The following is a 564,622-nucleotide window of genomic DNA, read 5'->3' on the forward strand; positions in this document are numbered from 1 at the left end:
ATGGGTGAATGTCTGTCTTTTCTGCCTGTCCTCTACTGGTCCATTATTGGACTTGTCCTTCTCTGGCTGTCCCAGAAGGTCATGTTCCAGCGGCAGAAGGAGGAGGAGCACGACAGAGATGGGCTAAGTCAAGATGGAATAGACAGAGACCATTGCTGCTGTTACAGATGCTGCTGGGGAGAAGAGGGAGAGGGAGAGGGAAGAGCACCTGCTGCCTGGGACAATGAAATTCAGGTCATGAGCTGCAAACTGCACCCTATCTCCTAGGAACACCACCGTGGGATTTTTTTTGCCATCAAAGCTAGAGCTGGTCAAACATCTTGAAATGGGTTTTCAACAGTAATGATTTTTTCTTTAAGAATTCTTTAATTTTAAACAATTTTTTACTAAAGAATAAAAAATGTTGGTACTTTTTAATCACTTTGTAAACCATTTGATAAATCACTTAATAAAGTATCACTTTATACAGTGGGAAAAAACCCTACTTGTCCTGCAAGTCTATGAAGTGGGATTTCCCCTGCAAAAATCACGCCCACAAACATAAATGGGAAAATATACTTTTAGTGAAGCATACCGATGGAAACAGAACAATGTAATTTTCTCTATATTTTCCACAAAACAGAATGATATTTTTGACCAAATCAGAAATTCTGCCAGAAATTTATGTAGAATTATATTGTTATGGCATGGGCAGAATAAGTGAGTCACAGCCACTTCACTCCTGTGTGGGATGACTCCAACTAGTGACTCCATCAGTTCTGAGCATTTCTGTCCTTGTACCTGTGCTCTGTCATTCCTGTTAAGGGTTTGACTGCCAGAAGCTCTGAGATTAAGATCTCACTCTCTTGGGCCTTGAGTGCAGGAAATCCCTGATATACAGACCTTACAATGTGAATAGGTGAGACAACAAAAGGATGAGTGGAAGGTGTGCTTTGACCAAGGTTCAACAGCACTTCAGCAGCAGCAGCAGACACACAGCTTTTTAGAGTATTTTTTCAGCTGACTACTGCTGTTGATTCCTGAATTCATCTTCCCTACCAGGTAAGAGCACTAAAGCATTTATAGGAAAAATCCTATAAAGGATCCTAGAAGGAACCTCATTCATAAACGTTGAAATAACTTTAACTATTCACTTTATGCCAGGGGAGGGCTCTTCTGCAAATGCTCAGTGATGTCAGATTTTTCAGTCTGCTTGTGGAGGTGTGCTAAGTGGCTGATCTTTGATGAAGATGGATTCATTTCAGTGAAATTACACTAACTGATACTAGCAGAGAGTCTGTTCCTAGCCAATCATTTACTAATCGGTTACTGGTGCAATAGAAAGTGAAGGTAAGCCTTGCTGGGAAAACTTTCAGGTTACTGACATGTAAGATAATCACTATGGTCACTTTATTCCTCTGGAGTAATTTATACTGCTTTACCTATCACTACCCTGTAAGTCACCAGATTTCTCCTTACCATATTGTGACTATTTATATGCAGGTAGTTCTCACCAGCTGTTTAATGACCATCCTCATATCAAAGTTTAATTTGTACATGATACTTTCCTGTTACATTTCTTAGCAAGATTGCCCTAAGCCAACAGGCAGTGCATCCGAAAATGGTCATTTTTCTAAAAGAATGAAATTTAATAGAGCATTCATCTAATAATCAAAACATATTTCATTCTTGTTATTTTCAGATATCATTAATTCACAGGGGAAACGTAGATGTTTCTCCAGTCTGTAACTCTCTTAAGCAGATTCAAAAGACAAAAGCTCCATTGACTGCTGCTAAGGGAAAATTGCTGGAGGCACTTCTTTTGTTTTTCTAATGAACACCATATGAAAACAGGCATAGAGCAACTATTTATTTACATGCAGTGGTCTACTAGGGTCTCATACATGGGCTACGTCCTTCTCCATGACAGTGAACGTATTACAGTGGTCAGTCTATTTATAAGACTTTTCTTATTTCCTTTTATTTTTTTTTATTTTTTGCAATGCAATAATCATAGAATCATAGGATCAATAAGGTTGAAAAAGACCTCTAGGATCATCAAGTCCAACCATCAACCCAACACTACAATGTCTCCTAAACCATGCCCTGAAGTGCCACATCTACACACTTTTTGGACACCTCCAGGGACGGTGACTCGACCACCTCTCTGGGCAGCCTGTTCCAATGCCTGACCACTCTTTCAGTGAAGAAATTTTTAATAATATCCATTCTAAACCTCCCCTGGCACAGCTTGAGGCCATTTCCTCTCATTCTATTGCTTGTTACTAGGGTGAAGAGACCAACACCCACCTCGCTACAACCTCCTTTCAGGTAGTTGTAGAGAGCGATAAGGTCTCCTCTTCTCCAGACTAAACAATCCCAGATTTCTATATTACTTTGACCTGAATTTTTAATGATGGTGCTCTGTGTAAGGGTGAATGATACTGTTATGTATAATTTACTAGACTTAAACACATAAAAGAGCAATAATAGTTGATAGATTTAAATGTTACAAAGCCAGTCTTGCTCATTTCCTTATTTCAAAGTTCAGCTTTACTCTTCACTAATACCACAATTTTTATTGTTCCTGGTGCTGGAAGTTCCTACTTTGCCTGCTTAAGGATGATTTGGAGAACATGTTGGGAGAGGAATGGATATTTTTATAGACCTTCCTGGATTAACCATCTATGGCTAGATGTGCTTTTGGTGACCTGGTACAATGATTTACAGTCTTGCTTTCCAGTCTAGCATTCCCTGCTGCATCGGATTGATACCAGGCAGCATATACTTTCCTGAGTCCACTGGCATAACAGCACAAGCCATGTTGTGACATGTGTCAGACCCAGGCATCCATCATTCTGCTGCAAAAAGGAGGGAAATAGTAGCTGTATAGCAGGATACTGTTAAATGGTTTTTTGTCCCTTTACCTATCTATGCACGTGCATACAACTGAGTTGAACACAGCACTATGAAGAACAGCATTTTTTTGCAAACAGAATACAGGTACAGACACATACATATGTATTTCCACATCTACTAATTTCTTTGTACAAGTTATTGTCTTCTTTCTGCATCACATTCTTTTCCAGAAAATTTCACCTACTTGTTTTAATAAGAATAACCTTGTTTTTTAAGAGTAACTTGTAGAAGACTTTCAGCAGGTAAAATAGTTCACCGTAGTAAACCTTATTTGAGAAATAAGAATACACAGTCCAGGAGGGACAGGCTGAACAAAAGCAAAGTGTAGAAAATTACTTTTAATTTTCCGGTTTCTCTCTGGAAGTTTCAGAACAACTAACCACCATCAGCTTGACATTAACAAGCTTGCTACTACAGATATATAGCTTTCATTCAGTGAAGAATGACCTGTAGATAACTTGCATCAAAAGCCAATAAAGTGAGGCAATGATTTATTTATGTGCATCCCAGTATGAGAAAGTTACTTTCAAAGGTAAGAGAGGTGATTTGAAAAAATATTGCCTCTGCATGAAAAAAACCTGTGCTTTCTATTGAACACAATATATTAAAGTGAAATGGATATCAAATATACCTGAAAGTGATTGCACAAATGTTCAGTTCAAAGAAGGATCTGATGTGTTCGGGGGCTTTTTTCCTATGAAAAGCTTGATAATTAAAAACACAGTTCGTACAGGATAAATAGCTACAGTCATTTCCACTTAATTATAATTTGAGTTAAATATTTAGCTTCCATTAAATAAAAATATTGAGATCCACCTAATACTACGAAATAAGAAATAGTGCTTACATTGTTCGAAGAGCATTAGTAGGAAAACATTACATGAAGAGTTATTTTAAGTCTTGCTCCTCCCTACTTACACCTATTCTGTCTAAGATTGTAACTAGTGGTGTGACATCTGGCAACCATACTACCTCAGGCTGTGACCTTGTCAGTTCTTATAAAACTGTGGGAAGAGTTTAACAGTGTAAGCATCAGGTTTGGATTATTTTAACTCTCTAGAAGCGCAGAATCAAATATAGATACAAGCTACTCAGCTCTTTTGTCTCTGGACAGCTAAATCTGCTTTCCTTGGGACAGATTCTTTCAAGAGTTGCAGTTAGATTATACGCAGGCAAAGAAACTAAGTGGTTGGGGGCTTTTGGTGGGGAGCAGTTCTTGAAGCTTACAGCAAGTCTACTTTATGTTCCCAATTAATTTATATCATCCATCTTGAAGAAATGTATAGCAAAAGAAAGCTGATTCTGCAAAATTGCAAAGTATATTATTGCAAAATTTTGTAACCGGGAAACTTTTTGCAAAATTGTGCATTTTTGCTATCCATTTGAAAAGGATGCTGATTTAATTGCTGAAGTGTTATTATTAAGAAAAAAGGGCGTTGTTATCTGACCAGGTTCAAGGTCATATTTGTAGTTCTAATCATAATTATCCTCTCTTCCACCTACTTTCAAGATAGTAATAAAAAGAAGAGAAACCAACACGCTCAGCCTTCTTTCTGGCAGAGGTCACTTTCTGTTAGATGGCACTATGTTATAGAGCGAGTTGCTTTGTTCAGTCTCTGGGGAGTATGTTAAAGTATTTTTCTCACTGCATGGCAACGATCACCACAGAGCAGTTTTTCAGTTCAGAGATGATCATTTTGCATTAAGCATTGTGAGGAGTGGCATCTGGAGAAAGCACATCAGTGTTAAAAATCAGGAGGAACATTCAGGAATAGCATTAGGTATGAGTATGAAATCGGCGGTATCACAGAATGTAAAAGTAGTCTTGGATGAGTTGGCAATCTCCAGTTACCCAGAGATCATCTGCATTGTCTTCTCATCATGGCTTCTTCAAATTGCCAAAGAAAATTGTTCTTCTATTGAAGGGACGTATTGTTTGGCCATCCAGTAGTAAAGAATTTACTAAAATCCTTTGGATATCTAAAGCTTTAGCTAGATTTAAGAAATGGCAGAAATGTTTGCCATTCTTCCATATTTAAAAAGAACCCAAAGCCTATGAATTGTAGAGTTCTTCTGGTTGCCATATCACCTAACGTAATATAGGATATGTGATGCTGAGCTTGCAAAATGAAACTACATGTCATCACTCAGATAAATTCCAGTTGTGAGTTAGAAGCTATCACATCTTCTGCTACCCTTATCTTGTAAAAGCATAGTGTTTGGGAGGGTATTTAACAATCATCTACCATAGTCTGGTGTTTGGCCACCAGGTCAGGCTGAGTGCTACCAGAAAACAGAAGCTTCAGACACTCTTAGGTGTCTAATCTTCTAACCTGTCATTAAAAAATACTTGAAAAAGTATTTTGCAGTATCAGGATATTAGCTTTGAAAAGCTTTCTTAATTTCTTGTTTGCCACACTGATGAAATGCCTAAGACATAAACTGAGCTTTGGAAGAATCCCAAGAGAGGAGCCATCTGCTAGACAGGAGAAATCCTGTACCTCTGAACAGTGTCCTTCAGTATTGGGAATACAACACCATGCTTCTTTCTTCTGAAAACTGGTATAAGTTATGACCTTATTTATCTATGTTTGTCCTTTATCAAAGATACTACAAAATGTTTATTGCTTCTACTCGCATCATCACCCATTTTATTGAAAATTGCTGCTACAAGCTGATACTTTCAGTACCCTTCAGCTGTGTTTTTCTTTATATAATTGGGTGAGAATAAACACTGAAACAAACAGCAATTCTCTTCTTTATTTCTTAGGATCACATATACATGGAAGATAGGTCTTTATTCCCTTGCAATTCCCTTGCAAAGGGGGAACTTGCAATTCCCCCTATTCAGAAAGCCCACAGTTACATCCAAGATTCTTTTGATAATGACATTGCTGTTCAGAGCTAGTAAAAAGTTTTCTCCATTTTTTATATCCAAAATACTGTTTAAGCTCTGCATGCTACTTTAGCTGGCATCTTAGGACTGGGTTAAGAAGTTCTAAACATTACAAAAGATGCAAGTGACTAAGACAATATTCGTATTTTGGAAACATAAACCATTTCTATGTGATGTTGAAAAAAATCAGAAATATGTGCATCTAGAAATTGCAAATTTCCTTGGAAGACTTGTATCTTAGCACAGAATTTACCTTATCTCGAGCAACTCTAAGCCATTCATGGATCTATGGGAGCTGATTGTACAAGATCTGCAGGAGAACTCTAGCACTGTGGCACTCCGAAAAGAAACCTACAGTGGCAACGACATATCCAGCACTCCTGCAAGGAAGAGTTCTTAAATGGAAGCTAATCAAATGAGTTACCATGGACACAAATGTTTTTGATGGCCTGTGGTGGGTTAACCTTGGCTGGGTGCTAGGTGCCCACCGAGCTGCTTTCTCACTCTCTCTCCTGAACAGGACAGGAGGAGAAAATAAGATGGAAAAGCTTGTGGGCTGAGATAAAGACAGAGAGATTGCCCACCATTTACTGTCATGGGCAAAACAGAATCAACTTGGGCATGATTAATTTAATTTATTGCCTGTTAAGAATAGAGTTGGATGGTGAGAAACAAAGACAAAACTAAAAATGTCTTCCCCTACCCCCTCCCTTCTTCCCAGGCACAACTTCACTCCCTCACTCCTGAGTCCTCTGTGTCCTCCCCTGTTGCCAGAGGGGAGGTCAGTCCATAACAGCTCCTCTGCCACTTCTTCTTCCTCACACTCTTTCCCTGCTCCAGTGTGGGGTCCCTCCCATGGGAGACAGTCCTTCATGAACAGCTCCAGCATGGATCCTTCTCCATGGAGTACAGTCCTTCAGGAACAGGTTGCTCCAGTGTGGTTCCCCCCACAGGCTGCAGCTCTGCCAGGAGCCTGCTCCTGTGTGGGCTCTCCACGGGCTTCATCTTCCTTCAAGGACATGTCCACCTTCTGCAGCATGGGGTCCTCCACGGACAGCAGGGTTACAACCTGCATCACCATGGTCTTCTTGGACTACAGGGAATCTCTGCTCTAGCAGCTGGAGCACCCCCTCTTTCTTCTCTGGCCTGAATATCTGCAGGGCTGTTTCTCTTCCATTTTCTCTCCCCTCTCTCTTACAGCTGCTATGCAGTATTTTTACCCTTTTCTTAAACATGCTTTCCTAGAGGTGCCACCGTCATGGCTGCTGGGCTCAGCCGTGCCCTGCGATGGGTCCGTTGGAGTTGGCTGGAACTGGCTGTGTCTGGCACAGGGCAGCCCCATGTCTGTTCTGATAGACACTGCCCCTGCAGCCCTCCTGCTGCCAAAACCTTGCCACCCAAACCCAACACACTGCCTCATAGGTCCATTGGCTTAAACCGAGCATAAGCTGGGGCCTGGTGCACAAAGGAATCGGCGGCGTGTGCCGAAAGGCGCATGGGCGAACAGTTCAATGGTACGACTAAAACCTGAACGCCACAGCCACTGCTGGTGTCAGCTCTACAGATCTCAGACAAGTAACAAAAGCACAGCACTTGATAATTGATGCCTCATTTTGGGCATGACAGTCTTTGGATTTAAGTACTTGCGAATGGATCTTGAGACATCCCTGAGCATCTCCAACCTCAGGTGAAAACAAGGGGAAGGATGTACAGGTGCTCAACATCTGAAATTCAGACCCAGGGAAAGCAAGAATCATCACTCAAATGCGTGCCACTCATTTGAAGGTAGTCAAAAAAAAAGTTGCCTTGATGAGGTACAAAAGAGCAACAGAGAAGAGGCTCTAGCTGTAACATCTCCACCTGCCATGGTGCCTGCATGCCTGTTTTGTGTGGCAGAGACATTCCGGAGGCCCATTCAGCCTGAGCCAGAGCCTGAGCTTGTTCTACATTCTGCATATGTAAAATAACTCATATCCCTCACCTGCCTCTCAGCACTGTTGTGCAACTTAATTAGAAATAGCAGCAAATTCGTCCCATGTGTCATGCCCCTCCCAGCTATGCAAGTGCTCGAGCATCTGCTGGGAACCTTCACCAGAGAATCAGCGCCTGTGGTCCAGGTATCATTTCCATTATTAAACACTGATTTATTTCATGTCAGTATCAAAGAGGCTGCCAATAGTCAAAATTTTCCCAGTCACATTTAGCACATTAGACTAAACAGACTAATTAGACTAATTAGAGGCAGGACTTCCCTATTGTTATTCTCTATAAGTTCAAAGTAAATTTAAAAGCTTATTGGAAAAAGCAGCTTTCATATCAAGGGATCCAAATGCTGGACAGACTTGACAAGTTTTCTCTCTCCTTCTGCTTGTCCCATCTATATTCCCTGTAGAAAATAGGCTAAGGGAAAGAACATCCACATACCCTAATATACATAATATGAAAAGCTAAGTCAAAGACTGTGGCAAAATCTCTGTACTAGTAATGTACATATCCAGTACTATCCATACGAAACAGAAATATCTGAAGCTATTACATTAAATCCAAAATCTAATCTATATAATAAGCTAAAAGGTACTTATTTTCATTTACACAGAAAAAATAAAGACTAAATCAACCATGGTGAAATTTAAATATGCAATTTTACAAGCTTTGATATTCAAACTCCATTTTTTATAATCATTTTTATTTTTTTATAGTGATTTCTACCTAACAATAAGAATAATAACCTGTTTAATGTCTAGGAGTCTGCAATTTTAATAATTTAAAAAAAAACATTTTAAAAAATCACCTATTTCAAGATACATTAAAGGCAATGTAACAAAATAAAGCAACTTCTTATTTATGTCACAAAATCAAGAACTATAACTTCAGTGTACTTTGCCAACAAGTTCACAAATATCTAAATCTTTATTAGGTTTGTCCCGAATTTTAAGGAACTCTCAGTCAACTTTGGTGTTAACTAGCTTAAAGTTAGATTTGTAAAACTTTTAAAATTTGCCATTCCCTCAGTATTGATACAGTTTGATAATTATAGTTATTTCACCCACCTGATGTCCTCTGATGCTCAAATCCACAATTCTATAAACTGCAACTAGTTGGCAATTCAGACTAAAAAATATTTTCACAAAGCCTGTGTGTAGAAACTGGACAATCCTATGCAGCTGTACTGCTAAAGCATTTGTTAGGTCTTTCAAAGGGCAATCCTACCTTTACTCCAATAATGAAATTATACCAAGAAAAGTATAATCATCCAGTGAAACAGTACTTAATAATATTCCTTGAAGAAAACAAACAAAACAGTAATACTTTTTGCAACGCTTCTAATTTTAATTTTATTTTGGATAAAATTTCGCATTCTTGACTACTTTTAGCTTCTGAAAAAAAAATTGGAATTTCCTCTAACAGTTTGGTCATTTTGTTTTTAATCTCATCGGAGACAGAGCTTCCAAGTTAGCGCACATCTTGGTTGCAATTTGCACCAATGTAACCAAGTTTTCACAAAAAGGCTTACAGAATAAACAAAGAAATAAAGAATCAAGTGTTCTCCATGTAACAGTGGTTTAACAATAGTTTCACTTTATGTGTAGAGCTTTTGTTTCTGGATCTGGGAACAGCATATGGCCAATTCCTCTTACCCTCAAAGGTCAGATTCCATTATAACTGACCTCCACATCACAAATTAGCAAACAAAGCCATTTGTGAGCCTTCACTGCTTGACATTGTTATTCATGCCAATCTGCTGCAATTTGCCATTTGGGACAGTCATTGTTGTAACCCAACTACATGACAATGTATGCAAATAACTAACAGAATGAGATATGAAGAAAGAAACAAGAAGTTAGCATCGATTTTCCCCAGTTGTCCACATATGTAGGCATTAATAGCAGGAATATCTAAGAATAATTGAGCCAGCCCTCGGTGGAGGAATGAGGGTCTTGCACCCAGGAAACCTGGAGAGAAGCCTGCAGAGAAAAAGGACAAAAAGGTCTGGATGCAGTTTATCAGAGGGTTCAGAGCTGTTAAAACCCCAGGGCGGGGGGATGGGGAAGAAAAAAAGTTTACATTGAGAAGCAGGTTTATTTCAATCCATAAGTGTTCTTGGATGTCTATTCATGTTTTATTTTCTCACAAGGCATATTTAAAGGGCATTAACTATGACTAAATTAAGAGCATTGATTAATTTCAGTGTAGCATATCCTGTAGAGTATTTTTGTTGCAGGCAGTTGCTGTCAAATGTCAGGATCCTCAGAAAGGGTGTGTGTTGTCCCCTGAAGATGCCCCTTTAAGCTATGTTAAACTGGAGGAAGCAGGGAGTAGGACACCAGTCACTTTGGAGTTGACCTAAAATAGCAAAATATTTAGGCATGACAGATCCACCTAAATGCAAAATCTGTAGTAGGGGGAATTCAGACTACATTAACTGCTCTTTTTGATGATAACAAAGTGGACTGTACTGGAGGGTGTAAAGAACGATCCTGTAACAGCCAAGAGGTGGGCTGTTTGATTTTATATATTTGTTCTGTACAAAATAAGCACATTTTTTGGTGACTCAGCAGTTGTTTATAAAGTAGATTTGCATTATACAAAACTTAATGAACTTTGAACCAAATGTCTTTGTAGCATTTGTCCCCTGGAGTTTGACTTTGAATTACGCACATTTTCACGTAAAAGAAAAATTAATCTATATTATGTTGTTAATCATAAAAGAAAAAACTCCAAAATTTTATGGTACTCTGATGTACGTATGGGGGATGTTGGCATAACAAATGAGTTATGTAATCTGTAAGGCAACAAACAAAGATAACTTTCTCTGTATTCCTGGCTCTTCCTGTTCCCATGTTTTATTGTCTTTTCACTACGTGTGAATGGAAATTATTACGTGTAATACATAGTTGAGGACAGCTAACAAGTCTCCACTGAAAGGCATATAACCAGTTTCCTTATTACCACTGTTTCTATGCCCCGTTTTCTTTGGCTTGAAAAGTTTAATTTGAAAATCACCGGGAACATTTTCCTGTGTCAGTTATATAAATGCAGTTAAATATAGTCATTAGGATTTTCTATTTAGGTCCTTCCCATATGTTTAGGATTTCCAACAGAGATTTTACAAGCCATGAAATCACATGGAATGCCATCGAGTAGAGTATAAATTTCTATTAAAAAAGTAGAAAAAGGAAGCACAAATACTGAGATGTTAGGTTGGTTTTTTTGTTTTGTTTTGGTTTTTTTTGGTAATACAACCAGTAATATACGGAATTGTATAATTCTGAGTATGACTGACCATATATTATCTTATTTTCCTGTTTCTTAGGTTTAATGGCCAGGCCAGGCCAGCCCTTCCGATCCCACTGATTTCAGGGATGCATGGGGATACACCCCTCCACACAAGTATAAACCTACCTCAGTACTTTGGTAAAATATAAATCTATAAAAATGCTGTATTTTACGCCTCCATTGAAGGTCTCTACCCCAGCCAAGAGTCAGACCTTCTTTAAAAATTTGACCTGCTCCTCTGTATGCAAATAAAGTAGCAATTTAAGCATAGATGTTTTCTATCTGTTTTAGTTATGATTAGATGGCTCACAATTCCCTAAGAGGGTACTTTATTTTTGCTTTCATTGTCATAATGTTCTAGCCAAACTAAAAGTTATAGTCCGTAAAGACCATATATCTGGCAATCCAGAGTACTTTACGGTATCTTTGCAAATTTTGCAAGAATTGTTTCCGTGCCATTTGCCAGGAATAAGCACTAAAGTGCTCTTCAGCATCCCGAAATGCTGCACTGTTTATTACAGCTGTTCTGATACACTGCTGTGCTGAACTCTCTCTAATGTTAATACCTTTTCTTTCCAAAACCAGTCATATCCGGGCACTTAAGAGTGTTTACTTCAGCTGGGCCGGTATCTCTTTTTGAAGTTACGAACAATTTTCTCAAACAAGGAAGTTCTATTAATATAAGTTTACAGGCAAGAAGCCCGTGTCTGCGTTATTCTCTGACTCATCTGTTATCAAAAGAATTAGTGTCGTCTTTAGAAAACTCTATTTTACAACTGCAGCCCGAAACTTCAAAACTGTTTAGAATGTCTCAAAGTAAAAAATTTGCAATGTTAACATCTCAGATTAAACAAAGAGCAACAGGGACAGAAAAACACGAGTTTTATTTGTGTCATGGAAAGATACAAAGACAGGATTTATCATACCTGATCAACATCTGAGTTAACATCCTATCTAAACCCGGTAATCTATTTAAAGCTTTGCCCAGCGTGGGATGCTTCATCTAAGGCGCTACTCCCTCAAATACCAAGGTAATTGTGTAATGCTGTTGAGAGCTTTGGAGATGCAACTACTTCCTAAATTGTCCAAAAACTAAGCTGAGCCCCTAGGCTTCCTTAATGCACAGGACTCTGCCTGAGACCGTAACACCACAACCAGCATGTGGTGAGCAGCTCCCTGGCATCGCCTCCTGCACTTCCTCCCTGTCAAATACATGTCTTAGTCAACAGCTGTATTTGACTCTTCTCAACCAACTTAAAGCAATAGCAACAATGAAAATAATTCCTTAAAAAAGTGAAAACTAGAGACAGGCAGTTTAATGAACGGACAGACTTATGATGGGAGGGTAAGCAGGGGGTTGCTACTAAAAAGCGCCTGTGACTGTGTGCGCGCGCACCCTTGCGCCTGCATATTTTACTTAAATATCCTTCACACATGAGGACAGGATCTCATCTAGGAAAGGACATGTTAGTGCTGCTGGATGAGATAGCTTGCTGTGCTAACTATGAAAACTGTCACATCAATAACAAATAACGTGATGAAATATTTAAGTAACAGGATCTTCTTGGATTTCTAGTGGCATTCTTTCACAGAGCACTCACAACTTCACAGCTTATGAAGTCAGTGGAATTTCTTTGGTAATGAATTACTGCTCATTTTCTTAGAAAGAATTTTAAATGTAACTGTATTTTATGATAATATATAATTTTATCTTAGAAGCAGCAGAATATTTGGGGTTATCTCAGACTCACCCTATTAAGCTCTATTTTTTAAAGCTGGTAATTGTCAAACAATTTCAGCATGAATGTAAGGCCTCAGATCTGGAAAACATTCTGAAAATTAGTTGTAAATTTGCTTAATATTGCTTAAATAATCTCTGTCTTGATCTGAATAGAATATAAAACAGAAATATTTTGGGACTGAGTTTGGGTCACTTGTTAAGGGACCTTTTTTGCCTCTGTTCTGAGTCCTAGTATTTAGATACTAGTGTTTGACAGTTCTTTTTTTCCAAATGTTTCAAAATGTTTAAGAGGATACCTGAGTTCTTACGAGTAAAGAACTAGGTTCTTTTTGAAGAATAAGAAGAATAACCAATATATATACACTTTAGGCTGTTCATTTCACAGTAATTTAAAATAACCCCTTGACTTGACTACATTCTAAGCCAGTAAAAAACACCTATGACTTAACTGGACCAAGATTTCAAATTTTGTGTGCAATTTGTAATGCTGTCAGTGGGCTTGCATTTTTACTACAGCTTGTAAATCACATCAATTAATCCTGAATTTATTTAGAGAAGGAAAAGCTTGTAGAAACTGTTGTATTAAGAAAATGAATAAACATGGTTATGTATAGAAATTGCATGGGGGAGGAAGGTTTGAGACAAACAATATGCTACCCATTGATAAATATATAAAGGGTGTTAGAATCAGAGGGGTATAAATAGTCTGTTATCTGTCAGGAATGAAAACGTAAGCATGCAATGACTAAATTAATCTTTAGTCAAAAATATATAAAGGAAAAAAATAGTTCAGAATGATTACACAAGTCAAAAGTAAGAAATCATTAGAAACAGTCAAATAGGCTAAATAAAGCCTTCATAAATACTAGACAGGACATTCTTCCCTTCAATGCAGAAATGAGCTGGAAGACTTTTTAGACTTTCTTTCATTTGTAATTTCTAGATGTGGATGTTGCAAAGCTGCCTAGCAACACTGAGTGCCCAGTTTCCTTATTGTTAACCAGTATGGGATATCTAGCTCTCTTAGCTGCTTATGAAAACTCTGAGCCCTAATCCATCATTTCGTGGTTAAAAAGATATTTTACAAAAAATCTACAGCCTTTGAGGAGCTAAAGGATGGTTCTACCCTCTCTTTTGTGAGTGTTATAGGTCACGCATTGCTTTCTTCAGTACTTTGTCTTAAGACAGTTACTAAACCAGTGAAGTCATTTACTCCATTAAATTTTCCTTTAATGTTCCTCAAGGGGACATGCAGGAAACCAGTTTCCCTTCTGAATGCCTGTGGACTGTCAGTAAATTCTACTCTGCTCTTTGCCAGGTGTCCCAGGCTTTGCTACTTGCATCAGTAACGGCTGATTGTAGAAAGAAGAGGAAGAATACAACAAGCTCCAGAGTATTCATTCATAGTATTTTAAAATGCTATTTTGAAAGGTTGCAGGATGAATTCGTGGTAATTGCTGGCTTAACACATGAGATCTGAAAAATGTCTTTAAATGACAATGCCCAGCCTTTTGTTTTTGTTTGTTTTTTCCTCCCCACTGAAGACACTCAGTTGTGATAATATACCTAGTGGCCAAGTAGAAGTTGATGAAGACTCCTCTGCTTCTGAGTATCTTCTGGTGTCACTGCTAAATCATGCTTCTACCTATAGCATATCTCAGAGAGTTTCTCATTTCCCCAGGTTGTGCTTCTGCTGAACTTCAGTCCTCAGGGCAAAGAAAAGCAGTCTTGTCTGTATCACCAGTCCCTTGTACAGGGGCTCAGGTTGCCCAGAGGGGTGCCCTACATCTCTCCATTTTTAGAGCACTCCCTTTCAAAACAGAACCAACAAAATTATAAAGATTTAATGAACCCCGTTTTCATTAATTGCCATGCACAATAAACAGCGTGTCAGGTAGTGGGTGTCTATAAACACACAGCAGTGAGGCTGCAGCTGGCCTTCAGACCGCAATATGTTGCAGCTGAATCAGAGCAGGATCACGTCTTTTTACAGTGTACAACCTATCGGCCAGTAATTTGGGGCTAGATTGCAGTTTCAGCCTCATGCTAGCCGTGGGGAAGATGAGCTGTACACTAATAACAGTTCCCAGCGATGCTCCCTGTTGTGCTGGGAGTGCACAGACAGCAGCTGCTGCTGCCCTTGTGGAGGGCTGTGCACACCCTCTCCTACACCGGTCCAGCCCTGATGACATCTGTGTACAAACAGCATCATCGCTTCAACAGTGTCAAGGCTACCGCCTACCACTAATAAGGTTTCTGTTACCACTTTTTGACAGGTCCTGATGAAATAGGTGAAGTTCTGAAAAGATCAAAAGCAAGGAAACAGAAGAATATGCTATTCTTTATCCTCATTCCTATGCATACACTTATGGAGAAACGCTAACCAACAGCTTGTCATTTCACTGAGACATGTCTACGTAGTGATACAGCTTTCAGACAGTTAAATGGGTGTCTTGGAGCTTAAAGAGAACTCTGGGGAGGCACAATCTGGGACCAAACCTCTCATTTTGAAACACCACCAGCCTAATGCTGTTTAATCCATACACAGCGAGGGGATATGAAGCTACAGTCATCTTTCTACTAAAGCGTGAGCCAGTAATAGACCCCTGACTTGACAGAATGACAAGACTGAGATCTAACAAAGTGATTTGTGCTTCCTATTGGACAAACGATTATCCGTCGCACTGGTACCAGAGAATCTACACGCTGCGTTCTGAAAGGGTTGCACAGCTCAAATGGATTCTTAATGAAACTAGTTATTTTCTAATTGTAGAGCTAATTAAATTGTAAAGAGAGACCTGCTGGCACTGGAAACAGTATTCACACTCTTCAGCTACAGCCTTATTAAAAAAGCTGTTGAGCTACTATAGGCTGGCTGGACCTCTGCTGTATCTGTCTAATCCAGGTTTCTTTCAGTATCTGTGGAGAATATTTGCTTACTGCAAACAGATAATTTCAAGGAATGTTTTTATAGTAAATTTCTTTCTTAGAGATAAGTATACATCTGCCTTCTTCAGGCAGTGAACAAAGCAATAGATAGATACTGGGTTACTATTTCCCCTGCCCCTGACTTTAGCAATTGGAAGGTATGTATGGTTAGGTGGCCCTTTTGTTACATTCAAGATATATTTATTTTTTGCTACATTCAATAACATATAATTACATTCACTATATAGAATTTAAATCGCTAGGAAAAAAATTAAAAAGCCTTCAAAAATATCATGATGTTAGAAAATATAGATTTCTGTCCTGCCAGCTGAAGAATAGAAACATTGCCCAACAAAACGGCAGTAGCTCTCCTAATGGCCACCACTATATTATTCATTAAAAAGAAACCAGTGTATTTTTCTTCACTAAATATAGGGGTTTTGAATGTTTAGATACTGCCTGTAAACAGAATGACTTGTCTGTGAAAAAATGAGAATTAAAACACCTTATAATTTTTTCACTGTTACATCCAAATTATAATATAACATGCAGATTATGTATGAAATTTCCTACTAGTTAGATTAAGATGAATGCACAAACCAAGATGGTAAAGAATTCAGTACCGAGTAAAAATATTTTTAGCCCAGAATGTGTCATATCTCTCATATCTTTAGGGTGCTATTAATAAAGTTTTCCTATATGAAACCAGAAAAAGGCATTGCCAGGCATTGCAAAAATACAGATTTTTGTCATTTACACTTTGAAAAGCAATTAAAACTGACTCATTGATAATAGCAGAAAGCTTTCCATATTTTCATGCTTATGAATACCTCAGACTATTAACATTCCTTAAAAGTGCCTGCATTTGAAAATAAATCCTCAGATAATGCATGCCATCAGATAATGCACTCCTTTAGGCAGCCCTGGCAAAAACAGAGGCAAAGAAGGTGGAAATCAGGGGCAAATGTATGTATACATATATATAAATGTGTATGTATATCTCTCTAAACCCATAGTGCTGGTGAAAGATAGGTGTTGGGTTTGTTTTGCCCTTTTAAGTAGCGCTGACATCTGAGCTTCAGCATTTTAACATAAGACCTCTTCCTCACTGAGTGCGACTGAAGCTTCTGTGTTTTATATTTAGCATGTTAACTAAGTGAAATTACGATCAGAAAAAGTTGTAAAAATGAAAAGTTGGCAGCTCTGCTGGGTCTGTCGATGTCTCATTTATTCTCTCAGGCTACACATGCCAGTACATGAACAGAGTGATTTCAGCTACCTGCAAAAGAACCATGTCCCCTCTCCTCTGCCTATCATTCATTGCCTACTGCCACCAAAGACTGGAGAGACTCAATCTTGCTAACAATCAGCCCTGCGTTTAATTCTGGAGGCAGATTATGGTCCATCCAGCTCACTGCTTGGCAGCTACTCTGACTTAGCAGGGTGACATTAGCTAAAACTTATTTTTGTCAGTTCACTAAGAAAATATGACTAGGTGAAGGCATACATATGGTTACATTTCCAAACTGACTTCTGAAAAATGTTCTCAGGATATTTGGAAAAATGCCTGTTTTTAAAGACAGAACTGAAGTTTTGTACAGAAAATAGACTTTCCACATACACTGTATCTCTTAAAAGTGCTACAGGTGAATTTGAGTATGATGCTTTTGAAAAAGTGCTGTGGGATCCAAAAAAAAGAAAAAATTGAGAGTTGCCATTCAAATTACACCAGCTGACAGTATCCAATTTTTAGCAGTTCAGAGGGAGATATGAGGCTGAGTAGGAAAACACAGTAAGGAATACAACTGAATGACAATTATATAAAAGAGCTTAGATTAATTTACAGATCAAATTATCAGAAACAAATACCTTATCTTTAAGATCTGTAGTCATAAAAATGTACATATTATTTCAAGACTGTTTAATTGTCTTCACAAGCTCTGAAAGCTTGCCAGAAATTGAGAGTCTCACATTGTTCATGTTACTGTCCAAGAACATTCAGGCAATGACAGCTCTTGCAGATGTCATGATGTCAGACTTGTGGGCAATGACAAGCCATGTGACTTTCTGCTGCCTTCACAAACAGCAATTGAGAAATATGAGGTATTAGAGTCTCTGAGAATTACTGTGCCTATATAAAAGCGTGCAGTACAGCAATCGCAATATTTAGAGGACAACAAATGGTATCGCAAGATACCTGGAGTCCAATATTCAGATTCAAAGTCTAGGAAAGCCACGAGAGAAATCAAGAAATCAGACCTGGGTTAGTGACAATCTCTATTAAAAATTGATTCTAAATTTGGAATTCACACACATACACTTTGAAATTTTGTTTAAGATAGAAATAAATATATCTTTATAATTTTGAGGATTTTGACAACAGAAAATTTTCCCAAAACATTTCTTCCACTTGAACATAAGATAGAGCATCTAACTTCATTGTCAAATATTTCAGCATATGACTATTGTATTTTCACCATTTCTCCAAAAGCTAGAAAAGTTGAGAAACGTAAAATATACAATTCCAATTGCATCTCAACTCAAATCACTACTGTACGACTATCTCTATCTTTGTTTTTAGAAATTGTGCCCTACTCAGGCCAGGACGCAATTTACACTACAATACTTGCCTCAGTAATCTTCTCCCTCTTGTCCTTTCTGCCTGACGTGAATCTACAGCATCTGGAGGATGCAAGCCCTGTGCGTGAACAGCAGGCCACCTCTTACTTCAGCGAAGAGAACCATAATTTTGATGAACTTGGTGGATTCTTGAAAAGATAGAATGGAAACAGAATCTCATTTCCTCCTTCTTTGGCACCATCTTTAGTTATTTATTAATTCTAAGGGAAGGGCAACACTGGAGAAAAGTATTAAATGGGAAACACTCACCACTGGCTTCTTTTTCCTTCTGTAACTCATAGACTGAAGTAAGTGCAATGGCTAATTAATGGCCAGACTTGTGAATATGACTGTGTGGCTGAGATGCATGGGGTAATGACATGAGTTTGGAAAACCCACTTTCTGAGGCAAATAGAAGAGTATTACATAGCTTGCAGATATTATTATCACTGCTAATTAATAGTAAAAACATTCAAAATTATATTCAGCTCTATTAATGTCATCCGAAGTTTTTACAAGTCCATAAATTAAAATGGTACAAAATGATTCCTCCATCAGTACTTTAAGAAGAATTATTTCCTGTTTTGACCTAGACTTGGTAATTTAATTACAGTTACATCAGAATAAAAACAAAAATGTCATAATGTTGGCTAAAATGGGAATATCTTCCAAATCCAAGAACTGATTACTTAAATGTTTTTACCCTTTGCTATGATGTACAGCATTAGTTTTAGCAGAAAAGTGTAACTCCCATGACAATTTAACAGTTCTCAATAATATACTGTTTTCTAGAATCATAGCCCATCTTGAGATATTTAATATTATCCAAGCAATAAACTGCACAAGAAACGCCCTTCAGAATGCGCTGTCTTAATGAAGTAAGTGCACTAAACAATGTCCTAAATTATCTAAAAGCAGTAAAGAAGTGCCTTGATACAAACTAAAATGCTAGATGTTTTAATAACATCAAAGGTTTTATCTGAGTGGTTTATTAATTTTATATAACTAGAAATTGTTTATAAACGGGAAAACATACATGGTAATTATGTATCTTGAGCCAGAAATCACGTGTAATGCACTGTCCCCTCAAATAAAGCAAACTAGTTACATATGTTAGGCATTGCCTTGCCAGCACTTTCTGTGAATTGGATGCAGAGAACATTTATGGCAGTTTAATCCAGCCTTTTCATTACAGCAAAAAAACCCCATGCCAACATTCAGTTTGATGTGGCTTTATATTTCTGAGGGAAGAAGATGCCTACTACCTGTGAAAAGGTAATTTAAAATCTGTGGGCCAGATCTCTCTTTTGAAGGGTTTGGAACATGACAAACGCTAAATGCAGGAGGCGCTTTTCAGAGTTGTAAAGGCTGGATCTAAATTCACCCATCAGATGAGAGTAAGAAACGTCTTACCGGAGGAGACGGATCTAGCTGTTGATCGAAGACACTGCTGGCGAAAAGCTGCTTTCCCGTCGTCTGCCCCATCCCACCCAGAGACCATGTCCGCTGCCTTTGAAGGCCAGTGGGCACATCCCTGCCTCTGCCTCTGGTGTCTACAGGCCTGTTCTCCGTTACTTTGCCTAATCTTTTTTGGGTTTACTGGTACTACCTGCATTGACAACCTCTTGTGCCAAAAAATTCCATAAGTTCATTACCTATGGTATAAAAATGTGCTTCTATATGCTTTAAACAAACGTCATGGAAGAAAGATTTTCTCAGGTTTTTTAAAGTCCTTTTCTTTTGCAGTTTCATAGTAGACATTTATATTGATATTGACTGTTTCACCAAATACAATAATCCATATGAATTTAAATTGTCTAGCTATTATTTAGCTGCAAGTGTTTTTTCTGCATCCCTCTATAAGCCAGTTACATATCTGCATATGGAATTTAGCATAGGTGGTAGATCCAGTTAAATGGAAAAGAAAAAGGAAAACAGAGAAATTAGAAAGCCTCACTAGGGATGAAAATATAGACAATAAATTAATAATATCATAAATAAGCTTCCAAATTTGCATCTGCACTGGTAACATGTTCTTAGGTTGGGTATTACATACCTGATTTGGAAGCAGTAAAATTCAAGAATTTACATTAAAGCACCTGTTGAGATCCTGTCACAAGCTTTAAGATAACGCAATACTAAACTGCTGTTCCTGGCCACAGAAAGCACAAAGGAAAGGGTTTTTATACATGCAGCTCCACTGATGTTTACAGAAAACCTTTACAAGTCTGCAATCATCCTACTGATTTTGAATACTAATTTCAGGAATCTGGTAGTCACTTAAAGCAATAAACACACAGCTACTGCGTATGCCCGTGTTGTCTTTACAGAGCATGTGCAGTAGGTCCAGTATAGACTGCATATATAGGCAATCCATGGGTTTTTTTGTTTTTAATTTTAGATACCAGCATATTCTTTTTACCAATAGCAGCTAGTTAACGGAGAAGGATGAGAAAGCTGGGGGTGACAGCAAGCAAAGAAGGTCTTCAGGACAGGAAAGGATACTTTGAAGTGGACTCTGAAATGAATAAAGAGGCAGATTGACAGGATGGTTAATATACAGAGATGACTTTCTCAGCTGGGGAATTTCTCATCTAAACTCTCTTGGGCATTTCCACCTCCCTCCATGCCCAGTGTTCTCATTTTCTTTGCTTTCTTGACTTCCTTTTCGCAGTCTTGTTTCAGCTGGTAAGTCATAAGGTTCATTTTAACTACAGCAGTCAGTGAGGTTTGGGCACCACAGTCCCTCTTTGGCGTCCCCTTCAGAGAGGCACCTGGAATTCATGTCTTTTGCATCCCACATGCCCTGCTGTTTCTTTGTAAGATTGCTGCTCTTTGTGAAGAGCCAGACAGCAAGAAATTCATAGAGAATGTTAAGCTCAGAACTACAGTAAGATTATTATCAAAAATGGAATCAAGACCCTGTCAGATAGAGTCTTTGATATGGTGAACTTCAGAGAACTTTAGGAACACAAGACAACAGAACTCAAAAGCAGTGAGGAAAGGAAAAATAATTGTTTTGAATAGACAGCTTTGAAAAAAGAATGCAGCGATAATAAGACTTCATCCTGCATTGAATGAACCACAGAAATTATAAACAAACTAAGACTCTGAAAATTCTTTAAAAAAGAATCAGAAAAAGTTTTTTCAAGCTCATCTCCCTCTGGATTTAACTGAAGGGAAGTTTCAAAGTTACAGGGCATCCCGTATTAAAAGTGCTAAAAGATAGTGTTTGTCAAAAATTCTTCACAAAACCATGAAGATTACAAGGCCACTTTCATTTGTGCAACTGCAGTTCCACACAAAAACTTCATGAGCATATACACACAAAAATGTTCTTTACTTGTCCACCTATCATCAATTTATTGGGACAGAACCCAACTGATACAGAAGAGATTTTAAAAGGTTATTGGAATTATAAAAACCAAGCTTGTGAGGAGACACGAGTAGGCAGCCCTTTAAAGTTCATCTTACATAGAGTGCAGTAAGGAAGCAACAAGGGACAATGTAAATGAGATTCTGTGACTAATTTCCCCAGTGGTGGAACTCCTACACATTTTGACTGCGGATCAGTAAGAATATACATGGTGGAAGTGTCATCCGTGTTAAATAACACCAATGGAGATGAAAAAGTCAAACTGGTTTCAGAAGCAGCTATGGGAAGCTGCAAACTAATGGGAACAACCAGACAGGAGGGAAAGTGGAGGCACTAGTGGGAGCCCAAAACAGGAGACAGACACAGAGGGAATCAGTGCTCCCAGTCACAAGAGACTAGCCTTCTCCTATTTAGGTTATCTCACAATGCCAACAATAATTATTGAATCCATCCACCATTTTTTCCATTTTGAATACCCAGTAAAATGTCGTGTGGTGTTTTTTTAAATTTTTTCTTGATATACAACACTTTGTCCTTATCACTCCTCTATTTGTAACAAAGAAAATTTGATTACTGATCATTGTGAATACCAGTCTTGAGCCATGATAGCATAAAATGTATTGCACCAGCTGATACAGTGTGCTCCTGGATCACTGTTTTAAGTACACAACCACCCCTTCTCTGGTCTAAACCAGGAGCAGCAATATTGAGGCTGCTCTTCAAGGTTAGGAATCTTTTTTGGAATTGAAGTTAATTATGCCTTCAGTTAAGAAAATCTGAATGAAATGCCCACGCTTACAGTGCAGAGGAGTATATTACCAATGGAGAGTGCGTATGTGTCACCTGTGCATTAGCAACAACTCTATGAATCGTTTGTGCAGCAACTAATTCAGACACTGAAGACAGTGCAAGAAAACATTTGTTTTTCTGATGCAATATAGATTGACTGTATTTAAAGAGGTGAGAAGGACCTGGATCGAACACTCCTGTAGATTTGAATGATACATCTTTTCCTCCTGAAGGAAAGTTTTCCCAAAAGGGAAATGACTGCTTCAGCAATTCCATCTCCTTGCTGGACAAATGAGACACAAATCCATTCCATTATTATTGTGAGTCTCATATCAGGTCTCATAAAATTCCCACTGGTCCTGCGTGGGGAAATGTGAGCAGCCCTGTGCAGATCTGATTAGAGCTCTTCATATTTCATTACATGAGCATACCATGCACAGCTAAAAGCAATTTTTACTCAGTTATGCTTCTTTTGTAATTGCTCTTGTAAAGCCTCCTGTGGAAAAAAAAAAAACAAACCTTGCAGCAATCAAGGTAGATTTATAATGAATTTAATAAAGTCCCTTTGTTTTATTGCCCCACAGACAGAAATATTGTCTTGCAAAATGATGGACAGTTCTGAGTTGTGTACAGCCTTGATAGAGCAGATAGAATCATAGAATTGTTTAGGCTAGAAAACACCTTTAAGATCATCAACTCCAACTGTAAACCTAACACTGCCAAGTCCACCATTAAACCATGTCCCCAAGTGCCACATCTACACATTTTTCAAATATCTCCAGGGATGATGACTCAACCACCTCCCTGGGCAGCCTGTTCCAACGCTTGATAACGCTTTCAGTGAAGAAATTTTTCCTAATATCCAATTAATAGGATTATCCAATTAATAGGATTTAATGAAAAACCCATTTAATATCCAATAAAATCCTCCCCTGGTGCAACTTGAGGCCATTTCCTCTTGTCCTATTGCTTATTACTTCGGAAAAGAGCCTGACACCCACCTCACTACAACCTCCTTTCAGGTAGTTGTAGAGAGTGATGAGGTCTCCCCTGAATCTTGTTTTCTCCAGGCTAAACAACTGCAGTTCCCTCAGCCGCTCCTCATAAGAATTGCTCTCCAGACCCTTCACTGGTTTTGTTGCCCTTCTCTGGACACACTCCAGCAACACAATGTCCTTCTTGTACTGAGAGACCCCAAACTGAACACAGTATTCGAGGTGTGGCCTCACCAATGCCAAGACAACCAATTCCTCACCCCTGCTGGCCACACTATTCCTGATACAAGCCAGGATGCAGTTGGCCTTCTTGGCCACCTGGGCACACTGCTGGCTCGTGTTCAGGTGGCTGTCAACCAGCACCCCCAGGTCCTTCTCTGCTGGTCAGCTCTCCAGCCACTCCTCCCCAAGCCTGTAGCATTGCATGGGGTTGTTGTGACCAAAGTGCAGGACCTGGCACTTGGCCTTGTTAAACTTCATACAATTGGCCTCGGCCCATCAATCAGCCCGTCCAGATCCCTCTGCAGAGCCTTCCAGATGAACATTCCCGCCCAGTTTGATGTCGTCTGCAAACTTTTTATGGTGCACTCGATCCCCTCATCCAGATCATTGATGAAGACATTAAACAAGACTGGCCCCAACACTGAGCCCTGGGGAACACTGCTTGTGACAAGCTGCCAACTGGATTTAGCTCCATTCACCACAACTCTTTGGGCTCAGCCATCCAGCCAGTTTTTTAACCAGCAAGGAGTACACCTGTCCAAGCTGCGAGCAGCCAGTTTCTCTTGGAGAACGTTGTAGCAACTTGTGTCAAAGGCTTTACTAGAGTCCAGGTAGGCAATATCCACAGCCTTTCCCTCATCCACTAGGTGGATCACCTGGTCATAGAAGGAGATCAGGTTAGTTAAACAGGACCTGCCTTTCATAAACCCATGATGACTGAGCCTGATCACCTGGTTGTCCTGTATGTGCTGCGTGATGACACTCAAGATGATCTGCTCCAGGTATGCACAGAGCTCATGTTCAACCTACATGCACAACACCAAGGTGTCAGCTCCCTTCCTGGCACAGAACACCAATTGCTATTGAAACACTTACTATTCTGAATGCTGCTAGACAGGTAGCCCGTTTGGTTTTGGTAGACCAACCCGCAGGACCACCGCTGTGTTACCCAGGTATGGCAGCATTCTGAGCCGTAAGGCTGGGAATTTTAAATTGTAAGGTTGGGTTTCTGCATTGCACAGAATAATGATGGAAAGGGCTTGCGTTTCTAGAACATGGGTAATTAACATCAAGCTGGAAAATGCACGCCAGTAATTGCAGGTGGCCAGCTGAAGCTTTTCTAATTCTTTTGAAGGATAAAACAACGTGTCTGTTTGCACTGGATTTTTTAAATTCTCTTAGGTGCGCTGACTGAATTGCGAACCCATTTGTAACCAGTCCTTTGCTATCTGAAAGGTATTGCTCTACATGTTTGAAGTTTGACAACGACTTACAAGTTACTCATTCGGTTCATTAAGCTCCGCCCCCCCGCAATCGCTTGGAGAAGCCTGAGGTAAAAAAAGACACCGAGGATACCTACTTCTGCCAAGAAAACACGACTAAGCCTGACAGCGGTTCATCCGGCCACGACCCCACAAACCCCTACCGGCGGCAGGCCGTCCCGCCGGCGCGCTCTCCCTCGGGGCAGGCGGGGCGCGCCCCCGCGGCGGCGAGGACCCCTGGGCGGCGCCAGGCCCGGGGCCTCGCCGGTGCCCGCGCCGGGAGGCGGCTGCAGCCCGCAAACCTTAGGGAAAGGGTGGCAGCAGCACCCGTGCCACCACCGGCCGCCGGATCGCTGTCACCCGGGGCCGGGGTCGCGCCTAGGCGAAGCACCCCCACACCCGCGCATCGCGGGCGGGCACCGCAAAGCCGCCCCGCTCCGCCCTGCCGGCCGGCTGCCGCGGCGGGGCGGGAGGGCTGCCCGCGGGGCTGCCCGGGAGTCGGAGTTGCTTGTGCCCCCTCCCCTGGAGTGTCCCCCCGCCGCACGGCCCGCTCCGGGGCTGCGGCGGCGCTGGAGGCTCGCGGCGTGCGTGGCGCGCAGCAGCGGCCGGTGGGGAGCGGCGGGCTGGAGCGGGAAGCGGGGCGGACTACGTTTCCCAGAGCGCACCGCGGCCGCCGTCGGCTCGGCGGGGCGGGCTGGCGGCGGAACCGGCGCGGCGGTTGAATGCTGGCGGGGAGCGGGGCGCCATGGAGGTGTCGTCGCTCGTCAGGAAGCTGGGTAACGGCTCCCCGCTCCCTGCCGGACCGCCGCGGCCGGCTGTCGGGGGGCGTCGCGGCTGTCGCGTAGGGGGCTGCGGGGCTGCGTGCCGGGGGGCGGCGGGGCAGGTCCCCCCCTCCCCCCGCGGGGCTGGCCGCGGAGGTCTCACTGCCCGGCGGGACTCCGGCGGCGAGGACAGGAGGGAGAGAGCGAGCGGGAGATGGAGCGGGGGCGCTCCTTTCTTCCCCGGCACCGGCGGCCCATGCCCGGCCTCCGGTCCCGCACGGGCCGCCGCCCGGGCCCCTCCCCTGTTTTTCGCCTTCTGCTTCTCCACGCGTCTGCCCGCTGCAGGCGTGGAGGGGGCGGTGGCACGCGTGATGCCCCCCTAGGGAACGGCGAAGGCTTTCCCCCTCGGATACGGTGCCCTTCGATGCACTGGGCTTGGGCAGGTTTTGCCTGATGGGCGAGGCTGAGGCAGCTCTTGGTATCTGCAACATATTGTGGTAGAGTTTTTCAGAGTTTAGTTGTATGCTTCAAGAAAAAGGCCATCTTCGTGTTTTACGTTCGGCACCAGATTATATCAGCGTATTTTTTAATATTTTACAGTTTTACACCGTGCAAACATACTTGATTAGCTTACTGCTGGTGAGAGCAGTGTTTCTCTTCCTGGCAAGCATAATACCGACCGTATAAAAGCTACCTTTTTTCACAGATCTTTGACAGCGTTCTGGTTGTCCAAATATTAAGTCAGATGAATTTATGGGGTTTTTTTAATCCCCCTTTTTTTGGGCAGGTCACGAACTGGCAGAGATAAGAGAACGATCTCTGAAGACTATTCTGTTTAAATTAGAACATAACTTGATTTCATACGCTGATCTGGTCCATGAAAATGTGCTTTTCCTTAATCTTTTGGAGTGGTTCAATTTTCCAGTCGTACCAATGAAGGAGGAAGTACTAAATTTTGTGAACAATCTAATCAAGGTATGACACACTAATGTTTATTTATAGATAAACTATATGTCTTTAGAATGCTAAAGCTAAATAAAACTGGATATTATTTAGTTTTGTAGCTCCACGTGATGAGATGTTATTATTCACTTCTTTGTAAAACACTCTAAAGTAGTGTGTGGACAGAAATTAAGACAATTTGAGTGACTTGCAGTTGGTCATAGGGATAGCAGCAAAACCTAATTCTTTTCTGGGCTTCTGATTTAGTTCTTCTTCAGCTTCTCATTTACTGTTTAATTTCTTCTGTGGAACATGATTTGCAGCTAAGCACTTGCACTCTTCCTGAAAAGTGAAGATTTGAACAATGGTGCAACTTTTAAAAAGTTGAGAAAACACTGCAGAAAGTTTGGCGATCTCATAATATGGTCTTATGTTTTAATCACTAAACGACAGCTTTGCAGAGGGGGAAAAAAAACATCCTTGAAACTGATGGATGGCCTAAACAAAGGCGAAATCTAACTTAAGTTTTGATTACGAGTCTTTCCTTTCCTCCCCCTCCCTCAAGGTTAAGAAACCTTGAGCCTCTTCAGGCTAACTTTGTCAGTTGTTTGTCCAAATGTAGCATCCGCCTGTGGCCCAGAAAATGATTGGAATTGGTGCAGTGGAATTCTTCTCTCAGCTTCGCCCCAATGTGGATCCAAACTTACAGGCTATAATTGATGGGATTGTGGATGGGCTGTTCTTCCTTCCTTCTGGACTTCCTTCTAGTTCTTTATCAGTATGTTATCAAACTCAGTCTCAGCCTTCAGCAGATCAACCAGGTAAATTACGCATTTTGAAGTGTGATTTATTTAAAATGAGAATAAAGTAAATAGAAAGCTTCTAGGCTATGAGAAGTTGAGGCTTTCAGCCATAGTAGGCAAATGATTCCTGAGAGATCAGTGAAGTGCGTGGTAAGTAGATTCTGCCAGAGAAAGTGTGATCTTTAGCTAAATTGTGTAGTGCCATTCCTGTAATGGAATTCTCTGTACAAGAACAACACCACTGTTGTTTGTAACCTGACCTTCTCTGTCCATTTTTTTCAGTATGTAATATCTGTTTGCTATAATGTAAAAAGGGCATGATACAGGACATAAACTTCCAAAGACTGCTTCATGGCAGTGAGAGCAGCAACTTTGAACAAATACGTAATTAAGCGATTGGCACTGTGATTTACAGTGCCTCTTAGATGCAGTCAAGAAGCAAACCCATGTGGTTCTCTTCTGCCTTAAAAATTTTAGCACAAAGTATAGAGGAGAAAATTACGGACCATGGAGGTCCTTACTTTATCTCTCTGGTTCTCGTGGGAAGGACACTGCTGTTATCCTGCATGCTGTAGTAATGGACACGGCTCTGTCACTTGTACTGTGCAATCTCAGAGCTAAAAGTAATTTTCCTGCTGCTTCTGCAACCTGTCTAGTGCTTGGAGTTTTAGTTTGCTAGAACTGTGTGGTGGCTGTAAATTGATTTCCCTCCCCCCACTCCATGCCCACATAAGGATTTAGCTAGATTTTTACCTAGGATTGCAACTGTATGGGGAATAATACAATTTTTACATATACATTCTTACACTAAACCTTTTTTAAACTACCCAATTGAAGTATTGTACATAATTCCCATTTATGCTGTAAATTGTCTACAGGTGTGGATTAAATAATGCTTAGTAACAGGAGTGTTATATTTTACTTTCAATTTCACTTACTGGGAAAAATTGTAAACTAATAATTTGCGCATTATCTAGTTTGATCCTTTGAGCCACATATGGTGTTCTGGAGAGACTGCTTTTAATGTTACATACCTTTTGTATACTTTGTAATATAGTTTGTGTATTAATTGCATGTGTTTAATATACATACTCTATACAAGGGGGGACTACTTTTCAGCTGACTTGAAAAGAGAGCGGTTTTGATATAAAAAGGTTTTAAAGAGTTAATTTAAAAAGTTGATTTTATTACTGTATAGGTAGATTAGAGGAAAACGTATTTTTGGCTGCCAGTTCTCCATCAGGCAATACATTTTGTGTACCTGTTTTTAATATTGCTTATGTGCTGTGCAAGGTAGTGTAAGAAAATGGAAAAAACCTTTACAGTTGCAGAATATGATTGTAGAAAAATAGACATTGACACACTCCTTTTTTTCACTCCACTTTCCTGATCAACTGAGACTATTTTAAATTGGTTGCCTTAACAGGTTAAAACTCAAGGGCAAAAGGGAGGCAGTTCAGGAGAAGCATGAAGATAAATTGAGGCTTGCTTTCAGGTGTTTTTTTTTTTTCAGTGTGCATTTTTTTAAACTTACCATTTATTTGTTTTAGCTCTGCCTCACGAGGAATTAGTGACTGGATATTTTTGTCAAGGTAGAAGTCATCTGCCGCAGTTAGAAACCCCTCCCAAAAGGACAGTTGGTATGTGTAGTTATAAGAATATGTTAATTACAGAATTAGAGTTGTAATTTAGATTGAATTCCGTTACAAGTATTATTATTTTCCTGTTGTTATTCTGTGAAACCTAGTATCACAGAAACTACGATTACAATGTTTATAAAGATGACATTCATCTTAATAGATCCTTCTCTTTTCTAATAAATAGTTACTATAACTATTTGGAATATGTAAAGTATGTTAAAATATGCTGTAATTTAAGAAAATATTTAAATTTCGAATGATTTTCAGAAGATTTATGTTCCATAATAGAAAGTGTCTGTTTAAGTACATTTTTATTTCAACAGAACTTAACGTCTGAAGTACCTTTCTACTTTTCAGAAAACTAGATTATGTGCTTTAGAAATCTTTGTATCTAAGTGAAAACCAGTGTTATGCTTTTATTTATTGTTGGTAAAATGATGTGAAATGTTTCACTGACAAACAGAGATGATTATTATTTTGGAAAGTCTTTGCCTGTGCCAATATACTAGTAATAGTTCACATAGGAGCATCATATTTAACATGCAATACAGTGTTGAGAACTAGATTTTAAAATATGACTTTGGAGTTACTGTATGTAAATCACCCAGTGTAACAGCTGTCTCTAGAATTGCACAAGTATGATATTGGTACAGGAAAAGATATTCCAAAATATATATGGCCTGTGTTTGTACTCTGGAAAGACTACTAAAGAATATTTGTAGTAGAACAAAATTATAATTTGATGGAAAGCATGATCTGGGAGATCGAGTACTCTTCCACTAATGCCGTGTTTTCCATTTGCTAAAACTTAATTCAGTAAATGTATTTCATCTTGTTTGGAGATGACTTCAATATTTTTTTGTTATTGCTGAAAATTCTCATTAGAAGCACTTGGGTTTGTGTGAGTGAATATTTAGTAAAAGGTATTTCTATTTCAGATACTGTGTAGTTCATAAGTTTTTGACTTTGCCATGGAAATATACAGCATAATACTCCTTTAAAATATTCTCCAAAATTTCCCTTCTCTTTTTTGCAGTGAAATGCTTGAAATTTTCCACGTTTCCTTGGCTAACTCTGACTTCAACAGATAGACATGTTCTTTCATCAAATGAAAGGTACAGGAATAGAAACATTACAGTTTGCTTGTAGTAATTTTTCTTGGGTAAAAGTGGTTCTAAATTTCTGCCCTTCTGCATCATTAGACTGTTCCTGTAAATAACTTAATGAGGTAAATTATAATAAATGATCATAAAAGCTGCCTGGAAGTTGAGAGCCAATAAACAACGAGTTGTAATAGGACAAGTTTTTTGTTAATGCTGCTCTCCATTCTTAGTGTTTAATTCAACGTATATTATTTTGTTCATTACACTTCAGTCTCTCTTCTAAATTTGTCAAATGGATCAAAGATTTCATTCAGTTAATTTTAGAACAAGCTGGAATAAAATCATTATTTACTTTACCCCTACAGCTGCTTGGCAGAGAAATCCATACTTTCAGTAGTAGCTTAACTAGGTTTAGGCCAATAAGTTTAGGTACAATACCTTATCCAGACACTGAGTCATTCAGATCATCTTTCTGTAGTGAATTTCTTTTTTTGTTTTTAAATTTATTTTAGAAAAACGGTGTTTGAAGTGACCCAAGGAAAAGTTCTGTAATTGGGATTCCTTATGAGTTGTCACAGAGCTGTGATACTTTTCTAGCATAGCCAGTAATGCACTGTCATGGACTGGACTATTTAACAAGTCTACTCTAACTGTAAGCTTTCTTGTAAGAGGTTTCAAAAGATCTCTGAAGCTGGAAAACCTCTTTAATATTTAATTTCCTTTATGCCTGAGTCTAGAAAAAGAACACAGATCCTTAAAACTGGATGTGTTTGATATTTTTTTTTACAGTGGTTTCTGAAACAACAAAAATAGGGAAAAGAACAGTAAGGTAGAATCCCCAAAAAGTTCTTATTATTTACTAATATATGTGTTAGAGAATAGCTAATAAATGTTTTCCTTTACATAACTTCCCACATATGTAATTCAAGTGCTTTTAAGTTATACATGAACCTTGGTAATGAAAAAAAGCTTTCTTACTGGTAAGAGTTAGATTACTTGCTGTACACTACTAAGATAATCACGAGGTTCACAGGAAATCTCCAGTCTTTCTTAATTTCAAATTCAGAATCAATAAAGTTATTTCTCTTCTGGGAACTTAATTTTACATCTGGTTTGATAACAGCTGGAATTGAGTTTGTTCTGTATTGTATACAGAATTAGCATAGCTAAGGAATAATTCAAATTTAAAAATGGTATGACAGTAGAATTACAGCATTTTGTTCTTTAGATTCTTCAGTGTTGTGATTATAACTTTCTTGTAAAGCCTTGTTCAAGCTCATGATTACTGGTTGGGTTTGGTGGTGGTGGGTGTGCGTGTTTTTTTTTTGTTTGTTTTAATACCTATTTAAATATGTACTGCATTTTCAGCTCTTTGAGAAGTAACAACCAAAGTTTAATTTGGAGTACATGTGAGCTTCTTCAGGATGTGATTATGCAAGACTTTCCTGCTGAGATCTTCCTTCAAAGGCCAAAGATTGTACAGGCAAGAATTCACTTCAAGTTTAAGGTTTTTATTGTGCTGTAGTGTAAGTTGTGCCAAGTAAGAATTGATGTAAATGACTTGTTTCTAAATGAACTTTTGTTTAACTGTTTTGATTATGTAAACTCTAAGTGCACAGACAAGGGGACTTTAGCTAAATATTGTATTTACTAAGTTATTTGGTTGTAACAATGTATCTTGCTAATCAGTAATGAAGTGTGTTGTGAACTAGTACTTTGTTTCTTTTGGATAAGATAAAATTGTGTCATTGTCATGTGCACATCCTTGGATGGGCTCCCATAATGAAAGTAGTGACCTGATTGAAAATATAATGTGGAACCGATAGTCTTCATTCAGTAAGAAAACAGTAGTTAAGCCTATTTATTCTTTGCTGTGATTTTTAAACACTTAGAAACATCTGTGAACTCTATATAGTGCAAAACACTTGCTGGCAGTGTTGTTCATGAAGGTACATTAATGTTCAGCTACCAGCATTGATGGTTTTGTATTTGCAGAGTCTTTTGTGTCTGCTAAACCTGGCTTTTGGAGGAGATGGAAGACATCGGTTAGCTTTGCAGGCTGTGTCGTGCCTGCAACAGTTGTGCATATTCTTGAGAAGCAGACTTAACTTTCACAGAGATCCAAGTTTTTCTTCCACAGAGCACAGTAGGTGTTTTTAAATATTTGAAATACTGTTGTGCTTTTACCACAGGTAGGACTGTCTAAAATAATTAAAGAAAAAAAAAGCCAACCCACAGGTTTATAGCAAACGTAATCTTGTGAAACCGTTTTGCTAAATGATGATGTGCAGTACTATTCATGTTAGTAAATATTCTTTGAGTGCTGGCTTTATTTTAAAATACGGACTAATTTTTACACTTTCCTGTGATCCTCTGTTCATCAGCTTTTTCCAGTATCTGACTGTTTGTATGTCAGTAGGAAAGGGATTTTTAATGAAAACATAATGAAATCTGTAAAATAAAAGTGGGCATAGTTTCAGAACAGTTTCCAATCTATTAGTGCTGAACAGTTTAGTTACTTATTTCATGAGCTGTGTTTAATTTTCTTTTTTTATTCTGATGGCTGAAAATAGTCTAGTCATTGGTTTGAATTTTACAGTGATTAGGGCTATTTCACAATGTTCTTCATGCTTAAATTTTGTAGATTTAATAGTGTAGATTAGTTATAATGATCTTCCTATTTCCATTTTGTCAGCTGAATTTAATCAACTTTGTTTCTGTAAATTGGTAGTCTGGTTCTCTTCATAAGATTGCCACTATATTTCGTGTCTTAATAAATGATACTGCTTGTTTCATTGCTAATTCAGTTATAACAACAAATCTAATAGCCTTCATCAGATGCTATGTTTGTATTTTTAAAACTCAAGATCTGTGATTCAACTGTGATTTTCAGTGGTTTTGCCTTGGAAATGAGTTTCTAAACTCTGCTACTTGCCAGTGATAGGTTGTTCTAGCTTGCCAATATTTACTTGGTGTTTTCCATATCTTACCTTGGCTACTTTTACCATTACTTCACTATGTAGAACCTTTCAGAATAATGGATTCTGTTAATGGAAAATATTATTTGTGTTACATAAAGGCACAGCTTCCCAGAATTCATCTATATCTTACTGTCAAGAAGCAAGAGGTCCTCCTCGTTCTCAGAATCCATCACCTGGAAGCAGTAGCCCTCGGCCGTCTGTGATTGGACGGACAGTTCAGCGTCCTAGAGGAGACGGTCAAGATTGGGATGCAGCATCTTCCAGGTGAAATAGGAAATAAATTTTTATTTTAAGTGTAAGTTATTAATTAAGCTAATTAACAATTGTCAGTGTGTGGGTTGATGTGAGAGTTTTGTGAACATGGAAAATTCAAACCATGTTTATTAAATGGTTAGTTCTTTAACTGGTGTTCAGAATACATAAGATAAGTTTTACCAGCCACATTCTGTACCCAACCAACCTTTTTAACGAACTCTCTTAGTATCAGTTGTTACTGCTTGTGCATGTATTTGTAAGATGCAGAAAAGCATTTATTCAGCCTATTGCTGTAAAGTCAGGGGTTTTTCTTTTTCTTCAGCAGATGACCCTGGTAAGTTCTTATAAGTTAAATGGCCATCCCATAGGTAACAGTGTGCAGTATTGTCAAAAATCCTATGCTGTATAAAGATTTCCGTTGAAGCCTTTAAGCTGTGTTGTGAAATCTGACAACAAATTTCAGTAGTATATCATCTAACAATTCAACTCCAATACGAAATTATGAATTGTCTGTATACCTTCAAAATGCTGAGGTGGTTCTTCATGTGTAGTTTTATTACTCATCTTGACAGACTTAAAGCTGCTGTTCTAGAACCAGTGTCTTCTAGTATGTGGGAATTTAACAGTTCTTGTGAATCCTTACTGTGTGCTTGTTGGCAGTTCTTCTGAGTCTCCATGGAATATTGGCTTAGTGAATCAGTAACTCCTAGGTATTCAAATACACTCTGATATTACAGATGAGAATAGCTCATGTAGTTACTTGTAAATGCATCTTGAGAGTCATTATATTAAAAGGTTATTTTCACTCATCTTAAGTGTAATGTATTCATTTTTTTATTATGTAACTGTAAATGAACTCCAGGCTTTCTGTGGACCTCTGCATTATGCATTTATGCATTCTACGACCTGTTTTCCCCAGTGAACGGTTAACAGTTTAATAGTAGCTGGTGTATATTGTGCAAGAGACAGGGATGGCCTGCCTATCCATGTAGTAATAAAATTTACATAAGAGTAAGCAACAGTGAAGGCTGTGATGAGACATCCACAAAGCAGGGAGTGGTAATATATTAAAAGTATAAGGCCATATTATGACCTGTTCATGACGGTACACTTCTATCTTCTTGCATCCTGTGTGCTGCAGTAGAACTGCTCACTGCCCATGGATCCCATTTTTTACGTAGATAAAATTTAGCCCAGAGACAGTATAAAGAAAAGACTGATGTTGAACAGAGAACATGGTAGAGGGAAATGACTATAGTGTTGCTCTGATGTTGCTGATTTTGATATGGAAGAGCTGCTTTTAGTGAATCTTGTATTTTTCAACATTATTGTTATATAAATTATTTGCTTATTGCCATTCTATATGTAACTCTTCTTTTTCCTTGTTCTTAAATCTTGAGACTCTTCAATCTATCTGTTTGTCTGTTTCAAATTCTGCCTGGAAACTTAACCTTTCCTCTTCTGAATTGTTTTTATGATTGATACCTCTCCTCCCTTACCCTCTGGTAAGTGCAATCAGAACCACTACATACTGGTGAATTCTCCTATCTTCCTTATAGTCTTCCATTTACCTCTTAAAATCAGTTGGCTTTTAAATTCTTAATTTCTATTCTTTAGACATCTTTTACATTTAGTTAGACAACATAATGTAACTCAATCATGCCACAATTCAATTTCTTCAGCTTGCTTAATAATACAAAAGCAACCAAACAGAAAACAACTATAAAAATCACACGTGTTTTAAAGCAATTCAGGATTGCTAAATACTAGGCTAAGAAAAAATATAAATATTAATTCTGAGTTGCATTAATTATAATGTTGCCAATAGAATTAGATTCTTTTTGAAAGCAGTCAGAAAATAAAATTATGAACTATAGAGCTCATAATTTTAAATAATTATATTTATAATATAATGACTACATGTATGTTTTACATGTAATATATACTTGGTTGCACTTAAGGCTTTCTTGGACAAGGGAATGTTTTCTGTTTCACAGTGGACAAAGAGGTCCTATAGGCTTAAACACATGGCTTGCTTACTTAATTTTCCTTCTAAGGATTCTTGTGACTAGCCGTAGCAGGTGACACCAAGCTGAGGAGTGAAGTTGACATGCCAGAAGGACGGGATGCCATCCAGAGACTTAGACAAGCTGGATAGGTGGGCCTGTGAGAACCCCATGAGGTTCAACAAGGCCAAGAGCAAGGTCCTGCACATCATCTGGGGCAACCCCCAGTATCAGCACAGGCTGGGGGATGAAGGGATTGAGAGCAGCCCTGCAGAGAAGGATTTGGGGGTACTGGTGAATCAAAAGCTGGACATGAGATGGCAGTGTGCACTTGCAGCCCAGAAGGCCAACTGTATCCTGGGCTGCATCAAAAGAAGCGTGGCCAGCAGGTTGAGGGACGTGATTCTGCCCCTCTGCTCTGCTCTAGTGAGACCCCACCTGGAGTGCTGTGTCCAGCTCTGGAGCCCTCAGCACAGGAAGGACGTGGACCTGTTGGAGCAGGTCCAGAGGAGGCCACAAAAGTGACCTGAGGGCTGGAGCACCTCTCCTATGGGGACAGGCTGAGAGAGTTGGGGTTGTTCAGCCTGGAGAAGAGAAGGCTGCAGGGAGACCTTATTGCGGCCTTTCAGTACTTAAAGGGGGACTATAGGAAAGATGGGAGCAACCTCTTTATCAAGGCTTGTTGTGTCAGGGCAGAGTAACGGTTTTAAACTAAGAGAGGGTAGATTCAGACTAGATATAAGGAAGAAATTTTTTACAGTGAGAGTGGTGAGACACTGGCACAGGTTGCCCAGAGAGGTGGTAGATGCTCCATCCCTAGGAACATTCAAGGTCACGTTGGTCGGGTCTCTGCGCAACCTGATAGAGTTGAAGATGTCCCTGCTCACTGCAGGGAGGTTGGCCTAGATGACCTCTAAAGGTCCCTTCCAACCTAAACCATTCCATGATTCTATACAGAATGGCTTTAATATTTAGTAGGTATAGTTCAGGCTGAAATGTTATTTAGTAGGTGGCCTTGCTGCAAGCAACTAAGACTTTGTTCATGAAAAATGATGTTTCAAATAAACGGGTTTTTCTCTTGCAATATAGTATTCGTTGCACGTGTATTTATTTGAGCACACATTTCTGAGGGCTTTTGAAGATGACTGCCAAAAAAGTAGGCATCCTCCTGTAATGCTACCAGTTCTGACATTTAAAAAACATACCAAATAAAATCCCTCTTTTCCTGCAACACTGATGGATAGGAGAGAATTATTGGGATGGAAGGAAGGATATGCACTGAGGAAGGAGGACATTAAAATACTTGATGCTGTTTTTAACATATGTACATACATGGGTTTTCTCTTTGCAAGAGTTAACTATGGCTTTTTTTGTGTGTGTTTTGTTTGTTGTTTCAAGTGGAAACAGTACCCAAGCAAATGCAACCTTCAGAATATCTCTGCATTCCCCACTTGATGTAGGACGTATTGACCTACCAGTTAATGAAAATGAGGACACTTTGGAATTACAGATGAAGCAGCTTAGCCTTCCTCAGTTCTGTGTTTCCATCTTAGAAAATGCAATACCTCTTCTAAGAACAGGTGAGAAAGTTTTGACTTACATATTTCACTTACGTATCCTTCCCATCTTCAGTGCAAACCTCTGAAGAAGTTGGTACTATGAGTTGAGTACCTAAAATAAATAAGGTACAGTTGATTGCCAATATACTGTAGGTAGTTACAACAGTTCTTTTCTAGAGATTTTGTTCAGGTCATAAAGCTTCACTCTTCTGGTTGATTTCCAGAATTGCTGCAGAAGTTTGAAGTGCTTTTTACTGATGGTGGGAAGTAGCGGTAGGAAGTAGTGGGTGTGTGGTGGAAAATGGTACGGCTGAATAAAATGTCATTCAAGAAGATGAAAAAAATAACCACATGTAACAAAATGTGTCTGATCTCTTTGAGCATAGAGTTTTCCTTCTGTTCAGGAAATAATGAACAAGAATTCTGGGAGAAGGTTTGTTTTTATTCTTATGAATGCAGTAACAAATTATAATTTTGTTTTAAGAGACATAAGTAATGACAGTGTAAGTAAAACTAATGATTTTTGACTTACAAAGCTTCTAAATTGCAAAGCCTGTTTGAAGGACAGTCTTTTTGCTCTTAGGTTGTCTAAAGTAGTATTTAGTCATAAAACAATGTCATCCAAAACAGGTATTAGTAAATGTGGTAAGGTTTTCAAAGTAGGAGCTGGAAATGCGTATATATTTATGACTGGAATACTAAAGGTTGTTTTTTCTAATATGCCTGTCAACATTGCCTGAGCTGGGTAGTGGCTTTAACTTACAACAATTGTATGAAATATGTATGAAACTTCCATTTACTGTTGTTTTCATTATTTTTTTTATAACTTTTAATGACTTTCTGCTCTGTCACGAAATACTAATTTATTTGTGTATTTCATAGTAACATCAGCATTAATCTGTGTCCACAGGAAAATTATTCAGTCCTCATTTTACTGGTAACAAACAAAAGTAAAATGAACAAAAGTTTTGTCTTCCCCTTTCAGAACAGTGATAATTAAATATTAATTCTTCACAAGCACATTCATGAATTCTGTCATCTTCTCTTTTTACTTATAGTGCAAAAGAAATATTTTCAGTTTTTGCCATTTCTGGCGCATGTAACTTCAAATCTGCGGAGTTAGTGAATTTTTCCATCTTTCAAGATTCTTTCTTTGTATCTTATCATAGAACTAAAATAGTTTCATTTTCAGATGAAGTTGATCTGTCCTTATTTCTCTTGCCATCAAATTTTTTACGCTTTTTAAACTCTGCTAGATCATATTTCTTCTTTATTCCACTGTGCTTTAATGAGACATGGATTGTAAGTAAACTAATATTTTTCCTCTGATCCCATTGATCTGATATCCTGTGATCTGAAGGCACCCTGTCATACTGTGAGAGGGTGACGCACAGTAACACGCTGCCTCTTGTGTGGTTATCTTTTGTGAATTGTTTTCTTCAGTAAAATCAACAGGCACTTTTACAATGTAATGGCAAAAGTTATATGGTAGGTATTGTATAGTGTAGATTTTCTTTTTCTTCTGTTTAAATTACCGGGTAAAGGAAAAACAGTAAGCTTACTGTAAAATTTGCTTGCTTGTATTTTACACTATATTTTTTTCTGGTTTTTTTTTTTTGATCAGTTTTAAGATACCATACTTGTCTGAAGTTCAGTGTTGATACTGCATGTTTTAAAGACAATTATTTAAATCTGAACAGCATAAGATTTGTTTTATAGTAATTGATTATATCTATCTTACTGTGCATTTAGTAATAATGAACTCTCAGCACATACTAATTACCACAGGTGTTGGGAAATAAGTATTTTGCTGATATATTCATGTAAGAATATGGTGGAATGAACTTGCATGTCTTTAGATCATAACAGCTGCAGCAAAATGTTGCAGATGTTATTTTCAGTTATTGCCTTAAAAATATTTCTGAACCTATAGTTCAAACCCACTATTATTTACTGGCATTATAATGGAGAAATTTATTAAATCACTTTTCAAATGTTTTAAGCACAGAAATTTGATGAAGAATTTGCAAAATAATTGTGAAGAGAGAAAAAGTGCTTCTGGAGTTTTCAGGCATATACCCTCCAAGTTGGCAACATTTTGCCTAAATTAAATGGAAAACAGCACTTCTGTGAGATAGGAAAAAACAAGGTTTCAAAAAGGCCCTGTGCCATTCTCTGCCATATGCTCACTCAGAGCAGATTACTTAAGCTGCAAATTGCATAAGCTGTGGTCATTGTCACTACGTATATAGTCATACACAGACATATATATATTTTTCCTCAAGTATATCAACAAGGCTTCTACAGTGTATAAAATCTACAAGAGTAGAAAAAGTGACAAAGAAATTAGTTTTCAATCATAAGCTGTAGGGCTTGCTTTGTTTTTTAAACAGATTTTGAAGTGTGCAAAATTTCAGTGGTAGTTGAAAAATAAATTGGAGATTCAATGGTGCTGTGTGAAATCCATCCATGGTTTTAAATAGAAACATACCATCAACAAGTAACTAAGCCAACAGTTGCACTAAATCAAGTGTTTGGGGGAAACTGTCACTGTATGGTTCCCTAGGATGCCAGACAGTTCTGGCATCCTGTCTTGTATGAGGTTGAAAATATTTGGTCTGGCTCTAGATACTCTGCCTTGTAACTCATGAAACCTTCTAGCCTTTGACTGTTCCTCCCCTATTGTCTCATTATCTGGGACATTAGGGGGAGGTCTATATTTGTAGTAAATGTAGGCTGTTACTGTTTAAGTTTGGGCCATGGACCTGTGTGAAGCATAAAACTGTACAAAGTATAAAAGTTACTAATTTTACAGATTTTCCTTGTTATTAAGGGATACTGAGTCAGAAAGAGCAATGAAAATTAATAAATATGAGCCTGAAAACAAGGTGGGGAAGCTGTTATGGGGAAAAGTACAAGTGGATAAAGTGGGTATTCATCTTTTTGCCTTTCAAAAAAAGATCTCAATCAAAATAATGCAGCAAGAAAGCCTCTCCCACTATGCCAAAAATGCAGATTAACAGGAATAGATAATACACATGGAAGATCTATAACCTAGCTGCCAGGGTGGGGGAAATAAGTGACTTTATTCTGAACTTCAAAGAAGTCCAGTAATCAATTTACAGCTGTAATAAAGTTTATGTAGTACTATAGGATTTAAGGAAATGCAGTCTTTTTTCAAGTATATGATTGCTTTAATATCTCCTATCATGATTTTGGCTAGTTGTTGTCTTCCGTGATTCAGAGCTATTGGTGGTTGAGGGCAGTTAGCATTTTTTTCAGTAGAAGGGTATAGGAAAACTAAAATACCAGAATTTCAGATTTAGAATAATTCCTTGTTCAAAATGGTGTTGTCTGAATATTATAGTATAATATTTTGTCTGTGTTATTCTCTCATTTGTATTCCTAGGCAGTAGGAGAGTGACGATGGAAGTTCTTGAGTTGCTTGTTGAAGATATGTTCCTTATTGGTGATGCTATTTCTGAAAACGTTTGGGAAGATGATAGCCTTTTTGCATTGGAATTGGTAAGATTCTTTAGGCTTTGATCAGCTGTTTTTAACAGTCTGCTTTTATAAGCCTCTGACATTTTCTGCAGTGATTCATATACGTATCTAATCTGCTGAGCTACCCTTTTGAAAAATCTTAAATAGTTTAGTACTGGTTCTATCACTGGCATATCCTTTTTATTTTAAATTTAAGTTCTTTTCTAGATGATACTTGAAGTTTCACCTCAACAAAATAAGTAATGAATTTTGTCTTACAGTGAAAGGCTGTTAAGCAGCCATTGAGAGAAAAACATGTGGGGAAGGGTATCTGAGGGGAAAACTACTGACTACAAATGTTGGAGACCAATTTGATGTAAATGACAACTTTCACTTCCTTTACTCCTTATAAACTATCTGTTTAAAGTTAGGGAGATAATTGTTTAGATCCAGGACTAGGATTGTACAATACATGGATTAATTTCCTACACAGGACCTATTGATCCCTGCACAGATTTCAGCTATCCTTCACTCTGTGGCTTAGCTGGGAAAGAGGAGAAGGCTTTTTGGCCCAGAAGAGATACAAAGTGTTAAGGTGCTGTTGACCAAACAATTTAAATTGCTGGAAATACATACCTGAGCACAGCTGAGGGCTGTTATATACATGAAATGTCAAATTAGTGAATAACAGATGAAATAATGATGAGTGACTTGCTTGTTTGAAGACAACTAAAAGCTGAAACTTAAGCCAGCATGGCTTATACACGTAACAAATGTACCAGAGTTGCAGACTGAAACTTGCCTGAAAACTTAAGTGTAGTCTTAAATGCACATCACTTAAGTTAGAATTCATGAAAATACCACTGAATATGGAACAATGGTATTCCAATAATTATTAAAAAAATATTACTGGAAGCTTTCCTATTATTGATTTTACAATCAATTTTTATATTATTTTTAAGACCTAGCAGTGAATCAGAACTTTTTTCTTTGAATTTTGTGTACTGATCTGTCAAAACCTATTATAATTGATCAAGTCAGTACTGAAGATTCCTTCCAGAACATTTAATCTAAGCAGCTTAATACAATCATAGAATCATAGTCTTTTTTTGTGATAATCTTCTGTCTGGGTGTTGTATGACCTGAATCAGTTTATTCCATTGGATATAAATCATTCAAACTACAGTAGAAACTGTGAACACAATCAGGTGTACATCATACTGATTGTCATTAGTAGGATAACGTTTGTTTCCAGGCGACTAACAAGCAAAACTCTGCAAATAAGCTGGGTAACTGTATACATTTACATTGATTTTTAAAAAGAAAAAAAAAAAGCCTTGCTGATATAACTTTATTCCTTTGGTAGAACTTTGAGATTTATATCTGGAAAGTATTGTACTAATAAAATTCACATCCCATTGTAAGTTATGAATCTGCATCAATTTGTGATGCAGAGCTGGACTGTACAGTGCAGTCTAAAAAAGCTCATTTTGATAAAGCAATTGCGAAGCAGGAGATAAAAACTAGTTCTTCATCTGTCTTAGTGTTTGAGTAAATAAAAATAATTTACCTTTATAGTATTTAAAACTATATAAAATAATGTCTTTTATCAGAAGTAGACTGTTTTTAGAGTTGTTAGGCTTCAGTGCCTAGAGAACATGCTTCCTCTTTGTGTTTTGTGTTAGCTGCAAGGGAAGGAGGTCATGTGTCTCTTTTCTAGGAAACTGGAAAACATTTCTTGCATAACATTATTGCTTTATGTTTCGTTGTTTGTCCACTTTTAAAACTCTGCACTGGAATATTGTTGTGAAAAATACATATTTTGGAAATCCCATTCAAAAATACTTAAGTTTGTAGCTGTGTGTATTTTACCCATGTTTTTATGCTTCCTTCCTCCAAAGTAAAGTTTTTACTGTTTTCCAGTTTTGTCAGTGTGCTTAAGTGCAGTTTGATTCTGCCATGCCAAAAAGTTAGATACTGCAGATTGCCATAGATTTTTTTGATCACTAGCTTTGAGATGGTCATCCCTGTCTCAGGGAGGAATAAACTTTATGAATCCACTGTTAATTTGAGACTCCATGGTCTTGAAGCAGGGGCGCTTCCTACCTCTCCAAATGGTAACAGGGCAGAGAGAAATTTACTTTTTTGAACTCCTAGAGATGAAAATTAACTCTTTTCATCTCACTGTATAATAATGTGTGCTGACAATTACTTTAAAAGACTGATTTGATTTAGTCAATTGCTGCTTGTCATTTTCTTTAGCTGTGTTGAGTCAGATAAATAGTGCTTAATTGCTTAACAGTGATTATCAGTTTCTGTACTTAATGAGCTAAATCTCACATGTGCTATTGACTTCATAATTGTTATGAGGCATTCCAAAACTCGCAACTGAAATTAAGTCTACCTTTGTTCTAGTGTCCTTAAGTACAAACCTGGCTTTCTCAGGTGACCAAAATTCTAGAAACTAATTTTGTTTTCTCCAGTGTCCATGAGCTGGGTTTATCCAACGGTAGTGATTCTCTAGTAGGATTTTACATAACCTGAGAAATGTGCTGCTGTTTCCTTTGAGAATCAATAGGCACAAAAAAAGTTTGATGTTGTCAAGGTTTGGGTTGTGGGTTGGGTTTTTGTTAATTTATTTATTTTTAATTTTAAGATAAAGCTTCATAAGCAGGTTCAAACCTGCTCCTAATATTTCCATACTAAAACTTAAAAATAGTTAAAATTCCAGAGGTTCAAAAGTGTAGTGAGCATGGATTGGGGGGGTGGGGGGTGGGGTGGGGAGAACAACCAGTAATGGATAATTACTGATCAAAGTATTTAGAACTGCAGGGGAAGGTAGATTGAGGTCTAGAACTAATGCACAGTTCTGGTCAGATGACAAAAAAAATGCCATGTATTTTGTACTATTTCTGCATTTTTAAATCATTTGGTATAATTGTGTTAATGATGCTATGGGTGCTGTATAAACACTGTAAAGACAGTAGTGTTTCAATTCTTTCTAATGATTGTACTTCTGATATTGTTTTCAGAAAGACAAATTGCTTCTGGTCTTGGGTTTGCTTGGAGAAACTATATTATATCACAAAACCAATATAAGTGCAGAACAGCCCGAGGTGATGTTGGTGCATCACAGAATGGCATTTATTAGCATTTCACTCTTCACTGTTAGATTGCTGCAAATACTTCTCCCTGTGGAAAAGGTATGCCATCACTAATTTTAAGTCACTGTCTTTTGGTTTTGCATTTTAAGAGGGCAAAAAGTGATACCTTCCTCAGTGATTAATAGTGGGAAAATACTGGCTGATGTATGATCACAGAAGGCGACTTTGTCTGTTCTGTAGATACCGGTGCATTCTGCAGAATCTTCTGCATATTTCAAGTCTTCAAAAAATATTTTCAATACAGTTTTTTAATTAGTTTTTGACATTCAATGCTCTTTTTCCTCCTATAGTGTTTTTTCTGGTATGATGCATGGTTTGCAAAGCTATGCTGCCCTCTGCTCATTTATAGTATGCGTGCAAGTAAGGCTAAGTAAGACTAGAACAACGTAGCGTTTAAGATCATCTCTCTCAATCTGATGACTCATGGTAAATTATGTTTCATACATCATAGGGATTTTAATTATTCTTTGCTTTGAATGCTCTTTAAAAGAAGTTTTGTTGTAGCTCTTGGGTTGTGTGTGTGTGTATGTGCTTGTGTATTTCAGATGGGGTTAGCCTGATGTTTGGAAGTTTGTGGGATGAAAAGTGTTAGAAGATGTTTAAACCTGTGTGGGTTTACATTTTTTTGGATCAGTTTTTATTGCAGTGTAGGTCTTCTTTAGACATTCTTTGAGTAGCAGGTTGATTTTCAGTTACAGGCTTTTTGTCACAAATATATAGTGTTTTCCTATTAATATAAGTAGTCTCTTGTACCTGCAAATACATGTAGACATACTAATCTGATGTTTTTTTAATAATTTTTGTCTTTATATTATTACAAACATAATACAAAATTCCAGTTCTGTGTATGACGGGGTTGGAAAAAAGTTACTGTATTTGAGCTCAAAATTTTAGTTGAAGGAATAGTGAACAGTTGCAGTAAAAAAAAAACAAAACAAAACAAAACCCCACAAACAAAAACAAACAAACAAACATAACCCCCCCCCACCAAAAAACCCAAACAAACCCTAAAACAGCAACAGAAATCCCAGTTCTTAGTATGTGGAATTGTAGACAGCTTTTTTTAATTCAATCCAGAAATAATTGTGGTCTGTGTATTCTCTGCCATCTAGTGGTTAGTCAGTAAATTGACCCTGGTGAGTGTTATGTGTGGTGGTTGGTGCTGTGGCTGGATCAGACATGACTCTTGTGACTGGTTGCAGGTCTGACATTAGGCCGGACTACTAATGAACTCTCACTTTTTAATTAGTTAAAAAGAATTTGTCATATAGAACGCATTTGATACGTGTTTTTCTCTAATTTTTAAGTAGCAGCAGTAGTGATTGTACTTGTTGAATGACTGCAAATGCTGTTTTTGGTTTTACTGTATTTTCAGGTTATTATTCTGACAGTTGTTTTCTTTTTCAAAGGCGAGTAAAGTTTTACAAAAGAGTTTGCTGAGCGCTTTATTTCTTCTCTCTCTGGACGTGTCCTTCTCCATGGAATACCCAAGCATTCATGAATCTGTTGCAGCCTACCTGGAGCAGATGAGTACTGAGAACTACAGTATTTATAAACAAGCTTCAGAAGCTGTGTATTCGATCGAATGCACTTGTAGCTTTATGACTGAAGTTCATAAGAAGGTGTGAAATTTTATTATATAAAATTTCCTGTAGGCAAATTTCTTCCTTCCACTTCCCTTTCTCTGCGGTGAAAACTATAGTCGAGCATAGCCGAAGAAAATCCATAAGTATGAGTGTTCCGTACCATGCAAGATGCAGTTAATTTATGTTTGTTTTCACTAATACTACTCGTGATGTTTGTAAATACCTTATCGTAAGTAAAAACAAAGAAATAAAGACTGGGAGATTAGAAGTGAGCACAAGACCTTTTATGGGCAAAGAAGTAAGAAAGAAGCAAATACTCTAAATATACAGAGTGTGTATATGTGTGTGTGTATGTATGTTGTCTAGTACTTAAATAGTTCAGAAAATTCTAATTCCCAACTACTTGTTTATTAGAGTTAAAATTGCCAACTGCTTCTAGACTGTGTGAGATTTGTGTGTTTTCACTTTGTTATGAAGACAACTAATATACTTTGCTTTACTGGTTGAGAGATTCTAGCATGGTACACAAATGGTCCTCACCATTATCCAAATGGACAAGTAATTGTGCAAAATACTTGTTCCATTGATACTAAAATAAATGAATAAAATACAGCAATATAAATGTAGTGCTATCTTAAATCTGAGTTAATCTGTCCTTCATAAAGGCAGGTTCTGAACTTAATAGAAGCAATACTTTGCTCATAAAATACCGTTTACATGAAGTTAACTCCATCAAATTTAAATGGCTCATGTTTAATGTATTTGGTAACCAAAAGTATGAAGAGATATGTACTTAAATTAAAAAAGAAAACTTACTCTTTAATATCATAGTGAATTGTTAACAGTTTACAAGTGAAATATTTCATTATGCTTTTCTCACATAAAATGCAGTTGATTTAAAAAAAAATAATAATTTGATTAAACGCATAAAATATTCAAGGATGAGTCTATTCTTGGGCATTTTAGAAAGTATTTTGAACAGTTATATTGTTCATGCTGTGAAATGTTAGACATACTTTATTCTCACTGAGTTTAATAGAAGTTTATTTGGATTCAGCAGCTGAAGCGTTTTCAACTCCCAGAAGCAGGTTCTAAAATTTGTTTAAAATCTGTTTAATTTGTTAACCAGGTTAATTATGAACTTCTCTGTGAAGGCTGAACCAAACCTTAGTTGTTAGAAGTATTAAATGATGATAAATTCTGCAAGATTATGCAATAACATTGTATATTTTTAATATTATTAATCCTTATTCTTTCTCTTCATTTTACTTCTCAGGTGGACAACAATCTTTCTGAATTAGTAGAGTTGGCAGATCAGGCCTTGAGTAGTCTACCCTACCATCAACACTTTCCCTTGCTTCAGGAATGCATTCACATGTGCTCAAATATGTAAGTATGTTACTATTTAAAACTCGTTTTTAAGAAAATAATATTTTTTTTTTATGGATAAACTTTCTCAAGTAGAAGCTCAACTTGCTTAATCCCTGTATTTGAATGATTGTTTTCTTCTAGCCAACAAAAGGTCTCTTCTAAATAATTTGTGTCATTCTGTAGTGGATTTCTTGAAAATTGAATTTCCAGTGCTAAAAAACCTAATGTCTTATTCTTTTCTATGTATAAGCTTCTATGGTCTTGTGTATAAAGTTACTATGTGATTTACAAAGAAACAGCCTTAAAACACTTTGACCTGTCTTTCAAACTTTTTTTTTAAAATTATTTTGTCCAAGTGTATTTGTTTAACTTTTATTTTATTTTCAGAAATCCTAAAGGACTTATTTTATTGCAGATGCTATATATTGCAATATGGCATGGCATTTATTAAACAGCAAGTTTTTACTGCTTTTATTGATTTTTCCAGTTCTCTAGTTACAGAATTTAAGTTACCTTATGGTGCCTGGAGAAGTTCTGTATTGAACACTTTAATTAGAAATAGAAAATGTTAATTTTGTACTGATTCAGAATTTGACTTTAGGGATTTTTTCAAAGGAAACTATGTTTAAAAACTGTCTAATAAGCGTTTTTAAATTATGAAATGTCAGAGTTTTCAGTGTTCTAATGCATTTAGAATCAATTATTGTTTGATTACTGTTTCAAGCAACAGGAAATGCACTTCAGTTGATTAACTAAAATCAATTAACTATGTGATAATGTGATGGACTTTTACCTCTACAAGGAAAAAATTCTGAAAGCATAGAATATATTTTATAATCATATACCATGATCTAAGGAGTCTTTGGGTACTGTAAAATAAATAGCTAAATTAATTATTTTTCATTTTTAGTTGGAAGTCTGACAAGGCTAACTCAGTGCTCCAGGCTGAGAGTCAGAAGGTGCTTCTCCGTCTGTTGTCTCACCCTTTGCTGAATATAAAAACTGAAGCCTATCACTGCTGTTTGGAAGTGGTTAAGGTTAGAACTAATGCTTACGTAATGGTCTTGGTGTTGCACTAAATAATAAGTATTATATGATTTCCCCATTAAAAGCCTTTTTAATGCAAATTCTGTTTACCATGGTATATGCTGTGAAATCTGTATAGGCCTGGGTTTGCAGTTTGCTGTTATAGTTTTGGTTTTAGATCTAATCGATTAGGTTATAATTCAGGTACTGCACTTCAGAATGACAGGATTTCTAGAGGGGGAAAAACAGTGACAACTTTATTTTTTAAAAAGATTCCTAATAATGCCAGTCACTTTAGTGTTTTTGTGGTTTGGGTTTTTTTTTTAACACTGTCATGCAGAAGTATTTCAATTTAATTATTTAATTTTGCTTTTGAAAAGAATTCAGGTGTTCAGTTTTGCTTATCTGCTGAAACGAGGTTCACAGAATCACATACTCATTTCGTTAGGGACCTAGTCCAACGTGCCTGCAGTGAGCAGGGACATCAACTCTATCAGGTTGCGCAGAGACCCATCTGGCCTGACCTTGAATGTTCCTAGGGATGGAACATCTACCACCTCTCTGTGGGCAACCTGTGTCAGTGTCTCACCACTCTCACTGTAAAAAATTTCTTCCTTATATCTAGTCTGAATCTACCCTCCCTTGGTTTTAAACCGTTACCCCTTGTCCTGTCACAACAGGCCCTGCTAAAATGTTTGTTGCCGTCTTTCTTATAGTCCCCCTGTAAGCATTGAAAGGCTGCAATAAGGTCTCCCTGCAGCCTTCTCTTCTCCAGGCTGAACAATCCCAACTCTCTCAGCCTGTCCCCATAGGAGAGGTGCTCCAGCCCTCAGGTCATTTTTGTGGCCTCCTCTGGACCCACTCCAACAGGTCCATGTCCTTCTTGTGCTAGGGCTCCAGAGCTGGACGCAGCACTCCAGGTGGGGTCTCACCAGAGCAGAGCAGAGGGGCAGAATCACCTCCCTCAACCTGCTGGCCACGCTTCTTTTGATGCAGCCCAGGATACAGTTGGCCTTCTGGGCTGCAAGTGCACACTGCCATCTCATGTCTAGCTTTTGATTCACCAGTACCCCCAAATCCTTCTCTGCAGGGCTGCTCTCAATCCCTTCATCCCCCAGCCTGTGCTGATACTGGGGGTTGCCCCAGATGATGTGCAGGACCTTGCTCTTGGCCTTGTTGAATCTCATGAGGTTTACATTGGCCCACTCCTCAAGGACAGGTTCTATTCTATTCTATTGGTTTTGGGTTTGGTTTTTTTTTTTGGTCAGGTTTTTTTTGTGCCTTAGCAAAAATCATTTTGAGGTGACTGCTTTCTGCTTTTTGCAAGGATGTTTACTGAAGGAAAAATAAAAACATATTAATTAAATAGTCTCAAAATAAATATTTTTACTCTAGATTATGCTTTAAGTACTTAGACCTTACTAAAAAAAAGTGAAAGAAAAATACCCTTTTTTCTCCTGTGTATAAAAGCTTGGGTTGTGTTTAAGAACATGTACGTCTTTTTATGTAGTCATTGTTCTAAAACCTTAATTCGTTGTTGTTTGAGGGGGCTTGTTTTGTTTTTGATTTTGTTTTGTATGGATGTTTTGTTACTGCCTTAGCTTTTCATAAAGCCCAAGCGATAAAGAGTGTGAACTCCCTAAAAGTATGGCTGTACTCTATATTAAGAATGGCAATGTCATATTCATCAGGTCATTTTAGGTATTCAGTAATACTGGCTCACAAAATAAAAAGCACTTTTCTATTTTGATATAATACTTTATTATAGAAAATAAGAATTACAACAGACGTCAGCTAAACTTACTGTGCTTATAACACCATTCACTAATGTACAAAAGATGCTGGAGCTAGTCTTTCACTAAAAAACCCTCTCTCTCCACTGAATGACACTTGTATCTTTCTGTGAGATTTTTACCTGCCTGTTTTAGGTTTTGCTTATTTTAATGTAATACCAAACCACATATAAAGTTTAATTTATTTTCACTATTACTTAAAATAGAAGTACAAAATAATTTCGTATTTCTTAGTCCTGTGTAGCAGCAGGAATTTTCAGTCAGTGATCTGTAAAGTCAATGTTTCTTCCAGTGCTGTAATATTTAGCTTTCAGAACTGCAGTCTTCCGAACTTCATGGAGAAAGACTTTCACTGGCTGACAACTTCAGGCAATCTGTAAAACAAGATGTAGTAGTGGAGACTATCTTGAATTTTAAAACTAACCAACTTTATTTTCACTGAAGGACTGTTTAGGTATTCATAATACTGCGAAGCCTGTATCTTCACTTTGCCATGGAATACATTTTCTTCTTCATCCAAGAGTTTTATATGAAATCTGTACGTTTGGCCTTCAGGAAGATAAGAAGGAGGTACTGTGTTTAGTAGCTATATTTATAAGTTGATGTGCATGCAAAGTAGGTGTTGAGATTCTCCATAGTGGTGTGAGCCTTACCCGAAATTTTGACTACATACAGTTTCTTGTATGTAGAAAAGCTATGCAAACAGTGAAGTTATAGTAAATGGAGATTTTTTTTTTATCATGAATCCATAATGTTCTATACATAGGATGCTATTACATGTAATAAAGACCAATGAAAAATGAAATAAGCTATGTCTTGTAATCTTTTCCTGTAATATATTCAGCCCTAATAAAATGTGCATGTGCTGAAATAGTATGTATGATGCTTTACATTTATGGAATACACGAAGTCTCAAGTCTGTGTAAAGGTGGGATGACCTCTGAAATATGTGCAATATGTGAAATATGTGGTTGAGGAGCAAAAAGGCACTTTAAATCTGCAGTGTCTTTGCGATAAAAGTGTTCATCACTACAAACACATCTGTGTTTCAGTTTAATTACCTGAGTATTATAGAAGTGTTTTATAGTATTATAGAATAGGAGCGAATTTCCACTGGGTTCATTTTATATGCATGGATGCTGAACATATATCCACTATTTCCTAGCTTACATACAAAGCTAAGTAGGGAGTTCGTGGGGGGTGGGTGGAATTAGTTTGGTTATTTGTAACTACTTTATAGCTGATCTATAAGGTCCCTATGGTCAGAGCAGAAAGAACATTGGCTAACAAATTCTTTTTTTCAGCTTCTCTCTTGAAACGAGATTTTTTTTTTAACACAGAACTGTGCACAATTCCATTTAGAAGTGATTTTTTTTTAGATGTTAGCATTTTAAAAGAAGCAAAATATGTTTGATAATGTGCTGTGTTTGTATTTGTACTTTGATGTAATTTACCTTTTCAAAGGAAAGCATATATTTTGTTTGACTACTCCATTGGGTGCCTTATTAAAAAGACTGCCAGTTCTCTCTTTTAATGATTGGACAAGCATAACAAATAGACTTCTGCTGATGTCAAATTTAAAAAACATAATTGAAACAGAGAACACATTTACAAAATTATCTCAATTTGTTCTCTTTACCTTATAATGCATTATTATTCTTCTAACAAAATATATAATGAAGTTCTTATTCAAACTTTTTTTCTTTAACTCCTTGGATGTATATCTGCTACATAAATTCCCATAAAGTAAAGTATCAGCTTAATCTTTCAGGCATGTGACAGTGAGAAGAGTTTGAGAAGAAGGTTGGGCTTAAGATTTGCCATGTGATTTTACAAATCCAGTCCCTTAAAGAGATAGGCCAGAGTGATATTATTAAAGGCTGTTCTTGTTGTCTGGGGTGAGAGGATTTTTAGCTCTGGCAAAAAACATAGGTTTTTAGCTGCTAAAGGTAGACGATTTTACACTATGTAAGGAAGAGTGAATTCTGCCTTTCCCCCCCACCCCCCCGTTCCCATTGTAGTAATATTAGCTTGTAAATCCTTTAATATTGCATATAGTATACATTACATACGTATGCAGGAAAAATTAATACAGTATAAAAGCTGTATCATATACCTTTTTTCTTTTGTGATAAGGAGCTTCAGATAAATTCATGTACAACTTGAAATATTTGGAAACCTTGGTTTGGCTATTTTCCTTAAGAAAGTGAAATGACCATGTAACAGGCTTTAAGTCCCTCTTCTTCCTGTATTTTCAGAAGCATATCATAAAGACTGGGAATGAAATGCTCCAGAAATGTAAGGTCAGGAAAGAAAAGAAACAGAATTTGTTTTACCTGCAGGATAAAGGGACCAACAGATATATAAGTTGAAGTAATGTTTTATTTTATTTCAGAAAAGACAAACCAGAGTTCTAAGGGGAAAATAATTGGGTGCTGTTTAGGCAGAACTATTTATATGTTTTCTCTGAGAGGCTTCTCTAACAACTTAATGTTTAGCGTGACTGACAATTCAAAAGTAGCATTCCGCAGTGACAATATTGTGTCTGTAGATCCTCTTTGAGATGTTTTTGTATAACATTTCCAATTACAGCATTGACAAACTGTCCTAGGCACATCAGCTGTTGCATTAGTTTCTTTTTTTTGTTATTGAGCAGGTGAACTCTACAGCCAAGGCCATTCTGATGCATCTATTGCAGGGACGATTAGTAATGGCAGTATTGACTTGGAACAAGTTTATTGAGGCCCTCTATCCCGTCATTCCGGTTTTACAGGTACTTGGAAGTGCTTTAATCTGAATTTGATGTATCAAATAATGTAAACAGCAACACTGTCATGTTGAATGACAAACAAAATATTCATCTAAACTGCAGGTAGAAAATAGATAAACAGTAACAGACTTGTTTAGTCAGATGTCAAACGGAGAAATGTTTTGTAAGGGTTCTAATGCCAGTCAAAGTTACTACTTTGAATTTGTAGACAAATCTTAGCTTGGTATTACTAAAATGTGAAACTTTGAAATGTTAGTAGAAATCAAGAAGTATTGACTTGGACTTAAATGGTGTGCCGATAGAAGTGGATAATCCAAGTATAGATTAAAACATTGCATGCTTTTTAATATTAGTTAATAATTAGAATAATAATTAGAATTCCAAATCTTAAATTTGGAAATTGTAACTCCTCTGTGATGGTTATATTGTTTTCTGATCAAGTATGCACTCAATAAATAGCAATAGGTGTAAACTGTATTTTCTGTATGTTTTGATGTTTGGTTTTTTGATTTGTTTGTTTCCAATATTAGAAGCATCAACAGTCAGTATTATCCTTAGTCCTTAGTCTTTATATCTGTAACAATGTGCAAATTTTCTTTTAGTTATCTTTATTCTTGGCTTACTACAATGGGAACTTTGGCCTTTCTCAGTCTGATTTTCAGCCTAGTTGCTCCATCCAAATACTTTTTTGTTTCTTCTCTGGTGCTAGAAATTTCCCTTTTGTGATCTGCCTATAGTCATCCAGGTTAGATGTTTTGCTGCACCTATCTCATATCTGGCTTTTGTGATGTCTGGGTTTTTTGCATTATCACTGTCTTTTACTTTAATTTAGCTAATGCATCCAAGTATACTTTTGGGTTTTTTCTTCCTCCAAAAATATCACTGTTGATAATTATACCTATTTCTTTATATCGCTGCTATATATTAATTCGTTGCCTGCACCTCAGTATTATCATAAGTTCAAAAAAATGCTTATACAACTTAAGTCCTTGCATAAACTGCACAAAAGTTAAGGCAAAAATGGGGAGAAATTGCAGATAAGATGGGCCATGAAATAGAAGGCTGAGACAGAAAAACATGCAGAGGAAATATACTGAGAACTTGAAAGTGCTGGGAGAAAGCTTACCTCAGAGCTTTCCTGACCAGTAATGTCAGCTTTTCTGTGTTACCCATATATGTATCTTCCATTAGTATTCAAGATTAGGTAGGTGGGGGTTTAATATAAGCTGTAGGCTAAACATGTGAGAAAGAACTTACCCTGCTTTCATTTTTGTGGGTAGAATTTTCCTCTGTACTGTAGCCTGTAGTGGCTGTGTACAATAGATACTTGAGCAGATCATACCAGAGGCCTACCTGATGCATATAAAATGCCTTGTATTTTACTGTGCTGTTTAAATGTTTGCAGTATCATTACTTGATGTAACTGATTCTGGTTTGTCTTGGTTGTGTTGAAAATGCTTTGACTAAATATCTGAAAATAGATAGGATTTAATGTTTTGAAGTAATTTTCTTGTAGAGACTGAATTTGAAATGGAAATTGACCTTATAGAGCAGCATCATGTTAATAGATTGAAGGGTAGAGTTTCAGGTCAAAGTACCTCTGGGCCATGTAAAAATCTTTATTTTGATTTGTATACAGGATAATCTATTAATTTTTAAAATTGTTTTTATAAAGGAATATTAATATGCAGAAATTGAGTGTTTTCCCAAAAGTTATTTCTTTTTGGAGGGTGGGGATGGGTGGGTGTTGCTCTTCTTCACCTTTCCTTAGCTGCTAAAAGGGGCATTACCATGTCTAATTTGCTAAGTTAGAAGGCGGATTTTTCTAATTTTGGAAATTTTTGTTTGTTTGGTTGGTTTAGGGTTATGCTGATGCAAAAGATACACTAGGTAACTGTATCCTCACTTTGAGTGAAACAACCTCTGACAAAGGAGAGGGTATTCTCCCTAGAACTACTAGACTGCGGGCTGCTCTGCGTCTTCTCTTCTCAAAGAAACAGTTGTAAGTAATGCCCTGTAGCATTTCAGCACATTATCTAATGCTCATCACAAAAATATGTACTCTAAAACCCCAATTGATTATCACGCACTGGGTTGATTTGGAAGGTAGATTAATCAATACCAATTAATCAGTATTAAGTACTTCCCTCTGACTGTATTAACTTTATGTACTAATTAATTTTTACCTATACAGCTAAAATTTTCCAGTATGAGGATTTATATATTTATTTATATGTTGTTTACTCCTATAGGGTTCGTTCTACAGCACTTACACATTTAACTTTCCATCTTTTGAATGAAGAAGGGGCAAACCTGAAACGGCCGCATCTGCATGGTAGTGTGCTTTCCAGCATTTCCAACTTATTTATTATAGAAAGAGCTATTGAACTAAAAATGGATGATAAAACTGAGTCGATATTTAAGGTGAGTAAACACTGTCTAAATATTGGATCATCGATTAGCTCTTCTACCTGCCCAGTCACTGACATTATCATTTTCTGAAGGTTGCAATATTCCATACAAATTGTCTTGCTTCTTAAAAAGAAATCTGTTGATATATTCTTTCCATGTACATTTGAACAGTAGTTTTTACGCTACCATATACAACAATAAGAAAAGAATTCCTTCTTTGTTCTTTCCTTTATTTTTTCCTCCTCCTCTCTGCAGATAAGTTAACAGCAAGACTTAATTTGAGTACAGAGAGCACAGGCCTTCTCAGCTTACAACAGTTTCATTGTGCATGGATAGATTCTGATTTTTTTCACATGAACCTTTTTTCCCCACAAAATCAATTTTTACTGAAACAGGCACAAATAATTTTTAATATTAAATATTCTGAAACAGATTACAAATTTGTCTGTGTTTTCTTAGTATTGCTGCTTTTGCAAAGTGAAAAATCATAAGTATTTGACCAGTGGAAAATTTCAATTTGTTTTTTTTATTTTTCTTTTTTTATCATCCCTCCTTCATTCTCCTTCCTTCTTTATCCTCAATGCTTTCAGATTAACAACAATATATTAAACAAATGCTAAGATCCTTCCCCTCTGAAAAAAAGTACTCTGACCATTCATTGTACACTTGATTTCTATTCTTTGCCTACCTCCTTCAATAAGTTAGAGCCACAAATTTATATGGATATGTGGGGTTATTTAAATTTCTCTAGCCCTATTGCCATTAAGAAGTCAGTCCCATTCACAGACTTAGAAGCATATTCTAGCATTTCTGTGTCGCGTTGAGCTGTCAGTAGTGCTGTATACATTAAACAGTACTTTTTAGAAATTTGCTTGTGTTGTGTGCTAGCAACTATTGTCTTGTTATATCCTGCAGGTATTAACAGAGACTTGTTTTAAAAAGATTATAACCTAATCCTTTCCTTTTACATCCTTGTGGAATCTAAGCAAATACGTTCTAATAAGGAATTTAGATCTTTTTTCTAGTTCCTGTTAAGAATTTGGCTGGTTGTCTTCATAATAGTGTACTGGATGTAAATCTGATACAGTTTTACTTTTAGGCAGAAACTATTGAAAAGCTGTATGACATCCTGACTTCTGATGCTGTTGACCTAGTTCTACGGAAGTCTGCAGCCGAGCAGCTAGCTATCATTTTAGAAGGTAAAATTCTTCAGAAACTCAACCAGCTCAACTGACATAGCTTTACTGTTGCTGAATATTCTTAAACCAGGTGCTCTGAATTATGAGTTCAGTCGAAAATACTCTCATGGTGATTGAGTTTTTGTAAATACCATTTTTAGTTCCATATTAAACTGTTGAAGTCTCTTTAAATATTACAGGTGAAATCCTCATTTGACTGAAATTGAGTTGCACAGGGGGTCACTGTAATTGTGGGACATGAAGTTCTTATGGGAAGTTATGTAAGATATTTAAGAGTCTACTATAGTCATATAACAAGACTTTGAAGAGCCTTGGTACAGGTAGAGCTGTATTTGTTCTGTTGATTAGCAATTTTGGAAACTCGTTCTCAACAGCAAGAGTTTGTGATCTTGTGGAAAGAAGTTTAATATTAAATTGGTGCAGAACCAATGATTCTTACTATCTCTTGTTTTTCGTACAGATACCAAAATGCATGGCACCGTGAAAAAGTTAGGTGTGATAGAAAAGATTTTGGCTTACCTTAATGAAAGTATACATGTGGATGGCAAGGTAAAACTGTTGTTACAAGTTCTTCTGCAAGCATTGCACAGCATGACAGTAGTAGCATTTGCCTTTTTCTGCACTTCTAACACTATACTTGTGCATTAATTCTCCGCAGAACACAAAAGTTTAGTAACAATTGTAGTTGCATCATGTACTTTATTATATTTTTGATAATGCTAAGATTCTCTAAATGAAAGAAGACTGGTTTGCCTGCCTATGAGAATAATTAGCCAGAGAACTGTGTTTGGTGTGGTTCAGAAATATACCACAACTTCCCTGAAGCTTTCTCAGTAGAGACTAGAAAAGAAAATTTTTAATGACCTTAAAAAAAATTGTTATTGTATATCATAGTCTCTAAATTTGAAGTCCTAGATGTTATTGTAAATGGGAATCTATGTGTCAGATTGAGTTTCAGATGGAAGTAATTTTCTGACCAATGAAAGATCACCTCACCAGGGAGAGTCTCAAGAGATAAGATCATATTTAGAGTTTAGTGGATATTTTGTAGATGACAAAGCTTTCTGTTTTTATAATACCTCTAATTTGATGCTTGAATTTTTCTGAAATTAATAATTTGAAAACATTTTATGCAAACTTATTTAGGCTATAAGTTGTTCAGCATCACTTCACTGGATAAACTTTTTGCATATTTCCATGAGAATTTTCATTTAGTAATAACCTCTTTCCCAAAAATGTACATGAGAAAAGAACTGCTTGATACTTAGTGGAATTCCTCTTATCTGTCAAATTAATGAAAATTATGTTCTTCTTTCATAATGTTTTTTTTCCCCAGATTATCATTATCTAGGATTATTCTATCCCTGTAGCATTAAGGAATGTCTAGTCCAGTTTGTGATAACTTGGATATCAGTACTTTTATAAACCACTGAAACCTAGTTGGAGAAACTGAAATATTTGGTTCGTCAGGTTTTTTACTGTGTCGGGTTTTTTTAATGTCAGTTTTTTATTATCTTAACCTTTTTTAAAGATGCAGAGTAATTCAACTATTGTTTTGTTTCATTTTGGATAGTCACTAGATATTAGCATAATTACTTAATAATACAGAAATACAAGCATGGGAAATATATTGCCTTAAGCTGATCTTTCACAGCCAGATAAGTGTCTAGGATGAACTTCAAAATAATGTAAAAAAATGTGGTGTTTTTTTTATCCTTTATAAGCCTGAATTTAATCCGGGAAGGGCACAGGCAACAGCTCTCTAGGGGCTGTGAAACCTTTCACTTGCACACATGGCTTGTGCAATGCAGGACCTTGTACTAAACAGGATATTCAAACTTAACATTATGAAAGTTGCAGAATATTTAGAGGAGAAATCTAAAATTGCAGATGTTGAACAATGAATGTTGATCAAGTCAGCAGAAGAGCGTAAGCCAGCAGCTGTCTATGAAATTCCACTTCAAGCGCTATCATTCAGAAATTTGTTCGTCGATTCTGTGTTGATGCAAGTTTTGGATCCCAAATGCTCTGCTATGTGAAATAACTGTAAAATGTTTCCTCTGCAAAATGACTAAGCAGTCTTACTCCTGTCTCTTGAACACAACCAGTAAAGGTCCTATCCTTAGCTCCCTCAAGCTCTGACAGTTCAAACTAATTCCCAAGAAAATGAGCTATGCACCAGAATAGAAAATAAATGAAGTAGGAGCACTGCTTACCTTTTGTTTGATATAGCTTGGTCTAAACACAAAGTAGTGCTAGTTTCATTAGGTCAAAGACAGACCCATATAGGTGTGATGAAATAAGTCATTAGTACACTATCCTGAGGGCTTCTAGCCCAGATTCTGGTTCTCCTCTCAAATTAGTTTTTTTTATTATTATTTCATCCTAAAATCAATAGAAAGGAAAAACAAACAACCCGAACAAAAACCCTTGCATGTTCTTAGAAAGTGGCTACCAAGAAAAGGATTAAAGGATGGTAGTAGATGGAAAAAGCACCATTTAAATAAGGCTTTATATATAGCTGTGCAAAACATTCTTTCCGTTTAGTATAAGCAGGGCTTTTGTTTATTTGATATTAAACTAAACTGTATTTGGTGATGCAGTTTGCAAAACAAAATTTAAAGACAGAACTTCAGACAAGCAAAGTAATGGTACTGTGAAAGACATACTGTCTTCTCATTCTTAGGAGCAGTGACTTTGGTCATATTTTTGGCCATTCAGTGATACTTTAATTTTTAGCCAGCTGCTTTTCCTTCATAGATTTCCTGATCCAAATGATTGAGTCCTAGAAAATTAATGTGATACAATCAGGTATTTGCATTACAAAAAAATTAATAAGCTTATATGTTGTAAATATTTGGTTTTTTTTTGAAATCCCTCAGCTCACATATGTGCTTCTTAAAAATACATGTTTTGGAAATAAACTTTATAATTGTGTTATGATGCCAGAGACAAATAAAATGACTGTCAATTACTAATAAAATTGGAAATTAATAAATATTTCCTAATGAATATGCAGTTATCATCTGGATGAAATGTGCTTGTCAGACAGTTCTAGGTTTCTCTACTATAAATGATGGAATGTATTGCTTTGTAGCTTGACAATTTGTATTAAGCATTTCATAATAGATTATCCTAATTATTATCTGTATTTAATTCTTTTCTCCGTTCCTGCAGCTCATGGAATCCATAGTGTTACCATGTCTAGCACTCTTACGCAAACTTGTATATGCTGATCCAGCTGTTCGTCTATCCCTAGCACAGCAGTCACCTTTACTGCTTTCACTATTCAGAGGTAAAGACTCTATTTTGACTTTAATACATACGTGGAAAGAAAATATGTGAAATATGGTTTAACCAAAAGCTTTCTTAAGGAACTTGGATCGCTTCAGAGTCTCTAATATTCAAAAGATAAACCACTGTGTGCTAGTGTTACCCATGTCGTGGTATCTGTTGAAGATGTTGGCAAAATGACTGTGGAAATCAGTTGGTTTTTGTTGTGTGTGTTTTTTTTTTTTAACCAGTGTCCTTCTATGTATTATTAAACATCAATGTTTTCCTAACACATTTTTAAATATCTTTATTTTATTCAGTTTCCCTGATATTCCAAAATGATCGTGCTGTTTTAACTGAAACTACAGTATTGCTTTGTCTTCTGTTGTTTGATGAAGTAGCAAGAACAGAAACATGGTATGAAAACCCCCCCAGTTATTTAATGGCATATTCTCTAGTCAAAATGTAACGTTTTAATGAAAATTAGGCTATATATATCTCCAAACAAATTATACCCCAAACTTCTATATATTCAAAATCACTTATTTGTAGGCCTAACAAATTGTTTCAATATTTGGGTTGCATGCTGTATAGGTCTACTTGGCATATTTTTGCAGTATAAATACTTTGTACCTCAGTGTTAATTTTAAGTTTACTTTAATTTTCAAAAAACCCTGATGGGTCTGTAATCCATCTTTTCCATAAATGGAAACTGCACAAACCAGATAGCTAGCTGTAGGCGTGGGTTTTTTAACTCAGTGAGAATTCTTCTATTTACTTTGGCTTTTTAGTGTAGCAGTTGGCCTTAAAACAACAGACCGCAGCTGATGATGTTTTATTATTTGAAATTTGCATATACTTCAGAAGAAAATGTTTTTAGAATTCACACATGTGAAATATACTGAAAAGAATTATAATGCATATTTTTTCTCTAGTAGAAAAAAGGAAACAAACATGTGCTTTGGTATATTTAGTTTCATTTTTATGTGCAATACATCTGCAACAAGTATTCTGTATGTGTGTGATCTACGAACTATTTTAATATTGCATAATCATGAAGAAACATTGTTAAAACAAGTTATTCATCAATGGATTACTAAAGAGCTAGCTGGAGGAAAAAATACAGCTGCATCTGAATAATAAATAATAAGTGTACCATTAGTAGAATTTTGAAGCTTAAAATAGGGAAAAATATCACTTAATGTCTTACAGGGCTGATGGTGTAATCAGTAATGATAGTGGCCTACCTGCCTTCAGTTTACCTGTTGCTGTTGTTAGAAGGTATGTATGATGTTTGGTTTTTTTTTGTTTGGGTTGGGTGGGGTTTTTTTGTTTTGTTTGTTTTTACAGTTAACTCTGCTTCTTTCCATTTGCTGTCCTTCCTGAAGTATGGGGGTGGGAGAATGAAGGGAAACATTTTGACGTTAATCCAAAATTGTCTGCATTTTTAAACATGGAGTTTTTTCTCCAAGTCTTTGTTCTCTGAAAAAGACTTTCAAGCTTGCTTTAGTAAAGCCTTTTTTGTTTTGTTTTCGTTTTTTTTTTAATAGGTATCATCTCCCAGTTAGGACCACTGCTCATCATGTTGTTAGCCCTAATACTGTTGTGGTGCCATTGTCTTCTGAGTGTTTGGCTATGAAACCTGTGTCAGATATGCTTAAGATGGCTTGGAATCTGTCATGGTACCATGGGACTGAAAACCTATTGCAACTGATAAATTATGAAAAGGAAGCAGAAACGTAAGCCATTTTATCTTGATCTTTAAATCCCAATATATTTTTATTAAATTAGTGTTCCATCAAGTTTAAATAGGTTTTCAACTTCAAACAGCAGTTCAAGTTGTTACTGGTTTGAGAATGCTGCCTTTTAAAATGTAAAGGATCACAGTCCAAGAGGATGTAGATATGTGGTCACAGCTAATGTTTTACCTAAATTGCATTTATAAATTAATTCTAGAGCTTGATCCAACCTTTATTGATGGTCAGACTAATTTCAAACAATTTTAAATGGGGTCTGTGGCTGTTTTTCTTTGTAGTAATTGTGGCTTTTTAGGGAGCTGCCCTTTTCCCCCCTTTATAGTTACTTACTTTTTCTCTTTCCTTGGGGTTTTAAATTTCAAATAATTATTATTTTTAATGGTAACACTAAGAGTTATGGTAGATAATAAAGAAAATTCCTTTTGCATCCTTTGATTGGCTCTTGATTACGGATCATTTCTCTCTGAGACTGTTTTGTGTACAGAACTCAATGTCTTAAAAGATTCTTGATTTAATACGAATGAAATGCTCTGTCCATCTGGACAATTTTTCAGTTTTTGCTTGTGTCCTTTAAGGTGCCCTACAAGTTTTAATAGAAAATAGTGTGGTTCTGAGCAACTGGAAACGTTGTCAGTTCCTCCAGGCAAAACCAAAGCAATCTCTTAAAACAGGAAAGTGGTATATTCCAACTGGCCAACATTTACAGTAGTGTGGAGAAAAAGTTCATTATAAACAATGTGAAGAGCACCTTTCAAGTAACTTTTTGGAAGGTGCCGTTTTTCCAGAGAACCCAAACAGTTCAGGATTTTATATGTGGTGGGGTGGTTTGTTGGTTATAGGTCTTCTGGAGGTAGGGAAGAAGGAGGAGAAAGGATTAGTTAACAAAAAGGAAGTTTTTAAGGCAATTTCTGTTTTGTTTTCTCATTTGGACTGGGAAGTGGAGGAGTCTGCAGTCACTGAAATAGTTTATAAAAATACTGGCTATAAATGATTTTTCTCTTATGCCTTTTCAGATTTTTAGACTCGCTAAAACTATCCTCAGAAGATATTCTTATACTCAAAATAACCCACACGAACTATGGACTGCAGGATTGTCTTAATTCAATCATTCAGGCAGTATCCCACAGGGATGTTAGGGCTGCTCTCACTAGGCTTAGTTTTTACGTTCTGAATGACAGACTTGCATTAAAATGCAGTTCTGGATCTTGTGGAACCACTTTGAAGAGCTTTGTTTGGCAAAAAGCAATAAACAGGTAAGCATATTGACCACCGCAATCCATTAAAGATTGATGTTTAAATTGCAAATTTTTTAGTTTTGATATTTTCAAATTTATGGAATTGATTGTCTATGCACCTCTGATATATCTATATAAGTTGTTCCCTCTGTCTGGTGGAGGGACAGTGCAGCAGGGCATAAGCAATCCAGGAGGTTCCTGGAGACCATCAGTGACAACTTCCTGATTGAGGTGACAGAGTAGCCAATGAGAAGAGGTATTCTGCTAGAACTAATGCTCACAAACAGGCAAGGGCTCATTAGGGATGTGAAGGTCTAAGGCAGCTTTGGCTGTAGTGATGATGAGGTAGTAGAGCTCAGGATCCTGAGAGGAGTGATGAGGGCAAATAGTAAGGTCACAGCACTGGATTTCAGGAGAGCAGACTTTGGCTTCTTTAAAGACCTGCTTGGTAGAGTCTGGGATCAGGTCCTGAAAGGAAGAGAGGCCCAAGAAAGCTAGTTAATATCCAGTGATTGCCACCTCCAAGCTCAAGAGCGGTCCATGCCATTGCACAGGAAGTGAGGCAAAAATGCCAGGAGTCCTGCATGAATGAAGAAGGAGCTCCTGGCAAAACTCAAAGATAAAATGAAAGTCTACAGAGGGTAGATGTAGGGACAGGTAACTGGAGAGGAATACAGAGGCATTGCCTGACCATGCAGAGGCATAGTTAAGAAAGCCAAAAGCCCACCTGGAAATGAATCTGTTGAGGGATGTCAAAGGCAACAAGAAGAGCTTCTGTGTTGCTAAATGGGGCAGTGGTCCCAGTGACACAGGACATGGGAAAGGCTGGGGTCCTGAATGCCTTCTTTGCCTCAGTCTTCACTAGCAAGACCAGCCTTCAGGAATCCCATGCCCCAGAGACCAGGGGGAAAGTCTGGAGTAAGGAAGACATATTGTTGGTGGAAGAGGATCAGTTTAGGGAATAATACGTAAGTAAACTGGACATTCATAAGTCCATGGTTCCTGCTGGGATGCACCCGTGTGTGTATCCTGGCTGATGTAATTTTGTGTCTGCTTTGATCAGTCAAGGTGATTCAGAGAGGTGCCTGAGAATAGGAGGAAAGCAAATGTCGCTCCTATCTTCAAGAAGGGCAGGAAGGATGACCTAGGAAACTACAGGCTAGTCAGCCTCATCTTGATCCCTGCAAAGGTGGTGGAGCCAGCCAACCCTGGAAACTATTTCCAGGCACATCAACAAGAAGATGATGAGTAGTCAGCATGGATCCACCAAGGGGAAGTCATGCTTGACCAGCCTGCTGATACCCCTCTAAAATGAAGTTACTGGCTTGGTAGATGAGAGTAGAGCAGTAGATATCGTCTACCTTGACTTCAGGAAGGCTTTTTGACACTGTCTCCCATGAGATCCTTGTGGAAAGGCTGATGAGGTATGGGCTGGATGAGTAGACAGTAAGATGGATGGTAAACTGGCTGAATGGCTGGGCCCAGAGGTTGGTGATCAGTGACAAGAAGTCCAGTTTGAAGGCAGTAACTAGCAGTGTACCGCAGGGATCAATACTGGGTCCAGTTCGGTTCAACATCTTCATTGATTATTGGAGTGCTGGGGTGGAATGCACCCTCAGTGATTTTGTTTATTACAAAACTGGGAGGAGAGTCATGCTGCCATCCAGAGGGATCTCAACAGGCTGAAGAGGTGGGCTGACAGGAACCCAGTGAAGTTCAGCAAGGGGAAGTGCAGAGTCCTGCACCTGGGCTGGAACAACCCCAGGCACCACTGTATGGTGGAGCTCACCAAGCTGGAAAGCAGCTTTCTAGGAAAGGACCTGGGGATCCTGGTGGACACCAAGCTGAACATGAGCCAGCAATGTGCCTTTGCGGCAAAGAAGGCTAATGTTAACCTGGACTACATTAGGAGGACTGTTGCCAGCAGGCTGAGGCAGGTGATCCTTCCCCTCCACTCAGTACTGCTGAGGCCTCACTTGGAGTGCTCTGTCCAATTCTGGACTCCCCAGTGCAACAGAGACGTGTACGTTCTGGAGAGAGTCACAATGAAGCACCACAAAGATAATGAAAGACTGGAGCATCTTTCCTGTGAGGAAAAGCTGAGGGCTGGGACTTCTTAGCCTGGAGAAGAGAAGGCTCAGATTTGGGGATATTACCAGTGTTTGTAAATACCTGAGGGGAAGGTATAAAGAAGATGATAGAATCATTAAAGTTGGAAAAGACCTCTAGGATCAACAAGTCCAACCGTCAACCCAACACCACCATGCCTCCTAAGCCATGCCCTGGTTTAAAAAACATCTACATGTTTTTTGAACACCTCTAGGGATGGTGACTCCACCCATCCTGGGCACCTGGGCAGCCTGTTCCAATCCCTTGCCGCTCTTTCAGTAATGAAATCTTTCCTAATATTCAATCTAAACCTTCCCTGGTGTAACTTGAGGCCATTTTCTCTCATCCTGTCAGTAACTTGGGCGAAGACACCAACACCCACCTCGCTACAACCCCTTTCAGGTAGTTGTAGAAAGCAGCAAGATCTCCCCTCAGCCTCTTCTTCTCCAGACTAAACAACTGCAGTTCCCTCAACCTTTTCTTGTAAAACCTGCTCTCCAGACGCTTCACCAGCTTTGTTGCCCTCCTCTGGACATGTTACAGCAACTCAATTTCCTTGTAGTGAGGAGCTCAAAACTGAACACAATATTCGAAGGTGGGGCCCGGCTCTTTCCAGTGGTGCCCAGTGACAGGACAAGAGGCAATGAGCACACACTGAAACACAGGAGGTTCCCTCTGAGCATCAGGAAAAATTTTTACTGTGAAGGTGACCAAGCAGTGGCACAGGCTGCCCAGAGAGGTTATGGGGTCTCCCACCTTGGAGATATTCAAAAGTTGATTGGACATGATCCTGAGGAACTGGCTCCTGCATAACCAGCGGGGTTGGACCAGGTGACTTCCGGAGGCCCCTTCCAACCTCAATGATTATGTGATTCTGTAATGTACATACAGAAAACCAGCTAAAAATAAGAATGCTCTATTTAAAATGCATAGGTAGGCTTTGCTACTATTATTAATTGCTAGCATTTAATAACTAATTACCTTTTTGCTTTCCTGTCTGTGGCCCTGTTCAGATTTTTCTACCTTTTACTGTATGCAATTCCATGTTTATTAGAAGTAAATACATTTTAATATGCATAAAAATTTATATTATTACAATACACAAGAAATAAATAATAGTATATAAGTATAATAATTTAACCAATAGATTAAAAGTATTCAAATATATCTAATTTAATATATATGATATATATAATGAATATAATTCCATATTTGCTATATGTAAATATATGTAATACACATATTTAATCTATATTTTATTTTAATAATACAATAGTTGTATATTACTATATTTGCAGGTGACTTCAGTCCCATTAGGCTGAGATCTTAAACTCTTTTAACATGCTACGAGTATGAAGTTAAATATTTTTGTTTGCATTGCAGGTTTCTGCAAGTGCTTCCAGCTTCTGTGGAGGATGAGAAGCTTTTAGTAGATGTCCTACGGTTGTTAAACAAATTGCTTAGAGAGCAGACATCAGATTTGGAGTCAGACCATCTAAAGTGGATCCTGAAATCATTGCTTAAAAATGTAAGAATATACCTAAGAAGTTAGCTGTAGACTGTAAGAAATTATATAACTGTGAACTGCTTGGCTGGGTTGTTTTTGGTGAGTTCTTCAAGGAAAATGACTTCTCTCAACAAAAGCAAGAAATAGCAGATCTTGGGGTATTCACCTCTTGCTACTTTGTGGTCAGTGCTATGGTTTTAGTGTTTGGGGAAATTAACTTTGAACAAGAGCAAATTTCCTTCTCTCCTTTCTATTTGAGAGATCTGTTCTATCCAATACTGTTCACTTAAGATGTGTAAAGTTGGAAAGTATAAAAACAAACAGGAAACAAACATCATAAAGCAGTATAAAACAACTTTTATTGTATTTGTCAAAATAAAATAATCCAATCTTGCTGTATAAAAACAATAGTTAAATGCCAAGGATAAAAGTGATGGCTGCAGTTTTAGAAGTTTGAAAAGTATTGTTCTTCATAAAGCAAAGGCATACTGCCCACGTGCGAGATCATTCATGGTCCTATAAAGGATATCATACATGAAGTACAGTCTGCACGCACTTGCATTTTCCCATTTCAAAATACAATCTTAAAAAAAAAAGCTAGTAGACTTCATTTTGATTACTTGTAGAGTTCAGGTACTTCAATTTCTGGCAAACTGGGAATCCTATAAAATCCTATAAAATTGTGTAAGTGTGGGCCATTCCGTATATTAATATAAAATTTTTTTTTCAAATGATTTCAAGTTTTTCAAGCAACTAACACATACAAGATCCATCTTTAGCTAATATTTCTACTATGTATTTTCTGTTGTGATCTCTTATTTCAGGTTGTTGCTGTATATAACTTCGATTTTTCTCTCATGCTTCATAATACACTGTATCATGGCTTAATGCCAGGAAATTTTAAAGGCCTTAACAGTAGATTCTTTTATGGCATTTAGTAGAGTCCAGATTCAAATAATTGGCATTTGTACAAATTTTTTACTGTGCTTTTTACAAAAATACTTCTTAGTAAAACGATCATGGAATATGTGATTTATAATGTGTTGTGATTTGTAAGCTCTCAAAAGAAAAATGGCTTTACTGTGGTTATTAAAATAGGATTTAAACAATGCATTATGTGACTGTATTTTTATTCTTCTCTCGTAGAAGCCCAAATCCCTTTTGGGTCTCCTGGTGCGATCGGAATCCCAAGTGCGGGATGAAATAGATGAAGTACAGACTGCTGTCAGGCAGCAACTGGATAAAGAACTCGTTCGTCATTTTAACAAACTGTTATTTTGTTCCATGTCACTGACTGACAGGTACAGTGTAAATGGACCTGTCCATGTAATTCTGACTGGGGATCGTAATACCTACTGCTGCTGTATCTCAGAATTTGAATATTATTACATCATGACTCAATAATTTTAAACTGTAAAACCAGAATATACTTCTCTTGAAGTCAAGATCAACATTGTATAGGCCTTTTCGCAGTAAAATTAGGAAACTAACCAGGAAACTTGGAGGAGTATGTACTAGTGATCACTTTTTCAGCAAATTAGTGCCCAACGACGGGACAAGGGTCAATGGGCACAAGTTGGAACCTCAATATGAAAAAAACCTTCTTTCCTGTGAGGGTGACAGAGCAGGGGCACAGGCTGCCCAGGGAGGCTGTGGAGTCCCTTCCCTGGAGACATTCAAAACCTGCCCAGATGCATTCCTGTGCCCCCTGCTCTGGGTGTCCCTGCTCAAGCAGTGGGGTTGGACAAGATGATCTCCAGAGGTCCCTTCCAACTGCTACCATTCTGTGAAATGATAATTAAACTGATTACAGGGAGGAGATGGGCTATTTCTCTTTCACTGCTGGAAATTTGCATGGGCAGATGATAACTTGGTTGATTTTATAGTGTTTATTTATAACAAAGTAAAACATTTAAACATTTGAAATATCAACAACTCTTTATTTTCACTGAACTCCTTTTTGGCCTAATATCGTATATCAGTGCACATTAGTGATTGTTTAGGGCAGCTACTTCCAGCATGGAGTTCCAAACTTTTTGTCAATCAAGCAAACACAGAAATTAATTTCTATTAGTTTTTTCCTCTGAGTTTCTAATATAACATCTTCCCATGCTGAACTCTCTGTCCAAGTGTATTCTAAGGGATACTAAATTGCAGCTGAAGGTAATATTCATTTATTTATGTGCCGCAATGTAACTATAAAGATACTTTCAAAATGTTACCTTCTTCATTCTTCCCATGCAGTTATTAATTTTCTAAAAATTTTCACACTGGAAAAGGGAGAATTCTAGAAATCCCTGCTAGTTATATGTTACGCTCCTGTATTTTCTATCTGAATTCTAGATTGATGGTGTTTTGCAGGAAATATTTTAAAACTTATCTCTTGAACCAGAAAAAAACATAAGCATAGCTCCTAACCTTTGTGGCTCTTCTCATTGTTATCCATTGTCTTCAATCTCTTGCTCTTTATTTAATATGCTCCTTAGTAATTAGAGTTATTTCTCATTCGTCCACTTTTGGTTAAGCAACCTGTTTTAATAAGATGCAATATTATGCTTTCAGAACCTGGGTGAAGCTAGAAAAATCAAATTTAATTCCATGTTATTCTGTGCATAAGGCAATAGTAACCAGTTGAGATGCTGAGACTCATAGACTAACAGTAAGAAGAATGAGGGATTGACCTCTTGTAAAATGATTCATTTTGTTTTGGTTTTTTTGTGTGGTGTTTTTTTTTTGTTTTTTTGTTTTTTTGTTTTTTTTTTACATTTAAACCAGAGAGGGCTTGGAACTTGCTGGCTCTTTCAGAACTGAGTTGGCTCTGAAGCTGCTGCAATGCTTAAGGCTAACAGATGCACCACATTTTTATGGACTTCCTTCGCTGGAGAGAACATTACGAGGAATGGTTCATGTTACTGCTCTTCCAGGCTGGAGTACCTATTCTGCTGCAGTTGAACCTTTCACAATTTGTAAGAAATATTTAATAGGTCTTCTTGAGGTAAGTAGCTTATGGTATAACTTAGCTTTTGGTTTGAATGCTTGCAAAGAACAGTGTAACTAATGACATTATCATTTTTAGGATTATGGAATGAAATCAACTAGTAGAGCATAAACTTTATGTGCAGAAGAATTACGCAGTCTTACTTGGCCTGAATATGAAAGTAAATGTAGTTTTCTTTTTGGGGGGAGGGGAGAAAGTGAGCTTGAAGGAATTCCTATAGAGTGGGACACTGAAAGGAGAAGACCAAAAATGGAGAGGCTTAAATTGCCATGCTTTGGAGAGAAAAATACATCTAGAAGTGTAAGCCTGTAGATTATTAAGAAATACTTTGGGGCATGTTTTGTTGAAAACAGCACACTTTTTTTGTTTAATGTGTATGGTTAGATATTTGGTTAGAGAATTTGTTTTATGTTATGTTCCAGTGACCTTTATTTCTGTTCATTAGCATTTCATATAAAAATCTGATATATTTATTCCAATTTAAATCACGATAAAAGATCTAAATTACTCTTTTTACTGAACACAAAATTTTGAAAATAAAATATATTTTTAATTCCAAAATTAGCATAAAAAACTCGGTGTAATAAATGGACTTTTTCCATCAAAAACAAACTTTCGTGTTTCTATTCAATATTGTGCGTATTATTAAGCTCAACTTCATTCTTCATTTGAAAAAGCAAAAAGCACCACTGATCTTCAGAGGTTTAACTGTATAGGAAACGATCACATGACCAAATGACTCATAAATAAATAAATTCTTAAAACTCAGCTAAAAATCTGCAGTGTTTTCATTAGTTTATAATTTAGTAGTGTGTAAGACAGTTTGTACTCTACCTGTATACTGCTTACAGTAAACTACCATGAACCTGTACCCCCACTCCTAGGTCATCTCATCATTTTATGTTGAATGGGGAGGAAACGCTATGTCCTTCATGGGAAAAGGTGTTACGAAAAGCACAGTTCTTTGCTTGCTTCACTTATCTCATGAAATGATGGCTCAAGCCAAGGATACGGTGAGTGCGTTACAGTTGTAGTTATCTTGTCATTCGTGAGGGCTATGCACAGTTATATTTTAACTGCTAAAGTTAAATGATAGATTTTCTTATGTGGTGAGGGAAGATGTCTTACGTGGCAACAGATAGTAAAAGAGTAAAAAAAAAGGTAATCTCATTTAGTATACCATGTTAGATAAATGAATAGGATAGAGTATAGTATACAAGACAGATGAAGATTCAGTTCTAGCCTTAGTGAAATTATTCTGCAAATAATTCTGTGGATTTAGAAAGGCCTTCTTTCAGAATAAGGTATAATTTTTTTCTTGTAAAAATGACAAATCAGGATTTTGTGTAGGATGAATAAATTTAAGGATTTATAACATCATTGTTACTTCAGCCTTATACAGATAACAGCCTTATACAGATAACATTACACATATGTCTGTGTATATGGGGAAGAGATATGGATGTCATCTATCTGGGCTTCAGTAAGGCCTTTGACATGCTCCCCCAACATATCCATCTCTCTAAATTGGAGAGATATGGATTTGATGGATGGACTGTTTGGTGGATGAGGAATTGGTTGGGTGGCTGCATCCAGAGGGTAGTGTTCAACAGCTCAATGCCCAGATGGAATCATAGCATTGTTAAGGTTGGGTCACACGTGGTATCCCTCGGGTCCATATTGGGACCAGTATTGTTTAATATCTTCATCAATGACACAGAGAGTGGGATCGAGTAGTACCCTCAGCAAGTTTGCAGACGACACCAAGCTGAGTGGTGTGATTGATGTGCCTGAGGGATGGGATGCCATCCAGAGGGACCTGAACAAGTTCAAGGAGTGGGCCAATGTAAACCTCATGAGATTCAACAAGGCCAAGAGCAAGGTCCTGCACATCATCTGGGGCAACCCCCAGTATCAGTACAGGCTGGGGGATGAAGGGATTGAGAGCAGCCCTACAGAGAAGGATTTGGGGGTACTGGTGAATCAAAAGCTGGACATGAGATGGCAGTGTGCACTTGCAGCCCAGAAGGCCAACTGTATCCTGGGCTGCATCAAAAGAAGCGTGGCCAGCAGGTTGAGGGAGGTGATTCTGCCCCTCTGCTCTGCTCTGGTGAGACCCCACCTGGAGTGCTGCGTCCAGCTCTGGAGCCCTAGCACAAGAAGGACATGGACCTGTTGGAGTGGGTCCAGAGGAGGCCACAAAAATGACCTGAGGGCTGGAGCACCTCTCCTATGGGGACAGGCTGAGAGAGTTGGGGTTGTTCAGCCTGGAGAAGAGAAGGCTGCAGGGAGACCTTATTGCGGCCTTTCAGTACTTACAGGGGGACTATAAGAAAGATGGCAACAAACATTTTAGCAGGGCCTGTTGTGACAGGACAAAGGGTAACGGTTTAAAACCAAGGGAGGGTAGATTCAGACTAGATATAAGGAAGAAATTTTTCACCATGAGGGTGGTGAGACACTGACACAGGTTGCCCACAGAGAGGTGGTAGATGTTCCATCCCTAGGAACATTCAAGGTCAGGTTGGTCGGGGCTCTGAGCAAGTTGAAGATGTTCCTGTTCATTGCAGGTGGAGGTGGACCAGATGACCTCTAAAGGTCCCTTCCAACCCAAACCATTCTATTTTATATATATGTGTGTGTGTGTATCTGTATACGTGAAAGAATATATACATACATGAAAGAATGATTATCTAACTTATAAAAGGAGCTTTCATTACTTCTTAGCAAAATTCATACCTGTGCTGTCCATGTGCATATTCTGAGAGCTAAACTTTTGGGTGTTTAGAAAAGGCCTTCATCCTGAAGCAGGAAAAGCAAATTCAACAGTTTAGTGTAATCATTGTTGAGAATTAAAATCCACTCCTGTTAATATCTGATAGCCACAAGTGAAAACTGTTCAGTATGATCAAGTACAGATGTACCTAGAAACAGCACTATATCTGCTTCTCTGAATTCCAGATGTCTATTTCTTCAGTTCTGTACTCCTTCAAGATATGTGCTGACAAAATTTATTTAAATTGCAGGGATACAGAGTATTAACTACACTGCAGGAAGACTGCAGCTCCAAAGAATTAGATCATAAATGCATGGATGAAGGAGGGGACTTGAACTGATCTTTGGGGTTTTTTTCATTACGCCAGTCTTGTAGAATAATATGTTCAGTAGCATATGATAGGTGACTTTTTTTTTTGTGGCTACAAATCATAATCTGTATGTACAGCAGTGTTACTGTCTAGACTGTAGTAATAACATCTGTTCTCACAGAAATTTTAAATACTGGCCATTGTTTACAATCATGTGATACAGTGTCAAATCTTATGAATAAAGAAATAGAAAATTAGCCTTCTTCCTCTGAGCAAGCAGTGTTATACAGGAGGTATACACTGGATAACTGATTAAAAAAAAAAATTAATACTAACTTAAAATATACAGTCTAATGACTTGAAACTAAAACTAGTTAAGCAAATTATTTTTTTGCTCGTTAGCAGTATTATGAACCATTATGGTTCTTGGTTATTAAAAGAACCACCTTGTTAAGTCAGACGTATGATCCTTTAGCTCATACTGGTAAACAGAAGTTAACTTACAGATGTTTGTAGTACATAAGAAATAGACCATATGCTTAGAGTGTACTAGAATTGCTGCCGTGTTCTGTTTGTTTGTTATGGTATCATTTCACTGGTTGTGCTTCGCTGACCTATGCTTTGTATTTAATTTTGTATTTTAAAGCTCTTTTCCCCCAAATTCAAAGATGTAAAATACAGTACTTTTTGTAATTAATATTGTGTACATTGAGAAAATCCATGCAAAATACGCTGCTCCAAATGAAACATCAGTCATCTACTGTGTAAAAAATATACAGGACTGAGACAGTCAGAGGACACATACATAAAATTTTAGGTTTCATGATTCATTATGAAATTAATGCATTTTTTGTTCAGTGCCATGGTTAAACAGCATTTTGCAGGTATGTGGTTTTGGGGTGGGTTTGGTTTTTTTTAACTGGAGCTAAAGCAATTAATTTGAAAAGTCAACTATGATTTCATAGAATCTGCAGCTAAGTAGTATGTGGGAATCTGCATGACTTTAATCATGTGGCACGTGTATGAAGAAAAAGAATAAATTATGATCAAAGAAAAAATTGCACATTCTTATTTGGTAGTTTTCTGCACATGTATAATTATGAGAGAAAGATTATTAATAAGCAAAAATTAAAAATGTAAGGAATAAATTTTGAATAGAAATAATTATCCCAGTATTTCAAGTAAAATATTTAATATCTCTTTATCACTGCTGTCCTAATTCTATGAAGACCGCACAAATTTATTAATTGGGTGAAGTCATCAGGTTAAATACTTATTTATAGAGGCAGAATCAAAATAGTTTTCCTGGCATATCAGTGTTGTGTGCATTTAAAGTGTTTTAGTATGTAATCAGTAGCTTAGGCTGTGGGTAGACTGGCATGGTATTGAAAGATTTATAAAATAATTTCATAATTTATTTTCTGTTTTCTTATCAGGACTGGATATCTCTTTGGTCTTTGCCTTATGATAACAGTGAAGAACAAGTTCTTTGTCAGCTAGGTCTGGCATGGCTGGTTCCTTTATGGGTAGATAGAGACCCTGAGGTTAGTTAATATAATGTTAAGTTGATATCTTTTGACCCTGAGGTATTTGCAAAATGAATGAATGATAATCAAAAAAATAATTGCATGGTTCTTATTTGGTAGTTTTCTGCACATGTATAATTAAGAGAGAAAGATATAATAAGCAAACATAAAAAATGTATTTTTATTAATTTTTATTTATTAATATTTATACTGTTTCATTTATTTAATATTGAAACTACTGTTTTGCATAATTTAAAATGTACTGACTATATCCTAAATAACAGTAACAATGAAGTAGGGAGAATGTTTCCATATAAACAACTGCTGAGAAGTCCTTCCCTACATCTTCTGTCTTCTGTGCTTTCATTAGTCACTCATGGTCATGATTCATTTCATTGACATTGCTGTTACTTGGCTGCAAAGCAGAAACATTTACACGAGCTGCAAATTTAGAGCAAATGTATTTGATACAAATCTTGAACGAGTTTGCTAAATTGAACTATTTTAAGTGGTAAAATGAGAAGAATATTGCAGACTATCTTGGTATTTTTAAGTATTCAAAGATCTATTTTATTGATTCTGTTGTTTTTACATGCATGTAGTTCTGATTATGAGTATAGGGCCAGAGAAGTATAGGCAAAGAGGTTGTTACTTTTTTCAATTATTCCCTTAAGCTCCAGATTCAGTTGATACAACTTAATAATGTAAAAAATGTGTTGCTGATGACTGTAAGAAATATCACTTTGTGTTGTCCTTATATGTGCTAGGTCAGATTTACAGCACTTGGAATAGGATCAGCTCTTACATCTCTTGAAATAGGATGTATTGCTTTAGCAGAAAGTTGCCAGAACATCTCAGGAGGACTGTGGGGGACAGTGATAAACATCCTTCTGGACCAATCTGAATGTAGCATGGTACGCAGGGAGGTATGTTTCTTGTGTTCTTCTCCTGTCTTAGATTGTCGAGGTTTGGTGTTTTTTCATTAAGGAAAAAAGAATTTTTTTCTTTTTAAATTCTATAAATCTATTTTCTGATGTTCCACAGCACCTTCTGCTTTGTAAGTTAAATACTATCTAATTAAAAAAAAAGCTTAGCTTCTTATTTACAATTACTCAAGAAGCAACAATTACAGGTGGCTAGTATAAAAGCAGAAATTATCTAAACAATACAAGTGAATGCTTAAAAACTCCAAAGGCTTACCCACGCAGTCCAGATTTTAATGGCTATTTTGTTCTATTTATGAACACTTCAGCATGAACTCATCACCTGATCTATAGTAAATATCTCTTTGTTGTTTATGAGAATTGAAAGTGTGTACTCTGGTAGAACAGCATATAGAGCTATGTAATACTGTATTTAAACTGTGTACACATTTTTTTGCACCTTTCTGTCAACTTTAGTTGTAAGGTTATTTTTTTCTGATGACTAAGAAAGAACTGTGACAAATAGGGGGTTAGTTTCTTCCCAGCTCTGTTGCTTAACTGATAACATATTCCAAAGTAATATTTTGTATTTATTTGTGCAAAATGCTTTTGGGAGAGCAACCCTCACTGTTTTATTTAACTTCCAGATCTCTGCAGTAGTCTCCAAAGTCAAATTAATGACAAAAGATTGACAAGCTATGAAAAAAGCAGTTTCTATCCACCCACATATGCATGTGAAATGCTTGTAATGTAATTTAGAAAAACACACATACAATGTATTTAGAAAGGAAAATATTTGGAACATATGTGTCTCTGTGTCCCAATATGTCCCCCATGTTGTCCCAATTATTTTACAGTAATTAAAATAAATATGAGGATAGAGTGAAAGGTCATAAACGGGTATCCAGGTTTTTCTGCTAAGGGTTTATTTTTTTCAAGTACTACTTGTTATGTAATGCTCATTCAACAGGATTGACTGTACTGGAACAGTGATGAAAGTATTTTATAAAAAAATAAATTTGTTTCCTTGTGATTTCTGTTCCGTCTCTTCCTTGTCTCTTTTTCTTACCAGCCTTCTCCTCTGGCATGCCCTAATGATGTCTGTTGTAGGTGAAGTTTGAGGGGGTTTAGGTTATATCCTTCTAATATTTTTTTTCCCCAACATGAACAAGAAAATTCTTTGTCTTTCAACATATGTCTAAAGCAATGGAATAATATGTAGACTCTGCTGTTAAATCTGATGTGGTATTTTTGAACTGTGATGGCTAGATGACAATGCTGATGCTTTCCTTTCTTTCAGGCTGCTTTTATTCTACAAAATCTCCTTGTGATTCCAATTCCTACAGAAGATGTGAAAGATTGTATTTGGCAAGTGAGTGACTATTACATTTGATGACAAAGGTAGTAGTGTCAGAGAGATGTTATTTGATATAAAAACTTATGTCAGTACACCTGTAAAATACAACCTTAAAAAATTACATGTCTAAGGTGACGTTTTGGAAAGAGAAATATATGAATAGACAAATTTCTTTCAAACTTACAGCAAGCTCAAGAAAAGAACCAAAATTAGTTTGTATATACATTGCATTTCATGAATATACTGTCTTTGAGCTCCTAGGAAACTTGCATACTTGCATAGTGTCATTAATGTTTTAGGATAGAAATTGGTCATTAATGTTACCCACAGTTGGAATGCAACATTATTTGAGGTGTATGAGGAAGAAGAAATTCTGAGAATGCGATGTTTATAAAGTGTTTTGAAAGAAGTATGTAAGTGATACCTTAAAAAGTGATTCCTTACAAAGAAAGATGAAGCAGCTTGTTGCTTAAGTCAATTTAAGTGCTGCTTTAAGCATAACGTACCCCCATGCTCAAAACAGGGTGAACTAGAGCAGGTTGCTCAGAACTGTATCCAGTTGGGTTTTGAGTATCTCCAGGGATGGAGACTCCACTACCTCTCTGGGCAACTTGTTCTAATCTTTGACTACCCTCACAGGGAAAAAGTTTCTTCCTCAGTTTAAATAGAAATTCCTGTGTTTCAGTTTTGCTTGTTGCCTCTTGTCCTGTCACTGGATACCAATGAGAGTCCCTTTACTGTCTCTCATCAGATATTAATACAAACTGTTAAGATCCCCTGGAGACTTTTCCAGTTCTGATCTTGAGTCAGTTGAGTCATCTCGTGTTATCTTCAGCAAGTCTGGTTCATTTTACATAAAGATCTTCGGATCTTAGTTCCCCATTTTTGACTTTTTTGTTGCTTTGCTACCTGTTTTTTCGTCCATCTTGCTCCTTCCAGGATGTAACGTCGTACCTATATGAGAACAGTGGTATGCTCTATGTTCTTATCAAAGAAATTTGCAGATGCAGCCATATCCTGTTTTATCTGTTCCTTTCTGCAAAAGATCAAGTTAGTAATGAAAACAGTGGTCCTATTTTTCTAGGATAAGTTACCTATGATTCAGCTGCACCCAAAATCAATTATGCTGTTTCTTGCAGAGCTGCATTTGTAGTATGCCTTATCTTCCCTGATCATAAAGAAAGATGTTCAAGTAATCTTATGAATCTGGCCATTGTTTCAGTCATCTTGCTTACTGTGCTGGTTTTGGCTGAGAAGGGGTTAATTCTCCTCACTGTGGGGGTCAGCTACCTTTCCAGCTTCCCGCGCTCTGCCGCGTGGCGGGGGGGGGGGGGCTGGGAGGGGCAGGGCCATGGTGGGGGCGGCTGACCCCGACTGGCCAATGGCAGGTTCATTCCATACCATGTGACACCATGACCAGTATATTGAGGGGGGGCAGTGGCAGCACGGAGGCGGCGCGGCGTCGGGTCGGCGGGCAGCTGTGGCGCGTGCGGTTTGTTTCGGCGGTTCGTTCCCCCTCTCTCCTCCCTTCCCCCCTCCCCCGGGGCTTTGCGCCTCTCGTTGTTCTCCTTTACATTGCATTTCTACTGTTGTTTCTTTTAATTTTAATTATTAAACTGTTCTTATTCCAACCCACGAGCGTTACCCTTCTGATTCTCTCCCCCATCTACCAGTGGGGAGTGAGCGAGCGACTGTGTGGGGCTGAGCTGCCGCTAAACCACGACACTTATTTATATTTATCAATAAGAATAGCAATTCTTTCAGTTCATAATAGCAGGGGATTTACAAGAGGCAGCCATTGTAACTTGTTGGTGCAAACTCTGTTAAAAGTTGCTTTTTAGTCTTTTTAAACATCTCAGTGACTATGGTGAGGTGACAAAAATTGAATCCAGTTGCAGAATTCTGGATGAATTCCAGTGCAATTAATAGAAGCGTTGAGTCAATGTGATTCTTATTCAGAAGTGCAATTTAATGGAAGTTGTTCATCACTTATTAAGTGTTCATGCTGAAAGATATTATCAACACTTTATGGTAACAGGTAAATTAAACCTGTTCAAAATACAAACAACAATTAAAATTGTAAGATACCACCAGGATCAAATTCTGTATTTCAGAGTTATGTTGAACTGAATAAGATGGTTTGTCTGTTAGCCTTAATGCAAGCAAGTTCGAAGGAGAGCTGTAAGTGCATCTGGGTGAATAGTATGACTAACATACTATAGCCACATTAGAACATTATCATTTTATCCCTTAGGCAAATAAGGCTGGAAAAGGAAAGGCTGTTAATAGAGTTTGTAGGCCTGTATCTTCATAAGAATGTCTATAGTGTTGCTGTTATCTAGTTGATCTGCTTAGGAAACTTTTTGTCATGAGTAAAGTCAACCTGTGTAAAGTATTCTGAGACTGCAGCATACTGTGTTGTGTGCAGATTGCTGAAGTCAGAGCACTTTAGGAATGTAATTGATGAGTAGCTCTTTCAGGGTCCCCATCATACAATCAAGTGTCTGGCATAGCTTTTTAAACTGGCAAAGACAGTTTTGGATAGTAAAATTTTGACTAAATTTATCAAAATTTCCAAAGTATGCATTTGTCATAGCTGATATAGTCCAAATATATTGCTGACAGTGTACGAATAGTTTTATAATTAATTCTAAACAGTTTACATGAAATACTACATTCTTCTTCAAGCTGTTTGTCATATCTGATTCTCCATTAATAGGCATAAAAAGCAAATAGTGAAAATAGTCTGGTTTTATATTACAGAAACCAGAAAGGATGATCAGTAGCCATCCAAAACTCTGGTTATAACTTACCCTATAACATAAAATTGTTTTACTCCTTCTACTTGATCTGTTCTTTGTTCTGTTTTCTTGGAACATGAACATTCAGTGTAAATGGAGGGGTTGGGGAAGAACTAGAGCCTTTTGGGGACAAATGGTGTTTTTCAAATTACTTCTTTGCAGTTGATCTACCTCTGCTCTCTCCTGACTGCCAAACAAAGTTTCTAATTAGCACTGACAAGTTTTCTTTCTGTAATTTTAACTAGCATCTTTTTGAAGTTGTCTCCTAAACCTGCCTTGCAGAATGTAATTAGTTTGAATTTTTCTCAGTCTAGGTTCTTTTGCCAATTAAAACTTCTAATTTTTATGGTCATGCTAAACAGGTTATGTTGTAGCTTAATAAAACTTGTTGTTTTCCTCTGTTACCATAGAAAACACTGGAGAAACACTGTAACAAAGGCAGTCAAATCAAACTGTTTATTTGAAATAAGACTATGAAGTCTTTCTTTTCAGGTGTAAATCCACTTCTCTAGAAAGTTTTCCCTGAAGTCAGTATTTAAAAAGAAATGACTGAAAACCATTCCTCAAAGAGACTTTCTTTCTTCTTATCTCATTTTCTGATAAATCTTTTATCATAGTAGATTGACATGGATAGATGGCAGTATACTTTAGAACAGGATGACCTTTTCAGGATATTTACTCTTATGTTAGTATGAGTGTTCTCTTTTTCTGAAGAAAACTTTTGCATTAGTTGATATCTGTAAGTAGAATGAAATGAGACTTTAAAATTGTAAAGTCTTGTGATACATATGCTGATTAAAACCATCCAGTTATAGCTTGCTGTGGCTTTCTGTTTAGCTGTTAACAAATTTCTCAGGAGCTAAATAACTACTTCTATTTTTCTAACTCATTAGAGTTTTTGTAATTTATTATGATTTAGGTCAGCCTTAATAAAATCTACATTTGATTTTTTGCATCTGTTAGTTTTGCATCTGTAAACCAGCTACGTGTATACACACGTAGGGAGTATTAGGCTTAATTCAGGATTTTTTGACAGTTTAAAGGAATCTTTTACATAAAATAAAGAAATTATATTTCTGAATTTTGTGTCTTCAGGGTCCCTGTGTACACGATGAAGACTCTGGCTTCTCACAGACAGGAAAACCTGCACTTAAGGCCCTTTTGTATCACTGCCAATTCTATGAACATGTGAATCAGATGGTGAAACACTGTTACCTAGGATGTTATATGTTTGATTTGAATTCTTCCAAGGAAAACAACCTCATCATAGAAAAAGGTGATATAATTGGTAAGTGATGTTAATGTAAACTTCTAGTATTTTAAAACCACTTAAATAACTTCTAGTTTTGAGTGACTTACCTCAAATATTCTTACTAAAAATGGAACTGAAAATGAATATCTAAACCATGAATTAAATATGCTGTTAAGTCAAAATATTGCTCTGAAGATTTAAGATATAGATTAGTCACTAGTTTAACATATGTCAGAAAAAGTTCTGAACTGTTACTTGCATCTTCAAAAAGTTACAAGTGGGAAAGGTATCATTGGTCCTGTAATATATTTTCTTGCAAAATATGGGGGGAAAATAATTTTTACGGTTGTGACTATGACAGACCAGTAGAATGAAAGTTTAGGAAAAAGAAATGTATGGATTGTTTTTAAGACTCCTACTTCTGTTGCTTGATGTGTTCAACCTCAAAGACACATCAGTAGGAGTGGACTCTAGTATGCTGAAGTTAGCTGCATTCTAAGACATTCAGGTATAATTTAATTCATAGATATCAAATTTAATACTCAGATTGGACTGATTTTTTTTTTTTCTAACCTATATACCCTTGGAGTATATCAGGTCTAACTTTTGTATTGACTAATCATTGTCTGAACAATATTTCTAAGTCTTACTATGATGCATTGTGTGAACCCACGTTCTTGGCCAAATATGTATTATGATCATAAGTTTAGAAACCTAGGAAATTCTTCAGAGCACTCAATAAGAACTGCTCAAGGGAAGGAAAATTATTTAGTTAGTTCTTTTTGGTTTCTTTCTTTTTTGTGTGCTTAAATCTCTGTATTTCCATCTTCTAAGTCTACGGATTTAAACAGTTACAGAATCACAGAATGGTGGGGGTTGGAAAACACCTCTGGATATCATCTCGTCCAACCCCACTGCTTGAGCAGGGACACCTAGAGCAGGGGGCACAGGAACGCATCCAGGCAGGTTTTGAATGTCTCCAGGGAAGGGACTCCACAGCCTCCCTGGGCAGCCTGTGCCACTGCTCTGGCACCCTCACAGGAAAGAAGGTTTTTTTCATATTGAGGTGGAACTTCCTGTGTTCCAACTTGTGCCCATTGCCCCTTGTCCTATCGTTGGGGACTATTGAAAAGAGCCTAGTCCCATCATCCTGACACCCACCCTTTAGATATTTATAGGTATTGAAGAGATCCCCCCTCAGCCTTCTCTTCTCCAGGCTGAACAAACCCAAATCTCTCAGCCTTTCCTCATAAGAGAGGTGCTCCAGTCCCATTATCATCTTTGTAGCACTCCACTGGACTCTCTCCAGTAGTTCCCTGTCTTTCTTGAAGTGGGGAGTCCAGAAATGGACGCAGTACTCCAAATGTTGCCCCACTAGGGTGGAGTAGAGGGGGAGGATAACCTCCCTCGACCTGCTGGTGGCACTCCTTTCAATGCACCTCACAACACTGTTGGACTTCTTGGCCACAAAGGCACAGTGCTGGCTCATGGTCAACTTGTTGTCCACCAGCACTCCCCAGCTCTTCTCAACAGAGCCACTTTCCAGTAGGTCAGCCCCCAACCTGTACTGGTACATGGGGTTGTTCCTCCCCAGGTGCAGGACCTTGCACTTGCTTTTGTTGAATTTCATCAGGTTCTCCTTGGCCCACCTCTGCAGCCTGTCCAGGACTTGCTGGATGGTAGCACAGACTTCTGGCATATCAGCCACTCCTCCCAGCTTGGTATCATCAGCAAACTTGCTGAGGTTACACTCTATCCCTTCATCCAGGTAATCACTGATGAATATGTTGAACAGGACTAGACCCAGCACAGACCCCTGGGGAACACCACTAGTTACAGGCCTCCAACCAGACTCTGCCCCATTGATCACGACCCTCTGAGTTCTGTTGTTCAGCCAGTTCTCAATCCACCTCACTGTCCACCCACCCTTAGCTTGCCTGTGAGGATGCTATGGGAGACAGTGTCAAATGCCTTACTGAGGTTGAGGTAAACAACATCCACTGCTCTCCCTTTGTCTACCCAGCCAGTCACACCATCATAGAAGGCTATCATGTTGGTCAAGCATGATCTTCCCTTGGTGAATCCATGTTGACTACTTCTGATAACTTCCTTTTTCTGTAGGAATTCTGATAGGTCTGCTTCTGTTAAATTTGTTACAGAAGCATGAACAGAAGAGGAATGCTGTTTCCCCTACCAAGTTATGAATTCATGACAGACCCAAGGAAAAGAAATACTCTTGGTTAACTCAGTGATTTAATCAGAGGAGTATCTCAGCAGTATACAGAATTCCAGCCCTAAAAATTCTCAGTTTCTTCTGTGGTTGCTTCCTTTAAAAGTGTCTTTTTTTCAGTCCAACGCATTTCACGCCTCCTGGCGTCCCTTTATTTGTGCTTCTTGATAGTTGTATTAGCTGGTGCAATATCATATCTAAAAGCAACTCAAACTCCAGGATTGTAGAACTTCTTAGTGAGCAGCTGAGATATGTTTTATCAGGTCATTGAAAAGCAAAGCTAAAAAAAAAAAAAAAAAGAGGAAGAATCGTTTATGATATTTCAGGAACAAGAAACAAAATTTTGGTTTATTTATAAAAGGGAGGACAGGACAGTGTTTGCTCCCTCTCTAAAACTATAGTGCTTGAAAGGCCTGTAAATATTTCATTCATATGTTCAGAATTGTATTATTTATCTATAATGACCTGTTTCTGCTTTTTAATATGTCCTTTGTCATCTGTTCATAGAAGATCTTGATTTGGTTTACTTTCCTGAAACTAGTTTTGACATTTTTCTTCCCCTGTGTATTTTCCTCACATTTTTCAGGAATACAAAAAAACAGTCATCCACAAAGTTGTGTTAAAAATAAAATTAGTTAGCTAAGTTTAGTAATTAGCGAAGATATGTGTAGGATTTCTACTTTTGTGAGTTTTGCACTCAATCTGTGTAATCTAGTGCTTTATTCTTTGTTGTTTTCTAAATATTTGAAAGTCTCAAAACCTGTTACTGACAGGTTCATGCTATAAAATTTTTGGCACTTTTTATTCTGAAACAGATTTGCAAAGTAATTCTGTCTTCATTATATTTCTGAATAAGAGTTCTCCTGAAACTGCTTCTCTTAAAATGCAAATTTGAAGTTTTTTGAAGACAAGGACATCTGCTCATTATGTTTGTGCTGTAAGACCCCAGTATGTTCAATAGTTTTGTACTATTAAGTTTTAAATAAAACTGAATCTGAACTAATTCAAATTACTAAAGGCTATGCAGTTGCAGTTTGAGTTGTGTAGGTTTTCTCAGACTATTTTATGTTGCAGATGAAAATTGTGTTTTATTTAATTTCTTCTTATTCAAGGGATATGCTGGATAAGAATTCATAGGCACAGTGTGTGAAAGCTTATACTGCGAGATCTTCAGAAGGATAACTGTGATTGGCTACTTCTGTTTCATGGAAACAATCCTCTGAAAAACATGTTATGTTCTATGCTCTCTGCTGGCCTTGTAGTAATGAAAAAGAAAACTTTTTTTGTGTTCAATTTTAATTCTTCTTTCATACAGATTTTGATGATCCTCTTAATCTTTGGAAAGCTCCATCCAGCCAAAGCGAATCTTCACGTTCTCAGTCAACGTCTGAAACTATGGTAACTTACAGAGTAATCTGTTTATTTCAAATATAAAGTTGTTCATGAAGCTCTTTGAAGACTAGTACTCTTAAAAATGCTTTTAAAAACCCCAACAAAACCCAAAACAAAATTGAAATTAAACTGAAAATTAAAAAGCTGAAACTAAATTGAAATTTACTCTGGAGTAGCTTTACTGTGTTAAAGAAAACTTTTACAGTCATTTACCTGAGCAAAAGTAAATAAAATAGCTTACTGTGACTAGTTAAATGCATAAGGCAGTGCTAAATTCGGTAGCTTCTCACAGCAAGATATATTCTCTAGACATTACTTTGTAGTTGGCTTTATTGACAAAATGCAGTCATCTCCATCTACAGTTGTCACTTCTGCTGCTTTTATCCAAACTGTCCTTTCAGAGTGAACCTATACTTATACTACATAGCTACAGAACTGGATTATTCAAAACGGCAGAAGTACATTGGGTTAAACTTATGTTGTATGTTGTAATAAACTCTGGATTCTGAAAATGCTTTTATAAAACATAAAAGTGGCACAAGTGTAAGACCCAAAATAGACATGGAAAATATAAGAAAGCAGGTGGCTGCTTGAAAAATTTGTTTCTGGCTAGGATGATTACAGGAGTGAAAGGCTGTAAACATATGTTGTCTTTCAAGATGGCAAATGCAAAGGAAATACATTCTTTCAGTTCCAGAGTAAGTGTTTTTTTTTTTTTTTTTAATATCAGATCAGGCTGTAGGGGAAGCTTTTTATAACATTCATTAGTTACCTTATAAAAATGATATATTTTCAGTGACTGCAGCATAACTCCAAGGAAACTCTGATATGTTGCACTGAAATCCATTTTTATTTTGTATTTTCTTCAAAAATTGTTGATTCATGAATAAATATCTAATGTAATACAGAATCATAGAATCATAACTCAGAAGTTTCCTTTCAGCTAAACAGATGTGCTGATATCACAGTCTGTTAAAGCACAACAAGATACTCTCTTATTTTATTAACTAAAATTGTTATGCCCAGTTTTGCTGTTGATCATGATAAAAATGAAAGCATAGAAAAGCCAGTAGTGAAATTTAGTTTCAAAACATTTCACAATTATAGTTTTTCCTTACTGTTTTGTCTCTTTATTATAAATGTATTGCTGTCTAGTTTCTGTTTTTGTTATCTGGCATGTTTTTAATAATTGAGGAAAAAGTTTTAAGCTAAAATTTCTTTTTCAGAAATTTTATTAATGAATTTAATTTTCATTTATCCAGAACAAAACAACACCAACACCACCCCAAAACCCCTTAGGGTTATTTTAAACACAAATACAGACGTTTGAATATTTGAATCTAAAATAAATGAAAGCACATATAAATCAGGAAGTAGATGTGAGCATGAGTACTGATTAAAAAACATTTACTTAAGAATCTCAGATTGTTTAAAAGCAGTTGTTTCCAAATTACTTCTTACTGAATAAATTGAGTGCCACTTTCTTAAAGGAATAGAATTTGAACAAGTTTCATCTTGTTTTGTTCATGTTACTTGAAGGAAAAATTAAATTTCAGCAATTCTTATCAGGGTTGAGTGTCTAATCTACTTGAAGTTGTACTTGAGTTCTCACGGAGAGTTGAAGAATTAATTACATGAAATTGCTTCAGCTTCAGTACCTTAAAAGAAGAAAAAAGGAAAAATAATTTGGAGTCTACTAGATCAACTTCAAGTATCTATATGTGTAAAGTAGCATCATAGTTTAACAAATGGACAGTTAATTATTTAAAGTGGAAGGCACAGTGTAATACTAAGATGCTCATTTGTATCAGTCTTCCAGATGTTGTAGACTTCATATTTGCTAAGATTATGCTCTTAGAGCTAATGTTAGTTTTATTCAAGTTTGGTTTTTGTTTGGTTTTGCTTTCCTTCTTTCCCTGATACATAAAACGATTTCACACAAAAACTTTGGTTGTCATTTACAGAAGTTAATTTAATTTCTGTTTGTCCTTCATTGACCTATTTAGCAGCTGTAGATTTTTTTTCAATTAACTAAGTTTCTTACCTTTAAAAAAAATACCAGTGCTGACATGACAGATGGTAAGTTTCCAAGCTGGAAGGCAAGATGTAGAGGTCTGATGTTCCAATGCCAGTATTAATTAGGAGAAGAAATATAGAGGAAGGGAACTAAAGCTAAATGCAAACTATTTCAGAGGGCAGTTAATGACTATTAAGTGTCTATCTAGTAAAGTTTAGAAATAATTTTAAAAAAACAAACTTGTCCTGAAATCAGGCATTTCTCAGTTATTCCTATATAACTTCACATTTTATGTTCCTACACTTTGTCCCAAAGCTTTCCATTTTGATGTATGTGAAAAAGAAGTACATTTAGGATGTCATTACCAAAAGTTTGTAGAAGTTTGTCTCTAAATTTTATATATTGATGGTACCAGGAAGATGTAGTTATTCCATGCCCACTAGATGGCATACTTTCCCTATCACAGCTGAAAGGGAGTCTGCCGGTCTACTGAAGGGAAAAATGGCGGGGGGGGGGGGGGGAGGTGGTTTTGTTTATGGAACAGATTTGATGACAACAGCCAGAAATAATTGATAGTTACCAGCTATCAAACCAAGTAGAATCATTTCAACTGGAAGCTCTTCTGATATTTTAATAACGTTTAAAAGCAAAAAAAAAAAAAAAAAAAAAAAAAAATTCTTCTAAATATGTCTATATCCATTCATTCCAAGGATGTCAGAGTAAGAAGCCAAAACTGCTTTTTGCTTCAGTAAGCCACATCCTGAAGATCTTTGTAGAAGCAAAAGTGGTGTCTTTTTGCAGAATTGTATGGATTTATTTTCTGTGACCGAGAAAAGGCCTGCTGGATTTTGGTTTTTTTCAAATCTACTTGGAAGCAGTTCTGACAAAAAGACACTATTATTTTTCTCTGTTTTCAGATTTCAAGTAATCAATACTTGAATTGAGCTATCTGCTATGAAAGGCTGATTTCACACAGGGTTCATATAAACTGAAGTGAAAATAGTATCTAAATTACTTTTTGGCTTCATCTTTTTTCCCCCCATCCCCATTTTTTTTCCCAAATTTGCAGAAAGTAAAATTGAGAAAATTAAAAAGCAAGTATATTAATAACAGAAATTATTCTTGTTTTACTTTAGCCTATAAAATAGTCTTTCAGAGGTCTTGCAGAGACCTTAAGTACAATTTTCCCCAATTTGTAGAGTAAAGAATAGCAAAGTAGGGGTGAAAACAATGATTCAAGGTCACGTAAAAAACAGCAGCATAGCTGGATTGCGTGTACTCTGTTAACTCATATGCACTGTATTTGGTGTCTTTAAGATCTCAGTGGATTACAGGTTTTTGACAATTTATTTTTCTCTAAACTGGAGTGTGGATACTGCAAAAAGTCCAATTCTGAGAAGATTAAAAGTCTCTGCCTTTTATAGAATTCATAGTTTAAATGTTCGCTCTGGTTATCATTACGGAGGGCAAATCCTTATTCTTATTTTAGCCAATGTGTTGTTTTGTGTTTAGTACATATGACTGAGAACACCAGTTAGGATGGAGATACCAACTTGCTTCACACTGCATAAATACACTAGGGCTGTTCTGTGCCCAGGACTGCTGTGCAAAATGAGCAGTTATTTAAAAACTTGAGCTAAAAATGGTGCAGGTTAAAGATCTACAGATATTTCCCAGATAGCTTTAAGTCATGGCCATTCTTTCCTATGAAATCTTGCTATTTTATAAAAATGTGTGCTTTATTTTCTGGAACCATGGTTATCAGAGTGCTATACAGTTAAGTGATTTAAACCTTTGAAAGGAGAACTGAATAGAATTAATCTCTGCAAGTGTATTAAAGGGATTTTTATACTAGAGGTTAGGAAAAGACCTGTTATTCATATCTAGTAGATAAATGGCAAAATCCTCACATTTCTTCTGTATTTCCAATCAAACAGTTTTTCTTTTCTCTTGTATTAGTTCTAATCTATAGTCAACATGTCCACCCACACATCCCTTTCTTTTCCCCAGTTAAACTCCTTTCTGAAGTGTGGTGTTTCACTGTTAAGCAACAGAATGCTGCTTTGCTCCCAGAAAGAATATGGTGGCAGTAGTAAATATCCTTTAATAGATACAATGTTCCAGACCCCCAGTTCATCCTTATCAAAGGTGATGTGTAAAAGCAGTAATACCTTTTCTCTCCTGGAAGGCAGAACATCATGGAAACAATCTCATTGTGTTACTCTATGTTTTTTTTGTTAAGATAGCAGAAAATTTCTGGTTTTAACCCATGCTCTGCTGTGAAGCAATTACCAATGAATGTTCCATTAGTGCAGGAAGCTGATATTTTTCTAACCAGATAGAGCTTTTACTGATCTTATTTTTTTAACATATCTAAGACCTTATTTTTATTTCTTTGCCCAAAGTGTTTAGACAGTTTTAGAACATGAAGAGCTGTGCAATGTAGAAGATATTATTTATTAATATGTGAAACCTTGTATAAAATCATAATAATATCTTTAAAATTACTCTTAGCATAGTAATAATTCCTTTTAGGGCTTTACTTGTTGCAAAAGAACCATATGGACTCTAGAAATTGCATTTTGGGTTTGTACTTTTAAAGAAAAAGTTATGGTTTTTGTCATTTATTAGGAAGCTTGGAATTGCCGTATAGTACTGAAAATATGCAGAATTTACCATGTGTCATGATGGATTGATTTATGCTAATATAAATATTGGATTTTAATAATTATTTAAATCAGCAAGCATGAAACTTTATTTCAGTTGACAAATATGGGTTTTATTCATATAAACAGAATTTGAATTTCAGTTGGTTGGTACAGTTTGGTACTGTGTTTTGCTAACAAGGCAATAATTTAGCCAAGCATGTTCTAGTGTATGTGACCCAAGCTATATGTGAATCATGGGTTTCAGACATGCACCCCAAATCTTATTGTAGCTTGTCTTCTGTGTTACAATAACATTCTAGCTTTTTTGATGAACAAGTGAGTGTGCTTGAGGAGAAAGATTCAAGACTGTAGGATAGACAGTAGAGGAGACAAGAGGAAAATAGGAGAGAGAAGGGAGTTACGGCATGGAGGTGGCAACCTTTAGGTCATGCAGGGACTCTGGTCTCAAGTAAGGATGTTCTGATAGAAGCCTAATAATATTTGGAAGCGATGGGGGGAAGAGGTGGAGTTGAACCTTCTAGGGGGTAAGAAAAGACTAAGTAGAGAGTTTCTGTAGCTCAAAATGCTGCTGAGTATATCACAGCAAAACCTGGAAAGCAGTGAGCTAACTGCAAGGACATAATATCTAGGAAGGGAGTAATATACAACTTCCTTCCCTCCATCCTTCTTGTCAATTAAGTCACTTGTGACTTTTCCTTAGGTAAAAAAAAATATTCCAAATGATATTCTAATAAAAATTTTGAAATTCTAAGAAAACCTTTGAAATATTTCAGTCTTCCTTAGAAAGCTCACTGTGAGAAGTCTGGACTCCTTCAAGCTGTGACTGTCTTAGAATTTCACAGGCTTCCCCAACATTCTGTATCCTTTACATTATATAGGGACACTGGAAGAAAATTTATCTGATGTAGATTGTCCAGCTAGAAAACAAAAAACAGAAGTGAAAAAGTGACCTGACATAGGAGATGCTTATCCCATACTTGAAATAGGTCACAGGTCTTGTCTTTCAAAAGCATGTTACTAAGGTGGAGATTCTAGGTCTTCTGATCTCAAGCTTGTGGTTTTAAACAGAGTTGCAAGAGCATGAGGAACTTTTGAAAGCATGCAATAATTGGCAGAAGGAGCATGGTAGTATGATAGAAAATTATCTACTGTTGTGTAAATCTCATCTCTTTATGAAATGAATACGTGCAAGGATCACAGGTTAAGAGAAGTAACCGGAGTTGGAAAGACTCTAGAACTTCAACTTTGGCTGATGACTAATGCACTTGTGATATTTTTATCTGAGTGTGTCCCGGTACAAATGGGCAGGCACTGATATTCTCAGTAGAGCAAATAGTCCATGAAAAATTTGAGTTTAAATGCTTCAGTAATGCCTTTCTATCTTTGTCCAAATGTAGACTGAGTCAGTTATGTGGATGAAAAAGAAGGATTAAGAGGAGGAATTTCCAGAAAGATGGGTGTTGATCAGTTTTTAACTGAAATGTTTCACAGTGTTGCACATCTGTCAATAGTTTCAATTATTGGATGTTTATAATTTTTATTTTTATATATATATACATACATATAATGAGCAAAATTTAACCAAATTAGTTTTGAACAGTAATTTTTACATTGGTTTTGGTTTTATGAGCTTGTTGGTTTGGTGAGTTAGTGGTTTGGTTCCCTCCACCGCTGCTCTATAGAAGCTGGAATCAACTAGTTTCCCTTTTATGTCTTTCTAGATTCGGTCTGCATCACCATCACTGGGGAGCGTTGCTGAGCTCCAGGCAATAGTCCCAACAAATTCAACCCATTTTATTCCTGAGTCTGTAGTTGATCGGCTTATGGCACAAGGTAAGTCAGTCAAACTTTGAGTTTGTGCACGTAGTGATGAACACCATATAATAGCCTCCCATATTCCAGTACTTGTACATGCATATAAAGCTTGCGTATTGATGGAACAATCACCATTAATGCTCCTAGTAGTTGTTTTGGAACACAAACATAAAACGCTTCGTTTAAAATGGAGTGAAATATATTTGACAGAAATAAGTGAAAATGGTTGATACTGCTTGAAATATAAATCAAAACAGGTTCTATTCCTCTCATCCAGTCATCCTTTCAAAACTCAGTTTTGCTAAATCTGTCATATGCATACATGCACACACACAGACAGCTGTGTATATAATTCTCTTTATATGTAGAAAGATAAAATGTATATAATGTGAAAGAATATATAAAATGGCGTATGTGGAAATAGATATCTGCAAATATAAAATATTTTTCTGTTAAGGAAAGAAGTGAAAATTTGTATCTCCCAAATTTACCATTAATCTTTAACAATTGTTAGTGCCTTGTAGAAGGAATATTTCATTTCAGAACTGTTTTAAATAACACTTCCCTGTATCTGATTTCTTGGTTTTGGTTTGGTTTTTTTTTTTCCCCTCATTCCAGAATATACTGTTTTAAATGTCGAGGGAACTTGGATATTTTATGAAAAAGAAAAAGCAGTTTGGTTTGTGTACCTGCTCTAACCTTTTTGTGTTTTTTCTTTTTCTTTTCTGTTTTTCATTAAACATATTGTAGGTCAAAGTGATACAACCACCACAGAATCCTCAAGTCAACATGATTCTCCCATGTCTGCTACTCTGCCTAAACAGCGTGCTGTAGTCACACCTGCCCTTTTGTCAGCTGTTTGCAGCCTTCTGCACAATCTGCTGGTTGTCACACCAGAAGATACTGGAATTGCTCTTCAACAAGCACATTTGCTAACAGCTCTCAGCAGGTATGAGATCAATAACTGCTGAACGACAAACAACATGTAGCAATAGAGGTGAAAAGTTTTAAATGAGATCTACCAGTGTTTCTTACCAAAACTGTTAAATATATTGATCACCTCTTGCTTCCAAAGTGTTCAGAAATGCCCTTTTTTAAAAAACACAGTCAACAAAAGAGAGGAATTTGGTTTATTTCTTTTTTTCACAGAAAAGGTAATCACACTGGTGATTTCATTCGTAGTGTCTGTGTTCTACAGGACTACTGTCTTCCTCAGTAATGTTTTAGGTTTTTGTCTAGATGGCCATTTAGTCATCTTTTTTGGAGGGGTAATTTTCTAACATGATATAGTCAGGTATTCCCAGGTAGATCATTTCGGTTCATTTTATGATTTTTTTTTTTTAATTGTATGCAGTGTTTTTAGGATGAGCCAAGGGCATTCACCCTAAAAGAGAGTAAATAATGCCAACTTCAGAATAGTCTTCAGATTGTGTTCCATGTTTCCATTTGCATTTTAACAAATTCTTTCACTTGTAGAAAATGTTTGGAAGTCTTGAAGTGAAGCATGAAAATTAGTTCTTTTTTTTTTTTAAGGTTTTCAAGAGCTTTTGTAGTTATTCATACTGCAATTAATGGGGAAAAAAAAACACCCAAGACCTTCTTTTGAAAGCAGTTTGTATTATTATATAGCTGTTCATTCTTCTACAAGAAAGAAAATAAGCAATCAAATATAAACAAAAAATTTTTACCAGTGCAGTCACAGCCATTGTGGAGACTATTTTGAAACAACTTACAGCTACTATAGTTGCTATTGCACTATACTTGCTGCTAAACCCCACTATTTTAAGAAAGTTCTTAATAATTTATTTTTACTCTGCCTATTTAAAATGCTCTCTTCTATGGAATATTAAGTTAGTAGAATGTTTAGTCGTTTGATTAAGTATATTTCTAACCAAATTACTTTATTTTATTTTAGTCTTGTAAGCGCTAATCTGGTTGAGAGATGTATCTTGGAACTGAAAGCTCCATTGGGTCATCCATGTCATATAGAACATGTAAAAGCTCAGGTTAGAGAAGTGTTTGTTACTTTCTAATTTTTTAAAATTATGATATTAAATGTTTGCATAATCTATACTCATTAACATAGTTCAGACACACTGCTGTATGTTACACTCATGTGAATCTCTGTGCTTTAGACAAGGTTTAAAGAAAATAAACCATGTTATATTCAACACAGACCAATTTCTGTGTTAGAACTATACCTAGAACCATCAAACTGAAAACCAATTGTGTTTTAAAAATACAAATTGAGTTTAGCAGTTACAGAAATCATGTAATAGAATGCCTATGTATGGTATTGAAGTATGAGCCAGATACAGTTACTGACACATTTAATATTTATTTTCCACAACAAACCCAGCTGCTTTGTGTTGTCTCCAATCCTGCAGACACTTACATAGTTCTCAATTTATTTCGATGTATGCAAAGCGTATAGGGTTCCTGCCAATGGAATTACTTTTGTACCAAATTTAACTCTGTATATATAATATATAGAACATACTATGTTCATGGCACAGCACCATTTTAAAGCTTCTGCTGCTCTGCATTCATATTTACTTCAAAGAAAGATACCCAGGTTATAGAGAAAATGTGTTTCTGCAGAAATCTTGTGAGAATAAAAAATAAATATGTCAGGATACTATTTTTTTCCTAAAGCTTCAACTTGAGCTTCTGTTTTCAGGAAATACACATATATTCATCAATATTAATGACCATTTTTATGTTTTTCTTTGTAAGCTTCCAGAGAATATGTACATATAAGGAGAGTCATTACTTTCTCACAAGGAACTTTATTCTTTGTCACTAGAAAATTGATTTCACACATGTTTCCAGACTAAGAATTCTGTTTCATCTTCTACAGTAAAAACTGAGAGCAATTTTTAATTTGTATCCTATTATTTCTGTTAAGTGGTGTGTATTAATTCAAAATGTTATGAATAAGCTGAGGAGGTCTTTTCCAACCTTAATGATTCCATGATTCTGTATACGTGTAATGTGAGTACTTAAATTAAGAAAAAAATATGTGCAAGGTGCAAATATATGGCATTATTTCATATCTTTTTAAAAATATTTAACAGGTGTTATTACTACTTCAATACTTGTCATCTGTGTCCAGGCTTCTGAAATCATGTTTATTGGTGGACTCTCAACTTGTAATCCAGGATGAACTGTTGAAACCTCTCTTGGGAAATACCTTCACGATTCTCGCCATTCGCACCAGAGATGGGTTAGGTAATGAAGTACTTTGTTTCCAGTATAACCAGGCAGAGGCAGGTCGTCATTGATGTACCACCTTCATTTAAATTGGCAGTTGTTGTCAGGCTTAGCTATCCAGATTTGCACACGTGTGAATGGTTTGATTTTTTTTTTCTGTATTATCTTTGCAGATGCTGAGTTAACGTCTCTACTTCGTGAAACATGGGTAGACCTTTTCAACCTTCTTGCTACATTATTGTGGAAGAGTGGTCATATATCTTTTCCACCTGTGACAGCAGCCCTTGCAAATCACTGTACAGCAATAATTGGTAATAACTATTCCTGGATGGGTTTTAATGTAGCAACTAATAAAATAAACAAATAGAAAAGAGGGGCATTGCTGTTTAGAAGCTGTTAAGTAATTACTAATGGCATATCCAAAATGAAAACCAAATGTGTCCAGAGCTTGACTGGATTTTCCCTGTAATTGGATTTTTATAACTCTCATACTATCAGACTAACTTCTGAACTGCCAGATAAAATCACAACTTCTGTTTGCACATATGGGTTACTGATACTAGTTGTAAAACTTAACCAAATATGGCACCTTTGAGTAAAGCCTGAAATGATCCATTAGCACTTCATTTTTTTCCTTACATGTTTTGGGTTTTTTAGGTTTGTTTGGTTTTTTTTTCATGGTTTGTTTTTTGTTCTTTTTTGGTTTTTTCTTTTTGTGTGTGTGTGTGGTTTGTTTTGTGGTTTGTGGTTTTTTTTTTTGTCTTACATAAAAGTAAAGCAAAGTTTTGAGGGGAAATAAGAGATATAGGAATTAAAAATTATTACCCAGGGTGTGTGTGTGTGTGTTTGTGTTTTGATTATTTCTTCATTAGTTACTTGCCAAGTCAGGGCTCTAGGTTACCAAGGTTCTTTGACATGTTTCAATACTGAAGTATGAGCATAGTCCATTCAAACTTGTGATTTCAGCCAGGTGCATGTTAAGTGAATCCAAATCCAGTTGCACATAAAGCAGCTGATGAGTACTGTTGGAATTATAATGTAAGCTCTTGAATAAAGTGAGAAAAGTTCACAAAATTGTCGAACAAATGAGTGATTTAGCAAATAGAAATAGCTTTTTTTGTTTTATAGTCAAATTAATGCAGAGCAATTAATTTATCGAAACCTATAAAATTGAAAATTTTCTTTCTTAGATTTTTTAAGACTTATCAAATGCATAGAATTTGTAGAGTTCCTTGTGCAGTGCACAGGTATAACTGCTTATTGGCCTTCACACACTTTATTTGATAAGTCTTTCTGAGTTCTGAAGCACTTAAGCTTTATTCAGAATGAAATATAGAAGTTTTTGTTTTTCTGTTTAACCTTTCAGATAATATTTGTGATTGTATTCATCTGTCAACCACATATCCTGCTTTATATATGGCTAGTTTACAGTTCCTCTCTGTCCTTTTGAATGAGGAAGGAAGAAGACAGCTCCAAGATAAGCAGAGTATATGTCAGAATCCAACTATTAGCTTTCTTCTGGATCATGTTGAAGTATGCCAGGCATCAGTAACTCAACTTACTGCATTAATTATTCAGGTATTTAAAATCTGATTGTGTGAATGCAGGATATATTTTTGCATTTTTGTGTTTTGTTAAAAAGGTGAGTAGTTACCTAATGAAAAATCAGTTGTTTGCAGTGATGAACCAAGACATCTTTGATTTGAGACATCTGTTACGCTGATTTTTTTAAATTCATGTAATAAGATGGAACGATTGCAAAGAAGTAACTTCACAAGCTGTCCTAAATGATTCTTTTACCTCCTTTATATTTACATCCTTCACTTATTTACTGACTGTTAAAATATCTTTCATTTCTTAGTAATAAGAAAAGTTATATGTGAAACTTGTGTATGATTCGTTTTCCCTCACAAGTTGGTTCTTTTATCTATATACTCATTGCCCTTCTTTAAATTATGTGCAGTTAGTCATTGTAACAATAATAGTGATCCATGATTAGAAGTGTAGTGTCTGAAAGACGCAGATTTCATATAGCATAATGTAGCTTATGATTTCTGATGTTCTGGAGGCAGTGTCTTGTAATTACTACTTTTTTTATACATAAGAACCATATTTAGTACTATTGTGCTATGTAAAACATTATTTTCAACATGTATTAGTACATATTGGATGGTGTGACTGAAATAATACTGTCTTAGTATCACTTAATCTCCCTTCTTCCTGTGGTTGCTGAATTCTTGTAGAATAACCTCACTTCTACAAAGACTTCTCCTGATCTACCTAACATCTCTCACATAACCTGTGTTCCTTTGCTGCTGTGTTACACCACTGTGACTCTGCAGTGTTTATTGAGGCATAATAAGAACCTGGTGTCTTTTAGGGAGGAGAGACTTCCAAAGAAGTTCTTTCTTGGCATCGCTGTATAGGCTACTAAAACTAGAATTCCCTGTGTCTTTGGCAACTAATTTCAGATAATTTCTGTGCGCAGAGATTTCCTGTGAGGACATGATTTCAGAGACTCTGACAGCAAAACAGGGGCACTTCACTGAAATCCCATAATTTGCTAAATTCCTTGGTAGGTTTTTGTATTTAATGCTTATGTATGTGCCTAAAACGGAACTTCTTGGCTCTGGCACAAAAAATGTGATTGCATGAAAGTCTATCAGACAAAGGCGTGCTGTAAGTCACATTCCTCTGTTTTCGTACAAGTATACATTGCTTATGACCAAGCTTTGGCAGCAAAAAGTGATGGTTCTCATGGTGACAGCAGGGAAGGTCTATACAATGAAAAATTAACTGCAGCCAGGCCAATGAAAGTACATCAGACACTATGACATAGTTTAAGTATTGTAAGAGATAGCAGCTTTTAACTTGCTCTTTAACTGTTCAGAGCTGTAGATGGACATTGCATTTTGTTCATAAAAGAGCTCAAAAAATAACCTATTCTGTGTGAGGCTTTGTAATATAAGAAAGGGACATCGCTGCTATGATCCCCAAAAAAGGATAACAGAATTAGGAAAGAAACAGCTTAAACTTTTTATAGCAAAGTACATATAGTTATTTACTCTTTTTTTTTTCCACCCCTCTATGGTGGTCAGTGAGAGGCAGTTGAAGGAAGAGCCCATCCTATGGGCTCATAAAAAAGAAGAAAAAAAACCCAAACAACCCAAAAGATTTAAATATGATCAATGTTCAATAGAAGTACTCAAGCAAATAATTGACTAATATAGAAAAGGCTGTGAGAGAAAATTTTCAAACAACGGGCCACCTCCATTAATCACAGAATCACAGAATGGTAGGGGTTGGAAGGGACCTCTGGAGATCATCTTGTCCAACCCCACTGCTTGAGCGGGCACAGGAACGCATCCAGGTGGGTTTTGAATCCTAATTACATAAAATCTACAGAATAGGTAATATTCAATGGCAAGTGCTAACTTAGGACCCCATCTGCAGGTATGAATATTAGCAGACCAGGTCCTAGATTAGTATGCATTATTGCATACAACCAATTTAGTAAACTCATATGTTGACTTTGAAAGGTTTTGTTGCTTTTGTGTATGTAAACTTTAACTCTTGTATACATGTTTTCAAGATCAGAGGTAAAAGTAGTGAGGAAACTATATTCTGTACATAAAGTCTCAAATTTAGGCCCTACCTTTTTTTTTTCTAGATATAAAATTTACAAAATTCTAGAAAGGCTGTGATCTCACCTTCAACTAATTTACAGTAGGTGCAGGCTAACATAGCTAGATCTGCTGTGGATTTATGGGCCATCTTAAATTTATTTTGCATCATAATTTAAAACAAGAATTAAAAGTGTCCATTGTCATTTTAATGCTTCTATACTAGTAGATTAAAACTATAGAATCTGCTGGCAGAAGGCATAATAAATATTCGTAGCGTTATTTTTTTCCATTCAACTAGTAGTTAATCATCAATTAATTATTAAGTTTTTGTGTTCCCTGTGATTGACATAAATTTTTGTTATAAATTGTAATTCTTGATTGCAGAGTAAGGAAAAAAAATGCATAAAGGAGAATGCTTCAAGGCATGGAATTTTGCTAGTTTTCAAGATAAAATTTAGAAAATAGTAAGATGAAATCAAAACTTTTTAAAAAGATACAAATATAGGACAACTCAATTATTGTTCAGTTCTAATCAGCACACAATACTTAATTAAAGGAAAATGCCCAAGAGGTTGACAGGGAAATATATTTTTTAATTACTAGAATATTCCTAAGTACTAAGAAAAACTTAAAAAAAAAAATACAGCTAGCAACTTGACAGGGCAAAAGTGTTTGAGTGGATAAATCGCAAAAAGCTACATTTGAGGTTGCACAGGACTGAAGGAGCTCAACATTTTGTTTTTTCCTGGCTTGTGTAAAGTAGAATCAAGCTTAAACTTTAAGCTTTTTAGATGTTTGAGTAGTTCAAAATATAAATTATTTAATTTGCAAAGAAACCACCACCTATCAGTACAGAAAAACCGTTAATTTACTTAGAACATTCTTGTATTTCTGACAGCTTTGAGATTTCACTTGCGATCTAAAAATCAGTTGTAGTCCAAACGTGACATTTCTTTTGTTATCTATAAATGCAGAACCCAGTCTATGCTTTGGGCTTTGGTGCTTTAATTTGATGTCAGTTGTCCTTATCGATGAGGTTTTGGGGTTTGGGGTTTGTTTTGGGTTGTTTGTTTTTTTTTTCCCAAGTTATTAACTTACTAGTCTTAATTCCTTGACCTTTCAGTCCTGGTTACACTGAACACTTCAATAAATGATAACTCTAGAGCATACACTGATATTTTATTGCATATTAAAATTTGAAAAAATTTCTTAGGCAATTACTAGGTGGAGGACTAAAGCCAATAAAAAGTGATATATGTGATGTATGCAGAGGTATAAAATCTATGAGGTCCTGTGGCTAAGGTACTAATGAGATTTCTGTCTGACGTATTAAGTTTTTGGTAAGATGTTGTTTATTTAGCTAACATTAAAGTATGTTTTTCTTTCTACTATGACCCAGCAACAGTTCTTATTTTACTATATTCTTCTGGTTACAATGCATACCATTTTCCGTTATATTGGATGTCAGTATTGGAATATATTAGGGAAAATTGCTGGATGCACAAAATTCTCTAGTGGATAATATATAAAGCTCAGACAGCTCCTCGTCTTTCACCTCTCTTGTTATATGACTCCAAATAAATATTCCTTTGAAAACACATATTTTATTTATGTTACTAGAACTACAGTGATACTCACAAAGGCCCCACAAAAATAAGTCAAAGTACCATTTTTCTCTGGTTGGAAGAGTATCTAAAAAAATTATCCATGTGTCAATGATATTTTTATTCTAAAGAATTTAACTGGTATTTAATGTCTCTTCTTCGTCACTGTGTTCAAGGAAAGTGAGATTGCGCTAATGGCATGTCAGTGAATTGTCTGCTGTAGCAAGCCTGAATGTTAGGAAAGGCCTGGAATGCCAAGGCTGGGAGTCTAGCCTTTAGGAAGGTAGAATGCTAAGAAAAGAGTAAGAGGATTGGGTTTAGGAGCAAGAAAAAAAAATTATTTTAAACATTTTAATTAGAAAAAATAATGAAACACTTCAATGTAGACAGACTATAAACATGAATATAGAGAGGGAGAACTCTGGATAGGAATATAGTGATGAATCATCCAAATGAAAAGATAGACTATAACAACATATTCATAGATATGAATACTGCTTTTAATATGTTCACTTTTTTATTTGGTAATGAAATTGCATTATTTGAAGGTCTGTGAAAGAAAATCTTCAAAGGATGTGCTGAAAGAAGTTGCTGCAAATGCATTGCTGTCTCTCTTAGCTGTCAGTAAAAATGCCCAGAAATGTGCTTTGGAAGGTGAGCATTTCAAAATGTGTGTTAAATGATTTATGAATCAAATGCTTGCAGGTGTTTTATGTATTTTTTAAATAATCATGTTTTTTGTCAAAACAAAAGACCTAGTTTTCAGTGGCCTTTTTTGCAGATTTTTACAGAGGAAGCTTATGAATAAAGTTTTCAGCTACAGATAAAATATGTTGTAGCGAGTCTAAAAATTTGTAGTTAACGCACAGCTCTGTGTTAGAGTGAGAAGAAACTTGGGATCTTTTACTGCTAGTGGCATATTCATCCATTTGAAACTGGAGATATCACACTGTCAGTATCTTCCATTTCTTTTTTCACACTATGCCAGTGCAGGTTTGTAGGTGAAGGTACACCCTGTGTTCTCAGTTCTGGCTGTACCTAGACAAGAAGAGACTTCTTGTTCTCAGCTTTGTTCTTCCCTGACTATTTGTTTCTTTCTTCCTGTTTTACAGTTTAAGTAGGGCCTTCTCCCTTTGCAATGCAACATCTTTCATGCCTAAGGTTTTTACTTTACAGTAGTAAAACAAAAGTAAAAAACCTCTAATCAAAGGCCTTTTGTGCCCACTAGAACACAGGGGAGACTGGTTAATTTGCATTTCTCATGGATCATGCATTTAATAGCTGCTGATCAGCCCAAGTGCACTTTGTCTTGGGTGCTCTCTCATTACTTGCATCTCTCTGTTGGTTTGGTCAGTCCTTTAAACCTACACTACACTGAAATAGATAGCCTAGATATGTCAGCTGAATGTGTGATCCCAATAGTGGCAGAAAACTCCAAGTTTCAAATCCTATGCTATATACTTACTTTCTGCTCTTTCCCAGTCTATTGGTGGTCTACTCAGCCCTTGCTTCAATCAGGTGGTTGTTCTGCTGATGACCTGACTTCCCATGAAGGCTCTACCAGTGCATGAAGTGCATCACATTCTGTGCTAGAGCAGTCTTCAAGTCATCCTTCCTGTGATGCAACACAAATCTTAGAGAAAAGGAAGAGGAGTTCTGGTTCATATCAATGTTCTGAAGATATCTGTAGCTCTTAAAGATTAATTTTTAAGATACATGTGCAAAGTCCTGCATCTGGCCCCTTACAGCAGTACAGGCTGACCAGGGAGCTGAAGAGGACCTTGAGGTCTTGATAAACAGCAAGCTGAATGTGAGAAGACTTAATAGCATCTGGGGATGTATTAACAGGAACACAGCCAGTGGATCGAGGGGAAAGGATTATCTTTCCTCTACTTAGTACTTGTTAGACCAAATCTAAAATAATGCATCCAGGTTTGGCCCAGTACAAGAAAGACATCAACAAACTGGAGCAAGTTCAGCAGAAGGCCACCAAGGTAGTTGTGTCCGCCTGTCCTTAGAAGATAGGCTGAGGAAACTGGCCTTGTTCAAGCTGGAGAAAATAAGGTTTTGGGAGGATCTAATAGCAGCCCTCTCATACCTGTGAGGTTTTAAAGAAGACAGAGCCAGGTTTTTCACAGCAGTGCATGGTGTAGGAGGATGAGAGAGAATGGGCATAAATTGAAACGTGAGAGTCAGATTGGCTGTAAAGAAACGCTTCCCCTTTGAAGGTAGTCAAGCAGTGGTTATGCATACTATGCAGTCTCTGTCTTTGGACATTTTCAAGACCCAACTGGATAAGTCAGCAGGTAAACCTTGCCTGATCTTATAGGTGACTGCTTTGAGCGGGAGGTTGGACTATATGACCTCTGGAGGCAACCTTTTCTAACCTGAATATCCCAAGAGCCTATAATCTTGTAATAAATGAAAGACTGTAGATCCCAAGAAGAGCACCTAACTCAACATCTTGCACGTTGAGTCACCTGAACATTTGCTTTCCTCTGTCTCACCTCAGATGCAGCAAATCTGTTGCTGTCAGGGAAGATTTGGGTAAGATAAATGCATGCCCTAACCTCTTGAAGTTTCAGTCTTCTAGGCAGCAACACTGATGGTATCCTGAAGAGTTATGAGTTGCTATCCTCTTCCTCCCCAATCATCCTCCCCTCTCTATCTTATCAGTCCTTCCTTTGGGTACTCCTCTCACAGAGCTCTGTTGCAAGAGGACTCAAATGTATTCTTGCTTCTCAAGATCATTCAAGTAGATGCTATCCATCTCGGAGACTGTTAGTTACTTCCTGATATCAAGAAGAATACAATATATTATGAACTCACAGAATTTGGACATCTAAACTCTTAAATCTCAGTTCAGGAGGGTAACAGTAACTAAGATCATTGCAAGAAAGCTATTTTATGTTTCATAAAATATTTTTGATTGTGAATTAACTTCTAAATGTTAATACTTTTTGTTTTCCAGTTGGCCTGTTAGACAGCTGTATAGAAGACATGAAACACATTCATGCACAGCTGAATTTGGATTCCCTAAAGCCTGGGAAAGCACAGAAAAAAAAGGTAACTACAAAACCAAAAAGACCGATACAAGAAGACACTTCCCTGCTCTTTTTTGTTTGTTCTGGTTTTTTTTTTTCCTTGAGGTGGATACTGTTGGTATCTGTCACGTGTGAGACAGTAAATGAAAACTTGTAGTGGATCTGGATACTGGGGCTTCTTTCTGTTTCAATTACTTTAGAACTTTTACCAATTTGGTTATCTCACACTCACTCTCCCAGACAGAATTTTGTTCAGTAGGCCTCAACTTCCTTTTCCAACATGGAGAGGACTGCTGGTTCAAGAAAGTCAGGCAGAAAATCACATCAGTTTGTGTTTTGCGGCTGCTCAGTTACCAGTCTTGGGTGTTACTGACCAAAGCCCCTGAGCATGTGCTCATGTTTGTCTTCATGCATCTCTCTAGTCTCCAGGATCTTCTCCAACTTGCAGCATTGTTCCTTCAGCCAGGATCTTCACATTCTTCTTTTTGGGCCCATTTCTTCTTAGGAATCTTTCTTTTCGCCACCAGCTTTTCTTTCCAGAGCTCTGAGCTCTGGCTTATCTAATTAAATATTCTCTGTGTGTGAAGTATAACACATGATCAGCCTCTGAATTAGTGGTTCTGTGTCATGTCTTTTCATCAACTGGAGGATTCAGGACTTCCCACTTTTAGTCCAGGTTATTAGAATTAGCAGCTAGCCCATTCTGACTGAAGCCAGCAACTAGCAGACTTCTCATTGATAGTTCAAAAGTTCAGTTTTGGACATTCACACACATACATGTTCATCCATTTGTCACCTGCCAGTGCTTGCAATTTATGATATTAGCCTACAACAATATCTAGGAGTACTGTATTATTTTCAGACGTAGTTGGACTTTCAGCCTTGACTTTGTGGTTCTATCTAATCCAGATATTTTTTTCCATCTTCTTTCCACAATAATAACTTTTGTGTTTCTCAGGTTTTCTTTCTCAGTGTCTTTCAATCGATGCTAACCATTTTTTTTTTCTGTTCCTGTGCCAGTCAATCTCCCTCCCACCCCAAAACTAGTTCCAGTCTCTTTGTGCAAGTCATAGTTTTTTTTTGTTCTCTACCTTCTCATATTATGTGGCTTCCAATTCTAATTCTTTTTCTGTCCTTGTGCCTACTTGGTCTGGATATCTTGGTCTCTTGTCATCAGACTCAGTTGTTCCTGGCTGTAACTTCTTGTCAGAATTTTTTGGTTTTTTTATCCTCATACTTGTGCTCCTTTCACTGCCTGTACTTCCAGTTTCGTCTCTCCATTTACAATTTCTTTTTTTAGCCTTTTTTTTAACCTCCCTTCCAGTTGTTTTAGGATCTTATATCACCCAGCTCTTCCTTACCACATCTAGACATAGATTATTTCTTTACCATCATACAACAGTTTCATAAGATTTTTGTTGCAATCTGCTTGTTTTCTACCACTTTCATCTAAGAGAATTATTAAAATACAGACAATAACCTCTGCTGTCAAGTTTGATATCTTGTCTACTCCCACATAAAACAGAAATTGCAGAAAACATCTTCCTGCAGGATATTTCTGCATTGTTTGAACTCAATAGTATTTTCCTCTGAGGCACTGGCACAAACAGGCATTAGCCTTGATTTGTGACACTGGAATTGTGTTTTATAACAATGTGGTCTTAAAAAATTTGGGGTTTGACCCTGACACTTGAAGGCTACAATATTTTTTTCCTGAGATCTCCAAAACACATTTATTATCCCTTCTTCAAGGCGTGGAGGCTGAGAGGTGTCCTGCCCTGGATATGTCCAGTAAGGTTGAGGTCAGCTGGTTCTTTATATTTCTTGGGTTGAGAATTGAGAAGCTGAGGACGTTTTCTCCTCTGCTAAATCTAGAATGAATTTTAAACTTGAAAAAAATTGAAGGAAAGGAGCCTCTGAGAAAGGTCAGAAAGACTGTTAATCTTTGTTTAAGAATTCTTTGAAAGAGATCTGCAAAAGACTGTGGCAGATTTCCCTGCTGAGCTGGGACTGTAGGTTGCTACATCATATGTAAGTGTGCTGTTTATCATATGTGGTGCATAATGACAAGCAATCTAGTTTCAAGTGAGGGAAGCTGAGACATTGCTTTCATAGTCAGATTTAGCTGATCATTCACAAAACTGCCCCTCAGCCCACTTCGAGGCACAGCTCTCAAAATGAAGTCATCAGCACTTCTTTTCTTTTTAACTGTTGTGAAAAATGCGATTGACTTAGCTTCATTCTCAGGGCAACTGAAGTATTTTAGCTGATAGTCCTTTTCTTTCACAATAATTACTGATGCTAACCAAGGGCATGAAAAGTATTTACAGATAGTCAAGCTTTCAAAAAAACCCATCAAAATAGAATTTAGTAAAAATCAAGGTATCCTAAAATAAATAAATACAAATGGTGCCATCAACACAGTCTATAACTTTCTCAACCTCCTAGGAATTTACACATTAAGTATAAGTTGTAGCTTGTGTCATTTCATAGGATTTAGTGCTATTTGTACTTATTAAATTTATGAATACATATGGAAGTTCTTGAAGGAAGACATTAGAGTTAGCATTTTATTTAACTAAAAATGATATAAACCAGTTAAAACGCATTTGTAACGATGACTTGTATGTTTCTTTTTCCTCTACTATGCCTGACTTTCATTAATTTTTTTGAGATAGATTTTTACTTCATCTCTAAATGTCATCAGCTGCACATATGATTTATAAGCAAGCATTGTTGCTTCACCTTGTCTGAGATTAAGCATGAATCCTATTTTACATTTTTGTTCCTTTATGATTGATAAAACAGAAATAGTCTGTGCTGAACAAGCTTATAGGAATTTGATCATCTTTCAGCAGTGGTTTAGTATGTCAACCTTATAGAAGTTAGGTCAGCCATCATTAGCCTTTTAGTGTCACAACACTATCATGAAGATAGATTTTTTGTTTACTTGTATACTTGAATCTCAGTATAGTACCTCACTGTCCGAAGAGCTGTATTTATCTTTGTAATATTCTTATCAGGTTGGAAACTATTTCCATTATTAAGAATAGGGAACTAAGATACTGGGAATATAAGGATGGATTGATCAGACCAAATGTAGATATCTGCAAGACAGAGCTATTTTATCCTTGTTTTTATCCAAGGAAGAAAAATAGGTGCTTCTAGGGAGTGATTGATTTGACTTGTGTTAGATGTCTGCTTTAGGATGGAACAAATACCCAGACAGTGTTCCCACCTATTTGTCATTAGTTGTAAGAAAAATGGAGCTCTACATTACAGATCTCTGCATTTGGCCAGATCAGTGCCCCTGCAAGTGGTATCTGTGGGTTATAAAGAGAGATGAGGATGACTCCAAGTAACTTGTAAATGTCTTTAGTATACGTGTTTAAATCTAGCTGAGATGAATTTTACCTGAGATCAGAAGGAAACTCTGCTGAAGAGATGTTACCCAAATGTTGATGCTTTAGATTTGCACCTTCCCTTTGAAATCTCTTTCCTCCTTGTACAAAATTCGTTCTGGTCTTCTGTTGGTGATCATCAAATATTTTTCTCTGGGTAGGAGGATAACCTCATCAAGCAGTTAAGGTGTTCTATGCAGCTCCTCAGAAACTGCCTCTTTCAAAATGAAGAATGCAAAGTAAGTATTCTTATACTGAAATAATGTGAGCACATTCAGTTAGTGAATGAAGATCCTAATTTTCTTTTTTCTACTTTGAAATTATTTTCTAAGATGGCTAAATTTAAGCTTGATATCAAGGCAAGAAATACTTCAAATTTCATTATTATTCCCATCTCCTAGGAATATTTTATACGTGCATTAGGAACTCAGTGTTCATATTGAAACATCATCTCCCAAAGGTTTCAGATGGATAACATCCTTTATACCCACTTCTGCTTTGCTTAAATCAATAATTACAATTTTCAAAGCATATAATGTGAAAAATGGACGTAGAGAAAAGCGTGGGGCCACAAAAAAGGCACATAAGAGGAACATTTCACATCTTGGGAAAGTAGTTCCATATTACTCTCTCCTTTTTCCTTTCCCTTTCTGAAAGACAAAAAAAAAAACCCAAACCAAAAACCAATCTTAAACAATAACTTGCCATTTACTTTTGTCTGAGCTAAATTACAATAATACTGCAAGTCACAGTTTTGTTTTCATCTTAATTTTTTTCATGATTTTGCTTGCTCAGAATATTGTTCTGAATGTCTTCTTTTCATTTCACATTCTCTGTCTTTTTCTCTGTGCTGTTCAATTTCTTTTCTACTTCAGTTCTTCTGCCTACCTGTGGTTTTTTCGTGGGAAAAATATTACTTTTTTTTATTATTATTTTTTCTGTATTCTTTCTTTCTGATCATTACTTTTCCTCTTTCTTATTGCTAATACCTTTCACACATTTATTTCCATTTTCTTTCCACAGTTTAACTTGTCTTGGCACTCCGATACAACTTGTGATACTTTTAGCAAATGCATTGGTGGAATCACAAGATTTCCAGACCTTCTAGAAGTACCCCTGTTGAGAGCATGTGTTAGCATCCTTTTTGTCTACAGAACACCATGTAAATTATGGGCCTGAATAAGCCATCTGGTTATCCCTAAGGTCCCTGTAACTTGGTTGTGCCATCATCTCAGATAAGATTATTGTGGGATATTTTTCTTGTTTTGATCAGGGCAATGCAGAGACAATACCTTGGAGGAGAGGAGGAGGTTGCTGGTGATAGCTGAAGTTTTAGAATTTTAGAATAATTTGCTCTTCTATTTCCATGCTTTTTGAGTTCCAACAGTTAGTTTAGTTGGAGTAGAATAAAGCTTCAGAATAGGGAGCTCTTGAACAATCATAGTTGGAATGAATAAATCTTTGCTTTTGTTTGCATGTCTCTGTATTTAAAACGTGTGCTGGTTTTGACTGGGAAAGAGTTAATTTCATTAGTGTTGAAATGAGGATGTCAGTTCCCTCCATACAAACTTTTAAAGCAAAGAATGGGACATAATAAGATAAAAATATGCTTTTATCACTATTTATACTTAATTTTCAAAGTATTCAACAGTATAGTATTTTAAATTCTTCCTCATGTTCTTGTAGGTGGCAGCACTCAAAGCTCATCTTGTTCCTGTTCTGTATTCGCTATGGCCATGGTTTTTAACAGATGACTCCTCCATGCAAATAGCTCTACATTTGCTTTGTGTCTATACTGCAAACTATCCTGCAGGTATGAGAGTTACTCTGTGATGTAATACATCAAACTATTTAACCAGAATAAGTCAGACAGAAAAGCATGATAAAGGTAAAGAATGTTGATTACTACCATAGGAGGAAAGTATAAAAGCACTGGTCTGCCAAAGTCTATCAAGAGTTTTGATTTTGATACATTCAAGACTTCTGTTCAGGTCCTGTTTCAGTCGGTGGATTTAGCAAGAGTACAATTGTATTAAAGGATTAAATAGCATTTAATACAAATCATTGTGTTTGAAGGTTACACTGAAAGGCCTGCCGAACTGAATAGTATACTGTAGAAATAGTACTCTAGAAATTCTCTTACAGAGAACAGCGTATCAGTACTTTATACAGTTTGTACTTCAGCCCTTATTGATGACATTCTGGTTTTGAAATATTCAATAATCTAATTTAATTCTGTATTAAATTTCTTCCATTTATTTATGCATTGGGCTCAGAAACTTGTATATTTTTTATAAGGATTCTCTTGATTTCAGGAAACTGTTTGTTTCCATTGAGATGTAATTATCCCCACCACTAGAAGCCTGTGCTCTTTTCTAGTATGAATCCATATTCTGGTTATTGACTTAGATAATGATTTGCTACTGGCTTGAAGAGGCATATAAGCATCTGTTGATTTCTCCCTGTCAAGGTACCATAAAAGGTTTATCATGGTTAAAATATATGAACTGAACAGTCTCTGAGCTTATATCCTCTTTTAAAGTTAATGTCTCCAGACCTTTAATAAGCTTGTGATGCTTTGTTTCATAAAGACTTTTTTTTTAATATGGACTTGAATATGTATTAGTCAACCACAGGATATAAAACTAAAATGCAGTGTTCTGTGATGTACTGGAAATCAAGCTGAAGTTCTGATGGTCTTTTCTTGTTCCTTAACTCTGAGTGACTCTAAGCTGCATTTTTATTTCCTTTGCAAGTGGTTTTAGACTAATATGCATATTTGTGCACAAACATGCTGGTAACTCTGTTGTTCCCTGATGCTCTATTAATTGGAGCTTATTAGCTCCAGAGCATAAGATTTTGCATGCTACTGTGGTACAATGTAACGATGGATGCAGACAGTGCTTTTATTTCTCAGAAGAATATTTTAAGGAACTTAATAAACCTTTCAGATATATAGGCACCTCTTTTTCTGGTTTCAGACCAGAATCAGGTCACTTCAGATTCTGATGCCAAATAATTGTATAATGCCTTAGATAAAATGTTCAGGTTTTTAAGGAGACTTTCCGACACGGAGCAATGGCTTGTCTTTAACAGCACAATCGCCTCTTAGATTCTAGAACAATAGGACAGTAGGCGCCTATTCCAGTAAACTGCCACATGCAGACATATCTCTATTCAAAGCCAGCCCATTGACTTCACTGTGGTTCAAAGAAAAAAACCCCAATCCTTTCAAAAGTCTCATCTCAGTCTTTGAGCTGTTAGACTGCTCTTTCATAGATTATTTTTTTTTCTCTTAATGTATATATGCGTTTCTCATATGATAAACATTTCATTTCTTTAAGGTTGTGCTTCACTTTGTTGGGCCAGTGGTGGACAATCATCACTTGCATCTGCACGAAGTGCAGCTGGCAATTCATTAATGCATAGCATCTTGAAATTGGCTTCCCAAGTGTCAAATGATAACAGCCCAATTCAGCAGGTGGTCTTTTGTCTTCTTTCTAACCTCGCTCTGTCTCATGACTGTAAAGGCATTATTCAGAAGGTAAGTAAATAATATCCTTGATTTTAGCAATGTGATAGATGCATTTTCCTTTTTAATAAACCATTACATTTCAATATGGAGTGTCCTGTGATCATAGAGAGATGCTTCTGTGGGAATCAAAACGATTGTGTCTTCTCAGTTGTGTTACTGTTCCATAAGTGCAGCGTGGAGTTCAGTCTTATTCATAGTCTGAACAGAAACGGCATATACACAATTTTTGCTAGAGCTTTTTATAACTGCTCAGTTTCAGTGGGGTGTAAAATTTTTAATACCCATATATATATTGATACCAATCACTAGTGGATCATGAAAGTGAGCATGCAGTAGAACAAACTGCGTGTGAGTAAACAAGAAATTAAACATTGTTATAAATCATTAGGTATACTATGGGAAACATTATCTTTATAAAAATTATAGTTTTAGAGATGTCCTATGTGTCAGTAATTGGCTGCTAGGTAGAAATCTATTCTTATATAAATATAAGTACAGTCTTTTACCTTTTTTTATATATTGAATGATCCTTACCCTGTTTTATCAAACGTTCTTTGAAAAATCTGTTTAATTTAAATTTAACTTTGATCATTTAAATAAACACCTTGAAACAAGAAATCAAACCATGTAGAAAATCAGTTATAGTGGTGATGTGATAAAACTAGCTAACACACAGAAATTATAAAAAGCATTTGTTTTTAGCATCTTTTATAGTAGTTTAATAATAACAATTTCTTCAATTTAAATTAACAGTGTTCTGTGCTTGGACCTAATTAACTGTTAGAAAGTGCAGGGAAATGTGATCTTTTTGTGGTGCTAATTATGTAAAATCTGGTCATACAGTTACAAAATTGCTGACACTCAAACTTTTTGACAAAAATGAAGAGTAGTAAGTGTGAATTCTGTGAGTTGTTTTGGCTTTTGCTGTTTTCAGAGTTTCACTCTAGTGTGAAAGTACTTAGTCTTCATTCTCTCTCCTAAGCTCTGCTTTTGTAAGTGTAAGCCATGCTGAATTACTAATTCCATCTGGTAATTGGTAATTAAATTACCACTATTATATTCACATGAAGAAAACCATAGTGAGTTGGTATGCTGGATTGTTTGCTTTTGACTGCATGCCTGTATGTGTTGTTGAGGGTCAGTGAGGTTGAGAATATTTAGTCAAGGACATTTTTCATCAGTGGTGTTATTTCAGGACATCTCCCTCTTCCAACAGGGGAATAGATTTTCACCTGCTCAGTCTCCTTAAAGTGGAGGCAAAACCTGAGATTGGGAAGCAGTAGTATATGCCATGTCAGCATATGGACTTTTTTCTTCAAAGTTTACAAAAGTAGAGGACTTTACTGCGGCAGTCAGTGAAGGGGTAGGGTAGTATAGATCCTTATGGGTTCCTTCCAGCTCAAGAAATTCTGTGATTCTATGGTACCTTTAACGTTTGCTAATAACACAAGCAATAATAAATAAGGAATCAAGAATACATTAGGTAAGTAGTGCATTGATTCATTTAAATTGCTTCTAGCTTATTTTTGGGCAGAAATGCTAAGTGCAATGCAAAAAGCTTATGTAGTGGTGGGAACTAGCCTTCAGAGAAATATATTGTGTTGGGTCAACTTTTTATGTATCTACACTGCATAAATCACTACAGAAGAAAATTTATTTTACCATATTAACTTTTTAACCAAGATGTTGATTATTTTTCAAATGTAATTCTTTACAAAATCCTTGATTAATAGTGGATTCCCTGAAATATATCAATGAAGCATTAGTACTAGGTTTTGGTCAAGTATGCAGATTGGAAGGTCAAAGAGCAGTGAACAAACCAAAGAATACTATAAATTCTAACATCCTTATTCTCCCTTCTGACAGAGTAAGTTCCTGCAAAATTTTTTGTCTCTCTCACTACCAAAAGGAAGCCATAAAAATCCTGGTAATGTGTCTACTCTTTGGCTAAAGTTGCTACTGAACATATCTTTTGGAGAAGACGGACAGCAGATGATCATGAAGATAAATGGTTTTTTAGACCAGATCGTGCAAATGTGTAAATACAAACACAAGAACAGCCAACATCTAGCACTTCTCATTCTACATAATGTATGTTTTAGTCCAACCAATAAACCAAAGATATTAGCTAATGGTAAGTATCTAAAGAGTATGCAAGCTATTTTACTCTGAGAATATTCTCTTCCAGAGTACCATATTTTGGTTGCAGTTTGGGTTACTGACCTAGAACTCAATGTTGTTATTTAGAAAAGCATTCTTATAAAAATTATTTTCATAGATTAATTATAGAACATACATCTTGGCAGAAGAGCAATTAAAATAAGAATATATAGCAAAAGGAAATAAATAGTTTATAATAGAAATAAATAGAAATAAAAAAGCAAATGGGTTTTTTGGAAAAAAAAAAACCAATTTATTGTGAGACTGGTCATTTGAATATAGTAGCACATTATGAATGGAAGCATTTTTGCAGTTTTCTCAAACAGTTAGTTTTTCAGGGAGCGGTTGAAGGATTCCTTGTGTCAGTCAGTTTGAAATAACTAACTTGAGAAAATATTTCTTTAAACATATTTCTACCATGGAAGTTTCTTTCTTTAAGTTGGAGAAAACCTTTTTAGGTCCTGCAAGTCATGGATGTTGAGACAAACTATTTTGTATTCTGTCATGTGCAGAAAACTTTTATGATAATGATGAAGTTATGATCATGGCACATATAATGTACCAACATTCACATAACTTTTTTCTCTGTTGTTTGTAAAAGGCATGTTTCTTTCCCCCATTTAATTGCAGAGAGACTGCTGCTGTTTTTGTCATAAGTTCTCAGCAGGTTTTCCATAGTATCCATGCTTTTAATTTTTACCTAAGATGCTGATTTGCTGCCTTAATTAAGCATACATTTTCAGTTACATAATCTGTGAATTTTTATTATGACGTGAACAAGGAAACTTAGAGTCTGGCTTCAGAGCAAGGCTAGGAAATGAAGGCACCCACAGTGGGGTGGCGTATATTTCTCATTGGTTATAAATCATCTACATAATAAGTGCTAAGGAAAATAGAAACATCTTAATTTCTATCCTGATGTGGCTCTAATTGTGGCTACTGGGAGTTATAAAACAGCTTCGTGGCTTACTCAGTCCCTATGCATAGCTGATGGCTGTACATAACATGTATGTTTTATTACTGATGACTTAATTTTTTAGCATTGCTTGTTTTTGTTTTGCTATATTCTTATTAACAGTTCTTTCAATGTAGTTTGCCAATTTCATGAGCATATTTAAATACAATTAATTTGATGATAAAATTTCTGTAATTCCTTTGCTGTACCAATACTTGTTATAGAAATAAGCGTGCTCCAAACATCAAAATACTGAGACATGTAAATATATTTCTGTGCTTTTGATGATATTTTCTAGGTGAGGTTTCTTTTTATTTTTCTCATTAGGTGAAGCGATTGCAGTATTGTCTGCCTGTTTGGAAAGTGATAGTTGTGCTGTTCAGAGAATAGGAGCAGCTTCGCTTTGGGCTTTGCTTCACAACTATCAGAAGGTTAGTATTTGAGAGATACTTGAAAAAAATTGTAAAGTTATTTTTATTATGCTGTAAACAATACAGTATCCTTTAAGAAAATAAAAATAACGTTTACAGCAGCAGTTCCATTTCATTATTTTAATTACGTAGCTGCTCAGGCTAGCAGGTTAAACCACATGGTAAGGAAGAAGCTTGTCCTCTGTGATTTGTGACTGTTTATATAAATGCAGTCTGTGTGATGATACAGTCATACGCTAATTCTAAAATTCCTGAATTTCAAATGTGCTGCTGTTTTTTTGTCATTTTCTAAACTGCTCTTAAAGTGTGAACATGTGGGGAAGAAAGTCAAGTCTGTATTTTGTGTGTTTGTGTGTACTACAGGCAAAAGTGATTTTGAAGAATCCGTTGATACGGAGAAGAATAGATGAGGCTTATTCTTTAGTGAAGAAAAGTAAGTCTTAGTTCCAACTAATGCCAATTGTTTTATTTTTCCAACAGGTAGATCATTAATACATTTCAATTTATATCATCACAATAAGTTTATGTTGTGCTACAAGTTTTTGAAAGGATACTTTTGTCTTTAAAATCACGAGCAGTAATATGCTATATGGTTAGGCATCTTATAAATACAGATATAGAAAAATGCCTCTTGGCTTACAAATTATAAGTAAGACCTCAGGTAATTGCTAAGGTTAGTTAGTAAGAATAGGACTGATGGGGCTTGCAGCAAAATGCTTTCTTTGCACGTTACACTTCTGTGTTAATTTTTAAATTTAGTGATAAGAAAAATTGTTCATTTAGCATTGACTATGCTTAACAGTGCTCAGCCTAGCTGTGTTCAGCTGCGCAGAGAAGGTATCAGAACAGTGCCAGTCTTAACATACTGTACCATGAGTTAGCTGGCTTTCTGAAAGCTTGAGGGTTTTTTTGCTCAAGTAAATGAACATAACTGTTGTTTGAATAGCTTTTAAATGAGCTAAGAGCATTCATAATGAAAGATGTTCAAACATTGGACTGTAGTTGGAGCTTCAGTAGCTAATAATGGGTTTATTGGTTGTCAGTCACATCAAGACTCTGTTCTTGCAAAAAACATGCAAATGTTTCATTTTAAGCCAATGAGTTTTCCTACTGATTTTAATTGCTCTATAGATGTACTCCAATAGGTTTATCAATTGTGGGGCTTATAACACGAGTTCCAATAGTATTTTGCACAACAGAATTGCCACAAAATTTCTGCCATCTTTGAACGCTGTTTGTCAGTATCCTAACAAGGAGAAGATGTATTTTTGCTAGAACATCTCATGAAAATGCTTCCTGTACTGTCACCCACATCCATTGATTTTGTCAATGTACTGTTCTTTCAAACTCATCCTTTATGAAGTCGACCATTAAACATAACATAATCTAACATTTCATATACTGATAGTGTGTTAATAAATAGATACGTTTGTTTTGTTCTTTATAGCATACCTACTACTGACTGATAAGAGACCTCAAAATACTGTGTTGAATCAGCAGGGTAGAAATATGCAGCTTTTACAGACTAGCACCTTGTTGCTTTTGTTCCTATTTATTTATGTACTACTTCAGAACATGAAGTCCTAGGCTGAAAGATTGATTATCTTTAATTCAGTAAACATTTAAATATCAAAATATTGAGTATGCAATATTTTATGCAACTGTAATTGTTACAGTTTACAGTCATATGAAGTTGTCCTCTATCTTTTCCTGCATTAAGGTTCTTATCTAGCCTGCCCTATTAAAGCTTTGATAACTTTACAGTGATAATTGGGCTAAAATGGTAGATTGTTCTTCTGAGTACAAGTGGGGGAATTTTTCAACACGTTTATTGTTATTTTTCATTTCCCACTTTGTCCTACCCAAGCAGTTCTGGCAACAACAAGGCATGACCTCACTGTAACATAGTATAATCAAAAGGCAGTTTACACTTTATTACAACTAAGTGGGGGGCTTGGAAAGCTGCTAAAAAGCCTAGCCCTTTTAGAAAACAAAAGAAAAGAAAATAAACATACTTACAACATAAAGTATTAGTATTTTATTTGCTACTCATAATGTAGATGTTAAGATCATAAAACAGCGTTAATACTAGAAAGACATTTGATGTGATATCATCTTGTATTAACAATTGAGAAGTTCAAATCTTGTTTTTTCTTCCTTTTAGCTACTCCACAGCCAGAGGAAAATGAGCTACATGCCTACTATTTAAAATGCTTAGAGAATATAGTGCAACTTCTTGATTGTTAATGATCGTCAGATGACTTCTCATGTTGAAATTGGACAGCTTATTCAATGGAGGCCTGAAATGTGAAGAAAACACTTCTAATTCATGGATTTGTGGCAGCAGCACACATGCTGTGGAAGAAATTTACGAAGCCTTTGAGGAAGGACTTCATCACTTTGAACCAAAGAAATTGCATTAAATGTGTTTTGAACTGTTTGTACTGTAATCCCAATGGGAAATTGTAATGATGCTACTATGTAAAGTATGTACACAGCAGAAGGAATGTACAGAGGAAAAGGATGTGAAAAAATCAGTGACTTTCTTAAATTATGCATTGAAACTGTTACTGTAAAGGATTAGAACTGCTGTTTTGGATTGGCCTTAATAAAGGGTTTTTTAATGAGATCAGCATTCGCTGCCGGTGGACTGCAATTTGTTGTGTTGCAGATGTGCACAGTGTGTACTCTAGATACAAGAACTGAAAATGTTGGCAGTCGTGGTGCGTTAGAACAGCAAGGTGTGTGTTTTAGTTTTGATGCAGTTTTCAGTTCAAACTGCTGCATTTTTTTAAGAGGCTAACAACTGAAAGAGCTCTCAATTGCCCATATGACAGGTGATAGTTACATTCACATAGCCATTTATTCAGGGTATGAGGTATGTGCATCAGTTTTAGTTACATTACATTATAGAAAATATTTGAGAGACAATCTGTTGGTTTCCAATTTATAAACACTTCAGATCTTTTCCTTCAGTTAAACAGTCTGTTAATCAGGTCTGTGTTTTCTTTGAACTGCTACTATGCAACTATTGTCATAAATTTCTCAGTATTCTGTGCTAAATGAGTTTGAGAGAAAAGTACATTGATGCCTGAGCACATGACGGTTTTGCTGAACATGCTTCTGAAATATCTAGCAGGGTGTTTAGATTTCTCTCAACACAAAGTTTTTGGTTGTTTTTTTTTGTCAGGGACAGATAAAAGCGAGCAAATAGAAAGCAAAACTTGGGTAACATCTCTAGAAGAGTTGAGCAAGGCTATGCCTACCTGTAATTAAGTCTTTTCTTCTTAACCAGGAGATGAAAGTATTTTCCACCGACAGAGGATATTTTTGTTTGTTTGTTTTGCAATGCTTGTAAGTAATGTATGACTTGCTTATGTCAGCCGCAATATAGTGCGATGCTTATAGTGGCTGGATTAAATCATTGCTAGAAATGTAATTATTGGCTAACCTCCTGCTCCACCAAACAAAAAGCAAGGATAGACCACCAGAGCCTGATTCTTTTCTGCTTGATACTTTGCATAATTATTGTAACTTCCAAAGAGATCGTGAAATGCTGTCATGTTCATCCCATCGTGTTGCGGAAGAGTGAGCTGCAGGGCAGGAGAACACTTGACAGCAAGCAACTCTGCAAGTCAGAGTTTGCTGTCTGGGCTTGGGGAGGGGGATCTCTTCCCAGCAGACTAGTGAGTGTCTGTTCTCTTTAGAGACTTGTGATTCAGCACACTTGACCCCAATGATTTCTGTCATAAATCAGGTTATAAGTCAAAATGCAGATTGTTTGCCAGTTTTTTCTTCTCCAGAGAAACCAAAAATAAAGCACTCAATGCCAAATTAATTCCAATGAAACTAACCACTCGGCAAGGAGGGCGAGAGCTCTTCCAAAGCGTAGAAATACGTATGGATCTAGTGAGATGAAATAGGGCTACATAGTTGAATGACTTCATTAAATGCAAGTACAATATAATAAGAACATAGAAGAACTGGCTGCTTATTTTCTGTTAAACATTTCTATTTTACTGAGCTGTACAAATTCTTGAAGAAATTATTAATATTGAAAAATCTGGATAAGTTGCTAATACTTCTGTTGTTTCAGTAAGCCCTAGTGCAAGTGCTGTGTTTATCCCAAAATGAGCATAGAAGTAACCGCTCTTTTCTCAGTGTTTTGCAACACTTTACAATTGTAGGATGCAACCGTAGCGATGGCATAAGTAAATACTTCTCTTTGGTGCTGCTTGTCAGGAAATTCAGAATAATTTTTGGCCTCTCAGGGCACGTACATTGAATCTGTATATTCACTTTGTGTACAAAGTCGTCCAGAATACTTAAAATTTTTCTCCTTAAAGATTAAGGAAAGAGGAATTTAGTTAGTTATTAAGGGACAGCACTCTCTTCATCCCCTTTTTCCTCAAAAATTGGGGACGTAGAGCAGCTGCATCCTGTCTCCCTGCATGTTGATAAAGAGGTGGGTTATAAAACAGAAATGACCCTATAATTTCAGTTCACTAGCACAATTAACCTCACAGTAACCTTTAGTCTTAAGAGTCTTAGTCGAAAGAAAATATTGAGACATCATTCACAGTTAAACTTAATTTCGGAATTTTGAAGATGCACCTATATTCAAGGACGTGGTATTTATCATGTAGAAAATTAAATCCTAAAATACCTGCAAATTTTAAGAGCTGTAAAATCATTTCTTATCCTACAGGGAAAGAGGAATTAAAGCGGAGATGGATTGCCTGATTAGACCACAGAATTTAAAAGGTAATATTCAGCATGCATCTAGTTTCTCTAATAAAAGTCATGGCTATGCAAGCTAGGAGTCTCTTGAAAATCCTTATCCAGGAGAACACAATTACCATTTGCACTAACTGCAGATATATTATGCTCTTACTTGGTTGCTTTATCTTTTACGATAACTTTGTAATCAAGAAAGTAGTTATTTTAAATTCAAAAGCGGTATGTACATAAAATCCACTGCAAATGAGGCTTTCACATTTTTCAAGACTGATGCGTCATCTATTGCATGTTATAACTTTCAAAGAAATAATTTTCGCTTGAGTGGTTAAAAATTGTGGATTGAACTTAAATCATTTAGTTTTGATTGTGTGTGTTCATGCAAAGAGAGACATAAAGTCATGACTTGCTGATGAAGTTTTCAAACCTTTGAGTAATAGATTTTCAAGCCTACTTGAAAACTCTCAGAAAAAGATTTAATTTATGAGAAAGGTGCTATTTTTTGCTTTTCTAGCAATTTGGACCTAAGGATTCTCCTCAGTCATACCAACTGCACAGCACCTGGTGCAGTTTTTCATTGGTTCTTCTCTGTATGAAACTTGCCAATTACAGCAGTTACAGGCTTCTGGCTTTAGTGGAACGACGGAGCAGTACTGGCCAGACTGGGAAAGGGAATTTTCTGTACTGTGACTCTGGCTCAGCTTTAAATAAAGATTTCCCCTCACACTAAAGTAGATGATACTGCGACAGCTTCTCGAATCTGATGGTACTTCAGATAAGTGTTTTACTGTCTTCTAGGGGGGGGGGAAAAAAACTGGTTAGCAGATACCTGAAGGTTGCTGTCCTCTAGGGAGTCTAGGGACGCTCCACAGTCCACTTGAGGTTTCTTACGGTTGTGGAAAAAAAGAAAAAGTGATCCCTTCAAATCTTTCCCCCAGACGGCCTCCTAGAGTAATCATTTGCAGCTACACCTCTGTGATAGAAGTCATACTACCATTACTTTAGAAGAAAGAGTGTGAGTTGTGGTAAATATAATTTCACACCACATAAATCATTTTTAGCTCATCTTTTGGCTCCTGGGCCACACTGTAGATTATGTGCACTCTTCATTTATCACCTCTTCCTCATTTTTTGGTGATGACCTGACCTCATTCAGTAATTCTGTGTGGCCTCTGGGCAATCCCAAGAGCCAGCAAGTCTACCTGTTGTGTAACCCCGAAGGGTTTGGCCCCATGGCTGGGGGTCGGTCTGTGCCCGCTGGCCTCAGTGCCAGCTGCTCTTTGGCATGTCTTACTTTTATAACTGGTGTTTTTAGGTGCTGAGCGTTAACGGTAGGGATTTTACAGATCAGATTGGTGTTCAGCTGCATGTTCTCCCTACTAACCCTATCTCAGCCACCACAATGTTTTCAAGGAAAAAAAAAAAAAGTATGGTCCGGGAGCTGGTCCCAGTTTCACTGGAAGAGGAGATTCTTACAACACCTGCTTTTCTGCATCCAAAATGGAGAGTGTCAGTCTGTACTGGATTTAGAGCAAACAAACATGCTCAGGTTCGCAAATATACCCATTCTTCATGAATACATGGACCAATTCTGACTGATCAATCCAGGTGTTACATCGTCATTCCAGCTTCTTGATTGCTTGCTAACAGCACTATGAAATTTTGCGCTGTTAGATCCGGGTCCTTAGTGTTTAGTGTATGTGGACAAGTTTTGCAGAGCAAAAGTCTAATTTTCATAGAAACCAATACTGCATATGATTTTTGCATAAAGTTCTATAACTTTATTCAATATGGAAATGCTGGGAGACAGTTGGAGTTGAAAGATTTTTTCATAAATATGTGATGGAGCTGTTTGGAAACAAGTTCATTTTCTGTTGCACAAAATTTTTATATTCCTTTCCACTTCAGTTGAAAATAAAAATAATTTACTTTATAAAGAAATCTCAGGAGACTGATAAATAGATTGGATTATTATTACATTTTTATTATTTTTATTTTTAATACTTTATTTAGATGTTTTTATTTTTCCAGAGAAGTCTAATAAATTTTCAGTAACTTCAACACTGGCGTATTTCTGCTTTTATCCTTTTTCCCTTTGTTTTGGGTTACTGATGCACCAGTATCTACCTTTTAGATCCAATAATGTACTATATAGGGCCTAGAAATGTAAATTCTTCTGACCAGTGATTCTATCAAATGTGTCTTTAATTTGATTCAGCATTTCTAAGTCTTCTCGGTTTGAACAATTATGCAATTTAAATCCTCACCCATTGTTATCAAACAGTGTTGATTTTTCTTTTAAATTAAATCAAAGCCAAACCCTTTTCAATGTTCCTTGTTTTATTGAAAAGTGCATGCATAATTGTGGTTTTTTTTAAAGCAGCTCTCTATTTTTGTAAGCAGCATCTGTTGTTTCTTCTACTTTCCCTAACTTAAAATCACGTGAATGCTGGTCTTACTGAGATCTCAGAGTTTAACAGTAACTCCTGCTACTGATGGAACTGATGATTTTTCAAGAAGCTAGTGGGTGTCTGGTTTTTTGTGCCTGTGGTTTTACAAAGCATGCGTGATGCCGGCAAGCCCCTTTTTGGTATTTTCAACCTGTCAGAGAGATGCCCTGCAACTTAGAGAACATGCTTTTCTTTGTAAAAAGCTGAAAGCTTTGCTAACCTTGCTCCCTTCCCTTGCAAATCCAGTGCAAGAAATTATCACAATAGTTGTGATAGTTATTTATCACAGGCAAAAATATTTTATTAATGCTGAATTATGCATATTAACAATGGTGCAGTGTTTGAAGTACTTTGCCCAAATGTATCACTGCATGCAGTGCTTTAACCTGCAAGCAAGATTTCTTTGTATTGGAATCCTTGTTTAAGAAGAATTTTGTATGAAAAAAAAACAACCCAAACATTTCCAACTGTAGAATCTCATGTAGTAGATTAGACACAGTCTTTTATCAACTCATGGTATTTTATTTAGTTGTGAGACTTTAAGGCATATGGTGGGGGAAAAAAAAAACCTATCCAAAAACCCATGACAGTTTCACAATTCCTCGAAACTCAATATCCATTTCACAGTCAAGTTATGCAAGGAGAGAACAAGCCCAGGTCTTGCATGGCTGAGATCACAAGCCATAAGGATGGAGAGTTAAGCCAAACTTCAAAGTGACAGGACAGACTGGATTCACCCACATCTCTTAAAATCATAGAATCATTAAGGTTGGAGAAGACCTCTGGTATCACCAAGTCCAACCGTCAACCCAACACTACTGTGTCTTCTAAACCATACCCTGAAGTGCCATGTCTACACATCTTTTAAATGCCTCCAGGGATGGCTACTTCACCACCTCTCTGGGCAGCCTGTTCCAGTGCCTGACCACTCTTCCAGTAAAGACATTTTTCCTAATGTCCAATCTAAACCTCCCCTGACACAGCTTGAAGCCTTTTCCTCTTGTTCTATCACTAGTCACTTGGGAGAAGAGCCCAACCCCCTCCTTGCTGCAACCTCCTTTCAGGTAGTTGTAGAGAGCGATAAGGTCTCCCCTCAGCCTCCTCTTCTCCGGGCTAAACAACCCCAGTTCCCTCAGCCGCTCCTCATAAGACCTGCTCTCCAGACGCTCCACCAGCTTCATTGCCCTTCTCTGGACATGCTCTAGCCCCTCAATGTCCTTCTTGTTCCGAGAGGCCCCAAACTGAACACAGTACTTGAGGTGTGGCCTCACCAGTGCCGAGTACAGGGGCACGATCTGTTCCCTGCTCCTGCTGGCCACACTATTCCTGATACAAGCCCAGATGCTGTGGCCTTCTCGCCAAAGACTACCAATTCACTTCATTTAGGGCAAGAAAGTTCTGGCTGAATGCAGTTTATGACTTCATCGGTAAGAAGGAAAAACTGCAACCAAGTTCCAGTTTGTCACTTCTCTCTGAAAATGGGGGAAAAGCTGGTTTGGATGTGCCTTAAATATTGCTGGTCCATTGCTGACAATAATAGGTAGAAGCTGGTTGTTTTTCTTGCTGATTTGTGAATGATTTTAGTGTAGTACAGGTTCAGCTGGATGGGAGTTCTGAAAAAGAAGACGGTCAAGGAAATCTGCTGTACTTCCTTTCACAGTTATTGCTGGCCAAGTCATGTCTGTTTTCAAGAGAATCACTATATAAGGGGATTTCTGACTTAGTATCGAAACTGATACTCTCTTGAGAAGCCTGAGGTTAACAACTCCAAAACATGCATATTGTATGACTGCTTTCTGTAAAATAATTTATAGTTCACTTACTGTTTTAAAAGTACTATTTTTAGTATTTTATTTGACCTAATATTTGCCAAGATCAGCAGAAAAAGACGGGACAAAAAAGAAAAAAATTCTAAAAATGAGAAGACTCATACTTGGGGGGGGCGGAAATACGGGGTATGCGAGTGTGATTTTTCGATCACCAAAGCCGGATTGATTAAGTCACAGCAGACAATTTTTACGACCAGTAAATAGTAGATCTGAGCCCACAAGCAATACATATCCATACATACTTTCTGTCAGAGCTTTTGCTTCTTGCTGGCAGGTAAAACTTACGTTTTCATTCTTTTTTCCATAGGATAAGTGCTTCTAAAAACAGCATGGCGTGTAGAGTAGCGTGACACAAGAAACACTGCTAGTGAGTTGAATGTTTGAAGCATCTGAAGCCATCAGAATACAGCCTGGCAATTCCCAGTGCTTCATGTAGGTAGTACAAGATTTTGTTCACTAAAATGGGTAGTTTACAGCCCCTGTAATTTTTTGCTGGTGTCGCCTATCTCTCTTCAAAAAGGCAGGTTTAGAAATGCTTCCTAATTCAGAAGATTTTCTGAAGACTGACCTGGAGTTAAAATACATGTGAGATCAGCAGCAGCAACAAATGCCTTTTAAAATGAAATATTTTCTATCCTCACCCCTTCCATAACCCTACATAGCAGTGCAGAGCTTCACAGAGGCAGAGCAGAACGGGAGAGAGAGGGGATGTCCGCACTGCCTGTTTTAACCCGGTATCTTACACCTACAGGGAGTTAAAGCATCACCTGTGTCCTTGCTTTGGATCCATGAGTAATAAATGTGTGTTATTAAAAATTTGCTAGCCAATTCAGATGTGGTCTGCTAACTGAGTTTAACAAGAGCATAATGTCTCCCCAGTTTCATTTCCTGTGTTAGGTCTGCATCACTGGCTGCTACCGACTTCAAAGACCAGTTATAGTGTGGCTGAGTGCCAATCGTTAAACCAAACGATAAAACAAAAAGAGGAAAAAAAAAAAAGAAAAAAAAAAAGTAAAACCTCTTCAAAAGCTTTTTTGAGAGAATAGAGTTGCCAGCATGCAGGTGAGCTGGGAAAGATTCACTCTCAACTGAGGCAAGGGCAGCCAACATGCTAACATTAGAACAGCAGTAGTCATCACATAAATCCAAATTTAGGGTGTTGTAGAAAAGCGCAAAGTTCTTCCCCTTCAAAAGTGAATCTCACCAAATCAGGAAGGGGAAAATTGTCTTTCCTCTCAGTTACCGTTCCAGGACTCTCTGTAGCTGAGAATTTACAGAGGGCCATTTTCTCATTGTCATGGCAGCTGGAGCATGACTCACTCCTCCTCCTCAGCTGGAGATTTTCTTGCCCATCAGGAGACTTTTCCAGAAAGGTGTTCTGCAGGCTTGAATTACAGGCCTTGAATAAAAACTTTGAGTTGCTTCCAGTTAAAGCTACTTTATCTGAATTCAGAGCCTTCCTGTACCTGGAATTTGGCGAATCCCAAGATTACACACAAGCTTTAGTGCCTTCATGGTTAGATTCTGTGGAGTTTGAAAGTTCTTCATAAATGGCAAATAACCCTGAATTTTCTAGGGCTAGCACAAGCTTCCTCTGGAGGTAGAAACAACATCACTGGAACTCACAGTTTTTCTGACACTTGTGGTGTGATTTTTAATCTGTGTGCATAAATTAAGACATCAGCTGGCCATTAATCCACAGCTCAGGAAATTGTTCCTTAGACACTTTGGACCCTTTGCACCTGCAAGTTGTACAGTTTCCAGCATTAAAAATATTTTAAAAAAAGGAATATTGAATTCATCTGCATGCTGGTTTCTGATCCAATAAAAATGCCCCACTTGAGTGAAAAACCTTGTGTTGTCCAAAATTACTGTGCAATAACTAAAGGTTTGCAAAACATCCCTACCAAAAGGTGTATTAATACGCGAGAAGGCGTGCAGCCAGTCAGCAGGAGGCTGCCAGTAGATGTAGCAGCCAGCAGGGAGGGCTCTGAGGTTTCAGGGCATTGCAAAGCCTGTGGCTGTCTCTGCACCTCGGGGCTCACCCACCCTCCTCGTCTGCACCCTGCGCTGGGGAGCAACCAAACAGTGGCCAAAATAACAAGATTTACTTGCGAGTGGTGATGTTTAGCATAAAACTAATGAGGGTTTCTGAAAATTTTTCCTTTTTTTTTTTTTTTTGCATTTAACATTTATAGGAGAAAAAAGTATTTCTGGTCACTTTGGGTATTTGTTGACAGTAATTTGCTGTTGTCTTGTTTCCATTTATTGCATTTACTGGACATCAACAGACCAATACACAACCCCCCACCCCCACCCCAATTTGAATAAAGCAACTGGTTTTATACAGTTTTAAATGGCAATATGACTAAGGCCAGAGTCACAAAAATGCTTTTGAATATTATTTTAAAATCTGAATCTCTTAGTGGCAAGCGGTTGACATCCTGTAAGAATAGAAATGAGAACAAAATTGTAGCACAGCAATGGACTATAGGGATTTGTATTCTTCCATCTGTGTTATTCAAAGTCCATATGTGGTTAAACATGCAGATTAATGTTTTATCCAGTATGCTTTTCAAAATATATAATGATCAATGAGCATGGAAAAAAAAATTGTTACATACGTACCCAGAACTAATGTTAAGAAGCCATAGACCATAAAAATCAATGGAAAAATCTAACCTGAGGTGATGTTGGACTAGATTCCAGCAGGGAAACATTATTGTGTGGACAAATTCACTAGGGAATATAACAGGAATTGAGGTCAAAATGTAATCATCCAGAATGTAGCTCTTCCTGGTGGATTATTTTATTCTCCCTCTGAACTGAAACATCTCTTAATGGTAATAAATCTCCTTATTCTGTGCTGAGAGTGTATTTGCAATAATGTATCAGAAAAAAGATCCTTAACAGCCTACGCACTTTTTCATAGGACTCTTTAAAGTATTCCATGCTTTCTTCCCAACATGCTGGCATAATTTTATTTTCAGTTAGAGATAAAATGGCCAACTGGAAACAGTGGTAGGTGGCAAGTGCTAAACCAAGGGTTTGAAACTGTACAGAGAAAGAGAGAGAAATAACATAACAGGTAAAGTAGCCTGATATTGTAGTAAATAAGTTCAAACGACCACAACTATAAACACCAGTGAAAACAGCAGCTGTCTGTGCTGCCATCATAGTTTGAATTTCATTTGTTTGACCCTTATTTTCTTTTTTGCTTTTTTCCTTTGTGCTTAACAATGACCTATTTAAGGTGTTTTCCATTGCTGCAGTTCTAGAAATTTTTGTTAAACCTTACTCTACAAATTGCAATCAAAGCACTTACAAGCAGTCAACAGATTTTGTGTCAACCACTTTAATGTTGGATATTTTTGTACAGACATAGTTGCAGTACTTTAAGGTTGGGTTTTTTTTTAATACCAGTGTAACAATATTATTAGTGATTCTCTTGCAAGCACACTATATAGCGTTGACTTCCATGCATATATTCACCTTCTCAGAAGTGAATGAAATGGTAAGTGATAAATAAACAGAATTATGTGCTGGTACAAATGCACCTGTCCAAGGATGATGGCATTACTCTAACCATGGCAGCGTAAAGGGACCAGTTTCATGCACAGCAAAGTCCTTGAACTTTTCCATGGAAAATAAAGAGAATATATGATGATCTACTTTCAGCAGTTCTGTATTTCTTCTGCTTAAAACACCCCTATTCTGCCTTTATCCTACAATCTGACAGTAGTTCTTTTTGGTTTTAGTTAGAACTTTTCTATCTTTTCTACTGATTTCACAGGGACCAGCACAGTCTATTTTAGAATTACAGAAAATCTGATGGTGACCAGCGGAGGGTGAAATGGCACACGAGTCCACCACCAGCTTCCGCCCCAGCCAAACCATGAGCAGCTCACCCATCTGTGAAGCCAGGCTGGCTGCCTCATGGGGCAAGGAGTACAGTTCTGTGCTTCTGTTCTCTCCTGCCACCAGTGCATGTTACTGCTACTTTCAAAAGGAGTTAATTTCTTCCTACGGAAGACCCCCCACAAAAGAAGTAAAAACCTTTGTTTCAGTGAAGTCACTGGGAATGCCTTACTTGGTAGCTAACGATGCTAAAAATAAGTTTTGTTTCATTTTGTTTTGTTTCATTTTCTGGGGTTTTTGTTGAATATGTCAGTACACCAAACTTGACAGCCTTTTAAAATGCAGCAGAAGGTCATACAAGCATCAGAACTTTCTGTTAGCAGAAGTAATTAACACTGTCAAAATCTTTTCAAAAATCGAATGGAGAATTATTTAAGATCCTTTTGATGCTACCTGTCCTATACAAAGAATGGCTAATATCAGAATGACAGGAAATCTGTATCTTTGTTCTCAGAATAACTTATCCACCATTTGATTAATTGTCAGCTGCCACATTCTGTATTTTTTTTTTAAAGCAATAGAATTCCTACTTAAGGGGGGGACACATATGTATTCATTTCAGGCTCAGCAGAAAATACAGTTGATTCAGATGTGGAAAAAAAAAAAAAGCCCATTGAGACTGAAACATAGTATCCAGAAAATATCATTTTACCATCATCTACAACAGAAACAACAAAAAACAGCACACAAAGCTCTCAGTCCCAGGAATCCAGGGACAAAACGCAGCTATGACAATACAGTGTATCTTTCATTCTCTGCTTTGAAAAAAAAATCAGACAAAAAATACTAATGCTGTACATCCAGATTTCCCATTGCAAAATAAATATCATTTGGAATGGATACAAACGCTACTGCAAGGAGGTTGACAAATGTAATTTTGACCTTGGAGATCTTGATCCAGGCTATTAGCTTGAATAACCCAGAACCTGAAGTTGTATGTGCGACAGTCCAGTGTGTGCATGAGGATCCCCCTCCTTTAGCTCTTTAAGAATGAACTGCCTGGAAAAACAAGATCTCTGGGTGTTCCTGATCAACCTAAATTCAGTCAACCAACTCTTTAAAATTATCCTAGCAAGGTTTGCCACGGATTATCTGTTTAAATTCCTGCTTCTCCAATCCATCAGATTATTCTGGTAAGCCTTTGAGCACTTGCACATCATATGCTCACATCACTACCCTTTTTAAAATATCTCTTAACAAAAAAGAAACAAAAAATCAATTAGAAATAGAAAGACATCATTCTAAGAAAATAAATATCTGCAATTTTTAACTTTGGATGGTTGAAAATGGGTTATATTTCAAACTGGCAGGGGCTTCACACATGATTTCAACTAAGGGGAATTGAACCCAACCGTAAAAATAAAAGCGTAATTTTTAGTTGATAGCAGAATCAATACGTTAGGAGAGTTATGTTAGGATAGTTGATAAGCTTTTTTTGAGCAGGTATGCTACTTTACAAGCATTTTATGATTCCTATATCTCACGCACATAATTTTTTTAAAAAAAATATGTCAGAGAAGTGCCTCTTGTTATGAACACACTAATGAAACAAAAGACCTATTCAGTCACAATAATTCAATTTAAAAAATAAATCCTCATATATTAACTTTTGATGATTCTGTAACGGGTGCTCTGAAGCCCTGTATATGTAATTAAACTTTCAGGTTCTTAGAAATCCATGCACACAGTGGCAGGCTAAATTTTGGAAACTAAGAAAAAATCTCTGATATTCCTTCTCAGACTGAAGAGGCTAATTGAGAATATGACTCACTGTTGCTTTATGTCAGTACAAATATCATTGATTTCTTTGGAACTAAATTAGCATAAAACAGATATAATATGTTGTAGTGAATCAGGCAGGAGTTTATGGTACAGTTATGCTATTTCTACTACAACAAACGGTTGCAGCAGGTATTCCTTAGTTCCATTAATTTACAGTCGACTGTGGTACCTTTCCTGAAAAAGCTCTACTGTTTTGTTGGGCTTTGCCTAAGCAAATGAACTTCTGGAAAGCAACAACATGCTCAAGAAACATCTGTTCTAGATTTTAGTAGGAAAGGGATTTTTATCTGAGGAATTGCTATGTATCAGTATATGAGGGTGTAGAGTTAAAAAAACATAACAAACCACAACCCCCCCCAAAAAAAAACACACACACACAAAAAAATGCCTCCAAACCCAACAGAATACCTTAATTCATTACAATAGAACAGAATTTTAATTTTTTCTTTAGGTTTTGTTGCTTCTTCCATTTCATTACATATGTAAAGATTTGGTAGGAGGTAGTTGTTTTTACATAGTTTCTTTGTCTTTCTTAATCCCCCTCCCCAAGGTCATTTTTCCCCCCTAGAATGGAGAAAGCTTAGTCCATTATTTTTTTCAAAAGTTTACTGGCAAATACTTTTTTGTTTTCCATTTTGAAAGCCTTTAAGCACTGTACTTGCAGGGGAAGAGGTTGCTTGTTTGTTCTGAATTACACTTCTTTCGAGGGGCAGTTTGTACGGATGGGTTGGTACCTCTTGGGACATTTAAAACAAGTCAAAGATCAAAAAGAGGAAAAGACCATACATTTGTGTCAAGGTAGTTATCTGGAAAGATAAATACAACCCTTTCTGTGTAAAGGACCACTAAGTCACCAGGACCTTCGAGCAGGAGCTACCGCTGCTTTCCCTGATGCCACCATACCAAGGTAAGACCTGGGTGTCCTTGGCTGCATTTCTTCAGAATACAAGTAATTCACCAGAACAAGGTCACTCTTTAAAAAGACAGATCTCAAATATGATAGACTAAATAAGAGAGTTTGAAAATAAGTTTCCCCCTGAACCCTGTGTCCTCACGGGAGCACGTCTCTCCCCTGGTTCTGCTGCGAAGCCTCTCCACTCCACCTGGGTGAGCAGCCCCCACAGCCTCTGCCGAGCCTGTGAGGCAGCCTGACCCTGAGCCGGCGGGTCTTGTCTGCTTTGGGATCCCATCTCATCTGCTCCTGACTCCTCCAGCCAGCGCCTGCGTGGCAGCGAGCGCATGGCTTCCTGCCCCATCTCCCTCTCAGCATCTGACTGCACCCAGCTCGTCTCAGCCAGCGCCGACGGCAGCTTCTGTCTCTGTCACACAATGACACCCCCCACACCCCTTTTTTGATTTTTAAACAGAAAAAACAATAGGCAGAATTCATCAAACTGGAAATAGTTAGCAAAGCAAGCAGTCATCTGATTTTCTGGTTTTGCGCATCATTACCACGACCTATTCGGGTTTGGTGTTTGGGGTGTTTTCCTTTGTTTTTGGTTTTCTCTGGGGTTTTTGTGTGTGTTCCAGATAGTATTGGCTGCTTGAGTTGATCTTGTAGGAAAGAGATGTGGATTACTGGAAAGTGATAAACTGTCACTTTGCTGTTTACCAAGCTTTTTCCCAATAAAGGGTCACAAAAAGGGTAGAGGAAAAAGAAGATGCATGAGGTAACTGTCTTTCTTTGCTAGAAAGGGAGGCTGTGTCCGGGTCCTGAATGCATCAACAAAAAGAGTTAAAGATGCCATATATAAAAGATGCATTGGTTGGTCTCTAGCTTTCTTCCTGGATTTTGAAGGACCATTTTTAGTCATAAGCTTCTTTGCCATATAAAAGCTACAGATCTTTCTTGGAGACACATCTGAGCTGACAACATCCTATAATTCAGGATAGCCTCAACCGCAAGTGAACCGCCTCTGCAGGAAGTTTTCACATCCAGGCTGTATTTGAGGGTATTGTTTATAAGGAAAGAGCTCTGTAAGCTTCTGCCAGCAAATGAAAAAAAAATCCAGCAACATTCATTTCCTTAAACTGACTTTTAAGAGGGTTTTTTAGCAACATGGTGGACGTAAAAAGCAGAGTTGAACCAGCAAAAGGATAATTCAGGAAAAATAATAGGTGTACGAGAATGGCTGTGCTCTGAAACAGAAACGTCAGTTTCCTGTCCCAATAATGGATTTGTGTGAGAACCTTGAAGCCTTTCTGTTTTGATTTTTTTCTTTCATTAAAATGAATCTTTAAGGTTTCTGCAAATCATATCACTTTTTGGAAACTAATAAAATAAGGTGCTTCAACAGGAGGACAAGAACTAAACTGAAAGAAATAAGCATAGTCAACTACACAGTAGTAGTACACTAAATTCTTAGAGACTCAGTGTAATTTACTGCTTTCCACTGTGAATTAGTTTCTTTCATGAATTTCAAATGCTGTCTTCCATGTTATTACTAGATGAAAATTCATAGACTAATTGTCAACAAAATGTGAATAGAAATCCAGCACTATCTTCCTATTACAAAAGTAGAAGAATTTATAAAATATTTTTAAGGATGTTTTTGATACCTTATTGAGCTAACCAGTGGCAAATATTTACAGTCAAGATCACTGAACAGAAAAAGTTTAGATAGAAGGGAGAGGCATGGTGATAGCTTTTTTCATTAAGCAATCATGTAAATAAAAATATAAACAAAATATTTAATTGGATATTTTCTTGGGATTATTTGTTGAGGTCTTCTCTTTTTAAAGTAGATCAACTTGGCTCTTTTCATTGTCTTCATAATTATCTTCAGTTCACTTTTTTGTCATATTTTCCACATTTGTTTTACTCAAGTGGACAGAGGAGTACTTCTAATGGCTGCTTTAAGGAGTTCCCCCTCACATGCAGACATGGAAACTTCACTAAAGTTGAGCAAGTTGTCACAGGCAGACTCTCCTGCTACAAGCACATCAAAGGAACATTACTTACACGGTGAGCTTAAAAAAATACCACAAACCTTATCTCCTGCCAACACACGTTTGGCTTGAGAGTCGTCGGCAGTAGCGCTTTAATGGTGCCTAGTTCAAAATTTGTTCAGCTGTGGTGTTTCTTCCACTGCCTTAAGCAGACCTTGATGCTATTAGTACATCTCATGATTAGCTTATTCTGTCACTAAACATAGCTTTTCTATATTCAGATGGCATCCATTACTCATGAATAATCTCCCTGAAAAAAAACCCTTTCTGAATCTCAATGTTTACTGTTATCTAGCCTTCATATTACAGCTGTGGTTTTTACCACCAACAGTCTTCAGCTTCTTGACCCATTTAGGTGTTCAGTGTTTTGTTAGGATGAATATCCAGTTGGTGGTCCAGTTCCGAAATATGCGAATGATTTTCCATTTCCAGAAATGTAGAAACATAATCCCTTATCTAAAGATTCCTGAACACATATCTGCTTGCAAAGACTGGTTTTTTGGGGTTGAAGCATTTCATCACAAAACTATAGCTTATATGCTGTAGCCTCTTGGAGGCGAATATGTTTAACAATAAAAAATTATTGAGAACTTGACTTTGTAGATTATATTTTCTTTACTTTTCTACATTTAGGAAAGGCTTTTAGATTCAACTTTTTTTCCTCTCTGAATCATCTTTACCAATATTCCCAAAATGTGATTGTATTTAATTCACAAGTTTTTACTTTCTCTTTGGAGGAATACCTGGTGTTAGCTTCTCCTCTGAGGTTAATGAATACCTACTGAAGAATTCTATCCATTATGTTACTGAATCTGGTATGCCTATAGATTAATCCAGTTTGAGGGGCTTTATTTGTTCAATTAGATTAGATGCAGAGTAGGAAAACCAAATTGAATTACTGTGCCTTTATCCAGCTGTACCACTCAGCCATCCTGCTTAAAGAAACATAGAACAGTGAAAGGAAAAAGAGGTAATTTCCTTGATGGTAGTGCACAGGCAACAGCGGGACCCTCATCCGGAGAGAAACAGGGAGCTGTATCACTTGTTACTGAATTGTCATCTGGGTTGGTTAACCTGGCTTCTACAGGGTTAGAGCTAATCTACAGGGATGCTCAGACCAAGTGCAAAATACGCTCAAGCCTCCCTCCTCCCAGCTCATTTGCTTCATTATCTTCACTGGAGATTCACTGAAACTAAATAAACTTTTTTTGCCCGATCGTTTCCCTGTCGGTCATTTTTTAGGTAAAGAAGTGGTACCCAGAGTGGTCTCCTTTTTAGCTATCTCATGCTTCACTGGACTGCCACAGCCAAGGCCTTTTTTCTGACGGTAGCAGCAGTTCGCAAGTATATTTGCCACACTTTCTGCACTATCGCTACAGGCCTATCTGTTAAATCTTAAATACTAATGAATCATTAAAACGGTATTAACATATTGTGCTGGCCCTATATGCATGTCTTATTCTTCACAGTTTCAGAGCAATTTCTGTTAAAAAAACTCATTACAGAGATTATTGCAACATGCTTAGAAACAGCAGCATTCATTACATATTATCTATGTATTGGAGTCTGGGAAATTAATGTACCAGGAAATTAAATGACTTACCCAGGGTCACCGAAGATGTGTGTTCAAGTCATGATTAAAATCCAAGCTGTAGATCTCCATTGTGCTTACTGCACAGTCTTTTTCGCTCTTTCTCTTTCCTTCTGGTTTTGGTTTGGTTTGGTTTTTTTTTTTTTATTCTTTTAAACCACATCCTACAGTTGTATATTCAACTGGAAAATTCCACATGCTGCTTTTGTTGTCAAGTTGTAATTGGCATTTACACAACAATTAGCTAGCAACAGCTTGTTTGTCTTTGTGAGCCTTCCCTTCCTTTTCTTAGGGGTTCAAGGGATGGAGAGGAAGTGGGATTACTGGGAAAGAAGAGCCAGGCTATGGGGAACGGCGGACAGAGAACCAGAGAGTCAGAGCCCAAGGAACCACTTGTGATGGAGTGACTGTGAGATGTGCTGCTGCTGCTGCTGCTGCTGCTGCTGCTGTGAGAGTCTCTGATCCACAGATGATCAGATAAGTGGATTTTCCAGCCTTTGAGTGCTGGGGAGATAGGGAGAAACAGAGGTTAGAGTTAAGTGAGGTATGAGGAGAGGCTGGAAGAGATGGGGCTGCATGATGGACCTTCCCCTACACTACTTGCTCTGCTACATACATTGCCCAGGAGGGAAGGGTGATGGTGTATATTTCTCTCTTTATAGGTTATATCTTCTGTAAAAATATGATACTTTAAGTGTGTGCCTGCTCCCAAATTATACCAGTAGAGCCAGCTTTCACAGTGCTTTCTGATTTGTGACTTGCAGGTGTGTTGCCCAGGTCTCTAGAGGGGATGTGTACTGGTGCCTGGTGGGGACTTGTATCACAGCTTTTAGAGGGACACCCAGTAATGCTCTGGTGTCAGGCTGCTATTTTTAGCAGGTATGACAAGGGACCCTGTTCTTGGGACTGGCTGACCAAGAATCCCTGACATTTGTAATAACTGTGTCTGTTGTACAGCAAATGAATGTCTTTAGACAACATAAAATATCCTCAATACTTAAGAGGTTGACATCATGTGGGGTTGGACAATAATTTTTTGACTTCTGTTTTTCTTTTAATGCCAGATGGAGAGAAACAAGCATGAAATTCAGAACAATAGCATTGTAATTTATATTTGTAAACAGATGAGTGAAGAATAATTTTCATTTAAGGGAATTTGTCTTAATTTTGGAGACTTCATGAGTATTTCATCTTACCTTTAATTAAAGAAAATGGATGTGTAAAAAGTTTCATTTTTAATCATAATACAGAAAAATTAACATATAGTAATATTTTCCACTCCACTTTAGACTTTCTGGAACACCACTCATCTGTAATCTACTATACACATATGTAGTATGACATAAAGAATAATATTTCAAGCTAGAGAGATACTTTGTCTTTTTGCCTTGTTTGCAACTGCAATTTGAGAACAGCTAGCCACTGAGGTTCAAGATTTGAATGTGGGAACAATATAGATCCTGTGTAGCTGGTTTAAAGGCCACTATGCCACACAGCACTAGACCTTTTGACCTCACAAGATCCTTTCTTTTCCAATACAAAATCTGCAGTTTAGTTTCTGAAGCTTCCCATTTCCTGCTTTTCTTATCAGCAATACTTCTGTTTCCTGAGACAAGCTTAATGTAGGTTAATCTTTTGATCTGTTTGAAAAGGTAACTTTGTAATGCAAATAAAACAAGACTCAGTCTTCAATCCTTTTCTATTTAGATTTTTACACTCGCTATCAGATGGACTACCAACTATCTAGGAGTACTCTGTGAATCCAGACAAGGTAGAGTGGAAATAAGTGCAACCATGGCAATGGAGAATTACAGATCTAACTAGGAAGTGGCAAAACGAGGTCCTTGCAAACATCTGAAATGCTGTGCTATCCTAAAACATGCCTAGTTTAATACAAATTACTATATAAAGATTTTGGTTTGCACACAAGTTGTTGCACTGTGGGAGGAGTCTTAAACAGATCTAATGCTAAGTTCTGCTCAAGCGTATGCAGGTGATTACCTAAAATATTAATTTCTTTTGTCAGCTTTAGTTCAAATTGCATTTGTTTATTCATTTGAGAATTTTAACCAGTTGATTCAAGCTTGGTTTTGACTTGAAGTCAATCATGTTGTTCCAATTTTAAGCAGCTCTATAAATCTATGGATTGCTGAGGTGCAAAAAATGCTTGCAGTTGTCATGAGAAAAATTCATGAAAAATGGAATCACAGAATCACAGAATCCCAGGTTGGAAGGGAAGTGTCACTTGTTTTGACAAATTTCAACACGAATCACGAATACCCGGGATTCTTACACCTTTGAACATGAATTTTTGAGCTGCATGATTTTGATCCCAAAATACTAGCTCATGACATGTTATCACAAATAAATTCTCAGACTTTAAGACATTGCTTTTTATAACTAGCAACAGAATTATGACCTCTAATATATAGGAACTGTCTGGTCTTCTCTTAGGTTTTATACTCCCTGAATAATAGATAAGTGTTGAACTGCAGTGTCAGAAAAATTGAGAAATTCTGTTGATTTTGGATATGTTTCACATACGAATTCTGTTTGCTTCTGCTGATGAAACCTAAAGATCCTCACTTCATCAGTTTTCATAGTATTCATGCATTTTGCTAAAGGTTCATTAGCAATGCAAACTTTACTCTGAGGTGGATTTTGATAGGAATTTAATCTCTCTGTTGCAACTGTACTGAGACCTCAAACTTGGTGTTTCTTAGAATGTGAAAGTAAAAAGTGCACAGTGTTTTTCATATCTCAAAAGAAAACACATCCTGTGAGAAGGACACATGGTGCGCAGAGATTGAATAAAACCATGTCGCGCTGCAGTCACTGACTCCCGTGTTCTTTGAGATGGACCACGCAGCTCTCCTTATTGTTGTTCTCCAGCTTTGTGGAAGTAAGATTGTTCCCTTGCTCATAGCTAAACTTCACTTTTTTATTGCATTATGACAGATGTGATAACAATTCATGAGTGTGTTACTGTGTGGTTCAGACAAATTGTAACTGTTCAATGATATTCGTAAGTTAGAAGTAATAATAATGCCTAGGGTTTGGTGGCTTGGTTCTTTTTAGTGAACTTTTTCTTCAGTGTTTTGCTTGTAGTGCTGCCAAAGTTGTTTATGAGTTTTTCTATAATTTAAATTTTCAGTTATCTTAATTCTGAAACTGAACTTCTTTGTGTGCTTTAGCCAACGTGGAAGGAGGTTTTGTGGATTCAACTGTAAAACTTACTGAGAAGGCAAAACTGGAATGCATCTACCCAAAGAAAGCCACGATAATCCAGACATCCTGGATGAAACTTAATGTAACTCATAAAGAAAATATAGCTGTCTTGCACCCGATCTATGGCATACATATTGAAGAAAAATACAATGGAAGAATTTATTTTGAAAATGCTTCCAGGGAAGACAAGTCCTTATCCTTCATCAAGAGCACTTTGGAAGATGTTGGTCTTTACTTTTGCTCCATTGTAACTTACCCAGATGGAGTTTGGGAAAAGGTAATAGAAATTGTTCAGCTAGGTAAGTAAATATCTCATTGTTTTTCAGACTTCTGATATACGCAAAACAGAAATCCATGCCAACTTAAGGAGTGTCTGGCATTGTGATTTTCCTTTTCAAATATCTAGCATGCAGAAATGGAGTAATTTGGGGAAAAGAACTAGCATGACAAAAAAGAATTATATTACTTTGACAAAAGGTCAGTTTAAGAGAAGTGGGCAGATAGGCGGGGAACTGGAGGAGGCGGACAGATGGCACAGCAGCAGTGTAATACATGGCAGACTTCGGGAACTAATGGTCATTGGAAGAGTGATATTTCCATTGGGCCAGGGTTCTCATAACATTCTGACAAGCTATAAGATCTCTTCAGAGGATGACATTGCAGCTACCCATGAAATAACATGGATGAACCTTGTAACCCATGGAGGATACCATATTTTTATCAGTATGCTATACAGTGAGGGCTTTCCTGGTTTGAAACTAGGATTGTTTTTTTTTCTAGAAGCTCTTCTGTGCTTGCTTTTTCAGGAACAAAACCATTTAGGAATGGTGTGGAAACAAAAAAGAGGGAAGTAGGGAAGTTTAAATGAAGAAAAATACCTTTCATTTAAAAGTAGACTTTTTTTAAAGATGGAAAAGGGAAGAAGGAAAGAAAAAGATCCAGTTGTGCCCATGTACTTTCCAAGGGCTCTGTAGTTACCTGACCACTCACCCCATTTTGTTTCCTGTCCATCTGTATGAGTAAGAAGAGAAAACACTTTTCTAGTATTTTTCTTTGCACGTCTGTTCAGCGTTGGTCAGCTGACAACTCTGGTGCTAATTAGCAAGCTTCTCTGATAGAAGTCCTTAGAAGATCATTATGTACATATCTTCAAAAGATAACTAGTTTTGGTTATTTGTTTCTTGCTTTGATACTGTGAATGTAGAAACAATCTGTTCCTCTTTCCCATCCTCCAGAGTGAAAATAGACTTAATTCAATATTTTATTGTATTTCACAGTTAGGGGATAATGGGTTGAAAGGAAAATTTAGTTCCTAGCAACTGAAAGACCAGAAGATAAAAATAATAATACTTTTCCTAGCCTGATCCTTCTGAGTCTTCATTTCAACCTTATCTACACCTCTGTAATTTCAATGTTACAATGAAACAGTGGGCCTGACTCTTGTACGAGATACCTAAACTTCAGAAATTCAAGGTATATGGTTCCTGCCTTCACCACCAAAAGTTTTTGAAACTTGATTTTAACCAGCACATTAGTTGACGGCACTGATGAAATAGGAATCCCGATCTGTCTTCCCATCTCTGCTATCTTTATATTAGTAAACACTGCTGCTCATCAATGGAAAAATTAAGCCACACACAAGTTATGTCCCTGCCTTTGAAAAAAGCAGTTCTGTCTTCTCCAGATAATTTAGTTAGATAAGATAATTTGGACCTGAAATTATTTTCCCCACTGTGACACATTGGCTATTGGCATAGCCATAAATTCACAATCATTCATGTGTAGAGGAAATGTCCTACTAGTGCAAGAGCTGAGCGGGGTCCCTCAGGGTAGGCTTGTGGTCTGGAAATCCAGGTTGCTCTTTCCAAAAAGGAACTGGCAAACGATCTCTTATGTGGTTTGGTCCAACCTGAATTCTGGCAGTGCTGAGCCCTTTTTCACAGTGGGTTCATTTTCTGTAAAATCCTAAAAGTTAGACAGAGTAGAGTTCTGCAAGTTCATTTAGTCCTCTTCATGGCCAAGGGAGTGCTGCTCTCAGCTACTTGTTCTTGACTGTATTGGCTATGGTTAATCTGAAATGATCCAAGAAACAAGGCAGTCAGTTCCCTGTGGGATGTTACCCTTCAGTCCAATCCCTTGTTAGGCGATCCACTAACAGATTTCAGCACACAAAAAGCAGATCAATTATCAGATGTATGTTCTTTTAAACAATACCGTGGGATTCAGTATTCTCAGTATATGGGATTTCTCTCTTGGATTGAGAACATTAAAACACAAACCTGAACCAAAAGCAAACCCCCTATTTTTCAAGTATATCAATTTAATACTACTACAGAAGGAGATAATAGTGTTCAATAGAAATTAATCCTTTTCCATTTAAAGAATCAAGGTTTCTGAGAGCAGGAGCAATCAATCCTGTTCAGGTCCTGATAGAAGTGTATAAACATGATCTTTACATGCACTGATCCGGAAAGAATGAAGTGTATCACCAGTGAAGATAAAATATTACTATTTTGATCTGCATGGCAAGTTAACTATGTTATTAAAACCTGAGTTTAGAGAAAGTATTTATTTATGTAGCAGTTATGGTAGAACTCTTATTAGTCAGGCTTTATATTACTTTAATAGCACCTTCATAAGTACTAAATATTTTAAACTCCCTGGGTGATATCTTGCTTTGATTAAATCAACAGTAAACTTCAGATTCACCTCCATGTAGCTGGTATTTTAGCTTGCTGATTACACTAGATATATATTTTTTCTGCTTTGTCTTCCAACCCATAAAATTAGGATGCCGATGTTAATCTTTAATTTTTTTTTTATTCTGCACTTGTGAATAAGCTTTGAGAAAACTGAGTGTTAGTCTCATAATTTCACTGGACACAGACTTGTTCTATAGGATTAATACACAAAACTATTTGAGGTCCTGGATAATGAAGTGTTTTTTAAGGAATCTGATATTCTCTGGTATAATGAAACCTGGCCAACATACTGGAAAGATCATTTTATAAGTAATTAAAACCTTGTTTCAATCACATTGTTTTCTTTGGTTGAGATTTATGATTTATTGATTCCCAATAGGCATTATTTTTCTAAAAGCATTGATTTACCTACACTACCCCAGACAAATAAATAGCTCACTGCAAAATCCATTTCTTCTGTTTAACAGTTAATCAACAAACATTTAAAAGACTAATTTTTTTTTAAGGAATTGCATAGTGTCTAAATCTTTGCGATTTTTTGAAGATTAAAGATCTTTGAAGTTTTAAAGGTTAGTTGGCTAAGCTAAAGTTATATCTGCCTTTAAATGGATGCAACTTTGTGGACATATAATTTTCAACACGAAACTTAAACCTGCTTTGGTAAATTGGCACAGATGAAGTTAAGTTGATTATAAGGTTTTTGTGTAAATCAAAACTGAAACCTGGTTTATAATTTAATTTGTGCTACCAGGGCATTGAAAATTGTCAGGATTTATCTATACTGACCTGTTACTGTGGGACCCGGAAACATCCCTGCACCAACTTAAGTAGGTACTACTTACGGAGGAATCTGCAGTGCATACCTCAATGAAAGCTGGCAGCAGAATATAGATATAGAGTTTATGATTGGCTTTCAGAATTTCATCTGAATGGAAATAGAAGAAATAAATAGAAATAATGCCATATGGCATTATAATAATGATGGAGATTCTTAACTAGATTAAAGTCTAAGGTGAAATGTTCTTCACATGGCAATCATATCCGCTGATAGTTATGTCAATTTGGATAAAGTATCTCAGATTAATTTTTGCTAGCTTGCAAAACAATGAACGTTTCTGCACTCAAACTATTCAAAGTTGCTCTAGTGTTTCATTCCTGGTAATCAACAGAAGTCATGAGTCTGATTCTGCTTTCCCATGTGCTTTGTATAATTTTTTTAAAACTACATATACAAAGTGAGTAAAACTGGTATAATTCTGATTTGTCAACATTTTTCATTTGCACAGTTTGAAGCCTCAAGTGCTGATGCTTAATGACTAAATATTTCAAGTCTAACTGTCACAGTAGTGTCATTAGATCCAACAACTGAAGTAATAACAAGACCCTGACACTACAAGATCAAGCAGTTAAAAAAAATTTGGGCCTCATGACTTGCTTTTTTAAACAAGAACACAGAAAGAGAAGAAAGAAGTATCTGAAAAGCCTTAAGCATGTTTCTTTTTATTATATTTTGACAACATCCCTATTTCTTTCCATTTAGAGTAAAGGTGTCTTTATAAATAAAAAAAATCTACTGTAGTTACACTCTTTCATATGTGATTAAAGATGCTATTGAGTGAATAAAAGATCACTACAGATTTGCAGTGTATGAGGTGGCAAAATAATACTGAAGAAACTCTATTTAGGGCTCTGCATCTGGCTTAGTCTCTGATCGCAGGACAGCAGTTCACCCCACCATGGTCTGGATAGGGTGAATGTGATTTTTTTCAATCAGTAAAAAATGCAAACAAACAAACAGATTAATCTTTGATAAGCAATGGCTGAGCTGTCATAAGGACCTGAGATTCTAGGAGACAGAGGAGGTTATAGACCTCATTATAGAAGCCTTTTTTTGGTGTACTGTCCTCATTGCATCACTGGCAGATGGAAGACCCTAGGAGTGGTGATAAATCACCACTTTTATAATGTTTGTGATGTAATTATTGTAGTAACTGATCTTTTTTTTACTAGATGTGGTCTCTGCTTAGTCCTGGGGCTGTATCAGTATATATAATAAGAATGTTAGGACAAATTTGTTCTTTTTGCCTTAAATTTTGGCTAAAGATTTCCTATTACATCTATTAAATAAGTGAGAAAGAACTCCTGCAGACTGCACAATGTTATCGATGCTTTCTTTACTGACAGTTACTGAAACATACTGACAGAAAAGCAATAATACTTGGGATATTACATTGGAAACTTCACATGTTATGTAGCTACAGGATATTCTTAGAAGTGGATGCAGTGCTGAAATGCTGTACCATAATTGTGAAGAACTTGAGAGTATGTTCTGTCATGGTTACACATGAATATATTTGCCAGCTGGGTGAATCTGTTGCTTCTTTTTTCCTGTAGTGTGAACATATATCCAACAGTTTTCAGGACCGAATTCAAGGGATTTTTTTTCTTAATATCCCCATATTTTATGAGTCACAACTACTCCTGCACTAAGCAAACAAAACTCATACCTTCAGAGAAAACTCCTTGTACATTTTTTGATAAGATGTAATGATTATTTAGGAATAGTCAGTAGTTTTATTTCACCTTCCTTCATGAACAGTTTAAGGATGATCTGTAGTTACTTATATACAGTGCTTAGATATGTATTCCTGAAGACTGATTTTGAGTGCAGTATAAAATATGAGGAGTAGAGACTGAAGTCATTACTAATAGAAGAAGCATTAGCATTGGAGACATCATGCAGGAATTGCTGATCTTCAAAAAGGTGTTATTTCATATGTTTGCTGCCTGGAAGAGAAAGCATTTGAAGCTGCAGGTGTTGTAATTTTACTTTCAAATGAAAGAGCAGTGTACTTGGTCAGTCCATTGGTCTGGTGTGAACGGAGGTGCCTGTTTAGCTGTCATCCCAGGTCGCCACTCAAAACAGAATGCTCAGCTGTGTCATTTTGCCAATTGCTAGCAATAGCAAGGAAGCAGCCGGAATTCTACAATCTTCCCTTCCCTTCCCTTCCCTTCCCTTCCCTTCCCCCTTCCCTTCCCCCTTCCCTTCCCTTCCCCCTTCCCTTCCCTTCCCTTCCCTTCCCTTCCCTTCCCTTCCCTTCCCTTCCCTTCCCTTCCCTTCCCTTCCCTTCCCTTCCCTTCCCCCTTCCCTTCCCCCTTCCCTTCCCTTCCCCCTTCCCTTCCCTTCCCTTCCCTTCCCTTCCCTTCCCTTCCCTTCCCTTCCCTTCCCTTCACTTCACTTCCCTTCCCTTCCCCCTTCCCTTCCCTTCCCCCTTCCCTTCCCTTCCCCTTTCCCTTCCCTTCCCCTTTCCCTTCCCTTCCCCCTTCCCTTCCCTTCCCCCTTCCCTTCCCTTCCCCCTTCCCTTCCCTTCCCCCTTCCCTTCCCTTCCCTTCCCTTCCCTTCCCTTCCCTTCCCTTCCCTTCCCTTCCCTTCCCTTCCCTTCCCTGCCTTGCCTGCCTTTCTCTTTTGCAAAGAAATATGTACAGGGTACAGATACATTTTCAGTCTCTAGCACTTTGGAATGGATACTTGGATGACTTTCATTTGCAAAGGAATTGGAAGAGGTATTGGCAAAATTCCTTTATGCTTCATACTATATCCCTTGTTTTTTTTCTGGTTTATCCAGATCTTTGCTTATCTATGGTCACTTGAGACAGGGATCCATTTGTTTACTTGATCCTTTTCCAGACTGTCTTCAGTCCTTTGGTTCTTCTCTCTTCAGTTAAAACCATCGGTACAACAGTTACTCACTTTTGAAGGGATTTTTTTTTTTTAAATTGGAATAAATTATCTATTCCCAGAAAAAGAGTTTAAGGAAATATTCTCATCATTTAGTCAACAGAAATTAAGGTTTGGTGCTGTCATCCCCTCATGCATATGTGCCTTTAAGTTCTTAGTTTTGTCTGATCTTTGTCAGCCATTCTTGACTCTGTGGAGCATTATAATGAAGATATATCAACAGGAAAGGTTAAGAAAAGATCAATAGACATATTTGGTTCAAATAAATTTGGTTGAATATTTGTTCAATATACGATTTCCATTAATATCTGTACATCAAGATCTTAAGGCTTCTACAAATTTGAAGAGTATTTCTGTCTTTTTGTCTCAACCTGACAAAATAAATTAGTGATAATTTACATCTAAAATATCTTCCAGGTCCAGTACTTTGTTGAATTTAATGGATTTAATTTAGGCTTCTTATATAGACACTATGTAAAACATTTTCCTATTGCACTCTCGTATCTGTGATGATAAAAGACGTACCATTAATACTTGGTTATAGCTTTGTATTGTCATTCCCCATAATGATAATCTTGCCTTTTTCTGTCTTGCCCTTGTGAAAGTATGAGGCATTTCTTTGTCAGTTGCAGTTCAGTGCAATACTTTTCACATTTCCTCCTATGCAACTACAAACTATCCTCCGATTCATTCTGCCTTGAGAAATACTGATAAGTACATCTGGCTTCATGTGCTTCACATGTCCTCCCGAACCACTTGGCCTTACTAACAGCTAGTTGTCTAGGTTGCATTGCATCAAAATGTAGCAATCCCTGAATTAAGGGTTTTAAAGTTTCCGATGAAATATATAATTAGAATATTGATTATTTTAAATTGAACAGAATCAGGGATGATGGAGTGTAGGCAAAAACTGTCTTAGAGCCAAAATAAATCAACTTGTGAAGAGTTTTGTGATGCAGAACTCAATCAGTTAAAGTTGGAGCAGCAGTCTTAAAATGCATGATGGACAAATTTACAATGCAAATTTAGCTTAAAATATAGAATATAAAAACCATCATTAAAGAGGTGACAAACTGATATTACTCTACTGCTATACACTATGCCTTTGCAACATGTCTAGACAGAAAGTCAAAAGTCTTCAGCAATGAAGAATTGTGTGATAGACAAACTGTTTACATGAAAAGTGGCCTTTATGGCAGAGCAGTGTTGTATGTTTACTTACATAAAGAGCAAATCTAGTTAAAATTCCCTAGGATATTTTTGTCCTGTGTTCGTTCATTTGCCTTTCAAAACTGTTGAATTCTAACATGAATTTCTGTATATTTTGAAACTTATGTTTATTTTCTCAGAAGTTTTATTGCAGTTAGGTGTTAAACTAGTACTAGTTTGACTTAAAAATTCCCAAGTTATGCTCTGAATAGAATGGGAAATATTCTTGTGATGTTCGTCATGACTTTTACATACATCATGTGAATTATACAGTGCTGCAAATTGATTGTTTTGGTTTTTTTTCTGTTATATGATTGGTAATTGTTGTGGGTTGTGGGTTTTTGTTTTTGTTTTTGTTTTGTTTTTTAAATTCATGAGTAAATTTATGTTTCTATCAATCAGTGACAACGGACCATTTGCTCAGGGGATATGTTTTTCTAGCAACTCTGAATAAGAATGGAAGTTCATTAATTGAGTATTTAAATGCCAGATGTACCATGAAGTACTCCCATATTTTAGAGTGATCAGCCTGTTCTGTGATAGCAGAGACAGAGCTTTTCTATTCTTAGCTACTGTGATGATATCCATGCCACTCAGCACTTACTTCTATATTAATGTTCCTCTGCCTGCCAAAAGCAGCACATTGCACAGATTTTTTTCAAGTCTCTATTCACCTGAAATAACTTGCTTTCTATTTATCTCTGTCTCAATTTAGAATGTGATTCATAGGTCTACAGTGAAAAATTATCAGCCCTTTAAAGCACATGGAAGCAAGAACTAATCCTCAGGGATCTTAATTCTTCAACACTTAGACTCTGAGCTCTCCAGACCAAGAACTATCTCTGTATCTTACACAGTGTCAACCACATTGGCAGCACCTAATTAGAAAGCAAGAGGATGAACGCAAGTGAAGCTGCTTTTCTCCCACCTCTGCTGTGATTACTGACCTGCTAAATGCTGCTGTTCTTACTTTTTACCTTCTGTGATGAACTAAAGATTGGGTGCCCCTTCAGTATAAAAGGCTGGGGAAAAAATGAAACCAGCCCTGTTGGAAGTAGAACAGATATCTCCTCTTCCTTTCTGAAGGAAAAGTTTAGATCAAAATGAATTATAGAACTGTGGAAAACGAAGGCTGGGAGAGACATTCCAAATTCATCTCATCCATCTCTGTGTCCTGAGACAGGATAAGCATATCTGTATCATCCCTGACTGAGTCCCATGTTGGAAAAGCATGCATAATACTCTTGTATAGTCATTCAAGCACTTAACCAGCCTTACAAGATCTTTTTCCATGATATCTAACCTAGATATCTCTTGTTTATTACTGAGTTTATTCACTGTAGTCCTTCCTTTGAAAAAAGAGGAAGGCTCTCATGTTGCCAGCCGTCAGTCATCCCTCTGTACTAAACCCACACAGTTCTTTTAACTTTTCTTCTTAGTTCATGATTCTAAATTTCATCATGTTTGTTCTCATCAGAATCTTCTCCTGTTTGTATATAAGCTTATTGAAATAATATACATAGAGTGAAACACCATGTTCCATCTAAGGTCTTACCATTGCTAAATGAAGCAGAACAATGCCTCCTTTGTCTTGTATATGACTCTCTGTTGACATAACAGAGAAAATTTGTCTTTTGGAAACAGACAACGTGATAACATTTTTGATTCTACCTGGCTAGCAATCAGAGCATCTGGATCCTTTTATTCAGCGCTGGGAAATTTTGGACTTTTCCCCCCCCTCTTTTCTTCTTTTTGCTCCTTACCATTTTGAACGTTCAGTTAGTTACTAAGAATAATGATGCTGTTACGTACTGTTGGTTACTTTGTTTACATCAGAATATGCTACATTAAGGAAAAAATTGTAACCAAAGTAAGGTAAAATTAGAAGGGTTGTTTTATATGGTCCCTATGAGCATTGTTTTGATGAACATGCATTGCATATCAGCTTTATTAACTGACTTGCTGTTGTGTGATAATTTGGGGATGACTGTCACTTCTCATCTGTTCATCTGCTGACCCAACCTTCTGTCCAGGGAGGTTTGCTGCATGCCAGGGTAGACTCTAGGATGCTGCAGCAAGACTGCCAAGGCTTGCCCACTCCTCAAACTCCTCATCCTTGCTGCTTTTCCACACATACACCAAAGACTAGTCCAGGACACACCTGGAGCATCAGGCATGACTACGTGGTGCTGGAAGTGGTAGTCAAGGGCATGGGCAGCTAAGGGGGTGGCTCCTTGATCCTGCTGAAGAAGGAAAAATCCCTGGGAAGAGGGGGTGGATTCTGTGGGTCAAGACTCAGTTGCACAGCTGGTGTCAACAACACGGTGTTACCTTTTGTTGCCATTGACCCTTTTTGATGATCAAGGACTGCTAGGAAGAGACATGATCCACCTGAGCACGTGGGGAAGAAGCATCCTTGCCAACAGGCAGATCAACATAGGTGATGTTGTGGTGGGTGTCTGCTACTGATCAGGGAGATCAGGCCTGATATAGATGAGGCCTCCATCAGACAACTGAAAGAAGCTTCATATTCTGTGGTCCTCATGGGAGGGTTCAACCACCTGGTATCTGTACAGGAGCAACACAGCAGGGCACAATCAATCTGGTAGGTTTCTGGAGTGCATTGACAATAACGTCCTCACTCAGGTGAATAAGTAGCTGAAGAAAGGTGTGCTCAACCTCAGACTTACAGAGAAGGAAGAACTTGTTGGGGTTGTGAAGATCAGGGGCAACCTTGGCTGTATAGTAAAGTAAAGAAGGTGATAAAAGCAAAAAATCAGGATCACAACCCTGGGCTTCAGAACAGCAGACTTTGGCCCGTTCAGAGTTCTGCTTGGAAGAAGCCCAAGGGTGATGGGGAAAAGATTTTAAAGGAAAACCTCCTCCAGTGGTACATCCAGGCAAGCAGGAAAATAAACAAAAATGCCAGAAGGCCTGCATGGTTGAATAAGAACCTTCTGACTAAACTCAAACATAAAAAGGAAGCATAGGCACAGTGGAAGTAGGGGCAGTTGGCCTGAAAGGAACCTTGAAACACTGTCTGAGCATGAATGGCTGCAGTTAGAAAAGCCAAAACTGACCTGGAGTTGAACCTAGTGCGTTAAAAATATTTTTATTTTGATGGGCAAGCATTCCCCTACCTCTATAAGCCAAAACCACTTCATCTTCTCAGCTACTATTCACTAATTCTATGACACTACAGCCACCACTGGGAAATTCAACTCAGCTGAGTATGGTATTATCTCTAGTATCAACCATACTTGCTGGGACACCCAGTAGTTAAATCCAGATCCAAGAGTTTTATAACTTTGTTTTTTGTTTCATGTGATGGATGAAATTTTGAGATAATGGAATTTGGAAATCATTACAGGATGCTGTTGCAGAGGAAAATGGAAAAATGCACCCTGACAGCTTTAAATATTCAAAATTAATAAGACAGTATTAATTTATTTAGGACCGACTGAATGATGTTTTATTTGGGGAAATATACGTTAGGTTCTAGAATGAACAGAGGTAGGTGAAAAGCAGAGGGTAAAAGGAATTACAGATTTGGATAGTTAAAATTCCAAATAGTCTAAAGGATATCACTGAGATAATTAATATTTTAAGTTCTGAAATTTTCCCATCTGCAGAACCTCTTTCTGCTGCTTATATTTGTAATGATGAACCTTTCTTTCAGCTGGCCTGTCAGACAGGAATATAATTTATAACTTAATAAGGACAAAAAGAAATGGAAAGGAAACATTTGGTAAAAAAATACTGATGATATATAGATTTCTTCAATTTTCTTACCTAGTGCCAAGCTGCATAACAAACTTATTATGAAATAAACTGTATCTTTATTTCTTCTCCAATAGATTTGCAGTCTATAAAACAATCCATTATGCTTTTTTCAGATTACTTCTTCCCCAACAACCAAATTCTCGTTGCTGGAAGTTCATGAATGTTTATACCTGAAGAGAGGACGATTTTCTCACATTTATTAGCACTGTACTCTTTCTCTCTCCCTCTCTTTGGCTTCTTCCTTTCCTTGTACTCTAGGTAACTAAAGTTCAGCTTCAAAGAGTAAAATAACAACAGAGAGTAATGGAGTATACATAAATAAAATGGAATTGGCAGGTGAATTAAAATTGCATGCTAAGTGTTAAGAACATCATGCAGACTTAATAATTGGTACAGAAAGATTGACCAAATTGTCACAATATAATTTAATATATATTTAAAGGGATGTTTTAAGGGTGTAGGAGTACAAATACTTCAATTTTAACTTTTATGACCCAAATAACTGCTAGTAGAAAAATACATCCTTTTCAAACACTGCACTACTGCTGCTTTCTGAGTCTGATTCTAGAACTGGTGTCAGTAGCTCATTAGAAATTAAGATCTTTACTGTTCCAACTTATTTAACAGCTATGCATCTCTGTTTCCCCGTCTCATCCAAAACAGGACAAAAACATTTTTTTAGAAACTCAACAAAATTGTGTGGTGTTTGTTAGTATAGTTGGAAGATATCAGTTTGTGAGCTAAATACAATTCCATATTTAGCCTGTTCAAGAAGGGTGAAGGGGTCACTCGAAGTATTTTCTCATCTCAAAGTTTATTTTCTTGGTGAAAAGAAAAGCCCCAGAGAAAGTTCATAAAATTTTAAGCCTCCTTTTCATCTGCAATTTATTTTGTCACTTCTTATTATAAGCAGAGGAAGAAGATTGTGTTTGTATGCAGAGCTTCAGCAAAGTAAGCGGAACCTGTCTCTGCTGTAGAGCTAAGTTAGCTTTTCAGTTTTGAAAAACCTGCTAAGGTCATTAGTTATTTCTGATGGAGAACATTACTTCCTAAGGGTAGCTACTTTGAAGGTACGTCTGTTACCATCAGTCAGACCCATATGAGCTTGTCCTGAAAATGTCTGTGTGCTGGGATGGCTGAGCGTGCGATGTGACTCCCCACATTCGTTACTCGGCAGTGTATGCTCTTGCCTGCAGGAACTGATGTAACTCTCTCTGTTACACCAGCTGTAAACTAGCGCTGGTAGTACCTAACCTCTGCTAAGCTTTAAGCCTAAACAGAGATGCGGAAACATGCTAAGCCATGCATTTTATTTTACTGTGCTGAATTTTGCCTTTCTGAAGTTGCAGAACTGATGCTGAAGTATGAATATTGTTTCCTTTGTATATGGTTTTAAATCAGGGGGAATGTGTGAGATTTTTGTGTAGCCCAGAGTAAAACTCTGGAATCTTGTGCAAAATTATAAATCTGGGAGTGGTGAAACTCTCAGTGAACGGTAATTAAAAGGTCATAAATACTTACTTTAAAAATTAATAAACTAGTGGAAGACAAGTACAGGTATCTAAGCAACTTTTCTTTGAAGGAACAAAACCAGCTAATCCTGTCAGAGACCAAAAGAACAAAAAGAATAATTGAAGTGGAAAGGACAGGAACCAAAAAGTAAGAAGTCTGAAAACCTCTACTCAAAAGAATGGGGACGAAACATTTACGTAACATTCATCTTGACTTTTACTTGTTGGGGGGGGGGGGAAGAGGGGATAAAAATATAATACCATTATTTTATTTTTCCTCCAAAATAAAATAAATTCTTAACTTCGTCAAATTCCCTGCTGCAGAATTTTGGTTTAGTGGCTTGATCCTTTAAATCCTGGGAAGCTGGTTTACGCTCTTGTATACCTCTATATTCTGAGGTATATATTGGTAAACATATCTTGGTATATTTCCAAGAAAAATATTGAAATATTATGTTTTTAAAAATATGAAATCTTACTTTTTTTCTCCTTTAAATGACTAGTAGCCCTAAAGCAGATTGAAATATGTATAACTGCAAAATATGATAACAGTCTACCAAAAGAGATGGGGGGGAGGATATCAAACACAGAGCATTTCTTTAGTAAGAAGAGGCAAATTCACCTACCGTGAGTGCTTTCACCTCCTCCTCCTTCCTGCTCAGAAGGAGAGACGACGTGGCCATGGCAGGAGGCAGAGCAGGCAACAGTGCTCATTCTGATGAGCAGCGGACAGGGGATATTTTTATCAGATGCAATAATACCTTTTTTATCATTTCTGAAATGTTCACGCATTGTGTGTCACCTTGGGTTGTGTGTGCGCGGGGGTGAAGATATGTAGGTATACCTTTTTCCCCATAGAAGTATTTCTCAGAACGGGAGGTTCTCATCCCACGTGTACCAGGCTGAAAGAAAGAAACTCTGTTCAGAAAGCTGCTAAATAAAGTAAGTGGTTGAAGAGAGGAGAGGGAGGATGAAAGAATTATGCTGATGCTGGTGTCACAATAAAATGGGACAATTGCTTAAAACAAAAGCCTGGAACACTTTAGTGTGCTTGGAAGATATCATTAGAACCACGTAGGTCTGATTCTCCACTGCTTGTGCCTTACATAATCATTTAAGTTGTGCAAGGATTCATATGGTAAGAAGGGGAACAATTTACATCTTTCATCAAGAGTTAAAATGCCTGAATGTTGCTTCAGACTATCAAGTAAAATACACATGCAATGCAAAAAATTAAAATGTGTTATGATGTCTATGTTTGAAAATGGTTATGACAGAATGTACTGCAGCTGAAAATCTCAAAACTGTTTCTATTTTAATTTGGCTCTTTGCACATTCTCATTATTAACCTGCTATTTATTATTTGTATAACAGCAAATTATATAAATATATCAAGATTTGTACCTGGAAATTCTTCACTGAAGTTACAAGACAACCTTAGCTTTGTAATGTACCCGTTACAGTGTACTATAGTATGTTGTAGTATTATATATTATTGGGAAACTGTGACATATTGTTTGGCAAATATAACACACAAAGTTAACTAGTAAGTTCTAAGACAGAAGGGATTTTCATTGGTTGAAAATGTTTTATCTTCTTGTTTACAGTTCACCATATGTATAATGTATATTTTTCTAGCAAATGTACAGCAGGACAGCAGGGAAGAAGGCTGGTTTTTTATACAGTCCTGGTCACTGCCCTTTGGGTCAGGTGGGAATCCTCTGGAAGGTGGGAGGTATCTTCATACACATAATTTCTGTAATAAGCATGTTTAGGTAGGAGAAACACTGGAGTTCAGGGTAGCATTGAAACAATAGAACAGCAAGGATGGACCCAGGACCAGATGGGGAGACTTCAAGAGTCCTAAGGAGAATGTGGCTAGCAGTAGGGCTTGCTCATAGTAGAAGAAGGCAGCAAAGACCGTGCGGTGAAGAAAAGACTTCTCAGGGAAGCATATGAAGTTTATTGTAAAGCAAGCTGTTGCTGGAAGTTAGTGATCTGGGAAGTGGGACAGGAGGAAAGGATCTCGCGTTCTTAAGAATGTGATGGGCAAGAGTGAGAATTGATTTCAATCACCTTTTCATTTACCCCTCTTCCCTAGCAGACCTGAATCTGCAGGTCTGAATTTGCTAGATATATAAAAAAATACCTTTTCTAGTGTAGTGATTTTTGAGGGACTGCACTAGAAGGAACACCTTTTGCAAGTGTAGAGTCCCATCATAGTAGTCTGATATGAATAACACTTAGACTTCCATGAATAAATTCTTGCTGGAACTAGCATGATGTCTTAAATGATTATTTAGCCTTGGCAGCTGTCTTCAGTAATAGAAAATTAGCTGCCTTTGGCAAGCTGTCCAAGGAGTTAATTAGCTCCACTGTGTTGTACCTTCTGTTTAGTTTAGTAAATTTATCTCTCTTCAGTCCTTGTCCATCATTAACTTTCTGTCTCCTTGATTGCAGACTACATGGATCTTCAAGTTCTTCATTAATTTTTTTTAGGTAAACTCATTAGACACAGTTCCTTTTGTCTTTCAGCATTTCAGTGTTTTAATCATACTTCTGGTCTCCAAAGGCAGAAATTATGTAATTTTTCTGTGCTGTGTTCCATTGATAAAAAATTCACTGTTTCACAGAGACTGCACAAGTCTCAGACGTCACAGTCTTCCACAATGAAGTTTCTGTCCTGTTGACATGAATACAAATCACTTATTCCTAGATTTAGGGTAGTACAGTCGCCCACATGGAATCCTTTTACTCTTCGCACCTAGCTTAGGAGGTGACGTCGGCCACCCTGTACTGATGATTTCTCCAGTACTTATAATTTTGACAACCCTGTCACTAAGAGCAGTCAAAGCGATACAGTTTGCCAGCATTTTCCCCCCTTAGATTTTTGATAACAACATTATATCAAGGAGGATTTAAATCTAGCTCCGCCCTACAGTGTATTCTGTTCCACTCAGAGTGCTACTGCAACCATCCCATCCCATGAATCTGGCTACAGCTTCATTTTAAAACTCTTTTTTTAAAAAAAACAGATCTTCATGCATTTAATGAGAGTAATTTTTCCTATGCAATTTTAATTTTCTGTCTTTGCTCCCAGTTGTTACAATACATAGAGGTAAACACATTAAAATATATATACTAGTGACATTTTGTGACATAAAGGCATCTAATAACAAAAGAAACTCGCTGAACAGCTTGAAAGATCAGTCCTTTTACAGTGTAGGAAAAGCAGTCTGGTCATTAGTGTTTTTCAACACTGAAGTCTTCAGAAAGGTGGCAATGCTAGTCCTAATTATGAATATATGCATTACAAAGCCAACTTTAGCAACCAAATGGCTATTGAGTGCTCTGAATATCAGAAACATTGACAATCTGTGTACTGAAGACTTAAAATTTTTTTTTCTTGATTTGTAAACAGTGAATTCTATTACTAAAAGCAATAGAGTGGGGGAATTTTAGTCAAAATTATTTAAGATATAATGTATATACAGCTTATATGTAGTGGAAGGCTTGAATTTGTCTGGAAGTCTCCTTTCATACCGCAGCCCATCACACAGGTTTTTCCCAAGTAGAGTATACAAAGAGTTAAGAAACTTTTTTTTTAAGTGGTGAGGTTTGGGAATGGGACAATTGTAATTCATAGGCTGGAATGTCTTGTAACATAATTTACTAATGCATGTCCTGAGGGTCACATCCAACTGTTTTCTTTTTATTATTGGTATGAAAGCGGAAGAAGACTATCACAAATTTAATTAGACAGGCCCCATAATTTATGCTGTTGAATATTTGCTGAAACAGTTAATAAAACATTCATGTACTCAAATTGTACAGAAGTAGCCTTATTGCCATGTCACTGAAGCCTCGTTTATCTAAATGTGCACAAAAATATAGTCGTAGATAGGTATAAATAATGTTTTTCAATGTTTCAAATGATTTGAATATCTTTCTGCTGTAAGTCAATGTCATTAATATTTGGCATACAGGAATTGTTGATACGAAACTTCCATTGAATGAAACATAAGCAGGTTTTTGTTGGGTTTTTTTTTTGGTGTGTTTTTCAACAGATGCTTTTGAAATATCTGAGAAACAAAATAATCCCGTGCATACCAAGCTGGGAGGAAATGCCGCTTTTACTTGCCCCTATAAAATTGGAGATTCAGTGAAGCAAGTGATGTGGGAAAGGATTAAAGCAGATCAGGTGGATACCATTGTTCTGTGCAGCTCGTCAGGAAAGAGAAGCTTTGGTTCAGATTTCAAAGAGCGTACACTGGTGGATTGCTCTGATCAGGCAAACTCCATGATTATCATTCAAAACATCACTGCCTCTGACTTTGCAACGTACCGCTGCGTGGCTACTGGAAGAAACAAAACCTATGTGATGAGTTTTACTGTGGCTGGTAAGTAAAGGAGGAAGTGGTAAATATTTTTACAATACACCTTCTGAGGTATTAACACTTCTACCCTTATAAAATAACTGTTTAGTAACAAGTGAAGATTTATTTAAATACCACATTCAAATTAGTGACATGTAAAAGATAGCAAAGTTAACAATTAATCTTGTTTCCACAGAAAGAAGCTGGTTTTAAGCTTGTCTGATCTCATTATAGGACTTCAGACCTGTTTGTGTGAAACTGGTTTGATGGTAGGAAGGAGATGCTTTGGAAGAGGGGAGACTGCCTGAGTTTGCAGGGAGAGGTGGGAATTCTCCCAAAGAAGCCATGAGGGGAATTCCCCATTCGCACAGTGCACCTCAAGGTGCCGGGGGAGACACCTATCCTCCAATGTAGGTAAAGAGCACACTCTCATTTGAAAATGTCAAAAATTGTAAAAATGGCCTCGATCTTCATGTAAGGAGTTTCTTTAGGGGAAGCTGAGAAGCTCTCTGGGTTTTGCTGTGACTTCTGTCACAGTTTGGTTATGATGGGAGCTTAGGTCTCCATACACAGACACTTAAAACAAGATTTCTCAAACTGTGAGCTGAATTCCACCTTTACTTCTATTTTCTCTTATGACCAAAAAACCCTCAGTTTTGATTCTTCTCTATAGCATGCATTTTGAAGATGCAGTTCTTATTATACCCCACTCCTGCCCCAATTGCAGCATTCAGTCCATCTCTGGTATCTTTTGAGGGCACTGCTTTTGTTCCTGATAATAAATAGGGTTTGTAGACCTCTCTTTGGCAGTACTAAGAGCTGTGGCATAGGGTAGGAAACTTCAGAACATGCGTGATCTGCGATATTGTTATTGAGAAGTCGAAAATGCGCTCAGAAAAAAAATGCTGGCCAGTTTTACTCTGAATACTTGACCATAAAGGTCCATGAAATTGAGCAGAGTGTGATGAAAAGAAAAGGGCTATCAGGAGAATTCCTCTCTCCTCTGACAATTCTAAACATTCAAATTTCAAAAGGTTGACTATATTCATATAATCAAGCATATCCGAATTGTAAAGCCATAGAAATATTTTTTGTTTACTCCAAGTGCAGTGCTTCTTATACCAAAATGAAAGCGTATGAGTTGCAAAAACATACAATAACTTTAACAATTGTCAGTGCTCCCGACACAAACTATTTATTTTCAGAAGAAACCGTTTAGCTTCCATGCTTCTTTTGCTCTTGAAACAAATTCTATTTATCATTTTTAGTTCTAACAATGTCAGCATAGTTATACCTATAGATATATATATAAAAAAAAGGTCTGAAACCATTGAAGAAGCTGAAGTACAGTATGATTCAGAAGACACCCCATTGTCTCCCTTTTAAGCGCTCATAAATTATTATAAAGCATATTTTGTTGTTGAATTTTCATTAATTCCAAAGGAAGTGAAGTGTCAAGGATTTCTGATTATTTCTCTTTAATATTTGGAACTGTTTCATAACATGCAATTAATATTTCCAATAAGATATGGGAAAACACTAAGGGGAGAGGAACAACAGGGAAGGCATCAGCTCCCACCTTACTCAGTGGTATAGCCAGTGAAGTCTCTCACAACTTCACGAGTGACTTACTCTGCTGGATGCAACAGCTGTGGCTTGAATAATCCAAGCGGTGACAGAAACTTGCTACGTTTTTTTTTGTGTATTTTCTATCAATTCAGTCACTTCATTTTCTTTGGCTCAGCATTAGAGCTAAGCCACACTCCAGCTTGGATTTTCTTACCAAACTCCTCCAATGTTTTTTGTCTGCTGGTGTGATTCTGCATGGGTACTGCAAATCTTCTCACCTTGCCCAGTTCCAGAGATAATTTGCAATATTGAGTCTAGAAGCTGGGAGAATAGCTGCACTGTGAACAGTAACAGGGAAAACTCTGCTTACGTTGCGAGAAGGTAAGAGGAAAGATAAGAAACATTTTTTTTTTTTTGAGAATCTGTCATTGAGAAGACACCAAAAATTTTTAAAGATGATGACTCTTAGGTGAAAGGAGGTAGAAATAAAAGCACAGAATTATTTGCAGAACTGATAATAGTTCCAAAATCACTAATTCAAAGAGGTGGTACAGTAGAAAGAACCAACTTCCTACTTGTCTAAAGGTGAATGTATTTTTTTCAAGGAGAAACAGCATGGAATTCCTAGGAAGGAAAAAGGGAGAGTGAGGGGAATAGGTATTCAAGCGCTGTGAAAGCCTGTAATATTCTTGTGGTTGTAACAGTAGAAGTTGGCATGCTGCATTTAACATTTTTGAATGAGTGAAAACAAATCCATGAGATCCATTTAATATCAGGAAGCTTGCCTAGTCTATCCCACTAAATATTGTGGTGGTTGTTTTTCAGTAACAGGAATTTCCAGCCAAAATGGGTCTTCTGCAAATCTTGTTTGACCTCAAAACCTGGAATGCATAAAGCAACATGTGTATGTAAAGTAGTGTAGATTTTGTTGGACAACACTTACAGAAACAGGAGGCTGAATATTACATAATTATGTAAAGTGTTCGAGAAACCTCAGATTAACTTCTGATGTGTTCTTCACCATGTTTCTCCTTCTAGAAATTCTGTTAATACAGGGATTTGTCATGCCACAGGATTCAATGATTGTGACGATAAGGTTGAGTGCAATCCGGGCAGCTACAGGCTAGTCAGCCTGACCTCGGTACTGGGGAAGATTATGGAGTGGTTCATCTTGAGTGAGCTCACCAGGCAAGTGCAGGACAACCAGGAGGTCATCAGGCCCAGTCAGCATGGGTTCATGAAAGGCAGGTCCTGCCTGACCAACCTGATTTGCTTCTATGACCAGATGACCCACCTAGTGGATGAGGGAAAGGCTGTGGATGTTGTCTACCTGGACTTTAGTAAAGCCTTTGACACCATTTGCCACAGCATTCTCCCGGAGAAACTGGCTGCTCATGGCTTTGATGGGGGTACTCTTTGCTGGGTAAAAAACTGGCTGGATGGCTGAGCCTAGAGAATTGTGGTGAATGGAGTTAAATCCAGTTGGAGGCCAGTCACAAGCAGAGTTCTCCAGGGCTCAGTGTTGTTTAATATCTTTACCAATGATCTGGATGAGGGGATCGAGTGCGCCCTCAGTAAGTAAGTTTGCAGATGACAAAAATTGGGCAGGAGTGTTGACCTGCTTGAGGGTAGGAAGGCTCTGCAGAGGGATCTGGACAGGCTGGATCAAAGGGTCGAGGTCAGTTGTATGAGGTTTAACAAGGCCAAGTGCTGGGTCCTGCACTTTGGTCACAACAACCCCAGGCAATGCTACAGGCTTGGGGAAGAGTGGCTGGAGCTGCCTGGTGGAGAAGGACCTGGGGGTGCTGGTTGACAGCCAGCTGAACATGAGCCAGCAGTGTGCCCAGGTGGCCAAGAAGGCCAACAGCATCCTGTCTTGTATCAGGAATAGCGTGGCCAGCAGCACAAGGGAAGTGATCGTGCCCCTGTACTCGGCATTGGTGAGGCTGCACCTTGAATCCTGTGTTCAGTTTTGGGCCTCTCAGAAGAAGAAGGTCATTGAGTTGCTGGAGTGTGTCCAGAGAAGGGCAACGAAGCTGGCGAAGGGTCTAGAGAACAAGTCTTATGAGGAGGGGCTGAGGGAACTGGGGTTGTTTAGCCTGGAGAAGAAGAGGCTGAGGGGAGACCTTATTGCTCTCTACAACTACCTGAAAGGAGGTTGTAGCAAGGTGCATGTTGGTCTTTTCTCCCAAGTTACTAGCAATAGAATGAGAGGAAACAGCTTCAAGCTGTGTCAGGGGAGGTTTAGATTGGACATTAGGAAAAATGTCTTTACTGAAAGAGTGTTCAGGCTGCCTAGAGAGGTGGTGGAGTCACCATCCCTGGAGGTATTTAAAAGATTGTAGACGTGGCACTTCAGGGCATGGTTTAGAAGACATGGTAGTGTTGGGGTAATGGTTGGACTTGATGATCCTAGAGGTCTTTTCCGATTAATGATTGTATGAGTCTATGAAAAATCATGTGTTTAAATATCATCAAGGATGGGTGAATCTAAATAGACTTCCATATTTCAGTAGCATCTCCAGCCTGCAGTCTAAACACTCCAGACTTCATTTTTCTTTTCCTGAAGTTTCACCTTCAGTTTTATCAGGTCAAGATAATAATCTCTGAGTTAATGAGTTTGAGAGCTGAGATTATCAGATGTCAGTTTATTTTGGATGAGAAAAATGATTAGAATCTTTTTTAGAGGAAACAACAACTCAAAGCCCTTTTGCCTTTTCTCATTTGAAGTGAGTAAAGCCTTCCTGAGGTATTTGTCTTCTTTAATTATACAAAACCTTTTGTAATTACTGACTTTAATATAACATGCAAGATTGTGCAGTTACACATCAGAGGCTTGTCATGTGTCTCTTTAGTTCTTGTGTTCTCATCAAAGGTTATATGCTGATGGGAGGCTATTAAGTGTATTTTCAGCATGAGTACAATTTTTGTTAAGTATTAGACAATCTGTTCCTCTTCCCCCCACCTTTGTAGCCTTGGCATTTTCTCTGCAAGACTGTAATTTTTGTGCGTGAAGGTTTTTGACCTTTAGTGTGCTGACTTTGGTTTTGAGTGTGCTGATGGGCCAGACAGTCCTTTGTTCTAACAAGAAATTTGAACTGCATTGTAAAGATCTTCATGTAGCTTGTCACATGCCTGGTGGACTGGCCCATGTGGTATGCTAACAAGACGTAACTGAAATAGTTTTGCCCACAAGTGAAGGGAAGAAATCCAGCACGAATGCATTCATGCTCAGAGAAAGGTGGTTTTTTGAGCAGACACCCACAGACATGGACTGATATCTTACCTTCATACTGGATGAATTCATGAAGGGAGAAGGGAAGCTAACTTTACTCCTATCCTGATTCTCCTCACCCTCACCTGCAGCCTTGTCTGTTTTCTATGGCACAGAAGTACTGCTGTCTCCTCCCAGTTCAGAAGGACTGTGTGATAACCCTCAATGACTGCACAAGTAGTGCCCCACTTTTCATCTGGGTGCTGTGAAGATCATACTGGGTTGAAGACATACTGAATTGAAAGACATTTAAAGGACAATTTAAAGGCACATTTAACATGGACTCACAAAGGGAAAGTCCTGTCTAACTGATTTGATATCCTTCTATGATAAGGTCACCTGCCTAGTAGATGAAGGGAACAAATGCTGGATTCTGCACCTAGGACAGATTAAGGCCAGGCACAAATATAAATGGGGAGAGGAGTGGCTGGAGAGCAGCCCTGCAGAAAGGGATCTGAGGATGCTGGTCGACAGCAGGCTTAATATAGGTCAGCACTGTGCCCTGGCATCCAAGAGGGCAAACCGCATGCCAAGGGTGCATCAAACACAGCATAACAAGCAGGTCAAAAGAGGTGATTCTCCCACTGTATTCAGCGTTGGTGCAGCTTCACATTGAATACTGTGCGGTTCTGGGACCCACAATTTAAGAAGGAAATTAAGGTACTTGAATCCATCCAGAGGAGGGCAACAAAGCTGGTGAAAGGTCTGGTACAAACCATAATGTAATTCTGACCCCTAAATCTACATTTAAATGTAACCACCAACCATTTTTTCCATGTTAGAGGTTGGAAGGAACTTCTAGAGATCGTCTTGTCCAACCCCCTTGCTTGAGCAGGTACACCTAGAGCAGGGGGCACAGGAACCCATCCAGGTGGGTTTTGAATGTCTCCAGGGAAAGAGGCTCCACAGCCTCTGTCTATTCCTGTGCTCCGTCACCCTCACAGTAAAGAAGTTTTTCATCATATTCCGGTGGAACTTCCTGTGTTCCATGTTCCAGTTTCTGCCCAATCGCTCCTTGTCCTGTCACTGGGCACTACTGAAAAGAGTTGGCCCCATTCTCTTGACACCCACCCTTCAGATATTTATAAGTATTGATAAGATTCCCCCCTCAGTCTTCTCTTCTCCAGGCTGAACAAACCCAGGTCTCTCAGCCTTTCCTCATATGGGAGATCAGTCCCCTGATCATCTAGCTCTCCGCTGGCCTTACTTGAGCAGTTCCTCATCCTTCTTAAACAGGGGAGCCCAAAACTGGACACAGCACTCCAAATGTGGTCTCACTAGGGCAGAGTGGAGGGGGAGGATAACATTCCTTGACCTGGAGGCCACACTCCTTTTTATGCACCCTGGGATACTGTTGGCCTTCTCAGCCACAAGGGCACGGTGCTGGATCAGGGTCACCTCGCTGCCCCCCAGCACTCCCACGTCCTTCTCAACAGAGCTGCTTTCCAGTAGTTCAGCCCCCAGCCTGTACTCGTGCATGGGGTTTTCCTCCCCAGGTGCAGGACCTTGCCCTTGCTCTTGTTGAATTTCATCAGGTTCCCCTCAGCCCAGCTCTGCAGCCTGTCCAGGTCTCGTTAGATGGCAGCACAGCCTTCTGGTGTATCAGCCACTCCTCCCAGCTTGGTATCATCAGTGAACATGCTGAGGTTACACTCTATCCCTTCATCCAGGTAATCACTGATGAATATGTTGAACAGGACTAGACCCAGCACAGACCCCTGGGGAACACCACTAGTGACAGGCCTCCAACCAGACTCTGCCCCATTGATCACAACCCTCTGAGTTCTGTTGTTCAGCCAGTTCTCAATCCACCTCACTGTCCACTCATCTAATTCACGCTTTCTTAGCTTGTATATGCAATGTTATGGGAGATAGCGTCAAAAGCCTTGTTGAAGTTGAGGTAAACAACATCCACTGCTCTCCCTTCATCTACCCAACCAGTCACGCCATGATAGAAAGCTATCAGGTTAGTCAAGCATGATCTTCCTTTAGTGAATCCATGCTGACTACTTCTGATAATTTCCTTTACCTCTACATGCCTGGAGATGACCTTCAGGATGAACTGCTCCATCACCTTTCTGGTGACAGAAGTGAGGTTGACTGGCCTACAGTTTCCCGGGTCCTCCTTCTTGCCATTTTTGAAGATTGGAGTGACATTTGCTTTCCTCCAGTCCTTGGGCACTTCTCCTGTCCTCCATGACCATTCAAAGATGATGGAGAGTGGCTTGGCAAGGACATTCACCAGCTCCCTCAGCACTTGTGGGTGCACCCCATTGGGGCCCATGGATTTGTGAGGATCCAGTTTGCCTAGGCGATCTCTGACGCGATCCTCCTCAACCAAGGGGAAGCCTTCCTTTCTCCTGATTTGACGTCTCACCTCTGGCGGTTGGGATGCCTAAGGGCCAGCCTTAGCAGTGAAGACTGAAGTAAAGAAGGCATTCAATAACTCTGCCTTCTCTGCATCCTGCATCACCAGGACACCCACCTGCCCATCAGCAGGCCCACAGTTTCCCCAGGCTTTCTTTTACTGCTGATGTATTTAAAGAAGCCCTTCTTGTTATCTTTGACATGCATTGCCAGATTTAGTTCCAAGTGGGCGTTGGCCTTCCTCGTCACATCTCCGCATACCCTGACAACATTCCTATATTCCTCCCAACTGGCCAGTCCCTTTTTCCACATACTGTAAACCTCCTTCCATTTGAGTTTTTCTAGAAGATCTTTGCTCATCCATGAGGGTCTCCTCCTCCTTTGTTTGACTTCTTCCTCCTAGGGGATGCACCAATCTTGAGCTTGGAGGAAGTGGTACCTGTATATTGACCAGCTCTCTTGGACCCCCCTACCTTCGAGACCCCTAGCCCATGGGATTCCTCCAAGGAGGTGTTTGAAGCAGCCAAAGTTAGCTCTCCTGAAGTCCAGGGGTCGTAACCCTACTTGTTGCCCTCCTTCTACCATGCAGGATCCTGAACTCCACTATCTCATGGTCACCCCAGCCAAGCCTACCCCCAAACTTCACATCCTCAACCAGACCTTCTTTGTTGTTAGTATAAAGTTCAACAGCACAGCTCGCCTCCTTGGCTCCTCCACCACCTGTGTCAAGAAGTTATCCTTGATGCTCTGCAGGAACCTCCTGGATTGTGTGTGCCTCACTGTGTTGCTTTTCCAGCAAATATCAGGGAGGTTGAAGTCCCCCATGAGACCCAGGGCCTGCAATTGTGAGGCTACTTCCAGCTGTCTGTAGAAGGCCTTGTCACCTTCCTCTTCCTGATCAGGTGGTCTGTAGCAAACACCCACAACAGTGTCACCCATATTTGCCTGCCACTTAACTTTTATCCATAAGCTCTTGACTCATTCTTCCTCATCCCTAGGCAGAGGTTGATACATTCCAGTTGCTCTTTCACGTAAGGCACAACTCCCCAACCTCACCTTGCTGGCCTGTCTTTCCTAAAAAGTATGTAGCCATCCATGACAGCATGCCAGTCATGCGAGCTATCCCACCATGTCAGTGTAACTGCAGTGAGATCGTGGCCTTGATACCATGCACACATGGCTGGTTCCTCCTGTATATTCCCCATGGTTTGTGTGTTGGTGTACTGGTATTTCAGAGAGGTACTTGAGCATGTGGGTTTCCCTGGAGGAATGCATGAGGATCCACTATAGCCATGCAGACCCTTGAGGGGTTTGGTCTTCTGATTGTCATCTCATGAGGCAGCTAAGGCATTTTTGTGGCTGCTCTGGTTGTCCTGGCTTATTATTCTGTTGGATGTGATGGCACTAGCATTGCCAGTTTGGCCTCTGCCCCCTGAGTTCTTCTGTTTAGGCTAGAACAAATAGTATTGGTTTCCTGACATGCATGCACAGAATGGGTTTATATGTAAAAAAAGGTGATCACAATGGGAGAAATCTTTGTGAAAATATTTTTTGTTAAAAAGTGAACAGATTTCCTTTTGAATTGGAGCAGAAAATAACTGATACAACTGTGTACTGAATATAAAACCTCTTGGGCACTGAAATGATCTTCCTGGTACTCTGAAAAATGTCTTGTTGCCACGGAAGTATTGCATGATGGTTAGGTGTCTCTTATGGGACAACCTTTACAATGCCAAGAACATTCACTTAAGTAGTCTGAGTGCTTTTATTATCTGTATATGAGTCATCTATGTATGCTGTTGGACTGTTTTCTCACCACGGGAGTGAAGGAGATAGGAGAGTATTATACAAGGCATCACAGTTTTTTTCATACCACTGTGCTGTGTTCACTCACCTTTGGTGATCCCAGTCACAACCTTTCTAAGAGGTAGTTCAGTATAACAAAGGCATTTTAGAAACGAGGGAATGGTTGTGAGGTCTAAATATTGAGCATGCGCTGTCATGGAATAATGTCTCTAAATAATTGTTGATTTTCAACTTAGTTTGTCATAAAAAGTCTGTGCTGATTTATACAAAACTCTAATCATATTTATTACGATTGTATTTTAGCAACTTGGGATCCAAAATTTTTTATTACCTACATAGCTGGAGGAATTTCTGCTGCTGTCTTACTGTTAATTTTACTGATCGTCTGCATCACCACTGCTTATCGCAAAAAGTGAGTAACAAACCAATTTGCTTGATATACTGAGGCAGATAAGTATGAAGGTGTTAGCAGTTCATTCTACTATCTCCTTCAGAAGCAATTAAAAAAAAAGTAGATGTGAAAGTTTAATTTTCTTGCCAAAATTTTAAACTTTAAAAAGTAGTCAGTTCTACAGCCAATGAAAAAAGTGACATTTTCAATTTTTTTTCTTTTTTTTCACATTAAAAAAAACCAAATGGCCTACTGAAGTTCCTTGGTCAGCTAAATGCTTACAGTGGTATTAGCTGAAACTTCATGTCAAGGGTGAGTTGTCAGGAATAACATAAGCCTAAGCATAGGCTGTTCCTATCTCGTACATAGAGAAGGATAGGCGACAGCTTGAGGTTTTCCAAATCTTCTAGCATTTTTTGTCTTCTGATTTTATGTTCCAAATTTGCTCACAGCAGGATCAAGATTAATAATTTAAATCATTATGTAAGTTTGCTGTGTTACTTGCTAAATATACACTAGCAGCCTGATCCAGAATCTCTGCTTCCAATGAAAAGAAATAGTGGGCAGAAAAAAATATTTCTTCCCCTACCACAATATACGAAGCTGCTGGGACTTGTTGGCGATATATTACTGTATTTGCCCTTAAATCAGAAGGCCTTTTTATCTGTCTGGGCCTTTATGAAACGGCGGATCTCATGCATGTTACAGTTTGCAAGTCAGAGGAAAGACTACTTGGATTGGTATTGTCCTTACTGGTTTCAGTGGGAAAGTAAGCAATACCGGCATCATCTCTTGTATGCTGGAATTAGATATTTTGGACTATGCTATGATGCAGGGTGCAGTTCCCTCCATTGTGTTTCTGACTGAATGTGTGTCACCAGAAAGAAGAGGAAGAGAATCACAGAGGACTTCCAAAATGTTTTGTACTCTACTCAGGCCTGGGTAAGATCAGCTGGAGTTTACTTGCATTTTGTATTGCATATTTCTTAACACCTTTCTCTTCTGTATCTGATCTTTATATTGCTTGAATCTTATTGTCTAATCTTAAACTATAGAGACTGGAAAATTTGAGCATTTTACAGTGTGATTATCCTTATTCACTTTTTAAAATTAATATTCTTTAATATTTTATAGCTACATTTAGAGACCCAACTGTGTTCCATATTATTAACAAATAAGTTTTTTCGGCTTCTTAGCTTTTATATTATTTGTGTATTGTTAATGCTTTTTTTCCTCAAGTTGCTACTTGTAAAAGCGAGGCAAAAAATTTTAGCCCATGATACCCTATGCCTTTATTTATTTCTTCTAGCTCAGCTTCACCATAATTCATCGGGACAGCTGTTTCAGTGCTTCTCCTTTCCTTTTGTATTGTAACAATCAATGTTCTGGAGCTCTGAGTCTTTCGTCCCCTGCCCTTAATAATCCTATTCAAGGCCTGAAGTTTAGAAGTGGAAAGCTAGGACCCAACTTCACTGCTTCTGCCTTGTCCCTTCATACCCTACAGTCCGGGTATGAAGTGATGTGGTGCTTAGGAACACAACCACATTGTCACAGTCTGAGACTCTAGCTTTCCACCTATCTCCTCTCAGATTACACTTCTGTATGGTCCAACAGTGAGCTCCACTGCAGATATGTCCTTATAAAGCCCTTTGACCTCCTGCCATTTCCATCGCTCTCATTCTGACTCTTGGGTCACTGTTTGTATCAGAATGAAGCTCTTCCTACTGTGGCATAGGCTAGGAACAAGCCATTTGCTTCAGAAACCATCTTTCCTCCCATGCCAGTTAACCAAAGCACCATCATATTAATTTGTCTTAATGACAAGACTAATTCTTAGCATGGTCATTACCTTTAGAGTGATTAATGTTTTAAGATTGACACAGTAGGCTACTTCAGTATCTGGAGTGTGCATGTGAAGGGAAGGGGGCATTCCACTGGTGCTTTACCAGGCATGTGATGTGGGAAGTGCAACTTCTTTTTTTCATGTGTTTTCAATCTGCAATGTATTCACAGAAAACGATAGGCCAAAAGGTATTTTGGCTGATGGCTGAATATTTCTCAGTAAATCTGCATATGAGGAAAATTTGCCATTTTTCTCATATTTCAAGTCTTTCAGCTTTTTCTTTTTCCTTTTTTTTTTAATTTTAATTTTTCTAGCCTGCTAACAGTTATGGAAGATCCAATTTTCTTGGCATGTGGAACACAGAAAGAAGAGAAGAATCATCACTCAAGCAGACAGAGGAGATTTACGTCAATGTCTCACACAATCCTACAAAAAGCCATTAGATTCCTTCTTAAATATGAAGTAACCAAAGTGCAGGCCTTACATTTGCAGCTTTGGCATTTTTTTTTTTTTGTGCTGGCGAGATGTGGAAGGTCAAACTGGCTGTGCTGGACACTGCCTGGGCTGCTTTGACTGGACAGCCAGCCTGGTCCAGGTTACACCAGGTGTATTTGTGTTGTATTGCAGCCTCCAGCATCAACGTATCCTTTGATTCATATGTAGAATTAAAGATTATTCGTACTTCTGCAATTTAAACATTTTTATCCAGTAGGTGTACTCTTAGGTAAGAAATTTAGAACAGCTTTGATATGCAGAATGGAGCTGCATATGTTTACATAAAGTTAATTTGGTCTGAGAAATCTCTGTCTGAGAAGCCTATGTGACAGGGTGAGAAAGAAAATGTGCTCGATGTTGTCCACGCCCATGATTTTTGCATCTCAAATTGCAAGGTATTTAGAATAACAAATGTCCATAACTTTCCACACAGGAGGTGTTTTTTTGCTGCTGGGCAAACAGTACTCTTCAGCTGACAAACGCAAATATATCAGGGATCTTTGGACATAGATTTAAAACTATGAACAGAAGCTTGCTATCTGACAGCTGTGTGGTTTTACAGGCTTCATGCTACTCACCATAGTTATTTCAGCGCTTTCTATTTGGGGATGGAATAGAAGTGTAGCCCCAATTTCCTCTCTCCCTCCTTCCTCCCGGTCTCTCCCCCCATGCCCAGGAGAAAACAAAACATGAAGACTCCATCACTGTCAGGTTATATTTAATAATAATTTATTATAAGGTTTAGTTGCACAAAAAATAAATGAGAACATGGAAGATACATGAATAAATGATGCAAAGCAGAAAAAAGCATGATTGAGAACATTTACAGAACAATACACACACACATGTAGTTGTATGTGTGCGTATGTATACATTCTGCTGAAACCTACAGAAGAAACCACACAGAAATTGAACAAACAGACAAAAAAAAAAAATATCCTTAAACAAACAGAACTAGAAGGCAGACCTGAGAATTAGGATCTACACATCTTTTGGCCTTTTACAAATCTGCTGTGTTACTGAGGACGAAATCCCAGTAGATGAAGGTGTCACCATGACAGCTGATAATCATATATGTCTGCACACTACAAACTGTGTGCCTGGCCCACCTATGCCTGATTCCTCTTTTCTCTTGAAGCATTCGTAAAAGTGTTGCTGAATATGTTGGGTTTTGTTTTTGGTTTTTGAAAAGGATCGAGGGGGAGGCATCATGCGTCTGCCTACGGATCAGTAACTGGTTCCACTTGGCCGGCTGGGAAGGAGCATCAACAGCCTGACAGTGAAAAGCACATTTTGTGTAGCCTTCTCCAATGGAAAACTTTCTTCACTTGCACGGGAAAACAGGAGCCTATGGTCTCTGAGAATAATGTGGATACAAGGCTTCTCTGAACTATTTGAGCAATAGTACCATTGTGTCGTTATCCTACACTTCAGCTAAAAATCGAAAAACCTAAACTAAACTGTCCTTCAACCTAGCACTGAAGACTTAAAGTGTTTACAATGTCTTATACCATTAGAAAACATCTCATTTTGGTTTTGTGTACTCCTGAACAAGGACACATACACATTGCGAGGGATAGTTTTTTTTTTTTCTTTCACTTACTGAAGGTTTTGTGATATATAAATGCTTGCATGTGAAGTTGATGAGGATACACAGAACTCTTTTATCAATATGTTGGTTTACTTCCTGAGTATTCAAATGTCATAGCAGATAATTCTAAGTTGTGCACAACATTACAAATAAAACCCTGTAGCATCAGGTCATTTCTTTGATGACCACATTTATATTAAATTGCCAAAACAATAATGTAATGAATGTGATTACTGTGAAGTTCTCAGTTAGAACCCTGACACAGAAATATCCATAAGCCGAGAAGTTAGTACTGTTTCACTGCTTGTAGAGACAGTCAAAGTACATCCTTACCTTACTGAGGGTAAGACTGGGGACAGGTTGAGGTTAAGTACCCAGAATACCAGACTGTTTGATTATTTCTGGTAATGCCCTTATTTCTTGCCTCCCTTGGTACTTTTAGCTTGTCTTTTCAAAATAATTTTTGAGAAAGAAGAAAGAAGAAAAAAATCTGTAGTGCACATCTTTGCAGGTATTTAATCTGTTTTAATTCAAATTCCATAGACATATTACTTCTACCAGGATAGTCCACAGGGTAAAGCACATCACACATAGCAGAATAAGAACAATATATTATTTTTCTCAAAAAACAAACCCAAAGCAACAGCTTCATTTTTGTACCATGGTAATATCAGTGAACAGCAGCTGAACATGAGACCTATATAAATGAAAACCAGAAAGAAAACAACCCCAAACTTACCAATATTCTCATTGGCTTAGAAACTAGTAAACTACACACAAGAAAAACTTACAAAAGTATAATTTGAAATGTAATATTAAAACTCTATAAATATTTTATGAGCCTGGCAGGATGGGACCCAGCAAGAGTCTATTTGATGTGACAGAGTTTGGATTACGTAAATAAACTTTCCAGTGTAAAATAGTACAAGCTATTGTTTATTGCTGTTTATTTTCAATATTTCCCATAGATTAGATTTCTTTCTTTTGGAAGGTTTTAGTTCCTTTTGAATGAACCTCATCAACTGTAATTTAGAAATTTTATGTTGAACAATTGTGCTATTTCATGCTGCACCACTTGCCCAAATAGTTAAGAGGGAAGGGAAAAAAAAATCAAGGAACATGACACAACTATGGATAGTAACCAGCTCAGCACACTGTCTAACCTGTAAGATAGTTGTCTTTTTTGTTGTTTTAAGGCCTTAGAAACTTGGCTGAATGGAAATAGACATCATAAAGCAAATTTTCATTAAAAACACTGAGTCTTTAATCACTGGGTAACTACCTTCTCTGTAACTGGAAAATAAATCTATGAGATTTTAAGAAAAGTAAGAACAGATTTCTTTTCCACAACAACAAAAATTTGATCTTCTATGCTGGATGAAAAAGGTAGATGTTTAAGTAAGTCCCACATTCAAAGGAAAAATCCATGATTAATAGTACCACTAAGTCTTTAAAGGACATAAGCTCACATCTGTCTAAAACAAACATCAGAGAAAAAAATTATTTGCAGTCAGTCTTTGCTGGGACTTCTGAACGTGGGAGAGGCAGTTGCCAGAGTTTGGATCAACAGGGCAAATTCCAAAATTACAGTCTATGAAGGAAGGTGAAAGTTAGAACAGTAACATACATGATCTCCTGTTACTTTCTTTATTCATTTCAAATATGTTCCTTTACCTTGAAGAGCTCCTCTGATCCTGTAATATAGTCATGATACTGCTCTTTCTGCTTGTCTGCTGCTCTCCCTTGGCTGTGCATCTTGGGGTGAACCAATGTTTCTGTGAGGAAACAGTCTGCTTTAAGGGCTGGACCTACCAAGGAACACAAGAAGCTGGACTCCTCCAAGTCCCCACGTTAGGCAGGAGAGTCCAGCACTTAATCTGCCTTCTGACCTCCACCTGCTCTAAATTCACAGGCATCTTTTCTGTTAGGCACCTAACTTTTTTCAAGAAGACTCAGAAATAACTTGTTCTAACCGTGCTGTGCAACTTAACCACCTACCTCCTATCCAGGTCTTATCCCAGGACTAGTGGACAGGAGGAGAGGACCAATGCAACAAAGCAGGCAGAACAGTTAAAGTATAGGTGCTAGCTGCATTTGCTAGTTTGGTAACAGCTGGATGCTAGTTTACTCCTGAGAGATCCAAATAAGAAACCTTACTTCAGAAAAAGAAAAGATTTCAGAGGACTAATCTCACTATCATCAGTTTCATTTCTAGTTTGGTTTTTTTCTGAGGAGTGGTGGTGACTTTTTTGTTATCATAAAGACATCTGGGAACCAGGGTTCTGGGTTTTTTTTTTGTTTGTTTGTTTGTTTTTTAATTTATTTTTAAATCTTATCTGCATCATGGTCCTCTAAACCTTCTGTGTTATTGAGCTATGTGAAAGTTCAAATCAATGGTATTTATTTACAGTAGCAGAAACTCTGTCTCAGTGAGCATTTCCCAGCACAAGTGAAAAAAGACTTATTTTCTTTAAAGCCTAAATGCTCAATAGGAGTTAATCCCCTAAACGGCTTTGGAAGTCTGACGCTAATGGCTAGTTCCAAAAACACTCCTGTCTGTCTACAAGATTGGTGCTAAAATGCCTTTTTAGACTGTGGACCCCAGGAGCAGAAACTACATGTCAAATTCTCAGACTGTATTATTTAAGGCGTAAGGCAACTCAAAAGACATTTTCAACACTTACGCATTCCTGGGGAACTGTTTTGGGCACAAGACATGCCCCCATTGTCATGCCTTGCTGGGATGTGGTGTCAGGGTATGTGTGGGCTCAGGGTGGCCACTGCCCCTCTGACATCCAGTGCAAAGGATTCCACCTTGAGGCTAGAGAGCCACAGTGGTCTTCAAAACACTATGCTGGACTAGACTCTTCACTGTCATATGAAATGCTGTTTGTGCTACCACAGTCAGTTCATCCAGTATCCTACCTGCCAAATCAGCCAGGAAACGGAAGACCCTGGACCAGTTCTCCCGGAGCCTGCATCGGACATGCATCCGCTCTCCCCCGCCCTTTCCAGCCTTCCCCTGAAGCTGGGCTCCTGTACAGAAACAACTCATGTTTTAAGGACTAAGAAGAACCTGCAGGGCTCAGTAGGGCACTCCAAGAAGAATGTCCTTGTCTCTGCTTGTCCCCCTAACTCCTTTTTTTTCATTATTTTCTAAGAGTAAAATGCATTAAGAGTGATAAGAAGAGGATGGGCATCTAGATAACCATGGGAAAAACACGTGATGAGTTTGCCAACATGTCCTTTAAAATATGAGAGCCTAAGAATCATCAAGATAGTCTCACCTGTGGGAGGTCTGAGACTAATGGAGCAGGCTACCACCATGACACAGGACTGTGTCACTGCTCTGATGAGTTTCTTGACTCTGATTAGGCTTGATTTATAAAGCTGTAGGTTTACCTTACTACCTATCTGTGTTATAGTCTTGCAGTTATATATACCTACATCTAACTTAGGACATAATGTTCAGGCTAGAAATACCGAAGGAACCGCACAAAGTTATGTAAAGCAAGTTTCAATGCTATCCATATTGCTAGCTGGTATAATTAGATAAAATAACTAATATGAATTACTAGCAGTGGCCAACATACTACTTCTAGCTTTATGCTTACTTAAAAAGACAATTTTGTAGTTTTAGAAAAAAAGTGTCACCGTGATTCTAAGTGGCATTTAATACCTTTCTTAAAAGTTTAATTAGATTGTTAGACTAAATAATTAATTTGTAGTATTAACCAGTAAGTTTAATAACACTCCAGAAGGACGGGATGCCATCCAGAGAGACCTGGACAAGCTTGAGAGGTGGGCCTCTGAGATCCTCATGAAATTCCACAAGGCCAAGTGCAAGGTCCTGCGCCTGGGTCAGGGCAACCCCCAGTATCAGTACAGCCTGGGGGAGGAAGGGATTGAGAGCAGCCCTGCGGAGAAGCACTTGGGGGTACTGGTGGATGAAAAGCTGGACATGAGCCAACAATGTGCATTTGCAGCCCAGAAGGCCAGCCATATCCTGGGCTGCATGAAAAGAAGCGTGGCCAGCAGGTCGAGGGAGGTGATTCTGCTCTTCTGCTCTCCTCTGGTGAGACCCCACCTGGAGTGCTGCGTCCAGCTCTGGAGCCCTCAGCACAAGAAGGACATGGACCTGTTGGGGCGGGTCCAGAGAAAGGCCACAAAAATGATCCAAGGGCTGGAGTGCTTCTGCTATGAACATAGGCTGAGTTGGGGGTGTTCAGCCTGGAGAAGAGAAGGCTGCAGGGAGACCTTATTGCAGCCTTTCAATAATTAAAGGGGGCTTATAAGAAAGATGGGGACAGACCTTTTAATAGGGTCTGTAGTGATAGGACAAGAGATAATGGTTTTAAACTGAAAGAGGGTAGATTTAGATTAGATGTAAGGAAGAATTTTTTTACAACGAGGGTGGTGAGACACTGGCACAGGTTGCCCAGAGAGGCGGTAGATGCCCCATCCCTGGAAACATTCAAGGTCAGGTTGGTCGGGGCTCTGAGCAACCTGATCTAGTTGAAGATGTCCCTGCTCACTGCAGGGGGGTTGGACTAGATGACCTCTAAAGGTCCCTTCCAAGCTAAACCATTCTATGATTCTATGATTTAAGTGATCAATAGCTTGTCATAGTAAGATCTAGTAAAAAATTACACAGTATCTTTTTTTTTTTTTTTCAATACCTTTCTGTATTTGTGTTGATGTTTAAAGTGTATTTCAAGATAGAAATGTATGTTAGGAATATTTATATATATCTTAAAAATTCTCTTTGTTAATACAATTTTTTTCCTCTGAAATAAATCTCTTTGAAGCAGACATTTATTATTTTCTTTTAAATTTCCATAATTTACTCAACAATAGTAGTATGGGAGGAACTTTCCCACAGAACTCTGTCAGATCATTGTGCAATTAGATGCATAAAGGCTGAGGACCTATGGATGTATTTTTACACATCATGAATGCAGATGTTGCTTTTATTATCTAGAATTTGATCAGCTCTGAAATGTTCTAGGTAATATTTTTAGAAATATCTGGCTGGCTGCATAACGTCCATAAAGTTGTGTGATAATCATTGCAATGCATGGTGCAAGATACTATTTTTTAAGCATCTATATTGCATAATGCATGTTAGATGGACTGGTACTTGGTTTTTCCAGCCAGGTTAGGGAAAATGAGCCCATCACTCCTGAATCCATTGTCACAGAGCAACTGAGAGCTGTGAGTTGGATTAAACACAAAGTATTGTTCCCAGCTTCTCATACAGCTGGAATTTGAATGCTCTGGGAAACTGTTTTGCACAACACAACCCATTGATGTGTGCTTAAATATCTGCTAAATTCTTCTAATAATTTTAAAGATTACAGATTTTTTTTTTAAATTTTTGTTGGTTTCTTACCCTATTTTTAATTTCCTTTTTATTAGGTTTCAAAACCTTCTCTGTCTTTCTCTAATTATGATTTTCAAAGAAAGAGAAAGAAATACAAGATGAGCATGTGCCATACTTTGGTAGGAAGTCATAATGCTTTTCATCTGCATTGTCTTTTTTCCTTGTAACCATCTTAAATCAGTATAACCTGCAAAAAGCAGTTCTGGAAAATACGTATCTCCTGTCACAGCCTGTCAACTGCAGAAACTCAGGAAATGCAACAATTAACATCAACAAGGATAGCTTTATTTTACATAATTTTTCTATTTTAGCTTTAGGAGCAGTGATGAGAATAAATGTTTAACTGGAACCTTTATTTTTGTTACTGTAACAGAATTGCCAAAACAGAGGATTAATTCGTGCTATTTCTATGCCCATTGCCGTCCTGCAATCATACAATTTTAAAAAAGATTGGAAACAATGTGTAGCCTATATTAAAAACGAGGGTTAACTTCATTCATGTCAGCTATTGTTACAGGAAAAAGATCTACTACAGAATGTATCAATTCACTTGACAATCTCAGGATTGTAAGGGAACATGGTAAATCCATTTAACCTCACAAGGATTTCTGTACTGATGGAAAAAAACCAATGAAATCCATGCTTTGGGACTTTCAGTGGGAGATTTAAAAAGATTAACTCTTTCATCTTAGAGAGTGTATTAGATTCTGAGCTTGCATTTAGTTAAAAAGAAAATCTTTTCTCCATTACAACTTGCAATATTCATAACAATATTGACACTTTAAAATTTATTTTAATTAATCATACTTAAACCTCAGTTACTTTCATACCTGTTTTATTCACATCCTTAAAAATCTGTCAAGCTGTATATGCATGCAAAGGTGTGAAAAGCATCTTTGTGAAGTGAAACTTCCATTTTCTTCAATAGAAGCAGTTCACCTATGGATTCTAATATTTAGGTTTCTAAGTATAATGCCATTTAAATAATTGCTGAATGCACAGCACCTTTACCTATTGTCTTCTCAGGGCCTGGACAGAGAGACAAACTTCTTATCACAATAGGTTAGTCAATATTCTTTGACATTTCTTTTATTCTACTGTACATCTCTACTTGTTTCCAATATAACACACCTTTTTACCTAAAATCAAAAGTGAAGACCATTTATTTATAATATCAAGAACAAACACAGCACCCTTTGTGGAGTGCAACACTTATATATCCGTAGAGTTAATATATCCAACCTTATAACCTTTGATTTTAAAGTTATGTCACTATAATGGTGTTGCACAGTCATTGTCTCCTACCTACAAAATAAGCAGACACCCCAACCAGTTGTCTGTGGTGAAAAATATAAGATTCTAATATATACAGGTTGTATAAGAAGCTGGTTTGGAAACAGTCACAAGTATTTGGATGATCTACATGAAAACAAAATTTTCCAGTGCTGTGGGATCTGCTCTTTTACTCAAACAGTAGCTTTTGACACTTTCTGCACAGTCCACTCTATCCTGTATGTGGATAAAAGCCACATTTATTCCTTTGCAGCAGGTATAAAAAGGAGCTGAACCAATCTCATAATAAACACATATTAAAATAAAATCACTGATATAAAACACACATTAAACACACTAAAAAAGAGATTAATTGGAACACCTTCCTCTTTTTCTTTTAGGAAGAAACAGTTGTAAATAATGCTGTATTTCATGCTAAAAAGCACAGCCATTCAAGAGATTTCTATTTTCTTATGAATACCACAGTTTCTAGGAGTTTCTAGTTACCAGATGAAAACTAGCAAAAAATGTGGCTGGTGAGCTAAGTCTGAGTAGAGGTTTATATGCTACAGGCTGATGGTCTTTGTCAGTTCCTAGAGATCAAACGTCTCAAAAATCACTACTCCTTATAGTATTGCCTATTTGACTGGAGAGTTGAACAAGCATGAAGTTCATTCCTTTTCTGATAAGTGCAATACAGAGATCTGATTAATGCTTTTTTTTTTCTCTTTGCCATGAACAAGTAAGGGTCTTCACAGACTGCCTGCACTGAGCGACCCCTAAATGAATGGGTGCCTGAAATCTGTATGTTGTAATTAAATTATTGCTATCGAGAGCACTTTAAAAGACTTTTGACCTCAGATATTAAATTTCAACTCCTCCTCCAGCAAAGTGTTATTAGCGTAGGACAAGACTTGATTAGAAATGTGTTTGCTGCTTTGCAACAGGATTTCTAGTCATGTGTTGTAAAATTAAGTATTTTCCCGAAATGTCTGGTAGACTTTTGTCAAAACAAAAAAGAGTTGCGAAGTTGCAAACTTCTTTGGTTTATCAATACATTTCCAAGTTTTACTTGCTAGCTACAGGGGAAAAAACAAAACCAAAATTACCCCCAAGAACATGTGAGGAGCTGGAATCAGAGCCTACCACAGAAAGGAAAGTCTACACATTTACTCAGTAAGACAGCAAACTATGTGACAAGATTTTCTTTTTCCTTTACATAGGCAGGCAAAATTATTTCAAAAGAGTATACTCACGGATGATTTAAACTATCAATAATAAAATGTAGCTGTTTAAAAAATGCATCTACTCAAGTACCTTAGCACCATTTGGTGATTTATTACCAGTCTCCTTCAATTTCTCCTTTTCTGCACCAAGTGACTACAAAATCAAAAGAACCAGCATGCATCAATCTATAATTTTCACAGTTAAGATATGTTAATAACTATATTTAGTAATGCTGTGTGTTATTTGTTCATAGGGGTGAATATATTGTTATCAAGAGTAATTTTTTAAAAATTTAAATCATGGTTACGGTTATATATTCCTAACACATCATCAGAACCAAAATGAAAGCGACAGCCTTATATTATTTCTTCTATTTTATAATGTACTAATGCTAAGTTCCATTTGTACCAGTTGCACCTGGTTACCACTGAAGACATTTTCTGCCCTCCATCTCTTCACAGCTCATTAGCTGAAAACAGAGAGCTCCTCTTGGGTCAGGAGTAGACACATTATCTGTGTGCCTTGCACATGAAGAAAGCCGAGACTTGAACAGGGACCCATGGGGTCCCTGGGCCTATTTAAAGGCCCTTGTAGTCTCTAGGCAAGCAGCTCTACCACGTGTGCCAAAAGAGAGTCTTCCTTCTGGCAGAAGCACTAGGAGCTGTACAAAGTAGTCTCAGTGGGGAATCACTTAGATTATCGACAGGCATATGCCAGGAATTAAAGCAATTCCATGAAAACAGAATTTTCTGGCAAACTGTTGGTGCAGTGCCTGCCTGGTTCTCATAGAGCTTTTCTGAGGAACATTTCTGGAAGCTGTGCAAATACAGAAATGTTACAGTGATATCATCTGTTGTGGACTGGCACTAATGGCAAGATCCACCGGCTGCTGAATATCTTTGTGCTTCAGGTGCCCAGTTTTCTTAGATTGTACGCTTACAGTACACTGTGAAGTTGCATCCTTATTTCCAACTTCCAGCGTGGTTACATTTATTCTCTACAAGAAATAGGCTCCCAGTAGGTCACGTTTGCTTTTTGTTGGTTGCTTTCTCCAGCTTTGTCCTAGAGTTAAAAGTTTCTGACTATTGCTACAAGATGAGACTTCACAGATGCTTATAAATGTATGAGTTGAGAGGATAGTTGCATTATGTAATGAAAGCAAAATATTTAGTAAAACTCCTATACATGGCCAATCGCCCCCTTTTTTGTGTGTGTTTTGGAAATAGCATCTACATTTTCATTAACTAGACAATATTCATGCACTGCATAGGAAGACAAAACCATCTGTGACAGACAGCAACTGTTCCCCAGGAAATAGAAAGAGCACACTATGTAGATCTTAGGCTTTTTATCTAAACATAGCTAAAGCACTAATTTCAGGATTTAGACAGGTTCTTAAAGTATATGGGCGCTGGAACTACAAAGCAGTTCTCATACTCTCCTGTTTTGCCTTTTCCCCACTTTTAGATTGTGTGGAATACATAAGTATTCAAGTCACGACACAGAGGAAGACAGTTACATGGACACAGCATAGAAATCTGCAGAACATATTGGAAACTGAACCTAAGGAATTTTAAAGAAAATGTATACTTTTAGGGCAAGTGAAAGAATTGCAGTTGTATAGGAATAAAAACAACTGGCCAGTTCCTCAAAAGGCGTGTATTTGGCAAAGCTGCATTTAATAACAGAATTACGCCAGGAGAGTATCTATCTTTTTGTATCCCATTTTGCATGTAACATTTGCAAACTGGAAATTTTCCCAAAGCAAAATGTCAACCAAACTTTTTTCTTAAATTAATGTGTGAATGAAGCTTCCTTGATGGGTACAGCTCAGAGAGCACCATGGGTACAGCTCCCTGACAGCGTGGGAGAGCAATTTTTCATTTTAGCTCATCAAAATAATCTGTAGGGAGCCGTTCTATTCCTGAGTATGGCAGCACTGTGAGAAGGAAAAGAGGTAGTGAATGAGACAGGGGAAAAGAGGAAAAAATAAAGCTGATTGTGGTGGGGTAGAAGTGTTGCATTCAAGCGGATCACAAAGCTTTTTTATTCAGTAGCTGTTCACTGAGGTGTAGAAAGCTGTAAGTCTGCAAGGTCTCTTAGCCTGGAAAATGGTTGGAGAAAAGCTGGACATACTGTATCAGTAAATGTTTAATCAAAAGCAGAAGTTTCTTCCATACTTTTTAATACATATATATATATATGTGCATATATAAAACAACCCAACAGCACTTTTTTTTTTTAGTTAAATTATGGTACATAAAACTGATTGTTTCATTGGAAAAAAGTCTATGTGTCTCCTCCTTGATATGCTTCCTCAACCTGTCCTGAGAAAAAACTAATGAGACGAATCCGTCTGGTAATCATGGCATCATTTCACACTGGGAACAGAACACAAGGCTGCTCAGATCATAGTAAGAGGGCAGATATTTCTCCCCACAATTTCAAACATTTCAGGGCATCACAAGAAGTACAGAAATGTTCGATACCACTTACAAAAATCTAAATGTTCAGGATAGATAAAACTTGTTCCCCACCTACAGGTATGCCTTCCAACTTATTCCCTCATTACTGATTACAAACACACCTACTAGAGTTCATTTTTTAAAGACCTCTTCCAAAGACAGAAAATTTTCATTGAGATGTACTCATCCTCTTTTTCAAAGTAAACCGATGCTTGACACATGATCGTACAAGATACAATGTGCATCTAAAACAGAAATTTGAGAAGTAAACAGAGAAAATCAAAGTAACGCTGACCAGAAAGACAAGCCCAGAGCTCAGCTCTGCCGTATCTGGCCCAGCCATGGCACAGGCAGTCACCAGCTGGGGATGTGGCCCGCTTTTATTTTTCTGAGAACAGTTTTCCCGCTTTTTAAAGTTAGGCTTGCAGGCACGGTTACCTAAATGATTTGCAAATAAGGACACCTCGCAGCAGTTCTGACGACAAGACTGTGGTGTTGATGTGGACGTTCACAGCTCTCAGGGGTGTCATGAGAATTATGTGCCAATTAGTAAGGGATGAATTTGTGCCCCAGGAATTTAAGATTAGAGTCATACCAGGCAATAACCTTACCTTAACGCATCAAACTCTATTCCCAACAAAATGTATTAGCCTGCTACTCCAGTATCTGTTGGTGTCTGGCTCGAAAAACACCTGACCACCTTCTAGGGTAATGAGAGAACTCGCTTGGATATGAAGGTGACCCCCGCAGCGCTGAAGCTGCATCTCGAATCGGCGATGTTTCAGCCACTCCAACGGGAATCGGTGGGCTGCGGCAAGGACCTAAAAATGTTACGGGTGAAGATCGGCCGGCCTGCTGGTGGAGGCGGGTAGGAAGGCCCCGATGTCGAATGCGCCATCGTGATGGAGCCCCAGAATGGGCCTTCTCCGGTCATGCAGAAACCTTCACATCAACACAGTTTCGTTTGTTTCCACCACTTTCTCACAACACGAATGTGTTCCCTTCCCCCCCCACCCCCCTCCTTCCTGAACGTTATAGACAAAAGGAACGGCAAAATAAATAAATAAAGACTTAGCCTCTGCTTCAGGGAAGCCGCCTCTCCAGGTTTCCGCCTTGGCAGTGACCCGGCTGGAGCTGGTAGGCATCAGTTTTCACGGCAAATGGTGGGTGCAGAGGGGGAGGTCCCCGGCCCTGGCGGCAGGCTCCAGGCTTGACTGTCTCTCTCGGCCGGCCGCCCCCAGCTGTCATGGCACCAAGCCTGAGCCGTAGCTGAAGGCGTAGCTGCTGGACAGCGAGAGGGACTGCTGGTGCTCCTCGCCCTGCTCCGAGGGGTAGCTAGGAAATGTCTGTGCCCGGGACACCTTCGCCGAGCCAAGGCTGTGACCTGGAGGGGGGGACATGGACACAAAAGATGTAACTGGGCTTTAATTTAATCTCAGTTTACTTGAGGTCTTTTGCCATGGGTGTGGACCCTGACAGGCTGATGTTGTATTGTCCCGTGGTGCCAGGGTGCCCGGAAAGCAGATGTGCCACATGGGGCCTCACTGGGGCTGCAGAGGAGGGTTTTGCCTGTGCCCGAGGCCGGAGCAGGTGATGGATGCCCAGCTGATGCAGAAGGTCCCAGACTCAACACAAGCATAATTTATGGGCAGAATTTTTTAATTTGTTTTGTTTTTTTAGATTGCAGAATATCATATCTGTAGATCTCCTACTCTATAAATCTCAGTTATGCTTGTTAGTTAGAGCTGATGAAGAAGTAATGCACTTATTTATTTGAAGCACTGCTTAAGTGGTGGAAGTAATGCCAGTGGTTTCAAAGGGATTTTTCACACAAACGCCGTTTTACGTACTTACTGTCTTTCAAATAGGATGCCAGTTTGTCAGGTAAACACATCATCATTGCCGTTTCAAAAGGAAATGGAGGTGGGATATGGCCACGTGGCAGAATACTGGTTGGGAAGAGGATGTGCAGGATCTTTCCTCACACAGGCTTGTGATTGTCATATAACCATAGCTTGCTCACTTGCAGCCAGCAAGATGGGAAACCATGTGTGAAAAGCCATTAAAAAGCCAATGACCAAACTTAGAAGATGAATTCTATGGCCTGATTCTGTATCCCAATAATTTGCCTATCTCAAAATTTCCTTCTGAAATTGAGATTTAATTAGTAATAAAAAGTTAAGTTCCAAAGTATGTATCTTCATGCAATGTATAGTCTCCATTTTCTGGAAATGTATATTGAAGCCTGTATTTAAAATGGTTTTGGATAATGCTTTTAAAAATGCCTTTAACACATGTATTATATGTAGAAATGCAAAATCTTATTTTTCTTTCAACCACAGAACTATTAAAGAATTGCTGTAACAGAGTACAAGAAGAACTCAGCTTGCTCTGAAATGTTTCAAAACAGCTAGCAGCTTTCTAGACTGACACAATAGCGCTGGAACCAAGAATGATGTTGACAGGATTTGGCAAAACTTAATCCTAACTTGTATTTGGAAAAGTTTTGCTATAACATGTTACTGACTGCTTCATGAAAAGACCCGGGATCCTCCTGAATATTAGTCTATCAGAGCAATACTAGGCCAAGAGAGAAAAAAAACCTGACTAAATGAAAAATAGAATAAAAGGTACATCTCAGTGACACTGGAGACAATAAAGCCAGAGACTGAATTCCCAGTGGCACGGTAATGGTCATAAAAATCCCTCTGATAGCAAAACCAAGCAGGATGCATTTTGTGTGTGTATTTTTACTATTCATTCACTGGGTTAAATTGACATCGGCTATCAAAACCTGACTGAAATGCCAAGTTTAAATGTTTTCTGCTTCAAGCTTTTGCATCAAAATGAATTAAAATGTATGGTGGCTGTGAGGTCTGAGCTGCAAAGCAAAAGCACTGGTAATACATTGAGAATAGTCTTAAATGTTATATGGCTTGACCAACTTTTAACCATGATATTAAGTGAGGCCTTCATACACTTTTATTTTGGATTTGCATCACAATTACTATTAGGGGTTTTTATTTTATTTAATGCAATCCTAAACATAGAAAGTTGCATGATTGTAAGTTTTAATTTTATATTCCAAATCTGGCATTTTTCCTTCTGAGGATGCAAGGTCTTGTTTTCTTCTTACCCAGAAGCTAGAATCATATGTATTTTAAGGGCCATAAGGAACTGCCAATCCAGCCATGTGACTGGCTATGTAAAATTTTTCTCTTTCTTACCAATAAAGATAAAATATGTCAAAGTACCATTCTTTTGACATATTTTATAAAAAAAATGTGTAACACACAAATAGTCCCTGTGACAATGAGCAGGAGTAAAGACACTTGCCAACTGAGGTAGCTCCCCAAACTCAGGCCTATGTGTATCATGTGCTGTATCTCATATAATTAATTTCAAATTCCCTTCTGTAGAATAATGCAGCTTTAATGCAGTGATGAAGAGTGCCCCTGCTAAACTGATTTCTAGCCAAGGTACTAAGGCAGCCTCTTAGAATATAGAAGATGAATTTGAACCTATTAAGGTTAAAAAGGAAATTAAATTCAGGTCTTCCATTTCCTGGATGTATGCGTCAGCTGCTAGTGCATCCCTTACTGTTCTTTAAAAGAAAATTTGTAGCTGCTAAATCTCACAGCATGGCTGATCTTAGCCATTTTGTAAAGAAAGCGGTTAATGAGGATAAGTGATGACTTCTTCCCTGACTGTTAGGATATATAGTCAGAGAAAGAGGGAGTCTCAGATCCAAAAGATTAAAAGACACACTCAGCAGAGCCGAAAGATGTAAGAAACCCGGTTGAGGCTCAGGCCAAACAGGATGACATCAATCTATGGAAATAATAACAAAAAGAATAGAAGACACTGGTTCAAATGAAATGAAAGCTATGGGTAATAGAAAATTTGTGACTTTAGGAAAGAATGGCTCTACATTATATATTCACTTGCAACTTTTTTTTTTAAACAATGAACTATATTAATATATTTAAATAAAATGAATAAAAAAAATAATGGTGGTAAAATAATGAAATAGTCCAATGGTTCCAAGTTGGATTAAGACTTCTAAGTAGTAAATTTCGCAAATTTAAGTTTTTGTTCAGCTTTTTTTTTTCATTTGAGTATATCCTGTACTAGAAATGCTAAATGCTAATTGATTCTTTTATTTGCATTCCTACTAAATATTATTTAAATACTTATACAGCTCATCAGCCTTATGGAGTCTTAGGTACTGCAGCATCTTCACAGTTATGGTCTATGACAGCAGTAAGGCTTTTGAAACTGAAGTTACAGGCCAAGTTTTTGCAGTAAAGAATTTAAGTTCCACAGCTTCTAAGTCTCCTGCTTCATTAGTATTTTCTGTGTCATATTTGGGTCTTAAAAGGTTAAAAGAGAAGAAGAAGAAGGCTGTTTGTGGATTTTGCAGCTCTTTGGTGCCACAACTGTTTTCAAGAATACAAAACTAACTCTTCTCTACAGCTCTTCTGAAGTCAGCATAAGAGGAATTTGATTAACACAGACTTTGTGACCTGAAGACACCAGTAGAATTGGGGGAGTTTTTTCCTGTGGTTTACATACGAAATGTTTTGTTGGTTGTTTTTGTTTGTTTGTTTGTTTGTGCCCCCCCCCCCCCCCCCCCGTTCTAGGACATGACCTTGGAAACGTATTATTAAGTCTACTTCATCCTTTGTTTAAATTTACTCTCAGGATCATAGAATGCAGTGAAGCTGTAGACCAAAGCAATTAGGTATGAATGATTCATCAAGATAATTTAATGTAACCTGGCAAATTACACCAAAATTAGATTTTTCCTCATCTTAATTATGTTGGAAGCAGAGGCAGTATACACAAGGATCCTATTTCATGACATGGAGCTTATTTATAACAATTCTTTAGAGGAAAAGCTCAATGGTTTCCTAGTAACAGCAGTGATTGATGTACATATAAGTAGATCGATCACAACTTCTAACCGAAAACTTGCAGTACTCAGCTAAATGAAAAGAAAAACAAAATAAAAAAAAGAAAAAGAAAAAAGAGATCCAGCAATAGGCTTTAAAAGCTCCCTTACTGCTGTTTCTTGGGAGATATTTCTCTTTGTTTCAGATTCAGAATTCAAATTCTTAACCAGAAGGAAGGTGCCAAACCTTTTGCTTTTCCAAATTAAAAAAAAAAAAAATAAAGTTGTGCTTTTCTTTTCCAGCAAAAGAATTCAAGGGAGTCTCTCATCTGATATTCTTTGCTTAGAGCACTCATCTATGATGCAGATTAAAATTCCCTTCTCCGTGTGGGTAAGGTTCGACATTACACTTTCTGTAATGGAAAGATCCACTGAAAATGTTCCCTTTCTCCTCTGCCCACACTGCTGCTCGCTGTCCGTCAGTCGTGCCACTGCAACTGAAAGGCTGCTTTGTAAGCTGAAGCACTTTGGTCATCTGGTTTGCAAGAGCCCTGCAAATTGTTGTACTGGCACAGCCGAGGAGCAGGAACAAGCAGCCAAGGGTAAGAGATGGCAGGGTTTTTCTAAGACTGGCTTTGGTGCCAGATAGTTTGCTTGGGGAATGATGACCTGTGGGCAATATGCAACCCAATGCAGGTGAATGCTATTGCCACCAGACCACTCGCTTCTCTGATGCAGGATCACTTTTGAAACCCTGTGACTAAGCTTTTCTAATACAAGATCTAATATAAGTGTATACTTTTGCAGTACAATGATTAAAAATTAATAGAACCAGAGACTCCTGTGTTTCAGCTTCTGTTGCAGGCCTTTATGTACCTCATATTAGATAGTCATTAGGTAAAATAAAGAAGCAGACTTTTGCAGCTGCACAGCAGGCTTTCATCTGGGATTTCTTAACCTCTGAACAGATGACTTTACAAACAAAATTATGTTCTTCTAATGCAGTTTTACTTTTCTAGGTAATAATAATAAACTTTGTTTTTGAAAATAAAATTTGGCATTTCCATTCCCAAGATTATGAGCATAAAATTGAAGTAATTAAATTAAAGCCAATTGGATATCTTTATTAGTATTATGTTTTGTATATTTGTACTTGGGAGAGCTCTGAAACTTCATGAGGACAAGAGCTCTGTGACTGCTATAGATGTTTCTATAAAAGTTATGGAAAAAACATGGTTGTTCAAAAGAAATTTCTATGAATCAGTCAGTGCAAGTTAAGACCAAATAAAGTTAATCGCTTGGTGTATTGTAAAGAAATCTTTTCTTTTTAGGAATATTCATTCAAAAAATCTGTTGTTCACAATACACAGAACAGTCTGGAAACCAGTGAAACAGAGAAGACAAGGTTTTCTCCAAAAAGGATGGTGCAAGGAGGTGGAAAAAAATCCAATTAGCTAACAGCTGTTTCAGGAATGAAATGTTAGTAGGAAGAAGATAGTTGTATGTTGTTCCTCACACAATTCTCAATAGACAATAAATACAGCCCTTCAGCCAGAAAAGTTCACAAAACTAGTACCAGCCTTTAATCTAGATTTATGTTCTCTAAGGACTTTCCCAACAGCAGCGAAAGCTCCTATTTATACCAGAGGAGGCATGCAGATTGTACTGAGGATATGGTTTTGATGGGCAAGCGTGTCTCAAGATGCTTCAGCCTCTAATATTCATTCTCTGCAGTATTTTTGTTAAGACACGGTACAAAATGGGAGAGGCACTGTAGCTATGCACTGAAAACGTGCTAGGGAAAATGAAACACTTACTGCAAGAAACTAAATTATTTCAGATGGAAGCTTTTATCCTCTAAGAGCTTTTGTTGTAAAGAAAGAGACTCCACACTTTATTCTGGATAAAGAAAAAGTTCTTCAAAAAACCCCTGCTACAATCCCAAATTAGTTAAGTGGCTATTATTGCATCAAAAATGATACTTTCATTTAAGGCAGAAAATAAATGATTGCTGTTACCCTATTTATAAATTGATACTGGTTAGAATTCTGCCAACTCTCCGTATTGAATATACAGTGCCTTCTATTGAGCTGTTGATGACAAAGCAGCTTTTCCTTTTCTGCTGTTAAATGATTGGAATAACTAAAGCAAAGTTTCATAGCAGGACAAACTGCTACAAAGAAAAACATTTATTTTGCAGTAACGATGCAGTTGGATTGCAAGGGCACTAATTGGTACAGCAATTATTACGTTGTCACTCACAAAAAGATGCAATGGAAGGGAGCAGATGGAAACTGAAAAATAGCATAAACTACATTACAGCATATTGATTTCCATATACTTATTGAAAGTGAAACTGTGCACCTGTTTCAGTTCCAAATAAAGAAATACAAATTTTCCCTTGAATTTAACTATAGTTGGAATCAAAACTCCAGGGAGCACAGACGGGCTCCATCTTCTATACTTACTAAAATAATTTTGGATTTCATTTCATCAAATATTTATCTTTCTGAAGGGAAAATACGTATCAGGAAACATAATTTTTGAGACAGATTTTTAATAAAATGCTTTAGTTTATTTATTAGAAATAATTTGGAATAAAAATAATTTAAATTGATAGGATATATAGGAAATATATTGAATGAATGTAAGAAACCCCTTCTTAACATTTAAAATATTTCTTTTTTATGTCTTTTATTAAAAAGCATTTTCATTTTCTTTAGAATTTGAAATTAAATGAATTTTTTTTTTTGGCCCAGCATCAAGATTAATAAGTATCTGAGTAAAATATATTTGTTACATAACTCTATCACTTTCCAGAACTGGAAGACTATTATTTATCTTAGAAGTTTTTGTCATTGTCATCAAGCCCTCCTCTAGAAAAGAAGAAATTTTACATGTGCATGCAGTAAAGATTGCAGAATTGGCAGTTCAAAACAAGTAAATTTACAATATGTAAAATTTTTGACTCAAAGTTTTCAACATTCCAATTTCGGCGCAAGTATGCTGGAGTTCTATGAAGATTATATTCACATGTCAATATTTTGAAATAAAGAAAATGCATGTCCTTAGGACTTTGCAATAGTGACAATTGTTTCAATAACTACAAAATGTGAATTCCTTGCAAACACGATCTATGGAAAAAAATAAGCATTATTTCATCTGTACCCCTACCTAAAACAGCAAGTATTTAAAAGCAGTACCTTGAATCACATAACTACAACTACTGTATTGACTAAAGGTCAGACTGGTTTAATTGTGGTTGTGTTTTTCCAGATAGTATTTTTAAACACTTGCTTTCCTATTGCATTTAAACTGTGGTAGAAATATCAGAACATCAGCCACATCTTTCTCAAAAATGGATAGGTTTACCTTGCCCTCTACTTTTAATTCATTAATCTTTTCCGCTGGGAATTTTTCCTAGTAATGCATCTTTTTATTCATAGTATCAGCTTTCTATGCCTCTGTGTGTTTATAAAGGGAGGAGACATATATAAACATCTCCTACCTAACATCTCCACCTAGGAGACAGAAAGTTACTTGCACATGTCTCACATTACCCAATAGTCTTTCCCCTTTCTGCCTGAATTCCTGCAGCCAAAATACGCCACGTATTTGGGAAAAGTAATCTATTTTACATTTTACATCTCTTTGACTTGTGCTCTTCCATTTGTAATACATAATTGTATGCCTGCGTGCCTGAACTACAGGGAGATGAAATAAAAGAAAGTATCTGACTGGAGTAGCAATTTTTTTTAGTTCTGTACTCTGAGCCAATATGCAGATGAAGACAGCAAGCTTGTACTTAGCTTTCTTATGTTGTCTCCCATATACAGATTCCAGTGGTCCTTACAGAGATTAATTGATTTCATCTTTAGAGCTTTTTCACTTGTGCTAATATTGCAATATGAAGCCAGCCTCCTCTCTCCTCTGTTCTGAGTCCAGCTCCTTAACTATGCCAACACAGTTGATGGAGGCACAATCATGTTCTTATTTAACACAAAATTAGGCTAAGGTCCAACTTTGATTCAAAACAAACAGAATTTTCCAGATAAAAACTCTCAGAAAGAAGGGTTTTCTGAGTTTCGTTTTGCAGATTCTATAGAAGTGAAAATTTCTGCATGGATACTTTCAATTTTTAGTTTACTGATTTTAAAGTATTTATCAGGGAACCCAGATCTCTGCTAGCCCTGCATTGAGGAAGCAGTTGGGATGAATTAATTCCAGAGCCAGCTTCCAACGCAAACTATTCTGTGATATAATGCAATACTTTATTTTCAGCCATTTTGCTTTGTGAGGGAAAAGGAACTATCTTGTTTTAATTTGCTAAAGAAAACATTCAGCTGTTCTTTGTGACTGACACACTATATTGGAGAGCTTTAGGTTTTTTCTGAAACAGGTGATAAAATTTGTGTGTGTTAGAGAAGTGACTATGGTCAAGGATTTTGTTTTATAATGAAAGATACAGGCATCATGACCTTGAAGAAAAGCTTTTGAGAGGACGTGTGTGCAGTTTAATACTGAAATGTGTCAAAATGATCAACAAGTTACTTTAAGACTCTAAATACAATCTTGAATGAGTGCCCTAACAAAGCCACCTGAAAAGGCTGAGTACTTTGTACAAGGTGGCTGGCATAGTCAGCATAATTTATGCTTTCAACTACAGACTCAGTCAACCAGAAACTAATATAAAGCATTTCCACATAAGTTGTATAAGCGAGGGTTATTATGAGAATAACAACTCTGTTCCTGAACTTTATACCTTTCCAAAGTAAAGTAAAATTATTTCATTTACCACAGACATAAACAGGGATTAAGCATTTTTATACAAAATGCAGGCACTCTCATTTTCCTATTCAAGCTCAAAACTTGATGAGCTTTTTAAACAGAAACTTCACAAAACCGAGACATTCCATGTTGGTAATATTAAGGAAAGAAAAAGAAAACGGTAGAGGAGAAATTCCTGCAAGTCACAATTTCTTTCACTTCAAGGTATATTTGAATTGGATAAGGATGTCAACAAATGATAAGATGATGGCAAAATGCAAGAAATAAGAAGAAAAAATGCTCTGATCCTAAGTACATATGGGAAAGGCTAAATTGGGGGGAAAACAGCTAAGGAAAACTCCAATAAGAAAAATTATTTTAGTCTTTACAGTACTTGGTGTCATGGGGACAAGACAAACCAACAAAAGGAAACACTCAGAAAAATTACCCTGTTCCTGGAATAACTGAAAAGTGGGAAGAATATAAAGCTAGTGAAAAAAGAAACAAATGTGAAAGATAGATAAAACTGTATGGATTCAGTTACTTTGTCTCAAGTAGTGATTTTCTGATGTATTTAAGTAGGTAAAGCTATACACTTTGCTGTCTTCTTTGGCTTTTGGTTCTTGTGTAGAGCAGCAAATCATTATGAGAGTGAACTGACTGTTGATGTCTGCATAAATAGATTTCCAGTATAAATTTCTTTTACATCCTTGAAAATTACATCTACCACCGTGATTTATCATCTTGGTTATTCAATTTTTTAGCTCATCATTCACTTTTCCCTTCCTTAAAATGTTTTTGTTGCCTTTTTGTTACAGCCAAACTAAATTCCAGTCAAAACATGGATCTTATCAGGTATCTTGTTAAAGAAAAATCAACCCCTAAATCTGTTAGTGATTTAGCATGAAGCATCTTACTAAAAAATGCAATGCAAAAATGTAAATTTATACATAGCATATTACTTTGATGATATGGAATACCTAACTGTTAAATATTTATTGCATTTCAAATCATGTTGACATTTCCCCTTGGATACACTCTTTCACAAAACACTATACATGCCTCATGAAACTCCACTCATACTACAGAGATGAAGTGAAATAGTGAATTTCTAATTTCATGTTAGATATCTAAAGTGAAATGAAGGAAAAAAAATGACTTACATTGAGAAAAAGTGTATGAAGTGGAGACAGTAACCTGCCTTTGAAAAAGGGGATGCTACTGGAGGCTGATTGATCAGTACTGTTCAATCTTGTTGCTGTTATAATTCTGCTGATCTTTAGTGTGGCCAATATTTCCTGCCCCAGTAGTATTTTCATTATAAATGCTCCATTCACAAAGATTTATAACTAGCCTATAAAAAAATTGCCATAAAATGAAACTCAGCGCATGAGATTTGAAGCTGGTGAGCAAATTTGGTCTGACAGGATGGAGGGAATATGCTTTTCACCAGGTTTTTATGTAAGTAAAATACAGCTTTGATTGGAAAAAAAATAAAAAGGAAAAAATTGGTAGGCAGTATAGTTTACATTGCTTGATATAGGAAAAGATGAGGACAAAGGATTTATACCACCCCAAATGGATACCTATTCTACAAATATTAAGTTTAAAAGATGATTTCATTATGTCAGTAAAATGTGAGAACTAAACACATATAAGTCTAAGACATTCACAGTGAGTGTGGTGATACAGCTGAGCCCTTCCTTTGACACTCCCAGCCAGTTTTTTTGCACACCTGAAGTGCCAGAGGAATAGGGAGATCAACGATAGCAAAACTAACCCTTATCAAAAGCAAAGAAACAAACAAAAAAGCAAACCAAAATCCAAAAAATGTTTTATGCCTGTTAGGCTTTCACTGTGGAATCAGATGTGCTCCACGTCTGGGCTGTTTAAAGAAAAGACAGGAATGCCTGGCTGTTAAAAATGGTTATGAGGTGTAATTGGACCATGCATTTTAGTATATCAGCTGTGTCTTAGAATACCTGAGCAAATTGTTGCACTGCAGTGTCAGTCCCATTTGAGCTCTGCCAGTGTTCCTCACTGCACAAAAGCAGCAAAATCAATCATCTGTTTTGATCACATACTTCTACCCTTGCTCCAGAACACAGAGTCATCCCATTACTGTACTTCCCTATAGGTATTTAAAGACAAAATGCTGTTCAAACTGTAGGCAGTGTCCTCCAAAGACAGGAAAAATTCTTGGACTCCGGTAAAATGTTTTTCATTCAAGGAACGTTGTAATTCTGGTGTAACATGGGGAATTAGTCATGCTTTTGTTTATTTTGCCGGGAAGGGAAGGAGAAGGGTGGTTTGCGGGAGGTAGACATGTAGCTCCCAGTTTAATAAAATGAGTTATTTAAACCAAGTAAAGATTTTCCATGATTTTTTTTTCCTGCCACCAATGAACAACCGTCAGAAAAGATAACAGATCTCACATTAATATATGTAGGGATGAAACACAGCTTTTAGAACTTGTACCTTTCAAAAGCTGTTCTATTTTTTACCTATGCATTGAAAGCATTTATTAAACCATTTGTTATTCAGATTTAAGCTTTCTATGAAATAGTTTTCTAAGAAATAGTCCTTGGAAATATTCTTTAGAGGGCCTTAATGTTATTTCAAGCTACAACCAGATAGCAATAGTAGATGCCATATAAAAGTAAAGATATTGTGTTAGCTGATAATTAGCTCTCTGGCAATGACTAAGAAGCTTCCTCAAACACTTGAAGACAGGAAGACACATCTTTCCAGCAGTTGTAAAGAAGAAAGGACTATTTTTTTTTAAAAGCAATTTGAAATTACAGGCTTATGTTAAACTTAACAAGACTTGAGAGTGCAGGCATTTTATCTAAAATGTAAGGTTGCTTGACTTTAAAAAAGGACTTCACCGTTCACTATGCTTTCACTATACCTGCTTAGAACAACTTAAAAGGATAGACTGGATTACTGAAAAACTGTAACTACAAATTTAGGAATGCTTTGATACTTTCTCACTAAAATAGCAAAGACAATCTGCTGAATGACATGCAGCCATTAACCATGTTTACAAATTAATGTTTCTTAGACTAAATGCATCACTGGTACTAACCCAATGAAAGCATGATGATAGCTAATTGTGAAGTTAGAAAAGTGTCAGAGAGATATGCTTTCCTCTCATGGTGGAATTATAGAAAAAGTGTGTTTAAAAGCTCTCCCTCTTCCTGCTATCATTTTTGAAGTAAAAGCTCATCTCATACACCGCTGGAAGTAGAAAACCAGCAGAGAGTTTTGAAAAGGAGCAGTAAACTGAATAATCTTATACACACAAGAGAGAAACTTTCGGGTTAAATGATAGTATTATTATGTGTTTAATGTCTGTTTGTAAAATGAAGTCGTAAAGTTCTACCAGAAAAAAGTAATTGATGCTCTTCTAGTAAAGAATTTTGCAGGTTACCAATGTGCTACTAAAATTTTGGATTTCAGTTTATTTTATACTTTAAAGAGGAAATTTAAACAGAATGAAAAGACTGACTACAAGAAACTAATACTTTTTATATTTCTAAAAATATTATTTAAGTTTTGGATATTTCTCAGTCATTATTCCATCTGTCTCAAGCAGACCTCTTGAATATTTTCTGAGGAGTAACAATTTAATGCTTCCTTTATTTTCACAGGATTTAGTTCATATTTCTCACATTTAGCAGTTTATTCATGATCACCCAGGCATAATTCACCAAAACAGAAATAAAAACCCTTGACTATCTAAAATATCTCAGGGCCCAAACACAGAGACAAGTTATCATAGCATCAAAATTCACCTTTAACAGGGGAATTTGAGATCTGTGTGGTAAAAATGATGTAACTTGAACAAGCTTGGAATAAGTATCTCAATAGATGCCATCCAGAGCTTAGCCTAACAGTCGTGATGTTAATAAATGTTAGTTGCTGACATGGTAGCAGCGGCCATTTCCAGTCATGGTATTTAACTGAAGATCTTCCTACCTCCATGCTCTGTTCAGTGTCCAGAATTAATTTTTTCTATGAATAAAGATTATGTCAATTTTTAAAAGTTATTTTAGTTATGACTGTTAAATGCTCCACTTATGTTTAGTTAGCCAAGTCTTCTCTTGAGATAAATCGTTATGCATTGAAATCACAATGATGAGAAACATACACACTGTAAGCAAAAAATACAGAAATGGATTTTATGATATATAACTAAGGTATATTTGGAGTTTGAAAAAATCAGTAACTATTAGGAAACCGTATAAACCTAATTTTGAGGAGAGGTACAACAGGTTTCCTGCATACTTCCATGGCTTCTTCTGAGGCATTTGGTAGTAACCATTGCAAGTGTTTGAACAGTTTATTAGATGGATGCAAATCTAATCCAGCAGGAAAGTTCCTAGGTTCCTTCCCAAAGCTTGACTTCTGTGCAGCCACTGAAGGTGGTGGGAACAAAGGAAAGGTTTCTGTCTATATTGAGCTCAATAGCACTTTAAGCTCTTTTGTTCCTTGCAGAGATTACATGTATCAAATATGTGGAAATAAGGCAGTTCACAGAGGCTAAACAAGTTGTTTTCCTCTGTAATTTATTTTCTAAAATAAAGAAGTTCATTGATTTTTAGATTATATAAGTTTAATTGGAGTAAAGTAGATGCCTAAAACCTCAATGAAGCACTCAGTAAAGTTAATCCATTTTTCATGACTCTATAAATAACTTCTTCTAGCTGTAAAAGCCTTCAATTACCCACTAGGAAATTAAAAAACAATGGCTGTAATTCACTGAGGGATGCAAGTGATGTTCTTTTGCTTTTTTTCCCCCTGAAAGGGAATTCACTGTGATTCAGTGTGAACAAGCTGTGCCATTTGCATCAGACCTGTGTAAAGCTAGAGGAAATGAGCAGAGGTAAATCTTGCAAAGGTGTGTCAAACCATTTGATCTGCTTGTGCCTGCAGATGGGAGGAGTCCCCTTTTCTTCACTCTTTTGGGTGACAGAAGAAACAGCTTAAGCCAAAGCACTTATTTCCTTCCCCCCAAAGAAATAAATAAATTGAATATCAAAACCGAAAATAATAATAAGATACACTGGAATTACCACCCACATGTCTTCTCTGTGGAAATTTGTTATTAAACCTGTAAATATCCTGTCCCGAGTTTAGCCTTTTCTGTTCCCCAGCTCGCTGAGGCTGGTTTTTTTGCTGATATTCCTTTTGTGGCCATTCAAATCACAGAAGCTGTAAAAGCAGCACAGCAGTGGTCCCTTCAACAGCTTTCCTTAATCCCAGCTGCCGGGAAGAGAGTTCTGACAAACCCCAGTGCATTCCGGCAAATCAACTGACCGATCTGCTGAAAGCAGGAAGGGGTAGGGGACTATCATCCCTTACGCGATGTTCATTCCACCCTCTCTCACTGCCTATTAGTTAAGTGTTGCTAAAGCAAGCTAGGAAATGAAAAAAAACAAAGTGCCCATAGCACAAGGCAATAACCAGAAATTATATTCAGAACATGACATGTACAAAGTAATTATGCTTCATATGGACATTTGGAGAAAAGAGTGTGTTACATTAAAGCAAGGCGTTTTCCTGGTGGCGATTTTGCTCGTGGCTTTGATTGGAAAAGATCTGTAATGCAGAAGTTAAATTCATTTGAGTGCCTGTAGTCACAGTCTACAGATAACAGATGATGCAGTGAACAAAGATGAAGCTCACAGTATGGTTGAATGTTAAAGATATTAGTGTTAGGCAGCAGTTTAGCTAAGAGCAAGATGGATGGCATGGAGCCACCAGCAGTAAAAGGGAAAGAAAATGAACATAAGGGACCCACTTCACAATTTCTGAATAAAACCCGGGGTATTTCTTGTGTATGGCTAGGCCCAGTCTTCCAGTCATTTTCAGCTATTGGCAGCCACACAGCGGCAGGTGAAATTCAGAGCAGCACTTTGTGTATCGCTGTTCAGAATACACTAGGACACAAAAGAGACTAAAACCAGGTTTGCCTTCCGCCACCATGGCTCGCTGCTTGTTGTGCTATTTCTACTCCCAATGCCTATTATACTAGAGCAGCATATATTGTAGAAGAATACAACATGAGACGGTATTCTTCAGTCATGGTACTACTTCTTCATGAACACTGCAAAAATTATTAACTCCCACGTAAATTTTCAGGTTTATTAGTACAGCTTTAAAAGGAGGGAAATAAATGACAGAATACAAGTAGTTTTCCAGCAGGACAAAAATGGGAATTTAAAGAGCTGGAAATCAGCTCTGATTTAAAAGGAAGTTAACATATAACTTTAGCAGAAATTACTCTGGAGGTACTGTATCTGATAAAACATGATGACATAGTTTTACATTAAGGCAATATGGCAGCTTGCAAAATTGTGCTGTGTAAAGTACTGGCTCCAGGTTGCAAACATAAAGCCAAACTAAAATTAAACATATATATCCTCTATTTTAAGAGCATACTGAGGATAATTTTAAGGGGAAAAATTAACTATAAATACCTAACATAGCAATTTCATAAAATAAAGAAGAAAGCAAATGGCTTTTTCCAGTTATTTTCAATTTATCTCTTTATAGCCTCCTCCTCCCTGGAGAAATAATAATTAAAAAACAGTAATTGTGAGGACTTTTACTCATTGGTTAAACAGAATAAAGCAGTACTGAGAACAGGTATGCTATTAACAACAAAATATAAATAATTTATATCAAAAGAAGAACAAGAACTAAAATCTTTCATGTTATAGCTCAAACCAGTGATAACTGCACCATCCTGGTTACTCATGACACTGATTCTGCATCATAAAATCACCATATTCACATCCCATAGCTAGAACTTGCAGTTAAAATAAATTTCTTTATATAGTCTTGCAGCTGCAGACATGAGCACTACTAAGGCACAGAGGAAGGAGTATTAATCTTTCTTGGAGACCTTTGTCGTTCAAAGGATGAGATCTTTGCATTCTTTTAAGATTTTATAGTTTTCTTCTTAAGTGTGAGAACAGGATCCAGGTAACAGTTAGTTACTTCCACTTTTGTTTCTTTGTGATGGATATTTAATGAAATACAGGAATGGGTATAGAAGCCTCTAAAATAGCTCAGAAACTGATGTACCAGCTCAGAATGTCAGACAACTTAACAATATCTGACTTCATAAATTCACTCTGAAAGGCAAAACAAAATTAAACAAACATTTCAGCCTTTTTGAGGAGCTTCATGAGAACAATCATATGCTAAAAAAGGAACTTTTCCGGGATGTGGAATCTGTCTGTCCATTTGCATTACAGGATAATCAGGAACTGAATTTAAAAGACAACTGGGGAGCTATCTGAATTTTAGAAGACATCAGGCCTGCTGCTGAAGTCTTTGAGACCATATGCTTTGCTCCTATAAATGTGTTTTTTAGAAGATACCCAGGGATTTCAGTAGAGGCAATGAGCAAGGCAAGATCCAATTTTTAAGTCCTTTGTAGAATAGCTAAGCAGCAACGATTCAGGCAACTGGACCGTCATGATGCATTACAAAACCACCCTGTAACTACTAAACTGTTACTTTAAGAGCAAAAATAAGGAAGAAGTAGCAGCAAGCAGAACAATGAAAAATGTAGTGTTACTGTTTCTACCAGCTATCTATCATTCTTCTTCGTTTTAAAAATTTATTGCCTTGAAAAAGAAGCAGAGATGTGTCACAATATCTTGAATTTCCTTCCCCCCAAAAGCAAAGGAATTTAATTTGAAAGAAGATAGAAAAGAAAATATAAAGCTGTACAGCACATGCCTTTTTTTTGCTTGTTTTTGTGTGCTGGAGTCATGTAAAAGAACAAAAAGTGATGTAGGTGCTTGGACAACAGCACCTTTGCAAGAACTGGAGTGGAGGAAAAGGAAGTACTACCGTGGTATTTTAACTCTGAAGTAAATAAAGGAGGCAAATAGCATTCTTCACTAAGTTTAAGAACAGAGACATTATCTGAAAGAAAGCATTTCCTCCCTTCCTCAAAATAGGATGTGATTTTTGGTTCATTGAGTATTGCCCTTTGATCAGAGACTTTACATGTACTGTGGTCCCTTGTGTGTTTTTGCACAAAAACTGTCTTTCAATGCCCTATTTTTGCCTAACAAGAACCTAATATATATACATATGTTCAACTTACCAACTAGAAGCTATGAAATCAGTGAGAGTAATTTCAAATTATGAGCAATACTAAACCACTAAGAGGATCTGTCCCTTGCTCAACCCACCTGTGATATAGTAGGAGTAGAGTTGGGAGGTTTCCAGCTTTCTAATCTTTCTGCCTAGAACACCATACAGAGGCTGAAACACTCCCTTCATTATTCTGTGGTAACAATGCTCACTTTGCTACCTGCTTTACTCCTTGATGCTCAGCAGTAAGGCACAGGGATGGATTACAGTCCTCTTTAGACAGAGCACAGTTCTTCAAACAAAGCCTTTTCTTATTTTCCTCTTATCAGTATCATCTCCCGCTGCATCTGCTCCTGCCTCTCTAGAAATGACTAGAAAGCAGAACCATCACAGTAGGACTCGTCTCTAAATTAAATGATAATAAATGTGCATATGCAAAAGATAGGGGGACTTGGTGATTATTTTTTCAAATATTGCTGGCTGATGTATTTATTTGAAGTTTCTTCCCCATGTCTCTCTCAAGCTTGCTATTTAATTTATTTCTCCCACTATATAAATAATTTAATATTATTTATTTTGTTAGGAGGAAGGTTTTTTTTTAAAAAAACCCAAACAGCCCCCCCAATTATTTCCAGATGCTAGCCTTTTTACAAATAATTTGAATTTGCGTTACTGTTAATTTCAGATGACAAAATACTTATGTATGCAGCAGTTCCATGAAATGGAGTAACTTCACCCTTTTTGTCATGCATACATATTTCTTCGCTTATTTTTGAGAAATCTTTTAAATTCTTAGACTTCAACAGAATTCAGACATATACTTTTGCTCTGATAAATGAGAGCCAGCTAGCATTAAGCCGCACCACTTGTCTTGTTTTACCTTAATTGAATAAGAATTGAAAAATTAGTCAATGATAAATGACAAAAAAAAAAAGGGGACATTTTTGACTTTTTAAAATTTGGAGAAATAATAATCTTAATCTTAATCTTAGGCTAAAATTATTATTTTTCATTTTCCCCCCAAATATTCCTAAATCATTCAAATATTGTCAAGGAATAGATGATGGAAAACTACTTCTGATGAGATGATCAGATATAACTGAAATTTCCTACGGATTCATATATCCCCTATTTCCATATTTCCATAATTTGTTTTTTAACTTAATGAGCAATATCATGCATAAACATTTTCCACTAAGCATTACAGTGTGATCTGCAGAAAATATATAATTTATTATCAAGAATCTTAAAAATATTCTAGTAGATTTTGAATATTTTTAATTTTTACTATTTTACTATTTTTTATCATAGAATTTATTTCTGTGTTGGATTTATTTCATACACCCAGATCATGTGTCAGGTAAAAAACCCCTCTTTCTCTATTATGTGTTCCACAAGTGCCCATATATTTAGAAGGGGACTTGATAAAAAAGGATGCTTTATAGAGCATATACTAAATATTATTGAGAGAAATGAAGAGGAATATATGGAAGTACAGTAAGCTGTGACACACCGTTAACCATTTTATCACCTGTAATGTGTCTTGCTGAACTCGTTTGGCTGTTTACCTGTCTTAGAAACTCTAAATAAATCCTTTTTTTTTTTTTAAACTGGTGCTTTGTCAACTGGAATACCACTGCTGCTTAAAGATTTTAATATCTTAGCTCCATTCATCACAGCTGCTGTCATGTCACAGCACTTAGCAGAACGTTCCACTGTCATATAAGAAGTTAGCACACCTGCTGAAAACTGTGAATATTAATTAACTGTATTACAATGCAAATTCTTTTCATGCACCAGAAAAGTCTATTTGGATAGAAAGCATCTGGATAGGAATGACCTGGTCCCACCTGAAAAGTGGAAACTTTTTTCCCCAAAAGATTTAATTTCCAGATAAAACAAAAGCGTTACTATGTTTCACTTGTTTTACTTTTTGGCTGACAGAGTTTTGCTGAGAAATAATTAGCCAAAATCCATGCTCTGGTTTAAATGTTCTTGATGAGCTGGATTATTTTTAGTTCCACCACCAACACACCACTGAAGTGGAGAGGAGCTTTTTTTGCACCCAGGCATCCCTCTGATCTCCGTCACTGTTCCAGGTATCAGCTGCAGCCCTGCAATTCCACTTCCTACAGGAGGATTGCTCCCAAATGCCATAGAAATGAATTCTGGGTTTTGAAAGCAAAGGCTGTTTTAAGACCTGCCCTTCTCCGCCCATCCCCCCCCGAAGTCTCACAACCTCATTTCCTCATTTCACAGCGCATCTCGCTGTGGTCACACTGATTATCCCGTGACTGCTGGAGTCTGTACCGTGAAAGCCAAGTGAGGGGCCAAGTATAAAAAGCCCCTCAGCCTAATTCAGTAATTGGGACTCTGGCTGCAGCTTCACAAAGCAGCCAGTTTTCCTTACACTGCCCACTGCTCGGGTAATTGGCATGACATTTTATTCCCTGCTTTGCTGGGAGAAGACACTCGGGCAGAAAGATCTTTCTTCCAGCACATGCCTCTGGCCCCGAGTAAGAGGGCAATTACGCTTCGCGGTTCAGGGGCTGACACCTTTTCCAGGGTGGTCAAGAGTGACCACCCCCTACTCTATCACTCTGCTGAAAATGAGGCATGATGAAAAAACAGAGTGAATGCGCTTCCTGCAAATTCATTCTGTCAGGTAGTTATATACAGATAGAACCTGCCAGTCACATAATTAGGTATGATGCCATTTCTCCCCACCCCGAAAATCTGATGTCTAGGCAGAATTGCTTGCCAAGTATGTGGCACATAGGTTTAACTGTTTCAGATAAACCAGAGGTGTCCATGGATTAAATTGGCCTTCTAGGTTAGAAATTGTAGCTCTATTTGCTGTTTCTCCTTATGTCACTTATGCTTTTCGTTAGTCCTTCAGGAATGGGACAGCTTATGCCACTGAGGTTCAGTTTCATATACAGGTTTTAGCTTGAATTTCTGAGACTTGTCATCACTTTCACTTTAGAAGAAACCTCTGTCTTCAAATACCACCGCAAGGTACTATAGAAATTCTGTAACCGGAGTTAAAATATTGACCACAGCATTAGCGAAGATATTGTAATCTTATAAATTAGATTTCAGTCATGAGAAGATTTGTTGGATGTGGAACTGTAATAGTGCTCTTTTTGCAGCATCCACTTGCTGCAACAGACAAAACTCTGACAGAACAATAGATTCAACCCCAGTAAGAAGTTAATCTTCTTTCATCATTGTTAACCTGATACAGACTGCATCAATTAGGGAGTATGACCTAAATACACAAGTTTAGCAATATTGTTCCAACTGAGCATTTTTACAGTCAAGTTATCATAGAAACAATGTCATGCAATTAAATAAATAAGCAACAGGTAAAGATTAACAGCTTTGTGGCTGAGCCGCTGCAGAACTGTCTTTGAACGAATCACACACAACTTCCCTCAAATGAACAAACAAGCTGCTAAGGAAATGGCTTCACCCTGTAAGCTGTTATAAAATGTATAATCAAAGACAAGCTACATTCACCAGAGGACAACCCAGCACTTTCCAGCATGAAAAGGGTTCTGTTTTATAAATATTCATATATAGGTAAGCCAGCTATAGTCAGATTCTCCAAAGCTCATAAACAGAACAGCAACAAACATGGCAGGCTAAGTTGTTTCAAGTGAAACAAATTGAGCGTCTCAGAATAAAAGGAGAGACCAAGAGGTAATACCTTTAAGGTTTAAAACAGCATAGCAGCATTGAAAGCCTTTATTTTCTTTATTGTTGCAGATATCTGTAAGAACAGATGGTTTCAAAAAGATGTGTTTTCACTTAGGCTTTTTCTGTACTGTATTTATGAGAGTGTATAGTCACAAGACATATGCCACCTGGCTTTGAGCTGTGATTCATTCAGCTGCAGAACTGTATTAGGTGAAAATCTTGCAAAACATTGAAGAAGTTGCTGGAAATTTGTAGGAATAAAACTCCTGTGTTTGACGCACTCTACCCTGTTTCAGTAACAATAACTATACGTGATATAGAGTAAGGAAGAAGAAAGCTTAAGTGGATCTTGTAGATCCACGAGGTAGCCAGTTATTCATTTGCCATTGACAAAGACCAAGGAACAAACCTCACAATCCATATGAGTAAAGGGAAGGAATTAGTTAATGAAATCTAGTCCTGAAGTCCCATTTCCAAATGCGGATCTAATGAATAATCCCTAACAGTTACTTATTCTTTTTTGCAAAAATATATGTGGCTGGGTACGTGTACAGGTGTGTATCTTCATGTATATAGAGCCATAAGTGCATTCTAAAGACATGCTGCATTTTATCTTTTCAGCTGTAGTTTTTGAACGATGCTTTGTGGAACCTATCAGTTCTGTTAGAGTCCTTCTGGAAAAGAGTGGAAGGTGACAGGGAATTAATCAAAGACTTCTTCTGGCATTAATCCACTTGGGCTGAATACATGTTTTCTAAGAGCCAAAGCGCAGACACCTACATGTGGCAGCTGTAAAATTTGTTCTGTATGCATATAACCATACTACTGACAGAAAGAAGCAAGGACACAGGGAAGTGACCTGTCATTTGAGTCTCAATGCAAGCTGCCAGCAAGGCTCTTCTCTCTCCTGCTCAAGGTTCCTCTCTATCAATCCTGTGATCACAGCCAAACTACGGTTTTGGAACTATGTAATGTAGGAAAGAAAAGAAAAATTTAAATTTCCACAAACTAATGAACCCACTTAAGAACAGTTTAAATTTGGTGATGCATTTAGGCTAACATGGGAGTTCACCTCTGTCTATTCCAGATACCTAGTGCCATGGGCTCCAGCGCCAAAGAAAGCAAACTATTGGGGAAAACAAAGCAAGCCAGAAAGCTTAAATGCAATAAAAAATATAATTTACTTATCAAAGAGTGAGGAGGCGTTGTCATCCTTCCATGTGAATCAGTTGGAAATTTAGAGAACTTTTTCTTTTGTCCCTGATTGATTTAGTCTGGTCAATTTCCTCAGTCTTGCAAAAGATTTCTGCCTAATATGACTCTGAAGCTCAGTGAATCACGGCTCGGAAATGGGAAGACATACATATGTTTCTGATCATTGTTAAATGTACTTGACCAAATTCTGAAGTGAAGAATGTTTTCACTTTGGGAATACTTGAAAATGTACTTCTTTAAAAGCTTAGTTTGCAAGAAGAGTGTCAACACTGGTTTGAGATTCAGCAAATATATTTATAGCCATTCTAACAAGAAAAAAAGAAGGCAAAAAACCCCCAAAACTTGTTTCTATTTTAATACCAGATAAGCGAACAGACAACCTACAAGGAGTTTCATAGATAAGCTATCAACAAGGTGATTTGCTTTGACTGATCAGCCATATAGGCAGGTCTTGGCAGCCTTGTCATGGTTATTCAATGCAGCAGGTGCAGGCCAGACTCTGAACTCATCTCATATTGTGTAAACAGAACAATAATTGCAGTTACATTATATACACAACTGTAGGTATATATGTATTATAGTGTAACATGCTATTTATATTGTAGCCAGAGCACAAGATAAGATTTAGGTTCAGAACTCTGCACTCCTTTCTAGATACATCATACAAGTCACAGGTATGTAAGGAATTAAATAATAAATTCCAAAGTGAAGTAAAGATATTATCAAACAATTGTGTGCTCTTACAGGAACTCTTCAAATTTTCCCCAGTTTTCTGCCTATGAGTTGGGGAAAATTTAAAGAAATGTTAACAAAGAATACAGAATAAACCTCCTATTAAAGGTCATCTTTCTTTAAATGCAAGAAGACTTTGAAAAGAGTTTGAAATTTCAGTTCAGGCACAGAAAGATTATTTTTAAAACTTTTCATTTATTTGCTCAGACTTCCAGCACATACAACAGCTACTGCAGGTATATATCAGACTGATGTCTTTTGTGTGAATCTTCACTTTAAAAACTGAGGAGAAGAATTACCTGTATTTCACACAACCCACTGAATGGAAAGGAACCCCTTTTATTCACTCAGATACTACATGCTCAGGTTACTAATGTAGGTGCAGAAGCTTGCTTTTATAACAACAATATCAGCTGGACTTAACACTACCCTCCCATGAAGAATGGTCTAGGGAGAATGACACATCTGAGACAAATCTGGGAATTTTGTAGGGGGGAAAAAAGTACAGTCCGAAATAAGTTGTACACGTCTGTGCTAGATCTGTTGCTGTACATTGTCGCATCTGATGGCTGCCCAGGGATCCAATTTAAAGGAGATTCCATTGACACAGAAATGCAACAAAACCGGGAATCTCTTGCTCTTTCCCTGCGATTTCTGCTAGTTCAGGAAGAGTCAGCATACTGTTTTCAGTGAGCTGCAATCCAAACTGCCATTCTTCTAACAAGGTAAGTGGCGAAGACACTCAAAAACTTGTGACTATGCAAAAAGATTATTTGCCATTACTCATTTAGCAATTTCCAAGATGCTGGTCACTGCCTCGACATAGCATGGCACTATGAAAGACAAAGTGCTTGGGCATCCTTTACTCCTGCGTTCCCCCACCATCCTGAGCCGCCACTTTTGGTGGCGTTAAATTTACCAAACCTAACTCGCACAAACTGAAATTGCATTGGAGTATGGTTTCTTAATGTAGGATTATTTTTAAAGGCAGCAGATTCTGTGCCCCAACTCCTGCTTATGTCAAGGGCACTTTCAGATCCTCCTGTTGTGTATCTTACTGAACATTGGGTCTTAATTCCCTGGCTCTGAAGCCATACCATGTCAAGTTGGGGCCATAAAAAAAATAAATGGCCCTAGAAAATATTCTTTTTTGTCACATAGCACAGTATTCCAATCTGAAATGTGTTTATGTTTCTAGGTTGCATTCTCCCACCCAGGCATACGCAGATTTATCCATCATGAATACTTCCAGGAAGAAGTTAAGAAGTCTGAGAATGTATTTAGTAAGGAGGACATTTAAAGTCACTATTTTATATTATTAATAATGGGTGATAATTAGACCATAGGATATCAGATACTGCATAAAAGTACAGATTGACAGCATCATATTATCTATTTTTTACTGTATTATTAAACTAGCAAGAAGAATAATTAGTTGCATAATGGAAAGTAATGAATGGCAGCATAGAAGCTTTTCTCCCCCACATACTTTGCCTGATAATAATGCTGAACCAGGAGCACTGTATGGCCACACACACACAAAAAATGCTAAAACTTCGCAGTGTGGGAATGAAACAAAACACCTGGTTAACAACTTCTATGACAACTTTACAACAATTAGAAGAAGGGATATCATGCTAAGAAATGAAAATTATCATTCTTATGCTCTGTTTTTATGAATTTAAACCAATTAACGCACTGGCATTTGGATTTAAATTCACAACTTGTAGAAGAAGGAATATTTTAAACTTCTAAAAGTTTCACCAGAAAATTAATGTCTCCATCCTGCTGTTATGCTAAAATTATGGAAAAGGAACCCATCACTGTAGGTTTAATATTGCTAAGGAAATAGCAGTCCTCTCACTGTCAGGACTACATGCAGAACTACGATAAGCCTGATCTAAGAAATGCCTACTTTCATGTAAAAATGCATAGTAAATCATTTCTCCAGGAAAAAGGAATTTGTGCTGCACTTGAGATCATCATAGTACCAAAGAGAAGAAGAAAAGTTTAAATACACGCATTGGAAAGTTCTTCTGAATAGTAAAAATACATACAAACATGAAATACAGCTCATCTGGATAGATACTCTTGTTTCAGTTAGCTGAACAGTCTGGATGAAATTTTGTTAGCACAGTAAAGCTAACCATTCTGTTCCTTTGTCACTCACATTTTTGTGAGTACAGCTCAACTGCTCTTACCAAATACACTACCCTTGTGCTAAAGAATTCCTTTGAAGTTGTTGCTTTAGATTGGGAAGGGGTTCAGCACTTGGGCAGACAGAAGAATGATTTGTATGCAGTCATCAGCACATTTTTTTTCTCAGTGTCCTAGATAGACCAATCCAATCAAGTTTATGAATGAGTCTGATTAATAATGATCAATATTGAACCAAAGTAGAAGTTGCAGAAGTTGCTGCACTATAGTATGTCTACTGCTCTGTAATACATTAAATTTGTGGCTTGTAAATAGTTGTGTTTCTGTACAGTTACACAACAAAAAAAAAAAAAAAAGAAAAAAAAAATCCCTGGTTTAGCCTATCCTGTTTTCCTTTTAAAGACCTAATGTCTAGTGGTATGAAGCTCTGTTTGGAGGAGTATTTATGTCACTTACCTTTTTTTCTAACTGTGCTATGGATGCACTTAAGCAGTCTTGTAACTGCTGTCTCTTCTGATCACAAAATGGCATTTCGTCTATGAGCCAACTAGTTTTGCCAAGTTTGCGAATTACCAGAGGGACCACTTTTGTAGTCGTTAGAAACCAAATGTTTCACACATTGTTTTGATGGCTTAGATGTTAAACATTATTTAGGCATTAGAACCCTCCCTTACTCATTAGCAGTTAATGGACTGGGAGCAAAGGAAGCAGCTAACATTTATTTCTTAAAGTCATCTTTAATGACAAGCTCTAGTAGTGGACTGACATAAGCTAAGTAAGTGAGAAGGGAAATAAACTCTCTGAGAAAAATATAACTCTTTTAAATATGAAGATAAATAATCTACCCCACAGCTAGCAGAAGTAATACAATTACAGACTAAGAAGTTATCTTGACCCTGAATTTTCAAATGCTCCTCTCATTTCATTTCTGTCCTCCATTGATTTATTCTAACATCTAAAATTTGTAGAAAAGTCCACTTATATACAACAACCTCTTGTAGAGGTCACTCCTTCTTATTACCACCAAAAATATAGAATTTCCACCCAAAGTAAGCATATCTGAGGCCTGACCTAATACAGGCCTTTTTCCATTGACAGAAAAACTGAAGTCTCCTTAGGGCAAGAAACACATTTTCTTGCAGTGACTTGTACACTTTTGGCATTCGATGGCAATAATGACAATAAATATAGCTCCTAAAGCCCTCTAATTGTAGTCCATAGCTACATACTGCGCATGTTACAGTGAAACCTAGCATTCCTCTTGACCTATGAGAAGGTGTTCAGCTAATTTTCCCTTTTTATGGAAAAAAATTATGCCTCTTGGTCTCTCAGTGAGTGGAGAATGTGCCTCTCCTTTGGGTAAAATCTAGGTGCCTCTGTTCCAAGCAGTTGTTTCAGCCCTTTTAGCAATATAATAAGACTATGTCATAAACCCCACTGTTTTAATAATATTTACTCTACATTTTTTTCCAAAACCACATAGATGTTGATGATAGGTTATGATTTTATTACATTCATGGATATATTATATAATCTCACTGTAAACTTGTTATTTTTAGAATGACAGAAATGTAAATAAACTAAACCACACTGTTTCTTGTATGGATATTAAATGGGAGGAACAAAAAAGTATACTTAATATGTAAAGGCTAAACATTAAGATAAAATTTGCAACAAATGTGTATCACTATTCCCACATTTCGTCTGAGTTTTCCATTACAGTGTTTTCTACTTCTCTTATAAAGAGCTAAATGCAGGGTGGGTTTTTTTTTTTGCTGTTGTTTTTGCCTGAATCTTATTGTACACAGTGATGGCCTTTGCTAACACAGTGAACAGAATTATATCACATATTACATTTATACTACCAGGAAATTTCAGAATAGATCCATGGATCACATGTTTATAATGATAGTGAGGACATATGTTGGAAGTCTGTATGACTTTTTCTCCTTTTGCTAGGAAATTTAAACTGGAAATTAAAATAATTAAAATATTTAAGGCAAAGCTGATTAATGATCCAGATGTTCACTGAAAACTATGCATGTGAGCTAATCCTTTAAGAATGATTACTGATAAGGTAATTTGTTCACAGACACAGTTAGTTCCTCTTGTCTGATAACAGTGCTTAATATCCTTGGCATGTTAAATGCAATCCTGAAAACAACAAAGCTGTTATCATTAGAAAATATACTAACAAAAGATTAAATATATCCATCCATACAGAGGTTCAAAACTGGTTTTGATAGTTATTACTAGAAGTAGTGCAAGATAAAGAACATGAATTTAATTGAAGTGTGGGAATATCAAGTAAAAGGCCACTCATATGTGATCGGCCTTATTTTAACAAATAAGAAAATGAAGTGATACAAACATAAGTCTAGTTAAATACAGATGGAGAATTGAGTTAGTTTATGCGTGCACTGTGAGACAATAAGGTTATGAGCAGATCTATATTACACAAAAGACAAGCAGTTTTCAAAGTTAAAAAGCAGCTTTGAGTAAACTTCCTTATAATTTATTAATTTTATTTCTAAAACGAATAAATGTAAATTTGAGTCAACCAATTGAATGATATTGATAGAATACACTCATTGCCTAGGTTTCTTCTCTAAAGTAAAACATTTTAGAAATAGATTTTAATTTCTAACTGTTGATAGTGTGTTAAAGTACTGGATTATAATGATTGTATTTCTCAAAATATTTGAAAACATGGTATTATTTGTGGCCGCTCTTTGATAACATGAAGTCAAAAAAGTAAAGTTTCTCAAACAATTTGGAAGATTTGTAGTTAAACGTTTAATTCACTGGAAGAAATCCAGTAATAGTTTTTAATATGTAAAACCTTCTGTCAAAATTGAGCTATTGAATGGTGTCTTTAAAAAGCTAATTTCTTCTTTGGGCGCTATCTGCATTATATATACACATAAAAAACTACTTAATATTTAGTGAGTAGATATAAAACGAACATTTCTGAATGTTCTTCCTTTTCCTAGAAACTACACATATAATTCAGGACATGCTTTCTATTTTCATCATGACTTTGGTTTGTAGAATTGTTAAGTTTCACATATTTTAGTACTATGTTTCTAGCAGGATTACATATCCAGATAGATTTGACAGATAAAACGCATAACCACTGTTCTTGCCAGAAGGCAGAACATACGTTTCTGTTCCTTCCATCCTGGAAAAGGCTATACGATATTGTCACTACAGTGCTTTTAATAACATTCCAGGGCAGAGAACAAAATGTTTCATATTTTTCAGTCACTATAAAATATAACCTCACCTTCTTCTTCCCTCCCTATTTTCAATAGGATTACAAAAGTCTACGATATTAAACACACTCTTTCCTCTTTGTCAAATAAATGATAGACTATATAACCCTGCTATGGTTTGATCAAAATGTAAAGGTGCTCATTGTTAGTAGTTATAAGCTGTAGATACAGTGTACTGTTTCTAAGTGATTGGTAATCAAAAGAAAAAAAGAATTTAATGCATTTCCTCTTTCTCTATGATGCTTAAGCTCAAATCCGAGCTGAAACTCTCCAGCCATGAAAATACAGCAGTTATTAAAAATAAGCTTAAATCCTGGCACACAGCTTCTTTGGTGGGAGGGATCCATTATAATATTGATTGTGCACTTTTTGAGAAGTTGTTTTTCCAGAAAAAAACTATCAGTAAACACCCTCCCACTCCCATCTCCTCTTTCCTCCTATCCTGAGGTATCTCAGCTATTTTCTGTCTACACCTGGCTTCTTGAATTGACTTGGATTTTCAAGTGAAATGATGAAATTGATATTTCATGATAGTGAAACAAGTGTTAGTTGAGAGCAGCCCTGCAGAGAAGGACTTGGGGGTACTGGTGAACAAAAAGCTGGACATGAGATGGCAGTGTGCACTTGCAGCCCAGAAGGCCGACCGTATCCTGGGCTGCATGAAAAGAAGTGTGGCCAGCAGGTCGAGGGAGGTGATTCTGCTCTTCTGCTCTTCTCTGGTGAGACCCCACCTGGAGTGCTGCCTCCAGCTCTGGAGCCCTCAGCACAAGAAGGACATGGACCTGTTGAGGTGGGTCCAGAGAAGGGCCACAAAAACGATCCAAGAGCTGGAGTGCTTCTGCTATGAACATAGGCTGAGAGAGTTGGGGTTGTTCAGCCTGGAGAAGAGAAGGCTGCGGGGAGACCTTATTGCAGCCATTCAGTACTTGAAGGGGGACTATAGGAAGGATGGGGGCAACGTCTTCAGTAGGGCCTGTTGTGACAGGACAAGGGGTAATGGTTTTAAACTAAACGAGGGTAGATTTAGACTGGATATAAGGAAATAATTTTTTACAACGAGGGTGGTGAAACACTGGCACAGGTTGCCCAGAGAGGTGGTAGATGCCCCATCCCTGGAAACATTCAAGGTCAGGTTGGTCGGGGCTCTGAGCAACCTGATCTAGTTGAAGATGTCCCTGCTCACTGCAGGGGGTTGGCCTAGATGAACTCTAAAGGTCCCTTCCAACCCAAACCATTCTATGATTCTATGAATTAAAAATAAATGTTTCTTGAGTAATCAAGATAGTTATTTGTTTGATTTCAGAATCAAACATTAGCAATGTTTAATGGGTAACACCTTTTATCCCAATCATGTACATAAAACTACAATGGTGGTTATGGATAATATTTCTCCAAATCAGCCTGTTTCTTAGTGGGGAAAAAAACTAATTTCTGAAGTAAAGAAGCTTTTCTCAATAATTTCCATGGGATGTACCTACCATTCTCTTCCAGAAGGAAGAAACTGTTGTATTATCTGTTTCATTTTAATGTTCCCACTTCACAGCATTAGCTGTTATAACTGAGAGAAGTACTGAGGAAAGGGAAAAGGTACCACAGAAATACACTATAAACGCTCCCCCCCCCCCCCCCCAGTTTTAAAATGTTCACTTTTTCATGGACATGTTCCGTATAAAATACATAGACATAGGTACCTGGAACTACTCACAATGTTTTATGAGCCTTCACCTTGGCACATGGTCTTGAGAAGGACTGAGAGCTTTTTTGCAATATTTAAAGTACTTCCTGTACCAACACTATACTCAGCTGGTTGAGAATTCAGGGCACTTATCTGCTTTCCCAGGAGTCACACCTTCAGCCTGCATGAACTGTCATAATCATATTAATATCAGCGCTGACTTCTTTATAGGGACTTATACCTTCCAGAGGCCTAAGGAAACACATTCCCCCTACAATACTGAGGAAGTAGTAACCTACATCTAAAAGGCAGACCAACTGATTTAGGGCATTTTAAACCTCAGACAGGTTCAGAGGCAGGACCCAATTACATTTAGTCCCGAAATGTGTGTATCATCTCTTGCACTCCTGCTGGCGATCTAGTCATTGAACACTGACCTGAGCCCCAGAACTGCAGCAGCGAGAAGAAAAATTAAAAATGGAGATTTGGGTCATGGTTCCTAATACCAGTGAGGCACAGACACATCACTCAGTCACACAGACTGAATCTAGATCAGGCCTCAGAACATGAGCTTATTTATGCTGAATAAGTGAGAACATACCGATTTGATATAAAGTTCAATTTACATCTAATTTGGCATAAAGTTTTCCTTCACAAACATACCTGTCAAAATATTTTGAACAAATTTGAACTGTTTTAATGAGTTTGTGTCATTTCAGCATTCTGAATCAAATAGCCACAGCACTCCCTGTCAAGCAGCACGCACTTTCAAACTGGATTAATTGTTTTGTCGAGTCACAGTCCTAGTCCATGCATCAAGAGGATCATAAGCAAACAAGGCAACATTTTAATCAGGGCACTGCTACCACTTATAATAATTTATATCTCTAAGTTTTACATCAAAATCCATGCAGGGATTCTTCTCCTAATAAAAATGAGTAAGGAAAAAAACCAACCACAAATATCTTGCATTAAATTAGCACTTGGAGATATGAAGTCTTTCAACGTAACAATGCTCATTAATACTATTGAACATGGATGGGTAGGTAGACTTTCTTCTTGCTCCTTCACTTCATTTTTCAGCGCACTGATGGTCATAGTGAATATGAAAGACCTGAAGAGTTTATCGCCTTGTAGAAAGCTCTTCTCAAAAGCATCTGCATTTCAGTCAATGGTGCAATATTGCGATAACGGTAATTCTTTCATTGTGACAATCCAGATCAGTTTTTTTTTTTCCTGTATTTGTGCCTGAAGTGCTTGTCCTAAGGAAAGAGGCTTCCAGCTATCATGTGACAGTAAATGTGTCTATTACACTTTCCACAGACACTAGAGCACAGCAAATACTTACCAGCGATATCGTTTTGTGCATAGCCATAATGCCAACATAAAAAATTTAAGTCGTAGTTTGTCAAAACAAACGCAACATAAATCCATCTGCTAAGCAAAAGAAACTTTAGGACGACTAGAACGAGTTTAAAATGAAAAATATTTTTAGCACATTAGAATGGTAACTATTCACCTTTGCATTTATGATAGCAGATAGTACAAGTACAGAATAATAACATATAAAGGACACCTAACTGTGATGAAATAAAAATTTCTGATATATTATGACCACTTGGAGGTTTCTTTAGCAGAGCTACGCTGATCCATAACAGATTGGGATCTGGCACTCATTTTGGTCTGTCACATAATCAGGAATCCTGGACCTAATTGTCATCAACTATTTGCATATCATAGACATTTGAATAGTAGGGGATATATGTAGTTATGATATATGAGAAATGAAAACAATGTTACATGGAAAAGAAGTGAGAAAAGATTTTACCAGTAACATAATGTACATTGGGCAACTCATAAAAGACAAATGCCTGACACAGAAGGTGTAAGGCAATTTAGAATATGCTGTACCTGGCCATATATTTTATGTCTGTGAAGTCTGATAAAAATATGTAAAAAATATAATACATAACATGGCTTCCTGTTTAACTCCAATTTTCACTCATGGTATTTTTGATCTAATGTATACTTCTGTGAGGAGAAAACACCTGGATGGGAGTTGGATTCAAGTTTGCAGCTATTTAGAAGAGTTCACATAATTTACAAGACATGTAATATACATATTCAGGATCTGGCACATCTTGACATATTTTAACTATACAGTTTAGAAAAGATTTCACATTGAAATAACATCTGTGTTACAGCAGTGCATCCAAAAGTAATGTATGACAATATATGAAACTTCATGCTGAAATGCTCATTTTGTAACATGGTTCATCTTAACATGTACATCTTATGTACAACCGCATCTTTCATTTTGATCTGCATAACACTTTTTAATTTGCTCATTCACTTTGTAGGTTTAAAAATCCTGTTAACATTTTTGTATGAGATATTAGGGGAATGATTGATATATTAATATCCATGAGTTTTGTGTTCAGCTTCTGTTAGTAGAAGTCCAGACAAAAAAAACCCCACCTATAACTATCTGGAAAAACTTCATCCTTATAAGTACATTCACGTAAGCAAAGTACATATAAATATTTCCATTTCAAATAAAATGCTATGAACTAATTCTGGATAATTTTCTCCTAGGAACAATTCTCTTGATGGCTTCAGTGGCCACTTCAAGAAACAATAAACTTCAAACAGTATGCACTAACATGGTACATACAATCTAGTATTGTGGTTGAAGAACAGTGCTTGGCTGTTGGATGAGAGATGCCACAATAATTGTCAGATGTCAATGATTCTTCCCCAGGCAGGTGAACGCTGCAAATGCTGTGTAGTCAGACAGTGAGTCATACTTCCTCTAAGAGTAAGGTAATTTACTCCTCTGAGGCCAGCAAAAACAGGCTTCAAAGCTATTTCTATCTATCACTTCTGGATAAAAAATACTTTCAAGCAGCAACTCACAGAGTTTGGCTTTGGAGCTCCTACTGACTTGGGGCTGTTTTCAGGGAGATAAGGGCATCACGACTCCCCTGCTGTTGAGGCTGAATATTGCTTCACAACGGTATGGACCCATTCTCTAGGTATTAACCTATACTGCAACAGTATGTGTGTTGAGACAATTTCATGCTATGTGATGGTACTGAGAAGGCTTTATTAAACTATTTCCACAGCTGCAATGATATTCTTGGTTTTGGCTTTTTTTTTTCTTTTGTTTAATCACATCAATGTAAAAAAATAAGAAAAAGAAAACTCTTTCATAAAGATGACGTTTAAGTCCAAAGCAAATGCGCAGATATTTTATTGTATAAAATGCATCTACATTACCATGTAAAAATCCAGCAGAGATCCATGACTATCAGAATAAAGATTAACTTCAGTCAAAAAGGCTCTACATAATTACACGGACCACTGAAGAAATACTGAGAAGTGGGGGTCCTGCTTATGCTACAGTGATCTGTGGACATGAGTTATAGGGAAAGGTTTTCATCCTGTCTAGGTCAGCAGAATTTGGGGATTTTTTTCATGAGCAAAGATACCTTGCAACAGCTGAAGACCAAAGCTTTAACAACAAATTAACTTATCTTTCTTGTCTAGTTATGAAGGTTTTCTTTTGCATCCTGCATTGTTTTGAACATTTAAATAAGGAAAATGAATAAGTATCTTATATTCATAGCAATGGCACTATTCAGATTTTCTGTACATTTTCCCTTTTCATAGTAGTTACGCACTAGCATAATGTTATTCATGTCCCTGGCAACATTCCTGATTTACTGCAGCATAAGCAAAAAACCAGTCACACCTTGAAGATAACAGCCTAAATTGTCCCCCTCTCTCGTATTTTATTACACAATAAACAACACTGCAAAATTTACGGCTCATTCCTACAGTTCGATACAAGGTTTAAAGAACAACTAAGGTAATAGGAGTACGTGAAGAGGCATCTTGAGCCTTTCTTTATATTTCTTCAGTCCTAAGACACCCTGGTGCTGGTTCAATCCATGAGCATAAGATGGGGCATTTCTTTGCTTTGAAATGCTGGACAGCAAATCAGGAAATAGTACAAAATGATGAAGAAGCTCAAGAAAAATCTCTTTTCCTCATTCTTATGCTAGATGAACAGAAGATCTAGAAGCTACAAGGTATTGAGAAGAGATCTTCTCACAGGTATCCTAGAGAGTCAGAAGACGTTACTAGTGCATACAAATCAGTATATATTATGACTGAAAAACCACACATTGGTACAGATAATGTTCAGTATTTGCTGCCCCTGGCCCTGTGTGTCGTTCCCCCCTTACTCCCCATTGAATTGTTAGAAATGGGTTGTCTTAGTTACTGTATGGTGACACTTAGGAGAAAACCAAGACTCTTCACAAACAGATTCATGGAAAATCACTACAACAGATTGACACTTAAACCAAAATGCACACACTTGATCAGAGGAAAGTGTTTCTATAAGAGGCATGAAAGGGATGAAAACCTGCTGAGCTATTTCTCAGAATTAAATATGTGGTCTGATGAATGGGAAATAATGAGACAGTTGACAAGAATGAATGAAATACATTTCCATTTCCTAACCCAGAACAGGTTATCCTTTCTATCATAAAATGCTTGTGACATCAAAAGTTTGGTGATGACAAGACTGTCATCTCACAAACAGAAGCCCTGCAAATTGCTGAGACATCCTGGAACCGTATAACAGCAATAATGAGTAAAAACAAGTGGCCAAAGTCTGTCAACAATGAATCATTTAAATTGATGGTACATTTGTAACAATTACAAGAAGAATAGGCTTTTTCAAATGAAAATTTAAGCTCCAACATTTATGTAAACGGGCTCTGAACCATACCTTCAGCAACATTCTTTGCAAATATTCCCAAAACCTGGGATATTCACATATGAAGAGAGGAGATAGAAAGCACATTTGGGTACCTGCATTCCCCCTTTGATGCCATTCGCCTGTGACCAAGAAACTAGGAAATCTGACAACTTCTCATTAGACACCCTAATACAGCATGCAGAAACCTTATTTGAAAGCAAGACTTTTTCCTATTTTAGCAAAAAAGTAGGCAAGTGTATGGACACAGAGGTGCTACTCTGACATGTACGTAATAGGTATTTAGGAAGAAAACATTGTTATTTTTATCTATTTACATGGAAGTGTGGAAAAGAGACAAAATGAGGTAAAAATGAAAACTTGTTTAATGCAGTTTTCACTAACTTCCATGAAAAAGAACAATACCCAGTAATGACAATTTTACAGAAGTACACTATGGAAAAGAATAAAACTGATAGCATTTAAAAGCTTAATTAGTGAAATGCAAGAACAATGAGCAATGTTGTAAGCCAGGGGAAGACTAGTTTTCTTGGAAGCTGAAACCAAACAACTGATCAAAATCCTCTTTTAAATATATTTCATGCAGAAAAGATAAAAACAGTGGTATAGATATAACTAATTAGCCATGTGTCTTTCGCAGGTTGAAACACACTGATGCACAACTAACTGATTCTCAGCTACGTAGTCAATTAATGAAGTAGACGCTTTACTTTGAGTGTGTGATAATAGTGACTATAAGTTGCACCTAGTTCAGCTTATATCAAGCAGCTTTGGGAACAGCCTGTGGTGGCTATCTAGGGTTCAACAGAGTTTGGAGAGCAAAACAGAGGCTCATTGCTGGCAGTGGCAGTCCCCACCAAGGACTATCCCCGGGGACAAAGGTGGGTTGTCCGAGACCCTGCTTTCTACTGTGGCTGGGGATGAAAGTACAAGGAGGATAAGAGGCAAAGAAAAGATGCATCCTTAGTTTCTCAGTCAACACACTCTGGGCAGAACAGCCCCGCTGGCACAGGGGGACAAGCTGTGCCTCCCCCTGCAGGATGCTGGATTTCCATCACTTCCTTGAGCTGGGCTGAGGGATGGGATTAGTGCACAGAGGAGGAGACAGGATGCTTCTGGGAACACAACCACCCATGCCACATTATGCCACATGCACTACAAGGTCAGAAAGAATAACTATGGCGCAGTCTCTCTTCGTGTAAATTTGGTCTAGTGACAATGACATAAATATTTGAGTCATTAAAGAGAAAAATAAGGATCTTTTAACTTCATCCTCACTCTCCAATTACGGAGTTCGCTGCTGAACAGTGAAAAGCCTCAGCCCACTTAGGACCTCACCTCTACCGTCTCCAGTTAGGATAGGTATGGCTTTACGGTACGCTGCTCTGCGACTCTGCACTGAATCCTCATCTGGACATTTTTTGTTAGAGGTAGGGAAGGACAGAGTCTTTGATATTTATCTTGTAAATTCCAGAGCATGCAACTCTGGTTTCTATCAAGTCCTTTCTCTCTTATCTGTCTCCCAGTCTGGTATTGCATTTTCCTTTCTTCCATATAGCCTTATAAGAGTATATTTCATTTGTTCTTAAACTTGGGGCAATGAACCTTTGATTAAAATCCTTTCCCAAAAGACATCTTCAAAGAATATTGAAGGATAAACAAGTATCCAGTGGCTAAACAGTGAACTCACTTCTAGTATTCAAACATGGAACTTCGAGGAGTTGGCAGACTTCCGTTTTGGAAAACATGAAAAACTCTCACTTTGGTGAAATCTTGTTAACTCTGCACTGGGAGGAAATTCCTATTATTATTCACAGTTCTTACTTCCGTGAAATTTATCTTAGTTTCTTACGATGTCTCATTTTGATCAAATAAAAAGTTGGCAGGATATAATCACTCACCAAGATGAAAAGGCTTTTCTGAACAAATAGAGAATGAAAGATGCTCTAAGATTTTTCCTTTGAATATTTTTTTCTCTACTGAATAATACTATGATTTTTTCAATCAGTTGTGCACAGCTAAAATTCACTATTGAGTTACAAAAAATATTTTCTTATGGCTCGAGTAAACTGAACTTACTAGGCAGTGTGTCCATTGTGCTTAAATTGGCCTTTACCATGAAAATAAAAAGGTCTGGACTAACAACAGACTGTATGTTGTGTGCCGCGAATATTGTCACCGTAATATTGTTGCATATGAGTAAAGTGAGTTACACATAAAAGATAATATTACCGAAACTTAAGATTAATGTATCGAGATCTTACAATACTCTTTCTGTAACAAATATATTCAAAACTTCAGAATAACCAATTAAGAGGCAGTTAGGTCAATGCTATGTCACTTCAGACAAGCAGTTAAATACATATTTATATGATGCCATTTTATCTCATTAACCATAGAATGTGAAGGGGAGGGTAGATCTTTTTTCCACTTAAAGCAGAAAACAATCAATTGCACTTGAAATCCTTGGGCTTGGCTTCTTTCCTCATTACTCCTGACAAAAGTGATACTATTAACATCCCCCACTCTTCCCATTATGCAGCCTATTTTCGAACTTATATTGTTTCTAGATTATAAAAAAAATTTTGTGAACACGTTCTATAAAAGTGTCAATTTTAATAATTTTTACTTTATTTAAAAATAATTATTGAAAGAAAAAGAATTATAAACAGCTCCTGCAAATAAATACAAAGAAAAACGCTTCTTTTTGCCCAGTTTTTTTTTTTTCACAAATAAGCAGGCTGCTCCTCACCTCAAATTGTTTCAAAGGGGGGTTAATGCATCCATGATTTTGAGTAATAATTTGACCAGAAAATCTGGATTGTCAGCATAGAAATATTTCAATTTGTTTGAAATTACAAAAATGAACTGACAATCTTCTTGATTCTGTGATAACATACTTAACACAAAATAAGATCGTCATATCTAGAGGAGTCCAGATTTATTGGTGGAACGATTTAACAGAAAAAAGCAGTTTTCATAAAATTGACCTTTGGCAAGTATTTCAATTTTCTTTCTCATATAACATAGCAAACCTTTCTTTTTCAGATAATCCAATACCAGCTGACAGTTTGCATCCATGTAGCTGGTTGTGCGTATTCTCCCACTACACCTATTCTTCCACTGAACTACAGCTCTCATGATACAATGCAGGTCCTTGAATTCTATGATACAGCAGAGACATCAAATGATTGTAGCATAAATGTAGTTAGTCTTAAGCTACCTTAGCGTAAAGATTCCTGGTTTTGGTTAGGTTGAGCTAGGGGTGAAGCTTGATCTGCTTCTCACACTGACAGTGAGAAGCTAGCATCATCACATATTCATTAAGTCATTAAGCTAAGCCATAAAAAGAGATTTATAACTGAGAATTTGTGTAGTTTGCACGGAAGAACTTATATTTGTTGGTTTTTGGAGGAGAGAGGAAGCAATCACCCACTTTTTAACTGCTCTTCTTACACTGTTTGGGCTTTCAGTTGTAACTTGAAACTACAGTGACTTCCACACTTTCTTGTCTAGCACAGAATAACCTCATTGACAAATGATCTCACTGGAGGACCATCTTCTGAGAGAAAGGGCATCACAATACAGGGCTTAAATGAAATCAGAACTTCCGAATTTGACAACAGAATATGCTCTATTAATCTTTTTTGGCTTTTCCCCCCTATTTTCCATGGCTCATAACTGTAACAACCTCTTACCTCAGCAACCATTTATCAGAATGAAAGGGAATATGTCAAGATACTCTTTAAAGCCAGGTCAGTAATGCTCTTAATTAACTATAGCAATCACTGTTAAACAAAATGAGGTTGTTCTTTACTAGTTTCTGAGTAAGACACTTCCCATTTCCAATATGCCATTTAAAAATAAGTTTAGTGATGCGGCATTTTGCACAGAATTTCAAAGCTCAAAAGAAAAGGATCAAATCTACTGCATACGACACGAGAGGCCGCACAATCCAGTCATTTTAAATAATGGAGCTCTTACATAGTTTCTACTCAGTAAGTATCTTGTTTCAGGTGTCCTTTATTCATACTTCAAATTTTATAGGCTTCATTTACTAATGTTGAAGTCCTGATGAGATTCAGCAAAGGAAGTGGGAAGGTGGCAGGCTATAAAGCATTTAAGCTTTAGCTGCTGGTAGACACTTAGTGAAACATTACTGAGTGATCAGGTTTATATAACAGATATATTCTAACATTTTATGTCATTCACATTATTCTGGCATCAAGATTAGATGGGGAAATGGATTCTCTACTGTGGCTGGGCATATGAGCAAACAATGGAAATGCCAAAATGACAAATACCCTCCAATTTATTTTACATACTTTAATTTGCAGAAAACTGCAGAAGCCCAAATCAGAAATTTCTGCAGGATTAACCTAAGGAAGATTGAACAGGATGATTCAAACCCTTCTAAATATTTAGCAACTCGAATATTCTCTGATTATTTTTAATGACATATCAGACCTTCTACTCTGAAAAGGGTATAGACTTATGTTGCTGGGAGGAATCATTTGTGTATGACTTTGTCTCCCTTTTATGTGCAAAATTTTTAGCTGAATGGTTAACATCACATGTTATTCTACTTAAATTATATTCAAAAACAAAAGAAGAGCGACCTCTCACCTAACAAGGCCAAAAGACAAGGGACCATGCAGGCTTGCTTATGGAGCCCAGAAAGGAGCGAGAGTTTCCCTCTGTTTTGATTTCCAAAAGCAGATTTATCTCTCTTGCGTCTTTAGTGTGAAATATAAAAGATAATTGTATATCAACAGCAAAATTCCTACAGACTTCATCAAGGCCAGCTTTTACTTCAGTCTGGTTTTGGTTTTGGTATGTACTTACAGGCTTAAGTGATGCTTCCAGCTTAAGTCCTGTCTTACTGAATACTATAGTTTTATTTCTCAAAGTTCCTCACTAAGTTTAAAAATATGACTCTAGCTCGTAGCAGGAATCTTAGCATTTTTCTGTGTAATTACTTTGTTATGGGTTTACAGCAAAATATGGTAAGCATTTGCGATAGAGCAAATCAGCATTTGTGATAAGCAATTTACTGTGGAAAAAAAGGATTAGTATTCTCTTTAAGAGGAAAACATGTAAGACGTTACTGGTGTAATCCTTATACAAATATATGTTCCTTCACGTGAGTACTCTCACAGAAATGAAAAGAATTGGTTTTGCAGGTAGGTGTTCATCTCTCTGAGTATGGATAACAAAACCAAAGTCCAAATAAGGAATAAACGAGGCTCAAACACAACAGGGGTGATTGAAAGCGATTCTTAATTTTGAATTTCTTGGAGAAAGGCCAGCCAGTAATTAGATTTTCTGAACATAGTTCCCTCAGGGATTTCAATAACTGCAATACAAAAAGCTAATGCAGGTTTCCAAACCAAAATTTTATTTGGCCTTGTTTGTTTAATACTATACAAACTGACTGCGTTTAAAATTTGTACTGTCCAAATTCTTTAGAGCAAGAACTGTAACACTAAATTTCAGCTAGCTGACAATTCAGTCTGCAACCCTTTTTTCGTCCTAAGCCAATTTAAACCCCCAAATAAAACCTTTTTTAAAAAATATAATGTATTAATGCTATTTATTATCTTTTGCTGTATAAAAGGACAAGTGTTTTGTTTGTCGATTTTTAATATCTTGTGAAACAGTGCTAAACCTTATGCCAGGTAGTAACAATAAACAATGAGTTATGAGGATACATACAGGTTGGTTTTTTTTCATGCTTACATGGCTCTTGTATTTTTCTCCTTAACCATGATTTCAGTTCACAAGGTTACTCTTGGCTTGTAATTTTTGTGTTTTTGTAAGTCTTGATGCATAGGAAAGCATAACATAGCAATGAATGTTTATCTTCTGTTGGGCTTGAATTCTTGATAGAGCTGTCTATTATTCACGAAAATGTATAATTCATTTCAGTCTTACTCATGTATGGACAAAAAATAGTGTATAAGTATTTTGTTTTCTTTTCTCTCTGTTACTTAAACTATTTCATGATAAAAAAATCTGTAAGGTCACTACTTCATTTCTGAATTGTAATTAAAGGCAAGATCTGGATTATAAATATGGACACTTTAGAAAGAGGCATTGTGATTTGTAAAGCCATGGGTATCACTTGGGAGTTTAAGTGAAATCATTCTAACACAGAAGTTTAGACTGGAATTTAACCTGATGGCTGTAAAAACTGTTTTCTGCCATGGCAGCAATTCCCCTTTTTACCGTGCAGTGCTGGGGCTTGCCACACGCCCAATGTCACGTCCGATGGAGAGGAGGGGTGATGCGCAGCGCTGAAAGGGCACCACTGGGTCACCTAATGAGGCCCCACACCACAGCCTCTACAGCGGCCGCAGATCGCAGATGAAACTGTCAGACCTGCAGCACTGTACTGTACAATTTGAAGGGAATAGTGATAGTGATGTGCTGCTACTTGTAAGAGCCAACCGCCAAGTTGTTCCTATTGACAAGATTAATTAGACAACTAAATTACTACTTTTATCTTAGCAGTGCAGTCAAGAACTGAAAGAGTGCAAAGAAGACACAAATGGAAGAAAAGACATATAAAGAGAGAAACGAGCCCACCTCATTTTAGGATATTTTGTGCAAACTGTGTTCCTTTAGCACTATTATTCTGTGTTTTAATCTTTTCAGGTCTTTACATGTAAATGTTTTCATGGGCAGGTGGAGGATGATAAACCCAATACCCATTTATTGAATTGCCGTTCCTCATCTGAAACGTAGTCTTTAAAAAAAAAAAAAAATGGAACCACAAAACCCCTCACCTTCTTACTCTACAGCATATTCATTATCAGATCAGCTCACATAACTAATTAAGTTAAATTTGACTGCTAAATAACTCCTGAAGAGCCAATTTATCTAAGGTAGTATAAGCACATATTCATTTCTCCATATACACCACCAGCTGTTATTAATTAAATTCTAGTCACATCAGACAGCAAGTTTGAAATAATTGCCACTATGGAAATAACTTTTACACTGTACTTAACAGTGAGTTTGGCTGTTACTTTACTGATATTGATAGTAATCTCACTAACTCTAAAATGATATAACTGGAGAAGTTTGTGAGATATTCAGAGGAATGTGTGGAATTTTCAAATTAGTTTGTCATAAATACACATGGAGTGCAGAACTGAGTTTGATGGATTATTCTCTAAAGAAAACATCTCCCCTTTGAAGGTGTAATATACCTTTTCAAGCTCAGAGGAGATCATAGCAGCAGCAAGTGATTTTTCCCTCTGCAACAGCTCCTCTCAGCTGGCTGCTGTACTAAGGTGAGCGTTGAAGTGATGCTTGCAATCTGCTTCCTCGCTACCCACCTTCCACCCACATCTATGAAGCATCTGTGGGCTGATGCTTTGACAACCAGTAGGTCTCTGCTGTGCAAAGACTACCAGCATGAACACATATTAGGAGGAAAAAGTGTTCTTTGCTCTCCCTTCATCTTCTGTACAAATACATTGCATTTAATTAGTCATTGCAGCAGAAGGTTCAGAGTGATCTTCATTGCAGATAATAAATAATACTCTCGCATGTAAAAGTTTTGCAACTAGAGGGAGACAAAATTGTCCTCTGAAGGCATTTCTTACTCCACTGGTAAAACTGAACAAGTCTCTCCCGAAATCAGCAATGTTCTCTCAAGTGTCAGTCACCACAGTACACATAAGAGAAATGGAAATATTAAGTTCTGAAATATTTATTAGTCCCACCTTTCAGTAGAAGCGTGAATAAAATCTGCGTACCTCCAAAAAGTAAAATTATTACATTTTTAGTAACACACTTCTAATACGTTGCGTCCTACAAAGCTAGTTGGTATAGGTATTAAATTATTACTTGATATATCAAGTTTTGCTTTCCTTTATTGCAAAGGCAATTTATAAGAAACATTGCAGAGAATGAACAATGTTCCATACATTTATCTCACTTCATGTATCTCATAACATGTTTACTATCTTTTTGCCAAAGGAAAGACCCATCAAGAACATAAGAAGGACTCTAACATCTGTACAAATAAACTGGTTGGTTTTTTTTCATTCTTATTGTGTTCATGAAAAAACACAAGTGATATGATGAATATTTTTAAGGTGATCCTCAAGCACAACTTTTTTCACAACTTCTGTAAGGTTAATTTCTTTTTTCAATTACTGTTATTTAACTGTAAGACTATAACCATGACTAGAAATTAACTTTGTTGTATGGGAGATGACAGGAAATAAATGCTGTACCCTTTAGTGAGTCACCCACTGAATTCACAGCTCACCTGCTGATTTTAATTTATGTGATAATTTACAAAACAAAACAATTCATGTCTTTCGTCTATACACTACATTTCAATTATTTTGACAAAAACATGTACTATGTTTTCTTGCATTGGGTGTTCGTTTGTCAGCAGTTTCTAACCTCCTATGAAACCATGAATTGCTTATGCAAATTAAGAGATAAGTGAAACAAAATCCTTAAGCCCTTCCCAAGTAATACAAAAGAATATGTTTCTGATAGGGTGTTATTTTTTAAAAGTGAAAACAATACTACTACCTAAAGTCTACATTTTAAATGTAACAATAATTTCAGTATCCTAAAAGATACAAATAAAATTCTAGGTTAAAAGCAGTGAATCATCATCATCATCATCAAGTTATGTTAGTTATATATGTTAAAGTCTTAAGCAAATAGATTCGAATCTAAACATATGAAAGAGAACTGGTGATAGAAAAAGATTATATGCATACACAGAAGGCCTGCAAGTTAGTCGAATTAAGAGTTCATATGTATGATTTGCCAAGCAAATTCACCAAAAATAGCTCTTATTCCCAGAATTATATTGTTTTAAACTTGCAACTCATATAGCCACATTATGCAGACTTAATTGGGCACCCTGAGGCTGCCCAAAGACATACACAATCTTATTGGAAGGAAATACTAAAACAATCTGACATTCATTAGCTACTGAGAAGCTACATTGAACCAAATTGTTTATCCAGCTTTATGTGGTGATTCTGGGAATAATTTTCACCGTTCGTTTACAAAATGACTAAAAGAAACCTGTTTTATGTAAATTTGGGAGTCCTGCTGAGGTTCCTGACAATTGATGAAATGAAATGAAGAGGAAACAACAAATGCAAATAAAAAGCAGTTTGCGTGAATTCTGGTCAAATGGAAAGAAGGTAATGGACATGGCATTTACTTATAAGGAACTTGCCTTGTAAACTGTAGATTTCTCCAACGCTGTTCTGCCGGGTGATATGATGCCAATATGCACTACGAGGAAGTGAGATCGACTTGGATAATGTCATCGGTTCAGAGAGACTGGTCTGGAGCTAAAAACCAAAGCAATGTAAATGGAAGATCATACATAACCATACTTGAGAGATAATCTCAAAACTGTAAATTGAACCAATGTTGTTATGAAGACACAATTTCCTGAATTACCACAGGTTTTATACCATCTTTTAAATTGTGTTATAAGCATCAGCACTGTGAATGCTCAGGAACAAGCTGGAAAAGTGTATTTGGGTATATAGGTTCATTATCACAGGCTAATATTAGGACATAGGAATGTGTCTCTATTTATCTACAGCTATTCTTGTTGCTGTCATTGTCTTCTTTAACTTTATGATAACGATGGATTAGCATATGCCCGAAATCTTAAACCCCTTTACAATCACATTTCTTTTTGGTCATTTAAGCTGCATATTGGACTGAATACCCAGAAAGATGCTAAGAGATAATCTGAGACAACCATCAGAGAATTAGCAATGAAGAGTCACTAATCCCCTAATCCTCCATTCAAGTGGAGGCATCTCATCACCAGTAGCAGGCTACAGCCTCAAGAGCAAATTTTCCCAGTCCATGAAACTGTGAACTGCAGGATAAGTGTCCATGTAAACAAGAGCTATGGCACAGAAACCTGACAGGAGGAATGTAAACTTTATTAAAGAGATCTCCATCTCCAATGCACTACAGAAGTAAGTGAAAGACAAGACTAGGCTATAGAAAAAGAATGATGGAGGATTGTGCATCCTGACAACCTCTTCGGACATACCTGTAGAACTTATGCTTTCTCTGTCTAGAAGAAAAGAGAATGCGTCTGCAAAATTTTTGTAACTCTGGCTTTACAGAATATAAAATGCTATCAGTAATTTGCAGGATCTAGCAAATCACAGTGATGCTGTGGGGCATGTAATTTCTTCCGGGGATGCCTGGAAGGATCAACATGGAAGGAGCAACACGGAAGGATCAATTATGTCTGAAGATTTCAAGTGGAAAACCTCTTAATTTCAGGAGCAGCACCAGGCTGGTGAGAGTGGTACTCTGAAAGAGTGTGCCCAGAAACCCACATTTTCTACAGAACTCAGCTACAGAACTCAGCAGAAGTTCAGCAGAAGTTACTCAAGGTCTGGGTCATTTACTGCAGGCTAATGATTTACTCCAAGGGATTCCTCATTCAGAATCATAATGCCAAATAATAATTAAAGAATTATCTGTACAAACCCATGTTATTCTGTAATAAAAAAAAAACAAACAACCCAAACCAAACTTTTAGAGACAGCATCCACCCAAAGATCTACAATTATTTCGTTTTGGAGTATTAACACACACACTGATGCGAGGTAGATATTTTGCTTCAGATCAATCCACTGTAATTACTTCTGTTGTTGTTTTCTTGAGAATTGTCATCAAAATTACTCCCTGTCTACAGCTAATGTCTTTTCTGCTCATTTATAGCCACATATTACATTTCATTTGTCAGTGGTGCAGATCATAAATGGAAGCTCTTCCATATGAAGTAAAGTGCTTGCAGAAACATCTCTTCCATTAGAAAAGGGTCAAAATCCTTATCACAGGAATGTTATTTTTAGATAGACTTGAGAATTTAAAGTTTATAGATACAGAGAATTTCCTTCATTGTGGAGACCAGGACAATAACAAACCTTATAAGTTATTTTACCATGGTGGTAGAGCAAGGGTAACAAGGGTAACTTTGTTGAGTAAGAAAAATAAATAAAATCATGTAACTTCAATACACAGATTATTTATTCATAGTTTATTCACCCAAAAGGTAAATAATAGTCTTGAGGCAATAGGCAAACCTTTTTATTAGTATGCACTCTGAAAAAAATAATTCCAGTAAAGGGAACCACTTTGACTGTGGTTCATTATCTCAAAGCTAAATCCATGGACTGAATTGAAGTGGTTAAAGTTATATCATTATTCCTGATCTGAGGTGATTAGATCCTGCCTGATCTGACCAACAGTGATGCAGAAGACCTTTATATTCACACATTAAAGCTTTGAAAGAACAACAACAACAAAAAATTCTCATTACAAATTAAGGTAAGAACGGGTCAAGTGCAGAATATCACATTGTGAGCATTCAAAGCACTTTGTTTCCTCAGATTCCCTAAGAACAACTTCTGATATCACCTTTTGGGCAAGAACTATCACCATATGCTAACTGCGATAGGACCAGATGAATTACTGCGGGGACTCCATAGAGAGAAAATGCAATTTCTGTTTTGTTAAAATACCTTTCTCAGAAAAAACCACCACTTTCAAATACATTATCAATTTTGTTTTTAATTTGAGACTTTAAAATATAAACATAAACATATGGATTTGAAGACCTTATCATCATGTATATCACGTAAAGGATAATATAATAGCACATTAATTTGTCTATTAAGTTATTCTTGCTAATTGTTAGATCATTATTAGCTACAGTTTTGGTTTTTATATTTTATATCATTATAAAACCTACATTATTGGTCAAATGTAATTGACAATGACAGAATGTTTACTCCTACAAACTGCTCTTTGTAAAAATATTTCTGTATTCAATGAAAATTGGATAACCTACTGACACAAACATACTTTCTCTAGAGACCATCTTATATGCTAGATTGTGGGTGTTTCAGATAAAAAAACTTGAAACCAAAGTGAAGAAAATAGGCATATAAACATCCATATAATCAATTGTTCATATACTATTACATAGCTTTGTTTTGCTATATATATTATTACAGGTTAAACTGGAATTGAATATACAGAGATCTACTGTTTCATAATCCCTTTTCCCCAACTGTAAATGAGCTTCCAGTACTTATTGATGTTAAAAAAGAAAAGCAAAACAAACAATTTGTAAATCAGGGAAGATGAACCAGAACTGTTTACTTGTTAAATAATTAGTCACTCAGGTTTGAGACTTCTGGTGTTCCAGACCAGTTGAAGAGACCACTCTGGGTAAGTTCAGAGGCTTTATCCTTAGATACTCTTCCCTTTCGCCTTTTTACTATGCCTCAGAAAAAAACAGCTGACTTCTCTACGCTTTTCTGAATCAGCTAACCCAAATAGAATATTTCACTATGGAAAATCAAGTAAATAACCTTTCAATTTTCTTCTTTTCTTGAAACTTGTAGACATGAGTTTCCTGCACAGGTTTATTTCTGTCCTTAATTTAATATAATAATTCAAAAAATATCTTTAAAAATTATTTCACCTATGTCCTTAAGCCTATTTACCACTTACAAAACTAAATCAACATCTCTGAGTATGGACCCCTTCTTATGTAAGAGGCCAATGTTCAGTTGTTGGTTCCAACACTGGCACATTTTCCTCAGGAGCTGGCAAAACAGGCTTAGATGCATTAGCATCAAATGTAACAGAAAGGGCCCATAGTGGCAGAGGTAGCACAGACACACAGAAGAAATAAACATTTTGATCTGGGAATGAATCTGAGGTGATTCTGCCCCTCTACTCCGCTCTGGTGAGACCCTGCCTGGAGTGCTGCGTCCAGCTCTGGAGCCCTCAGCACAGGAAGGACATGGACCTGTTGAGGTGGGTCCAGAGGAGGCCACAAAAATGATCCGAGGGACGGGCCACCTCTCCTGTGGAGACAGGCTGAGAAAATTGGGGTTGTTCAGCCTGGAGAAGAGAAGGCTGCGGGGAGACCGTATTGCAGCCTTTCAGTACTTGAAGGGGGACTATAGGAAGGATGGGGGCAACGTCTTCAGTAGGGCCTGTTGTGACAGGACAAGGGGTAATGGTTTTAAACTGAAAGAGGGTAGATTTAGATTAGATGTAAGGAAGAATTTTTTTATAATGAGGGTGGTGAGACACTGGCACAGGTTGCCCAGAGAGGTGGTAGATGCCCCATCCCTGGAAACATTCAAGGTCAGGTTGGTCGGGGCTCTGAGCAACCTGATCTAGTTGAAGATGTCCCTGCTCACTGCAGGGGGGTTGGCCTAGATGACCTCTAAAGGTCCCTTCCAAGCTAAACCATTCTATGATTTCACCGAGGGTTTTTTTTGCAGTCTTGCATCTAATGAACTGACCTAAATCTTTGGTATCTAGGTATAGAAATATAGAAGAAAGTAAAAACAGTACACCAAATTAAATATATATAATATATTAACATAGCATTAAATAAAACTTGCATATAGAAGATTTTGCTACAAATATTTTTCAAATCTGGGGAGATTTCAGGAAATGAAAAACACAATCTAGACTTTTTTGCCCAACTTAAGAGGGAGAAAATGATGATGTAATTAGCACATGGGGAAATACATACTTCAATACCACATCAGCTCAGGGATTTTTTTTTGGTGGTAATATAAAAAAAAACACCATCAAAGTATTTTTGTTATCTTTTGTTAACTTAGTAGTTAGGTTTCCTAGTTTCCTCCAGAATCTTTCTTTGATTAAGATACCTTCCACCCAGAGAACGTTACATTTCTTTCCTGTATCCAAATAAAATATCCAAATCCAAAATATCCAAATCCAAAATATCCAGGATATTAAGTCATATGAAACCTTTGCATTTCCAGTGACAACTTTATAATTCTTAAAGGACTATTTGATTTGAATAGAAATAAAATAAATAAATATATTAGTGTGTCATTGTAAGTAGTTCCCCATATTTTTCATTTTTCTTTCACGAGACAAAGCTTAAGGGCTAAATTTTCTTTTAATTCCCATAGGCCATCTCCATTGACTTAAAGAGATTTGTTACTCTGATATCAATAATGAGTAAATGCCAAGAATGGAGCCTGTTAAATGTATTAAGGTTCTGAGCTTTGATCTGTTCAGCATATTATTCCCTCATTTTCTTTTTGCATTAGAAAAGTCAAAACACTGAAGGTGACAGAAAACACATTTGTCTTGGGGAGAAGAACTGAACAATATACAGTTCATTCTATTTTTTAGCCTGCAATAAAGACAGTTTGCTTTTTACAGATATGCTCTGGAAATAGGTTAGTTTATTATGGATAAAAAATCTCAGCTCATTTCACATTCTCATTAGAGTCTTTAAACAAATATAAAGAGAACTAGGTCACAGAAGACTTACAAGAATTGTAGTCTGGAAATATGAATTAAGTAATACTATTTAGATTTTTTTTCTTTATAACTCTAAAGAATGCTCCTCTGTGTGTTATGCCTTGATGAGGAAGAGGGGTGAAGAAATACATTTCACTTCTCAAGCGTCTATTAGCTGACAGTAGAATAGCACAGACTTATTTCACTGGTATCCACAGTGGCAAATTACTAGAGTTTAAGAATCACACAATCTAGAAGGTAGCATCAGCTGATGCTAGTTGATGTTAGCTGATGATAGTTGAGCTAGAAACTAGTCAGCTGAGTTAGAAAACAAGCAAAAAAAAAAAAAAAAAAAAAAAAGTTTTCAGTAATGACCAAGAAAAAGGTGTAATGTTTGCCTTTTTTGCAAAAGCAGATACTGTTGTCTCATGTTCAACTTGTGTACTATGACACATAGACCTGTTCTACAAAAAGCAGTTCCCATCCAGTTCTGTCAAGCAGATTATTCCTTCTTAAGGGCAGTGTTTTGCTCATGTTTCTGTTGAATTTCATTCTGCTGTTCCAAACAATTTTTCCAACTTGTCATTTTGAATTCTGTCTCTTCATTGACCCACTTCTATATCATCTGGTAAGTGTAAGATGTGGAAGTCTAATAGTCAGATTATGCCTTAATCCAGAGCTTCTATGAAAATACTTAACGAAACTGGATCCAGGATATATTCCTATGAAAGTCCAACGAGGATATTCTTCCCTTTGGTGATGTCTTACTAATAATTACTCTCTGGTTAGAATTTCTCCATAACCCTTTGTTCACAATCACTTAGCTTGCTTAGAAAATAGTTGTGTTATTTGGACCGTGTTCATTATTTAAAGGTGCCAACTAGTAATATAAGCACTTATAGGTAACAGCATGCTATTTACTTGGTATGCACTGCTTTATGTTTATTTTTACATTTTAATCCAGTTTGCTGTTCCTGACAGAATACACAACATTAGCAAAAGCCCCACCAATATATGACCTCATAATCTTCTGAAAAGACTTATAGAAAAGCTAGCTGTGAAAGTCATTTCAGTGATTTCAGCCTTTATAATATATTTCTAGCATTTAGGTTTTCATTAGCTATTGTAACCTTCTTATGACCTTTCAGAGAGTTTCTTAATCAATTGTGCAGGAAAAACCTCAAAATAATAACACCACTTTGCAGTGCCAAGGTCGATGATGATTATTCTTTGGTGGTTGAATAATATTATGTCTGAATAATAAAGCAATGGCAAAAGAAAAGCATTATGAAGGGAGATTCAATGGGACTAATATTTTTTTTTCTAATCTCCTTGGCCACACTGGGAATTAGGACATTTTGCTCCTTTCTGGCAGAAGTGTGTTGGGTTTTTTCTTTTTTTTTTCTTTCCTCTAAAAGAAGCTCATAATAGATCACTTTGTTGTCTGACAAAATGGATTAATGTTGAAGAAAAGTAGCTTGTTTTTAGTGTATTAGGATTATATTTGTTGAATGTCAGTAAGGTGTGTGTCTTCACCCATATTCTGCCACCGAATTGTGGTTTTGTTTCTTTTATGAAAGAAGTTTCCTGTCTATGGGAATTATACTAATTACTGTGAGGGCAGAAGATCAGGTTCTTACATCTTTATAAGGTTTGAGCTATTGTATTATATATAGGCAATATATGAAATACTTTATCCATTTTTCATTGTATAAAACCATTCACTAGTAACATGGGAGATGATGCTGACATGAACAGAGCTGAGACTATTTCAAGCCTGACTATGCAGTAGATCTTAGTGAAAACAAACAGAATTAAATGGTAGGAGTCTCTAACACATATATTGTAGGGGTCATTTATCTCAAGCAGTTCATCACTGAAATGTTCATTTATACCTTTGTCACTTTTCAAAAACAAGCAGTGAATTCTGCTCATCATTATCAGTGTTTGTTAGTAGGTGATATAAAATACAATCAAAGATGGGAGGGCTAGGAAGAGTTTTGGTTTTCACTGAATTAAGGAGTTAATAGTAGCCATTAGAGTACAGGAGATGTTATTTGGTTTGCGAAAACAACATTGTGACTGGGAGAGGTGCCTGAGGATGGGAGGAAAGCCAATAACACTTATCTTCAAGATGGGCAAGAAGGAGGACCCAGGAAACTACAGGCTGGTCAGCCTCACCTTGATCCCTGGGAAGATGATGGAGCAGCTAATCTTGGAAATAATTTCCAGGCACATGAAGGATAAGAAGATCATCAGGATTAGTCAGCATAGATTCACCAAAAGAAAGACATGCTTGATCAGTCTAATACTCTTCTATGATGAAATGACTTGGCTTGGTAGAGGAGGGGAGAGCATGGATATTGTCTACTTTGATTTCAGGAAGGCTTTTGACACTTTCCCAAAAGATCCTCATGGAGAAGCTGACAAAATACGGGCTGGATGAGCCGCCCATTTCAATGAGCTGGAATGAAAATTGGCTGAATAGATGGGCTTAGAGGGTGGTGATCAGTGGCATGAAATTTACTTGGAGGCCAGTAACTAGCAGTGTGCCCCAGGTGTCAATACTGGATCCAGTCCTGTTCAACATCTTCATTAATCATCAGCATGAGGGGGCAGAGTGTACCCTCAGCAGATTTGCTTATGTTACAAAACTGGAGGAATGGCTGATACACCAGAGGGTTGTGCTACCATCCAGAGGGACCTTGACATGCTGAAGAAATGGGCTGACAGGAAATTCATGCAGGGAAAGTATGAAGTCCTGCACCTGGGTTGAAACAGCCCCAGACACCAGTATGTGCTGGGGGCCACCAGGCTGGAAAGCAGCTTTTCAGAAAAGGACTTGGGGTCCTGATGGACACCAAGTTGAACACGAGCCAGCAAGATACCCCTGTGGCAAAGAAGGTCACGAGTACCCTGGGCTGCATTAGGAGGACTGTTGCCAGCAGGATGAGGCAGGTGATCCTTCCCCTCTACTCGGCACTGGTGAGGCCACACCTGGAGTGCTGTGTCCAGTTCTGGGCTCCCCAGTGCAAGAGAGACATGGACATACTGGAAAGAGTCCAGCAAAGCACCACTGAGATGACAAAGGGATTGGAGCATTTCTCCTAGGAGGAAGGGCTGAGACAGCTGGGACTGCTTAGCCTGGAGAAGAAAAGGTTCAGAGTTGGTGATCTTAACAATGTTTGTAAATACTTGAAGGGAGGGTGCAAAGAAGACGGAGCCATGCTTTTTCCAGCAGTGCCCAGTGACAGAGCCAGAGGCCACAGGCACAGACTGAAACATGGGAGGTTCCCTCTGAATGTCAGGAAACACTTTTTTACTGTGAGGGTGACTGACCACTGGCAAAAGTTGCCCAGCGAGGTTGTGGAGTCTCCCACCTTGGAGATACTCAAGACCCATCTGGACATGGTCCTGAGCGACCAGCTCCAGATGGCCCTGTGTGAGACAGTGGGGTTGGTCAGGATAACTTCCAGAGCTCTTTTTCATCCTCAACCAGCCTGTGATTCTATGATTAGCATCTCCGAAATTACAGAAAGGGTTTTACTGAAAAAGGGAGCGTGACATCTGTCTTCTGAACAATGTAGGAATAAGTAAGTTGTGGTGGGAAAGAACAAACTGAAATGCATCAGTGGGAGAGGTCAAAGAAAGAGACTGTCTGCAAAGGCTGGTATGCTTCAGCAGGAGTGAGTGTTTTCTGGGGAATTCAACCTGAAATTTATGATATTCCAGAAGGTTCCCTTTCATGAGGTGTGTCTGCCCTGGTTTCAGCTGGGATAGAGTTAATTTTCTTCCCAGTAGCTAGCATGGGGCTATGTTTTGGATTTATGCTGAAAACAGTGTTGATAATGTGGAGATGTTTTCATTGTTGCTAAGTGGTGCTTACACTAGTCAAGGACTTTTTCAGCTCCCCATGTTCTGCTGTGTGCACAAGAAGCTGGGAGGGGCCACAGCCGGGACAGCTGACCCCAACTGACCAAACGGATAACCCATACCATCCAATGTCATGCTCAGTATATAAAGCTGGGGGGAGAAGAAGGAAGGGGGGGACATTTGGGGTGATGGTGTTTGTCTTCCCAAGTAACCGTTATGTGTGATGGAGCCCTCCTTTCCTGGAGATGGCTGAACCCCTGCCCGCCCATGGGAAGCAGTGAATGAATTCCTTGTTTTGCTTTGCTTGTGTGTGTGGTTTTTGCTTTACCTGTTGAACTGTCTTTATCTCAAGCCAGGAGTTTCCTCACTTTTACTCTTCCAATTCTCTCCCCCATCCCTCTGTGGGGAGTGAGCGAACAGCTGTGTGGTGCCTGGTTGCTGACTGGGACTAAACCACAACAATGTCAAGTCAAAGTTAAAAATAGTGCCATCAGTGCCACTTACAAAGTCTTGTCCTCTTTCCTCTGTCTGCTTTTTACTCTCCTTGCTATGCTCCGTATCCCTCTCTGACAAAGCTGCTCATGTCTGACCTCAGTCTGGTTTGCTTCAGAGAAGATTTCAAAGTATATCAGGTTTTTTCATCGTATTGCTTGCCCAAAGATATAACATACCTTAAAGAGGTATTTGGGACACTTGAAGTCCTCAATATTTTACTTGAGAGCACTGGAAGGACAGCCTGACTTAATGGAAGTTGATTTGGCTGGTTTTAGAGCTGGTATGGTAAAAGTCATGGCATGAAAAATTGTACCTCAGTGGAGAACAGACTTCAGAAACTCTCTCTAGCATGCAGCAAGAAGGGTGAAATAAGAATGAACTCAGAATGTCCCCAGTTGGGAGAACCTTACCAGAGTAAGTTTGGGGCTGAAAAATTGGAATTCTGAGGCTTACGTCTGTATTTTGGAAACAAACAAAAAAAAGAAGCTAGAATCTGTATTAAGAGTGTTCAGTGCACAGTTATTTGAGTTTCAATACTTCTGATGAAGCAAATCCTTGGACCTCACAAGCTTTCTTATGAAGTTTATCTTCTATTGTCTAAAATAGATAAGTAGTTTCCAATTACACGTATTTGTGGAAATTACATTTCTTTTAGCCGCTTCATTTCAGTGTACAGAAATTGCTGGCAGCACTGAACTTTAATAAAATGAAAGGAAGACAATTTTCTGAATACTTGCTGAAACAATAATCATCAATAACCTTTCATGAATATTCCTTTATTAAGCTTATCAGTGCGTGACTCCAGTACTCAGTAACACACATAGTCTTACTGACCTCCACTTTCTGGCATTTTCAGAAGTTAGTTTTATGTCATACAGAGACATTTCAATTTAAAAGAAAAAAAAAAAGCAAACCCAGAATACATAAACATTAATATAACGTAGTAAAGCCCTCTTAGATGACTCCTCAATACCTTCCAAAAGAACACATTTCCTTCCTATTAACTAGTCACTTTTAAACACTACAAATGCATCTTGAATCATAAATACTGGGGCTAGTTATACATGTGCAATGCACATGAATGTATGTAAATGTAAATTATTAAGTTTTAGCTTTGAAATATACTATATTTTTATAGAAGGGGCTAAAAATATGCCTGTGCATATGAACACACAAATAAACGTATTATTTTAAAGTAATTGATTCATATTTCATATAATATTTACTTTAGTAGCTCCATTGTCTTTAGCAGGCTTTAACGGATTTAAAATCAATGGAGAAGTTGCTATATAAAAATAAAGGGCTATTCTTTTCCACTGTGCGTGCTCACACACAGGGATCACATCATGATTGTGTATATAGACAGATACAACTAGAGAATTCTTGACTTTGCTCAGTTTTAAAATGGCAATAAGCAATCACTCAAAACCAATGCATACACTTCTTAATAAATGTACATAATGTATCTTTGGAAATATTTTTTTTGGTGTCCAGAAACTACTTAAAATAAGAGACAAGACTCTCCAAATCACAGTCCAAAATTCTGCATATAAGTAAAGCTAGTCAAATTTTTGCTTCCTTACTGATGCTAGTTTACTAATGTAACAAAAATAGCTCCAAATCAGGAACCCAATTTGGAAAGGGGAAAACAAAGCAGTGTTTGTAAATTGCTGTATCTTTCAACATACTTGCATCAGCCTAATAAATCCTACAACTGGCAACCTTTCTCCATTTGGTTTCATTTTTAGACAGTAACTCGGGTCATTTTTCTTCCACTGGCAAAAGTTGCTTGGCGTAGTAGGGGTTGTAGATGCATGACCACATGCCGCATAACTCAAGCCTTTTGAAATCCATGGTTGCCATTTAACAGAACAACCCTTTGCCTCTGTAAGTTCCAGCTTCACAAAACAAAGGAAAGAGAATTATATCGGTTGCCATGGAAATCTGCAACTCCATCACTTTTCTTCTTCATGCAATACAAAATGTGTGTAAAGGTGATCACTGAACAATATGTGGGAAATGTTACAGAACTGCCACCATTTTACAAATGGTTTTACAAAATCTCTCAGCTAGTAGCAATTGCAACTTTTACCACTGTGTCCTACATGGAAACGATTAAGAATAATGAAGGGTCCACAAGTTCTTTCATTTTATAAACAGGAACCTATGCTGATTTGTCAATGGATTTTGAATCACAGATACTGTCGAGATTTGCTTCTAACAGCCAGCCATATGAATCCATATGAATCTTGCCTGGCAGCTACCTTTATGGAAATGGATTCTGACAGACTGAATATGTGATGAGACTAGCAGCTTTTACCCTGAGACAGTCATAAATAACAGAGCAATGTATGCTTCTACCATTGCATAGAAAATCTTCATCAAGCCCTTTGCTGCTGAATACTGCAGAACTGAAACATTTTTTAAAAAACCTGTTACTGCAGTTTAGATGGGTCAGTACTCCAATACTTTTTAATGTCTTCATTAGCAACACGGGCAGTGGGACAGAATCCACCCTTAGCAAATTTGGGGATGACATCAGGCTAGGGGGAGCATTCAAAGACTCAGATGGGAGGGCTTCCATTCAGAGGGACCTCAGCAAAGCAGAAGAAAGGGCAGACAGAAACCTTATGAAGCTCAGCAACGACAGATGTTAATGCTGCAACTAGGTCAGGGCAACTCAGTGCACGAGTACAGCCTGGGTACTGACTTGCTAGGTAAAAGCTCTGCCAAAAGGACCTAGAGGTCCTGGTGATAACACAAATGATCAGCGTACACGTGCAGTGATGGAAGTTAACCACATACTGGACCGCATTAGCAAAGGCATGGCCAGCAGATCAGGGGAAGTCACATTTCCCTACAATTTGGCATTTGTGAAACCACATCTGGAAGTTTAGCTGTAACAGTAGAAATGTCAAACTGGAGAGAACCTGGCAGAGAACCTCTAAAAAGCAGAATATGATCAGTGATGCTGGATTAAGTGTCTGATGTTTATTCAGCATGAAAAAGAGAAGGCTAAGAGAAATCTAACTACAGTTTCTCTCTGTTCTTAAAGGTACTTTGTAGATAAGACTGTTAACAGAGATGCGCAGTGAAAAGGACAAGAGGCAACAGTCACAGACTGTGGCAAGGGAAATTTGAGACAGGCTTAAGGAAAAATTCTTCCCAGTGAAAGCAGCCCAGCACTGGAATGGGTACCAATAATCTACACCCTTGGCGGTATTCAAAACTTGACTGGATAAGACTCTGGGTAACTTGATGTAGTTTTGATGCTATCCCTGATTTGAACAGAAGATTAGGTGAGCTGACCACCAGCAGTCACTTCCAATGCCAATTTTTCTGATCTATAGTCAATGGGTTTGAAAATATGAGAGCTAATGAGATGTGCTGACTCAGCGTGTTAACCTGACATTATTTTGCTTACTGTATTAGCTGCACATCTTTATATAATATAGCTACTGTAGTAACTGAAATAATGTGAAATCAACAGTACAGCACCTGTATTGTCTCTGCTACTGTCTTACATTTCTCCTGAACCAGATTCCTGCACAGCTGATAAATGAAAACTGTTAGCATGGCTGGCATCATATGGGATATCAGTAATGTAAGAACAACAACCCAAGACTGAGAGAAAAAAGGAACATAAACAACTCCTATCTGGACAGGCTTTGATTAATACATATCAAATGACAGCTTGTTCTTGGAAAAGTGTCCATATTTCAGATATGGCTTTTTTAGATATTAATAAATACATGTTGTCTTCAGTCTAAACATAACCAGAGAGATGATTATAAATAATTTGCATGTTAAAAAATCTGTCATCTTAATAAAAGGAACAGTAGCAGAGAAAAAAAGCAAAATGAAGACAAAGCGTAAACTTCACCTAATTTTTGTCCCAGCAACAGGCACCTGAGGAGCCAAAGCACAAAAAGCACAGGAGAGATTTACAGAGTAACTTTAGGACTATTATGAGAATTTTTGATTCCCTTTCAGATTATTACTTCTTATAATTCTCCTATTCTCTGAAAAGCACTGTGCCTCTCTAAATCATTGATAAAGAAGTTTCTTGTCAATCAGAGACAAAGCCTTAACTATTCCCTCAGGTGATACAAAGTTGCTGAAACAGAGGAAGGCCTTGCTTGACAGGAGACACAGAATGATGCTGTAGTTCAAAAGACTGATGAAAACCATGTGAAAAATAACTTTTTCAGAAGTTAATTCTTCTGTGAATAAATAATTGACTATGATTCAGGATTGGGTTTGTTGTTGCTGTGCTGTTCCCAGCGTACAGCTGATTGCTCTATGACCTTGGACAATTCATATGCAGCTGGATTTGGCCTTAATCTTTATGTGCCTCATTTTAGTTTACTCATTACTATAATTATTATAATAATACCTGTCTCCTGAGAGCATCGGGTGGCTTCATCAGCTGTTATTTTTGCTAATAATAATAGGAGCTCTATAGGTTACTTTAGTTTACAAAAAAACAGTTTTCTCAAAATAGCAGATATGAGATTAATAATAAATTGAGCCCATTGGAGAACTGGTTTGAGAATTATTTTTCTAGTAATATTTAAGTCAACATAACTGGCTCCTCTGTTAAGAGAGTTCGATGACATAAACCTACCAGCACAGTTATGCAAGCAAGTTGTTTTAAATGTACACAATGCCAAAGAAAACTTCCCTTCCATATTAAATGCTTTTCAGAGTTTAATTAAGAGGAGGGCTGGGAATAGCCAAATAGGGTTCAGTCAGGCATGCAACAACTACCATATAATTACAGCAACCATTCCTAATTTATCACTCATATCACCCATGGCTTTTAGCAAATAAGACTGGTAATCAAATAATCAATTTTGTTTAGGGAAAGTTCTCTGGCTCTTCACTTTCTGCATTTTCTGGAAACAACTATGAATTTCAACTTGACATTGTCTCTCCAACTACTTTGATAGCTCTGTAAACATGCAATATTCTGCAAAGTACATGAAAAGAAAAAAAAAATACTAATGTGCTTATGTCACTAACATTAAAATCTACATATATTCAAATGCAATTTTGTAAAGTTGAAATACTGACTTGTAAGAAATATGTCCCTAGCTCTTTAAAAAGTTCCTAGAAATGTAGATAGGTGGCTACATGGATTTTTGTATGACACATAGGATTCACGTATGCAGCTTTAGGATGGCTTCACAGGATGGAGCAGGTTCCTGGCAGACAATAAACTGTACTCTCTCCATTATGAGACACCCCTGTGAAGCTTTTATTGCAAGTTTTGATTCAGCTCCTACTTTATATTAGGACAAAGGCGGATTTCAATCTGAGTTTTAGGTAGCACAATAGACAGAAAGCTAGAAGAACATTGTAACATTATACAAAATACTCCAGAAAGAATGAGAATAATTTCTAGGTCAGGATATGCATCCATATGGTGAGGTATATGGGTTTTAGTCCCTAGGAGAGGGACTTTTTGCATTCAGGATCATTCAGCCTAGTGGCTAAGGATAAGAGAGATTTCAAAATTGTGTCAGGCAAGGGAGGAAATGAATTTTTCCCACCACACTCTGAATGAGCGCCCTCATGACTATTACCACTTCAAAAACATTCAAAACTCCAATGCAAGCTCTAGTGGATAGCTTTCAAATGGCAAAATGGCATTTAAATTACGTCACCAACTACCAAAATATCTGATACACTCTTACGCAAAAACTTGCCAGCTCTGCTCTTGCAGCTACCCACAGCACTTACCTATGCACTCCACAAACCTTTATGTTGTCCGCAGTGTTTCTGACATGACGAATAACTCTGTTCCCCCACTGCATACGAGCAGCTGCGCTGACCCTTCATTACCACAGTAAAGAATTTCCCTGTACTGGTTTCATTCAAACACACAGCAAACGCCCAGCAACAACCACCACCTGCAGCATCCCCTGGAGAAGCAGGGCTTTACACCTCATTCTCTCACTGCCTGCAAGGCACCTTATAGCAGCCAGTAGACTCCTGCACCTGATGGAGGAACAGGTGGGTAAAAAAGGTGTTGACTTGGTAAGAAAGGAATAGGCAGTGGCCGTGGAAGTTCAGATTTCATGGCAGGATGAAGTATTTTCTTTCAGAAAATGAATGGCACCTGCCGCATAATTTTTGAATGCTGTGGCAGTATTTGAATGTCTGTTATAGGATATGAGTAATAGTCTCTGAAAAAATGCCAGTGAAATAAGTCTATATTCAAGAAAATATTTTATTTCAATGAGATTAAGAAATAAAACAGCTCCAGTTGGAGGAATCATCAACTGCTGCTGAGTTTTCTGAGCCCAGCGACTAACAAAGAGCCTGACAAAATTCTTTTAAAAATTCTCAAAGAAAAATGAGAGTCAGCAAAAATGTCATTATGTACTTAATGAACCAAGAACCTTATGGGAAATTACTGATATTTACGGGAACTAGGTTTACAAAACTCAAACCTAAAAGTACACAGATTCTGACTTAGGGGGGGGGGAAAAAGAAGTCAGTATTCTTGTTTTTGTTGTTAATCTTGACAATATTTACAGCTGGTCATGGCTTGCCAGTGGATAGATAGATCCTACAGTGGAACACTCCCAATTTTCTATTATCATTTTCCACCACAAAGAAGGATGAGCTTCACTTGTCTAGAAGTCCTCTCCTGCCAGCAGCGCTGCAAGGCTATTTCAGCTTTAACCTGTTACTTTCAAAGACCTCTAGAAGCAGTAAACGAAATAAGCTTCACAACACCTGTGTGAACCAAGTAAACAATTCACCGACTATGTTTTGCAATAAAGCAGTCGGCTTTTTACAGGGTTATAAAGTTCCTAAACAAACATTACACAGCAACATCATACAGTAGTTTCAGATGGGGAATACTGAACAATATTGAGCTAGGTATTTGCATGAATAACTGAACAGAGGCTATACTTCAGCTTACATAAAGTGCATGAGTTCATGAATGATTGTATCTGTTCAGAACCTCAATACTTGAGCTTATACATAACTTGGAAATAACTTGGAAAATGTACTGAGACCTATGTGTCATGACATGGGATCATCTATGGATGAACTCTGGAATTTTCTTCTCCATTTTCTCCTCCAGGTATTGACTCTACCCAAATGCACTTAGGCAGAATTACAACATAAAAGAGCTTTGTCATATTAAGTAAATTGCAGTGCTGAAATGGAGCCCAAAAGACAAATATTTTAACTAAATATTTCACATAATCATTGAGTCAGCAGCCTCCACTAGTGTTGCTCTGAATTTCCCATACTTCACAAGTTGAAAATAATAGTTATACCATTGCACAAAGACATTAATAACAACCATAAACCAGACAAAGCTCTGAAGATGCACTGGCAAAAGTAGGATACTTCAAACTGAAACCATCAATTTAAAATGAAAATTTAGATTGTTTGATGTGTTTGTTGATGATATTCAATCCTGTAATGTTTCAACGATTATGTGTTTAGGTTGTGATTAGGGTAAAAATACATGACGGAATATGTGGTACACACTTGTTCACAGAGCAAAGCTAAACTAAAAGTTCACTTTGAAACTATTATTATTTCCTCCAGCCTCAGTGTTCGTTTTTTTTCTTTTCTGATTCTAAGACAATTTACATTGATATGCTTCATTCTATTTACATTCTTATTAATACCACGCCTGACAACTCTGTCATTTATATTTATCCTCAGACACGTCCTATGAAATGCTGTTACCCTCCTCATTCTGTTCCTGATAAGGAAGATTAAATGACTTGCAAGCTTATTTCTTAGCCACCTTCCTCTTCAACCTCTCCTTAAGCCCAGTTCCACTGCTTGATATTTGTCTTCTTTGGCAGATTCATTATTTCCCTAATAACTTTAAAAAAAAAACCAGAACAAACCTCATTGATATTATCTTTTTCAAATGACAGAAATCTATCATGATGACTCACTCACTTATATTAAGTTGAATATTAGAGACAAGACTTGTAAATAATGAGAATGGAAGAGAAATATACTGATGCAGTGTTCCATAAACGTGTTTATCTTCTGGTAAATGTTAAAGGATCACAATCTAAAATTACATTTTTTTACAGCTCTGCTGTCTAAAGAAAAACAAGTGTCATAGAATATTTCCTATGATAATAAGCTATGAAACTTGCACCATTATAATTTCTTCAGGCATTTATACTTCAGTCTTATTGATGTTTGATTAACTTCAGCTGGTTAACATCAACTTTAGTGCTATCTTATTTAGAATTATTGTTTTACACATTGTAAATTTTTATTATTTTGGGGTTACATAACAGGTTTTCACTGCTAGCCCTTGAAATAAGTGATTTATAAGGTTACAAAGGTATGACTATTTCCTTAGCGTGCCTTCCTCAGATGGGTAGTCATAGCATGAGGAATCTACAGTTCTTAACCCCCTTTTTATATACTGGAACAACAGTGGGTGCAGAAGTAACATCAGGAGTGTTTTCAGAGGAGGCTGAGTGGCAGAAGATCAAAGCTGGCATTAAGGAGGAAAATCAAGTCTTAAATTCCAATGCCATGTGACAGGAAGCATGTTGTCATCCTGCTTTAGAGGTTAGATAGACAAGTGCTGCTGAGGATAACTGTGTGCCTGTACTGGTGTGTGAAAATTATCTTCACTGAGATTCTTTAAAGATCACCAAAACCAACATCACCTACTGATTGAGAGGCGGATACTCAGCATTTATGGAGGGTGAATTATTTTTTTTCCTTTTCTCCTTGTGATGGGGTAACGGGGAAGATCTGATTGTTCACTGGTGCCTCTATAAACCCATTCAGCTCAGTAACCCTGCAGAATCCTCTTCCTTTTAGCTAGTGGTTTTTTTTTGCCAAATCAACAAACTGAATTGACTCCCTGAGTCAGATAAACACCTGAGCTAACAGAAGGGAAGTGGAAAGAGCTTGCAGACCAGCCTGGGGCAGGTGGAAAAGCTGGTTGTTAGACAATCAGAAGCGCATCTTCCATGCTCAACGTTAAACTACAGTTACTGGGGATACATGCTATTCTTCAGGTAATTAATTTTTTTTTTTAATTCCAGGAATGCCAATCCAATCAGATTTCTAAATGTTATATTTAAAAACAAACAGGGGTGGTGGTGTGTGCAAGAGAAGAGGTATGTAGGAATGCAGACTCTTAAGATGATAAAACCAGTGTTGGTGACACTCCCATATAGATAATACAACAGTACTAAATAAAATCTTGTAAATAGAAGAAGTAAACGAACAGGTCATTGTTCATTTTGATTAATTTGTGGTGTCGATACTGTAAAATCACTAACAAAATGATCCCATATCACCATTCCCCTCAGAAAACACCCACAAATGAAAATTGTCATCTGTATTACACTGATCTATTAAAAAAGCAAAGCCTGAAAAAAGTGAAAATACAGATGATAATTTCCCTGAAAAGAATTTCAATTTACTTGCTTGCATTGGCCCAAATTTACTATTGTCCCAAAGTGAGCATAAAACACTATCACTTTGCCAATTTAACTTTTCAAACTCAATCACGAAGACCACCTGAGCTAAATTAGATTACTGTACACTTTGCCATAGTATTTGAATAAAATCCAGTCTGCTCTGATCACAGTAAAACCAATAACCAACTCAAAACCACACCTATACCAGGGACTATTGATCCTCTCTTTCAGGTCCTTCTTCCAGTGTCATAATTTGAAAGGAAAATGGGCAAAAGACAAAAGTGTGCACATGACTGTCTACTTTAACTGGGATTCTCCTGCTTGTGATGGCAATGCAGCAGACTTGGTACTGTATTAGCTGCCGCAGAAAAATTTTGCTTCCAGTCCATGCCCTTTCAAAGGTAATGGGAAGAAATAGTTTCCCTCTCATGCCTCTCTCTCATTAACATAGTCATCCAGCACGTTACTTGGCTTGAGCAATGGATTTCTTAGCATAAAAATAAATTTATTGCTTAGTATTCTGAAGCAGCATTTTTGCGTGCAGGAACCTCCAAAAATGGAATAAATGTGGCCTGTGGCTGCCTGCAATACCTTTATCTGACAAATCTCTGGCAGTAGTAACTAATTTTACCTTTTTTCTTCTGCCAGAATTTGTTTCTGGTTTCTTGTGTGTTTTGTGTCTTTTTGCTTTTTTATTAGTAAGATGATGAACTTCATATATTCATTATGAGAACTAACCTTTATATATTTCATCAAGTTTGCTTCAGTAAAAAATGTACTTTCATTTTCCATATAAGCTGTATTCACTTTTTATAATACCAGAATATAACCTGTTATAATCTGGAAAAACAACTGAAACTTCAGTGTTTTAATTACTTAAAGTATGTTAACATTTAGGACAGAAGACACAATATTCAGGAGTGCTTTCTAATATATAACTTCTAATGATTGGAAGGAAGAAGTAAATATGGAATCACCATTACATTTATTCCTTTTTTCTGATTTGTATAATAATGGATATACCATTAAGCTTTCTTTACTTTTCAAAATTTCTTTCATTTTCACCTTAACCAAAAAATAAAAGAAGATTTAATTCCATACTATTAGCCATTAGCTGATCATTACAGAAGGGGTCAGGAAAGAGCAAAAAACCCCAAGTATAGATCTATAGATACAAAGGATCAAAGGTCAAGCTTTGGGAAGACCTAAAAGACATTTATGGCCTCTAGATCCCTGATTGAAAAATACACTCTTTCTTGTATTTCAATTTCAGTTCTTACGGAAAATATATGCATAGGCATTTGGTGAAACTTCTGGATTTAGGTATCACAGAAGCAATTATACTTGATAAAAGGAAAATAACTCATACTTAGTGTCCTGGTTTCGCCTAGGATAGAGTAATTTTCTTTCTAGTAGCTGGTATAGTGCTGTGTTTTGGATCTATTATGAGAATAGTGTTGATAACACACTGATGTTTTAGTGGTTGCTAAGTAGTGCTTACACTAAATCAAGGACTTTTCAGCTTCTTATGCTTTACCAACTGAGAAGGGTGGGGATATAAAAAGCTGGGAGGGGGCACAGCCAGGACAGCTGACCCAAACTGGCCAAAGGGATATCCCATACCACATGATGTCATGCTCAGCATATAAACTAGCAGAAAGCTGGCTGGGAAGCCACTGCTCGGGGACTGGCTGGACATCAGTGAGTGGGTGGCGAGCAATTGCATCGTCCATCGCTTGCTTTGTATATTCTATTATTTTCATTGTTATAATAATAATAATTTTACTATTATTATTATTTTATTTCATTTATTAAACTGTTCTTATCTCAACCCACTAGTTTCCTCACTTGTACTCTTCTGATTCTCTCCCCCATCCCTGTGAGGGGGCAGTGAGCAAGCGGCTGTGTGGTGCCGAGCCACCTGCTGGAGTTAAACGACAACAGTCTCCTTTCTGGCACCCAACGTGGGGTTTGATGGGTTGAGATAACAACAAATCTGACCAGAGCACGTTACAACAAATTTGTTATAAACATCCATTATGTTAGTTTGCTTGTTGCTGGTCACAATGTTGATTAATTTTCTCTTGGAGTTGTCATGTTTGTTCTCAGAGTTGTGTTATGTAACACCTTCCTTGCTGTGCATGTTCCCTGTTGTGCTGTGTGTCACCTCTGGGAGCTGGGTTAAGGCTGTTGTTTTGCTGTACTTTGTAACCCTGGTTTATGATATGATCAAACAACTGGCCATTCGACTAATCTGGTATTTGTACTCAGCATTGTGACATCGCTATATTTTGGGAGCCATCTCTTGGAAATTATTAGTAATTACACTTTATGGCTTTTCTCCTTTGAAAGCCAATTTATGGGGGAGACACCTTCCTTCACATTCCCTTTCTCTTCTAGGCTAGTTGCAATAGCTCTTGAGAACCTTGAATATCCTTGGGATGTTCAAACTAGCATGTTCCTATTGCTGTGTCTCCTGAATGTGCTTCAGGTCTGTTTAAAGTTAAACAACTACTTAAGAATACCACCCAGAGATCTACCCCAAGGCTGGACAGTAATGAGTGGCAAGCTGTGTAGGATAGCATGGGCAAGTACCTAGGACAGGTATTGGGCACCTCCAATATTTTGGAACTTCACCCCTAAACAAGTGCAGAATCCTAAAAAATCAGTTAAATATTTGGAAAAAGGATGCCGTCACCCTGGCAGTTCCACAGAGACACAAATCACTGCAACGTGCTGGGGCCTGGCCCATGCCTACCGAGTCCTGTTCAACACTATTCAGTATCTTTAAGGCGAAGAGAAGGTCTCTGGATCTGACAACAAAATGACAGGTACTGAGCTACTCCAACGCCTGTTGGAGTGCAACAGGCACTGTGGCCACTCCAAGCTTGGTGACCAGCACTGCGGCTACTCCAGTCCCAGAGTCAGGAACTGAAGCTGAATCCGAGAACCAACCCGTGCCGGTATTAGTCACCCCTATACACAGGAAGAAATCTTGGAAATGAAAGTCAGCTTATTTAGTAAGGGGTGATGAAAAAGCAAGGCCATCACAAGAAGAGGAGGAGGAAGAGGCAGACCTGATAAATGAGGTGGTAGCCACCCGATCCCTATCCCTGAATGAGCTGCGAGATATATGAAAAAATTTCAGCCATTGTCCAGGAGAACACATTGTCACCTGGCTGCTCTGATGCTGGGATAATGGAGACAGTAGCCTAGAACTAGAAGGTAGGGAAGCCAAAGTGAGTCTGGGAATGAGTGCCCGAAGCACTCCATTGTGACTGGCCCAGAGGCTCCGTACATCCTTGGCATAGACTACCTCAGAAGAGGGTATTTCAAGGACCCAAAGGGGTACTGGTGGGCTTTTGGTATATCTGCCTTGGAGATGGAAGAAATGAAATAGCTCTCCACCTTGTCTGGTCTCTCAAAGGACACTTCTGTTGTGGAGTTGCTGACGGTCAAAAAAAAAAAAGCGGTGCCAATTGCTACCACAACAGTGCACCGGCAGCAATATTGCACCCCTATGGCCAGTGCAGAAGTCTAATGGAGAGTGGAGACTAACAGTAGACTATCGTGACCTGAACAAAGTCACTCTACCACTGAGTGCTGCCATGCCAGACATGCTAGAACTTCAACACAAACTGGAGTCAAAGGCAGCCAGGTGGTATGCCATGACTGATATTGCTAATGCGTTCTTCTCAATCCCTCTGGCAGCAGAGTGCAGGCCACAGTTTGCTTTCACATGGAGGGGCGTCCAGTACCCCTGGAATCGACTGCCCCAGGGGTGGAAACACAGCCCTACCATTTGCCATGGACTGATTCAGACTGTACTGGAACAGGGTGGAGCTCCCAAACACCTACAATAAATTGATCATTGTGTGGGGCAACACAGTGGAAGAAATTTTTGAGAAAGGGAAGAAAATAGTCCAAATCCTTCTGAAGGCCAGTTTTGCCATAAAACAAGGTAAGGTCAAGGGACCCACACAGGAGATACAGGTTGCAGGAATAAAATGGCCATGTGTCCACCAACTAGCAAAAAGGAAACACAAGCTTTCTTAGGCATTGTGGGTTTTTGGAGAATGCATATTCCAAATTACAGTCTGATCGTGAGCCCTCTCTATCAAGTGACCCAGAAGAAGAATGATTTCACATGGGAACCTGAGCAACGACAAGCCTTTGAACAGATTAAACAGGAGATAGTTCATGCAGTAGCCCTTGGGCCAGTCTGGGCAGGACAAGATGTAAAAATTGTGCTTTACACCACGGCCGGGGAGAATGGCCCTACCTGGAGCCTCTGGCAGAAAGCGCCAGGGGAGACTCAAGGTCGACCCCTGGGGTTTTGGAGTCGGGGATACAGAGGGTCCGAAGCCCGCTATACTCCAACCGAAAAAGAGATATTGGCAGCATATGAAGGGGTCCCAGCTGCTTCAGAAGTGGTTGGTACTGAGGCACAGTTGCTCCTGGCACCCCGACTGCCAGTGCTGGGCTGGATGTTCAGAGGGAACGTCCCCTCCACACACCATGCAACTGATGCTACGTGGAGTAAATGGGTTGCACTGATCACCCAGCGGGCTCGAGTAGGAAACCCCAGTCGCCCAGGAATCTTGGAAGTGATTATGGATTGGCCAGAAGGCAAAGATTTTAGATTATCACCAGAGGAGGAGGTGACACGTGCTGAAGAAGCCCCACTCTACAACAAACTGCCAGAAGATGAAAAGCAGTATGCCCTGTTCACTGATGGGTCCTGCCGCCTTGTGGGAAAGCGTCGGAGATGGAAGGCTGCTGTATGGAGTCCTATACGACAAGTAGCAGAAACTGCTGAAGGAGAAGTGAATTGAGTCAGTTTGAAGAAGTAAAGGCCACCCAGCTGGCCTTAGACATCGCTGAACGGGAAAAGTGGCCAGTGCTCTATCTCTATACTTACTCATGGATGGTGGCAAATGCCCTGTTAGGGCTGGCTACAGCAGTGGAAGCAAAGCAACTGGCAGCGCAGAGGCAAACCCATTTGGCCGCCACATTGTGGCAAGATATTGCTGCCAAGGAATACAATGTGCGTGTAAAGGTACGTTATGTGGATGCTCACGTCCCCAAGAGTCGGGCCACTGAAGCACATCAGAACAACCAGCAGGTAGATCAGGCTGCCAAGATTGAAGTGGCTGAGGTGGATCTGGACTGGCAACATAAGGGTGAACTGTTTCTAGCTCGGTGGGCCCATGACACCTCAGGCCATCAAGGGAGAGATGCAACATACAGGTGGGCTCGTGACTGAGGGGTGACTTGACCGTGGATGCTATTGCACAGGCTATCCACGAATGTGAAACGAGCACTGCAATCAAGCAAGCCAAGTGGTTAAAGCCTCTGTGGTGTGGAGGATGATGGCTGAAATATAAATACGGGAGGCCTGGCAGATTGACTATATCACACTCCCACAAACCCACCAAGGCAAGCGACATGTGCTTACAATTGTGGAAGCAACTGCTGGCTGGCTGGAAACATATCCTGTCCCCCACACCACTGCCCGGAACACTATCCTGGGCCTGGAAAAACAAGTGTTAGGGCGATATGGCACCCCAGAGAGAACTGAGTCAGAGAACGGGACTCATTTCCAAAATAACCTCATAGACACCTGGGCCAAAGAGCATGGCATTGAGTGGGTGTATCACATCCCCTGTGATGCACCAGCCTCTGGGAAAATCTAACAATACAACAGACTCTTAAAGACTACACTGAGAGGAATGGGTGGTGAGACATTCAAACATTGCGATACATGTTTAGGCAAAGCCACCTGGTTAGTCAATGCTAGGGGATCTGCCAATTGGGCTGGCCCTGCTCAGTCAGAACTTCTATGTACTGTTGAAGGGGATAGAGTCCCTGTAGTGCACATAAAAAATATGCTGGGGGGACAGTCTGGGTTATTCCTGCTTTGGGTAAAGGCAAACCTGTATGTGGGATTCTTTTTGCTCAAGGACCTGGGTGCACTTAGTGGGTAATGCCAAATGCACAAGAAGCTGGCAGGGGACACAGCCAGGAGAGCTGATCCAAACTGGCCAAATGGGCATTCCATACCAAATGACGTCATGCTCAGTACACAAGCTAGCAGAAAGCTGGCTGGGAAGCTGCTGCCTAGGGACTGACTGGACATAGGTGAGTGAATGGTGAGCAACTGCATTGTGCATCACTTGCTTTGTATCATCTTTTTCTTCTTCTTCTTCTTCCTATTTTATTTTATTTCAATTATTAAATTGTTCTTATCTCAACCCATGAGTTTTCTCACTTTTACTCTTCAGATTCTCTCCCCCATCCCATTGAGGGGAGAGTGAGCGAGCAGCTGTGTGGGGCTTAGTTGCTGGCTTGGGTTAAACCATGACACTTAGTCTATTTAATATCTTCAGATTTTGTTTCTAATATGAATACAACTCAAATGCTGCAGATGACACAGATGACCACACAGATGATAAATGTTCAGCACCCCATCAGTCAGGAGCAGCAGAGCTTACAAAACTAAACCAACATTAGCTTACTAGTTGAAGTACAAAATAAACAGATTTTTCATCCTCTTTTGCATAGCCCACAACTTCTATGCAGCCTACAGCAGGCCTCTACCAATCTCCCTCTGCAGATTACAACGCAGCCTCATCCAGGAGCCAAGTACATAATACACTGCATGGCTGATGAGTCATTTCTATTTCTTAGCCTGCTCTCAGAGTTTGATATTACATACTGTATGGCCACAGCCTTCATAAAAGAGGTTTTAAGGAAGTAATCTGATGGCAGAATGTAAACAGCTTTGCTAAGCAGCAAAGCTGCTAACTGATAGGTGGAAGACCTGAAAGTGGTGGCTCCATGAAAGGAAAATCCTGTATAATCCTGGTCTAACCACTTATTACAGCAGCATGAAGATGCTCTAATTTCTCTTGCCAGTGTAGACACTTTAAAAGCTAACATATTTATAATGGTGCTTTTTCCTGATTTTGGAGCACTATTCAATCACTTCCTGCCCAGCAGAATGCAGTTGTTTTCTGCTAGCATTTCCAGTACTTCAAAGGCCCTTCCATTTACTCTTTCATCTTGTTTTGGACTTTCCAGCAATTGCTCCTGTGTCCCTAACCTTATTTTAATCTCGATTGTGAGTTATCCTCTTCTTCCTTTTTCTATCCAAAGTTCATGTATCTCAACTACTGTGAAAATGCTCCTGTTTTGTCTAATTTTATTGAAACGCTTATCCACCTTTCTTCATAACCCCCCCCAAAAAGCCACTTTCTATGGCTTCCCAACTCAGATCTTATTTAGAAATATGCAGAGTCTGAGGGGAGCATTCAACATAACAGACTTTTGATGTGGAAATCTAAGTATTTTTTAAATTTATTTTTCAGTAAATAGAGGAAGGAAAACTTACCTGGGGAGTCATTAGGAGGAGGAGTTGAACACTGGGGTCCTGAGTTGCCCTTTGCAAGAGCCTTTCTCTCAGAAAGATATTTTGACAGTGATGGAGTGTGTGGGGAGAGGATCACGAGTCATGTAAACATGACAAGGAAGGATGGAAGGGAAAGCCACTGGAAATGCTGCAATTACCCTCAAATCTCTTTCTAGGGACAAAGCTAAGTGGAGAATCTTGGTCATCTGAGAAGAAAAACCTGAAGACCAGGTTCTCTGGGCTCCCCATATCTTTCTGAAGGTAGCTTCAAACCACGGTTGAAAGTTAGCTTTCCAGAATGATCATTTAAGACCATCTCTACTTCTAAGCATACAGTGAACACTTATTTTTCCTTCTGTCTTAAAAAACTCCAAACTCTTCAGTAGTCACTTAAAGATAACTTGTGCAAACTAGAAATTCTGAACATAAAATTAAGAAATATCTCTTTTTTAACTCACATTGCATTGGTACTTATTATAGTGTAGGGAAAGTAGTTAAGAAAAACAGAACACATCTGTTGTCACCTAGGAGTGTTTATATTGGACTTTTTTTTTCCACCTGTGCAATGAGGAGCAAATAACACTTATTCATCAACAGTCAGCTCAGTGCTGGCTTCAGCTAAAGGCTTAATTTTAGAGTAACAGAGCCACAATTTTTGAGAAAGTAATAATGGATCTCACATTTAATCTTATCCTCCATTCCAAAAAGACACCAACAACAGATCATCGTATAGCACACGTTGAAAATCCCTGATCATGAAAATATATAAATCTGAAAGTCTGTTTTGTCTTAGCCACACAGCTAATACCATCATTACAGCTGAATCCATGGGCTGCCATTACTCTGTACTTCTTTTGTTCATTACCAATTTTTAAAAGTTTAAAGATTTTGGTGAAGGGACCTTACCCGTGCCTTCTGCTCCATCTCCATCATTAATCTTTCATGTTGCTCTGCTATTGCCAGCGTTGCAGAATGGACTTTCTGATATATCATTTCCCCTTCTCGTGTCTGAAAGGTGAACAGCCCTTCTCCTGTGTCACACATCCTGCAGTGAGATTTAAGCAGAATGGAAGGAAAAAAATGAGTACTGTGTAATTTTTATCTAACTATTATAAAAAGTGCACACCTTGCAGTAGAAAATGCCAACTTTTGTAGTTAAACTCTGGGATTCTGAATATCCGCAGTTATTTTTACCACTGAAGAGAGACATAGTCCAAGAGATGTGCAGAACTTCATGAACATAACCTTTAAATTCAGATTTAATCATCCTCTGGATAGTGAAAAAGAAGTCTTATCGTAGAATAAAGACTGGAGGTAATACAGTCAGCTATTTATGGCATTGTTTCAAACGTCTGTATTGGTAAATGGGAGCTAAACTTAATTCTCTTAACCAATTGATGCCAGAACTACATAGCACAACATGATTTTGAAAATTTGACATTTTAAGAAGATGCTGACCAATTAAAAATGCTATTATGGCTGATCACTACAAAGAAGCTGTATTGAAAGGCAGCATTAAGGAGGGTTAAATTATAATTGTCTCTGTTAGTACATTTATGTGAGGCAGCATCTAAAGCTATCCTGACAATTACAAAAGCTATTCAGTCTCTTTGACAATAGGAATAGTATTTCTGTAGTATTAAGAAGATTAAATAGAGAAAAAAAACCCAGAAATAAAATTTACTTTCTTCTTTTGAGAGAACAACTGCTATTGTCTTTATCTGTGATATTGCTGTGGCATTATTCTGAGAAAGAAGAGTGGTATAGAGTAAATGCAAAGACAAAGAGGGCTGGGAAACATAGAAAATGTGAGTAGACAACAATGTTAGATTACTGAGTCACTGTTACTTCAAGGATATATACTGTGTTAAACAGTGATGCAATTAAACATATTTATATTAGCAGTTCCATCACATTATCGGTGTCTGATTTCTGTATTTTTATAGAATTATTCTTGCAATTTTAGATATTGAATTAAAAAATCCCTTTTATTTGGTCTGATACTTCATGTAAAGATTTTCAGTTGTCTGTAATAGAAAATTACCATAGAAGGATTTTGACTTGCCTTAAAATACCAGATTGCTTTAACGTTTTGGTTGTTTACATTCTATTAAAGGACATCTTTTTTTTTTTTTTAAATATCCCAACACTTTCATACATGGCCCCATAAAGCCTAAGAATTACAAAGCACTTTAGAAAAATATGTCCCAAGTAGCCTAACATTCTACCAGAAAAGTGTTTGAGGCAGAGACAGATCAAACAGAGTTGGCTCTGGAAAATACCTGGTGAAAATACTTAGTAGTCATCAATTCAAGCATTTAAAAGAAAGATGTAGTCTTAAGAATTGATGATTCATGATATTATCCATATGGATATTTGTCATGATTTAGCCCCAGTCAGCAACCACGCGCCACACAGCTGCTTGCTTTCCCTTCCCACCCCGCCCTGGTGGGATGGGGAAGAGAATCTGAAGAGCAAAAGTAAGAAAGCTCGTTGGTTGAGATAAGAACAGTTTAACAATTGAAATAAGATTTAAATAAATAAAAATTTTAAATAAAATAATTGAAACAAAGTAATAATAATAATAATTACTACTACCTACTAATGTGATGGAAAGGAATACAACACGAGAGAAACAAAACCCAGGAAAATCAAGTGATGCAACCACTCACCAACCAATGCCCAGTCAGTCCCTGAGCATTGATTGCTGCCCCTCAGCCAACTCTCCCCAATTTATATACTGAGCACAACATCACATGGTATGGAATATCCCTTTGGCCCGGTTGGATCAGCTGTGTCCCCTCCCAGCTTCTTGTGCTCCCAGCAGAGCATGGGAAGCTGAAAAAGTCCTTGACTAGCATAAGCACTACTTAGCAACCACTAAAACATCAGTGAGTTATCAACATTATTCTCATACTAAATCCAAAACACAGCACTATACCAGCTACTAGGAAGAAAATTAACTCTATCCCAGCCAAAGCCAAGACAATATTATCCATGATTTTATAATAAAAATAGTCTTCCCCATCCCAAGAAGTAAAGAAAATACAATCCACTTTGTAGACAGGTATTATTTGATCAGTATTAATGTGGTGTGCCAATTAACAGATTAAAAAAGGAAGGCTTTTGTATTAAATTCCAACAGAGATCAAGATCCCTGATGTAAACATTTAAGGTATTTTATATCCTTAGCCACAATTCTCCAAAGAGCTTCTGGTAGAAATAAAATGTCTCCAGAGTTTTGCAACATTATGGCAACAGCATTTCAGATCCCTCAGGGCATCATATAGCTGGTATTCTGCTTTTGTGTAAAGAGATCTTAATAAAATCCAAACAGCATGAAATGGAAAGTCTGGAAAAAATGACGAGGTTTCAGAAACTGAAGGAAAATATCATCTTTTTGTTGGTTTCAGAGGATAAAAAATCCTACAGGGATAAAACCAAGGAAGCAGGCAACAGGGCGTGATTAAGATTCAGAAGTTAAGCTGCTTGTTTTAAGAGAGCAAAACCTAGGCACCACCGCTGCCAATCAGACCGGGGTCTGTACTGTCTCCGTGAGCCCCGGGTGGAGGTAGTGGTGTGCGCTGTGGCTCTGCCCCAGCACCTCGGCCACCACACGGGACAGCACTGCAGGGCCCTGCTTGCCAAGCGCAAGGGTGACCGTGGCGGACGTGTCACGCCAATGTCGGAAAGCCATTGATGGCAGCCTCCCTGTGTCCAGACTGTGGGTTCCCTGGCTAACGATGGATGATATGCATGCAGCCACTCAAAACTGGAGGTGGTGGAGAATTATAGGCATCATTTTTTAAAGTGCTGAATTCCCCTAACTGGCTTTGAAGTTAAACAGGACTTAAAGGCCCCAAGAATGAAGCAATGGGCATGTATAACAGGCATGTCTCTGTAAAAGCAAAAATTGTTAGAATAAAACTTACTTTCTTCCATCTAAACTTATTAGTAATCTCTCTCCCAAGGAGATGAATCCCTTTGCCATAGTGAAGTTTTCCTGTTCAGCTCCTCAGGATTTTATTGCTTTACTCAGATAAAAGTCTGAGTTTAGACGTTCTATTCTATTATTTTATTCTTCTATTCTATTCCTCTATTCTAGTCTAGTCTTCTCTAGTTTCTGTTCTATTCTATTCTAGTTACAACACCTAGAGCAACGGCATATTTTAGGGTTAGTTTCTGCCTTTCTAGAACAAGGAAGCACAAACTAAAATAGAAGCACTGCGAAGCATGATGGAGATGGGGACAAGGAAAGAACTAAATGTGCTCTCCCAAGCTTAAGAGTTTTGCAGAAAAACCAGAGGACCTTTACTTATCTGGCCAACAGAAACGGACAAGCCCATGAGCTGAAACGCACATCTTGTTCTATTTACCATCAAAACATAGTCAGCAGAACAAATAAACTGTTTTCTCTACAACTTCTACCCGAAGGCAGATAACTGTCCATTTAAAGCTACAGTTTCAGGTTTGGCCTTATTAATATGTTGTTTTATTATGACTGAAAGTCAAGTAACTGTGGGTAAATTTAAATTTCTCTGTGCTCAAAGCACACACGGTTGTTTAGTTGCATCCATTTCTGGTTACTATGAATTATATTTTTAAATCAATCAAAAAATTGCTGCTTGCAACTTTTCTCAAAAACTTTAGAAAAACTCTGTTTTCTACCAACCTTTTAAAATGAAAAATGACCTTTTCCAAAGCATAGATCAAAACTTGTCATAATTATTACTTACATCAATATTGCTTTCCTGCAAAATAATTTTCATTTTTGATGCTAAATAAACAAAAACTTGACTATAATTTTATGTCAATTTAATAAATTCTTCATAACTTTTACATTTCCTGGAATCACTTTAAAGAAAAGACAGAATAAAGGTGTGGGCCTCTTCTTTTCCTGATGCTCCCACGGTTATGCACTGCAGCCCAACCAACTCAGTATGACCTTCACTGTCAAAAAATTTCACTGATCTTGTAATCTTCAATTTTTGATGAAAGCCTTACCAGTCTGGTTGCTTGACAAATGCTGATGTTAGTTTTTCTATTTCTGTGTTTTCTAACTTTTACAACAGGAATGGCATTAACCTATGCTTTAGGATATTTAAGGATTCAATACATTAAAATATATGAAGTGCTTTGACTGAAATAGGAAAGTGTATTTTTTCTGTATTATTACAGGGTAACTGCGCAGATAATGAAACCAGTAGATAAAGCATTACAAATCACTGTAAATTTTTTACTTATTAAAATACCTCCACTACTTTTCACAGCCATCATTGTTAGTTAGGAGGTGAGGTCTAAGCTTGTGGCCCAGGATACACTGGATTCAGAGATCAACAGGGAAAGTTCTTGCCTTTATTCAAAGACAGGGCTTCTGTTGAAGCCCAAAAGATTTTCCCACCAGTACTGCCAGTTTTTTTTTCATGATTTCCTAAACTCACAGTGTTTTTCCACTGCCTCTGCTCACTACAGTAAATTTAATCTTTTAGAGCAGAATCTATACTGTATATTAAGCTTGTAGAATTCCCTTCAAAAAGGAAACTTTGTGGACTTGATTTGACCGCCATTTGCATATGGTGGTTTTTTTTCCCCCAAATAGAGGTTCATGCTCTCATGCCACGCTTGAAATATTTAAAAAGTTTAACAGTGCAGTATTCAGCAACTGCATGAAAGGAGAAGAATTTGACATCTCAGTCTCATTTCACTGTTTTGATAAAGGGTTGTCCTCATTTTGGTTTGGGTTAAACCACAACAAAGGTAAAATGCATTTCCACAATAATGAAGGTTGTCTGAAAATTGAGATGCCCAGAAGCATCATTTGCTATAAGTCCTTGCTTTAAAATAAAGGATAAGTGAAAGTTGTAACTAGAAAATGTTTAGTTCTTCATATATCTAAATCTAATTTTTAATGGATTCATATGATTTCTTTTAATCCATGAATAATTTAACACTGAAGAAGTAATGGCTGATTTGTAAATTTATTACTCAACAGTGTATAAAGCTACATAAAAATGACTAAAAAATTGGTCAACATTCTCAAATAGGCACTGAAAAAATACAATAAAAAACTTTTACTATTAATAACTGATTACTATAGCTACTAATAGCTAATACATAATAATTAACTACTACCCTAGTTTAGCATTTCTAGTTCTTAAAGTAAAAATGGACTTTAAATTTTCAAATGAGAACAGATCATGAATAGGTATTGTCCAGTAATAAGAGTGCTAAAAGTTACCATTACCAAACTGGACATAATTGCTGTTGCATGGTCTGCACTTAATGTGAAAAAGCTGTTTACTCAGACACTTTCAAGGCCCAGAAATGAAGTTAGTAGTTAGTCACTCAGAAATGAAGTAGTTCTTATTTCCTGTATGCTGAACAAGGTGCTACATATGGACCTGACCTGTAACTATCACAAGATGAGTGGTCAATAAAAGATGGCCTTCCTTTCAAGCCTTGAAGCCATGGCTGTCAGTCAGGAAAGAACTAGTTGGTATGTAATATCTAACTCTGAACTGAGACACTTATTTCTTGTGTTGCTACAGCTTTGTTTTTCTAAAAAGTGTTGGAAACTTGCAATTTTGCCTGCAATTTAATTAGATTATCAGAGGAGACACACAAACACTATCTCTCTTGTGGATATCTAACTTTTGTTCTTTCCTTGTCTGTTGTTATCTCAACTTGAGCTAAGCCATTTTGACAGAAATTCTTTTTGTTCTTTGTGTGGACGTTACACATAGCATACACTAAAGACAGGTTAGCTAACCAGTAGACCTCACTAAGAAATGAATGCAAAGATTCCCTGAGGGTCCAAATTCTTTGCTCATTCCAGCCTTCAGTACATCCTAGCTTGCTTCCTCCCAGTGTTGTTCTTTTCTGAGAAAATTAAAAAAAGCAAGGAAAGCAAATAAACCCTTTGTGGCTGGGCATATTTAGACAAAAACTTCCATTTATACCGAGGAACGCTTATCAAAACAACTGTAAAATAAACTATACATGTTTTTATAAAATTGTAAGTAAAATTCTGTGTTGAAAGGATAGAAAAACAGAGGAAGAAATAAGAAAATGTTGATAAGAATCCTAGCTGACAACAAAGCAGGCAAAAAAATGGATACATTTGGTGGGGAAATCAATTAGAAATATTATAACTACATCACTAGGATATGTATGGGACCTAGAAAAGATCTATGGGTGAAACAGAGAGAACTCAACAGGAAACATGCACAAAGTGTAATTAATTCAGGTATAGGATTTTGACAGCAAATGTGGTTAGAAAGACCTAAAGTTGGGACAAAGTTGGTGAAAGCAAGGACAATGTCCTATGAAAAATCTGTGAAAGGGAAATGAAGATTGTCAGCATGAAGCACAGCAACAATATAAAGGGCAATATCCAGAAGAAGCAGACACAGACTCTCTACATCTTCTGAGTGTGGCCTGTTACTCAAACCCTGCCTGAATAATGAGTTAGATTGCCATGCTTTGCTGTCAGCAGTGCAGAGTTTTATCCGAAGTTTCAAACAGGTATCCTGGCAATTTTATGATCTGAGAAGCAAACAATGAAAATTATCCAATACATGAGGCATCTGCCTGTCGCCCTTAATGACGGTTGTTTACTGGTAAGAATATACAACATGTAAAAGTAATTATGCATGACATCTACTAATTGCTGGCTATAGATGTTCCTCCATAATATTTATTGTCATGTTGTCGCACTTCAGCTGAGGTGGGTAACTTTCCACTGCTCTTGCACATGCTCATGAGATATAGATAGCAGTGCTTAATCTTAAGTTATCTTTCTTTCACGTGGAATCTCCTTGATTTTGGCCTTCGTTAATACAGGGAACATAGAGTATTACCACACCTCTGATATGGCTCAGTAACTTGTTCGTGGAGCTTAGCCCTGAAGATTTGTTCAAGGTCAGATCTTGTATTTCTTGAGTCATCCTCAGCTTCTTCAACTAAAACAACTAAAGGCTCCCTTACGCCATCAAAGCAGCTTTCCCACAAAGAACGTTTATGGCAAAATTTTGCAATTCTGAGAAGGAAAATGCTTAGAGATCGAGTGGAAACGAGTGATGATTTGCTCCCAGGTAGCTGGGATTCCATCACTCGGAGGAATCCAGCAGTCCTTCTCCAATATTTCCTAGAGGACCTTAATACTTTCCAAGTGATAGCTGCATATCTTTTTGATATATTATATGCAGTCACAGTAAGAGAAACCTTATGTGCTAATCTGATGAATACGCTGTTAGTCTTTTCGAAGAGATGCATCACCCTACAAATTTTCCCCCTACAAGGGAGATTTGTTGTGTGAATAGTGTTTTTTCCTCATAAGATTGTTTCTTTTTTTGCCTAAACCAAACAACCATTTAAGTGGTAATGGTAATATAAACAAAATTTTTCTCATGAAAGCATGTTTTTATTTGTTTTGTCAGATGGGAGAGATTTCTGTACAGTACTAGTGGTAATTATGCCTCTTGGGATATATTTTTTCTTCTCATTGCCTGTACTGCCTCTACAATCACTGTCTCTGTGCTGCCCTCTGTGATACCACATTTAGACTAGTGGGGCATATATCACACTGCTAAAGCTTCAGGGACACTAACCCATTCCTGCATGTCAGATGCTTTCCACTTTTTGCTTAATGGAAGTACAGAATACAGAAAGCAGGCTGCGTCTTTCTCCAGACTATCAATGATTGTCCACTAGGCACTGCAGTTCTCTAATTAGTTTCCACTGGGTTTATCCCTGTCCATCATAAGACACAGCAGAAAAAAACTGTATTTTAGTTTTTTTCCCAATGTTCAGTTTTGATAAGGAGGAGGATTCTATCTGGGACTTGCTTCAGACCACTTTTATTTGGTTGCTACCAAGCCTTCCCATCTCTTCTCATTAAAATGTTCTTATTTATAGCAATTACTTTAGTATATCAGAATAAATGTAACTGGTGCTGAAGAATTAAAGACAGTAACTCATTCTCAATGTTAGTTACAATATAAAAAGCAGAAAAGCTGACTTTACCGAAGAGACGTGTAAAAGGTAGAATGTGGAGATTGGCATGTTATTATGAAACATATCCATAAGTAATAGTAAACATTCTGCGCAGAGGCTCCGTTTTCTACTTCCTGACCCTAGAAACTAAACTATAGTGAATAAGAGAAGCAATTTTCTGGAGTCTAAGAAGCTGAATCCCAAACACTTTACTGTGACTACAATCAGATTTTTTGGTCTCTTCCTCCTTATAGACTAGTTTCGTAAAGCATGACCTAGACATTTTGATGGGGAAGATTGCACTGTGCTCTTTGTACTTTATCACCTCCAAGGATTCTAGGCTGTACATGCAAATCACCTTCTTGTATTAGTATTCAGTTCATATTATTTAAGAAATCAGTGTACGTAATCAATGCATATGTATATGCAAAACAACCCACTTTATAGAGACTTTTGACCTCAACATTTTCTTTAAAAAAATAATCACGTATATTACACAAAAAGGGAATTTATCATAAACAAAGCAAGGATAATAAAACCAATTGCTGACATGTTCTTAAATACACAACCCGTTTGCATTTTTGACAGTTTAAGTAGTAGAACAAACATGAAAATGTTGTTAAATAATTAGTTCTGTTTGTAAAGCTCAGGTCTTGTTGATAATGATGAAATATTATTTAACAGTGTCTTGGATGAGTATCTATTCTTACCAGCTATATGAAAGATAAACCAAGAACTCAAATATTTCTATTATCATTTTAGCACAGAAGCAGCAGTTATGGTTGGCTGTACAACAAACAGACCAATGAAAAACATTAGTCTGAGAAAAATAAATAGATTTCAAAGATTAAAAACAGCTAAAATTTTTTTTATTAAACCTTTTCATTCATCATGGTTTGGCTATTATTTTTCATCTCACTTTTGAAGGAGAGGGATATAAGTTCCAAGTCCTGGAAGCTGGCATCATATTCAAATATAGGTATTTGTTACAGGACTTCTACCACCCTGTTAAGAGCTATTACTCCCCAGTTCCCCAAGACAAACACATCCTATAACAATATTACTCAGTCCCCCTCACTTTCTTTAGTAGCAGAACACAGGGGAAGCAGCATTAATCTACATGAATTTCGTTGACTTTGACAAGTACAAAAATGTTACATATGAAACCCAAATAAGGCCATTATTGGTTAAAATAAATGATAGTGTAATAACACAGGAGCCCTGTGGCAGCACATCACTACTTGTTACAACAGAAGCAGTAAAACTTAGTGGCCCAGGATCTTTATTTTCTTCTTTTTTTTCCTTCTGGAGCTCTAAAGTCACTGTTATGTCCAGGACTACTCCTTGCCCAGGGTGTTGTGGACAAAAATCCTCTCAGATGATACTTGCTAGAGTCTAAATTAATTCTGAACAGAAAGTGACACAATTCTGAACTTATTCATAGAATCATTTAGGTTGGAAAAGACCTTTAAGACCATCGAGTCCAACTGCAAACCTAACGCTGCCAAGTCCACTCAATCTTCTCTCGGGAAGTAATGAATTTTGTAGAAGAAGGCATCTGCCAGTTAACAGATGTTATCATAGTAACAGCCAAGGAACTAATTTGCATAGGTATAATTGATCATTTTACTTCATCTTTGAGGAACTTGGGGTGCTCAGAAGCTATGACACCGGACACTGCTGTAAAGGTGCCAAAACATTTGGAGTAATTGACCATGCTCAACCTAAAAGTTAAACAAAAAGGAATTAATGAAACCCAGTTTTGCATCTGCACATACCAACAAATATGATATTAAGAATTTATCATAGAACCACATTTAAAATTATCTACAAGAGAATTTGTCCTATAATGCCGCAATAACCTCGCATTTATATATTGAATGCTGTTGGAAACACATTGCACCTACCATGATGCAGACAAATACTGTGTTTGTGTCATTACTCTCCTTTTTATTTTGACAGCAAGTACAGGAAAGAGGTATTTCCTGTATTTTGATCAAAGTACATCCACTTAAGGAGAGGAGGGAAAATTTCTGGAGGGCTGAACAGGAATGAATTAATACAATTAACATTTTTGGCGGATGAATAATATCAAGACTGTAAAAGTAAAAATTATTAAGGAACTAATACAGAGCAAGGTTTAGATCCATAGAACCAGGGGGAAAAAAAACAAAAGGCAATTTAGTCACACTTACTTATAATGTGTATTCAAAACATCAGTTTTCCCAGTTCATGGAAAATCATTGCTGCATTCTCTCATTTCAAAAGTGGGACACACAGAATGCAAAGAAATGATGACGTGAATATACTGAGCACCCTGCTGAGTTGTTTGAGTTTTGACTGCTTCAGAACAAGGCATTTCAAGTGTGTCGCCTGTCCCCTCCCCTTTTAAATGCACCGTCAGTAATGTTTTTGGCCACTTAAACCATTTATGGTCAGCCACTCTCTGAAACTTTCAGTACACTATGATTTTATTGTGATGGGTATTTAAACACTGCTGTCCTCTTTCAATGTCACTCTCTCCATTTTCAAGGTATGAGAGCTACTACTTCGACCATTGTGGCCACAGAGGAATTTTCATAAAGTCATATGCAAATATTATGGGCACACAGGGTTGGTTCAGAGACACTCACCATGCTATGTACATACACTAATGAGCAATTAACATATGCTAATGATATCCAAGGACTCATCAACACTAATCTCAAAACTGGCAGGTTGTCAACTCCAGTTTGGAAGCAGCCTGCCACAGTGGCAACCCCCGGGACAAAAGCAACAGGGATGTGACAAGGCAGGGATTTGTTTTAAAAAACAAAAAGATGTATTTCTCATGTGCCAACAGTAAGAACTGAAGATCTTAGCTGAAGGCCATGTTTCTGATCTGAACTTTAACTAGATATGCATACAGATCTAAGTGGTCAAACAATGCCTTCAGTGGTAAACTGGATGTGCAATAATAACATAACATTAAAAAATATTTAATGTACAGCCCCCAGCACAAGTATAAAACATTCATTGACATTCCACCAATTTTCTACATGTGGTATTTAATTTAGAGGGGAAACATGACTTCCCTCCCACTTGCTTTAACTTTTTCTCTTTGATATAAGCCAGGCAGAAGTGAAGTAGGTAGCTTTTCCCTGTTCTCTCAACTGCAAACAGCAGCAATTCTGTTATGTATCAAATAACCCGCACTGCATTCACCTGGCACCTCTGACTCCAACTTTGATAGTGTATACGACATCCTTGTGGCAGTGCTTCCAGCAGTGGGAAAACTCTCTGTATGTCTCATCAGCCTGAGAGCTAAAATCAATTGTTCAGGAAAGTAGCAGCTTGATGAGGGCTGAGAACCCTCAAAATATCTTTTGTAAAATTTTATTACATAAAAGAAGACACTCCTTTCAATTGCACAAGTAAGTAGGTAGGAAAAGGTACAAGTGGATAAAAGGAATGTAAAAACAAAGAAACAAAACAAGAGAGTCCTGCAAAAGAATATCATCACAAAGGATCACATGTATGAAATCATGCAGAAAAAGGACAGGAAAAACATGCAAAAGGATGAAAAATAAGCAGAAAGCAGTATTTACAGCTTATAGTTACATACTTGGGCTCCCCGCAAATTTTCCAAGAAATATCTTCTTTCTAAAACTTCATGGGATGTAATGGCTAGCCATTTTCTGATATTTTGATAAATGTGTATCTCCACCTCTGATGAACAGCAATCAGTTATGCTGATTAGATTCTCTTAGCTGAATATCTACTACAAGTCCTGTGTGAAACTACCGACACTGTACTGGATAAAGACACATTTTATGCTATGTTTAGTGAGGATTTTGGCCATTGTGTGTATATGCCACCATCTATTCTTGGTAAATATTCTCTCAGGCCAGTTTTCTACATAGCACAAGATGCTACTAATTGACAAGAAATGCACCTTGACAAGTCCACCAGAAGAGGGGAAAAATAAAGACTGCAAAACAAATTTGAGATAGTAGAATATGGAAGTATGAAATGCATAATCTCTAATGCATAAAATTTTTAAGCACAGCATGCCTGCTCTCTTCCCAGCGAACCTGGGGCATTGTTAGAAAGCAAAATGAAAAAGACGATAGTCCTTTGCTGTGAAAAAACACGAACCAATTACTTTTACACTCGCACTTACTTGTCTAGTTCAATATTTCAGAGTTTAGGCTTCTACTGTTCTACACCGGCTTAGTAATATTTTTATAAGAAATCTGTAACAGCCATGGAACTGCTCTGAACACTGGAATGGATCAACACCTTCTGTCCATGATTCTGTATGCCAGGTTTAAAAAATCTGTGAACTATAGATGCAATAGCTACTGGCTTCATCAAACATTTTTATATAGCTATTCAAGAAGGAAGCGCTATAGATGTCAGAAGCGAAAGGGTACAAATCTCTTATGGGCAGAATGATATATAACGGATATTCATAGTTCTTATGCAGCAAAAGGTGACCATGCCTTCCCTGGACATTTACACATAATAGCTTGGGCATGTTTGTGGCTATTTCATTTATGCCATTAGGACCATTTTGAGAATCCTAGGTAACATTTAAAAAGTCTTTTGAAGTATCTCACCACTTTCTTACTCTGAAGCATTCATATTATAGGTATCCTTCATATCACAGACAGAATATTAGTCTCAAGATAAATGCTAATATACATTTCTATTTCTGTGTATTACTATTTCTGCTCTAATTTCTCTGATGGTCCTTTTTATGAGCTATTTGACACTACTTCCACATGCACTGAACACTTTTTTCTTGGCTGCCCTCCATTTCATCTGCGCTTCTAAGACTGAGAGCTAATCATACTCATTTTTCTTTCTTTTCCTCTCTGAGAAATTGGCCCAATAGGGCTTAAAGAAGCCTCCCATAAAAAGGCAAAGTACCTGTGAAATGAAATATTTGTGATGGTATTGTCAACATCTGCCCATGACAAGCACTTATCCTAGACAACCTCTTGGTTCGCTTTTTGAGCAAACTGAGCAACTTTTTGCTCAGATCTTCCACACTTTCTGATTATATGTTGTTCCTAAAATGCTACAGATATTCCAAAAGCTGCTACAGTATTCCATCAGAAAACCAGCTGCACTTTGCTTTTACTTACCCATCCCTCCCTATCTATTAGTGTCTTACCAGCCCATGTATTTCATCACCACATTCCTATCTCCTCCTAGTTCATGTGCTTAGCCCATTTGTCCCCCACACGCAACCTTCCCTCCTATTTTAATCAATCCCTTGAGTTTCTTTTAGTCCCAGCAAGCCAGTCCACTTGCTGTCCAATGTGTGTGCAAAACAGCTTTAGCACACTCATGCCCTGGTTCTCTCCAGACCAGTGTTGGTTTGCATCGCAGCTGTCACTCTCCATTCTCTGGTGGCAGTGACAGTACTCTTAGATAAGTAAGTCAGCAGAAATATAGATGATCCAACCTGTTCTTTCATTAAATAAAGGTTTGGCACCCTCAGACTTCATCTGAAAGAACTTCAGGGTTTTCACTGAATCATCATCTAGGCTATAAAATTTTCTGCCCTTCAATCCCATTCCTGACAGTAAATGATACTTATGGTCAGATAGTTTCAAATTTTTTTTAGTTTTGAAATACTGCGTACTAATAAATGCAGTTTTGAAATAAGTGATGATAATTTTTATTTACTTTTATAGTCAACTTAATGAAATTTCAGCCATAACAGCATACATTTCAGGAAGATAAACTCTCCTGTCATTCAACCCAAAATGCTGTTTTCAAAAAGTGTATCAGGGATCATAGAAAGTATCATTTTAAAGGAGGGATATTTTCTGAGTTGGACAGAAAATTGAAAAAAAAACCCACCAACTTTAAAACGTGAACACCTACTTTGTTGCACTGGTTCAAGCAAGTCATGCGAGTGCAATGTTATATTTGACTTTTCGGCCACTGACAGGATAATCAAGTAGATGATGCATCCTGGTGAATTATAGCACTGTACTGAGTTTTATTCCAAAAAGTCAGAAAGATCAAATGATGTTTGGAGTCACTGAGATTGAAGGATTCCATTAGATGCTGTCTTTCCCTCCCCTCTTTCTAATAAGATGGAAGCTTTTTAGAAAATACGTGACAAATGACTACTCACAGCAGAAATAAATCACACACCACAGAGTACAGCATTATTAATAGTGCAATAATAGTAATAACTTACTGTGATAGCAAAGAAGTACTATTAGGAGGGACACAGTAGCTAATAGCATTTCGTCTAATGGGGGCTAAGGGACAAACCTTCCTTTGGTACCTTATAAATAAGTGGAAGATTAAAGGAACCTTAGGGACCAGTCAAGCACACCTCAGAAATAGCCTGACTTTTCTAGAATGCTACTGAGCAGGCACTGCCTGTAAAGTGCTCTCCATCTCCCCTGTATGACAATATTTTGATAGTTTTTTTAGTTAATTTAAATTAGAGTGAGAGGACACTTAGTTGCAGTAAAATATTTGAGAGGGGCATAATGTATGATAATGCTAGGAGGGCTGTGACATGGTTTTCAATTGTTAGGCTTGTTTTCTCCTTAGCAGAATGCTTTGTGAAAATAAAACCTGAAATTTATCACGTGGATTTGTATTCAATCAGCATATACCATCACTATCTGAAAAATTAAAGGAATTACTCATGAATGGTCAATTTTATAGTACTTTCAGGTCTTCCTATTTAGTAATATACCTATTTTGGGAAGAATACATTTTATATTACATTATATGTGTCTTCAAACATATTTGTGTGTACGTGTGTATTTGTCTTAGTAGCAAATACTCACAAAATTAACTTGGATTTCATTAAGGGTCCAGCTGTCGAGAAGTGGTGAAGAATCTATATCAGAGTTTTTTAGCATGTTCTAAAGGTTTGACGCAAAATTTCGTAGGTGTTCTCTGGTTTGCATGGACATAAATTTTAAAATACCTCATTTTATCACAAAAAGAAAACGAATGCAAACTGCCCATTAACTTGCCTTCAATATTATTGTCTTGATCTTTCTTTACCTATAGTGTTTTACAGAAGAGCAGAATTTGTTTTTCTAATTAATGTAAAATTAAGTAAATTAATAATTGAGTTACTAGATGAAAATATTCATTACCTTCATGATTATGGATTGATTTTTGCAAAGAAAATTTGTAAAAACTACAGCATTAGAAAAAAAAATTAAAAGTCAGTAACCTCCACAGTTACTCACATATTCCGACACAGTCCTGGGTGCACTGAGATCAAATGTATAAAATGTATAAAAATGTTTGGAAATATTTATATGTAATATACATATATAAAGCTCCGTTGGTAATGGCATTCAGCTAACTAATGAAAAGCCAGAATACAGCTACTGAAGAAAAGAATCACCATGGAAATGTCCACACTAGAGTTTCTGCTCTCACAGTATTACTATGTCCAGAATATAGAAGTACTTCTGGAACCGCTATACATCTGTGACTGACAGTAAAGGCCAAAACCACTCCGTTGACCTCTTTTTGAAGCAAAGAAGTTACTGGGTACCCTCATCCTCCAGAGAAGCTACATCTTAGTAAATTAAGCAAAAGGTTGCCAATAGGTATTTTATAAGTGAGTGTTTTATTTGTGAGAACAATGAATTAACACTATCTGAGAGAAAACGGGGGATTAGGCAGATATTAGGTAAACCTTCCAAGACCAGCCTGCTAAAGCAGCTTTCTCAGCTCATGAGTAATCACCAGCAGTCATGCTATACTCAACTTGATTCCAGTATAATCAAGTCCCAAGACTGAGAGAAAAATAAAATTTCCACTGCAGTTTGTCACAAGATACAACAAGAGATAACTGTTCAGACACTACAATGACCTTTAGAATAAACCTGTGTGCCAGCTGAAGCTGAGGAACCACAGTTCCTGACAACAAATGAAGCTCACAAACGTTTAAAACCATGCGCCTTTATGCTTCCGCAATGCTCCGTGCGTGTACGGTGCAAGCATGGGTTTGCACAGGTTCCTACATATTCATGAACAAGGCTCTTTTGTTGTGCAAATTCCAGCCTTTGCATTTTGATTACTTCCTTCCATGTTTGTACAGTACACAGACGCAGCATAGAGGATATTTCAAACGTCCTCCTCAATCGATGATACTACATTCAGAAGCTTTGGAGAAAAGGAGTATTTATTTGTGCCTAGCATTCTTGCTGGCTAGATGGTTCTCTGTGCAAAACGTGGCCTTCTAGATTGCCCTTTGTGAAGTGTTTAACACTCTCCTACTGTCTGTATAGATAATTAGGTGGCCGCTTTCAGCGTTTTTAATCAGCTCATGCAAATAGGCTTAGTGGAGGAGAGATGTGACAGTATTTAACTGCTAAAACAGACACCCTGGCACTAACTGTAAATGGAATCAATATAAAGACAAAAAGCATTATGAAATTTATTAGCATCTTGTATACATGAGTTTCTGAACTTTGCTATTGATTTTTTTTAAAGGGGGCTTTTATTTTGGTGTTTTCTTTTTTACTTCTAAAATCTGAGATGTTTCAGTCCCCCTATATTTTGACGTAGAAGGTTAAACTTTATTATGACTTTTGGAGAGAAAAGAACCTGCTCCTGGGGCATCTGAAGTTATTCAGAACTACCATATGAGATTAATTATTGCTATTGCTCACTGTGGAATTCAAAGGTTAAAATGTAGAACTGACACGATAAGTGAGTCCTAATGTGATTAAGAATGTATGAATTATTTTGTCTGCTTCTTCTCTGCTCATACATTACATAGCAATAACCTCATTAGTCATATTCAGCATCAGGAATATTAATCCAACAATGCATGCTTACAGCAGGGCATATGTATGAAAAAGGGACATTTAGAAAATAAGTAACTAACAAATCTTCTGGGCTCAAGCGTGGAGGTAAAGCCATCTGAAAGCAAAATTGTGGCTGGTCTCAAAATACTTTAAAACAAGCCCTGTTTTGATTAGGACATACAACCATGTTACGAAGGGAGAAGGCAAACCGTGCACTTCAACTGAAAGGCACAGTTCACGTTATCTCAGGGTCACCAGAAGGAATGTAGCGTGCAGTCTGCTAATATGTTAGGCAAACACAATACAATTCTTAGTGATTTCATTAAAAAGCTTTGTAACGTTTGAATTATACCAATGATATTTGATATCTAGTGATCAGCTGAAAACTCATGCTGCACCCTCTGGGTTGTAGAATGGGCAAATACGAGCCAGTTCTATAGATACCTCAGAGATATGGCTTTCCTTCTGAGCTGCATGTCTTTTGCGTTAACTGGACAAACTTTAGGTGACTTTTTCTAACTGCACATGTTTCATTTAGTACAAACTCATAAGGAAATTTACTGGTTAGGCAATGGTGAGTTAATGAATTAGTGATGTGCTCATGCTTATCAATTTAGTATTTATAAATTTGTTCATTACTATGCTACACAAGTCCACCTGTGGAGCTTGCTGCTTTGTCCTAGGGGTCACTGACTTCTCAATCTATTTGTGAAGAAATTACACCTTAATAAAGGTAACTTTATTCTGTCTTTTTTGAGATGCCATTGGTTTTCTCATCAAAATTAGAGCTTTCACAGCAAAGTGGAATGGCTCAGGCATTCTTTGTCAGTCGGACAAAATCTGTTGTAGGTGTGTATGTCATGGATGCATTTTTAAAATAGAGGCTAAAAATAAAGCAGAACACTTTAGAAGGTACAAAAGAAATTTAGGATAAAGAAGCTTGTATGTAATCCCTTCTCTCTGCCATACTGAGTTATACCACGGAGAGTTACATTGTTATGTGAGTTTTGGTGGAATTTGGTCTGACTTTCCAACGCTAGAGCAGCTTGAGAGGAGCCTTGGTGCAGAGAGAAAACTCAATGAGCACTTTATAAATCACTTACAATGAGCTATATTAGTTTCTGCTAGTAAAAGAGTTCTTAGATTAGGCACCATGATCAAAACCAGAGCAAGAGCCCTGTAGATGAGTTAAACACACAACCCCTTTTTAAGTAGGGTTTAAGTGAATCAGATGACTAACACAGAACTTATTCCAGGTCAAGAATTTGGCAGAAGGCAAACTGGGAGTTGGAATGGAAAAAAAGTAGGAATGGAACTACAATTACAACATGTTACAGCATAACCTTGGCACTGCTAAATACCAGTAACTAATTAAACCTTTTCAGTGGTAAAAACGTAATTTTTCCTAAAATTAGAGCTATGTGATTACTGAAAAAAACAAGGGGAGAATACATACAAGAGATTCCTGTTTCTTTTTTAAAGTTATTTTAAGATTTTAGCAAACCTTACTGCTTGGGGAAAGAATCTGGGAAAGAAGGGAAGAGGCAGTGACAAAACAGATAAAACAAAACCACAGAAAATTCAAATCATCGATAATTAGGCTTTCTGAAAATATTACAAAAGTATAAAAGAAGAAAAAGATCCTAACAAACTTAACTATTAAGTGTGGGATACTGAGAGCTCTGAGCTAACGTTTTTGTGAAATGGTAAATATATTTATTGCAGCTGCACATGAATGCTCATACTGCTGCTCAACCCAAAGTGACTTACAAATTCTATGACAAGCTTATGACTTATATTGATATTTATAATGATTGAAAATATATGATTTACATAATTCTATGATAAACCTATGAAAATCTTAGTCTACAATTTAGATAATCCACCAGCAATCAGGAAATGAAGGCTTCTCTTCAGGGAGATATAGACTTGAGTGGATACGTACATCACTGTATGAAGTCCCAGAACAGCTGTCTCTTGAGGCACACACATAAGGGGCCTCTCCCCACAAAAGGGAAAACGAGGATGTTTCCTGTAACTTAACTTTAAGGGTTAATTGCCTGATACATTCCACACTAACACCAAAAATCGCCACAGAGGACTGACAGGCAAATGAAAGATTTCAGTCAGATGTAGTGCCTGAAGCAAACACTGAACTTTCTGCTTCAGATAACCCTAGCATCTGTGTATCTGCTGCTGAGAAAATGAGTATGTCAGTCCTGGGTCGCATAAAGGGAAAAAACAAAATCTGAGAAATTCTCATGTTACCACTCTGCAATGCTTGAGCTTAAGACTTTTCTGGACCAAAGAAACAGATTCTAGATCTTAGAAGTAACAGAGAATACCACATTTCTTTAGATTTTCTCTGACGAAGACAAAAACAAAATCAAAGGCAAATGAAGAATAGATTAGTATGGTTCAGTGGGTCTCTGAAAGCACAGCGTGAATAAAATCTGAAATCCTTGAAATTGTTTAAATTTCAATGTCTTGTCTACAAAATAGAAGAAAATATAATTCAGAAAAATGAGTGTGTCATGGGTTTGTGGATCCTTCTGTTCTCAGAACTCCAAGTATAAACCTACTGCCTCCACCTCTCTACTCAGCTAGAAACTTAGAGTATTTGACTAACTTTGGCTTGGGCTTCCACAGCCCATCCCCTTATTGTATTTTCTCACCATGTGTAACTTGATTTCAGCTTGACTTTGGTGGTTTTTTTTTTGGATACTTTAGGCAAGCACTTAATAAACTTGTCCAGACAGCTTCCATACATAGAAAATATTGTTTAATGTTAAAAGGCAGATTTGCAGTAAAGCAAAAGAAAGAACATTTCAAAAGGAACAGAGTCCGTATGTGTTTATTTTTCTCAGTGCCTCAGCCTTCAGAAAAACGATTCTGAGTTCTTAGAGGTCTCCTCTTATGCTCCTAAAAAGTGCCTCAGCCAGCTTGTTTTGCTAAAAGGAAAGCTTGGACAACTGCCTTTTGCAGTTTCCAGAGAGTGAATTTTAAATATTACTTATGGACTTTGTTATGGATTGTTTGGTTTACAACATCAGCAAAATGAATCCCGTAACTCTGGCAGGAGTCTGAAAACAGTGTCTTCACACCTGATCTGTGCTAGGAAATATTTAATCTGTTCCTGTTTTACTACCTTTCTGGCATGCTTCTTGGATTGCATGCAATTAATGTAATCCAGTGAAAATTTACAGTACCTTCACCCGGACAGTTAGGTGGGTAGTTCTGTAAGGAGCAAACTTCCAATTTCAGTGGCTTAAGATCAGAGGCAGTCAGGGACTAATGATCACATACGTGGAGCAACAGTTCTAAAAGTTTGAAGAGAAATAAGTGCACTCGTGCAGATCACCTGCATTCTTAGGCACAGTGTCTTCCAACATATCCAATACCAAAAATAATGATAATGAGGTATCTGACCACGTAATACATGTCCATAAATTACAGAAATCCTGTTGACTCATTGATGATTCAACATTAAAACTCCCCAAGCCAGTCTGAAGCTGGTCAGGTGGAAAGCCTAGTTCTTGGAACAGTAAATGTTAGGCTCCTACCTCATGTGCTCTGAATACACTGTGGGATCCATTCACTGCATTAGATGCACAGTATTAACCAGTACAAAGCTATTGTAATGCTTAATGGAGTTGTAAATTACTATTTTCTGATTGATGGATAGATTGCATGGGATTAGCCCTAATTTGGTACTTTAAATAATGAGAATCTCTCCATCCAGAATCGAACCAAGCTACACAAAACTGTACTTCCCCCAAATCTCAGCAGAGTTTGGATAGTGAAGAACACATATTAAAGTAAATCACTGAGCATGAAATACTTACTTTCGCTGGTTCACTAAATAATGAAAAATAAGGATGTCTAACTTCATAGGTAGTGGAAGGATACACATTTACAAACTCCAATCCAGTGCAAAACTAAAAAGAAAAATCTGGCAGTTGAAAAGAATCTGTGTTCGTTCCTTCCATATATTAGACATCCTCCAAACCATGTAGTTATTACATTTTATCAGACAAGTGAAAAGTTTAGTTTTATACATCTGAGTCCATATTCCATTTAAATGCAAAGCAATATATTTATTTAAAGAAAAATTTAATTGTCTGAAAGCTCAATTTTGATCAATTTATCATAGTATCTCTTCATGATTATGCCAATTTATTTTAATGGTAGGAATTTATTTTCTCAAAGTATTATCAAAACTGAAGATGGATAATAAATACATAAAACCGAGCTCCTAATGTTCATGTAAACCACATACAGATATACTGCATAGCTGCTAAAATTCAGTAAAAATAAGAACCTATTTAAAATATTTCCTTTAAAGTAATTGTCTACATTTAATATTTAAGCCTTAGGGAAAAATTAACGCAACAACACTTTTCCTGCATAACATTCTCATAAAACATGGATGAGTGCTTCACTTCTGATAAGACAGCACGCATCAGGAATTTACTGTATTAAGGTACTAGCAGATCAAGGGACAAAGAAACGCATGTTCAGAAAGATGAGAAAGATGCTGATTAAAAAATAAAAATAAAACCCCAAACAAATCAACCACAGATTTCAAAATGAGCATTAGTGTTGCCCTATATAGTCTCCAGATGCTATTGAACATACTGACTTTTCTCTAGTCCTATTTTTTACCTCTATATTTTTCTGCCAGTCTAAATCTAGTCTTTATGCATTTCCATATCAGATGGATAAAGCACTCCCAAAAAAGCAAAAGGGAGGAATCAGATCAAAGACAATAAAGCATGACAGATAAAGGCAGAGCTAGCTCATAATAAAAAAACACAGCAAAACAATCCACTTTTCATCAGGCTGCATGGTCCACGGATTGTAAAGGAAGATGATATTCAGATACTAGTATAGAATTAAAATATTGTAGGACACTTGAAAAAGCAGAGATAAAACTCACATTTTACTTCAGTATATATAAACACTATACATAGCTTGTTAGTACTTGTGTGCCATAGATAAAAATAGAGCCGTACAGAAAGCAACTATCTTGTAAAGAAAAAAAAGAATTTCACTATGATACAGAATGACTTTTTCCATCATTAAAACACTGTAGAGAATGACATACCTACATTTAGAGACACGTATAAGAAATCACCTTTAAGTGATTAATCTGAATTAGTTTTAGTAGCTTAATTTTAGTTAACAATGGTTCCCATTTCCAAAGATAGTTTCCTTCAGAATCAATTAAAAGAAATGGGTCTACTCACACAGATACACTAGTCTAAATAAGCAAACATTAGTAAGTCTTCGATCATTATCTTTTCATGCAAAAATAACCCCTCCTGCTTTAATAAAATGCATACATGTAAATAAAAATTTAGCCAGAGTCAGATGAGTGGGATATTCCCAAAGAATGGGATAAAGCTAAATCCTAGGAGGTTTGTTCCTTTGTTTGCTTGCTTCTTTGGTTTTCCTCAGAATAATATGGTGGGTTTAGGCACTGTTTTTGGCATTTTATTCACTTTCTGGTATTGCATAGGTATGTTACTCGAACCAGTTTCACATGAGGTAGTTTGAGGCCTAGAGGAAGGAATGATTTAGCAAATTATTCTTGCTAAAACTGTATATTTGAATAAACCCCACAGCTTAATAATTGAAATTAAATTGAAACATGGGTCAGATGTTGCTAATTTTTAGTAGAACAATGTTAAATAGAAGACAGTATTAATGTCTTCATGATTTTTTCATCATAGAAAAGTAGCTGAGCACTAAAGAGCTCTGGTGACATCAGTCTGGACATACAAAGTTACAAGTGAAGTCGTAACTCCCATCTATAAGAAACTGCAGAGGAATTTTTGTCATTACCTCCTTACGCTGCAGGGTCCATTTGATCCATGTTTTTGTCTGTGATCACAGTCTGTACTTTTGTGAATATTTGTTAATGATATTGAGTAAGTATGCATCAAAATGCGTATAAAGGTTTTTAACAAGGCAGTGTGGCTAACCCAAGAGTGTAGAGACACCTGTAATTTCACAGATAGCTTCAGAAAATTCAGGCTCCACGTAACGGAGTCTGACAAACTTAGAAAAGTCTAGAACCATAAAATAGAAGATGAAACATCACCAAAGACAGAGATAAATGCAGAACTATTTCTGTGCAGAAACACAGAAAAGGCAGTGGGCATAACGGCCAGATATGAAATGCATTAAAAAGGGAGGCAAAACAGAGCTCCATGGACATTTAAAAGTGATCTGAGGATGGGAATGGCAATGAGGATTAAAACTGCAGGCAGAAAAAAGAGCTAGTCTTTTTACAGGTTCACAGTGTTCTCTGTACTCTTGCTTGCAATTATACTCTAGGGTAGCAATCAGTCATCAGGAACATCCAAAAAGAGTAATAGCTACTGTAAACGGAAGTTATTCCATTCATACTGTGTGATGAGCCTTTTCCATGATCCAGAATTAATTTCTTCTACATCAAAAGTACTCAAATTATGTCATGCTAGTGTTTAAGCACAATGAGACAAAACTTCAGAATGACAATTCAACTGCAGTTAAATAAAAGTCAGAGGAAGCTTAAGCTCATTTTAAATATAAAATATATTAACATTTATTTCGAATACTGGGTTGAATATATTGAAAAGTAATATTCGACAGATGGAAGTCTGTGGAGAGGCCATGTATTCTGTCTGTCGTTATAATGAGAGGCTAATCTAACTTGTCAGACTGCTTCTCAAAAATCACTGCTTATTTCTTCTTCTTGCTGCTTCTCCTTAGCTCTTACCTTCCAGACTCAAATGTGAACCATGTTGAGTCACGTCCGTATCTCCTCAAAGAGCTCAGAGGCCACATGACCAGCTTGACCTTGGCATTGTGGATGTCCCAGAGATAGATGTTTTCGTGTGTGATCTGCATTGTACATTCCCCATAGATATCTAAATTTGGTGTAGGCATAAGATATACATTGAATCGTTCTGGGGAAAAAAAAAAAAAAAACAACAAACACAGAATAAGGCATTAAAGTAAGATTTTATACTGGGAAAAAAAATAAAGTCTTTAGTTACTGATGGTTGAGAAATCAAGGCCAAGTTCCTAGTCTTGAACAGAGGTGATGATCCACTGATGTTGAAGAAGCCTTGCTAGTGTACGTGAGAGGAGCAAGAGAAGAATCTTCTTCATTTCATTTTTGTTATAAATAACACAACAGACTGAAACATCTTTCACAGATGATCTGCATAGTCCTCTTTGACATATGTCCCCAGCTACTTAACTGAAGTCCTTTATCCTCAAATTAAGGTCCATGACTCCTTGGAAATCAAAATTAACAATGACTTGAACTCTGACCGAGACTCCTATAGGCATCTTGGCAGAACATGTACAACCGTTGTCCCTCAGAAAAACTGTCCTTGAAATTGCAAACTTAGGTTTACTTATTGAAGCTTGTTAACAATTACTTTCTTTGTGTTCAGTTTCTATTTATTTGCCAAACTCATTATCATTTGTCAAATTAATAATGTTTTTAATCATCTGCTGCTTTCTTAAAAAATCTGATTCAACACGATATATTATTATGGTCATGACATCAATTGCTGTCAACTGCACTTCCGCTGCAGAGTGTACTCATTGCAGTAAGAGGTCAAGGGCATTAACAATTTTCTGAAGTGCCTGAATTGCATGTAGTTTAATAACCAATGCAAAAACTATCCCCCCTGCAAAAAAAAAAAAAAAAGGAAAAGAAAAAAGGAAAAAAACCCCAAGATGATGTAAAACATCATTAACTTACATGGAAGGAAGTAAGCTGCAGTAATAGCAAGAGAATTTTAAATAAAAATTCAATTTTTGTTGAAGAATAACTAATGTTTCTATGAGTTGCTTCTACAAAGAATGAAAAACTCAAATTTCAGGTTGTACATTTGGAAATGCTACCCTATATTTTAACTCTAAAGGCACTGCAATCTTAGGGCTTAATGGCATAATATTGGAAAGTGAAGCTGATTCACAACTTCCTCTCTCAATTACCTTTCAGTTTTGAAACAGGATAGAAATGTAAAATGTCAATGCTACTGCACTGAAGGTGTTGACAAAAAAAAAAGAAAGAACAATTTTAAGTATGAACATGAACAATGTTTATTCAATAAAAAGAATTGGGAAAATGTATTTTAAAGGAACATCTGATAGGAAAATTGTCTCCAGTTACTTAATAAATGAATGCCAGTTTGGTGTGGAACATTTTTAATCAACATTTGCACTGAATTTTCTCATGGTGTCCTCATAAAAATTAGGAAGGAATTTAAAGTAATCAGAAGAGGAATAAAGTGAGAAATTTATCATAACTCTCAAAATTAGATGCGGCTTCCCATTGTGTTTGACATTTAATATCACAGATGTCTCAATTTTTTAAACATTTCATATATATATACTTTTCTGAAAAATCAGTGAAAGTATTCCAAAAAAGTCAGTTAACATAAAATATGTTAGAACTGTGTGTCTGAGTATGTGTGTGTGTGTGTCAATAAAGGAACAAAAGTTTGGCTAAGGAATGCATGGAAGTACTGAAGTTCAGGGTGAGCAGTAAGAATTGCCGTCCTGCATAGCTATAAGTAAACTTGTCATCCCCAATGCTATTCTGTTTCAATCAATTTAATTTTGTCCTATTAAACTCACCAATTGATTCATTCATTCTCATAGCCATTCAACCTCTTCTCCCAGGCTCTAGTTCTCATTAATCACACTAATGGGTGTTAGTCCTAGAAGTTTCATTTTATGAAAAGGTCCCAAGTGTGAAACTCCTAATGTTTTGTAAAAGTCTTCTGACACACAGCACAAATAAATTAGCAGGTGCTGCTGAGATCACTGCAAAGATTTGCCCCTAATCCTCAGAGGACTGTAATGGGCACAGGTCTAACATAACCCTACTGAAGTAAAAGGAAAGACTTACATGGGAGTTTTGGTCAATGACTGCATTGGGAAGGGAATGGTGGAGAACAAGGTAACTTGTACTTTGCAATGGAATTATTGTATATATATGTGTATATATATGTGCCTTTTTTCAGTATCCATATGTTGTTATAACGGTCATGCAAAAATGCCAAGGAGCCAAACATGCATGCTTTTATAGAATAATAGAATCACTAAGGTTGGAAAAGACCTCTAGGATCATCAGGTCCAACCATCAATCCAACACTACCGTGTCTCCTAAACCATGCCCTGAAGGGCCACGTCTACACATCTTTTAAATACCTCCAGGGATGGTGATGCCACCACCTCTCTGGGCAGCCTGTTCCAATGCCTGACCACTCTTTCAGTATCATATACTAGACTCCAGTTTTGCATTGTCATGCTGTTATTTCCTGTTAGTTACCTCCTGTATTTGAAAGAGAGAGACAGATGACCAACTTATCAACCGGTTCTCTGGCCCCCTCCCCCCCCCACCATTACATGAAATCACACAATATGTCTATGGGGGAATGGGATTACTATATGAGGATGAAAATCTTTCCCTTTCCCTGTCTTCACTGACAGAGCATCTCAGACAGCAGAGAAAATGGAAAGGTGCAATTATTTTCTGAAGTAAACATTAAACTGTTATGTTGAAGACACAGAATATTTCAACTTGGTTTAGAAGTTACCAGGATACTCACAAAATGCTCAACTTCTCTGAAGTGTTTGAGGATATTGCACGAAGGGTATTCAGGACATATGGTATCCTCAAACTGTCAGGAGACATTTGCTGGCTTTGCACGGGAGGCCAGTGTCTAAGGTGAGGTGTCATGGATTAAAGAAAGTATGTCTGATTAAACTGAACATCAGCTGCAGGGCAAAATGTAGCACCCTTGGAACTTACTCAAATTGGCAAGGAAAGCAAGTTTACAAACGTATGTGCTGGAGAAGATTGAGGATGGATATATTTGCTTTTGAAACAAAAATGTACTAATACTTTAAAATAGTGGGAAATTGAGGACATGCAGAGGTGTGGATACTTTTAAATGATTTTAGGAATTTAAACGCAGGGTCCAATTCTTCCATTTCAGAAAATATTTGAACAGGTATCTAGGTAATGGTAGTACAATCATTCAGGTTTTAGAGGCAAATTTTGCCCTTAAACTCATCCAGGCAAGAACAAACATTTGTAAGCTAGATTTGGGAATCCCAGATGAATTCTGTCACTGTATCTTCTAAATCACATCGAATAGGATATTTAGCTTCTCTGTGGGTCAGTCACCGTCTGCATATGAATGGGATGAGATAACAACAATTCATTTGGTAGTAAGATTAAGTAAGTAGAAGTTAATGAGGTCCCAGAAAATAAGGTGATGGAAGAAACCGAACAAGGAGATGCTCTCCTGTTGGACAGGAGAAGGCTGAGACTAAGCAGGTGCAATTCCTCAGCATTCAGCATCACTATCCTCCTCCCTCCCCTAAAACTGGTGAGAGCAAAGTTCAGGGGGTGGGGGAGCCAGGGTGAGAAAAAAATGCTGATATATCGCTACACTTGTTATTCCACTCTTTCCAATGTAACTGCTCTTTCCCATCTACTTGAATAAGCATAGTAATGCTTCATCATACACTTTGCGCATGTAAAGGTGTTTAGCATTTGGGCTTTGGCAAGAATATGACTTTAATAACGTTTTCCAGAGCACAGAAGCATATGAGTCTTTGTTAAAATGAGCATATTGACGGAGACGGAGACTTGGCAGCAACTCTGAAATGCTCTCAGCCTTTCAGCTCAAAGTCCAGCTGTACTTAGGAAACGAAATGACTGTGAGGCTCAATGATCCTGGTTGGGCCATTTTATCACTGGATTCCTTTGCCTAAATCATCCCAGTTGGAAAACTGACCAGATGACACTGCAGTCTCACAATCCAGATGCTTTGTTTCATTTCAGCTTTAATGAGAGGGAAAAATTACATATGGAAGGAGGCAGTCAGTTGGTGGGGGTCTGTATAAGAAGAGATTTTAAAAGCAAACATTCAGTTTCTATCTGGAAGAAATACTTTCTCCATCTATGAGACCTCTGCTGCTGACCATCTGTGGCTAATTTTCAGGTGGAAAGAGAGCTTTAGATCTTGAAATCACAGCATTTTTTGTTCATTCATATGTCAGGTCTATTAGAACGATTCTCTCCTGCTTTATAGAGTGAGGAACCAGGACTCCAGAATTAATTTTATTCCCTTGCTTATAGTTATTATTATACCTTAAATAAATTATTTTAAATTGTTTCACTGATAAGTTGTGAGGTAGGGAAAAATCTGAAATCTCACTGGATTAACCAGCCATTGAAAGTGAAAACACCATTCTTCTCTGAATAAAGTTGGCTATGTTGGGTTTATTAAAAAAAAACACAAAAAACCGAAAGTATAAAAATGATTAAGGATAAAAAACCACATAAAATGCTTTGATGTAGTAAATCACAAACAGAGATTCTACAGACCCTAGAAAATGCTCTAAAACACATCATCTCTGTGAATGTAATTACAATGTCTCTATGCTTGGCTGTAGTTTGCAATCTCAGATATGTAATCTCAATATGTAGCATAAAGAAATAACTCATAATCCTCTTCTGAGGATTCAAGGATGTTGTTCACTATGAAAAGCTACATTTTTACTACCAGAAACTGATGAGTTTCTTGCAGTCAAAACCCAGGAAGCAAGACTGCTGTACTGTGGAATGTTTTTAAATCAAAAAGGAAGGTAGAACAAATGTTATGAAAAAGATGAAAAACTTTACAAAGGAAGTGATTTTATGAGATACTAATTTAAATATAAGGCAGGGAGAAGAAGTAAAAATTGTTATCTTTCATACTTTCTGAGACTTATAAAATCAAAATTAGCTTCAAAATGCATTAAAAAAAAAGCCAAAGCACCAGTAGCACATAATAGAAAAGCATCGTATTGACATCACAGGCGTGACACCTAACAATAAATGAGCTACAGCAGCAAAAGATGGATCGGGCCTTGTCTGCATTTTAAAAATTTGCATTTTCACATTTGCCTATTTTCTTCACTGTTTACTTCAGCTTCACAAGTAAAGTTTAATAGAATATGATTTAGTACAAGTATTCAGCTATTTTAGTGATATTATTTAGTTTTCAAAAGAGATACGATTAGAGTCTTCACCAAAGGGAAGCACCTGCTCTTGAAGAGTGAATCTAGTGGCACTGTCTATACATAATGCTTTTTTAACCAATATTGTCTTGAATATTCTGGTTTCTTTTTCACAGTAAACATAGTCTGTGATTGTATACTGTCCATTTGGATGACTTCTTTGTAATTACTTTGTTTTATCAAAAATGAAAGTACAGTGACACATTTGAAACAGTGATATTTTGAAAAAAAATATGAGCGTGGACAGATTCTAGATATGATGACAGACAGGCAGGTAGTAATATTTTTAAAAATAGAATAATTTTTTGTTATGTTTTGGGGTATATTACAAATGCTCCCAAATGCATGAGACCTGAAAAAGAAGTTTCCAGTTCTTCGAGATGAAGCTATCACTCTACATCCACAATTTCTTTCCCTAGTAGCAGCTTGAGAAACCTAAGGAATATGAAATGTGTGTGTAAGTATCACAGGATACTGCTTACAAGACTACTTGTCATCAGTGTTAACAGATCCAACTGAGTCCAGATTCTCTTTCCTGGAGTTATAACACTGTATAATTGTTTGTCTTATCGTGATATATACAGCTCCACTACCATTATACTAAATTCATTATCTGAATAGGATCATGTAGCCTTCACTGCTTTTGATTTAATTCTGTATTTTCATTCTTTATCAAATAATTTAAATGGACATTCATAAACAGGAAGAGCCTCTGCTGTGAAAAGAAATTTAAACAGAAACAGAGTTGTTGCTATAGGGCTGAGGAATACAAACAAATTACTTAGATTTGCATGAGAGAGAAGGTAAAATTGTTGGACAGTAACAAAAGCTTCATTCCAAATCTCACTTTTATTGAAATCTACGTATCTTTGCAAACTAAGCAGCCATTAGCTGTGAGCCTTAAACATGAAAAGAAAACCACCTAAGGGTCGTTTTCTGCAGCAGAGTTTACACAGTAAGACTTGTGGTAAGACTTTTTGAAAGCAATAACAGAGATGAATTCCAGTGAGGCGCTTTCTGTAACTGATGTGCTTTGCACGAGAATTGCTTAGATGTCTTCTCTATTCTTCCTAGAAGACACAATAGCTAGAAGTCTCTGCTATAAGCAGTGTAGATCTATAGTTTGGCTCTTTCAGCTATCACCACTGCAGAATTGCTTGGTGCTGGAGGGTCAAGCAACAGTGCAACTACAATGAAATAGATCTCACTAGCACTTACTGAACAACTCAGAACTATAAAAGAAGGCCTCTTTCAGATTGCTGAACTACCATAAATTTTTATCCTCATATGACAAATAATTTTCTTTTGGGAATCCTATTCTTTTGGGATTAATGGTATTAACACCCTGTCATATCATAGAGATATCAACAGTATAACACCATTATTCAATTGCTTTTAGCCCTTAAAATGTAAAAAAAATTATACCTCTAAAACCAAAAAACCACTGCCACTGTAGTCTTTATGACCATGAGTTCTGTGAGTTCTCAGCTACTAAGAGACATCTTTTTTTCAGTGACCTGAAAGCAAGCCCTCGCACGGTTCAGGCAACAGAACCTGTATAAAACTAGATGGTGAGGCTTTACGATTCTATTACAGGTTTTACAAACTATTCTCACATCTCTGTTTCAAGTAAATATAAATACATCAACTAACTCAAGAGGAATTCTATGTAGCTGACATACTTGCAATATGTTTTGGAATAATGACATTCAAGGGTACTATACGAGTGTACATTTTTATTTAACACAACAAAAATAAAATGACCCTGACAGTGACACAGCTGCCATTTTTACAATGAGCAAGATTTTAGACATTTCATACATATAGTCACTTTTCATGAATTTCAAACTGGAAAATTAACTTTGATCTTTCAGTTTCAGGCCAACAAAAGCTCAATAGACTTTTGAAAGGTTTTTAGGTATCTTTTGAACTACATTTTTTGACAGCATGCCTTTAAAGGCTACAATATGGGGAAAATATGTAAGAAAATAAATCTAAAATTTGAATTTCTTATCAGAGCTCACCAAATGATTCCACCCTCCAATTAGTCACCTTTTCCATAAAACTGTCATGTGGGGAGTGACACTGCCATTTGCAGCATAAGATAACTACTATAAACTGAAGTCACAGTTCCACTCAACTGATTTTACTGATGGAATCTGCTAAGAAATTTGAGTGCCACTTCAGGTTCTTGCAGCACAGCTAAATGAATAAAATGCTAGATGTCATACCAATAGCAAGAATCTCTGTACTCTTTTCTCCTTCCAAGTTGATTAAAAGACCCCCAAAACAGAGTTTACTTTGCTTATGAACGAGATAACTTTGAATTTCAATCATGCTTATTAAAATGCAGAGTTGTACATCAAGGGGATGAGGGAAGGAAGCGGATAGGTATCAGAATAACTTGTCTGAGATAGTGTAACTAATGATTTAGCAGAGCATGTTCATCAAATATTGGATTATACGTGTTCAGCCACTTGGTTTAAAAGAATATGGCTAATGATACCCTCCATGCATTTTTATTCATGAGATTTGTGCAACAAATACATGCTTTTCCTCTTTGTCTCCTTTCATTTATTTACTTGGAACAATAAAGACGCTAATTATGTTCATATATGCTGGTTGGTAGCATTGCAATTAAATTTCGAGACTAAGGCAATTGAATCAAGACTAGTTCACACAACAGAACTAATCTATGTCTTCTGGAGGTCATGTGTGTGCAGCTGAATCTCTTTCAAGAACAAGATGAAATGTAATATTTGCCATCTATGTCCAAAAGCTGCTGGACTGTATAAGAATTCACTACAGAAAGGGCTTGAGGAATTTCAAGCTTTTCTTCTGCTCACATCACAGGCTTTTGACAAGATTTATTCCCTTTTGCATTTGTGAAGGAGCTCCACCTGCTCACATAGTTCTCTCTTCAGCATCCATATAAGCTTTATACCTATAGCCTATGAGCATATAGCAGATAGGATGCTTTGAGTGGTGTCTGATCATTATCACTTTCCTACAACATTAGTAGCTCTCCCTTTGTTGAGTAGCTTGAGACTAGAAATTAAATCCTATGCCTCATAGCATGCACACAACTTCACAAACATTTGAACTTCTTTTAAACTGCACTTGAACATGTCTGATTTTTGAACAAAATTTCTTAACGATTTCTGTATATTTTATGTTATTTGGTTCAGAGGTGTCTGGACTCTTCTATGAAATTAATCATCAATATAGTGCTAATTTATTTACGTAATTCTGTTTACAGTGATGGTTGGCTTGATATTTTATGACCATTGAGGCAGTTTATTTTATTACTTTGTTGAAAGCTATTGGATCTTATAAAAGCATCACGACAGTAATAATCATTGAGAGCTGTAATTCGGGGAGGAATAAATAAGCACATTTTGTCTTGCTCTCATGTTCATTAATAGGAATTAAACGACAAGATAATCACAGATTTTATTTTGTTGTTGCATATTCCATCCACTAGCATCCTTCCTGTGCATGTGTCTAATCTAAAGTTCTGTTCCAAATAGCCTTTAGATGAAGACTTACATGCACAGGCTTAGTGCTGACTAGCATCTGTCATTGCCCCTTTCACCTGTATTTGAAAACATTTTTAGATGACCTTGACTTCATTATTCAACACAGGTATGAGTTTAAAGCAAATATGTGTTTTACAGTCCAAAGTGGTGTTGATACGTTCATCACTGTCTTTTAAAGGCTCTGTAACAACAGCTCCCGTTTCATTCCTCTGCAGAGAGGCCATTGCTTCTAGAACCAGAAAGGTCATAGTCATCACTTCCCATGACAGGAAAATGTGAACGCAATGAAGACATGAAGTCATTCTACGTGTGCTATTTGGCATGGAATTTAATCACCTTTACTTGTAGGAAAAATAGGATTATGACTCAAAACCACAGCTGAATGTTTAGTACGTTTTGCTTGCCTTTTGCTTGTCTCACAAGCGAAGATAATGTGGGACTCCACCTAAGAATTGACCTAGGAGCAATTACAAAGTTACTTACCATTTTGTTCCCTCTGGACTCCAGCAGCAAGCAAATCTGGTTCCCCAAGACTTATATCATTGAGCCTGGTTCCTAGACACTCCATGCAAAGATGTTTGCACCATTCCTCTGCCTCTAGTTCTGGAAAAACAAAAAAAATTGTTCATGTTAACATTTTACTCAAAAGAGTGTGAAGTTAAATCAATACCTTCTTACTGACGAGCTTTATGACAATAAGCTTGTGTTGAAACATGAGTTATTAGCATCAAGTTCCCCATTAATTTCTTTCCCTTGATTTATGAACATCTAAAAGGGTTTATACTATTAGAACTGTATCTTCCATTTTCAATTTTGGGGATAGGAGATGGAGTTAACAAAAAAGAGAAAGGAGTAGTGATTTTTCAAGGTAGTAATTTCTAGTAGGCCTTCTTGAAAGAAAAATGCAATTTAGAAAAACATTAGATATAATATCTGGAATATTCTTTACTGCTTTTTAGGTGAATGTGAACTATTAAAGCACTTTCTGTTTCTAAAGGTTCTAGAGTATTCTCCTAGGAGCAAAGGAAAAAAACAGTAATAAAAAGATCTTAAAATGCAAAACTTCCTTCTCTGCTGTACTGAACAGCTATGCCTGTCAAGTTAGTCTGAATAATTAATGTCTTCAGTTCTGTCTACCTTCTTTTGGTCTCAGAGAAATGTGGTCATTAGTTACAATATTTGTATGAAAATTCAAAACCTCCTAGTGTTTTCTGAGTCCTCCATTGCATCTCATTGACGTACATCTGAGAGCTCCCTATCTGCCAGTCTACCAAGACATAAACTCCCCAAGGCATAACCCCCTGAGACACCTTAACAGCACCCCCCCAGCCTCATCCTATCCACTTCTCAAACTTAACATCACAAAATCTGTGATTGGTCAAACCAGCAACATCTTGAGTTGGCATTCTCACAGTGTGAGACCACAGCTAATAAAAATCATGCAACTAGGCTGACTGTCTTTTATTACAGGATAGGTTTCACCCAAGGTAAACTTCCTGGAGAGCAAGCTTGGGACCAGGAACATGCTGAACATCCACTGTCACAGTCAGTCTATATTTGATCATCTTTAGGAGTGGGTGACTCCAATCATCTAGAAATGTCTCTATTAAGCTGCCACAGTTTTGTCATTCCTATTTTAGGGGACATCTGGAAAATACTTTTGTGACAATCTCTCCAACGTAGTGCTGAAATTCAGAGAGAGAGAAAAATACTGCATGCAAGCCCTGAAGCTTGCATGATGAAGTGATGATGATGAGTCATTGTAATTAGTGAAAATTTTTACCCATGCCTAATTGGTACAGTCCTCAAATCCTTGCCTGGTTAGGCATAGATCTCAAGTGACAGAAACATTTGCTGGACAGAAAGGGGGCATGCAATTCCAGGTCTCCAAGAACCTTTGGATACCCTCCTTTGTTTCAGGGCCTTGAATAATCCAGGAACAGATTGTTCCTGAGTTATTTTGGCTATCAGCTGACTGAGTTCCCAGGTAGACAGCTCAAGGAATAGAGCCTATTTTGGGATTCTTGAGAGCCAAATGTGGTTCTTGTCACAGGGACACAAACAATTTGGGTGTCTTCTTCAGAATGCCGTAAGCAAAGGTGTTTCCCTTAACCCTTCCTGATTTTTTGCAGTCTTTGTCTCAAGACACAGATCCCCAAAGCTGGTCTTATCCTCAGCTTCTGGTGGTAAGAGATAGAACAGTCTGTCAGTAACATCCAGATGACATTTAACTTTGTATGTGAGAAGAAAATACTGAGGTAATAGTGTACTGTTCCTTAACACTTTTACAGATACAGCCTCCTTGATGGAGGCAAGGAGAGAATAGGTATGTATCTGGACAGCAAAAAAACCTTTGGGCTTTTAAAAGGAATAAGATGAATTTTTTAAAAGCCTACCTCCAAGACTCATCTTTTACTCATGCATGAAGAAATTTTCCTCCTGTTTTACCTTCCTCTCCTTCAGCCTTTGCCATTTCCTTGGATATTCGTGAGGCCTGTTGAACTAGAGCCATGCCTCATAAATCATACCCTCCCATGGAGAGGGCTTCATGCCAGGAAGATGATAAAAGTGGACCACAAGACATGCTGCCATATGCCGGCAGCACGCAGAGGGGGTGTGGGGGCAGCACACCAGCACCTGGGTAAGTCAAGCTCCCCTGGGGAGGGTTTCCACTGAGTTGCCCAACACCTGTTTCCAGCTACAGATAAACTGGGGGAATCAGTGCAGAAAGGCTGGTAGCACAAAGGTGACAGTGCAAACCTAGTCCAGTGCTCCCATGTTTCCTTCCTTTCCCTCTCACAATTTTTATTTCTGCCTAAACTGTATCACAGAACAACATGTATGCTGACAGAAAGCATACCTCTATAGAAAGCCTGTAATTTTTACTGGAGTGTGGTCAGGATATAAGGTTTTGTGTCTTTTACAACATCTGCGTTTTATTACTTTCTTTCATTGAGCCTGCACCCAGACTGAAAGGGTATATTCTGGAAATGTAGAGTGAGATGTTGGTAAACAAACACTAAACTAACCTTTCTAATTTTACAATCACCTAAGAAGAAAGGAAAACAGATTGGCATTTACATAAATCCAGCTTAACATCAATATAGGTTCAAAACAGGACTCATATAAAAGCAACAAGTTCTATTTATATGTATTCTCACACTACATTTCCAGTAGATGTTTTGGGAAACAAACAAAAACATTGTTCTAGGAAGCGGATTCTTGTGAGCATCTTTGTTTTTGTCTCCTCCATCCACTCGCCTCTCCCCGTTACAGGAATACCTACATCTTGAAAGTTTGGATCCAGAAACTGCCTTTCAGAGTGTTTGACTCCGGCAGTTTAATTTAAGCTGCTTCTTCTTCACTGCCAGACATTGATTAGACCCAGATTAGACCATTCTCCAGCTGCCACACAGAAGAAACTTATCTTACTGTGAGCATTATAAGATCATGACTACTTTTTGCAAAGTATAGGCTACAACATGCATTGCATTGCCATATAACTCAGAATTTGTATCTTACAAAAATGATCAACATAATACTACAGAAAATACAGTTTCAATGCAGAACTGAAATATCTTCCCACAGAACTGTAAGGATTTGTATCTGCTGTCAGAAGCATCAACTTTATCTACAAATGTGTTTGGAAGGTCAAGGGTATGAGGGTACTGTGTGAGTTAGCTCTACCTAATGCATCCTGATAGCTATTGCTTACTTGCAAGGGATTGCCTTCAACCTTTTCCTTGATAGACATGTGAAATCTTTAGAAGCAGGTGAATTACCTTTCAAAGCCAAAGCCATATTTCTCCTTTCATCATGTACATCTATAAAGCAGTTCACCATTCCTTTGTAAAAACTCTATAGAATTCTTTGCATTTCTGGATAACAAATTAAATATTATTTATTACAATTTATAGTATATAAATGCATCAGCATCAGTAGCAATCTTTAAGAACAACAGCTACCATGTCACAAAACAGATATACCACTGTTACTTCTTTATTTTGATTATATGCGTGTATTGAAACAGGTGAAATATTACAGTGGAACCAAGTAATAAAAAGCTGTCAGCAAAATTCTTCTCTCTAATGCATATAGATTAGATTTATTGGTGGTAAATGCTGAGTTTTTGGTCATAACTGGTACTTGTCGTTGAAAAATTTAGCCTCCTTTTAAGATAACTAAATTCTTGGACTGAATGATAAATTGTAAAGCATGCTTTCACAGCTATAAATAAAATCCAAATACTTGAATTTTCATCTTTACTGTTATTTGATTACAAAATGCTGCTATAAAAATGACGTGAGGTGAGATAAAATGCAAAGAGATGGGAGACCTTAATTAGGCACTGTTTATTGCATAACAAATATTACTGGAAAATCTGTAAACTTGTTATCTGAAAGCACACACCTTGATATTATCAATATCTTCCTGCAGTTTACCTGAGATTCTAGGTCATGCTTGAGGTTATATGTCATTTCTACTTCAGCTCCCAGGTAATTAAACTGGTGCTATACCTACTCCAGCCACTAAGTTGTGTATTGCAAATAATAGAATCGTTAAGGTTGGAAAAGACCCTGAAGATCATTGAGTCCAGTCACTAACCTATCACTGCCAAGTCCACCACTAAATCATATCCTCACAGGATGATAAATGGTTTTTGTTGATGAAATAATACTGGCGAATGGTGTTAGAATCATAAGTTTGCGATAGTGAAAGAGCTCTTCTGCTACTTATGGTTTAAAACAGTTCATGCTACACAACATATTCTACAGGGAGGAGGTGATGGGACAGAGATATAGATATACAGATATATTTTACTTCATTATCCTTAGAGATCTTTAAGGCTAGAGGTGGGATAATTTTCAGACTCCCAACTTGGAAAGCATTTTGTGTGTGAACTAAACCAAATGCCTTTTGAATCCTGATAACTTCATATTCGTCCACATTTACCTCCTATGTTCACATCGCACAATCCTACAGCAGCCAGTCGTCACCCACCACAACAAGTTGCCAGCAGAGTTGAACGCTGCTAGCCTGAGATAAAGTCTCAAAGAGGTGACTTCTCCTGCTCACTTCAGCTTGTGTCTCCTTGAGCAATGCCATCTCCTGCTCTGCAGGGCAGTGTCCTCCATTCCAGTAGGTCCCTTCCATCACTAGCAGCATCAAATTATTGCATTCGTTAAAAAATGGCACAATTTATATGCAACTCTCAAAGTTTACGAACAAAGTTGAGGAAGTCTGTCTCTTGCCCTTCTCATGCAGCCCACATAAAGTGACATGACCGAGGATTTAAGTTGGAAATAACATGTATGCAATATCAGAGGGGAATAAAAATCTGTCCTTGTGCTAATCCAAAAACCTCACTTACTTTTTGAGCTTTCCCTAATGTCAAAATGTATAAAACTAAAACATTAGTTTCATTTCTGAAACAGTTTTATGTAGGTTCTGCACAAATTGATTGAGTCTTCTCCTCTGAGGTCCAAACACAACTGAATATTCTTAACTCTGAGTGGATCTGGAAAATCTTTCCTGTTTGTTTACCTCTTCTAAAAATCACCCAGCCTTCATTAGAAGTTAATAGGAAACAAAAAATAGTAGAATCCCCACAGGACTGATGTGTTATTGTACTGCACTACATAAAGTAACTTAATTTCATTTTTTTTCACCAGCAAATAACACTATTGCCTGCAGGCACATAATTTCTTATAAAAATAAATAATACCTTAAAAAACCCCTCTATTCTTTTGTGGATGGATGCCAGGTGCCCACCAAGACCACTCTATCACTCCCCTCCTCAGCTGGACAAGGGAGAGAAAATATAATGAAAGGCTTGTGGGTCAAGATAAGGACAGAGAAAGATCACTCACCAATTATTGTCACAGGCAAAACAGACTCGCCTTGGGGAAATTAGCTTAATTTATTACCAATCAAATCAGAGTAGGATAATGAGAAATAAAACCAAATCTTAAAATGCCTTCCCCCCACCCTTTCCTTCTTCCTGGGCTCAATTTCACTCCTGATTTCTCTACCTCCTCCCCTCCAGCAGCGCAGTGGGACAGGGAACGGGGGTTGTGACCAGTCTATCACATGTCTCTGCTACTCTTCCCTCCTCATGGGGAGGAGTCCTCACAGACTTTTCCTGCTCCAGCGTGGGGTCCCTCCCACAGGAGACGGTATCCATGAACTCCTCCAACGTGAGTCCTTCCCACAGCATGCAGTTCTTTACGAACTGCTCCAGCGTGGGTGCCTCCCACGGGGTGCAGTCCCTCAGGAACAGACTGCTCCAGCGTGGGTCCCCCACGGGGTCACAAGTCCTGCCAGCAAACCTGCTCCAGCGTGGGCTCCTCTCTGCACGGGGCCACAGGTCCTGCCAGGAGCCTGCTCCAGCAGGCTGCAGGTGGATATCTGCTCCACCATTACCCTCCATGGGCTGCAGGGGGACAGCCTGCCTCACCATGGCCTTCACCATGGGCTGCAGGGGAATCCCTGGTCTGGCACCTGAAGCACCTCTTCCCCCTCCTTCTTCACTGACCTGGGTGCCTGCAGAGTTCCTCCTTTCACATATCCTCACTCCCTTCTCCCAGCTGCAGATGCACAGTTTTATTTTATTCCCCCTTCTTAAATCTGTTATTCCAGAGGCGCTACCACTGTCGCTGAGGGCCTCGTCCTTGGCCAGTGGCAGATATGACTCGGAGCCGCCTGCCACGGTCTCCACTGGACATGGGGGAAGCTTCTAGCAGCTTCTCACAGAAGCCACCCCCATAGCCCCCCCACTACCAAAACCTTGCCATGCAAACCCAATACACTTTTATCACATACTTTGATGATTCAAACATAATTTTATTTTATAAATATTTAAAATATGTTATCTAATAGTGTCTCCAGTACTTAGGGCACTTGTACAAGAGCACATCGCACACACTCAAACACACATACAACTGGCTATTTTAATCATTGCTCGGAGGATAGTGCTTAATTTGTGTAATAATGTATTACTGATTAACACTGGCTATGCATGAATTAAGCAATTTTTTTGTTAAATGGTAGATAGGAAGCAATGAAGGAAACCTAAGTTCTATTTAGTGTAAAAGAACAGAAAATTAGTCTGTATGTAGACTAAAACATGCTTTCAATTAGATAGTAACAAAGTGGGCTACAACCCTGAAACCAATTTGGTTACTAAAATTATTTATTCACCAATTATATTTTAAGATATTTTATGACATATGGGACTCATACATAGAATTTTTGCTTGTAGTTCAACAAATACTACTTTTAAGGGAACTTTTAAGGGTTTTCTTCAACTGTGATTTTTTAATCTTTCACCTGGAGCGTCCTATTATTATGTAAGTGTAAATCACTGAACCAAAAAGGCGAAGGAAAAGTCATAAAAGAAAAAGATGTATACAGTCAAAGTTTATTATTTTACTGAAAATATTCAGTAAATAATATTCAGGCTATGACAAATTATTTTAAGGGAAATATGACAATATTCTTTGAAAAACAACTTGGTGAGTCAAGTTCCTCCAAATTTTTTTGTCATTGTCACTTTTTTCTTTTACTATCATAAAACCATTAATATTTAACTATTTCCAGCTATTTAAATGTATGTATATTTTTGAATATATCATCAGCTTAATGACATACCCACCTTTTTCTGTCCAATTTGAGCATTATAAATTTGTTTAGGGAAATATTGAATAATGTAGCAATCAAGCTAAATGAATAATTATGGAACACAAACATATATTATTCTGTAACTTTAGACATTGGTATATTTTCTTAACGCCCTTTTTTATCTGAGGGAAGATACAATCTAAGTACTATACTAAAAGAAACTTTTATTTTCCCATCATTTGCTATTTTAAACTTGTGTTGGCATGACGGTAGCACAGTTAATTACAACAATCACCAAAAGACATTTATTAGCTCTAATAAAATTAAAACTGATATTTCTGCCAAAAATCATCCACGCTTATCTGGAGATGCTGCAAGAGACATCACAGACAGGGTTTTGATAATTTTAATTTGTGCATGTACCTGTGTTTGCAAATAGCCAGCTGTGTGTTCCTATAGTTACTGAGGTATACGAAAACTGACATTTTACTGACAATTCCCCCTTCATTTCTGCAAGTATGATAAAAAATGTCAGCTTGAATAACATGTATAATGTTACATGAATGCTTTTGAAGGCAATAACAGTATTTAAAAAGATTTATCATATTGATGGTACTGTCTTAAAATCGACTTTAGTTGCACGTAATAGCTACTTTTATCTACATTGCTTCCCCTTTCCAGTGTAAAATTGCAGTCAAAGAGCAACCTTCACTCAAACTCTAAGAGAAATGCCCCACAACACTGATTAGCAGTCCCTAAGCAAAGTTAAAGAAGTAGGAAACGAAGTTTCACATCTGAAATGCTGTTTCAGAAAGTAGTTTTCATACAAAAACAGAATTTGACTTTTTTAAAAAATGGAGAATGTATGGGAAAATGAAGAAAAATAGTTAATTTACAAGAAAGTTATTTCCTTTGCTCAATACTAGTAGTGATAATGTAGCTATAGGACACACATTTTTCTTTTTTTTTCTTTTTTTTTCTTTTTTTTTTTCTTTAGGTAAATGGCTGATTTCTGATATTAAAAAAGTGAATACCACTTTACACAGTGATTAGACCTACAGAAATGAAAGATGCCATTCCAGTAGGAAAATGGTATTTAGAGATAAATTAGTCCTTGAGGGTGGATTTATAGGTATCCTTACAGATTGTGTATAATACTTCATGCTGGGGACTAGTGACTCCCATTATAACATAGAGGTTTATCAAGCATTAGTATGTCCAACAGATCAACAGTGAGCTGATATAGCATCATTATTCAAAAATATCCCTAGCAAAGTTTCACTCTCAATTCAAACCTTCTTTCAAGTGCTAAGTAATAATTATGAAAACCTGCCTGAACATAGAAGAAACATTCACATTTTGTCTGAAACATGGGCCAGTAACAAGAATCTGGTATGGGAATTAGACAGTTCCCCAGGATTGTCAATCCATACCTGTTTCAACAGTTATTAACATTAAATGACAATGGCATGAAAGTATAAAATCCTCAGGCAGCTTGTCTGTATGACAGTGACATGGGAATGTATGGGAATGACATAAACACCATCAGTCAAGTGTCCAAAAAGCGTCTGTCACCAGTAACATAACACACAGAGGATGCTATCACATCGACTTATGTAGCTACCCCATGATTGGCAGTCAGAAATAGCATTTGCCTGGCTTAAAACTTCATAGTATTTCAGATTTAGTCTACTCCTACAATACTTTTATTCCTCTTGGGAAAGTTTCTTAAATGCACGGGAAATTTAATACATTCTGTGTAAATCTGAAGTACACCTCTCTCCCACTGTCAAGTGTTTAAGTTGCAATCTAGTAAGAGGATCCATACCCAAATAACCTAGTACAAATTCTAAGGTTCATTTAATTTTTTTAATATGTTAAATATTGAGTCTTATCTCTGAACTATTGACAAATCTTGTGCTTGAAGATCAGGAACACCGTTAGATAAGGTAAATAATTCTAAAAGTATTATTTTCCTATACAAAGTCAAGGTGATAAGGACTAGTTTCAATACATGGGAGAAAAAGTATGCATTATTGACACTTTATGCTTCATTGCTCTTATGCCTTTGACCACATGACTTTCACTCCAGCCATCTGAATATCTTTTGCATTAAATCAGTAGGAGCAGACAATAACTAGGAAGTCTTTGGGATCTCCCTTTCTTCCCTTTGGCTTCCCTTTGGCTAAACGTGTCTGGCTAAAGCCAGGCTCAAAGCTTTGAATACTTAGATTTATTAAATATTGTCCCATTTTGGCTGAGCATGGAGGGCAGTGTTAGTATTGTCCCCTTCTGATTTTGCAAAGACTCTAGGAAACCTTTCCTGCATGGTGCTACACACCACTTTCAAAATAACAAGAACCCCCCTGAAATAAAAATTTTTTTTCTTTCTGTACTTCCATTGCCCAAGAAATATAGCATTTTTCTCTAAACCCTAAAACTACTGCTGTAGATACCTGAGTCCTTGCTACTATTAGAGTGAACGATCAGGATTTTATGTCATTAGAAGTGCAATGAAACTGATTCAATGCAATTGCTGACAACTTCTGAATGAATTAATCTGTAAGATCGTAAATCCATGGTATGTGTTCTACTTGCATAAAATTTTGCTCTCAGACAGAACTATTTGCTAGAGATGAGTCTGTGTGTCTTTTGCTTTATTCTTGGTGGATTTTAATGTGGTACTAATGCCAAAAGAAAAAAAAAACAACCCTTAAAAGCTGCATAGTCTAGAGTTAGTATTTAAGGAAATATAAAGAGAAATGTCATTCTCAAATTTATTATCTACAGATTTTAAACCCAAGGGGACTGTTTTTTGTTATGAATTCTTCACATTTCTTACTCTCATTTTACACTTTTTTTTGTATCTTTCATTCTCAGCACTAAATGGGTCCCTACATTTGATGCACCTAAATTTTATTTCAATTTAAAAAGTGTTTTATGAAAATAGACATTCTTTGAATGTTTATGAAAATAGATGCTTTCAGTCAGGCAAAATCTCCTGTAAACATTAGTCTCCTAAAATAAAATTGTATCTAAGATGCAATTTTAGATTCCTGATTGTTGATATACACCACTGATATCTCTACCAACACAATCTTAAGTAAGAGACACATATGGCTGCCTGAGAAGAAGCAGTCTGCTTAAAGTAGGAACCCAGAATCCCAACTTTCATTAAGTAAATAGGCTTTTTCTCCTTCTTTTTTTTTATTTTTTTTTTTTTTTTTTATTTCAGTGGAACACTTCTAAGATTCAGCACAGCAAAACTACGTCTTTGCTGAACCAGGAAAACAGCAAATAGATCCAACTTCAATTATGTGTCATTTTCCTCCAGGAAAATCAGAATAAATCCTGATGAATGCAATCTTACAGAAGATACCAAGATTAAGTAATTTGAAGCTTCAAGAACTCTGCTGAATGATGGCTTAAGGACATGTTAACTGGAGACTCACCGATGAAAGATTGTTTTACTTCAAATCTTTCATCCTTATTTAAAGGTAAACAACTCATCATAGAAATATAAAGAATGTTCAAATTTAATATTTTGAACCATATAAAGGGAGAACTGCACAGTAAGGTTAGGAGTTAGGTTTGTAAATCAGGGGTGATGATTACAGCGAAAAAAAGTATCTGAAGATGAAGCTGTAATTTATGCACACTGGTAATCAATTGCCCACATACAGTTTACTTGTGAACTAATTTATAAACACACACAGCACTAGACGGCAGGGGATAGACGTTGCATTCATGCACTAGCAAAGACCAGTCTCCTTCTGTGTTCCTTACTTGGACTCCAGGCAAAAGTCCTCTTTGGGATCTCTCATGACATAAGCTAAATTCAAATCCAGTTCTCCCTGATACCTTTTAATGGAGAGAACAAGCATGAAAACCAATTATAAACAGAAATGAGTTATTAACAGTAGGGATGAGAAAATTGATCACTATCATTTAAAAAGTTATCTAGCACCATCAGCACACTCAAAAATGGGCAAAAGTACATCATAATCGATGCCATATGTTTTTCCTTATTTTCTGCATTAACGCTTTTAAATGAGGAAATGGCTGATTTGCATGTTACCCTTCCTTCCGCTTGTAAACTGTGGCCTATTCCTAAGCAAGGCTGCCTTAAAAAATGAAAAAAACCCCAACAAACCAAAACTAACCCAAAACCAAACCAAACCAAACCAAACCAAAAATCCCCAACAAACCTCTTGATTTTGTGATATGGGAGGGTAAGCAGTGGTTTATTGACTTCATGAACAAATGAATTTGACATCAGGGTTTTTTCCTGGATCACAGCATTGCAATTAGACCATAATAGCAGCCAGACCACAAGAAGCATCTAAATGCAAAATTCTCCCCTTTTTTCTGAGTCAGATAAGGGCAGACAGACACTTACTATCCGTTACGTTATCATAATAAATCCTAACGTACGCCTTTTTGTAGAATCTTTATAACTTTGAAAATTAATGAATCAGTTTCCACGCCCAAAACCAGTAGTGTAATATAGTAGATTGAAGCACAAATGAAAGAAATTTATATAAACGATAGTGAAATTTTGGAAGAGTAGTGCTTTACTGAACTATAGAGAGAGAAATCTTTTCCATTTAGATCAGAAAATTGGCATCTTCTTTTACTCCCTTGGTTTGATCCCTCATGAAGCCCAACGTTTATATTGACAAATATATGTATAATGCTTATAAGTACAAAAATCAAATTTCAATGAAGGTTTTTACATATATACTGCTTAGAGTTATAAATCTGTAGTTTTTCTTCAAGACATCCATTAAAGACAATATTTATTTCTTCAGTATTCATAAGAATCTTCATCAGCATACATAGAATTTTTTACATGCTGTTATCTACTTGATTCATAAAGGAGTCTAAAATTATAGATGTGACAACCTTACAAAATTAATATTATTTAAAACCTCATAGTTCATGGCCTACCACTATTTTCTTAATTTATCATGCATGCAGATACAAACTGCCTATGAAGTAGTTTAACATAATCACATGCAGAAACATACAATTCTTCCTCCAGCTTCTTCCTACTCACATTTTCTAGTACTATATGATCATAGATTTTAAAAATAAACTCTTAGAAATTAAGATATTAAGTCTTTTCACTTAGATTGCTGTCTTACACTATTAATTTTTATTATACTCATGTCTACATTTTAACTAAAATGGCAATTTGTGATAGGAATTGAATGCAAGGAGATCTTCAGGTATCAAGAAATGCAGAGCAGGGCATTGCATTTGAAGGACCAGCCAATGACATGTACGATTCTTAGAATTTCTTTGCAGTTAGTCCCTAACCACAGCAAACTAGATTTTCATCTAAGAAAATCTATAGATATTCTATAGATAAGGAAGAAACACTTCTCAGCAAAAGTATAACTCTCAGTATGAAATGCCATATGGAAAGAAAACTAGTTATACTCAGCAAACACTGGAATTATTGTTAGACAAATGTAACATAGAGAAGTTATGTATCTGAATAATGCTGATTTGTAGATTATTGCTTATGAATAACAGCAGTAAAGACAGCATTTATTAACAATGCTGCTACATCTAATGACATATGCTGGGAGCACTGCTTCCTGAATCGCATAGTTGTCATGGATGTTGTACTACACTTGGAAAAGATTCACAGTGTCACTGAGCAAAAACATTTTAAAATGACATTGGCTTTTTGAGTTTCCTACATTAATTCATTTCCCATCACTAGAGAGAATAGAGGAGATGAATGTCCAACACCCTATTTAATTCACTTCTCATTTTTTCAGCGAGGTGACTGCAAGCTATAGCAAAGTTTAACCTAACCTCCTTGCACATTCAAGCAATCTTACCACAGTAAGATCACTGATGTTTAGAATGTAAAGCAGAAGCTACACAGAAAGATGTTTTGTCATTCTTACTGCATTAATGTTTATAGGAACATACCTAACACAGACCTGTCTTATCTAGCTAGCTTAGCTTAACTATCTAGAGGCTTGTCCATTAGCACATTCAAATGCTCTTTCACTTTACATTTACTAGCCATATTCATTTTATATAGCCACAGCAAGTTCTCAAATTTTATTATTTCCATTTCTAGGTCCAGTCAAAATTATCAGTAACACAATCTAGGCAGAAAAACCAGCTGTAATACTGACTTCATGTTTTATTTACAGAATACAAACTTCAGTTATGGGATTGATTTTTATTTTCCTTTTAATTGAAATTAAATGTTCAGCTACTGGGAAGTTTGGCCAATGAAGAACTTTCTAAAGAAACAGGCAAACTCATATTGTCACTGACAAAGTACCATTCTGAAATGGAGTTGATTGTTTTCCAACAGCAGTCCAAAGAGCTATCTTTGTGGGACACTTTACAAAGTACTTCTCAAACAGAAATAACATATATTAGTGAGCCACTGTTCTTTTTTGGAAGATGGTTAAATGATCACCTTGCTGACAGACTTAGTTCCCTTTTCCTCTTCACTAATTCCAAGTTTGCTTAATTTTTCTGTTAGCCAACAGACTTACTTTTTTCTCCTAAATTCAGGATTATTTTTAATTATGTCTGTTTAGAAACAAATGATGCTTCACAATAGACCAGTTTTTATGGTTTCATTAATAGAAAAATAACAATATTATGTCTGTATTTTAACTCTAGAACTACACACATTTTTAAGGAAAGGCTTGGTTTTAAAAACAAACAAGGAACTTCAGATTAGTTCTTCAACTTTACCTTACATAATCATAAACATGCATGCTAATTGCTCCTTAATGCTACCCAATAAAGTGATAGTCTCATAAGAATTGTTATTACATTTATGCTGCTGCAGCTTTCAAAAAATTAATTACAAAATTAAGCCCAGATACAGATACAAATGTGGGAAAACTAAGAAATGGCCCACATTTTCAAAATATACAGCTTTCCAGAAAGTAAATGGATCTAGTTTTCTGTCATTTAGAAGCAGACCAAATTCCTCATAGTTAATTAATATGCATCTTTCACTTCAAAATAAGGCTCAAATCTTCATAAGACATTAGAAGACTAGTACATGTCATATGGATTTTACTAAATATGAAGCTTAAACCTCTAACACATGCCAGAACTCTGTATGAATGCATTGTTAGGAAAGAAGCATGAGTACAGTTTGGAAATATTTACATTTCTTTTGTGAACAGAATTGTTGATTCTAACTTCACCAGGGCATGTAGAATAATTGAAATGGGTGATCAGTCAATTTGAATTAAGAAAAAAAGTAATCCATCTAATATGAAGCAATCCAAAACCTGTTTGAGAGGATATAGAGCACTGTCACACTAGGTAGTATTCGAAACCTATCAAACAGTATTGCAAGTTTGATCCACCAAACACCTGCAAAATTTAAACCTAATATGATTTTATTCTGTTTTCTGAAACATTTCAGATTAATAAAAACCGAACCTAAAGCAAAAATGCAAAAAAGTTCCAAAATAAGAATACAAATTTTCTGTATTTTATACAAAATTTTCATACCAACGGTAGCTGTTTCAGCAGGAAGGAGAAAATTAATATATTTTCCATCATTAACAACTTACTTGCCTTATTTGCACATTAATACTCTATTTTATAAATTTCAAAAGCAATTAAAATTGAAAAACAGATTTAACTATGTGACTATTTAAAAACTAAAATGTAACTTGCAGTCAACAGCTTCCCTCTATTGATTTTTCCATTGATTAACTTCAGTTTTAACCTCAGATTAACTTGCAAGGCGGATTTAGTAGCAGCTGGAAGCAGTTGGAATTACTTAAAACAAAACTTTTAAAGCAGCCATGCTTTAGGAGAGAAATTGGAAAAAAGAAAGCTTTTTTAGAACTAAAAGGTTCATTTCTCTGTATAGCTTAGGAAAACATTGTATGAATGTACCTGAACTGCATTTACAGAAAATATGTTCACATTTTCCAGTTTCAGTCCAATCTTCATACAGAAAAGACTGAATTGCAATTACTGTCATATTGATTTGAAGAAAAGCGGCATACTTTGGGCCACTTTTTAAAACCACACTACTTTAAAACTACATTAAAAGGAGCACTGATCGTGACTGATAAAGCTTTTTTTTTTTAAATAAGGTTCTTTGGACATCTGAAGCACAATTTGCTTCTTGGCCTTAGACTGAATTTACTGATTTGAAATAAATAGATAAGATTTAGTGTAAGATCTCCAGAGAATTTAATGCTGAACATCCCCAACTGACAAGGGAACTACTCACACAGTAAAATTCATTCAGGAAAACATTCTTATTTATTTACCAGGGAAAAGGCTCTGTCCTCTCTTTGAGAGATTTAATGCTGACTTGCTTGGAACTTTATCCCAGGATCATCAATTACTGTAAACAGGGGAATCTCAATTCTCTGGGCATACACTACTTAGAAACTGAAATCTCTGTTAATTTGTGTATTTGTATTTCATTCGCATATCTACCTGAAATCTTCGAATCTTGACCATTATATGAAAGAAACTATCTCATGTTTGTAACCAGAACCCTATTTTTGGAGATTAATGAACTCCTCTAGTTAAATCTTAAAAAACAGAGGCCAGACTTAGTAATGTCGGACTACTCTCAGAAAATATAGTCTTGATAAGACTACTGTTAAAACCAGTGCATAACTACTGGGAAGGAGTTGATATTTTAAAAGACAAATGTGGTGCTATACAAAATTCACAAAAGGACCGGATACTTCTTCTCCAGGTGAGAGATTTTCTTGTGTGCTGCTCTCAGAGGTTATGAGGCCATAATTATTTACTGGAAGGTTTCTTGTACTTTTCTGAAGGGAGCACATTTTCTACTTTTATTTGGAGAATGTAACAAATTATGGATGTGGTAGTCTTTCCAAATACACAGGAAAAGTGAACAGTCTGAATTATTGAAATTTAGAGTTATTTCTATCTAAAATTTATTTACTTACGTTCTTCAAGTTAAGTCACAGTTCAGTATGTTTTCCCATGAAATATTGCCAAAGAGATGAAAAAACCTGAACGGGCTGTGACAACGCACTAAGTAACTTCACTCTTCAGGTATGGAAGCTGGGACAGCTCTAGAATATCTCACAAAAGCATGTGGTCAGAAGTCACATAAAACTTCATCTTTGCCTATCACTATATACCTGTAGTAGTCCCACACATGGTTCAGTTTTAAGAACTGCTTTAGTTCTTACCGCTAGCCAGCAGTGAAATGCAAATTTATAAGCTTCACCAATCACCCTGACTACAGTTGCCATTCTAATTGTTCAACAGCCCACTGGGCTGGGTTAATGCTGATAGCAACATTCATATTGGCCATGGACTTCTAGCAACCTCTCAAAATGTTATGAAGATAGATGGGCAGTGAACATAAAATATTAATATTTGGGGGTTTTTTCCTCACGTGCACAAATTTGTCCAAAAGTTTCATGTCTAGACTGTACATGAGGAAGAATTTCCTATGCTGAATACATGGTTAAGTTTCTGTGCTCATTTACACATGCTATTCTTAGCTTGTCTTCATTCAGTGGCAAAATGTTTGAAAAGGCTTGAAACAGTTAACCTACTAACAGTCCCATATACCTTACACACTGTAAGTAGCCAAATGTAATGCAAACTGAATAGTGACAGAGAATGAAAAGTAGATTGGGTGTTTCAGGTTTGGAGCAGTAAATTATCATGTTATTCACTGAACTCTCCCTAGGCTCAGCCAGCCATACATCATCTGTCAATACTCCAGATTCAATCTATAAATTAATGTCATGATTTTTGTGCTGTCACTCAATGTATGCTATTCTCAGGAGAGGTCAGGATCTGCAGAAGTCACATTATTTTACAGGGTGATACATATTCACAAATCCCAGGAGATCTGACCTACATTCCATGTAGATGAGCAGAAATCTTTTTATCTATCTCAGCTGATACCTAGCTTCCACTCTAGTCTTAGCAAACTTGTGGAGAGCAGGTGGGGTATTATACCAGTCCCAAATGGAAAGGAAGTAGAAATATGCCAAAACACAATAGGTATGAGTTAAGTAATTGTACAAAAAGTTTTTAAGTGGGAAAAAATCATGGAAAAAAGGAAACAATCCAGAAGTTCACCAGCTATGTACTTCTCTGTTGGCATATTAGTACCAAGTCAGTAGCATTCCAGTACTTTCCAGAAGAGCATACTGAAAGGATTTAGAGTTTGAGTGAGTGATAATCTAAGTAAATAAATGTGCTTAAAAACCAAGAGCCTTAATACTACTAGTCCCAATAACAAAAAAGGAAATAAGTATGAAAGACGTGCACAAAGTAAGTGATAAACAGTTACATACAATTAAAAATGTCTTAAACTTGCTTATTTGTTAACAGTTCCTTGATGATTCAGTATTTCTTCATAGATGCATTGGATTTACATGGCAAGGTTTTGGTAGTGAGGGGTATTGCGGGGGTGGTTTCTGTGAGAAGACACCAGAAGCTACCCCCTTGTTGAACAGAGACAGTTCCAGCCAGCTCTAAGAATGGCCTGTTGTTGGCCAAAGCTGAGACTATCAGCAAGGTTGGTAGCACCTTTGTGATAACATGTTTAAGAAAGGATAAGAAAAAAAGATGCTGCACAGCAACTGTGAGAGAGGGGAGTGAGGAAAAAATGTGAAAGATACAGCCCTGCTGACACCAAGGTCAGTGAAGAAGGAGGGGGAGGAGGTGCTACAGGCACTGGAGCAGCGACACCCCTACAGTCCTTGGAGAAGACCATGGTGACACAGATTGTCCCTCTTTGGCCCATGGACAACTACAGTGGAGCAGATATCCACGCTGCAGCCCATGGAAGACCCCACACCGCAGCAGTTGGATGTGCCCAGAAGGAAGCTCCAGCTGGGGAGAGCCCATGCTAGAGCAGGCTCCTGGCAGGAGCTATGGCCCTTGGAGAGGAGCCCACACAGGAGCAGGTTTGCTGGCAGGACCTGTGACCCCATGTGGGACCCACGCTGTAGCAGTCTCTTCCTGAAGGACCGCACCCCATGGGAAGGATCCATGCTGGAGAAGTCCATGAAGGACTGTATACCACAGGTAGGACCCCATGCTGGAGCAGGGGACGAACATGAGGAGGAAGGAGCAGCAGAGATGAAATGTTATGAACTGACAACAACCCCCATTCCCCATCCCCCTGCACCAGTTGGGAGGATGAGGTAGAAGAGCTGGCAGTGAAGTTGAGCCTGGGAAGAAGGGGGGTGGGTGGGAGAAGGTGGTTTCAGTTCTGCTTTTTATTTCTCACTATCCTACTCTGTTATTAATTGGCAATAAATTAAATTATTCTTCCTCAAGTCTGCTCTGCCTGTTTAGTAACTGGTGAGCGATCGCCCTGTCCTTATGATGACCCACAAGCTTTTCATTGTTATCTTCTCCCCATTTCCTGCTCAGAAGGGGGAGTGAGAAAGCATCTTGGTGGGCACCTGGTGGCTAGCCAAGGTCAACTCACTAGAACATAACTACAAGGTCTCTGTGTCCTAGATATGAATACTGGAAATAGTGGTAGTGCAGATTTCTTTCACTTAACAAAACAGTCTGAATATTGTCATTGAACATGCCCTGCCTCCTCGCAGGTCTAGCATTGTGTTTACTGGTAAGGGCAGGTGATCATGTTTCTATTTTGACTCTACTGCAAACCAGATGAGAAGTCCTGGAAATTTGCAGAGACATGATGCCTTCTTAACTTAAAGCTGAACAATTTACCGACTAGAGCTGGCTTGAACCAGGCTGGCTTGCAGCCAAGACTGGTTGTATCTAGGCATAAAGATATAAGCAAAAAAAAGTTCTTTATTGACTCTCCCCTTTATCAGGCAATTTAAAATAGAACCCTTTGCAAATGACACATCTTAACATGGTACTAACATTTCTGTAAGGTTTTAGGGATAGGTCTCAAGGCAGTGATGATTCACTCCAAAGTGTGTTATTCTTACAGCTGGTTGGGACTTTTCTGACTAAATGCAGATTCATTGAGACCTAAATGCACTGTCAGAAATCTACCCATCTCTCTGCCAGTCTGCCTGGCAGGCTGCTGAAGAATCCATGACTTCAGCGTCAAAGGCAGTTTTATCACGTTGATGGGGGTAAGAAGCCTAAAAGCCTGGGGAAGAATAGCTATATCACAATAATCAGGCTCTGGAGTCCTGCCTGAACTTTCAAGGAAAACATCTTGTTTGAATTTCTTTCTTACAAGAACATTTTTAAAATCTATTTTTAAATTGCGATCTTCAGAACAGAGGAAGTAGTAAATTTGAAACCATCCAAATATACGCTATTATGTTTTGTAGTGCTAAGCGCTAGAAAGTATAAGCCTAGGAAAGAAATTGAATCAATTTCTCCTGGGTTTACAAAAACCTTCTTAAAACGCTGAGTCTCATTCACTTCTCTTCCAAGGTACCTATTACAGCAGAGGCTCCTAAAACAAGTTATTCAATTAAAGACTACTACATGCAAAATGTAGTATGGGACAGATTAACCAAGACAGAAAAGACAAGCTTTTGTTCTAGTTTCAACTAAATGCTGCTATGCCATTCTCTTTTCAACCTTAGTAATCCTGATACATTTTTGTTTCTTTTAATTATGTTCAAAAAACCCTGAACAGACAAGACATAATCTAGCAGGAATGATATACATGTATACAATAATATACATACACACCTATAAAGAGGTATAGCTTATACTTCCTTAGGGCAGGGAGGCTTCCCAAGAATACTTCCAGCCTTATTTATTATCATAAATATAAATATAAATAGACAATGTCCTTCACTTTTTTTTCTTCATGCTAAGATTGACCCTATATCATTCTGTACTTTTTGGTAATGAAATTTGACTGATTACAATTGGCTAAATGTCAATCAGACCATCATTTCAAATGCAGCGGTGATTAAGAATTCAGTTCTACAATCACCATCATCATCATAAAATCAAGGTAATATGCCTCGGAACCTGCACAGCATGCAGGAGAAAACAACCTTAAGTATAACGACAATGTTACAAAGTCTTTAAAATAATCCCAAAGCCTTTCATACTGTGGAACGCAAGTAATAAATTATTTTGCTTAGCGTACAATGACAAATACTTACCATGATCTGTTCTGCAAACACCAGAGTGCCTATTACATGAATGTTTAAAAGATACTTTTAAAAGGAAAACATTAAATTTGCCTGCAAATTCCACCCTTTTCGAGCCCAACGTGTTGTTTCATAATGTTCTGGTTTTGGCTGGGATTTTCTTCATAGCACCTAGTATGGGGCTATGTTTGGATTTGTACTAAAAACAGTTTTGATAACACAGGGATGTTTTCATTATTGCTGAGAAGTGCTTACACAAAGTCAAGGGCTTTTCTGCTTCTCACCCACCCCACCAGCGAGTAGGCTGGCGGGGCACAATGGGTTGGGAGGGGTTATGGCTGGGACAGCTGACCCCACCTGACCAAACGGATATCCCATACCATATGATGTCATGCTCAGCTTATACAGCTGGGGGAAGAAGAAGGAAGGGGGGCGGGGACATGGTCAGGGTGATGGCATTTGTCTTCCCAAGTAACCGTTACACGTGATGGAGCCCTTCTTTCCTGGAGATGGCTGAACCCCTGCCTGCCGATGGGAAGAAGTGAATTAATTTCTTGTTTTGCTTTGCTTGCATGTGCAGCTTCTGCTTTACCTGTTGAACTGTCTTTATCTCAAGCCAGGAGTTTCCTCACTTTTACTCTTCCAATTCTCTCCCCCATCCCACTGGGGATGAGTGAGTGCGTGAGCTGTGTGGTGCTTAGTTGCTCCCTGGGATTAAACCACAACACGTAACATGATCCCCACATATAAGAACGCATTAGAAAACAATCCTGGATAAGTTTTAGTGTCTGTATTATATACAATATGCAGCCATTTGAATAGGCAGGTTTTTTCAGGAGGAAGAAGGCATGGATTTACTCCTGCTTCAGAACATAGTTTATCTATTCTTAGATAGTGTGTAAAGTCAACTGTGTAATTTCTCTGATTAATGCCAACATATGGCCACAGAATACAACCATCTAGCTAGAGAAGAAATAAGTGGATGAAGAGGAAGAAAGAGGAATTTTTCTCTGTTTTTAGTATTTTTTTTAATACTTCTTACTGATAAAGGCAATTGCAAGTCTACACTACAAACTCATCCATGGATATTTTAGTGAAAGCAGATTCCATCATCATACATGTATCTATAGTAGATGTTTAATATGGAAAGAAATCGTCCGTCTGAGATTCTTTTCCAGGCTTTGTCGCATTCATCTGCCATTCAGTTAACGAAGTTGCATTTCCATTCCCTCTTCTGCAAGCTTCCAGTAACTCAAAATACGAGGCAATTTTATGCATAAAACTCATCCAGATTCTCAGATGGTTTTCAGTAATACTTTCATTATTGTGCTGGAATACCTTCGGCAGTGTAGAACAGGCCAATATTTTTAAAAGCAAGGTGCAGGACATTGTAGGATACTTAGCATGAAGACATGTTAAAATACATATAGTGCCTTATTGCCTTACCTTCTTAATAAAATGTGTTTACATGATAAGAACTATATTTGGACTCACACACTTATGATAAAAACTAAGTGTCATTGTAATTCATTTATGCCATACATTATACAATGGATAAAGCAGTATCTCCATATCTTTGTTTCATAGGACTAGCAGTTATTTATGACATTTATCAAATCCACTAAGAATCTCAAAATGGGATCAGGAAGAAACCTTGTTATATATAGATGCACAAAGTATTAATTTTAGATTTCAGTTTAAGGTAAACAGTCAGAAGCTAAGAAAAACTTTCTTTTTTTTTTTTCTTGTAAGCCAGATGTGAGACTGTGTTTTTAGACTGCATTCTTATGGTCTTGTGTCATCACACTAATACAGATTTTCACAGAATCACAGAATCACAGGTTGGAAGTGACCTCAGGGATCATCTAGTCCAACCTTTCTAGGAAGAGCACAGTCTAGACAAGATGGCCCAGCACCCTGTCCAGCCGACTCTTGGAAGTGTCCAATGTGGCCGAGCCAACCACTTCCCTGGGGAGATTATTCCAATGGTTGACTGGTTTCACTGTGAAAAATTTCCTTCTCGTGTCCAGTTGGAATCTCCCTAAGAGCAACTTGTGTCTATTCCCCCTTGTCCTCTCCATGTGACTCCTTGTAAAAAGGGAGTCTCCATCTTCTGTGTAGCTACCCCTTAAGTACTGGTACATGGTGATGAGATCCCCTCTGAGCCTCCTTTTCTCAAGGCTGAACAAACTCAGTTCTCCCAGCCTATCCTCACATGGCAGGCTTCCCAGTCCTTGGATCATCTTGGTGGCCCTTCTCTGGACCCCTTCCAGCCTGTCCACATCCTTTTTTGTATAGCGGGAACCAGAGCTGTACACAGTACTCCAGGTGTGGCCTGACAAGCGCTGAGTAGAGGGGGATAAGGACTTCTTTATCTCTGCTGGCGATGCCCTTTTTGATGCAACCCAGCATCCTGTTGGCCTTCTTGGCTGCAGCAGCACACTGTTCGGTCATGCTGAGCTTCCTGTTCACCAGGACCCCCAGGCCCCTTTCCACAGAGCTGCTCTCCAGCCAGGTGGTTCCCAGTCTGTGCTGCACTCCCGGATTACGTTTCCCCAGGTGCATGACCTTACACTTCTCCTTCTTGAACCTCATAAGATCCTTGCTGGCCCACTCTTCCAGCCTATCCATGTCTTCCTGCAGAGCAGCTCTCCCTTCTGGAGTGTCTACTTCCCCACTCAACTTGGTGTCATCAGCAAAATTCATCAGGCTTATCACTTATAAAGATGTTGAATAACATTGGGCTGAATATTGATCCCTGGGGGACTCCACTTTTGACAGGTTGCCACTTGGAAGAGGAGCTATTTCTCACCACCCTTTGGGTGCGGCCTGTCAGCCAGTTCCCCACCCACTGCACAGATCACTTGCCTAGGCCATAATGCATTAATTTCTCCAGGAGGAGACTGTGGGGGAGGTTGTTCTGGTATAAAACATGGAGGCTGAAGATATGGCAAGGTTCATAAGATGTTTAGCAACTTATGAAGGAAAAACCGCCAAAACAATAAATAAGCAATTATGAAACTTTCTACTGAAGTCCAAGAAACAATTCCACACCTCCGTATGCTGATATCCTGGGCTTCACCATCACTAACCTACCTCCGCTCTGTGCTTACTGGGTAAGGTAACTGGGAAACGTAACTGTATGCTGAACTCCTAAGGCAGAGGCTTTGAGATTCATGTATTTCTCCTTGTCTCTCTATAATCAACATTCATCTGACCTTGCACCATCTAGCAGACAAGGCTGAAATCTGCTTGCCTTCTTCTGTTTGTCTTCTGAAGTTGCTCAGCTTCTGCACACACTCCTACACTCCTCTAAACTACTCCTACACACACTCTGAAATGGATGATTCACTATTATCTTAGCTATCTTCTTTGACTTTTGTTCCTATGGGAACAGTTTATATTTCATATAAATTTCAATTCCTTTGAGTAAAACTGTGATAAGGAAAGCACATACAGTGTCTGCACTTCAATATATTTGTCCAGGAAGAAAGAATAATACAGAATTTCTCTACTTATCTAGATACACTATGTTAAACATTAGTAAAGAGTGTCCAGACAAATTTACAGTAAGTGAACAGCAAGGGCAACTGAATGCTTATCATACCTGCAATATACACAACTATGTAATGAAACTTTAGGGAAATAAAGATAAATTTTCAGCCTCCAAATGTTTTGACCTTCAAAGCCTTAAATTTAGGGTTTCCCATATTGCAGTCCCAGAGCAAGTTTACCTTTTTCAGTTTCCACATTTAGAAATCTAACAGCTTTCCTACTCATTTCGTCACAGCCCCTGTGCATGCTCCTGCTAGGCTGGAAGCTAACCTTGTTTCCTTGCTGTCCCCCATTCACTCTACAAACTGAGAACACAGCAGTGGTCTCAGCTCAGGGACCTGCCCGAGAGAAGTGCTGAAGGGATGATGACCATTTTGTATGTTTACTGTTTTCAAATTTAGCAGCTGGCAATTCTACTAAAAAACCATATGACTTTCTCTTAGCAAAATATTTTCTTTTAAATGGTAATTAATTTTAGAACTAAGTTTGCACACAATTAATAACCAAAAAGTGGCTGAAAAAGATGGAAAGTAATAGTGTAGTACCTGCTGCATCAATGGCTGTGTCTTGAAGATGGGGCAACATTTTCTGCATTCCCCCATTTGCTAGTTATACCTATTACTAATGTGTGTCAGAAAATTGTAACAATGTAGTTCAGACAGATAACCACAGAAGAATGAGGACCAACAGCAAAGCAACCAGCTACGAGAAATGAGAGCAAAAATACAAATATTTCTAATTTATAAATGCTAAAGTCATCATAAAGATGCATATTTTTTGGCCAACATGAAAAAACTAGGAAATAAAAGTAGTTATTAATGAAAAGGGAACTATTTGTCCAGAACAAAAGAATACATATCCTAAATATTAATCTTAGAATATAATATTTATAACTGTGACTCGGACTGAACTTGCCCTGAAAGCAGACAGTATTTCAAATATTATGATCAAAAAGGGAGAATGTAAGAATCCAGAGCAACACATTTTACTTTAGCAATGCCTGTCTTTTCACTTTTTTTTGGATCTCAAAATTTTGTGGCATGTGTGGAAGAGAGAATGTGTATCTGACCTCCAATGAACCATACACTTTACAGAGAAGTAAGTTCCCTTCAGTATATTAAAAAAAACCCACAAACAGAAAGCAGAAAAAGCAGGGTCATAAATTTTCATATAACAATCCCTGCCTCTTTAACAGAGAAATATACCATCTTTCAGAATATTTTCAACTATATAGGATTATTTTTCTGCATAAACAGGTAAACTTTTTATTCCTCATTCCAGTACCAAAACTGTATTTGGGAAGCTGTTCTTCACTTTTCACCACCTCCATGATCTTGGAGCTTCAGACTCACAAAACGAACAGAGAAAATGGGAACTTTAGTCTGGTTGCTTTTAAAGCTTATATAGCCATTTGTATTGTTAGTAATAACAGCACGTATGATCACTCAATGTTTCACTGTAATTTTAATCCAAAACCTCCAGGCTTCTTAGCTGTCAAAGGATATAGTGATATGAATTACTTCTAATATTCCACTGACATCTGTCAAACTCTTCAAGCACAGAATATTTTTTGCTTGTGAAAACTATCAAGGAGAAAAGCCCAGCTCATAATCAGTAGTAGTTTGGCAATAGCCCAAAAGCTTTTTCAGTACAAAACTGAACTGAATTTGTGCCTTTTTAAACAACAGCAGCGATGTAATTTTTTTTAAAGAAAAGAAAGCTACACCAACAAATGGTGAAAACAGGTTTAAAAGGAAAAATATGTACAGAACTAAAAAAAACACATTGCTGAACACATTGCCATGTGACACCAACAGCCTTTCATTTTCAACAAAGTAAAACTTTTTGCAGAATTATAACAAGGTTTACTTACCACTGTTCGACTGCACTCAGAAAAAGTTGAAAGCATTAGAACATAGAAGAAAAAGACTGTTTATGTTATAGACATATAAAAGAGTTTTGTCAAGGTATCCATCACAGAAGCAAGACATTCAAGAAATTAAAATGGTGGATTGAACCAAAACAACTGCAAGGATGTTGGTATCAGTTAAGCTATATCAGTGTAGTGTAATGACAGATAAACCGCTAAAACAGAAATTTCAAATAGGGTAGCTGATCGACTTTTTGCAATACCCCAATTCTGTTTTCCCCAGGACTTGGATAGTGGAAGTCTTAAGGGAATGCCAAAGTATAACTTCTTAAAAATAATGAAGATGCTCCTTGATTGCAACGACTATAGAACTGCAGTTCGTGCATGCCTGGAAAGAAATAAACCCCTTCAATTCATCTACTTCTATACAGAATGGGGAATTGTACTGAAGAGAAGCCTGACAAATATCAGTGTCTTGGGGGATGTCTGCATTTGTTTCACAGTTGCAGTTTTAAGATTTCTCTGACATTTTGCCCCTTTTTCTCATTTTACATCTCATCCTATACTCAAATCACTGACATCACATTTCAGCCCTAATTTATTTTGTCTCTCTTGTCTCTGAAACCATATTATTGTCACACTCCCCCACCTCAATTTGATTTTATAAAAAGGTTTACAAGTTCCTCAATTTTTCTCACATTCTGTTGTTTAGAAATCAAAATAAGATTTACACAAGCCTGTGCTGGTGGGTCCACTAAGCCTAAAAGAGCCAGGGACATGTATCACTTAATATTCTGCTGGCATCACTAAAGGAAGAATCATGCTCCCATATGGCAGAGCTGTCATCCCTGAACGTATTTAAAAGATGTTAGACGTGGCACTTCAGGGCATGGCTTAGGAGACATGGTAGTGTTGGGTTGTGGTCTTGATGATCCTAGAGGTCTTTTCCAACCTTAATGATTGTATGATTCTATGATTCTATGGTCTGTCACTGACCTAGTACAACCCAGTAACTTCATTCCTTGAAAGCTAGCTATTTATTAATCAGGCACAATTCTCATCATGTTAGCAACTTCCATAATAGCACCATAAACGTCTAGCTTTAATCAGTATTCATGTCCGCCAACTTCATTTTCCTGCTGGTCCTGCATAGCCACCATTGCTCACTGCATCATATCTACAACTTTAGGAAGAGTTTACAGGGCATTTCAGACGACCTGTCTCAGTGCAGACACTTGGGCTACTGCCACATTACAAACATTATGCTTGCAAGAAGAAGAGCTTCTCAATAGATACATGTGTCTAAGCATAGGTATATCTACACAAAAACTAATGGCACACTTACCTGGAAAAAAACCCCAATAACAACACAACAAACACACAAACAAAACCCATTCTAACAACTTTTTTTTTAAAAAAAAAAGTATTAGGAAAGGACAGCACCTCAAACCCAGTAGCTAGCATCCAGAGTTAAAAGAATTTCTCCATTTCCTTGATAATACACTGTGAAGTGCAGAAAAAAAAACCACATGGGAATGGGGAATGATTTCTGTAAGGCTGTGTGGAACCTCACTGCTTTAACTCCTACAAATTTTCCTCTAAATTTTCACTCTATCTTGCTCCTGCTATTTGAGTAGCTGTAGAAACATAGACTGATACTGGACATATATTCTATATTTGTTCTTGTGATAAGGTCACCTTATATCTTAAAAACTTCCCCTTTTTTCTCCTTGACGTATTTAAAAGACAACAGTAATCTCTTCAACCTTTATTGCCCTGGAGTAAATATGATCAACTCCCCAAAAGCGCTACATTTTTCTTCAAAGTATTCTGTCCTTCCATTTAACCTGCTTATAAATTTGGTGACATTAAATTTATCTCAAATCTCAGTGCGTTAGTAACCTTGGAGTTTTGCATTTCCCTGTTTCTAAAGAAACTCAGAATGTCACCATTTTTGATTAAAAAAAAAAAAAGAATTCTTAAAATTCCCTTAATGGAGTAACTTTCACATGATTTTCAGGGAGGCTGAAACTGAGACCGTAGCATGTTCCCTGGTCAGGTGGCAGCCATGTCTTATGGTCTGAAGAAGAATTCCCACTCTTTAGAGTCTGTCGTAAGTTCCCTGAGTTAAAGACTACTTTTCATGTTATTTAATCAGCCATGACTTCTCATTAGCTTACTTCCACTGAAACAATTCTGATGGTAACTGAGACAATTTAAAAATGTTGCTTGCTAATCACTGAAGTCAGAAGTCTCTGCCCACTAGAATAGGTGTCAGAAAGAGGTATAGTGACAGCAGGCAGCTTCCTTCTCTCCCTGAAGAGGGATAGTTCTTCTTTAAAGACTTGTTATCCCATGCTTTTAATCAGGGAACTGTAATATCTGAGACTGGTTTGCTCTTCAAACTATTTCAGTAGAGCTTCAGAACTGAACAGATTTGTACAGCTGTTGTAGACACTGTGCACTGGAGCACTGGAGGTAGTGATAGGAACAGCTACTTGATAAGAAAAGCATATGGAGATTTTTGTTTGGTTTTCTACATAATATTTTCATTAGTAAATGAAGATTAACAAAAAATAGATGCTCCTCAAATGACTAATTTGCTGAAACCCTAATGGAAATATGGGGGCTACAGCCCATCCAGAGCTCAAACGTGCCAGTAGCTGCCTTGAAGACAATAAGCAAGCTGAGGGCCTGGAAGCTGCAGGAGCTTAGGGAAAAACCATAGGCTCCCAGCCAGCACAGCCAGTGGGCTGGCATCACAGCTCTCAGGCTTTCTGGGGAGGACTGAAGTGTTCTACATCTTTAGAGAACTATTTTAAAACAGAAGAGCATTTTACTGTGCTTAATTCCATAATTAAGAAAGCTAAGTACCAGAAAAATGTGCTACTTTTCATCACATGGACTTTTAGACTGCGCAGAGAAAAAGATATCAGCTCATACTATCAAAACCAAAATGATACAGTTATTTTAAAACATTTCCTGGCACAGCTCTGACAAAAACCCTACTTCACATTGTTCATTCCCTGTATAAAACCAATTCAGCTTTGAGCATTACTTCCCACTCCTTTCCAAGAAATTATTGACTCTACACTCAGCAGACCTTTTGCAATGTGTTCAGCATTACTGTCCTTCAATCTGCCCCTGCAGGTCAAGATGATAGGAAACAAAGTATATGCTTCTGTATATTTAGAGACTCCATGGCGGAAAAATGTTCATATCATGAAACTCTGGGCCTCTAAATAATTCAAGAAGGTCAAGCAGCTATGATTCCAGAAGATTTTTGACTGAGTCAAAACCATTTGAGTGGTTCTTTCCCATTGAAGCCATGGGAGAGAAGAGGTATTAGTAGACTAAAGGTATTATTGTGTTAACCAAAGAAGTGGCCTGATTTGCCAAAATAAACCCCATTGTGTGTACACCACTATACACCATGAGGCTGTTAAAACTCTAGGCATTGTTCCATAGAAACCACTGCCACTGAACATTTTTTAGACATGTGAGAAGAAGAAGAAAATATTTTAAATAACAAGCAGCTCTCTAAATATTCCTTAAACTTCGGTTAAGTTTCATAAAGGAAAGCAAAGTACTTGGCACATTTCAGCAGCAGTAAAAATGGTAACAGTTCCTTGTGGGAAGACAGAACTCAGCTGGTAAATGAGCTGCAAAAGAGATTTTTTAAAACCATAACTTCCTAGTTCAGAACACATAAAAGATTTGGAGTTCAAGAGTCAGATTTTAATGAAACAAAGCAGTGTAGCTATCTGACCAGTGTATCATCTGATGGAGATGATGAACTTTATACTGTTTAGATACACTGAAAGCATGGAGAAAGGCAAACATTGAAACTCCACTATACCCACAGCCAAGATTTGTTGTCTTTCAGAAACAGCAACATATCTGACACTTTTATAGCTCCACCTTCTCTGTATTCTCAGATCAGGTAGTTGTAGGGAGGAATAAGATCCTCTGAAGTTGTTTCTTCTCCAGGCTGAACAGGCCCAGCTCTCAGTCTCTCTTCACACATCATATGCTCCTGACCACTGGGTTCACTCCTGTATGTCGATATTCTCATGCTGAGAGCACAAAACTGGACAGAGTACTCCAGATGTGGTCTTATAAGTGCTGAATAGAAGGGAAGGATCACTTCCCTGTACCTGCTGTCAACACTCTTACTAATGCAGTCCAAGATATGTTCAGCTTGCTGTCCACTAGGTGTGTTCAGCCTGGAGAAGAGAAGACTGAGGGGGGATTTCATCAATACCTGTAAATATCTAAAGGGTGGGTGTCAGGATGATGGGACTAGGCTCTTTTCAATAGTGCCCAATGACAGGACAAGGGGCAATGAGCACAAGTTGGAACACAGGAAGTTCCACCTGAATACGAGGAAAAACTTCTTTCCTGTGAGGGTGACTGAGCAGTGGAACAGGCTGCCCAGGGAGGCTGTGGAGTCTCCTTCCCTGGAGACATTCAAAACCCGCCTGGACGCGTTCCTGTGCCCCCTGCTCTAGGTGTTCTTGCTCAAGCAGTGGGGTTGGACGAGGTGATCTCCAGAGGTCCCTTCCAACGCCTATCATTCTGTGATTCTGTGATTCTTGTACACATGGACAATGCCTCTGTATCTCCCTTCCAGGTAGTCTGTACCTGCTTCTGTGTGCTTCTCTTTTCTTGTCTGAGCTGAGTCAGGACCTCTCATTCATCCCTACTGGTCTTCTGCAATACTTGTTTTCTGAAGAATGGGAAGTACAGTTCTTGCTCTCAGAGGATGCTGTCCTTGAAGATTAGCTAGCTCTCCTGGGCCCCTTTGCCCTCCAAGGCAATTATGCACAGGATCCTGCCAAGCACGTCCCTGAAGAGCATCTTCCCTCATCACATTATTGATCATTTATATCAAGAAACTGTCTCCAATATCTTCCAGAAATCTGGATTGCTTGTGTCAAGCCATATTGGCCTTCCAGTAGATATTGTTGTGGTTAAAGTCACCCAAGAGTACCAACACCTGGGACTATGAGGCTTTTATCACTTGCCTTAAGAATGTTTCATCTGCCTTCTCCAGTTGATGAGAAGGTCTATACTTACTACAATATAATCTATGTTGATCTGTCCTTTGATATCTGCCCACAAGCTCTCCACTGGTTTGTCACTTCACCAAAGGCTCCCTCCACTCAAAACAGAGCTTTGCACAGAGCATAGCCTTAAGGGAGGGCATTTCATACTGACATCTGTTAGCACCTTAAGGTACTTATGTCTTATCTACACAACTGCGTTCAAGGTTAAGAAGTGGCATCATGTTTGTTACAGAAGAAAGGGATGAGTTGGCCAGACATGTTGAACTTTCTTAGGTTTTCCCCTTCTTTGATGAAAGAATCCTGAAGTTATGATTTGCTGTCACTCTTTTCAAATATACCTGCACCATAGTAACTCTACGGAAGGAATGAGATCTTTTAAAATTTAAATTAATAAACAAACACAACTGTCAATCTCTCTTTCATGATGGGATGTACAGATCAATGTTTGCAATAGTTGATCCAAAATCCACGTAATTCATTACCTTCCATACTTTTAAGCTACCTCTTCCACATTTCTTGAATTTTGTTTCACTGTATTTAACTTAGATTATACATCATACAATGCTTATATAATGTTAAGAGATAATTTTAAAATGCACAGTCTAAAATATGTCACAAAACAAATAGAAACCTTATCACTAAAAGATTCTCATTCTTTTTAAAAACACTTTTTTCAGGTGAAATATACCCTAGGACACAGACACGTACAATTGCATTTTCAAACAAGAAAACAGTGCACTTTAATAGTGCAGTGTTCAGTTTCTCACAAGTAACTACCTGTCATTATGTACCAGGATGCCCAGTCTGTTCTCAACTCATTCATTATACCATGTAGCTGCTCAGCCTGCAGACTGCTTGACATCCAGCTTTACAATATCCTGAGGTTTTAGCTGGTATTTACCTCTTATTTGCAATGGCATGATAATTATTAGTTTAGTAAGTGCCTATAGCAAAACTTGGCAAAAAAAAAAAAGGAGAATGTTTCACATCTTGACTTAATAACATCCCATAGGTACTTTTTTACTCAGTTTTATAAGTTTAGCTGAAAACCTCCAGTCTTTAGACCATCTGTGTGCAGTCAAAGATAAGTAATGGAAGAAAGAGCTCTGTAACACGCCCAACACCTCAGAAAGTATATTAAAAAAACCCTTCCCAAACCCCCCAAAACCTAAATCCCAAACTCCAAAGTTCTTCTTTACAACAAATTCCTTTAAGGTAAGGATTTCTATCTGGTGTTTTGAATTAATTCATGTGAGCAAGACTTTGATGTGTAACTTGATTTCTTCAAGCTAGAGATGCGGTACCAATTGCTTACCTGACTCACACGCAAATGTCTTTGACGTCTCATCATGGAAGATAATTGCCACTGCATGCTTCTTTGTCTCTCGAGGCAATCTAGTTATGTTTTTGATATTGTGCAGCTCAGTTACCTTAAAATGAAGAAAATTATTTTAGGCCAGTGTATAAATAGTACAAATAAAAATATTAACCATAACTACCCAATTTTTACTATAATCTGTTTCCCCCCCATGGCTATTTACACTTATAAGTTTTTTAATTGACAAAAATACATAAATGGATAGAGTCTAAAGTTGCAAAATTTTCAATAAATTGTATCAAAAAATGAATGGTCTACTTCTCTAATAAAGTTCTACTTGGAAACAGTTATCACAATGACATCAAGACAGTCTTGTGATTATCCTATATTTTTTGATTTCTATATTCATACACCTTTGATCACTTTCAGAATCTGCATCAAATACATAACCTACTGTAGGAACAGTGGTGTCTTATTATTAGTTAAGTGGAGTCACTCGATTATCATGCCAATTAGGATCACTACATTTGTAAGGATAGATCCTCATCTGTCTTTAAACTGTAATTGTCATCCTCATAAGAACTGACAATTTTATTTTCCAAATATTAGAAAAGTTTATCAACAAAAATATACTCTTGTAGCAAATTTACAGCATAAACAATTGAATCTATTTCCATTTTCCTTTGATGCAAGTAGATAACTGCAATTAACACAAATGGAAGAAAAATATGTTATTACAACCAGAGCTGGTAGCACAGTCTACATTAAAATGCTTAACACTTCACATTGTAAAATCTTTTTCTCAGTTTCTTGGAACACTAGGCAAACTTTATCTCTTTATAGTTAACTTTTCCAGGCAGGACATCTGCCTCAGGCAGTATTAATTTCTTAAAAATCCATATGAGTTTGGCCATCTATGACTGGGGAAAAAATGGACTGAATGTGGATGGGATTTTTTGTTTAGTTCTGTAATTCTTATGCTCCCTGTGTACAGCTCTAGCATTCTTCTTCATATGCTGGGAAGAATGTTTTTTAAGTGACATAGATTTTATATAGTGTAGTAAAAAAAATGGAACATGTTGGGGCAAAAACACTGCAAAAAATACTGAGAGTAGATGAGCAGTGAGAGCCATCAAGAAGCAGGGAAAGAAACTGAAACAAAGCATGATGTGGAATGTGTAGGTGCTGATGACTAACTTGAGACCAGAACTGAAGACTGCTATGGAGTCTATCTTGACAGCCTTCAGCAAACTCACTACAGTTTGTCATTAGCTTTGTTGTGACAGGTGGGCCAAAACTAGATGCGGTACTCTAGATATGGTCTAATGAGTGCTGAACAGAGGGGGATAATTGACTGGCCATGGTACTGTTTATACAGCCCATGGAGCTGTTGGCCATCTTTTCTGGCTGAGACACCAAGCCCCAGGGCCCTTCCCGCAGGGCTTCTCCCAGCCTGTCCATCCCAAACCTGTGCCATCGCAGGGGCTCTTCTGTCCCAGGGTCAGCACCTGGCAATTGCTGTTATTCAGTTTCACAGTGTCCCTGTTAGCCCATTCCTCCAGCCTATTCAGATCTCTGGAAGGCAGCCTGACTACTGAAAGCATATCAACTGATCCTTCCTAATTTGCTATCTGCACAATTGATGAATGCATGCTCCACTACCTCCTGAAGGTCCCTGATTACAATACTAACCAAGAGATGTCCCCGTATAGGCCCTGGCAGTTTTACACTTGCTATGCACCTCCAAGTAGAGTATGACCCATTCACCATGACTTTCTGGGTCTGACTAGCCCACCAGCTTTTCATTGTCTAGCCATCCACTGACCTAGATGATAACTTCCCAACCTGGATATGATAATATCTTGGGAGACAATGTCAAAAGCCTTGCTAAAGTTGAGTACCCTATGACATCCTCTACTCTCTCCTCATCCCAAATCATAGATGGCTATCAGATTAGTCAGGAGTGATTTACCCTTGGTAAATCCATGCTGCCTCTTCCCAGTTGCTATCTTCCCCTTCACATGCCCAGAAATATGTTTAAAAAGGACTCACTCCATGGTTCTTCCCATGAACTGAAGCGAGCCTGCCAGACCTGTAGTTCCCTGGGTTGATCTTTTGGCCTTTTTTTGGACAGAGGTGTAACATCTGCCTTGCCATTGGGTTCCTAATCCTGTACAATTTTATTTTTAGTCATGGATTTTCAGGGCTTTGCAAGAATTGATTTGTTTAATTTTTTTGCCTGGGGGGAAAGAGAAGGGCTGAACATGACAAATATCAGCGTTCCATTGAAGGAATGACTACAATCTCTGTTAATTTTCCTTGATCTATGCATGGTAAATGATCTAGTATGTGAGAGGATTCCTGTGGCTTACCCAAAGCACTAACCTAAAGGAAATCCCATGAAAGGGAAAAGAAAACATCAGCAGCAGGTAGAGGAGAAAGCAGACGTGAGAATTCAAAACCTGAGGGAACAATACCAAATCCAGAAGACATTACTGAATTCTGAAGACCCAGAAGAGCCCAAAGTAGGAGACAGGGAAGATAAGGATCTACTAGTCTTGCTAAATAAGAAGAGGATATAAGAGCGAAAGACCTAAAAATATTTGGGATACAAAAATGTATAGGTTATTCTTAAAGATAATTTATATTTTTAAAATAATTCAAAGATGCACATAACTCTCCTCTCAAAGCTTCAAAAAGATAACTGCCAGTGCAATATGAAAGGGGAAACAATAATAGGAAGAAAAAAGCCCCGGTGATTCTAACACAAACAAATGAAAGAGAAAGTGATATTTTTATGTGTGTGTGCATGTGTGACTGTGCACACTATGCAGTACAAAACCTTAAATCTTGTTATGTTACAAAGGCGAAATTTCTCTTTCTGAAATAGCAGGAAGGGAAATAGAAGTGCTTTGAATAGTGACAACAGGGCATATCAAGCCTTATACCAGTCTCTCTCAGACAGCAGACCTATTATTTTCTTCAACATTTGAGTGTTATAGATTACTTAAAGATCCTGCGATGTTGGTAAGTTTGATAATAGATACAAAAACCCTAGATTCCTGGCATCAAAGCTACATGACTTTCACAGTAATTTTTGTTTGAAACATAACTACAGACACTGGGGCTGCAGACCTAGCCATCTGTAAAGATGATTTTGTAGGTTGTCTTGTTGATCAGCACATTAAGCCTGTTTTATTTATATATTGATGGATTTTTTTTTAATGCAAGATCATTCACACACTTAAGAATATAGTCAGCACAAAATGAATAAACAATAGAATTTTATTTCATTTGCTGGTGGGAATTTAATGTCTGAAAGAGACAATGAAAACACCACCAAATTCTTACATGATGCTTTTCAGTACCCATACAAGAGATCCAGCTGAAGAAAGTGCAAGGCAAGTGAAGAGAAACAGTCTCCACGAAGGGGAAGAGGAGCTTGGTTTTAAACACATTTCAACTTTCCTTTCTCTCTGGAATCATACTGCTCCCCTAGACAGCACAGAACTTATAACTCCAGCATGACAGGCAAAGAGTTACATGAATTGCCTCTTCCAAACTCCCTGACTTTTACTTTCTTTTTTTAAAGCAAGGGTTTTTGAACCATTCGTAGTTTCACACAGAAGTCACATGCCTCTTGTGTACATCTTCCACAAAAATGGACATATTTCAAACTGTCATGAGATATTGTAAGATATTTGTTTTCTTGTCAAATGCTTTAATGGTTTAACATGTTTAGCCAAAATATTTCTGCCAGTTTAAAAAAAAAAAAAAAAGTTAATTAAAAATAAAGTAAATAAAGTAATATCCTTCACCTTGAAATGCTTTGTTTTAAAAGAACTGAAGGTTTTCCTGGAAATAATACTGTTTTAGTCGTAATATTCTGAGGATAAAGGGAAAGTATCCATATGTTAGTTAGGAAAAATAACTAATTTTACTGGGCAAACTAACACAAAAAAAAAAAAAAAGAAAAAGAAAGTAACTGAGCTTTAGCACTCAGTCCTATCATTGTATCTGAGAAATCAGCAATTTCACAGCATCACAGAATGGTTGAGGTTGGAAAGGATCTCTGGAGGTCATCTGGTTCAACCCCCTCTGCTCAAGTAAGGTCACCTACAGCCAGTTGCCTGGGACCATGTCCAGATGGCTTTTGAATATGTCCAAGGTGGGTGACTCCACAGCCTCCCTGGGCAACCTGTGCCAGTGCTCAGTCACTTTCACAGTGAAGAAGTGTTTCCTGATGTTCAGAAGAACGTCAGTGTTTACCCATTGCCTCTGGTCCTGTCACTGGGCATCACTGAAAAGAGCCTGGCTCTGTCTTCTCTAAACCCTTTAGGTATAGAGAATAGACTCCCTGATGAGTATATAATGAATGAGCCTTCTCATCTCCAGGCTAAAGAATCCCAGCTCTCTCAGCCTTTCCTCATAGGACAGATCCTCTAGTCCCCTTATCATCTTTGTGATGCTTCACTGAACTCTCCTCAATATGTCCACGTCTCTCCTGCACTGGCAGCCCAGAACTGGACCCAGCACTCCAGGTGTGGCTGCACCAGAGCTGAGCAGAGGGGAAGGATCATCTCCCTTGACCTCCTCCTAATACAGCCCAGGACACCATTATCTTTCTTTGCAGCAAGAACACATTGCTGGCTCATGTACACCAAACCATATACACATTGAAGAAGCAGTTGTAGGTTTATCTGTTAGGCAAGTCAACGGGTTGACAAAAAAAACCCCACCAGTTAACATCTCAGAAACCCAAGTTGATGCTAACAATGAGAGAGAACATATTATCAAACAAGCCCCTCAGTATTTCTATTGGATATATCATTTTTAGTATCAAATAGAGATATGAATTTTTGCTTCCCTGTTTATCTATCAAAATTGTACTGTATGTTTCCCTCCACATTCAGAGCAGAAAGATAGAGGCAAGAGTAATAATACTGTGAAAGTTTGTCCTCCCACTACTAGACAGAATTTAAGTTAATCAAATTCCAAATACTGGGTTTACTGCCAATGAAACATGAGTCATTTCTCTACTTGCTGAACATTTGCAATTAAAAAATAAACACCTGAGAGTTTTTATTATTTTGTATGAAAGAAAACTGAACTTGCCCTTAGCAACCAGACTGCTTCATCTCAGTGATTTTTAAGTGTGGCTTAAATTGTTAACTATTCTTTTCAACAAACAAACAAACAAAAAAACCAATCAACCAACCAACCCTTTTTTAAAGAGGAAAAAAGTATCAAAGCTACTTAAAAGACAAAAATATCCTAAGAAAGGCATAACTTTTTGAAATAATTTGAACCACCTCTTTGCAAACTTTAAGGTTACAAAAGACTAAGCTAACTGAAAATTTATGAAAAAAAAGCACCCCTTTTTTTACGAGTAGTGCATTAGGCAAATCTTTTTCAAGCAACGAATGTTATAACAAAATCTGCTTCCTGTGGTATCATAACAGACTTGTTGACAAAATACAGTCTCGCTCATTGAAAACATTGCTGTTCTTCACAACAAACAAAATAGTATTCTGGAACTACCTAGACCATTGGCAACCCTGTACCACTAAGAAGAATAAAGGGATAATTTACTGTGCTATTACACACGTAAGAGTCTTACCTAGACTTTCCACAAGAAAAGATGGAAATATTCCCATTGTGGGATTACACTTTGCCTAAAACTTTGGTAATATTAAAAGCAACCCACACTAACAAAAACTTTGAAAATCAGTTTTCCTGTTTCCACCCATTTATATCCCTCTTGAACAAAATAAACTTCAACAACAAATAAAATCCCTAATATTACCTCTTCAGTGAGTAATCTTGCAAATAGATTACCTGCCTCCCCTTTATGATTTCTTCCAACAGGCTAAACAGATCCCTTTGTATTAACCTATGACTATGTAGTTTGAAACTTTTCACTAATGTTAGTATGTTAACTTAGACTTTCTTTTCTCTACTACACATTGGTGCTATCATTTAGTGCAGTACTCCATATGGCGCTCAGTGTGGTACTCTTAGCACCTGGCCCATTTCTCAGTTCTCCTACTCCTCATCAATAATTCCTGCCTCATATGTCCTTCACTCAGCAGCCCACACATACATTTCCTTGCTTTTTTTTTTTCCTACTTGGTTTCTTGATCTTTTCCTGTATCGGTCTCTAAAATCATTTTTCTTGTGTCTAGAATGACAATGAACACTGCTTGGAGAGAAGATGTGGAATAGTAACATAACTTACATGTAACAAAATTGTCAAACTTTTTTTATTCCACTTCTTTTCATACATAAAAGTTTTGTTCTTTCTTTGGGGGGGTTTTGACACAGGTATATGAGAGACATCCAACTTGTTTACTTCTGGTTAATATCTGATGAAAGGACATAACCCTCAAGGTATACAAGGTAGGAGAATTTCTAGGACTGGTAAAGGCAGCATCTCACTCCTGCAAAATTAAGCTAGGCTCGGCTTGCACCAGGGTCTCAAGGCTGCACATCAGTGTCGGTTTCTGTAACTTGCTTCCTCGCACAGTCAAGAATTTGGATCACTTCAAAGATTCCACATCAGCACATCTGATCACCAGTACAGCCTCAGGAAATAAAATGCACTTGGTCTGCACACAAGTTTTTTGGGTCAGTGTCAGACTGTTCACCAAAACGGAAAACTTCTTTACAGAGGAACATGAAGCACTGAACAAGAATGCAAAAAGAGCCTATAGTTAGTTTTCTGCCACCATTGCTCATATATCTAGAGCACTTAAGAACCATCCAAAGATTGCTTCACTTCTCACCCTTATTGTTTTTCTTTATCTTGGTCTGCAGTGGGGTCAAAACTTATACGTGTTTTGTGTTGATATAGCATCTCATCTAAAAAGGGCACCGCTTTCAGAGCTTCTACTTGCTTCCTTTAAGTAAATGTTATATAGGAATAATAAAATCAATAATCATCAACACCTTGTAAATGCTGTCTAGCCACATCTGGTGGATCAATCATTAGGAAAAGAAAAGAAGAAAAAAAGGCAAACAAAAGCTGTCTGCTGCTCTATATTATGACTGTGTAAGTTTCTTTTTTTTAAAAAAAATTAAAATAAATAAAATATAGAAAAAGGCATCAACCTTAAGAACAAGAGGAAAAGTTGGAAAGGACTTCTCTGAAGGAACTAACAGTTAAAAACTTCCTGTTATATGGTCAAACAGATAGGAGGATCAGAGGAAAAAGAGAACTTATGACCTTAGAAAAAAAAAAAAATTTAAAAAATCTTAATTTCCTTGAAGATTTTCCCTATCCTATGTCTTACAATAATCACTTGTACCCTGAGAGTTCACAGGTACTTGAAGTTACCTTTCTACATGAAGATCGTAAATTTGATCCTGATACCAAATTGCTTCCATTACCTACTCTCTGCCAGAATGCCCAAGCTTTGCCTGACGCCAGGAGACTGAGTTACAAGAAAAACTAGAGGATTGGTCTATATAAGTTTTTGTGCATTTCTGTGTCAACAGACTTGGAAAAGAACTGAAAACCATCCTGAAGATTTCAGAATTCTAACCTCACTTCTCCCTAGCTAAACAACTCCTGTCTGATTTCAGTAAAGTCATGCCGTGGATTCCTAGTAAATAATTCAAGTGCAGGAAAATTATTAATATAAGATAGTCTGCAGTGGCAGGTAGCAATAGCCTAAATCCAAGCAAGATACACAAGCATAGGCCGATGATCAAGGAAATTATTCAGAATTGTTATATGGAAACTTTGAACTGTAGATCCATTTACTGAAGTAGACAGTTACCTCTGGCTAGCCAGAAGAGATCAGATAATAGATTGCTGGTAACAAACTTCAGGTCTCTTTAAAAGCACTTTAGCCCTTACCTGTCATGACGTGACATTTCAGAAGTCTCCCACTCTCCCAGTCTGAGTGCTGCCTATAACAACTCATCCATGTCAAGAGCTTATTTTTACATGGGAAAAAGACCCACATTTCTTATGTCTGTGAGTCTGTGGCCCATGTTATAGCAACCCACAGTCTCCTTTTTGAAAGTGCATTTGTAACCCCAGTAAATTACAGGAAATAATTACAAGAGCACATTTTCATTATGTTAGCAAAATATTCAATATGACAAAACAGCCACTGTCAATGCAGCTTAAGTAGGATACCTGCCCTTTAAAATGTTTGTGGGTTTTTATGTTTTTTCTTTTCTTTTTGGCATCTTAATTACATCCTTAGATGTGAAAGGCTATTAAATTACAAAACATGTTTAATTAAAATAAAGGCTCAGATTAAATGGGATTTGTTGCTTCTTAATGGTCGACATAATTTGACATTTTATGATTACTTTCTTGGGAACTACATTTAGTTCTCTCAAAGAGGAAGGATTTTAGGAACAATTCAATACATTTTCTCTTAAATCCATCATATTTCATCACTGACCTACACTGGACATTTATTTGTTTACTTATTGTACTAAAAATCTGTTCTAGTCAGGGAGCTGAACATCTAGGATTTGCATTATCCACTTTTGTTTTACATGGGCATGTAAGGACTGCACGTATGTGACACATCTAGGGCTCTGGTGCTTAAATTGTACATTTAAATAGATAGAATAACTCTCCCACAATTACAGAAATATTGATTCCAAATCACATATTACATCTACATCACTACAAATAATATAATTCCACAGTAAATAGGAAAGGAGGTCCAGAGAAGATGAAAAACACAAAAATCATGCATAAAATCTCAACAGTGTGCCTCCCCTATGAAATTGTGAGGGAAATGATTCTGCAATTCCATCTACTGAATGTTATTTCCACAGTGCAGAGTCCTGGAAATTGCTTAGGCAGAGGAAAAGGTCTGAATTTACATAAATGGATTTCTGTTTTGCAGTGCGCACTACCTTCCTGTCATTTAATTTCTATCTAGTAAAAATAGAAGCAGAAGAGAGAGCTACAAAATGTAGTTGTTCATTCCCTTATTTCTTAATAATGGCCCACATACTACCATCTGTTGTGTAATACCACACAAGCAGTAATGTAACCGAGCAAAAGCCAATACGGCGGCAAGGAGCAGGGACTGTAGTGAGTGATGCGCAGACACTAGAGAACTACCTCAACCCAGAAACAGCACGACAACAATAAGAGAGCGATATAAGAAGCAAGAGCTATGTGAATTATCATAGCAAGAAAAGGGTAAAGGAGACACCAATATGCTAACGTTACCACTGCTGGTCTGGAAGGGGAGAAAAGGACATGCTGGCCCTTTGCAGGTGAAAGGACTACAAAGAGGAGTATCTCAAAGAAACAAACCATCTCCCTTCAGCTCAGTTTCAGTCATCATATCTGCAGTTAGCAGCGGCTCCTTTTACATGGTTAAATTCAATTGCCACAGAGTAGGAGTATTGTTACAGCTTCAGACAGAGCTGGATGTGATTTTGGCTCTTAAAAAAAGGCAGTGTGCTGCTGCCTGAAAAGCATAAAGACCTTTGGGACAGGGGAAATGGCTGCATTAACAGAAGCACTGCTGGTACATCAAGGGAAGTAACTTTTCTCATTTTCTCAGCACTCATTAGATCACACCTACAATACTGTGCCCGGTCTCGGGACCCCAGTGCAATTGATAAACCAGAGCGAGTTCAGCAGAGGGCCCCCAGGACAGCCACAGCAGGACCCCCTGCCTTGTGGGGAGAGGTTGAGGGATTGTGGCTGCTCCAGCCTGCAGCAGGGATGGCTTCAGGGGCACCCAGCAGCAGCCCCCACAGCCCCTGAAGGGAGGTTATCAATGAGAGAGTCAGGCACTTCACAGCTGTGCTGGGTAGGAGGAAGAGGGACAATAGGCCTAAACTAAGACAAGAGATGTTCAGGCAGCGTGTAAGAAGCAATGTTTTCACGACGAGGACAGCCCAGCAGTGGGACAAACTGCCCAGAGAGGCTGTGCAGTCTCCATCCCTGGAGCTTCTCAAGACCCAACTGGACAAAGCCCTGAGCAACCTCATCTGATGTCAGAGCTGGCTACACTGTGAGCAGGAGTCAGACAAGAGTCCTCCTGAGGTCCATTCACATCTGAATTAACCTGTGAGTCTAAGAAAGGGATGCTAACAGATCTGCAAGGCTATTTGAACCTTTATGGGTTTGGGCAAACCCATATGGGATTAGGCATTCAGAGTATTTAAAACGAAACACATTTTCCTGACTTCAGCATTTCTGCTGAAGAACTGACAATCAACAATAGGACCAGGGGATGCAAGAGACTGAAAACCAAGACTCGAGGTTAAAAAGTACTAAGAGGGAGAAAAAAAAAGAAAAACCTATTTCATGAAAGAAAAGAAATACTTAAAACACAAGATTACAAGAGGAATATAACGGAGAAAAATCCCAAGATCAGAAAAGTAAAAGAATGGATCATATAAAAGCAAAACCAATTCACAAAGAAAACAGAATAGTTTTCCCCACCTCTGCATGTGGATTTATCCTTGGAAGAGGATGAGTTGTTATGGTAACAACACTCTCCAGGAATTTTGCCAAGGAGTGGCAAATCAACCTCCACTTTCTGCCTCTGGGGCAGGTCTAGAGCTGCTATTTCAAAGCAATAAGGGTTTAAGAAACTACTATCAAGTAAATGTTCATTCCTGTAAGCACTTAATGGAAAACACACCTATAACAGCAGTAAGAATTTTATCTGTAAACTGAAAAAGTAGAAAATAAAACACAAAAGAGGGACAGAATGGAATGAATGCATCTATTAAAAATAAATCAGGCTAGGTATAAGCCAGTAATGTCAGGGCGAGAAAGTGAAGTTTGATGGGAAGAAATATGCATAGGTCTGATAGTAGAGGGATACTGAATAATGCCTTCTTGCACTCCAGATAAAATTGAGATTTAAAAAAAATTAAACAGCTTACATTTTTCAGCACTTTTGGGGAATGTAGATGACATCATGTAAATTTAGACAGAATATAAAATAACTGTCTTATAATTTCTCAAAATTTAAATAAATGTAAAAGAAAAAGAAAATATGAATCTTTACCTCAACTCTTTCTTGTCTCTAAGTTTTCACTATTGCTAAGCATTGCTAAGTATCAGTATTGCTGACTTTCATATGGACTGCCCCGGGCACCCACATTCATGCTGTATTCTAACGGCCCACTCACCACATAAGCAGTTACAAACTTTTCAGTTTGCCTCAATGAAATTTAAAAAAATAAAGGTGGAAACCAAATTTAACTTGATTAGCTTTTGTTATGCCTCTTTAAATGCTATACTGTTTCACAGTGTCTGTAAATCTAACCTACCAAGGCAGAAAAAGCATATTAAGTCATACCAGCTACCTTTAATAAGCAAAGAAATAGGGGTTTTGCCAAGCCACGTTACTTTACTTTCTCTTAGACTGCGCTGCTGTAATACTGCCAGGATTGAACTGCTGCCTAATCTATAAAATCAACCAGCCTACTGGGATTATTCTGGTTTTGGCTGGTAGCCTGGTGTTTTAAAGCAATAGTTAAAATCTGATCAGTTCACGTGTATGTGGCCCTCTTCCCTTAACAAACCTTTTAATTAGGATTTTTAAATACATACTGCAAAAGAAATGCCTCCATACTTCAAAGTGTATTTTTGTAGTCATTTGTAATATAAAAATCCCAGTTCTCCCCAATCCCATTTCCTCGCTATCCTAAAGAACCTTTGAAATATGTTTTCCAATCTGACCTTCCATTTTGATGTGCAAATGGAATACCAAACTACTGTGTTGGTATAGCACTGAAAAAAAGGGTAAAAGACCAGCCTTCTGTAAGAGTGAGTGTTGATGAAATTTAAAATAACTAATGCCTTGATACTAAAAGAACACTCTATTTTGAAATCCGGGTTCACACTTGAAAAATAATACCATGCTAGAGAGATGGCAGAGAGGGAAGATGAATCACAACTGAAATAAAATAGGTTTCCCAATTATCTTTCCAAATTTCAGCTACAATAAAAAAAAAGATACTTTCAATATCAAGCTTCCTGCTAGAATTACTAGGTGTGCAAACAGTACCACTGTGCTTATGCCTGAGAAACAAAATGGGGCATTTCATTACTGTAGTAGTTTAATTATCCAAGTAGAGTAATAAGTCGATACTTCACAATGAACATGTAAATGAATTAGATCATTATATAAGTTTTAATAGCCTTATGAGGCTACTAAAATATACTGGACAGTTAGAAACTGTTTTCATTTTCAAGAGTTTTCACTTTTAATGTTCTCAAAGTACATATTACGCCCAGACCTTTTCTAGTTTCAACCCAAAGGTATTGGTTAATTAAAATGAATATGTTATTGGTCTTCAAGTATAAAGAAAAGGAGAAATGTACTTTTCCAAAACTTCCTTTAAACTTTCCTCTTGATTTATTTAAATTGGCTGGCCTGTAATAATTCTAAAACTTATCTTGTTAGATAAGCTCAATTAAAAATAAGTGTTTATTAACACAGACTACATTTGAACCCAAATTACAAGCAAAGACATGCTTACAAAATATCTTTGCTGAATGCAGTAAGTGATGTGTATATAATTCTCTCTGCTAAACAGCTAGGTATAACCCTAACTACAGAATCTCAGACTGCATTGACAAACTGGGTCAGGAGTGTTAGAAGATACAAGGAAACATAGGTTTCAATGCACATAAATTATTCTAGTTGTATCTATGTTGGCGCCCAACGTGGGGCACGAAGGGTTTGAGATAATAACAGTTGCTGGTCACAGCATTGATTCATCTGCTCGCAGTATTAGTTTGTCCAGTCTTTACCATGCTGATTGTAAAGTACATGCTAAAACTTGCTGTTGGTTTTGTCAGTTTGCTGTGCTCCGCAGTGATTAGAGATATTTTGCCTAGGAGACTTGTTATTAAAACACTGGCCTTGACTGTTATCGGTTATTTAGGTCTTGCGTGGAAGCCGTTACTGTACTACAGCTACCACCTCATGGAGGCAATTAGCAATTATACCTCCTCCTCTGAGGTGTTTTTTATGGAGGAAATACAGAATGGCACCGTAGCTACTATCTTATGTAATGTCTCCTCCTTCATTACAACAACTTTTCAGTATCTTGAACATCCTTGTGTAGTTAAGATACATCTGTTGATATTGCTTTGGCAGGTGGTATCAGATCTGTCTAAGGCTAGTAAGCAAGTTAAGAATATAACCCAGAGATCTGTCCCAAGGATCGATAGCTATGCGTGGCAGGGTATGTGGGAAAGTATGGGCAAATGCCTAAGACGGTGGGCACCCCCCGTGGTGTGGGACTTCACCCCTGAACAAGTGCAGAATCCTGAAAAATTAGTAGAACATTTGGAGGAAGTATGTTGTCACCCTGGCAATTCCAGAGAGATACAAATCACTGCCATGTGCTGGGGTCTGGCTTATGCCTATCGAGCCCTATTTAACACTATTCAGTACCCCCAAGGGAAAGAGAAGGGAGCTACTCCAACCCCCGTGACAAGCACTGCGGCCACTCAAACCCCCACGATAGACACTGCAGCTACTCCAACCCCAGCGACAAGCACCGTGGCCACCCAACCCGCCACGACAGATACTGCAGCTACTCCAACCCCAGTGACAAGCACTGCGGCCACCCAACCCGCCACGACAGATACTGCAGCTGCTCCAACCCCAGTGATGAGCACGGCGGCCACTCAAACCCCCACGACAGGCACTGCAGCTACTCAAACCCCAGTGCCAAGCATTGCAGCTAAACCAGAGGACCAACCTGTGCCAGTATCAGTCGCCCCTATACGCAAGAAGAAATCATGGAAGAGAAGGTCAACTCGTTTAGAAAGAGATTACGAGGAACCAGGGCCATCACGAGAAGAGGAGGAGGAGGAGGAACCATGTGTACAAGAAACGGAAACTACCCGATCTCTATCCTTGAGTGAGTTGCGGGATATACGGAAAGATTTCGGGCGTCATTCAGGTGAGCACGTTATCACCTGGCTGCTCCGATGCTGGGATAATGGGGCCAGTAGTTCGGAATTAGAGGGGAAGGAAGCCAAACAACTGGGATCCCTCTCTAGGGAAGGGGGCATTGATAAAGCAATTGGAAAAGGAACACAAGCCCTCAGCCTCTGGAGGCGGCTCCTGTCTGCGGTGAGAGAGAGGTATCCCTTCAAAGAAGATATTGTATTTCACCTAGGAAAATGGATGACCATGGAGAAAGGCATTCACCATCTAAGGGAATTAGCCGTGCTTGAGGTGGTTTATGGTGACCTGGGCGATCAATGGTCCTCCAAAGATCCAGATGAAGCTGAGTGCACACGACCCATGTGGCGGCAGTTTGTACGGAGCGCACCATCCTCGTATGCAACCTCATTGGCAGTGATGTCCTGGAAAGATGACGAGACACCAACGGTGGCTGAGTTGATTGATAGATTTCGGGAATATGAAGTGAATCTCTCTTCCTCACTCGTCTCTGCTGTTGAGAAACTGTCCCGAGAGTTCCAGCAACTCAAAGAAGATATGTCCTACTCCCCACCAGTATGGACCAGTATCTCAGCCATTAGGAGTAATCGTCCCTTGGCTCAAGAGAAGGGATACACACGATGTGGGACCCTATGGTTTTACCTGCGTGATCACGGAGAGGACATGAAGAAGTGGAATGGAAAACCTACCTCAGCCTTAGAGGCACGGGTACGTGAGCTGCAAGGGAGAACAATTACTCAGGGGAGTTTCTCCAGGAGAGCTGCTGCTCCAGTTTCCCGTAAGCAATTCTCCAGACAGAGGAGCAGAAGTGCTGATGGCCTGACTGATCTTAACAGAGACACCCGTGATTCATATTTACCAGAAGTGAGTGATGAATACTATGATCAGGACTAGAGGGGCCCTGCCTCCAGCCAGGTGGAGGAAAGGGATAACCGGGTTTACTGGACTGTGTGGATCCGATGGCCTGGCACATCCGACCCACAGGAGTATAAAGCTTTAGTGGACACTGGCGCACAGTGCACCTTAATGCCATCAAACTATATAGGGGCAGAACCCATCAGCATTGCTGGAGTGACAGGGGGATCCCAAGAGCTAACTGTATTGGAGGCCGAAGTGAGTCTAACTGGGAATGAGTGGCAAAAGCACCCTATTGTGACTGGCCCAGAGGCTCCGTGCATCCTTGGCATAGACTATCTCAGGAGAGGGTATTTCAAGGACCCAAAAGGTTACAAGTGGGCTTTTGGTGTAGCTGCCTTGGAGACGGCGGAAATTAAACAGCTGTCTACCTTGCCCGGTCTCTCGAAGGACCCTTCTGTTGTAGGGTTGCTGAAGGTCAAAGAACAACAGGTGCCGATCGCCACCACAACAGTGCACCGGCAGCAATATCGCACCAACAGAGACTCTCTGATCCCCATCCACGGGCTCATTCATCGACTGGAGAGCCAAGGAGTCATCAGTAAAACCCACTCACCCTTTAACAGTCCCATATGGCCAGTCCGGAAGTCTAATGGAGAGTGGAGACTAACAGTAGACTACCGTGGCCTGAACAAAGTCACTCCACCGTTGAGTGCTGCTGTGCCAGACATGCTAGAACTTCAATATGAACTGGAGTCAAAGGCGGCCAAGTGATGTGCCACAATTGATATCGCTAATGCATTCTCCTCAATCCCTCTGGCAGCAGAGTGCAGGCCACAGTTTGCTTTCACATGGAGGGGCGTCCAGTACCCCTGGAATCGATTGCCCCAGGGGTGGAAACACAGTCCTACCATTTGCCATGGACTGATTCAGACTGTACTGGAACAGGGTGGAGCTCCCAAACACCTACAATACATTGATGACATCATTGTGTGGGGCAATACAGCAGAAGAAGTTTTTGAGAACGGGAAGAAAATAGTTCAAATCCTCCTGAAAGCTGGTTTCGCCATAAAACAAAGTGAAGTTAAGGGACCTGCACGAGAAATCCAGTTCTTGGGAATAAAATGGCAAGATGGTCGTCGTCAGATCCCCACGGATGTGATCAACAAAATAACAGCCATGTCTCCACCAACCAGCAAAAAGGAAACACAAGCTTTTTTGGGCATTGTGGGTTTTTGGAGAATGCATATTCCACACTACAGTCTGATCGTAAGCCCTCTCTATCAAGTGACCCGGAAAAAGAATGATTTCAAATGGGGCCCTGAACAACAACAAGCCTTTGAACAGATTAAACGAGAAATAGTCCATGCAGTAGCTCTTGGGCCAGTCCGGGCAGGACAAGATATAAAAAATGTGCTCTACACTGCAGCTGGGGACAATGGCCCTACCTGGAGCCTCTGGCAGAAAGCACCTGGGGAGACCCGGGGTCGACCCCTGGGGTTTTGGAGTCGGGGACACAGAGGGTCCGAAGCCCGCTATACTCCAACCGAAAAAGAGATATTGGCAGCATATGAAGGGGTTCGAGCTGCTTCAGAAGTGGTTGGTACTGAAGCACAGTTGCTCCTGGCACCCCGACTGCCAGTGCTGGGCTGGATGTTCAGAGGGAACGTCCCCTCTACACACCATGCAACTGATGCTATGTGGAGTAAATGGGTTGCACTGATCACCCAGCGGGCTCGAGTAGGAAACCCCAGTCACCCAGGAATCTTGGAAGTGATTATGGACTGGCCAGAAGGCAAAGATTTTGGATTATCACCAGAGGAGGAGGTGACACGTGCTGAAGAAGCCCCACTGTATAACAAACTGCCAGAAAAGGAGAAGCAGTATGCCCTGTTCACTGATGGGTCCTGTCGCCTTGTGGGAAAGCACCGGAGATGGAAGGCTGCTGTATGGAGTCCTATACGACAAGTAGCAGAAACTGCTGAAGGAGAAGGTGAATCGAGCCAGTTTGCAGAAGTAAAGGCCACCCAGCTGGCCTTAGACATCGCTGAATGGGAAAAGTGGCCAGTGCTCTATCTCTATACTGACTCCTGGATGGTGGCAAATGCCCTGTGGGGCTGGCTACAGCAGTGGAAGCAAAGCAACTGGCAGCGCAGAGGCAAACCCATCTGGGCTGCCGCATTGTGGCAAGATATTGCTGCCCGGGTAGAGAAACTGGTTGTAAAGGTACGGCATGTGGATGCTCACGTCCCCAAGAGTCGAGTCACTGAAGAACATCGAAACAACCAGCAGGTAGATCAGGCTGCCAAGATTGAAGTGGCTGAGGTGGATCTGGACTGGCAACATAAGGGTGAACTATTTTTAGCTCGATGGGCCCATGACACCTCAGGCCATCACGGGAGAGATGCAACATACAGGTGGGCTTGTGATCGAGGGGTGGACTTGACCATGGACGTTATTGCGCAGGTTATCCACGAATGTGACACATGCGCTGCAATCAAGCAAGCAAAGCGGGTAAAGCCTCTGTGGTATGGGGGACGATGGCTGAAATATAAATATGGGGAGGCCTGGCAAATTGACTATATCACACTCCCACAGACCCGCCAAGGCAAGCGCCATGTTCTCACCATGGTAGAAGCAACCACCGGCTGGCTGGAAACATATCCTGTCCCCCACGCCACTGCCCAGAACACTATCCTGGGTCTCGAAAAACAAGTGCTGTGGCGACATGGCACCCCAGAGAGAATTGAGTCAGACAATGGGACTCATTTCCGAAATAACCTCATAGACATCTGGGCCAAAGAGCACGGCATTGAGTGGGTGTATCACATCCCCTATCACGCACCAGCCTCTGGGAAAATCGAAAGATACAATAGACTATTAAAGATGACACTGAGAGCAATGGGGGGTGGGACATTCAAGCACTGGGATACACATTTAGCAAAAGCCACCTGGTTAGTCAACACGAGGGGACCTGCCAGGCGAGCTGGCCCTGCCCAATCAGAATCCTTACGTACTGTGGAAGGGGATAGAGTCCCTGTAGTGCACATAAAAAATATGCTGGGCAAGACAGTCTGGGTTATTCCTGCTTCCAGCAGAGGCAAACCCACTCGTGGGATTGCGTTTGCTCGAGGACCTGGGTGCACTTGGTGGGTGATGCGGGAGGGTGGAGGAGTCCAGTGTGTACCTCAGGGGGATTTAATTTTGGGTGAAAACAGCCAATGAACTGAATAATATGCTGTTAATTGCTATATGATGTTGTATGTCATCACTACTATGGTTGCATCAATGGAATGTTATCATGGTGGGAATCTCCCAATTAATAATAATAGCAAATGAACTTTCAGTGGAACCAGGCAAAGTGCAGCAGTGAGAGAACAAGAACTACCAGTGCAGCGGTGATGGAACAAGGACTGACATGCAACAATCTGACCCCACGCACACCGCCTCTCTGAAGGACCCTTACAAGAGATGAAATCCAAAGTCATGGACTAAATGAACTCAATGGACATTTCACAGGCATTTTACAGGGGTGTTCCATAGACTAGTGGAATGATAAATGAATATCTGTATAGATATATATATATATATTGTTAAAGGATGAGAAGATGGATAGGGATTATTGAATTTGTACTGAATAGTATGGGACCTGAGCATGATGTCAATGATATGGAATAAGGGGTGGATACTGTCATGGTTTCAGCTGGGATAGAGTTAATTTTCTTCACTCTAGCTGGTATAGTGCTGTGCTTTGAAATTAGCATGGGAAAAAAAACCTGTTGAGATAACACACAGATGTTTAGGCTGTTGCTGGGTAGCGCTTATACTAGTCAAGGACATATCTAGCCTCCCATGCTCTGCTGGGTGCACAAGAAGCCGGGAGGGGAGAGGGCACAGCTAAGAGAGCAGATTCAAACTGACCAAAGGGATATTCCATATCATGTAACGTCATGCCCAGTGTGTTACCTGGGAGGGGCTGGCCGGGGGAGGAGGGAGCAATCGCGGCTCGGGGGACGGGCAGCGTCGGTTGGCGGGTGGTGAGCGGTTGTATCGTTTGTGTTTCTGCGTTTTTTTTTCCTGTTTTCCCTTTCCTTCCTTTTCCATTTTATTATATTAACATTATTGTCATTATTATCATAATCATTTATCATCATCATTTTATTGTAATCATTAAACTGTGCTTATCTCAACCCACAAGTTCTTTTGCTCATCCGATTCTCTTCCCCATCCCACAGGGGTGGGGGGGGGTGTGAGCGAGTGGCTGCGTGGTGTTCAGTTGCCAGCTGAGGCTGAACCACGACAATTATGCCAGTGGCTGAGCCCTAAGTTTAACTTCCCTTCCTACCCCTTTCAAACTGTGATAGCCTGCAGCTTAGGCTGTAGCTGTCTTCAGCCAGATCTTGAAAACATGGGGAAGCCTTGGGTCAAAATCAGGTGAGAAAGGCTGGCTTAGTTCCATTGTATCACACACAGGAGAAAAAAAAAAAATCATGATGCAGTTTTTAAGGATCTCTCAGATGCTGGGTATCTGTCAAGAGCTATATTCAGAAAAAGAGAAATTACATTAGCCAGGAAAGGAGAAGGGACATCATCATCTCTGCCCTCCCCATTCCTGGCTCTTCTCACTTGATCCTGAAGGTGAGGAAGCCACGCACAAGCACAGGACTCAGCTGGGGGATCTGCCCCACATCTGGCTGTGGACAACAGCAAGTGGTACAAGCCCATGCATGCACGTACAGAAGCACAACCACAGAAATATCCGCTAGCCTAAATTGTTTTGTTTTGTTTTTAAAAAGGTTTAAAACAATAAATACAAACTTACTACAAAAATAGTATTATTTAGAAAACTCTACCCACATTGATTTTTAAAGGGTATAAATATGTCTCAGTGTCTTTAAAAATAACTCCCATCCCAATCCAACAATACCAAAACTGGCATTTTGGTGCTGTTCTTAAATATAAACATATATATTTAAGGCATTTCAGATATTCTGAAGGAAGTATTAATAGCACCATATTACCGGTGAGATTTTTGATGTGCATCAGAAAAATATATCCACTAGATGAAAAAACAGATATAGAAAGAAATTTCAAGAGTTTAAATTAAGCTAAATTCAGCACATGCCTGTACATGTGTGTGTACACATACACTCAAGTGGTCCAGAGTTCTTTAGCAGAAAAATGCAAAAGAAAGAAAAATATAACAGAGAACCTGAGGCAAAAAAAAAGTGCAAGAGAGTGCAGTAATTTGAACAAGAAGAAAATGAAAGATTCTGAACAGGAATGCAACCCTTCTTTTAGGATTTTTTTAAAGGAGAGTTTTAAATCTCTGACAAATATTTTCACTTTATTTGCTTCTAAAATTAACTGAAATTTGTTAGCTGATAATTTGAAAATTCTTTTAGCTTAATTGTCATTGGGGATAAATTAATTTTGAATATCTATTATGACAATTACATACAGCTACATTTTCAACTCTAATGTATTTTTAATAACCTTCATCAGCCAGTGATTTGAATTTCAAATTTTCTCCTATGAAGAAGTAAAAATTAGACAGCTTTGTGCCAATTTTCATAATAAATTGCTCTTTATTTACGTTGCAAAGCCTCCCTTACTATAAGCAAATCAAAACCTTAAATGAAACTTAGTACTCGTAAGACATTATATTTCACCTCCCTTTATTAAAGGAAAGTAAATTACAGTGACAGACCTGTCTGCCCTCCTTGGTACACTATAACACGATCTTTGTACCTCTCTGCTTCCTTTTATAGCTATTGCACAAGGGACCACGCCTCTTCCCATCTCCACATCAATATGGTGAACATTCTTCCAACAACACAGACACAAATTAGAGTAGCTTCAAGGAAAGATGTCATTAAGAAAAAAAAATATCCTCACATAGCATTTCTTTACTTGTGTTATAAACAGAAGGCTAGCTAATTAGGTCTTTAACTTTTATCATGAACTTTTATTATTTATGTAGTATACTTTCTGCACTTGAATAGTGAGAATAGACACACACAATATTGGAAAAAATAACAAATGCAGAGTCAGGTGGTGAAGGCTGGGAAAGGAAGATTTAAATATTACTTTGAATACTAGTTCTATAGGTCTAGCCCATTTTCCTGTTGTTTGTATGTCAGTAACACAAATACCTTTACATTTATTGGTACCCCTTCTACACAATTATGATACACATCGTCTTAATTATATGATCATGTTTTGTTTTTCGTAACTATTTTTCACCTCAGCCAGGATAAATGATAAATACCATTCTGTTAAATAGATGCTTTATAAATTGTGTTTGATTCTCATAATTTCATGCTGTTATTCTGACTTAATGGTATACTGGTTACACCCTGGTTTCTCTCAGGGTTCTTCCAGAATGATCATCACGCAAGTATATTTCACAGAGATGGTTTCACAGAAATATTAATTTTCTTTCACACCCTCCCTGCTCTGAGAGGTGCGGATTATATTGACAGGGAAGGAACAAAGAAACTGTGTGTTGAAAACAAATGGAAGTAAAAAAGATGTCCTTTAAACTTTTGATCTGAATTTGAGATATCCAGGATTCAGCTTTTAAACAACACTTGCATTAGAAAGGGGAGCTTAGTTAGTGCAAATCTCCACAGCAGAACCCAGCTGCTTTGTATCCCAGCTCAACCATTTCTTCTTGATCTCCTCCCAAAGACCAGTGGAGACCCACTTCAGACACCTTATTTCAAGTCTCTTCTCAGAAGTACCTATCCCCCAGTTTCCTCTGGGTAGCTGGTACTGAAATCCTCACTCCCAAACAGAGGGTTTTCTTATTTCAGAACCTGCCACTCCTGAGAAATATCTGAGAAGTACACTCCTCCCAGCTGCTGAAACATGAGGTAGGTAGTGTTTTTAGAAAGCAATTTGCTTTGGTGCAAAAACCTGAACAATCCCTCTTGCTTTCCCTTAACGTGCATCCATCCTGCTGCACTGATACTCTTTGCCCCAGATACAATTGGGCTGAAGAGACAAACTATGTCGATGCTCTTTGCTTCCTTGCCCACCTCCCTCTCATTGTCAGATTTTTATTTCTGTACTACTCTCTCTTTTTTTGTGCAAAGTGAGTGAAAATGGATTTCAGTTTACCCTTACTAATATGCACTTTCTTCACCATCTTCCCATCTCATTCTTTGCTTTAGCATTTCTCATACCAACTTCTCAAACAGCCAGCTTTCCATCTGCCAGAAGCTTTTGGTGTTTCTCCCAGATATCTAATTGAACAAGTGTTTTCATAAAGTGCTGGGGCATTTATTCCTTTATTTTTCTCCCACACTCTAACATTTGGTCTATATCTTCTCTAAGTTTTAATTCAACAGTTTTCTTTTCCATGTTACCTAGGTGCCAGAGGATATACATACAGAGAATGGCTCCATGATCTCATCTCAAACACCTGACTCTGTACTAGTCTTTATAAATGACAAGTAGCTATTAGAGTGAATGTCAGGCTTTAGCCCTGAAAGAACTGGAGGGAACATATTTCATTTCTCAAGAGAGAAAATGATCTGAATTTTCATCATATACGAAGATTTACAGATGACACGAGACATTTTAGCTGTCAAATTCAGAAGTGTTTCTAACAAACGTGCACAAAATACAGGTTTGCAAAGACTTTAAACTTTGCCAAAACGTGCCTAGATTTTCATGGCAAAACCAGAATATACATAACTGACACACAGATCATCATGTTCCCTACTGTAAAGCAATAATACTAAGTAGTTCAAAGAAAAGCTCTCTTGAGACTGTTTTAAGAGACTCTAGGACGGTTAAGTATATTTTTTCCATCACTAGAAATAACTGAAATATACTCAGGAGAGGGCAGGACGAGTTTGACACAATACATGCAGCACAGGGATATATCAAGAGCTTGTAGCAACTTTAATGACACATATTTCACAGTTCACAGAAAAGTCTAGGTTGGAAGGGACCGTGGAGATCATTTGGTCCAACCTTGGAAGCAGGGCCTTAGTTTAGGTTACACAGGGCCCTGCCAAGCTAGGTCTTCAAGATTTCCAGTGAGCAAATAATGACCTCCCTGGTCAGCCTGTTCTGATGTTTAGTTGTTCCCATGGCTAATTCTTTTTGTTTTTTCCTTATATCCAGCTAGTTTCGCCTAAAGCAACCTTCATGGGTTCCCTCTTGTCCTTTCCCTGTGCATCCCTGAGAAGAGAGCACCTCTGTTTCTCACCTCAGCCACCTCAGAAAACTGGAAGGCTGTGATTAAATCGTCACTGGGCCTCTCTCTTCACTAGTGCAAACACAGTTCTTTCAACTTTTCCTCATACATCAGGTTCTCCAACCTCCAATTTCCTAAGCGGCCCACTGCTGAACCCTCTCGGTTTTTCCAGTGTCTCTCCTGAACAGAGCGGTGAGGGGACCAGAACTGGGCACATTGTTCCAGGTATGGCTTAACAAGCACTCAGTAGGGAGGAGCCTTCCTCGTTGAGAGTCCTCAGTCTGCTGCCCATGCTCCTGGTGAGGCAGCCCAGGACATGGTTTGCCTTCATTGCTGCCAGGGCACACAGCTGGCTCAGGCTAAGCTAACTGCCCAGCAAGATCCCTCAGGGCCTTTTCAGCAGAGCTGCCCTTCAGCTACTCAGTCCCCAACGTCTTTTGGTGCTTTCGTTATTAAGACTTAGGTGCAGGACTTTTATGCTTAGCTTTGCATAGGTTGTGGAGCCTCCATCCCTAAAGATATCCAAAATCCTACTGGACATGGCCATGAGCAACCTGATCTGACTGATGCTGGTTTGAGCAGGAGATTGAACTAGATGGACTCCAGAGGTCCCTTTCAACCTGAATTGTTCTATGGGTCAATGACATTTTGGAAGTTTTACATTATAAAATTATTTTTCTTTTTTTTTTCTTCCCTCTGCTGAAATGTTTGGATGTTCCTCCCCTATCCAATAATATTATTTACAGCAAAAATTTCAGTCTTCCAGCTTGTTTTAACACTTAATATAACAGAGCGCTGGCCCCTAATTAAACAGCTGATTTTTAAGAGTATCCCTTTTGCTGCAGAACTGTGTACACACTCAAATACTACTATGAACTTACTGTAATAAGTGTACACGGATCTTCATATAAGAACCACCACTAACGTGTCTGGGAGTTGCTTTGTGTTACCACTAAAGATTAAAAGATTATCTTTACTTTTCCCACCATTTATTCCCTCTTTGATGCTTAGATTCAGCCACTGATGCTACTGCTGAGGAACTCAAAGCCATCCACTGACATCACTTCTTTATTTACCCTGTGAATTGACACTCCTAATTAATACTCCATGTCTTCAAGGTTTAGAAGGATGAGTAGAGTCCTACACAAGAATAGACTCATAGCGTTATTTAAGCATTTTAGGTCCATGCTCATAGGAGCTCAAAGTCCTGTCAGCATGCTCAGTTTGTAGATTTCTTGCTACATTATTAAGGAAAGAAGATGTTAATGCCTTAATACAATCTTCATTGAAAGAGATTTTGTTTTATTAGTTTGCATGCTGTCCTTTGATGTGCTCAGACTCTATTAACAGCTTTATTACCAGCACAGCTCCAATTATTCCTGCAATTTGCTTTTTGGTGCATAGAAAGCTTGCTTTGAACAATTACATTGTTCAGATACATCTATATTTTAAGAGGGATCTGATAATTTCTGCAAATCTTATTGTTTGGTGTACAGAACTGAGTAATTTTACTAACAGTTATTCATTTAAATAGGGTTCATTTTAATGTCATCAGCCAAGTAAGAGCTGGTCATGAAAGCAATGTCCTCCGTAACCTTCCCGTACTGACCAGATGATTTTGCTAGAAGACAAGATATTACTTGAAAGTGATGTAGACAAATATTTTAAGAAAATTACATGTCAAAATGGGGAAAAATAAGGATACAGTTTTCAGGAAAATTTAGTGTTCTCTGCTTTGGTAGACTCAACAAAATAAGGGTCTAAAAACCATGTAAAGTACATTTGGGCACCTCTTTCAACTTCAAAGAGCAAACACAAAAAGTAACTGTTAAATTCTTGTTTCTTAGCAGATATAAATTTGCAAAATATTATTCAAGAACTAATATAGTCATACATGCACACACACATTCACTGGGCTCCTAAGAAAATGCTACACTGAGATCACTATTTTGAAATTTTCTGAAAGAAGTTCTGAGCAATAAAATATGACCACATTTTTAAAGAACAAGGATGAAGGGAGAAGACGGAAAGGACAAAACGGTCTGAATTTGGGATTGTTCTCAAAGTAAAAATCCAATATCTGTGAATGTGACCAGATCTTCATAAGGTATTCATTTTTAGCTTTCACCTAATATGATTTTCTGAGTGAACTTAACCAGATGATAAAATAAACACTTACTTGGGAAATTTAGATCAACTAACAAACAGTGGAAGCAGAAAGGGCAACACAGCAAGAACAGACAGGTTTGAATTTGAGACTTTGAAAAACAAAAAGGATAAACATTATACGTCTCCAAAAAAAAAAGCTAGGAAGGGGAATTAAAATATTCAAATCTAGATGCAAATCAAGTGTTTTATCTTATCACAATAAGTGCAAGAACTTAAGCCTAAAAATTACATTTTGATAACGTTTATCAAACTTCCTTTTGAGAATGTCTTTGCATCTGAGAAGCAATGCAATATCATAAGTAATAATAGTAGCACCCCAGATTATAGAGGTCCATAAGGAGACTTGCATAACTTCTGATTTATAATGAACGTGAGTAACACAAGAGGCTGAAACACTCCATGATAAAGTACAACTGTTGGACTACACTAAAATAAACACTAGGCTAGCTCACATTTCTTTAGCAACAAGAATCTTTATTTAGGCAACCTGGCAGTGACCAGAGAACACTGAGGAAAAAAACTGAGGAAAAAAACACCCAAGGTAACTGAATAAGTGGAAACAATCAGAGAGAAGTTCTTATAAGGATTATGATAATGCTACCATACGTAAATATCTTTAATTTTCATTTTAGAGTTGTAATTACATTGAAGAATAATATGGACTAGCACATCAATGACTGTGGCAAAATTTAGTGTTTTTCAGAGTTATCAGGTCTTCACTTAAAATTTAGTGTTTTTCAGAGTTATCAGGTCTTCACTTATCCAGAAATATCTGAAGCGAATAACCGCCTCATGGTGTAAGGGCATCTCAGTTAGAGACTAGCAACTGTGCTGTACAAGAATATCTTATTGTTCCTGCATACTGAGTTTTTAAACACAAAAAGAATCTGTCCCTTCCTTCCTCTTACAAAACAGGACTACAAACATACCACAGAAACTCGGTGTGTGTGCTTGCGCGCACATGTGCACAGGAGATCTTATTGCCAAGAATTGTTCAAGAAATTGCTGTAGCTGATATAGGAACTTGCCATAAATCTAGGATTGCATTACATAAATCACCATTTTCTGAAACTAGTGTTTAGCATTCCACAAGTTTCTTCAGGATAATCAAGCAGTGAAAGAAAAAGTGCAATGTAGCTCTCCTTGTGTGGCTCTTGCCACAAATTTAATTTAGTAGATTACAGTTAGAAGGCTACTGCTATTCTTTTTCTTGATTATTATTTATTTTTGTGGACACACATTATATAACATGTGCTTAAGACCATCTGTTCCATATATATTTTTGACTATCAGAAATCATTGCTAAAATATTGTGCAGTTTATTTTATTTTGCATTTGCAGATTTATATAAAGCACATCATAATCAAACATGATAACAGAAGAAACAAATAACAAAAAAACCTAAAAACCTTACCCAACTTTAATCTTGCTAACTTAAAACTCAAAACCTTAGACAGCTGCTGTTGACATAATCTTAACAGAACAATCTCTTATATTAGGGGGATTAAATCAGTAAGTCTTGAACTCTATGCCAGATATGACCTATTTATTTATTTGAAGGGTAAGCATGCCAACATTGACAGATTCAAGCTTCTCTTGCTCTAGGACAGCCACATCTTATGTGCTGGTTTTCATCGGGATAGAGTTAATTTTCTTCACAGAAGCTAGTACGGGGCTGTGTTTTGGATCTGTGCTTAAAACAGTGTTGATAACACAGGGGTGTTTTCATTACTGCTGAGCAGGGCTTGCACAGTCAAGGCCATTTCTGCTTCTCACCCCACCCCACCAGCGAGTAGGCTGGGGGTGCACAAGAAGTTGGGAGGGGACACAGCTGGGACAGCTGACACAAAATGACCAAAGGGATAACCCATACCGTATGACCTCATGCTCAGCATATACAGCTGGGGGAAGAAGAAGGAAGGGACATTCAGGGTGATGGCATTTGTCTTCCCAAGTAACTGTTACACGTGATGGAGCCCTGCTTTGCTGGAGATGGCTGAACCCCTGCCTGCCCATGGGAAGCAGTGAATGAAATGCTTGTTTTGCTTTGCTTGTGCTTTTGCTTTACCTATTAAACTGTCTTTACCTCAACCCACTGGTTTTCTTACTTTCACTCTTCCGATTGTCTCCCCCATCCCACCGGGGGGTGAGTAAGTGAGTGGCTGTGTGGTGTTTGGTTGCCAGCTGGGGTTAAAACATGACATCTTGTCCAACTCACAACATTGCCACTTCATGCGAAGGTTATTTACCTTACTAGTGAAAAAGAAGCATGCATTAATGGAACTGGAGATTTTACAAGGAATGGAAGAATCCACATCTGTTAGTTCCCATTTTAGGCTTTATGGACTAACATTAGTAATTCAGTTATGTCATCCTTATGTTCCCTTTCGGCTCGTGAGTGAATGTGTTCTCCATACTTTGCTAGTGAACATTCTGCGTAGTTGAGGTTGAAGTATCTATGATCAAGTTCATGAAACAGAGATATCTCTGCAGAATCCTCCCTTGCATAACCACACCAGAGCACGCTAGTTTCCTCTACAGTAAACTTCATCGGGAATGTGTTCATTTATACTCTCTTTCTTGCACATTTCTGTTATACTCTTGACTGTCATTTGGATGCACAGGGTCTTTGGCAAGCCATTTGCTCCTAATGGGTTAGAATCTGTATTTATAACCAGTTTTAAATCTTCTGGTTAGCTGTTCTTCAAGCTCTACTTTGTTCATTGGGCAACTGTGTAATGCTTTCCAGTTTATTTAGACACACTTCAGGTTTTGAAGTTTGATCTCTTATTTCTAGTAACCTTCATGTTGTTACTTAGCCACGTTGCCTTCCTGTAATGCTACTGCAAGCCCCTCCTAATAGGTAACAGGCACTGGTACTGTCTGATCAGTATGCCTCTAAAAACTGGAAGAATTTAACTTTTTACATACCTTTTATCCTTTACATAAATGAGAAAGCTTGTTATTTATTCCCTCTTTTAAGTTGGTAAAGCTGTGGTGTCCAATTTTGGCCTTTTCTGATAGTGTAGGAACAGCTCCTAAGAACATTCCCACGCCTGGGATGGGTGCAGGGCTACTGCCACTTTATGCCCTCTTTGGAGTAATGGGAGTAAACACAGCTGTTCTGCACAACCTCTACAATGAATGTTCAAGGGAGAACAGTACAGCTAAGCTATAACTTACCTGAACGAGAGTGTAATGATCTAACTTTACAGTAATAGAAGTTTTAATTTGATACCAGAAACTGGAAAGAACAGATGAGGTCATGTTTTGATTAACGAATGTAATGTTCACTGTTACTGTCCAGAGGCACTTGTCTTTAAGGACTAATGCCATTACTGTTATTTATTGTAAGAAAATCACTAGAAAAAAACACCAAAGCAATGCACAACAGCATTACAGAATTTACAGAAAAACAAATAAGGCCACATATTGTCTGGATACTGGGGAGGTGGGGAGTCCATTTTCTAAAAAGGCCAGCTTATTTGCACATTAATAAATATTTATTTAGGATATGTAAACCAGAAAATCTATTTTTAGTTCTCTTAGCTTTGCACTATCAGACTTTTTTCTTCTTTTTTTTTTTTTTTTTCACCCCGGAACCCTTTCTATAATTCACACTGCCCAGTACACAGGTTCATCAGAAGTATAGGAGATATACAGCCATCTAGCTGAAGTGCTTTAAACAGGAATTTGATTTGAGCTACATTTCAAGCTCAAACATCCATAGAAAAGTGGAGGTATTTAAGATCTTGATAAGTTACTTCTACTGGGGTGCTGTTTGTGATCCTGGATACTGATTTAAATGCAGATAAATCAAATATATTAATTTCTGTTATGTTTCCAATTGAAAGGTAAAATCTTCTGTAACTCTACATGAGAAAGCTAGAAAACCTGCACACTACAATGTAGTAAAAATACATACTACTCCTAGACCTTCTCCCAAGGCAGCCTAGACTGACCTGAAGGTCTGAAGGACATGAGTACCCAGAGAAACCCAATATGTTCCAAGTCCCTCTCTGCACCACCCCCTTTCTTCTACTAGTTATAAAGAGATTGTACAGGAATAAGGATCTCAGGGTCAAAGTACATATTCTTATATGAATATTAGTGTGTGATCAGAGCCTTTCACCCATTCAAGCATGTTGTCCTTTCATAAGGGGTCAGGCTCACAACATGTATTTTAATCTCCCTTAAAAAACACCAGGTCTTTAATTTCTTCAATATTTAATCAATATTTTAATTGATTCTTAGTGATCAGTTACCCTTCAACTTTGCAGAGCAGATGGCCTCCTTGTATTTTGTGAGTGAATAAGGAAACAGAATTTCAAAACAGGGCTAACAGTTTGCACAGGATAGAAATAAACGTACATTTTGAACTACTCTGAAATACAAAAATGCAATAAGCAGCTCTAGAAAAGAAAGAAAGAGAATCAGGATATTTTGATCCAATATCAGCAATCAAATAACTACATCTGCTCCCATAACAACCTTTATTTGTTCTCTCAATAGTCACTCTCAATGACACAATCATGAACATCTACTTCACCATTTCATTTATCAAAATGGAGAAAATTGAGGAGAATAATCATTACGAAATGATAAAATACCTTTAAAAAAAATCAAGCCTGTGAATAAGATTCAGGGCTTCTCTTTTCTGATAATATAACTTTAGAAATTATTTAATGACTTCATTTGAAAAATGGGTATCATCCAAGTGAATGGATAAAATTCTTTTTTCTCTACAGCCAGAAACCCAGCATCCTTTTAAATAGGAAAGAGTATCCATTTATTTCTCTTCCCCTTCCCCACCCCCAAGGAGTGGAATAAGGGGGGAAAAAAGACATGAAGAAGAACCATAACACCCTTTCCATTTGCTTACGTTACATGCAAAGGGCCATACCTCCATCAATACTACAACATGCAGCCGCAACTGTATCTATGTTACTTTTTTGATGTCTCAAATGATTCTTACATTTCACATGATTTTTCTACAAAGATGAGAGTTGACAAGAAACATAAAGTGTTTCTGAATCCTTGTACACATGAAGTATGCTATAGGCAATAACACGCTCAAAAAATTTAAAACCTCCCCTAAAAGCTTCCCACAAAGCCCCACACTTGCATCCTTCTGCCCTGTTGCTAATCCACACAAACTTCATACACAAAGGATCTCCTTGGGATTTCTGCAGCTATCAGCCCAAACCATCCAATTAATCTTGTTAAAGACCCATCATTAAGTTTCATGTTGAAAGTAAACATTTTTTGAAATTTCTGTTGAAGAGGAGAGTCATTTTTGCCTCAGGTGCACCTCCTACACATGGGAGGAAACATTGTCACTGTGGTACATCAGTGAACATGCCAATAGCCTAATACACATCAGTCATAAACCGGGATACCAATATAAGATCGTAAGTTGGATTCTTGGTATTATGAAATTACTGGGGCTCTTTTTCTTAGAAAATATTCACAGGATAATTGCATTACATTTTTCATTTAAGGATACCAAGAAGTTGCTGGATCTTAAAGGCTAATCTGTAGTTTTATGATAGAAAATGTTAGACCTGCATTCAAGAGATCTAGACTTACATCCACACTCTTTCACTGCTTGCTGTATGACCTTGACTAAGTCATCTTTGTGTTTCAACTTGCCGGTTTTAACATAACATCTAATGTTGATATGACATAAAGCTAAAAGTGACTGGATAGAAGACAATCGTACAGAGTCCTGCCCTGTTTTAGGATTAGCTAACTTGAAGTCTACTGCATGTCGTGGGAAGCTGATAACAGTAACTTACAAGACAGAAAGAAAAACCCATGCTCGAATATCTTGTTTTCCATCACAGAAGTGATAGTGACAGAGAAAGCAGGGAGAATCTCATTCAGTGAATCCTGAATTTTTACCCTTAAAAATATCTGCCATTGACAGAGCTTGTAAACTTTGCATATTCAACCAGTGCCACCATTACAACCGAGGCACTTAGCATTTTAAGCATTTGTTCAATACTTAGTAACAAAGGTTAAACATTTCATTAAGCAGCCAATTTTACACATTTTCAAATACTAATGTTTAAAGAAAAAAACCATCCATCTGTCACTTCACACACACTGGGGTTTTTGTATTCATCTGGAAAAAAAAGTGTGATATCTCACCTGCACCAATGAGATTTACAGACATTTTACTGTGCTTTTAGTGTCAGGATTAGGTTTTCAACCCAATTCTCACTGTATTTTTTGGAAACTAGACACATTCTTCCCAAGGAAGAGTTGTAAGCAGGCAATGCTTCAGTTCATGAGTAAGGCATGACTTACCTTGTGAAAGTTCCTGAAATATGCTGCCTTCTCATCTGGAAATTTTTCTAGCCTCCTGGGTCCTTTACTGGAAGCCTTCTTGAAAACCAACCAACAACGCCTGAAAATCTGCAAACAAAATCACTGGATTATATCAGCTTTTCTTTAAAGGTGGACAGAATCATGAATGCATTCAGCTACATAATTGATGTAGGGAGAAATTTTAAAATCACAATATTTTATTTTAAAAGTCTAGGAAATTCTGAGAACACCAATTATTTCTATAAAAGTAATCCAAATTCCTCAATTTATGCATACCAATTGTCAGTACTTTGTATACTTTTTTGCTTCAGTTTCTTTCATTCATGCCAAATTTGACAATTCCTGATATGCAAGTAAATCCATGAACTTTGAATATGAAAAGTATTATAAAGCTGTCATCAGAGAAAGTTCTTTCAGAAATCACTCCATGCATTTCTAGCTTTCACATTTGTACTTTATTTCTATGAGAGTATCGATACCACTGAGAACATTTATTGCAGCTTGTAACACAATACAGTAATCAGCAGAGCTCGTATGCACAGAAAAGAATGTTGAAATAAGCACCAATGTGACCGCTACTGGACAACATCATCTAGTTCTCTCACTTACTTCAATAACTAACTTTCTAAGGAATAATTAATGTTTGGGAACATGTAGTGAAAAATAAAATCCTTCTGAAAGCACAAAACGAAAAAATATTATCCTCTCATATTAATGAAAACCACATTAGATTTTGCTTAAAATGCATTTTTAAGCCACAAAGGTACTTTATTAGACTATTTACCAGGCGTTCTTGTGGTATTGCCATAACCAAAAGTTTAAAATCAGGATTGAATCATCAAATAGGAATACATTTGCAGTTCAAAGAGAAGCTGATTAAGGATAATCCTCCAGAATATATTATGCAAGTAAGGGATTATATGTTAATCTAGTTTTATAATCTGTGGAACTACTTTACTTCATTCCCCTCTTCAGTACTTGCACATCTTTATTAAGATACCATACAGAATTTTATTTTATTATTTCAAGGTTACATTGAAAAATTAAAAAACTCCAGTACTAGTTAATGGCTCCACTGGCCATATGTGGAGAAGAGCCTTATTTCTTCAGAAATTCTCACAATTTAATGAAACAACACAAGAAGTTTATTATTATTTACTTTGGATCAGATCAAACACATATTCCATTACAAAAATAAAAATCAAGGAAATATGAGCAGGGAGAGCTAAAATGAGGAGTTTTCCCCTCAGTGTGATGCTGCCTAAACTAAGCATAAGCAGTAAATATAGTGTCATTAAAATAATTAAGCTTAATTAGCCACATTCTGATATAATAATATTGACACTATCCTGTTGTCATTATCTCAGATGAATCTTATTAGTCAAAATAATGGTTTTCTTTTAAAAACCTACCATTGGACTACAGTTTCAATATGTTTAATTATGAAGACTTTTGGAAGAAAACAGCATTTAATGAAATCCTCTGCAAGTGTACCTCTTACAAAGCATACAAGTTATAGGGTTTTTTCTACTAAGGTTGTAAAGTGGCAACTGTACAACTGTACTTCCTGTCTCAGAAATTACTTCACCTAACCTGGGGGAAAGCAAAGACAATATCATATTTCCTGAAAAAAATGGCATTACACCGTGGGACATCATAAACCATCTTTATTAGACAGTACTTTCTCCAAATAACACCTTGGCAGTGTTGTAACTTATTTAACAAAGCTATAATACTGTTCTCACAGTTATCTCTTGATTAACCCATATTAACTCTTTACAAGATTATGTTGTGGAAAGCTCCACTTTTGCAGGTAAAGGATGTTCATGCTATTTTGACCTTACTAAAAGCAATAGCACCAACTGTCCAAAGGGGACACATTTATTCATCTAATAAAAATGTCACTTTTAATAATACTCCTGGTTCTTCTGGGATCTGGGTTGGTTGGGTTTTTTTTAAGTCTATGTGTATTTTCGGTTCATCTCTCTTCCTCTGAGGAAAGTCTTTTCCTAAGAAGTTCTTTATCAAGGTAAAAACCATTACCTTCATTTCAAATCTTTTATTTCCATTATCCGCCCCTAGTCATTTACAGTCATTTACAGTCCTCACAGACTTCTCTTTAGAGAAACAGACCAACCTACAGTCCCCATCATCAGTGGCGGCGGGTTTTAGCACAGCCACAGAATCCACATTTTACTGACAACCTGAATTTCGAACAGCTAGTGATAAAGTAACAGAAGTTTTGCGTCAATTGACAGAATAAGTTTTTTCAGTTTGTTTTTTAATATGGCACAGTCATTCTTTGTGATAATGCAAAGTATCAGTTAGATCCAGCATGTACCCAGAAGTTTCTGTAACAAATGGAGATCCAGACATGCAAAGTCAAGGAGTCAGATTTCTCCTTGTGAGGACAAGTACATTTTCCAGACAAAAGGTCATCTAATGCATACTCCAAAGCAATTCCTTCAGTGACAAATGAGCAGTGCTCCTGAATGACAGCTTCAGTCTTTTTTTCACTCTTTATCAATCTGGAACATTGTGGAAGTGGGTTTGAGGGTTTGCAGCTGAACTGACAAAATTCAAGAGGTAGGCTTTGACCCCCTTATTAGTTGGGGCTTCAAAGTATCCATCAAAGAGGGCTAGATGCTAGTTATCTTTAAAGATGCTCCTCTTTAGGCTTTTTCCTGAAGTTCTGCATTGGGGTGAATTCAAAGGCTTCAGCATTTAGACTGCAGGAATGAACAGCCCTTGCTTTTACAGGAAAACACTGAATAGCAAGAGGAGGAAACCATAAGTTTTACCTTTAGCCTGTTACCACTTCAATTTATTGACATTTGTTTTTTCCAGACCTTTAGGAAGAGGAGAGATTTGAAGAATGCAATGGCTCAGTGAGGACTCCTGATTTGGTACGTACATACATACATCAAGGTACATCCTTGCATTTGGGTTGGGTCTTTTTTAACCTACAATCACTTTTAAAGCTGGTATAAACATATACACAGTTCCACTGCATTTCAGCGGCATTTTATGTGATTACACCAACAGACAGTTTGTATCTCAGTGTTTGAAAAAGCATTAGCATATGAATTTACCTATAAATATGAATAAATAGGTGCAGATGTGAGCACAGCAAAAAAACATTTGCCTTTCATAAGGCACCTCATTGTTTTACAGAAGCCTACTCAATTATTCACAAACTGTGAGATACGCTTTTATCCCTGGCCTAGTTTATGATGCCATTGGCTGTAATCAAAACTTCTGAAAGACTTCTAAAGTCCTCAGATAATTGGGGTAGCCATTGTGAAAGAAATCAGCATCAGCCCTCTAACAACAGAGAGAATGAGAACCACTTGCAGTGTTGTCTCCATAATATTTAGTATTTCCTGTGAGACTTAAGTGTCTGTTTCTCACACATGCATAGTTGAAGAAATGCCAAATATTTCATTGTTTAATCAGTTTTACAGCATTCTTGGATGAGCACTCACTGCTGAGCAAATATGATTTAAACATTTTGTATCAAGGGCAAACAACACAAAGTCTAACCCTATGCCATTGGGTTTTTTCTGCAGAGGTTCAGAAAGATAGAATTAAGTACATGCTATGTTTATGTTTCCTTTTATTAAAGAATCAATTAGAAGGACCAGACGTTGTTCAGTACAAACCTGAGAAGGATTCTATTGAAATTACCTGCTGAGCCCATGACATAACAGAACCCCTTCAAACAAAACCCTTCCTCTCTTTTTTACAAGATGGGAAAAGCAGAAAAAAATATTCCTCTAGATCCCACTACCTGTGCAACCATGTATCAGCAAGCAATGGCAGTAACTGAGCATACTTGTGGTCTGGTGAGAACTGATTTAGCGGCCCCGCGCAGCATCATATGGGAATGATTTCATTACAATGTACAAGCTGCAAGGGAGAGTAGCCTCTGTTCCTAAGGACGGACTCTAAGAAGCCACATCTCGTTATCCAGACAAAAGGATTCCAGAACCTCAAACAATATAACCATATCAACCCCAAATTATTTCTGAAATCTTTCCAATTAGAAATTCGACTTCCAGTGCTGCTCCATTTCTATTAATCTTTAGAGATCCTTTTTTATATTTTACTTGAAATACTGTCATAGATCAATTTGTGATTAAGATCTCTGCATAATCTTCTTTTTGTATTTTTTCTTCTGCTTAAATCACCTCTCAGCTCACCTTTCCAGCACGTTCATATTTTTTAATATTCTTGACTAATATATGCAAAAGTTTGGCCTCTGAACAGATCATTATTCTTCAGGCTCATATCATACAGTTCGGTTTTATTGTTGCCATGGTTGTTCATAAATCCATTAAAAGACACATTAAAGGAAGTCTACTGGCTAAATAAGTTTTTTAGAAAGAAAAAAAAAAACTTTTTCCTTTTCCTAAAATAATTTAAAATCATTAGTTTACAGTGGGAATCTTATGTATGATTTTCCATTTTCCAGAGATTTCTAAAGCCTTTTCCTAGTCATTTACAATAGATGCTTTTGACACTAACATTTCTTTTTATCCACAGCTGTAGCTAATAAAGCGTTGCCAGTCATCACTAATATTTAGAGAAGGGATTTTTATTGACAATTCTCTACACATTATTCCAGAAATTCCACCTCACACTCAAAGAAAACAGAAAGAAAAAAAACCCTCATCCATCTTTACTTCTTTTTAATGCCAAAGTTACAACACTATAATTTTTTTTTTCCAAACCACTTCAGATGCTCTGATATCTCCCTGACCTATCTAAAAGTTAGTATGAATGGCAATCACTTTCTTGGGTATATTGGAAAACCATCTAAATTTCTGCCACTAGGTGTAAAACATTTGTGTCTTGAGAGAAGTAGCAGTAAGCTCCTGGTTACTAACAGAAACAATCACTGACCAGGACGGACACCCAAGCATCGCTCATGGGGCTTTTTGCCAGCATAACCCATCAAATGGTTCTCCCAGGAAGACACCTACATAATAATATTCAGTTCTGCATTTACATCTCCTTATTTGCAGGAAAGGTTGATTTCTCCTCCGTGATGTTCCACATGCGCTGCTCTCCTGTTAGACAAATCAACATCTGCAGTGTATGCACTGAAAATGCTAAAACATGAAAATCTGCAACTTTACTTTCTAGTTATCTCCATTAAAAATGGATATTTGTTTTTATTGATATGTGAAAGAAATGCAGTATGGTGTGAGCTAAAAAAAAATCTTGACTCACAAATTGAAAAATGTGGCATTCATAGTAAGAAAAATAAAAAAAGTTGTCACAGTAAAGTCCTATTTGACTACTTTGACATCCACCACTTCTTTATTTTTCTGTGCATATTTTGGCAAAGGGCGAAGAGATGAGGGGTGACACTTCACTGCTTCAGTGGAACCACACGCGTCACGCATTCAAGTAAAATTTAAGAGAAATTGAAAAGCAGTTATTATCTGTAACAAGGCCCAAGAGGAAAATGGGAAGACAAACCCATTCATGCCTCAGCTGAAGAGCAACTTACAGCATAAAAACTATTGCTGAGTAAAGTCAATACAAAAAGCACAGCAAAACAAAACAAAACACCTCATGTTGCAATCCACCTACTTGAGTTACCAACACTTTGCATTAAAAAGACAAAAGCAAGTACTGCTGTAACAAGGCATGCAGTCCCTCCCGTACTTAGGTTTCCGGGCATCTTTGAAATTACAGTGCCCTAGAAACAGTGCTTTTTCCTGCCTTGAACAGCACTGGTTTTGTCATTTGCTTTTTTGAAATACAGTCACCACTGCACTAAGTGGGTGCATTTTGGATCCCTAAGAAGAAACAAGAGAGATGGAACGCTACTGAGCTCCCCAATTATCGCAGAGGGTGCATAGTAGCAGGGAATCAGGGCCAGATCCTGCTTCTTTACCATACCACTGGGAACTCATATATTTCCCAGCAGCAGAGCAGATACCCTCCACAGTCAGTTGACACCCACTCCCCACCAAACTGAAGGAGAGGCAAAAATAACCCTTAGCCCTGCTCAGAAGCATGAGGCTACTTGCTTCTTTCAGCAGCTCTGGGATGTGGAGCCAAGATTTTACCACAAGACACAAAAAGCCTTGGAAGGTTTCCCCTTTTTTATATTGACTCCAACTCTCCACCCGCTCTTGCCTATTTCAACTTTTTTTTTTTTTTCAAATGTTACCGGAAGATCTATCACAAAGCAACTGCAATAAAAGCAAAGCTGTTTCAGCTGTAAAGCCAGGATTTAAAAAACCACAAACATATCCCAGAAAGATCACTAGTAATGCCTTTAATAACAAATGCTGACTGAAGGTGTGTTACAAAGGCTATCCAACAGGGAAACATTCCTCATATATGATAACCTTGCGTGTACCCTCGAGCTTCATTTTATCATCCTAATTAGAAAGCAAGGTTAAACCTCTAGTTTTTAAACTTTGTAGTATGACCTCCTGCAACATTATAGAAGACAATTTGGTCTGAGATCATTTTAGTGTCATAGGTCAAAAACTAAAATTTCTGATAGCCTTTTTTTTATCATCACTATTATTTTCCAGATTGCAAATCTTCTGGCATTTACAGTTAGGAATAGAAGAAATATAGAAACATCTGCTACAAACTGTTTCATCTCAGATTAGATCAGTCCTTGTGGGCTTGATTGCAGTCAGTGAGAATTAGGATGGTTAGAGAGAGACGATTAGGGACAATTCACCCAGTTATAGTATATATACATCACGTCTTTTCTGCCATAACATACTATTATAGATTCATATAGATGTTTATAATATACTATAATTTATGGTGTAATAGTCACAGGCTATACATGTAATCCATAAAAAGATTTATTTTATTATTAGAGAGTTCTGTGAAACCAAAGCACATCATAGTAATTTTCCAACTATTCCTATACTAACTAAACTACTGTGTGTATAAACACTTTAGCTATGGAAGCTGAAATCTTTTTCTCCTGTGTTTAAAAAGAGCGGGGGGATACATATCTAGAAAGCTTTGCACATTATTTTCCCGTGAAAAGTGTTATGCAATTGTATCAATCCTTAAGCACCCACATCTTAAAAACTCACCACTGTTACTTTGCTTTGAACTGCCAGCAGGGCAATTCAAGGACAGAAGGACAGCCTACACAAATAATGCACTCAGTCTTCATAACAGTCTGCAGATCAGCAGAATTTATCACTTATATCTGAATTGATGTTACGGTTATTTAAAAAAATCGGTTCCAGTAACAATTGTTTGGCTTTCTGCATTTCTGACTCAGTTTTGGCAAGACTAACTTCAGTGATTCTTTTGGAGGAAAACTAATACCGCTTGCTTCATGGCTGGTCTCAGAGCAGATGACAGAAGAAAACTCAAAACAAACCACAACAAAAATTCAGTTACAACAGTTTTCTCAGGCATCCAGCAGTAAAATCCCAGAACTTGCAAAATTTTTAAAGAAATTATTATACCCAAGAAATCTCAAGCATTTCACTGAGCTTAAGCTGAATGTGTAGCAGCTACTTAAAAACAATTATGTAGCTAGAATTTTTACCCAAGTCTGTATCTCCTCCCACAGGTATTTTATACATGTAATCAGAAAAGAATACCAACAGAGAAAGCTATGGTTTCATTATATTTTAATACTAAATTTGAGTTACTTCTCAAACTGAACCGGAGTAACTAGCTTGCTTCACTCATCTAAAGTTTTTTTGATGGAAATACCAATTTTTTCCCCACTTTTTACAACATTTTACTTTAGTCACCAAAAAAACATAGTTCACTTGAATATGACAAACCACAATAGTTTGATATTCTGCAATGGAAAGTAATAGTTAGAGAAGAAAAGTTATAAGTCCTTTCATTAGTTTCTAATCACATAGGTATATATTGAAATAAGGTAAATACCACTGCAGTAAGGCTTCTTAATTTTTGACTCTTCCATAGATGAGCTTATTAACTGAAATGCAGTATCTTTTACATATATTTAGTAGACAGTCATCACTTCCTTCTTGAAAAAGTTGAAGGCATTTAGCATACCTACAAGAGAACTTAATGCTGAGAAACAAACAAGTTAGAATTATTGAGATAGATTTCTTATTTACGTCTTTATAAAACAAAATTCAGACCTTTACACACAATCTGAAATAACACACTTACATTGAAAGATTGTATCTATCTGCCCAGATCCCTAATATTTTATGTTTAGGAAGGCAGGGATCTGTGAAAATGAGTGTTACAGAATCTAAAACATGCAACAGTATACCTTAAAATGAACCAGAGCTTCTGAACAGAACAGTAATCGCAAACATCTGTTCCATACTACTGAGGGACAAAAACTCAAATCATTTTTACGGCTCCAGTCCAGAGGGCTACAAGCTCAAATTCAGCTTCGGAATCCAAAATTATTCTTTAGGTTTACATCAGCTAGCATTTTACCACATCTATCCATACTTCTCACTACATTATCACACAGAAACCTGTCTTAGCAGGGGTATCACAGTCCTCAATATGTTGTTTTGACTGAAAGTAAGTGGAAACAGTGTGCTTTGCATGGGATTTAATATAGCTGAGCACAGCACTAAATCTAAAGAATTCTCCATGAAGAACAAAAATGAGAGCTGATTATAAGTGCCACTGTATATTTACGTAGGTGCATAATTTCTAACAGCAATTGATCCTCAAAGTAGAATAGGAAAGTTAAGACTCTTATGCTTGGATGATTTTGTCATTTCAGCATATATCTAGAAAATCTTGCGAATCCAGCCACACTGATATATATGGGTGAAAGCTAACTGTAATCTATAGCTAACTATAATCTATAGGTGCCGCTATTAAATGCCTGGTCACAGACCCAGGCATGCATGCATGCATGCATGAACGTGAAGTGTATGCAACATGTTTACATTCAGTGAGACTAAACAATATATAAATACTAATGTAGAAGAAAAGCCCTTCAAACATCCTCCAATACACTGTATTACAGAACAGAGTACAGATTCTAAAAATGCCATTTACCCATGACATATCATTCAATAAACCTCTGAAGTTACAGGCTGTATGAATCAATCATGTTGGTTTCCTACAAATGAAATGTATCCTTTTATATGAAGTTACATATTCTACTTTGACTCTTCTTTAAGTATTATGACATGTCTGCTAGATTTTATGGAGAAATTCATAAAATTCAATTATTTAATCTTCATTAAAGATGATTAATTTTGCAGAACAAAAAATGTTCTGCAAAATGAAGCCTGCAGTAGTATTAGAGCAGGGCCCTACAAATAGTAAGAATCAAGAGGATGTCTAATATCAGTGCTGTTTTTTTGACATTTGATCACCTGCATTACTTTAACCTATAGGTTAAATCTCCCTCTGGTAAAGAATCATAGTTTTAACAGATGTTAATGTGTCCGCAAAGACCTTCATTACGTCTTACTTTTAACTTAATTGAAGGGTAGGAAGATGATTTAACAGCTCATGGTAAGTGGAAATAGTTAAAAGCTCAGAGTTAGGGAGAATCCTCTGCAGCAGGAATAATAAGGGTACTAAAATTGAGTACTGCAGTGAAATTTTTTGGTAATTCTCATAGAGTTCAAATTTTTAAAGTAAAAAACCAAAACAAAACCAAAAGCAAACAAAACACCCAAAAAAACAACTGTCATTTGCTCTTGGTCTTAAGAGTTATGAGGAAGATGCATGCAGACAGAAAAATACATATTTCAAATACTTCATTCATTCGTATTAGTGATTTGTTTTCTGCCACTCTTGTGCTACTTATTTTAAAATATTTCCTGAAATTCTCTACTTAAAGATGTTACCAATCTGCTACTACAATGCATCGATATTGCACTAAATAAACAAGTAATCCAAAGCAAGAAAAGGATGAGAAAACAAACACTTTTACACACAGCTAAGAGGATTTGGAAGAAAAAGCCATAGCCCTTAGCTCTTGTAACTACCAACACCAGTTCTGTTCAGCTGTCTTAATAGCAAATTTTTAACAGATAAAGACAGCTTTTACTCAAAGAAAACTAGCATGAAAGAGCTTCCCTGAGAACTCAAATGCAGCTGGCATATTACATTCCCAGCCAGGATATTCTGTGGGGAAATGCACTACTGTGGGGATTAGATCTCATGTTGTTACAACCCCAGGGAAATAAAGAAGAGGAAAGGCAGACGGCCTCCAAACCCAGACTTCATAAATCCAAAAGACCACTCTGAATTCCCTGCTCTGTACCTGTGAAGGGCCTCAGAAAAGTCTGCCCTGGAAGCGTTGTAGAGATTCACCCAAAGTTTATCCAAATAAACCCAGAGAAGCCATGTCAGTGTTTTAGTATGCTTTGGCCCAGACCCAAACTGGTAACACCCAAGCCATCATAGATCAAACACCAATTTCTTTGTTAAGGGAAAGCTGGTCATCCCACCAAGTTAATAATATTACCTCAGAGAAAAAAAAAAACCAAACCAAAACAAAACAAAACAAAAAAACACAAAAAACAGTTGTCCCCCAACACTTCCACTGATTATCACTAGCTTTCCAGACCTTGTAGGAGATAAGATTGGTTTTTTACAACCATTTCCCATGCACAGAAGAAAATTATTAGTCTGCCCAACTGATGCTATTTATTTTGATATTCTCATCAGCTGCATATTAATATAAAAAAAAAATCTTGATTCTTCTGTGCTCAGGGAACAACCTGAGGGCAGGAGTGGGTAGAAGAAGAGGAAAACAAATATTATTGTATCATTTCTGGTCAAATCAAACAGACAACCTGTAATACCCTATCCAGAGTACAAACATCTAGCATATTGGTTCAATATTAGCTAACACAAGTCCCTTTTCTCACTTGCAATATTAAAAGTGCAGATAGGTCAATAGCAGCAAATCGTGTTGCTCACTTCCCACGACTGCTGAGATGGCCTCAGACACAAGACCTGAAGTTGTAATACATGGTCTAACATAAAAGTGAAGGGGAAGGGGGGAGAAATTTTGTGTGCTCATTTGTATTAACGCTACCAGAAGCAAGATTTGGCTTTGCAGTATTGACTGGTTAATCTTCTTATTTTAGTTGTGAAGTTTGAGTGAGAGTTTAAGTGTAAGAATTAAAAAGTAGGAGTCTTGTCACAGATACAGCTTCATTATATAGTGATAGTTATGAGTAAACTCATAAAACCAGAGCAAGTCAGCTTTCTTGTTAAGCAGTATTTCTATGCAAAAAGTCAGTAGAAAACTATAGTTACAAAATAAAAAATGCAGATTTAATGGAAAATACCCAGGAGGCTTAATAGAATGATTACTCTATCTTTATTAATAGCTACTCTGAATAAGAACATAATATGAATCATGAACTAAAAAAATTTTGCCAAATTCTGTATGATAACAGAGACTGTCAGAGAATGGGCTAACAACTTTACTGTAATTTTTTGTACTAGAACAGTGAAATAAGCAAAATATTATGAGTAATTCTCACCTTCTTCATGGAAAGAATTTATGTATATGGTGCCAGTTGACTGGCTCACCACAGGTGCTGTCTTACATAGCAAGAGCCTGCAGAAAGTGTCTCTTCTTGACCCATTTCATTCGTAATGAAGTCATGGGGAAAATTCCCAAATGTCTTTCAGTACCTTAAAGTTTCTGATTAGGGGTAGTGTAGGAAGGAGAGACAGTATGGGAAAAAGTTTTCAGTGTAGAATTACATAAATGAATATTCATAATCCCAGACATCTTCACTGAATGACTCAGAGTTTGAGAGGTGTTGTTTATATTGACATCATCCATACATATTAGACAGCTGTAGGTAAACTTCAGTCTCTGCATTTAATCGATATTTTTTCTGGTTATTCACCAATAGATGTATTGATGTATTTACATCATAAATAGGATTCTAAATTCACAGTTACATTTCCAGCATCTCAGAAATCAAGCCAAGCAACGCTTTTCACATGGCCATTAAAATCTTGCCAGTGTACAAGACAGATCCAAGTCCAGCACTTCAGAGCAACAATTGCTGCACATGGTCCCTTTTTGTTTTAAAGCCTGCACTTACAATGACCCAGCTTGCATATCAACTGAAATAGAGTTAGGCAAGAGTTGGACACAGATGAATGAGAGGAAATGTGCAAGTCACTGAGCCCTGCCTCCTTCAGTTGTAGAAAGCCAAGCAATAGGTGCCTGCTACTTTTTTTCTCTCCTTCTCCACCCATCACACTATGTATACCCAAGGAGATACTTGAAGTCTGACAGTTTTTCATGTTGTCACTGCCTCACTAGAATAGAAATAATTTCCCTCATGAGAATTAATAGGCAAAAAAATACCGGGCATTTCACATTCATAATTTTTTTCATAGGTGCTCAGTGGCTCATGCTTTGGAGAGCTAGTTTTTATTGTGATTTAATTTATGAGCCTTGTTCCAGCAGAAATTTTAATCCTTGCAGCTGACATCTGCATGAACGTATTTTTGCCTTTGACTCCAAATCACTCGTTTTAGCACGTTCTTCTTTTGGCTTTTGTATTTTTAACATATATTATAATGAATCTATCAGCAGGAAGATCCGTTCAAGTGCAGACATGGTAGTTCAATACAGCATTCGCCAGTGAACTCACAGCATCAGGCCACAGCAAGCCAGCCACTGTGACACTCAGTAGCTGAGGATGCTGTACCATCTTACCTTTTGATGGCAGAGCCTTTTGTTCTATTTCTCTTTAGAAGGATCCAACTCTATTCTTTTCAAACAGCATCTGGTGTGTAATTTTTCCTTCAGCTCCTCTGCCTTTCAAATTAACAATTCCCTGCTTCCTACTGTTTTCCCTCAGGTCTTCTTAAGTGTGCCCTGCTGGACTTTAAATATTTTTCAATAACCACCTTAAATGAGTTCAGTCTTGGTTTATGATGGATTTAAGCTCTAAGACTTTATAAATGAATAAAATATTACATAAATGGAGCTGACTCATAATGGAACATCAGCCACATTCACAGGGAAAATTTTAGACTTTCACAGAATTCTATTTTTTCTACTGTTACCTCCATTATTGCTGCTATTTCATTTTTTGCATATGACAGGAATTCCTTTCTACTACCAACAGCATCCATTCTTTTGTTATTAGCATCATAGCAATTGACAAATATTATCGGCAGTGGTAATTGTCTCACAGGATACGTTCCAGGAGTTATACGGTGCAATGCCATAGGAGTCTGTTTATTTCCATCCTACATACATAGCTGAAGCCTCCTCTTCTTAAATATTAGCAGACTTCATTCTACGACAATTGTTTTTGTGTGAAGCGTTTTAAAATATTTGGCAGATATTTTTGCTGCTCCTATCCTTGTTTCTGAAGTCTGCAGAAACATCATTAAAAAACAGTTTTTAATGGTACAGGCTGAAGACGGGACATTTTAGGGGTTTACATTTTTTCTAATCTTAATCTTTTCAGAAAGTAATAGTATAGTTGTTTACTACATGGTTTTCACGTTTTATTTACATTAAACTTTTCCAGTCATCTTTTGCAGACGAGGGGCTTGCTATTTACTTATCTGCATCTCAAAAGGGAGTGACAGCAATATTCCCATTGAGCACAGGCAGAAACAGGAAGAGAAGAGAGAAATGGCCTATTACACAAAACTGAGTCATGTTTGGCTTCAGAATACTGTCATTAAAATGGGTCGTCAAAATTACTCTGAACAGGTCTACATTAATATTTTCCCAGTTTCTTTTCAGAATTTTCTTTCTTGCTCATTGCTAACAAAAATTCACAATCAAAACACAATAAAAAATTGGGAAAATAATACTTTTACAAGATATACAAACAGATCAACTTTAGAGCCAATCGTTTGGACAAACTCTTTCTAGAAACACAGTAGCATTAATCTGTTATCCCATGTCTTCCTTGCAAGAACCATTGGAATTGTCCTGACAGATTTTGCACAAAGTAGTACACATTATTCAGCTTGTCTTTCCATGCTCTTCAGCATTCGGAAATTGTGAGAAGACCACAATTTTTAATCTTAATCTTCAGTTCTAGATGTCTTCAAACAACCTCCAATTAAAATTGAAGTGATATATATCCCTTGAACCCAAAGAACTAGTCAGCCTAGGACTAGTTAAAATATTTTCAGTTCCTTTGGATAATCATTACATTTTATCCACCGCAAACTTTGGATCAGACCATGTGTTGGGCTTAGTCTTAGAGTTTTAGTCCTTATTTAAATGGGATTATTTTAAATGAGAAGTTAAAAGTTCTCTCCCCTCCCCCCATATCTATAAACAAAAAAGAACATTAATTACTTAATTAAAGAAAATAATGTCTTTGATGATTTTTCAGGAAAAGCAAAGCAAGCCATAAAAAAAAAAAAAATCCCCCAGTGACCCATAAGCTAATTCAGTAACATTATACAACACATACTTAACTCCTTTAAGGTCATGCATATTATGTCATTCTACTTATCACCGTTCCTTATAACGACACTGCACCATTTCTCCAGAGATGCAAGTTACTTACATAAGTGGTGTTTGTTCTAAAAATACACCAACAATTAAACGTCTGAGTGTGTGTATGTGTGTGTATACCTTTACTCAGAAGCTTTATTGGAGGGAATGCATACCCTCAAAATGAAGGCACAGAATATGTCAAAATTTAACTAATTTATAGGCACCCCAACTGGAAAATTCATTAGCACAGAAGATTTAAGCAAAGTACATGTTATTAAAAAAATAAGCACTTGCAAGCTTTGCTGACTGAAGTTCTTAATTTTTAAGACCGCACTCTTTCCGATGTTGCCACTGGTGATTAAAATTTCTTAGAACTGTCATAGAGATGTGTGTATAAGAGAGTCCTTACATTAAGAAATCTTTTTCAGTATCCCTTTCATTACTGCTGCAGAAGATTCCTGCAAACTGTGACCAGCAAAATTTTGATATGATGGCTGAGATTATTTTAAAATCACATACTAGTAGTCAACAGTCCCACTCAGGGCTGTTGGACTAGCTGACCTCCATGATCCTATGAATATGCAAATTAATGACTAAATGCAACCTTAAATGCTTACGTTTTCTTTTAGGCCCAAATTTAGTTATATTTTTCTCTGCAAAGAATTTCTGAGGAAAAACATCCTGGAGAGCTCTTTCTCTAAAGATACAGCCTTTTCATTCTTCTCTGTTTTGCCCTTTATTCTCTTTAAAATTGGACTTCAATGAGGCAGAGCAAAATTAGTCCACAGAGTCTACAAGAGGCTTTACCCCATGTAGACCCTGGAAGCAGGGCTCTCAAGAAAATCGTTGAAAGGTATCAAAGTAGTCTTCTATCAACATCTACTCCTGATACTGTAGGAAGCATTAACACAGTGTGCTTTTCCCAAGCCAACCAGAGTCTAGCCTTTCCATTCCCCCTCCCCTGTTCTTTTATTGCTACCTTCCCCTCAGCAACAAAACTTTTGTCACTTTTAGGGAGAAATTACTTGGGATGGCAGCTCTTTCCCCTTTTAAGATTGAAAAAAAGATCTGAAATTCAACTTTCTCCCTTCCAAATAAAGGACCTCCTAAAAAGCTTAGATGTTAATTGTAGCAAAGGAAAAAAATCAGTGAACTAAAGTAAGGCCCTGTCATGGTTTAGCCGGCAGCTCAGCCCCACACAGTTGCTCGCTCACTCCCCCACCGGTAGATGGGGGAGAGAATCAGAATCAGAAGGGTAACGCTCGTGGGTTGGGGTAAGAACAGTTTAATAATTAAAATTAAAAGAAACAACAACAGAAATGCAATGGAAAGGAAAACGAGAGGCGTGAAACCCGGGGAGAGGGGGAAGGGAAAGGAACGACCGAAACAAACCGCTCACCGCCCGCCGACCCGACGCCGCGCCGCCCCCGAGCCACAACCTGCCCCCCCTTCATGTACTGGCCATGGTGTCACATGGCATGGAATGAACCTGCCATTGGCCAGTCGGGGTCAGCCGCCCCCACCATGGCCCCGCCCCTCCCAGCCCCCCCCCCCCCGCCACGCGGCAGAGCGCGGGAAGCTGGAAAGGTAGCCGACCCCCACAGGTAGGAGAATTAACCCCTTCTCAGCCAAAACCAGCACAGGCCCTTTTAATACTTGTTGTGGCCCCCTATATAGCTGTAAAACATGATTATGAGGTCTGTGCATTAAGGTTTAGCAATTTCTGAAGAAAAGAAAGAAAAGTTTAATGTTGCTTTGTCTAGAGTAAGGATATGTAATTTCTTTTTTTTATTCCATCACGCTTTACGCCTCCGAGTTGCATAATTCTCTGACCCCATCTCTGCAGTCTAAACATAGCACAGTTCAAAACTTCATGCAGATGTCAGGCTCTGAACAAAAGCTGAACAGAAATTAGATTTCAAGCACTGGAATGGTAGGTTCCATTATTCTGAAAGCATGAAGGAAAAGAAATAACGCTGCTTCTGGGATCACAGTTTTATCCACTATTACAGAAATGTACTTTCCACTATTGAATGTACTTTTTGTTCACAAGTTTTTGAAGTTTTGATCACATACAATCATAGAACCATTAAGGTAGGAAAAGACCTCTAGGATCATCAAGTCCAACCGTCAACCCAACACTACCACGTCTCCTAAACCGTGCCCTGAAGTGCCACGTCTACACGTCTTTTAAATACTGTATGAAGACATCTATGGGAAAGTTCAGAAGTTGTATCTTTTACTCTCTGTCTAGCATAACTTGCACACATTAAGTATAGGGTATATAGCAAACATATGCGGCTTTAAATTAAGGATTTTTCTTCTGTAATGGCACTTTTCTCCCCTTTTCCATGTCATGTTTTACAGGGAGCTTTGAACAAATCACAGAGCATTTATAGTCCTGCCTCTATTGTAGCAGTGGTTTTGATGGCAACACCCATCGTGAAGGTTACACCACAACCTAGGTTAGAGAGGCCAGAGGCTCATATCAACTGTTTTCTGTCCATTTCAGAATGGTACTTAACACCTTGCAAACTAGAAGCTGAAATTTCATTGACCTTAAAACATTCCTCCACTGCATTTCTTACATTTTCATTACCAGTCAAGGAGTCCTAAGTGTCACAACGCTGACACTGGTGTGACTGCATGGATATAAATTATTGCTTGAACAGAAAAGAATTTGCTTCTAAGCATTCCAGAAAACTAATTTCCTGCATGTCACCTGCAATTGATGATAGCTGAATGAATAAGGCAAAAACTTTTGTGTGAAGAAGACACCCAGGATGAATAACTAGATTTTGATGCTTTCATTTTTCACCTAAACAAATATAAGCATTGCTAAAGGCAAGCACAGTAAGTTGTTTCAAGCTATTGACAGGTTGTCAGATGCACCAGAAGTGATAAAAAAGTTTTTTTAAAAAATTCACATTTTCAATTCCCGATAGTAGATTCCTTTAAGAAAATATGACAGTGGTAAATACATAAATAAAGAGAGATTGGCTATCCTTCTTTTCATGTTGGCTTTCTTCTGTTTTCTTGCTCATGTGAAAGTATTCCCCACGCCCCAGGGAAGCAACTTTTCACAACTAAATACAAACTGGACAAACTAATTTGATTTCCGAGAGTTAGAAAGAAATGAGCACTAAATTTTTGTCTTGGTAAAGAACCATTTGTCATGTAGAATGAAATAATTAATATTTACTCTCTAGAGAAGACTCTCAGATGGTCCGAGTCTGAGCACAGAGGAATTTTGCCACTAGAAATGGAAGCTTATACCTTGGTGATTTGAAAGCTGGCACTTCAGTTGTCTTGTTTATGAACAAGAATTTCACCTCTGGACCTGAAACTTTGCATCCATTCAAGCAGCAATGACTAAAATATAGAAGAGCTACCCCCTCTACTTGGAGGCAGTCACATACGGCCTTATTGCTGAAGGCTGGGATAGTTGTCTGCAAAAAAATGAGCTACCGCAGGAATGATCAATAGATCACCATTATCATTCACGAAAACTTATGACTCAGACGCACATTTTGTATAAGAAGTAGCTCTTGTGGCTATAGTGGACAACCCCTAAAAATCATTCAACTCATGCATGAATGATCCTGTTCAGACCCACAGGACAGACATTTCCTGCATTGTAGAAAAACAAGCAGAGTGTAACAGTCTCATAAATGGACATTTCTCTTCCTTCCTGTATTATTTTACAATACTGCCCTCTCTGCAGTTAATCCTTCCAAACCAAGCCAAATAAATGCCTGACAGAACCCATCCCCCTGTACGCACACACACAGATACCCAACCAGAAACTTCAAAGTATATGCTGGTAGTTCCTTCTTCCACGACTTTGCTAATTTCTTGAATTTAGTGAGGAGAACTTGTGCTTACAGCTTACTGAAGAACAATCATCCTGTTTCACAGGATCTGAAAAGGTAGGACAACAGTTTATTTATGTAAGCTCTGCTGTAATTTGGCATCCCTGCTGAGTGCCCTAATTTGTGGGTTGAAATAGTTTTGTCTCAGATCATTTTGAATCAAGCACAGAACATGAACCTCTCAAAATTCAGACAAGTGTTTAACTGATAATCTATATGGAAAAAAAAAGAAAATCTGAATGTCCTGAGGTATTGAGTTAAAAACACCTCAGTTAACTCATCATTAAAATCAAGGTTTGTTTTTTTTTTTTTTTCCTTGTATAGATACAGTACCTATAGAGATTTGTCCCTCATTTATCTTTTTGCATTGGATCTGGCAATGTAGCATAAATGCTGAACTGGTGACATCACAGCCATTTCCATAGCAACACACCAAATTCCCAAGCATCATCATGGGTCTACTGTCACTGAAAGCTGAAAGAAAAGCAAGGCTGAGGTAATGTTTGTCAAGCATTCAAACATAGCACTAGTTTCAAGTACTCTCTTAAAGTAGATCAATCCTTATCCTTCAGCTAGAATACTAGCACAAATACTTTTAAAAACCAAACAAATAAGTGTTTGGGTTGGTTTATTTTTTAAATGTCTTAACTTTAGTTATTTCCAGTAAACCTCAATCAGCAAATGGGTGACTACTTTAAAACAGATATTTTGTTTTGTTGTTCATTCCCATTCTTTATATCATTTGCATCACAACATAGGTTATCTAAATAAGGGATGACATCTTCACATGCTTTACTGCTGTAGCGCTCAATATAGCCCTTAGAGAATACAAGAATACAAAGTATACTAGGTTTTAAACATGAAGTTGATTTAAAATTTCTTTGCCAAATGCTGACATTAATTATTAACTAAACACTAATAAAAAATTGATATTCACAACAGCATAGGTTTCATTATTAGTTAACAAACAAAAAAGCTCTGAAGAAAGTTACCACATTTAATAACAAGATCATAATTGCTGAAGATATCTGTAAAATTAAAACAAACCAAAAACCACTTACTACCACCTTTTGTAGTAAGAGACCTGAACTCTGATTAAATTTTAAAATTGTATGTTTTTCCATGAATGCCCCATAGAGTATGTTTCTCAGAAAAAATCTGAAAGCTAATCAAAAAATCATTTGACTACAAATTGTCACGCCTTCAGTATAGCCAAGCCAATTAATCACTGTGCTCCTATCACAGCATTTCAAACATATTATGTGTTGACAAGTTGCCTACACAATAGCAGCCTTGTAATGGAAAATAAAAAGCAAAAGGAGGAAAAATTAATAACATATTGAACACATGCTCTGTCGTCCATAAAGTCTCCTCTGCCTTTTACAGACCTGCTCTGAATCAAACCTCCGTACTTTCCCTCTTCCCAACTCACATCTTTAGAATTCCAGGCCACCCACATACCTACCCAAGAGGTGGCATGAGTTTTTTCTCAAGTCCTGTAACCCGTTCAGGGATTCACAACAACAACAGAAAATCAAGCCTTGATAGCCTTTTACAAGAACCAAATGTTTCCAGTGGCACTCAGTCACCTACAGGTAGCTCAGTGAGTTCATCTTAAACAGCCATCCATCCCACACCATTTAATACACTTCTGTGACTAAAGGAAACTCCTGCATTAAAAGATGGGTCTATAACCAAATTAGGACATTTCTGTCAGTTAGAAGAGGGGTAAAGACCAACACAAATCATCATCTAGTATTATGTATCACACAAAACCCTGTTTTAATGCTTTGATTCACAGTGCCTGGTACCTGAAAAGAGAAATGGCTAGTTGCATGGAGAAAAGGAGAACTGGTATGACGGCTGAAAATGTTTTTGTGTTCCAGGAAGGTGATGATTTGCAGCCCTTGTTTTATCTGATAGTGAGGGAACCTCAACAAAAAGTGTAAGTGAAGTCAAACTATATTCTTAACACATCAGGAACATGTCTGGAAGATATCTGAGCTGTGGTATGAATCTACTCTGTTTACTGCACCCTTATTTCCTTATCTGCTGAGCCCTACCTCTTCCTTCCCCATCTTCTCCCCTCCTATGCCCTCCCGTTTCAGCTCAGCACTATGAATTCATTCAGCCTCATTACTTTTGTTCTCATTGCACTTTGTCCCATAATTCAGGCATGCACTCAAGGTCCAAACTTTCCCAGCTCACCTCTGCTTATTCCAGTCCATTTCCCACCTGCCCTGTCTAGGAAAGCAATGAGCAGCTCTCCCCACTTTCTTGCTTGAAATTCCTAGAGTTCAGAACCTCCCTCCTATCAGACTGCCAAATTCAACAAATCACCCTTTATTCATTTACACAATGCAGTGAAACATCTAAAAAGTTAATGTATTTACCTAAGAGATAACAGCAGTAATGTAACACTGACAAAGGACTAATGTTTCCAACTATTTGTCTGTAAACCCATAATCTCTAAACTTTTCCCATTCTGTCTCACTTTTACGACACAGTACCACTTATGCTTTTTACTTGTTTGCTTTTAGAAGCAAACAAAGCTTGCTAAAAGCTACAGCTTCTTTAGAAGCAAGCGAAAGACAGACTCTTTTTAGAAAAGTACATCTCACAGGAGGGGACCTAGTAAATTGATGCAGGCTAACTTAGGAGAATTAAAGAGGAGCATAATAGTTAATCTCCCTCTCAGGTCTCAGTACGGAGGACTGATTCAGATAATGTCACTAATGTGAGTTTTCTCCTCTGTTGCCTGTCAATGATTTCAGTAATTTCTACACCAGCTGAAAGACTCAGTGTTTGGAAAACATACGTCGCTTCCTTAATGTACTTTGAGAAAAACATAGCAAAAACTGCTCAGCCAAATAGCCTCTTAGCAAAGAGTCTACATAGCAGCTGAGAAAAAAAAAAAGAGAATGGTTTCAGTGGTCCTAATACAGACTCCACAGCTGCTGCCACTTCCCCCATTACCACAATGCATGCATGCAAGCCAGTGGATACACAAGGCTGAAGACCTACCTGCCATGCTCCATACCTACTATTTTGTGATTGTCCACTTTTCTCATAAGAACGTAAATCAGCTCTTCGCAAAGCAGATGTGTCACCTAACCTGGACTTTTTTTGCCTTTACTGTAAGAGTGGAATTGCATTTGCCATACCTTCATTTTATCTTCTCTAGCTGTTCAATACATAGGACAAGGCATGATTGCCTCTACTGTTTCATAGATTCATTGTTACTATAGCACTAGATCTAATTTTCTATTTTAGACATGTAACACTGGGAACTAAAAATATAAAAAAAAGCAGTAAAATCTTCACACATTTAGCTATGGTTTTCCTTCTAAAATTATATGAAGAGTCAAAGAGTGTAATTAAGAAGAGATATTTCAGGTACTACAGATGCAATTGTAAATATTTATTAACCACCTTCTTTTTTATTTTAGTCTAAGACACAGGTCCCTGATCCGACAGCTGTGCTGACCCAACAGCCTGAGAAGGAAGTCAGTATTATGCCGTGAGAGCAAGATAATAACTTCATGCAAAATGATTCTTACTGTTCATTTTTCTAAAGAGCAAAATCATTAAAAGTACAGCATAATACTCTGTAATTATAACCTAAGTCATTTCCCCTGTTAAAAATATATTCTAATTGCTTTAAGTGAAAACACATCATTATAACTTCCCTTGAAAGGGGAACTAATAAATAGATTAGGAAAATCCTACAGTCAGTATATTAAATCATGTTTATTCATTCAGCTGAGACTGGAACATGTAAAGTACATCTTCTTACGGAAAGACACAATTAGGGAGAATGGCTGGCTCATGGGATTAGCCAAGGGATTTTGAGTTTTCCACATCTAGCTTGGTGGTGTGAATCCTGCCCAACTTGGTACTGACTGAAGCTTATTACCATCTGTTGCCTGTTCAGTGTCCTACATAAAATGAACTGGTTGTCTTTGCCCAATTCCAAGCTCACAGTTGTCTGATATTACAGCAGTTGACAGCAATTAGCACACCTTTAAGCAATATCAGCAAAGATGCAGAAGACCTCAAAAGTATAACAAAGATGCTTATGTAACCTGGTATGAGCAGTCTATCAAAGCCACACTTTGGGAAGAGACAGGATGGTGCTTCTGCCAAATCACTGAATACAGATGATTATATTCTTGCATAAAACCTTAAATGTCTAATTTCACTAGATTTAAAAATCACAAGGAAGTAAAATGGCAATACCATTTTTTAAACTCTGAACGCTTATGTTTTCTCACCTTGAAGGAGGATTTTAATAGTTAAAATATAGTTACTATAACTAGTGTGGCTGTACTGAATCTCTGAGAAACATTGTGGTGTGTACAATGAATTATTTCAGTTTCTACGACCCCTAGAGCAGCTGTGCAAGCAACTACTCTGAGCAGGAAAGGAATAACAAAGAGAGTTACAGATTAAATTATCCAGGTCCCTTATTATTAACCTTTACGTGAACAGGCCTGGTTCCTTTGCTCATCTCAGTCATCTCAGCTATAGCTTTGTTTTGTTAAATAAGCAGCAACTCATACAAATGACAACCTAACAAAGTGGCAGAATAATTACTTTGTAAAAGCGCTGCACTGTTACTGTATCTGAATTATAGTAACATTAAGTATGAAATTAAAAGGATAATGAGTATTTGCCACATACTTCACTCTCTAGCAATAAGTCCCTAGTTAAGCTAGTTATTAGTAACCACAGTCACCAAGCTCGGTGCTGTAAAAGCTTTCCAGGAATTTTGGCTCAGTGAACAGTGTATTTCAATGTTTGTTTTCATTTCAGAATAGAGGAAAATTTGAGTTTTTTAAAGTTACATAATAAAAGTTTTGAAGTAAATAACTGGAAATCTCTCACCTTCCAAACACACATATTTAGAATTAATTCCCAGTGGCAATGCACTGCCTCTGCTTCATCTAAGTTGCATTTCAGGATGCTACCAGTTTCCATTTATTCCAGAAGAACATGATCAAGACCTTACTGTTTACAGGCAGAGATATACTGAAACCCTTTAAGAAAAGCTGACCGTCAAGAGTTCTAGTCCACAGAGCTTGTGAGTTTCCTTTCTTCAAGAAGAAAGATGGTCATTTGGCTGAATCATTAATGGGAATCATCTTGTTCTTCAGATCTACGTCCCTCTTTGGATCACAAATGACAACTATTAGGACTCTGCTTTCTCATGACACAAACACAAATCTCTCTACTGATTTTGACAGGACAAAGAGCCACTGTGCCAAGTTCTGTGAGAGTTCAGTCCACAAACTGGCACCAGGTTTCCTATATATTTTGTGCATTTCATTCAAAAATAATAATATGCATAATATGCAATGATGTACATATGTAGACAGTACAATACAGTCAAACAGCTGTTGATTGCCTGTATGTCAAATTACATCTGTCTTATGAAGCTATGTTTCAGAAGCAACAAAAATATGGGGTATCTATTCACAATAAACAAGCCTTATGGAAGAATACATAGAATTTATAATACACTGATCATCTTTTTTAAAGCAACAGAAAAACCCAAAGATAAAGGGAAGAAAAACAAAGGAAAAATGACAGTAAGTCATAGTGGCTTTTAGTTATGCATCTAATTTGTTAAAATGAAAAGTAGAGATGGCAGCCTGCTTATTTTAGCAATTTGATTTACTCTAATCTGGAATAGCTTCTGCATATTTTACATGTCACCTTTACAGCAGAAAGGTTATCTCACCAACAGCACTTTGTATTCACAGACACTCTTTCTGCTGATATAACTGCACATAGGGCTTCCTCTGTGTATTTTTCTGCTTCCCTTTGACACATGATCAAAGTTAGTAATATATTAAAGACCAAGTTAATTTAATAATGTTGAACAGTTTCAATAGCTGAAAAAGTATCTGTATTTCCTACTTCACTTCAGACAATGGAATTTTGGCAGCTATAAGAGAAGGTTCCTGTCGGTATCATCACTCAGTCCATCTAGCTACCTCATCTTCCTCATATACATACATCTGCATACAGGATCTCCTGATAGACATAAGCAGGCTCCATTTAGCATCAGTGGGACTGACTGCAAGAAGCAGCTATAGCTGTATAAACATCTGCTGATTCAAACTTCCACCTAAATGCAAGAAAATCTCATGACTGAAATGATTCATGCTTCAACTTGCTTTAACTGTAGGGCACAATCCAGCTCTGTGCAGAAAGCTGACACTCGTTTCATTCTGTTAAATAAGACTCTTCGGTCTCACTTTGACAACCTATTTGGAATATAAGTCCTTGGCACTGACTTTTGTTATAGTTCTTCATGGGATAGAGTTCCACTCTTCGTCTGACGAACTGTATGTATTTGTACAAAATTACTTATGCTTAACAGGCTTTGTAGTCTTTGTAGCCCAGTATTTACCTAATTCTTAAAAAAATCCAACAATGGAATACAACATATAAAAGACACTCATACTGCTAATACAAATTGTGTGTAACTGAAAGAGAAAGGCTTTATTTGCTGAATATTATATTATAAAATGAATTCCAGCAGGGAAGGTTTAGTGACATATTTTCTTCAAGTTTAATCATACTGTTAAGATGAACTTGCAGTGTTATAATTAAGATACAGCACATTCATGATTAAGAAAAAAACAAATTATTAAGTACTTGGCAAATATTCAAATATTGCTATTAATATGGTATCTTTAAATGAAGGCTGAAAAGAAAAAACTCTATTATACGACAGCACTACATATGGATTTGACTAACATCATCAAATAGACTTCATTGGTGAAATGCAGATGATAAAATACTGTGAAAAATTAAAAACCATGTATCATTAATATAGAATTTTAATATGCATCCAATTCTAACATATTTTCACTTGAATTTTGGCTTGTATTTTGGAAAAATACAAAATTCTAGAAAAATAACAAAGAATTTACAACGGCTGCAGCATGGATGCAGGTTTTTGTTAATGCCCATTACGACAAAAAGAAAAAGAGAGAAATGAAGAAGAACTTTCATAGTCAAAGCTAATTTGTTTTTTATAAATAAACTTACTGGTGTACACTAATATTTTGACAGCTCTGAATATCAACCAGGCATATGCATCCTAAGTTGTAAGGAAATCCTCAATCCTCTCAGTATCAGGGAAGGACACTTAATGGATCAGGCAGGTCCAGCTGATCAACACGTGGCTCAGAGGCTGGCATCATCGGCGGAATTTCGGCTGTTTCGAACATGGAATGGTATACTTGACACCAGGACTGCTGACATCTGATGGTATTCAACTCTCTCAGAAGGGGAAAAGGATTTTTGCACAGGAGCTAGAAGGGCTGATTGACAGGGCTTTAAGCTAGATTGGAAGGGGGAAAGGGGCAGTACCAGGCTAGTCAGCGATGGGCAACGGGTAGAGTCAATAAAGTTGGAGGCACTGTGTGCTAGTGAAACTCCTCAGCTTGCTACACGTGTCGATGGGCATAAGGAGCCACACTTGAAGAGTTTCTACACAAATGCACACAGCATGAGGAACAAGCAAGAGGATCTGGAAGCCTTGGCCCAATCCCAGAGGTACGGCATCATTGGCATAAGTGAAACCTGGTGGACGAGTCCTGTGACTGGTGTGCCATGATGGATGGTTACAAGCTCTTTAGGAGAGCCAGGCAGGGCAGGCGAGGCGGGGCGGTGGCATTGTATTTAGCAGAGGAGCTGGAATGCACAGAGGCAATGGCACAGTTGAGACCCTCTGGGACTAAGGGACAGACAAATAAAGCGGATGTTGTCGTGGGAGTCTACTATAGACCACCCAGCCAGGAGGGTGACACCAGCGAGGTAGTCTTTAGGGAACTATGCGATGCCTTTAAGTCATTTGCCTTGTCCTTATGGGGGACTTCAACTTGCCAGATGCCAAGTGGGAATACCACACAGCTGGAACAAACAGGTCCAGAAGGTTCCTAAACCATCTGGATGACAACTTCTTGGTACAGGTACTAAGGGAACCTACCAGGAAGGGTGCTTTGCTTGACTTGCTGCTTATTTACAGAGAGGGCCTCATGGGTGGACTCTGGACAAGAGGAATGAAGACTTCAGGTTGCTCAGGGAACTGCTTAGTAAGGTCCCCTGGGAAAAACCTTTTGAAGGTGCTGGGGCCCATCAGTGATGGTCATTTTTTAAGTACCACCTCTAAAAGCACAGGAGCAGGCAATCCCAAAGTGTAGGAAGTCAAGCAGGTGACGCAAAAGCCTGGCTTGGCAGGCCAGGGCTACTCTTCTTGAACTGAGAAAAAAGAAAGCATATGGCCAGTAGAATCAAGGTCAGGTGACATGGGAGGACCATAGGGATGCTGTTTGCCATTGCATGGAGGAAATATGTGAGGCCAAAGCTCAATTAAAGTTGAAGCTGGTCAGTACTGTAAAGGACAATATGAAGGGCTTTTAAAAATACATTAATGGCAAAAGGCAGGCCAGAAATAACATTGGCCCATTGCTTGATGAGAACGGTCACCACACAAGTGGGGACATAGATAAGGCAGGGATATTTAATGCTTTCTTCGCCTCGCTCTTCAGCACTGGGCTAGTGGACCATGACTGTGGGAATGATAAACGCCTAATAAACCCTGAATTTGTGCAGATCTTGCTGCTCCAGCTAGATCCCTATAAGTCGATGGGTCCTGATGGGATTCATCCAAGGGTACTTAAAGAGCTGGCTGGTGTCATAGCGAGATGTCTCTCAATGATTTTTCAATGGTCTTGGGAATCTGGAGAGGTCCCAGTTGGCTGGAAGCTGGCAAATATTGTCCCAGTCTTCAAGAAGGGCAACAGAGATGACCCCGGTAACTACAGGCCCATCAGTCTCGCTTCTGTGCCTGGTAAAATTATTGAGAAGATTATTCTGGGAGTTATTGAAAAACACCTGAAAGACAGAAAACAGTCATTGCTCCCAGCCAGGATGGGTTCACGAGAGGGAAGTCCTTCTATGACAAGGTTACCCACCTATCACCAAGGAAAGCTGGTCAATGTGATCTTCCTGGATTTCAGTAACGCTTTGAATAACGTCTCTCACAGTATCCTCCTGGACAAAATGCCCAGCATAGAGCTGGATAAACATGTAATGCAGTGGGTGAGCAATTGGCTGATGGGTCGGGCTCAAAGGGTTCTAGTAAATGCGGTTACATCAGGCTGGAGGCCAGTCACTAGTGGGGTTCTACAGGGATCCATCTTAGGGCCAGTACTCTTTAATGCCTTCATACATGACTTGGATGCAGGACTGGAAGGTCACTGGAACACTAATTAAGTGTGATGATGACACAGAATTGGGAAGAGCTGTTGACACTCTTGAGGGCAGAGAGGCCCAGCAGAGGGATCTGCACAGACTGGAGAGCTGGGCAATCCCCAACCGTGTGAAGTTTAACAAGCTAAAGTGCTGGATTTTGCACCTGGGCCACAGCAACCCTGGATGCACGTACAGACTGGAGAAGGAGAGGCTGGAGAGCAGCTCTGCATAGAGGGACCTGGAGGTTCTGGTCGACAGCAAGTTGAACATGAGCCAACAGTGTGCCCTGGCAGCCAGGAGGGCCCAACCGTGTCCTGGGGTGCATCAAGCACTGCATTGCAGCCGGTCGAGGGAGGGGATTGCCCTGCTCTACTCTGTGCTGGTGCGGCCTCACCTTGAGTGCTGTGGGCAGCTTTGGGAGCCACAGAACATTAAGGATATAAAGCTACTAGAGAGTGTCCAGAGGAGGGACATGAAGTGGGTGAAGGGTGGTGGAGCACCGGAACAGGCTCCCCAGGGACGCAGTCACGGCGCCAGGCCTGACAATATTCAGGAAGCACTTGGACAACACCCTCAGAGACAGGGTGTAAATTTGGGGTTGTCCTGTGCAGGGAGAGGAGTTTGATTTCATGATCCTTATTGGTCGCTTCCAACTCGAGACATTCTACGATTCTATGAAAATGTGTGCAAGTATATAGGTTGGAATAGATGTCTCCGCTTCCTGTTAAAGCAATTGAGTTTGGCTTGTGCAAAACGAGTTTCAAATAGAAAAATTACATTCTACATTGTAAAAGGCCACTGGCTTACTGTTTGCTTTGTGATTAAATGGTACAGGCACCACTATAATGAGGCAGTCTATCAAAGTCTTCTACCCAGTTGTTTACACTCCATGAGACTGTATGAATGAAGGTTTTTAAAGTTTTCATTAAGTCCTCAGCTGCTGTGCATGCACAAACACAAAGCCAATTATTTTAAAGGTACACAAGCTTTTACTCTTCTTATCTTTCTTGAGAGCATTACTGCTGCTGCTTATGCTTCACTGAACAATACAAATAGGGACAAAATTCCTGTCTTTTGAGCAGGCTGCTACAATGTCATGGTTTTAGCAAGCATATAGTTAATTTTCTTCACTGCAGCTGGCATAGTGCTGTGATTTGGACTTAGTATGAAAAAATGTTGATAACACACTGATGTTTTGGTTGTTGCCGAGTAGTGCTTGTACTAGTCAAGGACTTTTCCAGCTTCCCATGCTCTGCCAGGTGCACAAGAAGCCAGGAGGGGAGGGGGCACAGCTAAGAGAGCGGATTCAAACTGACCAAAGGGATATTCCATATCATGTAACGTCGTGCCCACTATGTTAACGGGGAGGAGCTGGCCAGGGAAGGAAAGCAGCAATCGTGGCTCAGGGACCGACAGCATCAGTCAGAGGGTGGGGAACGGTTGTATCGTTTGTGTTTCTGGTATTTTCCCTTTTCCTTTTTATTATATTATCATTATTGTTATTATTTTCATAATTTTTTTTCATTTTTAATCTGTTCTTATCTCAACCCAAAAGTTTTTTTGTTTTGCTTTTGCTCTTCCGATTCTCTCCCCCATCCCACAGGGGTGGGGGGAGCGAGTGGCTGCGTCGTGTTTAGTTGCTGACTGGGGCTGAACCACAACATACAATTATCCTATTTATGCATGAAATGTCTTCTATATATGTAGGCATCAACAACTTAATTTGAATTTTCAATTGCAATACTAAATTTGGGGGGCAGGGAAGGTTTAATTAAATTACATAGATATTTTAAATAACTAGCTGGCTGAATATGTACATTCCTATGCACTATTTCCCTTCTCTAAATCATTTCAATTTGCAGTCGGGGAAATCTTCTCTTTTGTATTTGAAGAAAAGAGTACACAATACACCAATATAGAAACCTCTATACAGCTACCCTGCCATCCCCCTGGTGTCTTACTCTATTATTGTTTCCTCTGTAGAATGGTTTTCCATCTTTTTCTTCTATTCCAGACCTTGATCATGTAAACACTTCGACAAAGACAAATTTCTTTTTTTGAGGACTTGATTTAAGAAAACTATTGCAACATTTCCTGAACTAATTCCTGAGCTGACAAGGAAGAAATGTCCTGAATTCCAAAAGTGGCAAGCCAAGTGACCGATATCTCCATATTTTCTTCAGGTGAGATTATCCATCCTGAATCTCAAGTCCTCTACAATGTACTCTTATATTCAGTGGTGACACCTATGATTTTTTTTTTTTTGTACTGTTTCAGCATCTAAGTGTTTAGTATAAAGTCACACTTTTTTCTCAAAAAAAGAAAAAGAACTTTCAACCTAAGGACACCATTTTTTTTAACGTTATCACAAATGCTTTTGCAGATATAAAACAGAATGAAATAAGTTCTGCATCATGTATTACAGGGGATTTATCTTAAAGAACTCCTTACATAAATGTATTTACCTATAGCTATACCTATGCTATGGGCCAAGCAGGCACTTCATTAGTAAATTTGGATGCTCCAAAAGCTGGGAGGCTAAATTCAAACACTATGTGTTTTGGAAGAACAGCTTAATAGAAGACAGTTAATACACCATCAGAAACTACATACATATATGATCACTGAAATTTTTAAAATAGTTTTTAGCTATATTGCTATTGTTCAACAGAAATAACCTCCCTCCCAATCACTAACTTCTGCTACTGTTGAAAATCTATTCATTATATCCACATTTAGAGAAAATAATAATATCTACCTAAGCCATAGATTTATTGTTACTAACTTTACCTGAGACACTGACTTTGCATTAATTTCTCATGCAACAGATGAAGATCTTTCAGTTAGGAGGGCACAAAATTTATCCTGAACCCGTATTTAATTCATTGACCTTAGAGGATGAAAGTAGCAACCAATTTTCCTGAAAAAGAATAGAAAGATTTATCTGAAATGTAAAGTCTTTTGCATTATTTTTCAATTTAAATTAAGATAAGAAGTTTAAACTTTGAGAAGTATATAGCTCATGTCATTAATGTTCCTCTGTCAGAAAACATCAGCAGCCAAAAAGCTGTATTTCAGAAGTAATCAGCTGCATAACTAAAGAGCATATACTGGTACTACAGAGTATAACATAGGAAGAAAATAACTTGTATAAGCTAAAATACAAAGGCAATTTATCTAAGTATAATTGTCTATATTAAGCTATATTTTGAATACATATTTGGATTTCCAAAAGATGTTTGATGCTGGCTATTAAGGAAACAAGGCAACCCTGAGGTAAGAAGGAATATCATGGAATGGATAAATAGTTGAGTAAAAGATGGGAAACTGGTGAGAGCACGTGTTCAGTCCTCGTGATGGAGGAGGGTCAGCAGTGAAGCTCTTCAAGAGCCTTCACTGGGTCCAGTGCTGCTCACCATATCCTTCAGGGGCCTCATAAGAGGGCAAACAGTGAGGCAACTGGTGATGGTACACTAGTGCTGGAGATAACTGGGATGAGGGCAAGCGGTGAGGATGCACACCAGGCACTGAAATGGCAATAATACTGGCAAGGCTGCAGTGGCAATAGTATGCCAAAATTCAGCACTGAAACACATTAGTTAACACAAGCCAGGGAACCAGGCCCATCTATTTTAGGAAATTAGGGGCTTTAAGCCTCAGCATCAGTAGACTTCCCTAAAGACATCAGCTCAGTCAGAAAGGCAAATCAAGTGCTAGAACAATTAGGAAAGCAACAGAGAAAAACAGAGAGCATTTTTATGCCACTAAGATCATGGTTCGCCCACATCTGAGCCCATGCCATCTTTCATTCCTCTCCAAGAGGGAGAATAGGAAGGGTCAGAGGGAGAAACAGGAGCTATCCTAGAGGTATAAAATAGCTCCCATCAGCAGAGCAGAGAGGCCTCTTCAGTCTGGAGAAGGGATTGCATGGCCAGGAGAGTAGGTAGCTAAAGTACAGATCACTGAGATCTAAAGTGATATGGTGTGAGAGAGCTGGTGTAAACTATTCACCAACTCTTCCAGTAGAGGATCTGAGGGGAGGAGACGAAGACAGCAAGATCCAGACTCAAACCAGTCACAGGAGGTGGTTTGTCTGGCAGTGGGTAAGAAGGCATAGAAGTACTTTAGGCAAAGAACATTGTGGATGCAAAAAGTCAGCAGTGGATTCAAGGGAAGGCTGGACAGGTGCTGGAGTTGGGATCTGCTAAGAGTTACCAAGCAGAGAAACCATGAAAGACTTAGGAAAGCTCATGAGTGAGAAACCATTGGAGGCTGGGACACCAGTTGTGAAAAATACTGTATACGCTTGTTTTGCTTTTACCGTTCACTGCACGTCAGCTTATGAGCACTGGTGGAGAAAAATGACTAAGCTAGATGCAATTTTCATTCATCTGACCCATGACATATGTTTATAAATTGGGTCAATACCCAAACAGTCACCTCTCTGCTCTCAGTGAAAGTCTCGAAGGTTAGACAGGGCTCTGAGCAACCTGACCTAGTTGAAGATGTCCCTCCTCATTGGAGGGGGGTTGGACCCACATGACCTTTAAAGGTTCCTGTGACTGAAGTGAAAAGAGAACTTCAGGCTCTGTGTTTACTCAGGATTTGCAGCGTAACTCTTGACAAAAATGGTGGCTGAGTTTTCTGTCAATGACAAATCAAAAGTAACAACATCCCATTTTCAGCAGTCATTTATCTTTTCTTCAAATGCCTTCTTGTGCTAAATCTTACTTTTTGCAAAATTTGACAAGATTGCAGGCAATGACATTGAAGAGATAGAATGCAAACATGCAGAAGTATACCTCTACACTGACTGGCCTGCCTTTTTAAAGCTGCTGAAAAGCATCATTTTGCATCCTGTGCATTCTCAACTGAAAGTCAGTGATAACCCTATAGCACTTTGCCGTAGGTTAATAACTTTGTTTAAAAAGTCTTCAGACATCAAAAATTAAAATGTCGTTTCTGACACTGCGTCATCTTTACAAATTTTCTCATGTATCTTTCAAAAACAAGCTGGAACGCATAGCACGTAAAAGTAACATCACACCACAACAAACAAACAAACAAAAAAACAGAAAAAAAAAGAGAAGACACACATAGCCTTCTTTTGAAAAATGTCGTTAAAAGCAGAGACATGTAAGTACTTACTTGCCAAAAAGAATATCTGGATGTAATGAATGCATAAATCCAGATTTGTGACCTAAAAATCCTGTAAGCCTCCCAGTCCTAAAAGAAACAAACTGATCTCAAAATAATAAAATGCAGTGACTAAAAGACTCTTTCTAAACAAGTATGAGAATCATCAGGGAATTCTTTGGAATACTTGATTCTACTAAGGTATTGGACATGGGCAAGAGAAGCCCTTAAGGCCCATTCCATTTTCCACAATGCAACAACTCTATGGACAGAACTACACCTTTTTCTTGCTTATAATTAAGCAAGAGTGAAATATAGGAACCATCCTTTCCTCTCGTTATACTTGATTGTGTAGATGATGGCACGCCTACAATACAAAGATCCCTGTCTGGATCTTCAAATGAACGTTTTATTCAGGATATTAGAAAAGCTAGCCATTGACATTTTTTTTTTAAGAGAAAACGCTGATGTTTTTTCCTGAAAGGATTTTAAGTGCCATCTCTGATTAGAGGTTATTACGCTATGTTTCTGACTAACCATTCAATAGAGAGAGAAGGAATATCCTTATGCTACAATTTTCCACGCTGACCCCTTCTGACCATTCCTCAGTCAGCAGATTTTGGAAGCCAATCTGAGCCACCTAGGCCCCTCAAGGGAAAGCCAATGAGCCTAACTCTAAAATTTGGCGTTTTACTTCAGAAGGGAGAGCTGAAATGTTACCTTTTTAATTGTTCAGAATATTTCCTGACCTAGCCTTTAAAGACATGCTGCAGTAATAGGGTTCACATTAATTTACAAACTAAAATATATACCAGTATGTAGTGCTGGACTGCTATTATATGATGGAAGGCACTTTTGAAAATCCCCTTTTAAATCAAGAGAATAATAATAGTGGTAAGTGCTTATTTGGAATATAAAAGAAACATCAGAAGAAAAAGGACAAAGTAAAAATGGATCAACAGGGTATTTTTTATAGGAAAGAGATTCTCACTTTTGCTGTTAATCATCACTATATTATAGATATTACCATGACACATTAAAAATCTTAAGCCTGCCTGTGTTGCAAGCTCTGCTTTGGCAGACTATACCGCTTAAATTCAAAACCCCCCAAAAGTTGGCAACTATGTTTTTGGCAGATTAAATATTAAATCTTTGCACCTTCAATTTTTATTTCAGCTGGAAATACTGTTTGTAAACTTTGTTAAACACATTGTAACTATTGTGAATGTGTAGAAAGCCTTACTCAAAACAAAAACCTGGATATGTTTGATCTGGAGACAAGAAAAGCTGTGCAGCAGAAAGTGTACACTAGCATATTTTTTCTAAAACAATTACTGCAGGTTTTTTTTTCTTTGCTACAGAACAGTGTCATTTAAAGTGTGATTCTAAACATGAGTTTCTATGGTGCTCTTGCATGTCAACTTCTGTGTGAAGGATATTGTAGGTTTCTTTTAGTTAAGGTTTGTGGTTTGTTTGCTCTGGTTTTATTAACAGACAGCAAACAACTCCCATGGGAAATTTTGTGCAAGAACTTCTACAAAATAATGTTCCAAGAAAACTGACACTATTATTTCAGTTGTGAAATTGAAAAAGTCCATTAGCTTAGGGCTTCACAAGCTTAATGCTGGCAGAAATTTGTTGCACTAAATCAGCAGCATCAGCAAAACTGTAATTTGTGAATTGATTGAGAAAGTTTTCATTACTAACAGCTAAAGTTAAGTACAAGCATAAGTCACCAGTCATGAATCTCCATTAGCAATACCAACCTGAAAAATGTCAGTAATAACACAGAGAATAAGAGATGTGAGCTGACAGCTCATTATGAACAGTACTTCATTAATCTTACGGTATTTAATGTAGAAAATTGGTAGTAATTCATTAGTTACATATACAAAATACTTTAACCTTGAACAAAATCCTATAGATGTTTTAAACCTCTTTCCAGTGCCATGACTGACAGCCTTTCTAACAATTTTAATAGGATCAAAACTATTATGCTACCACGTTCCTTCTCCAGCACAGATAAGGAATAAGGAAGTGCTCTATGAACTTGCTTCTAAATATAAAATAAAAATCTATTTCGTGATATGCTTAAGTTTTTTTAATGTCTTGCAATTTACTACAATTGTACGATTCACAATATTCTGATTTATGACTGTATGGTCTGTACCTTCAGGTTCTATACGTAAAAATATAATTAATAACTTTTTCTTTTCTAATTTTGCCTTCAGAATAAGAATATTAGCATTATCTTTAAATAATTGTTAATTAAAGTTTTTTATGCAGTGACTGTAAACTTACAGAGTAAAAATCAGTTGCAAACATATTTGCAACAGGAATTAAAAACCACCTGCCAAGCAGTTGCTTTTTAAGTTCTTAGCTGTCAACGCTGAAAACAAATGAACTCAGAGAGAAAGCTGTTCTTCACGACAAATGCTAACCATGCTACAGTATGTGTCTTCTTTATGCTAACTGTACAATGCTTACAAATGAATAGCTCTTCAGCCAGACTTCCCCAGTGAAATAAACATCATTCCTCCCAAATATTCCTTATTATTTTTATTTCAAAGAGTGAAATCAATATACTTGTAAAATAGTAACGTAGTTAAAATCCCACAACATGCAGATCACATGAGTTATCAGAAACAATTTTATGGCTTGTGTCCAGGATTTATGCTTGGACAGGAGGGCCTGGTCCTGTACGTAAACATCACCTGCTACAATGGTAGCCAATGTACGGCTGATCAAAAATTTCTTACAAGTAAGAAAAAATATATTCCTTGTTTTGACAATATGTATCACAGATTTTAGGATTTTAACTGAAAGACATACAATGGAAAAACTATTTTCTAAGGGAAGTAGATATACCTTAGAAATTTAACTTAGTAGAGAGACATCAAACAGAGTTTTAATGGAAAATTCAACAATTTGTAAACACAGTCCCTTAAAAACTATCTACAAATTACTTATTTATACTTTAGAACGATTCTTTGTTTCTCTCTACTGCCACTCCTAGAAATTTTCCCACAGAATTGAAATCTGTTCTAAAGGCTCTGTCTACATCAGCATGTGAAGAGATATCAGGATTTTCTAGATGATGCTGTGTCCACATAATACGCATTTCACTTGGGATTTATGTCTCCTTCCATTGATGAAGTGCCCTTAAAGATTGGAGTACATTAGGTACACCCCCAGCACCTCTTCGGGGATATTTTCTCTTAAAAGAAAGCTAGTCAGAGCCCTCCAAGATGGCTTTGTATTGCAAACCAAAGCTTAAGTAGGGACCCAGAAAGGCCTTTCTACTCCAAGTGAAACGCTAATGCAGATGAACCCTTAGAGATCTGTTTGTGATAAAGACAGATCAATTAAGGGGATCAAAAACAGATCAGAAAACAGTAAGATTAAAACAATACAATTAAAACAATAAGATAAAATCCTTTTTTTAAAAAAGGGATCACCTTACTAATTTGCATAGATATTTGTCTAACTTCACTTTCGAAGTGCGTAAATATAAATATTTTATATTACAACTGGTGTAGACGATTTAAGCAGCCTTAGTGCTGCCACTTACAAGTTGTGACTAGAAATACGATTTCCTTAGAGTTCTGGGGAAAAATATAAAAAAAAAATTGTACAGCTTCTCCTTAAAACAGATATTGCCAACAATTAAGTCTTAGAAAATATCTCCACTGAAAAAAAAAACCAAACAAACCATAAATCACACTTTCAAGCCTTTATGTGTTTTTAATCATCTGGAAAGCAAAATATTTTGTTGATTCATACATATTCAAAATTTCAAACTCTTGAGAAAGTTTTTTTTTTATATGTAATGTATACATTTCTGTGGGAATGTTCAAGCAAGGAAGCTGACATTTTGCTATTTGTTTCTTCTGGGTTGAGAATGTTACCGCTGAGTTCATAAACAAAATAGTGACCATCTAAAGCAAAAAAACCCATGCAATTCCAAAGAAAATTCTTAAAGATTTTCAACTAATAACAAAGTGAAGATATAACAAAACTCTTTCTTGGAAAAAAAAAAGGAAAAATTCCACTCCTGTTCCAAAATATAAGAGATGCTATATACAGTTTCTCTCAACTAATGAAGGCAAAATGTTACCTTTGGATGAGTTTACTCAAAGTAACAAGAACAATCAATAAATATGTGTCTCATTAACTCAATTCACTGCAATCAAGACTGTTCGTAGCAAATGAGTCTAAATATACTGTACAGGTAACCTTTTACTGTCTACAGTAACAGTTTTTTTCTGTTGGACAAATTTTCTGAGTTGTGGCTGTTTATGAGGTACAGAAAGAATATACAGCAACAATGGGGAAGACTACTTGGCTTGGCTTGGATAGGATAATTTATCTTACTGGTTTTCACAGGATATAAAGAGGAAGACTAAAAGCCAAAGATGTGTCAGAGCTTCCTCCGGCATTCTGTGAAACAATTCAGAAACTAAGCTTGTATTTGCATGTTTATTTAGGACTTTTATTATAGTTTATATAAATTTCTTATTTGCAGATCCCTTGATCTATCTATGTCCACGTCTGAAGAAAGGAAATAATGATTGGGGAGTTACACCGTACTCCTTATTATCTTCCTCAAAACTCCTGTTTGCTGTAGTTTTAGCTTAATGCTATTGAAGTAACTGATTGGACAACATATAAAAAGCAGAATAAAACAAGAAACTAGGCTTCTCCCTTAGCTCTTGATCTGTACAGGTCAGGATATTTACATGTAGTCAATCTGTATTTCCTTTGAGCTGGAATTTGTATTTCTTTTAAGCACACATTAATGGTAATAGAAGTAAAATTAGAAACACAGCTGTGGGATCTAGGTCTCTGACAAAAAGCAAAAACAGATGGAAAAGGCAAGTGCATCTGTTTGGATTTTAAGGAACTTTAACTCCTTCTATGAGCAAAGAGTATCATGAATTATCTGAAACGGAGATATTAGAGCACTGATTTCCAATGAGTTTTCAGTGTCTCAGTGGAAAGGGAAAAAGATTCCTATTTCCCTACCACAGGCAACAATCTCCTTTCTTTGTAAAAATAATATCGACTTTTTCTTTTTTTTTTTCTTTTAAGGAGATGTACTTTTTCAACAGGACAGCTCTAAAGTGATAGGTATTAAGAAAAGATAGATATTATACTCAGTAGCCAGGTGTTCAAAAGTAACGAAAATTAAATGGGTAATTACAAATGAGGACACTGATATGTGAGGTAACTTGGAAATTGTGATAAAAAACTAGTAGAATACATTCTGGTATAGAAATATAAGAACAACATAGGAGGTGATACCATGGCGCTTTAAAGAAGAAACAAGATAATTAAGCTTAATAAATTAAAGCATCCACTCAGTAACATTCATTTCAAAGCAATGAACTACATTGAAGTATTTAAGTTAGTAAACTGAAAGTAAATGTAGCAGTTAAAAGGTTAAAGTCTTTTTAAGTAGGATTTAAATTATTTAAAACACTAAGGTAGAACATCAGGTTAAATATATATATGACACATCTGAAAAGGACCAAAAGAAAGCTGGCTTTTTTAACAATCAGAAACTGGCAGAAAGAATTTTAAAAATGCATTCCTTAAAAAGTAAAAGTTGGGTCCAGCCGAAGAAAACAGAGACAAGCATAAATTTTAACACGTTAAATGCAAAATAGTAAGTCAGGCCAAAGAGTATCTTTAAACAAACAAAAAAAAAACTTAAAAAAATAATATCCAATGCCAGGGAGCCTGCAGGGCCAAAAGATTATCAGTGTGTAAAAGAAATGTTCAAAGAACAAGAGAAAAAATAAAATAAGCCATTAAATTAATCCTTTGCATCGGTCTACCAAGGAGCTTGAGTGACATCCAAACCACTGTTTTGATTTTTGTTGGGTTTTCCCTGACATTAAATAAGTCGCTGTCTCAGTGAAAGCATTAGTAAAAGAGGCTTTGGAAGATAATCAATAAAAAGAATAATAAAAGATTACTACAACCCAAACGCACTTACACAAGAGCTGAGCAACTCAAGTGCAAAAACCCCAAATGATTAAGTAAAGTGAATGAAGTTGCCTTTAGACTGGCCCCATAACTAGTGCAATAAGTAGGAAACGTGACACAGAAGTTTTCTTCCAAAGGATTGGGTATGAACTGTGGAAATACAGAGCAGGAAACCTGGCTTCCACATCAGTCAAACTAGCCAAAAAACAAAACAAAGCACACAGTGAATAGGAAAGGGTTAAGTATTGTAAAATGTCGATGCAGCTTTTGGAACCAGGGTCATTGCTTCTCAGAACAGACATGGTATGGCTAGAAACGTATGGAGAATAGTTACTTAAAGTACGTAACGGCTTCTGTAATGGGATAAAATAAAATGACGGAAATGCCTCAGTCTGGAAAAGGCATACCTGGGGAGAGAGATTGTGTAAGCACATAAAATCATAACTGGCAAGGTGAAGATGGATAAGGAATAATTGTTCACTGTTTCATAATGCAAAAAATTGCGGACATCAGATGAAAGTATCTTTTCAGTAAATAAAACAAAGGAAGTATTCTTCATTTCCCTAAAAATAATCTTGTGGAACTTCCTGCTCTTTCCATATCGTATGATAATGTAGACAAATTCAGAGGGAAACACTCACCAGGGACTAAAACTAATGACACTATTGATTAATTCCTTAAGTCAGAAAACACTGAACACCAGAACCTGGGAAAAGAACTATCACTCTGAATTTGCTCCAGTGTTTTACTGCTACTAACATAGATAACATAGATGTCTTCTACTAATTTCATTGGATACTGTGTTGGACAGACAGTATGGCCATTACATAAAGCACACTTCAGAAAAAAAACACAGTATCCATTTACTTTGCTGTTTCTAGTCTTTATTTCACTAGCTCTAATACATTACTCTAACACATTATACTCTATTAATTTTAAATGTCTTAATCTACACTCTGTGGATTGTGGGTCTAGAAGCTAAGTGTGCTCTCATACGAAATTTCGAGCACAAAATCTGAGTAAAAAGAAACTGTGGAAGTTTTTCTATTAATCTCATGTGCTCTAACGTCTACACTGAAATGACAAAAACATGTTCACATGAGCCACTGTTCGCTCATGTGAATAAGAGGTCGTAGCTGGCCTTCACTATAGCCGTGCTGGAAACCAGAGATAATAATAAGGGCTCATGAATCCAGGAATATGTCCAGAAAGGATGAATTCTGAATGAGAACTCAGTCTCACATGTGGCTGAGAAAATTCAGTTTCATTTCAAAAGCCGAGTGTAATTCACCCGCTAACCCTCTCAGAAGCCTACACAAGGTGAAAGACAACAAGACAGACCAGCATTTCTACAAAGCATGACCTAGCACATCATCTGACGCACACACTTACTTCATGGAGTACATGAAGAAAGAATCATGATTTAATTGCTTTAACTGGTCAATAATGCTCATTTTATGTAGCCTGAGTATAAATGTCTGTAGTAGAATTGTGTCTCTGAGGACAATGTATTGAATCCTTAAAGCATCTACACTGTCAAGCAGTAAGTCTTCCATATGAACGCTATCTTAAAAAAAAAAAAAAAGTATTTTTTTTACAGAGAATCCTGTCATGTTTGATAATACTGTGACTACTGATAGATTATAATACCTAGTAAAAGGTCTTAGTCTACTCTCACAACAGGTGCCAAAAATATGCAGTATTTAATCTCACAATTGGATGCTCCAGCCTTTTTATAGAAATTAATTTTACTTTCAAGCAGTTATGTTCACTCGCTGTTGCTTCACAGTTCTTATATGACCAGTTGTCACCCTGGAACGGATGTAGAGCACAAAAGCCTTAACAAAACAAAACAAAAAAGTTATTTCTTTACTTAAAATACTTAAGATTTTAAGTATTCAAAAAAAAAAACCTGACAAACATTAAGACTGAGAAAAAATAACTTTGGGATTCAAGACTCCAATCTGCAAGAATTGTGATGAAATTGTGTTTTCTGCTCATCAGTGGCAAATGGAGAAAAACATTGAGGATTTTGTATGTCCTTCTATTTTTAAATTTACATTAACCAAACACAAGAGAAAATAGATCCAACTCCCTGCAGAGAGCACAATATTTCTGTTCCTAACAATATCCTAAGGCTGTGTTTTCATGTTAAGATGCCCTTGGCAACAAAACTAGTTTTAGGTGCTCCTGTCCCCAACCACTTGTTTGTGTCCCCTATCTCAGTACTCTGTTGATGCCAGAATAAAAGAATATTTGTTTGTGGAACCAGTTATATATATATAGCTTATAATAAATTATTTTGGCTGATTAGGGGATGGGAAGGGCTCATGCACTTATTTAATTATATATGTATTTCTAAAGCAGGATCACTTCCCTTACCCATATCTCAGGTGGCACAACTAAGTGGCTACTCTGCTGCTTCCTAGAGAGGGAACCATATGGGAGTAAGGAAATCAGGGAGACTTTCTGACCAAACTCAGGAAGCCACTGACCAGTTTCTGTCATCCATCCACAGCCACAGAATTCTGCACAGCCATTTAATTATGAACCTTATCAGTTCCCTCCCAGTCACCTCCCTTCCTTTAGCAATGTAGTGTAGGCTATTTTATAGTGGCAGACAATATGAAGGTCTCTCGTTAACAAATATATTTGGTTTTGCTGTATTAGAATTAAAAAAGATGTATACTGATGACCATCCAAAATAAACAGAACTTATTACTGTACTAAGGAACTATAACTTTTTTTCTGAAGGAAAATGGTGTAAAAATAGTTTAGAGTGTATTTGCTTAACACTAAGCCAGGAAATATAAAGAAAAGGTTCTCACAGATATCTGTAGAAAACACATAAGTTACACGACTCAGATATACAAACAGGAACTTTGTAAAGTTCATAGATACCTGCTCAAATCTCTGCTCCTCCACTGTGATCAGTCTGGCCTCTGATTTTGTGATCACAGCTTATAATGGAGGAAAACAGGGATAGTGTCATGAAAGGTTGATTTTTAATGACCATAGCAGATGAAACTTGCCAGCCAGAAATGGAATTTTTCTGGGATATTCCAGATTATGTGAGATCTTCATCTATTCTTTTGCAGTATTTTTTCTGTGTACTGTCTGCATGTGAAGCCCTTACAGAAACACTGTGTGTGGGATGAGGAAAAGGAAAAAAAGTAATTGCAGCACTTTTCATTTATCTTCCCCCAAGGCCTTTAAAGTGAATAACTAAGAACTCAATGGCTATAATATCCCAGGCAAAACGCCTCAAGAACTATACTGCTGCTGACATAAAGAAGTCACAGTGCCACAGGGTTGGTGAGAAGGGGTTTCTCATATTTTATATTCTCCTTGCAAAAAATAGGGAGAAAAACTAACCCCCTCTCTGTAAAACCATAAATTACAGTTTTCCTCATGAGTGTTCTGCAGTGAGAACAAGGAAGCCTCTTCTCACATCCTGGTTAGTAAAATTACAGTTAATGCTGCATTTTTAAGATGACCAGATATGGGAAATTGTTCTTGAACTAAGTCAATTAATGCAGCCCAAAGACAGGTCTCATTCTTTCTGACATCCAGAGTGTTTTGTATGAATTAAGACTTCAACTAATTACCTAGTCACTGATCTAAGCATCACACACACACAAAAAAAAACAAGAAGAAATGTAAGAGCCTTTGTTTTCAAGTTGCTTTCAACTACAATCTCAAATAACATAAGCCTTCTTTTCTCATGTGTCGGCCATAAAAAATACTTGTTTAAAAATCTGATTTGGAGACTTCAAAAATGGTGCAAAATGGAAAGCAGAATATTCAACGTCAGTCTGGCCATGCCCACTATATGGCAGGTTCACAAATCACCCCACACGGTTCCCTGAAACGCGAAAGTATCCCATGACAGCAAAGCACTGAGAAATAAAATTGGACTATTTTGTCTTGCTATTTTTGAATGGGGATAGGTAGTATTAAACCAGCTTGCCCACAAGACAGTAAGTAACAAGGTGGGATGACAAGGTACACAGTAAAAAACACTGCCTGACGGTTTTCTGCTCTGGCAAAGTTTCCTGCTATGGCTCAGAGCAGCAGAGCAGAGACTATTACTCACATCCCACTCCTGTGAGGAGCTAACAGCTGAGACAAATCCGAGATGCACCTGCATATCTGCAAAGGTCCCAGCTATGCTGTTTTTTCCACTATGCTCTGACAGTCCCACCTTTCTATGAAGACACCAGAACAGAGCAGCAACGCCATTCAGAAGAAAGCATTCAAAACTACATCCGAGCAGAGCTGACCTATTGCTGAGCAATATCCTGCTGTAGGATGTGGATTCTCTGTTCAAATGAGGTACAGTTGTCACCTTAAATCAGGTGACAGTAGAACCACTCCTGTATGCCAGCTAAAGTATGCACTTTTCACTTTTAAAAAACCCCAAAACGCCAACATAAGAACTACAGCTAATGACTGAGAGTGCTTCAGCATAGGCCTGCACTCACCTGTGAACTCTGGGAACATGAAATTCAGAGCAGATGCTATACATAATGAAAGGTAGAAACATTATAGTATTGCCTTACAACTTGAAATGCATGTGTTTGAAGCTGGTTGCTCAAAATCCTAAACTCCAAGGAAGATGAGCTTGCAGCTTACCATATAGCATTGAAGAGTACTAACAGATAACCAGTTGCTTTTTTTTAAACTCTGGACATGCGACTATGTCTACTTAGATATTTTCCTTGCATAAAAAAATTTCGGGGAGACATTCAGAACTGTGCTGGGACCTACTGCTTGCTCTAGTTGTAAGGATCCCTGAAGAAAGCTGTCCAGTGGGCACTGAAGAGAAGAACAAGTGGCTTTATAAAAAAGTGAGGGATACTTTAATGGTTGTTAGACCTGGTGAGCCACAATCCAGTTTTATTAACTTCAGAGGGGAATCCCCCTGCTCATCTCCAGGTCAATATGACATTATTTTTCACTCAATCCCTCAGTAAGTGAGGAATGTGCAGTACCATACTTTTTCTTATTTTCTAAGCACTCAGAATCTGATTTAGGTGGAATTTTCCTGTGAGAATTGAAGTTCTCTCTTTAACCTCTTACTATATTTTGGCAATATTTTGGCAATGTTAAAACGTCCCTGATGATGTTCGGGACCCTTTCCAAATTGGGCTGTTATGTCAGTCAGCAAATTTATTTTTCAGCTTATCTGCTCTAGTGAGACAGTACTGTACACTAATATAATTTGATTCCTTTTTCATTTAGGTCTACCCAGAGGTAAGTAATTTGTGGTTCTTGTTTTCAAAGAAAAGGGAGAGAAATACGCTGGGTTTTCTCACATGATATTCTCTTTTCTTTTACAGTCAAATTCAGAATAAAGAAAAAAGCTTGTTACAGGCAAGACTGCTCTGCAGCCAGTGGTAAATGGGTAGAACCATTTTAAGTGTAGGTCAGGTGTACATCTCAACAGATGAGATTAAAGAAGGTAAGTTAGTAACCACAACAGACATTCCAACTACAGAAACAATTTTTCATTCAAACAACTAAACCATTCCACATTTTAAAACCAAATTAAATACTGTATGACAGGTCTGTTGGGAGTATGTTGGAAAGAAAAAAACTGCACATTTTAATGTATCAGACCAATAAGTTTCCTTTGCTTTTTATTTTTATGGCCTTTATTTTGTCTCTGAAAGTTACAAGATAACAAAAACTGATTAGCTGGGCATCCATTAACTCCTTTAGGAGTGATGGGATTTATAATAGCAGCAAAGCTGCCAGTTTTCTCTTCTGTCTCTTGTGTAATTAGAGAAAAACAGTCTTCCAGATGTGCTGGCAGTATGTGCTATATCCTGTCTGTCTTAAATTCTGTACCTCAAGGTAGTAATTTTTATGCTAAAAAGGAAGCATTATATTGTTTAGAAATGATAAAAATACAGTCTGAACTTGGACTGTTCACTGAAAAGTAATTTATGTACGCAGTTTTCTTAGATACAGGAAAGTTGGGATATTGTTGTCTTTGTCCTATGCATTAAATCTATGCAAATAAAACACTCTTGAAGCCAGAACAGTAGGCCAGACCAAAAGTGTTCTGGGACATTTCCAAGTTGGCTAGAGCAACTCCATATTCATCTAATACCCCAGAGCCACCCTATTTTAGCCCGTTGGTTGCAGCGTATTCTGAGGTAGCAATTACATCACCAAAGCATAGAGAGAGGATGATAGGATCCACTTAACTGACAAATCCCCTGCTCTCTTTACTTTTAAATGTTTTTCCAGCCCTTGTATATTGCCATACAACGAATGAACATTTTTTCTGAGGAATATGTATATATTCCTAGACTTAGGGACAAACAACTAAAGGATCAATTAAATGAAGTCTCACTACCCTCTTCATAAAAAACTGCTTGAAGACCTCTGCTGTCTCCCTGCATGTGGGCAATTTCACAATATCACAAACTATTCTAATTCTATGTAGCTATTTAGCTGTTGCACTTATCTACTTAAATAAGGTTCAATCAAATCTAGTAAAGGTGCACAGTTCCTCAATACATATTTCCCAAATAACCCGAAGGTTTTCTGTGCTGTCCTTCTCCAAACTGCTGGTCTCGGCTCTATAGTACAGTAATGTCAATTTTTAATCAGATTTTTATTTTTTTTACTATATGTGAAAAAACCTATTTCTGGATAAAATTTGTGGTTTACTCTCAAAATCCCTAAAATACTATCTGAGTTAACAGCAAAATTTACTGCTGTTAAGTTTTTCAATCTTCACTGTGGTTTAACAAGCCAGGTCAGTGAACAGGTTCCCATTCAGGTTCATGCTAGAATGTGCATTTACGCTATTTATATTGGACCTTTCGCACTAGTTTAATAAGACTACCTCACAAACCTTTGTTAAGGGCTAGTAATTTTTATTTGGTTTTTTTTTAACTCTTTTGAAGCAAGTTTGCACACTTGATTTTTTTGTATACGTGCCCCTATTATGGTTTTTCAAATTTGTTTGAAGTACTTCTTCAGTCTACCAAAACCATATAAAATTCTAATCATATATTTCAAGGTACCTGCAGTAGCTCACACCATACTGCAAGTCTACTGCGCACGCTTTCCACTTCTTCATTTAGGTCACTGGTGAAACCATTTCAGAGTCTGAATCCGCAATTCAAAAGAAATTTCTTTTGATGCCTCCTTGCTTTTTAATAGTGATGTAGTGTTCCCTGAACACTTTTAATAGCTTATCAATAGTTCCCTGATTATTGAACTGATTTTGCATCCATTTGTAGAAGTTTTCCTCACTTACAAGATGTTAGAAAAACCATTATGGAAGTCTAGACAAGATATCAGCTACTTCTTGTATAATAGCAGTGCCTACCACCATAAGAACTCTATCACTTTATCACTATAACAGCAATTTTGATAAAGGACTAGAGATAAAGCTATAACTAATAGATATTAGTAACAAGTAGTTATGAAAGCATTGACTGTCTATCCATCTGTCGGAAATCTCTAAGTGGAACCATTGTATCTGTAGACTGAATGTCCCTAGATTAAACCTACAATAAGAAGGAAGTATATATACATAATGGCATTGTGCTAATAGATGTCATGTTATCAGGAAGCCACATCCCACAGGCTTCTGAAGAGAAAGCCACAAAGTATATCAGAGGATACAAAAGTAGTAACCTGAGATAGGAGAAACCTCAGAAGCATAAAGAAAATGACTAATGGTATCAACGCAAATTATAAGAGATTAGCTACTAAGAAGTGCAACAAAAGGTTATTTAAGGTGTAACTCAAGCACGTATAGAACTGTGCAGCAACCTATTGCAGCTGCCCATGACTGACAGCCTAGGCTGAAATGTCTTTAGACTGCATATAACTGCAAAAAAAATCCCAGCTGGTTGGAAAGGCACCTAATTTCAGAATCAGTTATAGAGTACTGATCACTCCAATCTCCAGTATTGATATATAGGTATAGGTAAAAAATAAAATCCACTCTAAAGCAAATAAGAAAATAATTCATAAATACATATAATGGTGAAAGGAGAGAATCCTACTCCTCAAAATATGCTACTGACTTGCAGTATCATTGTTGTGGTTTAGCCGGCAACTCAGCCCCACGCAGCCGCTCGCTCACTCCCCCACCAGTGGAACAGGGGAGAGAATCAGAAGGGTAAAGCTCATGGGTTAATAACAGTTTAATAATTAATATAAAACAATAGAAAACAATAGAAAACAATAGAAAAAACAACAGGAGTAATGCAATGAAAAGAAGAATAACGAGAGAGGCGAAACCCAGGCTAGGGGGCAGGGGGAAATGAACAACCAAAACCAACAGCCGGTGACACAGCCGCTCACCGCCTGCTGACCCGACACCGCCAGCCCCTGAGCTGCAACTGCCCCTCCCCCGGCGTCACATGGTATGGAACAAACATCCCATTGGCCAGTCGGGGTCAGCTGACTCTGCTGTGGCCCCGCCCCTCCCCGCCTCCTGCCCACCTGGCAGAGCGCGGGAAGCTGGAAAGGCCCCTGACTGCTGCAGGCGCTGCTTGGCGACACCGAGCCGCTACTTAACCGCAACTAACGCATCAGTGTGCCACGGGCGCTTTGCCAGCCGCAGTGAAGGGAATTAACCCTGTCCCAGCCAAAACCAGCACAATCATGCAACTACAGCGGCAAACATTGCTAAAATTCCCTCAAAAAGTATAGCTTATGTATATAATACAATGGATTAACTGGGGATTTCTTCAATGTCAGCAGTTCTCTTCTTGCATTTTTGGCAATCCCGATTTCATTCTGAAACACATTTTATTTTACTCATACTTTATTAATCCTGACAGAGTAGCTAGTGAGAACAGTACACCAAATTAACCTAAATCCTGATAGCAAGACTACCTTTGCTTCGAAAAGATAAAAGCAGAGCCAATAACACAATGTTTGTCTCATAACCTCAGCCCTTCATAATCAAAGTATAGTGTATTACAATGAGGAAGAAAAAAAAAAATATGTTCAGACACTTCAGTATTACACATATTTTTCAACTATTATTCAGAGAAAATTCTGGGCTGTGAGTTATCATTTAAATGTGATTCAAATTTCAAAGATGATTATAACAAGAGTTGTTACAAAAATAGAATTGCATTCATGCAAGAGAGCTGGGGCACTCAAACACTCCGAATAAAACGGAGTTATTATAGTTAATATCCAATATTTGAAAGAGTATTCACACAGCAATGAAAAGATAGTCAGCTCAGATTATGCCAAAGGACCCTCACCTTTACAGATTGCATGGTGAAAAGAATGTTTTATGATTTTGTTTCCCCAAATGCCATTTAAGATTGATAGAGTATACTGTCATATCTAAATTTATGAAGAACAGAATTCATGTGTATTGTTGCAACAATTTAAACCTTAGAAAATAACCACATGTAGGAAATCTTGCTAATCTAAAAATATGCAAATAATATTATACCTTTTTGCCATGGTTTTCCTGAAGCCTGTCATGTATTTCTAAATAGTTCTAGAATTTCTTTCTTATGTCATAAAATGCCATATCCACAGGACTGTCATTTACTAAGATAAGATTATCTGACAGATTGATATATGCCAATATTAGGTCTTCCATATGTTTTTAGGTTACTTCTTTTAATACCTGTTTTCGTATCAGCAGTTATCTCAGTGAAAAGGGCTAGAGAGAATGTTTGTGCCACTATAAATCTTCTTCCAACCTCAACAAGAAAAGAACAGGGAAACAGAGAGAAGATCATCCGAATAAATACCACACTATCTTTTCAGATACAAAAATCTCAAAGGAACATCTCCTTGAAAATACAGAGGACAACTTATTCCTCCTCAAATCCACACTGCCTATCTAACACATTCCTAATGCCTTCGAAGCACAAACCAAGGCTCCCTACCCAACAGTGCTAATCTCTCACTTGGGAAAGCATCCCAGTCTCTTCCTTTTTTTCCCCGTTTCTTTCTGTTTATTATCCTTATTATTCCTGGGACCCCTCTGCTCACATTCTTCTTCATCCTCCTGCTTGATCATTCAGTCCAGCTCCTTGTTCCAAGGTCTTCCTCAAATTTCAGGTTGCCTGCCTATGACTTCTCTGACCTTCTGTCACAAATGCTACCTCCTTCCAGTAGCAAATCTATACTGAAAAACATGAAGTTAAAAGAGCTTCTCAAATGATTATCCTCAGACACACCTCCTTAAACTCAGTAATCTGTGACAGTTTCTTTGTTCTAATGTAGCTAAACAAGTTTTTTCTTCAACATTGCTTTTCAAATGGCTGAACTGACACTGTTGAAAAAAGAATTCAATATCAGGGCTAAATTCTAGACTGAACAATTTAGCACAAATATAAAAAAAATATTATAAGCTATAAATGTTTAAAAATCAATTCTTATAATGAGAAATGTCAGGAAATCTAATAAGTGCTAACAAGCTAGGCTAAAATTTACACAAAAGTATGTCTGCATAAGACAGTGTACCGATACTTCTTTACAGGTGCTAATTGCCTTAATTTATTGAGTCCCACACGTTCATTTATTTACTTTCCAGTGTCCTCTCTCTAGCTAATTGGACCTAACTGAAGTGGTATATATTTCCTTTTCAAAGTATTCCACCCATCATCAATGGAATGGAAAGCTTTGCCTGAGAAAAAAACTGAGCAAGCACTCCAGGATTTGCCCCCAGTTGTTTTCTTTTGCTGAAGAAGCTGGGTAAATGATGTTGCTTCAGTCATCAGAGCCAACATAACAGCAGCTTTCCAATTCATAATTCCATAATCACTGCTTGTATGCATACTTGTATTTGTAGGGTTTTAAAAGGTTTATTTTTCTTTAAAGAAAATTCCTACTGCAGGCCCAGCTCACTTAAAAATAAAATGGAATTAATATTTATAGCTGCCCTTAACAACACAGATTTAATTCCAATCACATGCAAACTCTTCTGAATTTCTCGATAACTCTTTGCTTAAACTAAACAATTTATGTTTATATCCCAAGGCAAAAGCAAGCATTCAAGAAATTATAATAAACTGAAATAAGTATAAATACATAAACTACATATTGTGCTAAATTACTTTCCTTCAGCAGTGAAGAAAACAGCTTTGTGACATATTTTTAACAGATGGACCCTAAAATGCTGGATTGTTTTGCTTTGTTTGGCCAATGGTTCTTATGGCCCCATGCTCAAGATGGGCTCAGCTGTTTGCTGGAAACATACATTCATGCAGCAGGTTGTAGGTGGTCAGGTGTCAGTCTATACTCTCTTGACAAAATGAAGCAAATCTAGCTTAACCCTAGAGCAAAAGGTTGGAAAGAAATAACGAACCATGAAAGTTTACGAATTCAACAGTTATCTACTACAGATCAACATTTATTACTTTTTAATGAGATGGTATCTTGATGTACTGCCTCCCTGCATGGAACACATGGAACACATCCTTCATTTTCCACCAACAGAAAACCCAAATTTCATTCTGAATCTGTATCAGTTTAACCATAATGCTGATGGAATAGTGGAGTAACCAAACCTCCTGATCTCTTAAAATATGAACACAAGGAATTAGAGACTGATCATCTGCAGCAATTTTTAAAAATCACTTTGTGTATAAATTTAAATTATTTCAACAAGGAGTTTTACTCTTTTCCAATGGAGTTCATTTCCTTGTTTTTGTTTTTGTTTTTTTTCATGATTTATTTTCACAGGAGTTAACAGGAATAATCCATCTATATAAGGCTTTCCTTTTACAAGACCTTTTATCACCACACTTTCGAATTGTCTAACTCCTTTTCAAAAATATATCAAAGAAACAATGACTAGCACGTGTAGTTAATAAAGACATCTCTCTAGTCAACACTATACTTTAGATTTCCTCTTTATAATACCACGGTTTACAATATTTTAGAGTTAAACTGCCGGATTACTCTCAGGGAGAACATGGTTCAGTTTGTTGCTAAAGAACAGAGTTTCTAAAAACTCATCTGTTCCTGAAGAATGGGGTTTCTAAGGTAGAAGAGGTCTTCAGCATTTTGTAGCTACTCAAAACTTTAAAAAGAAGGCTTGGAACATTGAATCACAGTTCAGGAGGAATAGTGAGCATTATCCAGCAGACATTCACAACAGCTCCTTTTTTACTGGAGAGAAATGTTTTCATTTATAACCACATGCATTCCTTTCAAGACAACGCTATCAGAGATGTTAGCTATATCTTGCCACTTCTTGCAAAATACAAAAAAGGAAAACCAACAGCAAAAGAGTAAAAAAGGACGTTATGTTTTCTTTTAAAGCTGGGTAATTCTTTCCATACTGGCAAAGGGTTGTATTCAAGTCATTTTGCCTTTTGTACAACTTGGAGACTCAAACAAAACAGAAATTCTCATTTCTGTGGTCTAAATCTGTGTATAAGTTATTTTGACTCACATATTCTCTTTACTGCTTGTAGTGCCCCTGTGGCACATCCAGAATCCATTCAATCAACAGAAGAGCCATTTAATACCATTGTTATCAGAAATTCTACAGGTAGTAAAAACTATCCTCTATACTGGCTGTATATTTATAAACATTGCATTTGTCCACTAAGGAATCATAAAGAGTTATCTTACTCATGTCAGAGGAATCAAATGATTGTATTTTCAACTTTGATATATCAGAGAGCTTGGGCATAATACATATTGCCTTAATAACTTCTGAGATTTAGCATATGCAGAAGTAATGAGTGACAGAGAAATTAATCCCCATTATTTCTCTGCAATTAACTGCTTTTATTGGTATTTCATTTCCCAGTCCGCTCTCATCCTTCATTTCCTAAGTCAAAATTTTCATTCTCTTGAAGTTTCAGGTGTTCGAGGATCATGTTTTGCAACTATCCAAGAATATCAGAGATGGTTTACAAAGACTATGAAAAAGCTGGTTAAAGAGAAGAAAAAAAATTCCAGTGTTATACTTCACAAAATTAAATACTGCCATGCCTTTTTTTCCTTCTCTGTCATATTTCTCAAGAATTCAGGGAATACCAGTGCCCAGAAAGACTTTGTAGTTCAACTTCTCTTAAAATCAGTCTAGAACAGAGATCAGTGGCAGAGATTTTTGATGGACACAGATCCATTGACCCTTTCTGTGAAGACAAAAGTGCATGGACAAATTTGTTTTCTCCAAATTAATAATATGGGAAACCCTCAGAGTGAAGTCAATGCAAATATCTCCTTGTGAGTGTATAGAGGGTATTTATTAAATTTTTGTAGTATGAAATACTCTTAATCGGACACTGATGTCACCATGATTCCAAAGGTTCCTTCCAGAAATAATCAGTGTTTTGCACAACTTTTGGAACAGTGAATTAAAAAAACCAGATATTCAGAGCTCATTCTACTTGCTTTCATACATTTACAGCATCTCAATTTGTGATGGCCTAGAAATTATAAAATTTAATCCCAAAATGGTATTTAAAGCATTTTATAATGAAAGATTTAACAGCCTTTATATCAGCATAGAGGTTAATATTGTCACCACCTTTTTATAAATGAAAAGCCATCTATCCTAGTCTAATTCAATATACACAATTGGAATCAATGAGAGTTCTATATAAAGAGCAAGGGTAGAGAATGATGCAAAATGTCAAGAGCTTCTATTTACAGGTACTAAAATTGTAACAAAAAAAAGGAAAAAGAAAAAGGGAAAAAGTCAGGTTTGAAAGGAACTGGTTCTTTTGAAGTAAAAATATTCTCTTACTGTATAAACATAACCATGCAAAAGCAGAAACTCTGTTCAATGTCTCAGGCACTGTCCTTGAGACTCACTTTCTGAATGTTTAGAATTTGAAAAGGATCCATTCCATTTGACCTTCGATAAAGCATAAACTCTAGTAATTCTATAAATTGATACTATATTTTGCTTTCTGAAAGGATCAGAGGTTTGTTTTAAAATGAAGATCAGTAACACATATTGTTATTTGTGCTTCTGTAGCAATATCTGAGGTAAAATATCCGTAATGATTACTTAAGTAGGTCTTAATTAGTAGATATGTTTCATCTGGGTAGCAAATATCCTGTCCATCCACATTAGACTATCTCTATCTTTCCACTTGACTTTGCGATACTGACTTAGCTAAAATCACACCTTTCTAATTGAACTCTAGCCTAGTTTGCTCCAATGTCACTTCATTACTATTGGTTACATGAAGTAATTGGTGCTACAGTATAACTCAGCTAAGCAGTAGAAAAGATGAGGATGTTACTGAAAGTTGATTTTTTCATGACTAGAAAATTTACCTCTGAAATAACCATTGAGAAATTAAAGGTTAAAACTATCACAAGGCACTAGAATCATAAAAACATGATAGTTTTACATTTTCTTTTGAAGTCAGAAAAGATGAATAGCAGATACCAGCTTATTTTAATATGCTTATAACAGAGGAAACTGTATCTCCAAAGGCCACTATGATATTTTATGCTATCTTTCCAGTGCCTCTAAGAACCTGTTATTTTTTTTAGATAGATAAAAATATAAATTTTCAGATTTACTATTAGATACTACTATTTCATATTTACTGCTGGGGATACACTGCATATTCTTCATAGACTTTCAAATTCTTTACAAGTATTCAGGGTCAGATCATATAAAACAAAAACAGATGAACCTACAATGAACATTAAACCATTTCATCAATGTTAGTTATTTGTCTTTGATACGCTTTCGCCAGTTGAGTCCTAGGAACCACTGATTAAGTCTTTCTTTACTAGGCCCTGTGAAGAATTAATACAAACACAGATACATGACCTAAAAAAAACCCACATTATGCTGCATGAATCCCTCTTCCTCTTATTAGAAAATACCCCACTCTTGCTCTATGACTTAGGCCCTATTATCTTCTTACAGATGAAAGCAGAGGATACTACGATGGCGATTTCACTTACATGAGAAACACCATCTGAGGCTTCCTTTCTGGCTTGTAAAACAAGATTACTGTTCTGAAGAAAACCTCTATTGATATATTCAGGAACTAAATTTTCTTTCCTTCTTTAAGGTCTTCAAAACATCCAGCAGATATTAAAAAAATCTGCATTCCAGATAAGCCACCTCTGGCTAACTACTGACTAGAGTTAAGCTTTTCTTTTCTAACAAAGTTTCAAAACCTAACTAAAAGCCAATTTCAGACCTGTTTACAAAAGCCAATGAACTTAGATGAGGCATAATGTGGATTCAGGGCAGCCTACAGAAGTGGATGACTTTTAGTGGTCCTTTGCTGTCATTAGTTGGTAGGAATCCATTAATTTTAATTGTCCTATACTGCTCTGTGACACTCATATTCCAGCTGGTGACAGTGGCAGAACAGTTTACTGAATGCATCTGAACACTTTCTGAACAAAAAGCCCAAAACATGCTGCTGGGGATCATCACGGAGGCTCAAAAATCTTCACCTTCAGAGTCCTGAAACAATCATTCTTATCCTCATTCTACTCCATATTCAGAAGCAGGTATGAAGTGAGCTGTAAAGTCTGAAAAACCACAGTTGCATGATGTCAGTAGCACACACATAACTATATAACAATAACAATATAACGTATAACTAATCACAGTCTATAACTTTCACCCTATAACTATCTATAACTTTCACCCTATAACTGTCACCCTTTCTCTCTCCAACCACAGCTACAGTCCTTCCTTGCCATGGCCAGCCCCTTCATTCCAAACCCCTGGTTGTGTACCAAGTACACAAGGTCCAGCTGTGATATGACACGGCTGCCTAGCTTTGGCTCCAGTTACAGACAGAAGTGGGATTAGCAGCTCAAGGACTCAAGAAAGTAAATGCTGGCATAGAAAGGTATAAAACCCTACAGAAAAGAAAAGAAGAGAGAGGCTGGTTGGTCTGGTGGGAACTGCTGGGTCACCAGTGTCATCCACATCAGAACTGGTGGTGGTGGACAGACACGTAGCAGCTGAGAAGACCCCTTCCAGGGAGCTGCTGCCTGCAGGTACCGCTGCCTGCCTGGCCAGAAGACTCTTTGCTGCCTCACAGGAGTGTTGAGCATGTTAACGCTTAGCCGAGGAGCTCATTAGGTCCTACGTATCTGTTGTGTAACAGGCAAGAAATTATTGCTTTACACTTTTGAGTTACGTATATCCTGTTTGCAGAAGCCCAAACAAATTGACCCATAACAACCTCCACTACTGGTAAAAATTTTGGCTCTATGAGGAACACTTGGCTGATATCACCTTGAGATAAGGTTCGTTGTTTGAATTTGGCAAAGGAAAATATGTTGAGGAGTTTTATCTATAATGTCATGTCCTTCGTTTAAAAATGTGTGTCTGTAAACTCGTTGGCACAGATTATAATGTAGGACTGCCCCTGAATTTTCTATGTTGAACTATAATAGTTTATATTTTACGTAAAGAATGTGTTTGACTACCTGTAGCTGGCTCAGACAGCGCATTTCATCCTAGCAGGTTATAGACTGACCGCATATAATATATGCTTTCCTGCCTCCTGGCTTCAGCAATGCAACACAGCCAGGCGTGAAGCCACCAACCCTCAGGAATATACAACATTTACACAAGACAGTAATGAGCATACTCAGAAATACAAGAAACTGAAAATATACCACACCCCCACACTGACTGCTTACAGAACAGAAAGTCTTTATTCTCATCTACAAGTTCACAAATACTTAGGTTTAGGACACCAAGGGAATATATATAAAGCAGCAGGACAAAGGACTAAGGTCAAAATTTCCATTTCTAAGATATAATGGATACTCTATATAAGTATATAAATTGCTTAAAGAAGAGGTTCATCAGAACAAGTCTGACACAAGTCTGGAATGAACTCCGGGATACAAGAAAGAAGGGACTTGTCACCAATTTCTATTCCAAACACTATCTGCGTTTTTTCACTCATGTTTCCACTAGAACCTAAAAACAACAGAAAAATATTAAAATATACTAAAGTCTAACACATTTCTCTTCAGAGATTGTCAGATTGTTTCCTGAATTTTAGGAGGATGCACAGTCCCTGAAGAAATGGTCATAAGAACTTATACAGCATGCTTGGGTGCTTATGGTGAGGGGTTCTCCTAGCTCTTTCAGGTTTATGAGCTCACTTTATGAGCTGACTGTTTATGAGCCAGACGGTGGAGCCCCTAGCTGCACTATTCTGTACAAGGTTATCAACTTAAAGAATGTTCCAGTACAACTGAAAACTGTCATATTTTAAACACTGGGCTGAAGAAATGGGAGTCTTAAGGAAGAGACCTTTTTTTAGATGAAGAAAATCTGCACCTCCTACAAAACGCTGAAATACCCTTTCTTACGGATACATGTTTGAGCTTGTCCATTTTATTTACACTTTTTGTTAATATAATGGAGAGTAAACCATCAACCTAAACAAGGTAAACTGTCAGTAAGCCAAAAAAAATTTTTTTAATCCAATGTTATTAATAAAAATGAACTTAATCTCTTGTCGTTTTATGACAATGAGCTTCTGACACACTCTTTCTAACCTGTCATCTGTAGTTCTTCTATATGCAAACCCACACCACATGCTGTAACACACTCATAATGAGGAGAACCTCTTGTGGTCAGAGGGAAAACAAAACCATAAAATATGCAACAAAAATCCTCATGACACCAACATGATAGATAGAATTTTTGCATTTGTTCAATTTTCTGGGAGCTTACACAGGTCTGGTGGTCTGGTTTTTATTTAATTAGCACAAGAGGTAATAAAGTTAAAGGCATACCAATGGGGAACACATCATTACTGAGAGTTGTTAACTACTTAATACAATCTACTGCTCTTTTAATCAGCACCTAAATTAATTAGCTGTTAAAGGTTAGAAAATTTTTCCCCAAACTTAACCATAGTGCAGAATTTCTTTCTTATATTCCACATTTTATATACATTGTAAATATATTCATTTGGATTATTTCAATATATAAACAAATATTCATTTCAGTTACTGGGTGAACACTTGATTGGAATGTAACCTGAAAGGATGAAGTATATGATAAACACCTTTTTTTCCTTAAAGATACAAGATCTGTCACCTCATCAGTATTTATGAATTCTCTCAAGTGAAGTCACATTGTATAACATGAAATTTTCATTACAAATATCTAAGTGCTTCCAAGCCATAATGCAAGAGTCTTATTTGTCTTTTTGTGTGAAAAGCAATCTATTCCAATGGCTACCAGCATTGAGGACTTAACATGTAAGACACTACTCAAGATCATTTTCTTTGAAAGAATATGATTATGTATATATGTTGCCTTAAAATAAATAGGAACAAGCTGCCTCATGTCTACAGCAAGGTAAGAGCATACAGGGATTGATTCAGATATACGTTGTAGATATACCTATACCCAAAGTTACGCCAGTGTCAAGGACTAGTTGCACAAGATAAATTTCTGCATTTGATATCTCATTCTACCATTGTCACTTCTTCCTACCTCACTGTCATGTTTAACGCCTACTTCTCTTTCCTTCTCCTGAACTCCTACACACTCATACACAAATGTTTTCACTTCTATCAACTATTTAGTCCATATGTTCAAGATATTTTCAAGAACAGAGTAGTTTTGAATAAAATTACAAAACCACACTTTCTTTACTGTGCTACTAAAAAAAATTTTTTTCAGTTTTTCTAATACTGAAATTTATATTATTATTACAAGATAAGAATGCATAAAGTGCAATACAGTGTACATTTCTAATACAGCAACAGTATGATTAGCTATATATGCATATATACCTGGGCAAAATCTAATAACTGCAATACAGTTAAGTTTCATTGTGAAGTTAGACTTTAGGTTCTGATTCAAAACCTGTAGATGTATGTTATTATACTGTCCTGGTTTCAGCTGGGATAGAGTTAGTTTTCTTCCTAGCAGCTGGTACAGTGCTGTTTTGGATTTAGGTTGAGAATAATGTTGATAACATACGGATGTTTTAGTTGTTGCTAAGTATTGCTTACACTAGTCAAGGACTTTTTCAATTCCCCACGCTCTGTTGGGTGCACAAGAAGCTGGGAGGGGGCACAGCCAGGACAGCTGATCCAAAATGACCAAAGGGATATTCCATACCATATGACATCATGCTCAGCATATAAAGCTGGGGGAAGAAGAAGGAGAGGGGGGACTTCAGAGTGATGGTGTTTGTCTTCCCAAGTAACCATATTTCTTATTAACACACAGATACATATAGACAATATATCATCTGAACAAAAAACTTTCATAGAACAGTACAGATAACTTTATGAAGTCTCAAGTGGACTTTTCTAACCTTCCCATTAAATAAGTTATAATTAAAACTTCTGAGTTGAGGCTGAGATTTGTTTAAAAACATGTCTACTGCTCGCTTTTTATAGAATTAGTTTTAGAGAACAGATGGACATTTGAATATCTTCTTAAAAATGTGTATTTATGTAAAACTTTAGGCAGGAAATAAAAGGCTGCATTTAGAGAAAATATCCAACAGGAAGGTAAAGAAAATCTAAAAGGATGACTGGAATTTTTCAGGCTACTTTTTAGTGATTAACGAAGTGTCTGTAACTGAAGATACCATCAAGCAAATACTATAGTGAAGATCATCTTTGAAAACATACTGGAAGATACGCATAGACTTGCAATATGCCTTGCCAGTTCCTCAGGGCTTAGTTTACCTTACTCCCCATCCAATCTTCTAGTCATACTGAAAAGGCACAATGTACATCCTCAGTTATTAAATGTTCTCAGACATTAATATTTATTGGCACTTCTTTTTTTTTATTGTCGATGATTTTGCAATTTAGGTGCTAGATCTCATGCATGTTTTCATTTTTAGTATTCTTGAAGTATTGGGGAGGTGATTTATAAAAAAATCAATTTGTAATGACTTACAGTAATCTTTATATCAAGAATGGAATGGGCTTTTTCAAATCTGAGTTATGCTTATGTACAAAATTATTATGGATTAAATACTGTTCCATCAGTGCGTTGGGAAAGAAGCAAAATTATAAGTACAATGCGGATTGGAATAAAATAAAATACAGAGCTCAAATCTTTACAATAAAATGAATTTTTCCCCCCTTTGTTGCACAATGCAATTATCTCATAGTCACTATGTGCTTTCTTTTTTCTTTTCCTGCAACTTTGTATTTTTATCAGCCTTTATAAGCTAAAGAATGAACAGTTCTAATACAATGAAAATTAAAGCATTTTCAGAGACATTAAGTATGAACTAGAAAAAAAGAACATATAAAGCCACTTTCAGCCTGTCTCAATGCAGACTTAAAGCAGGACTCCACTGACTAACACACTGAACTGCTGAAGGTCAGCAAGATCCAATGTCTGACTGTACTGAGAAACAAATTAAACAATTCATTGTATGTTGCCATGAACAAATGACTGCATATACATCAAATGGAAATAACTGAAAACAGTGCAGAATGAGCAAAGTTATCTTCAGAAATAAAGTAGGCATACAACTTCTCATGGTTTTAGCTGGGAGAGAGTTAATCTTCTTCACTGTAGCTGGTACAGTGCTGTGGTTTGGACTTGGTATGAGAATAATATTTATAACCAACGATGTTTTAGTTGTTGCCGGGTAGTGCCTGTACTAGTCAAGGACTTTTCCAGCCTCCCGTGCTCTGCCAGGTGCACAGGAAGCTGAGAGGGGAGGGGGCACAGCTAAGAGAGCTGATCCAAACTGGCCAAAGGGATATTCCATATTATATGACGTCATGACCAGTATAATAACTGGGGGAGTTGGCCGGGGGAAGCAGAGATGGTGGCTCAGGGACCGGCAGCATTGGTTGGCGGGTGGTAAGTGGTTGCATCACTTGTTGTTTGGGTTTTTTCCCTCCTCCTGAGGTTTAACCTCTTTCTCTTTCATTATTTTACTTTTCATTATATCATTATTATTATTATTATTATTATTATTAATACCATTACCATTTTATTTTCATTATTAAACTGTTCTTATCTCAACCCACGAGTTTTCTTACTTTGGTCCTTCCAATTCTCTCCCCCATCCCACTGGGATGGGGGGAGTGAGCGAGCAGCTGTGTGGTGACTTAGTTGCAGACCGGAGCTAAACCACGACGAACTTTTTCATATACCTCTAACCACCATCACATCTATGTAATGTACATCTCTGTTAATACCTAAGAGATCATCCAAATGTATTGCTCTCTACCTACTCCTTAACTTCCCTTGATGTCAGATACGTTTCTAAAATTGGTGCATGATATTCCATTTAATAGTTATGCTAACAAGGTGTACTTTCTCTGGATGGGATGAAGTTAGTTTTCTCCACAACCGTGTTTTGGATTTGTGGCCGAAACTGTTGGTAACACAGCAATGTTTTAACTATTGCTGAACAGTGTTTGCACAGCATCAAGGCTTTCTCTTTTTCCCACTTTGCCCTCACCCCCAACACAGAATGGCAAGAAGTTGGGAGGGAAAACAGATGGGACAGGTGACCCAAATTAGCCAAAGGGATATTCCATACCACGTAACACAATGCTCAGCAACAAGAACCGGCAGAGAGGAAGAAGGGAGTGAAGGGTTGCCTTCCAATGTGGCTGATGCTTGGCAAATGGCTGGGCATCAGCCTGCTTGGGGGAGGTGATAAGGGACTTCTTTTGCATTACTTGTTTGGGTTTTGTTTTTTTTTTTTCCTTTTTTCCTTCATCTATTAAATTGCCTTTATCCTAACCCATGATTTTTCTCACTTTTGTTTTTCTTATTCTCTCCGCCATCCTGCTGGGTGAGGGGAGTGAGTGAGTGGCTATGTGAGTACTTGGTTGCTGATTGGGATCAACCCATCACACAAGGCTATGTAAATGTTGCTTTAAATTTAAATAGTATTTATACCTTTAGTATAAAATGTCAGAACTCTTAAAAGAGAACCCTACTCTAGACAGTCCACGGTGACATGCTCTACTATATTACATAGCTCTTATCATATTCTATTTGTGGAGCAGAGCTGAAAATTGCACAGTTCTGCAATACAAATTTCCATGTAAACAAAAGGATTGTGCTTTTCATATCTGAGAAAGAATATTAGTAACTTGACAGCAAAGCCATTTCTTAAGAACTCTTGTCACCCAAGAGCATATCGGCCCTCCTTCCCCTCAATGATACAATACATTCTATGGACAAGATAATACCCACATCTTTAACACATCAATGACTGATGTTAGTTGTTCAATAAGTGTCACAAAACTGAAGCTTACAGCAACCAGATGAGTATCAGCTAGTTTTTGGTGTTTGTTTGCTGTGTGGGTTTTTTCTTCCCTACCATTTCATCTGACATTGCAGTTATTCTTCCACATAAATTCAGAGAACCCAGACAAAATCTGAATATCATAAGACACACAGGTTTCATCCCCATATATTTGGAATGCCTGTGCTATTTGGAAACAGGCAAGGAGTGGGAGGTCTGCAAGGGTGAACCTAGTACACCAGGTTATATTTACTGCAAGGAACAAAATGCTTCTGAAGAAAAATGCAATAAAAGAAAATTACATAGAATGAAACACATTAATAAGAATAACAATAGAAATTGGCTATTGAAAATCCAAAAGAAAGTGGAAGATGCATTCATGATTTCCAAGGGGAAAAAAAACATCAGGCAAGTTATAATTCTGGCTATAGAAAAACAGTAAATATCAATATATAAACTAAAATAAAAGCTCTTAATGATTGACGTACAAGGCACATGTCCCCTTATATCTATATGTCAATAACCATAGATCATCTATTGGTAAGAACCTCTCAACATTTACTTTTCTATATATTTTTAAATTTAAAAAAAAAAGGAAAGACAAAAGTCACTTGGAAGGGGAGGGGAAGGGGAGGGGAAGGGGAAGGGGAAGGGGAGGGGGAGAGGAAGGGGGAGGGGGAGGGGGAGGGGAAGGGACATTGTAGATCAGAATTTAGTTTTCCAAAAAGAGTTTAAACTACTTGTCTTGAAATTTAGTCCAGCTTAACCAATAGAGTATTATAGACCACTGCTTTTATTCTGTGAAAGCTTCACCAAGCAAATCTGCCAAACTATACTATTTCTTTTATGAATAAAATAATTTCTGAGGAAAATCAACTTTTCCAGGAGTCCCCCACTCTCCAAACGAAACTCCAGCTACAAAATGATACATAGGGAGAATACTTTTAAACTGCAGTTGTTGAAAAAACCACTTTCCCTGTGATTACATATATTCTTTCCCAGAGGACAGTAATAATTGTCATTCATTAAATTTATTGTATCTGTAACTTAGATTATGCCTTTTTACCCTTGTTTCTATAAAGAAATATAATTATACCAACTCCTTAAATGCTTTGACAATCAGTTTCATTATCCATTTTTCAGACATTTGACCCCACAACAAAATAGCAGCCCTAACTAACTGACCTATTTATCTACAAAATTATGGGAAGGTTATGATCTGTACGAACACCTATTCCATATGGCAGAAACCTAAAACAAGAAGCTACCCGGTCATATCTACATAAAGAAAAGACACAGAAGAGCTGATTTTTTCTTTATACCTACTCCCTCTATGTGTTAGGTAACTTTCAGGGAGGTCGATTTGCACTTAGATCTGAACTGTGCTAATTCATTTCCTGAAGTATTGCCTTGAGGCAGGATATATATAGTGCACTGGCTATGTTACAAAAAGAAATGGGCAACTCCTGCTTCAATCTAATAAAAGTGACTTGAGCATGTCTAATAAATCAAGCTTTTCCAGGGACAAAAATGGAAGTGATTTTACTTTGTGAAACCTTAGGACTAAAGTTCTAGCGCACAGTAGAGCGAAAGAGAATTCACACAATCAGCAGCTGTGAAAAGGGGTAGAGAAAATCACAGTTTTGGATGAGGAACCCTAACTCCTACACAAATTTGCTTATGCAGCTTCCAGACTAACCTAATTATCAGTGATCTTGGCTGATAACAAATGGTAGGTTATCTGACTAGTGGCTAACGACCATGAATACAGAGGAGCAGTGATAGGTGTAGGAACCCCAGTAACCTAAGAAGTTAAAATGGAGCACACTCAGCTGGCTATTCCAAAGGCCATCGAAGGAAAATTATGAGATGGTTGCCCCTGGTGAGGACACCAACTCAGGTGGGTAAACAGGGAAACTATCTCTGTGGGAAGCCATGCTTGTTAAATGGGGTGACCGGGGTACAGGGCTTATTATGGGGGAAGAGAATTATGGGATAAAGCAGAGAGAATATTAGGTATTGTATAAACATTATTATGAGCTGTTCAGGGAAAGGACCAAAGACATGGAAAAGGAAAGGGTCAAGACGGATCTGCAAGGGACAAACATAGGAAAATGGAGAGAAAAGGGGACAAGAGAGGCTAGTCGCAGGTAAACAAGTTGTTCAGCGCGCTTGACTGGCTGAGCCCTGCACTGCTCTGCAGCCCATCCTATCTCCTCAGTAAAGTCTATCTTCTGTGTGGGTGCACTCTCAGCTCTGAGTATGCACGTATGGGAGCCAGCAAACTTTGAGTTGGACTAACCTGCAAGCCCAGTGTGAGGTCTGAGTGCCAGCAACTGGAATGGGACCACAAATGTCAGGGGCTCATAGGTCCAAGTGCTGCAAGTGGTCGTGCTGCACAGGCTGAGAGTCTAAGACGAGGTACAGGAGAGACTTGTAACAAAAGTGTGGGTGTGCTGCTAGAACAGGAGAAATTAAGCCCTCCACAATTGGCTTCCCTAACAACAAAGATGAAAATAAGATTGGGACAGAAGATCACCTATGTAGAAAAGTAACAAGGAAATGTTAAGTGCAACCAAAACAGGGCATTTGAATCATTTGTTGAGAAACACACGAGTATATGTGTTTATAATGGTGCAGTTATTCAGATGTTACACTGTGGTGCTATTCACTTAAGCTAGAGAGAAAAATTACCAGCAATGGCAGTTATCTCAGTGTCTTGTGAAAAATTAAATTTGGATAAATATGTATCTAATTGCATTTCTAGGTAATCAGATTCCTCCCTATATGAAAAATACCCTGCTATATTCAATTACAGAAGTTAGTCTTCTTTGCTTACATCTCTAGTATCTAGTGATCATTAATCATCCTACTGCAAACTGGCTGATGGTTCTGGTCTGGAACTTCCTCTTTTATCAATGATTTTGATAGAGAATGTGTATTCCACAAGTACTATGACTTTCAATGGGAAATTTCAGTTTTGCTAAAAATTTGTAATTTTCTTTTAGAAAACTATTCCCAATTACAGAAAAATACATCCACCCTACAACTCAAACTGTACTGAAGCTAACAGGTTTTCCAGCCTTCTCAGAACAGAACTAGGCTGGTAAGAAGATACAGATCCCACAGCTTTCAAATTTGACCAAGTAAGCAATACTTTCAGACACCTCAAAACCTATTCAGGAGCAACCAAGAAATCCTGGGAAGCCTAGATGCCAGGTCTACAGTCTGTCCAAGATTCTCCATAGACACAAGGTCTGGAAGCTGGGATTTGACAATGTGTCTCTTCTGGGAGAAAAAAAGCAGGGTCTCAAAGTCTTAGTTAAAAAGTTGAAACATTTTTTCTCTAAATGAAATATTTAATTACTATTCTGCAGAATATGCCAGCTGCTCACTCCACTAAAGAGTATTCCCCATTAGTTTTTGTTTCAGACTACTGAAAAGTATTTTCCGTTTCAAATCTGGGGATATACATCTGTTTCTAGAAAAGATAATCCTTTCTCATATATCTCTAAACATAAAAACAGACTGCTGATCTACTGAAAGATTTTCCACAGCTTTTTTAATATATTTTTAAACAGTAATTTTTTAACATATGTATTCATACATACACACACATATATACTATATGTAAACATTTTTGTCCAATGTCTACTGACCGGTCCACTTGAATTATGTCATTCATAGAATCATATCATAGAAACATAGAATGGTTTGGGTTGGAAGGGACCTTAAAGATCATCTAGTTCCAACCCACCTGTCATGGTCAGGGACACCTTCCACTAGACCAGATTGCTCAAAGCCCCATCCAGCCTGGCCTTGAACACTGCCAGGAATGGGGCATCCACAGCTTCTCTGGGCAACCTGTTCCCCTGCCTCACCACCCTCATGGTGAAGAATTTCTTCCTAATATCTAATCTAAATCTCCCCTCTTTCAGTTTACCCCTTGTCCTACCACTACATGTCCTTGTAAAAAATCCCGCTCCGGCTTTCTTGTAGGCCCCCTTTAGGTACTGGAAGGCTGCTATAAGGTGTCCCCAGAGCCTTCTCTTCTCCAGGCTGAACAACCCCAACTCTCTCAGCCTGTCTTCACAGCAGAGGCTCCTCTCCTTTGGCTACCTACTAGAGTTTTCTTTCCCTCCTCCCCTCCTTCATCTGATGGAAGTATGTGTTCTTGTAATGAAAAGCTTCATTTCTGGGCATTTATGTCTGGTTATGGTAACAGTTGCAAATGCACAGATTGAAGAAAGATTTATTTTTTTCCCAGTGGCTAAAGCAGAACAGTACTGTGTACCTCCATCTGTCACTGACATGAGATGTGACCTTTTTAGATATAGTTTCTTCATCTGTAAAATGAGAATTATATTAACCTACTGTACATCAGAACATTAACTTAATTAATGTTTTGGGGAAAGAAAGCTTAGAAGTAGTCAGATGAAAAGCACTTACAAGGTAAAATAATATTACTGCTACAAAAAACATTTGGGCTGAATATATTAAAAGAGCTGTTTCTAACATTGGGATACACGTAGAAAAGAGATACCAAATTCCTGCTCATCATTCCAGTCTCTTGTTAAAACATCTGAAGAAGGTTACTTGCACTTTTGGCACTCATACTGTCACAATTATATCCTGAATAAACCTGAAGATTTGTAGTAGCTGTATAGTTAGATGAATTTATAAATAAGGAGGAGCAAAGAGACAAAAAACTCATTCAGAAGTATGCCTTAGATTTGAATGTACAATGAAGCTGAATTCATTTAATCTAAAGCATTAAAATAATAGAAACAGTGACAAATTCATGCAATTTTCATGCAATTATTGTTTAGATATTTTGACTCTTAATCTCCTGCTTCTCTCACTATAACCATCATCTTTCCTTTGTCACAGTCTCCTTTTATTTCCACTTCTTAAATCTCACCATAGGTGGTATTTTGAATATTAAAGCCTAAGCCTTTCACTGTATGTTTGTGGACATGAACAATGACAGTGACTTGGCCTTACACTTCATAAAATATAGCAAAAAAAAATTAAGTACCTTGTTATATCCCTGCCTTGGAAAGTAGTTCAGATTTTTAACATACAAATAGCCACAAAGTTTTTCAGAACAAGTATGTCACGTATATGTCCTTGTATATTTGCACATACTGTTTGTTGACTACATGTCTAATGACAGTAAAAGAAAAGTTAGCAATCCAAGGTGAAGAAGGAACATTAGTTCTTTACCAGAGCTCTGGGCTACCTCAAATTGTTGATACTGAATTAGTGTGTTTATTTCAGAATCTAGTGAATAGAACTATCATTGGAAACCTGTTCACTGGAATCAGTCATTTGGACTATGTCATGATGAATGAGGAGGTGACACTAATCTCTAGAGATCAAATTTAAGACTTGGTTTCTGGAGATGTTTAATCCAATGTGTAACCTGAAAGTATTTGGATAACCTTGTATAATGCATACACTCCCCTAAGAGTTCTGTCCGCTTTGTACAGCATTGTTTGCAAATTTGAAATATTCCTGTATCATTTGGACTAATTTAAAATTATTTTCTTCACAAAAAATTATAGGTAGGATTTGTCTTTTATTTTACGACTCAATTTCTCAATTATGTCTCAGTATTGTAATAATACTGTTTGTAACTTAGTCATGTACATTCCCCAGTGCAATACTTTCAAATTATTTTCCTCTACATTTTATTTGAATGACACCTACTATGTTAATTACTATCTGAATCCAAAGGGAGAAGGGGGGAGGGGAAGAGGGAGGGAAATGTGAAAATACAAGTCAGCAGCTTTTTAGAGAGTTTTAATAACCAGTTTAAAATTTATTCCAAAGGTAGAAAAGCTAATAAATAAGAAATGTTCTTGCACTACTACATCATATATTAATTAATGTGGGTATGCAATAACTAAACCAAATTTCTGGAGATACCCTAAGGCAGGCAAAAAAAAGTACTATCCAATATCCTTTGATCCATTTTGTAAAAGTTTAAGTATACTTTCTGAGCAGAATCTAAACTACTGCTCTGATCCACAAGTAAAATCCAGAAGCCAAAATGCAGGAGACTCTGAATTCCTTACCTAACCTTCTGTAGCAAGGATCAGATGTTAATTCTGTCCTTTGGCACAATGGGTGGATAGCCCATACTGTCCATTACTAATATCTACCTTTACCTGAGCTAAATCCCTGACTGAGCGCACCTAATTTTAAAAGTGGGAGAAACGATAAAAATCCGTAATGAAATCAGTTGAACTGAAAAAAATCCATGAAAAGCTAAGCTTCTGTTCACTTCACAGTTTTGTGAGCATGTATGTGCTTTGCTGTACTTGCAGTTATATTTAGACTGGTTGTTTCAGCACAATGTCATTTCAGGCATTCCCTGCTCCCTTCCTTACTCCTCCTTTTCCCTCATCTCTTCCCCCAGGCAAGTATTAATTAAGAATTCTGAAGTAAAAATCAAAAGGCAATCAACTCTGAGATAACTTCACTTTCTCAGACAGTGCCACCCTGTTGAATTTGATAGCTACACACAACTCTGAACAAGCAAGAATAAGAACCAGGTCTCAATTCATCATACAGTTTCACCAGATTTCTTTACTGTAAGTCATTTCTTAAACCATTGCTTCTTCAGAAACTGGAACTGATTGCTCTTTTCTGCCCAACCAGTGAGTCTTTTCAATTCAACAATGGGGTGAACCGAAACCTCACTCTCCCAACTCTCTTTGGCTTTGACTGGATTTGGAAGTACTCAGCATATTATGAAAAGTGTTCCTTCTCTCACAGGACCAGCTTCCCTCAAAAATTGTTATTTTGTTTGTTAGATACATTCTTTGTTTGCCTTTCTCATACAAACTGTCTTTTGACAGTTGTATGTTCAAATATACAAATAATAATTACATTCTTTCAATAAGTATCTATACAGGATAATGAGTGTAAGTAACAATGAACTTCATACAGATTTATTGTAAAACTATGAACCACTGTTTGGCACAGGGATTTCTTCAGCCTTATTACTTTGACCAATCCTGAGAATTTACATTTTATCAGTTATGTATCTATTGACTGGTCTCAGTATAAGATTTATCGACACTCCTTCACTAAAATATACATCCCTGTTTAGAAAAAAAAACAAAGAACCTATTGATCTTGTATTCAGAAGCATCAAATTGCTACCATTATTTACTTGCAACTGTGTACAAAACAACCAAGAGAGTAAAGTATGAATCACTATAATCATATAAAGAGGATAATACTTGCAGCAGTAATGAGACATATGATAAGGAACGATAGGAATTGTGATTTTACTTGGGAAAAAATCTAATAAAATAGCCTCTCAGAATTAAATTATAGACTATTACATAGCGCAGAGCTTTTCAAAATTGCAAAACTGCTGTCTTTATTTTATTATTCACCCTGAACTAGCAGCTCTCATAAACTTTCCAAATTCAATTGCTCCTACCCCAGCTCAATTTTCCCATCCAATTTGTATTAATCCAATCACAGCACTGAATAGTTCCCTTGTGAGAGTGCAGGCCCTTAATGGAAAAGGCTAGATGTAGTTAAGGTACTTAACAGACATCATACTTTTCTTAAAGAAATAAAATGAATAAATTAGAAAAATTTACCATATAGGGTCAAATTTTAGTGAATATTTCTATATTTGAGTCTTTAAAGTTAGTAGACTTACTATTAATAAACTAGTAACAGTAAACAGAAACTCAAATCCGTATTCTTTTTCAAAACTCCTATAGATTTCTAGTAACCCATGAGCCTAAATAAATCACAAATAGCAAGACAAAACCAGCTAGGCCACCGAGAAAGGAATATACATGAATGTACATGAGGACAGGAGCTGTCCCAGCCAACGAAGATTCACAAGGAGACTATTCAGATACACAGCAAGGGAGGCTGCAGTTGTCTGAGGCATGCTGCACCTCATCACCCCACAACAAACAACTTCATCTTCAGGACTCTAAGCCTGACATAATTTGCCAAGAATGATTCAATCACCGTTGTTGGATTTTTTCCCCCCTTCATTCATGAATAGAGTGCACATGTAGAGTATGTGGGAGGTGGCACTAGAATTTGCATGAAGCACAACTGTCCCTTTTTGAAGCAGGCAGCATACAAACTCAGAAAAGTGTGATGTGGCCGCTAATCTTACCAAAGGTTCCCTTTCAAACCCAAGGATCGGGAGCACCTGTGAATGTAAAGCACCTGCATGTTCTGCTGGACTCGGAGAAAGAGTTCTCCAGGCTGCACATCTGCCAGATCAGACGGTGGTTCAGGTAAAGAATGTTGAATGAACGTCCAGGAACGGCTAGTATCATGTTCAGCTTTATTTTTTTACCTTTCCATACTATGCTGCTGTCTTGAGAGGCACAGAGAGCATGAGAATAGTAATTAAAATAAGAAAAAGCAAAAGACACTACAGACATCAGAAACCTGACACTATCTTGATTGTACCAGTAGTTTGGCTGGTCTCTGATAAAGGCTAAGAGGCTTCCATAGCTCAATTCAAAGAGAAAAACTAGAGGAAGAAGAGATATTAAATCTTCATAGATTTAAGTTTCTTCTCATCCTGACTTTGCATTCTAAATTGGAATGGCCTTTCACTCAGCCATTGACAATGACCTTCATTACAAATTTCATGTAATTTAATTCAATTTAACTGTTTAAGAAAAATGAGTCTTACTATTTGCTGCCTTGTTTGTATGATATAAATGACTACACTCCTTCCTGGAGCCAGTTAATACTTGTAATGAGAGCAACCCTCTGTTAGTTCTGGATCCTGCTGCTTTAAACCCTCTCACAGGCTTTACTGTCATCCTCAGGAGTGTTCTAGTAGAGACAATGTTGTGTAAGCAAGGCAGCGCCATTGGATTGAGTCAGTCCCTAAATTCTTTATACAATTAGCACACAAAAAATTGAGCTAGGAAAAACTTAAAACCTCAAGTGAAGTTTAGCTTTTTTAACAACATATTTCAACTCCATTTAATAAATATTCTGGAGTCTTCGGAAAAATGTAAGTACAGATCAACTGGGACAAGATAAAAGAATTCATGAAGTGATAATATGGAAAATACAGTCAGTATATGCGTGCCAAAAAAATGAGCACAATGGTTTGAAAAAGAAGTTCCAATGTGTTTTCTGTCTCCTGAGTGAGTAATTAATATTTCAGTATGCCATTTCTGCTGCTTTCTGCTACTGAAGTAAATATATTTTGGTGATTAATAAGCCAACAGTGATATGCTCAGGGCCAGGCATCACTACCTGAGTGACTATAATAATACCTAAGTATTATTATTGTTGTTCTGAAAAATTTTATTTTTAGTTTGAAATCCTACAGATAGAAGGGCAGTTTCAATACCAATTTAAGTACAAAAATTCAGAAGACATACATATCTTAACACTCTTACTTACAACTTACCCTAAAGTCTTTTAGTCCTTTTATGCCAAAAATCCTTTTAGTCCCCTAAAAGCCTACATATAATGGTACCTATGGACTAAATATAAGATGACCACTAACATCAGTGGAAAAGAAGTCCAAAAATAGAATGACAAAAAAAAAAAAAGAGAGGATAATTCCCCTGAAGTGATTCAAAGGGTATTCTTCTTGGCAAATTTTCTCCTTAGTGCAACTATTACAGCTTCTGATGATGTAGGGAATGAAAAATCTTTAGTTATTACTATCACGAAAAACAAGCAGAAGAAAAGTAAGGAAACACTCATCCAAGTGTCATATTCCTATCTGAGTTAGAACAGCACAAAGTTGTAAAAAGAAGCTTTGAATAATCCTTTTTCTGCTATGTTTGCTTTCTGTCTCACAGTCCTATTAACAATATTTCATCTAGGATTTCATGATCACCCAATATTATCTCCTGCATCCCTGACTTCTGCCTGGGACTTCCCATGTATTGCATAGGCAGAGGAGCATCTCAGAACTGTGACCCACATCTCTGTGGGATGAGTCACACTTTAGAGGCACACGTCTCCTCTTTTTGATTGCAGATTTCCAAATTAGCTCGAGTTCCTGACTTAGGTGATTTACCTACTGCAACGAAACGCAAGGAGGTCAGTGAGAAGAACAGAGAATTGAATATTCAGACCTGTTCAGCCTGATTCTGGACAACCACGTATCATTCCATACCTCCAGGGACAATAAATATAAACAACAATCTCACATTTTGCAAGACAGACTGTTATGGCAACAGACAATGGAAAAGTGACTGCCTTAAAAAAAATTCTTTAGTATGTTAGTATGATCCCAATTATTTTCAATGATCATATGTATGAATAATATACCATCTAGAATAAAACACTGATTAATGATCAAGCTCTCTGTTTCCTTACTTTGGAGCCCTTTAATAGCAAGGACTCCCAGGTACTTCTAATTTAAATGGGAGCTGAAAGCATGCGCAGTGTTGATTACCAGTACTTGATACTTTCATTGCCAATACACTCAGGCTTGTATGCGGATGCCTAAAAGACAGCAGACTGTTATTCCAAGTCATCACTGAATTGTGGTCCAGGCCTTCTGGTATTAAATGCAATTCTTACTTTAAGCCATTTTGAAGATATTCCTTTAAAACAAATAAAAAAATAATACTTTAAAAGAAAAACCCCTAAAATCGAGAGGGAAGAGAGGGAAAGAATACATTTTCAACTTTAATTATACACACACAATGATTAAAAATAAAAAGACCAGTCAGTATTTGGGTAACAAGAACCTGACTTGCACAATCATCATATACCAGAACAGGTAAACTAGTTATCAGTTGAATTTTAAAAGCTATATACCTTTTTAAGACCTTCTAAATCAGAATTAACATATGTCAGAATTCGTATCTCAAAACGGAAAATGCTTATCTCTGGATAGGGCAAAAATATTTGTAAGATACTAGCACATAGTTCTTCATTTTTACAATTTATTTTTCAGCTGCCATTTTTCCAAATAATTGGTTAAGTTCATTAACTACATTATTAAACAATTCTAGCAGTTTTTAAAAAAAAATATGAGAAGGGAAGGGTTGAAATTAAAGTATTCTGTTGCTCAGGAGGTTTAGGTATCTGTGCAAATGCCTGGGTGCCTGCCCATGCAAGTGACTGTACACTACTCATGTGTGAATGAGTATGTTCGCTGTGGGAAGAGCTCTTCAAAATCAGCTTCTAAGGAGCTAGCTGGAAAGAAATAAATGATCAAGCAAATGAGAAAGAATACTGTCAGTCAGACCTCTCAGTTCAGAAAACTTAAAACACACGATGATTCTTAATGGCTTAGTTTCCTTGGCAAAAAAAAAAAAAAGAAATAATTGTTCAAGTCCCAAGAGATCCTTGATTCTCAATGCTTAAAAGCTTTTTAATCTGGATTTGTTGAATTATATGCAGATTTGAGGAGTTCATAATCTTCAAGCAGGAGGATTAATCAGTTAATACCTAGCATAAAATGTTCCATGAATATATTGAAACATAAGCATGACAGTTCATGGAGTGTTTTAATAAAAAACAGGACTGAACAAAACTGTGAGGAAGAAAGGCTTTCCGTCATTTAAGATAATTTACTGAATAAACACTTTAAAAAATATCTTTTGCATAAGTATCAAGTAATAAAATGGGCACTAATTTAATCAAAATGTTCTTGAAAGTAGGTACTCTAAAAGCTTAGTTAAATGTCCCTCACAATTACATATCCAAGGGCTCATACAAAATGTCAACAGCAAAAAAAAAATGCTATTTATAGCAGTACGGCATCCAAATCCAAACTACTGTATGACCTCTGTGTAAATTGTTTACCTATGCCACCATGCCATTTGCTGTGCTGCTCAATAAAATAAGTGGCAAAATAAGTTGCGATGATAACAGCCTCAGCAAACAGCACCAGCAACATCCACAGAGATTTAGGGCCAGGCTGTGCCATTATGCGGTATCTCACATAAGTGGATTCACAGCTACCAACCGCTTAGGAAGTAAGTGGCTGTAGGATCTATTCCAAGTAGATATCCGAATAAGGCTTCTATAAAGCAAAGTAATAAGCCATTTTATGATTTAAAGCAAGATATATTCCCCATCTCAAATTTGCCTGATGTATTATGGTAAAAGAGGAAAGAAGGGTTATACTGTTACTGAAAGTGCTTTAAAAAATATATCGATTTTTTCAAGTTGTAAAGTTATGACACAAGATATGGCCCATTAAGGCAGAAAAAAAAATTTAAAATCACTGATTTCTGGGGACTTATAATCAATCTTTTTGTGTTTGAAATTGAGTATGCAACCTTCACCCAAGGGGAAGCAATCTCTTTAATCCCACCTAAAAGACAACAATTCCGTCTTACCTCCAAATTAGAAACAACTGTTTTTACCTGTCAACCCGACTGTTTCCTAATGATGACTGCTTGCTTTTTCTCTGCCCAGTTTTACAGTCCTGCATTAAGTGAAGATCTGAAATGAACGATCTTTGTACTTATTGGTGCAAAGGAAGGATAAGGAATGCTGCAATTCATCTGTGACACAGTGATGCTAGAGGAGCAGCAGCGCTGGTATCCTTCACAAGAACATGATGATAGCTGAAGGTCACATCAAGAGTAGTCCGCAAAACAGGAAATATCATTTAAGTCCTCCAACCACTGAAAGAAGACATTACCCTTATGACTGTGAATCATAATGAAACGGCAAGCTGTGCGTCAGATAAATTTCAGTTTCTCTTACTCTCACCCCCTCCGATTCTCAACAAGCCCATTGGTTTTGTGCTCCTCACAGGCACTCACACACACACCCCCCATCACTTTGCCCATTGTTATTATGCTACATCTTTTCCCCAGCAACTTGTTCAAGAGAGATACTTTTGAAGGAAAAGAAATGACAGAGGGAAAACGAAAAAGTTCAGTATCTGATCTTCAGAGACTTCTGCGTAAGCACTTCTCATTGATCATTAAGCATGGGAAATAATTATTAACACTGAGCTGGCACGGCAGTTTATAATTTTCTCTGCAAAGGAAATTTTGGGTTGAAATGAAGAAGAATCTTAAATTCTGATAGTAGTACATTGATAAACATCATTGGCTACACCAGGGAATTTAACCGGACCTGGTTTTTTTATGGCTCCATCCCTTTTCTGTTTTAACGGTTCATTTTGCCATTTGCAAAGACATGCTATTCCACTTATTTTTTGAACAATTTTTTGATTTAAAATTAATGTTGTGAGACCTCAAGAAATATCATAAAAGGTTTCAAAGCCAGCAGAATCTGATATAATTTTTATATGCAGTGAACCCTGTAGCAGTATATTTCAACTCTTATGATGATATCTTAATATTTCATGAATGTTCTTTATTTATGAATTTCAGGTAGTTATCTAAAAAGTAGTCAGAGCAAAAAGAGTGTTTGTTGAATAACATGGTTTGCTGGTACATACAAGCGGACCTGCATAATCAAATCCTGCAGAATTATTCACGTTTGTCGCGATTATATTCTCCAATTCTGATGTATTTTCCTCTCAAGATCAATCCATTCGTGTTTTTACTTTCATAGACAACCATACGATAAACAGAAAAACTAAGCATACACTTTAAAGAAAAAAAAAATAATCCGATTTTAATTCTAATTCAGAACAACAGGAATCTTCCTGTGCTAGGACTGTGTTTAATTGCCATTTATCTTCAAAACAAGAGTCTTGGTTTTCTAAAAACAGTGTTTTATGTGGAAGCATCAATGTGGGGTAGAGTACTGTTATATCATCACAGAAATCAGTTGGTAACAGTGCTGAAAAAGGATTAGGAGGCTTGCTAGAAAAGTGTTAGGGTTTTTTTTTTGTTCTGTAATTAATCATTTGCAAGATTTTGTAGCTTTTTAAAGTATACATTATAAGATGGGTCCCTAGTGTTCTGCTTTTAAAGCAGAACAAAAAGATCTGACTGCAGCTTCTTCCACTAATACCGTATTTATATTTGTTGTGTTATTCAAAATGATGGAGGTGTCCGAAGTCTGTGCCTAGACACTAAGCACATGATTTTATTCCTAGCTTTAAATTTTACTTTCCCTGATCTGTTGCAATTAATTGTAAAGGGGAAAATCAACATTAGATATTTCTGTAAAAATAATTACCTTTTTATCTTATTATGTCCTATAAATTTTATTTTTGTATCGTTTTTTTTTTTCCCCCGAAACCAGAGTTGCCATGTTTATGCTACCTTGAAAGATATATGGAACAATAAAAAAAATAGGACTCTGGTTAAATATCCCAATGTGTTGTTACACTAACCGGCAAATACAAAAGTGATGTTACAAACTGGCTGTGAAGAACTCATCAGAAACTGAAGCACAGATTATACGTTCCCAGGTACAATGTCAGAAACATGATTTTCTGACTTTACAGAAAACTTTTTATTAAAAAATTAATACCAGCATTCTCTGCCCTTATGTAAATCACATTTTCCCTTTTTACATTCAGTGTCTTGCAGTTTATTCACTCTAGCTCCTAAAGAGAAAGGAGAAAAATCCTTAACATAAGCATAGTATTTCAACTGTGAACTCTGTGGCCTATTATGAACTTGCATTTGAAACATTTAATCAATATTATTATTAAATATTTTGTTGCTATCAGATATAATCTTTTTGTATTCTCTTTGCCTTCCCCCAGACATTATTTCTGCTGCTGTTCCTCAGTTACACTCAAACTATGAAGTAAATGATATAAAAAAGATTGTTTTACTAAATAACATATCTATTGTCTAGAACAAGAACAAATTGCAAATGATGAGCAATTACTACACTCAAGGAGTTTAAATGTGGAATTCTGCTTTGGGCTTACATATAAAATCATCAGTAATATTAAACTATGCATTAGAGTCATAATGCTGTATATCGCTACACTTTTACCGTTATATACATAGCTGGGTTTGTACATACTACAAGAAAGTCTAATTTAAGACCTACGTTTGGTAAAGAATCAAGATTATATTTTCTAAAGGGAAGAACACATTTATAATGAAGAAATGTATAAATACTGAGCATTTAGTGCACTTGAAATTGTATTGCTTTATCATCACTAGTAGAAACCATTAAACAGAGCTAAAATACTTCATCTAACTACGACATAAGTGGCATAATCCCCTAAGAAGATTTTTCTCCCCAGGAGGATAAATTTTAATTGCATTTTTGTCAGTACAAAGAGTTAGGGAAAATGATTTGTAGTTACAAAAGCTCTATAGGCTAGTAGGAAAGATACACATTCCCAAATGTGACTGGTGGACCAGATGCTTTGGAAGTCATGAATGAAAGAATTTCATTTCACAATTAAAAAACATCCAATGTATTATATTACAAATTAGCATATACAGCTGTTCATTGAAAGGGATTGAGATTGCCCTATTAGTATGTTTAGTGACTAAATTTTACATGCTTAAGGTTAGGTATGAAAATCTACACCTCTACTTAACAATGTGGTGAGGGTTTAAGTGAGCCAAGCACTCAAAATTCCCAATTTTTAATAGGGTTCATACTGTTACTACTCCTGCTGAGTAGTCCCAGTATTGTTAAAGAGAAAAGGTATGTTCTGTCTTGTTCAGCTAAAATTGTCTGTATTTACCAATGAAAAATAAAATAGGAAAATGAACTCTGGTGATTTTAGCCATGGTAAGCAAGGCATAAAATGCACAACATGGGCTTTAGGGTAGTTCCTGGAGTAATTAATGAGGAAAAATGGAGATTAAATAATACATACTTCTGGTGAAGAAAGTGGGTAATCAGTTAAAGAATCATTGAGAAGTCAGGATAAAAGGAAGAAAAAGCTGAGGAAGCAAGCCAGACTTGCCATGGAAGTTCTATACCACTCTCGTAAAAAGGTTACCTTTAAAATAATATATCGTTATACTAGTATTAAGGCAACTGATTTCATATTAAATAGTACTATTAAATTGAATCTCTAGTGTAAAATGCCAGTTTGACCCCTATTCTGTCAGCATCCTTATTCTTCTCAGGGCACCCCACCCATGCTAAAAAAAAAAGGGTCAATCTCAAGTGGATGCATCACCAAGTGAAAATTACTCCAATTTTTGGAAGAAAATTCACATGTTCAGTTATTAATATGGTTGCTATCAATGTTAGGCCTTCCTACCTTCAAAGCACACCTTGATAACATTAATCCAGAATTATTTCATCTGCAGCTAGGGATAAGCTTAATATAATGGAGCCTTTCTAAAGTCAGGTTGATTAAAGCAGCCCTATGAATGCAAACCAAGCTAAAAATAGGTGCTAAATTATTTTAATCTTGTTATTGAATAGAAAAAAAAACATTACAAAATGAAACCAATTTTCATTACACAAATTGGTTTCTCTACTCCATAAGATCAAAAGAAATTGCAAGGCAGGTTTTTCGCAGGTGTTGGGGGAGGAAAAGAGTTGTAACACTTGAACACTTGCTTCATCCAGCTGTGCATTTTACAGAAGGTCAGATGTTACAAGATACTGTGCAAACACAACCTATAGATTTTAAGATTTGGATTAGGTCCTCTTGAAAAACCTGAAGAACACCTGATTTAACTGAAAAGAACATTAAGTCTTAATAGCATTGCATGCCTAGGCTCACCCACCCTTGTTGAATGCAATACAGAGGATTGCCTGTTATTTGAAACAGATGACATACTGTGCACGCTTAAAAATTATTCCTGGCAGGTAAACACATCTTTACATTCAGCATCCAGCGGCAGCCTCAGCAGAGACCTCCCTACTCAATTCACAGCATGGCGTCACGAGGATAATGGGCGTTACTCCTCTGCAGTCTCACAGGCACACAGTAATACAAAAAGATGCACACAACAGCTTTGACAGTGATGGCATATTAATAAACACACAGGCAAAGCGCTTCCCAAGAACTGGTCTCTTCTCCCCTGGACTGCTGAAATGCCACACAAAAAGACAGCAGCACACGTCCCATCTGACTGCCATTCTCTTTGGATGACCTGTGAGTGCCCAGACAAAGGTTTCAACATATAGACACACATATAGGTTATTTACTGCGTGACTTGTCACTGAGCCACACTGGTTACACGTAACACACATAACCACGATGTAAACCATTTTCTCGCATAACAAGTTTGTGAAAGAGGTCTTTGAATGCCTCTACTGTAAGACCTTTAAATGCCTATCAGGACTTGAAAAGAAAGGATGGCCAGCGACCCTCAAACCAGGGAGACTTTCAGTTATGCCATGTAAAATTATTTTTCATGCAGTCCTGCGGCCTCCAAATCAATTATACAGGAAGAACAACCTCTCTCCCTTCCTATATGTTTTCTGCAGGGCGACTAATAGTAATACTACATGGGGAGCCAACTAAGATTAGATCACACGTAAAATGAAAGACACATTTCTCCTCAGTGCTTTGCTACCCATGTGCTCAGATACATACACAGTGAAGTCAGCCCAGCTCTCTTCATTTCAGTGTGTGTTAGACCAATGTGTTGATATGAAAAAGACAGTGAAATAGTATATGAAACTAGAACTCAACATAAAATTGTCCTGCATAATTCATAAGCCTCAAGGAAAATATTCATAAAAACTTGCATATAGTAGACACAGATTTCAGGAGGACTGTAAGTCTTCTAAGAATTAAAAGCATCGATAATGTATGAGCGTGGCATGCCATTACTGCAAAGAGATTGTTCAAAGGCCTTTCAGACATAAAATGGTAAAGCTATTTTACCTAAAAGCCAGGAAATGCTTGAGGACTCGATGATCTTCAAGTAAAAGCAAGAAAACATTGAATCCAAGAGTACAAGTACATTGCACAAATTAACATACTTTAGACAGTCAGTCTTAAACCCATATAATTACATTTCTCACAGCGTTATTTAATAAGTTCTTAGGTTGTCTTCTGCAAGGAGATAACCACATATGTTCCCATTTCTGATAGAAAGACGGAAGACTGAATGGCATAAGGAAGGAAAAACCTACATGACCAAAGCACTTCAGGCATCTAACACCCACTAAATGAACATGGCCACTGTACTGGAATGACCAGTCACAGTGGTCATTCTGAAATACTGCATCAAGTCCAAATGATACTTATGCAAGATAGAAATGGCTTAAATCCCTCACACTGAAATCAGCATCTTCCTTCTTTTATTGGGATCTGGCTCTAAGCCACCAATATATTCTATCATTCCACAGGAAACTTCTCTACAGAAGACTTGAGAAAACTGCAGAAATATGCAAGAAGGAAGCTTCTGTCATAGTACATACTAGAATAATTTCAAATCAGTACAACACCTTGTTATTGCAGTGATTGACTACTCAAGAAATGCTGGAGATAGGTGAAGTCTTCACTATGTGGCTATGTGCAGCCTCCTAAGACAAGCTGCAGGCACACATCTTGGAGAACTTTTCACATCAATTAAATTGCATTTGACAATTTGTCTAAAGTAATTTTGATGAAACGAAAAATATTCATTTACTCTATTCCTGCTCCTCTCTCCTCTCTCTCATGATCTAGATGCACACCTATTACACTAAGTAACTTGACAGTTTAGGCAAAAATATTTTATCTGAAACATCAGGCATGACTGTTCATATACTTCTTCTAGTGAGACTCCATTATTCATGGAGGTACTTTTTCTTTTGTTTACCTTTGCAACAAGAAACTATTATTTTTGTTTAACTCAATTACAACATTTAGTTGTCCTCAATGTCAAATATTGTCCCTCAGCTACTAAATTATTTAAGCTTTAGTTAGAAAATAAATTATAACAATTGAAAGAAGTATTCATTTAATACATCAGAATTTCATTCAGGTATGAAAAGACACAGACTTTGTGATAAAAGGATAAAAGTGCTTTTATATTCACAAGTGTAAATGCACGCTCAGTTAGGCAACAACCTTTCCAACAACTGTTACCAATAAAGAGAAATACTCAGCTAATTCACCTTAAATTAAGATACCATGAAATCTGCCTAGCAAATTAATTTAAGAGGGAGGACTACAAAGATAAACAGACTTATGCAGTGTTTGAACTTGTATGCAAAATGCTGTATGTTTTGAGTAAGTCTGCACTTACACACCTTCTCAAAACTTACACAGGCTGGGCTTTTAATGTTGCATTCAATCAACCTCCTGCTTGCTTTCTCATCAGTGTAGCATCATTGCATAAACACACAGTAAAAAAAAAAAGAAATACATAGTGAATTTTGCCGAGCAGCCACATTAGCTCCAAGAGAGTAAACAAAGCGAGGTATCCAGTGGACAGACACCAATTCTGAATTCTGTAAGTAAGAATTTTACTCTTATCACATTTCTGTGCTTACAAATAAAGACCTTGGCATTCTTTTGCTCTGTATGGGTTGCCTTCTCACTCTGCACTTAGCTTAGCATCAGTCCCCCTTGCTGGAAGCTCCTTATTCAGTTTTAGTCTAATACTGATGACTGTTACTAAAAAGGCAGGTAGAAAAGTGACAGAAAGTTACAGAAAGAAATGTAGCAAGAAATAAGAACACAGAGCTTGAAAAAGATTACTCTCAGCAGTGATGGAGACCAGAGTCACACAGCAGCAAATCAACCGCTGAAACTTCCTGGGTGCCATCAAGGTCCCTATAGGTTTGAACAGAGAAACCAGTTACCAGAAAGCTGGCCAAAGACAGGAAACACATTTGAACTCTAACACTGCTGAGAAAGCAGCTTGTGAAAGTTTCCCAAGGACTGATAAGCTCTAGAGACTGACCGTCCTGTTGAGACTGCAAGAGCTGATACACTCGAGACACTGACTGCCTGTCGGAAGGACAAGGCCATGGGCACACGTAAACATCAGCAACAGGTTGTACAACTTGGATCCTATGCAAGAAGGCAGTGGCTGGTACATGCAGACAAAGACTACAGCATCATTTGCAGACCTGATGAGAGAAAGGGCCCCCTGAAGGTCTTCCTAAACACCTACCTAGAAGCCCCTGGCATGCCAGCATAGCCCTCGGCCTCTGGGTAAACAGCCACATTGGCTTCCCACCACTCCTCCTGCAAACTAACTACAAGCAAGCACGTGAGTAAACTGTGTGAGCAAATAAGTAAACATGTTGTTTGAAATGTTATCTGTTATTAATAATGGCTTGATTTACTTAATAATAATAGCTTAATGAACAAAAGTTGTCCTAAGCAATATTGGTTGTGATTTGTGAATCCTCTGAACTAGGTCTTCCACTAGGGAAAAGGGAATTTACAACACCGACGAAGAGCTAGTATGATGGCTGTTTGTGGAGATGAAAACAAAAAGAAGCACGATCTTAATCGGCTACAGTTTTCCAGGTCTCCAGTAGAGAAGATATTAGCCAAGTGCAAAGCCTGAACAGTGTATTGGCATTCACTGAACTCAAGGAAAATGGTCATGCTGCCAAATGTAATTTTCCCAGCTGCCAGTAAGGCTTGGTAAGTCCAGAGTCCTGTGACCTTGGACAGAAATTAAACTCTTGCAGACACAAGGGTAGATTTCCACCAGAGAAAAGGGTGAAGAACAGAGGTAAAATAAAAGGATATTATGTTGACAGAAGCTGCTTTTGTAGGGCAGACAAAAGCACGAAAGTAATTTTTCAGAGTTTTGATTACTTGAATTGAAATAAGCTGCTGACTCAACAGCACTGGCAGCAGATGCATAAGACGGAAGAAGGTTCAGAGAGTTTGAGAAAGTAAAACACAAAGAGAAGCTGCTTAGTTTCTATTATTCACCGCAGATGGCTGTTGCATTATCTTAGTGTAGGTAGAAAAGAGCCAACCAAAATGTGAAACTAAAATATAAACCTATCTTCCTTACTCTTTCCCTTTTATATCTATCCTGGCCACATATGATTAGCAATCCTGAACTGGATGATCCCAGGCTTGCTTTATCTCCTTTGAAAACAAGAACTGACATCATGCATTTAACTATGTTTTCAAATATGACTGGTCAATTGCCTGAAAATTCACAATTCAGTTTTTTTCCAGTCACAGTGATAATACAGTATTAACCACCACAGCTACAAGAACGTAAATTTAAAAGGCAGATCTAGCCAAAGATTCAAAATCTAAACCACTGTATTGCAACATATGTGCGCAGCTCATGTATTATTGCACTTGTACGTGACACTATAATGTGCAATTAAACAGCCTTACAATAGGAAATCAGCTGGGTCTTTTTCTCCTGCAGTAATATCCCTACTACACAAACCTAGTGAGTACTGTGGGCTAAAACTCCTATTATAACAATCATAGCAATGCTAGAAACCATGAGCTGCAATTTTAGCTACAAAAGTTATATTCCTTTATTTCTCATTTAGAAAATGTTTGCCATTAAATTGACTGTTCTAAAGTCTCCTTCATTTGCTCATCCTAACTGTTTACTTCTGTTTCAGAAGACTCATATCTCTATTCTGCTTGTCCAGGACTGTCTCAAATCTTTCTCCTGAGCAGCAATAATGTATTGTGAAAGTGAGTGAATCAAGTTAATAGCTGCGCTCACTGCATTTATGATGCATCAAAGAGCCGTAAGAGGAAAATGCAACTCTGGAGACAAACTGTTTCTTCATTTTAGCTCTCTCTTTCCTTTTTTTCTTCCCTTTTTTTTTTTTGTCTTTTTATTTTTGCTTCCTAGATTGCATCTGCATCCACAGAAAATTTGGTGGAATTCTCTTGGCGTAATAGTTCTGCTTGATTAACTCACATCCGATATCTGCCCTAAAACTGTACATGATAGAAATGAATACAAGTTATCAAAGATTCTGTTTGCTTTACCAAATGCCAGCAACAAATAATATACACCGGACAAACATTCAAATGAAAATGTTTTAAAGGAATTGAGGAATCAACTGAAATTAAAATATGAATATATATGAAAATATGGATAAAAATATCAACTGTTTCTTTGTTCCTAAACCTTTTAGTAGTATTATTATTATAAAGAGATTATACTGTTTAGCTTCTTGCTTTTCAAAGCAGGAAATTGTTCTTTTTGTTCGAAGATATTTTGCTGTGAACACATTCAAAGGGAGTATGAGCTGACCCAGCACATGGCTTAGTCAATCACACGAGTGCAACACTTAAGTGCAATTAGTACCTGAATATCTACATCAGATACATTATCCATGCCCTTTCTTCCTAATTTATATGGAAAAATTTAAAAAAAAAAATAATATGCTACAAAGAGCCTCCTTCATCTGCAAACACCTTTCCTACCTAGTCAAGTCACCCAAATGCCCTGAATCAAATGCAGCCACCATGACCATAACATGTTAGTGGCTTGGCAGAGCCATCTAGAGCCATCTACTGATTAAAGAGAAGAAAGGAATAATAGTGCATTATTTCCTTCATCATTGATTTCAGATTAGGCAAAAAGCAAATATAAAAGGAGCGTATCATTACTGAAAAAGGTAATTTTCAGTTTGAAATTTGTTAACTCCTGGTAAACTAAATAAAAGTTCTGGACAGCAAAGCATAACAATCGGCTGAATTTTAGACTAATACCTTGGCTCTTTCAGATCTTCAGAGTAATTTGTTTAGTCAAAGGAGGTCTTGCAGCTAAAAGAATTTTTTTACATGCTCTTAAGATTCACAAAGGTTGCAACATCACAAGGCTTTGGGTAAAATGGGAGACAGTTTGGTCTAGTGCATTTAGCACTTTCTGATTGGTGCTTCAAGCCTTAATAAGAATTTTCTGTCTCATGTAAAAATAATGTTTTGATTTTCACACAGTAGTGCTCTTTTTAAAATACAAAATAATAGAATGAGCAATTAATAATGTGCATTATTCCACATTTTTAATGCATTTTTAAATAAAAATTGCATATTTCAGAAGTTTGATTTGCTAGTAATGCAAAATATTGGTTATTTTTTTTTATGGACAATTACTGTAAGCTAATATACACTATGGGAAGATAAAAACAAATAATACTTTGTGCTTCTAAAACCTTGTTCTCCACATTTTAATTCTGTATCACTACTTAAAAAATAAGGGGAGGAAGGTCTCCAAGAAAAGAAGAATTGGAATAGGAGATAAAACATAAACTTACATTACCATTAAAGGTAAAGCACTATACAGTAGAGTCATCTTGTATGTGACTTACTTCATAAAGTTCATGCAAAAAGATGTGATTTTAAAATTACTGGTAGAATATTAACCTTAGAACTATAAACATAATATTGTGAACACACACACATTCAGATTAAATGGTTAGGAAATGCAAGAATGAGTATTTCTACAACAGCGTTACCTAGGTAAAGAACAGAGTAGTTTGTTTTCCAGTTTGTCTTATTAAAAACTTGTTTCATATTTTTTGTTTCACACTTCAGTGAAGTGAATGGAAAAGGCAGAGGAAAGAGTTCATGATTTTGCTATCACTACTATTTGACTGAAGACCCTTTCCTATGTTAACAGAGCAGATATATGTATTCTGATAACTGTTTCTCGGCAACAGGAAAGGAAGTAACTTTCTTCTTTTCTTTAACCTCAATGAATTATGCAGATAGAGAGTTAAAGGGACAATGGACATGTGGCACTGCAAATTATTTCGTATTTTCTGTAAGTTTTCTTGGAAATATCTTGTTCAAATTTCAATAAAATCAACAGCATTTAGGTACATTTTGCTGCATCTGTGGGTAACAGAACAATACTAGATAATACATTCTGAATCACATTGCTTATATAAAAAAATGCTACCCATTCTGTGGATAACCACACAAGTTCGCCAAATAGTTTGGTAAGAAGGTCATTCTTGTGAGCTAGACTTGCAAATCTCTGAGATTTTTAAAAGCAGAGAGAGTTACAGACATTCTTGACTTGGAGGACATCACTCGTGTATGTAGGTCAGTTTTGTTTAACAATGACCTTGCTGATGAAAGTCTTGTTTTGCTCCTTCTCAGCCTTTCAAGGCTAGAACTACCCAACATTACGAACAACTACAGAGGATGCAGAGCACTAAAGAAACTCAAAACTGACCACTTGTCTGTATTTTAAAAAGCTGTCCTGTTATATATCTAATGCACTATGTAACACAACTTAGAACATTTTACACTATCATAGATGCGTACGGAGTTACAACTTACTGAATACAGTTTGAACCACAATTGGTCTAAGGGGCACAGAAAATTTAAAAACAAAGCAGATTAATTGAAATAGAAATACTTAGTATTTTTAATTACTGTATGTTTGACATAATTTCCATTTAAACTGCAGAGAAATTTACTATAATACTAATTACTATTAGTCATCTTAGTACACTTGATGAGCATGCTTCATTTCCCATCTTCTGAGAATTAATAAATAAATATTGGAGTAAAGCACTGTTCTAAGGTACTTCAGCTATCTGCTCTTCTATACACATTCAGTTATGTAGATTAATATACATTTAATGAACTGTGAGATGACATATACGGCTTACAGAATATACTCAGGATACAGTATGTTCAGTAACAAAATGAAATAGATCTTAATCATTGGCAAGCACAAAATCTTTTTGAATATAGAGATGTGTATTTTTCAAACATGAAGACAAAACCTCATTTAGAGTTCACAGCAGCATCTGTTTTTCTCTCAGCTAGTATCTTACATTTTCCTCTGCTCTAAGCTATGCATCCAGTATATGAAAAACATGCTAATACACAGAAAACTGGCACTTCCAGAGTGATATGGTAAGTACAAAACACATTTCCATTCATTTTTCCTTTCAGCTTTTGGGACATAAACAGCTATACAACTACACTGCTTGGTATTTTTATTACTACTATATAAACTCAACTACAGATAACGATTTTAAGTTAGAGTTCAAAAATGAAACAGCAGGCTAGTAACTTAAAAAGTTACTATATTACACTGTAATAATACTGCATTAAAAATAAACATATGAGGATATCACAGTTCAAGAACTGAACTTTTTAACATTTAAATGCAATGGTTGGTCCTCCATTAATTTGGCAGACAGTGAAGCTTTTGTGATATTCAGACACCTGAATGAAATGACAGCTCAGTGAATACATTTTGACATTAAACCTAAATTTTAATATTAGGAGGATACTACTACTACAGCTACTGACGTAGGTTATCTTTGGCTGCTGGGAACAATTGGCATTTCTTCTTTTATATACTCAGTTCAATCCCAGATCTCCTGTCCTTCTCCAGGACACAAAAAGTTGGTATTTAAGAGTCATATAAACCAGTGAGGTGAACATCCAGCTATCACTACAGGTACTTATTTCAGTACCAGCTGCATAACATATAACTCAGAAATTATTTTCCTGCTCTTCTGCTCAAAGGAAGGCATTTCATTAGCCTGAAAGGGGAAATCTAATGATGCCACGAGTTGAAATACTTCATCGTCATTTGGTGCTACAGAAAAGCCTGCTGTTTGTCCTCACACTCTTCACGCAAGTGTGACTGTTTCTCTCTAGTTAACAAATTTTAGCTTGCATTAAACCTTATCAGTAAACATGGCAGTACTGCAAAATCAGCAATTAAGGCCTCAATAGCTTCCACCAATTAGAGCTGTTGCGTGCCAAGAGCTACAGCAGAGACAGATTGTGCGCCGGGTTTATTAACTCATTCTTTTTGCAGTGGAACAGCTAACTGCCTCTCTTCTGGCCACATTAAAGTAGGTATGGTTGTTTTACAGTGACATATGCCTCTGCTTTAAAAAAACAAAACAAACCCCACAGAAGGCTGTGGATTTTTCACGTGGGAGCTTTCACATCTATACCAAAGTGACTACTGCCTCCGCAAGTGAAGCGCAATCTACACATTGCTTTACCTGTTGCTATACCGACAGCACTTCTTTTATGGGTTTCAGTTTTGAACCATCTAAACCTAACTGTTTTTCCACCTCTGTCTGTACCTTCACCCCCTATCAGTGCTTTCCCTGAACCCAACAAAACTGTACAATACAAGGGACTTTATTCACACCAGTGACCGTTTCTTCATCAGTTTTGGGGGAGGAGGAAACTGTGACAATCAAGCTTTAGAAATCCATTTGCATAGACAGGATAGGCAGAAATGGATGACAAATTTAGAAGGAAAGCAATATTTCAGTGAAAAAAATAACATGAGATTTTGAAGGATAGCTTTAACATTTCAGATGTTAGAGTGTAAGCTCTTTCAGGCAGGGACCATGATGCTGTCAGGCATTTCTATTCTCCCCAGCACAGTTCGACAGTGATTAATTTGCACTGCAGCACTAGAAATCATGAACAATTATAAGCTGCGGTCTTCCACAGTGCTGCATATCTTCAGCACCTCTTTTTTATTTAAATGCAGGTAAAGAAGCAGAAAATACATTATGAAATAAAATACATTATGAAAGTCAGATTTCCTTCAGCAAGAGAATATATGTAAGTCTGAAAGTTAGAAAATGCCATTCACTGCATCTGTCAGGATAACTAGAATGCAATATTAACAGCAATTCACATAACAGAGTGCATTTAATATGATCATTAATATTTCAGACTGATTTTGAAACAGAAGAAAAAAGGAGAAACCAAGATGCATATGTAACAAAATTTATATTTCATGAACCTTAATTGCTGTAACTAGGGCACAGGGATTAAAGGCCTATGCCTAAGGCATCTGGTCCTGAGGACAAAACATTACACAAGCATTTCAATTTCTGGTTTCAGAAACTAAGTTTTTTAACCCTCCTGACTCTGAAAAAAAGCTGAACCATGAAATCTGAACAAATCCCATTTATGAGAGATATACTGCTAAAATTACCTATCTCCCTAGAAAAAGAGTTTTGAAAATGAGGGACTGCTCTATTCAGATTAGTTATTAATACAATTTTCTGAGATTCATTGAACTTTAAGAAACTGCTGTAACAAAGGATTGAATGAAACTTCATCAAAACTTTCACAGCTATGGTGAGCCCTGTGGCTGGCATGTAACACCTATAAACACATACACTTCCACAGATATTTGCACAATCAAGGGCAGATTTGGCCCTCTTTAGCACACATCTTTCCTCTATATTTGTATCTGAATTCATTGTGAGCCTAACTTACTGATACCGGTAATTAGGTATTACTAGCTGAGCTTTTTCCATTTTCACTATTTCAGTCATGACCATCCTAAGAGCTATGCAGGCAGCTATGCTTTGCTTTATAGCTCTCTAAAGTTGGCTTCAAAGGGTAGCAAGTAGCTTTCAAAGCCCCTGGTTTAACTCAGTTCATCTACTGTACATTAGGCTCAGCCACGCGCATCAGTGAGAGCACAGCTGTGACACTACTGTGGGTTAGCTCAGGTCAATGAAAATCAGTATCATTTACAACTTTTTACATTTTCCTGACATATACTGAAGGAGGCTGTATTTCATATGCTTTTGTACTGACAAGTAGATATTTGGCCCATTAGCTCAACCCTTTTTAATTGGTACAAGTAAATCAATTAAGTATATTAGGAAGCATGTGTGTGTTTAAACGACAACAGGTATTTACTCTGTCTAGTAATTTCCAGTTACAGTAAGGAAAAGTGTGAATTTTGCTATCAGAAGATCAATTATTTATCTAAGGCTGGTCTAGTGTATGTTTCAGGTATGACAGAGGTGGTGGGGGGGGAAGGATTCTGAAGAATTGAACATGGCATCATCTCACTACAGTTTCAATTTATTCAATTTTGTTCAGATCGCAGTTCAGGAGAGATTCACCTTGAATATTTCTTTTTAGGAGAAATGACTATAAGCCACAGAATAACATTATACAGAAACACAACAGAAACAACAGAGTTATTTGTTCAGACGTGGGGGGAAAAAAAAAAAAAGATTCTAGGCAAAAATTATTTTCTGACATCAAGAGCTCTGGAAAATACACCTCCAAAAACATTTTTAAATTTATTTAACCTCTGGGTTCTCTTAGGAAATAAAATGCATTATTGCATGATCATGTCAAAATCACATCAAAAATATTTACAAATAACATTTACTTTTCTATTTTCTTCTTCAGTTCAAAAAAAAACCCCAAAGCAATACAGCTAAACATTATAGGTATATTCTGGTACAAAAGCTGCTAGAGTAACTCTTGTCCTCAAATAAGTACAGTATGAGGCCCACCAGTACAAACTTTCCACTCGTTGCCCATAAATCTCATCTAACTCTATTCCATGGCTTCTCCACAGAGTCCTCCTTATGGTTCGAAAACCAAAGCCGCACAATGAGACATTCAGACACCTAACTCTGATAGTTTAACCAATGTCCTCCACTGGCTGCTAAGCTGTTATCATTAGCTACAGCTCCCGTTCACGATTTGTAAGCACTGTCTTCATCCCAAATGATTACAAAGTATTTGAAAACAGTCATCTCTAATGATCCTCTACAGGCAATCAGACCTAATTCTTCAAAATAACCTGAATCTTCTGAAATGGTCGTGACCCAGCAATACCCTGCTTGGCTTCTGGGTCTTGAGCAAGTCCTGTACCATGCAACTGCTTATATTCTAGAAACACAGCCTTTGCATTAACATATCTACTCTACCTTTAAAAATCTGCAGTCTTCTTTTAGTAAGAACTGTAGGACCATAAATATAATTCTATTCCTGTTTTTCTGCAATGACATCAGAATAGAGCAGTCTGCTTCTTTTCTTTTGCTCCTAATTCCTTCTGCTGTATTTTTAATACATCTTACACCATTAATGGGAATAACTGCTCTCAGAGATTCTGTTCCAATAGCAGTTAGATCTTAGAATTTTTTACTTTGATTTTTGTAAATCTCACTTTCACTAACTCACACCAGCAAAAATTTATGTGCAAATGTAGATTTACTGCTGAGAAACTTATTGCCTGTTGCGCACCTTCTTCCTGCAAAAATTTTTGTTCTTGTGACTTGCCAGAAGCAATTAAAAATGTACCTACACAGAACAATGAGATCTAATGAAAGGAACGGTTACATACACCAGAAACAGCTGATCTAGTTCACCTACAGGTTTGCACTTACAGCAAAAAGTAGGATATTTGCCTATTTTTAACATTTCAATTTCTCTTATTCTTCTTTAGGATGGGTCTACATTAGAATTTTCATTATTTAAAAAATGTAAAACTCAGAATTATTCAATGATTGGAAAAATGTAACATGATGAAGAAACTGGGTTTGTTTAAATACATTACTACCTAAGTGTGTTGACACTACATAAGCTTAAAGAGTATATTCAAGCAACACATATCATATTAGTAAAGGCTACCTCGTATCCCTTCAACCTTTTGCTCTGAGCTATTACCTACTGAAGAGAATACAGATCTTTCGGTGATTTTGAAAGGCTGCAGGAAAAGGGGTTTTTTTGTTTGTTTTGGTTTTTGTTTGTTTGTTAATTAAAGGCAAACCAGTACCCTGACAATACTGGCTGTTACAAATCTTCTGGAAAGGCTCATGTTAGCATTACTCTTCTGGACAAACCATAACATCCTTTCCAATAAATGTTTCTGTTGTGCTTTCTTATTGCACGTATTGTGTAGATATATTTCCTCAAGAAACAATGCATTTTGGCATCTCTAGGCTCTGCAAGTGGACTCAACTGATTTCATCCTACAACCTGCACAAAGTCCCACAGACCTTCCTCTATGGGATCATGCAAACACATACTCCCCATGCTGAGCTCCAAGGTATTAATGGGTAAAACACACAACCTAAGGCTCAGTATTAGTATTACTTAGCAGAAAGCTTCACATAAGCCTAGACAGTAAGGGTTTTCCAAATTGTTTCGTGGAAGAATATACCTTTTATAAAATTTGGAGCTGAGAAAACTGATGTCTTCTCAAAATCTCACCAGTGATATGCTGGAAAGGAAAAAGATGTAGTAACACCTCTAACCCTTCCCTCCCCTGTATAATAAGGTTGTTGCACTGTGTGACATGCAGTTGACAAATATGGCTAATTTCTGCATGTCTGCAGTCAGACATTTACATCCACAGTTGCAGACCAGTAACCTTAGCAGTTACGAGATTGCCTCATGGACCACATTGAGCTCTCAGAATTGTTCTGCCAGTTAAGATGTGAATAAGCGTACCTTTAACATTTTCAATTATATCTACTTTTAAAAATGAAACCATTCAAGACACTAGATTTTGTGCTACAATTGTGGCTCAAGTAAAGCAAGAGAGACATAAGTTCCATCAAAGCGATCAGCTTCACACTTCCTGCCTTTCTATCAGTGGTACCCATTTCTACAATGAAAACTAATGAGCAATCATTTCTATCAGTAAGATCAGGGCAGGGGGAAGCAAAATGTTTACTTTCTTTACATGTAAAAATTCAAAAAACTCAGATACCTGAACAAATCCTGACAGTAACTTTTTAGTTACAGTCTCTTTAGACATTTCACTGAAGAATTCAATGAAATGTATCTTCCAACCAAAAGCAATAGTCCTCATACAACATTAAAATAGGGTGACCCTGCCTGAGCAGGGAGGTGGGACCAGGTGACCTCCAGAGATCCCTTCCAACCTCAACTATTCCATGGTTCTGTGACTCAAACTATTCAAAACAGATTCTGAATTATTCCAATATTTTCTGTACAGTGGTAGTATCTAATAACAGTTTTGACTATGATCAGTGGTAGCCAACCACTAATATCTAAAAAGAGAATTTATCAAGAGTTTAGAGTTGAAGCAGACAAAATAAAGAGGTGGATGAAAAGAGATTATACTCATTTTACAGACAGAAAACTTAAGCTCAGAAAGCCTGTTTTCCATTTGCACTAACAGCATTCTTCACTAGGCTGGCAGTATAAGGGGCCTTAATGCAGCTTTAAATTTAATTTATGTAGTGTACAGTGGGCTTAGTATAATTGAGAACAAGGCTGGAATGAATCAAAGTGCTCAAGATTACAAAATACATCTCTGAAAAAGACTAAAATTTAACTCTTCTCATATACAGTCCAACTTGAAAGCACAAAGATTTCTGTCCTGTTAGAAAGAGGGTATTTCATTAATAGTGCAAAAAGCTCCATAAACCTTACTGTAGTTTAAGAAAAAAGGACTACAGAAAAAAAAAAATCAGTAAAATATCTTTTATTTTACTACTCTTCTTGTTACAACTATGGACAACTAACCTTCTAGCTTTGTCGATAGGACGCTGCTGTTCTTTTATATACATATATATACACACACATATATAAATGTTTTCCTCTTGAAAGGCAAAAAGCAGCATTACATTTCTCCTCACAAAAAGTTTTTCTTTGTGTATTTGTATCTTTGTAAGCCTCAGACTTTTTAGGATTATCAACAACAGTTTACATGGCTGGAGTTCAAAATACTGAAACTTTGAGAGTACTAATACCTAGCATCAAATACTTCAATACTCAGAAGTCAAGAAATTTATTCTCAGATACGAAACTTAAGCCATCCCAGGTGAATAGTCCCAATCTCTCTCAGTCAGTAGGTAAATACTGTGCAACTTAAAAGCAAGAATCACTACTATACGGGTAGACAATATAACTAATGTAGTATTTAGCCTTGCACAATTGATGCAGAAAGTGACGTTCATTAAGAATGATATCATATGAGGAGATGAGGACCTTCAGTGCCTGCTACAGAACTCAAGAGAGATCTGAATGCGTTTAGCAACTGAAAGGACCACACACTGAACGGCTCTAGCTTGCCTTCGTTGTGCCAAAAAATCCCTGCTCTTTTTCTGTTCTTGCATGGAAACACTGCATCCTGCTGAAGTGTTCATGGGAACAGTTGAAAAGTATAGTTTCAAGAAGAAAAATAATTACCATCCAGAGAAAGTATCACTTTTCTTACTGTATCAACAAAAATTACTTTCATCAGCAAAACAATTTTAATTGAAAGTACCTTATTATCATACTAACCTAGCGATTAATAATTTAGTATATCTACTTCAGTTAAAATGGAAGTTTTATCCAGTCTTAGTTAAGCCACATGTTTTATTTTTTCACATTCTCTCTTCGCATTTGAACTAGATAATACATTTACTGCATCAGGTAATTACTTTATCAAAGACTGCATTCTCTACAAGTAGTCAGATAAATAAGAGCAAAAAAATAAAAGCAATTATAATAAATATAATTTATATTTATCATAATAATGCCTAAAGGACAACCACAAATGTAGTCTCCTCTTTCTAGGCACTGTACCAAGCAATAATTACGACTACGCCTTCAAAAAACCCTTTTTTATTATTATTTTGTACAACTTCACATATTCTTTCATCTTTGTGGGAAAATTAAATGTTTGTGTGAGAAAAGAGAATACACCAATTTACTCTGAGGGTAGAGGATGCCAGAGCAACAGTGTCTAAAAAAGTATTCCAAGGACAAAGAACAGAATTAGAAGTATCATGAACTTCCTGCTCAAAAACATCCCTAATTTGTTCCTACAGTAGTGAAAAACTTTTGATAGTAAACTTTGCTATTAATTCTTTTTGCAATAAACAGGTAGGAGTAACACACCGAAGAGCTCTTCCTCCGGTTGGTAGGTAGTGCACAACATTTTTCCCCAGATCTAGTCAATACTGTGTGTTTCTAATTCCTTGCTGACGTGTTAATGAATTCAACCTCTCCAAAGTTCAGTCCAGATAAGCTGGAGACGATGAGGGCCAGTCTGGGAGCTGAACAACAAAAAGAAATAAGATCAATCTTTTTTAAAAGATTTACACGCTTTCATTAATTATCTTCCTAATTTACGTGCATCTGAAGTGACCAGTAATTCCTCCACGGCTCCATTTGCACGGTCTTGTAGCTTCTCAGCATGATGGCAATGACATGTTTCACACGGTACAATTGTTAAAAACCTGCAAAATTGTTTTGTGGTGTTCACAGAAAGGAAGTATATTTCATCTGTACCTTATAGATTGCTTTATTTTTTTCCTTAATTTCTAAGTAGAATTCAATACTAACATTCATCTTCAAAACTCTTCACAGCTTTAGTCCCAGCTTTCTGAACACGACTCTGCCTGTCCTAGTCAGAAGGAGTACTCCTGGAGTCAGCAGACCCAGCGCTAGCTGCACTAAGCAATCACGCAAATCATCTTCGCAGACATGATGCATAGGTATGTATTCTGAATAGCAAAAAAATATTAATATAAAGCATTTATGTGAGACAAAAGTGTTGATAGTTACAGCAAGCCCTACTATCCCACAAGTCTTCTTTATAAGCACGCTATTTTGTCCTACTGTGCACAAGATTTCTCAACAAGATTAAAAAATTTCTTTATTTCTGTTGATCTTACTAAAGAAATTTCACAGTATTTAGAGTTGAAATATGTACTTTATCTGGAGAAAAGTTTTCAACAAAACGATGATTAATTACACTAATACACCAATACCTTTTTGATTCTTAGAGCTGCATTGCGATTTGAAGAGATTAAAAACATAAAATGCAGCACAATGTTTACATTTCTTTTAAATATAACAGCTCTGAATGGCTACAGTATACGGGAAAGTACCCACATTTTGGTTCACCAACACATTATTAATTTAAAGAACAGTGAGGGATATGAATCAGCATTCATACATATTAAAGTATTTTCCACCTTCAAAAAAGAGAATATTTTACATTGCTTGCTATGGCTGCATACGAATATATTAACTATATAATAACATTTATGAAAAGCTGTTCAACTAGCAGATCTTTTACACTACCTAAAAAAAAAAATACAAACTTTCCAGGGTAATGTAGACCCAAACCCCTTTATTTATCTTACAAAAAAAAAAAAGAGCATTTCATAGCACGCTTTGTTTAGAAATTTCTCATTAGTACCTATCTAAAATGTATTCTCTATTCATAGCCATATATATAAATGTATAACTAAGAACCGATTCACATATGCTGTTGCCTGAATATGTTGTTGCCAGGCAACTGCTATAAAGCATTTTGCTCTGCTTGCAAAAATCTGAATGAATGATTCAAGGCAAGATTATTTCTAAAAAACTAGGAAGAAAACTCACTACTCGAACGACATGAATATTTCCTTGTGTATTTCAAGGACTCACAAAGAATGTTCATTCCATAATTACCTATTTGAGAAAGGACAACTCCTTTCAGTAGGACTTGAAGGGCATTGTACAACAAGGAAATTCATGTTCTGTGCATGCAGCTAATGTTCCTGCCTGGACTCCGAACCAAAGCCACCGAAGTTAACGGGTTCCTTTAAATTGACTTCAGGGTCTTTTCATCAGGTCTTTAATGTCCATTGTAGGAGAAAAATGACAGACTCCTAAATGAAAAACCAAAAGGCCATCACCTCACAGGAGGTACAAATAAACTCTCAACAGAATCTTACCACCTCGCGATATGCAAGTGAAAGAGGTCAAGTCTACAAACACTTCTTTGTGTAACCATCACACAGCTAAGGTACAATCTCATTGAGGCTAATGATATTACACAAAAGAGTGAAAACAGAAGCATCCATAATCCACTGATAACGTGGATGGGATATGCTATCTGCAAAAGAGAAACTATTTGTCCCTTTAAAATAAGTGCCATCCGTTACAAAATTAATAGACCTTTGGCTATCAGACCTCTTGAGAATTAAGAGATGTTAAAGCACATCAAGAAAATCAACTGGGAAACAGAGCAACTCCAAAATGCCTAATACAAGCCTGACTCACAAGTTTTTTTAAACACAAACATGAGCATAAAAAATTGTTGGACTTTTTGTCCTTGTTTACAATGACTGCAATATATTTCTCTGTTTCCTGCACAATATGCTTAATCAATAAGAACTGTTCAAAACCTCAAAATTATTGTTCTTTCCATAACAACCAAATTGGAAATCCATATATTTTCCATTTAATTCTGCAAATCCATTCATGTAACTGTAGCAAGAAAGTACTGAAAGCAGTAATTATTGGTATTTTAAATCATACTTTCAGTATTAAGTAGTAAATGTGACTAGATTCTTTAATGGATGACAGTGAAATCCTTTAAATTCCATATCTCAGGTTATCTAGAACTAGCATGAAAAGGAGCTCCTTTACCTGAAGGGAATGTGGCACCTAAATCCTGTCAGTCTGAAGCTTTATTAAAATTAAAACAAATTTATTACAGATAGGAATTAAGTTTTTAAAGTTTCATTTGAATAATTTTCATGCTCTGAGATGTAATTCATAGTTGAGGTCATCCATCAGGATGCAGTTATAAACGGCTATTTCGGTGCTTTCAAACAGGCTGAGCAAATTTCCCATAGATAATAATCTATGAATATAATCTATGCATAATCTATGAATTATTATCATAGATAATAATCTACCATATCCCATAGAAAACAATCTATGAAAATACATCCATTCCAGGCTGCGCTATTTGCTCGGGCTTCTTCATTTGTTTGTTCCTTAGAATATGCTACGGCAACTCAAAGCAACAGAAGAACCTTGACTCTGCCCTCTGTGTTCATCATAACCCACTTGCAAAGCCACTGCCATTAATCAGTGTAATCTCAAACTCAGCACATTTTGCAGAACCTTGAATATATACACAATACCAATTAAATGTTAGGATTTTGTAAGACACATACTGCACTTTTTCAAGAGGAACCAAACTTGCAGCAAGAGGTTCATATTCATATCATTGCTACGCCTGACCGATTGAAGACAGGGTTAACCGCAGAAGGAGAAATGCTATGTTCACTTCCAGAAAAGGTACCTGTAATGATCTAAAAGTATGGTTAAAAATAAGGGGTTTTACACGGTAAAACTTTTCATTTGGTGACTAAGAGCAACCTGTTATTTATTACTGAATCAAGACTGACTGGCAGGTACAATTTTCTCTTTGGATAGCAGTATTAGAGTATAAACTGAACCACTTAGGAAATAATTCTACTCAGTATGTGGAAACACATAAAAAAAAAAAAATCTGTATTTATTCACCAACTGAGTGAAAATTTCTGTTAGATAGAATTCTTTTCTTTTGTTCTGTGGCCAAGGCATGCCAAAAAAAAAAAAAAACAAAAACAAAAAGACAAAAACAAACAAACAAAAAGATTATGACTTCCAAGACTGACATGGGTCAAAACAAGACTATCAAAGTGACGCAATTTTCGGTTTTAATTAGACTTCCTAATGTGACATCGAATTGTTTTTCTTCTTAGAAACAGCACTTCAGCAAGGCATGAAATCCTCACAGCTTAGTTTATTGGGAGGCAACAAAGGGACTCAATCTGCTACAAGAAAGTTTCAGCCTATGAGCACAGCCAGCACAGTATAAAATTGTGTCATATGAATTTTAATGCAACACAAGAATGAAAGATTCCAGAAGAACAAAGGCAGCACAGTCCTGTTCCATGCTACACAAATGACCTATTCTGATCTAAACAGCACACCACATTACAATCAAATTTATTTCAAAGGAGGGTTGCACAGGTCAAATGTAATGGCTGCAAGAATGAGGTATTTCCTTTATGTATTATTAGAGAAAAGCAAAGTATCAAACAGCACAGGAATGCCATAGCACTGAAAAGAATGGCATATTTAGGCTGCAGGGAAACAGATTTTTAAAAGATGTTCTAACTGCAGTTATCCTCACTGACTACAGCTTCTAAGTTTCAAAGATACTTGCGATACCTCAATGAAGACATCATGTATACATTTGAGATTGTCTACTACATAAGCTTTAATATACATTTAAAGTTTCAAGGCACCTTAGAAATGTTTTATATACAGCTCATGCTTAACAAAAGGTAAGGAGACGGGCTAATTGGTCTAACTGGCTGGATATTTCTTCGTGGCCTGACACCTCCGTGGCAGAAAGCATGATCTTCTCAATGGAGGCAGATGTCCGATTCCAACAACAGAGGCAAGCTGACTATCCAACCCTACATCGAAAGAAGCTACTTTAACAAAATAAAGGTATCAGAACAATGGGTCTACCTGAAAACACTGGACTGTCAGAAAATATACAGAAGTGCATTAAGATGTAAACCCAATGGCAGACAAGCAGTTGATAATTATAGTGAAATAAAGGCAAAAAAAAGTCTGGCTGATCAGGTATCACTGAACAAAAAGCAAGGGCAAATTCTCACATCACTTCTTGGCATGTATTCCCATCAAGACATAGACCTCCTCTTTGACTTCCGATATCCTTTCTGACCAGAATCACTTACTGATGGCAAAACAGCTCTAGTCTTGACTGCTTGGTTCAGAATGGATGTTCGTCTGTCCTCCGTGACTGGAAACAGCACTCATGCATACAATAAATCCAATTTACTTGTATGTGGGGAGTGGGTAGAGAGGGTAACAAGTACTTAAAGCAAGGTATAGCCACAGTAAGTCAGAGGTAAACGTGTGATACCTTGTAAAAATACCATTCAGAAAGTTTCTGTTTTACGAAATACAAAATCAATAAAGGGAGTCAATCAGAAGACAACTTATGACTTGAGTTTTTGAAAACTAAATTCTACCAGAAAGTCCACACCAAGTCAAAAGTTGGTGGTTTGGGTTTGTTGGGGTTTTTTTAATAAAATGAAATATACTATCTGATTTTGTGCTATGGTATTATGTCACTCAGTTTTACCTGAAACTTCACAGGCTGCATTATATTGAAGTAGGTTCTATTTGATCCCCAGCCAGGGCACCCTCAGTCACAAAACAAGACAGAATAAAAGCTGCACTAGAAGAATTTCCATAATGAGCTGGATACCAGCCTAAAGGTTAGAATTAGTGTTATTGCCCAAGTCTAGCACTAAAATTGGTTTTAGTCACCTCGGCTCTCCAAGTTCTAATCACTCTACTTTTCAGGAGAAAACAAAATACTCAAAGAATGTAAAATATTATGACACCTCCCACCCCCACAAAAAATCAGTACCTTCCAGTGTATAAGAATGAAACATATCCAGCAAGAGATACAATTATGTTTACATATTTCAAAGTTATCTTAGCGTTAGTTTCCAGAACCCATAACTCTCTTCCCTCCTTTCTGTATTTTTTGGAGGTTAAAAATATTCGTTTGTTAACAGACATTTATATCCCTGAGAACTGATGTATTCACCTACATTATGACAGCTCTAGTGTAATTCATTAAGGTTTGGACTTGGAGATAGACATAAAGGGAAAAAAAGCAAACCTTTAACATTTCACTTGGTGAATAAAAATTGCATTAATTTGGAAATTCAGCCACCAGAATCCAATTAGCTATGGATATATACGCACATATTCATAGTTTTCAACCATCTCATATCATTTGAATTTTGAAGCTCTTTCTATAAAATATAATCCATTTTACATTGTATTCAATAGATTTATTCAGATGTGCATCCCTATATGTCATATTTAAGCTTATACTACCACCTGCCTGAGGCTGTGTAGTCTGAATTGTCACCCACACACACCTCTTCAGTAGGAGAAAATCCTCCATAGACACAGTTTGAACTGTTTCACTTCTGCTTAATGTGGAAGTATGATAATCATTCTTACCATGAATAATATCCACTCAAAAAAAAAATGCAGTTATACATCCCCCCAAAAAAATCAGATTAATGTCTTCCAAACAATATATTCAAGCTACTTAAGATATGCTGCAATGAAATATCACTGTCTTCATAATTTCATTTTCACAAGGCAGAAAGTATTATCCAAGATTAATATGAACTCTACATTCATTGCATATATGCTACAAACATATGTATATAAAAGTAATCGCATATATGGAGATAGGCATATACATAATTTCACACTTAAAGGACTCTGAAATACCTTCAAGTACAGATTTGCAAATCAAATAGATTAACTCTGCCTCCAACTACCAACATCAAGGTGATGTGATACCATCATCCCACTGCTTTGTGTTGGGCCCATCTAATAACATTGCTAAGCTAGGAAAAAACTGATGAGCAAAGGTTAAGCAGAGGGCTCCAGAAACAAACTAAGGCTTAGAAATTCCTTCTTCAGACTGACTAATGCTTGACTGATGCATGCAGTGACTCTGGGGTTGCAGAATCATTAAGATCATCCATTCTCTTTGGATTTACACCATCTCTCAAACAGTTGGAGTTGGTGCTATTAAAGGATTCGGACCAAACTCTCAGTGCTCTTTTGGAATTACCATGCCTGCCAAGGCAGCAAAGTGCTCCAAAGGTCAATTTATGATTAGTCTCCCACCATCCTGCACACTGTGTCTGCAAGCAAAGCACAGCATCCGGGGGGAAGTGAGAAGGGGGGAGGAGAAGGAGGAGATAAATATTAGCCCTGTGATAAGCTCGCGGAGCCTGACTTGGAGGAGGGTAGATTTCACATGGCCCCTGCTCCGTTGGGTTTTGAGGGAAGCAGCGGGGAGGCTGCCCACCTTCCTGGAGGGGGAGCACGTAGGGACTCTGCACTTTTCTGCACACGCAGAGAAAAAAATACCAAGGTGAACCCAGGAAGAACCCCAGCCCTCCTCCCAGCCAGGTTTAGCCTCCAGCCCTCAGGGACCCTGGTCTTCTGGGATTACTGGCAACATCAGTAGCTGTCCAAGCCAGCAGAGGCCTTAGGGCTTTCAGCTCCCCTGAGCCTTCTCCTTCTGACACAAAGGGTGGGAGAAAGCCCAAACTGGTAAGTCCCGGGAGCAGCTGAAGTTTAGGAAATCCTGGCCCCTGCACGCACTCTGCTTCAGCTTCCCTGCCTTCTCAAGGCTTACTGTTCCCCACCAGGGAAAGTGCCCACGGCCAATCTGATAACACGGTGTTATCTTCGGCCTCGCAGAGCATCCCGGGCCAACTCAGCTCAGAGGACGCCTCCCCCCCCACTTTTCTGTTACTAGCGGACTGCTCTGGTACCAGCCTCCAACATTTTCAGACCTTGCCCTGATTGAAGACATCCCTTTCCCAAAACGGGAGAGGGAGGGAGGGAGAGAGGGAGGGAGGGAGAGAGGGAGGGAGGGAGAGAGGGAGGGAGAAGCTGTGCACAAAGTTTTCGCAGACCCTGCCTGCGCCTGCCTCCCCCGACCCGAGCCCCTGCCGGAGGCAGCAAGGCGAAGGGCAGGCGCGGGAGGGACGCCCGAGGGGGTGTCTGCCCCGGCCCGGCTGCGGGGCTCGGGGAGGACGGGGCGAAGCCTCCCGCGGACGATGTCCCTGGAAGGCGCTCGCTAAGAAAGCGGAGAGGAGCGGCGCCTTCCCGGAGAGGGAGAGGGCAGAAGCCGGCTCCCTCCGAGGCGCAGTGGCAGCGCATCCCCACCGACCCCTGCGGAGAAGGGAGCGAAGTCCGAGCAGCGGCGGCAGCAGGTCGCCGCGCCCCGCTCTGGCGGCCCCGGCCCGGGCACCGCCGCCCCCCCGGCCGGCAGGGCGGCCGCCCGCGCCTCGCCCCCACCCCCGGCAGGGCCGGCGAAGGGAGAGCTCACTCACCCCCAGCTTCCTGCTGCGGATTTTCACGTAGCCCTGCTTGACTATATCGTTAAAGTTGGAGGCCATGGCCAGCGCTGCCTGCTTCCTCCCCTCCGTGCCCGGAGTCGTCGTCGTCCTCCTCCGCCGCCGCCGCCGCCGCCGCCGCCGCCGCCTCCTCCTCCTCCTCCTCTTCCTCCTCCCCCGGGCCCTCCCGGGTGCCGCCGGCCGCCGACTCCCGAAGCGCCTCTGGCATCCAGGCAGCGGCAGGCGCCGCGCTCCGCTCCACTCCCCCCGCTCGGCTCCGCGCCGCCTGGGGGCCGGGTGGCGGCCGCCGGCCCCTCGCGTCCCCCGCGCCGCCGCCCTGATCGCCGGCCCCGCTCCGCACCGCTCCGCTCCGGCCGGCGGCGGCCCCGCGGCTGCCCGCGCCTACAGCCGGGGAGGCGGGCGGGGCGGCGGGCGGAGCGGAGCGGGGGCACCGCCCCCGGCGCCGCGGCCGCGGAGCCCGCCCCCAGCGCCGGCCCTGCCCGCCGCCGGGGGCCGCGGCCGCCCGGGCGGAGGGCGCGGGGAGGCGCCGCCGGGCTCCCGAGCCCGGAGAGGGCCGACCCCGCCGCCCCGGGCATGCGGCAGGGCCGAGGCCGGACGCTGTCCTCGGCCTTGGCGATGTTGCCCGCTGTTGCCCGGGCTGTCGGATCGCCGGGGCCGCGGCACCCCGCGCCTGGGCGGCAGATCCCTTCGGAAGCGCGGCCCCGGAGGGCATCTTTCCGCCGGTGTGTTCGGGAAGGCGCCGAGACCCCCAACGCCAGACATTGAAACACCGTGTCGGTACAACTCCCTCAGCGAAACAAACATCTAAACTACAAAAGTAAAAAAAAACAGAGGCTCAAGTCCACCTGAAGTTGAAAAATGGGGTGTCACACATAGGCTTTCTGTGCCCTTGGCAGCGATGACCATGCCTTTGATGAATTACACTGCTCCTTGAGGTGGACCCTGCAAAAAGAACGACTTTTGAAAAACACATAATGTTTAGAAGAGATCAGGAGGAAAAAAGAAATGGAATTGCTTGTGTTTGCTGTAGCTATGTGCAAAACAGGCACGGGTAAGAATGAATCTAAAGTGCTTGAGAAAGAAAAACTACGAACGTATGGGATTGACGAGAGTGCATTACTATAAAAATGTACTTCGTAAACACTTTCAGTTGAAAAAGTTCGATTTTTATGATAAGCTTAATAAAAGCTTCATAAGATTTTTTCCTCGGTATCTACTTTCTACCGCACCATTGCCCTGAAGTTTTATGTGTCAGGAATTTGCAGCATACAGTGTGCTACAGGGGCAATGAAACGTAATTCTGCAGTTGAAAGTTTGTCAGATTTATTTCAGATTTTCAAAAGCAATACACGATATTCTTAGCAAATGGATAATGAAGTTTGTTATAACTTGGTCATTTTTGCATATCCAACCTTCAGCGAATTAGACTTTCTCTGTAAAACTCTTCTGAACATCTAGAGATTAATCTTGCAGCAAATAGGAAAGATACAATCTCGAAAATCGATTACAGTGCTTGGGTGATGGCATTATAAAGAAAAGTTCCGTAACTTCACTCTGTATTACTATATAGGGGAAATGGGAGATAAAAGAGAAATCTTGATGTTTCTGATTTTCAGAACATTTTACTGTGCTGAAAGTATTTTCACTAGCCCACCATAAACCACGTATAGAAACCCATTTAAAAAAAAAACAAACACAAACAAACAAAAAACAACCCAGAATCTTAATATTATGATCTAAAACCTCTTGCATCTTCATTGACTTCTGTTGGCTTTACATCCAAGTCTAACAAGTGTGAAAATTATCATACTAGGCCAATAAAATTCTCTTTCCGCAGAATAACCCTTATTATTTTATTTTTTCAGATTTTTTTTTTTTGCCATAGTCAATTAGCAAATGGTGAAGCAGATGGAAGTTTACCTGTCCTTTCATTTTCTAGCAACTTGATTCCCAATTATATGAACTTTGGAACATCTGCTAGGAGTAAGATTCTGCATTATTTTTATCCAAGCAAAAACTTCTATATAGTTCAGCAATTGTTGATAAAAGATATGATCATAAAAAGGAATAGAGAAAAATAGTTAGCCTATATACAGTTGTGGCTTCCTAGGTATTTCTAGTGAAATGTCAAAAGGTTATTGTAGGTTTGAATATCTACTTTGGGCAGAATATGACTTCTTCCTTAATTTCCGAAGGATATGTCAAATCAGAATGTTGTGTGATTTTAGAGAGAAAACTGGGATACGCCTACAAGACAATTCTTTCAAGACACCTTACAACATATTAAACATTAACTTTGTTCAAAATGAGACTAGCGATTGACTGAAGTACAGAAAGCTCTTGAAGGATCAAAAAGGAAAGGAACATTTCCTTTCAGTTGCCAACCAGAAAAGTACATAATCCTATTCAATTAACTGACAAAAAGACATTTCCCTTACAGATTAACCCTGAAAGATTTGTGAGTTTGTAGACTTGGTTTCACATACAGTCTCTGCCCCCTTTCTCACCACCTCTCAGCTACACAAAAATTGACTTGTAGGATCTGAGAAACATTCTGTGTGTCCTCAAATGGAGATAGAAATGATGTTATGATTTATTTTTTTTTTTAAAGGCTGTGCTGTATATCATGCAAAAGGGGCAGCAGCTTCAGAACATACAGCATTCCTGGACATTTTTTAGTTTTTCAGTCTCTGCAGTAAGAGGTAGCAATACAGCAGAACTTGTGTGTCACCTCCCTGACATGCACGTCTTGTTGTCAGAACTCTACTGTTTGGAAAATTTCCTGGCAGTGAAATTGAAGAAGGGGTCATATTTCCAAAGCTAATCAGCCATTTCTCCTTGAGTATATTACTTTATTGTATAACATGCATGGAAAATGGGTTTGATGGTATAGATAATCATATCTCTATTAGTAATTTTCAACAGATTTTCCCAAATTATCTATTATTGTTCTTGTATTTTTCTTTAGAATCCATGTATGAATTACATTATTATTATTTATTTTATGACAATAAAAATGTAATAAGAGATAAGCAAAATATGTGTAAAATACAAAGCATTTTCATTCTACATTCTACAGAGCATAAACTAGCCAGCCTGAGCTTATAAGATGATTGGCCTGGTATTTATTTTCCGCTGCTTTGGATAGCACCAGTCAGAATGATCAAACATTCATTTGCATATGGGTCCCAAGGGCAGCTTGCGGCACACATGCATAGCAAGGCCACTCTGAGTCTCAGGAAGACAGCTGAACCCTCTTGTGTCTTCCACACAAAAATAGTATTGTGTTCATAACACGTTTGTATGCTGTATTTGCTGTGAAAGCCACAACTTATGAAGGAAGATTCCCCAAAGCAGTCACCCCAAATGCTTTCCCTGTTTTTTCTCAGAACTCTCAGGAAAGAAAATGTTCTCAGAAACTCAACAGGTACAAACTCAATGAAGGCAGAAGCAGGAGGCAGGAAAGACATAGCGTGATGCCTTCTGAAGAACACATTGCCATGATCTAACGCCTTATATATTTTGTAGAAGATTATTTCTGATATGCCTGTTGGTGTGAAATCATAATTTGGAAAGGGAAATGATTCAGCAGGTAATCAAGTCACAAATTATTTCAAGCAGAGAAGTTAATTTCTCATCTACCCAACGTTAAGTTCAATCAAATCTAATATTATTTCAGACAGACAATACGTATTGCCATTTACCTCTGTCAGAAAGTAATTTGTTTAAACAGAACAGTCTTCACTTGTGCAAAATGAACAAATTTTGGCAGTACATATTTTAAATCTGACTTTATATATCCCCCATGAATTCCTGAATGATTCTTCAGTAACAACACCAGTGTTTGAAGTTTCCAGCCAGGATGGACTTTGACCACACTTGCCAAAGAGGAGCACAGAGAGCTCCCTCTCTCAGTTTATAGCAAAAGTGATTGTGTTTCTCCCTCTTCTTCCCTGACCAAATACCAGCTGAGTCTAAAGGAGAATCTCTGGTTAAAAGTTTATCAGGGAACTGGAAGTTAGTATTGAATCAAAACATGTGATAAAAAACATGTCCTCACCTAAAGCTGTTTCCAACCTAAAATAAACAGTAATTTTTATTATGATAATAGAAATTTGCATAGGCAATGCCAAGAAAGAAACATTAGCTAATGTATTATTGATGTGTTGAAAGCCTACCTTCAGCTAGGCTTCAGACAATTATTTTGCTCCAACCCATAAATCACATACTAACCAGAGTCCTGTGAATTACCATGAAACATAAATCACCTAGATAGACAATATTTAAAAAACTGTTGTTTTCCATGGGCATTGTAAAAAGCAAAGGCATTAGTTCCTGCATGAAACCGCATGCATATTTATTACTGGCTTACTATCCACCCATAGTGCATATTCTTTCGTCACCCAAATATAGGGTAGACAGATAGGCTAACATCTTACCCTGTTGTTTCTGACCTGTGTCAGAAAGGTAAATTGAAAAAAAAAAGTGACATCTCCTTATTTATAGGGTGATATTTTACAGCTGATTATTTAGTCTGTTTCTCTAGATCAGAAAAAGCAATATTGTCACCCCCGCTTTTCTGTAAGATCTAGTGAGAGTCACATCTCTGCTCCTCTGAGTCTCTGCCTTTGGGCACAAATCATAATTCATGCTTTTTGTTATTTGCCCCAAAACAAGAAATACCACAGTCACGGCTGGGGCCCCAGTAACTGCATTGGCAAACTGACTTTGTCCTGACAGATGTGTTCTTTCAGAGGTAACTGCAGCAGCCCGAGGCATTACTTTCCCCAGATGTCTGCCCCAGGCCAGTTTTGGAAAGCAATGCCCTGTAGCAGGGATATTAGAAGTATATGTATACTGGCTTTATCATAAAGGGCTTAGGCTGATATATTTGACTATGACGTGCAATATCCAAGAGTAAGATACTTTGCTTCTGCTTATGGGGGAATAGTGTTTTGAATTAAGGCAGGTAAATCTTAGAGAACCCATTAAGCCTAATCCCCTTGCAAAAAATATAGCTATAAAACCAATAATTTTCTGACTGGCTTCTGCCAATTTCTAAACAAAAACCTGGTGAATACCATATAAGTATTCTATTTAAAATATATTTGGCATTTTACCTATGATATACTCCAACAATCTTCAGCAACAGCTGCAGAAAAACTTTTAGGGAATGAAATCACATTTTGTGTAGAAAGTATTTTTTCCACTACAATTATCTTTAAAGACTCAGACTGAAACTTAGTAAAGGACACTTGAGCTTGAAGACAAACTTGAATTCTGATTCTTCAAAGTTTTCTGCCATGGGAAGTCCTGTATTAAAAAATTATTCCACCTGCTAACCACCTTTCTTCATATTCTTTCTAGTCTATAAATTGTCAGAGTTATCCTCTATTCATGAAAAGCACTACAGCAGAACAAAAGCTACCAAATTCATTCTAAGCATATTCTATACCTACAATTCCCTCCTCTCCCACAGGGAAATTGTGATATTTGATTGCCCTATCTGTTTGTCCACCAATTCTATCCTCTCAGGTAACCTTTAAATCTGGTCTCAAAAAAGATAAATTTCCTTCCAAACTAAACCATGTGATATTAAGAAAGGGAATGGACCTAGAAAGAGGGCGATTCATTTTATGGTTATTGCAAAGAATAAGGTTTTATGAATATGTCTCCAGAAATATGCACATGGGAAAAAAAAAACCCAAAACAACACACAACCCAAACAACCTAAAACCAAGAATATGGTAATGAAGATGTAGGATAGAAATGTTAACTGAAGAACCTTAAGAAGTTGGAGAAAAGGGACTGACTGTAACACAATGAAGTGTCTCAGTGCCAAATTTCACAAGCTAGGAAGCAATGTCTTCCAAAACACAAGTGAGAGCTAGGACAGTCTAGCTTAGCATATTTCTGTGTTATAGTTGTCCCATCCTTTCCCCTTCTTCCCATTTCCCAGAGGGGAGGAGACAGCAAGATCCTGAGAAAATAGGAGGCCTTAAATTTAAGGGAGATTCCAGCTTGACCAAACAGAAAGAGGAATGGAATCTAGCTGAGATGCTGAGGAATTAAATATGCAGACTAATGTATTTAATTATTACAGCTGTGGTGAGCTTATCCTCAAGACACAAGAACTCCAACGTTTTAATATCCAGCTCCCACCCATGTTGCTCCAAGATATCCAAGCAGAAACATGTACCTCTTCTTGTATTGTCTAGACTAGCTGGGAGTTGCTGGCGTGGAGATCTGAGGGAAAGAAATATCAAGAGTTAGTTAGGAAAGCTTTGGATGTGCAGGAAGATACCAGGAAACATGTCTAAGTAGAGACATCCTTGAGAACATGCTCTGGATCCTTGTGAAGCTTGACACAGCCTAGCGGACAACCCATTCTGGTGGGAATAAAAAAAAAGAAAGGTGGGTAGTTGCTTAGAAATTCTGTGAAAACCGGTATCAGGTAAAGAACAAGGACTGCAATTAGTCCCATCAGTAAGGGAAGGCAAGAAAATTTCATCGATCCCATATTCAGCATTGCTGTTATCTTCGGGCCAACCCCCATGATCACACTCTTGGCTATATACAGCAAGAGCTTCTTATGTCCAGGTGTTGCAGGAGACAGCGGATGAGTTGTGGTTAATGAGGCTAGGACATCTAATAGAGGAGCAAAATCACAAATTCCTAGCAGTCTAGAGTTCATTGTTTTTGCTCACAAAATGGCTTGTTTAAAATCCAGCTGCACTGAGAGTGCACCAGCCCTCACCGCACACCGTGAGCAGCCCTTGCAGCCTGAGAAAGGCATCTGGATGCGTAACTTTTCCATGCACTTACAACCAAAATTTATGCCTTCACTATTTCAAATAGTGGCCCTTGCGGGTATCAGATATTTCAGAATATAGTATTAGTAATGGTAGTAGAGGAGGTAACTGTCACAAACCCACGCCTCAGTATGATACACCATATTATTTACTTTACCAGAAAAGGTACTGCAGCTTTAGCCAACTAGATGAAGCACCTCCTCCAGGAGAGTGTACAAACCCACTGCTTTATAAACCTAGCTCTGAGAACATCCTGGGAACTCCGTACCCGAAACTGGTGCACATTCCACTGTTTTGTGGGTGTATCTGGACTGATGCTAGCAAATGGATGTCAAATTTGCAGAGAAGTTCTGCAGTTGCTGTCAGTCCCTGTAATTTTCACAGGACTAGGCTTGGACTCACAGAGTCCCAAACAAAAATCTGAGCTCGTGGATAGGTCTAACTTTCATGACCTTTTGGGTAGGGTCCAAGAGCTGGGAATTGTATTGGCTTTTTATAAGCTCTCACATGACTGTGCCTTCAAATCCAGTGAGAAACTCAGCACCAGTCAGTTAAAGTCTGCAGGAACCGTGGTTGTGGTCTGCATTTTCCCTGCGCTGACATCAACTTTTTCTACTGTATGTGACCCAAGCGATTCCAGCCCAGGTCCTTTAGCGGGGGCAGATGGAGAGTGGCAGGAGGAAAAACCTATTTCAGTCCTCACTGCCATGCGCTTTCCACTGGAAGTGTAGCATCATGTCATGTCGCTGTTTTTAATGTGTTACCAAGTCATCATTCCTCACCCTCCATTGCTTGCAGTATCAGGTAGAGTAGGCGGTAGGCACCGCTTCAGGGAACGTACAGTGTAAAACGTAAGTATTCCCCTAGTTATCTCCAAACACGTATGTATATGATTTTGCAACTTAATTAATCTTACGTGAATACCTTTGTGGAATGGTTCAATATTAACATCACTGACCTTCTGTAAATATTTAGAAGTAATAAAATTATTATGTATGTAGCTAATTGCCAATTCTTAATCTTTTAAGGTTAATACTATTTTTGTAGTTAATGCTTTTTTTTTTTCCTGTATAGAAGAGTTGAAGCTACAGCCTGAGAAAATAAAAAATGTATAGACTTTTTTTGAAAAATTTGAATATGTGAACATTTTTCTAGGTCAAATAGTTCAAAAAAGGTTTTTCAGATGAGATAATTTTTCTCTGAAAAAACTGCTCTCTTATTCCATTTGAAAATATTTGTGACATTTTAGGCTGAATAAGAAAATCTTCTCTAATATTCATTCATTTGCCTCTAAATGTACATGTAAGCATGTGTTCGTGCACAAATAAATGTGGGGTCCAAAGTGTAACTTATGGTAGAACTGTTATCTGTTTTCATGCCCTAACAGTGCAATAAAGCTCTTGTGTGTGTCTATAAAATGAAGTTAAACATTTTATTAGTGTTTAAAAATCATCCAGGAATCCATCAACATCTGACTTACTTGACTGCCTTTTTTTAAAAAAAATAGCTTCAATTTAGTTCTAGAGATCTGGGCACTAATTCAATCCTTTGTCCCAAAGGCAGTAATTTGAAAGGAGTACTTTCCATGAACCTAACAGTTTGGAGCCCTAAATGTATTTTCAGACAGCTGTAATGATTTGATAGAAATTTCTGAGTTGATCATTTGTGACTGTCAGATATGCTATTACTTGCCTATCATCTTTTATTAGAAGGTGATGTTAGTATTTGCCCTTTCTGTCTGTATTTTTTTTTAACCACAGGTGATCCAGGTTTTACATTTTAAATATGACTGACTATTTTAATCAGGAGCAAGCATTGTTATTCATTTCAAAGACAAAATAATAACAACAGTCATATGATATCCAATAGGTATTGTATTTATTAAAAATTGAGATTTCTCTTTCTCCTCTGAATCTGCAATCTGTGCTCAAAGACCAACAGGTATATTTTAATTACTCCTTTCTGGAAGGCATATTTAGGTGGGAAAATTTTATTAATAAAAAAATTTGGTACTCTTTTATAATCCCCAGCTTGTTAATTTTAAAAGTAATGCATAACTTCACCACACATAAAATACTTCTTTTATCCTCTGTGAAGGCTATGCCTGTTTGAAATGACAGCCAGCATGGTGATGATGGCTAGGCATCTGCCAAGGTTAGAAAGAAGATGAACCTAAAACCAAGGTTTTTGAGTTATATCCCTCATTATCTCAAGAAATAGATAATAGCAGCTATGAGATTGTAAGTGATGTTTTCAGAGCTTGGTGGGCAGTAAAGCAACCCTAAATGTGGGTGACATTGCATTGAAGAGATCCCAGTATAACTCTTCATAGTTTTACTGATTCCATTTCTGACTGGAAATCACATTAAGAGTATTAAGGAAAGACACAGGCCTACCTAAGCAGAAATACAGAGGCAAATTAGAATCAAAACAGTTGCTTGTTTACCTTCTCTACTTTAACAGAGCCCTGGTAAGATAGGGTCTTCTGAACCCCGGAAATATCATTTTCCTGAAAACTTTGACAAAAAACCTTCAAACTCCTTCAACGTATCCTTTATAACTTATTTCCTTTAATATTACTTTTCTAGGGATGTTATATAGTACATTAGGCTATCAGTTTTCTTGCTACACACACAAAATATGTATATTAAATGTAGATCAACATTGATTGTAATGTACAGCATAACTATTATTACAGCTAAGTCTTACGTTTAATTTCCAAATAAAAACATATCTAACAATAAAAAAATTCTGACTTTGCCAAAATACTATGGGTTTTTTTTCACTTTTAATTTAACCAACAAAGTCAGTACTACTCACTACTAGTAGTCTAGCCTAGTACTCATTGCAGGCAGTAGAGTAGTTTGTATCGATCAATATGCCTGCCACAAGATCCCTTCTAATAAGCAAGCATTATAGACACCTGAAACTATCTTTTCATGTCTCAGCAAAATGAAAGCTTCTAACTTATGTGCATTGTCAATAATAGCTAAATGCAGCTTTGACACACTCTTTTCATCCTAACACCATCCTCATACTGCTGCACGATCTCAACTAACGAAGAGAAATGGAAAAAAAGTCTCGTTCTCTCTCATATCCTATTTAAAGTGAACTCAGGGAGGTGGTTTCATTTACTGCCTGTTAGTAGAAGTGCATTTTTAAAAAAATGAAGAAGGGTGGAAAAAAGGTATCTTGAATATCACCAACAGAAGCAGCCAGAGATGAAGACCAGACACCCCTATGAAGCTTCATGACTCCAGAGGGAGCTGGGTCACAGCAGAAGTGAGAACTACACAGTCTGTTCTTCAGGCATTCCTCTACTGCTATGAAAACAAAACCAATGAAATTAGGTTTCGGTAAAGAAAGCACACATAATCACATGACACAGGGGTGGCAGCTGAAAACCATAAAAATATAGAAACTACTTATGTATCATCAAAAATATGTATATTTCCATATGAAGTTAAAAAAAAAAAAGGTCTCTGTTTCAAAATCCTGCTGGAGAGACATTTGTTCCTCTTTGAGGAGTGAATGACTGTATGCTCTAATTGCTGGCATTTTCAATTCTAGGCACTTCTAAATCAAGCAATGTCTAACAAATAATCAATAGCTACTGTGGCATTGGATCAAATCTTTAAAAAAAGGCAACAGAGCATCTTCTCTGAGCACTGCTGAAGATCATTTAAGATCACTGACATGTGACACTAGTCAGGTATTCAGAAAACCTAAGCAGTGAGCCTCAGAGCAACAAAAAATCGAAGGTTTGTTTGGATCTATTCACAGGCTGGTGTCAGATGAAGGAGTCTATTCACACTTTTCTGTGAACAAGGCATAAGCTATTTAGGATTTGCAAAGGACTGAATGAGCAGGTCCATCATATGATACAACATCTTATTAGTTTTTCTCTGGCCTTGTATGAAGTCCAGATAATTTACACATTGTATAAGTTGGTTTTCTTCTTTTTATTACAATTGCTTTTATCGTTACTTCAACCTTTTCCTTCTATTTACCAGTTATATAATGCGTTTATGACCACTCTGCTAATGCATTTTAAACAGCCTATGCATTTAAGTATAGATTTATATATGTGTATATATTTATATATATTTATAACTTCCTAACAGTCATGTCTTACTACAGCTCAGCTGTACAGCAGCAGGTGAAAATACCTCTCTTTGTTCCACAGCCATCACAAAACCCCGTAGTACACCACCATATCTCCTTCTATTAAAGCTGTGCAGCTGGAGGCCTGTTCTGCTCTCACCAGTGTGTGCACGCGCATTTGGTTTTTGAGTGGGTCTAATGTATAACTTGCAAAATGTTAATTCCGTTTACATGCCGAAAACTGTGCAGTCCCTCTTCTATGTCATATAAGTAGGAAGCTACTGAAGATTTTTACCTCACAAAATTTCCCTTTAGGTTATAGGAGTTTTTTCCCTCACATGTTTGCATAAGAAATGAACCTATTTTACAAAGATGCTTTCAGAAAAGGGGACCGCACAGGTCTTCTTTTAATCTATTGGCAATGGAGGCACTGTTTTCTCAGCTTTTCAATGCCTTTTTATTTATTAGTTTATTTTTAATGGTGAGTGGCACATTCTTTCTTATGCCAAGACCTGAGTTCAGAAAATCCTTTCCTGAATGTTATAATAGTAGCTTATCACAGCTTATATATTCAAAATGTCTAATGCTTTCCAATTTGAAGAAGTTTTTCAAAACCCGCATTTCTGCTCTTTGCCGCAGACTGTGGAGCCTGAAGGGAAGAAATCTGTGAAGATGACAAGACTGAGTTTTCTCTTTTCATGGAATCGCATTCACATTTGACAGAAGGTGCAAAGAAATGCAATATCTCTTCTCTTAACTTCTGTTCCTCAGGAATAAATCTTGGCTGTGTGCCAAAATCACCCTCGCATATTCCCAGGCCAGGTTTATACTACTGTTAAGCAATGTATTAAGCAGCCACATCAAGCTGCCTGGAAGTACCGCATTACTGCAAGAGCAGGAGAAGGAAGAGAATTGAAAGGTGGATTTGGAAAAGTCAGAATTCAGATTGATTGCAGAGTCCTCAAGCCACCTCTTTTTCTAAATCCTTTGTAGTACAGCCTTTAGTTACTTGGTATAATACAATTTTTGGTAGGAAATGGCTGATTGTCCTTGGACTAAGTGCAGTGACAGTTTAGGACTACGCAGGGAATCAGTCATACCTTGTGTTAACTTTCAAACACTTCACTATGTAATCTAACACTGGGCTGATACAGAGCAAATGAATATAAGCATTGTTTTTTTTCCATGTTTTGAGTCAGGCTTTGAAAGGGACTCAGACCAGTGCATTAGATATTGATAGAAAATAATTTTAAAATTATTATTTTTCAAAAATTATATTTTTCCTCACTTCTATTTTTAGCTTTTTTTATTGTTCTCTATGACTTTCTCAGTCATATTTTCCATGAAAAGGCATTCTAAAAAATTCTGTTCCCATTTTTTTTCCCCTCTGCAATAACAGAACAAAAGCCCAGTATTATTATTCCAAAAGTCTATAGGCAAAGAAGGTCAACAGGATATTAAAGCATGCACAAGGAATAGAGAAATTTCTTCTGAGTCCTAGGAAACCCCAAAGGATGGGATTTGGGGAAAAGGTTGAGCTTGTATGAGCTCCTGTTCTCTCTCTTCTCCATCCATTCTAGATTACATTTGCCTTAACCTCTGCCTGCTTTCAAGGAGAACAAAGCACAAACATTAGTTATCCTACTGCATAATTCAATAGAGCATGACTTTTGTATCTTTTTAGCATATACTGAACTTGTTATTGTAAAAGAAGTGACCTCAAATCCTAATTTAAATATAGCATTGGTCAGTTTAAACATAGAAGGCGGCTGTCTGAAATAACATGAATGACAAAATAGAAGATTTCTTCACATGACTTCTTTTGTATCTTTTATATGTTACATGTTTTGATTTCAATGGAATACAAGCCTTGCACAAAGCAAAGGCCACAGTATGGGTTAATGTAAGCTACACAGTAGCACAATAAATCAGAAAATAGGCATGGACTTTCATGTTCAAGGCTTGAAACTTTGCTCAATGTAGTCAGTATCACATAAAAAATTTATAACAAAGTTTAGGATTGTTTTTAATACAAATTTAGTAGACATCTGTTCATGATCTGTATCTGATTTTAAAGTTTGTATTTAGGCACAATATCCCAGGATTTTCTTAAATTCAGTCTTAGTTGTTAGTAGAGATAGTAAAGCAAAAAAGTATTATTAGAACTTTAGATAAAAATAAGTACCTTCTCTGATTATTTATTTTAATGCTAGAAACCACACTCCAGTGGAAAAAAGTATCTTAAAAATAACTATTACTCTTTTCACAATACAAAAAGTTAGTAACAAGAATTATGACCATCAGTGCCCCAAATCACAAAATTTTGAAAAGAAGTAATCTTTTAAAATTTTGCTATTTTTTTTCTCTCGATCAGCTCCATCAATAACAAGCTGAAACAATAAAATGCTTGTTTCACTTCCATTTTTCAGGTTTCACCCAGGTGGACTGCGATGTCTTCATACCGAGCAAGACTGCAATGAGAGACTGATATTTAATTTAATGAGAGACTGATATTTAAATTTAGCGGACCCTAATCAACAAAAACAGCAATTAAATTCAGGATCTCCAGACCCAAGAGCACAATCCTTGCAGTATGTCAGATAAACCCAGAACTGTTTGGTTGTTTGGCTTTTTTTTTTTTTTTTTTTGGTGGTTGGGGTAAGAAAAAAGAGAACAATATGCGAAATAGCAGTATATAAGTTTATTCATTCAGTTAATTCAGCAACTCAGAGAAGCATTCATTATGATTTTTGACTGGCACAGCTTAAATTCATAACAGGCTGCCAAGTACTACAAGAATAAGTATTTATAATACAAAAATAAGAGTTGTTATTTTCTTAATCAAAAGAGCTGTACTATCACTTTTTTATTTAAATGATTGTAAGTCAATGATACAACTGTACTAGTCTCTTTGAGATTGCAGACACCCTTTTAACATACCAGAGTAAGCTGCATAAATGATGAAGGATATTAATTCATTCATTTGGAGGTGGGAGGGATCTTACAGTGTCTTAAATCTAAAACAGTGGGAGTAGACCCATAAAGCTCCCTGTTAGTGCCACTTAGGCCTAAGTTGTGGTGGAGCACACTGGTTAACTACAAGCACAGAAAAGCTACAAGCAAGTCGATGGAGAAAGGTGACATATGTAAGCTGTGGTAGAGGTGTATCTTCCAGTATTAGAAAGCATTTGGTATATATAATGTTAGGAGAACTCAAAATGAGTACTATCTTAAGGTGCCCTCAGAGAGGCCCACATTCCAAATTTGTCAAAGAAATGGCAGCTAAATGACAGTGAGCAGGTAGCCTATGTACTAGACATGCTGAACTGCTGCAGTGCAGGAGATGTGCTCTTTGTCAGGTGTGACCGTGTTCAGTCTCACCAGGCATTCACCCAAGTAATGCCAAGGTAGTCAGAGACTCCCAACAGACCAACATGGAACGAGGACTAAGCAGAAATTTTAATGATATTGGGTTTTTTTTCAGAGTTTAGCAAAAGCATGCAGTAAGTATACCTTTATCTAAGTTAGATGGACATTTTGGGTGATGCATTTCTTTGTATGGTGATTTGGGTTTGTTTCAAACACAGACTGTGATGCCAGAGGTGTCTGTGACAAGAGGAATGGGCCTTTGCCTATGTTGATGACAAAGACAAAGACAAAAGAAGAAAAAGAAATTACTTGGAGGAGGAGGTTTACTGGGAGTACTGACTAAAGCTGCTTTCTGAAAGCCAAGTGAATTTCTGAGAGAAGTTGATAAGCCTTGAAAAGTAATTCTCTCTTTCTCATTGGACCATCTCCTATAATGTTGTTCATGTAACTCATCTACAAAACTGTCTGTGAGAAAGTGATTTAATGTGTACCTATGGGAAAACAGCAGTTACAGGTTTTGAGAAAGCAAGTCTGGCTGGCAGGCTGACAAGCACAGTCAGAGAATATAGTTGCTTAAAAAGAATACAAGCTGCTCATATTTTTTTTTTTGCCAGGGTGGGGTGGGGGTGGAGTTGAGAATGCCTTTTTCTTATTAAGTCATTTATTCATTTTTAGTTCTGTTTTCACCAACAGGACTTTGGTACAGGCTGACGTATCACAGCTATGGTTCTCTCTTTTGTCTATTCCAAGTGCATTCTACAAAAATGCTAAGTCTTGTCAACAGCAAAAGTCTCCACAAGACACTTTATAAAAGAACCTTGAAGAATGGTATAGATAGGTAAACTAGAGAGTTATAAAAATAAATTATTTTTCAGTTCAGAGGGCAAATATGGCCAAAAAAGAAAGGGGGGAGGGAGAAATCTGCTTTGAGGTGAAATGAACTAGGAAACAGCAGTCAAAGGAATTGAATTGCAGACCTAGACTGACAAAACTTTGCTGGTTTGACTAGCTTATCCCTCATACACTGTAGGACCAAGAACAATACAGCTCTAGATGTCATCTGTTTTAATTCGGGGTAGGATGGGTTTTTCATATTCTATATAGGTAACCTGTTCATTGACTGCATGATTTTGTAAACAAGCCTATTCCTTCTGAAGAGTTTAGACCATTTTATCCAAATAACTTTGCATGAGGTAAATACAAGAACAAGGAACCTGCAAGCCTTGTTTCTTCCTCATAACTCTTTAAAATAATTGATAAACCAGCTTTCTCACAGACTTTCAAATGATATCAGTAAAAAATGTAACAGCTTCATCTGAAAAAAAGTTATAAGAAACCTCATTCTGTATTGTCTTATAAACTCAGGGGCTAGAACACTTTCATGATAAAAGACACAAACATTGCAGGGAGGGTGCTGCAACCAGCTTGTTGGCCCACAGCCGGGGAAGTTCTCTAGGTCTCTGCCAGGATGGTGAGCACTTGCCACAGAGCTAATACCAGTGTTATCACGGCAAAAGCCCCAGAGAAGTCTGATGCATCCACCCAGACAGAGCTGGAGTTTTCAGTACAGACAGTATGTTGCAACATGTGCCCCAACCCCTCGCCTGGTGAGAAGGTAAGTACCTGCACAAGGTGTGCACAGGTTGATGATCTGCTGGGCCAGGTGGCTAAGTAGCAGGAGACAGTTAGAAGGCTGAGTAATAATATTAGAAGAACTGAGGCAGAGATAGATAGGCAGCCCAAGAACCGCACTCCTGTAGCAGACAACACTGAGAAGGAGGAGGCACCTTGGACCCTGGTCACCCACAAAAGCAGGGCTCCACCTCAGCCCCCACCTCCCAGTATCACCACCAGCAACAGATTTGTAGCTTTAGCTACTGCAGACACCCACGAGCAAGGTCCACAAGGTTCAACTGTACCAGCAGCACAGAGTAGATACTGCAAAGGGAAGAGGCGAGTGCTTGTGGTGGGTGACCCTCTGTTAAAAGGCACTGAGGCGCCCATCTGCCGACCTGACAGGGAGTCACGAGAGGTTTGCTCCCTTCTGGGAGCTAAGATCCGAGACATCACTGAGAGGGTGCCACTTGTCAAAAGCACTGATTACTGTCCTCTGCTACTCTTCCATGTGGGCAGAAATGACGCTGCAAGCCAGAGTCTGGACAGAACTAAGCAAGATTATAAAGCTCTGGGAAAGCAAGTAAAAAATATTGGTGCCCAAGTTATCTTCTCCTCCATACTGCCTGTTGGAGAAAAATGGGTGACTAGAAATAGGCAAATAATACAAATCAACTCCTGGCTACATGGCTGGTGTCAACATGAGGGTTTTGGCTTTTATGACAATGGTTCTTCAACAACCATAGGCTGCTAGGGAGGGATGGACTCCACCTCTCTGGAAGGGGCAAGGGAATCTTTGGCAGCAGGCTGGCAAACTTGGTGAGGAGGGCTTTAAACTGAGGAACTTGGGGGGAGGGGGACAAACTGGTAATGCTAATGCCATCACACACAATGGGGAAATAAGACAGGACAACTGAGCACTGATAAAAGTGCCATGGTGGCCTCATGTGATGGCAACCAGGAGACCAACCACCTCAAGGGTTTGCATAACTGTAGTGGGTCCTCGTACACCCCTCCAGGGAAACCTGTGTGCCAAATATGCCTGTGTGCCAAATATGGGTGACACTGTTGTGGGCATTTGCTGCAGACCACCTGATCAAGAAGAGGAAGTTGATGAAACCTTTTACAGACAGCTGGAAGTAGCCTCGCAATCACAGTCCCTGGTCCTCATGGGGGACTTAAACCTCCCTGATATTTGCTGGAAAAGCAACACATCGAGCCATGCACGATCCAGAAGGTTCCTGCAGAGCATCGAGGACAACTTTTTGATGCAGGTGGTGGAGGAGCCAACAAGGCGAGATGTGCTGCTCGACGTTCTCCTAACAAACAAGGAAGGGCTGGTTGAGGATGGAAGAGCTGGGGGTAGCCTTGGCTGCAGTGACCATGAGGTGGTTGAATTTAGGACACTGCGAGGTAGAAGCATGGCTATGAGTCAGGTTACAACCTTGGACTTCAAGAGGGCCAACTTTGGCCTCTTCAGAGACCTGCTAGGAGGAATCCCATGGGCTTGGGCTCTGGAAGGCAGGTGGTCCAAGAGAGCTGGACAGTATTCAAGGACCACTTCCTCTGAGCTCAAGATCGGTGCATCCCCAGGAGGAAGAAGTCAAGCAGAGAAGCCAGGAAACCCACATGGATGAGCAAAGAGCTTCTAGAGAAACTCAAATGGAAGAAGGAGGCTCACAGTACGTGGAATAAGGGACTGGCCACTTGGGAGGAATATAGGAATGTTGTCAGGGTATGCAGAGATGTGACAAGGAAGGCCAAGGCCCACTTGGAATTAAATCTGGCAAGGGATATCAAAGATGACAAGAAGGGCTTCTTTAAATACATCAGCAGTAGAAGGACAACTGGGGATAGAGTGGGCACACTGCTGAACAAGGAAGGGGCCCTGGCGACGCAGGGTGCAGAGAAGGCGGAGTAACTGAATGCCTTCTTTGCCTTGGTCTTTACTGCTAAGGCTGGCCCTCAGGCATCTCAGCCCCCAGAGAAGAGAGGAGAAATTGGGACAAAGGAAGACTTACCATCGGTTGAGAAGGATTGGGTCAGAGATCACGTATGCAAACTGGATCCTCGCAAATCCATGGGCCCCGATGGGATGCACACACGAGTGCTGAGGGAACTGGCGGATGTTCTTGCTGAGCCACTCTCCATCATCTTTGAAACATTGTGGAGGACAGGAGAGGTTCCCAAGGACTGGAGGAAAGCAAATGTCACTCCAATCTTCAAAAATGGCAAGAAGGAGGACCTGGTGAACTGCAGGCCAGTCAGCCTCACCTCCATCCCTGGAAAGGTAATGGAGCAGTTAATCCTGGAGGTCATCTCTGGGCATGTAGAGGACAAGAAGGTTATCAGAGGTAGTCAGCATGGATTCACCAAGGCAAGATCATGCTTGACCAACCTGATAACCTTCTGTGATGGCGTGACTGGCTGGGTTGACAAAGGGAGAGCAGTGGATGTTGTCTATCTTGACTACAGTAAGGCATTCGACACTGTCTCCCATAGCCTCCTCACAGGCAAGCTAAGGAAATGTGAATTAGATGAGTGGACAGTGAGGTGGATTGAGAACTGACTCAACAACAGAACTCAGAGGGTTGTGATCAATGGAGCAGAGTCTGGTTGGAGGCCTGTCACTAGTATTGTTTCCCAGGGGTCTGTGCTGGGTCCAGTCCTGTTCAACATATTCATCAATGACCTGGACGATGGGATAGAGTGTAACCTCAGCAAGTTTGCTGATGATACCAAGCTGGGAGGAGTGGCTGATACACCAGCAGGCTATGCTGCCATCCAAGGAGACATGGACAGGCTGCAGAGCTGGGCCGAAGGGGAATCTCATGAAATTCAACAAGAGCAAGTGCAAGGTCCTGCACCTGGGGAGGAACAACCCCATGCACGAGTACAGGCTGGGGGCTGAACTACTGGAAAGCGTCTCTGTTGAGAAGGACCTGTGAGTGCTGGTGGACAGCAGGCTGACCATGAGCCAGCACTGTGCCCTTGTGGTCAAGAAGGCCTACGGTATCCTGGGGTGCATTAAAAGGATTGTGGCCAGCATGCTGAAGGAGGTTATTCTCCCTCTCTGCTTTGCCCTAGTGAGGCCACAGTTGGAGTAGTGTGTCCAGTTTTGGGCCCCCCACTTTAAGAAGGATGAGGAACTAACTGCTTGAGCAAGTCCATCAGAGAGCTACCAAGATGATCAGGGGACTGGAGCATCTCCCTTATGAGGACAGGCTGAGAGACTTGGGTTTGTTCAGCCTGGAGAAGAGAAGACTGAGGGGGTTTTTCATTAATACCTATAAATATCTAAAGGATGGGTGTCAGGATGATGGGACTAGGCTCTTTTCAATAGTGCCCAATGACAGGACAAGGGGCAATGGTCACAAGTTGGAACACAGGAAGTTCCACCTCAATATGAGAAAAAACCTCTTTCCTGTGAGGGTGCCAGAGCAGTGGCACAGGCTGCCCAGGGAGGCTGTGGAGTCTCCTTCCCTGGAGACATTCAAAATCTGCCTGGATGTGTTCCTGTGCCCCCTGCTCTAGGTGTCCCTGCTCAAGCAGGGGTGTTGGACAAGATGATCTCCAGAGGTCCCTTCCAACCCCTACCATTCTGTGATTCTGTGATTTGTTCTCTTCAGGTAGGAAGACCTACAATCTAGATGTACTTATTCTTCAAAGCAAGTAGGCTAGTATGATAAAAGAGCAGGTTAGGCATCATGCTATTTGTTAACAGAAAGAGCAGTTTGGGAAACAAGCTCTAACTCTAACAAAAAGTTGGGGTTTTGTCCTGGAAATTTAAAATTTTCTACTCACCTAGCATCCTTAAACATCTCTTAAACATCTCTTTTTGAAAGGCCAGAGTTAGTTGCCAGTTTCTACCTTAATCAAAAGATAAACGAGGGCAGCCAGAACTACGTATTTAGGTAATGCATTAATGCTTCCTAGTTAAGAATGTCTGAAATCTCACGATTTCTGTGGTCAGTTATGGAAAAGCAACTGCTGTTCTTGACTGCTGAACTGTCAGGCTGTGGCAGGTGAATCCAAGTGGAGAAACTAAGAACATTAACCTGCATGTGAAGAGTGGCTGTAGCTTGTCCAAGGCTTTTTTTCCTTTATTTTTCCCTGAAAATCTTTACCTTTGAGGAGAAAGATACAATTAAGTTTAGTTCCAGATTTTGAAAGATCTCTGCAGGCAGACAGATCACCTATTTCTATGTTGACAACACATCTGACTGATGAAATGGTTAACAGATTACATGTATACACTGATGCATATAGGCCATACTTACAGAAGTGAAAGAAAGTAGACATGCTACATACTGACCCCTCACAGCAGCCTGAAATAAAATATTCAGTTAATTCTGTCTTAATATTAAGAAGCAGTACAGAAAAAAAAAAAAAAACAAAAAAACAAGTTTAAGAGAAACATTTTAAATTTACCATATTTTGCAGGTAGTGAGCCTGGTTTGTTCTGTTGGGATTTTTTCAAATGTGAAGATGAAGCTGCATTTTTCTTTCTCAGCAGAAAGTTTTATGCAGCATTTTCCTATAGAATTCAGAAACATATTATCCAGATGCTAAAAAGTCACAATGGCACAGTTTCTAAAATCATCCCATTCACATCCCTGCCTGCTCTATTTATTAAAACTCAATGCACATTCAACTTTTATCAGCTTATAAAGGTGATGTAAAATGAGAACAGTACACTGAGCTATGACTGTAATGCTAAAGGTATTCAAAAGAGAAAAAGCAAGTGTGTTACCTTTTGTACAGGCAAACCCCGAACAGTATCTGCCTCCTCCAGAGCTGAGAGCAAAGGAACACCACATATTTCAAGGGTGCTTCCTACATTAGCATTCATGCCTCAAGCCTCCATTAAGTACATTTGTAACTCATTCACTGGAGGAAGGCAAGTCTATAAGGTTATTTGCAATTGCCTTGAAAAATGAATTGATTAATATTTGTATTTTGACATCATACTCATCTGCAAGATCCATTCCATTCCAAGATTATTGCATAACCTCTTTTTTCAGTTCCTCAACTTTTATGAGAAGCTAAAGTCAACCATCACTAGTTAAGAAAGGCATAAATCATGGTGTTAAAAAATAAGATCCAGTTCCATTACACAATGCAATTCTTCTTGATCATATGATATCTTTCTTACAAAGTAAGGGATTTTCAACACTGCATAGCACCAGTCTACACTGACTTTATTTTGAACATCAGTCATAACCTACTATCGTACCAACAGCTCTGAATAATTAACTACTCTTCTAGTCCCTTAGGAACATTGTACTTTTAGCTTTCTAGCCTCCTGCAGCGTTCAGACTGGTTGGTTGCTTTGGTCTGCGTTCACCTCTGTACTCTTCGTGCCCAGGGAGCCATATCACCCACCTTGTTCCCCATTGCTAACACATCTTAAAGATCTCTCACAGGGCCCCTTTTTTTTCCATGTAGGAAGCTCAGTTACAGCAGATTCAGAAAACCAATATAGTGGATCTTGTCTGCTAGTTTCTGAATAAGCAGAACCCAGATAGGGTTGTTCTTCATATATAACTTCATAAACACATTAAAAACAAAAAATATATTGCTCTAAATAGCACATAGTCCTTGCACTTAAACTGTTGCTAGCTTTCTACTGCTGTGCCCTTCAGCGCAATCTCAGAACTTATAAAAAAATTTCAGAAGACAACTGAGCATAGTTACTATACGCTGACCCCTACTAAAGGAAAGGCTGGCTTTTGCAATTGCATGCATGTCCTTCAGTCAAATGAGCTCTCAGAAGACAGAGAGCTCTACAGAGAGGCTGAGAAGAATTAGTTATGGTCATGCAAAATTAAGTCAAGCCCTTAAAATTCCATCATTCTCTGATGCAGGAATTTACTAAAAGCAGAGTTGGGAAGTCAGCTAGATTGGTCCCATAAGTATGAAGTGTATTCTGCTTTTTAAAATTACCTTTTGTTTTCATTGCAAAGCACTTAAATGTGTAGGTGTCTTTCAAGCATGGCAGTGTTGTCCGAGTACTTCCTCATAAATACAAGTCTCCAAATAGTAGCAGTCTACAGAAACACTTAATTTTTTGCATGTAAATACAATAGCACAGATTAGTACTGTTTCCAAGGTCAGGAAGTTGTTATTAATCCCCTTCTGAGGAGTACATGTACTCCATTATCTATCTAACTGAAGCACTAAGGCACAACAAGGTATGCTTTAAGAAATAGTTAACATATGCCTCCAGAGCATTGGTAGGTTCAAAACTTGGTCCCAAGAAGTGTATTAAGCTCAAAGTAAATTTTCCCTTGAAGTCTCATACTGTTATAGAAAGATCTTTTATTTGGCGTTGTTTAAATTTTGGAAAGAGTATTTCCTTTTTTAAAACAAATAATATAGCTTTTAAATGGAATAGATACAACTGTGGAGAGAGCAAATGACAAGTTGAAGACATAAATGCCAAATACTTTTATAAATCTTCATTGTTTCTTAATATATTTTATTATTTTTACTCCAAACTATTAGTCCTGTACTTTTTCACCTGCTGAGAGGCTCTGTGGGTTTTTTAAGTTTAGCAGCTAAGCTATTTTTTCTCTGAAATTTTGTTAAAATAAAAACAGCTTCTGGAATTCACAGTAAATGCTTTGTCATTGACCTTGAGAGTACTTTGGCAAGCAAGGGATTTCTGTGCTTTGCCAAGAAGTAATGGTGATAGCAGGAATTCTGACACAGTTGAAACTACTATAGCTAGTCTACAGTGTTGCTGGTAGCGTCACCCATCAGTATCCCCAATAGCAATATTGTATTTCAGTTGTCAGTTGAAAAGCATATAATATTGGAAGAAAAAGGATTTTAGAGAAACAACATCAGAAGCACCAGTATGTATTTGACAAAACCTACTATTCAGAGATTTTTATTTTTCTCATGTTTCTTACAGCTTAGTGGACAAATAGTGCAGGATGTTTGAAAATATATTTTTTTTTTCTAAATTAAGAGAACTTAATATAATCAAGTTTCTTTCAGGACAATGAAATATTCTAGTCATTTATCTCAGGTATTCTTTAAAATAAATACAGAATTATAAATTAATTATTTTCTTTTCAACCAACAGCATTTTTTTTCTCCTTATGAGTGTATATTATAGAAGAAAAATACAGACTTTTAGAGTGTTAAACTGGAAGAAAGCTGCTTTTCAAAGTTCTCTGAAGTAATTTAAGCAAGGTTAGTCACCTTTTTCAGCCTGAAATGCTTTGCTACAAACCAAATAAAAAGTCTTGAGGCCAAACATTTTGAGTGACAGGTATTGTTTATATTTAAGTAAACTGAACTTGTCTATCACTTGTTGCCCTGCCTCTCCGTACAAGAATTAAGGCAGTATGCTTCAAACCCTTAATCACATGTTATGTTTGCAAACAGCATGGGGAAAATTTTTGATGCTGTTAGCCCTTTTGCACGTGCGGATCCGGCCTGCTGAGGCCAGATAACGCAGCTGTGAGCAGTGCATCAGCACACCTCCCTGTCGCGGAGCTGCGGTAACGCGGTGCTTTCAAAAGCCTGGTGCTATAATGAGCGCTTCACTTCAGCAGATAAGTGCTGTGGCCATGGCTGCAGGGCTGGGGAGTTCATGCAGTGTGCAAGACTTGGCTCCCTCCCCGCTCGCAGGCTCCGCTTTTTTCCCTGTGGGAAACAGAGGAAGAGGAGACAGCAGATTATTTTTCAGACTAAACATCCAGGCTTTTTCCCTGACACAGGGTGTGTTCCTACAGCTCAGATGTGGCCATTACATTTTACATGTTGACACCATATCTTCTGTTTAAGGAAAGTTTTCAACCAGTCATCAGAGGTTCAAAGAAATGGACAGTCATGCTCACATAAACAAAACAGGGTTATTCTCACCTGCACTAAATAAAAAGGAAATTTTTCGGCTGTGAGAATGAACATTTTAAATACTATGCATCTGATAATGAATTAAAGAGTAAGAACTTTCTGTTTTGTCTTCAACATTTCATATTTTTTTTTCCCCCTAAAAAACAGTAAGTGATAAAGAATCCAGTTGGTATGATACAAAATTTCTGTAATGCCGTTTTTAACTGTTACATTTTTTGGGAGGAAGATGCTGTTAAGTCAGCCTGTTCTGATTTCAGGCTATTGAAATAAATAATAAAACAAAATTTATTACATTATATGAGAAGCCTTCTATATATATACCCAGCTATACCTGACAACTGTATCAAGAAAGAGGGAAGGGAAGGGGAAGGGGAAGGGGAAGGGGAGGGGGAAGGGGAGGGGGAAGGGGAGGGGGAGGGGGAGGGGGAGGGGGAAGGGGAAGGGGAGGGAAGGGGAAGGGGAGGGAGAAGGGGAGGGGGAAGGGGGAAGGGAAGGGGGAAGGGAAGGGAAGGGGGAAGGGAAGGGAAGGGAAGGGAAGGGAAGGGGGAAGGGAAGGGGGAAGGGAAGGGAAGGGAAGGGAAGGGGGAAGGGAAGGGAAGGGAAGGGAAGGGAAGGGAAGGGAAGGGAAGGGAAGGGGGAAGGGGAAGGGGGAAGGGAGGGGAAGGGAAGGGAAGGGAAGGGGGAAGGGAAGGGGGAAGGGAAGGGAAGGGAAGGGAAGGGAAGGGGGAAGGGAAGGGAAGGGAAGGGAAGGGAAGGGAAGGGAAGGGAAGGGAAGGGAAGGGAAGGGAAGGGGGAAGGGGAAGGGGGAAGGGAGGGGAAGGGAAGGGGGAAGGGGGAAGGGGGAAGGGGGAAGGGGGAAGGGGAAGGGAAGGGAAGGGAAGGGAAGGGAAGGGAAGGGAAGGGAAGGGAAGGGAAGGGAAGGGAAGGGAAGGGAAGGGAAGGGAAGGGAAGGGAAGGGAAGGGAAGGGAAGGGAAGGGAAGGGAAGGGAAGGGAAGGGAAGGGAAGGGAAGGGAAGGGAAGGGAAGGGAAGGGAAGGGAAGGGAAGGGAAGGGAAGGGAAGGGAAGGGAAGGGAAGGGAAGGGAAGGGAAGGGAAGAATGTGCCCGCCATTTAGCAAAAATATAAAGGATGCTACATATTCATGATGAAGTAAAAGACAGGATGGCTTTATAGTATGACAATATTTAGGGGTCAGCTTTTTCATATGTGAAATGGAAATAAACTTATTTGCAAAGTTGGCAAAGTTTAATTGTGTTTGAATTGTATATGGCATTATATTGATCAAGGCACTGGGGAGTACCATATACATATAGCCCATTGCTCTAATTTGAGTGCTAGGTTATACACCTATTATATTTAGTCATGGCTGCTTAGTGAGAAAGTGATAGAAAGGATTGTGATAAATCGTCATGCACACAGTAGGTCCTGGGAGATCAGACGTAATTCCATCATGCAACACACATAATGGATCCCACCCCAGAACAACTCAGACATGTTACTATCTTCCTGAAGAATGCTTAACATTACAGAAACAAGCATTTCTTTTGTCAGATTTTATATGTAGTCAAACGAATTATGGCAATGGTTTCTTCAGAATTTCTGATCCTACAAAGGAATAAGCAAAATTTAGAGGAAAGACCCTCGCAGAACAAGCACATGCAGAAAGTTAATTTGGATGAGAAAAGGCTTTTAAGATATAAACTAAGCTTAATTTTTAGATTCAGATTGGTCTGAATGTCAGCTAGGACAGCTGCAAATAGCCAAAGCTGAAGCATACATAGAGCTGTAACTCCACATGCCTCAAAACCCTTTTGCCCCTCCATGATACAGTAGAAACAGTGAACCTGAACTAGGTTTCATATACATTCATGTCACATCTGATCTGAACTCACAGAGAGGTCTTTGTTATCTAGCAAAGGCTGAGTTCAAAACACATGTAGGGAATTCTAATGAAGTCTCTCACCTTTGCCCATAATATATTTTCCTGCAAACAAATGAAATATCTTTGAGACCTATACTGTTCTGCCAAGTCTGGTTTAAAATGATCAGGGTTTTGGTGGATCAGAGACACAGACAAATATGTTGACAGACCTGATACATAGGACTAAATTCCTTAGGAAACCAGGATAGCCAGTTCTAATGAGCTTTCTATGAGGAAGGTCCATAACTTCTGTAAAGAACCCATTCTCATACTTCATTATTCCTGTCCCTGACGTTCAGCTGGAACGTTCCTTACTGGAATTTAAACTTCTGACTTCTTGTCCTATCACTACTGAGAGCAGATTACCTCCTTCTCCTTTCCAGCAACGTTTTATGCATGAGAAGATTGTTATATCTCCACTAGCTTATTTTTCAGACTAAACATCTCTAGTTCATTCAAAAACCTGCTTTACAGAGCATGCTCAGAGGTCTATAACACATAGCCATGACTTCCTGTGGTCTCTCTCTCAGGCATCATTCTCTGTGAACTGGAGTCCTCACGCTAGGATGTGGGTAAATCCTCTCCACTGTCTTCTTCAGAGATAAAGAGTATTTTCCGTTCTCCAAAACCATACTATTCTTTAAGCTTCCAAGGAATATAGATACTTGCCCTTTTTTTCACCTCAGCATAACATTAGTGATTCACAGAGGTTTGTAATCCCTGTAGACAGATTTTTAATCAGTTATCCTCATGTTATCTTTATGCAACTGCTTAGTTCTCGTCATAAAGCACTATGCTTGTCCCTACTCAGGACTGTCTTCTATGTACAGATAATGTAGATATCTTTTCTATCTGTTCACTTGGAATTTCTGTTAAGTCTCTTTATTTTTCTTGTAGTTCCTCTCATCTTGGTGACAACTTTGAGTTTAATAAATACAATTCAGTTCATTAATGAAAACAATGAAATCTAATGGCTAAGACCCCAAATCATTCTGTTACTCTCTGTACACTCAGTCCATATGGATCAATATATCTCTCATTGCTGTTTTTGGAAGAGGTCTATTTCAGGATTTTTTTTTCTATTTTAAGAAAGCACATACTTTAATTTAACAGATGGAAAAAACTTTTTTCCCTAAAGCTTTTTTAGTTTCAAGTAGAAAAGTTACTCAGAAATATTAAGAAAAACTTTTGTCTCACCTTTTTTCCTCTCCTATGATTCTTCTTTCTTCTGAGTGCATCATTAATAATAAAACTCTGGACATTTTCAGCAGTACTTTTACCGTTACTTGTGTGTTCATGCAGCTGTCTTACAGAAGAACAATGGCTTTGCATAATCTGTATTTTGTAGTGTACTCTTGAATTGCACAATGTCATATCTACTTTGAATCCAGCTACCCTTTCTCTCACATTGGAGCAGGTAAAAATGCCAAGTGGGAGTAATGAGGGATCTTCCCTAGTTCTACTGAAATTTTCTGCTGTTGTAAATTTTTGTAAGTTCTGTGTTAATAACTGCTAAAGCTTCATAAAGAGAAAGAATCAGGAAATATGTTCTTACATCATGGAGCTATGATGTCTCTTACTAAAACATAACATAGTTACGAGAGAACATTAACTTGTTGCTGACCTTGGAAACTTACAGGCTAGTTGACAAAATGAACAAGCACAAAAGAAAGGAGCTGATTTCCCAAATGGTCCATTACATACTATACCATTTGCAATATCCCTGGAGTATTAAAATATGAATGAATATGGCTTCTCCATGATTGCTTGTCTACTGCAATGTGCTAAAACTGACATTAGCGCTAAAGTTGCAGCTCATTCAAACTGATGCAGTTGTATAAAAGAATTTTTAAAATTGCCTGATAAATTGTAGTAGATGATATATTTGTAATCTTATTAAGAAATAAGCATTTAGATAGCTATTATCTTAAAAGGTTTATTTTACTTTATAATATGGGTAAACATATAATTACTGTGTGAATTCAGCAGTATGCAATCAAATGCTATCTTCAGATTAATCGATAATTATACACTTAAAGTGGTTAAACACTTTAAAACTCTAATGCCCAGGTAATTGCACCATTTAATATTATGACAACACTGTAATTATCTTCGGTGACAAACGTGGAGCCACAGACAAACTATTGAGACAGGTGTCTGACATGGCTAAAGGAATATTAACACCTTCTGGTGCAGTAGGTGTGTTTCATGTCATGAGACAGCAGCAGCTGCTTATCTTTACAAAGCAGCTGCTCTGTTTGACATTGCTATTGTATTCATCCTCTCTATCAACCACATATGTGTAAGTGAATACAAACATGCATACACGTACACATATACGTATACTCACACACATAAGCATACACACACACATACATGAGAGTTTGTCTATTTCTTACCAAATGATGTGAAAAATCATCCCCAAAAGACAGTTTGCAATATGTTGCTTTTAGTGCCAGTTGAGCAGGTACCAAATATTGCTGTTTAAGATTAAAAAGTTATACTTGTTTGGTTTTGTCTGTGCTGAGCAGTTTTTTGACAGTTTTCTAACAGATTAAGATACTATCTTAGATGTATGTGATATTCTTCTCAGTTTGACTTGAATATATAATCCTCTTATTTTGGCTTAGGCTTTCATTTGTCTTTGAAGAGCATTTGTTTGCTTGGTTGGTTGGGGATTTTTCTCTTGCAGGCACGTTTCTCTGTAGTTGTGGCTTTTATATTATTATCAGTCCCCTCTCATTTTATTTGAGATAGTTAACTATTTTTTTTTCTTTCCAAGACACTGAAAATGAGAACAAGTTCCAATTCTTTTTCATTACATATGTTGTGGAACACATGATGGATACCTTTCTTCTAGTGCTTTGTCTGTTTTTATTCTATTGGTCTGCTTCACAGACAAGTAACAATTATAGTAATTTCAGAAAAAGAATCTGAGACTCAATATCTGGCTGAACATCAGTATATAGGTCTACTAGGTATCTGGATAAGTCAGGCATATGCATTTTTTAAAATCCTCTGGCAGGTCAAGTGAGATTTCTTTCCCCAGTCACATGTTAATTTCTTTTAAAAGAGCCATAGTTAACAAAAAATTTGGTATGAATCCAAGCCACATATTGAAGGTATATGCTAGATTCATTTAACTAAGATTTTTCTTTATAGGCATAGTATTGTTTATTGCACTCCTCAAAACTTTTGTTAGAAATATTTGTTCCTATTCATTTCTTCAATTATTCACTAGAAATATGATGTTAAATTGAGTTTAAAGAGATTCTGATGAGTTTTACTTTCCATGAAAAGTTAATTTTCCCATTGATTTAGTCTTATTTTCTCCATCGATTTAGTCTTATTTTCTCCATCTGAGCTGAGAAATGGAAGTTTTAGATATCTCTTGGTCTTAAATTCTCAGGCTGCTATGATTTTTTATTCAGGCAGATAGTCTTCACAGTGGTTTCTTCCCTTGACATTTTTTGTCCTGCATTCTTTACTCAGCTCACTTCAGGTAAGAAATTCTTCAATGGCCAAAGCTTTCTGCTAGTTCTAAAATTTCCTCTCCTGACTCTCCCTGATCTATGGACAGTGAAATTGCTGATAGTTCTTCGATCTGATGTGTACACGTAACTGAATTTCAGGATTTGCTAGATGCTTTGCAGCTTTTCTGGGTGAGCAGAAATATTTTATGTCCAGCTATGCGGCTTTGCAGTCTGTCTACAAGCCAGTCCTCAGGCATCTGATAAGACTTCAAATCTCATTTTAATTTCTTCTTCAATTCTCTTCATAATTTCTCCGAGATGGTTTCAGGTACTCTTTTAGGTTTCTCTCTTCTGGGAAGATTTTATCAATCTTTGGACAGTTTTAGTTTTGTGAATTCTTATCTCTTTTATAAATGAAGTAGAGACTTCACGGTACCTTTCACATGAACACACTCCCTCCAACTAGCTGGAAACATGCACAAACTTACAGACTGCTCTTCTATAACCAAGGAAGAAATAGGTGTCAGAGGCTTTGTATTACTTTTGAATTTTAAATTATCTGCACAAATCAGTCAGCAAAATAGGTCACAAAAGAACATGTATCCAATGTCTCTTCAGGAATGTAAGCGGATGTAGACTTAACGGACAATATTGCATTTTCCTCTCACTGCAACAAGAGCATTTATTGGTATTTCAGCATAAGACTTATTGATACTAAGTTTTCTTCTATTTCTTTACTTTACCTTGACATATTTAGGGAATAGGTTTGTATGGTGAAACTATTCACCCACCAGAGAATGAATTGACGTGGAGACTCCTGAATTTTATGTACTATCTCTTTTAGAGGACGTTTAATAATATGAGATTTTAAGAACTAGACAATGTAATTTAGAAAAGAGATTGACATTGTATTTTCAATATCATCATCCATATTTCACCTTTAAAGCACAGGTTCACTTTTAAGTGCTAGTATTATTTCAGATGTTAAATTTGCATGAGTTATTGATTTGTTGTCTTTGACTTCTACAGTAATATTAACTGCGCTATTAACTCATTTAAGGTATTTTATAAAAATCATACCTGACAATTTAATATATTTATTAATTGCACTTGTGTATATACACTGACAGATATGGCATATAGCTTAGCTTCAAAGACACAGTTGTTAATGCATTCCAGCTTCTGTAGCAGACTTCAGAAATCTTTAAATCACACATAGCTCTGAGATATATATATAAAAATATGTATATCTCAGACACAGCGATGACCTATATGTGTAGGTCTTCAGCTAAAATTTATTATTCCACATAAGAGCTTTTGAATATTTAATGAGATTTTTGTGGAGATTAGCATTAGGTCTTTTCTCTGTTTTATTCATTGAAAAACTTCATTACTTTAATGAAAAATTCTATGACAAAAGTAAATAATCTGTGGGATTGATATGACAATTATGAGTGTCTCCAAATACTACAGATAGCAAAAGTATGAACTAATGCATTAATTTATTATTGATTCACAGATACAAGGAACATATGTTATGCTTTGCCTTTAACTATTTATAGTCTTTCAGTTATCATTAGTTTGGAGACTATTTGTTCAGAAGTGATCTTTCTGAAGGAATTTATTGGTAATTTTTAATAGCTGCCTACTTACCATAATACTGGTCTTCATTCCTCTCTACTGCTGCCACTGTTGTGAAGTTATTACTGAAATGATTATTTATTCATGAATTAAGAACAAGATGAACCTACTACTCTTGCATCATGGATTTTAGGGGCTACCAAATTCCTCTTGAACAAGATGATGTTCCCTGGCTCATTGTCTACTGGCTTGGTAGGTGAGGGTAGAGCAGTCGATACTGTCTACTCTGACTTCAGGAAGGTTTTTGACATTGTCACCCATCACATCCTTGTAGAAAAGCTGATGAAGTATGGGCTGGATGAGCAGCCCATTTCAATGAGGTGGATTGAAAACCGGCTGATTGGGTAGGCTGAGAGAGTGGTGAGCAGTGTCATGAAGTGTATCCCAGGGTCCTGTTCAACATCTGGATTAGTGAGCATACCCTCATAAAATTTGCAGACAGCACAAAACTGGGAGAAGTCGCTGTTACACCTGAGGGTCATGCTACTATCAAGGGTAACCTCAACAGGCTGAAGAGTTGGGATGACAGAAACCTCATACAGTTCAACAAGGAGAAATGCAAAGTCCTGCACCTGAGGAGGAATAACCCCAGGCTCCAGTACATGCAGGGGACTGACTGGCTGGAAAACAGCTTTGCAGAAAAGGACCCTGGGGTTTCTGGTGGACACCATGTTGAATGTGAGCCAGCAACGTATGCTTGAGGCATAAAAAAGGCTAATGGTGTTCTGGGCTGCATTAAAAGAAGTGTTGCCAGCAGGTCCAGGGAAATGATCCTTCCCCTATACTCAACACTGGTGAAAACACACCTGAGGTACTGTTTATAAGCTATATAAACAGCTGAAGAGGAGGTGCAAAGAAGATAGAGGCAGATTCTTTTCACTGGTGCCTACTGACAGGACCAGAGGCAATGGGCACAAACTGAAACACAGGAGGTTTCCTCTGAACATCAGGAAACACTTTTTTACTGTGAAGGTGACTGAGCACTGGCACAGGTTGCCCAGGGAACTTTCAGAGTCTTGATCCTTGGAAATACTCAGAAGCTGTTTGGACATGGTGTTGGGTAGCCAGCTGTAGGTGACGCTGTTTGAACAGGGGGTTTGGGATAGATGACCTCCAGAGGTCCTTTCCAACATCAACCACTCCATGTTTCTGTGGTTCTACTATACCTACCCGTTTTGGTACTGTGCTCTAGCACTAGTCTTGCTCCTGTTTTAAGTATCACAGCTCTGGGTAAAGAACATAAAAATATGTTGTTTATGCTTCTTCAGTTTTTCTACTGAGATGATAATGAGAAATGCTGTGAAAAAAGTGCTTCAAATTTCATAGTTTGGTGCAGCCATCTATGTGGCTGAACTTCCCCTCAGACCATGAAACTTTTAAATTGAACTATGAGAAATTGAAATATTTTGTTAGACCAAATCACTGTTTCTAATGAAGTTCCAGTTTGAGAAGAAGGAAGATGGAGAAACAGAACTTATTTCCAGACTACAAGTTTCTCCAAACAAATTGCATCCCCTAAATTAATTTTGAAATATGGTCGAGTTCACTGAATAGTGAAAGCCAATTAGACAGGAAAGTGTTTTGTCCCATAGAAATGGGTTGTTAGAATAAATTAGGACTGGCCTTTTCAGCTCAGAGTTAGAAGACATCTCTTATGAATTACTCTGATTAAAAATGTGGATTTCTGCTCTGAAATAAATTCAAACTCTTCAACACTTATTTTTGCCCTGAATCAGTACTGAAATTTGTCATTGCCCACAGAATTCCAAAAATAGACACATCGAATATTGAAATGTCAATTTTCACATAAGCATACAAAGCCAAATACATTTTTTTTTTAATTTCTAGAAAGAAAATTTTGTTCACCTTTATTTAACCTGTGGAACTTTTCCTACCAATGGTAAGATAAATTCATAGATGTCAATTTGCATGTTTCTTGTCCTAGGGAGATGAGGACATTACCTGATGGAAATGCCACGATTTAGCATTTAGATCAACCAAAGGGGGTACCAATACATCACAGAAAATACATTTCAAATGCAAATACTGATTCATAGAAGAGACTGGAAACATGAGACAGAAGCTGAGGTGCTGTGGCACTCAGGGATTCACTGACAGATTTCCATTTGATCTACTCTAACTGATTCAAATTAACAATTAAATGTCTTAAGCACAGTTGACCTGATAAAAAATTATAGAAAGTGAGAAACTGAAGAGGGGCAGACAAAATATATCAAAAGAACATAATAAAGCATCCAGGAGTTATTTTCTAAGAGAATTGGGATTTTTTGAGCAAGTCAAAACATAGGAGAGAAAGATGATTTTTCAATTTAGTTTACTTTTTCACTCAGTTCCAATGACTCTTCAACATGAACTTTCATACTGCTTCAAGTTAATTAACTGCATCTTATTGCAAGTGAAGTCAACATTTCAGTGCACCATTATAGACTGATTACCCTGCTAAAGAAAGCTGACAGTCTCTGTGTAATTGGAAGCAGCTCAGCATTCACATATAAAGCAACTTCCAGTTTTCTTAATATTGCTTAAAGTAATCAACAGTACAATTAGGAATAGGAAAAAAAAAAGAAACCACCAGCCATTAAAAAAATGAAGATTGATCATTCACAATAGTGTATAGGAAGTACAGGCTGACAGAAAATGCACCCGGATTCAATTTCTGTAGTGCATGTTGCATACTGCACAGTTTGCCCTGTTATCCACAACAATTTTTGGGGATAGCTGTAGTCCATGCCTAAAACATGCTCCTGTTAATGTTTTCTTCTCAGCCCCCAAGTTTCCCACACCTTGTTCTTGTCCAGATACAGCAAGTGCTGTGGTTTGCCCATTTGACCAGCCTCAAGTGCACATTGGGGAGTGGGAAACACAGTCCAGATGAAACCAGGAATATTAACATTTGTAGATATGGTAATTTGAAGCCCAGAGTGCTTTTGTTCTACTGCTCATTGATACACTTTTTAACATTTTCTTCTAACATTCAAATAGATAGCCAGAACCTTAACATCATATGTAATGAATAATTCAATTGAAATCTATTTCATATGATTACTTTTATTGTATACAATTAAACGTGGCTGGAATTTTGTAGCTACAATAACCCAGGGATTACTAAACACAGGAACACATTCCTGCCCTTCTAAGGTAGTTGCACATTTAAATTCCATTCTTTTATTAAAATAATCTCAGAATAATATTTCTTTGGATTTGTTTTTCACATGGACTCTTTATAGAGGGTGAATTTACTTTAGAAAAGGAATTCTTTTTGTTAAGTGTTAGCTTTCTGACTCAGACAAGTTAACAAGAATACAATAAGGGGCGGCAAGAATACCAATGAATTAAAGAAAAACCACTGATTGTATTCAGAGAGAAAAGGACAGTGTAGAATTTTTATTCTTTGAATTTTGTTATTTGGTGATTGGGGTAAATGTTTTCTCTGCTTTCACTAAAACATCTGCAGTATTAACCTAGTACTTAAATTACAACACATCATGCTTGACTGAGGTTAATTATCACTGGTGTTATAAATCTAACAGAACACATCTTGAATTCTAATTTTGTTTTAGTTACAAAAGACCAGTTTAATTAAGCTATAAATTATGCTTAACTCCGTCATATTTTCACAACACAGTCTTTCAGTTCATAAAATAGCATACAGGGGAAAAATGCAATAACTAAACATAGGTCACAATAATGCTAATTATCCATAATCAAATTTTCTTCTTGTGTTTGCTCATGATAACGTTCATGGTTTGCTCATGAACGTACATGGTTCATAACGAACCATGTAATATAGCCTCTATAGATTTCCTATCAGGATAAGTTCTACCTACCTGAAATAGGTAAAATATTTTTTCTCTTCCAATCTACCTTTTTTTTAAATAAAATATATCTGTCTTGAAATTTTAACCTTAATGTAAGTCAGTGATCTAGATTCCTTTGACATCGCTGCTTAAAACGTGCTATACTAAAGAGTGGAGAACTTCAAATATTGTAGAGAAAATAGCTTGTAAAGTCTGTAATGGCTTATGATTACAAGCGTCTCTCTGTCTTGTTCAAGAAAAGATAAATACTGTAGGCCACTGCTCCTCACAGCATAAAGAAACAATGTGCTATGTGGCAACTGTTAGTAAACACTCGATCTTTATGTTATTCTACCAGAAAAAATCATACTAGTCTCAAAGCTACCTTTTCACTATAACTTTCTGCAGAAGAGGAACAGAGTGTCTAAAGATTCATGTGGACCAGGACAGTGAAACTGGACCCCTCTCCAGACTTTGTCCTGCTGCTTCCAACCAATGAGTCCAAAAAGCAAATTTGGAAAAGACTTCAAAGTGCATCCTGAAATATGTTGTTTCCTATGAGCCCTTGAATAAACAAATTTTTCTAGCTACATCCACCTTATGAAGTAAAAACCAGGAAGGCTTAAGCAAGCTAATGGTCAGGAACTACTAACACACTTCTGATTTTAACCTGACTTTGTGCAAACCATCCGTACCCTGTGTACAAATCACTGGAGTCTGTGATGATGGTGCTGCCCATATGGGCGCTAAGTGCAGCATGTAGACAGTCTTGGCTCAAGCTTAGCTTTCAGCTTCAATGTACACTTATTCACTTCAAGGAAAGACTTTCCTCTCCAGAAACTGAAGCATCTGAAGACATGCGCCACGTCCAAGAACTCCAGCTGAGCATCCCCTTGCTGGTTTATTCTTTGTTTGTATTGCTAATTGTTATCTACTTCATAATCTATAGATAAAGTATCAACCTGATGATTCCCAACAAGTCTGTGAGTAGGAACAACTCTGTGAGTAGGTGGATGATCATAAATTTTTCTGACAAGTTCTCTCACATCTTAAAAATATATTCGGGGGTAACTTTTGCAATTTTGGAAACATAACTAATTAATCACAGAGGTCAAGTTTTTAATCTTTACTTAGGGTTTATAAACACAGTGAACCAAGTCTAATATTGCCATTCTGAGAAGTAAAATATTGAATTAATTTTATTCTTATTTTCCTATTTAATTATTAATTATTTTCAGTTCCTGAGTTCTTTTCTCTAATCTTTGAAATATGAATTTAATATTTTAATATTTTAATTCTTTGTCATAATGCATGGTGGTTTTTTTCATGTGAAAAATAATTATATAATGCACAAGGAATTATTTTTGTCACAGTGTAAAGCAACATAAATCTTGACAACATTTATATGACTGCTGTTTTTGGAAGAAAAATGGAAAAGGTTTGTCATAAGCAAAATTTTAAAAGTGTACTTTATCTCATGTTTAAGTAAAAGAAAGTATTTTTTTTTCTACATAGAAGATGAAAATATTTGGTCTAATTATAATGAATATATACTGTAGGCTGGGAAATAACATTGCAGAATTATACTCTTTACTTTGACATGTGATGAAGATCCAAAGGTAAATAATCTGGGAACAACGAAATTAATTTTTTTGTGTGTTTGTTTTGGTTGGTGTGATTTTACTTTTAAATAATAGGTGAGTCTGCAGATTTTTCATTCCAAGTGACCTCTCGAGGAATTTCAAAGCTATACATAAACTTTCTGCTCTTGCCATGAAAACTGACAGGACATCGTCCTACCACTTTATAACATTCAGTGACTGTGATTCACAGGACACAAAGTAGATGAGGGAACTGGGAAATTTAGGAAGCTAAATCCTGCAATTTATTAAAGTTATCTAATGCCTAACTTCTGTTCTAATATGATCTTCTTGGATTAGTTGTTCCTCTTAAGCTTCGTGTTTGCTATCTTACTGAACCGTCCTGTCGTGTAGGGAACTTTGAAGATGTTGAGAGTCACAGAAGACATAAATACTATTTTAGTCGAAAGTCAGGCCTTCTTATAGGAAAAAATGTATTTGCTAATGACAAAATAGGGACCAAACCTTACATTGACCAGAAGACGGCTGGCTTTTCTATAACCCGAGCAACCAAACCTTGTAATGAGCTCAGTTGGCCTCTGGATGGCATGATGCCGTCACACAAAAAAGGACAAAAATCTTTTAGCAATCAGTTAAAAAATGGTTTAAAGCAAAAGTGCTGAGGATGAATTCTAAGTTGGGTTGTCATTTTATATATTACATGATACACAAGAATATGACAGTCATATTCGGTATTTGTTAAACTATTTCATTATTAGAAATATTAGATATTTCTTGTTTACATAGACCAGAAAGAGTCACCAGTCACTAGCGCTCATGGGCTCAGATCCAATCCACTTTAAGTATTACTTTTCTTCTGTGTACAGTGGGACAGCATTATATTATGTTGGACTTTCAAGCTAGTCACACGTAACATTGCAGTGTATCCAAACCGAAGTGAACTAATGTAGGAGTGCTGATACTCAGCTCTATAAAGATAGTTCATTAACAAAATGACTGGGAAATATTTTCCTTTAAGAAAGGAAACTTCTCTGTGAGAAGTTATTAGAAATATTAGACCCTTAAAGTTTTATACTTTTGCTTTTTTATATTCAACTTTTAAAGTATGTTTAATCAGAACCCAGCTCTGATTTTGGGTGAATTAAAGTCATACGTTGCTCCAAATAAATCCAGTTTGTGCCTTTCCTTGGAAATGTGCATTTGCAAATGCAACATCAGGTGATCTAGTTAAATTTTTGTATCATATTAAGATTACAGCATGTTGCTATTAGTGATTAAATACAGTTGTTCTGAAAGGCAGAAGACCTTCCTTTCACATCTGGAAATAAAGAAATGTTGTATTGCTTTTGAGTTGTACAACTATTTTGGCTTCTAAAGATATATAAGCTTGAGGTAGAGGAAAGCTGCGGGCCATTATGAAAATGAGACAGATGCTTTAATTTTATGTAAAAGCATGTAACTTAGACGTCAGGAATTGACAGGGTTTTAGTAGCTCTACAATTTGCTCTGCCACGTAGCTCTGCCTTGTGAATCTTACTGTAAATCTTTCAAAACTGGCTTTTATTGCAACCTAGAAATTTGGAGGGAGGTGGTGTAACTACAGAGCAGACACCATCTCCTGAGTTCCTGTGGGCTATACAAGCAAACAATACTACAAATGTGGAACTTTTATTTCAAGGGCCATAGAGGTAGTTAATGATTTGGTTATATTTCTGTAGCAGGCAGAGCACTAGTGAAAGGTACAAAGTCACCAGGCAAATATATATATCTCTGTTCTTTATGTAGGACAAAATTGACACAGTGAGATTTCTTTCTAAGTTTACAGAACTATGGAAATAAGGGGGAAGCTTCAGTTATTGTTATTCTTGTCAAGCGAGCAGTTAGTGGACTCAGGCATCTGCCTGTATTTAAATCACTCTTCCCATTTGTCCTGCTCATTACTTTCCTTGCTCTCTATATAACTTGCTCCCCTCCCTGTATCTGCTGTGAATGCAAGGGAGCTACAGTATTGCAGACTGTAAGAAGCATTCCTTTTCTACCAAAATTATAATTCTTCAGATAAACAGTCAGAAATCCTCCCACAAGAACTGTACCTCTCCCACTGTTGTGCGCTCTGGGTATCCCAAAGCTTTTACATGTACCTCCAAGAGCAAGGTGAGTTGTTTTTCAGCAGGATACCTATTTCAGCCACTTACATGTATCATTGTCAGCCAACAGTCACATCATATTGCTAATTCTCTTCCCTGGGCTACAATTTCTAGTGGCTCAACTTATGTGCCAAACGATAATTTTATAGTTTTGGTTGATGGTACATCACCTTCATAAATTGTACTTAAGACTATGTATTAGACTTGTACATCTTCTTGGTTGTGTATGTTTTCTTACAAATTAAGGTAAAGGCAAGTAAACTTAAATGAAGGGTTCCTTCTTCCAGTGAATGTTATGGAAATAGAATATTAGCCTACAATACTATAATATAATCTGTCTCTTCAAATAGATAATGCTTAAATATAGGTATTGAACAGTTAGATACTGAAAAAATCAATTTTTTTTCTACAGAGTGTATCTTCTTTTGCAAGTTAAATGTTAAAGTAATCAGAACAATTACAGTGATGCTGAATTTTTACATATGATGTCTACAATTTGTGCATGCTTTATAATAATTTTACTGATGATCCTCTATTCGTACTTTTTATGTTGCTCTTTAGGAAAGTCTGTCAGACTACTACTACTACTACTACTAATTATTCATCATAATAATTCTTTTGGCATAATTTACAAAAAAGTTTAAATTATAGTGTGTGGTAATCTGGAAACAAACTGGACTGTCTGTTTTTACTTCTGCTCAGCAAAGTTACTTACTGTACTTTTTTTCAATTAATAAGTTCCACAATGTGACTTGGGCAGGATAAAATGCAAAGTGTGGCTTTGCATTCACACTACTTAGTGCTGGTGACCTCTAGGATTTATTTATTATGCCCATAATGATTGCCCAAACAATTCGCCCCAGGTCTCTTTTGAGCTCAATGCAGCTACACTGTGTTCTAATTATTGTCCTTATTTTGCACATCTTGTACTTGCTGTTATTTTTAAATATGTGCCTGAGGTGGCCCATCATCTCCATTTGTGTTCAAGAACCTTCTGGCACAACTTCGTCTCTATTCCTTTATAAAAGAATTTATTTTCTTCAGTGTCTGTGCAAAGTCACACACTGGCCTTACCAGTGTGTGGTATCTAAGTTGCTGTCATCTTTTCAAAGCGTTTTTGTTGTATCTCACAAGCTAACCTTTGTATCAGTACCTTCTAATAGCAATGACAACATATATCCAAAGTTCCATTGAGCATTAACATTCATTTAAATGGGCTTTGAGTAACCTTATAGTAAAAAATAGGATCAGTAGAAGATCTCTTAATATAGTGAAGATGTTTTGGATCATATTTATATTCCAATACTTACATTTCTATAAAAATAATCCCAGAAGGTGAAAAAAGAATGATGTTTGTCAAAACATCAATAAAAATTTCTACCACCTTCAGGCTCCAAGGTTGGGAGGTTAATTCCAAAGCATGGGAAACTCAAAAGAAAGAAAGATTTCTAACTTGCTGGGACAGGTCAAAGTTTCCCATTAAAAAGAAAAAGAACAACAAAGAAACAGGCTTTGATGCTGTGCAAAAGCATTTGCTGATGGAGACCATTTTTCACTTAAATTAATTGCAGTGAGATCAATGTTTGGTGTGTGGCACATGCCTATAACCTTTGTCTGTGTTATCACTGATAAGGCATTCAGCACTCACTTATTCTAAATACTCATCAGATGTGCTATTGAGGCCATTATCCTGAAACATATTTAGCAGCATTTGAGATCTTTTTTTTTCTCTCCAAAATACAGCCTGTCTCACCACTTTTTTGCAGCTGCAGAAGAATTGCCTGAATGAGTTTCTCACCACAGTAACTATGAGGATCAAAACGACCAGATGGTTCTTTCATCCTCCGTAGGCAAATAAGACATGCCATACTAGGGATACCCAGTCTATAAAGGCCATTTTACAGATAGACATGAGACACCTTTGCTCTCATTCTGAGCTGGCTAGGAGCCACATGCTTTGGTTAACACAACGCCGGCTCGGAAACTCCAATGTTGTTCAGCCATAGCTACATGGCTTTCAGCCAGCTTGTAGCCTAGGCCCTACAGATGAAGATTTTGTACAGATATGTCCCTTCTTGAAATAAATGCTTCCAAAACACCACCCAAGTCCTTCAAACCTGAGGAGCTTTACTGAGTGGGCTTGCTGGAACTAGAGAGGAAGCTGACTGACAACCTTTGGAAAACATAATGATAAGCTTGTATTATCTCCTTGGAGAAGCTCAAAATTCTGCTGGATGAGGTCCTGAACAACCTGATCTAACTTTCCAGTTAGATGCAATGTCCAAACTGGTCCTGCTCTGGGACAGAGGACCTCTAGAGGTCTCTTTCAACCGAAATTATTCTACAACTCCATGATTAAACGATAGTAATTTAGCAAGCTCAACCATTCTGTGTATCTGTGTGATTCTGTGACGCTTTCCCTAGGTGTCTTTGGAGCAATCGTATATGAAGAAGCTCTGATAAAAATATTTCATTTCTGAAATATGTTATAGAAATTAGACATATTAGCTATAGAAATCTCTCAACAATCTCCTTCATTCAGGTGTCTTCTGCTCATTTCACCAAATCAGGAGAGGGGGTGAAATTACAGAGAAGTTTCTTACTAAAAGTAAGAAGTAAATATGTCAAGTTATCTTAGACAGTGTTGAACGTAATTTAAACTTTTTATAATAACATGAAAGCTTCATTAAATAGATTTTTGTAAAGTCATTTTTCCAATCTTTCTTTCTGCAGTCTGACCTTGTTCCCCTCGCTAATGTTCTGTAATTGATCTTAAAAATCCCCCTTTCTTCTAATGTGGTCTAAGCCACTGTTCCTAATTTCAGAACTACAAAGCATAATCTAGGTTTATACTTGTCCTTCCATTATCTACCAATAATAGGTAATAAAGACCATAGGCAAAACAAGGAGATGTATCTACCAATGGTACTCTTAAAAGTATGTTTAAGAAAATGCTTTGAAAAGAGTCAGACATGAGCTTCACCTGGTCAATCTCATCCCTACTGAGAGAATAAAATTTGTCAATATTCAAGACAAGGCAGTCTTTATATTGTGGTGTCTTTATCTTCTGTCCTTCGTACATGTGGCCATACCCCACAGCTGTTTAGAGTAGAATCACAGAATCATGGAATGGTTTAGGTTGGAAGGAACCTTTAGAGGTCATCTATTCAAACCCACCTGATCAATTATATAAGATTGCTCAAAGCTCCATCCAACCTGACCTTGAATGTTTCTAGGGATGGGGCCTCCACTACCTCTCTGGGCAACCTGTTCCAGTGTTTCACCACTCTCATTGTAAAAAATATTTTCCTTATATCTAGTCTAAATCTACCCTCCTTTAGTTTAAAACCATTACTCCTTGTCCTGTCACAACCGGCCTTGCTAAAGAGATTGGCCCCGTCCTTCCTATAGTCCCCCTTCAAGTACTGAAAGGAAACAATAAGGCCTCCTCAGAGCCTTCTCTTCTCCAGGCTGAACAACCCCAACTGTCTCAGCCTACCCTCACAGGAGAGGTGCTCCAGCCCTTGGATCATTTTTGTGGCCCTTCTCTGGACCCGCCCCAACAGGTCCATGTCCTTCTTGTGCTGAGGGCTCCAGAGCTGGAGGCAGCACTCCAGGTGGGGTCTCACCAGAGCAGAGGAGCAGAATCACCTCCCTCAACCTGCTGGCCACGCTTCTTTTCATGCAGCTCTAGGATATGGTTGGCCTTCTGGGCTTCAAGCACATATTGTTGGCTCATGTCCAGCTTTTTATTCACCAGTACCCCCAAATCCTTCTCCACAGGGCTGCTCTCAATCCCTTCATCCCCCAGCCTCTACTGATACTGGGGGTTGCCCTGACCCAGGTGCAAGACCTTGCACTTGGCCTTGTGGAACCTCATGAGGTTCTCAAAAGCCCACCTCTCCAGCTTGTCTAGGTCTCTCTGGATGACAGACATATCCTTCTGGTGTGTCAGATGCACCACTCAGCTTGGTGCAATCTGAAAACTTGCTGAGGGTACACTTTATCCCACTATGTCATTGGTGAAGATATTAAACAGTACTTGTCCCAGTACAGACTGTTGAGGGATACCACTCGTTACCAGTCTCCATCTGGACACCAAGCCATTGACTACTACATTCTGGATGTGACCATCCAGCCAGTTCCTTATCCACTGAACAGTCTGCCCATCAAATCCGTATCTCCCCAGTTTAGGGAGAAGGATGCTGTGGGGCACCATGTCAAAGGCTTTGCAGAAGTCCAGATAAATGACATCCATAGCTCTTCCCTTGTCCACTGATGTGGTCACTCCATCATAGAGGGCCACTAGGTTGGTCAGGCAGGACTTGCTCTTGGTGAAGCTGTGCTGGCTGCCTTGAATCACCTCCTTGTCCTCCTGCCTTAGTGTAGCTTCTAGGAGGATCTGTTCCATGATCTTCCCAGGCACCAAAATGAGGCTGACAGGTCAGTAGTTCCCCGGGCCCTTCTTTCTACCCTTTTGAAAGATGGGCACAGTGTTTCCCTTTTTCCAGTCACCAGGGCCTTCACCTGACTGCCATGACTTTTCAAATATCATGGAGAGTGACTTGGCAACTACATCAGCCAGTTCCCTCAGGTCTCTGGGATGCATCTCATCAGGTCTCATACACTTGTGTATAACTAGGTTACTGAGGCGGTCACGGACCTGATCTGCCTGATCTACCTCCCTGGTTCCCATCTTGTGGTCCATCGACTCGGGAGGGGTTAGGAGAGAAGTTATCAGTGAAGACTGAGGCAAAAAATGTTGTTAAGTACCTCAGCCTTGTCCTCGTCTGTTGATATGAGGTCATTATTCTTGTTCATCAGGCGGGTATACTTTCTTTAACTCTCCTTTTCTGGTTGACATACCTGTAGAAGCCTTTCTTGTTATTCTTTGCATCCCTTGCCAAATTCAGCTCCAGCCTCGCCTTGGCTCTCCTGACCCCATCCCCACACAACCGGGCAGCGTCCCTATACTCTTCCCAGGATACCTGTCCCTGCTTCCACTGCCTGTGCAGTTCCGTCTTGCTCTTCAGCTTGACTAGCATGTCTCGACTCAGCCATGCTGTTCTCTTCCCTTCCTTGCCTGATTTCTTGTACCTGGGAACTGAGAGCTCTTGTGCTGTATGGAATGCATCCTTAAAGATCTGCCAGGTCTCCCCTGTTCCCTTGTCCCTGAGAACTGTTTGTTTCCCATGCTGCGTGCTTTACTGTAGAGGCATTTCATCTGGGCTGTGGGCCGTGTCTCCTTCTTAGTGGAACACCCTTTGATTCCCTTGAGGTGTTTCATGGGAGTTTTCTTGTTGGCTGCTACTCCCTCAGAAGCCCCCAGCTCATCTCTGCAAGACTTTGTGCTGCAATGCCCCCAGCACATCTCTGGGCAACAGGTTGAGGGCTCATACTAGCAGCCCATCCCTCTAACCATTGTGTATTGTCCCACAGCTTGTCACAGGCAAGCCTGACATGTTTCCCCTCCCACTTCGCCTCTAGTTTAAAGCCCTGTCAATGACCTCCACAAGCTCCTGAGCGAAGACCCTCTTTCTGCTTTGAGAAAGTTGGCTCCCATTAGATGCCAGCAATCCTGGTGCTGTGTAGGCCATCTCATTGTCAAAAAACCCAAAGCTGTGTCTGTTGCACCAGCCACGGAGCCATGTGTTGGTAGGTTGGGTCCTCCTGTTCCTTTGTGTCACTGCCCACAACCAGAAGGAAGGAAGAAAAGACAACCTGTGACCCAGATTCCCTCACTAACTGTCCCAAGGCCCTGAAGTCTCTTTTAATCACCCTTGGGCTATGTACTGCAACTTCATCACCACCCACGTAGAAAAGCAGTAATGGGTAGTAGTTCAAGGGCACTACCAGGCTAGGAAGTTTCATAGTAAAACCTTTTCTAGCGGTAAAGTCCTCATCACTGGACTATGTACTATGAAAGCAGTGACAACCTGTGATATGGCTTCCTTCATGCTGTGGGCAACAGAACAGAAGATCCAGGGATCCACTGAGATGGAGACAGCTGCAGTCCATGTCTTAGAGTAGGCCCAGACTGCTCTTTGGTTCCTCTTTATTGACAACCTTTCAACGATACATGTGGTTATCTGAAATGCAGTGCAATATATTTCTCTTGAGGTGTTCCAGATCCATGCAGTCACTGTGCCTTCTGTTTTCCACCTATGGACAGAGTTCATATCTGGACTCAGTCCTACAACCTCCTTTGCCATAGGTGGCTTCTAAAGCTTCAGCTGACCTGGGTAATGTGTCTGGAAAACCACCAGGTAGGCAGGAGGAAGTGTTGTTTTGTAGCAAACTCATGCTTTGCCAAAAGAAGAGAAACTAACTAGGAGAAAAACAGGAAGTCTAGCAAAATACGTTGGAACATAGAAAGTTTTAGAATGAGGAGTCAAAGTTTATGACTCAAAGTGACATTTATCTGTTAAATTCTGCCAGCAAAGCCTTGCTTTCATCGTTAGGAAAGGAAAATATTCCTACACTATGTGATAGTATGACAATGCTTTCCAAGGAGGGGATGGAGCAGTACTGCTTCAGAGCCTTGGGCCCAGTCCTCCTCTCTTTTAAAGTCAGGGAGTTTATATTTTCCAGAACTTTGCAATTATATTTACACTATAAACACAAACCAAAGCCTGTGTTACACAGATAAGATTATAAGACATTTAAACTAGGAGTTAGAACATCTTAGATTCCTTAAGTAACTTTCTTATTTCAAACCAATGCAAACTAGCTTTGCAGTGGGGTAGCCTGTCCTAAAGGACTCACAGATCTTTGAAACTTTGAAGTTGTTTAAAAATGCTGAAGTGTTTTTAAATGCAGGAATTCTTTTAAGCCTCTGTAGAAACCTAAGTTTCTGAAGTCACCTAAATTTCTTAACCTGAGTCTTGGACTCCCTGGTGAAAGCAAAATGGCCTGTGTCCAGTGTATCTACTTCTTTTATTTTTTGAATAAGGACATAAAGGAAAGCTGAATGCTTAAAGCAATGGTTTATTTCCAAATGAAAGAAAAGAGTTATATCCTAAGAACTCTTGCTATCCTGCTTAATTTGTGAAGAAAATCTCCTCTACGGCCTAAATTACCATCTAATAACACAGACGTAGTAACTGACAGCAACTTTCATTTAAAAATGTCTTTGAGCACTATAAGAATATATCTTGTAGGTTAGAACAGCTGGGATCTGACTTATGTACAAAGTTAGCTTGTAATGTGGATGCACTCAAATTCATGCTAAAAGTCCACTGAGCTCAGCCTGATGTGGCAGACTCCAGCACCCCTGGAAACATACATTGTGGTGCTTTGACCAGCTGAGCAACAGCAAAATGTAAGCAAATCATAGATACATGATTCAGACAGTGTGTGTAAATAGATGAACACAGTTAAAATGCAGTAGTAAAAAAGATTAGTAACTATTTAATGACAGTAGCCAGCCAAAAATCATTTTTATAAGCTTGTTCAGGTTAGTTTACAAATAAACAACACATGCCATGGAAATATATGCTTTTGTCCTAAACTTGACAATCTGGAATCTGCAAGCCAAATCAGCTTCTGACATAAACTAACATAAAGACATTGGTCTGAGATGCTTTGCTAGGCAACATTTTGTTATGCTAAATAATATTCTTGGAGACTGGAGAAGTCTGTCTCCCTTTAAAAGTGACCATTGTAAAACTGACACCATTAGTTAATGTATTCCATTTAACTCTCTGCCTTTTTAACTCCTTTTTAATTACTAGAAAATATCTGTCCTGTTCCCAGATGAAATATTTTGCATGTACATGTGAGTTCACTGATATTACAGATATATGTGTAATCATGCTTAGAGTAAAAATATATGTACTGCATTGGCATGGCCCAGAGCCAAGGCTACTCAGTCAACCAGAGCTTGAGCCTGTCTAAAACAGTCAGACAATTTGGAATTTTTGGTTAGAGAAAAAAAAATTAATATCTCTCTATCCCCATTTTCATACTATTCCCACTTAAAGGATTGATTAAGCTCTTAATTTTTTTTTTACATCTTTCTTTTCTCTTCTTTTTCCACTGATTTGCCTAAACATCAAGATAAGTGAGTGGAGAAGTTCGTTAAAATAATCTATCAAAACTAGTATTTAAAAAGTGTACCTTTAACTTGGTTTCTTATGGAAATGAGGCACACATGATCACATGTGTTTATCTCCCCTGAAAATACTTGACAGAAAGTAATCTGAAGAAGGCTGCAAAAGGCAATAGAGAGACACCAACCAACTTTCAAATCCTTCCAACCTGAAACATGACAAAAGAAACAAAATGTCTTTTTTTTTCTTACCTGAAATACGTAAAATTAGAAAAATCTTTAGGAATCAAAGCAATTGTGCTCTTAGGGGCATATTTGTATGTTTGAGAGACACACATATATGAGAGAGAAATGAGAATGAGTGAGTGAAAGAGCAAGAAGATCATAATTAATTTAGGAGTAATGGCTGACAGGTACTATGACTAGTTTATACAATGCTTCAAACATTTAAAAATCTTCTATTTATTCATATCTGAATGGTGATATATTTCAACTTAATCTACATCAATGATTAGGAAGCTGTGATAACATTTTAGAAAACTAAAGGACAAAAATTACTGCCTCACATGGCAGTTCCTTTTTGCCTCTATCTTACCATAGCAAATCAGTCAAAGAATCTTAACTGAACACCTAGCGTGATGCTTAATAGCACAGGAAGGTAGGTATGACTTGTTATTTAAAGATCCCTTGCCTGTCCTGCGGTTTCCACAGTTATCATATTCCTCTACAACATTACACCTGCACCATACTTAAAATCTTTCCCAACCAACCAGCCAAAGGAAAAAATTATTAAAAACCTGGTGCTCCCTCACCTGCCCCCACATTGTCAATGTTGTTCCATAGGTTTCCATAAAAGTCAAGGGATCAAGGGGGACTTTTCCTGGGAACGTAAACTAGATGAAGAAGGAAAAAAAGAAAAGTTTTTTTTGGTTTGTATTTTGGAGGTTGGTGGTGGTGGTCGTGGTGTTTGCCTTTTTACTGGTTTAAAAATAGACCTTGGAGTATGTTTTGTCTTTAACAGAAAATATTGGTAGTGGGCTGATGGAATTTTACCTTTGTAGACAAGATCGTCTTCCTTTTTACTCAAGATGGACCATAACTATTTCGAAGGAGTTCTGTGAGTTACCCCCCTCCTCCTTGCACAAATACAGATTAAGTCTATCATATGCATACTGTAGAATCATAGAAAAGTATCAGCTTATCACTTGACCTCACCTCAGTGTTTTTGTCATTCATCATCTGTACTTTCCAGATGTTAAGAGAAATTGTCATTACATAGAAAGGAGCTGACTAATTTAGGCTGGGCTTTAGAATGTCTAATTCACAGATAATGTTAGGTTCACAGTTAAGTGAATTGGTAATTTGCAAACAGAAGTGTTAATATAAAATTCAGGTTGTTTGTATATTAATCATTGAATCTTTTGAGGATGTTTCCGATGTTTTTCAGAAGTTTCAAGCTGGACTCATGTAAATGAACTACAGGTGTTTAAATTTCTTATTACTGTATATTCTTCTTGGTGACGTAGGTTGTTAACTCATACCCTGGTTACCCAGAAAAGCTGTACTAACACTCTCTTGTTGCAAAACAGCTCATAACATATTAAGCAAACACAGAAATTTGTACCTTCTGTTGTAATAAATGTCCTTTTCACTCTCAGTATTGTACAAATTCTGGTACATTTCCTCACTCTGGAGGCATCTTTAATTCTGCTAGCTACTTTGAACTGTGTTCTTAAAAACAAAGCACATTGTGTAAAGGTAAATATGAGAGTGTACTCCAGTTAACTGAGATCTGCTGGAATAACATTGCTGCTCTACTCAGGCATTGCTGGGAACTGTTTGTCCTTAAAGATCATGAATAGCAAACTCTGGTCCTTACTCCTTTAAACATTGGTTTTTGAGTTTTGAGGAACAGTTTGTCAGAACAACTTTCTCAGAAAATGTCAATTTAACAAAATCAAATTCTGTGATAGGACAACCCTGCTGTCAGTAAGTTCATCCAGCTAACTGTTAAAAAACCAAAAAGCTGAAAACTTTAATTCTGATACCTTCAGATTAATCCAATCCCAGTTTTTGAGTTGAAAAAACTGAGTAATCACCTGAAACTTACTTAGTCCCCCAAATTCATTAATATAAAATAGTCTTCTAAGTATTCATATATAAAAATGAGATCTCTCTACATTATTTCCATTGTTTTAACAAATGCCTCACATAACTTATTGATGTGTGGATAATTTGCTAATTTTAAGAGAATTGAATTTATCTGCTTAATCTTTTATCTTAAATTGTTAGCTTTAATGCCTTAGATTGAAGTAAATGTCTTAAATATTTGGCAATATTAACAACTTCCCAGCTTCTTTAATCTATATAAATAATAGTTTTATACTAAGAATGCATTAATCCACTACTTGAAAATGTCACTGGGAAGAATTTTTCCCATTAAAATGCTTCAGGCATGCCTGAAAAGAAATAATTGGCAACATTAACTGCTTTCCTCGAGGACAAAAATAATCTTTAATTCAAGGAAGTGAAGGCATGATCAATATATTCAAAAATTTGAAAGGATCACAGACATTAGAAATAAGGAAATTGGCTTTGCTATTCTTGTTTAATTTGCTGGTTAAGCCAAAAAGCTGTGAAGTAAAATATTTCTGCTATTTTTTGACTGGCTTCTTTTTGTGCATTGTAACACAATCAATGAGCAAATGTGAATCAACTTTCTGCTTCAGGTTCTACTCAAATAGAATACAAATTATTTAGGGCTTTGTTCTTGCAGAGTGCTCAGTTTCCTCTTAAATCCCAATAGTCACTGATAACATTTATGTACTGTATATAAAGCATATAAACATTAAATCTATAGCTCAGCTGGAATGACGGTGAGTAACATGCAAGTTCTTTTCTTGCTGGCTATAACAGTGATGGTTGATTTACAGGAACAGGACAGATATGCCCATGACAACTTCTGGTTTTAGGACTGAGATGGAGAGAGAAGACAAGCCTGGAATTTTACTAACCATTCAGTTGTACATATAATCAATAATTCCCCTAGTCCTCACTGAGCATAAAATTCTGTTAGCTCTTTAATGCAGTAACATGACTTCTATTTCCCTTATTTTTTTCAAACCACTTTCTGTCAAAATATATAATTTATACGTCAGTAAAGCGTTTCTTCTTATGTCTTGACATTTTCTGGGACAGTGACCCCTTGCTTCTATCTCACTGTCTCCCTTTATTGTTAGGTGTTACGACTAATACCAGTGTACCTCAGTACATCACAATACTTTGACGTGAACTGCATAGCTGCTGCTAGAATACAGACAGATTGTTTTTTGATGCTTTGATTTGTTTTTATTTTTTTAAATGATGTTGTAGTATTTTTTTCTTCAGTGATTTCCACTGTCATCATTACTTCAACTGATGAGGTAACTTCAGAACCAATGAAAAAGCTCGTATAGCCAGTGAGTAATTAACTCCATGATTGCCTAATCTGGATGGAGAGCAAGAATGTTCTAATACTCTACAGCACAAGCTGCTTTCTAATGATGTACTAATCTTTTCCTAAAAATAGTTTGTTCTACATGCTCGCTGGTCCTTATTTATTGTTTGCAAATTATATAAATAACAAGAGCATTAGCTTCATTGGATCCATAATTGCTTAAAAGCAATTAACTTTGTAGCTTTACCATGAATTCAAGAGGACAGTAATAAAAAAATTACAAACATGGCATGAATTTGGCCCTAAACCATGGAGGCCAAATGCTAGTTTGTAGTCTTCTAATTGAACTTAAATAATCCCTTCCAAAAATGACAAGTATACACTTATCCACTGATACTACTCTTTCTTAGGCCAAATTTAATTGGAAAAAAACTGTAGGCAGAGATGGAGGAAAGCATCAAAAGAATATCATGCCTTGTGTCATGGTTTAGCCCCAGCCAGCAACCAAGCACCACACAGCCACTTGCTCACTCATCACCAGTGGGATGGGGGAGAGAATCAGAAGAGTGAAAGTGAGAAAACCAGTGTGTAGGTTGAGATAAAGACAGTTTAATGGTTACTTGGGAAGACAAACACCATCACTCCAAACGTCCCTCCCCTTCCTTCTTCCCCCAGCTTTATATGCTGAGCATGAGGTCATATGGAATATCCCTTTGGTCAGTTGGGGTCAGCTGTCCCAGCTGTGCCCCCGCCCAGCTTCTTGTGCACCTGGCAGAGCATGGGGAGCTGGAAAAGTCCTCGAGTAGTGTAAGCGCTGCTCAGCAGCAACTAAAACTTCCCCGTATTACCAACATTGTTTTCAGCATCAATACAAAACATAGCCCCATACTAGGTACTATGAAGAAAATTAACTCTATTCCAGCCAAAACCAGGACACCTTGTCTTCAGATTTTCTTCTGAAAGACATGGTTAAATGGTACTAAAGAAGGGATCATAAACGTAAATGGTGTGCTCTAGCAAATTAAGGACTGACACATTTGCTATTGATGTGATTTGTAGTCTTCAATAAAAAAGTACAGTATTGTGCCTAAATGTTTGCATCACAGATCAGTTTAAAAGTATAATTAATTTCTGTGTGACACTGTATGTAATGTTTTATTATCTTTAAGAAAGATATTTATTTTATATATGTTTATCTAAGTCAGTTTAATTTTCCCTTTATTCAGATGTTGAAACATCTCAGGAACTGTACAGAAGACATTCAGTATTTGGACTAATTTGTTAAGCTGATATAACATCTAGTTCTCTATCTGGAATCCTGAAAATGTTCCATTTAGAGGGATAGACTCAGCAAGATGGCTTATCCTCCAGACTTTTTTCCTGATACGTGAGTTTTCTGCTTGATGCTGCCAAATAAACAGAATGAGCAGAGTGGCTCATTAGAAGTTTCATCACTACCTAGCACTGAAATAAAGTGAGTTTTATTCAGTGCAAATGCAGTTGGTTTTATTGCACTTTGCAGCATCGAAGAAGTGGAGAGAGGAATAAAAGATTCCTATTAAGAGCAAACAGACAACCTGCAGTTCTATTAAGAGATTAATCTCCTTGAAACTCAGCAAAATTGCTTCTGAAACTCTGCAACACAGCGCTTTACATATACTGCCGTCTGGCTTGGTACTGTAAGCACAGGAAACACTGAAGTAGTGAGTTCCCATAGAGTGGTAAGGATTTGTGCTTCTTCATGTAACATTTATTTTCTGTCTTTGAGTTAGTGGATCAATAGAAGAAGTTCAATTTTAAAATGTGGAAGCTTTAATGGGCTATCAAAATCTCAGACTTAGGACCTGATTCAAAGACCATTAAAATCAATATGAGGGCTGACTCTCATTGACATTGATAGGCTTCACATCATGCCCTCCAGCTCATCTTTGCACTTACAGTCAGTTTCAAAATGTTCCTCAAGGAGGATTATATCTTATTTTTTCAGACACTTAATGGAATTGAAGCTATCTATTTTTCCAGAAGCTTCTTTTCAAAAAAACTTGTAGGTATTAAGTCCTATAGACGCGTACTCTTTGATTATAATATAACATTCAAAAATTATAACATTTTGAGGTTCACACAAGTAATTGGGTCCTTATTAGAGGCTGAGAGAGTCTTCAATGTTACTTTGGTAATTACTAGTAAACAGTATTGAAATAGTATTGTATCACTGTTGTACGTTGATGGACAATCATTTTTTAATATGATTACTATTAGAAATATGGGGATATTTTCTGTGTATTCACGTTGCCAGGGTAAGAACTCTGTAGACAGTCAATCATTTTCATAAGCAGAGGACAGGTGATATGAGAGCAGAGTGATGGACTTCCTACAGATTTCAACCTTGGCTGTCTGAGAATTTTATGGGAGAATAGGTGGCTTAAAGCTCCATGCTATTTCAGTCTGTGACTATTCCTTTTAGCCCAGAAGAGAGTAGTTTTATGCAGTTGTTTTTTAGAGTTAACCTGCATTATCTTTGTAAGAAACTGTAGCATGAAAAGCTTTTGACAGTGTATGATTAATGTCATGGGCTGAGGAAACAAATCAAAATGTGATTCTGCCACTGCTCGTTGTGCCACATTTTAAACGAACAACGCCAAGTGTAATAAACTATTATTTGCTTGCTGCATGAAGGTTGCAGAAGGCCACCGTGTCATCACTATTAAATTTATCAACCAAGGTTCTGCAGGTGGACATTATGTCTGTTATAATGTCAGCATGAAACATCCATGATCTAATTGGCTTGCCTGCAGACACTCCATGTAGCCTCAACTGGCAAAGAAAGGTCAGAATTCAAAGAACAGATGGCAACTGGCTAAAGTAATTAAGTGCTAAAAATCCAATCCTTCTTTACACACATTGCACAGAATGTTTAATTAGAAGTTTGACCAGGAAAATCAGGAACTCAGCATTTTCGCCCCTTTTCTGACCCTAGGAATTCATTTTCTACTAGAAGTAAGAATTTTATAGCATTAAGTAAAGCACTGAATATGTTAAAAAACTCTCCTAAATAGGACAAGAACCTTGATATGAGAAAAGTAACAATTTTAATTTAGAATGTTGTTTTCATTATGCAAAACATACCTGCAGGGAATAGCAGAGATGGAAAGCAAATTATTCTCTTATCATTTGTCCTCAGCACTTGTTCTTCAGTTCAAATACAATAGATTATGGTTCTAGTTATAGCCATATGGCCAGCAAAATAAACTGTCAAATTATTGAGAGAGGAGCAAAGTCAGGTTAATTTAAATCAGAACATCTGTCACCACAATGTATCTTAAAATACTGGGGAAAAAAATCACCTTAACCCATTGCTGTGGGCAAAATAGTCTCAACCTGGGTATTTCTACTTAATTTAATTTAATTTTCTGACTATTTACACAATCTTTTTATTGCTGATTCAGATATTGAGAAAAGCCATAGTCAGTTAACCAAACACTTAGGAAACATCTTTCATTCCCATTTCCCCAGGATCATCTCCCATTGTTTTTGCTGTGGTTTATACTTGATCCCCCTCAACACCTTCAGTGAGGGTCTTAGTCCCTCAGCCATGTTTCTGCCCCAGCATGGGTTGTCCGCAGCCATGGTCCCTCAGTAATCCCTGCTCTGGCATGGAGCACATCCTTCACAAAGTGCAACTCCAGCCACATCCCCAGAAATGGGCCTTTCATGTCTGCTCCATTTCTCCTTACGTGTCTCCTCACATGTCCCCTCCCCATGGTGGCTGCATCTTTTTCTTATATATGTCAAGGTCAGTGCACCGGGGATCCCTGACAGACTGTAGCGCTGTTCCCGTCGGTGTTGGAGCAGTCTGTGACCAGCACAGGGCAGCTCATGGCCTCACCCTGCACAAGGCCTCCTGTAGCCAGGTGTGCCCAGTACACCCATTGCAGCTGTTTGATTACTTTTACTAATATTTATTAAAAAAAAGAATAGACAACAAAACCAAGTTGCAAATACGTTACTAATTAATTTCTCTGTTTCCCACAGGTAGTCAAAAGTTTTCATAGTTTTAGATTTATGTGACAAAGGATTGTAACCATAATGTGCCATCACTAGATAATAAATAAAGGAACTAGTGCAAGTACCATAATATTGTGCCTTTCACTATGACTTTGAGATAGCTCAGTTCTTACTTACAAGAGGTTTTCAAATAGCATTTCTTATAAAAAAGAATGTTGGAAGGGTAGCTTACTGCACAACTTTGAGCAGAAGCAGAAAATTTTCCCTTATAGTTTAGGTACTCCCATTGCACACCCTCTGGCCTACCACTGTCCTGTGATTAATGAAGTGGAAGGCACAGAGAACAGAGCAAGACAACAATTAATGACTACTAAAAAATGCAGACATGCAGGTTTGACTCCATAACATCAAATGAACAAATCTGTTCACACTGCACAAATTTGCATTAAAAGTTTCAGGGCAGATTTTGACTAGAGATCCATGTATGGCTTTTCCACTGCAACAAATATGTATTTGCCACATATATGTCAGGGCAGTGTATAGTCACAATGAAACAGACCTGACTAACTTTTGGAGAACTTAGCAACAGGAATACTTCAAAGTTAGATTGGTTTGCGAAGACGTAACAAAAGAGATCAGATTTTCTGGTGACTAATCACTTTGTGTAAATCTTTGGTAGAACTGAACAAATATATTTGACACCTTTTTCATGCTTGAGGTTTAGGCTTGAAAGAGATACAAACCTGTGTTCTGTAATGATTTCTGTATTTGCTATATTTGTTTCAGATTTGATACTGAATTACAAAACTAAAGTAAATTTTTTTAAACTCTAAACTTCAACAGAAAAAAGATCATAAATAATTACAATTTAAAAAACCTTTGTGGATTTACTTTATAGCTTTTGCTTCCTGCTAAGAAAGGGAACATGCATGGAGCAAATTCTCACCCCCCTTTCTTCCTTTCTTCTACTCCTGAAAAGAAAGAAAAGCAGAAGAGGACGGGGGAGGGGGAGAGTGGGCATGCAGGAATTTGAAGATTTATGTCAGTTTGTACCACATGCATGGATTCATAGTTCTTTATTTTTCACACTCAGTTGGGAGTGATTCCTGATTACCTTATCTCTAATGGGTGCATACATTGCCTTTGTTACACTAGCAAATATCATTGTTTGACCTGATGAATTACTATGCAACAAATACAGATTCATCATAGTTCTCTCTGTAGATAAATTTCTGTTTGTTCATAGCTGAAGGACTTCGCAGCTGATTCTTTTAGTTTACTGTGGCTTCACTTACTTTAGTCTCGCTTATAAAGACCAACCACCACAGTCTTAAAACTTTGATGAAACCTTGGAGAACTCTACAGAACTGGCATGTCTCAAAAATGCAGAAAGAAAGATGTCAGTTCTTTTCATACTAAGAAACCTATCAGTAACCTATGATAATGCCTAAACTGTAAACTGCAGACTTTGATAGGCAATTCTTATGATTCATTCACAGTTTTTGCTCATCTTGACATAATCTCACTTACTTCTTTTGAGTGAGAAATGAGAAGTGTTTACTCTTAGAATCTGTCTGAAGCTTAGTGTCATGGTTTAATCCCAGCTGGCAACTAAGCACCACGCAGCTGCTCACTCATTCCTCCCCCCAGTGGGATGGGGGAAAGAATTGGAAGAGTAGAAGTGAGCAAGTTTGTGGGTTGAGATAAAGACACTTTAATAGGTAAAGCAAAAGCCACACATGCAACTAAAGCAAAATAAGGAATCCATTCACTCCTTCCCATGGGCAGGCAGGGGTTCAGCCATCTCCAGGAAAGCAGGGCTCCATCACGCATAATGGTTACTTGGGAAGACAAACGCCATCACTCTGAACGTTACCCCCTTCCTTCTTCTTCCCCTAGTTTTATATGCTCACGTGATGCCATATGGTATGGAATATCCCTTTGGTCAGTTGGGGTCAGCTGTCCCAGCCGTGTCCCCTCCCAGCTTCTTGTGTCCCCCCAGGCCACTCACTGGTGGGGTGGGGTGAGAGGCAGAAATGGCCTTGACTTTGTGTAAGCACTGCTCAGCAGCAGCCAAAACATCCCTGTATTGTTAACACTGTTTTCAGCACAAATCCAAAATATAGCCCCATAGTAGGTACTATGAAGACAAAAAAATTAACTCCATCCCAGCCAAAACCAGGACACTTAGTAGTTTAAAAATAGAAAAACATTCTTTAGTTTTTTATTACATTAGAAAAAAAACCTTAACAGTAATATTTTGTCTTTTCAATCAATCAGTCAGTCTGTCTGACACACCCTGCATGAGCACACTTCACACATTTTATTGCTTCTGTGCTTTCTTGGCAGTGAAAATTATCTATAAAAATCATAAAAATCTACCTTTGCAGCTAGAATATGAGAATAATTCTTCCATAAAGTAAACATGAAAATCAGTCCTTGAATAATTTTTATTCCTTCTAAGCCTAAAAGAAGCAATGATACTAGGTAAAAGACAGTGCAATTAAAATAAGGAATTTTAAGATTCTCTTCAGTTCATCGAATCAGTTTAATGCTTTTTTGCTTATATTCATTATTATCTTAGTCCTCTTAGCAGAATCTTATCGTGGAGCACTTGCAGGACCCATCCACAGTTCTGCAAAAAATTATTAACCAGAAGGAGAGAAAATGTAAAAATATGTGAATATGGAACTGAGGAAAAATTTAGCAGCTGCTATCATCTAATTTATGTGATCCAGAATATACTGTCAACTCTCCAAGTGGCATGGTAAATACAAAATTGTAAAATGGGTTAGAAAGAAGCAATTATTTGGCTTGTCAGTAAAATTCTGAATATTGACTCTTATATTAACTTCTTTCACTGATTACCACCCCTTCCTCAACGCCATCTGTCCCATAAGGTGTCAGAAACAGGTGGCAAATTTCTTCTGTGGGATACTGATCTTTGATATAAGTTAATTTAATTTCTTTCTAGGACAGGTAATTTTCAAGTTTTATTAATCAGCATAGCTCCACTAAAACCAATGGAATAATGCCGATTTGCAGCATTTGCCTCTCCCCAACCTACCTTCTTTATTTCTTCATATTGCATATATAAGATATGAATTTTATTTACAAGAGTCGTGTGTGTTGGAAACCAAGTACATGGAAGTAAACAGAAAGACTGCCAATAACATTTATAGGCTTTGAAATATGTCCAGGGTTAAAGGAGACAGAATTTCCGTAAATATACTTTTCCATAGGAACACGTGTACTGGTGTTTTGGTTTTGCTTGGTCCTCTATTAAGAAAGTACTTCTGAAGAAGCACTCTTGACCAAATTGTTGAAGTCCTGACAAAAAGTGGTTACCGAATTGTCTTGCACTGAAAGAGGCAGAAAGGCAGACAGAAAGCATGGGGAAGAGACATAGTTAAAATGACATTAGAGAGCAGGGGAAGAGATGAGGCTGGGCAAAGAAAAATGTCAGGCATGAATAACAGAAGTACAATGTGACAAAATAGGAAAAGTAGGGAAAGTAGGCAAAAATCATTATCTCTGTGAAAATCATAAGTTTAGACTACAGGACAGGAACATTCTTTAGGTAGATGAAACCACCACTGAAGAAATGAACCAGAATTGTGATGGAGAGTTCAGACTACAAAAGGAGTTTGAAAAGAACAGTTCCCCCATGCAAAGCAGAAGTTTCTACTATTTGGTTTCATCCTGAAATGTCTGGGGATGATATTGCAGCATGAGAGATGCTGGTCTGGGATCCTGATGACAATAGCAGGATGGATCATCAGACAATGCAGACATTAGTTTTGGTGCAACCTTAGGCAATATATTTCACTTAGATTTCTGTGCAACCCTTCCAGTTCATTTTTTCCTTTTTATTTTTTTTCCTCTTGATGGCTAGTAACATCTCAATAAAACACTTATCTTGGGGATGGAAATTGTTCACTTTGAATTTTGATCAGTCTTATATAGGAGCAGGTTCTTATTTACTATTCAAACTAAACGACGCAGGATTAGACCTGACAGTAGAATGCAATGACAGATTTCTAGGGGGTTTATGACAGGCCTTTTGAAGGAAGGTACTTACTTTTTTCCAGACCGTATAAATGCTTCAGATTTCTGTATAGCTATCACATACTATTTCTACAAGAAATGTTATTCTTCTCAAACTTTGTCACAAACTGGAGGCACTCTTACATTTAATGATTTATGAACTGATGGGATTGTTGCCTTAAATGTTCTCGTCTGCACCTATAAACACATAAAATACTGCTTTGTCTTGGACTTCTTAGTGACTTGTGAATGCTGCTGTGAAATAGCCATTATAGCACAATATATCAGGAGAAGGTTATACTGTAACTTGGCTCCTGTGATTTGCTCTCCACTTTTGAAGAGCTCAAAACTGTCTGCAGATCACAGGCAAAGAAATCCTACAACAGAGAGAAAATAATTTTGGGCTCAGATGCATTGCAACTAGATCCCAAGCTTCTTGCACACGGTTCCTGTTATGCTTCCACAGAGATATTGGGACTGATTTTCCAAACCAGTGGCTGCCTGATGCCTCTTACATAAATCACACTTTGATTCAGGAAAGTTTAAGGCCAAAACTCTGTATTCAAGGTTGCCTAAGAAGGGAAATTCAGCACACAGTGACTAACCCTGTCCCTGCACCGCTGCAGGTGGACTGACCATCATGTGGTCTGAGAGACGGGAAGTAAGAGCAGATGCAAGTCAGAGTGCATTTATGTACTACAAAGAAGTCTATATATTGAATAGTGGAAAGTGTATTTAATACCTTTCAAAAGTTATCTTGCAACATGAAAACTTGCCTAAAATTATTATGAAAGAATTATTTTTTTCCTTTTTAACCTTGAGTGAGTTTCTTTTTCTACACAAATACTATGTTACATAAATGTTAAAAAGATGGATGGCAGAGATCCAGAAAAACAGATCTTTGCATAGAGCAATTGTTTTTCTACTGCTAAGGTAGAAAATCAATAGTGCATCAAATCTGCTTTGTTCTGGAATCACTAAGGGCTTTGGTTCCAGATGGGTGCATAAAAAAATTACTTACCTCAGCTTGCATGTATATATTAGAAGGAAAAAAAACAACTAGATAAGCAAGCCAGTGCTTTCAAGTATGCTCATTTTAAAATATTTTATTCATCTTATACACCATACAGATCAAATCTAATCTTACCCAGGAAACACTGCTTCATTTTCCATCAGAAATCTCTGCCCATTTAGTAGTGGCATATAATTTGGTATTTATGTTTTGAAGTACTATCACTGTTATACACTTTAAAATTTAATATGATTATAGTACACACACAGAGAAAGCTATTCTTAACTTTTGCCAGTGTCTCTATAAATATCATCTTTGATAAATATGTCAGTAGGCAGAGGGACAGAGAATGTAATAAAAAGGTTAGGCTACTGAAAAACTGAAACTTGATTTTAAATTCATGAGTCGGTATCAAAATGGTTAAAAAAAGTCTAGTGATTTTTATTACCTCAGTTACTTCATGACTAATTTGAATACCTTACGGGATTTGAATTGTCAGAAGTTATGTTGCTGATCTTTAACAAACAAGCTGGTATACTGTCTTAAACTGGAAACTCTACTGAGGTGACCAACATTTCCATTCACTGTCTGAAGCTTTGACCCTGATTCAAAATTTTCAGAACTGAAAAATGGCCTTAATATTAAACTGTTTGTGAATATTTTATATTTAAAGATGCTTTTAATCCCAAGGGATTTATCCATAAAATTTATTTCTGGTAGGAAATGCTATTTTCTATGAGAGTCAGCAATCTAATAAGCAAATAACAAATACCAAAATATGTTAGGAAGGGAAATTTTAATTACAAACCTTATAGTGTGTAGAGTTCTCTGGGATTTTCATTCTTATTTTTATCTACTACCTGACCTAGGCTTTTTTTTATGTCGGTGGAAATAATTTGTCTTTAATTCAAAATGTGTTGTGCTTTGAGCATGCAGTATTTGGACTTCTACTTAATGAATTGGCAAGTAGATGTTTATTTGCTGAAAAAGAAAGAATGTAGATAATTTTACAAAGTTAGAGGTACTTCAATTAAAACTCCTAGGTGAAGCAGTGTCCTAGCAACAGTTTTGGAAAAAGAATCTGTTTTGTCATGATAATTCTTTTCTTCTAATGCAAGTGATGAATTCACAGCACACAGTCCAACCACTGTACAGTTTGTACATAATATCGTAGCAGGGGAAACGTAATTCCTTATCTGTCTGAAGAAGGTAAATGCTATAAAATATGGTACTTCCTGTTACAGCAGTAATAAATATAGAAAGGCAACCTTGACTTAGCAAATTAAATCCTCTGCATTGGCAGGTAAACATATAGAGGAGTTCGCTCAGACCTCACAAAACATTATTCCACATTCCTTGAGCCAAAGCCCTCCTTAATGTCTTCAAACATATGTAAGATTTATAGTAAAAGACCAAAACCCACAACTGTAACAGACAAGGGGATACCAAGGGAATCATCAGTGTCCTAGGTCCCTTCCCACAGATGATCCAATAAGCAGACCTCACGTAAAAGAGAAGGAAGCATTATGTGGAAGGCTCTCCTTTCTCCACTCATATCCAAATTCCGAGTGAAGTAAGGCAAAACAGAATGGCAAATGGTGTTGCCTTTACAAGCAACCACAGTATTTCTCATAACCATTTGGTAAAAAAGCATGCAGAAAGTATACAATGAAGTACTGGCTACTTTTGGAACAGCAGGTTTGAGTCTGCAGTCCTCCCAGTCAAGAGCCTGCAGACCGTGCCCATTCTTGAACTGGTTTCAGTGATTCATTTTGCATTTTTCATGCTCTGCGATGCCTTTAAACAGACAGGGAATGGCACACAGTTGTGAATGAATGTTACTTTGATGAGAGTCAGGAGGAGCATGGCAGATAGCTTGATGCAGAACAACGTCACATATGACTACAACAATTTCAAGCTACAGTTGGAAACCAAACTTGGCATAGCATAACATAGCTTTTCAAGGCAGGCAAGAAAAAGATGGAGGTTAGGCTTCCCCAGTTTCACTATTTATCTGCAGCTTGCAAGCGAGGCTGGCTGCCTCTGAGCTGGGGGGGGAGAAATTCCATGTATTGCTGTTGAGACTTATAAACCATGTTATTTGTGTCACCCTCATTGCATTTCGCCACATCTTTTAGGACACTGTCACCTCCCTTTCCAAACACTGCACCAAGCTAAGGATTAGGCAAAACCTGGTCATATTTTGTTATCTGTGTCATTGCTGATTTTCATCTTGTCAGCTTCTGTATACCATTTTCTGTTGTTTTTAAGAGTATGTTATAGAAATCTGGACGTGCTGATTTTGTTGGTTGGGTGTGTTAGTGTTTTTTTTTGTTTGTTTTGTTTTGTTTTTGGGGTGGGGTGGGGTTGTGATTTGGTTTTGGTTTTAGTTTTTGGAAGTGTTTTTTCCAAGTAACAATTATTGCTGTTGTAACGTAGCTGCCATTCTCACCAGTGCTTCTGGTAGTGCTTCTCAATGCTTCTCAGCACTCTCATATGCAGGCTCTGAAGGAATATGCTTCCTGGTTGGGGAGAGAGCAGGTCTTTTTGCATTACATTTGCAGTTGCAAGGGCAACAAGATGGAAACTACTTCTTGCCTTTTCCACTGAGATATAAATTTCATTCTCTTACAGAGATTCTGTCTGTACAATTCCGAGCAAATGAAATCAGACATACACTGTTAGGTCACACAGATCTATTCATACACTGGTTGCAATAATAGAAAATACAGTTAGAATTGAATTCCCACTAGCATAATCTGCCCCCAAAAATGATCTTCCTACTTCTACTATATATTATATCTATCACATTTCATGTGATTTAGTATACAGCAAAGGCAATTACAGTTAGGTTTCCATTCAGACTTCACATTACAACTTCCAAGGGGAAAAAAAGGTTATTGTCCAATTGAGAAGTGAGGAGAAACTAGATATCTGACATTTTATTGTGTGTGTTTTGGTCATCACTTGCTTCTCACAAAACCCTGTTATACCATTTTCAAGATACATTTATACAGAAATCAATATTCTTATACTTAATGCTCTATTGTGTCTTAAAGCATTTGGAAACACAACAGTAAATAATAAGTGGAAAAGCTAGCCTTAGTGAGAAAAAGCAACCACACATGCAGAAAGGAGGACAAATGCCATGGGGAGGAAAGGATGGGTGAACACAGGGGCTCATGTGAAGGAAGGGGAAGACCAAGGAGAGGTCTGTGAGAGCCTTCCTCAGAGATCAGAGCACCTGGAGGGAGGAATGTTTATTAAGGGAGGGAAGGACTCCTTTCAAACATACATATCTTCCACAGTTTCTGAATCCCATTTATCTCTTCCTGAAACACTAAATGCTCAGTGAGGTACACCAGACTCCTCAGACACACCTCAGAGGCTCCTGTTCTCTTACACTCCATCCCCCTGACCTCTCCATTGCTGGCAAATCCAGGCTACTTTAATAATAATTTTAATAAGAACTGGATGAAGGAATTTAAATTACAGAGGTCCCTTCCAAACCCTACCATTCTGTGATTCTGTGATTCTGTATCTGGGGATTCCTCTGGGGAATGCTCCAGAGAATAAAACTAGGGAATGCAGTGTTAGAGGTGCTTTTAGCATTTGGGTAAGTGGCTTTCTTAACAAAGATCACTGGTTTTCATTAACGTCTCATCTTTTCTTATGTTCCATCAAGAAATTAATGAAATACAATGGAAGTGACCAGTCTAGGGACAGTCAGAACAAGGGAACTTGATTAATAAGCAAAGAACGTAGCAATTACAAGCACTGGGAAAAGGGTAGTAGAGAAGGATAAAGACATAACAGAATGCTGGAATTCCAGACCAAAAAGAAAAAAAACAAAAAAGTGAAAATTAGGTATGTATTAGTGCTTATTGAGCTCATGTAGCATTAAAGATAAGAAAAGGAAGGTAATTTCTTCCTTTATCTTTTTTTTTTTTTTTTTGATAAGAGCTGACAAGTGGCTGTAGGTCATCTGGTACATGGATGTAGAACAGGGTTGGGCATGTGCATGTTACAAAAGGCATAATATGGGGGCTGTGAATAACTCACAATGGATTCACATGAATCAATACCATGTTTGACACATCAGAATTGACACGTATGTGAAAATACTGCCAGCAATTATGTCTAGAAACATGGGCACAGCCAATAAAATTGTCAGATGAATACTTTACCCTTAGAAAATTAAACAATAGGAAGATATTTTTGTCTCATACTGAGAATCAGAAATTTTTTTTTGCTACAAAGATGAGAACTCTCTAACTCTGAGGATAGTAAAAAAAATCCTGTAATTAAAGATAAATTTAAAATTAATTTTTAAATTGAAATACAGACACTTAACCCATATATCATGCATTCAAGTTAAACAGGGCAGCTGATTTATCCATAAAAGGGAATGAAAATTGAGAATCAATAATTCAGCACAAATAATCAGAACGAAATTGAAGGAATTCAGACCACAGGACAAAGACAGATCAAATGATAATGCAGAACAAAAAAAGTAAGAAATCTGAGTACTTATTCCCCCATGCAGAAAATACAGCAGGAAGATCTACAAGGAGACTCAGTACGTGCAGAGATGAAGGATACAGAAATTTCCAGTGAAAAGGAAGATATTGTAACATGTTTGTAAAATCTCTCATGACTCTCAAGGTACGTGTCCTGAAAAAGTAAGCTGCCATTCATTCAGCTGTCGTAATTACCACTGGGTGCATGCAGGCTGCTCATAAGGAAGACATGAAACAAGAGATGCTATAACTTATTTTGCGTAGCAATTGACACGCAGCAGTACCACCCACTGCTGAATAGTAAGACAACTTTTAATTTCTGTACAAAGCCAGAATATTCTCAGTGCGAGGGAAAAATGAAAACAACGCTAATTTAGGTTTGTTATGTGATGCCTTAGAAGACAATTCAGGTGTAATGATACAATGCCAGAAGCCATGCCATGATACATACCAGATACAATGCCATGATTACAGTGAAAAAGGAATTAATTTCTGCACTCTCTGGAATGCCTAATCACCTAATCACCATTAGGATCACAAAGCACATGCACTCAGACATGCAGATATAAGCCATTGGAAGGAAGATGGAGCTGCTGAGTGCATCCTTGACTGCAACACTTGATTCTGAGAGTCCAACAGAACAGTGATGTTAGATACAGATGAGGAAAGCCATGAACACTTGCAGGTCCATCAGCTAGGTAGCTGTCAGTCAAACATCTTTATACAGGAGAAAGACATCTTTATGGAAAAGGAGTTACAGTATATCATTGCAAGCAAAGAACCAAAAATAATAAAATACAGTAGTATTTTAAAATACATAAACTGCAAGTAAAAGTCAAGATTCTGTTTAATAATTTAGCAAACTTAGGATGTGATGAATATATTCACCACACCTGAAGAAGCAAGCTGGACATTAAGATGTGCAATGACTGTTCAGAAATTTATGTCCAATTAAACCATATGTATGAGTAATGAAAATGTTCAACAACAGAAGGAGACTATAATATCATGAGATTTCAGCTGACCTTGGAAAAACATTTTCCCTTCAACTTTAAGAACTACCAGAGCTGTGGTAGTGGCCTAAGACCAGCATATTGAAGATCTAGGACCTGATTAATTAGGCAGTATATGACACACAGACTTAAACATCGGCTCCTGGATTATCAGGACATATTTATACAAAAAACAGAACAACAATCTTTTTGTAACAAAACATGTAACAACCAATGGGGAGCTTTGAAGCTGACATATAAATTCAAATAGTGAATATTTTGAAGAAATACATAGAATAGGCTACTGTCTGCATGGATAGAAAATTATTTGAAATTTTAAATTTCATAACATCTCATAACAGAGTTCAGTTTCCCCAGTGTGAAGTTCTGTCATGCTCATAACTAGCAGATTGTGTATAAGATACTAACAACTATTTCAAACCCTTTTTATACTGACTGTAAATTGATACAAGAAAAGACAGATCATCTTGAAATGGATTAATATTATGACTTCTGATCATCTAATATTGCTCTGAGACCAAGATAAGAAAAAGAAGTTGTTGCTTTAGGAGAGCTTCATGTCTCCCTAATACTGGTGTTGAAAAGAGAGCAGTTAGGCCAGGCCTGGAAGCCACAGGAGGGACTGGTGTGAACATTACCAGCCATAGTTTTCCCAGGCAAGGGAAAAACTAAGAAACATTCGAAACTTTTCCATCTCTTTACACCATCATAGAGAAATATGACCCAAAGAACCTGCGAGGCTTTATTATTTATGTAAGTTAAGCAGAGGGTGAAAATTCATGGTTGAAAAGTCTCCAGGTATCTTGCTTCAAACAGTGTGGGTAATTACTTTAGAAAAGGAGTAAGTGGTTCATATTTCAAACTTTTTTCCCAGCATCTTTCTTCATTCTTTACAAAGAATCAGTTGATAGACACACATGACTTGGAGCTTTACTGCAGATATTTAATGCTGATATCTTTTGCAGATACAGATTTTCTAAGGAAGCAGCTCAAGATTTTTTTTAGTATACCTGTGTGTGTGTTTCTATAACTGGAGTGATGATGCAAAATGTTAGAGAAACAAAATTTCAGAAATCATGCTTGTGGAATGGGTATATTCAGAGCAATAGATAGCACTACATAAGACCTCAGAAATAATTGTTCAGTGGGCCAAGATGAACATATACCCTGCTGTGGGTTCTAGCTGCTGTTTAACTATGAAAAGGTCTCAATTCTTTTAGTGAAGGAGAAAGGGCAAGCAGATATTTCTGGACTGGGCTCTCTTTCTAATGAGAATCTAAAAATTTCATGACTCCTGGACTAATAAGCAGCCCAGTTGTATATTAAAAACTTTTACTTCTCAGAAGAAAATCTAATTCTTCATGGAAGACAGGCCATTTTGAAAATGCACATGACAACTTTTCTAACTGTACTCCAGTTGACTTTCACTGCAATGGGTAACAAATGACACTGAAATGTATAGCTTGCTCCTTAGCAAGGAAGAACAACCATATCACATCTTCAGACTGCATGTAGCATAGCCTCATTTCAAAACAATTCAGTTAATTTGGAAAACTCATGGGTTTTTTTAATATTTGCACAAATGGTGGCAAGTTTTCCTCAAAAAGTGTTCATCATTATTGAAAATAATTGAACAGGTTACTATCTGATCTATTCTGCAGCACAGAAACCAATCCAGAAGAATGTTTTCACAGTAATTATGGGTTGTGATAAGGAAAATAACTGCCATGGATGTTAGCTTAGAATTAAACCTTGAAAATAACTAATTTGATCTGCTGTGTAACTTCACATGGTCAGAAAATTGACTGCAATATTTACAGTGAAGAAAACGCCTTAATCTTGCTGATACTCTTATTACACATTGGGGGCTCCAAATCATAACCTCAGACTCTGAAGTGATGGATGCCAGCTCCATTGCTCCATAACACCGCATGTCATGCTGCTTACACACGCATAAAGAGCTGCTGTTAGTACTGACTTCAGAAAGTACTTCTCTGCTCAGAGCCGGGTTTAAAGTGATAAAATAGTCTCTCAAGAGCAAGAAGCAATTGGAGATATACAGACATACTGAGTACTTTTAGGACTAAAAGCTCAGGAGCCAGCAAAAAAGGAACAGAATGACATGGATAGTATCTATGCAGAAAGCATTTTCAAAAGCTTTATACTTAGTAATTATTGTGCATCCCAAGGATTTATCTTTTTTGTATGCACAAATCATCAATTTACTTGCATTGATGGCATGTTTTGTGTTTGGTGTTCTCCCAACCTCCTTAATTATCTCGTTTACTTAAAGGTGACTTAGATGCAACAGCAATTGAATCTGAATGTAATTTGTTAACAACATTCATTCACATCCCTTCCTTTCAAGACGATTAAGCCATAATTTGACATCATGAGCAAGGTGTTCTCACAGTCTGTGAAAACACTGCTTTGTGAAGCAACTGCTTTTAAACTTGATCTGCTTGTCTTTTTGTAGTCTGGGTAGGATTACTGGATTTATGTTCTTTCCTAAAGCTAGCACTCTCATTTCAGTAATATCATAGGTTTGAAAGGGAGGACCTTCTAATTTTGAAAAGATCTGTATCATCTTCTTCTCTAATCTATGCAACATGTCTTTTAAGTGATTTCTTTTCCCTTTCCTATCATAACTGCACAGACAGCTACATTTTTTTCAAGTGTCCAGTGCATCTTCCAGGAATATTCCTTCATCATTGCTTTATTACCAACTTTGTACACTTACACTTTTAGTTTCACTTCTTTGGTCTTCAGATCAGAGTATGCTTTTGACTAAATAATCTTCTGATAACTTCTCTATCTCTGAGCCTTTCTGTTGAACTGAAATAACAGGCATAACCTAAAAAACCCCAACAAAACCAAATAAGTTTTCTGTGCCCTCTTCTGAAATCTTGAATTTTTTCACTTCTATTAATTTCTATCTTGATAATTGGATATTTTATTAGCACCTTCTTTTTCTCCTGCCTCTAACATGTTCCTTATTGTTCTGTCCTCTATCTAATATGAAGGATTCATCTAGGACCTATGCGTAGCTTATTCTTAGACCTCCTTTCCAGCCACAATGTCTCCCACATTCTGCTGTCAGAAGCCTCAAACCAGTCTCTAAAACACTTTTTTTCTCTTGATGCTTTTCAATACTTTCCATTTAATTAAAAAATTCATTTTCCTTCCTATAAAGATTGACATCACTAGGTTCTCACTTAATTTCTCTATACCCTTTGTTATTCACTCACATTCAGTCTTGCATTGTCTCTAGAATACCTGTTTTGGGGTTTTTTTTGTTTGTTTTATTTTTAAGGCTCCCTCAGTGTTAACGAAGTTTCCCCGAGCTGAGTAACAGGTGGCTTGAACACCACTGCTCTGTCTCAGCACCATCACTTACCTACCTCTGTCCTTTTCCCAGTCCTAAATGCATGACCTGTGGGCTTGACAGGGCAATATATTTCTCTTGTCTGGGAGGATGAAGGGAGAGTATAGCCGACTTCCATCACCCCCTTCACTGCTGGAATGATGTATTACCTGAATTTCCTCTTTCTTTCTCAGCCTGAAACTGGGTTATGACCTCTGCCTGAGGCAGGGGACATGCCTATAGAGGGTTGCAGCAGGGGGCTCAGTTCTGCCATTAGTTCTGATTTGGTGCAGGTTGGGTTCAGATTCACAATTTTGACTCCTTCTTGGTTTGATACCTTTGAACTTTTTAATCATTTACTTCTTAGGTATTTAAGTTGCCTTTGCTAAACGAGCTTTCTCCTACCAGTTCCAGTGAAACCATAATTTCATATAATCCGGTCATTACCATACCAAAATTAATGTCCTTACTTTCAAACACCTTAATGTTTTCCCGTACTCTCCCTTATTATTCTAAAATCATATCATGTTTTTTTTTGTTTTGCATTTCTACATGTTTCTCTGAGTATCCTTTGATTTCTTTTCCTAACTGTTTTCTACCAGGTGACCTTTTGTCTTCTTGTCCTTACAGAGAAAACCCTCAGTAGCAATTTGACTAAGTTCAATCCCTTCCCTTATGTATTTGGGATGATGTTAACCCAGCTGACTTATCTGCTGCACAAAAACAGCACTTCCTTTTTTTTCCCCCTGAAACTGATTTTATAATTAAGAGAAGTCCAATAATTGAGCATGTCTCTGTGTGCTTTCACTATAGTTCTCTGTATCAACATTAGAACCAAACCAAAAATCTAGTTTATACACTATTAATCTTTCTAATGAGACATTCATTAATATTCCAAAGTCATTATCCAACACTTTAACCATTTTGACATCAATTAGATTTATAACCACATAAAGCCTGTGGCATCCTGTACCTTTCATAGTCAATCTTCATCTCAGATTGCATAGCAAATGGGAAACAAGAAGACGCTACACAGTCTGTAATACCAGCGATGTAAGAAGCAGCATACTGAATTCTAAAGAACTGAAATCATGTTTTAATTAAGATAAAACATTAGTAACTTCCTTTTCGTGGATTTGATAGTGTTAATACATAAATTTCATTGCTGTCCTTGACAAATGAAATATGATAATGGATTTCCTCATAGACCAATTAGTATTTAATAACAATTAAATGAAAAAGATATGTAATGATCCTGATGGGATGAAAATATTTGTCACAGGGAATTCATGGGAGGAAATGATATATGCCAGTCTGAACATGTTGAGGAAAATTCCCAGCTCCTCTCTCTCACCCAAACATATATTAATGTCAGCGCAATGCTTATTTTTTTTTAGTGATTGGCATAATTTCACAAATTCTGTATCACCCACAAAGATTGCAGAGACAGCAGAGGCACTAATTTTTTGTCAAAGTCCAGCTGTTTTCCACAGAAGGGGCAGATCATCAGGCAGGATAAGAAATCCCATTCTATTCTTTTTTTCTCCAGAGACAATGAATCGCATAACATTTTTATTTATCACCTATCCCCCATTTTGTTATGCCAAAACACAACTAGAAAAAACACCCTCCTAAAACTGGAATAGTTCTGGAGTGACATCATTGTAGCTATTACATATATAAACATTTTTCTTGTTAAAATACATGCAAAATAGAAATGTTTAATAAAAATGAAGGTCATTTGTAAGACAAGTGAGATACTGTGTCTGCTAATTACTCTGAGCAGGTCATGTATGTGTCTATTTGACAGGAGTAAAAGTCAGGTCACCGTGAAAAGCTTTTGTAATTCCACCCCTCTTTTATTTGCATTGGATGTCTGCTAGACATTTATCAGATTGAATCGATAAACTTTCACTTCCTTCTTGTTCACATCACAGCTCATAATGACATTTACAGTAGCTAAAAGGTCATTTGATTTCTCTTTATGCTTTGAAGAGAAAAAGGTAGAATTTTTAGGGAATGTGTTTCCAGAGATGAGAAAGTAAAAACTTTCTAGAGTATAAATAACAAATAAACTCTGCTAGTGACCTTTTGGTGATATCTTCCATGCAGTATTCTAAAATTGTTTTAATTGTCTTTAACAGTCTGTAGTCTTGGATCCAAGATGGAATGCTGGTGAAAATCATGGCTATTTTATATATGCATAAACTGAGTCGCTATTAAACTAATTGGTCACCAGGCACCAAAATCTGACTTTAAAATTTTTATACCAAAAGTATTCATTGCCTTCAATGTTATTTCCATTTATGCTGCATTTTCTTTATTCTTAATTCAATAAGGATTTGTATAAAGAATGTTATTAGGCATGATTTGCATGCCACAGGATGAATACATAACCTTAAAAGTCATTATCCCTCAGAACAAATAAGCTGAAATAGTCTGCTAATAGCAAATGTAATAATGTCAGGTTGTGGCTCTGAAAGGTATGAGTGAAATTTTATGAATACTAAGGAGTATGTGTTAACGTATCACTCTGTGTTGCTCATAGCTATATATTTAACTAACCATCTTAAGCTGTACATATTAACAGAAAATAGTTCACTTCTGCTAAGCTAAATATTTAAGTCAGGCTAGCTTTCAAGTACAGTCAGGTCAAATTGCTACTGGCCCGATGAAAACATAACACGATAATTGCTGATAAATTCGTCTTGTACCCTATAGGATCTTTCTGTAATGTATAAGGAGTGTACACTGTGGTATAGGTATAAGGCATCATTAGATCATCATGCCTTTCTATATCCAAATGCCATATTGAGATATTATTACTGTACAACTCAAGGAAAAAACCCCAAACACCTGCATTATCTATTTTAACAATAACTAACATATAGTAAAGATTAAATTCTATTACAGGTCAATTAGGCATTAATGTGCATGTACTGATTGAATCATGTTTCATTACGTAGTCATTAAAAAATGCTATAACATGCCCAGCAGTATCCTTAATTTCTTTTGTTTAAGACAGAAGCATCAGAAGTCTCAAACTAATGTTAAATTCCAGTATTTTCTCACTTCTAGAGAAGTTCTGATTTTCTTTTGCAGATAAACAGAGATGACATTCAAAGGACAGAGTATGTTCAGATGGCAACAAATTAAGTGCAGGGAATGCTACTTTGCTAAAGGATACTCCTTTTAGTGAGAATAAAAGAAACTTCAAATCTTTTATGGGCAGATAAGAGCACAGGCAGACATTTAGCAATGGTAAAGATCGTTCTGTTGTGCTCACTGCAGTAGTATAAAACTGTGGTGTCATAATGAGACTGAGGCATCAAATGTGCATTAGACTACTAAGTCCATCAGGCTGAACTAATTTCCATGTTTTCTTTTTCCAGCATTTATAGCACCTTGCCAATCATCTGAGATCTCCCAGGGGTATCAGACACTGTTCAAAACATTTATTGTGTCATCTGTTTCTCCATGTATGTAGTACAGATGGGTATTCTCTTTTGTATTTGAAACCCTTGTTTCACATGTGAAAGTGTAAAGGTCAAACTCACTTGCCCTGGGAATTCATGGTTTCCTACAAGCTGGGCTGTAAAATGGACATTATTGCAAGTGTTTCATTAATTGGTGTATTGATACTATTTCAGCCTGGTATGGAAAAAAGCAGAAACAAAGCCTGAATCTTTGGACTTTAGAAGGAAGTGAGAGTCCTTCTCCTTTTCAGAAGGGCTGGGTGAGATACACAGCTATTAAAGGAACAGAGACATAATTCTCTGTCATCCAAAATTAATTTCTGTACTCTGGAGGATGTTCTATGTGAACAAATGAGTGTGGGCAGAGACCGCTAGTCCACCGTCTGTGGGATCTGGTGTGAAGAGTAAATAATAAATAATCAATCAATCAATCAATAAATAAATAAATTTAAACATATACTGAATTTATTTTTCAACATAGTATACAGAATGTTGCCATTTCTTAACTACTCTTACTTGGCTACTTGTTGAATAAAGTCTTATGCTGTCTGTAAGAGCTGCAGTTGAAATACTTGCTTCCTGTTTGGTTGCTTCTCAAATGATAAATGAATTACAGTTGCATCTGTGAAGAAAGAAAGAATCATTTATATCAGGAAATTTTCAAAGAAACATAATGGCATCCAGAATTGGAAAGGAGATGTATGAATCTTTAACATAGGATTAGATTTATAGCAAGATGCCCTTAATTTTAAAGCTGTGGCTTTATCTATTGTGCTAATCTTAATACCTATTCTTCAGTCATAGTTTTTCTATCCCAGTGTTACCAACAGTGCAAACAGAGCTTCGAGCATTTTAATATAATGTCACATAGCTGCAGTGAGCAGCATTTATATCAGCAATACTGTTAACAATGGGATGAATATAGTGTTGAGAAGGAGAACTAATTTTCCTATCATTGTTGCAACGTTGGTGACTAATACTTTGAGACAAATACAATTATCAGTTCTAAACTGAACTCCACTGAAAGCACAAATTGAAAATCAGAGTTGAAAACCTGGAAAAAAAATTCAGTCCTCCTTTATAACTAAAAAAGGAAATGACTACTCTTTACAGAATTATTCATAATACTTTCTGGTAATTTATTACTACAAGAGCAGCAGCTAAGGTTAAATATATTTATAGTGTGTATTAGAAGAATAGGGTATTTCCTCTACTCAGCGCTTGTCAGGCCACACCTGGAGTACTGTGTACAGTTCTGGTCCCCGCAATACAAAAAGGATGTGGACAGGCTGGAAAGGGTCCAGAGAAGGGCCACCAAGATGATCTGAGGACTGGGAAGCTGCCATGTGAGGAAAGGCTGGGAGAGCTGGGTTTGTTCAGCCTTGAGAAAGGGAGGCTCAGAGGGGATCTCATCACTGCGTACCAGTACTTAAGGGGCAGCTACACAGAAGATGGAGACTCCCTTTTTACAATGAGCCACATGGAGAGGGCAAGGGGGAATGGACACAAGTTGCTCTTGGGGAGATTCCGATTGGACACGAGAGGGAAATTTTTCACAGTGAGGACAGTCACCCATTGGAATAATCTCCCCAGGGAAGTGGTTGACTCGGACACGTTGGACACCTTCAAGAGTCGTCTGGGCAGGGTGCTGGGCCTTCTTGTCTAGACTGTGCTCTTCCTCGAAAGGTTGGACTAGATGTTCCCTGAGGTCCCTTCCAACCTGAGATTCTGTGATTCTGTGATTCCCCTCTTCTGAAGAAGCTACTTAATATTGTTTACCCTTAACAGACTTAGATTTGAAATTCATGTTGCCATTTGTTGCTATTGTAGATCAGATCTAAAACGGCATTAATAGAATTTTAATTCCAGTAGGGAAAAGAACCGTTGCAATCTTGATCAATCTTACTTACTTCTTAATTCATGCCTTTCCTTTTTGAGGAAAGAAGGAAGATGACAACTTTTGAACTTTTAGTGTTTAAAAACACATAAAACAAGTTATTTATTTTTCTATAATTTTTGAGAGTTTACTGAATTTTACTGAGGTTTAGTTTTGATACTGTTATGGTTAAAAACAATAATTTTCATAATCTGGACCAGCTGCTCTGAGCTAGGTATTTAGAATGCTTGCAAATGCATAATATGTGTGGTTGGATTCTGGGAAAATTTTTATGAAAAATTAGATTACTTCTTGAACTATATAATTGGGTATAGTCTTTCACTAAGCTTTAGAATCATAGAATCATAGCATGTCCTGAATTAGAAGGGACCAATAAGGATCATCAAGTCCAATTCCTCTCCCTGCACAGGACAACTCCAAATTTACACTGTGGCTCTAAGGGCGTTGTTGTACAACTGCTTCTTTAATAGTGTCAGGCCTGGTGCTGTGACTGCCTCCCTGGGGAGCCTGTTCCAATGCTCCACCATCCTCTGGGTGAAGAACCTTTTCCTAATACCCAACCTAAACCTCCCCTGCTTGACTTCCTACACTTTGGGATTGCCTGCTCCTGTGCTTTTAGGAGGTGGTACTTAAAAAGCGACCAACACTGATGGGCCCCAGCACCTTCAAAAGGTTTTTTTCCCAGGGGCCTTACTAAGCAGTTCCCTCAGCAACCTGAAGTCTCTTCTCTTGTCCAGAGTTGAGGTCTTGCTGGAAGCTTTCCTCCTGTCACCATAGATTTTAAACTTGACTGTTTCATGGTTATTGTGGTGAAGGTGGCCCATGATCTCCACTTCACCCATGAGACCCTCGCTGTTAATAAGAAGCAAGTTGAGGAAGGCACCTTTCCTGGTCAGTTTCCCTAGTCCCTGTACCAAGAAGTTGTCATCCAGATGGTTTAGGAACCTTCTGGTTTTGTTTGTCCCAGCCATGAGGTATTCCCAGTTGACATCTGGCAAGTTGAAGTCCCCCATAAGGACAAGGGTGGATAACTTAGAGGCATCCCTTAGTTCCTTAAGGAATAACTTATTGATGTCACCTTCCTGGCTGGGTGGTCTATAGTAGACTCCCACGACAACATCCGCTTTATTTGTCTGTCCCTTCATCCCAGAGAGTCTCAACTGTGCCATTGCCTCCGTGCATTCCAGCTCCTCCGCTACATACAATGCCACCGCCCCTCCTCGCCTGCCCTGCCTGGCTCTCCTTAAAGGGCTTGTAACCATCCGTCATGGCACACCAGTCACAGGACTCATCCACCAGGTTTCACTTATGCCAATGATGCCGTACCTCTGGGATTGGGCCAAGGCTTCCAGACCCTCTTGCTTGTTCCTCACCTTTCTTTCTTGAGTTTCATCCTCCTTTCTTGAGTTTATTACAACATGAACACTACTGTAGAACATTACTAGCTCTACTGAGCCACTTGGTGTCACCATGATCAATGCTTCCATAATGGTAATCAAACAAGCGAAAAATAGGAATTACCTATGTACTTTGGATATATTGGCATAATTTAAACCTAGCAATGTTGGAAATATGAGGATTTGGTATCCGTCTAGTCTTTCTAGGAAGCAATTATTGCCATTTTTAATTCTATCTCCTGCTCATTTATTTAGCTCCCTTCTAGCCCACTCTAATATATGCTCATGTAAGCAGTGTTTAGCATCAGGAGCCTCTAAGCAATCACGGTGCTAGAAAATAAATATTTGTAAGCCTGCAGAGTTTATTATGAATTTGTGATAAATTTTCATTCCTAGCTTTTATCCTGTCCTGGTTTCAGCTAGGACAGAGGTAATTCTCTTCATAGTACCTATTATGGGGTTATGTTTTGGATTTGTGCTGAAAACAGTGTGATAATATGGAGATGTTTTAGTTGTTGTTAAACAACTGAAGTTGTTTAGTTGTGACTAGTGCTTACACTAGTCAAGGACTTTTTCAGCTCCCCGTGCTCTGATGGGTGCACAAGGAGGGAGGGAACACAGCTGGGACAGCTGACACAAAATGACCAAAGGGATATCCCACACCATATGATGTCCTGCTCAGTATATAAAGCTGGCGGAAGAAGGAAGGGGGGGACATTTGGAGTGATGGCGTTTGTCTTTCCAAGTAACTGTTATGTGTGATGGAGCCCTGCTTTCCTGGAGATGGCTGAACCCCTGCCCGCCCATGGGAAGTAGTGAATAAATTACTTGTTTTCCTTTGCCTGCATGCATGGCTTTTGCTTTACTTATTAAAGTGTCTTTATCTCAACCCACGCATGGGTTTTCTCACTTTTACTCTTCTGATCCTCTCCCACATCCCAACTGGGTGGGGAGTAAGTGAGTGGATGCATGGTGCTTTGTTGCTGATTGGGGCTAAACCATGGCATATCCTTGCAAAAAGAAGTTGATTTTCTATAGATTCTTAATCTGTGGTTTTCTGGTACAAGAAATGCCTTTTTCTTTTCTTCTTCTCTCTCTTTTTTTTTTTATTTTTTATTTTTTTTTCTGGAGGCAATCATTTGGGATAGTGACAGGAATTAACTCTGCCTCAATGGCTTCTCCTCTTTGGCTCAGTGTAGGTTCTGCATATCTGGAAATCTATTCTGAAATTCATTGTGAAATTTATTGTGATCAGGAAAGAGAAGTATGTCCCAGCAGAGATCAATTTCAGGGAAGCAAGTGGCATTAGCATCAATGGGGATTGCATATAAATCACACTCATGGAGGTTCTTGGAATGGTACATGGTGGGTGTTTCCTATTTTGATGATGCCTTGCTGGCTTGATCCTAAGGGAACGCATACTAACCATTATTGTGTTTCAAGCATAGTCTTCTAGAAAAACCTTGAAACATAATTACTAAATATAGACTTCTCTGTTATATTCAGCTCTGCAATATTTAATTTATCCTTATCACAGGCTGTACAGTGGGCAAACACATATTTATAGGAAAGCATGACACTGCTAATTTCCTGTGAGCAGCTGGTTGGAAAACAGTAATTATGTCTTGCTTTCAGTGGTCAATCTTTTTGAAGTTTTCACCAAATCAAGTAGACCTACAAGTCTTTAACCTGGAGAAGATGATTGTCTCTGGGACACAAAATTTAAGGCAAACCTCTGAACTTTGAACCCAGATTTCAGCCAATGGCTCTTAGTTACAAAGGAAAAAAGAGGAAGAAATAGAGGGGAAAGAAAGGATGGATTAATTTTATTAGTCTCATTTGGATCTGAGAAATGAAGCCAAAGAAACCACCATCAAAACCAGGATCTTTTGAGAATTTATTCAACAAAACAACGTACTTCAACGGAAACATATTTTGTTAAAAACATTTTAAAAGCTCTAATTTTTTCCAGTGCTTTAGCTATGTGCTTTTATGTGCTACTTCATGATAAATATTATGCAGCAAAAGTGCTGTTATCTTTTTCACTGCTGAATATATGTTCAAAGGCATTTATCTAGGGGTAAAAAATCCAGAAAGTGTTTTGGGAAACAATTGCTTTCCAATTCTGCCCCCCTAAAAAGATTAGTCAGCTTAAAAAAAAATCCTTAAAATGAGCATGTGTACAGGCACATATACATGCTAAGAATAAAAATTAACTTCAGTCTTATGTAAATTTGTTTATCATTTACCATAAGATTACCATACTGTGATAGAACCTCTATATGCTCCTTAGTTTACTGTAACTGTAATATCCTGCTGCATGTAGCACAGAGATCTCTGTACTGAAGAGTACAGAGATCTTGTTAGGTCTTGCAGAGAGAAAATTAGGAAGGCTAAAGCCCAGCTAGAACTCAGCCTGGCCACTGTTGGATAACCAAAAATGTTACAAATACATTAACAACATAAAGAGAACCAAGGAGAATCTCCATCCTCTATTGGATGTGGAAGGGAACATCACCACTGAGGATGAGGAAAAGGATGAGGTACTTAATGCTTTCTTTGCCTCAGTCTTTAACACTCAGACCAGTTATCCCCAGGGTATACTATACTATAGTAAAGCCTTTGACACTGTCTCACACATCATCCTCATAAAGAAGCTGGCGGCTCATGGCTTGGATGGGTGTACTCTTCGCTGGGTAAAAAACTGGCTGGATGGCCGAGCCCAGAGAGTGGTGGTGAATGGAGCTAAATCGAGTCGGTGGCCGGTAACAAGTGGTGATCCCCAGGGCTCAGTGTTGGCGCCAGTTCTGTTTAATATCTTTATCATTTATCTGGATGAGGGGATCAAGTGCACCCTCAGGAATTTTGCAGATGACACCAAGTTGGGTGGGAGCGTTGATCTGCTCAAGGGTAGGAAGGCTCTGCAGAAGGATCTGGACAGGCTGGATCGATGGGCCAAGGCCTATTGTGCAAGGTTTAACAAGGCCAAGTGCCGGGTCCTGCACTTTGGTCACAACAATGCCATGCCATGCTACAGGCTTGGAGAAGAGTGGCTGGAGAGCTGCCTGGTGGAGAAGGACCTGGGGGTGTTGTTTGACAGCCGGCTGAACATGAACCAGCAGTGTGCCCAGGTGGCCAAGAAGGCCAACAGCATCCTGTGTTGTATCAGGAATAGTGTGGCCAGCAGGAGTAGGGAAGTGATCATGCCCCTGTACTCGGCACTGGTGAGGCCGCACCTTGAATATTGTGTTCAGTTTGGGGCCCCTCACTACAAGAAAGATGTTGTATTGCTGGATCGTGTCCAGAGAAGGGCAACAAAGCTGGTGAAGAGTCTAAAGAACAAGCCTTACGAGAAGTGACTGAGGGAATTGGGGTTGTTTAGTCTGGAGAAGAAGAGGCTGAGGGGAGACATTATCACTCTTTACAACTACCTGAAAGGAGGTTGTAGTGAGGTTGGTATTGGTCTCTTCTCCCAGGTGACTAGTGATAGAATGAGAGGAAACAGCTTCAAGCTGTGCCAGGGGAAGTTCAGTTTGGATATTAGAAAAAAATTCTTCACCGAAAGGGTTGTCAAACATTGGAACAGGCTGCCCAGAGGGGTGGTGGAGTCACCATCCCTGGAGGTATTTAAAAGATGTGTAGACATGGCACTTCAGGGCATGGTTTAGGAGGCATCGAGGTGTTGGGTTGACGGTTGGACTCAATGATCCTAGAGGTCTTTTCCAACCTTAATAATGCTGTGATTCTATGTCCAAAGTTAGCCTGACAGAAATAGTACCAAGAAAATCAGCAGGAAGAATAACAGCTGCAAGAACAAAGTAATCAGTAATGCTGTGGCTCTGGAGGAACAGTGGGATGATGCCCAATCCCAGACTGCTATCACCTAGGCTAGCAAAGTTTGCTTATTCCAGACTAAGCTTGGGATACAAGTACAAACTAAACTTGAAATGTATAATTCTAGGTAGCAAGGGGGAAGAAAGACACTAAGCTTAACTGATGAGAGAGAATGTAGACAGATATTGCAATGAGAAATCTGCTCACTTCAGTATAAAGATGAAAATAAGTGGGCTAAAGGGAATGTAAGAAAGCTTTCTGGGGAAAAGTAAAGCAGAGAACTTACTGTTTTATGGTTTTATGCTATGTGCTATTTACTGCGAAAACAATACATCAGTAGTCTATTCAGAACCTGTCTTCTAGTCATTTTAATCACTTTGTTGTTCATGAGGTCCTGGAGGGGAAAAAAAAAAGTTTGTATACACCAGAAAAGTCAATATGTTTGTGAAAAGAGTGTCCAATGCATCTCATTTAATTAGTGGTAAAGCTGTGTGGTGCCAGAGTTAAGGGAAACAAAGGCAGTGAGATTCACAATATACAGGCTTAAGAAATATTTGAAGGACGCTGGTGCCTGTGAAAGACAAAAATATATAGGTAGCCATCTACAACTTATGACTTGTTCATTGCTATCAACTTTTGAACAAAGAGTCAGAACAACTCCTTTTTTACTGGTGTGCAAAGATAATATTTAAATGGAAGTTTTGAATACTGGTGTGGGGACCAATGCTGTTACTGCCACTAGTATTGTCATGACATATGTATTTCATGCAGTGCAATGGAGCGATTGCTGTCCTTAGGCAGTAAAACAAGAACCTACTTTATGCTCTTCATTATTTTCAATCTTAAATCTATCAGGAGACAACCTGATGAAGTAAAAGGCAGCACCACCAACCTACTTTGTTGAAAGTTGCGTTCAAATACCACAAATTTGGAAGACATTCCAAATAAAGCAATGCAACCTTGTAATAAAATAAATTTCCTACCTATTAATCCAAAAGCTTATTGGAATTCAGGCTGACATCCAGTTTGTCAGTACCCACAAAATAGGCATGTAGTCTTGATTACTCTTTAGATTTTACGCTACAGCATGATTCTTCTGGTTAATTATTTGCAAACATCTTTTCATCAGTGCTTTATAAAGAGAAATACAAAAGTATTTATATAAATTTCTCTATCAGTACTTTCTGGACCAAAATTTATCACATCAGAACAGTGAAAATGTTATCTGCAAAAGGAATGGAGCTGTATAAAAAGAAATAACGGAGAGGGGAAGAAAAAAACCCAACCCTAATTTCGTCAAGGGATTGTATAAACCATATGAAACAGTGGATAGGCAGGGTGAACTTCAGTTTTGTCCTAGTAGTGAAAGCTTAGCAGTTCTTTCAAGAAAGTACATAAGAGGGAAGTAGATCAAGGAAATTTGCCTATTTGCATTTACATCTGTTCCTCAGAGACTGTTGTGTTTGTTAAAGTGAGTTGCAGTAGCCGACTGACAAAATAATGAATTGTTTCTAGTTCTGCTGAACAATTTAGGACCTTTGGGACCTCATGCCAGTGCAATAAATGTTGTAAATGGCTATAAATCTCTTACTTGATTTCTGTTTCAATGTTTTCATTCTTCCAGCTCAAAGTTAAATTTAAAATTTCCAAACTGGGAGTAGTAACTCACTTCTGAGTGCACACAAACAAATATAACAGTGAAAGAATAAAAAACCCCAAGTAAATATATTGAGTAGACTAATAGACTACACATATAGGGAGAGGAGAGGGAAGGGGAGGGGAGAGAGGGTCAGGGAGGAGGAGGAGGGTGGGGTGGAGAGGAAGAGGCAGAGGCAGAGGAAAAGGAAGATGGGAGGGAGAGGAGAGGATACAACTGCAGCTAAACTTACATACCTAACTAATTCATGAGGCTAAGGAGCATTAGCTGTTGTTCTTTCAAGTGAAAACTATTAAGGAAGTTCCAAACAAGTGTAAAAAAGCCTGCTAAATCATACCATGAGCACAGTGCCTGTACGCACACTGAACAAGCTCAGAACGTACCTTTGGCCATAGGCAATACTGATTGTTGTGGTTTAACCCCAGCTAGCAGCTAAGCACCCCACAGCTCACTCACTCCCCACTGGTGGGATGGGGGAGAGAATCAGAAGAGTAAAAGTGAGGAAACCCATGCGTGGGTTGAGATAGAGACTCTTTAATAGGTAAAGCAAAAGCTGTGCGCACAAGCAAAGCAAAACAAGGAATTAATTCACTACTTCCCATGGGCAGGCAGGTGTTCAGCCATCTCCAGGAAAGCAGGGTTCCATCACACATAACGGTTCCTTGAGAAGACAACACCATCACTCCCAACATCTTCCCCTTCTTTCTTCTTCCCCCAGCTTTATATGCTGAGCATGAGGTCATACGGTATGGGATATCCCTTTGGTCAGTTGGGGTCAGCTGTCCCAGCTGTGTCCCCTCCCAACCCCTTGTGCACCCCCAGCCTACTCGCTGGTGGGGTGGGGTGAGATGCAGAGAAGACCTTGACTCTGTGTAAGCACTGCTCAGCACTAACTAAAACATCTCTGTGTTATCAACACTGTTTTCAGCACAAATCTAAAACATAGCCTCATACTATGAAGAAAATTAGCTCTATCCCGGCCAAAACCAGCACACTCATGCCCACTGTGAATCAAGCCAGTCTGTTCCTGTATAGAGATCATTATACCTGGAAATGTTGCTTTTGTCCTTGCTATTCTGAATTTTTTATTCAGGTGATAAGGAAGAAAATACTCTCTGTATTCCAACAATATGAAGAAAGCCTCAAGGCCAAAATGTCACCTTCAGCATTTCTAAACTTCCTGTGAGTACTTTAAAAAAGTATTGGTTTTTGTTTGTAGCCAAGTCATCTGACATGGTGCAGTAGCACTGAGACTGGAACTGCAGGATATTCAATCAGTATTGGGCATGGGGTCAGGAGTTCAGAAAACTGCTAGGCGATGTAAAGGCAGATGGATGGAATATATTTGTGTATATATATATTTATATACATTTATATATACATATGTGGATATATGCATATATACTGCTTTAAAAATAACCAGCCCAGCAACACCTATTGAGATTACTGATTGGAAGGAAAAAAATAATGTGATTCTAAAATATGGATGAATATGAAAAATAGATGCAATTTTTTCTACATGAAGTAGGCTGACCCAGAGGTCAAGTGCAAGGAACACCCTCTTGGTAATCACCAGGAGCCGAACTGAATTTCTCTAGTGCACAGGTCACGGTACAAAAAATTTTGAGACAGCTACTCTAGAAGTTGGAAGTACAGAACTGATTTTATAATCTATGATAGACAATAGCTCTGTATTTATTCTGTTTTTTTTCATATTCCTTTAAAAAGGAAGAAACTCTGCCTGTGGAACTCCCTAAAAAGTTGGAGTTGTGTTCTCTCCTGGAAGAAATGCAATAAACTGAGAGAGAAAGTCTTTGAGACAGCAGATTTTGAGACAGAAATACCTAATGCAAGGTGCTGGAAGTTTGCAGCACAAAGAGAAACTGCTAAGGAGAACAGATAGCAGCCAGGAATATCTCAGAAGTGACAGCAGGGACTTTCTGCAGCCCAGTGGAAACCAAAGTATTTGTTGCAGTTTGGTATATTTAAAGTTCATTTAAAGTTTTCTGTTCAGTATTTTCTTCTTTTGAATCTTCTTTTTCTATATAAAATCTAATAAAGGTTGTATTTAGTGCTTATTTATGCCATTTGATCTTTTTTTGGATCTCACTATGAGGAAGAAGTCAAGACAGATTCATCCCACAACTCTAGCTGACCTCAGTTTAGTCAGCCTATTCGTTAAAGATTTTTAAGGACCTGTGTTTACCAAAAAAACTTTTTAAGTTTTCTTTGCTCTCCTACCCCATCTTTCTAACCATATTCTTGTGTCAAGAACCATCAGTATCTTTGCCTCTACCCTTGTTCTTGCCCTACTTAGTATAGTAGTATGTATACAATATAAATAAAGCCTGAGAAATGTTCAGGAACAGGAATTATTTTGGGTACTTAAAAATAGGGAAGCAAAAAAATTTGCGGTAAGGGCATGATGTGTCCATTCATGTTTATATCAAAAGTAACCTGTCTGTGGTGAAATTACTCACTCTGTTTGGGACGAAAGGATCTGATATTTGAGGACGGCAAGTGGCTTGCAGAACAGCTAACAAAAATATTGAAACATTGCATTCTTGAGGCAGTATTTTGCTTACACTGATCATTGCTCAAGAAATATAGTACATAATTTTGCATAGGAATATCATAAGTTTCAATCCTAAAATTGAAAAATCTGAAAAATCAAATGTGAGTCACTAAGTAGGGAGGACACAAACAGTATTGTAATACAATTTTTTTTTTTTTCCAGCCATGAGTATTTTAGTTTTTACTTTAAAACTTAACACCTATTAGCTGAAGAAAAAAATCCTCACTATTGTTTCCTAGGTTAGAATATGATTATAGAAGATCAGGATTAGGAGCATAAAAGGGAACATAGGTCTTTCAGGACGGTCTGTTCTCTGACCTGTGGGACAAAATGTCAACATAATGAAATGAAATTATTTTCCTTTGAAAAATTATTGGCACTGGCTATTAAAAAATTAACACTTTAAAGTGGACATTAAGGGCTTAATTATTACACCATTTTTCTTAAGAAGTAATAGCATAACAGTCACAGAATCACAGAATGGTGGGAGTTTGAAGAGACCTCTGGAGATCATCTTGTCCAATTCCCCTGCTTGAGCAGCGACACCTAGAGCAGGGGGCACAGGAACACATCCAGGCGGATTTTGAATGTCTCCAGGGAAGGAGACTCCACAACCTCTCTGGGCAGCCTGTTCCACTGCTCTGGCACCCTCACAGGAAAGAGGTTTTTCCTCATATTCAGGTAGAACTTCCTGTGTTCCAACTTGTGCCCATTGCCCCTTGTCCTGTCATTGGGCACCACTGAAAAGAGTCTGGCCCCATCCTCTTGACACCCACCCTTCAGATATTTATAAGTACTAATAAGGTCCCCCCTCAGTCTTCTCTTCTCCAGGCTGAACAAACCCAGGTCTTTCAGCCTTTCCTCATAAGGGAGATGCGCCAGCCCCCTGATCATCTTGGTAGCTCTCTGCTGGACTCTCTCCAGTAGTTCCCTGTTGTTCTTTTGCTGGGGAGCCCAGAACTGGACACAGCACTCCAAATGTGGCCTCACTAGGGTGGAGTAGAGGGGAAGGACAACCTCCCTTGACCTGCTGGCCAGAATCCTTCTAATGCACTCAGGACACTGTTGGCCTTCTTGGCCACAAGGGCACATTGCTGGCTCATGATCAACCTGCCGTCCACCAGCACTCCCAGGTCCTTCTCAACGGCGCTGCTTTCCAGTAGTTCAGCCCCCAGCCTGTACTTGTGCATGGGGTTGTTCCTCCCCAGGTGCAGGACCTTGCACTTGCTCTTGTTGAATTTCATGAGGTTCCCCTCAGTCCAGCTCTCCAGCCTATCCAGGTCTTGTTGAATGGCACAGCTTTCTGGTAGTCTTGCTCGAGGCATTAGGGTAGAGATGAAAGCGAGAAAGGAAGTATGTTAGTGCTTGCAGTTTTTTAATACTTTATGCTATTTATTTTATGTTAAGTCTGTGGCTTCCTGCCTCACAGAAAAAGAAATGCAGTAGTTATCCATAGCTTAAGGGCTATCAGAGTGCACAGAGGGCAGTCAAAGTGACAAGAAAGTGGTAGCCTGCCAGAGGGTGAAAGGAAAGGAAGGAAAAAGTACAAAGCTAGTGAATTAAAGAACATATGAGGGGAGAAAAAATGATAGAGGGGTTAATGTAAGTTCAGCACAGTGACAGAAATTAAGTCAAGAGGCTGAATAGTGAGTTGACTACCAAAAAGTGATTAGAAACCAAGAGATTTTGTGCTATCCAAAACATTAGGGAAGAAATCCACCTTTGGAGCTGGGTAGTCAGCTGAACCAATGCTATTTTAGAGGAACAGACAGCTATTGTGTGCAGAGCCAAATTTAAAAAGCAAGATAAGAAGAAACATGTGAAACATCAGCAATTCCTAGAACTGGTTATACCATGTGGGCAGAACAGGTAGTTACCTAGGGCAGCAAAATATTAAGGGCAGCATATTGTTTAGTGACCATTTATTGTACCAGTGGATCTTTACCTGCATGAATATTTCCCAGATTGCCTGTGGCAGCAAAAACTGTAAAGCAGGTGCTGCCAGTTTCAGCCAGATATCATCTGTAAAAAGCAGAGATTAGTTTTTCTTAAATGAGGAAAAAAATGCTGAAATGACTCATCAAAACTAGAAATAATAATCGTAGGAATTATTCTCAAGCTTCCATTTTTGTATTTTACAACTGTAGTTCCCATTGTGTCTGCATATGTGCATGCGTGCATGCCTCTGGTTTGGGCTTGTATGGTTGGTTATTTTTTTTCAAAAGCTATTCTGATGCCAGATCCTATTGCTTCTGGAAAGGCTCACGCTTGTCTGAGTCCTCTGTTCTCTCATAAGAGCAGTCATTGTCAGTACTTAGGGATCTTTCAGTGGCCTTGGAGTCAGATCAGTCTGGGCTGAATTAAAGCATTTAGCTTTTTGCATCACACTATAAAGTGTAAAAAAAACCCCAAAAAACAAACACAAAACCAAACCAAACAAAACCCCCCAACCTGGCTGTTTCCAAATGCTTTGGAGTTTTTATATGCAATGGTTATGTCCAGAAATGTTTTAGCTTCCAGTTTTTTCCTATGTACCAGATTCCATATTTTCATACTTGTGAGAAATTGCCCTTTGTGTTTGAAAATGAATTTCTGGATTCCCATTTTCATTTTTGTTACTGTTTTATTTTCTTCCAAGTTCAACAAAAGGGCTTTTGCATTATTTTACATCATAGACAGATTTTTTGACTTTCTGAAATAGACTAGCTCGTTAAAGATCATTACAATAAATTAAAGTTGCTATCTCATAAATTATAGAAAAACTCAGTACTAAATTTTTGGTTGTCTCATACTCATACTTTGCTTTTAACAGAAGCAAACTAACCAGGAGTACACAAAGGCATCTGTTATGACAACATCTGATTGTCAAATGACAGCTATGTAGATCATGTTCATAAAATGGTTTCTCTTCACTAAGTCTTTAGGGCTTTTTATGAGTAATTACAACTTTACACCAAATCTGCTTTCCTGTCCACTTCTACAGTTCGCACAATAAAGTTAAGTAAACATGAAAGAGAATCACTTAAAAAGAAACCACAAAACATTATTTTGAGAAAGAAATTGGAAGCAATAGCAGCTCTATCTTTCATCAAAATTGTCAGTTTGATACACAAAGAGAAAGCAAATGCTTCAGTGTTGTAATAACGACCTTAAAAATTATTCCTTTGAACTGTGATTACTGCCTTCCTCAAACACAGTCTTTTGGTTCCACACTGAAGAGAGAAAGAAAAGAAGATAAATAATGTCCGGATACTTAACTAATGTATGTTAAACATTGATAAAGTAAATATATACACAAAATTTTACCTCTTTTCTGATGCTGTGCACATTTTAGTTCTCTGCAGAAAAAGTGTGGGTCTTTATTTACAGAAGGTTGATATTCAATAAAAATGTAGATTGAAAGGATAAAGATTCATGTGAAATTTAAACAAAGCAATCAGTTAAGGGCAGGAGCAGAAGTATAAGGACTGGATAATTGATGAGAAGAATTGGTAAGATCTATACTTTATAACACAGCATTAATCTATAACAGTAATAACTGATAGTAAACTGAGAATATTAAATGCAAACACCAGAAGATCATCATACTCTATGAAAAGAACATTAATTTCCCCCTGCCCCCTGCATTTTTTTCTGGCTAGAATGCTAGGTGTTGAAGCAGCTTTCATGCACATAATGTTTTCTAAATTATATGGTGTTTGTATGCATTGATGTGTATAATGTGTTAATATTTATTGTCACAAAAAGAACTATTTTTTTCCAACCATTACATCTACTGTGACATCATTATGTTTCATTACATAAGAAGGGATTTCTCAGAGTAAGGGAAAGTATCTGAAACCTGTCTTCTGTGGTATAAATATGTCTGACTGCTTCACACATTTTTATGAGATGCATTAATTTTAATACATTTTTTCCCCTCCTCCTTTGAGATCTTGACCATTGGCAAATACTTGTCAGTTATCAATTAGCGTTCATTTCTAGTTCATTTCAGTTTGTCCTATTCAAGGAAGAGCTTTTAATCCAAAATTGTATCAAAGATCCTATCACAGGTGCTGTTAACAAGCCTTATGAGGTTGTAACATCCTGGATACTGGTCTAAATAGTGCTGGGTTCTGGAAAAGCAATTCTGATGACATGCAGCCTGACTAGGCTCTCCACAAGTTGGAATGATTCTGCTGACTCAAGGAGCTAGAGCATTGTTGGAGATTGTAAGCTGAATTTGCAAATGTTCTCAGCTTTGGGTGCTTTTATGGAAGCAAATGAGAATGTCTCTGTTGACACCTGTGTAACTAGGCTAATGGTCCCTGGGTTGGGAAATACAGCCCAACAGAACATGGATCACACCAAAACCAGGAAAAATCCTTTGGAAGAAGTATTGCCAGCTGCAATATGTGATGTCTAACAAGCGAAGATACAGGCCAAAGCAAGAAAATTTATCTGAAACTACAAGGTAAACTTTACAAAGATGTAAAGTTTTAAAAAATCAGACATAAAATACACCCTGCCTGAATTTCATAGGCCTTGAAATGAAATGAAAATGAAAAGAAAAAAGAGAAAGGAAAAACTAAAATGAAAAGTCAAACTCATCTCATTAAAAGAAAACAACAACCAAACAAAAAAACCCCAACAAATAAAGAACATCATAGAAATCAAAACCAACAGTGAGATCTGCATACAAACTGGAACCCCAAATTTTCAGTTATTTTGTTCATTTGGATAATGGGCGGCTAGACAGAGGGCAGGCACTCTGAGCATCTGCAGGTTGGCAAAATAGCTATGGCATACTTCTAATAAATTCTGTCTCCCTGGGAAGTTATCAAAAAATGACTTCAAGCAGAATGTCAGTTCTAGTAGGAAGATGCCTGCCTAAACAGGGAGAATAATAGCTTTAAGCCACCGCTGCTGTTCTTTGATTATCAAGAGTTGTCATACAAAATTTGAAGCAATTTTGAGTAGACCCTCAGTTCCGCAGGTCAAAACCCATATCCCTAGTTAAAAAAAAAAACAGAATTGTGTTTCTGATTTACTCCAGATTAATCCTTTGGCATGTGAAAACTCAAAGGAACACGAATATTTGGGTAGTCTCACGAAACTGCAAATATTTGCCATTAGGCAAGAGAGCTGAAGAAGAAACCTTCCTTTCTACAAAGAACTATTCAGGGATGTTTTTATAATCTTAATATGCCTGTAAAACCTTCAGGGGGGGAAAAAAAAACAAAAAACCAAAACCAAAACCAACCCAAAACAAAAAAAAACCCACACCCCAGAGACATAACAATATTTTGGATTATTTCCCTGCTGAAAGCATTATCGTCATTACATCTTAATTTTATTTAGCAAACAAAGTAGTTCACTGTCATTGTAACATCATCAATAATAGCATGGTTTTTTTCATTAAATCTCAAAGCAGATTGTCATTAAATGCTAGCCTGTTATGCCTTTCACAGCTATTTGTAAAAACCTGTGTTCTTTCTGTCTAATGTAATTGCAGCATATTTTCCTCTTCCACTATGTGGGAAAGGATTTTGTTTGGTTCAAGTTTTTTATTTTATTAAGATTTGATCCAGTTGAGTTTGTACCCCCTGAGGTCCGTGTTTGGTTTGGAATAATTATATACTTGCACACAAACCTGAGTATTAGCTGACAGCAATAAAAACCATACATCTACTACAGACCCAACCTCAATCAGTAGTTTTGTACCTGATCACTGCAAGCTGCTTTGATTTTGAAAATCAACCCAAGTTTTATTTTGAAGATTTTGTACATTTCTGTTCAAAGACCACAACAGAAAACATATGTTATATTCCAGGAACTCATGAAGAAAAAGCTAACAGAAATTCTGGGCAAAAACTTGGCTGTGAGGAGCTGACTAGCATTAGAAGCAATAGTGTTTTTCTGTTTGTCACTTTTATTTTAGTTTTGTTCAGCTTCAGAAGACAACAAATCTTTCTGGATTCCTTACAGTTGTCACAAGAAAAACTATGGTGCATCTTCCAGCAAATTATTTGTTAGATTTAATTGTCTTTTATTCTTTTCCAAAGCTCTCTGTCTACGAATTCAGCCAAACATTTTCCCATTTGTAAGGGTAAACAGAGACACTACTTCTCTTCATAGTAATGAGTCTAATTTAGTCAAAGCTTTTAAAGAAAAGCTTAATCAAGATCCTGGTGGGGATAAAGAAGAATCAGATTCACAAAAGCACCTAAATGGACCCTGGTTACTTTAAAACTGTGGGTTTAAAACCACCATCTCAGTAGCTACCAAACTTTGGAGATGTGTGAACATCTCTGGGGCCATAAGTTTTATCTTACAGTTCGCAGATACTTCATATTTTATCTTTTTGCCTGTTGTGAAGAAAAGAAAATCTACTCCAGGCTGTACTATCTCGCATGTCAGCCTGACCCATATTTAGAAATCTTCACAGAGTAGGAGAGCACATGCTTCTCAGAGCATGCCTGTATACACCTAGGTGAGCAAACTTCTCACAAAGTAAAGTATGGGCTAGGATGCTTTGGAAGTAAAAGATGTGTGTTAGGTCCTCATCAAGGCCTCTTGACTGAATACTGTCATGTGTACATTTACGGAGGGAAAAGTAAGAGACAGCAACATGACTAGCTCTGAAAAGAGTGACTTTAATTTTTGAAAGATGTTGTCAGTAGAGGTTGGAAAGAAGTGCCTCCTTGTGTACAAGGCACTGGTACATCAGTATTTATTTCTGGCCAGCAGTAGATATCAGTCTGATGATAAAGCTGGTTCCTTTGCTTTGCTTTTAAAAGCACCTGTTTTATATATATATGTTTTATATATTTATATCTGTTTATATTTATATAAACAGAGGAGATGCCAAGTTAGGGCTCTGGGTTTAAAAACCAGGAAATTATTGACATCCAACACCTTTTGACAGAAAATACGCTACTCCCTTAGGCCCTTCTCAGTTGAACGCCAGAGATCATTAAGCAGTTCTACTCCTACATCTGTAAATTTAATGCTAAGGATACGTTTCTTTATGAGGCATATTCTTTTTAAAATTACACTGTTGTATTTTCAGAGCCTTAAGCAATTAAATTTAGAATGAAGTCTTACCATGTTTCTGTATGTGGTTCTATATGAGTTCCAGAGATCTACTCCAAAAAAATAAACACATGCATGAGCCATTCCAAATTTAGGCCTCGATTGCTTCGTATTGATATATATTAATACTATAAAATTATCTTTCCATAGGAATGTAGACAATAACTTTCACATCCCTCCTTGTGGAGAAAGTAGGAAGTTATTATTGAATGTATGTACATTTTATATAGCAATTGTCTTTGCAAAGATTTAGCATTATTGGCATTAGTCAAGAGAAAATGTATTCCTGAGGGAAAGAACAAAGATAACTGGAGTGGAAGACTAGGTTTAATGAGTACTTTGTTTCAGCTGCTGCAAACTCACAGGCAATTACAAATATTTACAACTCCTAATTTTGGGAATGGTGTATAAAACTAAAACTAAAACCAAAGCCACTGAGAACAGTTCTGGGTCCCAGTTCTAGCTGCTTTGTATGGCTTCAAAACAGCTGCTAGAAAGTTGTTCTAAAGACTCATTCTAGGTTTTCTCAGAAGTGTGTACAATTATCCTGTACAGACCTTTAATTCATGAGACAGTGGCAGTTCTAATGCTTTTCAAATGATAGAAATTTCAATAAAAAATTCTACAGTAGGGGTGTGGGTGTGTGTTCACATATATGTAGCGCAGAAAAGGCTTAAAGGAAAAATAATGCACAAAACAACAGTATAGGTCATTTATTATAAAGGTAATACTAACAAGACTAGAATATTTAGTTGTAATATGTTGGAATCCAGAAAATTAGATCACTATTACTTTTCTCCTATGTACCTCTTTTTGGCTTAGCCTGAATTGTCATATGTTCATCCCTGACACACTGGGCATAGTCAGAAAATTCCTGAGTTAGGGCTACAGTGGAGGCACACAAATGCAAGAACTTTATAATGCATTTACTAAACCTGATTTTCAAGACTAAAAACCCTAGTTGTTCAAGTTCATCATAAGGATGACTGAAGCTTACAGTTATATAATAGACTCACACCACTCAGGTCATGGACAAATTCATAGGACAGGTGGGATGCTGGGATCTTCTAACTTTCTCCTCCATGCTGTTTTTCATGCTCATCTAGAATTGCCTCATGCCCCCCTCTCTAACTTTGGGTATAACAAGAACATCCCCCTTCACACACAATAAGTACAACTGTGTAAGATGATGATGGACTTGATAGCATGTGCACTCTTTGCACTTAGCAGGAGGGAAATAAGGCTCAAAGAGTTATAAAAGTGTGCGGGTGGGGATGAATCTTACTATCCCCAAGGCAAGAGCTACCCCAGAATGAGAAAAGGAGAGGGCACACTAAACATAGCTAAGGATATATGGCACAATATGTAACACTCAACTTTTGGCAGCCTAATGGCCAAATCATCTCTTGAGGCAAACTGGCTGTAGTCTTCTACTCGTGTGGGTATCTCGCCTCCCCGAGGAGTATCCCAGACACCAGACTGCAGCTGATCTGAAGACAAGGCAAAGGAGAGGATTTGTCTGCTTATGAGAAAAAATGTGCTCGTTACTTCATGTGGCATATTTTCTCTCAATTATATCACTCTAAATGCTCCTGAAGTGGAGGATGAGTCATCTAAGGACAAATGTACATTTTTATTCTTAAATCTCTCTGAGAACAAGCAGGCCAAAGGGTTGAAAACATGCCTACATAATTAAGACCTGGAGTTCTCTACAGCTGAGCTTCTAAGTCACTCACAAATCTTGGACGTTCTTCTACAGGCCCTTTCTAAATTGATGTCATTCTTTCAGAGTCAACAGAGTGCTGGTAGTCTATAATACTGGGAAACCTGGCTCTATGTTACTAATGCCATAATTATTATCATAACTTTAAGTAGCTATGCTTCCCTGAGAACATTTTCTCTTTATGTATTTTAAATGTAAAGTATTTCCATAGGAATTAGTTATCAACAAACTGTAGATTTAGTAGATTTAAGGGAACTTATTTGCTTTGCAGAACAGGTTAAGATTAATTACAAAGTTTTATACAATTATGTCTTCACCCAGATTATTGTACAACCTTTACCTATTACAGTTTTTCTCACCTGTGCAATCTTTACAATAAAAGCCATGAGACCACATGGTCCACAAAACTGTGGTCAATAAAAACGTGGCAATTTCAAAGCTTCAATTGACACCAGCTTAGTTTTCTCAAAACTCTTTTTTTTTTCCCCTTAGATAATTAGAGCTATGAGATTTAGATAACTGCAAGAAAGTAACTGAGAAAGAGCAATACATTGATTAATGTAATTCCCTCTACTTTGCTTGGCTAATAATGGCTGCCTGCAATTCAGAGTATGGGAATTTGCATACTATCGTAAATTACTAAAACTGTGCTATCATTATGCAAATACAAGTGCAAGAATATGGGTGACTAAAAAATAAGTACAAATACTGTAAGGGTAAATTAGGTAAAAATGTAACAGTGTTACTGAATTTTGACTCATTGAAACATTTCCAATTTTAAAACGATAGTGCTGGGATAGTTAAAATATGTTGAAATATAAAATAAAGAGCAGAAGAACAGAACCTAGGACAGTTTTCAGTAACTTTCCTAGAAACTAATTTTCTGCCAATATCCCTGTTGCATAATGAAGATAACATTTGTTCACCTTATAGAGAAGGCTGGGCTCTTAAACCAGTAATGAGCTCTGAGACCCTTAAATGAAAGAGATAATCTGGAAGTCTTAGGTGCTATAACAATGATGATTGGTATTAGAAATATGTTAAAAAATACAATTATATTATTAATGCTTTTATTTAAATTTTTATCTGATGAATATTATGTTTTCATGGTATTTGGAAATTATGTTGAACTTAGGTGTATTTATTCTGGATGTAAATATTACGGAATGTGTCAAAGTGTATCACAGAAATGAGGCTTTTTTTATTCTTTACTCATATCCCATTTAGAGCTCATTAAATAGTGTGTTAAATTAAACATTTGCTATGCATTCTAGATATTCTAATTGTAAATAGGACCCTGCTCACCTCAGATCAAATTATGTGGTAACTTTTGCAAAGATTATGTCAAACCTGTTAAACATGATATAATGATTGGATCTAGGAAATGGATAATTGTGTTAACTTCTTCTGTACCAGATTTTCATTACATTTATGTAAAATTGTCATAGGATAAGTCTGCTGATTGAAATACATCAACAATATTGACTATTAATGAGACTGTATGATTCAACATGAAGTTGCCTGGAATCTAGACTGCAGGACTTCAAGGAAGCTCTGTCTCCAGGAGATTTTGCCCTGACCTATTTGTTTGTTTTAGCAGCAGAATGAATAACCAAGCTCAAAACTTCTCCTTGGACAATCTAGCAAACAATAAAAGAAGCTGTTATAGAAAATTGTGGAGAAACATTATGGGTTTTGCTGTTTACATCATTGTTTGCATCCTATATTTTCAGTCAGACTTGCATTATTTTTCCTTTTTCACTTTTCAAAATTGCAATCATGATTTCACTGCCAGGACCTACAAAATATCACAATTAATTTTTCTTTGCTAGAATTGTTTCCTATGCCACACTCCACAGGGATGAGCTCACATTTTATACCTGCACAGTCCCAGTTTATGAGCTATTTGTTGTAAAAGGATTTCCACTTCTGAAGTTAGAGCATTGTCTGAGCTCAAGCAAGAGGGGAAGGAAAGGGATGGAAATCAAGAGAACCAAAGGCATGCATGCGTGGCATAGGACTCATGGAACGCCATCCATCGGATCACGTTGCTACTCTTTATCAACGACATGTCTGCAGCAGGTCAAAAATGTCAAGTAAGCGTTTTGCTGTCAAGATGACATTTTACTTTCCTGTTGCCTGATACTTTCCAAGAGAAAATGGCAGATCCAAACAAGCCATTATGATAAGCAACACTCACAATTATGAAATGTTGGTTTAGTGTGGTACTAAGAATACTTTGAAAGCCAGCAACAGAACCTGGAGAGACACTTTCCAGTGACTCTTCCTCCAAAGGCCCTAATATAAAATTCACATGGTAATGTCAGGGCTTTAAACAGTCATCTTCTTCAGCTAAAGAATTAACATTTAGAAATTATAAGGAAATTTAGACTAATAGAGAGACAAATGTATCCACAGAGAATTTCTTTTGAGGTCATTGGAGCTACTGCAAGATTGATTTTTTCCTCACTGTCTGTGAAATGAAAAGACATAGCTATGTGCATAATGATGAGAGAAGCAATCACTAATTTCAGAAAGGAAATGTGTAAGGACATCAGGTGAAAGTGAGAATGGGAGCAGATTGTGAGGAAAAAGAGGATACAGATGTTGAATATGAGAGGTTTAATTTCTCATCACATATCAGTCTGATCTACACTGCTGGCCAGAGTAAACTGCATGAAATAGGGATGATATGAAATGGGGTACTTTATATGCTAACTTCACATCCTGGAGCTTTGCAATAGCTAACAATGCAATTCTAACATTAAGAGACTAAAAAAATATTTTATGCTACAACATCTCTCCACAACTCCTTAGTTGTGCTCAGAAGATGATAGAAAAAATATACCTGCTATTTTAATCTGCATTCCATACAGTCAGAAACATCATCAGCTGCAGAAATCTTTAAAGATGCAATTGTGACATGTTGAAGTAAGCCAGCTGAATTTTTAAATGTTAACTATTAAACAATATAATGATATGATTTTTCAGTTCTACAAGCTTTTTAAGGATTTTTTAAAGAGATACCTACCACCATCTCACTGTGATTATTTTTATATATATATATATATAAGACTATGATAAATAAATGAATAAAGATAGGATTCTAAGTTATCAAGTTCAGCTCTCTTTCAATTTCTGTGTTTATCTTTTTTTTTTTAATTTTACATGCTTATTTTTATTAAGTTCAATTTTGAGCCAGTTTCCTCCTACCCATTTTCTGATCTGGAAGGCACAGAAGAAGGTTATAAGAAAATGCTGTTTTTCAGGTAAAAATACAATACATTTTTCACATGTATTTGTCACTTCATCCTTCAAAATAGCTTTCAATGCATGTTGAATAATGTTAGGGCAATGAACTATGAATGGCTTTCCTGCAATGGAGACAGTTTTTCCTAAAAATACATTAGATTCATTCTGACACAAAAGAAGAAAAAGCAATCTTATTGTCTTTTATTCTCATATATTTCATGGTTGTACAGAAATATTTGGGAGAGAGTGGTCACAGGCGTACTTCCTTTGAAGGCGAGAAGAAGTAATAACAACAGTAGTTTAATAAATAATGCTATACCGTACTCTGACCAACATCTCAGTTAACAGCGATACACAGCATTATTTAAACAAAGAGGTTGAAGATTAGGGAACTGTACGTCATCCCTAGGTTGAGCTAGAGAAAAGGGAAAGCAAGGGATTTTCTCTTAGGACAATGAGTTGGGATAATGGCTCAAGAAATGTGAGAGTAGCCTTCTTCGACACAGCTTTGAAGCCAGAAACATTAGGTTTCTGACACTGAGATAACTGGAGAATTTCTGTGCCATATTTTTTAGAGCTGCAAGTCAGAGAAGAGAAGACTTCAAATAAGTGCTGATTGAGCGAAAGGGATGTTTTGTATTAGCACTTTTGTGAAACGAATGTTTGCCCCAGGGCAAAATGTAATCAACATCTTTCACAACCAGGACCACTCTTTCTATGCCTAGCACTATCCATCATGTTTGCTATTGATCATTCTTTCAGGGGAGGAATAGCAATAGCAATCTAACATCCTACCTTCCAACATCTAGGAGATAAACTGATGGCTTTTTGGAATTAGAGCATAATATAGGCTGTTGTGGTTTAGCCCCAGCTGGCAACTCAGGCCTGCACAGCCGCTCGCTCACTCCTCCACTGGCGGGATGGAGGAGAGAATCAGAAGGGTGAAAGTGAGAAAGCTCGTGGGTTGAGATAGGAACAGTTTAGTATTTAAAATAAAACATTAATAACAACAACAATAATAATGTGATGAAAATAATGAGAGAGGGGGTGGGGAGAATGAACAACCAAAACCAACAGCCCATGACACAGCCGCTTACCGACCCAATGCCACCAGTCCCTGAGCCGTGACCACCCTGACCACACACACCCCCCCCCCCACTGCCCCCGTTAATGTACTGGTCATGACGTCACATGGTACGGAACGAACATCCCATTGGCCAGTCGGGGTCAGCTGACTCGGCTGTGGCCCCGCCCCTCCCGGCCTCCTGCCCACCTGGCAGAGCGCGGGAAGCTGGAAAGGCCCCTGACTGCTGCAGGCGCTGCTTGGCGACACCGAGCCGCTACTTAACCGCAACTAACGCATCAGTGTGCCACGGGCGCTTTGCCAGCCGCAGTGAAGGGAATTAACCCTGTCCCAGCCAAAACCAGCACACAGACCTAGGTTCTGGTAGAGGCGCACTGGTTTGACAGTGCATTCCCTTTGTTCCTGAAAAAAAATGAATATAAACTTTTACTACTCTGAGTCAGTAGTATGTTTAATTTAGAACAGAATTCAGACTAACTAACATTAAACACCCAGCAGGTCAGTGGCATCTTCCTAGAGGATGATTCATAGGACTTAAGTTAGAAGATTCTCCTCTTAAGTTTCACATCCCCATAACTCATAATATTACTTCCAAGAAAATTTAGAAAGTTTATGCAATAGGTAAACAGATATTATGTGGTCAAGAGCTCTGGATCCAAAAGAATGCATTTACATTGATGCAGCATCCATGGAAAAAGAAAGAGATCAGGTTAAGTAATATTTAACAAATATTGCTTCAGTAATTCCACAGACTCAGAAAATTCCCAAAGGCTTAAACCATACTTAAGTTCATAGAATGGCTGAAAATGTTCATTAATTGCTCATGCCTTGGCTTTGGACCATCTGGTTTCTAATCGGGGGAAATAATGAGAAGGGATCTATATTGTCATACTTTAAAATACCTATACAAAAGACAATCATCCAGAATATCAAGAAGAAGTAAATGTATATAAATTCAAATACATCTTTTCCTGACTAATATCTATGCATTATTTTTGTTGTGTCCCCCTTAATCGGAGTCCATGTTGTCAGATAACAGCTTTCTTAAAGACCTTCATCTTGACCAATTTCTCATTTTGCCAGCAGCCAGAGAAAGTGCTTTTCTTTGGTTTTCTATCAGCTGCAGATGGTGTCAAAAGAACACAGACCTAAACAGGTGTCGATGGTCACCATTGTCTATATGTTGCAAGCAGAATGATGGCAACTGATCTGAGAGATAGAAGGTCAAGAGACACTACTTCCTGTAGTTGGACAGAGAGAAAGAGGATGTCTTTCCTGACAGCATATAGAGGCATAAGAAGGTGCTTAAGCCTGTAAGATTTAGCTATGACATTTCCTCATTCATAAGGCGGTTGTCGTCTTTTGCTCTGATGTTTTTTTCTTTACCCACACTGCTATAAAGGGTGCAATCTGCAGAACTAATACTCAGGAAATAGCTTTCAATAGCAAATGTATTGGATAAAATTTAATTTCTTGAAGAATTAAAACTTCATCTAAAACTAAATTTCCCTAAACCAAACTGCAGCTGGAAGGAGGTACCTGTTATAATTTAGCAATGTGATACAGCAGTTTATAAGCACATCTACAAATGATGGGTGCAGCTCTCAGTTGCATGCTTCCTAATTACAACTATAAAAGATTAATTACACATCTCAGTATATATTCCTCAAGCTCCCATTTTTAAAGAGGGTGAGAAACACAGCACCTCATTTTCAGACTGGTCATGGTCATAAACAGGACGTTCCTCTGGATTTCTAGTATGAATGTCTGTCAAACAGGTATTCTCAGAGGATATTTAGCATTCACCAACTTCAGGAATTACTTTCAAAACTACTTTCTTCTGAAATGCTGCTGGAAGTATCAATAATGCTAGTATTCTTTACAGCTTTACTTAATGAATTGGTGGTGGCAGTAGTTACAGCAGCTTTCAAATATTTTTTTTCTAGATTTGGAGACATGCTTTGTTTAAACAGAGGTCAAAGACCTGAGGTCAGCCCAGGAAGTCTCTTATATTCTCAGAGTGAATAAGAAGGATGGTGTATTTCTTTATCTGGATAAATAACTCTATATTTGAGAATTTAAAACAGATAGCGATAGGCAAAAAAATTGATCCTGGAATTTATTTTCATGGTTTAATATGTACAAAAATTGAGAAAAAATGCAGTTTAATTACTGAGTTATTCAATATAGTGATAAATGTCTTGCTTCATATTGGATCTTTTTCCCATTTACACTACTGGAATGAAATTCACTTAGAGAAGTATGTCCTTAAAATGACCTGTTAACAGAGAGCATGGAAAATGGAGAAAGGTTATGATAATACACAGGAAATCTTGTGGTCTAGAGGTTTCTATTGGATACAACAGAAACATTTCTAAAAGATCAATACCCGCGGTGTTTAGTCCTTCTTCAGTTACTAGTCATCACACCATGTCCCTAGGAAAACTCAAGAGAATTTTTAGGAACTCAAGTAATAACTAAGCTCTTCACTAAAGACAGATAATGCAAGTTTGCTTAGTATCTCTGTGTTGACATCTTAAGATCTCAAGAGGAAAAATATTTGTATGCAGTATTTTCAAGAGGCAATACACAATAGTACAATCTTTGCTCTTGTGTTCTTTGATGAAAAAAAAGATAAGATTTTCTAAAAATGGTACTTCTCAATCAAGGAGATATTTATTACATCCTAGAAAAAATGCAGATTCTATGCTTTACCGCATTCTTAAAGCCATTGAAATGGAGGTAACAGGATATAAACTGTTACCATTTGTTTATGTCAACAAAAAGGTGAAAATCCTAGGAGAATTCTCTGCATAATCTCATTCAAGAGACACTATGAAAGCAATATGTCATCATTTTTCTGCTGAGACATCTATTTCATGCTGCACAAAGTCAATTGTCATAAATGGGGATCCATACGTGAATTCATATTCTGACACTGACCAAGGTCTAATTTTTATATCTCCTAACCTCCTGTTGTTAAGTGAGTTTTAGAACTCTGGAATTCAGATCGTTCAGCTTACCTGGCCTAACCAAAATTAATTTTATATTTGTATCTAACCATAACAGAAATAAGCAAGACCATGACTTAAGTAAACAAATGACCTGGAATAGACCTGGTGTAACATATTTGTGAAAGCTCAGGGTTATAAATGAAATTGATCTGGTCATTTTAATCATTTCAAAGGACTGAAGCAGTCTTCACAATTAGTACAATTTTTAAAATCTTTTTAAAAAGCAATAAACTGATGCTTACCAGGGGAGTCTAAATCAGACAGTGAGCTGACAAATACTATAAATATTGGCCTTATGCAGTCTACAGGGTGCTTCCTGAATATACAGACTTAACCTGAATATACAGACTTAACCTGAATATCTGCTAAAAGATACTTTAATGGTTCTGTTTCTCTCAGCAGTGATTGTTTTTACAGTGAAACCTTGCCATCCGTTTAGTCCTATTTAATTCATGTAGCAGAGGCAGTGGAATAGAACAATGCCTCCTGCTTCCTGCCTTGAAAATGCTATCCCTCTTCATTGGGATATTCAGAAAAGGGGTCATTCACAGAGTAGGGAGGGAAGCATTAAGTTCTGACTTATGAAAAAGGTTTCGAGCCTCTCATGTATTCATGCCAAAAGTAAGGAAGGAATATCAATATGTCTTGTATGGCCTTGGGAGTTAAAAGAGAATTACATTACAAAAGCCTAATGTAAATCAGGCTTCATACACATTACTGTAATGGAGAAATACTAGATTACTCCAGCTGAAGACATGTTCCACAAATGAATGTAGCATGTGAAACACAAATCAATTTTCCATCTCCTCTTAAATCCTAGAAGCTCAAGAGTATTTCAGAAATCAGTCTAGGATCAGCTCCTTCACTCTGGAGAGACTGATTTCCTATCAGGGGAACACTGAACTCTAATAGAAGGTGAAAAGGATATAATACTGTCCTTCTCCCAGATTTATGGTTTAAGCATTAAATAAAACAGATAACAGTGTAGGATTACTGGCACTTCGATATTGCTGTTTTCAGCATGCTCCCAGTGGAGGCTTGGCCAGGGGAGACTGAAAGCAGCTCTGAGAGGGAGAGAGCCTAGGCACCTGGATGCAAGTGATGCCATCCCTTTTGGCCTCAAGACCCTGTGCAAGCGGCCCCAGCCTGTTTTATTTAGAGAGATGTTCCTTTTTGACTATTTATCAGTCACCAAGAGGGTGTATAACTGAAATGCTGTGCAGCATGCCATACCTGCATCCTCACCATGTGGCTGCAATAAGCACCCTGCAGTGTGCCCAAACCTGCAGAAAACCATGTTCAGGCTTGTTATGGTGAGTGCCAGTCTAGAAGCCATGCTTAGGAATTTAGAGGTCCTGTGCTCTGGGAAGTTGGTTGGTCTGTGCCCCAGGCCCAGCTTGCAGGCTCTCTCTCCCTGTAGACAATGACAGCCTTGGTCTTGAAATACTACTGAGCTGTCCTTTAGATATACCTTTGTTCTCAACTAGTTTGCCAGACTTTCTGGAGGATATGCTATCAATGATTCCTGAAAGGTAAGGTTATAGATTTGATTTGCCTAAAATGCAGCTGGCATCACTAGGGCATATTAATATTTGCAGTCTGGTCAGTCAGTAAGTGAAGCCACTCATTCCCTTTCAGTGTCTGTGTCTTCAATCTTTTTAAAGAATTATTCCATCTCAGGCTTTCTGCTGCTGAACAAGTATAAAGGAATACATATGTTTCTTATTCTGGTTTTGGTGGTACCCAAATTTTTTTCCCCATCTTTTTCTGTTAAATGAAGACTTTTGCTCAGTTTAGCCAGGACATATCTACCTATTACACAAAATGAGAGGAAACAGATGAAGTGATCCCATTTCCCTTCTTACACACTTGACATTAAAACAGAAAAACTAGAATTGCAAAGCAGACATAAAAATGTAATCAGTGACTCTAAAACCTGATGAAAATTTTAAGTTTGGATTTCAATTACCAAAAAAAGGAGAAATGAAAATAAAAACTCCTCAGAAATGGCAATACAAGCCACAAACATTTCTAACTGTCATCAAATCAAACAAAATGTCAGTGTTTTCACATCAGAACTGCCAAAATATATTAAAATACTTATAATTTTAACTTCTAAAGCATATGCGCTCTGCAAAATTTCATTTTTATAAGCGTGAGTAATAATCTAGATTTCAAAAGTGGGCAATTCAGAGTAATAAACACATCTTCAATGGATAATAAAAAATATAATTAAATTAGTCTTTATGCAAAATATCCTGATTTGGACTATTCATATCAAGCCAAAGAAAGCTTTTGAGGAAGAAGAACCATGATATGGACTTTGCTGATTTTGTTCCCTATTCATTGATAAATTATATTTGTTGAGCTGTTCAGATAATCTGCACTATAGCATCTGCATATAATACAAACATAATAATTTTAGGTTATATAAACCGAAGGGTTTCAGTTTTTAAATTACACAGAGATAATTTAAGGAAAAAAAACACCAAGATGTTAAAAAACTAACACTTATATTTACAGAGCACTGTATTTTCATAAAGGGTTTTATACCCCATTTTATTGTGATATATATGTGTGCTGGTTTTGGCTGAGAAGGGGTTAATTCTCCTCACTGTGGGGGTCGGCTACCTTTCCAGTTTCCCGTGCTCTGCCGCGTGGCGGGGGGGGGGGGGGGCTGGGAGGGGCGGGGCCATGGCGGGGGCGGCTGACCCCGACTGGCCAATGGCAGGTTCATTCCATACCACGTGACACCATGGCCAGTACATGAAGGGGGGGCAGGTTGCGGCTCGGGGGCGGCGCGGCGTCGGGTCGGCGGGCGGCTGTGGTGTGTGTGGTTTGTTTTGGTGGTTCGTTCCCCTCCCCCCTTCCCTTCCACACCCCTTCCCCCCCCCACCCCCAGGTTCTGTGCCTCTCATTGTTCTCCTTTCCATTGCATTTTTCTTGTTTGTTTGTTTTTTTTTTTAATTATTAAACTGTTCTTACCCCAACCCACGAGCTTTACCCTTCTGATTCTCTCCCCCACCTACTGGTGGGGGAGTGAGCGAGCGACTGTGTGGGGCTGAGCTGCTGGCTAAACCACGACAATATGAGATTAAATTATTCTATGCATAATAAAATATTACTTTCATCATGAAGAGAGAGGTAGAAGGAATTTTTTAATGCTAAGAGAAAGTAAATCCAAATATTCAGGGTTTTTTAAATAACTTTATGGATAATTCAATGAATTGAAGTCAAATAATGAAGTATTTCGTAGCTGCAGAGAAAGCTGAAAAGGAGTCAGTATATGACAAATAAGAGTATTTAACACTTTATATAGAATATTTCCCAAAAGAACTGCAGTTCCATCTGATAGGGCTTTTTTTCCTAGGTTATATATTCAGGAATTACAGGAGAAAATAAAGTTTTCTTTTAGTTTTTTCTTTTGCATATTTGATACCTTTAAGTGCATTAGTTGCAAAAAATAAAAACTTGACTGAATCTCCAACTGGACCTTGATCATATCAAACTTATATAAGAGGTCATAATTCTGCGATATTTCATGTAGAAATCAAAAGAAATAACTAATAATCACTATTGCCTGGACTCAGACTGAAAAGGTTTTGGGGGTTTCTCATCAAACATTATCAGCTCTTAAATACCATTAAAGTACTTAAGAACATATTATTTTAATTACAAAATATTGGTCCTATAACAAAAAAGAGCAATTCTAGATTGAAATAGACAAAGATTTTAGAACACACTGTAAGCACTGACACAAGACATTAATGTATTGAGAAAAATGTTACGGCTACTTACACATAAAGATTTTCAAGTATTGTAAAGCCACAATAAGGACTAAACTGAGTCCAAATAAAGCTGAAAGCAAAAAATTCCCTACAGCAATTTTGCATTGGCCATGAATCTAGAACACAAATACTTCTTTTCTCTTTTGTTGAACTTTGAGGAAATCACACATGATGATTTAGGACTCATATTGTGTCTGTCTCTTGAAGTATCTATCTGGATTGTTGTTTAAAAAAAGTTTTGCTTAACTGCTCATATTTTTTAAAGAGTAAGCAATGTTTTCCTTACACTGCAGTTCTTTGTGTTTTCTTGGTCATGTTCCAAACCCCGATAGGCCATAGTTTTTTTTGATATGCCAGCTGGATCCAAGTTATTAAGTTTTACAAAATATAGACTTGGCAACTCTTTATTCACTGTGAATGACAACATAAAAAAGTAACTAAGCTTCTTCAATGATCATTTGCATTTTCTGTACACATATTAATAAAGGTAAAATCCGACTAATAAATTATTATTTCCATGAGGAATAACTTTATGGACTTTGTCAATTCAAAACTTTAACTACACAATACTGAGTCAAAAATCTATTGTGTGGCTAGTTTACTAGTATTGATTTGGGCTTGTGATATGTTCTTACTCTATTATACCTCTACTATATGTTATTTACAGTAACGTCTACGTTCTGCTGCTTTCTGCATCCATGAATCTCATTTTATTCCCTGACTTCTCACTGGTTTCAAAGGTTAAAATAGGCTTTTCACACTGAGTTGAGACTTTTTATATGTTTCTGGAGGAGAATTTACTCCTGCTGTGTCAATCTGTAAGAAAGACAGAGTATGACTGCTTTAAAAAAAGTTTCTAAATTTCTTCATAGAAGCTAGTATGGGGCTGTGTTTTGTATTTTTGCTGAAAACAGTGTTGATAACACAGGGATGTTGTAGTTATTGCTGAGCAGGGCTTGCACAAAGTCAAGGCCTTTTCTGCCTCTCACCCCACCCCACCAGTGAGTGGGCTGGGGGTGCACAAGAAGCTGGGAGGGGACACAGTTGGGACATCTGACCCCAACTGACCAAGGGAATATCCCACAGCATATGATGTCATGCTCAGCCCATAAAGCTGCGGGAAGGAGGGCACGTTTGGAGTGATGGCGTTTGTCTTCCCAAGTAACTGTTACATGTAATGGAGCCCTGCTTTCCTGGAATGGCTGAACCCCTGCCTGCCCATGTGAAGCAGTGAACAAAATCCTTGTTTTGTTTTGCTTGTGTGCACGGCTTTTGCTTTACCTAATAAACTGTCTTTATCTTAACCCCTGAGTTTTCTCACTTTTACTCTTCTGATTCTCTCCCCCATCTCACCGCGGGGTTGGGGGGTCAGTGAATGAGCTGTGTGGTGCTTAGTTGCCAGCTGGGGTTAAAGCACAACACGGAAACACTCACCTATGTGGCCCAGGTGTGTGGGAACTGTACTCTACCTGTACTTCTGTGAGACTTAACTGTGAGTTTAACTATCTGGAATGATGAGGCTTTCTTAAAAGTGATCCTAAATAGCTAACAAAAGCATGCTACTCAGAATTCATCAAAACATGTCTGGGATTTAAAAATTCATAGTTCTCATAGATACAAAAAATTTCATTTCATAGCATATTATAATATTTCCATCAGCCCATATCACATTAATATTCTGCAGATGTTAAACACCTCACTTACTTTCTCACAGGTTTCATAGGTCCTGTCTGTACAAATAAATAAACCAGGGTCAAGTTTGAGATTGTACCACAATTATGGTCTGTAGTTGTGTCATAGTTATAGTCTGTTATGACTGCATGCTCAGTCATTGGCATGGGCTTTCATACATCTCTGGCCAACGTCAGGTGGCATTCTGCCATGTGCTGCCCAAACAGAGTTTGACACAAAGGACCATTCCACACAAGCAATTTTGACTTCCTGTGAGAGAAAAGAGAGTACAGGCATAGGAATGTGACCTAGGCTATGTCATTTTGATCTCAGAGTCAGTGAACAGTTCTTGACATCTTTTATTGATCACCACACTCAGCCCCAGGGAGCAACAAATTATCTCCATCCTTGAAAAGGAGAAATGTGTTGGCTCCTCAAATGCTAATAAAGCCTTTCTGTCAAATTTCTAACTGAGTAGTGAAAATATATAATGCATGGTTTCATAGATGCTTTGCAACCAGTATAAGAAGTTCCCGCCTCAATGCCATGTCCTACTTTTAACACAACTGTTGGTAGCTACATTGTACAGACCTAGCAACTAAAAAATGAAATGTGATCATAGCTACAAAAATGCTATCATGTAAAGATAATTTAGGGAAAAAAAGAGTTTTTCTGGGGATTTTTATAAAGCTCTAGAGCTTGGGAAAGATACATGAATCAGGTTGCAGTTCTCAAACATATAAAGTGAATGTATTATTGTAGAAGGAGGAGGATGACTGGATGAAAAGGATAATGTCTGAATAAATACAAGTGTGAAAATTAATTTAGATTTTGAATTGAACAGTGACACTGATGTCAAAAAGGGAGGTTATGTATTTGTATTAATGATGTTTTAAGATGTTATGCAATAATCTAATTTATTCCATTGTGATAAATTTCTGTTTGCTAATTAAGAAAGGAACACTGTGCCAAAAAGCAGACTAATTCCTCATTTAAGGTGAAGATGATATGAATAATTACCAGACTTGGTGAGAAAAGGGGAATTCTATTTTATTAAAAATTGTAAGTTTAGAAAGAAATTTCTTTTCTGGGGAATGGAGGAACAGAAGGTGTCATGAGAAAAGCCCATGGTGAGAATATAGCTCATGACCTGCTGCTTATGGCTGTCATCTACTTTGTGGATGGCTGAGGTCCAGCCTTTATTATGTGCGAAACATGCAGAACATTTCAATGAAGAAGCACATGTTGAACAACTCCCAGAGAGCACCGTTTTAGCTGTTGTTCTCACTTAGAGATCAATTGTCCTGCTGTTGTCTAAGATGTCAGTTTGCCATTGAGCAAGATAGAGTTGATGGTACTTTACACCTGTAGAATGAAGGCACAGAAGATAAAATCATTTAGGCAACTTTCTTCTATAGTCAGCCCTAAACTGTTGTTAGAGGGATGAAGTTCAGCCCCCTTGTTCTTCCTGTCACCTATAAACATATTTGAACAATATATATTCATTTATATGTGTTCAAATACATATTTGAATTATATGTATTTGAATGCTATGACAACATTTGTCAACAGAGAGACTAAATGTTGCAGAGCTAGTTAAGTCTGAGTCTGTGCTGGCTAGGGTTATCTCAAAATGTAGATACACCATAATATATAGGTCATCAACCTTGTCCTCTTTAACACTTCAGAAAAGTCTCTGCAATCTCATGAAGTCCATTCTCCCACTAGGAAAGACAGCAAACCTCTTCTGCCTCTGTGAAATAGAAAGATTTCTCCAGAGTTCACCCCACAGCCAGGGCGCAGGTTGGATAAACAACACACTGTTTATCTTGCCAGCACTGCTCGACTCGGTGTCAACAACTGCAGGCTGAGCTGGCGGTGGCAGAGCCAATTGTTTGCTGGGTCTGATGATTAATCCTCATCTAAGATTCAGGAGCGTTTCAAACATCTCAGAAAACTTTTTCATGCAGTCTACAAACACAGACAAACAATTTACTTATATCCCAAAGGATGCAGAATTTCAGTCACTGTTATCACAGGGTCCTTTTAAGTAACAGGCCTATAATACAACACTTACCCCTTACTTGGATATCATTTGCTATTATCATTATTTCTACAAGTTTAGATAAAATATTTCTTAAATACCCTGGAGAATATATATATTGGAACAGCATGATAGATGCTTGCATTATATTATTATGGCTGGAACACACTGTTACAACATGCAGCCCATTGATGGATAATGGCAGTCATTTAATCACTTCCTATCATTCCTAATACATCAGGCTAAGTTCACACATTAGACTCCAGAAGATCTTGTATTCCACATTTCTATACCAGTTTTAATAATACTTACATGTCAATTTAAATAATTTTCAAATTTAATGAAATATATCTTGGCCTCACAAGAAAGGATAGGGACATTGTTCTAGTTCTGAAGATAAATCTTTCGTAGTTAATTTATGGACTTATGCTATGGGGCTGCCATTGTTTGGTGGCCTATGTAGTTGTTTTCTTCTACATTCAGTGAGTTTCTCTGTCCTCCTAGGCTTTGTTTAGTAAGATAAAACAAGTTATTCTAGTCAAATTAAAGGTTCTTCATCCCTATACCCATCTTATTAGACTTTAACTGTAACTGTTCCAATTTGAATTCAATTTTCCTGAACATTGGCAACCAGAACTGTAGACAGCATTCCAGATACACTGTCCTCTAGTGCCTCTCATTACAACTTCCTGTACTAACAGTGAAGTGCTTCCAAACCTGCTGATGGCTTCCTTGCCCTTCTTATTTTAGACTGTAAAAGTCACAAGATTTAGGAGGAACATGATTAGTTTCTAATTAAACAAATTTGGACTTTGCACTGCTGTAGTTCTTTCCATTTGTATTGCTTAGAGTCACTCAGTTTTTCAGTTCTATTTCATGTCTATATGACAATCATAGAATTGTAGAATCGTTAAGGTTGGAAAAGACCCTTAAGATCATCGAGTCCAACCGCTAACCTATCACTGCCAAGTCCGCCACTAAACCATGTCCTCAAGCACCACATCTACCCTTCTTTCAAATACCTCCAGGGATGGAGACTCCACCACCTCCCTAGGCAGCCTGTTCCAATGTTTGACAACCCTTTCGGTGAAGAATTTTTTTCTAATGTCCAACCTGAACTTCCCCTGGCACAGCTTGAGGCCATTTCCTCTTGTCCTATTGCTTGTTACTAGGGAGAAGAGTCCAACCTCCTCCTCGCTACAACCTCCTTTCAGATAGTTGCAGACAGCAATAAGGTCTCCCCTCTGCCTCCTCTTCTCCAGGCTAAACAACCCCAATTCCCTCAGCCGGTCCTCATAAGACTTGTGCTCTAGACCCTTCACCAACTTCGTTGCCCTTCTTTGGACATGCTCCGGCATCTCGATGTCCTTCTTGTAGTGAGGGGCCCCAAACTGAACACATTACTCGAGGTGTGGCCTCACCAGTGTCAAGTACAGGGGCACGATCACTTCCCTCCTCCTGCTGGCCACACTATTCCTGATACAAGCCAGGATGCCATGGGTCTTCTTGGCTACCTGAGCACACTGCCAGATCATGTTCAGCCAGCTGTCAAACAACACCCCCAGGTCCTTTTCCTTCAGGCAGCTCTCCAGCCACTCCTCCCCAAGCCTGTAGTGTTGCATGGGGTTGTTGTGACCCAAGTGCAGGACCCGGCACTTGGCCTTGTTGAATCTCATACAGTTGTCTCCAGCCCAATGATCCAGCCTGTCCAGGTCCCTCTGTAGGGCCTTCCTGCCCTCCAGCAGATCGACACTTCCACCCAGCTTGGTGTCATCTGCAAACTTACTGAGGGTGCACTCAATCCCCTCATCCAGATCATCAATTAAGATATTGAACAGGACCGGCCCCTACACTGAGCCCTGGGGAACACCACTTGTGGCTGGCTGCCAACTGGATTTGACTCCATTCACCACCACTCTCTGGGCCCGGCCGTCCAGCCAGTTTTTAACCCAGCGCAGAGTGCACTTGTCCGAGCCATGAGCAGCCAGCTTCTCCAGGAGGATGCTGTGTGAGACAGTGTCAAAGGCCTTACTAAAGTCCAAGTAGACAACGTCCACAGCCTTCCCCTCATCCACTAAGTGGGTCACCTTATCATAGAAGTTGACCAGGTTAGTGAGGCTCCTAGGACCTCCCTTTCATAAACTCATACTGGGTGAGCCTGATCCCCTGGTTGTCCTGCACGTGCCACGTAATGGCATTCAAGATGATCCACTCCATAACCTTTCCCGGCAGCGAGATCAGGCTCACAGGCCTGTAGTTCCCCGGATCCTCCTTCCGACCCTTCTTGTAAAGGGACGTCACATTCGCTAGTTTCCAGTCATCTGGGACCTCCCCAGTTGACCAGGAATGCTGATAAATGATGGAGAGTGGCTTGGTGATCTCCTCTGCCAGCTCCCTCAGTATCCTCGGGTGGATCCCATCTGGCCCCATGGACTTGTGAACATCCAGGTGAAGGAGCAGGTCGGTGGCTGCCACCTCTTCAACAACTGGGACTTCATTCTGCATACTATCTCCATCTCCCAGCACAGGGGCCTGACAACCCCGAGGGTGACCAGTCTGACTATTAAAGGCTGAGGCAAAGAAAGCATTAAGTACCTCAGCCTTCTCCTCATCTTTTGTGGCAAGGTTGCCTCCCACATCCAGCAAAGGAGGGAGATTCTCCCTGGCCCTCCTTTTGTCACTGATATTTTTATAAAAACCATTTTGGTTATCTTTAACGGCAGTGGCCAGTTTAAGTTCCAGCTGGGCCTTTGCCTTTCTAATCTTTTCCCTGCATAACCTCACAACATCCTTGTAGTCCTCCTGAGTCACCTGCCCCTTCTTCCAAAGGTGGCAAGCTTTCCTTTTTTTCTTGAGTTCCAGCCAAAGCTCCCTATTCAGCCAAGCCAGTCTCCTCCCCCGCCTGCTCGACTTATGGCACATGGGGACGGCCTGCTCCTGCGCCTTTGAGACTTCCTTCTTTAATAACATCCAGCCTTCCTGGACTCCTTTGCCCTTCAGGACTGCCTCCCAAGGGACTCTGTTAACCAGGCTCCTTAACAATCCAAAGTCTGCCCTTCTAAAGTTCAGGATAGCGGTTTTGCTGACCCCCTTCCTTACTTCTCCAAGAATTGAAAACTCTATCATGTCATGGTCACTGATCCCAAGACAGCCTCTGACTACCACATCACCCACCAGGCCGCCTCTGTTCGTAAACAAGCAGGTCCAGTGGGGCACCTCCCCTGTTTGGCTCACTTACCAGCTGCATCAGGAAGTTCTCTCCCACACACTCCAGCAACCTCTGAGACTGCTTTCTCTCAGCTGTGTTGTATTTCCAGCAGATATCCGGTAAGTTGAAGTCTCCCACAAGAACAAGGGCTGGAGATTGTGAGACTTCAGCCAACTGCTTGTAGAGTACTTCATCTGTCTCCTCATCCTGGTTGGGTGGTCTGTAACAGACTCCCACCAGGATGTCTGCCTTATTGGCCTTCCCCCTGACCCTTACCCATAAGCACTCAACCTTATCATTGCCATCATTGACTTCTAGACAGTCAAAACACTCTCTAACATACAAGGCTACCCCTCCACCTCTCCTTCCTTGCCTGTCCCTTCTAAAGAGCTTGTAGCCATCCATTGCAGCGCTTCAGTTGTGCGAGTCATCCCACCATGTTTCGGTGATGGCGACCACATCACAGTTTCCCTGGCGTTCAATGGCTTCCAGCTCCTCCTGTTTATTGCCCACCCTGCGTGCATTGGTGTAAATGCACTTCAGTTGATCTATTGATCTCTTCTCCACCACAGGCATGTCACCCCATGGCTCATCCCTAGCAAGCCTGGTTTTATCCCCTTCCCCCTTCATATCTAGTTTAAAGCCCTCTCAACAAGGCCTGCTAGCTCCTGAGCCAGAATCCTTTTCTGCCTTTGTGACAGGTGAACCCCGTCTGCCTCCAGCAGGCCTGGTGCCATGTAAACTGCTCCATGATCAAAAAAAACAAAATTCCACTGCTGGCACCAGCCTCTGAGTCATGTGTTAATGAGGTGGGACTTCCTGTTCCTTTCCATATGTCTCCCAGCTACCAATGGGATGGAGGAAAACACTACCTGTGCTCCTGATCCTTCAAGTAATTGCCCCAGTTCTCTAAAGTTCTTTTTGATTGTATTTGAACCTCTCTGAGCTACCTCATCACTGCCGACCTGAACAACCACTAGCGGATAATAATCGGATGCTTTTACCAGCCTAGGGAGCTTCCTGGTAATGCCTCTTACTCTTGCCCCAGGGAGGCAGCAGGCTTCCCTATGGGATGGGTCCAGCTGGCATATCGGGCCCTTTTTCCCCTCAAGCCATCTATGACAATTACCCTTCCTTTTTTCTTACCAGTGGCTGTTGTAATGCGTGGGGCTGACGGGTTCCCTCTAGCCAACCCCTTGGGTGGATCACTGCCTATGTCTTCATCCTCCTGGCCCTTGGGTTCCAGAGCCTCATACCTATTGTGTAAAGGCAGCTGGGAGAGCAAAGTCGGCCGGGAGAGGATTCACCTACTGCGCTGAGCAGGGATCTGAATCCATCCTCCTCCATCTTTTGGGTCCCCTCCCTCTGCCTGGCAGCACGAGGGCAGGGGAGCCACTCCTCCTGATGATTCTATCCAGTGTGCTTCTCTCAGGGATGGTAGGGAGAGGCTCCGCCAGTCTATCTCCCTCTCGCATTCCCTGATACTCCTCAGTCTCACAACTTCTTCTTTCAGCTCTGCCACCATGCTGAGCAGATCCTCCGCCTGCTCGCACCTCACGCAGGTTTTGTCCTGGAAGCCCTCCATGACTGGAGCAAGGCTCTGTCACTCCCTGCAGCCAGACACCTGGGTGGCTGCATGTTTTAGCGGGAGGTCTGTCTGCCTTGCCACATGCCTCCTGGCGATGGCTCTTGTCCGAGTGGAGACCATGGCTAAGTCTTTTCCGGGAAAGGATAGACCACCAGGAGAGCTCGCCAGCTGCCTGCTCGCCCTGCCTGCGCGAAGTGCCGCGCAAACTGCCACGCCACGCCCTTTCTGCCGCGCCACGCCCTGTTTGCCTGTCCTGTTCGTTGCACTCCTGGTCGCTCGCGCTCCCTAGGGGCATGTTATGCCCAAGCCCCGTCTGCCTCGCTTGTGAGAGCAGCCGGTTGTTTTTGGCACGAGGGACCCACCAGGCTCTTAATTGGGTTCCCTGGCACAGAAGACCCCCTTTTCTACCCCAATCTAGTGCCCAGTCGCAGAACTTACCGTTGCTGCTGCTGCATGCCTCACTAACTGAGTGCTGCTTCTGGGATCTCCATGTAAATAATATGAGTTCTGTTTTATCTGGACACTGCTGTCTTTGTTTTGTCAACACTTTTATAAGTATACGTGAGGTTTTGTGCCAAAACCATTAATGAAACTATAAAATAAGATAGATCACAAGACCAGTACTAGAGGAAATCTATTAATAAGTGCTTTTCGATCTCATTTGACATTATCATAAACCAGTAAAAAATCAGTAAATAAAAACTTTTCAAAAACATACATTTCACTAAAATTTATTAATTTAGTAGTCATACCTCTGATAAGCTTTAAAAATGTCTGATTATTAGAATTAGTTTAAATTCATCCTTCAGCCACTTTTTCTGATTCAAATATCAGTAAGAATTTTTTTTATTAAAAATCCTTGTCAGCAGAGATGATTTTGAGGAGCTTTAGAGGGTGAACTTGTTAAAAAAAAAATCAATCCAATCATATGTTTTTGTTCATTATCTTAATCAGAGCTGAGAAAATACATCCAGACTATTCCTGTATTGTAACTTCTGAAAGTGGAAAATGTACTCAAAAACCCACAATTAAACAAATAAAAAACAAAAAGGGGGATAGTGACATTCTTTAAAACAAATCCTGAGAAAAACAGACCATCTACCTATGGTAGTTATTTTCAAATGCTGCGTAGTGAAAACATAAGCAATTATATTTTTAGTAAAATTTAAATAATATCCCTTGGATTTGGAAAGGATTATCTTTCATGTTAGACCTGTGGTAAACAGCCTAAGTATGTACAGTATGGAACTGTGGGAATGTGTCCCTATGACCGACTTCCTTCCTAAAGTTCATGCATTCTGCCACACAACATTTGGAATCTGCTGGAAGATTTCACCTAATGAGTCCCAACATATTGTGTAATGTAAGGATGAAAAGGCTGTTATGCTTCTGCTTTGATCATTTTCTGGGCATTTTTTTTAGCATATTTCCTTATCACAGAATCACAGAATGGTACGGATTGGAAGGGACCTCTGGAGATCATCTTGTCCAACCCCCCTGCTTGAGCAGGCACACCTAGAGCAGGGGGCTCAGGAAAGAAGTTTTTCCTCATATTCAGGTAGAACTTCCTGTGTTCCAACTTGTGCCCATTGCCCCTTGTCCTGTCGTTGGGCACCACTGAAAAGAGTCTGGCCCCATCCTCTTGACAACCTCCCTTCAGATATTTATAAGTACTGAAAAGATCCCCCCTCAGTCTTCTCTTCTCCAGGCTGAACAAACCCAAGTGTCTTTCAGCCATTCCTCATAAGAGAGATGCTCCAGCCCCCTGATCATCTTGGTAGCTCTCTGCTGGACTCTCTCCAGTAGTTCCCTGTTGTTCTTTTGCTGGGGAGCCCAGAACTGGACACAGCACTCCAAATGTGGCCTCACTAGGGTGGAGTAGAGGGGAAGGACAACCTCCCTTGACCTGCTGGCCAGAACCCTTCTAACGCACCTCAGGACACTGTTGGCCTTCTTGACCACAAGGGTACACTGCTGGCTCATGATCAACCTGCCGTCCACCAGCACTCCCAGGTCCTTCTCAACAGAGCTGCTTTCCAGCAGGTCAGCCCCCAGCCTGTACTCGTGCATGGGGTTTTTCCTCCCCAGGTGCAGGACCTTGAACTTGCTCTTGTTGAATTTCATGAGGTTCCCCTCAGTCCAGCTCTCCAGCCTGTCCAGGTCTCGTTGGATGGCAGCACAGCCTTCTGGTGTATCAGCCACTCCTCCCAGTTTTGTACCATCAGCAAACTTCCTGATGTTACTGTATATGTATTTATAATTCTCTTCTAGCTCTTATATTTAAATAGTATATATTTTAGTTTTTGCAAATCCTGATCATAAAGAATAGTATGCTTTGGGATAAATTTGTGATCTTCCGTTTGTACACTTCTGCTTTTACCTGCATTAACCATTTTTAGTTTCTTATGTCTTTTTCTTATCTCTTCATCATTTGTTCATGTTCTCTAATTTTTCTCTACTTTGGTCACTTTTCTTCAAATCCATGTGACTTATGGAAGGAAATTAGAACACTTGAATATTTTCCTTGAATGGTAAACACCAGGCAAGATACATTAACTTGCACTTGGAGTAGCTCTCTTAATTTCCATATACTTTTATATCTTTAAAAAATGTTGCTACAGGACATTGTTACCAAATCTGTAATAGTTTAATTCTGTTTTGCTAACTGATGTCAAACCAAAAGATAAGTATGTAGTAAAGAAAAAAATTGTGGTTTAGGTTATGTGCTTTGACATCCATGCGTCTGCTGCTGTTCTAAAGCTTTTATTCCAGATTTCTCATTGATGGAAGCTTTCAATGAGTAAGACAGAGGCTGTCAGAAGAATGTAACAGTTACAGGTCTTTTTTACATTTAGATTCAGATGCATTCACCTAAACTTATGTGGTTCATCAAGCCTCTTGGTATGAGTGCCTTAAATTATGCTAAATGCATTAATCTCTAGGGTTGCATGGTACATTCTGGTTGCTGGAAAAGGAGGTGAGCCAATCTGTTGTACATTTCAAATATGTTTGCATCTCTAGCAGGCACTTAATTCTTTCTTACTCACTAAAAAAGTTCTTCTGATCTGAAGTATTATAGTGGTATGACCTATGAGTTAACAGATTATTGTCTTTAGAACTTGTCTTCTTTCTTAGTGTCATGCCTTCAGCCAGGTGGCTTTGATGTGCATCAGAAGATGATTGCATTCCCATACCACTTTCTTATGATTCTCTCTGTTTGTATGCAACACTTACTTGCTTTTTAAATTCAGTATAAACATATCATGAAAATAATTTTCAGTAAAGGGGTTAAGTCAACAGTAGTCCTAAATCTAATTGTGTAGGGCAGAGAATATGGAATTGCTAGCTTAAGAAAGCAGTAGAAAGAGTGAACTACATGCTATCATATTACCATTCAGCAAAAAATATCTGTCATATCATTTCTTCCTGGGCTTAAATCTTTCCTTTTTGTGTTATATGTTTTCTAGCTTGAATAAGACATGCATTAACTAAAAATTAGTGGAGTATTTTCATATTAAAACCCCAAGATTTTCTGGTTTGTTTTTCCTAAATACACAAAAGCTTTCATAATGTATGTTCATGCTGTACATATCTTATATAGCCTCCAAATCAATACACTGCATTAGTCTGATGTGCTTAAACTAATAGCTTAGATGGTTACTGCATCAAGGCTTAATTAGAAACTAACCTTAAGAAGAATCTTTCATTTTAAAATATTATTGGGCCAGTTCACTTTTGGCCAGATCAATGAAATATTCCCTCTGAATGGTGCTTCAGCAAATTCTGCTGTAAAAATAAAAATATTTAGCAAGAAAAGACTATCTTTTGAGCTGTGGCATCTACTTTTTCCTGTCTGAAAATCAGTTAGGAGTAAAAAATTAGGCTTTCCTTTCCATGTCTCACCCACAGGGAACTGTCTAAGGAAAATAGTTAAATCTTCAACAGCCAAATATATCTTTTCTTAGGATGAAATGTTTTACTATGGGAAAACAGGCCTGAAGAAATGGCAATTAAAGAGGACTTTGAGTTATACTGTGCATTAGTTCTAAAACAAAACTGAGCAATTTTTTTTCCCTTTAAGATCAGCTTCAAGAGAGTGATACCTGTAACAGTAGAAGGTTTTTTTCACATTGTAGTGACAGTAATCTTTAGCTGGCTCTTTTCATGTTACCCTTACACCTTTCCCAATGTTCATGTTTAGAAACCAGCATACCTAGAGATATAGGAAAATCTGACTGGCTTTGCCAGGAGTTGATTTTTTTCTGTACCATCCTGAATTTTTCTCTCTCTTTCCTTCAGAGTTTGAATACTCCATTTAAGAATTTGAAACATATTTCTTCCCACTGAATCACAACATTCAAAGTCTTGCTAGTTGTATTTATAAAGTTATTTTTTACTTTTGAGTAATGTAGTACCTAGTGCTATGAAGAAAAATAAAGTTTACCAAAAAGAAAAATACTGAAACATTTAGAATAGAAACAATGAATGCGGTTGACTTTAAACACAAAAGAAGCTCTTTCTGCACAACTCAGATGGGTTTGCAAATAAATGCCTAATGATACAAAACAGACACAGAAAAACTTCAAGTTTCTAGAAAAAAAAACCCACATGGAAAACTGAATCTAACTTCCCTATCTACAAGCATTTGCTCAAGGTGTTACGTGGACGCAAAGGCAAGCTACAATTCTAAGTTTGGAAGGAATAAACTTCATCTTACTGAGACCATTGGGATGACTGAAACATGACCTTTACTCTTCCTTATATGCAAACAAGGTGAACAAATGAAAAAAATGAAAATTCATAATCAAAATATATCTTCATTATGACTTTTGTGTCAGTATTGTATCTGATAATCTTTGGATTTTTTTCCTTGAAAAGTCTAGAGTGATCTTTGGTTAAAAAGGACTGTGAACGTGAAGTCTCCTTAAGAAGATATTTTCAGCTCTATGGGCAGCATTTTCAGACTAAGATAGAGAACTACAGAACAGTCACATTTATAGATTCTGGTTACATTTTTCAACCACCCATATTTTTAAACAAATTTAAAACATACAAGGCTTCAAATAGCCATCCAACTCATAAAGTTCCCTTTTTCCTTGAATCCATTAAAAGTTTCTCATCAAACTTAGTTAAAAATAAATCTTCTGTTTTCCCTCTGATGTAGGTTGGAATGCAAATTGATGCAAACTGGGAGAATTTTAGTGGCTTGAACTAAAAAATATGGAACATTTAATCCATTATCATTGAGGATCATGGTGATTTTTAGCTTTTAGCTCCCAGCTACCTGGAACCTGCCAAATTATATATCTTATATATCTAGTCCTTGTTCTCATTGAAAAGAGTGCTGTTTATTTTCCAATAACATTCTGGCATTTTCTCATACATTTTAACATATTTTTTTTGCTTTTAATCTAAATTACGCAAAAAAAAAAAGGTGTGTCTGTGACAAACAGAAATGAAGAAAAGCAACTGTATCAGATTTACAGAGCTACCAAGCAATAAAGTATTCTTATTAACCTTACTACAATTCCAGCTTAATTTGTGTTTCTTATTTTTTTTTTTAAATGAAGATAGAGGTGTATTCTGATCATGGCAAATAATCAAATTTTAATCCTAGGAATTTACAGTAAGTTTAAAGATTTCATGTTTTCCCTTAATATGTCTGTAACACAGCCTCTTTCATATTCAGTATTTTCTAAGTTAGTAATGCTGTTTGCGTATTACATGATACAAGCTTTGAATAATGAGTTAAAGAAAAGGCAGTACCATGCAATAAAAACAAAAGGTGTGCTTTTTGATGGAAGAATGTGCAAGTGATATCTATTATTCCTACAAAAGAAATTCCAGATATTACTAGCTGATGACAGCAAATTGCATTTAGGTTTCTTGGGACCAGACAAATTGCATCTATTCGTAGAACTGAAAAAACTACTGTAACTTATGAAAATTTTGAAAAAATCGAAATTAGATTAAAAAATAAAATTTGCATTAAAAATTAACAAAAAATTAAAGGTAAGAAAAAAAATAAAACAGAACTGTGTAACATTATTACCTCCATGGCTACATAAGACATATCTAGAACTTTATAAGTACATATCCCTGAACTGTCTTGTACAGATAGAGAAGGGTTCCAAAACTTGCTCATGAGAAATTAACCAAGACAGTTAAAATATATAACAGTACATGGCACATAGTTGAACAGAAAGGAGATAGTATGAGTTAATGTATACTAACAGTACAATTTTGCTATAAACAAGAATGTTTTTTAACTTAATTGTGCAGGGAAACAATTATTTGCAGAATTTTAAAATTAGTTAAAATCAATATATTAAAATTCGATTGCAGAGACTGCAAAGCTGATTTTTTATGAGCAAGGCAAAGCACAAATAGAATAATTGTAGTGAGGAGCTAAAAGCTCAAAAAGCTCAAGTACTCTATTCACATTGTAAAAAGCTGAGAAAAAGATCAAAGGCAGCAAGTGCTGAGAGGAGGAAGATTTCACAATTACAATGATTATTATAGAAAAAGTTGCTTAGCAGTGGAAAAGAGAACACATATAGAAAAACAGCTTTTGATTTTTTTATTTGTTTAGGTTTTTGTTTTGTTTTGGCTATATTTGATAACCAGGGGCTATGAAACTGGAACTTTGAGGTGTTTATATGGTAATTTTGGAGAGATTCCTTTAACTATCCAGAAGCCTATGCTGTTCCATGTGGAGTATTTAAAAAGGATTGCGAAAAATGATTCTTTCGTTTGGCAGCCAAACCGAGGAAAAAGTACTTCAAATTGAAAAAAAGAAAAAAGTAACATTTCCTTACCAGAAAGAAAAAATTAAAAAACCCAAATCATATTGTTATTGAACATCATCTTTTCTGTTCATCCTAAATCTCAGCAGTCTGAGACACTTAAAAGAAAGAAAAACCAATGAAAGGTAAGGGTAATAAATCACCTGTAGTTACTTTTATTTCAAATCTCAGCAGTTAAAGTAGTCAACCAGGGTGCAAGACAAACAAGCAAAAAACCAAAACACAACAAGACTGGGTTTAGCTCTCTCCAAGTGGATTTTTTTACTTTCTAGTGAACTGCCTTTATCTCACAGGTAATGACCAATACTTACCAAGAAAATGGTGTTATAAAAGGAGTTTTCCTCAACTGTTCTTTCCAGATCTATTCCGCTTTGAATAAAATATGTATTTCTTAAGCATTAGACATATCTCTCATTAGAGGATATTTGTGGTTATGTCAGTGGAAATATGATTTTATCCAGTAAACCTATGCCAGAACTGAATGAAAGTGCTAGAAAACTCTGATGCTCTAGAAGAAGTAACCCGTCACGTAATATAACCTTTCCTTCAGCCTATACATGGGGTAACTCATAAGTTATACTGCCACATAAGTGGCTGTACTTTTATTAAAAAAACAAACCCACAGTATGGTTTCTTTTGGACACAATTGTAATTTACTAGTAATAAACTAGGTAAGCTTTTTCTATGGTTGTTGGTCAAGTTTTGTCATTCTTGTACTCTTGACTTTGCATTGCTAATTATTGTAATGAATGACAGTATTGAAAACAGCTCTTATCAACCATATGTATTAATTCTGACCACTTTGGAACAGTTCACTACAATGCAGAACAGCTAGGGTTGTACTGGATAATTCATGTAGCCCAAAAAGAATTGATACAATGCTTTACAAGAGATCACAACAATTGAATAATGGTAGCACAAATCTGATCAATTAAGACAATGGGGTAAGTTGACTCTAAGTTATGTTTTATCCACTGTTCAAATTACTCCAGAAAGAAATGTTTTACTATTGGAATAAAGACACTTGTATAGGGTGTATGTGGCAAGGTCTTGGTAATGGGGAGGGGGCTGCAGGGGTGGCTTCTGTGCCCCCATATCAGACAGAGCCAGTTCCAGATGGCTCCTAAGTGGACCTGCCACTGGCCAAAGCTGAGCCTATCAGTGACACTGGTGACTCCTCTGTGATAACCTGTTTAAGAAAGGGTAAAAATGGTAAAACATGCTCCAGACACTGGAGCTGAAGTTCCCCTGCAGCCCCTGGAGAGGCCCGCGGTGAAGCAGATTGTCCCCCTGCAGCCCACGGAGGACCAGGGTGGAGCAGATATCCACACTACAGCCCATGGAGGACCCCATGCTGTAGCAGGTAGACATGCCCTGAAGGAAGCTGCAGCTCTCGGAGAGCCCATGCAAGAGCAAGCTCCTGGCAGAAGTTGCAGCCCATGGGGACTCCACTCTGGAGCAGTCTGTTCCTAAAGGACTGGGCCCCATGGGAAGGACCCATGTTGGAGATGTTCATGAAAGCCTGTATCCCATGGGAGGGACCCCACGCTGCAGCAGGTGAGCAATGTGAGGAGGAAGGAAGAGCAGAGAGGAGCTGTTAGGGACTGACTGCAACCCTCATTCCCCATCCCCCTGTGCTGCTCAAAGGGAGGATGTAGGGGAGTCAGGAGAAAAGGAGTGAAGTTGAGCCTAGGAAGAAGGTGGAGGGGAAGGTAGTTTTAGTTTTGTTTTTTATTTCTCATTATGCTATTCTGTTATTAATTGGCAATAAATATCTAAGATGTGAAAAGACATTAAAGATACTGTGTGTGTTTGTTTTTTCTCTTAAGAGAAGACACCTCAAAGTTTCAGATTCTTCCTTATTCTTATTTGTTTTCATATAGAATTACCATGGCACTAACTACTCCACACAATTTGATAAGTTATGTAGGACATTGGCTGTTGAATCCATTTGTATTTTTATTGATTATCTGAC

The 564,622-nt window shown here is 37.8% G+C and overlaps 3 protein-coding genes across 8 annotated transcripts; 2 read left to right on the plus strand and 1 right to left on the minus strand.

Annotated features, from left to right (window-relative positions):
• The first annotated feature begins 25,429 nt into the window (after positions 1-25,429).
• RTTN (rotatin) lies at positions 25,430-114,408 on the plus strand. Of its 4 annotated transcripts, none has more exons than XM_075084594.1 (49): positions 25,430-25,779; positions 26,552-26,739; positions 27,329-27,527; positions 29,060-29,149; positions 30,186-30,264; positions 31,621-31,735; positions 32,248-32,398; positions 33,332-33,497; positions 36,893-37,074; positions 40,463-40,578; positions 43,569-43,739; positions 45,110-45,322; positions 46,563-46,675; positions 47,568-47,694; positions 49,921-50,046; positions 52,133-52,249; positions 54,109-54,248; positions 54,499-54,670; positions 55,758-55,857; positions 56,318-56,406; positions 59,035-59,152; positions 59,451-59,547; positions 60,343-60,411; positions 60,681-60,869; positions 61,901-62,140; positions 65,615-65,759; positions 66,885-67,039; positions 68,514-68,733; positions 69,621-69,749; positions 73,259-73,366; positions 74,116-74,274; positions 75,572-75,643; positions 79,525-79,717; positions 83,227-83,309; positions 89,711-89,822; positions 90,555-90,753; positions 91,720-91,810; positions 92,882-93,035; positions 93,191-93,328; positions 94,384-94,595; positions 98,796-98,901; positions 101,219-101,313; positions 104,854-104,931; positions 106,379-106,505; positions 108,037-108,236; positions 110,094-110,361; positions 111,670-111,773; positions 112,137-112,206; positions 113,938-114,408. In XM_075084594.1, exons 1-49 carry the CDS (start codon positions 25,749-25,751, stop codon positions 114,018-114,020), a joined length of 6,699 nt encoding a protein of 2,232 aa, XP_074940695.1. In that variant the 5' UTR covers positions 25,430-25,748; the 3' UTR covers positions 114,021-114,408. The 4 variants fall into 4 exon arrangements, with proteins under 4 accessions (XP_074940695.1, XP_074940693.1, XP_074940694.1 ...); XM_075084592.1 differs by having other exon boundaries at positions 25,665-25,779; positions 74,116-74,262; XM_075084593.1 differs by lacking the exon at positions 61,901-62,140 and having other exon boundaries at positions 25,665-25,779.
• A 19,408-nt stretch (positions 114,409-133,816) lies between these two features.
• On the plus strand, positions 133,817-163,270 carry CD226 (CD226 molecule). Its single transcript, XM_075085789.1, has 6 exons — positions 133,817-133,931; positions 134,224-134,551; positions 151,261-151,601; positions 160,897-161,005; positions 161,866-161,926; positions 163,142-163,270. The coding sequence occupies exons 1-6, from the start codon at positions 133,886-133,888 to the stop codon at positions 163,268-163,270; spliced, it is 1,014 nt and encodes a 337-aa protein (XP_074941890.1). The 5' UTR covers positions 133,817-133,885.
• A 759-nt stretch (positions 163,271-164,029) lies between these two features.
• DOK6 (docking protein 6) lies at positions 164,030-444,868 on the minus strand. Of its 3 annotated transcripts, none has more exons than XR_012659151.1 (9): positions 444,720-444,868; positions 343,564-343,671; positions 312,079-312,193; positions 280,048-280,167; positions 270,705-270,894; positions 247,053-247,191; positions 219,811-219,928; positions 175,872-176,644; positions 164,030-172,948 (listed from the first exon to the last, which is right to left on the minus strand). XR_012659151.1 is itself a non-coding variant. In XM_075084596.1 (8 exons), exons 1-8 carry the CDS (start codon positions 444,783-444,785, stop codon positions 176,505-176,507), a joined length of 996 nt encoding a protein of 331 aa, XP_074940697.1. In that variant the 5' UTR covers positions 444,786-444,868; the 3' UTR covers positions 164,030-176,504. The 3 variants fall into 3 exon arrangements, 1 of the variants encoding a protein (XP_074940697.1); XR_012659150.1 differs by having other exon boundaries at positions 164,030-171,805; positions 172,886-176,644; XM_075084596.1 differs by having other exon boundaries at positions 164,030-176,644.
• Positions 444,869-564,622: the final 119,754 nt, after the last annotated feature.

Source organism: Phalacrocorax aristotelis, chromosome 2, assembly GCF_949628215.1.
Source record: "Phalacrocorax aristotelis chromosome 2, bGulAri2.1, whole genome shotgun sequence".
Classification (NCBI taxonomy): Eukaryota; Metazoa; Chordata; class Aves; order Suliformes; family Phalacrocoracidae; genus Phalacrocorax; species Phalacrocorax aristotelis.

Excerpts from the sequence above, each read along its gene's own strand:
- DOK6 (XM_075084596.1), bottom strand. The coding sequence starts at position 444,785 with ATGGCCTCCAACTTTAACGATATAGTCAAGCAGGGCTACGTGAAAATC. Across the intron at positions 280,168-312,078 it reads GACATTTGCGTGTGAGTCAG|AACTAGAGGCAGAGGAATGG; the intron begins GTAAGCAATTGG and ends TTGTTTTTCCAG. Across the intron at positions 219,929-247,052 it reads AGATGGAGCAGAAGGCACGG|CTCCAGACCAGTCTCTCTGA; the intron begins GTAAGGTCCCTT and ends TTTGGTTTTTAG.
- CD226 (XM_075085789.1), top strand. The coding sequence starts at position 133,886 with ATGGACCACGCAGCTCTCCTTATTGTTGTTCTCCAGCTTTGTGGAA. Across the intron at positions 161,006-161,865 it reads ACCACTGCTTATCGCAAAAA|AAAGAAGAGGAAGAGAATCA; the intron begins GTGAGTAACAAA and ends GTGTGTCACCAG. Across the intron at positions 161,927-163,141 it reads TGTACTCTACTCAGGCCTGG|CCTGCTAACAGTTATGGAAG; the intron begins GTAAGATCAGCT and ends TAATTTTTCTAG.
- RTTN (XM_075084594.1), top strand. The coding sequence starts at position 25,749 with ATGGAGGTGTCGTCGCTCGTCAGGAAGCTGG. Across the intron at positions 67,040-68,513 it reads TCCATGTCACTGACTGACAG|AGAGGGCTTGGAACTTGCTG; the intron begins GTACAGTGTAAA and ends CATTTAAACCAG. Across the intron at positions 98,902-101,218 it reads CCAGAAATGTGCTTTGGAAG|TTGGCCTGTTAGACAGCTGT; the intron begins GTGAGCATTTCA and ends TTTGTTTTCCAG.